We start from the raw sequence: 561,418 nt of genomic DNA on the forward strand, positions 1-561,418 counted from the left end.
GGTGGATGTGAAGGCAGAACACGAGTAGGACAAGGGCATGAACAGCAGGGATTTCTGATGACTAAAACCACAGCTGACACTGATCCTCACCTCTGCTCCCATTTCAGCCCCTAACTATTTTTAGGGCAAAGAACTTGAGACTTGACATCTGAAGTTAAATTTAGTGATCGATACAAAATGGAGAGTTAATGGAAACTCTCTTCCTACTCAAAATAGATCATCAAATTTGGATAAAATACACTTGCCTCAAATGCAAAAAGAATATAAAGAAATGACAGTGAGGAGAGAAAAGAGGGCCAGTTTGCTGACTGGATCTGATCCTTGGCTGAATTCCATCTGGCCTGTGGGACACGCTCCCAGATTTGACTTGTGTTAAGGCTGCAGTAGTGAAAATGCAATAAGATATTATAAACACTTAGAGGTAATGATGTTCTATAATAAAAGATGAAGACAGGCCCAGCCAGTGTAGCTCAGTGTTTGAGCATCGACCTATGAACCAGGAGGTCATGGTTCAATTCTCAGTCAGGGCACATGCCTGGGTTTAGGGCTCGAGCCCCACTAGGGGGCGTGCAGGAGGCAGCTGATCAATCATTCTCTCTCATCATTGATGTTTGATGTTTCTCTCTCTCTCTCTCCCTTCCTCTCTGAAATCAACTGATATATCCTATATAATAAAAGGCTAATATGCAAATTGTCCCCTCAACCAGGAGTTCAACCAGCAGGCAGGCCAGCCAACCACCCATGTCCCCTCCCCCTGGCCAGGCTGGCCGGACCTCACCCATGCACGAATTCATGTGCCAGGCCTCTAATCTACACTAATAAAAGAGAAATATGCAAATTGACTGTCACTTCACGACGCCCACCAGCCAATCAGGAGTGAGTATGCAAATTAACCCAACAGATATGGTGGTGGCCCCGCCCCCCAGCCGCTCCAGGCCTCTGGGCAGCATGCATGCAGGCACAGAGCAGCCAGGCAGGGTGGGACACCTGCTATGACAGGGAGGGCGGGGAGCGGAGTTACAGGAACAGTGCTCCAGCTAGAGCGAAGACTGAAGTCTCCAGCCAGAGCAAAGATGGAAGGTGGTGACCAGAGCGAAGGCCTGGGTCCTGGGTCCCGGAGGAAAACCGGTGCCGACAGCCAGGGGAAGGAAGGCCTATTGGCACGAATCTTCGTGCAACGGGCCTCTAGTATATATATAAAAGGGTAATAAAATGTAATATACTAATTAGACCAGGAGACCTTCCAGACGTCCTTCCAGACAAAGCCATGGTGGCAGGGCCAAGGCAGAGGTGGTTAGGGGCAATCAGGCCAGGAGGGGAGGGAAGTTGGGGGTTATCAGGCTGACAGGGGAGCAAGTTGGGGACGAGCAGGCCGGCAGCAGGGGGCAGTTCGGGGCAGTCAGGCTGGGGGGGGGGGACAGTTGGGGGCTATCAGGCCAGCAGCAGGTGAGCAGTTAGGATCCAGTGGTCCCAGATTGGGAGAGGGATGCCACAGGGATCAGGCCTAAACTGGCAGTTGGACATTCCCCGAGAGGTCCCAGATTGGAGAGGGTGCAGGCCGGGCTGAGGGACACCCCCCCACCATGCACGAATTTCATGCACCGGGCCACTAGTGCGTCTGTGTGTGTGTGTGTGTGTGTGTGTGTGTCTATATATATATATATATTAGAGGCATAATGCATGAAATTCATGCACTGATAGGGTCCCTAGTGGCTGGTGGCAGCCAGCTGGATACTCCCTCCTTCCCCTGGCCAGCCCTGCCCCCTGGTCGAACTACCGGAAGAACTCCCAGTCGAGGGGACTATTTGCATACCATGCTTTTATTATATAGGCTATTTAAAGATGAAGACAGGATGGCTTATGGCTCACTAAGCATAGACAAGACACTTTAAAAAAACAAAATAGTCAGGGTTTTTTTTAGAATAGTCAGATTCCCCATTTTGGGCCTACCACCTCTCCTTCTTCATCCCCAGAGTCAGGGCTCAACATCCACCCATCCAGGTCTCTGATTCACATTCACACTGGAAAGCTTCTCATTTCCACTAAGGCAGTGGTCAGCAAACTCATTAGTCAACAGAGCGGCAAACTGCGGCTTGCGAGCCGCAGTTTGCCGACCGCTGCACTAAGGGGACTCTCCTTCCCACCTTGAGTCTCCTACTCCCTTCTACATGGCACAGTACAAGAGCATGTCCCTCTCTCCTGCTCTGATCCTAACACTGGTGGCTTCTTTGTCTTCTCTGTTCTCTCCTGCAGGGTCTTGCCAGTCTGAGAGGGAGGAGTTTCTGTGGATAACCAGTCTAACAGAGCTAGCCTGGCTCAGCTCCCTTCCAGGGCAGCTTTGGCTTCCACATAACCAGGCGCCATTTGCCAGCAGCTGGCCCTGGGAGGCTGGGCCAAATGCTCAATCTTACCAGCTAATCACATGTACCTTCTAGGAGTTTATACTGAAAAATCTGAATTTAAATTTTCCAGGTAATCCCCCCTAACTAGCTCCCTTTTATGGCTCTTTCTTTCAAAGCAAAGTCAAAGTTAGTCACCCTTCATCTAGGCCAGGCATCCTCAAACTACAGCCTGCGGGCCATATGCGGCCCGCCAAGGACATTTATCCGGCCCGCCGGGTGCCACTGCCTGTCCTGCTTAGCAGCCGACTCGTCCTGGGCCCACAGTGTGCATAGGAATTTGTTCATAGTTTTTTTAAAAAACTATAGTTCGGCCCTCCAATGGTCTGAGGGACAGTGAACTGGCCCCCAGTTTAAAAAGTTTGAGGACCCCTGACTAGGCTGTCACAGCCACATTTAAAATACTAATTACCTCAACTCTAGATAGAGGTTCTTCAAGAGTTGGTAGGTGCCTTATTGCAACTTATTTTCTCATCTGTAAAATGGGGAAAATAATACATGTAGAGTCCTTAGAATCCTGCCTGGCACAAGTGAGCTCAGTAAATAATAACCATCATTGTCATTATAATAATATTAGAGGCCCAGTGCACAAAATTTGTGCACAGGGTGTGTGTGTGTGTGTGTGTGTGTGTGTGTGTGTGTCCCACAGCCCAGCCTACACACTCTCAAATCAGGGACCGCTCTCACAATCCAGGACTACTGGCTCCCAACCACTCACCTGCCTGACTGCCTGATTTCCCCTAACCATTCCCCTGCCAGCCTGATCGATACCTAACTGCTCCCTTGCCAGCCAATTGCCCCCAACTGCCCTCCACTGTTGGCCTGGTCGCCCCTAACTGTCCTCCCCTGCTAGCCTGGTCGCCCCTAACTGCTCTCCCCTGCTGGCCTGATTCCCTCCAACTGCCTTCCCCTCCTGGCCTGGTTGCCCCTAACTGCCATCCCCTGCAGGCCTGATCCCCCCAACTGCCCTCCCCTGCAGGCCTGGTTGCCCCAACTGGCCTCCCCTCCTGGCCTGGTTACCCCTAACTGCCCTCCCCTCCTGGCCTGGTTGTCCCTAACTGCCATCCCCTGCAGGCCTGATCACCTCCAACTGTCTTCTCTTGCAGGCCTGGTCCCTCCCAACTGCCATCCCCTGTTGGCCTGATGGCCCACAACTGCCCTCCCCTGCCGGCCATCTTGTGGCCACATGGGGGCAGCCATCTTTTGTGTTGGAGTGATGGTCAATTTTCATATTACCCCTTTATTATATAGGATTTTAAGATAAAATTAATATAGTTACTATGTCCCTGGCATCTAGTAGAGTACCAATCATAAGTAGGACCTCAGAAATCAGTTGTTGAGTAGATGAAGTTGCAGGAAACCATGAGGATACAGGCTTGCTGAACAGAGGGATGCATTTCAGGAAGTGATGGGAAATCAGTGGGTGGAATGTGCTCCTGTACCCCTCTTCCCAGTCCCCATCTTACTCTGTGTGACTGTACAGTGTTTCCTCTTCACTGGAGGCTCCAGGAGAGGAAGAAAGGAGATCCTGTTTTGTCATATTTCCACTATATAGAAAAAAGTTAAGGTTTCAAGAAAAATCTTTCATTGACCAGCTCATTGTCTCTCAATGCTGTGTCCCTTCACTAGGTACCACCAGGTAACAAGTGGTAACTAATGAGGATTGCATAATCACAGAAATTAGACTCACTTCAGGACCAGAACTCTGATAATGGAGGCACAAACCATTTAATATTCACCACAAGCTTCCCATTGGCATAGAAAATGGTTTATTAAGACAATTAAGACAACTGTTCACTTCCATTTCTAGGTATAAACAGACAATACACTAGTTAAAGAAGGACCCAGCATTTGTGTACATGAGAACTACACCCCTGCCCCTTGTTGAGATTCTCAGCACATCATAAAAGCAATATTTGAAAATTTAGCATTTACTGTATATGAACTTCTGACTTGAAGCAATACAAGCAAAAACATTACACTGGGTACATTGTCTCTAATTTAGCTATTGTAGGCTTATTTACCCCTTGCATAGGTCTGAGAAACAGTACCTCATAGTTCCCTCTTGGGGGGGTGGGGATGGCCAAGTGCAATTCTTGCTTATGTTGTATTGCTTGACCCTGCAACCTGGTCACTAAAGATTAGGCTGGAGACTGATACCTGGCCTACAGGCAGACATATATAGCATGCAGTGGTCTGGTATAAGAGCTTTGCTTAGCTGAGGCATTCTCTGTTAAAATAAGGCTGGCATAAACATTTAGAGCCTTCTTCTGGTCACCCAGGGAGGGGCACAGTTGTAGCAAGAGACATGGAGAGAGAAGGCATGAAGCTGAAGCTATGATACCATATGGCAGAGCAGAAATTAGAAAGACTAACAAGTAAAATAAGGGAGTGTCAGAGACAGATAAGGGGGACTGGAAAAGTCACCAGGAGAGGGAACAAGGGATTTTTTTATTTTTTTTTTCTGAAATGATAGCTATTAGAGCCACTTAGGTCCATGCACAACATGCTACAAACGAAGTGATGAGGAGAAAGGCAGAGACAAAATACAGCCTGAATCTGAAGTCAGAGAGGGGTTGGTGGCTTCTGAAGTCATAGATGCTTTTCTAGCAAGGGCTTCTGCTGCCTTTCCCTATGGGGCTGCTCAGTTGTTCCCAGCACTGACTGCACATTAGAGTCACCTAGGAAGCTCCTCAGACAGTACGGATGTGGAAGGGTGACCTCAGGCCAATTAAATCAGAGTCTCCAGAGGTTGGGCCCAGACATTGGTATTTTATAAATGCTTCCCAAGTGGTTGAGAACCATCAACTTAACTGCATTTAAAGAACTCTTTCTAGTTTCCTAATAGACACTCTCAGTATCAGTTTCCACTGACATAGGGAACTCTCAGGGCACTGCGACTTAATATTTGCCCTTCTTCTCAATCCTGTTCAATTACTAGAACTTTCACCCTGCCTATATTAAGATGATAGCTAACTATCTATAATAATAAAAGTGTAATATGCAAATCAACTGAAAGACCGAACAGCAGAACAACCATAGATGCTCATGCTCTGACACACACTGGCACCAGGCCTGCCAAGGCTGGTGCAATGCAAGTGGTTGGGGGGCCCTGCCATTGCCCCAAGATCACCCCACAGAGGGAGGCCCAGGCCACTGGCCAGTGGGGTGATCAATGGGGGTCTCTGTGATTGCCCCAAAGAGGGAGACCTAGGCTACCCCGCTGGCAGCTCTGCAGTGGGTGGGCAGGGCAATCGATCGTGTGGCTCCCGGACTGCAAGAGGGTGCAGGCCAGGCTGAGGGACCCCCACCACCCGCACACACACACACCGAGTACATGAATTTTGTGCATTGGGTCTCTAGTAGGTAATAATTCTCTCTCTCTCCTCTCTCCTCTCTTTCTCTCTCTCTCTCTCTCTCCTCTCATCGTCTCTCTCTTTGCTACTACTTTTTATTAGAACATTTTAGTTTGTTATTAATTCTCCCATTTGAAGAGCGTTCTATAGTCGTTCATAGATGTAATTTCTGAGATATACTTTCTCTAGGGAAAACCATTTATTTGTAGGAGTTACAGGATGTGGTCTCCCTTACTCATGCAGGGTTCCTCCACTTTGATGAATGGAGTCACTCATTTGTTTATGAATATCTCATAGATCATATAGATCCAAACATAGATTAGCCAAACAGAGGGGTTTTTTCTCTGATGCACTGCACAGTACCTTTCTTTCCTTCCCCTGAGCAAAAAAAAAAAAAAAAAAAAAAAAAATGAGGTTAGGTGCCTGATTACATTTTATTGTACAGGCACACCTCGTTTCACTTTTGTGTTTTGCTTTATTGCACTTTACTGATGTTGAGTTGTGTTTTGTTTTGTTTTGTTTTTCTGTGTTTTTTTACAAACTGAAGGCAAGACCCTACACCAGCAAAAAGATTAAGACTTTCTTTATTGTGATACTCACTTTATTACTGTGGTCTGGAACTGAGGTCGCAACATCTCCAAGGTATGCCTGGAGTGTGACAAAATTTCAAAACACAAATAGATGCACCTGAGCTGCCTCTTACTGTTCTTTCAGTTTTTGGTTCCTATTGAAAATACTCTTTCCCAATTTGGCTGTTCCAGTGTCACTCGGGGTCTGTTAACTCCTGCCTTCGGTCGTTGACATCCTCCCCCGGCCCCCCTTCTTTTATGTCTCTCTTCAAATGGGCCCTAATCTTTGCTCCTGCTTGTTGGAATGCCCCTACTCACTGCTCTGGGGCCTGTTTCTGCTTTCCTTTGCCAAATGCCATGCTGATCTCACCTTTCTAGCTTTGTATAGCTTGCCTTGTGCTTAGAACTACTCATTCACAGCTTTTAGATGGTTTCTCCTGGCAATTTTAAACGCTTAAATTAAAGATATCAGAAATACTTACATCCTGGTTTTTAAAAAGCATATAAATAAGTTAATAACACATTGTAGATACCTTTATAAACATGTTAGATTCCTATAACTCTAAGGGCAATAGTGCCTTTCCAATGACTCTAAAAGACCTCTGCCAAGAAAGTGGTATGAAACCTTCAGGATTCTCTAGCTTCTCCTTTTATAGGATCTTTCTCTTTGGTTCCAATTCCACTAAATCCCCATTTATCAGATTGTCTACTGTAAGAATCTTTTGTGACAAAGAATCCCCTTTCCTCAGTGAGTGTCTGAGAGCAGTCCTTCTCACACGTTATCTGAATATGAATCTCCTGCGGATCTTCTTAAAATTCAGATTTCATCCTGTAGGTCTGGGTGAAGCCTGAGATTCTGCATTTGCAGCAAGCTCTCAAGTGATGCTGAACTGCTGGTCCAGATAAGCACAGAGGGAGCTGGTTAGCAGCTTTGGTGTTCTGTCACCGAAGCTTTCTCTGTGCTTGCTAATGTGTTCTCAAATCTACTCTCAACCAATTGCTAAATTAAGATTGGGCCAATAGCCAAAACCGGTTTGGCTCAGTGGATAGAGCGTCAGCCTGCAGACTGAAAGGTCCCAGGTTCGATTCCGGTCAGGGGCATGTAACTTGGTTGCGGGCACATCCCCAGTAGGAGATGTGCAAGAGGCAGCTGATCGATGTTTCTCTCTCATCGATGTTTCTGACTATCTATCCCTCTTCCTTCCTCTCTGTAAAAAATCAATAAAATATATTAAAAAAAAAAAAAGATTGGGCCAATAGTCTCCATTATTGCTGTTGGTTCTCTTACTGTACTTTAAAATTTTGTTTGTTCATCTTGTAAGTCAATCTTTCTAGTTTCTGGCTGATTACTGTTACTTGTATCAGCACAATTGTCACATGCCTCAACTCTTGGTCCTTAATCATGCCTACAGAACAATTCATATGCAATAGTGGCCATCAATAGTGGTCATTTTCTATTTTCATTAAAAAATTTTTTCTAAATTTTGATTTTCTTTGTAATAGATTGTCTTCTTTTAAAATTTTCACTGTTTTTGGATTTATCAGATATGATGGGATGAAGAATATTCATAAAACACCTCAAAATGAAGCTCTAGGCCAAAGACTGATAAACAATGAGTGGTCAAAACAAAAATTATTGTGCACAACAAGTAAAGCTATTTTTAGTGATAGGCAGAGTCTTTTTGCTCTGATTTGGTGCTTTGTTGGAATCTATGAAATTTAGGAAATTGAAAGCTTATAAGTGGAGTTTATTTAATTGAGTAAAATAAGAAAAATTTCTTATTTCCCAGTACTAAAGGCATCTGCCTCTATAGATTTGGTCATTTGATCACTTACCAGGTTGTTTCTGGGAAGTGGAAGAAGGCTCATTAAATAATATACCTCTCCTTTATTTGTCTGGATCAACTGAGAAATATGATAATAGCATTAGCATAAAATGGCTAAAACATAACTTTCATTTCTGATAAAGGTGATGAAGCACATAGCTTATATTCATGGGTGAGCAGAACTCCTAATACTGAAATTTAGGTTAAGACTTGCCCACCCACTCACAGAAAGCACTGGGTCACCCCAGCCTCCTCCCTGGGGATCCTGGCCTTAAAGTGGGTGCTCTTTTAAAAAATATTTTTAATACGTTTTTATTGATTTCAGAGAGAGGAAGGGAGAGGGAAAGAGGGATAGAAACATCAATGATGAGAGAGAATCATGGATTGGCTGCCTCTTGCATGCCCCCTACTGGGGATTGATCCTGCAACCCAGGCAGGGGCCCTGACCAGTGATCAAACCATGACTTCTTGGTTCATGGGTTGACTCTCAACCACTGAACCACACTGGCCGTACAAAGTGAGTGCTCTTTGTTGGAAGTTTGCACCCAAGGTAAAGAAGCAAGTGTAGGCGCAGGCTCCTTATTCCCTAGCTCACCTCTCCTCCAGGAAAGGCCTGAAGTATTAGACTATTGGAGGGTCCTCCTTGTGGGGTGCGGCTACAGAGTTTGGACAGGTTCAAGCCTTGGACTAATGAGAGGGCACAGTCCTCTCGTGGCCACGTGCAAGTCCCAGCTTGGAGGGCAGAGCCCTCCCAGCACAATTATTGCCAACAGCTGTAGTTGTAAGCTTGAACCTATGGTCCGAACATGTGGCTGGCCCCACGTGTCTAAGTGATATAGGCTGCAAGTAAACAAAGCTTGATCAGATGCATGTAATTGAGTAGGACTGAAACCCATGAGAATGTTGTAAACATCTTGACCACGCCCTTACTTTGCCTCGTGGCATCTGGCTATAAAATAAAGACATGGTTTGTAGTCTGTGGCGCTGTCTCTCCATCAGGGGAGCAGTGTCACACTGAGACCCAGCTTTCATTCTCTTGTCTGTCTTTTCTAAGCCTTTCAGCCGCCCCCTCTCAGGGTCACTGAACCTGGCTGAGCTGGCATGGCACATAAGGCACCCTGGGGCTGAGTATGCCATGGCTGTGCCGGCTCACCACACCTCCTCATGGAGAAAACATCAAGAGTGGAGAAGAGGTGTTCTCCCTAACCATAAGCTGAGTACTTTATCTAATTCCATAACAAACCAATCAACAATGGTACATAAGTTTCTACTAGGTACCATTTACTGTTTTAAGTGCTGGGGACTCAGAGCGAAATAAAACAGAGTTAAATCTTGACAGGGCAATTTATATTAGTGTCTGTACTTGTGCAGCCTACCTCCTTCACCTGACCCAATTTCAGCCCTATCAAATTCTGGCTTTGTTTAAATTTGCAATATTTTGTTCTTCACATATTTTTTTTGAACTTCAAAAATTTTAAATAGTGCATTAAAATATTATTTATCTTAATTACTGAGCTTTTCGGTTCCCCCTTCTATTTTGCATCTGAGGTGAATGCCTTATCTGCTCACCCTAGTCCCAATCTTGGTTTTAAAATAAATGTGTACATAAATAACTTTAAAAATTAAATAACTCTTCAATAAATTATCAGATAGTAATGTATATTAAGTTGAGAAACAGGTTGTGTGATAGGAAGTGATTGGGTGGGAAACTTGATAGTCAGGGAAGATTAAGGAGATGATATTTAAGTTCAGACCTGAATGCCATGAACAAACCAGCTATGGGACCGTTTGAAGAAGAGCCTGTGAAAAAGCCTCAGAGTAGAAATGAACCTGGAATTTGCAAGGAACATGCATACACAAAAGATTGGTGTGGCTTAAATATCAAGCACCCAATAGGTGAGTAGTACTTGCTTTGGATAGAGTATTGGGAAGGATTCAAATTTTAGGACTTCGTAAGCCAAATGAGTTTGAATTTTATGCTACGGGCACACGAAGCAGCTGAAGGATTTTAAGCAGGAGAGCAACATGATGTGATTGCTCTTTTAAGTAATTTTATTTGGCTGCTGTGTCAAAGATGGATTACAGGGGTGTGGGTGGCATAGAGTAGAATCAGGAGAGCTGTCAGTGTTCCTGGTGAAAGATGGTGGTGCCTTGGACTAGGGCAGTGGTCGGCAAACTCATTAGTCAACAGAGCGGCAAACCGTGGCTCACGAGCCGCATGTGGCTTGTGAGCCGCAGTTTGCCGACCACTGTACTAGGGTGATGATAGTGAAGATGGAGAAAGGGGGCAGGTTCCAGCATTCAGTGTTACTTTAGAAATAGAGTTGACTGGATTTGATGTGTTAATATGGAGGAAAAGACAGGAACCAGGGGTGATTTAAGGTGGCTTAAGCAACTTTGTGGATGGTGCTGCTATTTACCAAAATGGAAAAGACTGGAGGATGCATAGGTGAGGAGGTGAATATGCAAATTTTTAATTTTGGGTTTGAGATGCCTATTGGATACATGCTGAGTAAACAACTGATATAAGGAGGAGGGGAGGAAGGACGGGGCTGCAGATGGAGATTTGGGCTTCATCTGTGCCTTGATATAATTTACAGCATGATGATGGATAGAAGAATCCAGGCAGAGAGCACAGGTGGAGATGACAGGGAGGCTGGAGATGTCGTCTTGAGAGCAGCTGTTGAAATAGGAGTAGAGACAAAGGAAGAGTGGAAGTATGGTGTCCTTGAAGTCAAGAGAAGAATGTGTCTTAAGAATGGGGCAAGGAGCTGCATTGAGAGCCACCGAAAAGTCAACAACAACAAAATCAGGGCACATAAGTAGCAAAAGGTCTGGGCAATACGGTGGCAACCTCCTTTGGTGTGAAGGGCACAAAAGCCTAATGGGATAGGTTTAAACAGCGGTCCTCAAACTTTTTAAACAGGGGGCCAGTTGACTGTCCCTCAAACCGTTGGAGGGCCGGACTATAGTTTTTTTAAAAAAAACAACAACTATGAACAAATTCCTATGCGCACTGTGGCCTGGGAAGAGTCAGCTGCTAAGCAGGACAGGCAGCGGCACCCGGCGGGCGGCCTGTTTGAGGACGCCTGGAAGAGAATGGAAAGTAAGGATGTCGAAACAGTTGATTCTTATTGCCACTTTATGAATAAAGAAACTGAGAACTGGTAACCATCTCATTCAAGATCAACACCAGTGGAGTCAGACCTCTGACCCAGAGTCTGTGAAACGATTTGCTACAGGGAGGTGTACGCTTTGCAAGAATTTATGCAACGCTCCTCCACACAGTAGAAACCAACATTGCACTCAAAAGAGCCCTTGACTTAACGCTTTCTTTCTCGATACCACTTCCATTTTAAAGAGAAAAACAAGAAAGCCTGGATTGGTAGGGAGAACCCGTCCTAGCCTCTCGCTTTCCTGGCGGGGAGGGGAGGGGAGGGAAGGGCCGCCCCTTTTCCGCAGCCCAGCCCAGCGCGGCCCACTGCGGCTGCGTGGCAGGCGCGGGGTGGGGCCAGAGCGGCGAGCGGGGGCAAACGCGGAAGGGGCTGCGGCGGGGCCGAGGGCCGGCCGGGGGCGGGGCGGGCTGCGAGTGTGCGGGCGCGCGGGTGACAGGTGCGCGGGGCGAGGGCAGCGGCTGCGTTCTGAGACCTGAGGGGAGGCGTCGCGGTGGCGGAGGAGATGCTGGAGACCTTGCGGGAGCGGCTGCTGAGCGTGCAGCAGGATTTCACCTCCGGGTGGGTATTCGGTGGGGACGAAAAGGGAGCGGGTGGCCTGGGCCGGCCGGAGGAGCCGAGTCTCCGCCCGGGACGCCGCCTCCCTCCCCTCCCGCAGCCCAGTCCAGTCTTGTCCCGCGCCTCCCCATCCCCGCTCCGCGGAGGAAAGTAACGAACTTTCCGGCTCGGCCCGGCGTCACAAAGTAACTTGGGTCCCAACGGGCTGGCTCGGACTCGCGCTCCGGGGGGCGGGATGGTCTGGGGATCCGCGGGCCGGAGGAGGCCGTCATGTGAGAGGGAGCGCGTGGGACTGGTCCCTCGCCCACTCGGCGCTTCGAACTCGGCCGGGACACCTGCCCGCCGGCCTCGGTGCTGCGAGACCCCACCTGGCGTGGGACCGCCGCCTCTCCCCAGGTCGCCGGCGCCGCAGCTTTCCCAGGCCCAGCAGGCTGTGTCCGGTTTCAGTTCGCGCTGTAACCACTGGCGAGGCTTTCTGCCTCTTCCCCTTTTACTTTCCCTCCGTTTGCCCCTTTTGCCCCTTAGCAAAAACATTCTTGGGCAAGAGAAACAACAGCACTGCAGCGATACTGTTAATGCCTACTGGTTAAGAGCAAAAACCAAGCGCTTCCCACACTTCGCTTAGAATCACCTGGACTCCTTTAACAATCCTGATGCCTGGGTCGCAGCTCATGCCAATCAAATTAGGCCCGGAGTGGGATTTTAAATACCCCCAAGGGATTCCAGTGTGCGGCAAAGTCTGGGAATCAGGTTCTCATCTCTCACTTAAGCAAGCATATTTCTGCAAATCACTCAATTGCCTCAGTTTCCAGGATGCGCTACAACTGGGATAAAGGATTGTGAGGATTAATGAATTAACATGTAAAATATGTCGCTATTGTTATTACTCTGTCACTATCGTTATTAGTGCTAAGTTCATTTTAATTTTTCCATTACTTTAGAAAGGTGGTCACCTTTATAAAGGATCTGTCACCTTTAGATCACAAATCCTTTGGAAAATGCTCTGAATAACGAGGACATCTTGAAAATGCTGCTTTAATTTTCCGATGAGATAAATGTTAGCTAAAATTTTATCTTATTAGACAAACATGTTTAATATATTGTTTGCCTTTTGTGTGCTTAGTAACAACCTGGCAAATAGTTGAGCACTTACCACCTATAAAGCCTTTTTGGTATTTTTGGTGTTCTTATAATAATTATTATAGATGCTCTAGGAGTCATTCATTGATGGTGTGCTTGTATGTTTGCATCCCCCCCCCACCCCCCCCCCCCCCCGCCCTTTAAATTTAAATAGTAACTTCTTTTCAGAGTGCAAATTATTGTATTGAGAATTTTTGGTATGATGCTGGAATGGTCTGCTTGTAACATGAGCATGGTACATACCTTGTTATCGTGACTTCAAGGAATTCCTTGATGGAATAACAGTTTTCTGATTGTTACTGTAACTCTCCTGGTGGTGTGGTTACCTCAGAACCCATTTATGCACCTGACCTTTGCTTAGGAAAGTTAAAACTTACCTAGGAGTATGGACTCTGGACCAGAATCACCCTGGGGGAGCTGAGTAACCTGACTTTAGGGAGAGATTTGTGGGGATCTGATTAGAACCTCATGGAAACTGACTTCCTGAAGATGCCATTGAGTGGAACTAGTTTGGGATTAGACAGCCTGAGAGGCTTTTCATTCCATTTAGGCCCTTTGTTGGCTTTCTCCTTGTACAGGTCACTCTCAGCTGACTAACTACTGGACTGCCAGTGTGTGCCTGTTACCTGGCAGAGAAATAACTCATCTCCAAGTGATATCTCTCTTCCAGTTGACGGGGAACTCTAAACTCTGATGTTCACTTTTATCAGGTCCTCAAATTCCTGTGCAATTCTTACCAAGAAAAACCCCACTTACTTTATTTTAGTAAACACTTACATATTTAGCTTGAGATTAACCTATTTTACACAATTGAATATTTTGCCTTGCTGAGAAAAGATGAATTAAACACAGCACACGTGTATATTGCATGAAGGCACTGAGGGATTCAAAGATGAAAGTGACATGGCTCTCACTTCCCCAAATTTTCAAATTGGACCTGGCATTCCTTTAGACCACTTGGTGTTAATGCCCACAGAAGCCAGAGCAGCTCAAGTAATTGGCAACTAACTTCAAGGGTTCACATTGCCCCAGGGAATCAATCAGTACAATTGGAAGGCTTTTTCCAAGCTGCTTCAGTGTGGCCACTGTGGCCTCACAGTCATAGAGAGCAGCATCCTCATCTCGGTGCTCATTTTCAATTTCTGAAAATTTATGTAACTGGAGCTTAAATGTAGGAAAATTAACTTTTCCTTTTTTAATACAATAAGGTTATTCTTTATTCTCACGTATCTGATGAATGCCATGAATTTCTACCTTCCATTTAAACTTAGAAAGAATGAAACTAAAGATCACCAGTTAAGGGCAGTGTAGAGATTGCTGGTGGCCTGCGGGGGACTATAAGTTGTCCATGGACTTGTGGCCTTTTTGGTACATTTTTATTCATAATATTATGTCAACATTGAGACAAACCTAGAAGTTATGTCCCTCTCTGATGTAAGTGGGTGGCTAGGTGGCCTAAAGGGATTGAGGGGATTGGTTCTAGACCTCACTCTTCCCCTCACTCGAGTCCTGTTTAGATATAACTCAGAACTCGGAGTCTTTTGGAGAGTTCACATAGAACATCTTGAGCTCTGAGGGAAACTTTTAGATATACTGAAGTGCACACTTCACACCACCGTGATCTTCTTTATTCTTCAGTATAAACCTTTTCATTTTAATGAAATATTCAGAATAAACTTGATTAAAAGTTTGCAATTAACAGTTAAGTATTTAGGAACAACTAAATGAACTAAATGAATGTTTTTCTTTATTAGTTGTGCAAACATGAATATTTAAAAGTATTGGTTGATGCTAAAATAATGTCAATTGCTCAATAAATATAAAAGATGAATGAACAGGATCTTAAACAGAGTATACTTAGTTGTGGATATTCTTCCCCACACACAAAATCTCCCTGGACAGTAATGAGTTCATCCACTGGCAGATGGGCTGTCCATTTCGTTTTTTTTTTTTAAATATATTTTTTATTGATTTCAGAAAGGAAGGGAAAGGGAGAGAAAGATAGAAACATCAATGATGAGAGAGAATCATTGATTGGCTGCCTCCTGCATGCCCCACACTGGGGATTGAGCCCGCAACCTGGACATGTACCCTGACTGGCAATGGAACCATGACCTCCTGGTTCATAGGTCGACGCTCCACCACTGAGCCACGCCAGCCAGGCTGTCCATTTCTTGACACCCTGGCCAACAACCCTAAAAAGGTTAGCTTTCCACCACACCAACAAAGAACCTGAGGACACAAGTGCTCGTTCCCAGTTTGGAATCCACTCTGGGGAATAAGGTTAACAGGCACTGACTCAGCTGGGCCAGCCTGGCCCTAGTCCCTCCAGCAGTGTCCACACAGCATTGCAGCACTTATAGAAGTGGTCATTGGCTCATCTGCAGAACGGTTCTGAAGCTGCATGAAATAGGCACGAGGATGTTCACATTTGGGACATGGCTCTGCTGTAGAGTCAACGTTCTCCCAGGCAGCTGCTCCACCAAGCATATCATCCACTGCTTTCAGCTTTGGATACTTCCAATTTGTTACTTGCTGGTGGTGGTATGCACAGAGGGACAAGTGTTGCCGGCAAAATGGTGGCAGCGCTCTCCCTCCTCCTCTGCAAGACAGCAGACTCAGCACCCCCAGGCTCCTGCAGCCCACTCTGGTCTTTGAGTTTACCTGTGGAGTGGTTACGACCAAAGATCTCAGGATTGACATATTCAGGCATGCAAAACCCTCCAGGGAACCGAAAATCAGATTTACTTAATGGTTTACAGCTGCCTGTCACCAGCTGGCATTTCCTGTTTGTAATGCTCTAAGTTCTGTGCATAGGGATAGAAACTGTTACTACTAGTCCACCAAGACCGTGGGTGTTTGCCCCTCAAAGCCACCTCTGCCCAGTATACTCATTCTTTCTTCTCCCCTCCTACAGTATCAAAACCTGCTCAAAGGAGAGGATCTATTCATCTAATTCTCAGTGTGTTAAAATGGTGAGGTTTTACCTGAAATGTTACCTTTTCTAGGACTGTTCACCTTTTTAATAAGCAGAAGGCTATCTCAATATTCAACTTCATCTAATAGATGCTTACTGATTTGCTACCATGTGCCAGACACTAGGCTCTCAAACTACTTTTCCATAGAAGCATTTTCCATTTATTTAAAAAAAAAATGATTTAAGAGGTCACATGCTCAGTTTTTATAATAGCTGGTGAGGTTAGATGAGTAGGAAATTGAGGTGCAAAAAAAAGAATGCCACTGAGGTCACCCATGCCATTGAATCAGCTAGAGCAGTGGTCGGCAAACTCATTAGTCAACAGAGCCAAATATCAACAGTACAACGATTGAAATTTCTTTTGAGAGCCACATTTTTTAAACTTCTTCTAACGCCACTTCTTCAAAATAGACTAGCCCAGGCCGTGGTATTTTGTGGAAGAGCCACATTCAAGGGGCCAAAGAGCCGCATGTGGCTCTTGAGCCGCAGTTTGCCAACCACGGAGCTAGAGAAAAACACATTTTCTGTTCACCAATCATTGTAGTGCTCTGCTGCTTTTCGAATTTTTGTCTAAGCGGTTTTCTAATCACCTTCATTTCTTAGTAAGATGCCTCCATGTTAGTATTTTTTACAAAGCTTGAAGAAATAAATGTGCTGGTGTCAAATTAAGGTTAAGTCTTTGGAACAATCTAAAAATAAATTATTGAAGCGCTATGGTGAATTTGAGGTTTTAGTACTTTGAACTCAAAAGAGTGCATTAGTTGCTTTTGGTAGAAAATAATTGTCAGGTGGCTCACTTAAGTCTGTATATTAATACTAGTGGCCCGGTGCATGAAGTTTGTGCATATTAAAAGAGGATTACTTAGAGGAAATAATTAAATATTGCTATTTGCCCTTTCTCTATAATAGAAGTGTCAGAGATGAAAGAAAATTAGTAAAATGTATATGAAAACCTTCCTCCTGTCAGAGTCTGGGGCTCACCATGGGACCCAGAGTCAAGTCCCTGCCCACCCACATGCACCTCAAAATCGCATGAGACCCAGACCCGGCCGCCCCCGCCCCCATTGGGCTAGATCCAGACCCGGCCAGTCCCACCCATGTCAAGCCCCGCCAGGACGGGGACATAGCCTCAGGTCCTCTGGCCTGGCGCCAGGACAGGGGGGCATGGCCTGAAGTCTCCCAGCCCAGACCAGGGTGGGGGGTGTGCCTTGAGGTCCCCCGTCAAGCCCTGCCAGGTGGGGGACATGGCCTGAGATCCTCTGTCAAGCCCCACTGGGTGGGGGGCATGGCTTGAGGTCCCCTGTCAAACCCTACCAGCAGGGTGGGTGCAGCCTCAGGTCCCCTGTCAAGTCCTGCTGGGCGGGGGGCGTGGCCTGAGTTCCCCCGACCCAGCACTGGGGGTGCACCTTGAGGTCCCCTGTCAAGCCCTGCTGGGTAGGGGCATGGCCTGAGGTCCCCTGTCAAGCCCAGCCATGCAGGGGGGCACAGCCTCAGGTCCCCTGGCCTGGTGCTGGGGCGGGGGGTGTGGCCTGAGGTCCCCCATCAAACCCCACCTGGTGGGGGCCGTGGCCTGAGGTACCCCAGCCTGGCGCTGGGGCGGGGGCAGCAGACAGAGGTCCCCTAGCCCAGCACCAGGAAGGGAAGCACACCTTGAGGTCCCCCATCAAGCCCCACTGGGCTGGGGCATGGCTTCAGGTCCCCTGGCCTGGCACCTGGGGGGTGGGGGGGCGTGGCCTGAGGTCCCCTAGCCTGACTCCAGGGCCGGGGGTGCAGCCTGAGGTCCCCTGTAAAGCCCTGCTGGGTGGGGGGCACCGCCTGAGGTCCCCTGTCAAGCCCCACATGGGCGAGGGAGGGTGTAGCCTCAGGTCCCTGCTGATTGCTCGTTAAGGCTCCTTATGGGAACTTGGCTTCAGCTGTGGGTGTAGCCATCTTTGTGACTGAGTGATGGTCAATTAGCATATTCCCTCTTTATTAGATAGGATGCTCACACAGCAACACTTATATCTTCCTGGGGTATATTGTATTAGGAAGGCTAGGAACAGTGGAGAAGCCTTTTATAGGGACTGGTGCATGGGGGGACCTCCACTTTATTTCACCTTGGCCCAGTAATGTAATAGTTTCTTACCTTTCTTGATGGTGATGCTTTTTATTTGAATTGGCTCTGTAGTTTACAGAACGCTGTCTAAGTCATATTTGGAAGTTTATTTAATTGTTGTTGCAAATCATTATAATCAGTATAATACTATTTTATGTTTGAGGAAACTGGAGTATTACACCTAGATCATTATTTCCTTCTCAGCATGTCATGACATTGTGTTGTATTAAATTAACTTTATTAATGGGTTGTTTCCAGCATAGGATTACTGTGAGAAACTTAAGTAGAGTTATCTCAAAATAAAAATAGTAAGCTATTTTCAGTTGAATTCTGGCTCTCAAATGTATTTCAGAAAGTAAGTACTTGCTTTTTTTGTTGCTTGTTAATTATTTTTCAACTTAAAATGAGAATCATTTAACCTTTTATTTTTTTCTCTCCTGAACTTGATTGTTTCCCACTTCCTTTTAGCTACTTTATGTTTTCTCAAACAGTTTCTATTTTGAATTTTGGCACATTGATGGTTTATGTGGAACAGATTTGATGAGAAAAGATGAATATCTAAAACTCTGTTTTTGTTAAAAAATTTTTTTTTACAGTTTCAAACATATACAAAAATAGAATAACATAGTGAACCCCATATGTTCATTGTTCAGATTCAACAATATCAACTATTGCCACATTTGCTTTGTTTTCTCTCCTTATTTGTAAAGTAAATCTTGGACTTATCTGTTATATCTCTCATGCATCAGTTTGCATCTCAAAAAATACAGATATTATATAAAAGCAATGCCAGTATGATACCTAACAAAATGAACACTAATTCTTTGATATTATCAATTGTACAGTCCATAACTAGATTACCTGGTTTTTAAAAATGCCTTTTTACAGTTTATTTGTTCAAATCCAGATCGGATAAGTTCCACACATTACATTTGGTTGAAGACCAGTTTTTAAAGCAGATGGTTGTTAAGGAGCCACATGGAGAAACTCTCATTGTTCCCTTCAACAATTTTATTTTCAACTCCCTGTAACGTTTCCTCTTTCTCTGTTATTCCCAACTAATCTTTTTTTCTTTATTTGAGGGGAGGTAGTGGGAGAATCCCCAAGTTGATATATTACAAATGAGACATTAAGTTTATTTTAATTTTAAAGTGATCTTTATTGAATTCTACCATTACATAGTAATTCAAAGTTCTGCACTTTTAAAGATATCTAAAATATTAACATGACTGGGATTAATGGTTAACATCCTATCTAATAAAGAGGGAATATGCTAATTAACCATCATGCCGTCACAAAGATGGCTACACCTACAGCTGAGGCCAAGTTCCCATAAGGAGCCTTAACGAGCAATTAGCAGGGACCTGAGGCTATGTCCTCTCCCACCCCCATGGGGCTTTACAGGGGACCTCAGGCCACGCCCCCCACCCAGCAGGGCTTGACAGGGGACCTCAAGGTGCGCTTCCCATCCTGGTGCTGGACTAGGGGACCTCAAACTGCAACCCCCGCCCAGCAGGGCTTGACAGGGGACCTCAGGCCGTGCCTCCCACCTTGGCACCAGGCTGGGGGACCTCAGGCCGTGACCCCCACCCTGGCACCAGGCCAGGGGACCTAGGGCCATGCCCCCCGCCAGGCAGGGCTTGGTGGGGGACCTCAAGGTGTGCTTCCCGTCCTGGTGCTGGGCTAGGGGACCTCAGGCTGCTCCCCCCGCCCCAGTGCCAGGCCGGGGGACCTCAGTCTGCGCTCCCAACCAGATGGGGCTTGACAGGGGACTTCAGGCCGCGCTCCCCACCCCGGCACCAGGCCGGGGGACTTCAGGCCCCGCCCCCCGCCCCAGCACTGGGCCAGGGGACCTGAGGCTGCGCCCTCCTGCCTGGCGGGGCTTGACAGGGGACCTCAGGCCGTGCTCCCCACCCAGCAGGGCTTGACGGGGGACCTCAAGGTGCACCCCCATTGCTGGGTTGGGGGAACTCAGGCCGCGCCCCCTGCCCAGCGGGGCTTGATGGGGGACCTGAGGCTGCAACCCCTGCCAGTGGGGCTTGACAGGGGACCTGAGGCTGTTCCCCGCTCCAGGTGCTGGGCCGGGGGACCTGAGGCTGCACAACCCCACCTGGTGGAGCTTGATGGGGGACCTCAGGCCATGCTCCCCACCCAGCGGGGCTTGACAGGGGATCTCAAACCATGTCCTACACCTGGCAGGGATTGACGGGGGACCTCAAGGCATGACCCCCGCCCTGGTCTGGTCTGGGGGACCTCAGGCCACATCCCCCATCCTGGCACCAGGCCAGGGGACCTGAGGCTACCTCCCCTGCCTGGCGGGGCTTGACAAGTGTGGGAATGGCCAGGTCTGGATCTAGCCCAATGGGGGGGTGGGCGGCTCTGTCTGGATCTCAGGAGATTTTGAGGTGAATGTGGGTGGGCAGGGACTTGACTCTGGGTCCTGTGGTGTGCCCCAGACTTTGACAGGAGGAAGGTTTTCATATACATTTTACTAATTTTCTTTCATCTCTGACACTTCCATTATAGAGAAAGGGCAAATAGCAATATTAAATTATGTCCTCCAATTAATCCCCTTTTAATGTGCACAAATTTCGTGCACCGGGCCACTAGTCTTACCTAATAATAGACAAAAATGCTAATTGACCGTACCTTCTTGACGCCCACAGCCAATCAGGAGTGAGTATGCAAATTAACCCACAAAATGTCGGTTAATTTGCATACGTGGCCGCCAAGCGGCCAGGGGCACTCTGGGCCTCTGAGCAGCGTAGGAAGGTGGAAAGGCGGCTCTGACCAGAGCGGAAGTGGTGCTGGCAGCCAGGGAAAGGAAGGCCCATTCTGGCACGAATCTTCATGCATTGGGCTTCTAGTTATGCAATAAATTGACTAACCAATAATGCAATATAAGCTCTTTATAAAAGTGCGAGTGAAGAAAAGCTGTGACATTCAATATGAATTACTTTTGTTACCAGCAAGGGGATCTGGCCCTTGGTGGGTCTGGCTCAGGCCAGCCTGTAGTGTGTGTGTTCCTGACTTCATGTAGGAAAAATTTTACAGCAGGAGTCCAGGTAACTATGAGGGAATGTTATTAAAGATGGGGACAGTAAAACAAGAAAGGGCTTAGCATCAGGAGAAACTAGGCTGAACTACCCTAGTTCTCTGGGAAGTCAGAGAAAAGGGGGCCTTGGGATCAGGTTCAGGGGGTAGCCTGGGACAAGGGACTGCTGCCCATTGTTCCCCTGGTTGCAAGCCTTACGGGGTCCGTTAGGGTTTAGGAGATACATTCCTGTGGTGGAAGAAGAGTGAAAAGGAATGGCAATGGCTGCTCCCCAGAAGAAGAACACAAGCTGGGTCCTTTGTCCTGAGGGTTTATCTCTTTCTCACAGGCAGGAATCTTAGGGGAAGTCTTGGGAGGGTTTCAGCAGAATATTAATTAGTTTTCTAGGTTTGCTTCTCCACTGATTGGTCAGTTTCAGGGTAGGGGGTTCTCAGTCATCGCAGCTGGTACTGGTATCACCCACCTGGTTCTGCCACTTTACTGGGTCTGAAGCTGAAACACAACTGAGGCCTAGATGTTATCTCTAGGTGACTTTCTGTGTCTGTTGTGAAATGCTCTGTCAGTTTGTTTAGCTATCTTGTATCAGTTTCCCTATTCTACTTGTCCTGGTTTACTGACCAGTCTCACGTTGATTAATAATACCATGTTCAGTTTATATTCAGTGATTTGAGTTTACCATAAGTAAAAGAAATAGCATTGGCAATGATGATTATTTCTCATTTCTTTGTGCAGTATTTCAGACTTGGGTTTTGTTCTGTTTTCTCTTTTATCATAGTTATAAGTATATTAGGGGCCCGGTGCACGAATTTTGTACACTAGGGGGGCGGTCCCCTTAGCCCAGCCTGCACCCTCTCCAATCTGGAACCCCTCAGGGGATGTCTGACTGCCGGTTTAGGCCTGATCCCAGGGATTGGGCCTAAACCAGCAGTTGGACATCCCTCTCACAATCTGTGACCTCTGGCTCCTAACTGCTCACCTGCCTGCCTGCATGATCTCCCCTAACTGCCCACCCCCCGTCAGCCTGATCACCCCTAACCGCCTCTGCCTCCCGGCCTGATTGCCCCTAATTGTCCCCCCGTGTCAACCTGGTCGCCCCCAACTGCACCCCCTGCTGGCCTGGTTGCTCCACGCAGCCTGCTGTTCAGTCGTTTGGTCGTTCCTCACTAACCACCCTGCTATAGCCTGGTGGCCCCACACAACCTGCTATTCAGTTGTTTGGTCATCCCTCACTAACCCCCCTGCCAGCCTGGTCGCCCCACACAGCCTGCTGTTTGGTCGTCCATCTGGTCGTTTAGGTCGTGATGGCCCCTGGCTTTTTATATATTAGTATGGCTAGATATACTTAATTTAGTACTGCCAAAGTAACCAGTCTACTTAACCTTTTTCCAGTATTCTTATGTTTTACCTAAAACACTTGCACTATTTATTTTTTAAATTGAAGTATACTTGGTATTCAATATTATTAGTTTCAGGTGTATAACATAGTGATTTGACATATTTATATCTTAAGATGTGCTCACCATACTAAGTCTAGTAATCATCTGTCTAGTAACCAACTGTGTAAAGTTATCACACTATTATTATTATTGACTAGATTCCCCTTTACTTTTTTCACCCATCCCTTATCCCCTCTGGTAAGCATCTTGTCTTTCTCTGTCTGACTTATTTCTGAAAGGTTAGAAATAAATATTTGAAATACCAACCTAGATATTTGTGAGATTACATAAGAGTGATCCAAAGAGGATCTTAGCAGTTCCCTTTCAATATTCTTCTAACAGCTAACCATTGGAATTTTCCTGAATCACTAAAAATAATACTAAAATAATTTGGAGTGTAATGACTGACTAGGATAATCATACCGAGGATGTCACAACTAAGTGTCTTTCTCACACTTTGGAGTGGAAATGGTAGAGCATAGCAATCAAAATAACTTTACCTAGTTGTTGCTTAACCTACTTTAAACCAGATTTACAAGTTTCCAAAGTGAACTTGGAAGTATTTATTTTTTCTGTATGACAGGTTAGACTTTTTAAATACAACTTCCTAGCCCTAGCTGGTTTGGATCAGTGGATAGAAGGTTAGCCTGTGGACTGAAGGGTCCAGGTTTGATTCCAGTCAAGGTCACATGCCCGGATTGCAGGTTCGATCCCCAGTAGGGGGCAAGCAAGAGGCAGCAGATGAATGATTCTCCCTCTCCCTTCCTCTCTGAAATAAAAAAGTTTCTTTAAATAAAGGAATAAAAATAAATAAATACAACTTCCTAGACTCATCTGGAGAAATATATACAAATTAGTTTGTAGTAAAGAGATTATTGAGTCTTTTTAACATTGTAGATAAATTAATCTCATTGACATTTTAACTTTTGAAAAAGAACATAGAATAATATAAATATCTTTGTATGAAATTGGCATTCCAATTCGTTAAAGTTGTTTGCTCAGAAGTTTCCGTCTGGTGGTTAGCCAGGCATTAGTGACAAAAAAACATGGGATCCTGTGTCAGGGTTTGCATGTACAGTTGTGCAGGTTATACACTGCACAGCACAGGGTTGGGGCATTTGTACATGAGTCAGCTTGTATATTAGGACAGTTTCTGGCTGGTGGCAGTGAAGTATCTTGAGGAAAGAGCACTTATTTCTATTTTTACAAAGGCTGTGTAAGGGCTTGCAGTGGTACTGTGGCCTATGTTTCAGACTCTATTTAGAAATGAATATTTGTTGAAGTAATCAAGAAGAGCATGTAGCCCAGCCAGCATGGTTCAATGGTTACATCAACCTATGAACCAGAAGGTCACAGTTCAATTCCCGGTCAGGGTTTGATCCCCAGTGTGGCACTTGCAGGAGGCAGCTGATCAATGATTCTCTCTCATCATTGATGTTTCTCTCTCCCTCTCCCTTCTTCCCTGAAATCAATAAAAAAATATATATTTTTTTAAAAAGAGCATGTTGAGCAATACTGTCTCATATGAGATTATATCATAATTTAGCACTTGCTTTTTTGTGACCTCAATAATATAGTACAGAGTCCACAGCCAAAAAATGGTAACAGTGGGCCAGTGAAGTGAAATAAATTATACAAAGTTTATGAACTTTATATTTTATATGTAGAAAAGCCTATTTCATTTTATATATGCATTTCTGGCCCATTGATCGGTTTTCCAGTCCAATAATTTTAAAAAAGCAAGTAGAAAGGTGAGAAGCTGTATAGTTAAGTAGCTCACAGAAGGAGTAAGGTGTCCAGTGGTGGAGATGGAAAACTTAAATTTAGAAAAAATAGACACAGGATCCCAAACAAACTAAAAAAAAACTAGTGTGGATTGGTGTCAAGCTAGTAAATGAAGAGGCATCTCTACCTTGTAAATGTGAGGAGAGTACTGTTTTGCCACAAAATACAGTCAGTGGTAGTCATAATAATGACCTGGAGTTTATCAGAAAAGGTTAAATAGAATATACCATACCCTCTTTAATGAAAGAGTTTTGTAATATATTTTAGAAAGCTTTATTTTAAAACTAGGGGCCTGGTGCACTCTGGGGTCCCTCCACGTGGCCTGCAGGGATGGGGCGGAAACCGGCAGTCCAACTCTGCCTGCCGCTCCTGCTATCCCAGCCCCGCTGCGCCTGCCACTTGGTAGGCTCGCTGCTGCTCCGCTGCAGTCTCCGAGCACCCATCCTAGGGTGATACCAGTGCCCGTGACCTAGAAGTGGCCATGGGCTTGTGCCCAGTCAGTCCCAATGCCGGTCCCAATCAGGTCCCGGTCCAGATGGGGGAGGGGCGCGCAGGGGGAGTGTTTGAGGGAGAGGCTCATGCTGCTGCAGCTACGCTCACCAGCTGTGAGCCCTGTGTCTGGTGCCCATCGGTCAGCTGAGTAGCACTCCCACTGTGGGAGCGTATTGACCACCAGGGGGCAGCTCCTGCATTGAGCGTCTGTCCCCCTGGTGGTCAGTGCGCGTCATAGCAACCAGTCGAATGGTCAAATGGTCAAATGGTCACTTAGGCTTATCTATAATAATAAAAGCATAATATGCTAATTAGACCAGGCAGCCGAACGACTTTCCGGACATCATTCTGGACGTCCTTCTGGACGAAGCCGTGGTGGCAGGGGCGGGGCAGAGGCAGTTAGGGGCAATCAGGGAGGCAGGTGAGCAGTTAGGGGCAATCAGGCAGGCAGGCAGAGTGGTTACTGGTGATCAGGCAGGGTGGCAAGCAGATAGGGGTGATCAGGCAGGCAGGTGAGCGGTTAGGAACCAGCAGTCCTGGATTGCAAGAGGAATGTTAAACTGACAGTTGGACATCCCCCGAGGGGTTCTAGATTGCGAGAGGGTGCAGGCTGGGCTGAGGGACCCCTTACCCCCTCGTGCATGAATTTCGTGCACTGGGCCTCTAGTCCTATATAATAAAGAGGTAATAAGCAAATTGACCCTCATGCCCTCGCACAAGATGGCCACACCCATGTAGTCAAAGATGGCTGGCAGGGAAGGGTAGTTGTGGGCGATCAGGCCAGCAGGGGACAGAAGTTAGGGGCAACCAGGCCAGCAGGGGAGAGCAGTTAGGGGCAACCAGGCCAGCAGGGGAGGGCAGTTAGGGGTGACCAGGCCAGCAGGGGAGGGCAGTTGGGGGACACCAGGCCAGCAGGGGAGGGCAGTTAGGGGTGACCAGGCTATTAGGGGAGGACAGTTGGGGGAGACTGGGCCTGCAGGGGAGGGCAGTTGGGGGTAACCGGGCCGGGAGGGGAGGGCAGTTAGGGGTGACCGGGCAAGCAGGAGAGGGCAGTTTGGGGGGACCAGGCTAGCAGGGGAGGGGAGTTGGGGGGGACCAAACCTGCAGGGGAGGGCAGTTAGGGGTGACTGGGCCTACAGGGGAGGGAAGTTAGGGGTGACCAGGCAAGCAGGGGAGGGCAGTTAGGGGTGACCAGGCTGGCAGTGGAGGGCTGTTGGGGGGGACCAGGCCTGCAGAGGAAGGCAGTTGGGAGTGACCAGGCCTGCAGGGGAGGGCAGTTGGGAGTGACCTGGCCTGCAGGGGAGGGCAGTTGGGGATGACCAGGTCGGCAGGGGAGGGCAGTTGGGGGTGACCTGGCTGACAGGGGAGGGCAGTTAGGGGCAACCAGGCTAGCAAGGGAGGGCAGTTAGGGGTGACCGGGCTGACAGGGGAGGGCAGTTAGATGTGACCAGGCTAGCAGGGGAGGGCAGTTAGGGGTGACCAGGCTGGCAGTGGGGGGCAGTTAGGGGCGACCGGGCTGGCAGGTGAGGGCAGTTGGGGATGACCGGGCCGGCAGGGGATGGCAGTTGGGGATTACTGGGCCAGCAGGGGAGGGCAGTTGGGGGCAATTGGGCTTGCAGGGGAGGGCCGTTGGGTGTAATCAGGCCAGCAGGGGTGCAGTTAGGCATCAATCAGGTTGGCAAGGGAGTGGTTAGGGGGTGATCAGGCTGGCAGGCAGGCGAGCAGTTGGGAGCCAGCAGTTCCGGATGGTGAGAGGGATGTTCAACTGCTGGTTTAGGCGCAATCCCACAGGGATCAGGCCTAAACCAGCAGTTGGACATCCCCCGAGGGCTCCCAGGTGAGAGCAGGCTGGGCTGAGGGACACCCACCCCCCCCACCCCCCGCCAGTGCACAAGTTTTGTGCACCGGGCCCTAGTATACATAGATTTACCTTTATGGTTGAAAGTATTGTTGAAAGCATTTCCCTATGGAACCCCTCCACCCTGCACATGACCCCGCGCCCCCCTTGCCACACTATTGTCTGTGTCTGGGGGTTATGCATACATGTATATAAGTTTTTTGGTTAATCTCTCCCCACCCATCTACCCACCCGCCCCCAAATTTCAACAAATGTTAGTACTTAAAGAGATTTGAAGTTTTACTTAATAAAATGTGCTGCTTAGTTCTTTTTATGAAATCTGCCAAGTACACATAAGTGTACCTCTTTTTCTAATGATTCCAGATAAATGAGGTTTCTCTAGTTTGATCACACAGAGGAGTTGTTTCTAAAAAGGGTATTTGGGACAAGGAAACATAAAAATGTTTGCTACAAATTTTCTATTTGTAGTTTCTCACATATAGTAAAGACTATGTTTGGATTATATACCACATATAATATTTACTACAGATTTTTCATTTGTGTTATATAATACATAGTAAACACTATCTTTTACAAATACTTTTTCTTGCTAAAAATATTGGCTTCTTCGATCCAAAATATGAACAACTGTGTAATTTACTATTGAAAAATTTTCTTGAGCTCTGAGAATATTTTATATTTGTTTCATTATAGGTTGAAGACTTTAAGTGACAAGTCAAGAGAAGCTAAAGTAAAAAGCAAACCAAGGTAAGCTTGTGCTAAGATTTGATTTACTATGACCTAAATTTCATCCAACTTTTAGTTATAGTCATAATGGTATAATTACTTTAATGGGTTTTATATCTATTAAGTGCATCTGACTACAAAACAACTTATGATTCTTTTAAATTTTGTAACCCTAGAAAAATTTTTGATAAAATTGTAAAATGATTGAAAAAATGGTTAAGTGTAATTGTTTTAGTCTGAAAATCAATGGCTGTTTTTCATTAATCATTTTATTTGCATACTAAGAGCAAATTAAAAGTCCTGCATTAAGAAACAAATTAATAAGGGAACAGTATCTGGCAAGCAGACATCTTTAGCTCTGTTCACTTTTTAATAAAGTAAAGCACATGGCCAAATGTCACTTTCAACCTAGAGATAATGAGCTTTCAAAAAAATACTTATTTTGCACTATATTGAAGTGTTTATTTTTATGTGCTGAAACTAATTTACTAGTATAGGGCCAAGTAATTGTTGATAGAATGCAACAGTGTAAGTTGTCATTAGTGATTTTAAAATATTTCATGTTACAATTGACAATGTCAAAATTCTTATATGTAACTTTTTTTTAATAGGCCTAAATCAGAAATAGTTTTAATAAAAGAAGTGTTTCTTTTGGCAGGACTGTTTCATATTTGCCAAAGTACTCTGCTGGATTGGAATTACTTAGCAGGTAAGTGTTTTCATTTAAATAAGAAGATTGTACTTCTGACTATTTTATTGTCTAAAATATTTTATAATTTGTAGATAAAAACTTTAATAATGAAATTTTATATGAACATAGTGATTGGGAATTATTTGCTTATTCCTTTCTCAGAGGGGCTTTTACTTTTCACTGGTTAATACAAAGGCCATTAAGACTGAGCAGATTGATCAAATTGTACTTACTAGTCAATACTTTATGTGTATTTATTATGCTTACTAGAGGCCCGGTGCATGAAATTTGTGCATGGGGTGGGGGTCCGCTCAGCCCAGGCTTCACCCTCTCCAATCCGGGATCCCTCAGGGGATGTCCAACTGCCGGGATCGGGCCTAAACCAGCAGTCAGACATCCCTCTCACAATCCAGGACCGCTGGCTCCTAACCGCTCACCTGCCTGCCTGCCTGATCGCCCCTAACTGCCCTCCTGCCAGTCTGATCACCCCTAACCGCCTCTGCCTGCTGGCCTGATCACCACTAACTGCACCCCCTGCCAGCCTGGTCGCCCCCAACTGCTCCCCCCCCCGCCCCCGCCACCCTGGTTGCTCCCAACTGCCCCTCTGCCAGCCTGGTTGCCTCAAACTGCCCCCCCTCTGCTGGCCTGGTCACCCCCAACTGCCCCCCCCCCCACCGGCCTGGTCTTCCCCAACTGCCCCTCCTGCCATCCTGGTCGCCCCATGCAGTCTGCTGTTCAGTCGTTTGGTCACCCTCACTAACCCCCCTGCCGTCCTGGTCGCCCCATGCAGCCTGCTATTTAGTTGTTTTGTCGGCCCTCACTAACCCTCTGCCGGCCTGGTCACCCCACGCAGCCTGCTGTTCAGTCGTTTGGTTGTCCCTCACTAACCCCCCTGCCAGCCTTCTCACCTCATCACAAGAAAGTTGATCTTGAATTTGAGTCCTCAATCATTTTCTTACTTTGATTCTTACTTTTTATTTCTTCATGGTTTTATAGATATGGTTTTCTTAGCTATGAAATCAAAAGCATTAGTAATGAAAGAAAAAATAGAAATATTGGACTTCAGAAAAATTAGTAACTTCTTTACTTCAAAGAACATGATCAAGAAAGGGAAAGAGCCGAAACCGGTTTGGCTCAGTGGATAGAGCGTCGGCCTGCGGACTGAAGGGTCCCGGGTTCGATTCCGGTCAAGGGCAGGTACCTTGGTTGCGGGCACATCCCCAGTGGGGGGTGTGCAGGAGGCAGCTGATCGATGTTTCTCTCTCATCAATGTTTCTAGCTCTCTATCCCTCTCCCTTCCTCTCTGTAAAAAATCAATAAAATATATTTAAAAAAAAAAATAAAGGGAAAGAAATAACAATCTATAGAATGGGAGAAAATATTTGCAAATCATATACCTGATGAAGGACTTGTATTTAGAGTATATAAGTAAGTTTTATAACTCAAAAATAGAAAGACAACCCAATGAATAAATAGCCAAAGAATCTAAATAGATATTTCCCTAAAGAAGATATACAGATGGCCAATAAGCACACCAAAAGGTGCTCAACATCATTAGTCATCAGGGAAATGCAAATCAAAACCACAATGAAATAATATTTCACACCCACTATAATAAGAAAGACAGATAATAACAAGTATTGTTGAGGATATGGAGAAATTAGAAACTTTTTGTATTGCTGGTGGGAATGTAAATTGGTACAGCTACTGCGGAAAAAAGATTGGTAGTTTCTCAAAAAGTTAAACATAAATTTACCGTGTGACCCAGCAATTTCACACCAAGAGAAGTAAAAACATATGTCAACATAAAAAATTGTACACAAGTGTGCAGAACAGTATTAATCATAAATCAGTATTTATGATAGCCAGAAAGTAGAAACAGTACAAATATTCATCACCTGAATAGATAAACTATGGCATATTCATACAATAGAATATTATTCAGTCACAACAAGGACTGTGGATGAAACTTACAAATATATTAAGTTAAAGAAACCAACACAAAAGCCCACATATTGTATGAAATGTCCAGAAGAGATGAATCCATAGAGACATTAAATATATATGTGGTTAACTAGGTTTGGTGGAGAGGAGAATGTGTAATGACTGCAAATGTGTATGTTTTTTGGGGGGATGAAAGTTTTCTGGAATTAGATAGTGGTAATAGTTGCCCAACTTTGTGAATATACTAAAAATACTGAATTATATACTTTAAGAGGGTGAATCCTATCTAATAAAAGAGTAATATGCAAATTGACCATCACTCCAACACACAAGATGGCTGCCCCCATATGGACACAAGATGACCAGCAGGGGAGGGCAGTTGGGAGGGACCAGGCCTGCAAGGGAGGGCAGTTGTGGGTGGTCAGGCCAGCAGGGGAGGGCAGTTGGGAAGGGAGGGCAGTTGGGGGCAATCAAGCCTGCAGGGGAGGGCAGTTAGGGGTGACCAGGCTGGCAGAGGAGGGAAGTTGGGGGTGACCAGGCCTGAAGAGGAGAAGGGAAGTTGGGGGGGGACCCAGGCCTGCAGGGGAGAGCAGTTGGGAGGGACCAGGCCTTCAGGGGAGGGCAGTTGGGGGGGACCAGGCCTTCAGGAGAGGACAGTTAGGGGTGACCAGGCCTGCAGGGGAGGGCAGTTAGGGGTGACCAGGCCTACAGAGGAGGGCAGTTGGGGTGATCATGCTGGTGGGGAGGTGGGGCCATTGGGGGTAAGCAGACCAGCAGGGGGGCCAGTTGGGGGCGAGCAGGCCATCAGTGTGGGTCAGTTGGAGGTGATCAGGACAGTGTGGGGCAGTTTGGAATGAGCAGGCCAGTAGGGGGGCAGTTGGGGGCAAGCAGGCCAGTGGGGAGGGAAGGTGAGGGTGAGCAGGCCAGCGGGGGGGGGGGGCAGTTGGGGGCGAGCACACTGGCACGGGGGCATTTGGGGGCAAGCACACTGGCACAGGGGACAGTTGGGGGTGATCAGGCTGGCGGGGGGGGGGCAGTTGGGGGCAAGCAGGCTGGCAGGCAGAGTGGTTAGGGGCAATCAGGCAGGCAGGCAGGCAGGCAGGCAGGCAGGTGAGCGGTTAGGAGCCAGCAGTCCCGGATTGCCAGAGGGATGTCCGGCTGCCGGTTTAGGCCTGATCCCTGTAAACCGGCAGTAGGACATCCTTTGAGGGGTCCTAGATTGGAGGGGGTGCAGGCCAGGCTGAGTGACACCCTCCCTCCTTCCCCCAAACCCCATGCACAAACGTGCACCGGGCCACTAGTCGTATATAATAAAGAGCTAATATGCAAATGGTCGTCATGCTGTTATGGCTCAGACACTCAACACTGGGGAGAGAGGAATGGGAACCAGCCAGGCACAAATGTGCTTGTGAGAGAGGAATGGGGACCAGCTAGGCTGCAGCCTGGGAGAGGGACAAGCCACATGTCCCACGGTCCCGGGTGCCAGTGGCTGGGGCTGCGGCCTGGGAGAGGGACAAGCTGCCCACCCCATGGTCCTGGGTGCCAGCAGCTGCATCTGCACCTGCGGCCCGGGAGAGGGACAAGCAGCCTGCCCTTCAGTCCCGGGCACCAGCTCCTGCAGCTGCGGTCCAGGAGAGGGACAAGCCACCTACCCCGTGGTCCCAGGTGCCAGCACCTATGGCTGCAGCCTGGGTGAAGCCACCCGCCCACGGTCCCCTGCGGCCGGCCAGAGAGAGGGAATCCTGGGTCCCGGGTACGGGGCGAGGCAGAGGTGGTTAGGGGCGATCAGGCTGGTAGGGTAATAGTTAGGGGCGATCAGGCAGCCAGGCAGAGGTGGTTAGGGGCCATCAGGCAGGCAGAGGTGGTTAGTGGTGATCAGGCAGTCAGGCAGGCAAGCGGTTAGGAGCCAGCGGTCCCTGGATTGCGAGAGGCAGTCAGACATCCCCTGAGGGGTCCCAGATTGCAGAGGTTGCAGGCCGGACTGAGGGACAACTCCCCTCCCCTTCCCCCGTGCATGAATTTCGTGCACCGGACCTCTAGTATAACATAAAATTTATTATCTTAACCATTTTTTAAAAATGTATTTTTTATTGATTTCAGAGAGGAAGGGAGAGGGAGAGAAGGATAGAAACATCAATTATGAGAGAGAATCATTGATCGGCTGCCTCCTGCATGCCCCCTACTGAGGATCGAGCCTGCAACCCGGGCATGTGTCCTGACTGGGAATCAAACCCTGACCTCCTTGTTCATAGATTGACGCTCAACAACTGAGCTACACATCTGGGCTTAACCATTTTTTAAATGTACAATTCAGTAGTGTTAAGTACATTCACACTGTTATGCACCCAATCTCCAAAACTTTTCATCTTGCAAAACTAAAAATCTGCCTGTTAAACAATAACTCCCCATTGTCTCCTTCCCCTTGCATCTGACAGTTGTCATTCTACTTTCTCTTTTTATGACTTTGATTAGTACTCTGGGTACTTCATATAAATGAACTTGTACAATATTTGTCTTTTTCTGATTGGTTTATTTCACTTAGCATAGTGTTATCAAGATTCGTCATGTTGTAGGGTTTATGTCAGTATTTTCTTCCTTTTCAAGGCTGAATAATACTTAATTGTTGTGTGCTGCATAACGATGTTTCAATCAATGACTGACAGCATATACACTGAATGGCCAGATTATTATGATCTCTGAACACAAAATAATCTGGCCACTCTCAGTGTGTGTGTGTGTGTGTGTGTGTGTGTGTGTGTGTGTATGTGTGTGTATGTGTGTGTGTGTGTGTGTGTGTGTGTGTATGTATATATATATATATATATATATATATATATATATATATATATATTAGAGGTCTGGTGCATGAATTCGTGCATGGGTGGGGTCCGGCCAGCCTGGCCAGGGGGAGAAGACATGGGTGGTTGGCTGGCCTGCCTGCTGGTCGAACTCCTGGTTGAGGGGACAATTTGCATATTAGCCTTTTATTATATAAGATATGCACTGAGTGGCCAGATTATTATGCATTCAGAGATCATAATAATCTGGCCACTCAGTGTATAGTGGTCTCTTAAGATTATGATGAAGCTGAATTTCTTATAAGAAATGGAAGGATATGTTCAGGAGGAATTTTTTTTTTACTTGGACAGGAACAGTATCTGTGGGGTTTGGCAATAGATTTTCTCTCATTCACAGCACCTCAATTTTAAGTGCATAGATTATATCCCAATCAGTCAGCCTCTAACTTGTTTCAGCACAGAAGACACTGTTCCCCCAGTTCTATATATTCAGAGGGTGCTACAGCCCTCCCAGTTCTAGTGTGATGGTCTTCAGAAGACATTGTTATAAATTCTTTGTTGAAGACCTAAGATCTTGTACAAGGACACAGGTCCACAGGAGCTACCTTAACAAATAGAGGTAGACCTTGTTTTATTGTGCTTCACTTTATTGCACTTCACAGATGTTGCTTTTTTTTTTTTTTCAAATTGAAGGCAAGGCCCTCCACTGGAGAAAAGATTATAACTGGCTTTACTGCGATAGTCTGAGTTATGCCAATATTGAGTACCACTGCCACTTTAGTAAAGCTTTCTGTGGTAGTGTTCCTGTACTCTGGAACTGTTTTCAGGTTGTAATGCTGTAAAGCAAATATGAATTTAATTTCTTCTATCAGTTCAATACCAGAGAGCATTCTTTTTGCCACATAGGGTCAATGGTAACAAAAACAAATTTCCAAGTTCAAAATATTGAGTCCTTGGTTTTATGCCCTCTCCATGTTAAACACCCCCTTTTTCTTTTTCTTTTTTTATGAATACTACAAAGTCCCTTAATCTGCTCCTACATGCAATAGGCAAAACCACATTGCCATGATAATCCCCTATGTTCCTTTATCTCTCCATCTTGATTTCTTATTCCTATTGATCTCAGGCCACCTTTCACTCCCTCCAGATAGTCACTATTGTGGTGATCTGTGCTTTAAACCCAGCCAGTTTCCAATCAGTCCAGCCTACATCCCTGATCATGGAGCAGCATTGACAGCTTTGATGTTCTATTTCTGACTCCATTAGAAAGAAGCAGGAGGAGGGCTTTTGGGACAATGTTTATAAAGTCTATATTAATGCACAGCAATGTCCCAGACCTTCACTTTCACTCACTGACTCACTCAGAGCAACTTTCATTCCTGCAAGCTCCATACATTTTTTTTACTAGAGGCCCGGTGCACGAAATTTGTGCACAGGAGGGTGTTGTTCCTCAGCCCAGCCTGCACCCTCTCCAATCTGGGACCCCTTGAGGGATGTTGGACATCCCTCTCACCATCTAGGACTGCTGGCTCCCAACTGCCCTCCTCTGCAGGCCTGGTTCCCCCCAACTGCCCTCCCCTGCAGGCCTGGTTCCCCCCAACTGTCCTCCCCTGCAGGCCTTGTCCCCCTCCAACTGCCCTCCCTTGCAGGCCTGGTACCCCTCAACTGCTCTCCCCTGCAGGCCTGGTCCCCCCCAACTGCTCTCCCCTGCAGGCCTGGTCCCCCCTAACTGCCCTCCCCTGCAGGCCTGATCCCCCCCCAACTGCCCTCCACTGCATGCCTGGTCCCCCCCCAACTGCCCTCCCCTGCAGGCCTATTCACCCCCAACTGCCCTCCTCTGCTGGCCTGGTTACCCCTAACTTCCTACAACTGCCCTCCCCCGCAGGCCATCTTGTGGTGGCCATCGTGTGTCCACATGGGGGCAGCCATCTTTGAGCACATGGGTTGGTCATCTTGTGTCTTGGTGTGATGGTCAATTTGCATATTACTCTTTTATTAGATAGGACACCATATTTTCAGTGTGCTTTTTCTACATTTAGACCTGTTTAGATCAGCCGTGGGCAAACTACAGCCCGCGGGCCGGTTCCGGCCCGTTCAGCTGTTCTATCCGGCCCGTGGAGCTCTCCCCTCCACTCCTTTACTTTGAATTTATATTAGTTCACACAAACACTCCATCCATGCTTTTGTTCCGGCCCTCCGGTCCAGTTTAAGAACCCATTGTGGCCCTCGAGTCAAAAAGTTTGCCCACCCCTGGTTTAGATTCATAAATACCACTCTGTTATGGTTGACTATAGTATTTAGTACAGTAGCATGCTATACCAGATTTTGTGTAATGTAGGAGCAATAGGCTATATTACATAGCCTAGGTGTGTAGTGGACTATAACATCTAGGTTTGTGTCAGTGCACTCTATCATGTTTGTACAACAAAATCACCCAACAACTCATTTCTCAGAATATATCCCCATTGTTAAGTGATGTGTGAATTTATACCATACTTTGCCTATGCGTTCATCCACTAATCCGTCAGTCAGACATCCTTAGCATTGCCATGGAGGTGGGAGAGGCTCCCTACACTGCCACTGTGCTCACCAGCCGTGAGCCTGGCTTCTGGCTGAGCAGCGCTCCCCCCCCCCCCCCCGTGGGAGTGCACTGACCACCAGGGGGCAGCTCCTGCGTTGAGTGTCTGCCCCCTGTTGGTCAGCGTGCATCATAGTGACCAGTCATTCCATCATTTGGTCATTTGCATATTAGCCTTTTATTATGTAGGATACCCTGTAGATGAGGCCCCCTAGAACCATAAGAAATGCAAAAAATTGATGGTTAACTCATTCTTGAATTGTCCCCACTTAAAATCAAATTGCCCCCCCCCCCCCGCCCTGTGGGGCATGTGCTGCACCTTGGGAACCAGTGGGCTTGACACTTTTCCTCTCTGAGCTTCATTTCTGAATACATATGCATATACCATGGGAATTATAATCTCTTCTCCGCCTACCTCACTGGGTTGTCATGAGGAGGTTCTGAGCTAATAAACCTAGAGATGTTTCATCAAGTAAGTGATGTCTAAACTGGAAGGGATTGTTATTTTTAAGCCCATGGGTATCCTTGCAGGTAGCAAGTGCTGATTAGGGGAGGAGGGCATGATTGTTTCCTGAGACTGTAGCTATGAAAGCTTTGCACAGGGTTCCGCAGGCCTCGGAGGGGCGGGCTCTGGTCAGCAGCCTTGTAATGGTGGTCGTCCCTGGAGGCGCTGGCAGGGGGTAGGTTGTTAGGGGGGCGGCGAGGCCAAAGGGGGAGTAACTGTCAAACCTTCCCGCTTGGAGAAACCAAGATGGCGGCATAGGTAAACACCTAAACTGCTGCCTCGCACAACAATTTCAAAACTACAACTAAAAGACAGAACAGACACCATCCAGAACCACAGGAAAGCTGGCTGAGTGAAAATTCTACAACTAGAAGGAAAGAGAAAAGCTCACAGAGAATTGGAGGTACGGCATAGGGTCTTTGTGCGCGCAGAGAGGAAGGGCGGCTGAGAGCCTGGCTGACTTTCTCTGGCGGAAGGGGGAAGGAAGCCTCCGACCGCACTGAACCCCAGTTCTGACTGCACTGAACCCCAGTTCCAGGCGAGCCCCTGGGGACCCACGCTCTTGTGGGGGGAGTCTGGACTCTCAGGCGGAGACTCGAGCTGGGGAAGGCGGAGGACTGAAAGCGCACATGCGTGCAAGGGCAAGGCTGACAGGAAGCCAAGACTGAGACTCCACCCCATCCAAGCTGAGCACAGAGGCTATTGCAATTTGGCAAGTCTAATCCAATAAGGCTGTCTCCAGCACCGAACTTCTCCCAGCGTAGACACAGCTGATCCTTACAGCCAACTGGCCTGGAGGTCAATTCTTCCCAGTGATACCAACAACAATCAAGACTTAATTAAAACAAGGCTGTACACACAGTCCACAAAGGGGTGCACCAAGAGTGTCCACCTCAGGTTAACTGGGGAAGCAGACCCACTGGGCCATATTGGAAACCTAGCACAAATATCTACCTTACCAACTCAGGGAAGCAGTGAAAATGCGGGGTCAAAGAATCAGATCAGAAACGAAAGAAATGGAGGAAAACAAACGACTGGATATAGAATTCAAAACCACGGTTATAAGACTTTTTAAGAATATCCTAGAAAAGGCTGATAAATATAACGAGACCCTCGAAGATATGAAAAAGGACCAACTAGAAATTAAACATACACTGACTGAAATAAAAAATATTATACAGAGACCCAGAAACAGAATAGAGGAACACAAGAATCAAGTCAAAGAATTGAAATACAAAGAAGCAAAAAACACTCAACCGAGAAAGCAAAAAGCAAAAAAAAAAATCCAAAAAGTTGAAGATAATGTAAGAAGACTCTGGGACAACTTCAAGCGTACCAACATCAGAATTATGGGGGTGCCAGAAGAAGAGAGAGAGCAAGAAACTGAAAAACCTATTTGAAGAAATAATGACCGAAAACTTCCCCCACCTGGTGAAAGAAATAGACTTACAAGTCCAGGAAGCCCACAGAACCCCAAACAAAAGGAATCCAAAGAGGACCACACCAAGACACATCATAATTAAAATGCCAAGAGCAAAAGACAAAGAGAGAATATTAAAAGCAGCAAGAGAAAAACAGTTAATTACCTACAAGGGAGCACCCATACAACTGTCAGCTGACTTCTCAACAGAAACTATGCAGGCCAGACGGGAGTGGCAAGAAATTTTCAATGTGATGAATAGCAAGAACCTACAACCAAGATTACTCTACCCAGCAAAGCTATCATTCAGAATTGAAGGGCAGATAAAGAGCTTCACAGATAAGAAAAAGCTGAAGGAGTTCATCACCACCAAACCAGTATTATATGAAATGCTGAAAGGTATTCTTAAAGAAGAGGAAGAAGAAAAAAGTAAAGAGAAAAATTATGAACAACAAATACATATCTATCAACAAGCGAACCTAAAAATCAAGTGAATTAAAAACCTGAGGAACAGAATAATCTGGTGAATATAATAGAATCAGGGGCATAGAAAGGGAGTGGACTGATAATTCTCAGGGGGAAAGGGGTATGGGGGGTTCATGAAGAGAATGGACAAAAATCATACACCTATGGATGAGGACAGTGGGGGGGAGGTAAGGGCAGAAGGTGGGGTGGGAAATGGGTGGAGGGGAGCTATGGGGGGAAAAAGGAGAAATAATTGTAATAATCTGAATAAAGATTTATTTAAAAAAAAAAAAAAAACCTTCCCGCTTGGTGCCATTCTTTAAATTGTATGTGGCTGTTTTGCAGCTGTACCTGCTCAGGGTAGGGCTCCAATCTCCTGGAGCAGGGTGGGGGCCGGGCCAGGGCGGAGCCAGGCGGACTAGGAGGGCAGGTTTAGCCATGTCCCCAGCGAGTTTCAGCATGCTTCCTCTGCGGAGATGGTGCTGCTGCTGTCGGGGGAAGGGTCTAAGCCTGGGGCCTGCTCAGGCCTGCCTCCACCTGGGTCTGGAATTGTAGGGAGGAGGGGCGTGCCCGGCCCCAGCGCAGAGGGGGCCTGGCAGTGGCAGGCCATGGGCCCCGAGGGCACTGATGGGTGGTTGCCAGCGTGCTATTGCTGTGGGCGCCCCTGGCGGGCGTGGCCGGGGGAAGAGATTGGGAGTCGGAGGTGAGGGCTGCAGCTACCCCTGAGGCTGGGTCTTCTCCCTTTCCGGTCAGCCTCCCCGTCCCACCGGGGATGCAGGGACTGGGGTAGGGTGTCCATTCAAGGGGATTGGAAGAGCTCCCAGTGGCCGCTTCCTCTTCCTTCTTTGCATTCGGGGCTCCTATCAGGCTGTCTCCTCAGACCCTGGGGAACTTGACTCTGGCTGTCTGCCCACTGCTGCGTGCACATCAATATGCAAATTGGTCGTTAGGGGGACACCCTCATGGAAAAATTAGCATATTACCTCTTTGTATGTATAGATTCCTATCAACAGTGCACAACAGTTCCCTTTTCTCCACATCCTCACCAAAACTTATTTTTGGGGAGTTTTTATTTTCTTGTTTGCTTGTCTTGTAGGTATTCTAATTAGTGTGAATGGTGAGAGTGGGTACCTGAGTCTTGACCTGATCTGAGAAGAAATGCTTTCAACCTTTTACCATTGAATAGGATGTTAGCTGTTGGCTTATCTTGTATGGCCATTATATTGAGATACGTTCTTTCTGTACCTAATTTGTTAAGAGTTTTTATTATGAACAGATGTTGAATTTTCTCAAATGTTTTTTGTGTCTGTTGAGATGATAATGATTTTTTTCCCTTTCATTTCATTAATGTGATGTACCACACTGATTATGGATATTGAACCATGCTTGTATCCTATATATAAATCCCACTTGATGATGGAGAATGATCCTTTTGATGTGCTGCTGAATTTGGTTTGCTAAGATTTTACTGAGAATTTTACATCTATATTCATCAGGGATATTGGCCTATAATTTTCTTTACTGATAGTGTCTTTTTTGCTTTTGGTATCAGGGTAATGCTGGCTTTGTAAAATTAGTTTGAGTGTTCCTCCTTTTTGATATTTTTTGGAACAGAGTGAGAGGACTTACATTAATTATGTTTTAGATGTTTGGTAAAATTCACCAGTGAAGCCATCTGGTCCTGGACTTTTCTTCATTGAGACATTTTTGATTACTGATTCAACCTCCTTATTAGTAATTAGTCTGTTCAGCCTTTCTATTTCTTCTTGACTGAGTCTTGATAATTTGTATGGTTCTAAGATTTTTTTTCCATTTTTTCTATGTTGTGCAGTTTGTTGGCAAATAGTTGTTCATACTAGCCTCTTATGATTCTTTGTATTTCTGGGGTGTCAGTTGAAATATCTCCTTTTTCATTTATAATTTTGTTGATTTTGGTCTTCTCTTTTTTTCCTTGGTGAGTCTAGTGAAAGGTGTCAATTTTGTTTATTTTTTCAAAAACCAACTCATAGTTTGGATAATTTTTTCTGTTGTTTTTCTATTTTCTATTTCTTTTATTTTTGCTCTGATCTTTATTATTTCCTTCTATTAGCTTTGGCTCAGTTTGTTCTTTATTTGGGGTCCTTCTCAATGTGGGTGTTTATCGCTACGAATTTCCCTCTTAGAACTGCTTTTGCTGCATACGTTTGGTATGTTATGTTCCCATTTTTTTTTTTTGTCTCAAGATAACTTTTTTATTTGTCTTTTAATTTCTTTTTGATGCAGGAGGTAAGTTTTTTTATTACTGATCCATTCTCCTTACCAGTTATGGGTCTATTCATATTTTCTGTTTCTTTGGGATTCAGTCTTGGTAGGTTTTGCATTTCTAGGAATTCATTTCATCTAGGTCAGTGGTTGGCAAACTCATTAATCAACAGAGAGGCAAACTGTGGCACAGCTTGCGAGCCGCAGTTTGCCGACCACTGATCTAGGTCATCTAATTTGTTGACATATAATTATCTATATTACTCTCTTATCATCTTTTTTATTTCTGTAGAATTAATAATTGTCTCCCTTTTGTTTCTAATCTTATTTGAGTCTTCTATTTAATAAGTCTATCTAAAGGTTTAAATTTGTTCATCTTTTTAAAGAACCAAATTTTTGTTTCATCGACTTTCTCTCTTTTAATTAGTTATTTATTTAAATCACTACAAACTCATGGATGTTTGTTTAATTCTTTGAATTAATAACCCAGTACTACCATTATGTATTGTGTTGCTCAAATTCTTCCAGATTTGACCATTGGAAGCCCCTTCAAATTGACTTCTGTATCCTTATGATATATCCCCATTATTTTTTTAGCTTTTCTTTTCAGAAACTATAGGATGTTCTAGGCTCATCTTTAAATAGTATTTTTAAATGTTTTAAAACATTAAAATTTTGAATTATTTTTTGCATTTTGAATATTTTTTTGCTTTTCTTAGGTATGAAGATACATGGGCTGCACTTCACAGAAGAGCCAAGGAATGTGCCAGTGCTGGAGAGGTAAAGAATTATTCGTTAATCTTATACTTGTGGGATATGCTAGTTTATAAGAAATTAAATTTACATTAAAATTTTTTTCAGGATATCTGAAATTGAATTTAGCAGTTGATTATGAAACTCCCTATATAAAGCACATTTTCATAATATGTCAGTCAGGTAGTTTAATTAGGCTTAAAGAGTTTGACTTTTATTCTCAAGTCACAAGTAAATACATGGTTCATCGAGGTATTTGAGTCTAATGTCTTTGCATATGTAAATTACAATTTGTAATTTCTTTTTACCCACTGTTTAAGAATTTCTTATTATTTGGACAAAAGCTTAACTTTGGTCAATCTACCAAAAATCACTAATTTGCTTAGCAAATAAATATAAAATTTTAGGGGTGTTAGCCTTAATTCACTTAGAAGATCAAACTATTCTCTAGCACTATACATAGAGTATATAATGAATATATGTGACTTATAATTAAAATTATTTGGTGCATGTACTTAGAGTTTTAGCCAAGATCAAATACTCTGTGCTATTAATGTCAATCAAACCTCTTTCTAAAGACGCTTTTGTGATTCTGATGTTAAATTAATTTAGACTGACTTTCTTTACCCTTTACCTACATTAGTGAGACTATAATCTAATAAAAGGGTAATATGCTAATTAGACCAGGTGACTGGACATCTTCTGGACATCCAACTTCCTTCTGGACAGTTAGGGGGCAACCAGGCCAGCAGGGGGGAAGTTAGGGGGCAACCAGGCCAGCAGGGGAGGGCAGTTGGGGGAACCCTGGCCTGCAGGGCAGGGCAGTTGTGGGGGACCCATGCCTGCAGGGTAGGGCAGTTGGGGGGGGGACCAGGCCTTCAGGGGAGGGCAGTTGGGGGGGACCAGGCCTGCAGGGGAGGGCAGTTGGGAGACCAGGCCTGCAGGGGAGGGAAGTTGGGGGCAACCAGGCCTGCAGGGGAGAGCAGTTAGGGGTGACCAGGCTGGCAGGGGAGGGAAGTTGGGGGTGACCAGGCCTGCAAGGGAGGACAGTTATGGGCAACCAGGCCTGCAGGGGAGGGCAGTTGGGGGTAACCAGGCTGGCAGGGGAGGGCAGTTAGGGGTGACCAGGCTGGTAGGGGAGGGCAGTTAGGGGCAATTGGGCCAGCAGGGGAGCAGTTAGGCATCAATCAGGCTGGCAGGGGAGTGGTTAGGGGGTGATCAGGCTGGCAGGCAGAAGCGGTTAGGGGCAATCAGGCAGGCAGGCATGCAGGCAAGCAGTTGGGAGCCAGCGGTCTTGGATTGTGAGAGGGATGTCCTACTGGATCGGGCCTAAACGGGCAGTCAGACATCACTTGAGGGTTCCCAGATTGGAGAGGGTGCAGGCTGGGCTGAGGGACACCCCCCCTCCCCATGCCGGCCGCCAGTGCACGAATTTTGTGCACCGGGCCTCTAGTATTCTTTATAAAATCAAATACCATACAGCAGTGAAAATTAAAAAACTACTATCCCTACATTTATCAGCGTGGATGAATCCCACAAACAACATGCAATTAAGACTATATCCTGTAGAGGATCTTTAACAAATATTATTCTTTTGATTGGAAGAAGTATTTCATAATAAAATAAATATAGGAGAAATAAATTTCTGTAAGATCTATTGTTTATGCTATTTTGGGAAAGTTTTTCATGGTTGAGTACTTGGTTATTTTAAGATTCACATCTAATCAAAAGTGCCTCTATTGCTCTCCAGAAATGTAGTACTCAAGTTTAAAAATGAAAAAAATTTAAAACCCTCTGATGTATTGTTGAGATGTATGTAAATATTTAAAATGTATAACTTTATTTTTTTTAATTTATCTTTATTGTTGAGAGTATTACAGATGTCCCCCTTGTTTTCCCCATTCAACCCTTCTGCCCCACCTCTGCCTCTCCCTCAAGCCTTAAAAAATGTATAGTTTTTATATGTAGTGTTAAGCCTGTCATGTGTTTATTTTGTCAGACCATGATCAACAGTCTTTGGTGGTCTTCAACCTGTTTGACCCTACCAGGGCAAATATACTTAAGAGCAATTCAATCCTGTTTGACAAATTATTTTACACTCATCTAATATAAAGATAAACCTTACTATATACAGTAGTCTTAAAATTTAGGGCAATATCTTAGAAAACAAATAGCTATGGTCAATGGTAACTTTGCTGTCTAAGCTTTTTCTACAACTTTTTTTTTTACAAGTTCTTTGACTTCTTTTCCACCCTTTAGCAATATATAAATGAATATATAGTTAATATTGACTTAGGAGTTAGACTCTGAGAGCAAATTTTTAAAGTTAGACTTACAGTGCATTATTTGCTTGTAATTTCTATTGTGAAATATTTGCTTGCCTTCAAATTAAACTCTTAAGAATCATTTTTTGTTTAATAATTTGATGTGTAAGCTGGTTAAGTTGGACATGCTTCACTCTTCCAGCATGGATCTGCTCTGCCTGTGGTAAAAGGTGACCTGATTGGGCATTAGAAATCCTAGTTTCTGCATGAATACATATTGGCCTTGGGCACATAAATTAGTCTTTCTGTTTTAGTTTCCTCCTCTATGAAATTAGTTTCCACCACTTACCCTGCTTACCAAACAAAGTGGTATGGAAATCATATGAACTAATATATCCCCACACTCTGAACTGTCAAGATTTCTACACAGTGAGGTCCTGTTGTTAGCCATTTTGTAAATCATTGGTGTTCCCTGCTTTTTTTTTTTTTTTTTTTTTCATTCTTCTAACTTCAGTGTCCGCCAGAAGGAATTTTGGAATGAAGCACTATGGGTTTGTCTTCCTCCTTAAACTTGATTTCCTGGTGTTGAATCTGGGTTTATTCAGAAATATGGACCAAGTAAAAACATTGGCTTTCTGTAGGTAGCTCGTTTCTTATCATTTAGTAAAGTTTAAGTACAGTTTTGCAGAACATTTTCTTTTTGCTAGTTTTTCACTTTTCTTCTTCCTCTTTAAACCCATATAGTACAGTTCCCAGAACATTGATTTAAGGGTGTGAACTTAAAGTGTCAAAATCCCTGGGATTGAGTAGAGTTCCACTGTGGCCCTTGGGAAAGTGATTTAGCTTCATTATGCCTCAGTTTCTTCATTTATAAAATGAAGGTGGTAATAATGCTTAGTATACAAGGTTGTTATGTGGTTTAAATGAGATAATACATATAAATTGCTTAATACAGGACCTGGAACATAGAAAATGCTCAGAATGTTTTAGTATTATTACATAATTATTAATAATGATTTCTGAAAAGCTATTCAACCTCCCACTCTTTTAAATGAAAGCAACATTTTAGTGTATTTTGATATATTCTTTCTATAAACACTTCTTATATTTTATGTTTAGGATATATCTTAATTTTGTGGAAGGATTGAACTAGACTGTAGTTAAGTTTAATATTTAAATGTTGTATTTTAATTTTCAGTAAGAAATGGCTAATATCTAAAAATTGTTTATTCTAGGTTCTTTAAACTATTAACCTAATTAACCAGAGTAACTAAGATTAACAGCCTTTCTTTTTTCTTTTTTTTTTTTTTTTTTTGAGAGGGGAAGGAAAAAAGAGAGAGAGAGAGAGAGAGAGAGAAACATCAATGGGTTGCCTCCTGTACACCTCCCGGTGGGGGATCAAACCTACAGCCTAGGTATGTGCCCTGACTGAGAATCAAACCTGCAGCCTTTTGGTATACTGGCAACACTCCAACCGACTGAACCACCCGGCCAGGGTGATTTCACAGGCTTTTTAAAAGATATTCCATGAACAAGGAAAAATATATTATTTATCCTCAAGTCAACCTTGTGATATAGAAATTATTTTTTTTTTTCAGAGTTTAGTACTGAAGCGAAGAGAATTTGTGAGACCTACTATGAGAATATAAGCACTAAAGAGGGCAGGATTTTTTTTTTCTTGTTTTATTCACCATTGTATTTCTAGTGCCTAAAACAATGCTTGGCAGATAGTAGATGGTCTGTAGAAGTTTGTTGACCATTTAATTTTTAAATTTTTTATTTGTTGATTTTATAGAGGAGGGAAACGTTGTTTCACTTATTTATGCATTCATTGGTTAATTCTTGTACGTACCCTGATCAGAGGTCAAACCTGCAACTTTGGCACATCTAACCAACTGAACTACCCACCCAGGGCTTGTTGATTATTTTAAATGAATTTTATGAACACAGATCCTTGTTTCAAGCCTTAGTTTCCTGATGATGGTAAGTTACCTCACAGCTTGCCTATGAAGACTGCTTGGCATTTTTTTTTTTTATTGCTGTCTTTTTAAAACTACTCTTAGGGATCATTTTAAAACTGGTAGGCAATAGGCATTTAAAAATATTTTTATTGATTTCAGAGAGAGGAAGGAAATGGGAAAGAGAGACAGAAACACCGATGAGAGAGAAACATTGATCAGCTGCCTCCTGCACTCCCCCTACTAGGGATTGAGCCTGCAACCCAGGCATGTGTCCAGACTGGGAATCTAACCTGTGACCTCCTGATGCATGGGATGATGCTCAACCAGCTGAGCCAGGCCAATAGGCATTTTTATTTGTTTATTTATTTATTTATTTTTAAAAATATATATTTTATTGATTTTTTACAGAGAGGAAGGGAGAGGGATAGAGAGTTAGAAACATCGATGAGAGAGAAACATGAATCAGCTGCCTTCTGAACACCTCCTACTGGGGATGTGCCCACAACCAAGGTACATGCCTTTACCAGAATCGAACCTGGGACCCTTCAGTCCTCAGGCCGACACTCTACTCACTGACCCAAACCAGTTAGGGCAGGCATTTTTAAATATACAACCTTTAAGAGAATGCCACTTGAAAATGTGTGGTGTCACCTTTCCAGCTCAGTTCAGGCTTGTAGGTGAGAGATGATGTGGTTATTCTTTCAGTGTGGGTTGAAAAACAATGGAAAGGTATGAGAACTGGGGATAGAGTGAGGAAACTAGGCAGGTTTCTGACCTCTTTATTGTAGCTTAGTTCTTCTGCTTCAAAGTTGTGAATTTCCTACATTATTAAAATGTAGAAATAAACAATGTAGTTCAATATACAAATAATTTTACATCCTATTTTGTTATTTTTATTCCTCTAAAGCTCTTTCTTTAGAGATATTCAGTAAGAATCAATTGTGTTCATGTTTCAACTTATGTAGACTCTTACTTAATCTTGGAACATGTAAATTATCTTTTTTTTAAAACTGTAACTTTACTTTGAACCCTGATTTACATATAAAATTCAAATGCATTTTTTTTTTGTTATACAGTGAATTTTGCCATCTTTATATTATATTACTGTGTGGGTATCTTTCACAGTTCTTGCTTATCATTGGTGATGTTTTCAAAAGATGACCTCTCCTTGCTCCTTCTAAATCTTATTCTAGGCTCTTTCCCCTACCATCCTGTTAAGAGCAAAACAAAATTGTCTGGGAGAAACTGATGTCTGTCATTTTCTTCAGAGTCTTCAGGAAAAGAAATTAGAATTATTTTAGACTAGTCTAGTATTGCACCACCCTGCTATTACCGTAATATTTTACATTTGAATTACTTCTTTGTTAACATAAATCCTTCTTTTCTCTTTCTGGAATTGATCAATTGCCTCAATAATTTCTTCATATAAAAGAACCATTTACCTTATGCAATCTGTTCCTATTAAATGTAAATGAAATGAGTGTATTCTAAATGCATTAGGGGACTTTGCTGTAAAGAATTCCTTTTGTAAAAAGCAAATAATTACCTAGCAATTATGTTTTGGGTTGTTTTTGTTTGTTTGTTTTTTCAGTTGTTAGTGGTAGTTTTTGTTTTATTTTTCTAGATTTGGATTTTCAAATTCAGGGTTTACTTAAAAAAGGGTATACTTAGAAGTGATTTCTAAGGTCATTTCTGAACTTTGTCTTCTCTGAATTAAGATGCACTGAGACAAGCAGTAATTTGAGGTTTTCTATACTGAATATTAAATTGGTTGTTTTCTAAGGAAGAAAACAACTTCAGTCTTCTTTCTAGTGTCCTGTGACTTATAGTCGGTAGAGGGGTTTTTAAAGACAACATCAGCCAGCTCTCATTATGATGACTACAGTTTCTTTGTGCTTAAAATCTGGTTTTACTTTACCCTTCCTCTTTTGTGTTGCAGCTGGTGGATAGCGAGGTGGTCATGCTTTCAGCACACTGGGAAAAAAAGAAGACGAGCCTAATAGAGTTACAGGAGCAGCTTCAGCAGCTTCCAGGTTTAATAGCAGATTTAGAATCCATGACAGCAAATCTGAGTAAGTTTCTTGTTCGTATCTGTACATTACCTTTAGGAATGAAAATAATTTGGACTGGACCTGGTATAATTTCAAAGCTTTCTAAGAATACATTAAATTCTTGGTTAACAGAATTTTTTAGAAAGTGGTATGTTCTAGTTAATTTCATATTCTGATTGAGGATTAGACAGAAAATGATTTAAAGTGTAGAAATGATTTCTAAAATATACATCAGTAACTTTTTCTGGCTCAGCTCAGCTCAGAAAACACAATTATAGTTTTTTTGATTCTTAAAGTGACAGGGTTATCTTTGTGACATTAGCTCTCTGCTAAAAGTATAAGTATGGCAAATAAAAGGGATTAGGGTGACTTTGTCCTGACTATGGTATATACTCTGGTAGTAGTTGCTTTTCAAGTTAGGTCTGCTTAGAGCAGGTGTCCTCAAACTACAGCCCGCGGGCCACATGCGGCCCGCTGAGGACATTTATCTGGCCCGCTGGGTGCCGCTGCCTGTCCTGCTTAGCAGCCGACTCGTCCCGGGCCCGCAGTGTGCATAGGAATTTGTTCATAGTTGTTTTTTTTAACTATAGTCCGGCCCTCCAACGGTCTGAGGGACAGTGAACTGGCCCCCTGTTTAAAAAGTTTGAGGACCCCTGGCTTAGAGCATCATGTATTGCAGTATGCTTTTTTTTCTCTTCAAACTGAAAAGAGATCAAACAAATCCACTTACCAGAGGGTATCTGTTTGACTAAATTTGTACCTTCTGGAAGTTTATATTTTTTTGGTATTTTTTTTTTATTGCAATGAATTTTGCTGATATTCTTTATTTCTTGAGCTTATATTTAGAAAATTAACGTTTATGTTTGACAATGCTACATCCTAGGATAATATGGCTTACTACTTTCTAACCAAGCTTGAGGTCTTAGTCAAGTAAGGGTTAGGAGCTGTCTGCAGAGGAGATAACGTTTTGAGCTAATAATCTGATCAGATCCAGCAGCTGCTTGGTTTCCACAATAGAATATCCAGCCAGCCCTATAGAGATGTAGACATGGTAAGCAGGCTATGCTAAGGCTTGCCGCAACCATTTGTAACCAGGTGGTGGCTGTTGTGTAACAGAAATAGATAGCACTTCTGACTAGGTGGTGTGGTTATACAATTTTGGCAAGCCTGTGGGTTATAAAAGTGGAAATTCCTTTGACACCTGAAGTGTCTCATGCTGAGCATTAGAGTGATTTCAGCCTTGCAGATGCCAGCACAAATTAAAGAATATTTTTGTCTGTCTGCCAGGGAGTGACAGCTGAAAATTGAGACACCCTCTTAAAGGGCCAGCACACAAAATTCCCTGTGGAGCCACTCACCTTGTGCTATGGCAGCGGGAGGGTGAAGTGGATTGGAGCTGTGAGAGCAGAAGACAGGACTGGAGACTGGGGATAGAGCTCAGAAGGCAGACACCCCAAGTTTCCTGGGCTGAGTCATTCCCTTATGCAGCTGAGGACATCTTTCCCACATAGACATTTGCCTTGCCTGAGGGGAAGATAGTCGACACATCTTATTGGAAAACACCTTGTTCTGAGGTGATTTAAGAGATTAAAAATAACAATTAGCCTCAGGCAGAAGCAACTGCCCCACCCTATTGAAAAAAACTCTCACCACACCTGAGGAGGATTGCCTAAGGGGGCAATTCAAGTCAGAACCCTATCAGTCTATAGGCAGAGGCCTTCTCTGGAGGCTTTGAGTCTTTGCCTGATCTAATTAGTCAGAAACAACCTTTAACACTGTCCTGCACTAGAGATTGAGAGGTATAGAGATCTACCTAATACATAGTCACAAACCCAAACATCCAAAATGAGGAGACAAAGAAACAATCCCCAAATGAAAGAACTAGAGAATTCTTCAAAAGAAGAGAGAAATGAAGCAGAGGTAAGAAATTTATCTGAAACAGAGTTCAGAGTAATGATGTAAAGATGCTCAACAGCATGAAAAAAAGATATAGTAACTATGAAAAAAGCACAGTCTGAGGTAAAGAATGACATAGCACAAATAAAGAACACATTGGAAGGAATACACAGCAGATTAGGGGAAGCTGAGGATCGAATCAGTGAATCAGAAGACAAAGTTGAAAATATCACTCAATCAGAGAACCAAACAGAAAAAAAAGTTAAAAAACAGGAGGTAAGCTTAAGGGAGCTGTGGGACAATGTGAAACATAACAATATTAGAATAGCAGGTGTGGCAGAAGAGACAGAAAGGGAGAAAGGAATAGAGAATGTGTTTGAAGAAATAACGGCAGAAAACATCCCTAACCTGGTAAAGGACAAAGTCACATAAGTTCAGGAGGCACAGAGAACCCCAAGCAAGAAGAACCCAAACAGGCCCATGCCCAGACACATCACAATTAAAATGCCAAAAATTAAAGACAAAGAGAATCTTAAAGGTAGCAAGAGAAAAGAAAAGTGTTACCTGCAAAGGAGTTCCCATAAGGCTGACATCTGATTTCTCATCAGAAACTTTACAGGCCAGAAGGCAATGGCATGAAGTACTCAAGGTAATGGAAAGCAAAGATCTGAGACCAAGATTACTATATCCAGCAAGACTGTCATTCAAAATAGATGGTCAAATAAAGAGCTTCCCAGACAAAAAAAAAAGGCTAAAGGAGTATATCACCACCAAGCCAGCATTACAAGAAATGCTAAAGGGGCTGCTGTAATGAAAAGAAGAAACAGAGAGAGAAACCTAGCTATACAGAATTCAAAGGGCAATGAATAAGTACCTATCAATAATAACATGATCAGGTCTTATGAGTAAGAAGATAAGAATACCCTAACATCTCTTCCTGTTTTTCAGTATCACCTTTTTTTTTTTTAAGCAAAACAAAAATGATTTACAAAACAATTAGCAAATCCTAAAACAGGTTTGTTTTTTTCTGTGTGAATAAAGTTACCTGGATGATATTTGGAATGCTGTTGCTCACTAATATTATAACACTGTATGTCACAGATTGTTAGGTGCTTTACTCCTCCTATGAGCCCTACAAAATTAGTTTTATTATCCCCCACTTTACAGATAAGGAAAGTAAGGCTTGGTGAGGCTGTGATTTGCTCTGGGTCACTGTGGATCCAGGATCCCAACTACAGTGATGAGTCCCATTGGGGGATGAGGCAGTTAGGATGACAGCTGTCAGTAGACCTTAGGAAGTGTATTCACAAAGACCTGGCTGTTAAATTTTTTTTCTGGTGTCAGTTGTTTGTAATTTCTGAAGGGAAGTCATGGAAAAAATATCCTGGGAGTTAGGAGAAATGTGAAATAACTGTGGTTGCCCTCTGCATTTTTGCGTTTTTGTGGGTATAGGCATGACCCTTTTCAAGCCTTTGATAACTAACTGATGGAAAAATAGCTTCCAAGATACGTTGCATTTTCTTTTCAGCCACCTTCTTTTAGCTTATTTATGTTCCTGCATCTCTTTGAGTTGCTGCTTTTTATTGGTTCTATATTTCTTTGCAGAGATATTCTTCTATGATAACCTCCCTTTTTTTTTTTTTGCCAACTTAGATTAAATTCTGTGTTTAGAGATGTGCTTTGTTTGATACCACTCTGTTGATTAAATGCATTTTCCACTCTTCTAATTATTTTCATAGTTAATTCTGCTTAGGAAATGCAGTTTATATACATCTTTCTGAAAATAGAAATTATTATATTTTCATTCTCAATTAGGATTCTAATATCCTGAAAAAAGTTTTGTAGTTAGTGATATATGACCATCCTCTTCAGAAACTGCATAATGGCTTCTTAAATGAATGGGGTGGGCTTCCCAAATACTCACTTGAATTATCTGACTTTGTTAATTTGAGGACTTCAACCATAACATGATCAGAAGGCAGACCTGTGTCTAACACATCTAGAGCTCTTTTTGGAGAATTAATTCAGTTTTCTTAGAAGATACCTCTAAAATCTAGATGGTTGGTTTTTATATTTATTGCCAATCTAAATATCATTAACATTTGAAATACATGCTATCTTTGTGTTTTAATCTATTGCTGTTATTTGCCTGATATTTCTATTTAGCGATGAATGACTGATTGTAGAAGATAGCAGCAAGTCAAAACTGGAGTTCAAGAGGCCTCCTATTTGTTGACCTACAATAAGCTCATAGAGAGATGTTTTGAAAATGTGACTTTTAGATAAGCAACTTAAGTTATTGGAATTAGTGCTGATGTTCTTTACAGGAGCCATATTTTGAAGCCAAATTTGTTGGGGTAAGTTCTATAAACATATACCTATCTATATATATAAAAGCTTAAGTGTCCATCCAACCGGTAGCTATGATGTGCACTGACCAACAGGAGGCAGATGCTTAACGCAGGAGTTGCGGTGATGCACACTGGCCATTTAAAAAGAAATGGCACTGCGGACCTGGTGCTGACAAACCAACACTCTGCTTACCCCAAATGAGACACAGGCCCCACCACCAACCTGGAGCAACAGCCCACCAAATCGCAGCCAACACTGCCAAGACCTCCATGGTGCAAAAATGTGGCCCACAGCCCAGCCCAGCCGGAAACGGTGGCTGTGGGCGCTGGGTAATGACGCCATGTAGCAACGCCTGGCTTCCTCTCCCTAGCGACAGGCCATTTAAAAATAAACGGCACTATGGACCTGGCGCTGACAAACCAACACTTGGCTTTCCCCAAGTGGGACCCAGGCCCCGCCACCACCCCGGAGTGACACCCACCAAACCACAGCCAACGCTGCAAGACTCCATTGCGCAAAATGCGGCCCACAGCCTAGCCCAGCCCAAAACGGTCACTGTGGGTGCTAGGTAATGACGTCACATAAGTCACATAGCAATGCCCAGCTTCCTCTCCCTAGCGACTAACCTTGTAGTTTCTTCAACCCAGGAACATGACTTGCTCTATAGCCAGGTGCAAACATTTAACAAAATGTCTGTGAAGCGTTTTCACGTGTCTCATCTCATTTGATCCTCACAGAAGTCCTAGAGTAGGTACATAGGAGACTTGACAGAATCCTATTTTCTTTTCATTAGCTGGAAAATGGAGATTTAGAAGGTTCAGAAACTTGACCTGACTGAAAAGAAGTAAGAAATGGTGGAACTTGAAAATGACTTCAGGTTTTCTCACTGCGCAGAATATAGTCAAACACTGCTGCAGTTATATATTTCACCCTTTGTTTTCCCTGCATGATCTACAATAATAATCTGCTTCATGTTGATATTTATTGCTGTGTTGCTGACAATTACCTGAAAGAGAAGTTGGGGTTCTTCACTGGGCTGGAAAAAGTTTAGCTAAATCAGAAAGCAGCTCTAATTAAGCAAGTTTATCTGTATACTAGTGGCCCAGTGCATGAAATTCGTGCACATTAAAAGGGGATTAATTAGAGGAAATAATTTAATATTACTATTTGCCCTTTCTCTATAATAGAAGTGTCAGAGATGAAAGAAAATTAGTAAAATGTATATGAAAACCTTCCTCCTGTCAGAGTCTGGGGCGAACCATGGGACCCAGAGTCAAGTCCCCGCCCACCTACATGCGTTTCAAAATCACGTGAGACCCAGACCCAGCCAGCCCCCGCCCCCATTGGGCTAGATCCAGACCTGGCCAGTCCCATCCTTGTCAAGCCCTGCTGGGCAGGGGACGTAGCCTCAGGTCCCCTGGCCTGGCACCAGGACTGGGGGCGTGGCCTGAGGTTCCCCCAGCCCAGACCAGGGTGGGGGGCGTGCCTTGAGGTCCCCCGTCAAGCCCTGCTGGGTTGGGGGCATAGCCTGAGGTCCTGCATCAAGCCCTGCCAGGCTGGGGGTGTGGGGCAGGGCCCAGCCTGAGTTCCCCTAACCCAGCACTGGGGGTGCACCTTGAGGTCCCCCATCAAGCCCCGCCAGGCAGGGGGTGCAGCCTCAGGTCCCCTGGCCCGGTGCTGGGATGGGGGGTGTGGCCTGAGGTCCCCTGGCCTGGTGCCGAGGTGGGGGGTGTGGCCTGAAGTCCCCTGTCAAGCCCCACTTGGTGGAGAGCGCGGCCTGAAGTCCCCTGGCCTGGCGCTGGGGCGGGGGGAACAGCCTGAGGTCCCCTAGCCCAGTACCAGGACGGGAAGAGCACCTTGAGGTTCCCCATCAAGCCCCGCCGGGCAGGGGGTGTGGCCTCAGGTCCTCTGGCCTGGCGCTGGGGCAGGGATCGTGGCCTGAGGTACCCTGGCCTGGTGCCAAGGCAGGAGGCACGGCCTGAGGTCCCCTGTCAAGCTCCGCCGGGTGGAGGGTGTGATCTGAGGTCCCCTGTCAAGCCCAGCCAGTCAGGGGGCCACAGCCTCAGGTCCCCTGGCCTGGTGCTGGGGCGGGGGGTGCAGCCTGAGGTCCCCTGTCAAGCCCCGCTGGGCGGGGGTTGTGGTCTGAGGTCTCCTGGCCTGGTGCCAAGGTGGGGGGGGGGCAGCCTAAGGTCCTGCAGCCTGGCGCTGGGATGTGGGGAGCAGCCTGAGGTCCCCTAGCCCAGCACCAGGACAGGAAGCACACCTTGAGGTCCCCCGTCAAGCCCTGCCGGGCAGGGGGCATGGGCTCATGTCCCCTGGCCTGGTGCCAGGGCGGGCGGCTCAGCCTGAGGTCTCCTGTCAAGCCCTGCTGGGTGGGGCCTGCGGTCTGAGGTCCCCTGTCAAGCCCTATGGGGGCGGTGAGGGCTTAGCCTCAGGTCCCTGCTGCTTGCTCGTTAAGGCTCCTTATGGGACCTTGGCTTCAGCTGTGGGTGCAGCCATCTTTGTGACGGAGTGATGGTCAATTAGCATATTCTCTCTTTATTAGATAGGTTATAAAGCTCTTGCTGGCAACAATCGCACGCGTGTGTTTCCCTCTGTCATTGTCGATCGTGAATTTGTTGACACTTCTATTATAGAGAAAGGGCGAATAGCGATATTAAAATATTCCTTCTAATTAATTTCCTTTCAATGTGCATGAATCCATGCACCAGGCCTCTAGTATCAATATAATTTATGAATTCATTTTGATGAATTTATGCATCATTATTAGGTACTAGAAGCACTTCGTGTTTTAAATATTAGCTCAAATATTATTTTATTTTTTTGGTAGCCTCAAAATATCTCTTATCACCTGAATACTTTGATATAATATTATAAGGCAATAGTAAAAAATAAAAAGAAAATAACTAACCTATGTTTAGTCACAAGATTCCCTTAACTTCTTTGAACTTTTTACCTTTTCACCGTTGTATCTATTACCCTCCATTTACCAGGCTACTTAACTCTGTTCTCTAGAGAGTCTGCTTTTACTAAAGAATAACAGCTTTATATGATGTGAGCAATTTGGACCTTTGATGAAGCTTTGGCTTCATTATCCTATAGCTTAAATATAATGCCTGATTACTTAATCCCTCAGGAATTATTAAGTAAGAATGCATAATCCATTCATGTTGGTTGTTTTTTAATGGGGTGTGATCCATCCAGCTTACAAAAGCCTATGTAATATAAAGCTTGTTATTAAAAAGTAAAATAAAATAAAGATATGCTGGGAACTGGAAAATAAGGGCTATAAACTAACTTGTGGATCTAGGTTTGGATCCCAATCCCACAACTTCTTTTTGTGAAATGCCAAGCAGGTTTCTTAACTGCTCCAAGCTTTAGTTTCTTCATTTGCAGAATGAGGATGAGAGTACCTTACCTGCTTCATAGGGTATTTATAGGGTCAAATGACAGATGTAAAGCACTCAATAGAGTGCCCATACATATTAGGCATCTGCTGAGTGTCATGTGCTGCTTGTAGGCTCTGGGGATATAGCAGTAAGTCAGGGCGCCTGCCATCAAGGTGCTCACATTCTAGTGGGAGTTTCTCTAGCCTTTACAAATTTACAAATCCATTGTTCTTTGACAGAGAGCTTGGATGGGTGTTATGCAATTTAGCTTGTCCTGCAAAAATAGTTCAGAATGCAAAACCACAGAATGAAGTGTGATGAGATGAACAATGTAGTCTTCTGTGCATTGGAAGGATAAATGGAATGTTGTCTAGATTCTATACACTTTTTCATGCTGTGTAATTACCATAGTGTGTGTTTTATCATAAAACGACTGAAATGTTTCAAAGGTATTTATTGAATTCTCTTGAACTTCCACTAGAGGGTAGTCAAATCTTATTCCTTTAGTGAAATTTAACCTATGGAGTTTAAACTGAATTTTCTCTATTGCCTAGTTTATTTTTTATGACCTACTTTAAAAAGACTTACCTTCCAGTAGGTTCTGTTAGTTTATAAATAACAAAGTGATGTAAGAAAAGGAATTTGTAGCTTTTAAAAACTCTGACCTAACCTGATATATTACTGTTTTGTTGCTTCTATACAGAATCTGAGAGAGCATCTGGCAGGGAGACTGTCACAGCTTCGTGTTTCATGAATTAGATTATCTTTTGTCCAGGTTACTTTCTGAGATTAAACCCTTTAAGAAGCACATTAACTCTCTTTAGATTCTTGTAGTATACTAAACGATCTAATTTGTTTCATAATGACTTTTGTAGGTTAATTCACTTATTACCATACCATCATTACTGGATTACCTTATTAGATAAAAGAGTAATGTAAGCATTTGAAGAATCTTGTAGTCTTTTAGTACCTGGCCTCTGTGACCTATGGATTTGTAGTTAAAGAAGATTTTTTTGTGACTTGAGGATAATTATTTTTGTTAGAAAAGTACTCATTAAGTGTGAAATTATTAGGTGTAGCATGCTGCTTCATTTTTCATCTATCAGTGGTTACACTACATATAAAAATATTTGAAACAAATGGCTCAAAGAAAAATTCCAAACAGAATCGCCCTTCCTCTGGGATAGCCTTCTCACGAAGATTTGTGAAGCTCTTTCCTGCACAGCTGTCAGGCATTCCCAAATGGCTTTTCACAATAAATTCCAGCAATCTTCTCTACTGATCACTAAATGAGACATATGTTGTTGTTACAGTGAGCAAAATGGTGAGATCTGAGCTTCTTATAAAGGTGTATTTGTGTCCATAGAGGCCTGCTAGTGTATTATGTACATGCATTCTAAGTTTGGTTACCAAATTTACTCATATATGTAACTCATTTTGTAATAGGAAATGAGTAGGTTGTGACAGGGAAATTAATTAATGACCATTAAAACTCAATATAAAATATTCAGAATGTACTTCATATACATGGTTGTAATTATTATTTAAAGAAAATTTTTAAGTTTTTAATGTATAAATGGAAGAAAATTTATTTTTGTCAATGCAGTTCTCCTATATGTTATTACTAATTTCAGCCTGTTAAAAGAGTTAAAATGGAAAATTCCCTTTGCTTCTATTGCTTTAACTTACTGATAGAGGGGCTGGTTTGACATGCTAATAACAAAATATCATAATATCTAAGTTCTCTTCCCATGATTAATTTGTTCTTTTACAAAATTTAGCATCCTATCTAATAAAGAGGGAATATGCTAATTGACCATCACTCCATCACAAAGATGGCTGTACCCATAGCTGAGGTCAAGTTCCCATAAGGAGCCTTAGCAAGCAATCAGCAGAGCCCTGAGGCTATGCCTTCCCCCACCCCTGTGGGGCTTGACAGGGGATCTCAGGCTGCGCCGCCCACCCAGCACCGGGCCAGGGGACCTGAGGCTGCGCCCCCCTGCCTGGCTGGGCTTAACAGGGGACCTCAGGCTGTGCCCCCCACCCAGCGAGGCTTGACGGGGGACCTCAAGGTGAACCCCCAGTGCTGGGAAGGGGGAATTCAGGCCATGCCCCCGACCAGCAGGGTTTGACGGGGGACCTAATTCTGCGCCCCCCTCCGGGTGCTGGGCCGGGGGACCTGAGGCTGCGCCCCCCTGCCTGGTGGGGCTTGACAGGGGACCTCAGGCCATGTCCCCCACCTGGCAAGGCTTGACAGAGGACCTCAAGGCATGCCCCCCGCCCCATTCTGGGCTGGGGGACTTCAGGCCATGCCCCCAGTCCTGGCACCGAGCCAGGGGACCTGAGGCTACACACCCTGCCCGGCAGGGCTTGTCAAGGGTGGGACTGGCTGGGTCTGGATCTAGCCCATTGGGGGTGGTGGCGAGGCTGGCCGGGTCTAGGTCTCACGTGATTTTGAGGTGCATGTGGGTTGGTGGGGACTTGACTCTGGGTCCCGTGGTGCACCCCAGACTCTGACAGGAGGAAGGTTTTCATATACATTTTACTAATTTTTTTTCATCTCTGACACTTCTATTATAGAGAAAAGGGCAAATAGCAATATTAAATTATTTCCTCTAATTAATCCCCTTTTAATGTGAACAAATTTTGTGCACCGGGTCACTAGTAAATTAGATGAACATGAATCATAGATTTGCTTTCTTGGTTATTATTTTACTTAGAGTGATAGACTCATTCTGCCACCAGAAATCATTCTTAATTCAATTCAACAGACTAGATATTAAGGGATACACGATGCAGAAATACAGTTGTTACCCTTAAGACCCTTTCTACTTCCTGAAAGAGATGATAGTACACAAGTAGATGTATAATGTCAGTTAGAATGTGAGCCTATATAGGTTCAAAGGTACGTGGAAGCACAGAAGAAGAAGAGAGCTCTTGGGGCTGGAGGGGGCAATAGCACTGACCTGAGCCTGAGAATGGAGCTCAGGTTGGACAGTGGAGGCAAGCAGGGGTGTCTCGGACAAGCAAGACTATTCTGGGAATAATGAGTCCTGAAGCAAAGTCATAGTGAGACTGGAAAAGTAGGTTGTGGCTAGGGGGTGATAGATCCCTGAATGCTAAGCTAAGGAGTTAAACTGGATTCTTCAAGTACTTGCAAACCTTTGAAACTGTTTGCTTATTTTTTATTTTTATTTATTTATTTTTAAATCTTTATTGTTGAGAGTATTACAGATGTCCCTCTTCCTCCCCCATTGCCTCCCTCCGCCTGGTCTCCCCCACTCCCCACCCCAGGCCTTCACCACCCTATTGTCTGTGTCTGTAGGTAATGCATACATGCATATAATATCTTTGGTTAATCTCTTCCTGCCCCCATACCTGCTTCCCTCTGAATTTTGTCTACTTGGTTTCATGTTTCCATGCCTCTGATTATATTTTATTCATCGCTTTGTTTTGTTCATTAGTTTTCTTGTTCATTTATTTGGATTTTTACATTCAATTGTTGATAGATACGTATTTATTGCCATTTTATTGTTCATATTATCTTTTCTTCTCCATCTCCCTTCCCCCTCATTTCTCCCCCCTCCTCCTCCTCCTCTTCTTCTTCCTCTTCCTCTTCTTAAAGAATACCCTTCAAGTCCTAGCCAGTTTTGCTCAATGGATAGAGCATTGGCCTGCAGACCAAAGGGTACCGGGTTCCATTCTGATCAAGGGTACATACCTTGGTTGCAGGCTCTTTCCTGGCCCGGGACCTGGTTGGGGCTCATGCAGAAGGCAATCAGTTGATGTGTTTCTCTCACATCAGTGTTTCTATCTTTCCCTCTCTCTTCCACTCTCCCTAAAAATCAATGGAAAAATATCCTCGGGTGAGAATTAAAAAAAAAAAAAGAATACCCTTCAACATTTCATGTGGTACTGATTTGGTGGTGATGAACTCCTTTGCTTTTGCTTGTCTATGAAGCCCTTTATCTGACCTTCAATTCTAAATGATAGCTTTGCTGGGTAGAGTAATTTTGGTTGTAGGTCCTTGCTATTCATCACTTTGAATATTTCTTGCCACTCCCTTCTGGCCTGCAAAGTTTCTGTTGAGAAATCAGCTGACAGTTATATGGGCACTCCCTTCTAGGTAACTAACTGCTTTTTTCTTGCTGCTTTTAAGATTCTTTCTTTGTCTTTAACCCTTGGCATTTTAATTATGATGTGTCTTGATGTGAGCTTCTTTGGGTTCCTCTTGTTTGGGACTCTCTGTGCTTCCTGGAATAGTAAGTCTATTTCACCAGGTAGGGGAATTTTTCTGTCATTATTTCTTCAAATAGGTTTTCAATATCTTGCTCTCTCTTCTCCTTCTGGCACCCCCATAATGCACATATTGGTACGCTTGAGGTTGTCACAGAGGCTCCTTAAACTATCTTCATATTTTTTATTCTTTTTTTTTTCTCTTCTGATTGGGTGTTTCTTGCTTCCTCATATTCCAAATCATTGATTTGATTCTCAGAATCCTCTACTCTACTGTTGAATCCCTCTAAATTATTCTTTACTGGAGGCCCAGTGCACAAAATTCATGCATGGATAGGGTCCCTAGGCCTGGCCAGCGATCAGGGCCAATTGGGGCCTTTCTTCCCCTGGCTGCTGGCTGCCGGCCAGGGTCTTCCTTCATTCCACACTTCCCCCGAGTGGTCAGCGCATGTCATAGAGAGTGGTCGAACTCCCGGTCAGTCGAACTCCTGGTCAGTTGAATTCCTGGGGGGACAATTTGCATATTAGCCCTTTATTATATAGGATGTCAGTTAGTGTATGCTTAATATCTGAGTGGTCTTTTTTTATGTCTTTGACATTCTCACTGAGATCCTTGAAAGTCTCACTAAGCCTCTTGAAGCTCTCATTAAGATCCTTGAGTAACCTTATAATCATTGTTTTGAACTCTGTATCCAGTAGCTTGCTTGCTTCCATTTCTTTCATTTGTAACATGTTTCATTGTCCACATTTTGGCTGCTTCCCTGTGTTTGTTTCTGTGTATTAGGTAGAGCTATTATGTCTCCTGGAATTGGTAGAGTGGTCTTGTGTAATAGGTGTCCCGTAGGTCCCAGTGGCTCAGACTCCCCAGTCACCTGAGCTGAGCACTGTAGGTGTGCCCCTGTGTGGGCTGTGTGCACAGTCTCATAGTTGAGCCTTGATTGCTGTTGGTGTCACTGGCAGGGATTGGCCTCCATGCCAACTGGATGTGAGGACCAGCTGCATTTACAATGGAAGAGCTGCTATGCAGGAGATACCCCTATGGAACAAGACTTGCTTCAGTGGGGCTTTGGTACTCACTGAGTCTACCCTTTGAGTGTGTCGCTTGTGGATATGTAGAGTTGTAATCTGGTATGGTCTGAAGCTAACCACTGTGTGCACTGGCTCTGGGGCATCCTAGAAAGTGCAAAGTGAGCCACTGCCTGGGAACACCTGGCAGGAGCTACAGAGAGATCTGCAGATGGCTGCTACATATATTGGGCAGGAAGTGCCCAGGCGAGGCCCAGCTGTGAAGTAAGGCAGGCTGGTGATAGTGCCAGGTCTTGGGCCTTTTATTGACAGGTTTGGGGCACACTGACTCCAGCTACTGCTTATTTAAGGGATTTTAAAGTCTGAAGCCTGAGCCGGGACAGGCCATTCATAGGGAAAAGCAGCTGCAAACAATTTGTGTGGGGCTGCAGCTTTGATGGGGTGGGATCTCAGAGAATCACCAGGGCAGAATAAACAGTGTGGACCATGCTGATGGAAACTCAGATATGGCTGCCAATGAGCTCTGTGACAAGGGAGGCCCCAGCACAGGAACAATGACCACTGTGAGCACCCCTGTCTGGGAGAAAGCTGCCCCTGAGTTCCTGCCCTAATGCCAGACAATCCAATTCCTCCCCATGTGTCCCTGGATTACCCCAAAGTTGCTGCCCAGTGGTGCTGGAGCTCAGAGGAAGCAGGACCATGTAAGTTTGTGTGTGGAGCCTTTAAGAGGAACACCTGGGACTCTAGCAGCCTCTGTGTCCCTCAGCCACAATCCCGACTGGTCTTTACAGCCTGCAGTTATGGGATTTCTCTTCCCATTTCTGGAACCCTAGGCTGGGAGTCTGGTGTGAGGCTGGGATCCCATACAGCCAGGATATCTCTCTTGATTATAGAAATGTCACACATGGGTGTTGGACCAGCCCATTCCACGTCTCCACTGTTCCTACCAGTCTCAGTGTGCTTTCTTCTTTACTTCTTTAGTTGTAGGACTTCCATTCAGCTAGATTTCAGGCAGTTCTGAGTGATGTATTTTAGTTGTAATTTTGATGTGGTGGTGGGAGGCAACAAGTTCCAGCATTTACCTACACCACCATCTTGGTTCTCCCCACTTTGAAACTTTTTAAAGGGGAGAACATAAATATGAATTTGGTGGTAGCAATAAAATGACCACTGTCTCCCCAGCATTTTTTTTAAATCCTCACCTGAGATTGTTTCTTTCATTAATTCTAGAGAGAAAGAAAGAGAAATATGTATCGGTTGCCTCCCATACGCCCCCTACTTCCCCCAGCCAGGGATACATCTGCAATCTGGGTACATACCCTGACTGGGAATCAAACCTGCGACCCTTCGGTGCACCAGATTATGCTCTAACCACTGAGCCCACTAGCTAGGGCTGACTGTCCCAAGCATTTTAAATCTAAATTTGCTCTTTGACACAGGAACATGATGCTGTTGGCCTATTCAGAAGGACATGTAGTTTGTTTCTTTCTTTCTTAGAAGTTGGTACTAAACTATTCATGTTTTCACCTGGTTCACATTTTATTAACACAAGTGAACTAGGCTGGCAAGTTCAATTTGCACCTAGAACATGAGAAGTTAATTGACCCGCCAAAAGATTAACTTATTAGAGTTCCTGGCCTCATTAGCTCTGTAATCAACCAACAGAGCTAGACTCTAAATGGAAATTGCCATCTGTCCAAAAAAAAAAAAAAAAAGGAAATGGTGGAAAGAATGTATATGTTTTCAAATATAATTGACTCCATTATATATTTTATTTTTAGAAAAATAATTTGAAATATAATCCCCCTTATAAGAATAAGGGGTCGTAAGTATCAGAACAGAACATAGCCTTGAGTATAATTTACAAGTATATAAGTTTGCCAGGAAAAATGAAAATTTTACTGATATTTTGGTGTGTTAGATGCATAGGTGTCATTTACAACATGATCATTACTGGTCTCAAAATTATTAGTTTTAAATGACTTTTACAAAACTTATTTAATCTTTTTAAAAATTTTTCTCTGCATTTTTTATAGTCGGCCATTAATTATTTACTTACTGCCAAGTGCTAAATTAGCTACTTTACATACTTTTCCTTGCTGAACCCTTTAGAAAACTTAGCACGATGTGTATTTTTAGCTCTCTTTTCACTGAAGAGGTATCTCACCTCACCTCACCTCATCTATAGGGGGCAGAGCTGGGTTTCCAAGCTTGTGATTCAAACCCTACTCTTAACCAGTCCCCTTTATGCTGAGGATAATCTGCATGGTACTAAGGATAACATGAAGGCACTGCATAGCTTGAAGTTAAATGGAGTCCATAATAAATTTAATTATTCCAGTTCTTGTCACTAAGCAAAGTGAAATAGCCTTTTAAATAACCTATTAGCTAGGATCTTTTAAACCTGTCAAACCAGTTTTCACAGAATAGGCTCAATATTGCTTCCTCAGTGCCAGTAGTACTACCTTCCAGGCTGAGTCTCCCAGTCTTTTTAACATTTAACGTAAAAACAAAAAAATCTAAATAGCAACTAGTATAATTGCATCATTTTGCTTGTTTCCCCATATAAACTTGTTATATACTACTTAAGCATTATTAAAAACTTAGTTACATTTTTAATAGATTAAAATTTAGATTTTGCAAGTTGTTTCAGGTTAGCCTTGCTGATATATTAGCTGTTTTATGTGACCCCTGAAGATAGATTCAAAACTGTTAGGAACTGCATTGTTATCAGCCTTTTCCAGACTTGCCAGTGGTTTATAGTGATACATTAATATGATCAAAGTCAGTATCTAATGTCTTTGACTTGTCATCATATTTTGCTTTTCAGTGAAATTTTATGCCTCTCCCCAATCAATATCTTTAAGCTCTATACCCTACCAAATGTAAGAGGAAGTTTTATAAGCATAGAGATTTAGTAGAGTTAAAATTTAGGATATTAGAAAATGTGAATGTTTCTGGATTTAATAAATCTTTGGATCAAACAAAGATTAATTAAAAACAGGTCAGAATTTGCATCTCATAAAACCTAAAGTCGCAAGTTAAAATTTGAGGAGTTTGCTTGTAACCTAGATGCTACAAAAGCTATTTTAGAAAGTCATATGAGCTCAGCTGGTGTGGTTCAGTGACTGAGCATTGACCCATGAACCAAGAGGTCACCATTTCGATTCCTGGTCGGGACATATGCCCAGGTTGCTGGCTTGATCCTCAGTAAGGGGCGTTCAGAAGGCAGCCAATCGATGTTTCTTTCTCATAGATCTATCTTTCTATTCCCATCCCTTCCTCTCTCTCTCTCTCTCTCATATCAGTACAAAAAACAACTTATAAAAAAAAAAAAAAAGGAAAAGAGAGTCATATGAGCCCTAGCCAGGTGGCTCAGTTGGTTTGAGTGTCATCAAAAGGTTACGGGTTCAATTCCTGGAAGGGCACATACTTAGGTTGCAGGTTCCATCCCCTGTCGGGGTGCATACAGGAGGCAACTGATGGATGTCTCTCTCTCTCTCTCTCTCTCTCTCTCTCTCTCTCTCTCTCTCATCAATAAAAACATATCCTCAGGTGAGGATTAAAAAACAATTTAGAAAGTCATATGAAAATCCAATGGATAAATGAAGGAATTTGACACACTGTAATTGTATTGCAGTTACCCAATGAAACAGACTGGAAAACTGCATAGCCAGCTTCTTCACTGCTGCCCCTTGCCCCGCTGGAAGGCTGTGACTTCCTGACTTGGGAGTCAGATCTTGTGTTGAGCCTCTCCCACCTTCTCTCTCATCTGTTAGATGCCGCTCCTTGAGTTCCCACAGCACCTTATACCTAGGTCTTTGTGGCTGTGTTGTCATTGAAATATGCCTACTCTCTATTTTAAGCTCTTTGAGTACAAGGACACTGGAATACAAAGATGAAAAGACAGTCCTTGTACTCAAGGTAAATTGCCATGATGCTGTTTGAGTTCTAAAATCGTTGACCTCTAAAACTTTTCTGTTTAAGAAAACCAGTCCTCACCCCTATAACTGTGAGGTCTTGGTTTATTTAGCACCCTATCAATTAGAAATCATTGTAATGTACTGTGTGAGGGATTCAGTTCTTATTCCTGACTGCCTTTCCCTAGCTAGGTGACCTTGGGCAATGTGCTGAAATAATTTCTGCAGGTTTTAGTCTTGAATCTTTTAAGTGAAGGATTTGACTAGATGATCTCCATGTTTCAATAAAGCTGCAAAGCTCTGTGGCCTAAAGGCAAATCAGAGTAGCAAAAGACTGATTGACTGGTGGACAGAGCTGAGTGTCTTCCCACCAACAATGAGTATGTTTACTGAGTATTTGTACATCTCTACAGTTCCCTGAAGACTTGTTATATGATATGATGGGGCAAAACAAATACTAAAGTAATGAAATCTCAAATATTACATTATGTTCATTATAATTTGTGTTAGTTATATTTTGCTGTGTTCTCATTATTTGAAATAGATTATTCATGTGTGGTTGGTATATAGGATAATTATGATACAATTTTAGATTAATCAAGATACTATTTTCTCATCATCCTGGTTAACAGAGTGTTATGGAAAGTTATATCTTAAAAATATTTGAAATATAAAAATATACTCAAAAAAGATAATTTGAAGTATGTTTTAATGTTGGTCAGTGTATTTTCTTTTTCTTCAAGAAAGTTTAATAAGGAATATTAAGTAAATGCAAAACAATGGCAACAGTTTAAACTTTTAACTTTTGGATACTTTTCTCAATAACTGAGGATTCTGATTTTTAATGTTTGTTCTTTTGATCTTATATCTTTTCAGTACATTTAGAAACTAGTTTTGAGGAGGTAGAAAACCACCTGCTGAATCTGGAGGATTTATGTGCACAGTGTGAATTAGAAAGATGCAAATACACGCAGTCCCAACAACTGGAAAATTACAAGAAAAATAAGAGGTGAGTTTGAAAAATGGCCACAATATTAATTTTCAATCTCAATTTTTCACCGTACTTTACATGCTATTCTTTATAAGTTTGGACTGCTAAAAAAAAATGTTTCATACATAAATCTTATTAATAAGCTTTCCAAAACAGGATATGTATTTTTTTTTGTACCATTCATTATCTGTTGCCATTTTATGAAGATGAATTCTACAAACAGGATAGAGTGAAAAATGGAGGGGAGCAGAGTAGTGGACAAAGCTTTCTAAGAAATTGTTGCCTTGATTTTGTTTTCCCCAAGTGGCTAATGCTTGAGCTGCTTTCCCCCCTTTTCTTTCTTTTCTCCTTTTTTTATTACCAGAGCAGGAGGAAAGGAATCTGAACCCAGGCTGTGGACAGGAGCTAGATGGGTTTGAATCTCAATCTTATCACAACTGGCTATGAGACCTTAGGCAAATTATTTCATCTGTTTTAGCTTCAGTATCTCCAGCTTATAGTAGTGAGGATAATAATGTACCCGCCTGACAGAGTTGTTGTGGGGATTAAATGAGATAATTGTTATCAAATGCAATAAGTGCTCTGTAAGTGAAAGTTATTATAGGGATTATTATCACTACGCTGACCTGAACAGGAAAGGGAAGAGATGTCTAAGGGTAATAGCCTGCTGAACTAACTGTGGCATGCCAACTTGTACAGTTGGAAGGTGCAGAATGGGTCCTCTGAAGTCCATGGGGAGATCCACAGTAGCTGGTGAGGGTGCCTCAGATTGTCATCTGGGCAGAGCAGGAAGTAGAAGAGGAGGGTTAATAGATGAAAGAAAAGAAAAGCCATGAGATTGGAGTCCTGCTGAGGCTGAAGAGCAGATTTGGTGGGAGCGGAAGAGGACAGGTTTGGCAGAGTATACTTTTGATTTTAAGATGATTGGTAGATTGAGTAGTTCTGGATCTAGAGTGTGGCAGTAGGAAGAATGGATTGCTGGCAGGAAGTGCTGGTTACTGGCATATAAGAGGTGAAAAAAGTAAAATTAAGCCCTGGCCAGGGGTTCAGTTGGTTGGAGTGTTGTCCTTGCACCGAAGGTTGAGAGTTCAATTTCCAGTCAGGCACATACCTAGGTTGTGGGTTCGATCCCCGGTTGGGGTGGGTATGGGAGGCAACCAATCAATGTTTCTGTCTCACATTTCTCCCTTTCTCCCTCCCTCCACCTTTCCCTCTCTCCCTCTATCCTCCTCTCCCCTTCTCTCCCTCTCTCTCTTTCCCTTTTTCTCTAAAATCAAAAAACATATCCTTCGGTGAGGATTAAAAACATTTAAAATTTTTTAAAAAGTGAAGCTAAAATGTAGGTATTGTGGATTATCACAGTGATAAAGTATCTAGAATAATGCCAAGGGGTAGAGATGAAAACTGAATATTCTGAAATTCTCAGTCAGGTCCATGTGTCCCTAGGCTGGGTCTTACTAGTAAATGTGAATGCGTCATAAGAATCACCTGGAAAGAATGTTTAAAATGCAGATTCCTGCCCTAGCCGGTGGATAGAGCATCAGCCTGCGGACTGAAGGATCCCAGATTCAATTCTGGTTAAGGGCATGTGGGCACATGCTCGGGTTGCAGGGTTGCAGGCTCGATCCCCAGTGGCGGGCAAGTAGGAGGCAGCCGATCAGTGATTCTCATCATTGATATTTCTCTCTCTCTCTCCCTCTCCCTTCTTCTCTGAAATCAATAAAAACATATTAAAAATAAAATAATATAATATAAAATGCAGATTCCTGAGATTCATCATTGGGGAGTTAATTCTCATAGCATCTTTATAAAATAAACTAGAGGCCCAGTGCATGAAAAAAGTGCACGGGTGATGTGTCCCTCAGCCCAGCTTGCACCCTCTCCAATCTGGGACCCCTCGAGAGATGTCTGACATCTCTCTCACAATCCAGGACTGCTGGCTCTCAACTGCTCACCTGCCTGCCTTCCTGATTGCCCCTAACCGCTTCTGCCTGCCAGCCTGATCACCCCCTAACCAGTCACCTGCCAGCCTGATTGATGCCTAACTGCTCCCCTGCCAGCCTGATTGCCCCTAACTGCCCTCCCCTGCAGGCCTGGTCACCTCTAACTGCCCTCCCCTGCAGGCCTGGTCACCCCCAACTGCCCTTCCCTGCAGGCGCAGTCGCCCCCAAATTCCCTCCTCTGCTGGCCTGGTCACCCCTAACTGCCCTCCCCTGCAGGCTTGATTGCCCCCAACTGCCCTCCCTTCTAGGCCTGGTCCCTCCCAACTGCCCTGCCCTGCTGGCCATCTTGTGGTGGCCATCTTGTGTCCACATGGGGGCAGCCATCTTGTGTGTTGGAGTGATGGTCAATTTGCATATTACTCTCTTATTAGATTATTAGATAGGATAGAGGCCTGGTGCACGGGTGGGGGCCGGCTGGTTTGCCCTGAAGGGTGTCCCGGATCAGGGTTGGGGTTCCCTTTGGGTGTGGGGTGGCCTGGGTGAGGGGCCTGTGGTGGTTTGCAGGCCGGCCACGCCGCCCCCGTGACCCAAGCGGAGGCCCTGGTATCTGGGATTTATTTATCTTCTATAATTGAAACTTTGTAGCATTGAGCAGAGGCCAGGTGGGTGGAAAGCTTGGCTTCCTCCATCACCAGGGAAACCCAAGCCTCCTGCTCTCTCCAGCTCTGTGGCCACCGCCATTTTTGTTGGGATTTATTTATCTTCTATAATTAAAACTTTGTAGCCTTGAGTGGAGTCCAGGGCCAGCCAGGGCGGGCAGAAAGCTTGGCTTCCTCCATCGCTGGAGAACCCCAAGCCTCCTGCTCTCTCCGTGGCTGCAGCCATTTTTGTTGGGATTTATTTATCTTCTATAATTGAAACTTTGTAGCCTTGAGTGGAGTCCAGGCCGGCCAGGGTGTGCGGGAAGCTTGGCTTCCTCCATTGCCAGGGAAACCCAAGCCTCCTGCTCACTCTGTGGCCGCAGCCATCTTGGTTGGGTTAATTTGCATACTCTCTCCTGATTGGCTGGTGGGCATGGCTTGTGGGTGTAGCGGAGGTATGGTCAATTTGCATATTCCTCTTTTATTAGATAGGATATCAATAAATCCCAAAGTATTTTACATTCAATTGTTTACTAAGATATTAGACGTGTGACTTAAATTGAAGTCATATTTTTATCCTGAAATGATTACTACTAATTTAATTCAAAAGTATTAACAGAAATACAATTGGTTTTGGTTATTGTGAAAAGTCCTTGCAGATCTAAGCCTGAATTTCTTCTCAGCCACTTGCTACCTGGTAGATTGAGTAGTTCTGGATCTAGAGTGTGGCAGTCATTTTGCAAATGACCTATCTTTGTTTTTTTTATCTGTAAAATAGAAATAATGATACTGTCTTACAGGATTATGGAAGATAAGAGACAGGTGTTGTGTTTTTTGTTTTTTTTAAAGGCCAAATAAAAGCAGGCCCATTATCTCACAGAATCAATGGTAATTCTCAATTCTAGTTAATTTGCCTTTCTAAACACAAATAGTAGAAATACTGATTATGAAACATTGCTTAATATTTATAAACTATAATCTTTCTGAAATGCTTAACTTATTTTATTCACCATGGAAGAGGATGAAGTATCTTTCTTCTTTTTAAAATATGTTTTTATTGATTTTAGAGAGACAGGAAGTGAGAGGGAGAGAGAGAAAAAAACATGGGTCAGAAAGAGAATCATTAACCAGCTGCTTCCTGTACACTCTCCACCTGGGATCAAGCCTGCAACCTGGGCATGTGCCCTGACTGGAAATCAAACCAGTGACCTCTTGGTGCACTGGACGATGTTCAACCAAGTGAGCCACACCGGCCAGGGTTGAAATATCTTTTTCAAAGTTACCTTTTAGAAGAAATTTATTCAGTTAAGCTACACACATATATTTGTCTAATTAATAATTGGTTGCAGTAGAAATAATCTGAGTTGACAACACTGAGAAAGAGCAGTTTTATTCAGTCAAATGTAGATCAAAAAGTATCTTTTAAGTAGTAAATCATGTACAACATTTACTATTCAAAGATGTCTTATTTACATTTTTTAAAATATATTTTTATTGACTTTTTACAGAGAGGAAGGGAGAGGGATAGAGAGTTAGAAGCATCAGTGAGAGAGAAACATTGATCAGCTGTCTCCTGCATGCCCCCTACTGGGGATCGAGCCTGCAACCAAGGTACATGCCCTCGATTGGAATCGAATCTGGGACCTTTCAGTCCACGACCCAACACTCTATCCACTGAGCCAAACCAATCAGGGCTTATTTACATTTTAAGCTCTTTCTTATTTATTCTTTTCAATCTTGAGGTTTCAAAACTGGGAATATGGTGAAGGTTAGTGCAATGACACCAAATTAGTTTTGCTTGATACAGGACTTCACTATCTTCAATGAAACCCTAAAATGATAATAAAGAACTTTTTAAAAGTTATAATTCACAAGAACAAAAAGACCAGAAGAGGCAATGCCATCCATATTTTGGATCAGAGAAGGTGGATGACTAGTGGAAGCTGACTTAGCAGAGCCAAGGAGGCTGAAGGCTGAGCTGAGACTCAGGTACCTGCACAGGGGAATAGGGCATGAAGCATGCTGATGTGTCCCTCAGAACTCCAGAAAGGCTCAGCATTTGAAGGCACCATGAGCCTCAGAAGGTAAAAGGTGTTGAAAGTACATATATGGAGAAGTCAGACCTCTTGATCTTTTGCTCAGCCACATGATTACCCGAACCCTAGCTCATTAAGTGATGTTAGGTAGCACCCAAGAGGTTCCAGATTTGAAGAGCCTGGACACAATTTTAGGGAAGGTTGAGCTACTACTATCTTATATAATAAAAGCCTAGGTGGCGTTGCGTGATGCCTTTGCACGACATCATCACAAGATGGCTGTATAAGATGGCCACCCTCATGTCACAAGATGGCCACCACAAGATGGTCACCACAAGATGGCCGGCAGGGGAGGGCAATTGGGTACGACCAGGCCAGCAGGGGAGGGCAGTTGGGGGCAACTAGGCCTGCAGGGGAGGGCAGTTGGGTGCAACCAGGCTGGCAGGGGAGGGCAGTTGGGGACGACCAGGCCTGCAGGGGATGGCAGTTGGGGGTAACCAGGTCTGCAGGGTAGGACAGTTGAGGGCGAGATCAGGCCTGCAGGGGAGGGCATTTGAGGGCAAGATCAGGCTGGCAGGGGAGGGCAGTTGGGTGCGACCAGGCCAGCAGGGGAGGGCAGTTGGGGGCAACTAGGCCTGCAGGGGAGGGCATTTGGACGGGAGGGCAGTTGGGGGTGACCAGGCTGGCAGGGGAGGGCAGATGGGGACGAGATGAGGCTGGCAAGGGAGGGCAATTCGGGGCAAGATGAGGCCAACAGGGGAGGGCAGTTGGGGGTGAGGCAGGCCAGCAGGGGAGGGCAGTTGGGGGTGATTGGGCTGGCAGGGGAGTGGTTAGGGGGCGATCAGGCTGGCAGGCAGAAGTGGTTAGGGGCAATTAGGCAGGCAGGTGAGCAGTTAGAAGCCAGCGGTCCCGGATTGTTTGAGGGATCCCACATTGGAGAGGGTGCAGGCCGGGCTGAGGGACACCCCCCTCCGTGTATGAATTTCATGCACCGGGCCTCTAGTATCGAAAATAAAGGAATTAACTAAAAGTCTACATATTAAATAGTGAGGCTCTTTAGGCCTCTTTCATTCTGGCAATTCTGGCAGCCCAACTTAAATTTTCTATGCAAAATATTGGAGGCCTCATCTGAGAAACTGACCAGCCTCAGAGAAAAAACCTGTAGATAAGGACATTTGGCGAGTTCTCTGATGAAACAGCTGGGTCTGCATCTTAACATCCTCTGATGATGAGCCCTACACCTCTGCACATGACTTCTAATCAACTTTTTGGTGCCTCATTCTCAAATAGAATGGACAGCTAATTTATTAAAGGGATAATACAGAAAAAATTGTTCAGAACGGAAGGATATGAGTTTGAAAGGGCCTACTAAGTACTTGGAAAAATTAGTGGATAAAGAGCCATTGTCAATATATAATTTTCTAAATTTACTACTCTAGAAATAAAGATAAAAGCCTTTATAAAGGTCTTATATTAATGATTAGAAATCAAAAGAACAACTTTTTGGAAACACTGGAAGTTGAAAATGGTTTTCACTTTATATATACTTAGCAAAATTTTCATCAAGTATGAGGAAATAGTCATTTCCAGGCATACAAAGGCTCAAATTTAGCTCATGGACACACTACCAGGAAACTGCTGGAGGGTGTGCTCAATACACAAAGGAGTAAACCAAGAAGAAGGAAGGATGAAAACAGAAAAGAGGTGACTTGCCCTAAGAGGATCCATCGAATTTAGAAAAGAAGCAAAGGGAATTCTCAGAACCTGGTGGAGAGAAGTTTCAGCAGGTTGGAGAGCATCAGACTGAAACAGGAGACTCTTCTGGGCAATTCTATGAGCAGTGTTTTTTGGGGGTGGGGAGGAATGAAGTTAATAGATTTTCTGATCTGCGTGACCATATTGAGAGTAGTTTTATACGCTCTGATGGAGAGCTTGATGATGAATTAGTGATATGTATGTTTTTTAAAAATTGAGCAAACAAGGCAACTATTGACACTAAGGGAAAACACAGTTTTATAAGAAGAAACTAGAGTCCTGGTGCACAAAATCGTGCACAGGTGGGGTCTGGCCGGCCCACCCCAATGGGGGCCCATCAGGTCAGGCCAGCAGCGGGGAGGGGCTTCGGGCAGTTGGCCGGCCGGCCTCACCCCAGATGGGAGTGTGGGAGCCAATCAGGGGCGGGACTGGCTGGGGGGGAGAGGCCATGGGCAGTTGGCTGGCTGTCCCTGCCCCCGATTGGGGTGTTGGGGGCCGATGCGGGCGGGGCCAGCCAGGGGGGCGGCTGATTGAGGCCTGGATCAGGCTGGTTGGCTACCGCAGTGCGCATCATAGCCACCAGTCATTCTGGTTGTGCCGCTGTTCCAGTCGCTGGACTTTTATATATATAGATATGGTTCAGTTATAAACAATATTTATATAACTTTGTAATAATTAAATGTATAATATGGATTTAAGCCACAATTGCAATATTACTTATTGGGAAGGTGAGGAAATCTTTCAATATGAAATGGACCAAAATAAATAGAAAATAAACTAATAATATATATTATCTCATTTTCCACAGCAGGAAATCAGTAATATTTAAAATAGAAAAAAAAATGAATAAATATTAGTGTTGGAATATTATTTAGAAATAATGGAGGTAAATACCAGGAAAAATAATTGAAAGAATTGGATGTGGCTGCTTGTGAAAGAACAGAAAGGTGGAGAGATCTGGGGCAAGGGAATAATCATCATAAACAAACCCTTGTGGTACTATTTGAGTTAAGGAATGCATGGGTATTATTTTTGATAAACGTAAGATTGAATTAAAAATTTTTTATTAGCTGCAACATTCCCTGAAGTGTTTCACATGGAATACTAGACTGAGGAAATAGCCACTGCTAAAAATTCCTTGATCAATTAAGTTTCAGAAACACCTTACCCTGTATTTGCCTCAGGGAGGCAATACATCTCGATGTATTAAGGCTTCTGAAAATGTCTGTAGTAAAGAAATTTGTTTGATTCAGCATTTCACAACTTCCTTGCTTAAAGAGCCAATTTGCATATAATACATATTAAAATTCTTTGACTTGATATTCTATATAACACCATTTGATAAATGTTCAAATATTGTTACCAAAAATTAAACTTTTTGTTATCTGACCCACAAGAGAAGAGTTTCTTAAAAAATAAACCTTCCTTTTTAAAAAGATACCCTGCAAACTGAATGAATGATTTTTCTTTTCTCGCTCTGAGAAGATAATACATAAACAAAAGGTTGACTGTGTGAGTGTGTGTATGTATATGCATGCATGCACACATACGTGCATGTGTACAATGTGTGCATCTCTGTAGCTTTCCAGAAAATCTGGGCAGACATCTGAATGGGGTGGAGAGAATGAAGAACAAATGATAATTTTTCACACACCTCCGATGGGAATAGTCTCTACAATAGGCTCCAGTGCATTTTCTCATTCAGCTCCCATCAGAGCTTGTAGAATGGGCAGGGCAGCAATTATTGAGTTACATTAAATAAACTGGCTGTTTAGGATCCAGCATCAGAACCAAATATTCAGACCCCTTGAACTTATCTTTTCTTGACTTTTGAGTTGAAACAAATTGAATCAGTCCCAGATGTTGATATCAATGCATTCTCCATTGTGTACGGAGAAATGATATTTTGTCATACATTTGATGGATGTTCCCAGCATAGACAATAATAGATTCCTACCTCCTACAAAAGGTGGGATATGACCAATTCCCAACAGTAATGGTGGCTTATAATGACAGGGATTCTCACAGTGGGCAGAGGGAGACATAAAGCTTTATGTATATTCCCAGGGAAGAGTCCAATAGCACTGTCTACTCTTGAAAAACATTTGAATAGATGGTTTAAACCATTTCTGCATTAAAGGGCCTCCTTCACCTGGTTATCTAATGAAAGTGACATACATTAAACATAGAGTTGTGGGGGGAGAATACCTATATATAGCGTTTGTAATAACTCTTGTGCATATAAAGTGATATCACTATTACCAGTACCTTTTGTGGACTGGCATAGACACTGCCTTGATAAAACGTAAAACATAGAACAGTGATAGAACTCCAGGATCCATTGTATAAGCTTTCATAAGCAATAGGAAATGCATTTTTCATCAGATAGGAAGAGTTAATATTTAGTATATGAACCAAAATAAAGAACTTAAAACCATTTACGTGGGTTTGCCTAGCTAGCAGTTAGAAATATGGACTTGAGATTTGGGAGTCGGCTCACATTTTTAGTCACAGGGTGTGGGAGAATGTAGATGATAAGTGTGTAATTTATAAAGGATAATTTCAGATAATTATATAGGCTTTCAAGAGAATAAAGCTGAATAATGTTATAGTGGTAAGGTTGGGAGAGGTGTCTAGGGTGAGCTTTGACTAGGGTGAGCAGGGAAGGCCCTTCTGAGGAAATATATGAGAACTAAGACCTGGAGAAGAAGCCATATAAGGATCTAGGATTATACAGTTCCAAGCAGAAGGAGCAATAGGTGCAAAGGCCCTGAATCTTGAACAATAGATAAGTTCAGGAGAATGAAGATGTAGAGTTAAAAAAGAAATATAGAATCTCAGCCTTCTAAATTTTTCCACTACTGCCATAATATTCCTCAGAATGTTTATTGAAATTCTCTCACAATAAATAAATATACTGTACTTAAATCAGATATAAATGTATAATTTAATGAAAGTATTTATTTCCAGACTTCCAGATCCTTCGTTTTCCCCTTCTGTATGCAGCATATTATCAGATTTTTCTTCTGAAAATAACTGCATCTTAAAGAGCAGTGTGATTTTAGTAGTTTTGCTTAATTATAAATGACTCATAATTTTAACACAGTCTTTCATTGGACTTGAAATCATGTTAGGGGCATATTAAATCTAGAAACATTGTCACTGATTCACTTGGACTTTGAAAGATATCGCTATCTCTTAGAAACTCTGTCATCTAAGTGGGGGTCACTGCTTCTATTGATGAGATTTAGTGCTCATGCATATTTTGAGAAAGTCATTATTCTTTTTGCTTTATGTGTTACAGCTAATGTTAGAAACATGCTCTTTGTGTTTATGTTTAATTTTTGGTCACATGGATTATAGATAAGTTTAGAGAGGCGTTTAAAGCAAAGCATAACAGATTTATTTGAGGTCTCATGGCATAGCTTTAGTAGTATTTGACCAGTTTGTGTTCTAGAAAATAACCTGCCGAAGTCCTGAGCTTCAAGAAATGACTGTCTAAGCCCAGGGTGGGGAACCTTTTTTCTGCCAAGGGCCATTTGGATATTTTATAACATCATTCTCAGGCCATACAAAATTATCAACTTAAAAATTAGCCTGCTAGCCCAGCTGGGATGGCTCGGTGGTTGAGCATTGACCTATGGAACAGGAGGTCATGGTTCGATTCCTGGTCAGGGCACATGCCTGGATTGTGGGCTTAATCCCCAGTGGGAGTGTGCTGGAGGCAGGCAATCAGTGATTCTCTCTCATCATTGATGTTTCTATCTCTCTCTCCCTCTCCTTTCCTCTCTGAAATCAATAAAAATATTTTTTAAAAGGCCTACTAAGTTTGGTCAAACATTTAATTAAGTTACCCCAATACCTTAGCAGGGCCAGACCAAATGATTTCACAGGCCTTCTATGGCCCAAGGACCAGATATTTTCCACCCCTGGTCTGAACGAAGCTAGACAAGTAGTGGGCCATAGGTCTGACCTGTACTTCCCTTTCAGAAAGTTGGGAAGGATGGTGCAAGAGAGGCTTGGCATGAGTGTGGCACATAGGCCTGGCTTGAACAGAAGAAACCAATGGCATTCTCCAGGGTGAAGATGCTTTTGTATCCAGAAGAGGAGTTCCAAAGCACCTCACCCAAGGGAGAGAAGAAAAGAAAATTATTAGGTTCTTCAATGGAGGACTATTCTGCAAAGTGGATCAGGAGAACTTTACCTCAGACAGTGCTTTTACAAAAAGCAGACTTCTCTATCTGCCTCAGATGATGTAACGGGGACTAGATTTACTCTTCCACCTGATGCAACCAAAACCAGACAAACTATCTGAAATAACACTTTTTAAGACATTGGATGTTGGGCAACAGAGACAAGTGAGCCTTGCTAGACAGGAAACAAATGAGGTGAACCCTGTGATTGCCCCAGTATTCTGCCTTGATAAAGTTTCCCAGCTACAGTATAAGGAGGAGGGGAACTCAGGAAGAGCCTGGTAGATCCTCTGAGTTGAAGAGACAGAGTTGAGAGTCTGGGAAAACCAAGGCAGTTGGAGGACATAGGACACAGTACTAGAGAGGAGAGCGGTGCACAGAAAGAATCGCAGAAGTTTGCAGAGGGTTTCCCTGGAATATTCAGCAGAGTACTGATAATGTGTGTGAGGACACTACCTGATGCAGGAAGGGAAAAAAAAAAAAAAAAAACATCAAAAGGATTAGTAAGAGAAACCAAGATGGCGGCATAGGTAAACACCTGAACTTGCTGCCTCGCACAACAGCTTCAAAACTACAACTAAAAGACAAAATGGACATCATCCAGAACCACAGGAAGGCTGGCTGAGTGGAAATTCTACAACTAGAAGGGAAGAGAAAAGCACACTGAGATTCAGAGGAGCTGAGGAAGTAAAGTTCAGAGGTACAGGAGCGCATGCGCAGAGAGGGCTGGCAACTGAGTACAAAGCTGGCTTTTTCAATCCAGAGGGAGACACAAGCTCCCGACTGCTCTGAACTCCAGTTCCGGGCAAGACTCTGGGGACCCAGACTCATACGGGTAGAAACTGGACTGTCTGGCAGCGGGCGGAACTCGAGGGCGGCTTTCTCTCAGAGGTGCTTGCAACGATTACTGAGGGACACTGAGACCCGGGGGCCTCTTAGGGCAGAGCTGATGGGAAGCCATTGTTGTTTGCTCTGCCCTGAGACCCTGCCCCACTCAAGCTGTGCACAGAGGCTTTTGCATATGAATAGCCTGGTCCTTTGAAATCTAAACTTACCTATCAAACTGCAGCTGAGTCAGAGAGACCCAGAACATCCAAAAAAAGGCCCAAGGCCCCACAGCAGCTTGCATTGCTTCACAGCTGGGCCTCATCTGGGCACCTCCCAACCCCAAACAAAGAAGAGGAATCTGCAGATCTCTCCATAGATCGTGCTGGGTGGCCTCAGGCAGAGGCTAAATTAGCACCTCCTTGGAGATCCAAGAGCCAGTGTACCCAGGGATCAGATTACAACTCCTCAGATCCATAAGGGACACACTCAGAGGGAAGACTCAGTGATCAACAAAGCCCCACTGAAGCAAGTCTTGCCTCATAAGGGTGTCTCCAGCACAGAAGTTCTCCCAGCATAGACACAGCTGATCCTAACTGCCAATTGGTCAATTCCTCCTAGTGATACCAACAACAATCAAGGCTTAACTACAAGACTGTGCACACAGCCCACAAAGGGGTGCACCAAGAGTGTCCACCTCAGGTAATTAGGGAGGCTGAGCCACTGGGCCCTTTAGGACACCTGGAACACAAAGCCAGTCTATCAACTCAGGGAAGCAGCCAAAATGTGGAGACAAAGAAACAGGTCACAAATGAAAGAAATGGAAGAAAGCAAACTACTGGATATAGAGTTCAAAACCACAGTTAAAAGGTTTTTCAAGAATTTTCTAGAAAAGGCAGATAAATTTAGTGAGACCCTCAAGGATATGAAAAAGGACCAACTAGAAATTAAGCATACACTGACTGAAATAATAATATACAGAGATCCAACAGCAGACTAGAGGATCGCAAGAATCAAGTCAAAGATTTGAAATACAAAGAAGCAAAAAAAAACACCCAACTGGAAAAGCAAAAAGAAAAAAGAATCCAAAAATATGAAGATAGTGTAAGGAGCCTCTGGGACAACTTCAAGCATACCAACATCCGGATTATGGGGGTGCCAGAAGAAGAGAGCAAGATACTGAAAACCTATTTGAAGAAATAATGACAGAAAACTTCCCCCACCTGGTGAAAGAAATAGACTTACAAGTCCAGGAAGCACACAGAACCCCAAATAAAAGGAATCCAAAGAGGACCACACCAAGACACATCGTAATTAAAATGCCAAGAGCAAAAGACAAAGAGAATATTAAAAGCAGCAAGAGAAAAACAGTTAATTACCTACAAGGGAGCACCCATATGATTGTCAGCTGATTTCTCAACAGAAACTATGCAGGCCAGATGCGAGTGGCAAGAAATTTTCAAAGTGATTAATAGCAAGTACCTACAACCAAGATTACTCTACCCAGCAAATATATCATTCAGAATTGAAGGGCAGATAAAGAGCTTCACAGATAAGAAAAAGCTAAAGAAGTTGATCACTGCCAAACCAGTATTATATGAAATGCTGAAAGGAAGAAGAAGAAGAAAAAGGTAAAAATAAAAATTATGAACATCAAATACATATCTATCAACAAGTGAATCTAAAAATCAAGTGAATAAAAAATCTGATGAACAGAATAAACTGATGAATATTATAGAATCAGGGGCATTGAAAGGGAGTGGACTGACAATTCTTGGGGGGAAAGGGGCATGGGGGGTGCAGAAAGAGACTGGACTAAAATTGTACACCTATGGATGAGGACAGTGGGGTGCGGGGGTAAGGGCAGAGGGTGGAGTGGGAACCGGGTGGAGGGGAGCTATGGGGGGAAAAAAGAGGAACAATTGTAATAATCTGAACAATAAAGATTTATTTAAAAAAAATAATAAATAAATAAAGTAAAATGGAAAAAAAAAGGATTAGTAAACAGTTCCTGGTGTCTCCACAGTGAAAAGTTGAAAAGTTTCATGTCATGTTTTATTTTTGAGCAGTTCTATCCATATACTGATATCAATGGGGCAGGGGGGGGGGTGATAAATGGTAATGGAAAAAATAAAATAAAATAGAGAACAACCATTCTAAAAACAAAACAAAACAAAAAAAATTATGTTCTGGCTTAATTGTTAAAAAATAATAAATGTTTCTCTAATCCATTTACTGAACTTTTCCTCCCAGTTGTGTAAATGCCATTCTATATATTCGGGTTCATAAAGGTATGTGTTTGTTTTTAATAGAGGCGATAAAAATCTATAATGCATAGTTGCAGTTGAGAGTTGTCAAGACAAGATATAGCATTCTCAAGAAAGGTTTATTGAAATTCAGCAAAACATAAATTATGATTATCTTAGATTTTAGAAAAAGGTAATCTTTTTTCTGAAGATAGATTGGTGATAACTTGTACATTATACTTACAGAGTGTGTCATAATTTTTAATATCTTAGAATCAGTTTATTAAATTTGGAATAATATTTTATGTTGTGAATGACCCAATACCACTTTGAAGTTTATGTTTACTCATTGGTTACTATTTTTTCAGAGATGCTTTCAAATGTTTCAAATCAGTTATTTTAGTCTTCAGCATAGCTAAAACCGTGGCATGACCTTTTGACTTTCTCTCTTTTCTGGCATTTTTGAACGAATCTAGAAATGGGACAGGCAGAGACATACTTAGTTGTCTGCCCTACCTGCTCTGACATCAGTGGCAGGAAAGATTATGGGAAACTCAACAAGAAAATGAGGTGCTTCTCTTTCTTAAACAAGTAAGTCTGTCTTCAAGGTTATATTAGCCCAGTTTTACTGTGGCTAATAAATGGTCTCTTTCCTTGCCTTCCTTCTACCATTTCCAGTGTTTAGTTCTGGGTCAGAAAATTGGTACTTAATTGTCTCAAAGGGCATGCACTACTTTGCTACTGGAGAGGTTTGGTACTGGATTTCAAAGAGGGATGTTGCCTCCCACAGTGACCAACATTTTTCTTTCTCTCTGGGAGTTTAATGTCATGTTTTATTTATGACCAGTTCTATCCATATACTGGTATCAAAGAAGTACATTATTGTCATATAAAATAACATATAACTTATTTGATGAAGAGAAAATAGAAATTGTTATATAGCTATCTAGGATTAATTCAGTTAGATGAGAACTTATCAGTTGAAATCAATATTTTGTGCTTATACATGGATTTTAATAAGTTGAAAAGTAACCTTTAAAATTATAAATAAATAGTGGGCTAACTCGAGGAAAGTTAAAACACTATTTTACTTCATAAATGAACTTTTTAAAAAGATTTATTTATGCAGACGAACAGACAGCACACTAAAGTTAAAATACTGTTAATAGAAAAGATTGTATAACATAAAGACATTGATAAAACCTGATTCCATGATGTACTTTAAATATTTAATCTATATTTTTTTCTTAGCTTTTAGGTAGCTAAGATCAATCCTTATTTGCCTAACCTCTCGAAACTCTCTGTTCTTTTCTATAACACTAGTATGCTAAAATTTATTCTCTTCCTTAGGTTAATTTTTATTTTCCACTAGAGGCCCAGTGCATGAAATTCGTGCTGAGGGGGCGGGTATATGTGTCCCTCAGCCCAGCCTGCACCCTCTCCAATCTGAGACATCCCTCTCACAATCCAGGACTGCTGGCTCCCAACTGCTTACCTGCCTGATTGCCCCTAATTGCCCTCCCCTGCCAGCCTGGTCACCCCTAACTACCCTCCACTGCCAGCCTGGTCACCCCTAACTGCCCTCCCCTGCCAGCCTGGTCACCCCTAACTGCCCTTCCTTGCCAGCTTGATCACCCCTAATTGCCCTCCCCTGCTGACATGGTCGCCCCCAACTCCCCTCCCCTGCAAGCCTGGTATCCCCAACTGCCCTCCCCTGCAGGCCTGGTCCCCTCCAAGTGCCCTCTCCTACTGGCCTGGTTGCCCCCAACTGCCCTCCCCTGCAGGCCTGGTCCCCCCTAACTGCCCTCCCCTGAAGTCCTGGTCCCTCCCAACTTCCCCTCTCTGCCAGCCTGGTCGCCCCCAACTGCCCTCCCCTGCAAGCTTGGTCACCCCTAACTGCCCTCCCTTGCAGGCCTGGTCCCTCCCAACTGCCCTCCCCTGCTGGCCATCTTGTGGTGGCCATCTTGTGTCCACATGGGGGCAGCCATCTTATGTGTTGGAGTGACGGTCAATTTGCATATTTCTCTTTTATTAGATAGGATAGAGGCCTGATGCACGGGTGGGGGCCGGCTGGTTTGCCCTGAAGGGTGTCCCGGATCAGGGTGGGCTTCCCTTGGGGTGGGGCAGACTGAGCAAGGGGCCTGTGGTGGTTTGCAGGCTAGCCATGCCCTCTGGCGACCCAAGTGGAGGCCCTGGTATCTGGGATTTATTTATCTTCTATAATTGAAACTTGTAGTCTTGAGTGGAGTCCAGGGCCGGCCAGGAAGTTTGGCTTCCTCCATCACTGGGGAAACCCAACCCTCCTGCTTGCTCTGTGGCCGCAGCCATTTTTGTTGGGATTTATTTATCTTCTATAATTGAAACTTTGTAGCCTTGAGCGAAGGCCAGGTCTGGCCAGAGCAGGCGGAAAGCTTGTGTTCCTCTATCGCCGGGAAAACTCAAGCCTCCTGCTCGCTCCGTGGCTAGCCGCCATCTTGGTTGGGTTAATTTGCATACTCGCTCCTGATTGGATGGTGGGCATGGCTTGTGTGTATAGCGGCGTGATGGTTAACTTGCATGTTTCTCTTTAATTAGTGTAGATTGTAGATGCTTTACTGTTGGTATTCTCTTGGATTATGTTGTTGGTTATCACCTCCTCCCATTCTACACACCCTCCCTACGTAAACTCTTCCAATATCCTTGGCTCATCTACCACCCAGATGATGACTATTGTCAAATTACTGTCTTCAGTTTGGGTCTCTCTGTCTTTACATTCAGAACCAGTTGCTACCTGGATATCTCTATTTGGATATACCAACAGAAATCTCAAGAGCAGCATGTCCCAAATTATCTTACATGGCAAAATTTGACCTTTTTTTGTCTCAAAAAGGTATCACCTTCTACAGATTTACCCACAAACGTGAGAATTGTTGTCATCTCTTTCTCCCTGTCCTACTGTCTCTACTCATTTCCTAGTCCAGTCCAGTATTTCTTGAGTCTGTTCTTGCTTTTTTGTCTTCACTGGTCATTTCCTAAGTTCAAGCCCACATCTTTGTAGCCCCAGTTATATTGATAGCTTCCTAATTAATCTTGCTGTCTATAATCTTGTTTCTCAAACCATTTATGTTAACTATTAGAGTGTTCATTTTTTTTCTAAATGCAGATATGATTAAGGCTTCTCATCTTCAGAATAAAAAATAAGTTATGATGATGATGTTAATTAGATTACGGTAGTACTTACCAAGCACTTATTATGTACCAGGTACTGTGTTTAAAAATCTTAGTCTAAAATAACTCATAGCATTCTCATAATGACCATTTGACTTGATGTATTCTCCTTTTTACCAACAAGAAAAATGAGTTGAGAGGAGATAAAATAATTTACCAAGAGTTGCAGAGCCAAGAAATGTCAGCCACATAAGACCAATGTTTTTTCATATCCTTTCTATTATATTGTCTTCACAAAAACCTTTCCTATCTCTGGGTTTGGATGCTATGAAGTATGAAAAGGATCTTGCTTCTCTTGGTGCACTGACCACTTCAGCCCTTGTGACTGCTAAGTGTAAATAGGGGCAAGCAAATCTTTACAGAAGTGGTTCCTCTGGATCAGGAATAGGTTTGGATGTGAGATGCATGATTTTTTTTCTTTAATTCACTGTCGACCCTATCTACCAAAAACTGACCATGCCTGTAAGGATATACAGTTTCAGGTGGTGTGGCATGACTATATAATGCTGAGAAGCAACAAACCACTGCCTGGGTAATGATGAGTGATGGGTGGAGTTTTTTACTTTGTTTTTAAGAATCTGGCTAGCCATTTAAAAAATTGAATTTAAAAAATTAGTAGCTAGAGAAAACCAAGATGGCGGCATAGGTAAACACCTAAACTGCTGCCTCGCACAACAATTTCAAAACTACAACTAAAAGACAGAACGGACACCATCCAGAACCACAGGAAAGCAGGCTGAGTGAAAATTCTACAACTAGAAGGAAGGAGAAAAGCTCACAGAGAATTGGAGGTACGGCAAAGGGGCTTTGTGCGCGCAGAGAGGAAGGGCGGCTGAGAGCTTGGCTGACTTCCTCTGGCGGAAGGGGGAAGGAAGCCTCGGACCGCGAGCTGGGAAAGGCAGAAGTCTGAAGGCGCACACGGGCCAGTGCGCACAAAGGCTGCGGAGGTAGCCATAGGCTTTCCCTAGTGAAAGGGAGTCAGAGGATCCTGACTGAGCCCCAGTTCTGACTGCAGTGAACCCCGGTTCCAGGCGAGCCCCTGGGGACCCACACTCTTGTAGGGGGAGTCTGGACTCTCGGGCGGAGACTCAGGAGCCGGGGAAGGCGGAGGACTGAAAGTGCGCACACGCGCCGCGCCGGTGCGCACAAAGGCTGCGGGGGTTGCCACAGGCTTTCCCTAGTGGAGGGGAGTCAGAGGATTCTGACTGCACCGAGCCCCAGTTCTGACTGCAGTGAACCCCAGTTCCAGGCGAGCCCCTGGGGACCCACGCTCTTGTGGGGGGAGTCTGGACTCTCAGGCGGAGACTCAAGCTGGGGAAGGCGGAGGACTGAAAGCGCACATGCGCGCAGGGGCGGGGCTGACAGGAAGCCAAGACTGAGACTCCACCCCATCCAAGCTGAGCACAGAGGCTATTGCAATTTGGCAAGTCTAATCCTATAAGGCTGTCTCCAGCACCAAACTTCTCCCAGCATAGACACAGCTGATCCTTACAGCCAACTGGCCCAGAGGTCAATTCTTCCCAGTGATACCAACAACAATAAAGACTTAATTACAACAAGGCTGTACACACAGTCCACAAAGGGGTGCACCAAGAGTGTCCACCTCAGGTTAAGTGGGGAGGCAGACCCACTGGGCCATATTGGAAACCTAGCACAAATATCTACCTTACCAACTCAGGGAAGCAGTGAAAATGCGGCGTCAAAGAATCAGATCACAAACGAAAGAAATGGAGGAAAACAAACGACTGGATATAGAATTCAAAACCACGGTTATAAGACTTTTTAAGAATATCCTAGAAAAGGCCGATAAATATAACGAGACCCTCGAAGATATGAAAAAGGACCAACTAGAAATTAAACATACACTGACTGAAATAAAAAATATTATACAGAGACCCAGAAACAGAATAGAGGAACACAAAAATCAAGTCAAAGAATTGAAATACAAAGAAGCAAAAAACACTCAACCGAAAAAGCAAAAAGCAAAAAAAAAAAATCCAAAAAGTTGAAGATAATGTAAGAAGACTCTGGGACAACTTCAAGCGTACCAACATCAGAATTATGGGGGTGCCAGAAGAAGAGAGAGAGCAAGACACTGAAAACCTATTTGAAGAAATAATGACCGAAAACTTCCCCCACCTGGTGAAAGAAATAGACTTACAAGTCCAGGAAGCCCACAGAACCCCAAACAAAAGGAATCCAAAGAGGACCACACCAAGACACATCATCATTAAAATGCCAAGAGCAAAAGACAAAGAGAGAATATTAAAAGCAGCAAGAGAAAAACAGTTAATTACCTACAAGGGAGCACCCATACGACTGTCAGCTGACTTCTCAACAGAAACTATGCAGGCCAGATGGGAGTGGCAAGAAATTTTCAATGTGATGAATAACAAGAACCTACAACCAAGATTACTCTACCCAGCAAAGCTATCATTCAGAATTGAAGGGCAGATAAAGAGCTTCACAGATAAGAAAAAGCTGAAGGAGTTCATCACCACCAAACCAGTACTATATGAAATGCTGAAAGGTATTCTTAAAGAAGAGGAAGAAGAAAAAAGTAAAGAGAAAAAATTATGAACAACAAATACATATCTATCAACAAGCCAACCTAAAAATCAAGTGAATTAAAAACCTGAGGAGCAGAATAATCTGGTGAATATAATAGAATCAGGGGCATAGAAAGGGAGTGGGCTGATAATTCTCAGGGGGAAAGGGGTATGGGGGTGTTCATGAAGAGAATGGACAAAAATCATACACCTATGGATGAGGACAGTGGGGGGGAGGTAAGGGCAGAAGGTGGGGTGGGAAAGGGGTGGAGGGGAGCTATGGGGGGAAAAAGGAGAAATAATTGTAATAATCTGAATAAAGATTTATTTAAAAAAAAATAAATAAATAAATAAAAAATTAGTAGCACAAAGGTATAGAATTATTTTAATAATTTTATCATGTTAAATGTAATCAATTAGTTGCTATGGGTTAGTCACTGAACACTTTTCAGTACATCAGTGAGAATAAAAGTGTTCAACAGACCTCTTTTTGAAAAAATCACAAGGTATCTTCCAGGGGAAGTTGGGATATCCATGATGATGGCTTTTAACTTTTAACAATTTCCTAAAACAGTGGTTGGCAAACTCATTAGTCAACAGAGCCAAATATCAAAAGTACAACGATTGAAATTTCTTTTGAGAGCCAAATTTTTTAAACTTAAACTTCTTCTAACGCCACTTCTTCAAAATAGACTCACCCAGGCTGTGGTATTTTGTGGAAGAGCCACACTCAAGGGGCCAAAGAGCCGCATGTGGCTCACCAGCCACAGTTTGCCAACCACTGTCCTAAAAGAATGTACTTCCACAGAGCTGGATGGATCTAGATGTTGCTCAGAAATTTTGTGATAGCTCTGAGTTTCATATGCATGACTCTGGTACTCAATAGACTTGCTGTTCTGCTTAGGTGTCTTCCTGGTGGGGATAAAATATCTCTGGAAGGTCACACTTACATCCAGATAGGCTGCATTTGGCCCTTGAACTGCATTCTGGCTAGTAAAGTTTGCACACACACAGAGTCAAAGAGAGGTGCGGCTTTTATTCCCAGTCCTATCACTTACTAGCTGTGTGGCCTTTCAGCCTCAAGCTTCGTTTTTTTCATGTAGTAAATGATGATGATAGTACCTACAATAGGGTATTGTAGGTTATAGGGGATAATGTATGTGGGTGCTTTGTACAATATGTGGAGTAAGAACAATATATTTTACAGTAAGAACACAAATAAATATTCCTTATCTCTGTCTCATCCTTCTTCATCTTATTTGTCTGAACTACCTGTCTCCCCCTTCAAATCAAATAAATTTTCATGGAAAACAGGTATAGGAAAGTCATTTTCTTGCAAGTTTCCTAGACCTTCATTATCTTTTGGGGGGTCAAATTTTAAAATTCCAAATCTTCTTTGTTACCATATTACTCAGATTCTTTTCAGCATTAACTGCCAAGATTCTAGGATCCTATCATTTTATTACTTTCTAGGCCAGCCGTGGGCAAACTACGGCCTGTGGGCCGGATCCGGCCCGTTCAACTGTTCTATCCGGCCCGCGGAGCCAAAAGAGCGGAGGGTTCTCTTGCTCTCCCCTCCACTCCTTTACTTTGAATTTATATTAGTTCACACAAACACTCCATCCATGCTTTTGTTCCAGCCCTCTGGTCCAGTTTAAGAACCCATTGTAGCCCTCGAGTCAAAAAGTTTGCCCACCCCTGTCTAGGCTGTGCTTGCCCAAAGTAGATAAATATATGAAATTATACTATATCAATAACATGATAAATAAGAACTTAGCACAGTTTTTATGATGAACTAGCTGCTTTTCAAGATGTGTTAAAAATGTCTTGTTCTGTAACACATCCCCTAGGCCAGTGGTTGGCAAACTCATTAGTCAACAGAACCAAATATCAACAGTACAACGAATGAAATTTCTTTTGAGAGCCACATTTTTTAAACTTAAACTTCTTCTAACGCCACTTCTGCAAAGTAGTCTTGCCCAGGCCGTGGTATTTTGTGGAAGAGCCACACTCAAGGAGCCAAAGAGCTGTATGTGGCTCGCGAGCCGCAGTTTGCTGACCACTGCCCTAGGCAGTATCTGTGTAAGGAATAACAACAGGGACTTTTAAGAGGTAGGCAGTTTTGAGGAAATGTACTTCGAGCTGAAGGCCACCTCTGTTCCCAACCCCCAGCCCACCTTCTACTCTGTTAACCACAAATCCACCAAGCCTGTAAGTACACATTTTCATGGCCTTAGAATGCTGGGGAACACCAGACTTGGTAATTGTCAGTGGTAGGTGGTCCTTTTGAAAGAAGTTTTTTGAGATCTTTCCTATGAACAGGTAGTTACAGTGATAGACGCTGTCCATCAGACATAATGAAGGGTCGCTCTGCAAGTGTGTTCTGTATAGAAAGTATCGCTGACCATACTTTAAAAGAATTTTCCTCTAAATGTTTTCAAGTGTTAAGGAAAATGTTAGAGTTGATTCTACAGTTGGCATTTTGAATGTGATATTTTGCCCTAAAGAATCATTGTTTTAGATTTTTAACATGGGAAACAGTGTAATATGTAGAGAAAGTGTGCTTCCATCTGTGATATGTTTGTGTTTATGGAGACATTTATCCACTGGTTCCAATCTGTCAAGTTTGCATCTGTGTGTCTGATTTAGTTGATTTCTAGACATATACAGATTTAATATACTTCTTGCAACATTCCATAGATTTATTTATTAATCTGATGCTTTTTTTGTTTTTATGCTGCCATCATAACTCCTGTAGAGAAAATGATTAAAAAGCAGTTTCACCTTTTAGAAGTATTATTAGACTTTGAGTCTTGTGCTGTTTGTTGAATGTGTTAGTTTCAGGATTTGTTATGCTAAATTTTGTAAAGGCACTTGCTGAATTGAGTAAAATTTAAAATGTAAAATCTAAAAGAAGGAATTTCAATTCTTTCTCTTTATTTGATCTTCTGAAAATACTATTGAACTGAAAAAATAAGAGACTCCATTTATAAAAAATGGCAAAAAAGTTATCAAATGAGATACTATGTGACTGAGTTTTTTTTAATATAAGAATAAAATTCTCTTTAGTCATAGTAAGGGCTTCTTTGAAAAAGCAGGTATTCTTAGCCAATCTGTAGTCACAGTACTTGATAATCCTGATTTGCTTAGGTGTCTGTTGGGTCTGACTGTGACTCTGCACATGCATGGACAGGGCAGATGAAATGTGATCTGTGCACTTTAGGAGCTCTGTAATATAACTGTAGAGATGACACATGTACGGAAACAACTGCATTACAAGTGCATGAGGTGTTGTAACATTGATAGAACTAAACGTTTTATGTGTTTAGATAAGGGGAGATCGCCAATTGGATGTCAAGGATGTCTTTGTAGAAAAGATGAACCTGAAGACAGTTTCACACAGATTATTGTCATTACTGTTTCTAATAACGCTGGAGGCCCGATGCATGAAATTTGTGCAAGAGTAGGCCTTCCTTCCCCCGGCAGCCAACACCGGCTTCCCTCCGGCACGCAGGACCCAGGCTTCCCTCTGGCCACCAGCAGGCACCCGGGACCCGGGCTTCCCTCCGGCTGCTGGTAGGCACCCTGGATCCGGGCTTCCCTCCAGCAGCCGGCAAGGACCTGGGACCCAGGCTTCCCTCGCAGCCCCAGCTTTGTCTGGAAGGTCGTCCGGAAGTGCACAAATTTCATGCACTGGGCCACTAGTCTATAGTAATAAAAGCATAAAATTAGCATATTATGCTTTTATTACTATAGACTAGTGGCCCAGTGCATGAAATTTGTGCACTTGAGCGGGTCCCTCAGCCCAGCCTGCACCCTCTCGCAGCCTGGGACCCCTCACTCTTTACTGCCCACCTGCTTGCTGCTCCTTACCACTTGGCTCACTGCTCCTTAGCACTATGGCAGTGGGCTCCAGCCACCAGCGGTGAACCTGGCTTCTAGCTGAGCGGCGTTCCCCCTGTGGGAGTGCACTGACCACCGGGGGCAGCTCCTGCCTTGAGTGTTTGCCCCCTGGTGGTCAGTGCATGTCAGAGCGACCGGTCATTCCGCTGTTCAGTTGATTTGCATATTAGCCTTTTATTACATAGGATTTGGAGAGTAACCAGGACTTAAAACTCCTGCTTACCTATGTGTTTTTTTCATTTGGTTAACTGAGAGTATGATATAATGGTTAAGAATAAAATATGTCATATTCTTAATAAATGTTACCTATCATCTCGTCATCATCAGTTTTACTTGGCTGCAAAAACTCAATGCAATCCTTGCTCCCCTAAGAAGCCTTTCCTATCAAACCAAAGTGTATGAGTTTCTCCTTTCTCTTTATTCCTAGAGAATCCTCAGCATGTCATTACTAGAGCATTAACCTGTTACATAAAATTCAAATTGTTGCTTTACTTCTCTCTCACACTGAAGTTCCTTGAGGTGATGGAATATGTACATCTCAAACCCAGCATTATTCCTATTACTGTTCTTCACATTATTCCTAGTGTGTAAGGCACAATAATTTTTTGTTGAATAGATGATTGATTTCAAAGATGACATTTGGTATAAGAAAATGGATATTTATACAATGTTGATAACAGTGATGATGGAAAGAATTGGATGAATTCAGGATATGTTTTGAAATAGAGTTGGCAGAATTTATTGCTGGTTTTAGATTTGGAGAAGGAGGGAGAAGGATAAACCAAAGCTTGAGGAACTTGGGAATGCCATTAGTTGAGATGAGGGGATTGGAGGAAGAGTAGGCTCTGTTTTGCAGATGTTGTTTGAGAAGCCTACTCCACTTTTGAGTAGAGCTATCAAATAGGTAGTTGCATATGAATCTGGAGCTCAAACAGGAGATCAAGACAAAAATGTAAACCAGGAAATCAGTAGCATATAGATGGTCTTTAAGGCTAATTAGCAGGATGAAATTGCCTTGTGAGAAAATGTAAGTTCAGGAGAGAAGAGGGCCCAATGCCAAACTTGGAGTGCTCCAGCATTTAGTGGTCTGGAAGAGGTGGAGAAGCTCACTGAGAAATTGAGGAAGCAGGAGAAAATACCAGGAAGCTTTCTCAGAGAATTGCCAATTGGTCATGTGCTGCCTGATGGATTTGAATGAAAAGTAAGAAGTGATCATTGCATTTGGCAACATGATGATTGTTGGTGACCTTGAAAGTGCAGTGATGGAGTCTGGAAGCTAAACTGGAATAGGTTCATGACTGAATAGGAAATGAGGAGTAGAAATCTGTAGGAGCTAAATATTTGAGTAGACTACAGGGATAGAAATTGTCTTTCAGTGTCACCAGCCTTAGGTTTCCAACCTTCCAGATTGTTTTATCAGATCCCAAACTGAACTCATTCATGATGGCCCTCCAAAATCTGTTCTTCTACCTAAGTTTTCTATTATTAATGAATTCAGTTTCCTTCCAATGATCCAGCTAGAACCCTCATGGTTAATGGAGTTGTCTGCTTCCTCCACTTAGCCCATGTAATTAGTTGCCATGGGCTGTTGCGTCTTCTCCACAGCGTTTTTCAAATTGGACTCTTCCTTTTCATTGCCACTGCCACTTGAGTTGCTCTTCCCAGGAACCAATAAGCTCTTCTTTAAACTCCTCTAATAGTTTCCAAAGTGCTCCCTGCTTTTATTCTCTCCCTTATCAATACATATATCCATCACAACTAGAATATTCTTCCTAAAACACAGCATTGCTCATGTTATTCTCCTGCTAAAAATAAAACCGTATCCTTTTAGCCTGGCAGTCAGAACCCTCTAACTTTTTAACCTTACCTCCCACTACCTTCTTTGCATTCATCCTGATGTCCTGAAAAATTTTCTGTTTCTTAAATATAACCGGCATTGTTTCTCCTCCACACCATCACTTTCACCTCTGCGTGACGTGCCTTCCTCTCCCTTCTCTTGTCTCTTTTATATTTCCAAATACCTATTACTGCTAACAAGTGGTGGAGTCTTCCTTAAAGATTAGGAAATTTCAGGGCTTTTAGTGTTACTCTTTTACTTATCAATTCTATAAAGGTTTCATAATACAATTTTTACTTAAACCACAATTACCTGTGCCACCATGACCTCAGCCAAGCTTTGTTTTTCAGAATTGAGCACAGATTTACTGCCTGAAGTAAAGTTTCTTGTATGCTTTACCAACAGTCATGGGTCATGATATTCTGTAAACAGAGTATGTCTAGAAAAAGCCTTCTGCTAGACCAGTGGTTCTCAACCTTTTTAATGCCGCGACCCTTTAATACAGTTCGTCATGTTGTGGTGACCCCCAACCATAAAATTATTTTCGTTGCTTTTTCATAACTGTAATTTTGCTACTGTTATGAATCGTAATGTAAATATCTGTGTTTTCCAATGGTCTTAGGCGACCCTGCTAGCGGTTCTCAACCCACATGCCGCGACCCACAAGTTGACAACCGCTGCTGTAGAGCCTAAGACCATCGGAAAACACAGATATTTACATTACGATTCATAACAGTAGCAAAATTACAGTTATGAAATAGCAACGAAAATAATTTTATGGTTGGGGGTCACAACATGACGAACTGTATTAAAGGGTCGCGGCATTAAAAAGGTTGAGAACCACTGTGCTAGACCCTACTCTTTGCTCTGTAGCAGCTTCCCAATGATTTTGATGAGGCAGCCAGAAGGAAAGGTGAGCATGATATCAAATAAAAAGCAGCTTTCCGCAACTGGCTAATTAGTCATTAATACACTACACTGGGTTCTTTGTTTATGGTTGCTGAAATTTGGGGGTTGGGGAAGAATGGTGTTTGTGGAATTATTACTCCGAGTTTTAGCTTTTTAAAATGGGAGTGCCTTTTAGAAATTTTGCTCACTGCTACATAATCTAAGAGAAGGAAAGCAGAAGCTCTGTAAAGATTGTGGTCATAGCCCAGCCAGTGTTGCTCAGAGGTTGAGTGTCAACCTATGAACCAGAAGATCATGGTTCGATTCCCTGTCAGGGCATATGCTTGGATTGTAGGCTCAATCCCCAGTATGGGGTGTGCAGGAGGCAACCAATCAATGATTCTCTCTCATCATTGATGTTTCTATCTCTCTCCCTTCTTCTCTGAAATCAATGATTGATACACACACATACACACACACTCACTCTAGCAGCTCGGTGCACGAAATTCATGCACGGGGAGGGGGAGGGTCGCCTCAGCCCAGCGTGCACCCTCTCCAATCCAGGACCCCTTGGGGGAAATCGGACATCCCTCTCACAATCTGGGACTACTGGCTCCTAACTGCTCACCTGCCTGCCTGCCTGCCTGATTGCCCCTAACCACTTCTGCCTGCCAGCCTGATCACCCCTTAACCACTCCCCTGCCAGCCTGATGGATGCCTAACTGCTCCCCTGCTGGCCCAGTTGCCCTCAACTGCCCTTCCCTGCCAGCCTGGTAACCCCTAACTGCCCTCCCCTGCTGGGCTGGTAACCCCAAACTTCCCTCCACTGCTGGCCCAGTAGCCCCCAACTGCCCTCCCCTGCCAGCTTGGTCACCCCCAACTGCCCTCCCCTGCTGACCTGGTCGCCCCTAATTGCCCTCCCCTGCTGGCCTGATCGCTCACAACTACCCTCCCCTGCTGGCCATCTTGTGGTGGCCATCTTTGACCACTTGGGGGTGGCCATCTTGTGTGAGGGTGTGAGGGTCAATTTGCATATTATCTCTTTATTATATAAGGGATATATATATATATATACATATATATATATATATGATTGTGGTATATGATTGTGGTTATAGAAAAAAGAATTACTCATTACAATATTAACCTGAGTGATACCATCTTTTCCACCTATCAGTGACCTTAGGTAATTGCTCCTAAGAAGTAAGTTGAAGATATCTTTTCAAGATGTTCTCTTATGATTCATGTTGCCTTTCTGTTAGGTATTTCAGTGTTCATCCAATTATTGGAATATAAAGTAGGTTTTAGGCCTGTTTATTTTGTACCTAACCTTTTAAGAATTAAGTTGGACTATTAGCTAAAGGGAAGCAATTACATATGTTTTTGAAAAGATGGGATTGAAAATAATATTCTTTTATTTAGTTAATGAACTTGATGCTGGAGCAGTATTATGAAGATTCAGTATTTCTAGAAAAAGAGAAGTGAGATGATCATCTGATTAAGAAACCTCCACTAGGCTGTTACAAGAATATTATCTGTTTGGCCTTCCAGTAGATGGCAGCATGTCAGCCCTCCCTGCCAGCTGTTAATTGTAGTCAACTATGTTGGAACATGAGGGGTATTGTAATTAGAAGTGTGGAATGCAGATTTGAGAATTCAAAATAGCTCTAGATTTTTAGCAAAACCTAAAGTGCAAATAAAAGAAAAATGTCTCATATTTTGAGTGGGATAGCAAGCCTTTTCTAAGTAAATTTACCTCCTTAAAATTACTTTTTATTAGTACTACTAATAAAGGAAAATGGAATTATAATTTTATGAAGGAAAACCTGGACATACTTGCATCAACTTCTTTGTAAAAAATGTTTTGTTTTGTGTTCCTTCATCTGTTTGCTCTCGCTTTACATTTCCCCAGGAAACTTTGTATTTTAGCATCCTTTATTGACACTGACAAAATTGTCAAGCACAGAATTTCCTGGAGGCTTGGCCCTTTTGTGTCAGCATGAGTTATAGATCTCAGTCTTTTGATACTTGCTTCCCCTTTTATCTAAATGAGGAAATAACTGCCCCTATTCTGGATAATTTTTAATTAGAGATCTTAAAACTCTATTATTTAAAGTTTATTAGTGGAAGAACAATTAAGTGTTCTTATAAGTTGATTATTATATATACAAGATGGCTCATAGCTGGCATTAAAATGCTCTGTGTTTTCTTACAACTATTTCAGTATTTTAAATTTTGGCAGAATTTTTTTGAGCAATTAATAGTGTAATAGAAAAACTGAAAATAGTAGATTTAGGCTAATTATATTGATAATTACAGTAAAGCATTGATATGTAAGCATCCAGCAATATCACTGGGCATTTAAAGTACATAATTTTTTATTATAATCTTAAGAGCAGTTTTCATTGGGAATAGATTATTTTAAATTTACATTTTCTTTTTTTTTTTTCGACAGGAAGGAACTTGAAACCTTCAAAGGTAATTTTGTTTTAATTCTTCACTTTAAAGTAGATGAGACTTAATTGATGTCAGATGTTCTTTTTTAATGATGAACGAACTCATTCCTTTTTTCTTAAAATCAGTTTACATAAAATAGTTTGCTTAATACTGTTTGTCAGTTTTATTTAATCACAAGTGATTTTGATATTGTTTAGCTATAACACACGTACCGAGTGAGAGTTGCTACTAATGACCATTATAAGTAACTAGAGGCCCAGTGAATGAAATTTCTGCATGGGTAGGGTCCCTAGGCCTGGCTGGCGATCAGGGCCGATTGGGGCCTTCTGGCTGCCTTCCTTCATTCCACGCCACTCCCTGGTGGTCAGTGCACATCATAGCAAGTGATCGGTTTCCCTGTTGAACTCCTGTTGGGACAATTTGCATATTAGGCTTTTATATATATAGATACGTTAGGATGGCACAATGCTAACTTTGAGGTTGCTGAGAATCATAATTTCAAAAGATTCTGGTTTCTGTTATGTAAACTCTGGATCACAAGGACAGGGCGTGGTGATAGAGATAGAGCTTTGCTTCTGCAGATGACCCACAGTTACTTGAACCTGCTGAGAGGTACTCAGTACTGGGTCACATTATGCCACTGTCTTGAAATTTGGGATAAGTCTCTTAATGTTTTTCAGGATTTTTTTAAATCTATAAAATTAGAAGTTCTGATGAACTATATTCTAATATGCTAAAAGCATCCAGCATTGCTTTTTAATTTTAGGGAACTTCTGAGGGTAGAGCATTGAAGAATTCTTGGTCATGTTGACTCTTACTAGGCATGGAGAAACACTAGTGAAAAATAGGGAAAACCACAGACTTTCCAAGTAGCTCAAAGCACTTCCAATTCACTGTTTTTCAACTGCTCATTAGCAATTCAGTAGTGAAATCACTATTCTCAGAGAGACTCATTTCAATTATATTTCACATAAAAGCTAGTATTGACCTTTTGATTTACTGAATGGTTAAGGATTTTCCACTATCTTCCTGCTATATAATAAAGAGGTAATATGAAAATTGACCCTCACAACCTCACAAGATGGCTGCCTACAACCAGGCTGGCAGGGGGGTTAGTGAGGGATGACCAAACGACTGAACAAGCAAGCTGTGTGAGGTGACCAGGCCAGCAGGGGGGTTAGTGAGGGACGACCAAATGACTGAACAGCAGGCTGCATGGGGAGACCAGGCCGGCAGGGGGGTTAGCGAGGGATGACCAAACGACTGAACAAGCAGGCTGCATGGGGCAACCAGGCCGGCAGGGGGGTTAGTGAGGGATGACCAAACAACTGAGCAAGCAGGCTGCGTGGGGTGACCAGGCCGGTGGGGGGGGTGGGCAGTTAGGGGCAAGTAGGCCAGCAGGGGAGGCACTTGGGGGTGACCAGGCCAGCAAGGGGGGCATTTAGGGGTGACCAGGCTGGTAGTTGGGAGCAACCATGCTGGCAGGGATGGCAGTAAGGAGTGACCAGGCCGGTGGGAGGGGGTCAGTTAGGAGTGACCAGGCCTGCAGGGAGGGGGAAGTTGGGGGTGACCTGGCCAGCAGCGGGGGGCAGTTAGGGGTGACCAGGCCAGCAGGGGGGGGGCAGTTAGGGGCAATCAAGCCTGCATGCAGAGACAGTGAGGGGCGATCAGGCCGGCGGGGGGAGGGGGCAGTTACGGGCAACCAGGCAGGCAGGCAGGTGAGCCAGCGGTCCAGGATTGTGAGAGGGATGTCCGACCGCTGGTTTAGGCCTGATTTCTGTAAACCAGCAGTCAGACATCCCCCGAGGGGTCCCAGATTGGAGAGGGTGCAGGCTGGGCTGAGGGGACCTCCCTCAACTACATTTATAGTTGAATTAGAGGCCTAGTGCACAAAATTCGTGCACAGGTGGGGGTCCCTCTGCCTGGCCAGCAATCAGGGCTGATCAGGGCCAATCAGGGCCATCTTGCCCAGTCCCGATTGGGGCTGATTGGGGCTGGTGGCCAGGGAGGGACTGTGGGAGGGCTCCAGGGCCCGTCTTGCTCAGTTCTTATCGACTGGACCCCAGCAGCAAGCTAACCTACCTGTCAGAGTGCCTGCTACCTGGTGGTCAGTGCACATCATAGTGACTGGTCGATCGGTCAACTGTCTGCCTCCTGGTGGTCAGTGCATGTCATAGTGAGCAGTTGAGCAGCCTTACCATATCATTAGCATATTATGCTTTGATTGGTTGAACGGTCAAACGGTCGACCAGACACTTAGCATATTAGTCTCTTATTATATACTAGAGGCCTGATGCACAAAAATTCATGCAAGAGTAGGCCTTCCTTCCCCTGGCTGCCAGCACCGGCTTTCCTCCAGCACCTGGGACCCGGGCTGCCGGCACCGGCTTCCCTTCAGCACCTGGGACCCGGGCTGCCGGCACCGGCTTCCCTTCAGCACCTGGGACCTAGGCTTCCCTCCTTCGGCTGCCAGCAGGCACCTGGGACCCGGGCTTCTCTCCTCCAGCCACCGGCAGACACCCGGGACCCAGGCTTCTCTCTTCTGGCTGCCCGCAGGCACCTGGGACCTGCATTTTCCTCCTCTGGCCGCCTGCAGGCATCCGGGACTCGAGGTGCTTCCCTCCTCCGGCCGCCGGCAGGCACCCGGGACTCAGGCTGGCTGCCCTTGGGCCGCCCGCAGATACCCGGGACCCGGGCTGACTTCCCTCAGGCCACCTGCAGGCACCTTGGACCAGGCTGGCTTCCCTCCGTCCCCAGCTTTGTCAGGAAGGACGTCTGGAATGACATCCGGTCTAATAATCTAATTAATTATCTATATTAATAAAAGGATAATATGCTAATTAGACCGGGTCAACTGGACATCTTCTGGACGTCTGACTTCCCTCCGGACAAAGCCCACGGTGGTGGGGGCCGAGGAGAGGCATTTAGGGGCAACAGGCTGGCGGGGGAGCAAGCAGTTAGAGGCAAGATCAGGCTGGCATTGGGGAGCAAGAAGTTAGGGTTGACATCAGGCTGGCACAGGGGAGCAAGCAGTTAGGGGCAATCAGGCTGGTGGGGGAGCAAGCAGTTGGGGGTGATCAGCCTGGCAGGGGAGTAGTTAGGGGGCAATCAGGCTGGCAGGCAGAGGTGGTTAGGGGTGATCAGGCAGGCAGGCAGGCAGGCGAGCAGTTAGGAGCTAGTGGTCCTGGATCATGAGAGGGATGTCCAACTGCTGATTTAGGCATGATCTGGGATCGGGCCTAAACTGGCAGTCGGACATCCCCTGAGGGGTCCATATTGAGAGGTTGCAGGCCAGGCTAAGGGACACCCCCCTTCCGTGCACGAATTTCGTGCAGTGGGCCTCTAGTTACAGATAAGATTGTTAAGTGTGTGATCTGATTGGATATTTAGAAGAAATGACTAATCCTCAAGATAAAAGGTATAAAGGCTTATTTCTGCTATGACTATAATTGAAGAGATTTGCTTTGGCTAGATTTCTATTTAACTGACTACAGTTATAGTATATGATTCAGTTCATGGTCAGTGTGTTGAGGAAATGTTAAATGATCCTGTGATATAATGTATTATCATGGCTGTCATTATTCTTAATCAATTTTTGAACCGTGACTCATGTACATTATTTTTTTTAATCAGTGGTTTGAAATAAGATTTGAAATCCTCATAAAATGGCCTTTTCCCTTTCATTCTTTCTTTTAGTCAGCTACAACCTTCTTATATAACATTAGAAGGAAGAAAAAAATCAAGTTAATATTTAAAGACAAGCAGGGACACACTGGTTATGCAAAAATGTCAACTTGCATCTCAGTACTGAGGCGCGCTTTTTTTTTTTTTTTAGTATGACATACCCAATAGAATAATTCAATTTATGGTGATATATCTTGTTTATACATACATCCCTAATTATGTACAACATATAACAGTACATCTAACCTACCCTCAGGCCAATTAAAATTCTGAACAAACTATAAATTGATTATTGTATCATACCAAGTTTTTTAGTATCAATATTCATTAAAAATTCTTTCTTCTTGAATATTTTGCTAATTTTTAAAAGCATAGGTACCATATAATAAAAGAAGAAATGTAACTGCTCTTCTAAGACATTATATAGAAAAGGGAAAAAATTCAAACAAATTGTAATAATTTATTTTTGAACATCATTGCCTTTGCTTTTATTTTTCCTTTATAATAGGGTTCAGGAAAACAAAAGGTATTACTTCCTTCAATTGTTTTATTCAATTTGTAGTTGTATTTGAAAGCTTTTTTCTGTTGGTGAAAAACTAACTTTTGGAGACAAAAACTCAAAATTAGTAACACTCAAAGTAATAATATAGGTCAGTATCATCCACTGAGTTCTAGATTCTGTCTTCTCTCTTCCATTGAAGTTAATGCGTCAAGTTTGCCTTTCACTTGTGCCACATGTAGCAAATCTCTACAACATTATGGAAACCAGCTGATGTTTGTTTGTTTGGTTAATACTCGTAGCAGAAAGGTTTTCTGTGTTCCTCACATATTGCTATATTCCTCAAATATTTATATTTCTTTAAACTTTTTAGTAATATTTACTTGAGTAATAGACAATAGAAAAAGGAGGGTAGAATCCTAAAACTCTTAAATTTTTATTTTCAGTAGGGAAGGAATTCCATTATTATAAGCACATGTAGAATACTAAATGTACGAGGATTCCTTGTTTTATTGCGCTTTACTTTTAAAAAATTCTTTATTGTTAAAAGTATTACATATGTCTCCTTTCCCCGCCCCCCCCCCATTGACTTCTCTCCAGCTGCTCCCATCCCCTAGCACATACCCTTAACCCCTCTACTATCTGTGTCCATTGGTTATGCTCATATGCGTGCATACACGTTTTTTGGTTATCTCTTACTCTCCCCCGCCCCCCACACACACACCTTCCCCTGCCTTCCCTCTGAGTTTGATGGTCCGTTTTATGCTTCTATGTCTCTGGATCTATTTTTGTTCATCAGTTTATGTTGTTCATTATATTCCACAAATGACTGTGATCATGTGATAGTTATCTTTCTCCGATTGGCTTATTTTGCTTAGCATAATGCTCTCCAGGTCCATCATGTGTTGCAAATGGTAAAAGTTCCTTCTTTTTTACAGCAGCATAGTATTCCATGTATACATATACCATGGTTTTATTAATCCACTCATCTGCTGATGGGCACTTAGGCTGTTTCCAAATCTTAGCTATTATAAATTGTGCTGCTATGAACATAGGGGTGCGTATGTCCTTTCTAATTGGTGTTTCTGATTTCTTGGGATATATTCCTAGAAGTGGGATTAATGGGTCAAATGAGAGTTCCATTTTTAAATTTTTGAGGAAACTCCATACTGTCTTCCACAGTGGCTGCACAAGTCTGCATTCCCACCAGCAGTGCAGGAGTATTCCTTTTTCTCCACATCCTCGCCAGCACGTGGCGTTTGTTGATTTGTTGATGAAAGCCATTCTGATAGGTGTGAGGTGGTACCTCATTGTCATTTTGATTTGCATCTCTCGGATGATTAGTGACTTGGAGCATATTTTCATATGTCTCTTGGCTTTCTGTATGTCCACTTTCGAAAAGTGTCTATTTAGGACCTTTGCCCATTTTTTGTTTAGATTGTTTGTCTTTCTTTTGTTAAGTTGTATGAGTTTCCTATAAATTTTGGAGATTACACCCTTATCGGATGTAACATTTGCAAATATGTTCTCCCATATTGTGCTTCACTTTATAGCACTTAGAAGATACTTCGTTTTTTACAAATTGAAGGTTGTTTGTGACAACCTTGTGTTGAACAAGTCTATTGATGCTGTTTTTTCAACATTCTCTCACTTCGTGTCTCTGTCACATTTTGGTAATGCTCACAATATTTCACGCGTTTTCATTATTATTATAATTGTTATGGTGATTTGTGATCAGGCAGCAGAAATCAATTATTGGGTCAAGACCCTCCATCAGCAAAATGATTACAATCTGTTGAACACTTAGATGACAGTTAACATTTTTTTAGCAGTAAAGTATTCTTAAATAGATATATACATTATTTCCTTAGACATAATGCTATTGCACACTTAGTAAACTACAGTATAGTGAACACAACTTTTATATGTACTGGGAAACCAAAAAAATTGTGTGACTCGCTTTATTGCAGTTGTCTGGAATGGAGCCTGCATATCCCTGAGGTATGCCTGGAAGTTTTTCACACTCCTTAAAGACATGTGAAATTGGCCATGAATACACATATCTATTATTTAGGGAGTATTCATCATTTTCCACTTTCATTTTTAAAATAGACTGTCCATGTATAAATCTTAAGATCACTCCTAAGATTTTAAGTGTAAGTCTAGAAATATTGTGCTATTGAAAAGAGGTAAAAGTAAGAATATCTAAGGTTTCTATATTAATATGGTTTTAATATGCAGATTTGTTCTTTAACCTTTCCTTAAATGCCTTACCAAATTTAATTGTCATTCTCCATAAAACATACTGACAGCCATAGCATGCTGAATGCTGGTGGCTGATGGGCTGCTCATCTGTACATCTAAACATTTTTGTTTCCACTAGTTTCTTTGAATGCTTACCCAAGTTAGTTGTGTTTGCTCTTGAACTCATTTATACTTGTTATTGTGATATATAGTTTAATTATCAGATAAAATGATGAAATTTCAGTGTTAAGGAGAACTGTAAGAAAACTAAGTTGACTGCTTTAGAAGACTTATGTAAGTAAGTGGATTTAAACATTGATGTAAAGGGTATAATTAAGAAAACATTGGGGAAAAATAAAAATCCTAAAAGATTCTGTGCACAGATTGTTTCACATCTTAAATTCCTGCTCTGCTTGTAAAAATAGAGTGGAAATTTTATCCACTGCAGTATGGGTGGCTTATGCAAGAATTTTCAAATCAGTGGACCTATACTCAGAGAATTCAAGAATAAAAAGTATGGTTATATTTTAAATTAAAGTGTTTTAGTGGGTTTCTATAGTAATAGCTTTTTAAAAGCTGAATTTGCAACATGGGGTCCAGTGCTATCATATAAGAGGATGTCCATCATGATAGCCTCCTTAGTGTTAAAACACCCAGCCATGCCAGAAATGTGACTTGCCAGTGTGAAAACATGCTAGGATTTAGTTGTTGTCACTGTGACAGTGAGTGGGTCATCATCAGAGTGTGTGGAAAAAGACAGCTAAGACCAGCCTGATACAGTGTGATCGCATAGCTTGGAGAGCAGTGCCAATGAAGGAAACAGGTCTGAGTGGTCAGAGAAACCGGGGAAAGACAATTTAGTGACATCGAAGCTCAGAGAGGAAAAAGGTTAAAGGAAAAGTGGTTACCAGTGATACAAATAATGCAAAGAAGTTGAACAGAATGGGGAAATCCCATTGGATTTGACAGTGAATAGGTAATTGGTGGCTTGAAAGAGCTATTTGTAAAGGAAAAACCCAGATTGAATATTAGAAGTATATGAGAAAGTAGAAAATAAAGGTCACATGAACTAACTATTCTCTCATGAGTGAAAAGGAAGAAATGAAAAGATAATGAGAGAGAATCAGAGTCAGGATTAGGGGAGAAGGTAAAATCAAAGATGTTAAGGAGTTGATTATGATCCTAGAGAGGATGGAAAGCAGTGCTATTCAGGTAGGTTATCCTTGGAGGGGACCCAGGGACATCTCTTTACCTGAGACCTCAGCGAAGGAAAGGATGGCTGGTAATATGGGGAAAAGTTGACATGGAGGAGGTAAGTTTTTGAGACTCTATTGTAAGGAAAGATCATCTCCATTTGCAGAGCTTGGCTCAGGAGTAGAAATTAAAACCAAAACAAATATGCTTTGTTAACACAGATCTGGGGATGGGAAGAGCATACATATATGGTGGGTTAGCAGAGCCTGGTAATCTTGGATGCTGATGAGAGTAAAATTAAAATGATTGGCCATGGAATTAAGGCTGGAAAGGACAGGCCTGACCCAGTAAAATTAGCAAGATATGAAGTACTGGGCATAATATACACCAGAAAGGTGAACACATAAATAGTTTAGGTGGATCTTGTGGTCAAAAAAGGAATTTCAGTTTGAGATCTTACAGGTAGAGCATTTCCCAGTGATGATCATGACTAAATTTAAGTCATCACAGAAGTCACAAGATTGAATAGGTCATCTGAATTAGAGCATTCTGAGACCATTAGGAATCTAAATTGTTAGGATGACTCTTGGATATGGATTATGCATACTACTGCTGGCTTGGCAGCCCTTAACATGTTACAGATCTAGTTATGATGTAGATGATAAACTTGGTAGTTTGTTGGTTCAATTCAAGGGTTAGCTTAACATCTAAGGCAAAACTGTTCAGTCAGCATTTGACAATATTTAAGTGTTGGAGACTCAGGTTGGATAGTATAACTGTCCTCTGTCCTCAAGGATCTAAAGCACTATGGCAAAGCTTATAGGACAGAATGGCAAATGTATAATTTTAATGCAATGTAAAAATATTTTAATAGAAATAAGCACACTGTGTGGGAAGAATCTACTCTTTAGAGAAAGGCAATGGCATTTAAGCTGGATCTGCTCACCAGGCTGAAAAAGGTAGTAAGGACATTCAGGAAGAGGAAAGAACAATTGCAAAGATGCAGAGATGTTTATTTTATTTCAAGAGTACAAGTTACATTTTAACTTCTTGTTCAGTGAGGGAACTACAAATAATTTGTTAAGGCTAAGGCATCTGGTGTGTGGGGTGAAGTAGTGAGGGATGAAGTAGAGGTGTAGGCGGGGAACAAAAGATACCAGACTTCTATGTCATGCAAAGGTTTAGACTTTTTCTTTTGGGCCAGTAGTCTCCAAAGAGGCATGTGAGTATGCAAAACAGTAGGAGTAGAGATAAAAACTGGAATTTCTATTGGCTTCTTTTTTATGTCATTCTTTTAAACATCAGTTTTGTGTATATTACAGGAATTCGTGTTTGCATATGATATATAAATATACACATTAAGAGTGCATGTTAAATGTTTTTATTCATGGAGGGGTGTGTGGTCAAAAGAGCTTAAGAAGTATTGTTATTGCCCATAGAGACAGGGTAGGAGTGAGAAAACCCAAAGGGTTTTAATTAGGGTGACAGGATTACATTTGCAATTTAGAACAAATTTTCTGTGGTCATATAAAAGATAGATTGGAAAGAGCAGCTCTAGAGTAAGAGATTAGTTGGGGAATTATTTTAAAAATTTGAACTAAGGCAATGGTAGAATGGAGAGAAAGACACAGATTCAACAAACTAAGTAGCTAGAATAAAAGGAATTTCTGTTTTAATGACTGTTGCAAGGAGTCTAGAATGACTCCTGGAATTCTGGCTAGGGTAGTATTTTTATTCACCAGGATATGTAATATAGGTAAAGGAGAAAGTTCAGGAGAGAATGGTCGCGAATTCTGGGTTTTTCGGGAGGAGGTAAAAGTGTCAGTTTATTCATGACTGCAGGCAAGTTCCCAATAATTACACAAAATTGCACAACTTTTTGGTATTAGCTATATTGAGAAATATTTTTTAAAAACGATTTTATTGAGGTTTGATTTATATACCACAAGATTCATTAATTTTTAAGTGTATGATTCAGTGATTTTCAGTAAATTTATAGTCACCATCACCACAGTCTAATATTAAAACATTTTTATTATCCACAGCAATTCCTTTCTGCCTGTTTGCATTCAATACCCACTTACATCCCCAGCTCCAGGCAATCAATAATCAGTTTCTATCTTTGTAAATTTGCCTTTTCTGGACATTTCATTTAAATGCAGTCCTTCAATATATAGTCTTTTTGCATCTGGCTTCTTTCACTCAGTGTTAAATTTTTGAGGTTTATTCATGTTGTGGCATATACTAGTATTAGTAGATTGTTCTTTTTTGTTGCTGAATTAATATTCCATTGTATGAGTATACTACATTTTGTTTATCCATTTACCAGCTAATGGACATTTTGTTAATCCTCACCCGAGGATATTTTTCCACTGATTTTTAGAGAGAGTGGATGGAACGGGGGTGGGGTGGGGTGGGAGGAGAGTAACATCAATGTGTGAGAGACACATCGATTGGTTGCCTCTCACACATGCCCTAAACAGGACTAGGGATTGAGCGTGCAACACAGGTGTGTGACCTTGACTGGAATCGAACCCAGGACCCTTCAGTCTGCAGGCTAATGCTCTATCCACTAAGCCAAACTAGCTAGGGTTGATGGGACATTTTGGATTGCTTCCAGTTTTTGGCTATTGTGAATAATGCTGCTATAAACTTTCATAGGTAAGGCTTTTTATGAATATATGTTTCCATTTCTCTTCATTATATAGCTAAGACTAGAATTTCTAGATTCTAGAATAAATTTATGTTTTAACTTTCTAAGAAACTGCTGAACTGTTTTCCAAAGTTGCTGTACCATTTTACATTCTCTCCAGCAATGTATGAAGATTGCATTTTCTCCTCATGCTTGCCAACACTTGTTATTAACTCTTACATCTACTCTTATATCTAGTTATATGATCCTTTTTTTTAATGATCCATTTTGAGTTTATGTGATGTAAAACTTAAGGTTGGTTTTTTTTTTACATACTGATATCCAATTTTCTTGGCGCTATTTTTTTCTTTTGAATTCCTCTATAAGCACTATGTTAGCTGTGTCCCACAGATTTTATATGTTACATATTTTTTTCAATTACAGTTTACAGTCAGTATTATTTTATATTAGTTTCAGGGATACAACATAGTGGCTAGACAATCATATACTTTACAAGTATTCCCCCCAATATTACCAGTACTCACTTGGCACCATACGTAGTTATTACAATGTTATTGACTAAACTAGAGGCCCGGTGCACAAAATTCGTACACTCAGGGGGTGTTCCTCAGCCCAGCCTGTGCCCTCTCACAGTCTGGGAGCCCTTGGGGGATGTCTGACTGATGGCTTAGTCTGCAGGGAGCGGGTCTAAGCCGGCAGTCAGATATCCTTAGCGCTGACGTGGAGGCAGGAGAGGCTTCCGCCACCACCACTGCGCTCGCCGCCATGAGCCCAGCTTCTGGCTGAGCGGTGCTCCCCCTGTGGGAGCACACTGACTACCAGGGGGCAGCTCCTGCCTTGAGTGGGATCGGGCCAAAACTGGTCCCGGATTGCGAGAGGGCGCAAGCCAGGCTGAGGGACCCCACTAGTGTACAATTGGTGCCAGGGAGGAATGCGGGAGGTTGGCCAGCTGGGGAGGGACTGCGGGAAGGCTCCAGGGTGTGTCAGCCCATCTCGCTGAGTCCTGATCAGCCGGACCCCAGCATCAAGCTTACCTACTGGTCAGAGTGTCTGCCCCCTGGTGGTCAGTGCATGTCATAGTGAGCGGTTGAGCAGCCTTAGCATATCATTAGCATATTACACTTTGATTGGTTGAATGGACGACTGGACACCTAGCATATTAGGCTTTTAATATATTGGATTTCCTATGCTGTATTTTACATCCCCATGACTGTTTTGTAAGTATCAATCTATACTTCTCAATCACTTCACCCAAACCCTTCCCCTCTGGCAACCCTTAAGTCTGTTCTCTGTATCCATGAGTCTGTTTCTGTTTTGTTTGCTCATTTATATTGTTCAGAACTAATTTTTGAAAAGACTATCTTTTTTCTCACTGGATTGCTTTGGCAACTTTGAAAGAAACTAATGGCCGTAATGTAAGAGTTTATTTCTGGACTCTAGATTTTGTTTCTTATTACCAATACCACCATGCCTTGATTACTGTAGCTTTGTAATAAATTTCAAAATTGGCAAGTGTAAGTTCTCCAACTTTTTTCTTATTCAAAATCAGTTTTTCTATTTTAGCTCTTTGCATTCCTGTATAAATTTAGGGTAATTTTCTCTTAATTTCTACCCCCCAAAAAAGTATGCTGGCATTTTGATAAGGATTGTGTTGAATCTATAGATCAATTTAGGGAGAATTGTTATATTAACAATATTGAGTTTTGCAATTCATGAACATGGAATGTGTCTCCATTTATTTAGATATTTGATAATTTTTAGCAGTGTTTTGTTATTTTCTTTTTTGCTGCATTTATTTTTATATTTTATATTGAGGTATAATTGACATGTAACATATTAGTTTCAAGTATACACATAATAATCGGATATTTGTATACATTGCAAAATGATCACAATATCTCATGTTATCATCTGTCACCATACATAATTACAAAGTTTTTTTTGTTTTGTTTTGTTTTGTTTTAAATAAATCTTTATTCAGATTATTACAATTATTTCTCCTTTTCCCCCCCCCTAGCTCCCCTCCACCCATTTCCCTCCCCACCTTCTGCCCTTACCTCCCCCCCACTGTCCTCATCCATAGGTGTATGATTTTTGTCCAGTCTCTTCATGAACCCCCCATACCCCTTTCCCCCTGAGAATTATCAGTCCACTCCCTTTCTATGCCCCTGATTCTATTATATTCACCAGATTATTCTGTTCCTCAGGTTTTTAATTCACTTGATTTTTAGGTTCGCTTGTTGATAGATATGTATTTGTTGTTCATAATTTTTCTCTTTCCTTTTTTCTTCTTCCTCTTCTTTAAGAATACCTTTCAGCATTTCATATAATACTGGTTTGGTGGTGATGAACTCCTTCAGCTTTTTCTTATCTGTGAAGCTCTTTATCTGCCCTTCAATTCTGAATGATAGCTTTGCTGGGTAGAGTAATCTTGGTTGTAGGTTCTTGCTATTCATCACATTGAAAATTTCTTGCCACTCCCGTCTGGCCTGCATAGTTTCTGTTGAGAAGTCAGCTGACAGTCGTATGGGTGCTCCCTTGTAGGTAACTAACTGTTTTTCTCTTGCTGCTTTTAATATTCTCTCTTTGTCTTTTGCTCTTGGCATTTTAATTATGATGTGTCTTGGTGTGGTCCTCTTTGGATTCCTTTTGTTTGGGGTTCTGCGGGCTTCCTGGACTTGTAAGTCTATTTCTTTCACCAGGTGGAGGAAGTTTTCTGTCATTATTTCTTCAAATAGGTTTTCAGTATCTTGCTCTCTCTCTTCTTCTGGCACCCCCATAATTCTGATGTTGGTACGCTTGAAGTTGTCCCAGAGTCTTCTTACATTATCTTCAACTTTTTGGATTTTTTTTTTTTTTTGCTTTTTGCTTTTTCGGTTGAGTGTTTTTTGCTTCTTTGTATTTCAATTTTTTGACTTGATTTTTGTGTTCCTCTTGTCTGTTTTTGGGTCTCTGTATAATATTTTTTATTTCAGTCAGTGTATGTTTAATTTCTAGTTGGTCCTTTTTCATATCTTCGAGGGTCTCGTTATATTTATCGGCCTTTTCTAGGATATTCTTAAAAAGCCTTATAACCGTGGTTTTGAATTCTATATCCAGTCGTTTGTTTTCCTCCATTTCTTTCGTTTGTGATCTGATTCTTTGACGCCGCATTTTCACTGCTTCCCTGAGTTGGTAAGGTAGATATTTGTGCTAGGTTTCCAATATGGCCCAGTGGGTCTGCCTCCCCACTTAACCTGAGGTGGACACTCTTGGTGCACCCCTTTGTGGACTGTGTGTACAGCCTTGTTGTAATTAAGTCTTTATTGTTGTTGGTATCACTGGGAAGAATTGACCTCTGGGCCAGTTGGCTGTAAGGATCAGCTGTGTCTATGCTGGGAGAAGTTTGGTGCTGGAGACAGCCTTATAGGATTAGACTTGCCAAATTGCAATAGCCTCTGTGCTCAGCTTGGATGGGGTGGAGTCTCAGTCTTGGCTTCCTGTCAGCCTTGCCCTAGCGTGCACGTGTGCGCTTTCAGTCCTCCGCCTTCCCCAGCTTGAGTCTCCGCCTGAGAGTCCAGACTCCCCCCACAAGAGCGTGGGTCCCCAGGGGCTCGCCTGGAACTGGGGTTCACTGCAGTCAGAACTGGGGCTCAGTGCAGTCAGGATCCTCTGACTCCCTTCCACTAGGGAAAGCCTGTGGCAACCTCCGCAGCCTTTGTATGCACTGGCACGCGCGCGCGAGCGCGCTTTCAGTCCTCCGCCTTCGCCGGCTCCCGAGTCTCCGCCCGAGAGTCCAGATTCCCCCCACAAGAGCGTGGGTCCCCAGGGGCTCGCCTGGAACTGGGATTCACTGCAGTCAGAACTGGGGCTCAGTGCAGTCACGAGCCTCTGACTCCCTTCCACTAGGGAAAGCCTTTGGCAACCTCCGCAGCCTTTGTGCGCACTGGCCTGCGCGCCTTCAGACTTCTGCCTTTCCCAGCTCGAGTCTCCACCTGAGAGTCCAGACTCCCCCCGTAAGAGCGTGGGTCCCCAGGGGTTCACCCGGAACTGGGGTTCAGTGCAGTCAGAACTGGGGTTCAGTGCGGTTGGAGGCTTCCTTCCCCCTTCCGCCAGAGAAAGTCAGCCAGGCTCTCAGCCGCCCTTCCTCTCTGCGCGCACAAAGCCCCTTTGCTGTACCTCCAATTCTCTGTGAGCTTTTCTCTTTCCTTCTAGTTGTAGGATTTTCACTCAGCCAGCTTTCCTGTGGTTCTGGATGGTGTCCGTTCTGTCTTTTAGTTGTAGTTTTGAAATTGTTGTGCGAGGCAGCAGTTTAGGTGTTTACCTATGCCGCCATCTTGGTGATATCCATAATTACAAAGTTTTGTATGTAATGAAAAGTTTAAAGATTTACTCTCCTAGCAAATATGTAATACAGTATTGTTAACTGTAGTCACCAGCATCATTCTGTACATTATATTCCCATGACTTATTTATTTTATAAGTGGAGGATTTTACCTTTTGACCCTTTCTCCCAATTTGCCCACCCCCTATCGCTACCTCAGGCAACCAACAGTTTGTTCTCTGTGTCATTAACCTTGTCCCCCCCCCCCTTTTTTTTAAATTTAGATTCTACATACAAGTAAGATTATATGGTATTTGTTTTTTCTGTCTGACTTATATCACTTAGCAAAATGCCTCACAAATGGCAAGATTTAATTCTTTTTATGGCTGAATAATATTCTAATGTGTGTATATACAATACCACATATTCTTTGTCCATTCATCCATTGGTGGACACTTAGGTTGTTTCCATATCTTGGCTATAGTAAATAATTCTGCTTTGAATATTGAGGTGCAAATATCTTTTCAAGTTAGTGTTTCATTTTCTTTCGATAAATACCCAGAAATGGAATTGCTGGATCATATGATAGTTCTAGTTTTTATTTTTTTAAGAACTTCCATATTGTTTTTCATAGTGGCTGCACTAATTTGCATTTTCACCAGCATTGCCCAGTGTTTCCTTTTTTCTAGTTCTTGCAACACTAGTTATTTCATGTGTTTTTTACAATAGCTATCCTAATAGCTGTGAAATGATATATCATTGTGGTTTTGGTTTGCATTTCCCTGGTGATTAGTGAGGTTAAGCATCTCTTCATGTATCTGTTGGCCATCTGTATGTCTCCTTTGGAAAAATGTCTATTCAGAGCCTCTGTCCCTTATTTAATAGGATTATTTGTTGTTGTTTTGTTGATTTGTATGAGTTCTTTATATATTTTGCATAATAACCCCTTAGCAGATATATAATTTGCAAATATTTTATTTCACTCAATAGGTTGCCTTTTCAAATTGCAGATGATTTCTTTTCCTACACAGAAGCTTTTTGTTTGATATAGTCCCACTTGTTTATTTTTGTTTTTGTTGCCTTTGTTTTTGGTGTCAGACTCAAAATATCACCACCAAGACTGATGTGAAAGAAATTACCAACTATGTTTTCTTCTAGGAATTTTATGGTTTCAGTGTTACTTGCAAGTCTTTAATCTATTTTGAGTAAATTTTTATGTGTAGTATAAGATCCTGGTCTAGTTTCATTCTTTTACATGTAGATGTTTTGTTTTCCTAACACATTGGTCGGCAAACGGTGGCTCGCGAGCCACATGTGGCTCGTGAGCCGCGGTTTGCCGCTCTGTTGACTAATGAGTTTGCCGACCACTGGTCTGGACGGTCAGTTGATTTGCATATTATGCTTTTATTATTATAGATAACAAACTATTTGAAAGAGAAATTAAGAAAACAATCCCACTTACAATGGCATAAAAAAAATCTAGGAATAACCCTGGTCCGGTGACTCAGATGGTTGGAGCATGGTCCCACGTGCACCAAAAGGTTGTGGGTTTGAATTTTATAACTATGCATTGTTATGGATGGTCACTAGACTTATTGTGGTGATCATTTTGCAGTGTATGTAAGTATCAAATCATGTACACCTGCTGAAGCTAATATAATATTATATGTCAATTATACCTCAATTAAAAATAAATAGCCAACACAAGCAATCTTGAGAAAAAACAAAGCTGGAGGCATCACACACCCTGATTTCAAACTATATTATAAAGCTATAGTAATCAAAACAGTATGATACTGGCATAAAAACTAGACACATACATCAATGGAATAGAATAGAGAGCATAGAAATAAACCCACACATATGTGGTCAAGTAATTTATGACAAAGGAGCCAAAAGTAATGAGAACAGAATAGTCTTTTCAATAAATGTGTTAGGACAGTGGTCAGCAAACTCATTAGTCAACAGAGCGGCAAACCGCGGCTCACGAGCCGCATGTGGCTCACGAGCCGCGGTTTGCCGACCACTGGTCCAGACGACCTTCTGGACGACCACACTATGACATGCACTGGCACCAGGCCAGCCAAGGCGGGTGCAATGCGATTGGTCGGAGGGCCCCACCATTGCCCCATGATTGCCCCACAGAGGGAGGCCCAGGCCACTGGCTGGTGAGGCGATCGATGGGGGGGGGCTCCACGATTGCCCTAAAGAGGAAGGCCCAGGCCACTCTCTGCACAGTGATTGATCAAGGAGCAACACGATCAATTGCCTGAAAGAGGGAGGCTTAGGCTACCTGGCTGGTGGCGCTGAGGTGGGTGGGCAGGGCCTCCCTCTGCGGGGCGATCAATCTGGGGGCCCTGCGATCGATCACCCCACAGCGGGAGGCCCAGGCCACCAGCCAGCGATGCTGTGGCAGGTGTGCGGGGCTGGCCAGCAATCGCCCTGCAGGGGAGGCCCAGGCCAGCTAAGCTATCGCACCCTATGCCTGTCGCCCACAGAGGAAACCAACCGGTGGTGGGGGAAGGGAGGCAGCGCCACACAGATGGCAAGCAGTGGTAGCAGTGGGGTGAGGTCAGCTGCCGGCAGCTGGGAGAGGAAAGCCCCGATAGGCCCTGATTGCCAGTCAGGCCTAGGGACTCTACCCGAGGGGTCCCGATTGCAAGAGGGCACAGGCCAGGCTGAGGGACACTATCCCCTGCGCCTCCTCCCTGTGCGTGAATTTCATGCACTGGGCCTCTAGTTATATAAAAATGCAACATATTTTTATATATTTATCTTGTATCCTGCAACTTTACTGAATTCATTTTCTGAGTTCACATGAGGCTTTGGGGATGGAATCTTTAGGATTTTCCCTAAATATTCTTATTAAGTGAATTCTGTCTTGAGCATATTTAATTTAAGGTATCAATGGGGCCTTATAGACAGAAGTGTCCAATGGGCTGTTCGATCTTAGGAAAAACATCTGAACTAGATTTGGGACTAGTTAGCATATAGGTGGGATTAATGTGCCCATGGAGAGTAGGCAGAATAAAAAAAATTACAATAGATAGAAATCAAGGAATCACTAACATTCACTCAGCAGGCATAAGGAGAGAACTAGTTGCTTACAGTGAAGATTGAAAACAATCAGCCATAGAGATAAGAGGAAGAGTATGTTGTCACTAAGCCTAGAATATTTCAAGGAAATGTCAAAAAAGCATGTCATATTGTGGGGAGGGCAAAGTGAAATGTAGTCTAAGAAGGTCATTTAATTTGCCAATTAAAAGCTACCTGGTGATGTTACTGGCAACAGTTTTAGCGGCATGGGTATGTGTATGTGGAGGCAGGGTGAAAACGATATGGAGGAGGATTAGGGAATGAGTGGAATATATTGCACAGCACTGTGACCTTAGGTGCTTGGCCCTTTGGTACTTAGTAAATATTTGAAAAACAAGGAAGTAGAGACAATGCTTTCAAAAGCTAAGGCTTGGGGAAGGAACGAAGAGAAGTTAGAAGAGAAGGGTTACCTTGAAGAGAATTCTTTTTAATCTTTGTGTAACGTGTGTACCTTTGTATGAAAAAGGAAAAGAGACTGTAGAGAGGCAGGAGTTGAAGATGAGTGAGAGTGGCTGATTGATGAAGCTGTGATTCAAAATGGACCAGAGGGAGTGGGATTTAGAGCATATTATTTTGAAACAGGAAAAGACTTTACAGGTATTTGTAACTCTTGGAATTGTGATGATTGAAAATACTTATTAAAAATATATAGCACAGCCCTAGCCAGTTTGGCTCATTGGATAGAGAGCATCGACTTGCGGACTGAAAGGTCCCAGGTTCCATTCCAATCAAGGGCATGTACCTCGGTTGCAGGCTCCTCCCTGACCCGGGCTCTGCAAGAAGCAACTGATCGATGTTTCTCTCACATCAGTATTTCTCTCTGTCTCTCTTCCATTCTCTCTAAAAATTCAATGGAAAAATATCCTTCAGTGAGGATTAAAATAATAATAATAAATAAAAAGGCAGTTATTAAAAAAAAATATATATATATATATATATATATGGCACATTCCAAGCCACTGGTTAGTGGTTAGTGTTGCTAAATTTGAAGGGATCTTCAGATGAAAACTATGATAAAAATGAAATGGGGGATATTTAAATACCTATGTGTTTTGAAATGAACTATGAACTTAATCTTTAATACTTTCAGATAGCAAGGTTTTTTTTCTCTCTTTCAGTATGTTGCTATTGCATCTTTGTGCCTAGATGACAAATTCAGATGAATTTAATGTATTTTCAGCCTTCCCCCTGCCTTTGAGCAGCATTTGGTATGGCCCCAGATCTGTGCATGCATCTTTGCACACCAGAGCCCCGAGAGCTTGCATTTGGCTCTCATAGAGGCAGTAGATTTTGGTATTTGTCTGTTTAAGCCATCTGCAGAAAACTAACAGGCTTAATACAATTTATCTGGAACCTGCTTCTGGCCTCAGCTTCACTTCCTTTGTTCTACATCCCAGAAGATGCACATCAGGGGAGCTGCCTAATAACTGCAGGTTCCATTCGACCAGCACTGGGCTTCTGTTTACTTGTTCAGTTCTGATATTCATGTCATCTCCAGGACTCAGCGAAAATAGTCAGAGGAATGCCTGTAGGTGGAACTTTATGTGTTTTTCTTCACTGTTTTTCTTTAAAATTTTATTTCCATGCTTGGGTACATTGCAGTATTTGCATGGTATGCTGATGATATATTATTAAAAAGTAGAAATTAAATTTCAACTTGATTTGAACCTACAAACAATACATTTTAATGACAGCATTATTAGTTTCCGTGTATTACCAAGAAGTAATAATTACTAAACTAATACCCAAAACAATAAGTAAAAAATGTTGCATGGAAATCTAGGATTTTTGCTTTTATAATAGTCTTATCACCTATTGGGTGAAACTCACCAGACAGTCATTTTATGAGGCAGCATTTATATTAAAAGATAAACATTAAATACCAGGAAAGTAATGCCAGCTATTAGAATAATGAATGCAGTCCTTATGCTTCATAAAATTGATTCAGCATACCTTTCTGTTAGTATGTTTATTTTTGAAAAGCAGTTAAATATGTGGTTCATATCCAATAACAGTGTAAAGTTGAAATTCATTCAGTGCTACTCTATAGGTTTATCTAAAATGGCTGATTTTCCAAGTGGATTTTGAAAATGTCATAATGCTTTATACAGATTAAAAAATATATATTATTTTCCTAATTACGCAGAACTTCAATGCACCCCATCACCTGTTGGCTAGAGGCTATAGTTGTAGTGATGTCATATGTGGCATTTTTATAAATACATATACAAGAATGTTGAACTTGCGAAACTTACTGCAGAAAATTATACCTTAAAAGTTAATTGGTGGCTTTTTTGTTGAATAATTTATTATGCTACCCATGGAGATAACTGAGGAATAATTTTAAGTAATTTTTGCATTTTTAACATCCAGTATTATACCTTTAAGGTAGCACATATTATGATATATTATATTATATATCATGACCTGTCAGGATAGAAGCCTATTTGTGTTCAAAGGAAAAAAAAAATGAAAGAAGTACATCTTGTCCCTAATTTCTTACTCTATCATGATTTTTCTATTTTTGAGATTACAGATTATAATAGGGTACATTAAACTTGAATTAAAGGGAAAGTTTCTTCTTTCTTTCCCTCTCTCATATTCTCATTTTGTGTATAGTAGAGTAAAGCCTTTCAAGTGTTTAAGCTCAGGTAGACATACTAACTGAAGCAAAAGACAACTGAGAATTCATTATAATATTGGAGCATAAATGGAAGGAAATTCTAACTTGAGGTATTACCACATTCTTGTTCAGTATTTATTAAGTGTTCATGAGTAAACTGGTAAGAATGGAGGAAGTGAGAACTTCAGTGTTAATTTTTTAAATGTTTTAAGGAATATATAATAACACTTTTAGTCATACTATATTAATATAATTATTCTAATAGTAAATATTTGAATATAGGTATAATCTAGTATTAAATTTAAAAATTTTAAATCATTCATTTAAGAAATTATGAAAATCTTGATTTGTTGGTAAATACTGGCAAGATTTTTTTAACTGTCTGCTCTTCTTTTTTGTTTTTCACATCAATATGTCTATGTGTATATTCTTTTTTAAAAAGCTGGTTTATATTATATAACTCAGTGTTTAAATAAAGTTAGTATTTATGTCCTGTGGTACAGAAATATTTATATCCTGTCTGTTAATTTTGGTTTTAAGACAGTTTATTTTTAAGACCTAGTTGATTCTTTATTCTACTACGCTGTCATAAGATATCATACTGTGGCATGACCTGAATTTTTTAAGATGATGTTTTATATTGAAGAGGGATTGGAATTCTAATGGCTTGTTGAACTATTAAACTACACTAAAGGAGAGCCTTGAGATTTGGTCATGATGCTTAAATGTTACCTTTCTGTGATTTCTTATAATATACTATTATATAATCAATAATTACAGCAATAGAATGTTTTAGAAATATATCAGGACAACTTTTTGTTGTGTATCATATATGTTTGATGTCATGAATAAATATAGCTGTTCTGTTTCATTACCTCCTTGCTGGAACATGGTATAAACTTGATAGCAAAAATTATACCTTTCACAAAGTTAAATCCTGGTACCACAAAAAGAGTTTTATGAAAATCTTATCTGTCAGGCTCAAAAAGAGATTTTATCTGTTGAATTCATATGGAGCGTCATGATTTTGTCTGTTTTTTAGAAGTTTGTTCTGGAAAATAACCTATGGGCTCTTGTATCTCTGCTGATTAAATTGTTTGGGGCAAGTGATGGAGTTTGCACCTTCTCAGAAGACTGGTAGTTGCCTGATGATTTTTATAGACTTTTAGGGCAAGGGAGCAGTGAAGTGGCCAGCTGCTCCCTAAATTCTCTCTTCTACTTAATATTCATTGACTTTCCTTGTAAAGAATACCACAAATAAAAGTAGTTATTTAAAATTTGGTTAATTTGGTTAATTAGTTTATAGTTGAGTAATAAAATGTTATTTAACCTAAGGTAAGGGAAATAACTAAAGAAACATTGAAATAATACTGAGGTGTTTAATTCATTTCTCTGTTTTATGAAGGACTAAAGTATTTGTGTAAAACAAGATTAGTATAGGATACTTACTAATATGGTATTCACTTTCAAGTCTCTACAGTTTTAAAAATGAATGAAAGAAGGACGGTAGTTGTATATAAAATGGAATTGAATAGTCAGAAACTTACTTTGTGAGGGCAACTCATTAGTTCTAGTTATGTTTACTTTTATTTTTTTAATTATATTTAATTTTAATTTTTAAAATTTTATTTTTAAAATTTAATTTTATTGTTGACTATTACAGATGTCTCCCATTTTCTCCCAACTTTGCCCCCCTCAATTCAGACCTCACCCTCCCCTCCCTCTGGCCCTCACCACATTGTTGTTTATGTCCAGGGACTATGCATATATGTTCTTTAGCTATTCTCTTTACCTTCTTTCATCCCATCTGCCCCATCCACCTCTCCTCTGACATCTCTCAGTTTAATATTTTTATGCATTCAAATGAATTTTTAATGATGTCCTCTATTGCTTTTATGTCTAAAAAGTTCTCTCCCAATCCTAAGAAATGTTAACTTGTAATTTCTTCCAGTTTTTATTCTAGCTTAATTTTTATTTGCTGATTTTACTCTAATTCATCTAAAATTCAGTGAAGTGAGCACTGAATTTTTTACCATGTAGGTAATTAATTTTTTTAATACATACTGTGGAGTAATCCTTTACAGTTCTCTACCCCTGCTGTTGGCAAAATTTAATTGGTTAAATTAAACTCTGCCTGCATGGCACCTGAACCTGAGCAGGTGAAGAAAGCTAGAAAAAACACATAGCCTTTCTCTGCCGTCTCACTTTAAATTTTGCCCAGAATAACCTGGCTGGTGTGGTTCAGTGGTTGAGCATTGACCTGTGAACCAGGAGGTCACGGTTCAATTTCCTGTCAGGGCACATGCCCAGGTTGTGGGCTCGATCCTCAGTGTGGGGCATGCAGGAGGCAGCCAATCAATGATTCACTCTCATCATTGATGTTCTATCTCTTTGTTCCTCTCCATAATCAATAAAAAATATATTTAAAAAAATAATAATAAATTTTGACCAGAATTCACTAGAGAGCCTTGGCACAGATTGGTAGTCCTATTGCATTTCACTTCTGCTCCTCTTCTCAGACTACCAGCATCCCATCCCTGTTCCTCATCCTTAGTTGATCTCTTCTGATTTCACTGAGGAAGTAGAAGCAATCAGATGAGAACTCAAATATGCTTCGTCCAGTAACTCTCCCGGCTTCCCGTGTTTGCTTATTTCCTGGCTTCCTCCCTGGTACTATGGGACTGTGCCTGTTCTAAAGCTAGCTGTTCTCTCCTGCTTTAGGAATTTGCTCTGCCAATCTCAACCTCCAAACTCTCACAACACTCTTGTGGCTTCCCAGGATGCTTATAGTAGAATCCATCTGAGTCCTTCTCATGTCTTGCAAGGTCCTTCAAACCCAGCCCCTTGCTCCCTCTCTGACCTTAACTCCTCCCATTCTCTTCCTGGCTCCTGTCCCATCCTCCAGCAGACCCAAAATGCTCCACTATGGCCATGGGCATCTCCTCCTCTGCCTGCATTGCTTTTCCTCCAGATGGTGGTCTGACTTATTCCTTCCTGCTGCCTTCTCAAAGGTGTACATTTTAAATTGTACATCATTTTCGCTCTCTCCCTTGATTTGGCTTTATTTTATTTATGACATACATTTTATTTTTTTAAGGTGCAGACCTAACATACATTTATTTGGCTTTTCTCTGCTATATCCTGTGTTTCCAGACAGTGATTGGCACAGTACTCTCTAAAAATTTGTTGGATCAGTGGAGCACTATGACATATCCTATCTCTTACTTTCTGGCTTCATCTCCCTTCTAACTCTGTCTTCCAAATATTGTCAGTCATCTATCTGAAAATTCAGATCTGACTATGTCATCGAACCTTGAAGTGGCTTCCTAATTCTTACAGCACTGTTTCCTAAACGTAAGTCATTTGAGCTGCACTTCCATAATTTTTGTCGTATTCATGTACAATCTGGATTGTTTTTAACTGATTTTCTTTAAATCAACTCATGTTAAAAAACATATTCTAAAATACACTTATTATAAATGGAAAATCAGTATTACTTGACATGAATAAAAACTAACTACAAAAGTAAATATATAACTATTAAAACTGCTGTACCACCCCAAATTAGCTTGCCTACTGTACTTTAGAAAACTGAATTTCAGGATTAAGTCCAAGCTTTTTAACATAATAGACAAAATTCTTCTTGAAAGCCAATGCTTGCCTCTCCAGCTTTATCATTTGCTCGTCTGCGTCTTGTACCTCATGGTCTAGAAACAACTCACCCTGATCTTGCTCCAGCTTTTGTTCATGCCGACTCTTCTCCTTAAACTCCACTTCTTCGCCCTTGTGCCCTCACGTGGCAGTTACCTATTTCCTCTGAGGACTCACTGCTCGGTTACCACCCCTTAGGAAGGCCCTGCTTGACTCTCAAAAGCAAGTTGGGTTCCCTTCTTTTCTGCTTCCACAACACCCTTAGGTGACTCTAATCTAATTCATCATATTAATTACAGTTATCTGCATGGTGTTTTTCCTCCTTGAGTAGACTGTGAGATACCTAAGGACAAGGATCCTGTCAGATCCATCTGTATAGGCCTCACATCAAGCCAGGATCTGTCAGTGAGTTATAGACAGATGGATGAACCCAACCCTGAGGTGTGAAGCTTGAATGCAAGTCGGGAGAGTGGCAAGGCCTTTGGTTCACAGTGACTTAAGTAAGATTGGCCCCTTTCAGAAGATCCTCAGACATTTCACCCAGTGGGTGTGGGCAAGGAAGCATGGGAGGGTTTAGGAGGCCACATGTGGTGCAGAAAGAATTGCCAGGGAAGGTGGACAAGCTCTGTTTGTTCTGCCTTGCTGTTGCTATTGCTAATTTTATTTCTGCGGACAGTGTGTCCTAAGGTGAGGGGCATGTGAAGCCTGAGGTTCGGGAATATTGAAACTCATGGAAATGTGACCTGATAAATAGAGAAAAGGGTTGGGAAAGCATGAACAAAATCTTCCAGAGCATAAGGAAAGGAAAATGTAGGGGGAAACATCAGATTTCAGCCTGGAATGAGCTGGGGAGATAGAAAAAAGGAAGATGAAAGTGGAGAGAAGAAGGATGTAAAAAGAAGAGCAGAGGTGGTATGAAACTGGCCCTTGTGTATATATGGTACATGGCCAAGTTGAAAATTACTTGTCTTTTGCGTTGAAGTTTTGGGGTCTATTTTGGAAGTTTCTGCTAGGAAACTGTAGGACTTAAGGGTTAAAAATAAAAAGCATTTCCCTAAAAAGCATGAAGTGCACACATTATAGAACTTACCTAAGAGAATAGGGCTTCTGAAAATTTTTTCTATACTAAAAACCTTAAGGATATATCATTTAGCAGAACGGTATTATCAAAAGGTTAATAAATAACATGTGTTGGCAAGGATGTGGAGAAAAGGGAACCCTTGTGCAATGTTGGTGGGATTGCAGATGAGTGCAGCCACTGTGGAAAACCATAGGAAGATTACTCACTAAAACCAGATCTACCATACAACACAGCAATTCCACTTCTGGGTATTTATCAAAAAAAAAAGTGAAAACACTAATTCAGAAAGATGTATGCACCCCTATGTTCATTGCAGCATTACTTAGAATAGCCAAGATATGGCTAGGTATCCATTGGTAGATGAATGAAGATGTGGTATATATACAAAATAGAATATTGTCCAGCAATAAAAATAAATCTTGCCACTTGTGAGAACATGGATTGACCTAAAGGGTATTATGCTAAATGAAATAAGTCCGAGAAAGACAACTACCATATGATTTCTCTTATATGTCAAATCTAAGAAAATGAAACAAACAATAAAAATAGAGTCATAGAAACAGACCAAAAGGATGGTTGTCAGAGGGGACAGATGAAAAAGGTGAAAGAGAATATAGTCAATATAATATTGTGATTAGTTTTCACAGTGACAGATGATTACTAGAATTAGTGGGATGATCACATTGTAAGGTATAAAAATGTCAAATTACTATATTGTGCACCTGAAACTAATATAATTGGTACATTATTGTATACCAACTATAATTACATTTAAAAAAGAAAAAATAGCTCACATATAGTAGGAATTCAAAAATATTGATCACATCCAACATAAATAAAAAACAACCATAAAATTCATACAGCACCACAAGACTCCAAATAACCAAAGCAATTTTGAGAGGATTAAAAAAAGAAGAAAACTTGGAGACATCAGACTTTGATTTCAAAATATAGCATGGGGCAAAAGTAGGTTTACAGTTGTTCATATGGAAAATAACACAATAATTAATAAATAATACAAGAATAAACTTTGTGCTTTGTGTACTCACAACTGTAAACTTATTTTTGCCCCACTTTGTTAATATTACAAAGCTACAGTAATTAAAAGTATGGTCCTTTAAATCTATGGGCACAAACAGGTCATGCAAATGTTAGTCAAAAGAAAACTCAGTCAAATTCCTAGAAACAGAGTAGAATAGTGGTGGCCAGGGGCTGGGAGGAGGGAGGAATGAGAATATTGTTTAATGGGCATGGAGTTTCTTTTTTATAAGATAAAAAGAGTTATGGGGATGGATGGTGATGGTTGCACAGCATTATAAATGTATTTAAAACCTTTAAACTATACACTTAAAGTAGGTAACATGGTTACTTCTATGTTATGTGTTATTTTACCACAGTAAAAAGAAAAAGGGAAGAATATATATTATTTGGGTTTATTTTGACAAGACAGTTTCTTCTCATTGATCTATAATAAAGATATCCTATCTAATAAAAGAGTAATATGCAAATTAGCCATCACTCGGCAACAAAAATGGCGGTGCCCAGTCCTCTCAGGCCCGCTGGAGTCCCCCAGTCCCAGGGAGGGCTGCCGCTGAGAGCCGGCAGGCAGCGTAAGCAGCCTGGCGGAATGCTGCCCAGAGGCCCTCCTGACCCTTTATAAAAACAAAAACAAATTCACTCCCCATGGAGTGATCCCCAACACATACACCTGCAGCCTCGGGTCTTAGCCTTGGAAGCGCCAGTACCACCATGGAATGGCTGTCGGCCTGGGAGGCGGCCACGCCCCCCCCCCCCCCCCCCCCCCCGCAACCCGGTGTGATCCGATCCCAGCAGCAGCCTGGGGTGTCAGCCTCGAAAGTGCCTACGCCCCCATGGAGTGATCCCACACACACACACCTATAGCCTCAGGGTCTCAGCCTCAGAAGCACCTGCAACAGGGCGAGTGATCCTGCCCCACTGGCAGCCTAGGGGAGTCCACCTTGGAACTTCCTATGCCTCTAGCCGAGTGATTGGAAATGGGGAGCAGGGGTATCTGGGTGATGCTGCCCAGCAAACCTCTCCCATTGGGTAGAAACTTCTGACCAGGTTAGGGAGGTAAATGGGTTTTGTTTTAAAATCTTTAGAAACCGCAAAGGAAATGTCTGAGGTAGGGTTTCACATCGGAAGTAACTTGCAACTAATTTCTGAAGGCAAAAGGCAACATTGCAGTTACATTACTGGAGAGTACCCCGAGGTCCGGAGGTTGGCTCTGCAAGGAAGGTGGCGGGTGCTCCCCACCCTGGTTCCTCAGCACCTCGGGCAGGGCTTCAGCCCACCCAGGAAGGCCTTTTCCCCTACAGTTTTCACCAAGGCAGGGAGGTTTTGTAGACATGAATAAGAAGTGCCCACGCACAAGTCCTGAAGATGCTGGGGCCGGCAGAAATGACAAACAAACAGGAAAAGAGCAAAACCAGAAACACCACCGATTCCAACATAGATCATCTTTTTCTTCAGATGACGGTGTGTTTCCCTCTTCTTTCTCTTCTGGAAGCAAGACAGATTCAAGTACTGACGATTCTACCAACGGAAAAGTTAAGAGAAAGAGAGGACAGAAAAGGAATAAAAGGAGAAAAGAAAGGACAAAAGATGAAACATCAAGAAAAAGAAAGAGAAGGAAAAAAGGAAGAAACAACCACATGATATCACCTTTCCAAGGTCTCATGAAATTCCTGTTTAAGCAGTTTATTTTATGACACTTTTAGTTTGGGTTTACATTTTTACTGGTTTGTCAAGACCACGGCAGGTACACTGTCCAATATGTTATATTTTATTGATTTTTTTACGGAGAGGAAGGGAAAGGGATAGAGAGCTAGAAACATCTATGAGAGAGAAACATCTATCAGCTGCCTCCTGCACATTCCCCACTGGGTATGTGCCCCCAACCAAGTTACATGCCCTTGACCAGAATTGAACCTGGGACCCTTGAGTCTGCAGGCCGACACTCCATCCACTGAGCCAAACCAGTTAGGGCTATCCAATATGTTAAAGAAAAAACCCTATCTAATAAAGAGGGAATATGCAGGGGAGGGCAGTTGGGGATGATCGGGCCAGCAGGGGAGCAGTTAGGTGTCAATCAGGCTGGCAGGGGAGTGGTTAGGGGGTGATCAGCTGGCAGGCAGAAGCGGTTAGAGGCAATCAGGCAGGCAGGCGAGCAGTTGGGAGCCAGCAGTCCTGGATTGTGAAAGGGATGTCCAACTGCCTGTTTCGGCCCGATCCTAAACAGGCAGTCGGACATCCCCCGAGGGGTCCCAGATTGGAGAGGGTGCAGGTTGGGCTGAGGGACACCCCCCCGCAGTGCATGAATTTCATGCACTGGGCCTCTAGTGTGTGTGTGTGTGTGTGTGTGTGTGTGTGTGTGTGTGTGTATGCACATACATACACTAGAGGCCTGGTACGTGGATTTGTGCACCGGTGGAGTCCCTTGGCCTGGCCTGTGCCCTCTCGCAATCCAGGACCCTTCAGGGGATGTTGGACTGCTGATTTCGGCCTGATCCCTGCACCGGGCCTCTAATATGCATATAAGATCTTTGGTTAATCTCTTCCCGCCCACCCCCCTCCCCCTTTCCCTCTGAGATTCATCGGTCTGTTCCATGTTTCCAAGCCTGTGCGTTGAGTGTCTGCCCCCTGGTGGTCAGTGTGCATCATAGCTACTGGTCGAATGGTCGGACAGCCACTTAAGCTTTTATATATATAGATATATCACAATGAAAGCTATTTTGCCCACAGGCCTCACAATCTTAATAGCTGCTTCTTCTTCCTTTGCAGGGACACTGTTTTAGCAGTGACATTTTCACTGCTACTTTTGCCAGTTCCATTATTTGTGCTTTTGTGAGACTAAATACCAAAATTCCAATTACAACTGGAAATCTACACTGATAAAAGAGAAACATGCAAATTAACCATCACTCCACTACACCCACCAGCCAATCAGGAGCGGGTATGCAAATTAACCCAACTAAGATGGCGGCCTCCACAGAGCTGGAGTGAGTGAGCAGGAGGCTTGGGTTGCCCCCGGCAATGAAGGAAGCCAAGCTTCCCGCCCGCCCTGGCCAGCCCTGGCCTCCGCTCAAGACTACAAAGTTTCAATTATAGAAGATAAATAAATCCCAGATACCTGCTTCCAGTCAGCCCTGGCCTCTGCTCAAGGAGGCACTGAAAAAAAAAAGAAAGAAAAAAAGCCCCTTACCCAGCCTGGCCACACTCCCATGGGGTGAGGGTCCCCGCTGGGGGGCTTGGCCAGCCTGCACCCAGCCATCAGCCCTCACCCAGGCTGGCCAGGCACCCCAGTGGGGACCCCCACCCTGAAGGGGATGTGGCCAGCCTGAAAACAGCCATCAGCCCCTCATCCAGGCTGGCCACACCCCCCATGAGGTGAGGTCCCCGCTGGGGGGCTTGGCCATCCTGCAAACAGCCATCAGCCCCTTACCCAGGCTGGCCAGGCACCCTAGTGGGGACCCCCACCCTGAAGGGGGTGTGGCCAGCCTGAAAACAGCCATCAGCCCCTCACCCAGGCTGGCCACACCCCCATGACCTGATCCCTGTAAACGGGCAGTCGAACATTTCTCAAGGGGTCCCAGATTGGAGAGGGTGCAGGCTGGGCTGAGGGACACACACCCCCCACCATGCACAAATTTCATGCACCGGACCTCTAGTATTACCATAAAATTAGAAGTAGTTTTGTGGTCTCTTGCCCATTCAATGATATTGGAGAGTAGTGGCAACATTGTATGGGATGAGTGGGTTATTTGGTTTGCTTTTATACTGTTTAATTTCTCTCATATTTAGTATTGTCTGAGATTGCCTTGTCCAGCATCAATAATTACCTTCTGAGGATTTTGTATCATATTGACATTCCATTTTGATCAAGAGAAATATTAAGAGGGTTTTATCACTAATAAACAGATTTTTATTTTTCATGTCCAAGTTACTCCAAAGGAACTCTTCCTTTGAACACTTTATTACCCTTCTCCTCCCCCACAAACATTTTTGAGCATTTGGGTGGAACAGCTTGCTGAGGACAGTGCTCTGTGTGCTGGAGGATGTTTATTACCATGTGCTTTGGAGAGTGATACAGTAGTTTAACTTCTAACAGTTTTTGGTGAAAACAATATGCTCAGAGTGGACTGAAATTATTGTGTATAAGATATCCAAAATTGTATGGATGATATATCTGAATCTTTCCTTTAGGTCTCAGAACCTTGACAACTGCCTCATGTGATAGTGTGTCCTTCTCTTTGGGCTCAGCTTCAGTTACTTCATTTTCTCTAAGGGGAGCCTCGTTTCCCTCAAACAACCCCCTCTTGTCTGAAATGCTGTTTATTTGTTTAGTAAACACCTGTGCTTACTGTTCTTGCAGTAAATCTACTCTACCCAGTGCTAGGGAGGTAAAAACGAGCCCATAGAGGAGGTTGTCGGGCATCCTTACAATCATGTGTCACTAAACCTGTGGAATTCTGTGCACCTGTCTTGTGAGTATACAAGTATCTTGAAAGAGATCCCACATGGCTATTGGAACCCCGGGAGTAGTGGTTACAGTGAACCTAAAAGAGAGGGAGAAACAGGGAGGGAGAATTCTTCACAGATCAGTTATTTATAGTCTTCTAAGAGATTAAGGTGAGGTTAATGTGACAGGTGATATGCTTTTTCAGTTTTTCAATTCAGATTGACTGTTTTTTAAGTAAATATAAATTATGGCTAGCTGAAATTTTTTTCTTTGATCAAATAGGCAGTTAAAAATTATTATGTTTCCCCTCCCCCTTTTGTTACAGAAGTTTTTAAACATGTACAAAATATAATATAATGAAACTCCAAATAAGTTAATCCTTTGGTGGGTCTGGTGTACGTGGGCGAAAAATGGCCCTCGTCCTAGAGCAGGGGTGGGCAAACTTTTTGACTCTAGGGCCACAATGGTTCTTAAACTGGACCGGAGGGCCGGAACAAAAGCATGGATGGAGTGTTTGTGTGAACTAATATAAATTCAAAGTAAAGGAACTGAGGGGAGAGCAAGAGAACCCTCCGCTCTTTCGGCTCTGCGGGCCGGATAGAACAGCCGAACGGGCCGGATCCGGCCCGCGGGCTGTAGTTTGCCCACAGCTGTCCTGAGTCACACAACTCAGTCTGTTCTGGATGCTGCCCAACCTTTTGGAATCTAATTTACAGCTTAAGTACCACTTAAGCTCAGCAGGGCAGCAGGGTGGGCCTCAGGGAATTTGGAGAGTTGGGTTTGTGGATCTCCTATGAGGGGATGACACTAGTCAGGCTCTTGGGAAGGTGATGGAGATGGCTCCCACCCCAGAGCCACATAAAGCAGTCTGCATGACCCCTACAACCTGGATTCAGGCAGGTGATTCATCTGCAGGGTACAAGCTACACAGAGTGGGGCAACAGAGAGACAGGAGGATGGAGCTATTGCAGTCCCCAGGCTGATGTCCTATGAAGGGGAGTGCTCTACCCAAGAAAGATGGTGTCTGCTATGTGGAGAAGGACTCAGCCCAGCACTGGGACCCTGTTGGCTGTTGCTTTACCTCTCTCTCCCTGGAGCCACAAATCCCAGTCACACCTCATGTGACTCTAGCCCACTCTGCCTTCCCTCCGCCAGAGCCCAGAGTGAGTGGCTGCAAAGGAGATTTTCTGTGTTGGCCGTTTAAGAGGGCCCTTAAGTCTCTAGCACTCTCCTGCGTCTCCCTGGTGGTCAGAATCCCTGCTGATTCTCACAGCCAGATGTTATGTGATGCCTCTTCTCAGCTATAGTGCTCTGGGCTAGGAGCCCAGAGTGTGATTGAGACCCCAAGCTCCTCAGGGGGAACCTTTGCAGTTGAGATATTCCTCCAGAATCTCAGCTGCTGCTGGGTAGGTGTGTGTGCAGGGCCAGTCCTTTCCATGTTTCTCCCCTTCCTGCCAGTCTTGATGTGGCTTGCTCTGTAAATCCTTGGTTGTAGGACTTCTGTTCAGCTAGATTTCAGTTGGTTATTCAGGTTGATTATATTTTAGTTGTAATTCCAGTTTGGCCCTGGGAGGAGGTGAATGTAATCTCTGCCTAGTCCTCTGCCATCTTGGATCTCCTCTCATTTTCTTAATAGTATATTTTGAAGCACAAAAGTTTTTAATTTTGATGAAGTCCATTTTATCAAAATTGTTTTAATGAATTATGCTTTTGCTGCCATATCCAATAATTATTTGCCTAACCACAGACATGATGATTTTTTTCTTAGAAGCTTCCCACGAGATTTTATATAGGTTGGGTTTCACCTATTTAGGGAGGTGATAGAATTCTGTGAGGAAGTGGTACTTAAGCTGTAAATTGGATTCTTGAAACCCAATTTCCAATGTGTGTGTACAGAGGCTTCCAAGCACCAACAAGCAATTTTCCAACACCAGCAGGGTATCCATGAATTCAGATTACACAGGTAAAGGGCTCAGTCCCACAAGACTTCCCCTACTACCTACCACCCCCTTTAGATTCCAGTCACAAGCCCATGTTGTTACCTGTGCTTCTGACCACTGGCTATAAATCAGAGATTTTGATGACACCTCCTTGGACTTGATTAATTTGCTGGAACTGTTCACAAAACTCAGAAAAAAAACATTTACTTGCTAGATTACTGATTTATTGCAAAGGATATTAAAGGATACAAATCAATAGTCAAACGAAGAGGTACATATAGTGAGTTCTGGAACAAAGATGCTTCCATCTTTGAGGAACATGGGGCCCAGCACAGTAGCTATGTGTTCTGGTTTCCCAGTATGGCCACTCTCTGAAAAAGAAGCAACAAGCTATCCTTTTGAGTTTTAACGGAGGCTTTATTACATAGTTGTATGATTGACTAAGTCAGTGACCATTGGTAATTGATCAACCTCAAGCCCCTCTCCCCTCCCCCAAAAATCAGGGGGTGGGACTGAAAGTCCCAACCATCTAAGTACATGTTTAGCTCCCCTGGCAACCAACTCCTACCTATGAGCGGGGATCCAAAATTTACCTTGTTAGCTTAAGAGACACCAATGTTGTTCTCATCACTTAGGAAATTCTAAAGTGTTTGGGAGCTGTGAGTCAGGAACTGTGGATGAAGACCAAATATTTCTGAGAAACATATTTTGGTTATCTGAATGGCCAAATATATAATATCACAATATGAGATCTGAAAGTTGAGTAGAAGCTAAGAGGAGAGGGAATAGATTTCAGCTAGAGGGAACAGCACATGGGAAGCTCAAGGCTGGTGGGATTATGTCAAGTTTGAAAAGGTAGGAGGAGGTCATTACAGCTGGGTGGATTGAGTGCAAGTGGAGGTACATGATGAGAATGGAGAGATGATAGGATCATTTAGGCCCTGTGAAGCAATCCTCCTAAGAGAAGTGGAGTCAGGGAGGGTTTTATTAAGCAGGGGGTGACGTGTAGAATTCTGTGCAAATTTCAGAAGCAAATCTGCCTGCTGTATAGAAATGGACTGGAAGAGGGCTAGTGTGGATTTGGATTGACCAATTAGGAGGCTATTGACCAGTTAGTGAGAGTTAATGGCAGCTTGGACTCAGGGAAAATGTGAAAATAGAGAATAGTAGGGACACTGAAAGCCTGCCTGTCTGGAATTCTGCATGGCCAAACTTTCCAATCAGGAAATTATAATAGGGTGAGTAAGCTAGTAGTACTGCTGCTTCCACTCAGTTACCTAGCACACACCTGTTTTCAGTTCTGCTCATTGAGTTTATTATTTTGTTTTTTTAACCAGGAGGGAAAGTCCTGGTAGCTTATACACAGCAATTTAGTTTAAGCAGCTTTAGTACTTTCCTCCTCCTTCATAAGACTTTGGGGAAAATTTAAAAGCAAGTTACCTATTTATTCTTTTTAAAACAATAAAAGTTAAGTACTACTATGGCAAGCACTCGGCCACACACATAGAAGGTCAAGTCCTATTGATGTGGGAAGGGAACTCTTTAGGTAAAAGTAGCTTATATTTTAGGGTTAAGTAGTCTAGGATTGACCTACCTGTTCTGTGAATTTAGGAAGTTATCAGGGGAAATGTAAGGGGGCTGGGAAGGGAGAAATTTTTATCTACCCTTCTAGATTCTTTGAGCTGGTATAATCAACATGAGTTAGATTAACAAGAGAAAATAACTAAATTTAATTACATATGTACCTGAGGGAACCCCAAATATCTAAGAGGTTCAGAGACAGAAAGATAAAATGTGGTATATGTGACATTCTGAGCTAAAGATGAGTAAGGCACCTTGGGGCTTCAGTGGTGGAGGTGGTCACTGCAGGATGGTGAGAGCAGAGGTTCATTAATTAGATGCTTGCTCTGTTCTATAAATAGGTCATAAAAAGTTATTTCTGAAGATAATGCTTATTATGGTTAAGGCCCCCAATTTAGACTCTTCTAGGTAGTTAAGGGAGGGCAACTTTCTCCTGAGCCCACAGGGTCTTGATTGCCTTTGGCTCAAAATAATCCACATGCGAAGTAGCACATTTTGGGAAGGCCTGCTCTGAACCCTTTCATAACTGAGTCTGGTGAATACAAGGAAACAAGGAAAGTGACTCAAGCTGTGAGCTCTAATCCAGGAATTCAACAAAAGATGATTGTGAGACATTTTCAAGGACTACAGGATCAACTTGAAGCTCTGAGCTTTTATTTTAGTTCTAAAAGATGAAATGTGGAAGATCTTTTCTTTGATTTTCTCAGAGTGCCCTTAAGTTGACTCCATGAATTAATAGAAGGAAATTACTATTTTTCAAAGGATTTCCAATAAATCTAATTTATCTTTTAAAATACAACAGAAAACACTGTGATTTCTAGACTAATGGTGAGAAGTGTCTTATTCAGAAAACTAACACATTTTCACTAAGTGCTTTCTATCCTGTCTGTGAAATTAAAATGATACCTGGCAACATATTTTCTTTTTACACTTTCCTGAAGTACACAGAGAGAATCAAAGGTTTCTCTTGGTTTAAGTTATAGAGAAAGAGAGGTAATGAAATGCTACTATAGAGAAAGAAAAATAGAACATGATGTTGAAATTCCTTTACTGGATCACTTTATCTTCTTTTTTTTTTTTTTCAATGTTTTAAAAACCAGTATGGATTGGGGCTGACACACAGCTGCTCCTCTTAAAAGGCCGGCACCACGAACTGAATTTACAAGCTTCCACTTCCTCTGAGCTCCAGAAAGGAAAAGAGAGGGAGAGAGAGATAGAAACATTGATTGCCTCCTGCACACTCCCTAATGGGGATTGAGCCCACAACCCAGGCCTGTGCCCTGACTGGGAATCGAACTGTGACCTCCTGGTTCATGGGTCAACGTTCAACCACTGAGCCACACCGGCAGGGCCACTTTATTTATTTATTTATCTTTAAATATGTTTTTTTAGAGAGAGAGAGGAAAGGAGAGGAAGAGAGAGAGATAAAAACATCAATGAGAGAGAAACATCAACAGTGATCGGCTGCCTCCTACACATTCTTTAGTGAGGTTCGAGCCTACAACCCAGGCATGTATCCTCTTGGTGAATGGGTCAATGCTCAACCACTGAGCCACACTGGCCTGCCAGGCCAGGCCACTTTAGCGTCTTCATGTCCTAACTGGCAAATCTAGACCCTTTTGACTGTCAAAATGATGAAATTCTAGTAAATTGGAAAATATTTAATCTGTATATGTCCATGATCATAAATGAAAGGAATTTGGTTTAGGAAAGGAAAGGGGCAAAAAAGGAAAAGTCATAAAAATTAACTATCAGATTAGAGAACCAAGATAGTGGCATAGGTAAACACCTGTACTTGCTGCCTCCCACAACTACATCAAAATTACAACTAAAATACAAAACAACTATCACCCAGAACCGTGGGAAAGCTGGCTGAGTGGAAGTACTACAACTAGAGAGATAAAAAAGAAAGTACACTGAGACTGGTAGGAGGTGCGGAGGTGCAGAATGGGCTGGTCCAGCACCTGGGTGTGCCGCTTTTTTAATTGGGAGGGAGATTGCCTCTGCGGATGCTACCTGGTAGAGCAAGGAGTCCCAGCCCCACACCATACCCCCAGCCCAGGGTCCCAGAGCTGGTGAAAGAAGTCCCTATGGGCTGGGCTGTAAGAATTATGGACTGTAAAAACCAGTGCAGATTGGGGCTGAGTGACACACAAGCTGCTGGAGACCCAGCTGCTCCTCTTAAAAGGCTGGCACCACAAACTGAATTTACAAGCTCCCACTTCCTTTGAGCTGCAGTGCTGGGTGTGGTTCTGGGGGACCCAGACACATACAGAGAGAAACTGGACTGTCTGGCATGGGGGTGAGGGGGGCGGGGCAGGAACTAAGGGGTGGCTTTCTTCCAGACGGAGGTGCTCCCAGCGGTCATTGTTGCTGTTCTGGGACCTCCCTGGTGCAGGGCTGACTGGCAGCCATTTCTGTTTGCTCTGCCCTGGAGATTCCCTGAGATCCTGCCCCACTTAATTTACAACCCCACCCAAGCTGTGCATAGCGGCTTTTGCATATGAATGGTCTGTCCTTTCTCAGGCAAAAACCTGTCAAACAAGCTGCAGCTGGGTCAGGGAGCCCGAAAGCTATCTATAAAAGGCCCGAGGCTGGCACCAGCACCAGCCTGCCTTGCTTCACACCTGGGCCTTGCATGGATACTTCCAAACCCAATACAAAGAGGAGGAATCTTTAGAACTCTCTGTAGCTCCTGCTGTGAGGCTCCAGGCAGTGGCTGACTACACTTCCCTGGAGACCCAAGAACCAGTGTACCCCGTGGTCAGGGTCAGACCATACCAGATTATAACTCTACACATTCAAAAGCGACACACTCAAGGGGCAGACTCAGTGAGCACCAAAGCCCCACTGAAGCAAGTCCTGCTGCATAAGGGTGTCTCCTGCGTAGCACCTCTCCCACTATAGTGGCAGCCAGTCCCCATGGCCAATTGGCCTGGAGCAATCAATGGACACCAACAGCAATCAAGGCTCAACTACAACAAAACTGTGCACACGGCCCACAAAGGGGTGCACCAAGAGTGTCCACCTCAGGTGGTTGGGGAGGCTGAGCCACTGGGCCCTATAGGACACCTACTACACAAGGCCACTCTATCAACTCAAGGAGTCTTAGCAGCTACCTAATACATAGAAACAAACACAGGGAAGCGGCCAAACATGTCACAAATGGAAGAAAGCAAACTACTGGATATAGAGTTCAAAACCATGGTTATACAGTTACTCAAGAATCTTCTAGAAACCTCCGAGGAACTTAGACTTTCAAAGATCTTAGTGAGAATGCCAGAAAAAATGGAAAAGGACCAGTCAGAAATTAAGCATACACTGACTGAAATAAAGAATAATATACAGGGGTTCAACAGTAGACTAGAGGATCCTGAGAATCAAATCAATGATTTGAAATACGAGGAAGCAAAAAACACCCAACCGGAAAAGCAAAAAGGAAAAATAATCCAAAAATATGAAGATAGTGTAAGGAGCCTCGGGTCAACTTCAAGCATACCAACATCCAAATTATGGGGGTGCCAGAAGAAGAGAGAGAGTAAGATACTGAAAACCTATTTGAAGAAATAATGACAGAAAACTTGCCCTACCTGGTAAAAGGAATAGACTTACAAGACCAGGAAGTACAGAGAACCCCAAATAAGAGGAATCCAAAGAGGACCACAGAAGACACATCATAATTAAAATGCCAAGGGCAAAAGATAAGGAGAGAATCTTAAAAGCAGCAAGAGAAAAACAGTTACCTACAAGGGAGTACTCATATGACTGTCAGCTGATTTCTCAACAGAAACTATGCAGGCCAGAAGGGAGTGGCAAGAAATATTCAAAGTGATGAATATCAAGAACCTACAACCAAGAATACTCTACCCAGCAAAGCTACCATTTAGAATTGAAGGTCAGATAAAGAGCTTCACAGACAAGAAAAAGCTAAAGGAGTTCATTAGCACCAAACCAGTATTATATGAAATGCTGAAGGGTATTCTTTAAGAAGAGGAAGAAGAAAAAGGTAAAGATAAAAAATATGAACAACAAAGTGACAACAAATACATATCTATCAACAAGTGAATCTAAAAATCAAATGAATAAAAAATCTGATGAACAGAATAAACTGGTGAATGGAATAGAATCAAGGGCATGGAAATGGAACAGACTAACGATTCTCAGAGGAAAGGGGGTGTGGGGCAGTGTGAGAAGAGTTTAGACAAAGATCTTATATGCATATATGCTTTACCTATGGACATAGACAATAGGGTGGTGAGAGCCTGGGGTGGGGTGGGAACTGGTTGGAGGGGAGCTATAGGAGGAAAAAAGAGGGACATCTGTAATAATCTCAACAATCAATATTAATTGAAAAAAATAACTATCAGACATCTGGGCCTTTTACTAAGTGATCCACATGGATTTACTTTTTATAAGTAAATTTGAGAAATGGCATAGCCAAAGGTCACCTGTTGCCAAGATCATTGTTATTAATTCCCTTGAGCATGAAGAATAAATAGAGTTGTTTCTCTGCTTATGATAAGGACATTGAAAGGCCTAACACAATTTATGCCAAGATGCTAATCAAATCACCTCTCTAGAATATTACGTGGTTCTGTCTTACCTGAGTTTAAAACAGAGTATATATGTTATATAGTGCCATCTTACATAATGTGAAGTTTGTGCTTTTAAGTGTTTAACAATCATGTATCTTTAACCAGGGCCTTAGTTTCTATACTAACATATTTAAAGTACATGCAAATACAACAGTGTGGTTGTCCAGATATGTTGCAAACGGTCTCATAGAGAAACTAGTGGGTAATTCCTAAATACTATGCCTTCTTATTCCTGTGTCATAATTAGTCAACAATTTGCTTATTTCATAGTAACTTCTGAGTTCCTCCTTTGTGCCTAGAACAGTGGAAGACCACTTAGTGAGGAAACAACTTATATCTGCAAACCTTCATTCGAAGGAAAAGTGACATTTTAAGAGTTCATGATAAGGACAGTTTTCAAAACAATATTGGGTCCTATTTTAGCTTACCTTGTGAGTTAGTTATACTTTTCTTTTACAACTAAATAGGCTTCTTATATACGAACTGCTGTAATTTTAATAGAGTGCATATAAGGGAATTCCCATAATCTCTTATATGGAGGATGAACTTTTTATGGAATGGGTAAATATCCTTACAGGTTTTTGCTATTTGGAATAAACCTCTCTATACTCTTTCAGTTTCTCTGGCTGCTTTCAGTTGTTGTCAACCCTAAGGAAAGGTACACTGCATCATTTTGTAAATAATCAATTTTGGGGAGTGATTCAGAGGCTTTATTTTGTTGATCATTTGGGGATGATTGATTATTTTTAGAATGCTATTTTAATGCTTTACAGGTTTCTCAGCCAACTTTTCCCAAAGTCCTTGGGTAAGGGCATTTTTGTACTAAAATGAATCTTGCTAAGCTCGGGTGTTTTTAATATGTACTGCACTAATTATATGGATCAATTTGACATCATTGTCCACTCTCAGTCTCTAAAAGCCTGTTGTAGCCACTTCCTACTCCCACTTTTAGCCTTGATGATTATACATTTGTTCTCAGCTCACATAGTGGAATGCCAGTGTTTCCTGTCAGCCACATTGCTGTTTCCTGAGCTGTGTGCTATTCACCTTCTGCATCGCTGCATCTTGAACATCTGGCTGGTTGTGACTGCCTTGTGCAACTGGTGTTTCCCTTCTCCTGGACATTTGGTACTTATTGTGCAGTCTCCAATTCATCAGACTTGTGCTGAGCACATTATAGTCATTAAAGACCAAGTTGAAAGTGTAGGGAAGGAAAGGCTTTCTCCTCTGCTTAGGTTTAGTGCTAAGGCCTTGAAAATTACACTGACAAAAGACAGTATAATTAACAAGAGAAAAAGCCTACAAATTTTATTTGATGTTGATATTTTAATTTTTACATGAACACAGAGGTCTTCACAGAAAAGAAGTGAAGACCCAAAGCAACAATTAGACCTGGGGTCTTATATACCACTAGAGGCCCAGTGCACAAAATTCGTGCACCAGGGGGAGGTTGTCCCTCAGCCCAGGTTGCACTGTCTCCAATCTGGGACCCCTTGAGGGATGCCCGACTGCCCTCCCCTACAGGCCTGGTCCCCCCTAACTGCCCTCCCCTGCAGGCCTGGTCCTCTCCAACTGCACTCCCCTGCAGGCCTGGTTCCGCCTAACTGCCCTCCCCTGCAGGCCTGTTCCCCCACAACTGCACTCCGCTGCAGGCCTGTTCCCCCACAGTTGTCCTCCCCTGCTGGCCTGGTCCCTCCCAACTGCCCTCCCCTGCAGCCCCAGTCACCCCCAATGGCTCTCCTCTGCTGGCCCGATCACCCCTAACTGCCCTCCCATGCAGGCCTGGTTCCCCCCATCTGCCCTTCCCTACACGCCTGGTCCCCCCCAACTGCCCTCCCCTGCAGGCCTGGTCCCACCCCCAACGGCTCTCCTCTGCCAGTCCGGTCACCCCTAACTGCCCTCCCTTGCAGGCCTGGTCCCCCTCAACTGCCCTCCCCTGCTGGCCTGGTCCCTCCCAACTGCCCTCCCCTGCAGCCCCAGTCACCCCCAATGGCTCTTCTCTGCTGGCCCGATCACCCCTAACTGCCCTCCCATGCAGGCCTGGTTCCCCCCATCTGCCCTTCCCTACACGCCTGGTCCCCCCCAACTGCCCTCCCCTACACGCCTGGTCCCCCCCAACTGCCCTCCCCTGCAGGCCTGGTCCCACCCCCAACGGCTCTCCTCTGCCAGTCCGGTCACCCCTAACTGCCCTCCCTTGCAGGCCTGGTCCCCCGCAACTGCCCTCCCCTGCAGGCCTGGGTTCCCCTCAACTGCCCTCCCCTGCAGGCCTGGTCCCCCCAACTGCCCTCCCTTGCAGGCCTGGTCTCTCCCAACTGCCCTCCCCTGCTTGCTTGGTTGCCCACAACTGCCCTCCCCTGCCAGACATCTTGTGGCGGCCATCTTGTGTCCACATGGGGGTGGCCATCTTTGACCACATGGGGGTGGCCATCTTGTGTGTTGGAGTGATGGTCAATTTGCATATTACTCTTTTATTAGATATGATTTTAACAAAGGGTGATAAATTATGGAGTAGTAACTAGACAAATGAAGTAGAGTGATTGGGTCTTTAGGGGTGAGATATATATATGGGAAATAATTGAAGATAAGGGATATTTAGTAAAATTTATCTTGCAGACTCAAGTTTGGTGCCTTCTGCGCTGATGAATCATTTCCAATGATTAAGTCATCATCCTGTTCCTGTAGTGGGAGAGGGAGACACCTTTACTAGTGGAATTTTATACTTCCTTTACAAAGGGAAATGTATACCCTGATTTTAGACAGAAAAGGAAGGGCAAAGAGCTTTTCCTGCACCTGCTGTGTCTGAGTGGCCTTCAGCTCAAAATAATTCTAAAGCCAAAGTGGCATATTTTGGGGTGCCATATCCTTGTCCCCTTTAAAATATGTAGTGTCTATTCCCAAGAAACTTAGTGTCTGGTGGAGTGACAGAGGGCAAGCATGTGGTGCAGTGCTGATGTATCTGTTACAGTGGGAGCATGGAGGAAAGAGAGCCTAAAACTCCCTGCATTTGTCAGAGGAGGATGAGCAGTTGAGCTGAGACCTGGAGGATGCACAGAGGTTCACTGAGTTGAGTGCAAGTCTCTGAGCAAAGGGCAAGCACACCCATAAAGGTGGGGCATGGGAAGAGAGCTTGGTTTGTATGAGGTACCATAGGATGATGGTTGTCATTTGTAACTGGGAAAGCAGTTTCTTAGGGAAAGTTCCTGAATGGTGGTTTAGTTTTTAAGCTGTCCTTATAAATATCTTCACTGCCCATAATGTAGTTGAAAAGCCAGGAGAAAACAAGAAGAGCAGAGGATTTTTAAAAAAAATCTATGGGCACAATTTTGAATCAGGAATAGTGTATTTCCTCTTGTCTTTTTTCATTTGTGGTCCCTCTTTCTGCCAGGCATTACACCTTCATGGCCAGAGTCTCTACTGAACCCCCACAGCTGCCCCCTACCTTCCCACTGCTCCTTTCTCTAAATCATCTGTCTACCCATTTCCACCCAAATCTCTATAGCATTAATCTGAGAGAAGTATTAGGGAGAAAGTAAGCATAAACTAATTCACATTAAATTTTGAATGTGAAAAATTTCTCAAAACTCCCAAATATAGTATTCTAATTGCTTAAAATGGATATGTAAAAACATATGAATCTCTAACTGGTGAAATTTTAGAAAGTAGTACAAAGTGATACTCAGCATGCTGCCCCACATACTGACATTCCCATGCTAGTTCCTTTTTCATGCAGACGCTTTATCTGCTTCTGGACCATGGATCTACTCAGGGACCATCTCATCCCCATCTCATTAATTACCTGGATGTGAGGAGAGACTTGTGGTGGAAGGAAAGAGGGGACCAAGGCAGCCATTCATACTACTATTTTATTCACAAGACACTCATTATAAGCCTTCAACAGGTTATCATTGAAAATGATAAATCCTTATTTCTAAAATATTTTTTGAAATAATGAGATTTCCAACAGATATCAGATTTCAAGCATGCTGAGATTTGACTGTCACTGAACATTTTAAAGACAGTATTTGCATGAAGACATTTATAACGAGAGGCCCTTGTATCCAAAAGCATGTTGAGCTCTGTGTCTTACGTGAGAAAGAAATATTCTGTATTGAAAATATATGCAGTATTCTGTTTTAAATGTGTGTAATTATGGGGAATAAACTTTAGAGTCATTTTAAAAGTGCTACTGATGCCTGGCCAGTGTCACTCAGTGGCTGAGCATCAACCACCAGTGGTTGTGCCTTGACCTATGAACCAAGAGCTCACCTGTTTGATTCCCGGTCAGAGCATATGCCCAGGTTTCGGGCTTGGTACCATTGTGGGGTGTGCAGGGGGCAGCTGGTTGATGTTTCTTTCTCATTGATGTTTCTATCTCTCTCCCTCTCTCTCTAAAAATCATTGAAAACATTTTTTAAAGTGCAATTGAGTTCATAATAGATTTTTGTCATGTATATTTTCTCAGTAAAGTGTCAATAAAAGTACACCCACCCTTAAACTTGAATAGGTTTGAAACCATTGTTTTAGATTGTAATTTTGGACTACTTAATTTGAGATCATAGCAACATAAGTAACAAACAAACATCTTTAAAAGTGGTGGTTTGGGATATTGAGTGTTCTTAAAGTTTAAAGAAATCTAACATCTGAAGTTATTTTATTAACACTGAAAATCATTATGCTAATGTGTATTCTTAAACTAAACATGATTTTGATTTCTGAGCATTCCACGGAGGGGTCTCGGGGAACTGCCTGCCCAAGCATTTAAGTTCTCTCACTTCAGACAGGAACAGTTCTTGAAGTAGAAATGGAATTGGCAAAACCCCATTTTGAGCCCCTGCCCAAAATGATTAAGAGAGCAATTCCTCACTTAGCTTTATTTCTTGAGCTTTAAAGTCTTTTGGATTCTGTAGTGTCCTAATAAAATGCAGATGTTCCAGGGAAATAGTAAACCTCAAAACACAGAGTCTTGGCTCTGAAGAGCTGGAAGGGTCTTATCCTGTAAAAACTTTTCACAGAGCTTAGTGGACAGCCAGCTGAGTATAAAATGCTGGGGGGTGGGGGGCGCGCAGGAAGGTAATGCAACCTACTTCGGGCAGGACAGTTAGCTCCAAGAGGAGGCCCAAGGGAGCCAGGGGGCCAGAGGGAGCAGGGTGGGGTGTTAGGATGAGTCCATCCACCCACTATTTGCCCACACCCAGCTGCATGTTTCTGAACTTTCTATTCCGATCCCTTTTAAAAAGAAAAAAGTCATTTTGTTCAGGTAGAAATGTTCAAGTTATAGACTTTCAGAGGCAGTCCTTTGACACATTCTTTGGGTCAAACATAAATTGTAAGTGGTATTATCTCTGACTGCATTTTATTTTTTATCTTACTCAGGAGAAAGCAACCAAAGCTTTCCCCCCACTCCGACAGTGAGAGTATTCTCAGGGGATTGCTTTAGTTCACATTTGTCAGATGTTCGCTTGTTCCTGAATAAGATACAGAAATATAAATTTTTAATAATTAATGAAAATCTAAATGTAGTATCCATGTTTTTCTCAGTATTAAAAAAAAACCACATACTATATAGGCTTCAACACCAGGCCCAATCACTACGAGTTATTGTTGTTTTTTAAATATAACTGTACATTGCCTCATTTTTAGATTTTAGATGTTATTACCTTCTTTCTTTTTTTTCCTCCCATTCCTCCAACTCTCTAGAAATGCCTGTGACTTTAGCTTTTTGAAATGTTTCAAGATTCTTTTATAAAATAGGAGCCAGTCTAAGTCACTGGTAGAGCTGAGAATTGTCTTACTGAGCAAATTCCATTGACACTACTATTGTACTGAATTCCAAATGTCAAGAGCAAGGGGATGCTTTTGGTTTTTGTGTCCTTATGTTTTCTGTTGACAAAAAAAAGTCATTCCTTCCTTCCAGTTGTTAGATCTTGGAAGAACTTGTAGTCTTGGGTTTAGAATTTAGGAATAGAAAATACTGATACAAAACCTAGGGGGTAATCTTAACCCATGAACAGATTTTTTAACAGCCATGAATACATAGAAGGTGGAGCTTTTCTAAATCTTTTTAAAATGTTGCATAACAAGCATGCTAGGTTTCCAAGGATGGGAAGTTTCTGGTTAATACAAACCTTTTATCTACCATTTAGTCTGTCAAAAATTACCAATTTTCAAAGCAGTAGAATGTCTTATAAAAATTTCTAATAATTCAGAATCTTTTAAAATCTTTTAATGCCTTAGGTTATCATTTGATTAACTATTTAAACTGGTGAAGCTCAAAAATTTTGATTAATAAAAATTTCTGGTTGTAAAAATTCCAGTTAATCATAGATTTTACTATAGTATTGCTACCTTAAAGTGGTATTTTAAGTTGTGAACAAAAGAGCTATAAGGAATTATAGGCACATAGTAAGCATGCTTATTAAATGTACTGACTAAATTAAATGCATGAATGGTATCACATAAGAATAAATAGAGAAATACATTCATACATTGAATATTTTTAAGTAATGAATTATTTAAGTTTGTAACATCACTAAAACCAGGAAAGTGTTAAATATGTCAAAATACATCTTATGGTTATTGGGGAATATTTTGTGTATTTATAGAATCATCTGCTTATTTGAATTTTTAATTCAAAAGCCGTATTACAAAAAAGTTATACCATTGAAAGCTAACAACCATCCACAATCTCACCGTATTAATGAAACTATATTTTCAGGAGTGCTTACTAGTTCTTCTTTTTATTCTTCTTTCACTTACTATCATAAATATCTTGGTCATATTTATTGATAGCTACATGATGGTTCATCAAGTGGATGTGTCATTTAATGCAGAATGAGCTTCTTTTATGTAGATAGCTCTTTTTTCTTGGATTATGTAATTAGCACATATGTGCAGAAGAGGCAGTATTAGGTAAAAGTATATGGACTTTTTATATGGACTTTTTAGTGGGTTTTGATACATGATAGCAAATTACTTTCAAAGGGTCTTTTGACAATTTATACTATCACTAATAGAGTATCTCACCTTACTCTTGTTAGTATTGTTTATATATTGGCCAATATATAATTGGCCAAAAATGTTACTTAATTTTTGGTAACATATAGGGCTGAACATTTTTCTTTTCTGTGACTTATCTGTTTTTTTTCTATAGAAAGGATATTATTGGAGTCTTAATTTTTTCCAACAGTTTGCTTCAAAATAATAGTCTTTTGCCATTTGTCATAACTATTTTTTTTAATCTGTCATTTCCAATTCCATTGTATTTTTTTAAACGTGCAAGATTAGTGTTTGTGTTACATAAGATCTGTTGATCTTTGATAATCTCTTCAGTAGTGTGGAAGATCCTTCTGTTGGTAATTTTAAAGATTTAATTTGTCTTTTTTTAATTTGTTCATATTTTATTTTTTATGCTCAATTATTTAATTCATCTGGTATGCCTTTAAATTTATTTATAATTGGCCAGTTTTTACAATATTATTTATTACAGATTATTTTACTTTCTCATTTGTTCTGATTTTTCCTTTCGGTTTAACATATGGTTGAGTCTGTTTGGGGATATTTCATTTTAGTGATCTACCCATCTCTTCTTGTTTTCCATGATCTTTTAATTATTATTTTATGAAGTGTTTTAATATCTGGTAAGGCTAGGCTGTTCTCTACCTTTTGAAAAAATACATGATCAAAGTTGTGATATCAGGATTACTGGTATCACATTCTTTTCCATACCCCAAGGTCTTTGAAAAATGGAAAAGAATTTCAGTTTTTTCATCAGATTTTTATATTTAACAATTTCAATTCTTTTGTTAATTTCTGTAGTATGTATAATTTTGATTCACATTATTTATTTTGTTGATGTTTCAAAGTGTGTTAGCATATATTTAGGCAAAGTTTTTCTCAGTCATCTTAGGGTCCCTGGCTGGGTCTAAAAATTAAACTGACAAAGACAAATTAACAGGATAAAAGCATACAAATTTATGTAATATAAGTTTATGTGACATGGAGGCCTTCATAAGGAAATGAAGACCTGAGGAAACAGACCTGTGTATTGTTATGCAAGGTTGGATGGAGAATGCACAGTAGTGGAGGATGCAACAGGTGAAGGGGTATAAGGTGAGTGTAGAAAACGGGGTGGGGTTGCAGGGGGGCGGGGGGAGACTTAACAAGACCCCTGTGCTCGGATTCTTCTTAGAGTCCCTCTGTCTTGGGGTAAGGATGCTCCTCTCCTCCGGGTATGAGGATCCCCTGTTCAGGGGAGAAAGGTGGCAGGAAGGTAGGAGTAACCTTCTTGATTCTGTCATTTTCTCAGATTCCTTCAGCTTAAAATCTTCAGTATGCCAGGGTGCCATATTTTGGAGTGGCATATTCTGAACGCCATTATTCATCACATTTTTATATCTCTTCTGCATCTGTGTTGGCATACCCTCTCTCATATCTCACGTTGGGTATGTTTACTTTTTTCTCTTGGGTTTTATTTTCCAGAGTTTTATCTATTAGTTTAAATACAAATGTAATTTTATATTGTTTACATGAATGTCTAACTAAAAATTATTGGAAAACCTCTTTATGTTGTTTCTGGATCTGGAAAGGATGAGAACATACCGTGGTTAGAGCTGGGTTCAGGAAAAAAAAATAGATCTGGTCACCTTGTTTTGGTCTCCTGCTGTATGAAGCCACCAAGTCATTGAGCAGGGACTTAAGGGGTTCCACAGAATGGGATAGAGTTGCTGTGGAGGGAACCCACCTAGGGTGCTTGTCTCTCATCAATAATGATGACCATAGGTCATGCTTGTTTGATATTATGCATTCAGTTGTTGCTGAAGATTTTCCTTTTTAGGTGATTTTGTAGATATTTTTAAAAGAGTTAAGGAGAGGCCATTTCTGTCATTTCTGTGAATTGTGCCAGCTTCCCCATCTTATATTTCTTTCATTTTTTTATTCTACAAATATTTGTACAAAGTAAACATTTGAAGTGGGTGCACAGTTATAGTTCACCTCAAGCAATGGTTCTTAGTCTGATCTTTGGACCCCACAGCATCGGAATCACCTGGGAGTTGGTTAGAAATGCAAAGTCTCTGTCCCCCCATTACTGAATCAGATATTCTGGGCATGGGGTCCAGCAATCTATGTTCATCAGCCCTTGAGGTGATTTTGATGCCACTAAAGGTTGAGACCACTGGCCTACTTTCTTTATGTATAACCCCTTGGAATGAGTTCTTTAATAGCAGGTTTATACTGCTTTTCCAGAATCTTTCATGCAGTAATAATAAAATATCTTGGGAGTTTGGAAGGATTCCTATAGAGATCTAAACCTCTTCTCTTCTCCCCCTTCCAAGTAATTGTTATTGAGTAGGTCACAGTACCCTAAGTAAAATTCAGGGAAGTTTCAGATGTGATGTAAAACTTTTAGGAAATTGGCTATTGTTTAAATATCCATAACACAGAGCTTCTAGCCTGGAATTTTTTAGTCCTACAGGAAAACAAAAAAGAAAAACCATCCAAAACATGGGGAAACATGAAATAACACTTCATAATTTACACAGCATTTTTATGTATTGTTTCTGGAAAAAGTACCTTCTGTCAACATATCACAGAATAGCACTTTCAAATGGAGTTGAACCACTCCTTGACCTGTGTGACTCATCCTATTCATTTAGTTATCTGTGGATCCCTGCAGGAAGTACAGCCGTCTCCATGCTACCTGAACTCATTCAAGGCCACTAAGCTCTGCCACCAACTTCCCACCTTTAGCCTTGAACAGATTCATAGATCATGAAACTTCTGCCCTCAGATTGAGTGCATTTCTCACTTATCCATTAACCTTAAGCTAATCATTCTTTAAGCAATAAAATGACAAGGAAAGGAATACAAAAATACCTTAAGGTTTTTGTTAATAGTTACATTTAATTTTTTTTTTGAAATATCACTGTCAAATTCAAAAGATCCTAAATTCCTTGCTGCTAATCTGATTTTCATATAATTTTACCAAAGCATAGACAGGATTTGGGATTACCTCTTTCTTCCTCGATGAAAAGTTAATACAAATAGAAATATAGTATTTAAGAACTGGACATAATCTTCTTATGGATATCATCAAACACTCCCTCCTTACCCCTTAACTGATGGTCATCCGAGGCTAGAGACTCACAGCTACACCAGGTCATCTGGGCTGCCTTGTCCCTCCCAGAAAAGGTAAGGTACAGTTGAGCATTTCTGTCTTACTCTTTTCAGCAGACCTTGTACACATTGTGTTTCTGCAGTATCGATATGCTAATATTCTAGATAGTGGTCATTTCCTTCAGGGTAATTGACAGAAATTTTGAAAGCGTTCCAGAAGTTTAGATACTAGAATAGTGTTTGTTTCCTGTGACCTGGGTTTAGGAAACAGCTGTTCAGTAGCTGCTCAGAACTTGGTGACATCTCCTGAGGAGTTGCCATGAGTTCTTTGTTGTCTAAAAGTTATTTCTTCTGACTGTCTGCAATTATTCTAAACCACCACACTTTAGGTAAGGACCATCCTTTCTTAGTTGCATGTAAACAAATAAAATAAGTACCATTTGGTTCTGGATAAATGTGTGTAAGGGGTATTTGTGTGTGTGCATGTATGTGTGTTGGAGGAGGGTGAAGAAAACTCCTGTAAAAAGTCATTTCACTTTCTTTTTTAAAATGTGTTCATTTTAGCATGCTTAGGAGAATTAATTTTTGAAATACCAATTCTGAGGAATAGGGGCTCTATAATACTTTAGAATACTCATCGAAATAATATATGGTATAAAGTAATTTTAAGTCTGTCATAGAGAGTAATTATGAAAGCTAAATAGAAAACCTTTAAAAATTGTAGAATCATAGGGCACAGAAGTTGATATTTTAAAAATCCATGTTTAAAAAACCCTATTCTAGAAAAATATTTTAGTGTGTCTTTTGGTCCAATCTGAGACAGCTTGTATTCATTTTTTAAGGTGGGATAGACTTTAAAAATGGTTGAGTTTGTATTATTTTGAAAACTAATTTAAGGCAGAAATAAAACATAGCTGTTAAATATAGTAAAAGCGCAGAATTGGTGGTTTTAAAATGAAGGAAATCTTGTGTTGCATTGTATATTTTTTCATTGTCTAACAAGTCCTCAGTTCCTGAATAGAATTTTTTAAATTAAATGTTTTACTGTGTCCAAATGTAAAGAAAAGTAAAGTTATGGAAAAAAAAGAGAAATATCTCAAGGAACTAAAAGTACCATTAGAAAAGAAGCAATAATTTAAAAAGATAAGAGGAAGTTCAAACTTGTTTCTAACAGATACACACTCTGGGGAAAAGAAGGGAGACAGGTAACAGATTCCTTGCATTACAGTTAGTAAGTCTCACCAGGTGCTGGCAGAGTGGGGGCACCCAGACAGGCATGGAGATGGGGATAGGATATGGAACAGCCACTCCGAGAAAGTTTGGCAGTTCCTTTCCAAACTAAACAATGCACTTATCATATGACCCAGGAATTGCATTCTTACACATTTATCTCAGAGAAGGGACTTATTTTCATTCAGGAACTAATATACTAATGTTCATAGCAGGTTTATTCATAATAGCCAATAGTGAATGAATGAATTCAGTGAGTGAATGGTTAAACAAACTGTGATACATCTATACCATGGAATTCTGTTCAGCAAGAAAAAGGAACAAATTGTCAGTGCATGCAACGACTTGGATGACCCTCAAGGAAATTTTGCTGAGTGAAAAAATGAAAGGGTATATACTTCATGATTCCATGTATGTAAAATGTGTGAAATAACATCCTATATAATAAAAGGTTAATATGCAAACCTACTGAACAGCGGAACGACTGGTTGCTATGACGTGCATTGACCACCAGGGGGCAGACACTCAACACAGGAGCTGCCCCCTGGTGGTCAGTGCGCTCCCACAGTGCTCATGGCTGGTGAGTGCAGTTGTGGTGGCGGGAGTGTTTCCCACCTCCGTGGCAGCACTAAGGATGCGAGAGGGTGCAGGCTGGGCTGAGGGACCCCTCTCCCCCACCCCGCCTCGAGTGCACAAATTTTGTGCACCAGGCCTCTAGTAATTACAGGTTTGGAGAACAGGTTAGTAGTTAGGGAAAGGAGGGTATGGTTACAAGAAGGTGACCTGGGCAACTAAGATAGTACAGTTGAATGTCTTGATTGTGGTTGTTATACAAGACTGGACATAAAACATCATAGGGCTCCCCTGCCTGGCCCCCAAACACACACAGTGCATGTGTGACTGGTGAAGTCTGACTAAGCGCTGTGGAATGCACCAGTGTCAATTGTTTGGAGTTTGATATTGTACCATCTTGTTTATACATAACATTGCGGAAGTTCAGGGTGGATGCACAGGACTACCCTATACATTTTTTTACAACATCCTCTGAACCTATCATTGTTTTAAAGAAAAAAATTTAAAACAGCATTTTTCCAGTGGTACAAAAAACAAAAAAGATTAAACATAGTAACTTCATCTAGTTCACGGAAAAAAGAAAACCTGATGTATGTACACCCAAATGTTAGTTGTGGTCATCTATTTTTGGTGATTTCAGAGGACTTTTAAAAGTTCTGACACACTGACAGATTTTAGTATTGTCTTTTAGAGGTCCTGTAGTTTTACAGCCCGTTAGCAGTTAAGTTTTTATCAAAAACACTTTGGAAAGTATTTGCTTACTATTTGTATTTAGAAATTTGTTTAGAAATTTTTAGAGATTTCACATTTCTGCCTTGATCATGTCATATGTATCTTAGTATCACAAAATTCATACTCTCCTACTCTCCAACAGTATAAAAACATCTGAACTCTAAATATTTAAATCATAGGTTTTAAATTTATTTTTAGTCTGTTACTTATCTTGGATGAAAAATTCTCTTAATCTTTAATATTATGTAAAGATTACCAAAATTTTTCTTAACTCATATTTAAATTTTACTGTTTTCCTTTTAACATTGAAGAGGTTCTCACTAACTCTTTCACTAGAGAGGGTTATCCTGGTTGTCCTCACATCACCTGTGCCCTTCCTCCCAGCAGCTGCGGGGCCATTTTCAGGCCCAGCACCTCACTGTCTTTCGCTACTTGGCAGAGCAGTCATGTTAAAGGCTTACTAGGTGAACCGGTTAATAATGCAGATTTTTTTCAATAGATGGACTTACACATATGTTGATATATATACGATTTGATATATATGCTATTTTGTTGTATTGGCAACAAGCTTCAAAACTTCATATGTCAAATTTGCTGAAGGTGTTAATATCATAGATATTTTTACACTTAAAAATGTTGAATTTCGTGCCAAAAAAAGAGCACTTGCGGGAAGTTTTAACTCATTACTTTATTTTGAAGAAAAAATTATCATATACTTCGGGAAGCTTATGGTGAACATGCTCCATCTCAAGATACTTGAGAATGCAGTTTTAAATGCTTTAAAAGTGATGATTTTGATGTGAAAGACAAAGAACGTCCAGGTCAACCAAAAAAGTTTGAAGACCAATAATTACAAGCATTATTGGATGAAGATGCATGTCAAACTCAAAAACAACTTGCAGAAAGATTAAATGTTGCTCAGCAAACAACTTCCGATTGTTTACAAGCAATAGGAAAGATTTTAAGGGAAGGGAAATGGGTGCAACATCAACTGAATGAAAGACTAATGGAAAACCGAAAAGTCATCAGTAAAATGTTGCTTCAACGGCACGAAAGAAAGTCTTTTTTGCATCGAATTGTGACTGGTGATGAAAAGTGGATTTATTTTGAGAATCCCAAATGCACAAAATCATGGGTTGATACAGGTCAACCATCAACATCGACTGCAAGGCCAAATTGCTTCGGAAAGAAGACAATGCTCTGTGTTTGGTGGGATCAGGAAGGTGTGGTGTATTATGAGCTTCTAAAACCAGGTGAAACTGTTAATACTGATTGCTACCAACAACAAATAATCAATTTGAACCACGCTTTGATCGTGAAATGACCAGAATGTTCTAGAAGACACGGTAAAGTAATTTTGCTTCATGATGATGCACCATCACACACTTCAAAACCAGTTAAAGACATGTTAAAAGATCTTGCATGGGAAGTATTAACCCACCCGCTGTATTCACCAGACCTTGCTCCTTCAGATTACCACTTGTTCCTATCGATGGCACACGCACTTTCTGAGCAGCACTTCAAAACATACGAAGAAGTGGAAAATTGGGCCTCTGAATGGTTTGCCTCAAAACAAGAAAAGTTCTATTGGGACAGTATCACAAATTACCTGAAAGATGGGGGAAATGTGTAGCTAGCGATGGACATTACTTTGAATAAAGCACTTTTGATGCTTCTCTTGAAATTATTGTGTTTTCTTTGATTACAAAATCCACCATTATTAACCGGTACACCTAGTAGCTGTGGAATAGGTTGAAATGATTCCTAAAATGAGCCTGATGGATTTTAAAAAGTATTTCATATATTTTATGGAACCCTTATGCCCTATTAAAATTTATAATTGAGAATTGATTATACCATCTTCAGTGGTAATGGGATTTTGTTGTTGTTTGGAGTAATTTATCCATTTGAAATTGGTAGTGGTTGCTAAAGTGGAAGTTGCAGTCAGATAAAACTTGAGTAATGATCTGGAGTTGAAATAAAAGAGAAACAGACCTGGGTTGATAATGGAATTAAATGATTACACCTGACTCCTGGTAGAAAAACTACTGCAATTCTTTCATGTTTTTTTTTTTTTTCTTTCTTTTTAATCTTAAGGCTATGTTTTGCAGTTGTATAAATCTTAGTATTTGTTTTGCTTTCCCCAGTATAATAAATGACATCGTAAATGCAAACAAGGCATCATTTTTCCTTGTGGAAGATGTCCATAATTTGTATTTTTCTAGGGTCATTCTAAATTTACATGCTACTCACTCTCTAGATTTGAAATATCCCCTCAGATGTCCTTTCATCATTTTGCTATTCCCAAATGTGGTTGTTTCTTGGTGAAAACTGGGCTGGTGATTCCAGGACAAACAGCAGAATTAGAACATCCTCGTGCAGGCATGTGGCTGAGGGTGAATCTTCCCTGCTGCTGAGCAGGATAGTAATTCCGCGTTTGCTGTGTGCTCGTGTGGAGCTGGAGTGTGACTGCTCACTGTCAGACTCGCTCAGTGGCAGCTCTGAGGTGCCAGGAGCTCTGAAACAGTGTGTGTCCACACAGGGCAATTGAAGTATTTCAAACAAGTGTGTAAAGTGTTTTAAAACTTAAAACAATTGTTTTCTTCCTTTTTTAAAAAATGTTATTTTAAGTTTGCTAATCCAAACCTCCCCTTTTGTGAGGTTGAGACATGATTAGAGTTCATTCCCATACTGAAAACCTAAGATAAAAAACCGTAGGACTGGTTGAGGTCAGAATCTGGCAGGCCCAGTGACTCCTGGCCCACCACCTTAGAGTGGAAGGCCCAATCCTGCTCCAATTTAAAATGAGTTAAAAAGGGTCACCTGGGTGAGGTACAGGGCCTGAGAGAGAAGGGGCTGCTTTGGCGTCGGCTGCGCTCCGGGCCTCACCATGCATGACCTCCTCCCCTCCCCCACCCCAAGGTCTGCAGTCTCCTGAACCCAGCAGCCATCTATGCCAACAATGAGATCCGCCTGCATGATGTCGAGGCCTGTGGCTTCAACTATGACTACATGCTGACCCAGTACGCAGACTCGCAGACTCACTGCATCCAGAGGTCTTCAGTGCTGCCTGGGACATCCTGATTGAGCACTACACATACCCAGAGGGCATTCAGAAGTATGACTACAATCCCAATTTTGCTATCTGTGGCCTCCACTATGACATTCAGAAGAGCCTTTTGATGAAGAGCCTTCCATTATGTGCAAATGGGAATGGCTTAGAGGGGCCTGAAACCTGTGCCAGATGAGGAGGTGATCAACCTGTATGGGGGAACCCAGCACATCCCACCCTACCAGATGAGCGACGTCTATGGCAAGGGTCTCTCCATCAAGCAGTTCATGGACATCCTCTCGCTGCCAGAGATGGCACTGCTCTCCTGCATGGTGGATCACTTCTTGGGCCATGGCCTGGAGTTTGACCAAGCGCACCTCTACAAGGCCATATCAGATGCCATTTGAGATGTGCACGTGAAGGGCCTCAGGTACCAGTGGATTGAACGGAACATGGAGAAGTACATCCTGAGAGGGGATGAGACATTCACCGTCCTGAGCCGCCTGGTGGACCACGGGAAGCAGCTGTTCCTCATCACCAACAGCCCTTTCAGTTTCGTGGACAAGGGGATGCAGCACATGGTGGGTCCCAACTGGCGCCAGCTGTTTGATGTGGTCATCATCCAGGCGGACAAGCCCAGCTTCTTCACCAACCCGCGCAAGCCTTTCAAAAAACTTGATGAGAAGGGCTCGCTCCAGTGGGACCACATCACTAGCTTGGAAAAGGTCAAGATCTATCGGCAGGGAAACCTGTCTGACTTCCTGCGTCCCACAGAATGGCGCGGGTCCTGTATGCTCTACTTCGGAGACCACCTCTTCAGTGACCTGGAGGACCTCATGCTGCGGCATGGCTGGTGCACAGGTGCCATCATCCCTGAGCTGCAGCTTGAGATCCGTATCATCTACACGGAGTGGTACATGCATTCACTGGCGTGGCAGCAGGAGCTCCCGGGGCTGCTGGAGCACATACAGACCTACCAGGATGCCGAGTCATGGCAGGTGCTGGCTTTCTGGATGAAGGACTGGCAGGAGTTGAGGTGTATCACCAAGGCCCTGTTCAATGCTCAGTTTGGGAGCATCTTCCGCACCTTCCACAACCCCACCTACTTCTCAGGGCGCCTCATGCACTTCACTGACCTGTATATGGCCTCCCTCAGCTGCCTGCTCAACTACCGTGTAGAATTCACCTTGTACCCGCGCCATCTGCCCCTGCAGCAGGAGGCGCCACTCCTGGGTGGACCAGCTCTGCACCAGCTGCATGAAGACATCCTTCCTCAGTGACATGGCCCACATCCGTAGAGAACACCTTTATTGTCCATAACAGGCCCCAGCCCCTCCTGCCCCGCCCACTCTGGACAGCGTCTGTCCAGATGGGCAATAAAATGATCTCGCTCCCAAAAAACAAAAAAACAAAAACAGTAGGACTTACAATTGAGAAACATGAGAGAACTGAACTGAAGCAGAAGTCTTAAGAAGAATGAAAGTTTCCAAGTTACATAAGTATATCTGTATAGAAAATCTTAATTCAAACAGCATAGTCTTTCATGAAAATTCCTTTGATGCTGTCTACATTGATCTTTGTTTTGGAGCTGCTTATTCTGTAATTGTCTTTTAAAAGGTTAGTTGGCCTTTGTGTGAAGTGTTTGAAGCATCCCTAATCTGCTTCAGGGCTGTCTATTCCCTGCACATGGGGCGTGGAACAGGTAGGCTGCCGGCTGAAGGCAAAGGGAAAGCCATCCTCTTCAGTCCTCTTCTTTCTGCTCTTGGGAGCGCACTCTGAATTCCTTGCAGATTTATTAAGGGCACTGAGAGGTGACTAGCTCTGAAGTGTCTGGTTCCTGGTAATGTTTCATACCATTTCCTTTTAAAGAATCTGCTGTTTTAAATAGTGCTGGTATTAACATTAGCTGTCAGCTATTGGTCAGTGCCGTGTGTCTGGCTATTCATATGTGTTACCTCATCTGATTCTGCCAACAACCTTATGAAATAGGTCTTTTTACCTTTCTTCTACTGAGGAGGAAGTTGAGACACAGAGAGATTAACTTAATTCTAGCTAGTAATAGATGTCCTGGCCTGGGTTTCTCTGGAAGCAGAGCCCGAGATGAGGATTTTGCTGCAGGAAGTTTGTTTGGGAGGTGATCCCAGGAAGCAGGAGTGAGAGCAGAGAGAGCGAGCAAGGAAGAAAAGTTAATAAAGGGATGGATTATTCAAGTTGCTGCCACAGCCGGGGGTCTGCAGCTCCACCAGGACCTCTGAGTTGTGTTCAGATGACTTCTAGAGTCATCTACCCAAAGGATGGGAGACTGGGCTGTGGTACACTGACTTCTGTCAGCCTTTGGGTTAAAGCCACCTTCATTCCCCAGAATTTGTTATGCTAGCTTGTCCGTTCTAGGATTCAGAGAATACTCCAACTAGAAAGTCACAGAGGCTCACAGGCATGGCCTTGCGGTGGGGCCTGTGGGCATACGAAGGAGATCCCACAGAGCTGCCTTCCAGAGTGGCAGCTGAAATCAGAGGTAGGCTGAGGGAGGGCTGTGGTGTGAGGCACAGAAGCACCTGCTAAAAGGGATGAGACCCCAGCCCTGCTGACTGATTCAGAACCTGTGATCTTTTCAGGTTACATCTTCCTGTAAACAAAGATGTGAGGTGCATGTGTAAGTTAGGGTGATGTGGAAATATAGAATGCACATCATCAGTATTATACATAGAACTAGGGGCCCAGTGCACAAATTTGTGCACCTTGAAAGGAACTGTGGGCCGCAAGGCTGTGGTGGGCACAGGGGCGGGTCTTGGCCCATCCTCCACCTCCTGACCGGCCCCTCCCTCCATGGCCCCCAGTCTCCAGTCTGCTGGCAGCCCTGCTCGCACCGACTGACAGTGCAGAGCAATTGGGGTTGCCGCCAGCAGTGGGTGCGAGCGAGGCCGGCGCTATCAGCGGGTGTGAACAACAGCTGTTGCCCCTGATCTCCCCTCAGGAGCAGGGGGAAGTGGAGAAGCCCTCAGGGGCAATCAGGGTCAGCAGCTGCCGCTTGCACCCACTGATGGCACCGAGTGATTGAGACTACCGCTGGGCACTGGCGGCGGGTGTGAGCGGCGGCTCTGGCACCAGCTGTGGGTGCGAGCAGGGCCAGCGCTGGCAGTGGGTGTGAGTGGTGGTGCCAGCAGCAGGTGCAAGTGGGGCCGGTGCCAGCAGCAGGTACGAGTGCCAGCTGGGACCACGGTTTGTGGGAGCAAAGAATTTTCAATAACCAGCAGAGGCTCACCCCAATGACAGCAACTGGTCCCCCACCTTGGTCTGGCGCCCCACTCACCTGCTCCACCATCCCGCTGTGGCTGACACCCACCATGTTCTGCACATGCCCCCTGGTGGTCAGCACACATCATAGCAACTGGTGTTCAGTTGTTCCGGTTGTTCCACGGTTCAGTCTATTTGCATATTAGTCTTTTATTATATAGGATTATATGTCATTGGGAAGATTTACTTTCCTGTTTGTGTTGCTTTGGTTAATGATAAATTTGTATTTCTTGCATATATGCAGATTACAATGGAGGAATGTAGGGAGCCGTTATAGGGTTAAGCCTTGGACTGACCTGCTGGCAAAGCCGCAAACAAGTCCCAGCCTAGAGGGCACAGCCCTCTTAGCACAATTAAGCTTGATCTTGTGACTGCTCCCTAGATCTTTCCTGGGTGGCTAATGGGCTATGGGAGGGGCAGCAGGTGCTGCCAAAACAAGTGAAACTTACAAGAACATTGTAAATTACCTTGTTTACCTCTGACTATAAAATAAAGCATCAGTTTGCAGTCTGGATCTGTTCTGTGGTCTCAGTCATGCACAGAAGATCCACCTAGACCCAGCTTATTCTCTTTGTCTTTTTTGCATCCTTCGCCAGCCCTCCCTCAGGCTCGCTGAACCCTTGGCTGTGCTGGCGTGGCACAGAGGAATGCCCAGAATATTCTAAGTATTGGATACTGTAACCAGTTTGGAATAAAAATATGCTCCATTATCAAGTTTTTAAGATACATCATGCCTACAGGATTTTATAAAACTCAGAGTTGTGAAGTGTGATGTTGAGTGTTTGTGGGTGTAGGGCAATGACTAAGGCAGCCATATGGTAGATCATTGTACGTATTGCTATAGTGTGTTTTTTGTTGTTTAAAAAATTTCTTGATAGCATCCTAGAGTTTTTCATTGAGATATAATAGATAAATAACATTGTGTAAGTTTAAGGTGTACAACATGTTGATTTATTGTATTTATATATTGCAATATAAATACCACTGTAGAGTTAGCAAAACCTCCATCACTTCACATAATTATCCTAAATAATAAAAGGCTAATATGCAAATTGACTGAATGGCCGAACGACTGGTTGCTATGATGCGTACTGACCACCAGGTGGCAGACTTTCAATGCAGAGCTGCCCCCTGATGGTCAGGGTGCTCCCACAGGGGGAGCACTGCTCAACCAGAAACCGGGCTCAAGGCTGGCAAGCACATCGGCAGTGACAGGAGCCTCTTCAGCCTCTGTGGCGGCGCTAAAGATATCTGACTGCTGGCTTAGGCCCACTCCCCACCGTCAGTCAGACATCCCCCAAGGGCTCCTGGACTGGGAGAGGGCTCAGGCTGAGCTGAGGGACCCTCCCAAATGCATGAATTTCCTGCACCGGGCCTCTAGTCTTTTATAACACAACTAGAGCCCCAGGGCATGAAATTTGGGCACAGGGGTGTGTGTCCCTCAGCCCAGCCTGCACCCTCTCCAATCTGGGACCCATTGAGGAATGTCTGACTGCCCATTTAGGCCCAATCCTACCGGGATCAGACCTAAAAGGGCAGTCGGACATCCCTTTCACAATCCAGGACTGCTGCCTCCCAACTGCTCGCCTGCCTGCCTTCCTGATTGCCCTAACCTCTTCTGCCTGCCAGCCTGATCACCCCCTAACCACTCCCCTGCCTACCTGATTGATGCCTAACTGCTCCCCTGCCAGCCTGTTTGGCCCTAACTGCCCTCCCCTGCAGGCCTGGTCACTCCTAACTGCCCTCCCTGCAGGCCTGGTCCCCGCCCCCCAAGTGCTCTCCCTTGCAGGCCTGGGTCCCCCACAACTGCCCTTCCCTGCAGGCCCGGTCGCCCCCAACTTCCCTCCTCTGCCGGCCTGGTCACCCCTAACTGCCTTCCCCTGCAGGCTTGATCGCCCCCAACTGCCCTCCCCTGCTGGCCTGATCGCCCACAACTGCACTCCCTTGCAGACCTGGTCCCTCCCAACTGCCCTCCCCTGCTGGCCATCTTGTGGTGGCCATCTTGTGTCCACATGGGGTCAGTCATCTTTGACCACATGGGACAGCCATCTTGTGTGTTGGAGTAACAGTCAATTTGCATACTATTCTTTTATTAGATAGGATTAGATAGGATAGAGGCTTGGTGCACGGGTGGCGGCCAGCTGGTTTGCCCTGAAGGGTGTCCCGGATCAGGGTGGGGGTTCCCTTGGGGTGTGGGGCAGCCTGGGTGAGGGGCCTGTGGTGGTTTGCAGGCCGGCCATGCCCCCCAGAGACCCAAACGGAGGCCCTGGTATCTGGGATTTATTTATCTTCTATAATTGAAACTGTAGCCTTCAGCAGAGCCAAGCCTCCTGCTCGCTCTGTGGCTGCAGCCATTTTTGTTGAGATTTATTTATCTTCTATAATTGAAACTTTGTACCCTTAAGCAGAGGCCAAGGCAGGCCAGGTCTGCGGAAACTTGGCTTCCTCTATCACCAGGGGCAACTCAAGCCTCCTGCTCTCTCCAGCTCTGTGGCTGCCACCATTTTTGTTGGGATTTCTTTATCTTCTATAATTGAAACTTTGTAGTGTTAAGCGGAGGCCAGGGCAGGCGGAAAGCTTGGCTTCCTCCATCGCCGGGGAAACCCAAGCCTCCTGCTCGCTCTGTGGCCACAGCCATCTTGGTTGGGTTAATTTGCATACTTGCTCCAGATTGGCTGGTGGGTGTGGCTTGTGGGTGTAGCGAAGGTATGGTCAATTTGCATATTACTCTTTTATTAGATAGGATATTGTTGACCATCATCACAGTGCTGTACATTAGGTCTCCAGAACTTACTCATCATCTAACTGCAAATCTGTACCTTTTGACCAACATCTCCCCCATCTCCCATCACCCAGCCCCTGGTAACCACCAGTCTACTCTGTTTCTAAGAGTAGATTTTTCAGATTCCACATGTAAGTGATATCATACAATATTTGTCTTTGTCTGACTTATCTCAGTAAAGTGCCCTCAACACCCATCCATGTTGTCTCAGATGGTAGGATTTCCTTCTTCTTCATGCCGACTGATACTACGTTTTTTATAAACACATCTTCATTATCCATTCATCCAGTGACACTCAGGCTCTCTCTGTGTCTTGGCTACTGTGAATAATGCAGTCAACATGGGGGTGCAGATATCTTTTAAATATCCCCCTTTTATTTCCTTTGGCTAAATACCCAGAAGTGGGGTGGCTGGATCATATAGTAGATCTATTTTTAATTTTTTGAGGAACCTTCATATTGTTTTCCATAGTAGCTTCACCAATTTACAGTACCACCAAGAATGTACAAACATTCCCTTTTCTCCACATCCTTGCCAACTTATTTCTTGTCTTTTTTTATAACCATTCTAACAGGTGTGAGGCAGTATCTCATTATGGGTTTGATTTTCATGTCCCTGATGATTAGTGATGTTGAGCATCTTATCTTGTACCTGTTGGCCATTTGTATGTCTTCTTTGGAAAAATGTCTATTCAGATCCTCTATGCATTTTAATTAGATTTTGTTTTTGTTTTTTGTGGGTTTTTTTTTTTTTTTTTTGAGTTGTATGGGTTCTAATATCCCAAAGTTGTTGACACTCCCCAGAGATAACCTGAGGGGAGAGTGTCTTGGGTGAAATTATTTTACCATGTTTTGGGCCCTATGTTTATCCCAAGACGGTAAGGTAGCTGAAACTTTGTTCTCCTGCCAAACTCATCCAAGCATGGTGTCTGCCACAGGGTAGGTGTTGCACAGTATTTGTTTAAGGTAAAGAATTCAAGTGGTTCTCTCTTCCATTCTCCAGCTAGTCAGATTTGGGCAGGGCTGGGATTCATGTAGACAGCTAATTTGGAGTACCCTATACTGCTGCGGAATGAATCACTACACCCAAAAGCTTGAAACAGCAAAAATAGCTCATAGTCTATAGGTCAGAAGTCAGGGTCTGGTGTGACGACCAGGTTCTCTGCTCAGGGTCTCCCAGGCTGAAACGGGTGACAGCCAGGCTGAGATCTGTTTTCTTCCTTCCTGAGCCCTGCCTTGAAGGATCACTGCTCATTTTAATTATACAATTCTTTCACATTATTTCACTTAAGTTCCACATTCATATTGGATTCATAATATTTCTGTCCTAAATTTTCAGATGAGTACTGTAAGGTTCAGAACGATTAACTGACTAGCCAGTTTGCACAGTTAATAAACAGCAGAGCCTTTTCTACTAGACCACAATGGCTATATTGTTGCTCTTTAAGAAACATTGAGTCCTTCCTATGTGCCCGGCTCTGAGCGAGGTGATAAGTTATTAAAATGAATAACATGGTCACAGTTCTCCAGGAAGTCCAAGTCTTTACCGGTTGTACTGTGATGCATGTCAGCTACAGAAGTTTGCTCAGTGTTACAGAAACCTCAGGATGGAGCAAAAATTCTACCTGAGTTGAGGGGTTAACTGAGAAGTCAGTCTTGAAAGACGAACATCTCTTCTGGGAAGAGTGGGAGATGTGGGTGGGAAGGTCATTCCAGGCAGAGGAACAGCATGAGCAAAGGTGGCAGGAACAGTGCAGCCGACTGGGAGGGAGGAGTGGTTGTGTTGCAGTCAGGGCACCCTCCAGAGTTTGACGCGATCAGCTTAGAGCAGGGGTGGGCAAACTTTTTGACTCGAGGGCCACAATGGGTTCTTAAACTGGACCGGAGGGCCGGAACAAAAGCATGGATGGAGTGTTTGTGTGAACTAATATAAATTCAAAGTAAAGGAGCGGAGGGGAGAGCAAGAGAACCGGATAGAACAGCTGGATCCGGCCCGCGGGCCGTAGTTTGCCCACAGCTGGCTTAGAGTGTAGATGTGAGTAGGTATTTATACCCACTTCCTATCTCAGTTTCTTTTCAAACCTGACCCAAATTATTGTTTCCTTAGCGGAACTAGATGCTGAGCATACCCAGAAGGTCCTGGAAATGGAACACACCCAGCAAATGAAGCTGAAGGAGCGGCAGAAGTTTTTTGAGGAAGCCTTCCAGCAGGACATGGAGCAGTACCTTTCCACAGGCTACCTGCAGATAGAGAGGCGAGGCAAGTGGCGGGCTTCTGGAGTGTGTGGAGATGCTGTCATGTGTACCCCCGAGTGGGGTGTGGTGTAAAGTTCCCCAAAATCAGAGTGGATGCATCATATTTGTCTTGCCATTGTTTTTGCCTTTCTATCGTTCTAGGCTTTAGTTGAAGATATTTAGAAAGCATAAAATACATTAGTGAAAAAAAGACAAAAGAAGCATTACCCATAATTATACAGCACAGAATAATCCCTAATACTTGTTTAAAATGGTTCTTTCCGGTCTCCGTGTGTGAGTCTGTATAATTGGTATCAAACTGTACACATATCTGGCTTTATACTTTTTCTTAATACTGTGTGGGATCTTTCCCCTGATATTATTAAAACTTCTTTGAAAGATGTTTTAAAACCTGTATCTTCATTGTCAGGGTGAATCTAGTTGAACTTCTGTAACTGTGCTATGATCAACATCTAGATGCATGAATGTTAGGCTGCATCTCATAGCTCCCAAGAGCAAACTAAGTAGCAGAGAAATACTATTAAGCTACTGGCTCCTCCATCAGCCCCTCCTTCCCAAGACCTGGGAGTGGTGGGGGCAGCAGGAAGCATTGGGTAGGTGGGCGAGAGGGCAGGAGCAGCCTCCCAGTCCCAGACAGTGTGGAGAAGTGCCCAGAGCTTCCCCGACTACCTGCCTTTCTGTCCTCCTGGGCATCTCACCTCTGGAAACCCCTCTCCTTCCCAGTTATCTCTGTGCTCAGCTCTCATGCGCCTCCCTGGCCAGCCTGGCTGTGGATGTTGTTCTCTATACAGACCCTCACCACAGCCCCCAGTTTATCTCTGTTACCCTTACTCTGTTCCTGGTCAGTCAGCTCCGTGTCCACCCCAGGAGAGGTTAAAGAAATCAAAGAACCAGGAAGGAAAATAATGTAGGAAAAACAAAAGAACAGTAATATGTGAATGGTCAGAATGCACTGAAGACTGCATTATGTAGACAATGCTTTTTTATTTTTTTTTAAATAAATCTTCATTGTTGAAAGTATTATATATGTTCCCTTTTTCCCCCATTGACTCTTTCCAGCCCTCCCCACCCCTCCCCCAGGTCTTCAGCTCCCTATTGTCCATGTCCATGGGTTATGCATATATACATACAAGGTCTTTGGTTGAGTACCTCCCACCCACCTCCCCCACCTTCCCTCTGAGGTTCCACACTCTGTTCCATGCTTCCATGTCTCTGGATCCACTCCGTTCATCTGTTTATTTTGTTACTTAGATTCCACATATGAGTGCAATCATGTGATACTTATCTTTTTCTGACTGACTTATTTCACTTAGCATGATACTCTCCAGGTCCCTCTCCAGGGGTCCTCAAACTTTTTAAACAGGGGGCCAGTTCACTGTCCCTCAGACCATTGGAGGGCCGGACTATAGTTTTAAAAAAAAACTGAACAAATTCCTATGCGCATTGCGGGCTCGGGACGAGTTGGCTGCTAAGCAGGACAGGCAGCGGCACCTGGCGGGCTGGATAAATGTCCTCGGCGGGCCGCATGTGGCCCGCGGGCCGTAGTTTGAGGATGCCTGCTCTATGCTGTCTCAAAGGGTGAGAGATTCTTCTTTTTACTGCTGCATAGTATTCCTTGGTGCATATGTACCACAGCTTTTTTATCCACTCATCTACTGATGGGCACCTGGGCTGTTTCCAGATCTTAGCTATTATAAATTGTGCTGATACAAGCATAGGGGTGCATACCTTCTTTCCGATAGGTGTTCTGGGATTCTTAGGATATATTCCTAGAAGTGGGATTACTGCATCAAATGGCAGTCCATATGTAATTTTTTTAGGGAAGTCCATATTGTTTTCCATAATGGTTGCAAAAGTCTGCATTCCCACCAGCAGTGTACTAGGGTTCCCTTCTCTCCACATCCACGCCAGCACTTGTCATTTGTTAATTTATTGGTGCTAGCCATTCTGACAGGTGTGAGGTGATACCTCATTGTCATTTTAATTTGCATCTCTCGGATGATCAGTGACCTTGAGCATTTTTTCATGTTTCTCCAATCTGTATATCCTCTTTAGAGAAGTGTCTATTTAGGTCCTTTGCCCATTTTTTAATTGGATTGTTTGTCTTCCTTTTGTTGTATGAGTTTCTTATATATTTTGGATATTAGCCCTTTATCTGATGTATCATTGCCAATATGTTCTCCCATACAGTGGGCTCCCTTTTCAGTTTGTTGATGGTTCCTTTTGCTGTGCAGAAGCTATTTATTATGATGTAGTACATTTGTTTATTTTCTCCTTAGTTTCCTTTGCCCTAGGACAGTGGTCAGCAAACTGCGGCTCGTGAGCCACATGCGGCTCGCAAGCCACGGTTTGCCGCTCTGTTGCCGACCACTGATAGACTCTCGATTCCAATAATTACAGGCTGCTGCTGTTCCTTGTGATTAAGCCCCTATCCCAGTGGTCGGCAAACTCATTAGTCAACAGAGCCGCAGTTTGCCGACCACTGCCCTAGGAGATGTATCTGTAAACATATTGCTATGAGAGATGTCTGAGATTTTGCTGCCTATGGCTTCTTCTAGGATTTTTATGGTTTCACGACTTACATTTAAGTCTTCTATATATTTTGAGTTTATTCTTGTGTTTGGTGTAAGTTGGTGGTCTAGTTTCATTTTTTTTTTTTTTTGCATGTATTTGTCCAATTTTCCCAACACCATTTATTCAAGATAAATGTCTTGACTCATTGTATGTTCTTCCCTCCTTTGTCAAATAGCAATTGAGCGTAATGGCTTGGGTCAACCTCTGGGTCTCTGTTCTGTTCCATTGGTCTATCTGTCTGTTTTGTGCCCAGTACCAGCTGTTTTGAGAACAGTGGCTGTGTAGTATAACTTGAATTCTGGTATTGTGATTCCTCCAACTTTGTTAAGATTACTGCAGCTCTTTGAGGTTTGTTTTTATTCCATATAAATTTTTGGAGTATTTGTTCTAGCTCTGTGAAGTATGCTGTTGGTATTTTAATAGGGATTGCATTGAATCTGTAGATTGCCTTGGGTAGTATGGACATTTTAATGATGTTGATTCTACCAATCCATGAACATGGCATATTTTCCACTTGTTTATATCTTATTCTGTCTCTTTTTTCAGCATCCTGTAGTTTTCCAAGAACAGGTCTTTTGCCTCCTTGGTTAAGTTTATTTCTAAGTATCATTTTGTTGTTGTTGTTGCAATGGTAAATGGGATTGTTTTTATAGTTTCTTTTTCTGAGAATTCATTATTGTTATATAAAAAGCCATTGATTTTTGGGTGTTGATTTTATATCCTGCTACATTGCCAAATTCATTTATTAACTCTAGTAGTATTTTGGTGGTGTCTTTAGGGTTTTCTATGTACAATATCATGTCATCTGTGAATAATGAGAGTTTTACTTCTTCTTTGTCAATTTGGATGCTTTTATTTCTTCTTCTTGTCTGATCATTGTGGCTAGGACTTATAGTACTATGTTGAATAAGAATGGTGAAAGCGGACATCCCTGTCTTGTTCCTGTTCTTAGTGGAAATGGTTTTAGTTTTTGCCCCCAGTGGGTACAATGTTCACTGTAGATTGTCATATATGGCCTGTTTGGGTTTGTGACTCTGTATTAGGTAATCTACTACACCTCTCAATCTCTAGTGCAGGATGGTGTCAAAAGCTGTGTCTAACTAATTAGATCAGGCAAAGACTCAAAGCCTCCAGAAACCGCATGTGGCTACAGAGTGATAGGATTCCTCTTGATCTGCCCTCAGGCAATCGTCCACAGGTGTGGTAAGAGTTTTCTTCAACAGGGTGGAGTAATTGTTTCTGCCTGGAGGCTAATTATTATTCTTAGTCTCATAAGGGGCAAGAAGTTTTCCATTAGGGTGGGTCAGCTGTCTTCCCCCCAGGCAATGCTGCCTGTATAGCAATTGTCTCCATGAGAAAGATGACATCTGCAGCATGAGGGAATGGCTCAGCACAGGAAATCAGGGTGTCTGCCTTCTGAGTTCTTAACCCAGAGCCCTTGGTCCTGGCTTCTGCTCACCCAGCTCCAGTCCACTCTGCTGTTCCTCTTGTGGAGCACGAGATGGGTGGCTCCACAGGAAATTTTATGCGTTGGCCCTTTAAGAGAGTGCCTGAATTTCTAACCATCTCTCCCTGGCAGACAGCAACCCACCTGCTTTTCACAGACAGATATTATGTGGGTACCCTTCTCCGTTTTGGTGTTCTCTGCTGGGGGGGCCCAGCTGGGGAATTAGACCCCAGAGTTCTCAGTGGCAAGCCCCCACAGCTGAGATATCCCTCCAGAACTTCAGCTGCTGCCTGTCAGGGCCCAGCCAGCCCTTACATGCCTCCCCGCCCCTCCTACCAGTCTTTATGGGGTCTCCACTTTCAGTCCTTGGTTATCAGGGTTCACTCCAGTGAGTCTTCTGTTGATTATTCAGGAAGTTTTTCTGTATTTTAGTTATAATACCAGTTTGGACCTAGGAGCATATCAGTGCAGCATCCAGTTACTCCACTGACATTTTAATCTCTGACAATGCTTTTTAAACTCACAGTATAGATTTGAAGTTTAACCTCTTTATCTCAGTCAGCTCTCCCTCTCTGTACTCCACTGACCTAGAGTTTTCATCTAGGAAAGTCAGCCTGTTTCCTCAGAGTATGCGCAGTGTTCAGCTTCCTTGGTGTTTGGTGCTTTGCTCCACAGATTTTTGCCATCATGGGCAGGAGCTGAGAAGGACAGTCCATTCAGGCTGCCATGACAAAATACCACAGATTGTGTGTGGCCGAAACAACAGAAATTTATTTCTCACAGTTCTGGAGGCTGGAAGTCCTAGACCAAGGTCCTGACTGATTTGGTTTTCTGCCAGGGTTATCTTCCTGGCTTACTAATATATCTCATTCTCCTCACATGATGGAGAGAGAGCATCTCTCTGGTGTCTCTTCTTAGGAGGGTACTAATCCCATTCTGAGGGCACCACCCTATGAGCTCATCTAAACCTAATCGTGTCCCAAAGGCCCTGCCTCCAAATACCATCACAAGGAGGGTTAGGGCTTAAACATACAAACTGAAGGGAGCACAAACATCCAGCCCATTCAAATACAGACACACTGGCAAATTTGACCTACAAATTTGAGCACAATGAGACATTACATTGAGAGCAGGTGGGACCATGAAGGGAACAGGAATAGAAATTCTTATGCTAAACACTTTAATGCCACCCTCATTCAGTTTAGTGCAGCAGACGTTTCCTGAGCACCTGCTAACTGTTCAGCACACTCCTAGGCCCAGAGGAGGTAAAGAGAAAATAGAAGTGTCTTTTAAGAAGCTCTTATTCTCAGGGAAACCCATGAACACCCCAGTGGGTTGAGAGAAGTATGACAGGTTCAGAGTCCGTTTCTGTTTGGCAGATGGGCTTGTTGTGATGCAGGGCCCCGGGACCAGCGTAGTGGTGCTGGGCAGGAACATGTTCATCACCACATGTTGAGCAGGCAGCAGTTAAACATTAAGGAATTGAATTGTTTTTTGGTTTTGAGCTCTTAAAACAATAATTTTCATCAAGTTTCAAAAAAGTATAGGGCTCATTTTTTTTTAAGGTAAAAGAAATTGAGTCAGGCATATTTTGCCAATATGCGTGGTTTTGAAAGAAAGAAGAAAATGAGGAGGTGGGTGTTTTTGCTTTCTGCTTCAGCTAGAGTTGAAAAGACATTTACAAATGACAAACAGTATGTCCCTGTCCCTGCAGCCCATTCAGAGCCATCCCTGAGACGCCCAGCCTGGCGAGTCACACGTTCCTTTCTTACCTTGTGTTCATCTCCAGGGATGACGTTTAATTTAGAGGAATCAATCAAAATAAAAAATTACGTTCAACCAGCATGGCTCAGTGGTTGAGTGTTGCCTATGAACCAGGAGGTCACGGTTCAACTCTAGTCAGGGCACATGTCCAGGTTGCCAGCTCGATCCCTGGTGTGGGGTGTGCAGGAGGCAATCAATCAGTGATTCTCTCCCATCATTGATGTTTCTATCTTTCTCTCCCTTTCCTTTCCTCTCTGAAATATATATATTTTAAATCACATGATATTTTGGACTCATTCCACTAAATCAGAAGTAGTAAGTCTGAATCTTTCTCACTTTCTAAAGCATCATTTTTTAATTAAGACAAAGGCATGGGAAGTTTTATCCAGAAAATGATCAGAGTAAACGGTGAAGGGATATCTGTGAGCACTTGATCAGTGGTGAGGCTGGAGGACCCACAGAGCAGGGAATCTTGTGTGCTTGAAGGGGAGTGAAGGCAGTGCCAGCATGCTGAGAAGCAGAGGGGACCTGGGACCTGCACATGCCCAGCAGATCAACATACCAGTAGAACAAAATTAGGTCCTTTGTCCTGATCCAGGTTTTGTCTTCCACCTGACTTGACTCCTGTTTTCTCGGGAAAGCATTTATTTCTTTCATTTTATTGCCGAGTACCAGGGTATTGACAGTGCAGTTAGTGATAAAAAGATCACCATGGAGATGCCCTATTCTGTACCTGTGTATCCCCACAATTAGTCCTCAGGATCCTGTGCATCTCTGCTGAGCTGGCAATGCAGCAAAGTCCAACCTCTGGAGCCAGGGGTGTCCCCTGTACCCTCAGACACTGACTCAGCCCTCAGGAGTTCCAGAGTGGACCCAGTGCTGGGGAAAGAAGAGGTGATGTTAGGGCTGGTGGTAAAATTAACAGTTAGAAAAGATAGAATAGATATACACCTATCCTGAAATTCATAGTGTCCCCCAAGATATGATCCAGAATGCAAAAATATCTCAAACACAATTGCCAGTTTATGATTTTAACTTTGTATCATTATCTTGTCACGATGGTTTTATTTAGAACTTTGAAACTTACTGTGATCATCATTGGTTTTCTTTTTTAATCCTCACCTGAGTATATTTTTTCCATTGATTTTTAGAGAATGGGAGGGAGGGAGGGGAGAAGGGGCTTGAGGGAAGGGAAGTGGGGAGAGAGAGCACGAAACATTGATTGGTTCCCTGCTCACAGGCCTTGACCAGGGCCAGGGATCAAACCTGCAACCCTTAGGTTTCCAGGTCAATGCTCTAACCATGGAGCATACCCACCAGGGCTGGTTTCCATTTTAACTAGGAATTTTAAATATTCAAAAAAGAACAGAAAATAATGTAACATACCTGTTTCCAGATTTAGCATGTTAATATTTTACCATATTTGCTTCAGATATTTAAAAAAATGTTAAGAACTAGTCCAGATGTATAAAATGGTTTGTTAGAAGGATATAAGTATATATTTGATATAACTCCAAGTTATAAGAACATCCTACTAAGTTTTTAAATTTCCATTTTATATTTGGCTCTTAAGTCCACACAACTTGGTTTTTGTTTATGTCATGGGCTACAGGTCCAATTTTAATTTTTTTCCAAAGCAGTAACTATTTGAGCACCAGCATTTTCTTCACTGCTTCACATTGTCAATTTCCATGCAGTGTGTCTCTCCTAGGTTCTATTCTTCTATTTGTTAGCCTCAAGCCAAAACCATACTACCTTAATAATAATGATTTAAGCAGTGGTTCTCAATTGAGAGCAGTTTTGTTCCATGGAGGTCATTTGGCAAGGTCTGGCAACAGTTTTGCTTGCTGTGATTGGGGTAGGTATATGCTATTAGCATCTAGGTAGAGGCCAGGGATGCTGCTAAAACATCCTACAAGATACAGAGCAGTCCCACAACAGACAATTATCTGGTCCAAAGTGCCAGTAATGCTAGGTGTAGGACCCTGTTTTACAGTAAGTCTTGATATATATGGTAGAGCGATTCCTGCTTGCCCCTACACACACTTTATAACATTCTTTCTTCTTCAGAGTTGCCTTCGCTATTTCTATATGAATTTGTCCCTTCGTGTGAATTTTAAAGTCAGATTTCCAAGTTCTATGAAAACCCTGTCCAGAGCTTGATTGGAATTGCATTGTTTCTACACCAAGTGAGAACTGGTGGCTAAGTGGGATTGGGATTTTCTGTGGTGCACACAGTGATCTCATCATTTATTTCCTGAGTGATGGAGAGAATTGCCCTGACCCTGTCTGGGACCAGTGATTTCTCTATGAGAACTACCTGTTCCTTTTCTCTGACCAGTAATAGTGACTTCCTATATCTTGTTAATTTTAGCAAATTTTCCATGGATTTTGCCCAGCTTGTCCTTAGTTTTCAAATATACTAGCATAATGTCCACAGTTCTTAGCCTTTGCCATATTTGGGGTTAGGTTAATTTGGGACTTTTATTGCTTTTTTATGAATCTTAAATTATTCATTTAAAGTGTTTTCAACTAAGAGTCAACTTTTCATTTTATTCTTCTTCCTTTCCACTGTGTCTTTATTTCACTCATTTCTTCTCTGTAGTGCTGGGCATTTTTAAATTTAATTTTGTTTGGTCTAATTTAAGCTGAATGTTTAGACTCAATTTTTAGACTTATTAAGATATTCAAAGCTATGAATTTTTCACTAGTGTACCACTTTAATATTATTCTACAGGTTTTGATAAGTAATAGTTTCTGGGTATTTATAATTTTCCTGTAAGATTTCTTATTTGACTTATGGACTGTTTTTCTAGTTACTTTTTATTACTGATTTCTAATTAAATTTTAGTTGTGGTTAGAGAATGGGTTTTTGATATATACATATTTTTTATTCAGGACTTACTTTATGGCCCATTACAGAGAACTTTTCTACATGTTCCATGTGCACTTGAGAACAAAATTCTAAATGATAGGCATGGTTTCTTTATGGGTTCTATTTCATCAAGTGGATTGCTTAGTTATCAATTTTCAAATAGGTGTATTTAACCCTCCTATACCCCACCCCATGACTATGGATGTTACACTTTGTCCTTCTAGCCATTTTTATAGTCACACAGAAATTTTGAAATATCTACCTGGAAAAGTAAACCTTTAAAAAATCATTGAGTATAACTCTTTAGCCCAATATTGCTTTTGTTTCCTCTTATATCTATTTTGTTTGATATTAATATAGTTATACCAGCTTTCTTCTTAAAGTTGTTTGCCCACTTTCCACTTTTAAAAAATGTTACTGTTTGTGTGTCTATGTTTTAGGAGTGTCTCTTATAAACAGAATATAGCTAGATTTTATCACTTTACTAGTAATTCAGTTTTATAATCTGTTAACTGGCAAATTTGGTTCATTTACGTTTATTGTGATTACTAACATACCTGATTTCATTACCACCTTATGTGGCACTTTCTATGATTTTTAGTCCACTTTTTTTTTCTCTCCTTTGTTTTAAAAATATACTCTTGCCCTCCTTAAGAAGATAGCACAGACAGAAAAGGAGCCTCTGCCCCTTTCAAAACTGAAGTCAAAGCAAGGCCAAAAGCCAGAATGCCATGCTGATGGCCTCCATAGCCACACAACAAAACCTGCATGTCACTGATTTTCTAGCAACCCAACACCCATAGAAGAAGGCCCCCAAGAACAAGTCTGACCACTGTGCCATCAAGTTCCCCCTGACCAGTCAGCCTTGAAGAAGCTCCAGGATAACACTGCACCGGTGTCCCTTGGATCCATCAGGCTGCAGATGTGAAGCAGCTCTGTGACAAGGTCCATGCTCTGGTCAGGTCTGATGCAGAGAAGGCGGACTTCTGACTACGTTGCTTTGGATATTGCCACTTCAGGGGGATCATCTAAACTATAAAAAGCTTTCCCCCAGCTAAAAGTAGAAATGACATACTATTTACCCTTTCTTTTAGTGCTGAACTTTGATTTTGTGGTGACTAAAGACAATCAGATTCTCCTTCATACCAAATACAACAAGGGTCTTACATTGCTTAATCTCTCATCACAGCCTTCCCCTCCTACCAAAATTGCTCAGTCCTTTAATTCTGCCAGAGTAAATCCCCCAAATTGGACACTACTATGAGTTTATTCAAGGTTTTGTATTATTAACTTACAAACTTATGAGACTTTTCGCTATTGAACATTTCTTGCATCTCGGACCTTCCTTCTGGGATTCACCACCATCTTCCTGAGAGCAGGCTCATGGCCAGGATTTCTGACATTGCTTATCATCTTATACTTGATCTTAAGTGCTGGTTAATGATAGGAAATTTTAGCGGTGGCATTGACCTTACCTCTCATTTTATTCTTCCATCTTCTGCCTTTTATTGTGGAGAGGCTGTCAGTCTAATTATTTGTCATCGTTCCTCATCTGCCCTTCCTCTTCTGTTCTGTCAGTTTCCCTACAATTGATGGAGGTCAGGATTTCTTTTATCTGTCTTGCTTGGAATGTATTTTGGTTCCTAAATCTGGGACCTCAGATCTTTCAGCAAGCCTGGGAAACAGCCTTTGAGTATGGCTGCTCCCCACATTCTCTCATTAGAACTGTGTAAACTTTTCCATTTTCCATCACTTTTAAGCTCTTTCCTAGTTCCCATCTTTTCCCTTTGTGTATAATGGGGAATTTATTCAGTCTCCTAGTTTACTAATTTTCTCTTTGGCTCTCATTAATAATCTTCAATTTAACTTGTGCCCAGAATTTTAAATTTCAGTGATTAGATTTTCCCTATCTGTAAGTTATTTGGCTCTTTCTCAAGTGCCTGCCCTAATTTTTCTACCTTGTTCATTTTTTTCTTTTATTGGATTAAAAATGCTTAGTTATTTAAAATTATTGGGAAAGAATGCTAATACTGAGCTTGTTTCTGACTTATTTCCATGTGTGTGCTGTAAGTTTGGGATTGGATTAGAATGGACTTTGTTTTTCTATGCCTCTGAGATGCAAGGTTAAGGGTGTGTTCATCCAGAAATAATGTGTATGCTCATCTGCCAGGCACCATCATGCCTGGGGTGACTTAACCAACTGTACTTTTCTGGACCACAGAGGTGGTTTAAATATCAACTCCAGACTCAGGAGGCATCTCTTACCTGGTACCCGGCTGAGTCAGACTCTTTATAGTCTTATAGCTTCTTTTTGCTGGTGGGCTGATTTTATTCTTTTTAGTCTGTGTTTTCACTGCAGTGCAGGGGCTCATGGTTCCATCTCCCCAGCTTGCCAATGCCCTAACATTGCTGCTAAGATTGACGAGTAGAGAAATGTCACAAGGGCAGTAAAAACTTCAACTGCAATGATAATAGAGTTTGGGGGCAGAAGCAGAGATGTGTGTGGTGGGGAGCTTGCTAATCACCTCATGCTGCTGCAGGAATGTCCCCCCTCCTTCAGATAACCCCCTGCTACCAGCAGCCAGGAACTGCTTAATGCAGAAGTGGGTCTGTCTGCAGCACCTGCAGACAAAGGGCTGGGGGTGAACAGGAAACCTGCTAGGGAACCAGTGTTAATCTCAGATAGATTTCAAGTATTAAACTAGGGTGCAGCATTTATTATATTGCTCCCAATTGTATTTTTTAAAGTTTGGAGTAGCAGGAGATATTTTATACCTAGAAAATACAGCGCAGTTAGCCTAATGAATTGAAGTTTGCTTTTTAATGTATTGTTGAAGATAAAGTGTCAATTCTTCTGGTGCCACTCTATTCCCAGAGCCCATGGGGAGCATGTCGTCCATGGAGGTGAATGTCGACATGCTGGAGCAGATGGACCTGATGGACGTGAGCGACCAAGAGGCCCTGGATGTCTTTTTGAATTCAGGCGGAGAAGATAATGCCATGCTGTCCCCTGTCTTAGGTAGGAGGTGACCAACCTGCATAAAAACCTCACCACATTATTCCTTCAGAGGGAAGACATCGGGTAATGATGCACAGATCTCTAAGCCACAGTTCAACTGCTTGTTCTCACCCATTTCCACTTGCTTGTGTCTGGTCTCACAGTGGTTGGCAAATGAAACAGCTGTTCCGTCACGAATTTCTCAAAGATTTCTAGTGCTCTACCCACACATCGTCCAAGAAAAGGGGACTTTAATTCCTGTTTTACCTCCTCCGTCTCAGAATTTGAGTTTTAGTTGTTGTGGTTATTTCAAGGACTGGAATTTGGGGGAAGGTGGGAGATCGCCTGTGACTCACACACCTGGTGCTGGTCTGAGCATGCATTTGTCATCTTTAACTCTTACCCCTTCATTCAGCTATTTATTTTTTGTTGTGGGCAAGGCCAAGTATGTGTTCAGTATTTGGCTTATATTTTTAAAGACCGGTGCAACCCTGTGGGCACTCGCACTTCATTTTATGCCTTCCCAAACTTTCACATTCATTCAGCAAGTATTTACTGAGGTTACAAACCTATACATGGGCTCACTTCATTTTAAATTTCCGATCAGACCTTCGGGGATCTTCTTATACACACATCATTACAGAGCAAGGATTGAGGTTGTCCCACATACACACAAGGGAAAGGCAAAGGGCAGTCCTCCTGCGGCCCCCGGGCCCTCGACAGTGTCCCCGGCACCACAGTTCCCACTGCCTCTGAGGTCAAGCCCTTTAGAGTTATTGCCATTTGTGTTGTTTTCAACTTCTCTGTCCTCTTCTCCCAGCAAATCTGTGAGAACAGAGTTGTCCCCAGGAGGGCAGCCCTATGCTGAGAGGCTGGGACACTGGACGTGGGAAGGAATGCTGGCCCCTTACCTAGAATCAAGATTTAGAAACAGGGACTCCATCATCTGCATATGCTTTGGTTCCTTTAAGAACTTATTGACTCCCCATGAAATTGGAGAAATGAGAAAAAGGTTGAGTTTCTCTCTTAGCATACTTTCTCTGAATTACTACTTGCAAAGACATAGAGTAAATCTAGGTTATCATGGTTACATGGGATGCTCCTTAAAGAAATGCAGTGAGTGCCCAGGACCTTCATCACAGTATTTCCCTGGACCTGGTGGAGAGGGCTCAGGGTCTTCCCGTCTGTCACAGGGGGCAGAAGGATCAGTGCAGCCCCAGGATGCCTCGGTGATCACCTGACTTAGCCTCTTCCAGGGACAGTTCCTGCACTGTCGTGGGAGTCCCCTTTGTAGCCCCAGCTCACCACAAAAAATATGACACCCTTTTTAATAGCATGAGTTCAGACCACCATCTTCAGTAGCAGTTTTAAATGGTGATACCTTTATCACAGGGTTCTTCCTGTTTTGCAGGGCCTGAATCAAATACTGGTCAGAATGAAATTACTCTCCCAGTTCCAAATCTCTCGGAATTACGAGCGCAGCCACCTTCCTTGTCCTCCACCTGCACTGACCCAGCCACCCAGGACTCCAGTGAAGGTGGAGAGTCCCCCGTCGTTCAGTCTGATGAGGAGGGAGTTGAGGTGGACACTGCCCTGGCCACTTTACACAGCGACGACAGCGACTCCTAAACCCGGCATCGCACCCTGAGCACCGCTGAGAAGACCCAGCTGTGCAGAATCCCACTGAAGGCAGGTGGTTGACAGAGGCTCTTGATTGTCACACAATTGCCAGTAATTTCTGAGAAACTGACTGAAACAAAAGCTAACAATAAAGTTTGAGGACGTTAACTGAGTGAGTATGTGGCAGTTTGCACAGAAAGGCTTCCAAACACATGCACCCTTCAGGCTTTAGAGGGCAGGAAGGGCAACCTGGGTCCACGCAGGCCACCAAGGAGCTCGCAGGGCTGGCGGGGCTGGGTAATGTGGTCTCCACGTGGCCTCAGCAAGAAAGGCTCTTCACAGATAGAAAGCCCTGCTTCCTCCAAAACCTAGCTGTAGCTAAACTCAACTCTAAGGAAAGCGGGCTTTCATCACCAAATTAACAGCTCAACAACTAACCGAGCTTTAGCAGCAGGAGCAGCACCTCTGGGCCCAAAGGAAACAAACAAATCATGCGCCATTCTTACACCTGACAAGGGGTGGGGTTTTCCTTCCCGCTTTCCTCATAGCGCCCCCACCCCCCCAAGCCTGGCGCCCAGCCCCACCCCCACCCCCACCCCCAGGGCGGGGCGGCCTGGCCCGTCAGTGCTTCTTCCAGTGGCCTTGGCTGGGAAACAAGAGGCAAGCAGCAGGCATTTGGTTTTGCTCGGATTCAAACCGCCAGTAGCAGAGGAAGGTGAGCCGGGTCAGGCTGTGTTGTCTGCTGCTCGGGCTAAGGGAGGATTCTCACCCTCCACCCATTTACCGGAAAAGAAAGCTCATTTCATTCACTCATCTTCCACAAGACAAATGTCCAAAAAACTTTGTTTTTATTATTAAACCTTGTAGTACAAACCTGAAAAGTAAACAAAAAACTGGCAATAAACAACATGAAGTTTTCCCTCCCAAGGGAGGAGTGCAGAGCAGCGCTAATAAATTAAATGTCAAACTGTAAGCCATAGGCAGAAGTTTACTGTCAAAAAGAGGGAAAGTACACAGCAAGGCCATAAAAACCGGACAACCACATTGGAAAACACTTGACTCCGTTTATGTAATTGTTAAATATTCCAAAACAGTTCAGTCTCTGCAACAACAACCAACAAAGTGGATCACAGGACGTTCCTGACAGTCCCACTGGCAAGCTCAGTGCAGTATGGGTAGCTACGGGATCGATGAATCCAATTATGAAACAAAGAACAGCTTGTGAAAACAGTTTCCCTTCTTTATTCCACACATACTGTACACACAACTGGAGAAGGGCAACAGCTACTCCATTATTATTTTTGTGTTGTTGTTCAGTGATGTAAGCAGCACTTATAAATGTTACAAGAAAAACCCTGTAAGCATCCAATCCAACCGATGAAGAAACTGAAATGTAAGGCTTTTCTTCATCTTGTCTTCTCACCCCCCCTCCCCACGCCCACTGAGAAAAAGGCTCAAGTATTTAAAACAATTTACAGGCATATGTACAAAAGGATGGGATTCTTTTTTTTTTCTTTTTTCTTTTTGTTACAACATGAAGAGAAAAAATAGACAAGATGAGCACAAATGCATTTTCACATTCAAAAAGAACTGCAGACCTCCTAGTGGCTCTAAGTATGATCCTAAACAAAACAAATTTAACAAGAAGATTAATGCTGACTTGTGAGGTGTGAAACAAGCAGTGAGATGAGATGGAATGTTAGAAAGATTGCACATCTATGACAAAGAAGCACTTACGGCTTCAACCACTTTTTTTTCTTTTTCTTCCCTTAAGGATGCTATTGAAGGGTTTTTTGATAAAGTAGCCAACAGCACCAAAAAAATAACAGAATGGATTTCCTAATGAAATCAGGCACAGGTTTCTGCACGTGACCCCTCCGAGACAGGCAGTCTTTTTCTTCTCTCTCTTCTTTCTTAGATGCATAGTGATGTGCTGGTAAGGAGAACCTCGTCACTCAAATCTCCTCATTTTGCCTATGGTTAGGAAACAATGTCCGCCTTCAGCTGCCACAACCGCCCAGAGAAACAAAATGGGGTTCTCCGATTTAAAAAATTACAAACTCATCTTGCACATGACTGAAGAAAAGACAGCCAAAGTAAAGCCATTTCTTTTCAAGTTTCGTGTGTGTGTGTGTGTGTGTGTGTGTGTGTGTGTCTCCTACCCCTTTCCTCTCTAGAAAAATCTCACATGACTGAAAGTTTTAAAATTTGTTCTCCAAACTTCACCCTCTTCAAAAATGGGTTAAAAAAATCCTTTTTTCCCCAACAGTTACAAAAAAAAAAAAAATCAAACAAAAAGGCTTTTGTCAGCCACAGGGGCGATACAAATTAATACAGCCCCTCAAGGGTTTTAAAACAGTGAATATACGGCAGTTTCAAAAATCTGACTGCAGTATCTAGGTATTCTAAGTACAAAAAAAAAGTTCAACAGTTTAATGCTAAAACAAAATTAGTTCTCTAAAACCAGAAGAAAATCTTCTTTAGAGCTAGTGCAAAGACAGCTTGTATCCTACAGCAAGTACTCCAAACTAGAATATAATAATTACAAAAAATAGATCTCAATCGGCCGCGGTGTGGGCAGCTTCAGGACGAGCTTGCTGCGCTCCGGGAGGAGCTGGAGGATGCCAGCCGGGAAGGTGGCACGTCCACCGTTGCTCTCTTGCGGGGCCCCCTTTTTGGTGTCGGTTTACTGAGACAGTTCTCCATGCTGCCGTTCTTACCAGAGACCTTGCCACAGATCTGATTGACCAGACTGATGATCTGTTCCTGTTAAGGGTTGGAAGGAAGACAAAGAATTAACAAACCAGAAGAGTGCTGCCCCCACAACCACACCAGGACCGTTGAGAGCAGAGCGGGCAGCATGGCAGAGCTGCCAGTCATCCTCATCAGACCACATCAAACACAGGCTTCAGAGTGCTGCCCGAGGAGCGGGTTGCAGGGAAGTCGGGACAGACTTTAGGAATCGCGTCGAGTCTGAGGATGCAGTAGGCTAGAGAACGAGATAGGCCAGACAGTTCTGAGGACGCACCTCAAACACGCTTTCCGTCTTAGGGAGAATCCGCTGCACCTCACCCGACAGCCAGCACAGCACACGCCGAGGTGCCTGTCACCATCGACTAACCTGATAACACCTCCTGGTGGCTGCAAGGTGTAGACAAACTAAGATGCTAAAGCCTGAAATACATCGTCCTATAACTACACAGTTCGCTATGTAATTGTTTCCTAAAAGCTGTATCCCAATCTGGGTCTACTCCTGGACCTGAGGTACAAATTCCCTCACCACACAGCCAGACGCACAGCCCTGAGACCAGGAACCTCTGTGAATGACCCCTGCGGCCTCAGAGTTCGGAGGTTAGCCGGCTGCCACCCGGGGCCCCACCTGGGAAGGGGAGGACTCAGCTCACCGCCTCCACAATGAACATTTAGGAGAAAAAACCCGCGGGCTCCAGGCCTCAGGTCCTCTAAGTGCTCCCTGGGTGGTGACACAGGCCTGAAGCTGCCGTTTCACTGGCACCCTGACACTCCAGCCTATTTCACCTGGTCTCGCAAATGAACGCAAACCCTTGACTAGAAACGTTTCTGTTGTTCCCTCCTCCCTCCCTCCGTGAAGGAGAGATGGCAAACAAAACATGCGTTCTTATAATTCACTCAAGATAACCATTTATCTGTTGGTATCAAAAATACATTTGTAACATAACTCATAATCATCAGTTTTAAAAGAAACCACACAAAAATATCAAAATGTCACGTAGCTCTAACAACATTTTATGACACCTGCTGGGCCAGGGATGGAGGGGACCATGTGGACACAGGTGGTCACCCCTTTACTCACATAGAGGCCTGAGGGCCAGCCAGGTCCTGCCTGCCTCCAGCCTTCTGGAAACAGCACCAGGAGGCTCCTCGGACAGAAATGAAAGGTAAAAGGCAGCGAGGGAAAAGTGTCTGAAAGGAGAGAGTTAAAGACGCCCTGGGAAGGGGCAGGGCTGAATATTTGTGAAATACAGTCTCTGGCCATTTGGACACTTAGACATAAACATGTAACAAGTGATAACTAGATGAGCTGTTGTAAAACCCAGTGACGTGGGACTAAAGTCACCTCCACAGCACGAGGAAGCCCACACTTCAATGCGGCCCACGGCCCACGGCCCACGGCCTGGCCTGGGTTGTTTGCTGGGCTAAAAATTCCGTAATTAAACAGTTCAACTTCTCAACAGACTTGCAGATTTTCATTTGCTAAGATAAGCCAGGCTACTGGGAGCTCAGGCAGCTTCAGAACACCACCATCCAAGCTTTAGACCGACAGGCACAATGTGTGGATTCTTCTTCCAGGACCTCGGTCTCGTCAGGCATCTCGCTACAAGATGGCTGGAGGTGGAAACACCCACATTTTGGAGAGCTTCGATATCACCATGGAGAGGCCCCGCTGCCACCGGCTGCACTCTGCCAGTTGTCAGACACCAGGGTATTTTTAACTGTTTTAGAAGCCATTTGCTGCTAAAGCGATGGTGGAAGGGCAAAGTGGTTCCTGGCTTTGCCTGACATGCTCTTGAAAAGCCAAGATGCCGAGATCTATTCTCAGCCTTCAATCTTACAACCTAGTCAAAGACTTGCACCAAACCTGCCCCACAGCGGGGGTCCCACAGAGGCCCCCTCGCCACAGAGGCCTGTTGGGCGCCCGGTGTGTGATGGCTTCATGCAGATTAACCTCCAGGAAGCCTAAGGGGAGCCGCAGGGAGGCTCCGGGCAGGGCCCACGGCTGCACAGGTTGTGCCCTGTACGTGGCTTGTGGCCACTGAGGACCGTGCCGCAGTGAGGGGGACCACGCTGCAGAAGATGGCGGGCAAGGGCTGGGGGAAGGGCCCCCAGGTGGCAGTGTGTGCAGCAGTGGGCCGGCCAAGATGGGCGACAGGTCCCCATGGCAATCTGACTTGAGGGAGATCCTCAAGAAGGGCACTGGGCCAGTCAGAAGCGAAAGGTGCCCTCTGAGGGGCAGGGCCGTGTGTTGCAGGAAGTATTTATGAGAAACTGCTGGAGGAGTGACAGCAGACAGAGGGACCCATGTGCTCGCGGCATGGAGCCGAGAGCCTGGGAGCATGGCTTTACCTGCAGGCCCTTTGGCTGAAGGAAGCACGCTCACCCACGGGAGTCGAATGGACTGTACCTGCCAACCAGCTGGCACAGGAAGGGCTCCATATGGAGCGTCTCTGAGGCCGAGTGGGGTCTCAGTGAAGACTCACCTGGGGCACAGGAACCAGGGAGGGATGGAGGGAGCCCCAGCCCGTCTCCTTAACTGAGGCACAAGCACTGGCAGCCGTGGGAATTGGCTGGACGTGGGATTTACTTGGAAGGTGGAACCAACAGGACTTCAGAGAAAGGGATGCACAGTGAGAGAGGCTCTCTCCCCATGTTGCTGGGCCCTTGGGTGAAGGCACAGAGCCTGGCCCCTGCTGGATGCAATTCCTGCCAGGCATGGAGCCTGGGGAGCTCTGAGAGCTGCCCTGGCATCATGTGCCACAGCCTGCTGCCCGCTGTGTGCTCTGAACCGAAGTTAGATGCCTGCTGAGAGGATAAAGGATGCCGAGCCGTGTTCGCAGCTTTTCCATAAGAGATGGAGGTATCTACGCTGCCAAAGCACCACGATGCAGCCACAGCCGCCCCTGCCCCTGCCGGCAGCGCTGCCAGGGTTATAATGGTCAGTGTACGTGCGAGGTAACACAACCAAGCATGGGGGAGGGGAGGGGCTCCAAGTTAGAACGAAAGCCTTCTCACCACCACAGAGCCCCAGAGCAGAAATCCCTTCCAAGCTCTGCCAGCTGCACAGTCCAGGAAGGGCCACAGCCAGGAGGGCTCCTCTGCCCTGGCCCCGAGACCCTGAGTCAGGCTTCTCTGAGAACACGGCCAGACAGACTTGGTTTTGAGGCCCTCCCAGCAGCCACAGCTATGCACTCAGCATATCACTGGCCCAAACGGCTCAGGACCTGGAATGAGGAAGGAAAGGCCCTCCCCTCCCCTTCCCTTGCCCATCAGCGCTGGAACCAGGTGCTGCAGTTGGGGTCTGTCCTGTGATGGATGTGCACAGGCAGCCCACGGTCGGCCATTTCCTTAGCCCAGCCAGCCAGTGCGGCACAGGGGACACCAGCACCAGATCTGGAAACCACATCCCTTATAAACGGAGGGAGGCCTGGTGGCTAGGAACGCAGACTGAGATGCTGCCAGGGCTCGATGGGGAGGGAGAACTGTGGCTTTGCACGTGGAAGTGTGGACAGGCCCACGTACAAACCTACGCGTGACATGGAGAAAACTGGACTGAAACCACGACTGGGAAAGAGAAATTTCCAGTTTCAGTTCCTGGGTTTCTCCAGGTCAGACAACCTCACAATCCTCCATCTTGCGACTTTCCCACAGGCTGGGCTCTGTCCAGCCACGAGCACCAGAAAGAACCATGGGGGATGCACCTGGTCTTGGGCCGTGCCAAACTGGCTAAGTTGGGTGATGAGAGGCCGGCTCATCCCTACAGTAAATGAGGGCAGGCGACACGACAGCCACCCCCTGCACAGCCCCCGCTGGCTGCTTGCACAGGCCCTCATGTGGCGGCACTGACCTCATCGTAGCGGTACATCAACTTCAGCCCTCGGCAGGACTTCTGCTTCTCCACGTGGCGCAGGGCACACTCCAGGCAGAACACCACATTCTCATTCTCCTGAACGACCTGCAAGGAAGACGCTCCTGAGGTGCTGAAGGAGATCGCAGCACTGCTGCCAGGGACGTGCCAGGGAGGGGAATGGGAGGGGAGAGGTCCCAGGAAACGGGGAAGGCCTGTCCTGACATCTGTTGTCTACGCTAAGGAGTGTGCATCTCTCAAAATCACCTGCAGCAGGGTCTTCAACAACACTCTTGAAACGAGTAACAGACTGTCTCCAAGTTGCACCTAAAGGTGCCTCGAGGTCCCTCAATTCCTGCTGCACTTGCCTGTGAGAGGTTCTAGGGTGACGTTAGGTGGGGAAGATGGGATAAAGTACTGATGGTTGTTTAAGAAGCTCGCACATTCTGAGGCTTTTTGTTCAAAACTACCCTGGCAGGCACAAGCAGTGCCAGCTCGGCGGGAGCAGGCCCAGGACATCCCCGCAGCTCAGTCAGTCCAGCTGGGAATGTGGGAGCTGTCCTGCACCCCAGCCCCTGGGGCCAGACACCAACCAGCACAGTCTTGATCCTCTGCCACCCAGACAGGCCCCTCCTGCCACACCCAGAAGAGCCTCCAGCAGCCGTGAGAGAGCACACGCCAGACCCCAAGGCCACACGGAGCACGTGCGGGCAGGATGTGGACAGGCCTGACCCACCACAGCACTGGCGACTTGGACCGTGGGGCAAGGAGAAAGGACAGCTGTCTGATATGTGGGGGTTCCCACTCCCACTCCAACTTCTAGCCCTGTTCTCATTCTGTGTTTAAAATTAAAAAGAAATGCTGCCATAAGATGCAAGAGGTTCCCCGGCCCTTTCATAAAGATGTAGGAGAAGACCCGGGGGTCCTGTCTCCAGTGCTTCTGGGCAAAGGCGAGAACACAAGCTGGAGGAGCCAAGAGGTGACACTGGCAGAAATTAATCACCTTTAAAGACACGGCTAGCGGTAGGGACGGACAAAAATGCCCACATTTACTAGGTGTCTAAGCAATGAAAATTGTAACTACAAATAAAACCTCAATTTTTACCTATGAATTTAGGACACATGCTTTATAATATCCAGGCTAAGAAATGCCTGGTGACAACTCCCAAGGTACAGGTTTCTGAAAGCATGCAAATGAGCCCCGGGGAGTGGACCAGGGTGACACATGGAGGTCCCAACAGTGTCTTTCGTGCTCACAGGAGTAAGGCAGTTATTCCCATGGGAACAATCCACGCCAAAGGGAGAGGAATGAACACAACCTCGAGGACTTTGTAAGTGATCTTCACAAATGTGGGCAAAGACAGACTAGATAGAAGACGCGTGGTTGTTATGCACTGAATTATATCCACCCAATTCACAGGCTGGCTTCCTGACCCCACTACCTTAGAATGTGACGACTTGTAGACGGGCCCGGAAAGAGGAGATTAAGGTAAAATGAGGTGGTTAAGTGTGGAGTCTAGTCCAATATGACCTATGTTCTTACAAGAAGAAATTAGGACACAGATGTGTGGAGGGAAGACCAGGGGAGGAACTGGGAGAAGGGGCACCTACAAGCCAAGGAAGAGAGAGGCCTTAGAAGGAACCAACCCTGCTGACACCTGGTCTCGGACTTCCAGCCTTCGCCTCTGTGCTTGGTTTGAGCCCCCAGTCTGTGGTATTTGCCACAGGAACACCAGCAAATACAGCAGTTTCTCTCCTTCTTTCAGAGTTCTGACCTCCCTGATGCTACCAAGAGCACATGATTCAACTGGGACTGGCTGTGGCCCATCTCTTCTGCAGGGCAGCTGGGTGGGAGTCAGGTGCAGGGGTGAGGCGCTGCAGTCAGACCTGGCACACTTATGGCTCTGCGTCTAGGCACGTGGGCCTCATGTGAGGGGTGCTGGTGCCATGCTGGCATGGGGTGGGCACGTACTATCAAAGCTTCTCTTTCTGGAGGAAGAATGCACATGGGAGGGGAGAGGGCACCAGCACTGGAGGCCACGAGTGCCAGGCTGAGGCGTGTGGTGGGGAGCACCTAGAGTGGGAGTTGGGGCACCCACACACCTGTGTCAGGGCAGCTGCCTAGTGGGAGGGGAGAGATGAGCTACCCCAGCCCAGCTGTCCACTCAGCCAAGTTCTGCCAGGCCCCTCTGGCCTGGGATGGGCTGGGAAGCAACCCATACATAATCACAGGTAAGGCTGAGGCGGAAGCCCCAAGCCCTCGGGCACCGTGGGAACAAACCAGAAAGAATAGAAGGAGGCAGGGCTGCGCTGGCAAACGGAGGGGCAGGAGGAAGAGCTGGCTCAGAGGCAACTCTGACCAGAGGCGGGGAGGCTGGGGATGGGTGTGAGTTGCTGAAGAGAAACATTCGTTTTAACCAAAGACAGATTTCAGAGTCCTGAGGACAATCAGAAAGGTCACATAAATGAATGGAAACTGGGAAAAGCCAAGGTTAGATGAGGCACCACGTCAACTTTGGCAGCAGAGTGGGGGCAGCCCAGCCCCTCACCAGGGGACACCAAGGGAAGCCTGGGGAAGGGGGGGACAGGGCAGCAACGTGAGGGAGGCCCTCTTCCTGCAGACATGAAGCTACACGTGAGGAGAGACCCTGTGGAGGAGGACGGGCAGAGTGGAGCCCACCTGCCCTTGGTCCCTCTGACCTGGATGCTGAGGATACGGTGCTGACCCCTGGAGGTCAGGACCCCGGCCCAGGTGGGCAGGAGGTCCAAGGGCGGGCCTCCTGACAGGCGTCCTGCAGCAGGAAGCCCCTCTGTGGGCAGGCACAGCGAGCAGGCACAGGCGGGAGCCGGCAGGGGTCCCAAGCAGGGGCCCACAGCTCACCATGGACAGGTAGCACAGGTGCTGGCAGATCTGACACCTCCTCTCCGAGGTCTCCAACTGCAGCCACTTTCGAGGCTTTTTCTTCCCATCCACCACGGTGCTGCTGCTGTCGTGGCTGCCGTAGCGGGCAGAGGAGTGGAGGCCGGCCTCGAACAGCTGCCTCCGCTGCCGCAGCTCCGTATCCCTGTCCAAACACAACACAAGCACCGGGCCCTCAGGAGGCTGAGCACGGTGCCTGGCCGTCCCTCACCTTCAAAGGGAGCATGCTGCGCCCCAGGCAACTGCCCCTCCCCCTGTCCAGGTGCACCCTCCTGTCAGAGGAGGGCAGTGAGAAGTACATGCTCGCCTTCCCAAGGCCCCAATGAAGACCCGTGTTCTTTAGTTAAAAGGTCAGACAACCCCCCAGCTTCCAAGGCTACTCTAACAACTGGGCTCTGCCTAACAGGAGAGCAACAGACCAGGGCACACCTGGCAAACCCCTCACTGCTACCTAAGGGGGCCCTGCCCCTTCACTCCGAGCCAAGAACGGATGTAACAAACTATTTGCTGGTATTGTCATCAAAGGTTCGACCAACACGAGTCGAAATCCGTGTGCTGTCCGTCAGCACTACCGACCGAATCTCTCCCCTGGGAGGGAGAGATCACGAAGCTACATGGTGGGAAAAGAGAAGAGGGTTACACAGGAAGCCAAGCAAAGGGTGGCACTTCTCCTCGGCTTCTGCCCTGATCGGCTTCAACCTTGGGAGAGCTCCTTTGATCGCTGCGGGATGGAAGCTGGGTGTGGGTCTCACACACACGCATCCTGAGCAGGTTGGCAAGGAGCCAAGTGAGGCTCTGTGGGCCTCTCCACACCCACTCTAACCTCTAGAAAGGAGGCTGTGGCCAACATTTCCTCCCTGGCAACGTGCTGCTAGGATCCGAGGCACCCAGGCATCAGAGCCCACCTCCTGGTCACTCCCACAGAAGGATAACCTTTTGCATCAGCACCTCAGGAAACTCTGACTCCAAATAGCAAAACATGAAAATAAGAGGAAGTTTAAATTACAAAATAAATAAAGATAAAAAGAAACACACCCAAAAGGTTTCACTCAACTGGTTTCACTCACCAGGTGGGCTCTGCCACTCTGAGCAGGTGGCTGCACCTCACCCTGCAGAGCCCCAGTGGGGCCTGGCGCCCTGGCCTCGGCCCAGGGTCGGAACCCGGGTCTGGTTACCTGAGCTCATCCAGAAGGGCCGAGATGGTACTGAGAGTGGGGCCGTTCTCCTTTTTCGCTTCCGCTTGTGCAATCTGGTAGAGTAACTTCTCCATGGAAAATGGCTTAGCTATATGGCGACGCTTCATTTCCTGCAAGAAGCGGTCACATCCCTTTAGGGGAGACTTTACTACTAGGCAAGCTTTTTCTTTACGGGGCAGAGGATGCCATCTGAATTTTCAAATTTTGAGTTCCACTGGGTTTCAAAGCAGTGAAACTCGAACAACAATCCTGTTTGCCTGTGGGAAAGGCACCAGGGACCAGGAAACGCTATTGCTGTGCCACCAGCCCCTGGGCAGGGGCCCCAACGTGACAATGGGGCGAGATGTTCTCCCCATTTCCAGTGTTGACCTGAAGTGCCATCAGTCGGTCCCGCCAGGTTACAGTGCGCCCACAATGGGACTCAGAATCTCTCTTGATACAAATAAACCCCTAACAGATCTTCTCTCCTAGGAAAACCTCTCCGCCACCATTTTCTAAAATTAAACCTATCTAAAAAGGGACGGGCAGCACAGGGACGTGGGCGTGTGTCTGCACATGTGCATCGCCTGCCTACCTTGGCCGTCTCGAAGCCCATACTTGTCCACTGGGTGGTGGCAAAGTGCACGGTCTCAGAGACGCTGTAGCCGCAGCACACTTTGGACACAAAGGATCCGGGAAAGCAGACGACGAACTGGCCGCTCTGCTGCACGGTCCTGTGCACCTTGATGCCCTCTTTGCACAGCACCTCCGGGGAGATCTGGGGAGCAGATCGGGGCTGAGACACACTCTGCAGGACACACTCGTGGCCACTCTCCCACCCCCCCTGCCCCACCACTGCGCTAGCCTGCCCAGCAGGTGGGTGACACCCACACCTGCCCTCCAGGCAGGGCCTCGGGAGTTGAGAAGGGGCCTGTTCATGAGGAGACAGATTAGATTTGGTATTGAAGATTTTTTGTTTCTCATTTAAAAAAAAAAGATGCCAACCTAATTAAAAGAAAGATCTGAACTGGTATTGGACCAAGAATGACAACAGAGCCACCCAGATGTGTGGCCACTATGAGAACACAGCCCTGCAGGCCACATCAGAGCCTTTCCCATCCCTGCCCAGCAGTAACAGGGGTGGGAATGGGAAAAATCCTCAATCGGCAGAGCCAGGCAGAGCCACAGAGGTACAGCCTGGGGACCTTCAAACCTGCACCCCAGAGGGGCTGCTGCTCAGCTTCTCTGAGCCAGACCAGGGGCCCAGAGAGGGGTCAGCATGGCCAGAGGGGCCTGAGCTCAGGTGTCCGAACACGAGGCTAAAAGGACTCCCAGGAACTCAACAGCCCCATGACTTTCTGAAAATGGGATCAGAGAAGCCTTTGTGCCCATCCCTGTGAGGTGGAGGGTTTCTGCTCTGTTGTCCAGTCATCCAGGTGCCCAGCAGGTGGGAATAGCAGTACCAACAGACCCCAGTGCCCACCCAAAAGCAGGACCCACCTCACCACACACCCCAGTCTCCACACACAAAACCAGCCCTGAGACAGATCACAGGCCACGGCGCACATGCACGGCGCCCTGTGCAATCTGAGGATGGCACCTGTTTGGTGTCCACAGAAGAAGACATTGAGTTTGGATGATGCTGTGAGGATTCATTTTGCATTGTCCTCTGTGCCTCTGAAAGGCAGGCCAGCCAAGAGGGTGACTGTCAATCAGCCCTGCCTACCCGTGCCCAGGCCCGGTGCCCGCACAGGCAGGAGCTGCACATACCATGACGTTGCTCTCCAGCATCTGCAGCCCTGGGGTCCCATTGGCTTGCAGCAGGGTGTGCACCACGTCCTCAAGCTTGCTCTCCTCCTCAGCAGGAATGCAATACCTAGTGTTGGGAGACAAGGCAGAGACTTGACCAGGACCCTGCCTGGGGAGCATGGGCTGGGCCCACCCTGCATCCTCCCTCGGACAAATGAGCAAATGTGGGCCTGGGAAGCAGCCTCGGGTGCAGGAGAGACTGAAACTTGGAGGAGAGACTGAGTCCCGGGATCAGGGAGATGCCTGGCTCGGTGACTGGCACTGTGCTTCTCAGGCCACACCCACCCCACTCCCAGGCAACACTGCTGCTTCCAACCAGCATAGCACAGCATGCTCATCTTTTATGCAGATCTGACCTATACATGAGCCCAAAAACCTTCAAATCAAAAACAGATGTTTAAAACCCCATATAAATCAGACACAGGCACATCTGCAGACTCAATTAGCCTTCCGTGAGTGCGCCAAGGCTGCGTCTCATCCCCGGGCTGGCATTTGACACTGTTCTGTAACAGGAGGCGCCGCAGAACTAGGATTCAGTGCTGGAATATACGTTTCCCTCGGCTCTCCAACCCGGGCCACCTCGTGAGAGCCTGGCCCAGCTCAACCTCCTGGCCCCAGAGCGGCGGGCTGGGTGACCAAAAAGGCAGGAGAACCCCTCAGTTCTCCAAATACAGAAAAAGTTCGGGGAAGGAGTCCTGCCTGTGCACATGCTGGCTCATGCTGGCACACAGGCCAACTGCGGCCGCTGTGAAACTATGGAATAAGAGGAGGATGCACCGGGTCCCAGGCCTGCCCCACTGAGGCAGCTGGGCATGCCAGAACCCAGCCAGCCAAGGGTCAGCTGGCGAAACACACAGGAAATCAACCCACACAGGGAGGCCTGCGTCACGCAGACCGAGGGACGGTCAGGAGCCAGGCGGTGGAGGCAGCTGCAGGGTGAGGCTCGGGACAACACAGACCCCAGAGCATAGCTACGGAGCGACAGGGAAGACAGGGTGGGGAAGGCCGAGGATGTTGGCAGACCTGAACTAACAGGGAAGTCTGGAACCTTACTGCGGCCACGGACAGTGGGGGAATGACTGCTGGTGTCCCCAGAAGGGGACACCTACCTGTGAAATCCAGGGCCAGGCAGTCGCGTGCATAAGGCCAGTGTGCCAGGCCTCCTCCAGGCCCTCCCTTCTGTCTCCCCACCCATAGGGGCCAGCAGGATGCAGCGGGACACCTGCAGAGTGGACCCTGGGCAAGGTGACCTCTCCGAGTACAGCCCACCCTCCATCCCGAGTGTCCTGACAGGACCTGGGGCTGCAGAGCACATGCAGCCACCGGCCCAGGGTCAGCCAGGTCAGGGGCAGTGGCTCCGGTGCAGTCGTGACGCCACCCAGCTCTGGTCACTCTGGGCAGCCACCCAGCCCTCAGGCCCAGTTCCAACCTGGCACCTTCCCCCAGGCCCGCAGGCAGGCCTGCTCTCGGCCGCGCTGAGGTGTCTGTGATGAAATCCTTCACTTGGAGGCCAAATCCTGTTTCGGTTGCCACATGGAGTGGTTTTTATTATGCTCATGTTATTTCAGTGCCAACATATTCTGTTACTGATTTGTGATTTAAACCCAGGGTTCTAACCGAAATCAGATGTTTTACAAAAAACCGCAACCCATAAAGTTCTCCAATCACATCCCGGCCTCCACTTTATTCCCCCTCAGTGAGGGGCAGGGGTTTGTGCTCAGGAAGTCCACAGACTCTCCTTTCCCTTCCTAACCCAACCTTCCTTTACCCGTAGCCCTCCTGGCCATGGTCCTGGCACACCAGGCCGAGGGGCCGTCAGGAGTGCTGGCCCAGCTCGCAGGTCTGCAGGGACTCCCTGAACCCCACACCAGGCCCGCGCTGTCCACAGAAGCTTCTCCACGGGAACGACATGGAGGGCACAGGGGCTCCGGGAAGGGGACCACACCCTCTCCCACAATCCCAGCAGCCGCTCTCGCCTGGACAGCACAGCTGCACGTACTCTGCCCAAGGCCTCCACAGGTAGCAGCCACTCACAGACCAACAGCAGGCGCCGAGACCACCCTCCCCCGGACACAGGCCCCCAGGAGGCCCGCAGGTCCTGCTCGCATCAATACCAACCACCACTCCCTATGGTGTGGCTGGAACACAGGGGCGCCATAACGAGGCCGCTGCAGACGCTGGCTCCTCAAGGCGCGGACCGAAGTGCTAAGGCGGTTTGTTTTCGTAAAGAAGCCTCATCACCCCATGAGGACAATAAGCAGTCAGCGCAGGATGAACATGAGGCTGGTAGACTGTCAGACGACAAGACGTCTGATTAGTTACAGTAATTTTCCATCTGCCACCTAAATAAGAAACCGAAGAGCCAGCCACAGATCAGACCTGGTTGGAGGTGACAGTCAGGCTCCAGGTGGGCACCGAGCAGACTGCTTCCCACAAGTCAGACAGATGTGTCCAGGGGAGACAATATGTGCGCCCGGATACAGTAAGAACTCCATTTCCCATAAGACCTACTCTCCCCGCAGCCGTGAGGGGTCTGGGAGGCTCTGCTGCAGAGACACTCAAAACCATTGCTCATGAGGTCAGAGAGGGAACAGAAAGCATGCCTGACACCACCTAGCAGTCCCACTGTGATTCTCTTCCTGTTTCTCAGCCCTAGTATGAAACAAACACTTGGAAACCAACAATAAGAAGTCACATCCTAGAAGAAAAGCAAATAAAAAGAGGCAACTGACAAAAAGGGAACATAAACGAGCACATGAAGTGATGCTTATCACCAGAGCAAGTTAAAATATTCCCTGCCACCTCCAGCCCCTTCAACAGAGGCAGGAAACCCCAAACTGGGAGCTCGGACACAGGAAAGCAGCTCTCCGAGCCTGTCCACGCCCGCCCTCCCCCCCCCGCCCCCCCGCCAGCCCGCCACCAGGGCCAGCGTACTCACCAAATGCAGTCAGCACCAGTGTGTAAGTAGTCGATGTAGGGAAGGTGGTTTTGGTCTCGAGACCAGCATGAGGTAGAAAAGACCATGCCAATATTTAGCCAGGGAATTGTCACTCCTAAAACATAAAGGGAGAAAGCAGCAACAATGTCTGAGTAACAGCTATCAGAATCACTTTTTTGTCCCCAAATGGGAGGCAGGGAGGGAGGGAGGAAGGAAGGATTCAAAACCAGCCAGGCAAAGCCCAGTAATAAGGAACTTGCTCTTCCTACTTGCTGCACAGAAGCCAGGTTGAGATGGGCACGCTACAAACAGCAGTGAAAGAGCATCTTACTCCACAAGTCAGGCAGCACGATGCCCCAGGGAACGTGACCATGATGACTGTTGGCAGATAACCAGCAGCCATGGGCTGGACCCCAAGGCTGAGAACGGGGGCACCAGACCTAACTAGTGTCTGGAGAGGCCCTGAGTACTCGCCTCCACTGGGCGTGGAGGGTCCCAGCCTTCAGTGACCCGAGGCCCCAGGACACGGGCTTTCCAAATTAGAACCTATCACTAGGAGCCAGGACTAGTCCTATGGAGGCAAGATTTCTGCTCTGAAAACACCAATTTCAAGGTGAAAAGTTGGCTCTAGGCACCTGACCAGCTTCTAGATGCTGTGATGTGGTCCACCTTCCTACATATTTATGGATTTCAATTATGACCCTATTTCTTTCTTTCCTGCAAATCAGTGTCTTGAATCTAAATACTCTCCACCGGAAGTCCCCGTCCCTTTTTAGCTCCAGCTCCCGACAGACCTCGGGACCCCGAGGACGGCGGCCATGTGGGACTCACCAGGCACAGCACCGAGGTGGCGCAGGATGGACCCTGTGTTATTGGGGAGGACGGTGAGGTTCCATCCATGCCTGCAGAAGAAAGAGGGACGTCACAAGGCTGGCGGGAAGAACACCATCTAGTCCCCAAAATGCAGACAACAGATCCAACTCTACCTTGAAAACGGTTCCGATTTCCCCACGGGGAACCCGCTGCCGTGAGTGTTGGTGTCCACTTTGCCGCAGTGCACCGCCACGTGGCAGTCCTTCTCCTCCACTAACCGCCAGTACTCTTGCTGCGGGAAGAGGCGAGGAGTCAGAGCACAGCTCACCCCCAGCACTGGACACCAGTGCCCGAGGAAGGAGCCATCACAGAGCAGCCGCCAAGAGAGCACGGAGTAGGACAGTGATGCTCGAATGACCTATGCAGGCAGGTAGGTCCCAGAACTGAGGGCAGGGACCCCAACAGACAAATGCACACACGTTCATGGCAGCCTTGTGCACCTCAGCGAAAGCGAGGAAGTAGGCCGTGTCCACACAGATGGGCGGACAGGCCTGAGGAGGCAGTCCGGACAAAGGCCTGCTCTTCAGCCTTCAAAGGAAGGGCAGGCTGACACATGCCACATGACCCACCTTGAAGACACAATGCCCAGGGAAATAAGCCAGTCCCATGGGACAAACACCGCACAGTCCCACTTCCATGAGGTACCGAGATAGTCAGAGTCACAGACTGAAGGCAGAATGGCAACTGCCAGGGGCTGGGGGGACGGAGTCACAGGAAGTTAATGCATAATGGAAACAGAATTTCAGTTCTGCAAGATGAACAGCATTTTGGAGATGGTTGGTGGTGATGGTTGCACAACAACGTGAAGGTACTTACACTGCTGAACTGTACACTTAAAAATGGTTAAATGGTAAAGTTAAGGTTATCGTAATAAAAATTATTTAAATGAAAGGGGATAGGAAATGAAATGATACGGAGGCAGAAGACATGCCACTGTGGTCCTCAGACTGAAGTAAACACAGCCTCTCTCTAGCATATCGACAGAGGCACCTCACACGCGTTCCAGGACCAGCCCTCCTGACCTCTATGAAGAGCAGAGCCCACACACACCCAGCTGTCCCCGCGCCAGCTGCCTCAGATAAGGGCAGTAGGTACAGCGGCCGTGCGAAGTGCTGCCCTCGTAACCGACAGAGTGTGGCAGGAACGCGCTTTACTAACAGGTGAGCAGACGTGCCCAGATCACCTTTAGGCAACTCCCACACTCGGAGACACTTTTCATTTCGTTTCATTTATCAATCTAGAAGCACAGCATCGCTTCCCGAATCCTGGCAAAGCCCATTTAGCGGGAACCACCTTTCAAGGAGGAAGGCTAACCAATAACCACAGGTCAGCTCAGGGCAGCGCTGCCAGTGATAACACTGCAGAAGGGGAGGGCGCTGCAGGTGCCCACAGCACTGGGCAACTTCTACAGAGAGGGGCCAGCTGGCGGCGCCAAAGGCCCCAAGCCAAGAATAAATCAACATCACTATCACTAAACGCCTGGACTCCTTAAACAGAGGTGCTCGAACGTGAAGAAGGAAGTGATAGTCTGGCTGACGGGACTGGTGACAGTCGGGCCCTGCCAGTCGGGCATCGGACTGACAGCAACCTGTCGTAGATGAGTAATGCTGTGGGGAGGAAGGGACCCACTGCTACATGGGGGCCACTCCAGTTGCTGAGCAGTGGCCAAAGGAAGGTGGGCCTTCTTTGAAGGAGTCAGAAGATAGACAGCCTCAGACAAAAAGTTTGGATTTTAGCAAATATTTCTATTGTGTTTAAATAGTATGTAACTGCTAAAGCAAAAGCCAGACTTCCAGAGAGAATGAATTCTCAAGTAGGAAACTAAAATACGCCAAGCTTTCCTTGTGCTACGGATGGTAATAAACCCTGCACCTTCAGAGACGCCTGCCCACAAGGATGGACGTTGTGCAACGAAGGCCTCTTTTTCCAAAGAGCTGCGTTCCTTTCTTCTGACGTACCTGCCACACAGGCCGTGAGCACTTCGCAAGCAACTGTGTGGCCACGTGTCCCCGAACCGGGGCCTGGCTGACACTGTGGTTGATGTAATGTGGCGTTGGCAAGGCCAAGACTGGGGGATGGGGCGGCGGTCAGGCCACAGCATGGTGTTCCCAGGCAGCACCCAGAGCACAGAGCGTGGCGTGCGCCCATCAGCAGAGACCCAGGCTTAAAGGGATGCCAACGGTGCTGAAGGCAGACACGGAAACCACCAAGCCAAGACACGGTCAGAGACTAGAGTGGAACCTGCTGAGCTTCTGATGGTGACAGCGAAGGTGCGGCATCACGTGTCCCCGATGGCGGGGGCCCGGCGTCCTGATGTGGCCTAGACTGTCCTGCAAATCCCACTCCCAGGAAAACATGGTCAAATCAGGATGACTGGGCCTGAGAGGTCAGCCTGGGTTCACCCAGAAGAGGTGGCATCCATCCCTGAGAACACAAGATGCAGGCTGCAGTCCGCACAACTGCTCCCGCCCACAGTGGCCCTTAAAGGCGCTAGAAGTTTGGTGTCTCTCCGACAGTACCACGGGCTGCTGATGCCAGCGGCTGGCAGTTCTCAGCCACTCAGCTGGGCACTGGCCAAGGGGAGGCAACTAAAAGACAGGGTCTCAGTCCTGGAGCACCTCACACAAAACGCCCCTAATTGGTCTGGGCACAGAGGTGCTCACTGTCTTTCCAACCTCACACTAACTCAGAACAGAGTTGGCAGAACACAAAAATGGCACTCTGCCAGTCCCGCTAAATAAAACAGGGGAGAAGGCACAGTAGAGCTACGGTTTCAAGGAATTCCAAACATTCTCTTGCGTAACAGACACCCAGAGGGCGGGGAGGAGCGAGCGGCCAGCGGGCGGGGGGCGGGGGGGGGGTGCGGCGGGGACGCCCTGGCCTCCGCCTCTGGTTGGGGTAAATCAGGGACAAGCCAGGAGGAGGCTCTCTCTTCAATCTTTTTTGAGCCTGAGGAAGTTTAGATGAACAAGAGTTAAAACGTTCAGCTGCCCCAGTACAGGGAAAGAAGTCAACCACTCAAGTCCTCGCAGGTTGCCAGGAGGGCCGGGCCCCAACACGGGGGCAGCAGCTCAGCTCACCTCAATTTCAGCTGGTGCAGGCTCCTTGTTGAAGCACATGTTCATGATGTTTCTTGCTGTTCGATAAAACGTTGTTAAAGAAACAGACCTTCCCTGGAAAGAAAACAAAAACAGGTGAGTCTAGCTGAAGCAACACAGGTGAGTCTAAGCCCACATCAGGCTGGCCCCGCCACAGGCTCTGCTGGCACCCCCCACGGGCTCTGCTGGCACCCCCTACGGCCTGGGCAGCTGGTGCCTAAGTTAGCACAAGCAGAGAAGGCGGGGAATCATTCTCGAAGCTCAGTGCCGATAAGGGAATGAAGTCACACTGCCTTTGAAGCACCAGGAGCAAATAGACCTGGTATCTGGAGGCAACGGGCTGCGCACCGGGGGGGCTGCGCGCCGGGGGGCTGCGGGGTCAGCTTTCACCTTCTGGAGAAATGGGTACGGGTGGACAGGGAGGCACTATTCCTGTTACCCATGTGAGGGAAGGATAAAGGTTGTGGGCCAGTGCAGAAACTAACAGCATTAAGACAAACCTAGAAGAGAAGTCTGGGAGATTCTCACAGACAGAAACTTGGGGCCCCAAGGGTCCTCACCACATGAAAAGCAGCCAGACACGCTACCTCACCTCGTGGATCTGAGGCGACAGAAGTAACCTGGTGACTCTCTTGCTGTCCCACTCCCACCTCCCAGTAACATTCAAAATTATCTGTGCTCCTTTAGCACACAGCTCTGTTCTCGTTTGGGAGTCCAGGTAGGCCTTATTTTCAACCTATTCTACAGAACAGCTTTTGTTACACAGAGACAAGCTTGTAAGATTCATGCCTTTCACTCTTTGGTGACCAGGCACATGTATCCCTTGATTACAGAAATATGTACCACGCACCTACGGTATATCAGGCCCAGGTCAGCGGCTGTGGTAGAGCAGGCTCAACATCAACACAACCCTGTGCAGCTTCACCCAGCCTGTGCCATGGCCCTGAACAGACACGAGCTGCGAGGAGGCCCCGAGCGCCCTGAGGGACAGGGGAGGTTTCCCTCTGAGCATGCCACGGGAAGTAACACGCCACAGCACGGGAAGCCTGCCCGCCATGGACCAGCTCAGGACACCAGTGCAAAGCCTTCACACTGGCTGCTCTGAGATCTGCCTTTCAGCTTTAGAAGGGACTCTGTGGAGTGCCAACACAGAGGAAATACTCCCTACAGCTCCAAATTTCTGACATTCTGTTCTTTACAAAGTAACAGCCTGCCCTGGCTAGGTGGCTCAGTAGTTTGGGGTGTTGTTCTGTGAACCATAAGGTCTCAGGTTCGATCCCCAGTCAGGGCGAGTATGGGAGGCAACTGATCAATTTTCTCTCTCATGTCGATGTTTCTCTCCCTTTTTCTCTCTCTAAAACCATTTTTTTTTAATGAAAATATAAGTAGATAAGTAAATACAAGTAAAAAACCTAACGACTAGGAGGGACCTAGTTTTGCCCTAAGGCAGAGTGCCCAGAATTCGAGAGGACACCCAGCACCCAAGAGTCAATGGCCCCAAGAGTCAGGGGCCTCGAGAACACAGCTGAGCAGCAGCAGGGCCACCAGACCGCCCCGCAGGCCAGCACGTAGGATTTTGCGATGAAATCTAAAAATACACTTTATAAAACAGGTTTTCAAAAAAAACTCTTGCTTGGGTCCAACTCACTCTCATAAAATTGACCTTCTTCAATAAAAAGTAACAGAAGTAGAGAGTATCTTATTTCATGTGCTGGCTATTCAGTCCCGGGGTTTAATGAGCGGTTTCCGTGGAGGAGGATCCTCAGGCACACATCCAGGAAACACCAAAGTCCTCCCAAGTTCACAGTCCGCACCATCCCTCTCCCTCCCCATGAAACATTTAGAATGTGAAACAGAAGGAGGCCATCAGCAGGCTACAGGCAGCCCTTACCCTCCCCACGGTCTCTGTAAGGCATCTCGGGAGGTAAGAGGGGACACCAAACCCGCTCTGGGTTTCACAGTAGAAAACGTTCCAGAAAGAAGCCCAGGGCTAAAGCCCAGAAGAAACATAGCAAGTGTGGCAGTGGGTGGCCACAGGCGACTTCGCAGCATGGACTCAGAAGGGCAGGCACACCTGCACGAGTCCCAGGCTCCCTATGTGTCTGGGATAGACCCAGTATCACGAGTCCACATCGATTTAACCAGGTGGGCACAGGCCAGGCCTGCCCCAGGCGGCTATTCTCAACGTACCAAAAATCCCCCGGCTCATCCGGATGGGAGCAGGGTTGTCAAGCGAGGGCTGCCAAGACTCACCACAGAACACGTCCATCCTGGTAAACCCTGAACAGGGATCCCCGGGGACAGCCCATGCACCTGTCAAAGCCCAGGCAACCCAGCAGAGGCCTCTCTTAGCTCTGCCCCCAGTGCCACCCTCACCCTTGCAGGCAGGGGAGAGGCAGCCCCAAACCTGGCTTTGGAACCATGGCTTTGGAGGCTATGGTGGCCGCTGCTGAGCAAAGGCAGGCGGGCTGCCAAGCGGGAATGCCCGTTACTCTGCCTCACTTCTCAGAGGAGTGCATCTCCCAGGACGGCTGTTGCAGCAACAAGATCTGGCAGAACTGGGAAACATGGGCACGTGCTTGCCAGCCCTCCCCCCTCCTCCCTCAGCAGCTTCAGTGGTGAGATGTGAGGAGAGAGCCCTATAAGGGCCTCTCTACAGGTGACTGGCCAAGCTGAGGTGTGGCAGTGGGCTCTGCAGAAAGTAAATAAGGAGGCAGAGAGAACCCGCACTCCAGGCCTGGCTGGGCAGCTCCCTCCCTCCAGCCTGAGAGAGGGGGCTCGGAGGGGCAGGCGCAGAATTGTGGGTGAGGAGGAACTGATTTGCATCCTAGGTACTGCATCCCTGGCACCTGGGCGCTCACTCAGCTCATTCAATGAAAAGGAAAGCCAAGGCCTGAAGTGGGCAAGCGACTCCGCCCATGCTCACAGTTGTTCCCAGGGCAGCCAGGGCCTGTGCAGCAGGCCAGATGCCCTGAGGCCTGGGGCCTGAGCAGGCTGCAGACATTTCTCTTTATTACATTTCCCAGAGAAAGTGGCTGGTGGCTTCGGGACCCGCCCACCCACTCCCTGCCCACTGCACAGGGCCTACCTTATATATACACTTGTGGAAGTCACTGAGGACGCCTTTGTCCTCTTCCTCTTCTTTTACCACTTCCTTTTCCTGAGCAAAGAGTCGCCGCCGGCCTGTCTTGAGCTGGGCCTGGCCCACCTCCTTGAGCTTGCTGCGAAAGCCGTTCCTGTGGGCCACGCCATTGATGAGCCCGTTCTTGGGCTCAAAGCGGGGCAGGGGGTGGAACTTGTTGTAGTCCTGCTCCGTGTGGCCCTCCAGGGGCCCCTTCCGCTTCTCCAGGATCTCCTTCTCCATCAGCACCTCCTTCTCCAGCCGGCGGTGCTCCTCAGGGGACAGGGAGTCGTAGGACAGCAAGTACTGGCAGTAGGCCTCCTGGAGCTTGGCCAGCCGGTCCTGGGCAGTCTTGGGGATGCGCAGCATGTCTGCGAGTTTGTTCCATTTTTTGAGGTCAGTCACTTGCTGCATGCCGCCCATCTCGTTAATCAGTCGGAAAAAGCAGGCCAGGTCAAGCTCGCAGCCTCCTAGGAGGGTGAGGGAAGAAAACACAGGGACAGTCCATGATGCCACGTGTGCCAGGACATAGCCAGAATCTGGGGTCAGAACAGTAAACAATCATCTCTGGCCTCCAGGGAGCTTAGTCTGTGCAGACGGACCTTAAGACAATTTGGCGCACTACAGGGACAAATAAAGCTGACTGAGGGGCTCGAGAGTTGTGGGCGCCACCGTCTTGGGTGGGATGATGAGGGAAGGCCTCCTGGAGGAGGTAACATTTAAGCAGAGGTCTATGGTAGGGAGCTGGCATGCTTCTCCTCAAATGGGCAGCACACACTGGTAAACACCCTTCTAATAGACCCGGAGGCAGCTGTAATGAGACCAGGAGCAGTGGCCCATCCCTGGAGAGGGAAAGGCAGGACTCGGTTGTGCCACTCAGCCACAGCTATGTCCCGATGTCACCTAGAACTGCTGTGATCTTGGAAATCATACACACAGCATGTGTTGTCCGTCCCAATTCCCCTCCCAATCCAACACACACCCGCTCAATACAAATACCAACCCACCCAACACACACATGCCCAACACAATACACAAACCCAACACACACACATAATACACACACACACATAATACACACACACACACACACACACACACACACACACACACACACAAACACGCATGCTCGAGTTGCTTATTTTCAATCCCACAGGATTTCCAGGGTGACAGGAACTATTCAGAAGGGCACCTGACAGTCTGCCCTTCAATTCCTCCCATATGCACTCAGAGGAACCACTAATCTCAGAAGAATGGAGGCAGATTTTCACTACATCCCTTGATCAAATTACAGAACAGCACAGGGGCCAGAGGTGGCTGAGCATTCTAGGACACCCAAAGGAGTGCCTGGACCATCCCAGGAACTGCAAATAAGACCAGAGGACAATGTGTAGTTGGGTTTGGTTGTTTGTGAACAAAGGAACAACCTCAGGGAGGAGACTTCCCTGGACCTCAGCCAGATTTCAGGCCGCACTCTGGTGTCTCAGCGAGGAGACCCGTGCCTGGCAGTGCACAGCCCTGACAGGCACAGGTAGAGGGCGAAGCCAGTCACCCCAGTGTGCCACAGCAGCTCCAAACATGGGTCTCACTAGAGGGAAGGCTGGCCATACCTTTTCCTTTTTCCCTAAGATCACTGTAATGCAATAGCACTTAAAATTTACACAGTTCTCGCAAATCCATTAACGACTCCACACCTGCCATGATCAGCCCGTTCAGAGGGCTACCAGGCTGCTACCAGGCAAAGCACCTCCTTCACCTAGTGCGAGCTGACCCCACTCCCTGCAGCACTGCAGCTTCCCAAGGGGCTGGGTGCTTATCGGTTTGGGTGAATTCTGGGAAACTGCTTCAAAAGGACTAAGTCCCTTACACTTGGAAACACCTGAGCTCAGGTTCACACCCAAGGCCTCTGTGGGTAGCAGGCCAGGTCAGCACCCCTTCACAGACAGTGACAATGCTTTACAGTTGGGGCAAAGAGCAGCTCACTCACCCGAGTGACCCTCTACCGGAATTCTGCTGCTATGGGAGGAAGTCACGGTTAATGAAATCCTACTCTGGCCAGGCCAGCGGGGCTCCGTGGTTGAGCGTCAAACTATGAGCCAGGAGGTCATGGTTCGATTCCTGGTCAGGGCCCATGCCTGGGTTGCAAGCTTGATGCCCAGTAGGGGGCACGCAAGGGGCAGCCAATCGATGACTTTCTCTCATTGATGTTTCTATCCCTCTCGCTCTTCCTCTCTCTAAAATCAATAAAAAATATATTAGAAAAATGAACTACTCTGAAAAAAAGGTGGTTGGCTGGCCATCGTGACATCACCTGAGTACTCTACCAGTCCCTAAAAGACCCCCAACTCAGGGTGGGTAGGAGGACCTGGTGCTGCTCTGAGTCACCCTACAGCCGAGTGCACACAGGGCACAGCCAACACCAAGCTCCTGAGACAACCTCAGCTCCTCAGCCCATTCCCGCAGCCCTGGGTCACTGTCTATCACAGGGCACCCCTGACAAGGGACCACCACCAACCAAGAATTATTTCAAATCAAGTGATTCTCACTCAGGCATTAGCCCTGGCAGGCACTGCTGAGAGAAATAATGAAACCTCATCTCACAAAGGAATGCCATCTTACTGCCAGTTCTTGACACTTAAACAGCTGTTAGACGTCTCCTTTTCTCCCAGCCTTTGAAAAATCAGAATCTCCACAATGGAGGCAGGAATGTGCTGTTTCCTTTCATGGAACTAGAGCTGAAAGGGAAGTGGGTGACCTTACTCAGCTGTCCCCAAAGGAAATCCCCTTCCTCAGAGCCCACTCATCTGAAAGTGAACTAATCCCGGAGGTGCAGGGTCCAGAGGAGAAGTGGACAGGGGAGCTTGACAACCTGTGAGTGGACGCTGCTGGGGGCCGGGGGCCCTCAATGCAGAACATGTGCCCACTAGTCAGCGAGCTGAACTCTGCAACCATCCTGGGCAGAGCTGTGCCAGCTCTCGGGAGAAGTGTGCACGTTCCTGAACCTGTGGGCTCCACCAGGGCCAAGTTGGTTGCCATGGAAGCAGAAACTCAAGGAGGATGAAGAGACAAGGACAAGACAGAAGAAGAAATTTCATGGGCTGAGGTCTATGAGAGTTCGTGGATGGATATGTGTCCCTAAAATATTCATGTGCAGAATCCTAACCCCTGATGCCTCAGAATTCGACCTTATTTGGAGAAAGGGTCTTTAAAGAGGCATTAAAATGGGGTGAGTCCTAACCCACAGGACTAGTGTCTTTATAACAAAAGGAAGAGACACCAGAAGCTTGCACACAGAAGAATGGCCATGTGAGGACACGGAGAAGCAGCCACGTACAGGCCAACGGGAGAGGCTCTGGGGGATGCTGCCCTTGCAGGCACCTTGGTCTTGAACTTCAGCCCCCAGAACTGTGAGACGGTAACTCCCTGCTGTTTAAACTCCTGAGGCTGTGGCACTGATAGTGGGCATCCCAGCCAAGCAGATGAATCTGGGGGAGGTGGGGGAGGGGCAGCATCCCATCGCACGCTGAACACTGCTCTGGCCCCTGCAGGCAGTAGGGGACCACCCAGTGGGGAGAGCATGGACCCTGATACCCACAAACGTTCAGGACATGGAGAAAGGGGGCAGTGGCTTCCCCTGAGCGGCGAATGAGGCAGAAGTGCATCCCAAAAGACAGGGGAGAGAAACGGGCACGCGGGATGAGGCAGTGGGCAGGCAGGGCTTACCTATGAGCGGGAGCTCGTCCATGGTGATGCCCTGAGATCTGAGGTGCTTCTTGATGCAGGCCAGCCGCTGCACGTTGGGGCCCCAGCGCCGGCCCAGCTTGTGGATGTGCTGAATCTGCGTGACGAACCGCATCTCGTCATTGAGCTTGCACTCGGGCCGCCAGTCCGGAGGGGGGATGACCCTGCACATGCCATACTTCTCCACCTGAGCGCGCACCGACTCGATGTAGACGAGTGGGTCGTGGAACTCCTTAGCTGACGGCCTGAGCACGGGGATCTCGTCCATGGCCGCCCACCCGACCCGGCTGGACCCCTTCTCAGGCTTGGCCGCCGCCTCCTGCGGCTTGTGCAAGGGCTCTGATTGCGAGGTAGAACGATTTTCACAGGAGGCGCCGTCAGCCTTGCCATGTGCTTGTCTGCCCGGCGTGCTCCTCCCGGCTGCAGCCCGCTTCGGCCGGTTCCTCTCCAAGCTCCGCTCGGGCACCTCCTTCTTCACGTGTCCGTTCAGCAGAGCTTTCTCCGCTGGGGCCTGAGCCGGGGCTGGAGCCTGGGCCGGGGCTGAGGCCGCCGCTGCCTTCCTGCTAGGGGCTTCGGCAGAGCCGGCCGCCCCTTTCATCTTCTTGGGGGGCGACTGCAGCTTCTCCGCCTGGTGTGCCTCTTCCAGTCTCCTCTTGGAATTCCGCAGCCCCTCCCGCAGCTGCCGCCCCCCCACCTCCTTAGTGCATGACTTTGGGTTCAACCGGCCACTGACCTTGAGGCCATTGACGGCAGGCCCTGTGGACTTGGACACCCCCCCGAGGGATAGCACCTGTTTGCGGGTTTTTGCATTGCTACTTTCGGTTTTCCCTGAGATTGTGTGGTTGACAGCTGAACTGGGCTTGTGGTGATTGGGTTTGGTTTCCTTGACCAGTTCTCTCTTGGCTTTGGTGTACGTGACAGTCCCCTTCGTCACGGTTGCAGTGTACTTCACAGTTTTGGACGGTGAAGGTCTGACTTCGCGCATCTTTTTGGCACTGGTTGCACTTGTACCCAGAGATGACATTCGAGTGACTCCATTTACCTTCGAAACCTGGGAGGCAGCAGGAGAGGCAGAGGACAAAAAAAAAAACAACCCAGAATCAGTACCTGCCAAGAAGGCAACTCCTCCACACACTGGTCACTAAACAGAGACAAGAGCTACCTGCAAAAGCAAACAAACACACTGCCTGGGGGCTATTTCAGACTCTCGGCACAGTCCACACCCATCTTTCCTTTTCCACGTTTGTTCCCATGGCTCTTCCAGGAAATCGGATGTTTCACCATAAGCCTTCCCATGTGTCTACCAATCACCTGTCACAGGTTAGGAATATTTCCAATAGCAAGACCCTGCCCATGTGGGGGGAAAAGAGCGTGTACAATGTTGACCTCTGAGTAACGCAGGGGGTTAGAGGCACCAAACCACATCCTCCATAGCTAAAAATCCATGGTAACTTTTGGAATCCCCAAACACTCTGTCATCCTTCAGTATCTGCAGGGAACTGGTTCTAGGAGGCCCCTGAATAACAAAATTGATGGGTACTCAAGCCCCTTGTATAAAAGGGCTTGGAACAATGCATGCAGTCGGCCCTTCACATCCAGACTTGGGATAGCGGTTTGAAAATACTGTTTTCAATCTGCGGTTGGTAGAATCCAAGGATGTGAAACCTAGGAATATGAAGGCCAACTGTATGTTTACTGAAAAAAAGTCATGTATAGGTTGGCACTCCCAGTTCAAGCCATGCTTTTCCAGTCAACTGTGTACACAGGCATGCAGTACACGCACACACACACACACACACCTGTTCTAAGAAATGACATGCTTGCTCTTTGCTCCCCTTCAAGCATGATCTGCCCACAGAATTTAAAAATCTATGTGCTAAAAGAACAAAACAAAAATATGGAAAAAAAGAACAGCTGCCCTCAAGCGGTTCAGCTTCAATGCAGACATGTGGCTGCCGACTGCTGGCACCTGTCCCTCTCCTCATGTTTGAGACATGCCCCACGCAGCCCTTGCTGAATGGCAGGGCATGCACCTAACCTCTTTGGTAAAGCACAGTGTGCCCAACCCTCTTCTGCACAGGGGGTTCCTACTTTCCTTCCCTCAAAAACTTCCACATCCGGTTCCACAGGAACTGGGTCACAAGCAGCCCCTGCAAGGGCCTTTTCAGCATGGACACCACAGTAATCCCATGACACACCAGCCTACCTCAATTATATAGAGAAGTCAGACTGATGTGAGTGGACACCAGAAATGCATTAACTTCCAAAGAATGAGGAAGGGCCAGCACTAGTAGCTGCTGCTGGGCTGGCTGGTGTGGGGACACTGAGGCACAACTCTGCCTCTCTGTGACCTTTGACATGTCATTTAACATCATGGACATCAATTTCTCATTTGCAACCTGAGTTACAGATTCAGGAACTCCAGGGTTCCGTAAGAACCATGACCCCCTAAAGAGGCCGACTGAAAATCACACAATTCCTGGGAAACAGAGAGCAGAAACAACAGACCTCTTTTCTCACCAAGAACCCAGAGGAGGTGCCGGTGGAGGGAGCCTGGATTCCGAGTCAGCTGAGACCTAAAGCAGGTGGCTCCTCTCAACACCAGTGCCCCGAGCTAGCCCCAAGAAGAGGCACATTTCGCTTAAGTGGAGTCAAGCACAAAGATCACACTTTCCCATGGGTGTCCAAACCAGTGGTTCCCACTGGGCTTCCACCCCCCGAGTTTCTTATCCAGTAGGTCTGGGACAGGCCCGAGTAACAAGGTTCCAGGAAACTGATCTGGGGACATACTTTGAGAATCACTGAATCAAACTATTAGCAGAAAGTTCCAAAGACAGAAAAAGGCAAGAAGCTACTGAATGTGCCACCAATTTTACACAGTAAATGAAAGCCTCAGATCGTGGTATGAGACAGGGTTCCTGCCAGTGGTTAGTAAACAGGTTCCTGGTGAGCCGCCTGGACTTCTGTACTCAGCAAGGGCCCAGGAATTACAGCCCGGGTTCCCCATTGCTTTCCATCCTATAAGAAGCAGCACTGACAGATCGGGTGGGAAAGAGAGGAAAAGAATGGAAAATTAGAAACAAAAACTAGCAACTTGGCCACAATAAATTAAAAACAAATTTGTAAACCTGAGGGTAAGGGCAAAGACAATTTTTTATGGTAAGTACCACTAGTTTGGAATAGGAGGTATAGTGAGGAAGGCAAATATCTCTAAATGTTCATCCTTCTTTTTAACATAGATAGATAGATAGATAGATAGATAGATAGATAGAGAGATAGATTTCAGAGAGGAAGGAAGAGGGAGCAAGAGATAGAAACATCGATGTGAGAGAGAATCATTGATTGGCTGTCTCCTGCACGCCCTCTACTGGGGATGGAGCCCACAACCCAGACACGTGCCCTGATTGGGAATCAAACCCTGACCTCCTGGTTCATATACAGGTTGACGCTCAACCATTGAGCAACACTGTTTGAGCTCATCCTTCTTTCAGATCCTTCTATTGACTAAAACAAAACCATTTAGAAAAATAAAAGCAAAAAGTAAAATGCTGCTGTGGCTCAAGAGAAATTTTTCCACCATGGAGACACCAGGTCTCAGAGCAGGGCTCCAATCCCCAGCAAGTGGAAGGGGAGCTCCTTCAGGCCCTCCATCTTCAGGTAATCTCTTGGAGTCCAACCTGTTCCAGCTCCTCCCTCCACACTCAAGCAGACTGCACAGTACACCAGAACCTCTTCTACAAGAGAGGAGTCACCTGTGAACGTGGCCACCACCCCCTGCCGACACATCAGTCACCATACCTTGCCAAGGTTTAGGTTCGGTGCTTCTCAAAACCTGGGACCACAGAGAAACCCTGCAGGAGCCTAAAAATAATCCAGGCTTCACAGTCCACCCCCCCACCCCCCCCCCCACCCCCGCCAATTCTAATTTGATCAGTGAGGAGACAGACAGGATAGCTCTGTTCCCACAAGCATTTTGCCCCACCCTTGCCCCATATCACTGTCCACCCATGGGAATGGGAAGCCAGAATCTCTCAGATTCTACCTCAGAAAAGCATTCGGGGCCCTTCTCAGGGGCACCGGACCTCTGAACGGCTTGGTTACAGGGAGTGCTTTTTCTGCATGGTGGAATTCTATTTAAGCATTTCACCATCTTCAACGACGAAGTGATCACCTTCTTGCTTACATGCTTCTGTAAACTTAAATACTGGCTCACTGCCAGGAAGGGCAACCAACTACCTTGCTCTATCACAGTGGTTCTCAACCTTTCCAATGCCGCGACCTTTTAATACAGTTCCTCATGTTGTGGTGACCCCCAACCATAAAATTTTCATTGCTACTTCATAACTGTAATTTTGCTACTGTTATGAATCGTAATGTAAATATCTGTGTTTTCCAATGGTCTTAGGCTCTACAGCAGTGGTTCTCAACTTGTGGGTCGCGACCCACAGGTTGAGAACCGCTAGCAGGGTCGCCTAAGACCATTGGAAAACACAGATATATACATTACGATTCATAACAGTAGCAAAATTACAGTTATGAAGTAGCAACGAAAATAATTTTATGGTTGGGGGTCACCACAACATGAGGAACTGTATTAAAGGGTCGCGGCATTGGAAAGGTTGAGAACCACTGCTCTATCAGAAGACTAACTTACTCTGTCCACTTCCTCCCTCACTGTTCTCACAGCCATCTTCTGAAGTGCTCTCCCGAATCTCATATACAATGTCCACATAACAAGCTTGAAAACTCAGTGATCCCCCTCACGAACCATTACAACAGTGAACTTTAAAAGAAATAAACTGCAAAGACGAAAAAGGGCACGTAGTCCCACTCTGAAGCCCACCCAGTGCCGGTGTTTCCTGACTGCCCCTAGTGGCCACGATGCAGCTGACATGCTAAGCCCGCATCAATCTGTCCCACCAGCTTGCCCTGTGTCCTAAAGGTAGGGATAAAACAGAACCAACAACCCAGGACCCACCTACTAGCACACAGAGGCCTATTCCTTGGCCTTGTACTTGTCTCTCAGTGCCCAAAGGAAACAACGGAATGGAAGAAAACATTATATTGCCACCGCTTTATCAAACAGAACCAAACACCGATTCAGCCAGCTCACCACATGGGCCGGTATCCCTGCAGCCCGTCCTAAGGAAGTGCTCACACGGTGCACGTGGGAGAGGGGTCATTTTAATTCACTGCAAGACTAACACAATGGTAGCTCACGGCAGAATCCTCCCACATGGAATAAAAACACTTTAACTTCACAGGTCTTCAAGGCTCTGGTATGGATTTCTGACTTTGCATCCTTCTCCTCCAAACTCTCACCCAGCTCTACTGGAAATGGGTTATATGCAGCTTCTTCTCCTTGGCCCACCACCACACACCTGTGGCTCAGGTCACCCCGGGCACATAAGAAGCCATCCTCAATTCAACCAGAAATTTAACTGTCAAGCTCTCATTTCCCACTAGAGAGAGCCATTGAGTCGAATGCCTCTGCCCACCCCTTCAGAAGGGAGAAGAGCAGGTAGGGAGCTCAAGAGAAACTTTTGTTAGTTGGGAATAGTCCCCTTGGGCTTTAAAACTGAATTGAAAAAACAAAAGAGCTTAATATAAGCAAAGCTATGGAAGGGGACTGCTGGTGTGGCAGGCCCCTTGTTTAGAGACAGGGCCCAAAGACCCAGTTAATGAGCAGCAGGACAGGCAGCTACTTAGTCCCACTCTGGGAGAGGTAGCCCTGGGTGCTGCTGGCAGTCCTAAATCTTCTTCCAGCACCTGCTGACGCTGGAGGCAACTTACCTGAGCCACAGATACCACTTGATGTGCAATCGAACCACCAGCCTGAGCTGATGAGGATACAGTGAGACCTTCAGCATGCGCACAGCCAAGGTGAGCGCTGACCCCTCTAGGAGAGCTCAGGTGCCTTTGTCACAGCTTTGGGAACAGTCCCAATCCCTTAGTTTGAACAGGGCTGAACTACACTGAATGTTACAAGGCCAGGATTCTGCAGCAACCCTTGCAGATGTTCATGTGAAACCTTTCCTCCGAGGCAGCAGTGCCCCTATTTCCCAGCCACACGTGTCCACGGGGGCCTCAGTGCCACCATGAGCAGGGGAGGTACCAGAGTCAGCATAGCCTGACACCCACGTCCTGGTGTACGAACCACTCACATTTCTGTACCAGCAAAAACCTCCTCACGACTCTCCTGGAAAACTAACATTTCAAAACCCTCGCTAGGTGTCAGCTCAGCTGTTTTCCATCCTAAATGTCTGCCTTTTATTGCATTTAAACTGAAGTGTTATTTTAAGGAAACAAAAAATAGCTTTGCTCCTGTCAGACACCTATGATACATCCAGATTCTTATCCGGAGCCACTGCAGCCAACAACCCAGGGCTGCTCTATACGCATATCACACGGCAGACGCGTGTTTGGTGTGGCCCCTCATGCCAAGAGCAGGGCCTGGGTGAAGTGCACACACATGCTGTCTCAGGCACAGGGCCTATATGAGGCTTAAGAACCATAAGTAGAATTGTGCCAGGCAGGGGGTGTGGTTTGGGGGGGAGGGCAAGCTTCTGGTAAAAAGTGTGAGGCATCAGATGATGGCAGAGCAAACGGCACAGTCCCTTCTCAGCTGCACCCTCAGCACTGGGCCCCTTCACTCGCCCACCCGCACCTCACACAGCCGTGTGTATGCTTCTCTTCGGGCCAACATAAAAAAATTAATCCTATTTGAAATTCAAGACCAGAGTACCCTTTGGGCCCCTATCTTATTCAGGTGAAAGAAGAAAGGTCAGAGTCTAATCATTTGCATCAGGTAGTTACAAAAGAATCTACAATGTGCTTTTACTGACCTTATTTTCACAGTAATTAATTAATGGGATCTGATGGTTTCAAAATTATCCTTTTATTTCTCAGAATATCCCTATGAGAGTAGGCATGACTGGCTCCAATGAACAATAGGTCCCAGAAAAGCTAAATATCACCTCTTAGAGAAGGTCATGGTCAAAGCCAAACTAGAACTGGGAGCCCTGGGCCATCCCATCTGGGTTGATTGGGGGGTGAACACAGTCAGGAAGGAGCAGGAGAGGGGAAGGGACGTTGGGAGGAAACCCCCTGAACACCTGTGCAGTTACACCCCACCTGCAAAGATGCCAATGACAACAAAGCAAGCAAGCCAGGCTCCCGCACTAACTCAGATGGCAGGAGTCTGCTCTGTAGGGAGCCCCCAGATCTCTCCTCCAGCTCTCACTGCCTGTGGAACAGGCCCCTTGTGCATTCCACAGAGCAAGGGGTAGGGTGATCCCAGGGCAAGGGGCAACTCTGCTCTTACCTCCATTGGTGCAACTTCCTTGTTTGGTAGCAAAGGGCAGTTAACTACACCAGAGGTTTACTCCATCCAGCCTCATACACAAAAGTGAAAGAGGAAGTGTGTGTGTTTATGATTCCATGTGAATATGAAGTCACATATACATCCTTTACAAGCCTTCATTCCTGCCCCACGTGGGCCCTCAACTTCTCTGGGTCCCTTTTAAATTGTTCTTTTTCATAAGCAAAACATCTGTGGGAGAGTTCTGCACAAGTGGCTATCAGACCATCAACTTTGGAAATTAAATGGAGTTAAATCTTTAACAACTCAAAAACCAAGGGTATGGTGTGCCCTATTCTTTGTGCTGCTCACTCCGGAAACAGGGCACCCAGAACCTGGGGGACCAATTCCACAATCATGAGCAGTTGTTCTAAGAAAAGAAGAATGTTTAAAATATGTTAGAAACACTTGCTTCATCTCCAGATAACATTGTAAAGGGTGAAGGGCTATCTGAGGGCTGTGGAAACATCCGTGAGGATGCTTCTTGCCTTATCCATCCCACCAACTGCAGAGCTGAGCAATATTTAAGCTGTAGGTTAATGCTAATAACGTGTATGTACACACTCCTAAATATGTTATGAATTTAGTCACATAAGAGAGAAATACGTCTTCAAGAATGAGGAAAGACCACAAGTAAAGAATACCACCCCCACAATGACCATGTTTCAGCCATTCTGCTGCCAGCCAAGAAATCTCTTCTGTACACCCAAACATTGCCTGAACCAATCTTTAAAGCTATAGTCTCCCGTCTATTCTAGGGGAAAATTTAACTCTGTATGATAAAATTCTCAGTGCAGGCTCATCTCGATCCCCAGGGCTCCTGACTTTCAAACAGAGTGAGGACAGGAGCAGAGGGTCAAAGAAATGCCCCCTGCATGGGGGTGGGCGAGTCAGCCCTTCACCACTGCCTCTGGGCACCTGCCTTTGTCCCCCTATCACCCTCCCAGGGCACTGAGAGATCACTGTCCAAAGACATGAGCATTGTGACAGCAACAATGGCTAAGCCCTGAGGCCATTCTTTAGAGTTTCTCCACCAGGACTTGTGTTTTCTGATCTGACAGAAATGGGGGCAGTGGGAGCAGGAGAACAGTGCCCTATGAGGGGCCTCGGGCAGGACTGAAATGTGCTCAGCAGAATCCACGCCCCCACCCGCCCACCCCTATCACCGACCCCCACTCATCCACCCCTATCACAGACCCCCACTCACCCACCCTATCACAGACCCCCACTCACCCCACCCCCTATCACAGACTCCCACTCACCCACCCCCTATCACAGACTCCCACTCACCCCACCCCCTATCACAGACTCCCACTCACCCACCCCCTATCACAGAACCCCACTAGCCCCACCCCCTATCACAGACACACAGCTCTCAGCACAGGAGCCCATGCACATCCTCTGGTCCAGCAGTCACCAACCGGTGGCCTGTGGACCACTGGTGGTCTGTGAGGTCCGAAAGGCTGGCGGACCGCTGCTCTGGTCAGATGTCCCGTGGAGAGATGCTGACTTGTCACATAAAGATGAACAGATAAGCAATCCAGCACAGCGCAGGCAGCCTGTGGGCCTGCTTCCAGTTGTAACTCATCCACTCTTGGCCTAACCAGTAATGGTCCCCCAGGAATCCAAGTAGGCTGGTTCAGAGGGGGCTCCCTTTCCAATCCATCGAAACACAGGAGACTCAACAGATGGTGGCACCTGGTGCAGCAGCACCTGCTGGGGTGAATGTGAGTCCACCACCAGCCCCATGGGACCGACCTTCACGGGAGGAGGTGTGAGCACCATAGACCTCCCCACCTCACCTATGAGCATCACCATTGTGCTTTTTGAGCCTTTGAAAGATTTACTACTCACATTTTCCTTTCAGTTAACTAGGAGACGCAGGGTGGTGGCATCTGGCAGGCACCCTCTGGGCCACACACTATGGTCACCTGCGTGGCAGGGCTGGGCTTTACCTGTTTCCGTAAGTCCTGAGCCGACCGATGCAGAGGGGGGTGGTGGTGGTTAGCAGTGGGCCCCTTGGCCGAGGAGCCCGAGGCAGGGGCCGTGGGGGGTTGGTTGGCTGGAGCCGGCTCCCTCCGGCTGTCGGCCCGGTGATCACTGTGCTTCTCCTTGCCGGGAGTGGCCTCCTTGCTCTTGTGTTTTTGAACAGGTTCTTTCTCCCGTGATGACCTGCTGGAACCGTTGAAAACTAGGAAGAAAGAATGAAGAATAAAGTCATGACTTGAGCATGCTGCCAGGGAACCTAAACTTCCTGGCGTCAGAAAGAGTAAAAGAGGGAACTTTCCATACATCAAGTCCTACCACACTACCAAAAGCAGCCCCCATTCCAAGCCCCCCCTCCCCACAAGTCAAAGCACACCGGCACCAGAATGCAGAAGCACACTGAAAAATGATAAGCCTATCTTAAGAAATATTTTGGTTAAAATAACTGCAAACCCCATTTTTTAGAAATCTCAACCAAAAAAACCCAGCATCCCTTAGAACAGTGGTTCTCAACCTTTCTAATGCTGCGACCCTTTAATACAGTTCTCATGTTGTGGTGACCCCCAACCATAAAATTATTTTCGTTGCTACTTCATAACTGTAATTTTGCTACTGTTAATGAATCGTAATGTAAATATCTGTGTTTTCCGATGGTCTTAGGCAATCCTGCTAGCAGTTCACAGGTTGAGAACCGCTGCTGTAGAGCCTAAGACCATCGGAAAACACAGATATTTACATTACGATTCATTAACAGTAGCAAAATTACAGTTATGAAGTAGCAACGAAAATAATTTTATGGTTGGGGGTCACCACAACATGAGAACTGTATTAAAGGGTCGCAGCATTAGAAAGGTTGAGAACCACTGCCTTAGAATATCAACATCATGCCTTATACACAAAGAGAAATTAAAATGAAGAAACTAACAGCTGTTCCAAGAACAGGAGCACGTCGTGTGTAAAGGTACAAGGGATCTGGAATAAGAACATATTCTCAGATTTAGTTACACAAAGTGAGGCTGAGGACCTGCCATCATCAAATGTGTTGGGGATGCAGCTGCTTGACCTGACCCATCAGTGACAACGGAGAAGTGAGTGGGCCCTGGGGCAGGAAGCCAGGCCCCTTCTGTTCCAGAGGTCCTAACACCCATCCCTGCTTCCCCTGAGCCAGGAAACACTGCTATCGCGGTGAGTGAACTCGGCCGAGGACATTCTGGTTGGGCCCGTTTGACGGATGAAGCCAGCAGGCATGGAGAGGATGAGTGCCTTGCCCAGGCCCTGCTATCTGTCACTAGCACATGCCCACTCCCCGCTCTGAATCCCCAGTGGCTCTCAGTCAAGGCCCGATGTGCACACTGGATCCCACCCACTATGGGAGGTCAAAAGGACCAGAGATGCTAGAGTTTCCATAGTCCCCTCCGAGGATGCTGCTGTCATTTTCTCTGCTGTACAGCCAGGACATGCACTCGTCAGGACCAGCCACTCCACAGGAATCAACCCATAGGGCTCCTCTCCCCTCACACCATCCCAGCAGGCAGAGGAAGAAAGCCAACCTGTGCCTCAACTGCTCTGCCCTACGAGCGCTCCAGGCAGTCATGCTAGGAAGCGATAGGCAGCCCCTTTAAGCTGTCACTTTTATTTTTTATTTTTTTGAAATATATTTTATTGATTTCAGAGAGGAAGGGATAGGGAGAGAGAGAATCATGGCCAGGCTGTCTTCTGCATGCCCTCTATGGGGATTTCAAGCCTGCAACCCGGGCATGTGCCCTTGACTGAAATCGAACCCAGAACCCTTCAGTCCACAGGCCGACACTCTATCCACTGAGCCAAACCAGCTAGGGCTAGCTGTCACTTTTAGAAGGCTCCTGGTGAAAGGTGTCTCCCCCACTCCTCCAGGCAGGACTCGCTACCTCTCCACCTGACCCGGCAGCTGTAAGGAGAAACCTTCCCTGCAGCTGGAAGAAGCAGAGGTCAAAGTCCCGGCTCCTGCTTCCCCTTGAGGAGCTCACACATAACACTGCTCCTCTGAGGCAGCTCCCCAACCTGCACTCACACTTCCTTCCTCACACATTCCTTCACCGTTCACCTCCATTTCAAGTGTCCTTCAAATTACATGTATGCCTTATAGGTTGCAAATATCATCCTCTTATTTGTCATTTGGTTTTCTATCTCTTGTGCTAACTCTGCTAGTCCACTTTTTAAAGTTTCTTTCTTTGCCTTTATGCCTAGAAAGCCCTTCCATATTTTCAAATGGTAAAATATTCCTCCAAGGCTCCTCCTAATTGTTTTTGGACTCAACTGGCTAGACTTACTTCTGCAGTCCAGTTGTCATTACTCTGTATATGGCACACCACGGAGATTTACATTCCCACATCTGGACAGCATGGGAGCCGGCCCCAGTGATTGCATATTCTAACCAGAAGTTCAGCGCTGAAGTAAAGACCATGCCACATCAAATATGGCCTGTCAGCCTGGGTGTGTGAGGTTCTGCGGGATGCTCTCAGTTACAGACAAAATGGAAGCTTTAATGGCTGGCATTTATTCTAAGTGTAAGGAACTACCCACTGTCAGAGAGCATCAGTCATATCCACACTGGCAGCATCTGTGCTTGCGTTCAAGACAAATTAAAGGCAACATCTGTAAGAAGTCATACTTCAATGTGATTAAAAATCAAGCCAAAGAACATGAATCTAGGCAATTCTTGACTGTTCACCGATTTTCTACAGCAGTGAGCACAGCTCCTTTATTGGAACATGGCACAAGAGGATGTTTTTTAATCTCAAATATTCTATATTTTTCTGTGCTTTGTTACTGCCACTGGTTGTGTGCAACAAGGTGCAGCCTGCCAATATACATATGAAAAAGTGCCCAAAGTTACTGATCATCAGGGAGACGCAAATTAAAATGACGATGAGGTACCATCTCACACCTGTCAGAATGGCTACCATCAACAAATCAACAAATGACAAGTGCTGGAGAGGATGTGGAGAAAAAGGAACCCTCCTGCACTACTGGTGGGAATGCAGACTAGTGCAGCCACTGTGGAGAACAGTATGGAGTTTCCTCAAAAAATTAAATATGGAACTGCCATTTGACCCAGTGATCCCAATTCTAGGAATATATCCTATGAAACTCGAAACACCAATCAGAAAAAAGGTATGCACTCCTATGTTCATAGCAGCACAATCCATAATAGGTAAGATCTGGAAACAGCCCATGTGCCCATCAGTAGATGAGTGGGTAAAAAAAGTTGTGTTACATTTACACCATGGAAAAGTATGCAGCAGGAAAAAAGAATCTCTTACCCTTTGAGACAACATGGAGGAACCTGGAGACTATCATGCTAAGTGAAATAAGTCAGTCAGGGAAAGACAAGTATCACATAATCTCACACATATGTGTAACCTAAGTAACAAAATAAAGTGATGAATGGAGTGGATCCAGAGACATGGAAGCATGGAACAGAGTGTGGAACCTCAGAGGGAAGGTGGGCAGGTGGGAGGTACTCAACCAAAGACCTTGTATGCATATATGCATAACCTATGGACATGAACAATTAGGTAGTTGAAAGCCTGGGACAGGGGGTGGGGACGGGCTAGAGGGGGCTAATGGGGAAAAAAGGGGGGTGGGGACATAATATTTTCCACAATAAAAATAAAAAGGTGCAGGAAAAAATGGTGGCGGAATAGACAGACATGTCCCAAGCTTTGTACTGGAGCAGACAGAAAGAACAGCTGAGGGTCGCATGGGAAGTGGTTGTTGGCGAGTTGAGGGACAGCTATACTCCAGGACAGTGGTCGGCAAACTGCAGCTCGCGAGCCACATGAGGCTCACGAGCCGCAGTTTGCCACTCTGTTGACTAATGAGTTTGCCAACCACTGCTCCAAGAGACTGTGGGGGACTGCTGGACGAGGTTCCCCTGACTGGGCAGCCCCCACTGCTTCTGGGTTCCCTCCCAGAGCGATCGGCTCGGAAGCGGAGACCGTGCCATCTTGAAGGGGAAAGTGGATGTTATCTGGAGCCTGAAAATCTACAACTATAGCACCCAAGGAACAACTGCGAACCGCAGAACACCAGTCCCCAACTGGCACAAGCACGCCGATTCAGAGGAGCTCTACACTCCACCACGGAAAAGTCAAATTTCGCCTGGGATAAGGTGAGGTCTCTGGTCCTGGCAGGAGAGAGAAACGCGTGCACTGAGGGAGCGGGAGGTCTGGGGGAAGTCTGCGCCTAGAAAAATCCGTGGCTGTTGGGGCTGGCATGACCCGTGAATGTGGAAGGGGGTCCACTGAGCTGCTAACAGAAGGGAACTATAAAAAGCAACCCATTTTGATCGGACGCAAAAGGACAGCCTAAAAATTTTAAAAGTGTGCTAGCTGCTTAGACCCAAGAGGGGAAAAAAAGACTGCACAGACTTGAGCGCAGCCCTGGAGTTCGCACACGTACACTGGCTCTTTTTTTTTTTTTCTTTTTTCTTTTTTCCTCTTTAAATCCTTGCTTCTGATTACTAAGCCCAATACATAGGATCACCCAATTGGGGACACCCTAAGGGACTGCAGGGGAAAGCTGTTTTTCGGGAACCTGGGGATCTGAGCGGGGAATAACCATCAGAGAACCAGCTCTGGGGCAACCCACTCCCACAAACTGGTATTCAGTGCCATAGGGAAAGCAGAATCTAAGCACTGGCTAGAGAGGACCTATAGACCCGGAGGTCAATCCAGAAACACTGCCACCCAGGGGTTGAATCACAAATTGACTCTTATGTAAACATAAATAAAGGAATACAAGAAATTAAGACATACTGCCTGCTTAAAAATCAGGACTGGCTTACAACACTGAGCAGTGGAAAGCAGGGAACTGCAATACTGTCCTGACTATGAAACAGGCGTGCCAAACAGAACAGTAGAGGAAGTGAATGACCTTCACTACTGCACATTTTTACTTTTATTTCTTAATTTTTTCATCTTTTACTTAAGAAACTAATTTTTTTTCCTTTTTCCTTACTTGATTTTACCTTTTTAATTACTACATTTTTATTTTCAATCAGTATTATTACTACTACTATCTTACCTTTTCTGAAAAAAGTGTCATTTTATTTTATCTTTATTTTACTTTGGGATTAGTGTTCTATATTCTATTTTTATCTTTCCTTTAGCATCATTTTACTCTATCTCAACTTTACCTTTATGCCATCACTCTCTTCCTAACTTTTGCCCTTTTTTTTTAAAATATATATTTTATTGATATTTTTACAGAGAGGAAGGGAGAGAGATAGAGAGCTAGAAACATCGATGAGAAACATCGATCAGCTGCCTCCTGCACACCTCCTACTGGGGATGTGCCCACAACCAAGGTACATGCCCTTGACTGGAATCGAACCCGGGACCCCTCAGTCCGCAGGCCGATGCTCTATCCACTGAGCCAAACCGGTTTCGGCTAACTTTTGCCCTTCTGTTGTCCTGTTTCTCTTACCCTTTTCCTGCTTTTGATTTTCCCTATTCTTTCTTTTTACCCCGTTAAAATTTCACCCTAATTATATATCTAATTTCCAATCCCCTACTCCAAGTCCAAACACACCTCTCTCCTCTCTGTCTTCACTATCCAAAAAATTGTTTTTCTCTCTGTCCTTTTGTTGCTGTTTGCTTGATTGTTGATAATAACGATTTTTATGCTTGTTTGTGAGATTGTTTTGCTTATTCTTTGTTTTGTTTTGTTTTGTTTGTTTTTTGCTTCTGTTTTCCTTCGCCTCGCTTGATATTAGTTGTTGTTTGTAGTTTGTATTCATCTCCAGGTACTTGTTGCTGGCATTTGTTGGGATTAGTGGCTGTTCTACTGGAGTTTTCTCCCCACATATATAGTTTTTTCCCCGCTTCTTTCTTATTCTCTATTTTCTCTCTTACTTTTTTTTTCCTTTTCCCAATTTCTTTTTTGCACTCCTTTCTTTCTTTGTTTCTCTTCTTCCTTCTCTCCTATCCTCTAATTTGCCTTTCTCTGGTGGTCACCTTTATTTGGGGTTATTAATATCATGAATACAATTCTGTTCAGTGCCTTGTGCGTTGTACCTGGTTGTGTTGTATTTTCTGGCTTTAAATAAATGCAGGAGAGAGAGAACTACATAACCAGACACCCAGAGAAGAGAGACCCTGGGGAGACAAAGAAACAGCCCGCATATGAAAGAAAGCAGGCATCACCAGAAAAGGAAGTAAACGAAATGGAGGCAAGCAACCTGTCAGAGAAAGAATTCATAGAAATGTTCATAAGGTGGCTGAAAAGAATGGAAGACAAATTCGACAATATGTGTAAGAACCAAGAGGAAATGAAGAAGAACCAAGAAGAAATGAAGAAGAACCAAGAAGAAATGAAAAATGACATCGCTGCTATAAAGAACTCAATAGAAAGCATCAAGAGTAGACTAGAAGAAGCAGAGGACCGCATCAGTGAGCTAGAAGGCAAGGTAGGAAAAAATAATACCCAAGTAGAGCAGCTTCTAGAAAAAAAAATTAAAAAGCAGGAGGAGAGCCTAAGGCAACCGTGGGCAAACTACAGCCCGCGGGCCGGATCCAGCCCGTTTGGCTGTTCTATCCGGCCCGCGGAGCCGAAAGAGCGGAGGGTTCTCTTGCTCTCCCCTCCGCTCCTTCACCAGCAGCAGTGTTAACATGGCAACGTCAGGAAACACGGCCACAGCTCCTTCTTCTGAGTGGGCGAATTTATATCCGCCCATTCAGTAGAAGGAACAACCTCTCAATCTTCCAGAGGCTCCTTGTAATGCCTGCAGACGCGTCCATCGACATCACCCTGGGAATGCGTAGACACATTATCGTGGTGATGTAGGGAGACATGCCCCTGGAGAGCACAGTATCAGAGCATTAGCTAAAAAGGAGACCAACAACACTGTTCCCACTGAAGTTGATGTTTTAAAGACCAAAAACCTTTCAACCCAGTCTACATTGCCATCTACATCTACGTCCTGGGCATAATTTGGAAATTGCACTAAAGAAAATGTTTAATTTACTGTTTACACATTTTGTTCTTTTCTATTTGTTTTAGTTTTAAATTATTTTATTATATTTAAGTTTAATTTGAAAGGCTTTTGTACCTTTCCTTTGTTAGGCAATTTTATTTTGCCTTTGCCATCTTCAATGTAAGGTATGTTATTGTGCTATGATTCCTCCACTTTTTGAAGTTTCAAATTATAATAATTAGTGTTTACATTCTTCTTGTTAAAATGTTTGAAATGAATAAAACTATTGAAATAAAAAACAAAGACCGTACCCTTTTATGTAATCAAGTTTACTTTGAATTTATATTAGTTCACACAAACACTCCATCCATGCTTTTGTTCCGGCCCTCCAGTCCAGTTTAAGAACCCAATGTGGACCTTGAGTCAAAAAGTTTGCCCACCCCTGGCCTACGGGAACGTTGGGACAACACGAAACAGAACAACATCCGCATAATAAGGATTCCAGAAGAAGAGGAAAATGAGCAAGGAATAGAAAACCTGTTTGAAGAAATAATTACAGAAAACTTCCCTGATATAAGGAAGAAAAAACCCACACAAATCCAAATAGCCCATAGAGTCCCAAGCAAAATGAACCCCAAAGACCGACGCAAAAGCACATTATAGTTAAATTGGCAAACACCAACAACAAAGTAAGAATCTTAAAAGTGGCCAGAGAGAGACAGAAAGTTACCTACAAAGGAACCCCCATCAGACTAGCAACTGATTTCTCAACAGAAACTCATCAGGACAGACGGGAATGCAATGAAATATACAAAGTCATGCAAAGGAAGGGTCTGAATCCAAGAATAATGTACCCAGCAAGGCTATCAATCAAAATTGAAGGTGAAATCAGGAGCTTCACAGACAAAAAAGGACTAAGGGAATTTATTACCACCAAACCAGCAATGCAAGAAATGCTAAAGGGTCTGCTGTAAAAAAAAAAAAAGAAATAGGAAGTGAAGAACGAACACAGGAGCAAAGAATAAAAATGGCGACAGATAAGTACCTATCAATAATAACTTTAAATGTAAATGGATTAAATGCCCCAATCAAAAGACATAGGGTAACGGATTGGAAAAAAAAATACGACCCATATATCTGCTGTCTACAAGAAACCCACCTCAAAAAAAAAAAAAGACTCACACAGACTGAGGGTGAAGGGATGGAAAAAGGTTTTTCAGGCGAATGAAAATGAAAAAAAAGCTGGGGTAGCAATACTTATATCTGACAAATTAGATCTCAAAGTGAAGGACATAACAAGAGATAAGGAAGGCCACTTCATAATACTAAAGGGAGCAATCAAAAAAGAAGAAAGAACTCTGGTAAACATATATGCACCCAATACAGGAGCACCCAAATACATAAAAAAACTCCTGGAGGATATCAAGGGAGAGATTGACAGCAATACATTCATAGTAGGAGACTTTAATACCCCACTATCACCATTAGACAAATCCTCTAAACAAAAAATCAGCAAAGAAACATCAATCCTAAATGACTCACTACACCAGATGGAATTAATTGACATCTTCAGAACATTTCACCCCAATGCCACAGAATATACATTCTCCTCAAGTGCACATGGGTCATTTTCAAAGATAGACCATATGTTGGGACATAGGCAAAGTCTCTTCAAATTCAAGAAGATAGAAATCATATCAAGCATCTTCTCAGATCACAGTGGCAAAAACCTGGAAATCAACTACAATAAAAACAATCCAAAAAAATCAAACACATGGAGACTAAACAGCATGCTATTAAATAATGACTGGGTTAACAGAGAGATCAAAGAAGAAATTAAAAGCATCATGGCAACAAATGACAATGAAAACACAACAATCCAAAATCTATGGGACACAGCGAAAGCAGTCTTTTTTTTTTTATATTTTATTGATTTTTTACAGAGAGGAAGGAAGAGGGATAGAGAGTTAGAAACATCGATGAGAGAGAAACATCGATCAGCTGCCTCCTGCACACCTCCTACTGGGGATGTGCCCACAACCAAGTTACGTGCCCTTGACCGGAATCGAACCTGGGACCTTTCAGTATGCAGGCTGGCGCTCTATCCACTGAACCAAACCGGTTTTGGCGCGAAAGCAGTCTTGAGAGGGAAGTTCATAGCTCTACAAGCCTACTGCAAAAAAATAAGAAACAATGGTAATAAATTACCTTACCCTACAACTCAGAGTTAGAAAAAGAGCAACAAGAAAAGCCCAGTGTAAGCAGAAGGAAGGAAATAATAAAGATCAGAGCGGAGATAAACGACCTAGCGACCAAAAAGACAATACTAAAGATCAACAAAATCAAGAGCTGGTTCTTTGAAAAGATAAACAAGATTGATGAACCTCTAGCCAAGCTCACCAAGAAGCAAAGAGAGGACCCAAATACACAAAATCAGAAATGAAATAGGAGAAATAACAACAGACCCCACCAAAATACAAAGGATTGTTAGAAAATACTATGAGCAACTCTATTTCAACAAACTGGACCTCCTGGAGAAAATGGACATATTCCTAGAAAAATATAACCTTCCAAAACTCAATCAGAAAGAATCTAAACTTCTCAATAGGCCAATAACTACGGAAGAAATTGAAGCAGTCATCAAAAAGCTTCCAGCAAACAAAAGCCTGGGGCCAGACGGCTTCACAGGAGAGTTTTACCCAACATTCAAGGAAGAACTAAAACTTATTCTCCTCAGACTATTCCAGAAAGTTCAAGAGGAAGGAACACTTCCACGTTCCTTCTCTGAAGCCAGCATTACCCTAATATCAAAACCAGGTAAAGACAACACAATGAAAGAGAATTATAGGCCAATATCCCTCATGAACATAGATGCCAAAATCCTCAACAAAATTCTAGCAAATTGGATCCAGCACTACATCAGAAAGATCATACACCATGACCAAGTAGGATTTATCCCAGGAATGCAAGGATGGTACAATATCCACAAATCAATAAACGTGAAACATCACATAAACAAATTGTGAGATAAAAATCAGATAATCATATCAATTGATTCAGAAAAAGCATTTGACAAAATCCAACGCCCTTTCTTGATAAAAACTCTCAACAAGGTGGGAATAGAAGGATCATACCTCAACATAATAAAAGCCATATATGATAAACCCACAGCTAACATCAGACTCAATGTGTAAAAAATTAAACCATTTCCCCTAAGAACAGGAACAAGGCAGGGATGCCCACTCTCACCACTCCTGTTCGACATAGTACTGGAAAGTATTAGCCATTGCAATTAGACAAGAAGAAGAAATAAAAGGCATCCAAATTGGAAAAGAAGAAGTAAAGCTGTCCTTATCTGCAGATGACATGATATTGTACATAAAAAACCCGAAAGACTCCATCAAAAAACTATTAGACTTAATAAATGAATTCGGCAATGTAGCAGGATACAAAATTAACGCCAAGAAATATATGGCATTTCTATACACCAATAGTGAACTTACAGAAAGAGAGACTAAAAAAGCAATCCCATTTACCATCACACCAAAAAAATTAAGATACCTAGGAATAAACTTAACTAAGGAGGTAAAAGACCTATACACAGAAAACCACAGGACACTGAAAAAAGAGATAGAGGAAGACGTAAACAGATGGAAGAACATACCAGGTTCATGGATTGGCAGAATCAACATCATTAAAATGTCAATACTACCCAAAGCAATGTATAGATTCAATGCAATCCCCATTAAAATACCAACGGCATATTTCACAGACCTAAAGAGAACCCTCCAAAAATTCATCTGGAATACAAAAAGACCCCAAATAGCCACAGCAATCCTGAGAAAGATGAACAAAGTAGGTGGGATCTCACTACCAGATTTCAAGCTGTATTACAAAGCTACTGTTCTCAAAACAGCCTGGTACTGGCACAAGAACAGACATATAGACCAATGGAATAGAATAGAGACCCAGATATTGACCCAAATCACTATGCTCAATTAATATTTGACAAACGAGGCATGAACATACAATGGAGTCAAAACAGTCTCTTCAATAAATGGTGTTGGGAAAATTGGACAGATACATGCAAAAAAAAATGAAAGTAGACCATCAACTTACACCATACATAAAAATAAACTCAAAATGGATACAGGACTTAAATATAAGACGGGAAACCATAAAAATACTAGAGGAATCCACAGGCAGAGAAATCTCAGACATACACTGAAGCAATTTCTTCACTGATACTGCTCCTAGGGCAATGGAAACTAAAGAGAAAATAAACAAATGGGACTGTATCAAAATAAAAAGCTTTTGCACAGCAAAAGAAACCATCAACAAAACAACAAGAAAGCCCACTGTATGGGAGAACATATTTGCGAATGTTATCACTGATAAAGGTTTAATCTCTAACATCTATAGGGAACTTATACAACTTAATAAAAGGAAGATAAATGATCCAATAAAAAAATGGGCAATGGACCTAAATAGAATCTTTTCGAAAGAAGACAGAAGGAAGGCCAAGAGACATATGAAAACATGCTCAAAGTCACTAATTATCCGAAAGATGCAAATCAAAATGACAATGCGGTACCATCTCACACCTGTCAGAATGGCTATCATCAACAAATCAACAAACAAGTGCTGGCAAGGATGCGGAGAAAAAGGAACACTCGTGCACTGCTGGTGGAAATGCAGACTGGTACAGCCACTGTGGAGAACAGTATGGAGTTTCCTCAAAAAACTAAAAATGGAGCTCCCATTTGACCCAGTAATCCTACTTCTAGGAATATATCCCAAGAAACTAGAAACACCAATCAGAAAGGATATATGCACCCCTATGTTCATAGCAGCACAATTCACCATAGCTAAGATTTGAAAACAACCTAAATGCCCATCAGCAGATGAGTGGATTAGAAAACTATGGTACGTCTACACAATGGAATACTACGCTGCTATAAAAAAGAAGGAATTCTTACCATTTGCAGCAGCCTGGATGGACCTGGAGAGCATTATGTTAAGTGAAATAAGCCAGGCAATGAAAGAAAAGTACCACATGATCTCACTCATTTATGGAAAATAAAGAACATTATAACCTGATGAATTAAAAGATAGATACAGAGGCAGTAAAGCACCAAACAGACTGTCAAGTTACAGCGGGAAGGCTGGGGAGTGTTGGGGAGGGAGGGAAATAGATCAACCAAAGGACTTGTATGCATGCATATAAGAACACCAATGGACACAAGAAACTTTGGGGGGGGGGGGGGGGATGAGGGCATGCGACAGGGGGCAGGGGAGCCTGATGGAAGGTCAATGGGGGGAAAAAGGAGATATATGTACTAATATATGTAAATACTTTAAACAATAAAAAAATATTAAAAAAGAAAAGGTGCAGCCTGTTATCAAAGAAGTGCCAGCTCCATAATGAATTACTTTGTTCAGATTAAAAAAAAATAACATTCTATGTGTTTGTTAACATTTCAAGACACTGTATGAGCAGTTAAATCCCCAGCCCTGCTGTTTAACATCTGGGCAAGTTATTTACGCCCTCAGTTTTCTCATCTGTGGCCTGGGATAACAGGTGCCGCTGTGCGGGGAGCCCCTAGCATAATGTGTGGGGCTTGGCAGGCACTTAACATTTGGGGGAAATTATTACTGGGTATTTAAAGGACTGTCTCAGGTTACTACATCATCAGATTGGGGCAGGCTCTCCTCCTGCCCCGCCCTCCCTACAGATACAGCATAAAGAAGGGCTTCAACACAGACAGATGGCTGGACTGAGCAGGCCCTTCACCACCTCCTCAGGGAACACAGCGGCCACCTGCTGCCTCCCAATATCCATTCCATGGGAGAAAGAGGCACTGTTCATGCCCTGCCCAAGCAAGAAAAAATGCAATGTTAAAAAACCCCACATCTCTACCAGGTTAATGAGTGTCTTACACCTTGGGGGATCCCAGAGTCCCTTTCAAGGGACCCCCTAGGTCAAAACTGTTTTCATAATTATCCTACAACATATTTGCCTTTGTCACTGTGTTGATAATTTCAATGATGGTGATGGCTAAAGGTGGATTAGCTTTCAGGGAAATGCAAATCAAAAGCAGCTGAGAACCCTGGCCAGGTAGTTCACTTGGTGAATGTCGTCCCCATATGCAAAGTTGTGGGTTCAATCCTTGGTCAGAGCACATGCAAGAATCAACCAATGAGTGCATAAATAAATGGAACAACAAATTGATGTTTCTCTCTTCCTCCCTTTACCTCTTAAACCACTTAAAAAGCACATGAGATTCCACTCCACACCCACTAGGATGGCTATACTCAGAAAGATGAATGATGAGGATGTGGAGAAATTGTAATCCTCATACACTGCTGGTGGGAATGTAAACTAATGGGGCCACACTGGAAAGCAGGCTGGGGAGTCCCAAAGGATGGATGAATCTGGTACTTAAGAGAAACAAATGGAATATTATCCATCCATAAAAAGGATTCAAGTATGATACATGCCACGGCACGGACCAATCTTAGAGTCACTACAGTAAGTGAAAGAAGCCAATGACAAAGGCCACATATCACACGATTAGATTCACATCTAATAACCAGAACAGACCAATACATAGTGACAGAAAGTAGACTGGTGGCTGCCAGGGACTGGTAGGTTTGGGGAAAATGGGAGTGACGGCTGATACTTACAAGGTTTTTCACCGAGAAGGTGCTAAACAATGTTTCAAAGTTAATCATGGTAAGGGTTGCACAACTTTGTGACTATACTAAAACCTGAATTATACACTTTAAATGGGTAAATTTTATGATGATGTGAATTAGAGCTCAGTAAAACTTTTCTCTTTTTTACAATAAAAGGTGGGAAAAATAATGCTGTAATACGATCAGTGCAGTAGCCCCAAATTATTTCAGTAATTACAGTCCTCTTCACAGCAGGTGAACAACAAACAAAGCCAGTGTCCTGAAAGGATGAGGACAAGCAGCACAGAGTGTTAATGGTATTAAATCTTACCCTTGAGGACACACACTTTATGTGATAAGATGAGAACTACAAATAAAGCACTTCTCCTGCGTACTGAAACAGGACAACTGTTTCCACAGAAAAGCACTTTTGAGACTGTTTAAGTTGCAAGCTAGCTACTTTTTTGATGGCATGCTATTTTTTATTTGAAAGAACTACAATTATTTGTCAGCCATTTACTAAAAAAAAAAAAAAAAAAAAAAAAAAAAAATGAATAAAGTAAGCCTGTCAAGGAAAATAACTAACAGTTATTGCTACCAATGACAGAATGCACAATTTCAAGCACAAAAAAAATTACAATTTTGAGAAACCTATACCTACCACCATGAGCCTGACAGCCTCCAGCTCTTAAGGCCTTTCTGAAATGATGGGCTGTGGGGCTCTTTAATCCCACACATGAAAGGTGCCAACAATTAGAACAGGTGCAAACTCAGTGAACCATCATGTTCAAACGATCCATAGCTGACATAACAAAAGCATGCATAGTAAGAGATCCATTCAAAGTGGAAGGCAACCTGATGAAAAGCCCACTGTTACAGGTTCAGGTTCCTGTAACAACGGACCTTAAAGAAACTAGCACTGGTTGAGTATGGGTGGGATGTCAAAGAATAAAATAATCTACAAAGGTTCCTCTCCTTTCCAGCCACTTATCTGTCTGAGACTGATTTTCTTCACATATGTCAACCAAAACTGAATACTGTGAGACTGAATGCAAAAGTAGGTGAAAATCTACTTAAATGTCTTCTACTGAGACAGGTATTTAAAGAGACTTGTAAAAATGTAACACAATTGCAAGTCTCCTCACCTATAATTTCTTGGCTTTAGAATCTAGTTACTTTTCATAAAAATGTTATTTGGGTTATCTCTTTTAACATTGTGTTAACATTGTAACCCTCATACACTGTGTACTAATAAATGGGTTTGTGTTATTTTTAAATGAGTAAATATTTTTAATGTCCTCAGTTATAAGTTTAATGATAAGTATCAATAAATACAATCCACATGAATAAAAGCCTTCTGGACTTGTATGCATGCATGTAAGCATTACCAATAGACATAGTCACTAAGGGGTAAGGGCATTTGCTGGAGGGTGGGAGTGGCCTGCCAGGAGGAGGGGAGTAAGGGAAGGTGGCAGAGGGGATAAATGATAATTAATGGAGACGGAGACATGACTGTGGGTGGTGAACACACAATACAGTGTACATATGATGTGTTGTGGAACTGTGCACCTGAAACCTGTATAATTATATTAACCAGTGTCACCCCAATAAATTCAATAAAAAGGAAAAATAAATTTTAAAAATAAAAATAAAAGCCTTTTTTTTGGGGGGGGGGTGTGGGGGGTGGGGTCCCAAAAAGCCTGGAACTGCTGGGCTGGATTACCTTTCTCAAGGTTGGCCACACTGTGGTTCCCAGAGGCTTCTACACCTGCCAGATACCCAAAGCTCAGGCTCAGAGATAAAGCTTCCTAAATCTGAATCTGCAGAAATCATTTGCTAATATTTGGCCTTGGACTGGTTGCCTACCTGAGCCTTAGTTTCTCCACTTACTATCTCTCTCATAGGGTTGCTCTGAGGAGTCCGTGAGAAGATGCTCATCTAGGAAGGGGAGTTAGCAGGGCAGGAATCAGTGCTGGCTAAGTGATAGCTTGCTAGGATCACCACGCTGCTTCCAAGGGTGTCAATGTCAGATGTGTAGCAGGGCATAGGCACAGAACAGTGCTCCTAGTCCTATAACCCCCTTCCCAAAGGAACAAAGGGCAAGGCCAGCTGCAAGCTGGGACATCATGGGAATTCATTAAGTGGCATTGGTTAGCCAGCAATATCTTTCTGAGATCTGGGGGAGAGAAAAAACAAAAACCCAGATCCTTCCTTAGCACTTCAAACAAAATGCACAAGTCTGGTTCTATTCTAATGCCCTGAGGAGTTTGCCCACCACCCGTACTGCATCAACTCCACAGGGCAAGGTTCTGGAAGCCAAGCCTGCAAATCAGAGATGGTGCTGTGGGCACCTTGATGACAGACAGAAAGAGGAAACCAGAGGTGACAGGAAGACATGTGCCATTAACTTCACACACAAAACTGGCTGCTCTATGAACCACAGTACCGTATTCTACTAAAGACTATTTTGATCAGATAAATAGAAAAATACAAACATTTAAAACTGAATAAAATAATTTTGATTTTAATTTAAACAGTGAGATAGTTTTCCAATGACTCTACTTTCTGTAACCATCTTATCTTGCTATTTTATAGAAGTGATATACCCAAATGGCAAACACAGCCAAAGTCAAATCATGTGTTAAATGGAAAGAAAGGTGGAGGAAGGTCTGGGCAAAGATGATACAGCCAGAGAAAAGGTATATTTTGTACTCAACAGCTCATTAATTTTAAGTGTCGTGGGAACCTGCCAGTTTTACCCCTCCAAGTAATTATCTTTTGTCTTCATTTGTAAGATGCTTGAGAAGGGGAGAGAAGAGGAAACAAACAAACAAACAAACAGAAAATGTTCACTCTCACTGGGAAGGACTAAACCCAGACCATAAGAGATAGGAAGACCGAGAGAGTTAGATGGATGGAAGACCTAGGCGCACTGTCCCCAATTAAAAGGAATAATTGGACTCCTTTCTTTAAGGGAGAGAGGAAAAGCATTTATCACAGTAAACCGTATTAGGAAACTAAAATGTACACAAATACAAATAGCTCTTACATTAATGAACAGAGACAAATATATTGATTTGTAGATGCATACTCTGAAAGTTAAATTGCCTATAGACAAGTGTTTTCACACCACAGCAAGCAAAATCTTTAAATCCAAAGGATGCTATTTTGATTTAAGGTCATTTCATGCCTGAAAAGATAAGATTGGCTCCCAATAAGAGATGAAAACGAAATGAGCAAGAGAAGTTACTTCCGAAACATCTACCTGCAATCCTGCCATCCTCTGAATGGTAGAAAGCTACACTTTTCAAGGAGGAGCTCACACTTACAGCTCCAGGTTTATACTCAATGATGTCCCAGGTAAGCGCAGTTCATATAGTCAGACTGCACCAAGATTCATGAAGCTGGTCACAGGTCTTTAAAACCCTCACTATAGAGGGATGTGGAGAGCTAAGCCTCTTGGTGGGATGTGGAGAGCTAAGTTGTGGCCTCTAGTTTCCAGATCACCAAACACAGCTGTGCCTCCGCTTCCTGAATCACAAACCAGTGCCTCCCCTGATCTGCCCTCCAGGAATCACCGAAGTATTTATTAAGTATATAAAATAAAGTACAAAATGTGCTCTGTGTTCTTCAGAGAAAGGAGTTATGCAAATATAAGAAGGTTGACTTTTTAAAAGCTCCTGCTGCAATGGCAGAGATAAGACTCACTTCTGAAAACAGTAATTCCCTTTAAATAGAGCTGACAAGACCAGGCAGTCTCCATTACCTGCTCACATCCAGGCACCCCAATCTTGCTACTTACTGTTGTTAACGAAGCTACCTCATCTGAACAACAGGAGACAATCCTAATGACTGCTACTAGTTGAGTTTTGCCTGGCGTCTGAAAGAAGTTATGATATCCTGAGGTAACTCAGGTGAAGCTTTCACCTGCTTGACAGAAACATGGACAAGTGTCATTACTGAACAGTGGGCCAAGATGTCTGCTCACAGAGATACAGGACAAGAAGGAAAGAATGAACACAAGGCCGGAAGACAGGACTAACCCCAAAATTACATAAAATAAGACCTGCTTCCAGTCCGTCCCCCAAAGCAAATTGAAGGGACAAAAAGAGAATTATCCTATATAATAAAAGCCTAATATGCTAAGTGTCTGATCAGCCAGTCGGCCATTCAACCAATCAAAGCGTAATATGCTAATGATATGCTAAGGCTGCTCAACTGCTCGCTATGATGTGCACTGACCACCAGGGGGCAGACACTCTGGTAGGTTAGCTGGGGTCTGGCCGATTGGGACTGAGCGAGATGGGCTGGACATGCCCTGGGGCCCTCCCGGGGGCCCTCCCTGGCTGGCCAACCTCCCGCATCCCTCCCTGGCCCAGGTCGTGTACTGGTGGGGTCCCTCGGCCTGGCCTGTGCTGTCTTGCAATCCGGGCTGAGGGGGACCCCCCACCCCGAGTACACGAATTTCGTGCACCATGGCTCTAGTTATAAATAATGAAGAAAGTGTTAAGGAAAGGAAAAGAGAAGCCCTCCAAGTTCCTGATCTCAAGCCAGATATTTAAATGTAAGCTTCATGTCATTACAAGGTGTCTGACTTGGGGAAGACAGACTCCATCAATTGGCTGGCATTAAATCCTTGTTACTGTACAAGAGCTGCACTTGCTCCCTGGAGCCAGTTCAACTTTGAGTCACTATTGTCTGAACAACGGAATGTCTGCCAACCTGTGCCAGCAGTTCCAAAGGGTTTTCATGCAGCCTGTGTGAGTGCTGTAACCCAGTTTGCCCTGGGCAAAAACAGCTCCACTAACTCAGCTACCGCATTCATGTGTGAAACCAGGGAAGGCAGCAGGAGTCCCCTTAAGATCTCGCAGCACAGCTCACCCACTCTCAGCACCAACCTCACTCCAAAATGCAAGAGACAACACCCACAGCAACTCAGTGCACCTCAGACTCCAGCACCACATGCCTGTTCTACTGGTTTACAGGGCATTTGCAAAACCCCTCTTGAATTTCTACACAGTCAAATCCTAGCTCTTTGGCTATACACAGAACAAGAAAAAAATCCATTACAAAAGATTTTCAAAGCAAATTGAATTTTCTTTTCTATGTCAGAACTTATATTCTATAAGTCATAGAAAGGTTTTTTGTTTGTCTGATCAGAATTTGGTTGCCACTGATCCCAGGTCTAAAATTGTGAATACATATGTAAAATAACTACCAGGGTTGGATAGAAGTGCCATTTAAACATGTTTCTTACATCTATTCCTAATAACTTCTGATAATAAAGTTTAAAAGGGCAAATGACCTTCATGCGAATATAAAGGTGAGGGCAACAGAAAGACCATAAACCAGGATGAATGGTTTTTGTCACTGAAAAATGGTTTCTTGGCCTACTTGGCACTCAAAGGAGCTGAGGAAAGGACAAGACTGATTGCTGGTGACTAGTGCCACAGATGGTGCCCACATCAAGAGGCTCTAAGGCATCTGCAGCACGCTCCAAAGTGCCAGGGGGGAAAACATCTGGGCAGATGGCCTTTGGGGACAGCAGGCAGTGGGCAGAGGGATCTCATGCTCTGTCACTCTCAGAAACAAGACAAAGAGCACAGAACTAGGGGTTATACTCAGAGGGGGACATGCAGTAACTCCGGAAGGACAGGTGAATAAAGTGTCTGTAGATGGGGGTTTCATAAAACCCTGTTTGCAAGGGGATGGCCAACCACATCTGAAGTGCATGGTTCTGGCCCACCTCTGGGTGTGAAAAAGGACTCTAACCATTCTTAACACACGGGGAGAGAGACACCTTAAAAATGTGTTCAACTGGAAGACACCTGATATACGCATGGCCAATTATACAAGGAAAATTGATCATTTTCCAAATAAAAGTATTTTACCAAAAAAAAAAAAATCAATATAGAAATATTTGCACTGAAATAAGGACTATTTTCAAGGTTCTCCAAATGAATATCAGGAGTCTGATATTCAATCACACACAAGTCCCTCCCACCATCCAGCCAGGAAAAAGATGACTCTACCTGCACATTTTAGTCTTGGGGAAACAACACAACTTCCCAAGTGACTAAAGATTCCACTTAAGGCAGGCCAGATGAATTTAGCTGAAAATATTAAATACTGAGCAGTTTGGTGAACAGCTCAGCAATTAAATTTACGATGTCATGATATAAACATCCCAGCCAACTATGGACAACAAAATTGATTAAAGGTTCCAGGAATCTAACATGATACGAATTTCTTCACAAACGCAGGGTATTTTATTTTTTAGAAGAAAAAGTCAGGGGCAGAGCCCAGTCACAGGAGTAGCCAGTCCCCATGCACCGGGATTCCCTACAGGTCAGGACTGTGCATCTGTCACTCACTCAGCCCTAACAGACTCTTATTTATCTTTAACTAGTGGCCTGGTGCACAAAATTCGTGCACATTAAAAGGGAATTAGAGGAAATATTTTAATATTGCTATTTGCCCTTTCTCTATAATAGAAGTGTCAGGGATGAAAGAAAATGTACATGAAAATCTCTCTCCTGTCAGAGTCTGGGGCACGCCACGTGACCCAGAGTCAAGTCCCTGCCCACCCGTGCGTGCATCGAAATCGTGCGAGATCCAGACCCAGCCGGCCCCACCCCAGTCAAGACCCACAGGGCAGGGGGCACAGCCTCAGGTCCCCCAGCCCCAGTGCCAGGGCATGGGGCATGGCCTCAGATCCCCAGGAACCGGCGCGAGGGCACGAGAGCGCAAGGGCATGAGGGCGTGAGGACCATTTGCATATTAGCTCTTTATTATATAGGATAAGCTGTAATGCCCACTTAAAGTGTACCACCCAATGGATTTCTGCATATTCACAGAGCTGCCCAACCATTAGCATCCTGTAAACTTAACCCGTTTTCATCACCTCTAAATAAAATGCCATGGCCACTTATTGGTGAGGTCAATAAGGTTACACACTCAACCCTCACTGTGTGTCAGGCATGTAAACATGCTAACCTTCCAGATTCCTTTTATCAATTGTAAGGCTGTTATAGGCTTCTTGGTCTTCTCAGTCACATGTAGTGTTGACAATGATAGTCAACAAGGCACTTTCAAACTGCCATGTACTGTTCTCGATTATGTTAACCCATTTAGCTCTCACAAAAAAACTTATGAAAAAGGCTCATATTATCTCTTCTTCAAAGATAAAAAAAAATTAAGACACAGAAAACTTGCCCAAAGTTGCAATAATGACAAGAGCCAGCACCATGCCCTCAACCACCATGCTACGTGGCCTGTGTGCAAAGTGGTGGCGATTAGGAACAAATAGTTTATAACCTGACTCCCCATGGACTGTACTCTTAAAAACAAACTCCCAGCCCATATTCCAACTGTTTAAAATATTCACTCACCTTAACAGGAAAACAACAACAAAAAACAAAGGAGCTAGCTGCCAGAGGTTAAAGAAAGGACAAGAGGATATTCCATGAAAATGTCAATGAAGAAAAAAGCATCTGTCAGCTAGAGAGCATCTCACTGAGCTGCTATGGTGGGACCTTGGTCCTGTATACCCACCCCTCCACTACCCAGAGAGGGGCCTGCATGCACCTTGGAGGCCACCACAGAGCATAAATGTGGTCAACTCAGCCCAAATGATTGCTTTCTGCCCCTCACACAACATGCCCCCCATGTGAATCCAAAAGCAATTAAATCATCCCAGCTGGGAATCCAATGGCATGTTGTTTAAAGAGTCTTCGGAGAAATGTCCCTGTTCACAATGACATGAGCACACAAAGGCACAATGGTCTCTGCCACCACTTTTATTTTTCCTAAGTGCAGAAAAGCACCTGAAGAATATATAATACGTGCCTAATGTGAGCAATGAACTTTCACCGAGTTCTCTCTGCAGATGGGTGACAAACGCCTCACCACAGTGACAACACCGAGGAAAACACAAAGCCAAGATCATTCCAAACAAATGTATTAATTCCTCTGCTCTACCACACTTATCCTACTGGGGAAAAATAACCAATTATGAGAACTTTGCAAAAACTAAGCCATTTCAAATACCAACTTCTGACATAAACACTACAAAACAGTGTTTCTTGTGTTGTTTTGTTCCAGATAATGATTACCTCCCCTAAGAGCTCTGGTCTTAAGATCATCTGAGACGCTGTATATTAATGAGTATTTCTGAAACTTTGAAGAGCTGTTGAAACAGAAGTTGCTGGGGGCCTTCTTACTGTAACATCTAAGTGTGAACCCAAGGCTTAAAGGCCAGTGATGCTGTCCTTGTCACTTTAGATTATGAATTTTAATAAACAAGTCCATTTCCATTAGTATGCCTATGTAATGTTTGCAAAATTCAACATCTGCCTGGGGACAGCAGGCTCTTGGAGGAGACTACTGGATCAGGCTTCTAGCCAAGGAAGCAGAGAGCTGTCCCAGACAGGCCCATGAAATACTGACTGTAGGGAGGATACAGGGTGAACTGCAGGGTGTTTGATCCTGGCTCCTGCTCTGAAGGGAACCCTGCTGCTTCACTAGGCTTCAAGTTTTGGGAACAAACAAGATAAAGTGAGACACAATCAGCAGTGTGGTTTCTAGTGTCTTCAGATTACACAGCCTACATAAAAACTGTTCTCCTAAAAATGTGGCCCAATCAGGGTTTCTAGCCAGAGCTGCCCAGTAATAGTGTTAAGTTTTCCATATTTTGTTTTCAGTGCATTTCATACACACACACACACACACACACACACACACAATTAGTGGCCCAGTGCTGGCCCGGGCTGGCCCGGCCCCAATCGGGGTGGATAGAGGCTGGGTCTGTCAGGAGGAGGAGAAGATGGCAGGAGGTTGGCTGGCCCGCCCTAATCAGGGCCCCATCAGGGCTGGGCCAGCTGGGGAAGTGGCCAAGGGCGATTGGCTGGCAGGCTCCGCCCCCTATTGGGGGTGGGGGACTGATTGGGGGTGAGGCCAGCTATGGAGAGAGGCTGTGGATGATTGGCCAGCCAGCCCTGCCCCTGATGAGGTGTGTGTGTGTGGGGGGGGGGGGGGGCGATCTGGGGTGGGGACAAGCAGGGGGAAGGGCTGCAGGAGGTTGGCGGGCTGGCCCCGCCCCCTACTTTGATGGTGGGGTCAAGGGTGGGGCCAGCCAGGGGGAGGGGCTGCAGGCCAATCAGAGTGATGGGTGCCCACCGGGGGCGTGGCCAGTCAGGGAGAGGGGCTGCAGGAGGCGGGCCGGCCAGCCCCGCCCCCTATTGGGGTGGGGGGTGCGATCAGGGGTGGGGTGGCCAGGGGGAGGGGCTGCAAGAGTTGGCCACCCAGCCCCACCCCCTATTGGGGTGGTGGGGGTGGGGTGCGAGCAGGGGTGAGACGGCCGGGGAAGGGGAGGGGCTGCACGTCTATTGTGGTGGGGCAGGCTGATTGGGGACTGGGCTGGCCTGGGGGAAGGGAGGGGTGTTTGGCCATAGGCCCGCTCTTGATCAGGGTGGGAGAATCCAATCAGGGGCAGGCAGGCAGGAGGGAGGGGCGATGAGGTTGACCAGCTGGCCCCACCCCGATTGGGTGGGTTCACTGGCTACAGTGGGCGTCACAGTGACCGGTCATTATGGTCGTTATGGCTATTATGATCGCTGGCTTTTTATATATATAAATATAGATATCTATCTACTAGAGGCCCGGTTCACAAAATTCGTGCACTGGGGGGTGGGGGGTTGTCCCTCAGCCCAGCCTGCACCCTCTCCAATCATCCCCTTGGGGGATGTCCGAATGCCAGTCAGACATCCCTCTCACAATCCGGGACTGCTGGCTCCCAATCGCTCACCTACCTGCCTGAATGGCCCTAACCGCTTCTGCCTGCCAGCCTGATCAGCCCCTAACCACTCCCCTACCAGCCCGATTGCCCCCAACTGCCCTCCCCTACCAGCCCAATTTCCCCCAACTACCCTCCCCTGCCAGCCTGGTTGTGGCTAACTGCCCTCCCCTGCCAGTCCCTAACTGCCCTCCCCTGCTGACTTTGTTGCCCCCAACTGCACTCCCCTGCAGGCCTGGTCCCCTCCAACTGCCCTCCCCCACAAGCCCGGTCACCCCCAACTGCCTTCCACTGCCGGCCCGGTCACCCCTAACTGCCCTCCCCTGCCGACCTGGTTGCCCCCAACTGCCCTCCCCTGCCGGCCATCTTGTGGCAGCCATCTGGTGCGAGGGAATGATGGTCAACTTGCATATTACCTCTTTATTATATAGACAGATTTTTTTTTTTTAATTTCAGAGAGGAAGGGAGAGATAGAAACAACAATGATGAAAGGGAATCATTGATTGGCTGCCTCCTGAATGGCCCCCACTGGGGACTAAGACCACAACCCGGGCATGTGCCCTGACTGGGAATTGAACCATGACCTCCCTGGTTCATAGTTCAATGCTCAACCACTGAACCACCGCAGCTGGACTCTGTGCATTTCTTTCCCCACATTTCAGTGAGGGGATCCTCCTGGGAGAGAATACAGATGTTGCTAAACTTTCTGACATGACTCAACACCCCTGGCATACAAAGTAGGGAAAAACACCAAGAGAAATACCATTACAGAGAAACACAAAACAGCAACAGCAGCTGGCTCTGCACTTTCCTGTGTGAAGAGTCAACAATTCTGAGGCCCTGCTCGACATCACACAATTGTTGTGCCCTCATCCAGGTTATTCTTGTTAGAAAAATCTACTTTAACACTTGCACATTCTTCACCTAGATCAGAAATCAAAAGGAAATGCAGATGATCTGTCTCTAGGTTTTACTTTTTGGAAAATTAGGCATGGCAGGGAAAGGAAGAGCCCAGCCCTTATCTCATTCACAAACTGTGCCCCACCTTTGCTTTCCTCACAGGCAGAGAACTCACTTTAATCTCAAGAATGGTGCCAACGCTCATTAGGCATCCCCTCAAATAAGAGAATGGCAGTGAGGAGTAGAAGCAGCACAAGATGCAGGACAAGAGCATCATGGGTCACCTGATGTTGCCAGTGTCACACTCTGGGCCTTCTAATGCATTCTGGGCAGTGGCAAGTCCAACTGATCACGTGCACAACTCAGGTGCCCTCTGACACCAGCCCACATTCATTAGGAGGCAATTAGGCATCAGCACCTTGCAAATCTAACAAAGCTTGAAGCTCAACAGGTGCCCTCAGAAACTGAGAAAATGTTCAATTTTCTAAACATGAAAGCAGCCTCTTCTGAACCCCAGACAGAACAAACAAGTTGGCTAGGGCAGTTCCTGGGTAAGCCTGGGTCTAACATGTTTCTCATATACAAAATCACCTACCATCTATCCACTTTCTTTAAAGATAAAAGCACTGGTCCAATGCCAGGTAAACCCCTTCTGAACTTCCACCGAGAACTTCCCATCACAAGTGAACCCTCTAGCAGTTATGTTTCATTCTGTCATCATACATCACATTTAAACAAGCATCCTGTTTTATAACTCATTAGAGGCCCAGTGCATGATATTCAGGCATGAGTTCGTTCCCTAGGCCTGGCCGGAGATTGAAGTGCGAGCATCTGGTGTGGAAGGGCAGGTCCCATCTGACCTCTGGGCCCTGGGCTGTACCTGGGCCCCAGGGCCCCCACACGCCTCCCTCCGCCTAAGTCACGGCGCCTGAGTCCCCACACGGAGATGCAGTTTGAGTGCAGCCGGATGCTGCGGACCAGGGAACAGCATGGGCCTTGGGCCGCCCAGTAGCACTGCACAGAAGCCGGACAGGTAGCTCGCTCTCTCCCGGCAGGCCTCATAGAACGGCTCCTGTGCAAACCCACAGGGAGCCCGATCGGCCCCTATGGTCTTGGCAGCTGTGGCCCAGGCTCCCCACAGCTGCCCAGCACCTGAGCATGCGGGGCTTCCCCGGTGTGTGAGCCCTGGTGTCCTGGGGGAGGGTAGCAGGGGGGGTGAGAGTGAGCTTGGCGGACACCCCGCATTCTCACTGCACCTCCATCCCTGTCACCCCTGTCCCCAGGTAGCCAGCGAGAGGTCGCAGTGTGTCACCGATGCCCTCAATGTTCCGCGCCACCCCTTAATAGTCAGCGCACGTCATAGTAAGTGATCAAACTTCCATTCTCCTGGTAGAACTCCCAAGGGGACACTTTGCCTAATAGCCTTTTATATATAGAGATGGGTACCATAACAAGGAATTTTAAGGAGTTCTGCTCTACATGTACAAAGAAATGGGACTCAGCAAAAGCAAAGGAAAAAAAACACACACAAAACAAACAAAACCCACAACTTCTAGCTGTCATGGTAACCGCTGCCAATGTTTGTTATCTATTTATGACAATGACAGTGGTCAATGTAAAATTGTTATTCTCTTGCCTTAGTTGAGAATTCAGCCAGGTCCTTCACCCTCATCCCACCACCTTCACATAATTCCCTGTGATTTGCTTGCAGAAACTCACTGCCACTTCACATCATAAACCTGCAGCTCATGTAAAAATACAAGTAAAGAAAAGAATATACACACACACAAAGATCATAATTTTTGATACTGGAAGTTGAATCTATGAGAAAATTGTCTAGTCAACCAGCAGCTCAAATAATCTGTAAAAAGAAGGGAGCTGAGGACCTAACCACAACTGCACAACACACAGGGGACTGCTTCACCTGATTACCATTGACTGGGGATTCAGCAGTCCAACCACAGGCAGCAAATGAGAGGTAACATCACACACACCTGCTCTGATACAGTACTGATGAAATATATGTTTACTACATGGACACAGACTAACAGGAGTCTAACTTCCTGTTTTGTTCATATCTACTACTCTTGATTCATATTAAACCAAAAAAGTAAAACTATAAGATTAAATACTTTCTCAGTATTTTCTTTTTTTAAAAACGCTATAAGTCTCCCTCTTGCTTCATTCTATCTCAGGAAGCTCATCCATCCTGACAGCTTCAGCCAGCAGCTCCACAATAATAAATCCCATCTGTTCTCTGTAGTTCTTCTGTCTTTCACCATCACCACAAGCTCAAAAGATAATAAAGTTCTTAACTACCTCCAAATCAATTCCCTTCCTAATTCCTGTTCTATTACCTTCAACACTGCCTCTTCAGACAGTTATGAAAAGCTGACCATTTCTGCTTCAAAATGCCCCTTGCACTCTTCTGCATTGCTGTATGTTCTCCAGTCAAGCCTCTCAGCAGCTGTTTCCTGGCTGGAATCCTTGAACTCTCGTCTTCTCTCCTTTCACTTCAGACAAAACCCTGCTGCTGCAGGAATCATTCTGACCCTGATCTGTTTCATCCTTCTGCCACATCTAAAACCATCAACAGCTCCCTATTCTCTATATCTGAATCCTTCCTCCTGTCTAGCAGGGCGTATGTTCTCAACGCTACCCTGTGGTTCCCACTTATCCCGAAGTGGACCCTCAAACTGGAGGGTCAGTGTGCCGTGATTCCACAACTAGGTAATATTCCACATTCCCCAGTTTATGTGGAATTTCATAGGTCATCTCTACACCTGTACCAGCATTCCAAATCACGTATACAGCTCTTTCAACTATCAAGATTACTTGGTGACCATACTGCAGATAAAAAACTTTATCCTGACCCTGGCCAGGTAGCTCAGTTGGTTAGAGCATTGTTCCCATATGCCAAGGTCGAGGGTTTGATTCCCAGTCAGGGCACATACTGTATAAGTCAGGACTGGTGTGGCTTCGTTGGGCATCATCCCATGCACCAGGAGGCTGCCTGTTCGTTTTAAGGTCAAGGTCACATGTCTGGGTTGTGGGCTTGATCCCCAGTAGGGGAGTGCAGGAGGCAGCAGATCAATGTTGCTCTCTCCAATCAATGTTTCTCTCTCTCCTTCTCCCTTCCTCTCTGTGAAAATCAATAAACTATTCTTTTAAAAATATTTTTAAAAACAGAATCATCCAACAAATGCATAAATAAGCGGAACAACAAATTGATTGTTTCTTTCTCTCCCTCAAATCAAAAACAAAAAAAATATTAAACACAACCAAAACTTTTTCCTGAAAGGTTAAAAATAAATCACCATTTTTTTTTTTTTTTATTTATGCTCTGGGATTATTAACCACATCACCCCAACTAAATTCTAAATCTTTAAGATGTGGGTCTCATCTTTACCATGTTTATAGACCATTTAAAAAACAAGCAAAAGCAAGAAGTGGGAAAGATGAACAATCATTAAATTGACAAAGTAGAAAAGCCCAACAATAATGAGAGGCAGACAAATTCCCAGCATGTCTAAGCTATGCCTGTCTCGGACCTCTATTTCTCATTGAGTCCAGAAAAACACCTGGTGCACCGTGCACTGCGTGGAGAAAAATGAGAAACATTTCTTTCCTTCAATCACCAATGGCAGCAGTGACTTTCTACCAATTGTACACAAGGCTCCCTACCTCACAGGGTCTCTGAGTCCTACATGAACGACAATGTCTAGCAGAGTTCCAGATAGGAGCTCAAGAGAAAACAGCCATCAGATCTCCTACCCCACTGTCACTGCTTCACTCTGCTTTTCTTACTTTCTTTCCCTCTCCCCATGCTAATTCAGTTCTCTATCAAGTCCTCTCAACACCACCTAGCCATATTTCCATCTGTGCCTCCTCATTTTTGTACTGATATCCCTGTTATTTATATTGCCATGACCAACTTTTGGGCCCTTGTTACTCTGACTAGGTCATTGCCTACAATTACAGCCATCCAATATGTTTCCTTTTCTTCAGGTCACTTCCCTTTATCTAATACTCATAATCAATGCCAGCTTAATCTCTTCACTACCCATCTCCAATTAAGTCACTTCCCTGTTGAAAAACCACTAGGCACTTTCTTAAGCCAACTTAAATAGTTTCCTCTCTCAGAGATCCAACCTTTTATCCTACTCTTTCTATAACATTCTAGGAAAAAATCAGTCTAGTTCATAATATATTTGCATTTACCTGATTTCACAGGCTGAACAATGGTTTCCTTTCTACACTAGCTCCATCTGCTGAAATCATAGTAAGTTGATCACAAAACTTACTTCATGAAACCTTCTTTACCATCTTGATTAGATGGAATCTTTTCTGATTCCTAGTATCTGCAGCTCTTAGGGAATTTATCATTCTCTCCACAATATAACAATATCTATACTCATCTTGAAAATCTACTTATCTAGAATAGACTTGCCTCTACCTTGTAATACTAATCTCTTCACCAAGTGTCTTATACTTAGAGGAGTATACACAACTAACTACCTTTACCACTGACAAGCTATCAGTCATCATCTCATCTTTTTAACAGACAACCTGTTCCAGCTCTCTCACCCAAAGCTTTGGATTTTATTTTTTGAAATATATTCATTGATTTGAGAGAGAGAGAGAAAGGAAGTGAAAGGGAGAGAAACATTGCTGTAAGAAACAATGATCAACTGCCGCCTTCTGGGGATCAAACCCAAAACCCCAGCATGTGCTCTGACCAGGAATCCAACTGGTGACTTCTTGGTGCACGGGGCATTCAACCAACTCAGCCACACAGGGGCCAGGGCTTTATTTTTTTCTTTTTAACTCAAAATCCACACTGATCCTACCGTGCCCATTGTGGACGTGCTTGTGGGTTTTTCCTTTCCTGGGGGTTGACTGGCATGAAGATGAAGCATTGTTGGTGGCTGTCTTGACATCTTCTGTCTCATCATCTTCCTCCTCGACATCCTCCTCGTCCTGAGAGCTTCCAAAATATACCATGCTGTTGGGCAGCGCAGGAGAACCTGGAAGGTTTAAGAAAGAGGCTCATCAACACAAGCCTGGATGCTCAACCTTCCAAGAAGGAGCACTATGAACAGACACCTACTAAGTTACACACCTAAATCCTCATGATTGAGCAGACAAAACTAAGTATTCCTCTCTACTGCCTTTTTTTTTTTAATTTGTTTTTCAAATACCCTCCAGGAAATATCCCCCATCTGCGTGCTTTCAACAGATTTCAAGCAAAACTACCCCAGCAGGAGCTACATCACCAAACATAAGAAAACAAAATTTTTAAATTTCATCTGAATAGTTCAGGGTGGGGGAAAGACCACCAAAGATTGAATTGAGCAAGAAAAATAAATAAAATAAAAACATCTGATCACAGTGTTAAGGACAAGAGACTATTCTGGGGTTTGGCCCACAACAACTTCAATCTTCTTTCTCATAAAATATTTCTGGGAGAGCTACTAACAAGTAGCAAAAAAAGTAATAAATTAAATATGTGAGATTCATTTCCTCTCTTGCCCACTTTACTGTGAATGAGCTAACACTCTGGTCACATCAATAAAGATGTAAGTAACCAATTTGCTCTCCTTCCCAAACAAAGATCTTACACTGCAATTGTAACAGTAAAACCCATTCCTGTCCAAATTCAGAACTATATGCTCCAACAAGGAGATGGGAATGGATCAGCAGCAGCAGGGACTGGAGTGGTAAACCAAACAAACACCCATCTGAAGAAATGCAACAGAATAGATGCCTCCAGTCCCCTTCCCTTTGCTGCAGTGATGACCTTCCAATATTCAAACCCCCAAAAACGATGAGGGTCTCACCACTGGGTGGAAATGAAACTCCGAAGGAATTTATGGGGGGGGGAGGAGGGGGAGAAGGACCTCAGTGGATAACAGAATTGAATACAGTCTAATAGAAGCCATTTCCGAGATTTTGCCACAATCCACCCCCCCAACCCCCCCGCCAATCTCGCAAGTTTTCAACAGAAGAAAGGTTCTTAAAACTGACTTTGGGGGAAATCACTTAATCAAGTAAGCGTTAGCTATATTTCCACTGGAACAACATGTTCGTTCTTGTTCTACGTGGTTTCACAATTAGTACAAGACTGACGATGACTAAGAAAATGGGATGTCACCCATCCCAGCTTCCCAATCAGAGCTTTTCAGTCAGGACTCCCCACTTACAGGTACACCAATACTGCCGCATCCTTCTTTCTTAAATCTACCTTTACAAGTACTTATGAAAAAGCAGAAGGAACTTTTGTCATTTACTCAAAAGGAGTTTAGAGTGAAAAAAAAAAAATAAAAATTCAACCACAGGCTGCAACTCATACTAGCATGTAACATTATATAGGCAATACAGGTTACATGCTATCAGACAGACACAGTGGGAACTTCAACACTTGGAAGTTATGAACTTAGCAATTAAATTTCTCTCTATGGTAAAATGAGAGGGGATAGATTCAATAATCCCTTCCAATTCCTTCCAGATCAAAATATCCATGTTTAATTTCTCCTGAAGAGCCTTCCTACACTCTACCTCGAATGCACTGACTGATGGCTGAAATCAGAAAGCTGGGTTAGTATCAAAAAGAGCAGGTTTCTGTGCAGACCCTGCAGTAACTTCCACAGCTGACTCTGCCATCTGTTGGAGGGAAGCAGGGTTTTGGCATGTCTTTCAGGAAGTAAGCCATCATCCCCCCTTTTCCCTCCCCCCCCCCGCCCCGCCTTCTTCCTTCTCCCTGCAGCAGAAAATACAATAAATTCTGCAACTGAGGTCATTTGGAAGTAATGTAAAAATAGGGGAAAGTAAGACTCATAAAAATATTCTGTTCCAAGAGAATCAGGTAAAATCCACCTGGGACATATGAGAAAGAAACAAGGAAGTAACTTCCACTTACAGAATCTGTGGAGGATATTTAAAAACCTCAAATGCTAAGTGAACAGCAAGCATGAGACAACAATCACATTCCTTACACTCAAGATTTGGAGCGGATGGGTAGAACATTGAGTTTATGTTTCAAAGAACTAAGATGGAGAAAATGTCTAGAAGCTCAGTTCCAAGCATCCAAGTTTCATTAATACCCTAAAGAAAGAGTATAGGGTAATTTCTTCAACAAAAGCAGAGAACAACCACATCTTCTAAAAGGATTTGTTTTAACAGCTTCTCAGAAAATATAAATAAACTGAAATAAGTGGCTAAGTATTCTAAAAGAAAGCCAGAGGCTAATATAAGAGAAATGTAAAATAGGAGACAAGACGACAGTAAAGCATAGAAGGGGTTCTGAGCGATTCGCTCTTCAACTGAAACTCAGAAGAATGCAAAGTCCTTCTGATGGAACCAGCTCTGCAGTCATAAAGGACATGGTTTCTTCTAAGTATGGGGGCACAGGGGACAGAAGCAGATTGCTTTCCACTAAAAGATGATTTGGATTCTATCCAGGTGATTGACATGTTGATCTGGACCCAAAGATAAAGCACCAACAAAGAAGAGACAGTAATGAAGGGTCAAACCAGACGGGGAATGGAGGCTAGCATGATGAAGGGAAGGAAGACTCCTGGGAGAAGGGACAGTGGAGGAGAAAGATCACTGCTCAGTAATGATGAACTTTAGTTGGAGGTGAGTGGACTACTAATGGCCGTTAGTTCAAGTATTAGGCTGGCACCCATTCTTACCCCTGGCAGGTGCCACTCAGGAACACCACTCTCCCCCGGGTATGGTTAATTCTCCATCCAGGTTTCATGCAAGAGGCCACTGCCAACCCATAACCTGCCTACCAGGAGCAGCCTCATTAACTATTGGCTTCTCCCACAGGGAACAGTTCTCCAGAACCTGATGGAGCTCTTCATACCTGTAGTCAAACTAAAGCAAGTGGAAGAGACTAAATCCTCAGATTCTGATGCAGAGAACTCCAAAGCCCTGTCACCAGGTAGCTATTGTAAACCCCTCTAAGAAACTACGGGCATGTACATTTGCAAAGTAATGGAGAGGCAGAGCTAGCAGTCCAGGCCAGGAAAAACCGCAGCACTGCAAAAGCAGCATCTTTCTTTCTCCTGGAGCAAAATCAGTAAGATCATCTCATATTTAAAAAATCAAGGCGACAGAGAAACACTGACTGTCATATGCTAATACCTAGAAAATAACTATATAACAACCTCAACTATAAAAGAGAAAATGAAAGCATCTGAGAAGCCAAACCTAGTTATTACATTCATATGGAACATTATTTATTTCTTCCTACCTTAGATAAAAGCTCGATCATCTAATTTACAAATAAGCTTAGAGGAGGATGAATGTGCTACACACACACACACACACCACACACACACACACTGGAGAGGCTATTTTAAGATCCTAACAGCACACAGAAGTCTGGACTATTTATCACAGGTGAAAATTATCCCATATTCCTCATTGTAGAATGGATGAGTGGGTATATTACATAATCATATTGATGTTAAGTCAACAGAAATTTAAATTAATATTTGGTATCTGAAGATAGAAGTGTGTGTGTTATTAAAAATAGTTTGCAACTTATATACCCTGGCACATAAGTGGTAAACGTCATCTCTAGAAAATTTATTAGGAAAATTTCTTTTCAAATGTCAGATGAGGCAAACATCTGAAAAGCTTGTTATGGGTCCAGCATTCAGGAAACTGAGAATGTAGCTACAGGGATAAAAGTAACTGGACTAGAGAGCTAGAAGAGAGGTAGCTGACAACTTAAAAACGCTTCCTGAAAAGAAACCCTCCCTTTCAACAGCAGGGCTCCTCTACCACCTGCTGCAAAACACCAGTAAAATTATGAAAATAAGAGGGTCTCAGAAAGGGCTCAGCAGGCCTCGTTTTGAGTCTCACCCTGGTATTCCCAGGGGAGACTCTCCCTGTTGAGAATGAGCTGAAGTACAAGCCCTATGCATGACAGCGAGAGAGCCTGACACACAGAACTACCTGCTATGGATTGTGTGTGTGTGTATATGTATGTGTGTGTGCGTGGGGGGGGGGGGTGTTTATAACCAATGTTTTATAGAAGTGTATCAAATGTACACAGTTTTCTATTAAAATTACAGGCAGATTTCTCTCCTGATTATTCAAGTGCATTAGCAAATGTGAAAAAAAAAATCTGAACTTGGATCAGATGAGTGGAATCGGGAGTGGAGAACAGATCTGCGCTTTGCCAAGGCCGTATTTCATTACTTTCAGAATTAGCTGGCAATGTCTCCACAATATTTACTGACGTGAAAACCAAATGTTTTCATCTGGACAAAAATCAAACTGTGGTATGTTACAACCACAACAGAAATCATCTTAATCCAAAGGCTTGCTTTCGTTAATTTAGGCTGTGGTTTCTATAAAATTGGATTCTTCTCCGTAAATCATGTACACATACACCCTCCTTCCCATTATCTTCCCTCCCTGGCCAGTTCTTTATCTTAACAAGCTAAACATAGCTCAGCTCTATTTTGGAAAGACCCTAAAGGGATTCCCAGCACACCATCATTTAGCTGGGGAATCAAATTCTGTAGCTTGACCTCATAAACTCTGGGCTGGCTCACAGAGTTGGCATTTTAATGATTGAGCTTTAGGATACATAAAGAGAATGAGAAGTAATCAGCCCCTACTATCATATTAAACTGAAAAACAAGACTTCAAAATGAACTGGGAGGGACTGGGTAAGATGAGAGAGACATAGTTATTTACTGATTTCCTAAGGAGAGGAAAGGTCCATCCATTGAAACTAGAAAGTCACAGAAAAAGCAGTTGCAACAACTGCCTGAGTTCATTAATCCAAGTCTGTCTGTACCAGCCACTGTTGTAGGCACCAGTGACCCAAACAGACCAGACCAGATGTCTCCATTCACCCTGCCCACTCTACAAACAGTGCCCTGAAAGTCTGGAAACAGCTGTCACACACGACCTTTACAACTTACAAAGGAAGAAGAATTTACCACCGGATTTCCCAAACTTCAGCTATTTCCATACACCACCACATTATCTGCCATATCCAGATAATCATGGGCTTCTATTTTCTTTAAAGGAATTCCCATTCATGACTCGCATGACTTATCTCCATTGTAACAGAAAATTATTATCACTTGCCATAAAGAAAGGGTAATCATGAAAATCACAACAAAATTTTAAAACGTTCAGCTAAAGTAATTTTTGATAGCACCAGGAATACATGCAGCATGGCTTGGGGAACAGCCCTCCAGGCCAAAGCCAAACACAAAGGGGACCCCTATTCCTTGTGGAAGAAGGAGCTGCCTGTGCAGTGAGGCCCATCCTGGGTTTGCATTTTCTTTTTCTGTACCTATGTTAAAAAAAAAGGGGGGGGGGGCGCTCCACATTTGAGACCAAAAAGAGGCTGAAGCGTCAGCTTGACAGTCTCCTGAGACAGTGTACCTGCCTGGATGACAAGCACAATGTCTTTAGCCACAGTAGCTGCGATGGTCCTAAAAGCTGGAGGCAACATATGCAAAAGCACCATCGGCAATGCACACTTCAGTGATATTCGTGGGCCCACACATGGCTTCAGTGACCAAACCTTGTAACTATAAATTCAAACCATCCCTTCCACAAGTGAAAACAGAGGCAGTCGGCTTCCTATCTGCTTTCCTAAATGGGAAGGTAAGCACGTTGGTGATGAGAATCTAGAGAGGTGTGGAAATGCAAAATGAATTCAACAGCTAGAATTTCTAGAACTTGGGAGTAAGTGTGGAGAATTTCTAGAACTTGGGAGTAAGTGCCACATGAAGAGTTAGAAACCTTCAGCCACATAGGTCTTTTTAAGGAAGAAAGAGGGATGAAGTAATAACCTGCCCAGAGCATGGCCATTCTTTTCCTCTGCATTCCTCCTCTCTTCAGTCCCATTCCTATTATGGCTATCTGATTGATCCCACATTCAGGATATGCCCCACATCCAGGCACAGCTTCTAACACCACAGACACAGCAATGAGAAGGAACCACTTTCCCTCCCAACAAGGTCACCCCTGTGCTGATGAGGTAGACAGCACCAAGACAAAGCATCTTTTAATTAACAGCTGGAATAAGCTGGAATACTACCCTAATCATCTTTTCCACATTGTTGTCTATACACATTGTTGGCTTAAAACATACACAAACAAATACACATCCCATTAACTACAATGGGGTCTCTGGATCTCTTTATCTCAAATGAATGCACAGATCACACCACATAGCAGACACAATGGTTGCAGCTCCCACCACTTCCACCCATGAGTTTATAAGTGGAACAAGATAGGAAGTAACTTCATCAAGACCATATAGCCACTCTGAACATTAAAGGCTGTGCTCTCCTCACCATGCAGTGTCCACAAATCCTAACAGAAACGGAATACTGAGGGAAAGGTCACCTTGCATTTGGGACAAGAATACTAGTAATTTCTGCGCTGTCAGAATATCGATGCCTCAGCAGCCAGCAAGATGCTCAGCAAACAAAAGGGGACTATACTTACTTCAAGTTTATTTTCCTCATCTGCGTTTTCTACATGGATTTCAGAAGGACTGGAAAATTTAAGGAAATCTCTATAAAGTAGGTGGAAATCTAGAGATGACTGGGAGCCTGTGTCCCCAGCCACTGGCAGGGAAAGGGGGGGCTGCTTTATATTCGAGGAGGGCACAGCCTGGTCAGAGGCCAGCTGGCTGGGAGTAGGGCCAATCCACCAAGCAAAATGTCTTGGAGACTTAACAACTGATCATGGTCTCAGCACAATTAAAAGGGATCCATCCTCCCCCTCCCCACTTAAGAATCCCATGGTTTCATATTTCTTCATAACTAGCCTGATAAACTATCCTGGCAAATAAATCACTTGCTCAGCAAAACTCAGCCAAGAAACACACACTCTATTGAAAAAGCAAGCACATGAGGAAAAAGGCTGGTTTGATTTGGAGAAAAGAGGGTGGCCACTGAAACCCTTAGGGCAGTGAGACACCATTCTGGAGCAAACTTTCACTGTAACTGTTCTCAAAAATTAAGATGCAACACCATGCAGAAGGATCCATTTAAAAAAAGCTGTGTACCACTCTGACCCTGTGCCTTCCTCCCAGAAGAGCTCCTATAATGTAAAACGTTCCCATTTTGCTCAAGGAAGTTCATTATTAGCACCACAGTGTTCCTTGCAATTGGAGATTACTTAATTGCTTTCTAGCAGGTTAATCCCCTTTCATTCTGTGACCTCTAAATCACCCCAGGCTTTTGCATTTGCCCTAGTTAGAATTTATCATCCTCAACACCCAAAACCAGTACTCTATCAAAATATGTGCTCCTTACCCACCAAGCAGGCAACTGTCTTTAGAGAAAACACCACCCTTCTAATACCTGCGGTCTGTTCAGCTGGTCTTTTAGATTGTTCCTTCTAAATTTCAACTTGAACCCTCCTTCTCTCCGCTATATATGTCTGCCTAAGCTCACTGGGAAATAGTAAGTGAAGTGCACTCCGATGGTTACCACAGGTGCCATCTGGGCCTGTCTCAATCCACAAGAGCTGTGTGCTACCGACAATGCATGTCCATCTTACAAATGGGGACACCTGGGCCGAGGCGGCAGCCTCCTGCCTGCATTCCTACAATACCCCCACTGGGATGGCATTCCTGCAGCTGCAATTCTCCACTGAGCTGCCAGATCATCTCCCTAAATAAAGGTTACATTAAGTCATCATTAATAATACTACATTATTATTATGAGGTTACCTCTCAGCTGAAGAACCTGGGTGGTGCCCTCCTATCTAGCCCGCAGAACCCGACATATCTAACTGCCTGGTTTTAACTTAAGGCACTCTAAGCAATATACCCCAACACTAATCCATGCCTGTGCAGGGCTTCTGCCAAACCCTTTCCAAGCCCCACCTCCTTTCTACAAAGCCAACTGGTGTCACTTCCTCTTGCAGACAGCCCTGAGCAGAGTGCCACTTCCCTCCTGCTGGCAAGGTGCATACACCCTCCCTGGCATGGCATGTGTCTACTGCTATGTTCTCTTTCACTTACCACACTGATATGGCTTTCTTTTTTTTTTTTAGTCTTTATTGTTGCAAGTATTACATATGCACCCTCCCCGCACCCCCCCCAAGATACTGCTTTCTTGCTTCCAGTCTGTTTTCTAGGTATCTGGCATATAAAAAGAATTCAATAAAAGCTTGCTGAATTAGTAACTGAATGACAGCTGATCACTGAAGTGTCTCTAAGACTTGGGAAACAAAGGCAGACAGTCCAAAACAGAAAGTACTGATTCACAAAGGCTGAGAGTGCGGTTCTTGACTAAGAACCTCCCCACCCCCCGCTCGGTGGCTCAGTGGTTGAGCATCGACCTATGAACCAGGAGGTCATGGTTCGATTCCCGGTCAGGACACATGCCCGGGTTGTGCGCTCAATCCCCAGTGGGGAGCATGCAGAAGGCAAGTAATCAATGATTCTCTCTCATCGTTGATGTTTCTATCTCTCTCTCCCTATCCCTTCCTCTCTGAAATCAATAAAAATATTTTTTTAAAAAGAACACCCCCCTCGCAACTCTCTCCATTCAGCAATGCAGGACTGTGGCACCCAAGGTCAGAAGAATGAACTGTGTACTATATGGGTGGGAATTTTTCAGGAATTCCCCTTGGGAATCCACCTTGTTTGCAGGGCCCCATAAAAAGAAAAATGTAAATAACAGAATCACTTAACCTGCCATTGCTCTGCTGTATTAAGCTTTTTAATCTGTTAATAAACATAGTCAGAACAAAGAGAAGATGACAGAACTCATTAAGAATAACAAAACTGGTGAAAGAAAATGGAGTGATTGTATGTATTGCTGCATTTAGCCCATGGTTCATACCCCCTTCTCCCTCTTCTCTGCTTGTGCCAATGAAATATACTAATTATGTATCTGGCTAGAGACATGTGGCCCCCTTCAAAACAGGCAAACATTGGCCCTGCTGCACTATCTATCCCTTCTCTTCCCTTCAGAAATCCAGGTCATGGTAGGAAAGGAGGAGAGCCTTGCCAAACTTAGCCAAGAGGTCTCCGATGCCTTAAACAGATTGTTAAAAATCCCTAAAGCTTTTAATCCCTGAATGACTGACTGGCTACTGTGTTTACATATCTGCACTAATCCGAGTATTATTAATGATGTAGAAGGTTTTTCATTGAAGAAACACTGAATGGAGTTGTGGGGCAAAGGCATGGTCTTGGGCTGGCCAGGTGTCCTCCCCAAGATCTCAAGATTTATTCTCTTCCATATTCAAATTAGTGCCAAGAAATTTACCAGTTATAGTTGGGGACTGGAGAAAAGAATGATATGTAATCCTTCAACAATACCACTTCCAGGTCTTTGATTTGATTCCAGACTTCATTGCCTAGTAATACTGAGCTTATTAAAAACTGCATTCTTTACTCCTAACAGTGCCTGCTGTCACCCAAAGGTGATGGAGTGACTGGACTCCTTCATGCTGGACATGAACTTTGGAGTTCTAAGAAGCTCTATTTGATTGGAATCCACACCAAAAAGGAACAAACATAGATAGAATGTAAGTATTATAATGGTCATGGGATCCCAACTATTAGCTTCTCCTGAAAAGACTTCAGAGAAGGCAAAGACTTAAGTGAAGATATGTGTCATCAGTAGCTGACATAAAAAAAGTGAGGAACACATCTAAATGTAAATATAAAGTTAGATAGATAAATGATAAGACGTCCGGAAAATAGAACAGGTATTCATGTGACAGTGTTAATTCCTATGATGCTGGACAGTTGGGGTACAAAAGTAAAAAAACAATGCAATTCCATTTCAGGGAGTGATACATATCACATATGCACACAGGAGACTTAGAAATAGTCTCATCAAGGAGGTGGTTAACAGTGGTTGTCTCTGGGAGATTGGAGGGAGTGTATTTTGAGTTTTGAGGTTTTTTTAAGTAACTAGAGAGAGGAAGGGGAAGGGAGAGAGGGAGAGGAGAGGGTGATAGGGAGGGAGAGGGGAGAGAGAGAGAGAGAGAGAGAGAAAGAGAGAGAGAGAGAGAGAGAGAGAGAGAGAGAGAGAGAGAGACATCAGTTGCCTCCTGCATGTGCCCCAACTGGGGATCAAACCCTCAACTTTGGTATGTGCCCTGACCAGGAATCAAATGCCACCAGGTTTTGGTGCACAGAACTAAACTGAGCCATATTTAGGTGAATGCTCCAACCAACTGAGCCACACTGGCCAAGGTCAAGTTTATTCTTTTGCCGACTTTCCCATCTTGTCTGCTGGTATTTCCTTTTGGAAAACCGAATGAACCCTGTGGTTAAACTGAAACTGAAAGTATTGGTGCTAATTCACAGATTTTAATACACAGAGACACAAATATACATCTAGATATACTAAACAAGCATGTACACACACGTACACACTACAGGTTCAGAACACCTAAAGAAATGGCACTAATAGCTATGAAGTGAGCACACCTCAGGAGCAGATCTTGGCTTGTAAAGAACAACTGTCGCTTAAAAAAACAATGCTCCTTGGGGAACTGGAGGATTCTAGGCTGAGGGAAAGAACATACAAGATGAGCCTGGAACATACTGTTATGCCAGGAAGCAAGGCTGGAAGGATGACAGGGACATGTCAAAAGGACCAAAAAGCCAGCTTGAAGAAGCTCCAGTAATGATACCTAGAATAATCTAAATATCAAAACAAACAATGGTAAAAGAGTATAACCCTTTGAATAGGAAATTGATTTATACAGACAGAAAATAGAGTTTGATGAGAAATAAAATCTAGTGTTTCAAAGAACCTCCAGACAAAATACTTATCTTACCTAATAATAGACGAACATGTAAATTGACCATACCTCCACTATGCCCACAGCCAATCAGAGTGAGTATGCAAATTAGAAGACCAAAGATGGCAGCCACCCAGCTGCTCCAGGTGTGGAGTGGCCAGGCAGGGCAGGATGCCTGCTATGAGAGGGAGGGTGGGGGGTGGGGGTGGGGGGGCGGGCACGGGAAGGGATCTACAGGAGCTGAGTGCCTCAGAGAAGATAAAACTGCAGACCCCAGAGTCTGCAGCGAAGACAAAGATGACAGACTCCGGCCTGAGTCTGCAGCAAAGACGAAGAAGGCAGACTCTGGCCGGAGCGAAGGCCTGGGTTCCGGGTGCTGGAGGAAAACCAGTGCTGGAAGCCAAGGGAAGGAAGGCCTATTGCATGAATCTCTTCATGCAACAGGTCTCTAGTTAAATATAAGGGCTAAAAAGGTAATTTTACAATGGAGAAGCCTCAATCAAGTGATCACCGTGAATACTATCAGTAAAAGGACAGACTGAAATTTTGTCCAACACAACAAGATGCATTGAGAAGACGGAAGAATCACTTCTGTGATATTCCAGCTCAAAATGCAAAACCCAAATCTAATAATGAGGAAACACAGATAATTCAAATATAGGATCATTCTACAAAACTATCGGCTGAGGTCAGAAGAGACAAAAACGAAAGTACTGGTCCAGAGTTAGCAGACTACACAGACAACGGTTAAAGACAATGCCCAGTTCTGAACTGGGTCTTTAGGCTCTAAACTTGGACATCACTGAGGCATCTGAAGCCATCTGAAACGGGAATCTGAGGATTAGGTGATAGTAATGTATCTTTGTGAAGGTCTTAATTTTGTTTGTTATAGATTATCCTTATTTTAAGAAAATACACACTAATGTGTTAAGGAGCAATGGGGCATCAGGTGGAAATTTTCTCTCGAGTAGTTTAGGAAAATGTTCTTTGCATTGTACTTAAATCTTGCTATAACTTATTTCAAAATGTTGGGGGCGGGGGGGGAGAGAAGGACATAACCCTGAATCTCAAGCCAATGACCAATAGCAAGGACCCTCTCCTTCCTGTTCACCTTCTCTCTCAACTAACTTCACAAAGGAACTCTTCAAGTTCATAGCTTTCTAAAGCTCACCTCCATGGACCATTCCAGTAAGAGGCTCCTTATTCTGTTTGCCAAGCTTTTTGTGTTCTTCCCTCACAACTGTTAGAAAACTTAGTTACTATAGTAAACACTTTCCAAAGTACAGCCATGTAAACCCAAACGCATCCTTTATTACAAAATTTTATCCTCAACTTGCACTCTGTTAATTGGTCCTGTTTACATATATCGACCAATATTTTCACTATACTTAGAAATTAAGAGTCAAATGAAAAAAGAAAGAGAAATATGAAGACTCAAGCACCTTGGCGTGGGATTTCTCACTTTAAGCTCTACCTCAAAGCAGGCTGGGAATTGAAAGAAGCATGCCAAGGAGTCCTGTGTGCACTGTTACTCCTTTTTCTATCAATTAGGCTGTTCCCTCCAAAACAAGTGGCAATGCAGTCTTACCTCGAAGGCAGAGAAAGGTAAGAAAATCTTCTGTCTTAGGCTTCCTTTTAGAGAGGTCAGAAATTTGAGTAGCTGGAGGGGGTAGCAATGGCTCCACTATCTTTACTGGAGTTGTGCTGGGACTATTCGGCTGAGATTGAGCAAACTTCCTTTGTGCTTGCAGCCTGGGCCTGTAAAAGAAAAAGTAAATAAAAATAAATTAAGCAGAGATCAGAGAATATCGAGCTACGTGCAAAAATAAAATTATGAAACAGAACGGGGAAAGACCCTATTTCAAGAAAACTCTTTATAATTAAGGTTCTATATCTCTCACACTCTCATAAACCACAGGCCAACTTTAAAGAGCAGGAAGTTTGGTTAAAAGGCTGTGTTTAGCCCTAACCGGTTTGGCTCAGTGGGTAGAGCGTCGGCCTGCGGACTGAAGGGTCCCAGGTTCGATTCCGGTCAAGGGCATGTACCTGGGTTGCGGGCACATCCCCAGTAGGGGGCGTGCAGGAGGCAGCTGATCGATGTCTCTCTCTCTCATCAATGTTTCTAACTCTCTATCCCTCTCTCTTCCTCTCTGTAAAAAAATTAATAAAATATATTTAAAAAAAAAAAAAGGCTGTGTTTAATACACTGATATAAAGTATGTACCAACACATGCGTGTACACAGATCACTTATGTGCCTGCGTATTTCAACAACTGCTGTTTGATGACATGGGATTACTGGCTTATGGACTTCTGATCTACCCAGTGATGAGGAAATACAAATCAGCCTGCCACAGCTATATAGCATTCTATTCATTAGCATGACGCTGTCACAAACATATGATGTCCTTAATCCTGTGTCCTTACACCCAGCCCATCTTTGCTGTCCATCCATCACTGAACCTGTCTTGTACCCCAATTCTAATCACTTCTGACTCCAATTCACCCACAGTCACTACACTAATTTGAAGCTTATACTAGTAATGCAGAAAATAAATGTATTTCTTTAGTCTATCCAAAACCCCTCCATCCCTGCTAGATTATGGATTACCCTCTGGCTATAGGGTAAGCCCAAGGCCCTTAGTTAGAAATTCAAAAAACTGCCTTTAATCTTTCTTTCAGGTCTCTCCTCATTACAATCCTACCTAGACAGTGAACCCCACAACTTATCCACTTAGTGTCTACAAACCACAATTTACAAAAACTTATGTGAGACATACCTTTCTATCAACTTGAATACTAATGAATCTTAGAAAGATTTCTTTCCATCTTTCCTAACACCATAGCCAATAGTTAGGATACATATCCTAACATATTTTTCCTTTATGTATAACTAACCTGACATTTATCATAAACTGTCTCATAATAAATCTTCCTCTAATTGTAAGGATCTCAATCCATAATAGAAGCAGGTACTTCTGAGACCACTTCAAACTGTCTATCCAGCCCTGCTTATACAGATGCTCAAGAAATAGTATTTGGGGCAGAGGGGGCATGCAAAGGAGTTGTTCCATTCTTATAACATATGGTACTGTCAGTTTTTGAAATTTTGGTCATTCCCACTCTAGTGGGGGTGAATACTATCTTACTGTACTTTCAATTTGCATTTCCCTGATACCTAACAATATGGAGCACCTTTTCCTGTGCTTCTTGGCCATTTGTATATCTTCTATTATAAAGTAACTATTAGATGTTTGCCTTTTATATTCAGTTGTATTTTATTATTTATTTGTAGGAGTTTATTGACTCAAAGCACACGAGCATGCGTGTGTGTTCTGCATACCAGTCCTTTATCTAGCAGATTATGTATTGTGAATATTTTAACCCAGACTATCGTTTGCCTTTTCATTTTCTTAATAGTGTCTTTTGATGAGCAGAAATTTTGAATTTTGATAAATTTATCATGTTTCCTTTAATGCTTAGTGTTTTTTGTGTCCTCTGTAAGAAATATTTGTCTACCGCTAAAATGCAAAAATAATCTACTATAATTTCCTCTAGAAAATTTTTATTATTCTTTTTTAAATTAAATTTATCGGGCTGACATTGGTCAACAGGGTCATATAGGAAGGTTTCCAGTGTACATTTCTATGATACATGATCTGTACATTGCACTCTGATACATGGTCTGTATACTGTCCCTAACACCCAAAGTCATATCATCTTTCATCACCATATAGTTGGCCCCCTTTATTGTTTACTACCCCCTACCCCCTTCCCTCTGCTAGCCATCATACTGTTATCTGTGTGTGCCTCTGTGTTTAACTTGTATATCGTACATGAGTGAAATTACATGGTTCTTACCTTTTTCTGACTGACTTATTTCACTTAGCATAATATTCACAAGGTCCAGTATTTGGGGCGGGGGGGAGGGATGGGAAGCAAAAAGGAGCCAAAAAGCAGCCCCATAGAAAGGGCTTTATCTAGATCTGTGTGAGACTGACAATGCCAGCTCAACTCAAGGTTGCACTGAGTATTACATCCTATATAATAAAAGCATAATATGCAAATAGACAGAACAGCAGAACGACCGGTCACTATGACGCACACTGACCAACAGGGGCAGACGCCTAACGCAGGAGCTGCCCCCTGGTGGTCAGTGCACTCCCACGGGGGAGCACCGCTCAGCCAGAAGCCAGGCTCACGGCTGGCGAGCACAGCGGAGGTGGTGGGAGCCTCTCCTGCCTCCGCTACAGGCAGGCAGTAAGGAGCGTGAGAGTGAGAGGGATGTCTGACTGCCGGTTTAAACCCAATCACCCTGAGGACCGGGCCTAAGTCGGCAGGCGAACATCCCCTAAGGGGCCCTGGACTGTGAGAGGGCACATGTTGGGCTGAGGGACCCCCAGTTCACGAATCTTGTGCACTGGGCCTCTAGTAAGAAATAAAAAGAAATCTGTTTCTTTGTAAAACATAAACAATTAAGTCTTCCCTTAACTACTGTTGGTATTAAAAATATTAAGCCAGTGTGATTCAGTGGTTGAGTGCTGACCTATGAACCAGGAGGCCATGGTTCCATTCCCTGTCAGAGCACATGCCCGGCTCAATCCCCAGCAGGGGGCATACAGGAGGCAGCCAATCGATGATTCTCTCGAATCATTTATGTTTCTATCTCTCTCTCTCTCTCCCTTCCTCTCTGAAATCAATAAAAATATTTAAAAAATAATAAGTATTTAAACTGCTGACACACAAAATACATAACATTATTTAACTGATTTCAGAGACAGAGAGAGACATCCATTTGATGTTCCACTTATTTATATACTAGAGGCCCAGTGCACGAATTCATGCACAGGTGGGGTCTGGCTGGCCCAGCCCAATCAGGGGAGGAGGAGACAGTGGGAGGTTGGCCAGCCAGCCCACCCCGATCGGGGCTCAATCAGGGCCGGGCTGGCTGGGGGAGAGGGGCCATGGGCGATTGGCTGGCAGGCTCCACCCCAGATTGGTGTGCACCCCCAGTTGGTGTGTGGGGAGGGGGGCCGATCGGGGGTGGGGCCAGCCAGGGGGAAGAGCTGCAGCTGGTTGGCCGGCCAGCCCTGCCCCTGATTAGAGTGGGGGGCCCATCGGGGCTGGGGCCAGCCAGGGGGAGGGGCCACAGGTAATTGGTCAGCTGGCCCCGCCCTCTATTGGGGTAAGGAGGGCGATCGGGGGTGGAGCCGGCTGGGGGGAGGGACTGCAGGCCAATGGGGTGGTGGAGCCCATCAGGGGCAGGGCTGGCTGGGGGGAGGGGTTGTGGGGGAGCTGGGGTTGCCCAGCCGCCCCACCCTTGATCCAGGTGGGAGAGGCCACGGGAGGTTGGCTGGCCAGCCCCACTCCCGATCAGGCAGGTTTGCTGGCTGCAGTGGGCATCATAGTGACCGGTTGTTACAGAGTTCCAGTTGCCGGCTTTTTTTTTTTTTTTTTTTTACAAAGAGGGAGAGGGATAAAACATCGATCAGCTGCCTCCTGCACACCCCCCTACTGGGGATGTGCCCGGAATCAAGGTACATGCCCTTGACTGGAATTGAACCTGGACCCTTCAGTCTGCAGGCTGACGCTCTATTCACTAAGCCAAACTGGTTAGGGCCCGGTCACTGGCTTTTTATATATATATAGATTCTTTGGTTGATTCCTGTATGTGCCCTGACTGGGACTGAACCCACAACCTTGGTGTACAGATGCTCTAACCAAGTGAGCTACCTGGCCAGGGCCTCAAAATACATAACATTTTAAAATAACTTTCTAGTATTTAACAAAACACTACAGCAAAATGCACACACCCAGTTTTCTCCTTTGTAAAAAGTAACACCTTTAAATTTAGCCTCTTATGAGTCCTGACCAATCTCTCTTCCCTTACCTCCCCTACCACCCACCAAAAGCACTATTGTACAGATCATATTCCTGGTGCAAACTGACATCTGATCAAAAGAGAGACAGCATGACCACTATGTACTTGCTGGGCAACCTTCAGTCCTTAAAATCTGCAAGTATCACAGAGCTGATCAAAAGCACTTTGGAACCCAGGAAAACCAAGTGAATGAAATAGCCACATTAACAAGGTAGAGGCAGAAAGCTCTACAAATTTAACAATTTTCCAAATGTTACCAATGGTTAGGGAATAAGGCAATGCCACTGTCCCTATGTTATGGGGAACAACGATCTTTTTTGCCTGCATATACTAATAAGACGAGATAGCCATAGTGTGTGCTGAAGGAGCTACTAAGCCCAAAGGAGTGAACTTCACAGAGAGATAGTGACTTCAGAGTGGTGCTTCTCAGACTATCTGAGATGAGGACTACTTTTGTGCTTGGCTATTTTCTCCCTTTACTTTTGCAAATATTGTAGATATTTTTATAATCAATGCCAACAAACTGGAGGGTGAGGAGACACAAGCCAAATTTTTTATTAGATTCAACAGCCATAAAATCATGCTGTGAAACTAACTGCCTTAAGTTTCTAAAAAGCTCACTCTCCATTTCTGTGTTCCACTCCCTGGCAGCAGGCTGAGCCTGTGCCTGGAACAGCATTGCTTTAGAGGAAGCACAAGACCAGGAAATGCAGCTCCGTTCCAATAGTCACAGCCCTGCAGCGCAATGCCACCCACGGGTGGATTGATCCCAGCATAAACTACCTCTTCTCCCAACAAAGCTCCCCCTCTTCATCATCCAACCCTCCCAGTTGACAGAAAACCTGGTCATTTCACTCTACTAAAAACTTGTTTAATTAGTAATTTTATAATCTGTACACCTTTGTTTAAATGGATACAAGCTCACCCTCTGAGCACTGCAGGGTTTTACAGAAACTCAGGTGCATGTGAGCAGGATGTTCTGTGTTTATTGCTTTTTCAAAAGTTAGCAACAACAAATGCTACACATTATGAGAAGTCAGCACAACCATAATGAAAAACAAACACCAAACACAGATGAGGCACAGATGACAGAGGGGGACACCATGAGCTACTTTACAATCTCAGGACCTCCAAGATAGACTGTTCCTACCAGTGTTTAAATAAAATGACTTTTTGCCTGATGACTTTCTCAGTGAGACTATGAAAAATAAGGCAATAACAGATTAAAAAGTGGCAGTAAAATAAATTACCTCTCAAGAGAATACACCCCACTCCCAAGTGATAAGTATTTGTGAGACTCAGAAGAAAGCAGGAACAAAAGAACAAGACGAACCAATATCTTTTTTTAGAGGCCAGAAGAATCTGTACTTTGCAAAAAGGGCAGGTCTGCGGTTTGGCTCTTTCTCCTACAGTCCAGGGAGGATTACAAAGGTGTTGACTTTGCTTAGCTGGCCCCACATAACAAAGGAGCTTGAATGACACAATTTACAGGCCAAATCCATGGATCAGGCACTCTTGGCCACACAGGTATGTTTGAGGGATAGATGATTCATTCCAGAAGATATGATGCAAGGAACTGAGTGTATGTTATCTCAAATCAGTAAAAAAAGAAAGTGGGGCAGGGGGTGCATATGTGCTGAAAAAGCAGAACAGCCACTTCTGGAGACCTTGGTGGCAGTGCTGAGGGGAGGAAGGCCATCAGACAATGCAGGCTGAAGAAAGAAGTGCGGCTCTGGGAGCACCTGATCATCCCCAGAAGCAAGCAAGCAAGGCCATATATCCACCCACTGCAACCTTTACTTCACCTACCCCTTCCACCAGCTGATTGGCATCTTAACCAGAAACAACACCTTCCATTCCCTTACTAGAGCAAAAATGTTCTTAAATGGAAATATTGTTTGAACTAATGAGGTTCAGAGTCTTCAGGAGGAAGAGAGTATGGGGTTCCTGGGGTTGAAGGAAAAACAGCATGTAGGGCCTCCAAAGCCATTCGGCCTTGAGTTTAGCCACGACAGCCCTTAATGCCCACTGGTAATACTACACAGAAATGCCAGAACACAGACAATACAGCGGGTGTTTGTCCTTCACGCAAATGTCAGAAGAATCAACTAGAGCACAATTCACTTCCACGTTTGATTTTTATTGATCAAGGAAAGTGTTTCTCCTACAGAAATCTCCTTCATTCTAGGAACTGTAGGTGTAGTTTTGGGTCAAAGAACCAACTAAACTCTCAGCAAGCCAAGGATACAGATCAATACAGATCAAATAAACATAAACCAACTGAGGAAGCAATGAATAAATATGTTTATATATGAACAATTACATAAAGTGAGGGCAACACTTTATTTACCGTATAGAAATCTAGGATTGGGAGCAGTGGGGGTGAAGGACAATAAGTAATTTCAGATCAAATCATTGCTGTCCCGTAGCTTCCATGGTGTAAATGCATGCATGTGAATAAAAGGACTAAAACATGCAAAGAGCCAACTCTATTTGGAGTTTGAGACAAATGTTTAAAGAAGAATGGCCTTAATTTTTGGAGGGATCTTAAAATCACCCTCGATGAATAGATGGAATCAACTTAGAGAAGGACAAGGCCTGCCCTTGAGCCATGAAGCATAGATGGCAGAACAAGTAAGATCAGCCAGACCTTGGGTCCTCAGGCCAGTTTGTTTCTCTGTCACACCACGCTGCATGCATGTGGGAGGTGAGGCACAGCCCTGTTATGGGCGAAGCATCTGGGGTGCCCCTTCTCTTGAGTCCAGGAGCCCCATAGCAATTCAGGCATGAGTTATATATATATTGATTCCATTTAAGTTAAAACGTCCTGGAAGGGAGTAAAAATGTGTTGAAATGAAATCAATTTACTACTGACTGATCTGATTCCAAAGTGACCCTCTATGTAGGAAAAAAAGCCCTAGGTTTAGGATAAAGGCAATAGCCAGAAGGACCTTGCTTACTCAACACTGCTCTTTCTACCTGAAGTGCTCTCCTTAATTTGCAGGCTCCTCATCATGTAATAAGGGGCCTGTTACTTTTTTTTGGGGGGGGGGGGAGGGGGGCACTGTTACTTTTTATGGAGGTCACTTCTTCTGCTTCTCTATTCAAAATTCCCCTTCTCAGAGACAAAACCACTAATATGTTCCCCCCTGCTACGTAACCCCAATTTCATTCCTCTAACATTCTGTGGGCCCAACAGAGAAGGCTCTACTGCAGTCTCCTCTTTATGACCTACTAGAGGTCCGGTGCACAAATTCGTGCATGGGTGGGGTCTGGCCAGCCGGCCCCGCCCTCGATAGGGGTGTTGGGGGCCCATCAGGGGCCAGATCAGGTAGGTTGGCTGCTGCAGTGCATGTCATAGCCACCGCATGGCCACCTGTCATTCCAGTCATTCTGCCATTCCAGTTGCTGGGCTTTTATATATAGAGATTATCTGCATCGGACAAGCCTCCACAACCACTGAGGAGGAGCAGAGCACCACACCACTGCACCAGTTCCAAACCACACCATTCATCCTTCTTTCTTTAGGAATTACATGATTAAACACATGAATGTTTCTGAGCAGAGGGGCAGACTGAATGAAAGTCCAGGTGCCAGGGAGACCTGGGTGGATCTGAAACAGAACTAACAACAACAGAAGAAGGAAGGACATGGTGTTCTGCCCCAGGGAAGTTCCTGGCCATCCCAGTGTAAGTCTACCCAAAGGTTCTGGCAGTCAGTTTCATGAGGAATCAGATTCATCTACTAAACATCTGCTCCTGTCATCACAATTTCTACCATCACCACAGTTATTACTTACTAAGAATTTACTGAACCACTTGCCCCTTATCAGCTTCATCTAACAAGAGCCAAATGAGATCTGGTTCTGGCTATTAACCATGAAGCACAGGTGCCATCCCATCACGAGGCATGCAGTTGTCCATACGGCCTCAGAGCACAACTGTCCATGGGCCACATCTGCTGGAGCTGGGAAGATGGCCATGCCACACACCTATGCACACAGGACCACCATATCAGAGATCGTCTGTACCTGTTGATCCAGCTGCATGGCGGGAGTGGGGGTAGGGCAGTGGTCGGCAAACTCATTAGTCAACAGAGCCAAATATCAACAGTACAACGATTGAAATTTCTTTTGAGAGCCGAAAACCGACTTCTGCGCATGGGCCACGAAGTTTCAATCTCACTGTACGTGCACGCCCACATGTGGTATTTTGTGGAAGAGCCACACTCAAGGGGCCAAAGAGCCGCATGTGGCTCGAGAGCTGCAGTTTGCCGACCACTGGGGTAGGGGATCAATCTTCTTCCTCTTTCCCTGCTATTTGCTAAGATACACACGAGAAGGCATTCTTTTTCTCCTAAGCTATCTCTTATTTAAATTTAGTTAGCACATCAACAGCCAAAAATTATTTTGCTTGACCACTTATAATCTTGTCCAAAAATGCCTTCAAATATTTTATATTTATTTAGTTTTTTTAAAAAATGTAAAGCACCTTTACGGGAACAAATAAACACTGGTATTATTTTGAAAGTTAGAAGTAAACTGCAAGGTGATGCTTTGTGAAAGAAACTCCACTTATGAAATGACAAAGTCCGATGCCAAATATTTTTTTTTATAATAATACCCTCTGTGTGTCCCCTCCTTCCCTCCTCAAATCATGCATTTAGATGCTTCCCAGGCAGTTTGCCATCAGAAGTCTCACAAGAGGGAGGCACTGTTCCTCCAGGTTTCCTCTGGGGTTATCTACAGGATAGAGTTAACCAGCTTACTGCTATCTCTGCACTCAATCTCTAGGACAGCTCTAAATATGGCACAAAAGCAATTTCTAGGTTAATTAAATTCCATTTCTGTCCAGGATTTCTGATAGTTTACAAACCTGAGGAAGACACAGTGTATGCGTCCAATCTTGATGGAGAAAGCAGAAGCAAGACGGAGTAGGCGAATTAAAGAAATGCCCAGCTGGTCCCTTGTTGAGGGACGGGTAAGCCAAAACACCATTTTATTAACCCAATTTTCCAATATTAAAAACGTAAGCTGGTAAATCCAATTATTTAGATTATAACCCAATTCTAAACCAAGAGCAAGAAATGGGTGGGAGGGGAGGGTCTGTTCATTCAAAAAATAAGACATGTTGTGTCTGGCAAATGCAAAATGACCAGCATGGCTGCGCTCTTTGTATTGGTGTGGGGCCAGACCCTGAAGCTATGCCAACTTGCTGAAAGGCCTATTCAAAAAAAATTTCCTGTGTTTCCATCCCCAAAATAATTACCCACTCTATTCTACCCCCAGATACACACACACACACTACAAACCTGGCAGCTACTCAAAGAAACAAGAGTGTGCCCGTGTGTGTGCATGCACAAACACACTGGTGATTGTGGGGGGTCGGGCAGGAGACATCCCCTACCCAGGGCAAGCTGCCCATCAAATTCAAATGCAAGTGCAGTTGCAGAAAAACCACACAGAGTGGTTGTAAACATCCTGTATAGTAAGGAGAAAATAAACACATCCTCAAATGAACCCAGAGGCTAAGCACAGACCAACTCCTACCAAACTCTCCCGCAAGAAGCACTGGCAATAAACTGTAGCCTGTATGCTCACCCCCCACCCTGCTCCATAGCTGTGACAATTTGTTTATCAGGTTGAGAGGATGTCACACAACGGAGATCAGAGCACAGGGAAGCCAGCAGGCTCCAGGAGAGTTTGTTCCACGGAGTGCCTGCTTCATGGTATTTCTGGGACCTCATGTTTGTTCAGAGGCCTCACTTCTTGCTGTATATGTAAACAGATGAAATAGTTTGTTTATGCTAAAAACCACAGAATGTTAAATATGTGCAGCACTTGTCTTAATTAAATTAGATGGGCTATTTTATAGTGGAAGTTTTTTATTAACTGGATTTACCTAAAACTTTTTTTGTTGTTGTTCAATCCCCTAAAGATGAATCCTAGGAAGTTTTGCTTGGTCAGAGGGGTAATAAGGAAAGGAACAATGCATCACAAACCCGGGCTTTAGTGTAGCCCACCTGCAATCCTGGGCAAGTTGGACATCTATTTCCTAATTTTTTTAAAAAGGAGGCGGACTATGAATTGGAGAAAACTACAGCTCCCTCTATGTCCAATCTCCTCTGACTTCACCTATAAAACCTGAGTATAGTAATTTATTTAATAATTCCTCTGGATATACGATTTCATAATTCAAGGTAAGACATACTGATCTTTTGCCTGTGCCCAGTGGAAAATCAGAATCTTAAATCTCTAAAATGCCTGTGTTGCTAAGCTACAGATTCCCAGTGCCAACTTCCTAACTACACCTTGTCAGGCGAAATAACAAAGTCTTTAACTTTCAGATTCTGACTTATGTATACTTACTTGTCTGTCCGGTACTTTAGAAGATGGGGGTGGAGAAATTTTCAAATGCTCATAAATTTTTAAAAATACAGCACAATTCCAAAAGTTGTCCCTTAATTCCCTTAAACTATTAAATAGTAACAATATTCTCTATACTCGGCTTCCTTAAGACTTAATAGTTCCAATTAGGAAGTATTTACTATTCTTGGGAAACATTAACATCCTTCAGAATCCTGAGACATCCTTAGAAACTCTAACATAACTACTTACAAATATATTCATCAACTCTACCAATGAAAAAGTCAGCCCAAGGAGAAGGCAAGCACAGAAAACAAAAATGTTACCATCACCTTAGAAGATGTTCCAATTGCTCACAAACACTGTACTATATCCAAACTTAGGCACTGGGAATCAGGCATCAAAGAAATTGGTGAGCCTTTATTTTTCTTTTATTCAGAGGAAAGGATTAAGGGAGAGGAAGAAGAGAATATCAAAAGTCAATGACAGTACTAAATATCTATACACTATGTGCAGCGTCTTCCCAAGCAAACCACTACTGGGCACATAAATCTCAGGTGGACAGGGAGATACCACACAGATGGTATAAAAAGTAATATGCAGCCCCAACTGGTTTGGCTCAGTAGCCTGTGGACTGAAGGGTCCCAGGTTCGATTCCGGTCAAGGGCATGTACCTTGGTTGCAGGCACATCCCCAGTGGGGGGTGGGCAGGAGGCAGCTGATCTATGTTTCTCTCTCATCGATGTTTCTAACTCTCTATCCCTCTCCCTTCCTCTCTGTAAAAAGTCAATAAAATATATTTTTTTTAAAAAAAGAAAAAGTAATATGCAGCACAGCTTTTAATCCAATTAATTAAAAGTATGCAATTATGTTTTTGTAAATCGTATGCAGCATTACGGTGTCAAAAAAACCATGGCTTCCTGGAAATCACGACTGTCGTGATCTAGGAAATATTTGACATTGATTTCTTTTGTGTTCCAGAAAGAAACCATGTCAAATTTGAGAGGGATCATTGTTAATCAACAATTAAAGCAGCAACAAAGCCCTTTTGTTCTGTCAGTCACAAATGTCACATGTGTTAGAGTTTACCACCTATGGAAAGCTGCCTGTTCCAATTCCAAATCCAGGATCTGAGAACCCCAAATGCCATTTTCCACAAAGACTGTCAGTTTCAGGTCTATCTTAAGCAAAAACTGTATCTTACAGCGGAAGAGGGTTTTAAAAAGGGTAACAAGAGTCAGAAGAACAGCACATGAAAGTTAAGGATCTGGCCAAAGAAATCCCTAATACATTATTATGGTTACAAGGTGTGAACAAATTATCTAAAGCACATTCAGCTTTAAAAGCCTCAAAGAGCCAGTTAAAAGGGTAATCTGCCTTTCCACTCTCTCCTGAGGTTGGATTGCCAATTTTGTTTTTAAAATATTATTTCAACAAAAACCCCAGCAGTTTCTCAATTAGGTTACTCAATACCAATTGTGAACTGCCAGAAATCTCCACAAATCCTGGCTACGATGATGGTTGGATAAGGAGAGTGAATTATTTTGTGAGGCAAGAATCGTGTTTTAGTTCCTTCTTAAGGGAAAAGAAAAATATACTAAGGAACAAAACCCAGCAGAATCCAAAGGGTGTACTGAAAAGTCAATCCTGTAGACTTCCCACCAGAAACATTCTCAATGGAGCTGCATGGTGGACCAGATTCTAAGCCACATCAGCATGTGAGAGAACGAAGCACAAAAGCAGTGCTCATAATGCAGACTGGTCCTGACAGACAACTAGTCCTGCAATAATCTGGAGAAAGCTTTGGCTTCTCACATCCTCTGCCTCTCAGACAGTAGATCTGCTAACAGAGGTCTGCTTTATTTAAAGAGTGACAAATAGAAAAGGGATGCTGAACGATTTCCCGCCTACTGGATATCCCATGCAGTAGCCGACAAGCACCAATAGGTGGCAATAAAGAGTCTTTAGACTCCAGCTCTGGGACCACCAACCACTGAGGGGAAAAGGACTTCTGACACAAGGATTTATGCCAAGCCCCAGCATTAACCAATTTTTAGGACCTGTGCTGAAATCTGAGGACAGCTCAGAAACCAGCCACTGTTGATGGAAAGTAGTATAGAAACTATATTAGCAATATCCTTTCATCCCATCAGCCCAATCTCAATTCAAGTTCCTTGCTTGTATGGAAAATACAAAGACACAATCCAGCATTTTATACACTAAAAAATGTAACTGGGGCAAAAATCCACAACATGGTTTTCTGAAATAGTAATTTTTACCACCAAAAAAATATTTTAAAAAGACAAAACTAAAGTAATACATTAGGGTTCACATACGTTTCCTTCATTTGGGGCTGACAGAAAGATATTACCATATTTTCTGTGTATAAGACGCTTTTTTTTCCTAAAATCATTAGACTGAAAATCCAGGGGCTTCTCATACATCAAAGTCAGCAGAGGAGGGAGTTATGCCAGTGTGTAGCTGCCCATACCTTGTCAAATAGGCTTTCTCCAATCATAAGCCTTATTGTTACTGACATCAGCTGATGCTGTAACTGGAGGTGGAGGTGGAGGTGGAGAGTGCGCAGATGCAACAGGAACCAAAAGGTTCTGAATCCATAAAGATGTCAAAAAATCCTATCTAATAAAAGAGTAATATGTAAAGTGACCATACCTCCACTACACCCACAAGCCACGCCCACCAGCCAATCAGGAGCGAGTATGCAAATTAACCCAACCAAGATGGCTGCAGTCATGGAGAGACCAGGAGGCTTGGGTTTCCCTGGCAATGGAGGAAGCAAAGCTTTCCGCCTGCCCTGGCCTCCTCTTAAGGCTACGAAGTTTCAATTATAGAAGATAAAGAAATCCCGACAAAAATGGAAGCAGCCACGGAGCTGGAGAGAGCAGGAGGCTTGAGTTGCCCCCAGTGATGGAGGAAGCCAAGTTTCCGCAGCCTTGGCCTGCCTTGGCCTCTGCTTAAGGCTACAAAGTTTCAATTATAGAAGATAAATAAATCCCAGATCCCAGGGCCTCTGCTTGGGTCGCCGGGGGGCATGGCCGGCATGCAAACCACCACAAGCGCCTCACCCAGGCCACCCCACACCCCAAGGCAACCCCTACCCTGATCCAGGACACCCTTCAGGGCAAACCAGCCAGCCCCCATCCATGCACGAGGCCTCTATCCTATCTAATCCTATCTAATAAAAGAGTAATATGCAAATTAACCATCACTCCACTACGCCCACAAGCTACGCCCACCAGCCAATCAGGAGCGAATATGCAAATAAACCCAACCAAGATGGCTATAGCCACAGAGAGCAGAAGGGAGGCTTGGGTTTCCCCGGCGATGGAGGAAGCCAAGCTTTCCACCTGCCCTTGCTGGCCTAGGCCTCCACTCAAGGCTACAAAGTTTCAATGATAGAAGATACATAAATCCAAACAGAAATGGCGGCAGCCGTGGAGCTGGAAAGAGCAGAAGGCTAGGGTTGCCCCCGGTGATGGAGGAAGCCAAGCTTTCCGCACACCCTGGCTGGCCCAGGCCTCCGCTCAAGGCTACAAAGTTTCAATTATAGAAGATACATAAATCCCAAAAAAAACGGCTGCCACCATGGAGCAAGCAGAAGGCTTGGCTCCACTCCAGGCTACAAAGTTTCAATTGTAGAAGATAAATAAACCCCAGATACCAGGGCCTCCGCTTGGGTCGCGAGGGGGCATGGCCGGCCTGCACACCACCACAGGCCCCTCGCCCACGCCGCCCCATGCCCCAAGGGAACCCCCACCCTGATCCGGGACACCCTTCAGGGCAAACCAGCTGGCCCCCACCTGTGCACCAGGCCTCTATCCTATCTAATAAAAGAGTAATAGGCAGATTGACCATCACTCCAACACACAAGATGGCTGCCCACATGTGGTCAAAGATCCTGCCCCTATGTAGACACAAGATGGCCACCACAAGAATGGCCAGCAGGGGAGGGCAGTTGGGAGGGACCAGGCCTGCAAGGGAGGGCAGTTGGGGGCAATCAAGCCTGCAGGGGAGGGAAGTTAGGGGTGACCAAGCCAGCAGAGGAGGGAAGTTCGGGGTGACCAGGCCTGCAGGGAAAGGCAGTTGGGAGGGACCCAGGCCTGCAGGGGAGAGCAGTTGGGGGGGACCAGGCCTGCAGGGGAGGGCAGTTAGGGGTGACCAGGCCTGCAGGGGAGGGCAGTTAGGGGCAAACAGGCTGGCAGGGGAGCAGTTAGGCATCAATCAGGCTGGCAGGGGATTGGTTAGGGGGTGATCAGGCTGGCAGGCAGGCAAGCAGTTGGGAGCCAGCAGTCCTGGATTGTGAGAGGGATGTCCGACTGCCCATTTAGGCAGGATTGGGCCTAAATGGGCAGTCAGACATCCCTCGAAAGGTCCCAGATTGGAGAGAGTGCAGGCTCGGAAGAGGGACACACACCCCCATGCACGAATTTCATGCACCGGGCCTCTAGTAAAAAGATAAATAGCTCTAGCTGGTTTGGCTCAGTGGACAGAGCATCAAGCCTGTGGACTGAAGGGACCCAGATTCGATTCTGATCAAGGGCACATGTCTGGGTTCTGGGCTTGATCCCCAGTTGGGAGCATGCAGAAGGCAGCCGATTAACGATTCTCTCTCATCACTGATGTTTCTATCTCTCTCTCTCCCTCTCCCTTCCTCTCTGAAATCAACAAAAATATATTTTAAAAAATAAAAAATATCCTTCTATCCTATGCAATACACTGACCAGCTCCAAGAAACAGAAGCTAAGTAGGTATAAGCTTCCTCACAGCTGGCTTCAGCAAAACGCTATGCCAACTAAGTGTGCAAATCTGAATCGTGTTCATAAAGATGTGGGTGGCATGCACTGGAGGCCAAGGGGTGCATCTCTACACTTTGTATAACGAGTCTCTTCAATTCTGCTAGCCTAAACATGCCCTAATGGTCTCCACCTTTGATCAAAGAGGCATCCATCTTTAATAGCGTAAATATGTTGCCAAACACCACACTCCCAAGCCACAAGTCAGTACTGGGCAGGGCTGCTAAGGCTCCCCCTACATCAATTTGTAAATGAGCCTAGAAGGAGGACACTTCCATCTGGACACTTAAAGCTCCCTTGCCCACCCCTATACGAAATACCCTCGGAGCAGCTATAATCACTTCACACCCATAAAAGGGCCAAGACACTGACCCTGAGGAGCTCACTATTGGTTTACAAAAAATTAGAGTAATTCACTTTCTCAGCTTATACCTTCAACTGCACTCTTCCTCAAGTTTATCTTTGTTTCATCTCTTATTTTACACAATCCCAGATTTCCCAGGACACTTCATATGAGATGCAGAGTACAGCAGTCTAACTTCACAGGTGTTTTTCCCCAAAATTACTGTTTGTTTTCTTTTTTTATGTCATACGATTTTAAAAACAGAAAATATTATAAAATTAGCACTGCAGTTGGAACAGGATACATCAAGGATACATCGCTGAGGCTATTGGTGCCTCTTTATTAGATAGGATTATTAGTATAGATGTCACACAATAAATTTAATAAAAATAATAAAAAGAAAATGTGGTACAAATACACAATGAAATACTATTCAGACATAATAGGAGACACCAATAGCCTCTCCTTTTTTTATCCCCTCCTATCCGGTTCTAGAAAGATTTCCATGATGTCTCAGTTCTAAGATTATCAAGACACCAACAAACTTGAGCTAGAAATAAAATAATAAAAAAACGTAACCCTACCCATGGATAGGTCAATAAGCAATGAAAACTGCACATGATTTTCACAGAAGAGTAAGGCAATGACTTGTGGAGAGCGGCTACAGCGTTTGGACAGATTCAAGCCTCAGACTAATTAGAGGGCACGATCCTTTCCTGGCAAAGCCATGTGCAAGTCCCATCAAAATTATAGCCAAAGGCTAGCATTGTAAGCTTGACCTTATGGTCTGAACCTGTAGTACCAAGAGGCTGAGTGATGTGGGCTTGATAGAGTTCAGGTGCATGGAGTAAGATTCAAAACCCGAGGGAACATTGTAAACATCTTGACCACATCCTTAATTTGCCTCATGGAATCTGGCTATAAAATAAAGACTCAGCTTGTAGGCCATGGCACTGTCTCTTCATCAGAGAGCAGCATCCCATCTAGCCTCAGCTTTATTCTCTTGTCTGTCTTCCTTAATCCTTCACCGCCCGCCCCCCTCAGGTTCAGTTCAATGACTGAATAGGAAACTAACTCAGAAAACTTAGCACACCCAGCTTCTCCTCATCCAGCTTCTGCTTCCACAAAGGAGAGGATGTGGACAAGTCCAGTAACTATGTCACCATGCTAGGGAGACCCCACAATGGAAGCGCAAGCAAGGGTGCATTTGAAGAAGGAAATGAGGCAGATTCCACAGTGTGACTGAGCTGAGCAGAAACAGGCTGAAGGAAATAGGCAAATGAAGGACAGACATGTGTGCCTTAAAGAAATGAACCTGACTCATTAAGATACAAATCACATGCGTTTTCCAGTCCTATATATGAAACTTTAGGTTTCATGAAGAGCAGTCTAAAGCAGTCACAGCAAGACAATAAGATATGACTGAGACTAAACCAGGGAGTGGGCTGGAACTTCACTTTTTGTCATTCTCTGCCAACCACTGAAAAAACTTTTCTCTGGGAGAGAAATGGGCTTGGGAGGCAATCATTTACCATCAGAGAACCTGCCAGGAAGAAAGTTACAATTTACTGTATTCTTTCCTGACCTCCCCGTCTCAAAGCAAATAACTAAAAGCAAAGATAACCTCACACCCTATGGTTTCAATGCTGATCAGCTCAATAATAAAACAATAAAACCACCGCCCAGCTGGAGAACAGGGTGTGGCTCCTGGTGGGCCTGGGGAGGTTGGATGGGTCCACTTGGAGTTAAAGCCAGGCCTGCAGGCACCACATACCAGGTGAGAAACCACATTCTCGCTCCAGAGGACAGTCCACTAGAGTCCCATTCTCCATGGACTGAACTCATTTTAAGTAAATGTGAAAATAGAATGTAAACATTAGAATAAGAAAAACTATTTAAAAAATGATAGATACTGGAAAGGACATGGAGAGAAGAGAACCCTTATGCACTGCTTGTGGGAATGTAAACTAGTACAGCAACTATGGAAAATGGTATAGAGGTTCCTCAAAAAAAATGAAAAATAGAATACCTTATGATCCAACAATCCAAAGGAAATGAAATCATTTATCTCAAAGAGATATCTGAACCCATATTTATTGCAGCATTATTTACAATAGCCAAGACATGGAAACAACCTAAGAATCCTTCAGGAGATAGATGGGATTAAAAAATGTGCTATAAGAAAAGATGAAATACCGTCAATTGCGACGGACCTTGAGAATATCATGCTAAGTCAAGAACCATATATCATTCATATGTAGAATATAAAACAAAGCAACAAGGGGAACAAAGACAAACAAACACAAACCAACAAAATCTCATAGACACAGACAACAGTGTAGTGGTTACCAGAGGGGAAGGGAGTAGGGGAAGTAAAGGAAAAAGGGGTCAAACATATGGTGATGGAAGATAGTTGACTTTGGGTGGGGAGCACACAGTGCAAGATGATGTACCATAGAATTGTACGCTTGAAACCTACACAATTTTATTAACCAACTAGAGGCCCGTTGCACGAAATTCGTGCACGGGGTGTGTGTGGGTGGGGGGGGGGGGTCCCGGTGGGTCCCTCAGCCCGGCCTGCACCCTCCTCCAATCCGGGAGCCCTCAGTGGATGGCTTCTAACCTCTCACCTGCCTGCCTGCCCTAACCACTCTACCTGCCTGCCTGATCCCCCTAACTGCCCTCCCATGCCAGCCTGGTCGCCCCTATTAACTTTTTTTAAAAATCTTTTCCCCTTCACACACAATTGTATTTGACTTCCTTATTGGCTTCTCCCTCTCCCACAATTTTTCTCTCTCCTTTATGTAACACTTTTTCCTACTGACTCATCATTTATAAACTTTTCTTTCTTCCTTATTTCCTACTTCTGTTCCATCATCCTTCTTCCCATCTTTCTCCTACCCTACCTTCCTCCCCACATTCCTTCTTTCCTTTCTCTTTACCCCTGCCCTCCCTTCTCCTTTTCCTTCCTTCCCACCTTAATTTTTTTCTTCACTTCCTCCCTCAGACCTGCTTTCCTCCCTCCCTCATTTCTTCCCTCTTCCCATTCTCCTTTGAAGCTCTACCGGCTCCCCGTTAAAACTTTTCTTCCCTCCCTCTTGCTCTCTCATCCTACCTTTCCCATACATTCTTCTCTACTTCCTTCCATTGTTTTAATATCTATCTAGCTACCTGCCCAATTATTCACTATCATTTATCTTTTTTCTTTCCTGACTCCTACTTTTAAAATCTGTCCCCAGTACACAACTATACTTGATTTTTATTATAGCTCCTACAGTTCACTCATACATCCTCTTTTCTTCTTTAACTATGCTCTCTACTGATTCCTTTATAAAGTTCTTCCCTCCCTCCCTTCTTAAAGCTTCCATTCGAGGGAGGTGGGGAGGTGTTAACCCCCAGCCCAGGGCTCAGCCCCGGCCAGGTGTTCACCACCCCCCTTCCCCGGCCTCCCCGCCACGTCCTGCTCCCATTCCCTGCCTGGGATGCCTGGACCAGTGTGTGTGGCCGAGGCCCGCGTGGCCTGGGCGCTGCTGCTGCTGCTGCTGCCGCCACTGCAAAGCAGGAGCACCTCCGCCCAGAAGGCCTCGGACCATCCACCACTCTGTCCCGGACCCGTGGGCACCTCCCCACCAATGGCCTGCGCTGGGGGCCACCACCCTCCTCCTGCGTCTGGCCGGGGCTCCTGCCCTACCCAGCACACCTGTTCCCCCTTCCCCCGAGGTCACCAGCCCCTCCAGCATGCAGTCCCGCATTTCCTTCCCTTTTCCATTGTGCGTCTTTTTCTTGTTCCCTTTCTGTATTTCTGTTTCTCCTCTTGGCCTGTCTGCATGCAGTCTTGCCTTCCTCTCCCTCTCCTTTCTTATCCCCTCCTATCCTGTCCTATCCTACCTACCTCGGGCCTCGAAGCTGCCTGAGCAGGGGGTGGGGACAAAGCCTGCTGATCCAGTCGTGACATGACGCTGTAAAGGGTAATTTGCATATTTCTCTATTATTAGTATAGAAAATTCATGCACTGGAGGGGGGGGGTCCCTCAGCCCGGCCTGCCCCCTCTCACAATCCAAGAGCTCTCAGGGGTGGGAGGCAACCCAGGGATCAGGGGAAGGCGACGCCCCATCAGACCTCTGCTGTTGCCACTGCGGGCAGTGCAAGCCTCGGCTGGCCTTGGTTACCTGAGCCTTGGGTGGCCCTGGGCAGCTGAAGGGACTGGGCGACTCTGGAGGCAGGTGCATGGAGCCTTTGCTGCGCACCTGCTGCCCCCGCAGGGCTGATGGGGCTGGGTGCTGCCATCTTGTGGCTGTGGGTGCCGCCATCTTTGAGGGCGGGACAGTCAATTAGCATATTCCCTTCTTTTTGGCTGTGGGCACCACCATCTTTGCGATGGCATGTCAATTAACATATTCCCTCTTTATTAGATAGGATTATTAGTATAGATGTCACACAATAAATTTAATAAAAATAATAAAAAGAAAATGTGGTATAAATACACAATGGAATATTTTTCAGCCATAAAAAAGAAGAAATCCTGCCATTTATGACAATATGGATGGAACTTGAAGGCATTCTGTTTAGTGAAATAAATCAGAGAGAGAAAGACAAATTCGCTTATAAGTGGAATCTCTAAAAATAAATAAATAAACTGAACTCACAGGAATGTAGAGTAAATTGGTAGTTGCCTCTGTATGTATGTGTGAAGGTGGTCAAGGTACAAATTCCCAGTTATAAAATGATAAGTTCTGAGGATATACTGTATATAAAAATGATAAGTTCTGAGGATATACTGTACAGTACAATATAATACTATATTGTATACTTGAAAGCTGCTAAAAAGACTAAATCTTAAAAGTCATTCACCACCATCACAACAGAAAAGAAAAAGGTAACCATGTGAGGTGATGGATATGTTAATTTACCTTACCGTTGCAATCATTTCACAATAAATGTATACCTTCCAAATCATCAGGTTATAGATGAACAAAAAAGGGGTTCTATGGAAAGTAACCTCACAGAATGATCTCATCATAGATCCCTAACTGGGTGGGTCCTGGTGGGCAGTCATACCCCAGGCATATAACTTGTTTAGTGAAAGGTTTATCTTTCCCTTAAGCAAACCTTATCCATTATTTCTGTGCATCTAAGTCAACACACATTTGAAATGTCTTTTTCAAAGTAACCACCCTCAAGGAAGCACATAATCTTGTTAACTATTTTTAATCCAATTCCCCACCTTGCTTTCTCCCACTTTCAGGTAATCTTTCTCACTTTCCCTCTTTAACTCCAAATGCATGAAATGGGCTTCCATCTCTGAAGAACTGCCATTCTCTGAAGAACCTGAGATCTTACTTCTCAGCCATTGTCCTCGGTTTTGCTCAAATGAACACTTATAAAAATTCTCTGCAGGTTTGGATGTTTCTTACATATACCTTAAACTTTACACAATGTTATATGTCAATTATCTATACTAATAAAAGGGTAATACACTAATTAGATCAGACGTCTTCCAGACATCCTTCCTGACAAAGCTGGGCCCGGGAGAAGCCGCCTGCCTGCGGTTCTGGGTGCCAGCAGCTGCGGCTGCAGCCTGGGAGAAGTCGCCAGCCCGTGGTCCCAGGAGCTAGCGGTTGCAGCTACAGCCCAGACAAAGCTGCCTGCCCCCAGCTCCAGGTGCCTGCGGCCAGCCTGGGCATAGCTGCCCCCAGTCCCAGGCACCTGAACCAGCGGCTGGCCCAGGCAAACCCGGCCTGGGTCCCAGTTGCTTGCAGCAAGCCAGAGGGAGGGAAGCCTGGGTCCTGGGTGCGGGGCTGAGGCAGAGGCGGTTAGGGGCCATCAGGCAGACAGAGGTGGTTAGGGACAATCAGGCAGGCAGGCAGAGAGAGAGGTTAGGAGCCAGAGGTCCCGGATGGCAAGAGGCAGGATTGGGCCTAAACCAGCAGTCAGACATCCCCCGAGGGGTCCCAGATTGGAGAGGGTGCAGGCTGGGCTGAGGGATCCACACCCTCCCATGTACAAATTTCATACACCGGGCCTCTAGTCTTATGTAATAAAACCCTAATCTGCAAATTGACCAAATGGAGGAACGACTGGTCATTATGATACACACTGACCACCAGGGGGCAGACGCTCAATGCAGGAGCTGCCCCCTGGTGGTCCGTGCGTTCCCACAGGGGGAGCACCGCTCAGCCAGAAGATGGGCTCATGGCTGGCAAGCGCAGCGGCGCTGGTGGGAGCCTCTCCCGCCTCCATGGAAGCAGTAAGGAGCAGTGAGCAGGTGGGCGGTAAGGAGCTAGGGGACCTGGACTGCGAGAGGGTGCAGGCCGGGCTGAGGGGACCCCCCCACCACCACAAGTGCATGAATTTCATGCACTGGGTCTCTAGTATCTCAATAAAGCTGGGGATGGGAGAACTAACATTCAAATGTAACCTAACATCCAGGAAGTCCAAACCAGTCAGAATTAAAGATTTTACTTGGTGATAACTTAAAACATTTTTCTATTAAAACAAACCCAAATCTATTTATGAAATAGAAAAGAAAAATGTGATGAATTAAGACATACCACAAGACTTCAAAGAAATGTCCCACCACAGGAAGGCTCTTGCAGAAAGTGAAGAAAACTGTTCTATAGAGTTATCCCTTGGTATCTGGCAGGATTGGTTCCAGGACCCCTGTACATACCAAAACCTGAGGATGCTCAAGTCCCTCATATAAAATGGTATAGCATACAACCTAAGTACATCCTCCCCTATGTATGTTTTGTATATTTTAAATCATCTCTAGATTATCTGTAATACAATATAAATGCTATGTGAATAGTTGTTATGCTGTATTGTTTATGGAATAATAATAAGAAAAATGTCTGTACATGTTCAGTTCTGAGTACACATCAGCAACAATGTAACATTTTTTCCCAAGTATTTTCGATCTACAGTTGGTTAAATTCGTGGATGCAGACCCTGAAGACAGGAAAGGTCAAATCAAGTTTAGCATCTTTTCTTTTCCTCCTAGAGATGAGGAAACAATAGCTCAAGAAAGATATTTGGTGACTTGAGCAGGATAACTGATTATTGAATAGTATTAAAGAATGTAAAATAACATTCTATCAAGCACTTTCAAACAGCCATGGATTTCACATAATGGAATTTTGAAACCCTTGGATGAATGAAGAAGTTCATGATGTGGGCTGGGGCAGGGATACCTTTGTTGTCATGCCACACTTCACGCTGCTTAAAACAAACACAGATAAGAGCTGACTCTATTTGCCCTTGTAAGGATTTTGTGAAAGTCTCTCTCCCCATCAGCACCTAGAGGAAACTGGCTCCTTTCCAATCTCTGTGCAACACCCTCTGGGAGATACCACCACCCCTAAAGAAACACCCATAGGCTAAAAATACAACAAACTCCATTTAAAAAGATACACCACAGAGAGAATGTTGATCAGTATATGGAATTGCCTTTCACAGCAAACATGACTGAAAGCATGAATTCTGTGCACCAAGGGACAGCTATAGTGTTATTTAGTATCTTCTCTCCTTTGGTCCCAAGCAACTTGCTTTGTAAAACACAGAAACTGTTAGGCACACAGTGAAAGGTAGAGAAGATAAGACTTACAGAGGTGTATGTATTTTATGAGTAGATTCCCCCACTGGGTATAAATTAAATGAAATCCTGTATAAGTTGGAACCTGTGAAATCAGGGAGAGAATGAGAGGTGCACTGGCACATACATATATAAATACTAGAGGCCTGATGCACGAAATTCGTGCTTGGGGGTGAGGGTGTGTGTCCCTCAGCCCAGCCTACACCCTCTCCAATCCAGGACTACTGGCTCCCAACTGATCGCCTGCCGGCCTGCCTGATTGCCCCTAACCGCTTTTGCCTGCCAGCCTGATCACCCCCTAACCACTCCCCTGCCAGCCTGATTGATGCCTAACTGCTCCCCTGCTGGCCTGATAGCCCCTAACTGCACTCCCCTGCTGGCCTGGCCCCCCCAACTGTCCTCCCCTGCAGGCCTGGTCCCTCCCAATTGCCCTACCCTGCTGGCCTGATCGCCCACAACTGCCCTCCCCTGCCAGCCATCTTATGTCCACATGGGGGAAGCCATCTTGTGTGTTGGAGTGATGGTCAATTTGCATACTACCTCTTTATTATATAGGATTCTCAAACCCATTCTAACACACACACACACACCCTGAAAAGGTCTGTGAGAAAAAAACGTATGGCCTGGAAGAATCATAAAAACAGAGATGTAATGGATATTGCATTTTCTGTCAGCCAGAATGCCATCCATGAATACTAAGTACAAGACAAAAGAATAAATAACTTGAAGTTACTTGTGGGGATACAGTATTGTTTTGTGCAGGAAGAATGGGGATGGGGGTTAGAAGGGGGAGGAGTGGACCTATAAAGTGAGAGTTTGAGTGCATCTTCCTGATCTACTGTGGTTACCTAGGGGGAGATGAGAATAACCTTACAAATATGAAATTAAAGCCAGCCTATGACACTCCCTTGAAAAGGTGATCCGATATTAAATCACACTGTCTGCTTGGTTTGCAGCAGGAAAATACTCTCAATTACTTGGCATGCTCTTAGGTAGGGTATACTGCACAGAAGAAGCAACTATCTAAAGTGAAATTATAGCAGTAAAAAAGGTGGGGGGTGGGGGTAGGGAGGAGGTGGTGTACAGCCAGTGACTGGTCTATAAATAATTTCAAATAAAACACAAGGGAAGGAAAGACATTATTACACTTTTGCTTGTGCACAAGGCAGATGAACAAGCTAAGGAAGGAAACATTGGAAGCCTATAAAAAAAAGGGTCTCAAAAGACATGAGAGCATCTGCTAAGGGCTAAATTAAACATCCATGAAGGAAAAGAAGGGCAGAAATAAAGGAATTTATACCACACTGAGTCTGTGCAAAGTTTTGTACAAAGGAGAACACAAAACAGAAAACAACAAAATTATCACAGAGCACACCAAAGAAATGGAAAACCAATTCAGCTCATTAACATTATTACTTAAAGGAGTCACACAAACTATCACACAGAAATAAGAGAATATTGCTGTGAGATTAAGCATTTGAGGAGCAAAGCTGTATTTACCAGATAAAGGCTAACTGGCTTCAAGAATTCTTAACCAAGGAGAAACGAAGATGGCGGCATGGGTAAACACCTGAACTTGCTGCCTCACACAACCACTGAAAAACTACAACTAAAAGACAAAACTGACATCATCCAGAACCACAGGAAGGCTGACTGAGTGGAAATTCTACAACTAGAAGGGAAGAGAAAAGCACACTGAGACTCAGAGAGCTGCGGAAGTACACGCAGAGGTATGGAGGCGCGCGCGCGGAGAGGGCTGGCAACTGAGTACGCAGCTGGCTTTTTCAATCCAGAGGGAGACACAAGCTCCCGACTGCTCTGAACTCCAGTTCCGGGCGAGACTCTGGGGACCTAGAGTCACACGGGGAGAAACTGGACTGTCTGGCTTCGGGCAGAACTCGAGGGCAGCTTTCTCTCAGAGGTGCTTGCAGCGATTACCAAGGGACACTGAGACCCGGGGGCCTCTTAGGGCAGGGCTGATGGGAAGCCATTGCTGTTTGCTCCGCCCTGAGACTCCACCCCATCCAAGCTGTGTGTAGAGGCTTTTGCATATGAATGCCCTGGTCCTTTGAAATCTAAAATTACCTAACAAACTGCAGCTGAGTCAGAGAGACCCAGAACATCCAAAAGAAGGCCCAAGGTCCCACAGCAGCTAGCATTGCTTCACAGCTGGGCCTCATCTGGGCACATCTAAAACCCAAACAAAGAAGAGGAATCTGCAGATCTTTCCGCAGCTCCTGCTGGGTGGCCTCGGGCAGAGGCTAAATTAGCACCTCCATGGAGATCCAAGAGCCAGTGTACCCATGGGTCAGAGTAGGACCATCCAGATTACAACTCCTCAGATCCATAAGGGACACACCCAGGGGGCAGACTCAGTGAGCACCAAAGCCCCACTGAAGCAAGTCTTGCCTCATAAGGGTGTCTCCAGCACAGAAGTTCTCCCATCGTAGACACAGCTGATCCTAACTGCCAATTGGCCTGGAGGTCAATTCCTCCCAGTGATACCAACAACAATCAAGGCTTAACTACAACAAAACTGTGCGCGCAGCCCACAAAGGGGTGCACTAAGAGTGTCCACCTCAGGTAACTGGGGAGGCTGAGCCACTGGGCCCTATAGGACACCTAACACACAAAGCCACTCTATCAACTCAGGGAAGCAGCCAAAATGTGGAGACAAAGAAACAGGTCACAAATGAAAGAAATGGAGGAAAGCAAATGACTGGATATAGAATTCAAAACCATGGTTATAAGGTTTTTCAAGAATTTTCTAGAAAAGGCCAATAAATTTAGTGAGACCCTCGAGAATATGAAAAAGGACCAATTAGAAATTAAGCATACACTGACTGAAATAAAAAATAATATACAGAGATCCAACAACAGACTAGAGGATCGCAAGAATCAAGTCAAATATTTGGGAAATACAAAGAAGCAACAAACACCCAACCGGAAAAGCAAAAAGAAAAAAGAATCCAAAAATATGAAGATAGTGTAAGGAGCCTCTGGGACAACTTCAAGCGTACCAACATCAGAATTATGGGGGTGCCGAAAGAAGAGAGAGAGCAAGATACTGAAAACCTATTTGAAGAAGTAATAACCGAAAACTTCCCTCACCTGGTGAAAGAAATAGACTTACAAGTCCAGGAAGCCCAGAGAACCCCAAACAAAAGGAATCCAAAGAGGACCACACCAAGACACATCATAATTAAAATGCCAAGAGCAAAAGAGAAAGAGAGAATATTAAAAGCAGCAAAATAGTTAATTACCCTACAAGGAAGTACCCATATGATTGTCAGCTGATTTCTCAACAGAAACCATGCAGGCCAGACAGGTGTGGCAAGAAATATCCAAAGTGATGAAAAGCAAGAACCTACAACCAAGATTACTCTACCCAGCAAAGCTATCTTTCAGAATTGAAGGTCAGATAAAGAGCTTCACAGATAAAAAAAAGCTAAAGGAGTTCATCACCGCCAAACCAGTATTATATGAAATGCTGAAAGGTATTCTTTAAGAAGAAGAAGAAGAAGAAGAAAAAGGTAAAGATAAAAATTATGAACAACAAATACATATCTATCAACAAGTGAATCTAAAAATCAAATGAATAAAAAATCTGATGAACAGAATAAACTGGTGAATATAATAGAATCAGAGGCATAGAAAGGGAGTGGACTGACAATTCTCAGGGGAAAAGGGTGTGGAGGGTGTGGGAAGAGACTGGACAAAAACTGTACACCTATGGATGAGGACAGTGTGGGGGGGGGGCGGTTAAGGGCAGAGGGTGGGGTGGAAACCAGGTGGAGGGGAGCTATGGGGGGAAAAAGAGGAACAATTGTAATAATCTGAACAATAAAGATTTATTAAAAAAAAAAAAGAATTCTTAACCACAGGGATAGTCACTGTCCATTGACATGGTGACTACATACAGAAAGGATATTCATTATTTACTGAAGACCGTAGTAATATGCTAGGTGCTTTAATTCATAGACAACAGTAGCTATCAAGGTGTGATCCTCCAACCAGCAACATCAGATTAACTTGAGAACTTATTAGAAATGCAATTTCTCAGCATCACCTCAGACTTATTGAACCAAAACCCTGTAGATGCATCCCAGCCACCTGTTTTATCAAGCACTACAGGTAACTCTCATGTGCTCAGACTGACGTCCACTGGATTATAGTCAGCTTTATAAAGTATTATACTCGCCACTTATCAGACAAAGAAAAGGAGGCTCAGAGACTATAAGTAGCTTTTGTGAGCAGAAATGCGATGCAGAAAAAAAAAAGGGGGGGGGTGGGCAAAGAAACTATCTGCCTTACTCAAAAGCCTATGCTCTTTCTATTATATCACATTATAGGGGTATTCTGTCCCTGGAGTGGACATGACGACAGGATTAATTGGTGAGGTACTCTCAAAGATCTACTTTATATTTTAAATTAACAAGACAGAGTCAGTAAATAAATGAACAATTCTATTTTGATAAACTCTATTTCAAAAGTAGCGCCATAATGGGTGCTACACCAGTGCCATATGAATTTTATGTACGTCCTTGTGTGCTCTGCAGAGTTAGCCTGCTTACCTAGACAGGAATGCCCGGGAGCAGGCTTCCTGTTGCTTTTATTTAATAAGAAAAGTGTGTCCATTCCCACTGGCATACCTTTAGTGGCTAATGGTATAAGGGCATTACAACAAAAGCAGTTTTCTTGCTCATGGTTCTGATTCAATGTTCTCATATTAAGGGTTAACACAAGATAAAACCACTTTGGAAAATCCATGGTGTCACTATCAATCTGACATCTGTACATTTCTTCCCTTTTTTAGAGAGAGAAATATTGATGTGAGGACGAAACATCAATTGGCTGCTTCCTGCACACCCCCTACCTGGCATTAAGCCCACATCCCAGGCAAATTCTATGACTGGGAATCAAACCCGGCAACCTTTTGTTGCATGGACCACACAGGCTAGAGCAGAGTTCATTTCTTAAATTACTTTTTTTTTTTAATATATTTTATTGATATTTTACAGAGAGGAAGGGAGAGGGATAGAGAGCTAAAAACATCGAGGAGAGAGAAACACTGATCAGCTGCCTCCTGCACACCTCCCACTGGGGATGTGCCCGCAACCAAGGTACATGCCCTTGACCGGAATCGAACCCGGGACCCTTCAGTCCGCAGGCCGACGCTCTATCCACTGAGCCAAACCGGTTTCGGCTTAAATTACTTTTAAATTGCTCCTAGAAAGAGAAAATTATATTGACAGTCTTAAGTACTTTATTTATGTATACTAATTTCCTTTTTTAAGTATGAACTTAAAGATGAACATATGGACAAATGTGGGAGAGTGGTAAAGATGGGTTTTGTGACTAAGGATCAGAGAAGGCCAATATTTTAACTTAAAATCAGGATAAAAGTTTGTCCTGCCCATCTGAAGTTTGAACCAAGATATATGAATAACATGGAAAAGCACTTATTTACACGAAAGGTTGTGGCAGTAGAGGTCTGGTGGTGATGAAAAGGGTGACATAAAATGTGACAACTGCAAGCCTTCGATGAGTACACACGCTGTCATTACTCTTCATGACCTTCAAAATAAACTGGGTCTCCAGCAGAAAGGGAAAGCTGTACTTGGCATGCCCTCCCTCCCCCTTCAAATAGCCCAAACTCACACAATAGGCAGCATCTTTTAGGAGACATACAGGTTTCAGAAGTATGAAGAAGAACAATGTATACATGATCATTCCTAAATCATTTCAAACATGACTAGACATTCTCATCATAAAGATTCACAGCGCACCAATACTCTCAAAGTCTTAAATTTCTCATCTATGGAACAGAATGATTTCACATTCAGATGCTCTATACGGGCTCTATTTATCACAGCCTAGTTCAATGAGACTGAACTGTAGGAGGCATGAGTAATAACAATCAAGAAAGAAATTATGGCCAAGGCAGCTCAAATCCTTAACAAAGGGAAATAAGTACAAGCTCCAGAAAGGCCAAATGCCAGTCCACATCATACAATAGCATTTGCCAGAACAACAAGCAGATTACAGCCCTGCAGTGTACCAATAGTCTGCAGGCTGTCACAATGAATGCAAACATATTTCTTAAGGGCAAAATAACAGGCTGCACAAATTTGTAACTATGTTCTAGAGAAAAAGTGACTCTGAAAATAACCTATATTTTAAAACTGCTAAAACCTCATTCAGCACAACACCAAGTTGACAGAATTTCTTTTTAAAAAGTAAGTTAGTGAGTCCTGGCCAGGTCAGGGCACATACCTAGGTTGTGGGTTCAATCCCCGCTAGGGGCACGTATAGGAGGCAACTGATCAATACTTCTCTCACATCGAGTTTCTCTCTCTCTCTCTCTCTCTCTCTCTCTCTCTCTCTCTCTTTGAAAATAAAAATAAATAAAATTTTAAAAGTAACTCAGTGAATATACCACAAGCTAACAGAGTAACCCATAAGATTGGCCTGAATTATGCTCATGGTTATTTGAAATCACCTACAAACCATGCACTCCCCAAGAATTCGTAGGCGCTAAGGTGGGCTTTGGCCTGGGAAAAAGGTCCAGTAGTCCACCACCCCCAAATAAGTAGACAATGACAAAATGGTCTTTCCACAAGAATCCCAATAACCACTGCATAGATGTGTCATATACATCAAAGCCAATGCTTCCTTAGAGTATTTTTTTTTTAACTGATTTCAGAGAGGAAGGGAGAGGGAGAGATAGAAATATCAATGATGGGAGAGAATCATTGGTTGGCTGTCTTTTGCATGCCCCCTACTGGGGATCAGGCCAGCAACCCAGGCATATGCCCTGATCAGGAATTGTACCATGACCTCCTGGTTCATAGGTTGATGCTCAACTGCTGAGCCACACTGGGCAGGCTAGAGTATTTTTTATGTTATCAGAAAACAACTTACTTGACTAAGTAAAGCACCTGATGGTATATACTGCTATACTAGTATACCATTGATTTGTTGTTCTACTTATTTATGCATTCAGTGGTTGATTCTTGTATGTGGCCTGACCAAGAATAGAAAAACCTTAGCGTATCGGGACAATGCTCTAACCCAGTGGTCGCCAACCTTTCGGACCTCGCGGACCACCGGTTGGCGACCGCTGCTCTAACCAAATGAGCCAGGGCTCATTTTCCTTTTAAATGTTTTCCTTCTTTCTATAGTTCACCTACAGTAGACAACAGCAATTAATATTAATCTTTATTCTATAAAGTGATTGGTCAATATGTACAATTTAAACTTTACAGAAATTTTCTTCCATAACTAAACTCCAAGAACACATCTAAGCAAAAGTTAGGTATTCTTCTACATCTGGAAAAAAATATATAAGAGTATGAGATAACAGGGGAAAAGTGCCAGATATGTTTACCAACATCATTATGAAAGAACTAGCCTGGCCTGCAAAGACGCCAACATCCCACACCCTGGCCAGCCTCTGGCCAGAGGCCCGCCCGCCCTCCACGGCCGGGGCGCGCGGGACGCTGGGGCCCATCACTGGGGCGACACCGCCCGCGTCCAGTGCCCCAGCCTCTATGGGCACTGCCATCTTTGTGATGGAGTGATGATTACCCTTTTATTAGATAGGATAAGAGCTAAATGCTCAGGTTAAATATTAAAAACTTTTAAAGAGGCCAGAAAACCATAGTGAACCTTAAGTTGGCACCTCAGGAAGAACCACAGAGCTCCTTTCCCTGCGGGGGAGTGGGGAAGGGCCTGAGCACAGTAACCCCTGAGCCCTGTGTTCTGGAATAGAACCTGGAGAATGATGAGGATGGAGCCCGGGTGTCTCGAGAGCCAGATGGGGGAGTCAGCACCAGGGATTCTGGCCAAACATCTGTCCACAGCTACCAGTGGTCCTTTAGTACCATCAGCAACAGCACCCAGCACTCCTACAATGCCTGCTGCAACTGGACTCAACACCCTTTGATCCAGAAGAAGCACGGGGTAGTGCTGGCCTCCCTGCTGCTGCTGCTGCTGCTGCTGCTGGGGCTGGTCTGCATGGGACTGGAGGTGGCCCCCTTACCAGTTTACCAAGAGATATTCATCTACTGCATGGTCAAGGGCCACTGGAATTTCCAGTTTTTCGACATGCCCTACCTCGAGAAGTGAGCTAGCAGCGATCCATGTCAAACCCTAGCGGCCTCCTCTCATCCCCAGGGAGCACACTCCTGGGCCCGTGCCCTATCCAGAGTTTGCTCAAGAAGTTTGGGGCGTGCAGACCCCAGGCCCATTTCCTGGGCCTGGGAAAGTCACCCCTTGCCTGCTCTGTGCCTTTACTTATTCTAGGGCCCTGAGGCTACTGAGTTGTAATAAAAGGAGTTCCTATATCCAAAAAAGAACCACAGAGCCTTCAGGCAAGAAGGCATTTTTTCCTCTTCTCTTGGCATGATTAATTAATGATGGCTGACAGAAATTCAGTGACTTTATACTCTGTGTGAGGACTCCAGAATATGTTGTGAAGTTAAAAACATGCACTTCCTTATGACCTAATCATGTCACAAGGGGGCTCAAGGAGTAAGTTTACAAGCTGTATTTTGATTTCTGTATAGATGAATATGGAATTTTAGGCCCAGTGAGTATTTATCGAATAACAGAAGAATGGAGACAAGCAGGAGAATGGAAAAACAAGTTGGGGTGGGGGACATACTAGTATTACTACAATAAAACAGTTTGCTCGGTTCTTTCCTAACCCTTTTAAACAAAACAATTAAGTATGGGTAATATTTCAAACACTCAAACACACACACGTTTGCACATCCCTACCTCCCAATATAATAAAAAGTGTGAACGATATGGACAATTTTAAATAGAATATATGCCTCCCAAATATGATGGCTCCTCTAGAAAGATTTCCTTTCCTTGGCTTTATTTGGCTACTCTCAGAATTTGTTTACATGCACAAAAACATGTAAACAGTTAATGCATACCAGACACTCCTCCAGCCATCATGGGTACAAAGATAAACAAGGACTTTCCATCTCTGAGGGAGTTGAGGACCAAAGTTTTTGAAAGCTTATATGTCAGATCAGCAGTCTAGTCAGTAATAACTGCCCAATTCCCACTCCACCCAAACACACTTAAGAAAATCACACACTAATGATGATGACTCTATGCCCATTATGTGGATGGGCTTTAGGCTAGTGGGACAAAACTGCCATGGCATTTTATGAAGTTTACATTCCTAAAAGACTGTCTTTGCAAACCAAAGCAATTGAACCTAAAGCAAAAGAGAAAAATACTCTTGCCTGATATTTATCTTCTTTCAAGAAAAAAAAAAAAAGCACTTATTACAATCTTTTTAAATTTCTAACAGAAATGAACCAAAATCTTTCCCCTAGCAAGTCATTTAGGTCACTGCCTTCCCCCTTAGCCTATCCTTTAGATCCTCTCTAGCTGACCACTCCCCATGCCTACCATAAAAATGAAAGGAAGGGAAGGAGAGGGCGAGGGAACAGAAGTGTGGTCTGTGGTAGTAAGAATACTCTATTCCCATCTTAGTTGCAACAATGCACAGTGCATTTAATTGAGCTGCTAAGCAGCTAAGTGAGTTGACATCAAGGAATATTCTGCATAAGAAGCCATATCTATCAGCCCCTGCATAGGCATTCATATGTGAACCACAAGTGACACGAATGGCTGTCACCACCTTCACAAGCAAGCAAGGTGACTCTAAACCAGCCGTGGGCAAACTACGGCCCGTGGGCCACATCTGGCCCGTTCGGCTGTTCTATCCAGCCCACGGAGCCGAAAGAGCGGAGGGTTCTCTTGCTCTCCCCTCCGCTCCTTTACTTTGTATTTATATTAGTTAACACAAACACTCCATCCATGCTTTTGTTCCTGCCCTCCGGTCCAGTTTAAGAACCCATTGTGGCCCTCGAGTCAAAAAGTTTGCCCACCCCTGCTACCCTCACAAACCAAACCCTCCATGTCTGGAGAACCAACGCTGTGTGTTTCCAGGAGGGTCAGATACTCCTGAAAACACGAGGGACTTGTTTACATCTGTCCTTTGTGGGTATAGAAGCAAGGAGGGCAAAAGCACGTGACGAAGACATTCATATTTAAAGCCTAGGAAGGAAGGGAAGAAACTGGTTCTCAGTTTCCGTGGCAACCACAAAGCATACTAGACCATAATTTGCATGGGAGGTGGAAGAGATATCCCTGCAATCAGAGCTCTGGGTAACAGAAAAAGGAAATGACCACAGCAGTAATAAAACTGCCTCCAATGAAATTCTAGTCATTTTCCTTCAACAAATAGTTGTAGCAGAAGCCTGTGAGCTTACCAAGAACCTTAAAGCAAATTATGGGGTTAGTGCCCATTTCCCAAGTAAGTCAAAGGTATTTTGCCAATCTTTCACCCTGAATAAGACACACGTGCTCTGGGTAGGCCCCATGTTTCCTGTTCCTTCCTTCATACTTGGACCTGTGGGCACTAACCTCTTAGGACCATGGTGCGTGTTTATGCAGAAATGATCATGTACGAAGATGTCTCTATACAGAACCCCAATATCTAGCAGAAAAAAACATCTTGTTAAAAGGAGCCCAGCTTCACACATAATTCCAAGAAAGTAACAGTAATAGTAAATTTTACAATAAATCACACATAGCCAAAAAAAAGTGGACAGCAAAGATGCATCTCTCCATGCTTTAGATTCCTACGCAATGTTACTCCATATACATCAAAGATGCTACCCCAGCCCAATTACCCAGGCCAGATATGTGATGCTTTAACACACACTTAATGTCCACGATAATTTTATAACTCAAGACAGGATGGAGCCAGTGTAAATTTATACTGAAGCCCTTCTGATCAAAACCAGAGAACAACAGTGATAGCTACCAAATAGCACAGTGCTCCCGAATTCCTTTTAATTAGCCAAGGAATTCTTATGCTTTAGGCCAACTCTTTAAAAAAAAAAAAAAAAAAAAAATGAAGATTGAGGCTTGTTTTTCAAAAGTGAAGACAGAAGCTCACCTGTTCCTTTTAATAATGGAAAGCAGTTAATGCTGTCTTTCACCATGTAGTCAACAAATATTCATTGCCTCTAAGCACATCTTGGCTTAGACTCATCTGGGGACTAATGCTGAAGCTCCTACCTAATGTTAAGAGGTTCTTTAATTTGTTGGTAACTGCAACAAATTTGGATCAGCCTTAGCTGGGCTGGTCCAAATTGAAGCCTCCCCAGCTCTCAGCCCACCACACAGTCCCTGCAGGGCCTGTCAATCAATGTATCCTTGCTGTCACCAGGAAGGGGTGGTGAGGGGATGTGCGGTGCACCTGCTCTCACTACAGGTGACTTCTTACATCAACTACAAGAACTGTGTCAATTCTGAGGCTTCTATAAGACAGAAAACTGTCCTGTGACCTATTAATTTTCCACCAACAAATATGTGTGCCCTTTCTAAATATCAACTAACCCTTGTCTCAAGCTCAGCATGCTGGTAAAGAAAAGTTACTAAGTAAATCCTGCCCCTTCCCAGCCCTCTGGTGAGGTGAGGCAGATAAAATCCTGAAATATACCAGGCCCTCCAGAAGCAGCCTGCACAGAGAATTCCCTCATGTGTCAAGGCTCAGCCCCACCCAAGGATAACCAAGAGGCTTAACCTTCCTGCTCTGCAGGTCTCCAGCAGCTGTGGTCTCCTTCCCTGGGCAAGCAGCCCAGCCGTTAAGTTGCTCTTCATCTTATCAATGTGGCTCCCTAGCATCCAGCGACTGGGTTGATTGAGCCCCAAGCACCAGGCCTGCTCCTCTTCATTATGTTGCCTGAGAAGCCAGAAGCTGGCTCCCATAACACTCTGCCAGAAAGTTACAAAAGGAGCTCCACCATGGAGTCCAGAGCACAGCAAGAGTAAGAAGAGTCCTTCCTCCTTCACTCTCACTTCGCCCCACAGAAGGAAAAAACTAAGTCACATGCCACCTTTCTGTCATTACCCTAACTTCCCTAGACACTCCCTCTGGGTCCCACAGAGGTCACATCACATGTTCCATGGCACTCTCCACACTGCATTTGACATTATTTGCTCCTGTTTCTTCTCGCTGGAATGGAGATTACCTGTACCACAAAATCAGGCTTAAAGAATAATCTTCTAGATCCATCCCAGTATCTGGCAAACAACTTATAGTTTGATGAATAAATTAGCACCCCTGGACACACCTTCCCTGAGGGTCACACTCCTTACTCTGAGAGTTAAAATGGGATCTCTTTGCCCAGCCTTCAGAATTCTCAGGACTCTCGAAAATGTTTGAAAACACATCACCTCCATCTCTCTTCATCATCACTAACCCACTCAAGATGAATAGAGAGTGTTGACAATATACCAAGAGCATTAGCTCTTGGGCAAGGTGTAGTCATCTGTGCCTCAGTTTTCTCATCAATAAAATGGGGGTGGATAATAAAAGACTTATGCCGAAGGGTTTGCTGTGAGAATTAAATAGGCTAATACATGGAAAGAATTTAGAACAGTGGCCAGCATACCACCATGTAAATACATAAGCAGAATATGAGTTACACAGGTATTTGTCACAGCCACACAACCAAGGCTCTTTGGGGAAACTGACTCTCCCATGGAGAGTTAAGAGGAGAAACAGGGATTCAAACCCAGTCTACTAGTAAACAAAATACACATGTGCTTCAGCCAGTGAGAACCTCTGGCATAATCAGAAATGCTCTCACAGCTTTCTGCTATCCAGTTTAAGGCATATGACTCTGTTTCACCTTGTAACCATCTTATCTGGGAAAACACTTAAGACCAAGATTAAGGTATAGAGAGATCAGGAATACAGACTCCTCTCTCAAACTTGAACAGTAGGAAAGGGAAGCAGATCTGTAAGCAGACACCATGAAGTGAGCCAATTACTTTTACCCCTCAAAACCCACCAACTCCAGTCAGCTAAATGAAAAGTGAAATAAAAGGGTATTGTCCCAGAGGGACTAGAAACAACCCACTACAATCACAAAGTAATCACAGATCTATTTGGAACAGCCACCTGAAAAAGAATAGTCAACCAGTTGCTACATGTTCTCATATCCAGGATAAACCTCTTTCCCCAGTGCCCTTGTGCATGAAAAGCATGACCTCTAACCTCTCATTCTCAAGGACTCCAGAGATTATTTCAAAAGCAAAATGTGTGTTGATCAATATAAGCTACTAACGTTTTTTTGTTGTTTTTATTGATTTCAGAGAGGAAGGATGAGGGAGAGAGAAACATCAATAATGAGAGAGAACCACTGATCGGCTGGCTGCCTCATGCATGCCCCCTCTATTGGGGATCAAGCCCGCAGCCCGGGCTGTGACCTCCTGGTTCATAGGTAGAAGCTCAAGCACTGAGCCACTGCAGCTGGGCGCTACTAATGTTTTCTCCCTTTCCATCTACTGCTTGGTTTATATTTTTTTTAATTTAATTAAAGAAGGAATACAAACACTGGAAGAAAAGAGAACACTGACTAGGTTATATGATCTGAGCAGCCACAAGGGGTGTGCACTGCACAAAGGTACTCAGCTGAGGGGGTAGTGGGGTTGTGATCCTGCCATGTTTCGCTCACCAAGTCAGGTACTGCGGCACAAAAGGAGTGCCCTTCTAGAATTTGTCTGTCTAGGAGGTACATGAAGGTGACGTGGTATAATGTAAAAGTCCAGGATTACAGCTACAAAGACTTGGGTTCAAACCCTGACTTTACTACTTTTAAGAAATGTGTCATTAGTAAGGTATAGTAAACTTTGCTGACTCAGCTATAAAACAAGGATGATAAAACTTTTCAGGCATTTCATGAAAATTAAGGTAAGATTTACTTATTAGCACAATGTGTTATATTACTAAAGAGGCAGTTCTTCCTTTAGCGGCAGAAGTTCTAGAACTTCATGCTCTCTCGTAGAGTGAGATTTTTTTTTTATAGATCATTGCTTCCTTACTTTGAAATTGTCTTTTTCGTTGCATTAGGGCTTAATGCAATCCTCAGTTTTCTCTTTTAATGACTTACAAAAATAAATGAACAGGTTATGGCTATGGTAAGTCTCTCCTTATCTGCAGGGGGATACCGTTTGGAAACCACCAATAGTACTGAACCCTATATTTACTATGTTTTTTCCTATACATACAAATCCTTTCACTTAAGGAAACACGGTTTCTCTTTGGCATGTCCGAATTGCCAGCATCACCACCACTCTCGCATTTTGGGGCCATTAAGTAAAATAAGAATTCCTTAAACATAAGCACTGCAGTAACACCTCAGTCCACCTGATAACTGAGAGGGCTAATAAGTGACTGACAGGGAGATAGCAATATAGCATGAATATGCTGAACAAAGGGATGAATCATATTCCAAGTGGGACAGAGCAAAACAACATGAGGTTCTATCATACGACTCAGAATAGCACATACTTTAAAACTATGAATTGTATGCTTCTGGAATTTTCCATTTAATGTTTAGACGGCGACTGACCACGAGTAACTGAAACCACATAAAAGGGGGAACTATTGTAGTTATATTTCCTGGTGGTGTGTTTTGCTCTCCCTCATTTAGCATTCAAAGAATAGATCAGAACGTTTGCTTCTAGCTAATACCAAGTTTTAGAGACAAAATTTACTTCCTGCCAAAAAAACTAAAATCCACACGAAGACAATCAACAGCACATAATAAAGCACTATAATCCCAAAAGATAGGAAACAAATGATTGCTCAGCTTACTACCTTGAGAATTTTCAGGCCACGGCACAAGGAGGGGAAATTCAAGTACAGACTAGAGCAGGCATGTCAAACTCACAGCCTGTGTGTGGACTGCATGCCGTGAGTTTGACATGCTTGGGGAATCTTGAGTTGAGAAGGAATTGAGAGTTTGGGGAGGCCAAGGATAGAAGAGAATTTGTCGGGCAAAGTACCAGAGAGGGGAGAATCAAAGGGAAAACTCTGGATCTGCCAAGTGTCCTCCTCAAGTGCTAGTACTTGCTGAGTACCAGCAAGCACAGTGTGAGGAAACTGCCCAAGAAAGTATGACAAGAAGGGGTTAGAGCAGCCGTGGGCAAACTACGGCCCGCGGGCCGGATCCGGCCCGTTCGGCTGTTCTATCCGGCCCGTGGAGCCGAAAGAGCGGAGGGTTCTCTTGCTCTCCCCTCCGCTCCTTTACTTTGAATTTATATTAGTTCACACAAACACTCCATCCATGCTTTTGTTCCGGCCCTCCGGTCCAGTTTAAGAACCCATTGTAGCCCTCGAGTCAAAAAGTTTGCCCACCCCTGGGTTAGAGGGAACAGTCCCTGAATCCTACACAGGGCCAGTGTAGGAAATAGGCTTCTGTGATCCATCTTCAGCATAGTCAACTTTTAATGGAAAAGGTGACTGAATTTACCCAGGGCAAACAGAATGTAGGGAGGAGGGAAGAAGATATAACAAAGAACAGTACATGAGTCAGCATTATGGTGGAAACCCCCAAGGCATCTGCCTTAAGTAGACAGGAGGAGATGGCAGACAACTAGAAAAGGCCTTAGCCCATTGTTTTTTAAATAACCCAATAAGAGACATAAGATCTAGGTGACATATGAGGAAACTGTTAACCCCATAGTACTCAGCCAATGAGGAACCAGAGGAGGGACTCTCGCACCTTAAGGATAAATAGGCTATGATCCCTACTCCAAGTATGCCTGTAAAACTGGACGGACACCCGCTCTTGCAAGAACATATTAAAAGTCTCGTTTTCACCATACTTCTGTCTGTTATTTTAATTCAGACAGGTGAGCATTTCTCACAGCCAGGAACGGTGCCTGCACCTATTTTCCAAAATGGTTAAACATCATGATTCACAGGATATCAGATAAACTCATTTGAGTTTACCTGAGCGGTGGGAAAAATTTAATCCTATAGCAGAAACTTTTCTGGTCCTCTCTAACAAAGCTGAAAGCCAAGGCCCAAAAGGATCAAAATGCTTTCTAATAATTTCATGACACCCTAGAGCAATGCTCAAAAATAGGCAAAGAATTACAAATAAATCCAGCAGCCAACCAAGAAAATTTTACAATACCTGCCTCACCTAAGAAATTACCAAAAAAGCAAAACACCAAAAAGACCATATTAAGAAGGAACATCAATCCAGATTGAACCATAAATGACACAGATGACAGAATTGTAGACAAACATGTTAAAGCATCTATTATAACTTATTCCGTATGTTCAAGAAAGGAGAGCAAGCTAAACATATATTAGGAGAGGCACTGAAGATACAAAGATCAAAATCTAACTTTTAAGACAGAAACAACAATCTCTATTAAAAAGTACATGTCCACAGGTTTGGAATAGAAACTACTTAAAATGAAACACAAGAGGGGAAAAACAGACCAGAACAAAATGAACAGAAAAAACATCAATGAGCTGTGGGACAACTTCAAGAAGACAAATACATGTGCAACTGAAATCCCTAAAGAGGCACACCCCAAAAAGAATATTTGCAGAAATACTGGCTCCAAACTTTCCAAAACTGATGAAATCTTCAGAACTAAAATTCAGTAACTCCAAACACAAGAAACATAAAGGAAACTATACCCAGGGGCACTGCATGATAGAATATAATAAAATCTTAAGAAGTTGGGGAGAGCCGAAACCGGTTTGGCTCAGTGGATAGAGCGTCGGCCTGCGGACTGAAGGGTCCCGGGTTCGACTCCGGTCAAGGGCATGTACCTTGGTTGCGGGCACATCCCCAGTGGGAGGTGTGCAGGAGGCAGCTGATCGATGTTTCTCTCTCATCGACGTTTCTAGCTCTCTGTCCCTCTCCCTTCCTCTCTGTAAAATATCAATAAAATATATATTTAAAAAAAAAAAAAGAAGTTGGGAGAATGATACTTCTTAGAGAGTTAAGAATGAGAGTAAACTTCCTGTCAAAAACAATGCAAACCTGACCTGAAGATAGTGGAGTAGAGCCCATCTTTACATCACTGTGGGGATGCTAGGGACCCTAGAATTCCATACCCAGCAAAAATATATTTTAAAAATGAAGAATTTCTTACAACTACATGTGATTCTACAGTTCATAAAATATAAATATGTCCTTTAAATTAGGGTGAGAAAGACCTTTAAATACCTTTTTCAACATACAAAAGTTGAAAGATTCATCAAAACCCAGCAGACCTATATAGAAATGTTAAGGTCCTTCAGGTAAAAGAAAAAGGAAAATGACCCCAGAAAGATATTTAAATCTAAAAAAAGGGAAGAAGAGCATCAGAAATGGCAACTACCCTAACGAGCAGGCAGGCTGGACACATCTACCTTTACTTTATATTTAATTCCACAATTATTTTTTGTGTTTATTGAAGATGTCACATAATATTCCATTCCTCAATTTTGCCCCTTCCTTATTTATTTAAGTGAAGACTATGTTTCAGTTAAGGTAACTTTATAATTAAAATTATAACAGTGCTAATCCCTACTTTGTAAAAACTCTCCAAGGTTGTAACAACAAAATAATTTGCAATAGCCTGGTAAGTAAAGGTGTCTAAACTTAAAGTTAAGAAAAATATATCTTAGCTGTGTATTGCTTTTTTTGTTTTGAATTTGGCAATAAAAGCAAGTGCATTTAACATTAAACAATACCACTGATACATTTTGTTAAAGATAAATGTAAAAATTACTTAGGCTCTTCAAATTCTGAAGGTTGTTCACACTGAGTAACTCCCAATTTCTAACACTGCACACTGCCAAGCAAGAATCCTGTGTGGGGGGTACTATCATCCTTTCAAACTTGGGGGTTTAAAAGTATTTTATATCAACACTAGAGGCCCGGTGCACGGATTTGTGCACCAGTGGGGTCCCTCTGCCTGGCCTGCTCCCTCTTGCAATTGGGACCTCCCGGGGAATGTCAAAGAGCTGGTTTCGGCCTGATCCCCACAGGCCAGGCTGAGGTACCCCACCAGTGCACAAATCCGAGCACCAGGCCTGCAGTATGCATATAAGATATTTGGTTACTATCTTCCTGCCCACCCTTTCTCCCCACTTCCCTCTGAGATTCATCAATCTGTTCCATGTTTCCATGCCTGTGTGTTGAACGTCTACCCCCTGCTGGTCAGTGCGTGTCATAGCTACCGGTTGAATGGTTAAACAGTCGCTTAGGATTTTATATATATACTAGAGGCCTGGTGCATGAAATTCATGCATGGGGGGCGTGTCCCCTCAGCTGAGCCTGCACCCTCTCCAATCATGGACCCATCGGGGGATGTCCTCACAATCTGGGACCACTGGCTCCTAACTGCTCACCTGCCAGCCTGATTGCCCCTAACTTCCCCCCATCCTGGCCTAGTCAACCCCAATGCCCCCCCCAACCCCCGCTAGCCTGGTCGCCCCTTACTGCCGCCCCCTTGCTGGCCTGGTTGCCCCACGCAGCCTGCTGCTCCATCATTTAGTCGCCCCTCACTAACCTCCCTGCCAGCCTGGTCGCCCCACGCAGCCTGCTGCTCAGTCGTTTGGTCGCCTCTCACTAACCCCCCTGCCAGCCTGGTCGCCCCCTGCAGCCTGCTGCTCGGTCATTTGGTCGCCCCTCACTGACACCCCCTGCCAGTCTGGTCACCCCAAACAGCCTGTTCAGTCATCTGTTCAGTTGCCATGGTCCCTTAGGGAGATAGATAGATAGATAGATAGATAGATAGATAGATAGACAGACTAGAGTCATGGTTCATGAAATTCGTGCACGGGAGGTTGGGAGGGGTCCTTCAGCCCGGCCTGCACCCTCTCACAATCTCGGACCTTTTGGGGGATGTCTGACTGCCAGTTTAGGCCCAATCCAATCCCAGTTTAGAGCCTAACCAGCAGTCGGACATCCCTCTGACAATCCGGGACTGCTGGCTCCTAACTGCTTGCCTGCCAGCCTGATCACCCCTAACCACTTGCCTGCCTGCCTGCCTGATCTCCCCTAACCACCTCTGCCTGCCTGCCTGATTGATCACCCCTAACCACTCACCTGCCTGCCTGATCGCACCTAACTGCTCCCTGGGGGACAGGGCCAGCCTGGGTGGTGTTCTGCACATTCCAACCAGGAATGTTTTAATAGGGGGGTCTCCAAAAACTTGAACTGTAAAACCTAAAAGTACAGTGTTCAGATTTCAGGCATAATGTGCTATTCGCAGGATTTCTATCCCAATTAAACTCTAATTCTGAGCTCTCAACAGTCTGGACAAACTGCCCTTCACCATCTCCAAAGTTTCTTATTCGTCACTATCCCATTTTCCTGCGCTTCAAACCAAGGTAACAAATGAAACCTTTTATTCTGATCTTCCTCGCCGCAAGGGAACAGCAAACCTCAATCGAAATAATTTCCCACCAGAAGTCACATCCAAATACTGCGAGACTGAGGACTATAGGGCTGACTATGTACATGCGCAATAACAGGCTCACGTTCTAGCAGTAGGCGCCCAGGCATCCTCCACAATCCCACAATCCTCTGGTCGTATACTTCCGGTTTTTCTATCTCCTCCTTAAGTGGTGTTTCCTTCAGTGGTGTTACAATGTCCAAGGCCTCTAATTGGAGAGGATTTTTCTGTTCTTAGACATTGATAGCTGTTGACTATTTGGGATCAGTGAAGTTTTGGGAGTACTGCTGCTGCCATGAACATGTCGGTCCCAAGCGCACTCATGAAACAACCGCCCATTCAGTCCATGGCTGTCGCCATCCTGGCTCGCAATGTGAAAGGTACTGTGCTGAGCCGTTTTCCACTCGGATCTTCCTCTTCCTTCCCCAGCACACTCCAAACCTACCCGGGCCGACCACCCCAACCCCGCAGACCCGTAAGACCTTCCCCCCGTGTCTTTGAATTTCCCCCATCAAACTGCACCCTATCGCATTGCCTAGGGGCGCCCCTAACCGCTCCCTGGGGGGTGATGGTGGGGGGCTAGTCTGGGCAAGGGACCGTGGTATTATGGTCTCTGGTTGTTCCACCATTTCGGTCGCTGGATTTTTATTATATAAGAAGATAGTGACAGTGATCAGAAATAATCAGGAAAACATTTACACTGGCAATTCACCTGAGGGGAAAAAATACCTGTTAAAAGCCTAGGAAAATTCTCTGCACTAAGTCATGGCATCCTCACCTTTAAAACAATTCACATTCAAAATCCAGTCTACTGGAAGAGGACTATCTTTGAAATCAGTAAGTCTTCCTATCTAATAAAGAGGAAATATGCTAATTGCCCTCACACCATTGCAAAGATGGCGGTGCCCACAGCCAATAAGGAGGGAATATGCTAATTGATTGTCATGCCCTCAAAGATGGCGGCGCCCACAGCCAATAAGGAGGGAATATGCTAATTGATGCCACACTCTCAATGATGGTGGCGCCCACAGCCACAAGATGGCGGCGCCCAGGCCCCTCAGCCCTGCCGGGGCAGTCGCACGCCTGCCTCCAGAGTCCCCCAGTCCTCTCAGCCCCCCAGCCACCCAGGGCCAGTCTGAGGCACAGGCAAGCCTCAGATGGCGGCTGCCCAGCTGACGCCTGAGGCGTAGGCAAGCCTTGGATGGTGGCTGCCCAGCCACCCAGGGCCGCCCAGGCATGCACTGCCAGCAGTGGCAGCAGCAGAGATATGATGGGGCGTTGCCTTCCCCTGATCGTCGGGTCACCTCCCGTCCCTGAGGGCTCCCGGACTGTGAGTGGGGGCATGCTGGACTGACTGAGGGAACCCTGCTCCAGTGCCTGAATTTTCATGCACCAGGCCTCTAGTATACTATAAAAGGCCTAACTAAAATATATCAGGTCTTCTGTTATTTAACAAGAAGAAAAGTTATGTTCTTGCAGAGGCATAGTCTGCACTTTTTACTCTCCCAACCTCTTCTCACTTCTGCCTGCTCTGTGCAAGCAAATACATGGTCACACCAAGCTTTGAGAAGGAAATTTCACACTATAACCACAAAGATCCTTCCTGTGACTAAATTACTTCAAAAGAGGGACACACTTTTCCATCTGCCCACAGATGTCTGCTGATGGTGGTGCCATGGAGGGAAGATAGAAATCACAATTTATAAAATCAAAATCTCTATAAACCACGTCTGCAAAGTCTCCCAATGAATGTGCATATTCACATGTAGCAATTCATGTGTCACATACACTGATGATAGCTAATAATATCTAGCACACAGTACTTATTATACACTTGAGTGCTCTTCATGAATTAACTTGTTCAGCACATAAAACCACCATGAGGTGATTATTATTGTCATAGACATTATACAGGTGATAAAACTGAGGCCCAGTGATGGAACAAAACCTGACCAAGAGCATATTTAACAAGCAGATGGTAGAACCACATGTCTAGCTCCATTCCATACTCTTAATCATTGTGCCACATACAAGGTCCTCATGACAAGTCCCTAAGAAAGACCACTCTCTTTACATTTTTTCTCTCTATTTCCTCCACCTACCCAAAAATAAAATAAAATAAAACACACAGTTCATTTTCCTATGTATTTGAGTGGTCAATTCAAATGACCTCTTTGTGGACCACGCATTTTGGATCTTCACTTACTTGCACGTAAAAATATACCATCACCAATTTCTTTGTACAACACCTTCCTTTCCATCAGCCAAACAGATAACCTCTATCTCCACAACAACCATTCCAAAGTCCCTCAGTCAATCCACACCTGACAAAATCTGTCCACTCTTTACTTCTTGCAGGAAATACAAATTTTACAACAATCAAGTGTATTAGGATAGGCAATATAAGGTGGGAAGGAGCGTAAGGAGCTAGGTAGATATAGTCACCATCAAATTCAAAAGAGGCCTATGAAAGGCTGAAAGTCTATAGTTCCCATTCTAAACATTAAAAACTACATTATAATTTTAAAAATTATTTTAAACACCTACCACAATGATTTAAAAAAAGGGGGGGGTGGGGGAAAGGAAAACCAACACCTAGGAATTCCCACCACATGAAGTCCTTCAGCTCTTCAATGGCTGGGCAGCCATGTCCATCAAACAGGCAAAGAACTTCTAGAGAGAGGGTGGTTTTTCCTTTCACAGAGTGACTTTAGCCCTAGCCAGTTTGTCTCAATGAATAGAGTGTCAGCGTGCAGACTGAAGGGTCTTGGGTTCAAATTTGGTCAAGGGCATGTACATTGATTGCAGGCTCAATCCCCAGCCCGGGTCAGGCAAGCAACCAATCAATGTATCTCTCTCACATCGATATTTCTCTATTTCTCCCTCTTCTTTCCATTCTCTGAAATTCAATGGAGGAAATGTCATCAGAGAGAGAGAGAGAGAGAGAGAGAGAGAGAGAGAGAGAGAGAGAGAGAGAGAGAATGAGAATGAGAGACGGACGGAGTTTAGATGATGACTTTTTAACAGCTAGGCAAAATGATAGCTTTTATTTTTAATTCTGTCAAGAAAAATAATTACTATACTCTCTGGATTCTACTGCTTCCTATGTGCCAAAAAGCTTCCCAACTTCATTTAACCAAAGGCAAAACATAGCGTAGGGGGTTTCCTGTAGAAAAATAACACTTTGCACACACATTTTCTGACTGAATTCTTAAAAAGCATCATCAGAAAATGGAATTGTTTCCATTTATAGGTTGGAAAGTCAGGGCATAATCTACACCATAGACTAACTTTTCTTAAGGAAGCCACACATAAAAATTCCTTTCCTTCCCTCTCCCCACCAAAACAAAACGTATATTAACTGCTATTCCTAAAACGAAGTATCTATAAAGAGTAATTGACTGAACAAGAAGAGCTAGCAGTTTATATCATTCCAAAAATGTACAGACTGCTTGCTTTTTCCAAAGCAAATATATAAATCATGACCTGGATTTTTACAATTCAATGTACGATGTATAAATGACAACAGAGAATGCAAACAGTCAATCATAAAACCTGCTCTTCCAATGTATTTGTGAGGGTTAGGGAATTTTAGACACAATGTTAAAAGTAGCATCTAGACCACAATCCACCCTAAACTTAAAGTAACATTTTGAAATAACCACTTTAAGAAGTTACTCAGGACTTGACTCCTTAGAGGCAGAGATGACACACCCAGTCAAGTATAAGAAAAGATACAATCTATGTAAAATGAAGGGGAGCCTTGCAGTATGAATATTTCAACCGGCATGCTACAAGAATCTTTAAACCATACAATACCTGACTATTTAGGCAGGGGCACTGACTGCTTTTCCCTTAGGTTGTCAAAAAAAATAATGACAACAACCAACACAATAGCCATCTGGTGTGAATGAATCAAAATTATACCTATTTTTTTGTCATATTGGCAAAAAGTATATTTTTTAGTGTCGCAGAATTTTAGCAATCAGTTTATGTGTGCCATGGGATGAAAAGGAAGAAAATTGCTTCAGTATACTAACAAAACCCCAAGAATCCAGGTTCCAGTTCACACATCCTGCCTTAGAAGAAAGGGTTCCTACCAAATTATTTATACTAAATATTTATATATTAACTACCAGTGAGGGGTAAAAAAAGCGAGCCGAAAAGTATTAAAAGTTATTATTTTGTAGTTATTACATACCGGGCAACATTGTGAAATGTATGTTCCTAACTTCCCTACCTGTTGATCAATTACACAGCCCTTCACCTGTAATAGAGACTACCACAGACCAGCCCTAAACCTAGCCTGACAGGTTAACCATCTACAGTAAGTCTCTAGTAGATTTCAGATATTTAGTACATTAAAAATTAGAGTAGATTAGCAATAATGAAATCTGCCTTAAGTTCATCCTGAACGAAGGTTCTCTTTCTCACTGGCCTGAAGATTTAAAGCTAAATGCTTTGCACACAGCTGCCACACCACACCAGTGTACCATGCAAAGAGGAAGCCAGCAGCACTGTCATCTGAGAAAGGAGCCAGGGACAAAGGACCCCTCCAAGAGAATGAGGCCTGCTGATCTTCACCATCAAGCTCCCACGCTGCCCGGGTCTTACCAGAGGTGAGGGTGATGGACAGTTACACAACACAGCTAAAGAACTGGGTGCTATCACTTCCTACCACACAGTCATAGTATTTTGCTCCACAAACAGAGATGAAAGATGATGCCAGATGTATGACCATCCACCATGTTTGGAAGCTTGGATAACATTACATATGGCAATATATTTACTGGTGTGGTTTAGCACATCCTGAGCTGCCCCACTCTAGTGATAATGCAGTTCTCAAACTGAGGCAGAGCAATATGTTAGACATTCATTCACCAAAGTGTCCTTAAAAAGGGTAGCATACAAATTCCAGTACACTGGCAGAGATACTTCTTATTCATGCTTGCTAACTGAACAACAAATCCAGTGACATCCAAGACACAGTGCTGCTGATGATTACAAGAAAACTGAGGATGGAACTTACTTAATACAGGCGCTGTATATGGAACTTTTTAAACAAAGACACTCCATGTTGGCAAAAAATAAACTAACACTTGGTGGGATGCAAATCCAAAGTATAGTTCTGTTAAGGATTTCAAATATCTACACATGGCTAAAATCCTTTTGATTTTCCACCATACTCAGTTCTTCATTAGATATAAGCATCTAGATAGTTTCCAAAGTGTAACCATAATTCTGTAGAAAGAGTAAACAGAGAAGACCAGACCAGGGGAAATTTTTCTTCTTTCCCCAACCTCTCAAACTAACAGATTCTAAGAAAATGTCATTAATCTAGTCATCCAGAAAAACATGAAGTATGAGAACAGAAAAGAAACAAAATGAAATATAAATTCTAAATGGTAAATGGTAGGGGGACAACACATAAGATATGAAATAAAGCAGATAACGAGCAAAAGGGTTTCTAAAACACCCAATTAAAAGTATCATTATATAATGTCACTGCCATTGTTTGACCATGAAACCACAAACTCTTAGCTACCACAGCCAACTTCCTTATCCAATCATCTTACGTTTATTTTTAAAAGTCATTAAAAAAAAAAAAAACCTGCTGGTAAACTCCAAGTTTTAAGAGCCTATTCCACAACTACTAACCTGATTAAACACTATATGGATTTTGCTTTCCTGATGAGGGGGAGGAAATTTTCAGAAACACATTTAATTCTTTAAATTCTTAGAAACATTTCTTTTTAGGAATGGCAAAACACTATCTAATATACTCAAGAAATACTACTAATAAAAAATTATTAAAATGAACATAAAACAGGTCCGGCTGGCATGGCTCAGTGGTTGAGCATTAACCTATGAACCAGGAGGTCAGGGCTTGATTCCGGTAAGGGCTCATGCCAGAGTTGTGGGCTCAATCCCCAGTAGGGGGTGTGCAGAAGGCAGCTAATCAATGATTCTCTCTCATCATTAATGTTTCTATCCCTCTCTCCCTCTCCCTTCCTCTCTAAAATCAATAAAAATAAATATGCATTTTAAAATGAATACAAGAATTACACATTGGTGACTCTGGCCAATTTTTAATGCAATAACATGTTTTATTTGGCCCATACCATTTTTTTTGTGTGTACTTATTTTTAGTTATAATTAGTGGACTATATTTTGATACCAGGACATTTAATATAAAAATTCAGAACTCCGACTCCTCTATGAAAAATCTGGAGACTGCGTGAATGGGCCCAAGTTTGTTTCCATGTGGCAAAAACTGACACCTCGTTTGCAGTCCCTGGTTTAAGGCACCAATATTTTCAGCCTTGGGTACTAACCTTTTCCTCGACGGCCCTTCTTCAAAATCTGAAGAACTAACATCGTTGCTAGTAGAGGACACTTGGGATGCATCATCCTTCTCATTCTCTGACTGTTCTGATGCTGGTCCTAATCCCTTAGACTGGCCATTACCAAGGAGCCCTACGGGTGAGAAAAGGGGACAAACACTTAAACACATGACATCAGGAAGCAGCACTTTACCAGAGTTAACCCTACACAATGGCTTGTGATGGATAGAGAAGAATTTAAAGGCACATATCTCTTTTGAATGGGGAAAAAAATCATACCTCATCTACTTTGAACCTTTTACAGGAGTGAATGCCTAACAAATAAACAATTTTTAATAGTAAAAATTCAAGCAGAAATTTTTAATTATAATAATATACTGAAGGATTCTTTTTTAAGTACATAAATATCTTTTAGGGCTGGGGGTGAAGAGAAGAAAGGCATCTCAAGATTACCAATTCAAACTAGTTAACCTTGAAGGGCTAAATATTTACTCTAGAAATACTGAAGTCCTTTTTGGAATTGCCTTCAGGGACTAGTACCTGCCATATAAGAAGAAGTGCCATTACTATATAGCCATATCTTAGTTATTAACTAGAAATCCTACTATCCAACTTCCTTTTCATAGCAATCCTATATAATGAAAGGATAGTATGCAAATCAACCGAAAGCCAGAACTGGTCACTATGATGCGCACTGACCACCAGGGGCAGATGTTCAACGCAGGAGCTGCCCCCTGGTGGTCAGTGCGCTCCCACAGAGGGAGCACTGCTCAGCCAGAATTCGGGCTCATGACTCACAAGCTCAGTGGCGGTGGTGGGATCCTCTCCCAACTCCATGGCAGCACTAAGGATGTCAGACTGCCGGCTTAGGCCTGCTCCCTAAGCTGGCAGTCAGACATTCCTCAAGGGCTCCTGGACTACGAGCAGTCGGACATCCCTCAAGGGCTCCTGGACTGCAAGGCCGGGCTGAGCCCTCCCCCACACCCCGAGTGGACGAATTTCATTCCGCAGGCCTCTAGTCCATTATATTAGACAGTCACCATATTTGCCTTTGACTGTCTTAAAGTATCAGGACTATCTATTACTACATTTATAGCACCATGTAGAAGAGGGAGTTGTGGAGGCCCAGCATGTGTAACTATACTGGAGAAAGTTCACAGGGAAGGGTTATGCCAGGTAATATGGAAGTATTTAACAAGCAGTAAGGCCACATTAATGGGTGACAGTTGAATAAAAGCCTGAGGGGTCTTCTAGCATTCAGATGTCCTTGCATCTAAGGTCCTTGATACAACTTAGATTCTACCCATGGGGACGCTTGTACCAACAAAAGTGTCTACAGCAACTGACCCCCAATTTCACAGTCTCATCACCAGCCTCAGGGGCATCAGTAGGAATGCTAGCACAGAATCTGTAAAATAGTCATGGTACTTGGCTTTTAAACGAAGCCAAATGTGCTGGGTGACCCCTTGATTTTAGTTCTTCTAAATGTTCCACCAATTTTGTATGCATTTAATTCGCTGTATTAGATCCCTTTTAGGTTGAAAAAGTGGTTCCTGTTAGTTGCACTAAACACTATGTAGAGTACAGTATCCTATATATTGGTTAAAATTTTCTGAAAGAACATTGTACACTGCAACAAAGCCCTGGGACTTGACCTGTTTATGCATGCAGTTCTTCAGTTATCTATTTTTAAATCATTTCAGAGTATCTGTAATAACATGAGGTTGGAAATCTAATTCAGGGCAGTAAATACAATCCCGTGGCTGTTACTGACACATGTGGCTTTGGGAGTCATGAATACAATATGGAAATGAAAATGTATACAACTTCCCAAAGAAAGAGAAATGTGGGGAGTTTACACTGAGGCAAAAAAGGGACATAACTGTATATAAATCTATGAGTCTAAGGGTGGCTGACGTTTCAAAGATTAGAGCTGTGGTCATTACAGTGGCCACTACTGAGCATATGAAACATGGCTAGCATGAATGAAGAAAAACATTTTCATTATTAATTTAAAACAGTGTAACCAGCATTTGATTAATAATGTCATATTAATTCTTGACAGTTTGGATATATTTTATCAAATACACTAAAATTAATCTTACCTGCTTTTTAAATTTTTTTTAATGTATCTCTAGAAAACTAAAACTACATATGTGAGTTGAAATTACATCTTTATGTATCAACACTAAATTAGAGCACTTTGGTAATGTCACATTGTAGATAGGAGAGTTGCCAGCCCACTGAAACAGCCCAACAAACAGTAGGAAGATACAGATAACTGACTTAGGAAACTGGGCAGGGACATAATATGTCACATATGTAAAAAAAAGACAGGATGAATGAATTGCCACACTTTAAAAGAATGGAAAATTCATAGTAAAAATTCTAGTTACAGCACCGTATGTAAAATTAACAAGAAAAAAAGCAGATATGCATCTAAATATGTGTACTCTTGGTTGAGTTCCAATATTTCAATAGTACATAAGTACATAAAGGAGAATAAAGCAGGAAAGAAGGGAGGGAATATATATTCATCCATTCATTTTCTTAATACCCCCCCTATATGCCAGGGATACAGGCATCCCAAACAAAATCTATATTCCAGTGAGAGGAGATAGATGGACAAGCACACATGGTTGTACCAGTTAGTAGTATGTGCAAAGAAGAAACTTTGCACTTACAGGGCAAGAAAAAGTGATAGAGGAGGGCAATGAACATGACTCAGTGGAGCCAGCAAGCAAGCTTGCAATACCAGCGTAAGAAGAGCAAAGCTGGAATTTGCATTATGCCTAAAAACAGAACACGAAAACCAGTGTGATAGTGGTGGTGAAGGAGGAGTAAAAAGAAGTGATGTGTTTTTTTGTGTGTGGTGTTTTTTTTTTTTAAATCTCAATATTCTATCTTTTTATTATTGACACTACTAGAGGCCCGATGCACAAAATTTGTGCAAGAGTAGGCCTTCCTTCCCCTGGCTGCCAGCACTGGCTTCCCTCTGGCACCAGGGACCCAGGATTCCCTAGTAGCCCTGGCTTTGTCCGGAAGGAATTCAGGTCTAATTAGCATATTATGCTTTTATTATTATAGATTACAATGTCCCCCATTTTCTCTCCCCTTTGACCCCCTCCACTCAACCTCCACTGTCCGCCCCCCACCAGGCCTGCACAACAGTATTGTCTACTAGAGGCCCGATGCACGAAGATTCGTGCAAGAATGGGCCTTCCTTCCCCTGGTTGCCGGTACCGCCGTCGCTCAGGCCCAGAGCTGCCTTTCCGCCTTCCCACGCTGCCCAGAGGCCCGGAGCGGCTGGGGCAGTGTGGAACACCTGCATTGTCGCCATGGCGACAACACAAGATTCCTGCCTCACCCCGCCCCCGGCTACTGGGCGCCTGAGTATGCAAATTAACCCATCATCTTTGTTGGTTTAATTTGCATACTCACTCCTGATTGGCTGGTGGGCATTGAAGTTACAGTCAATTTGCATCTTACTCTTTTACTAGTGTAGATGCCCATGGCTATGCATACATGTTCTCTGGTTAATCTCTTCCAGTCCCCTTCACCTTCCTTCCCTTGGAGATCTGTGTGTCCATTCTATGCATCCATGCCTCTGGTGCTGTTTTATGCATTAGGGAAATGAAAGAAAGGAAAAGGAAAGAGAGAAGAGAGAGGAGAAAGGGTAGGGAGAGAGGGGAGAGGGGGGAGGAAGGGACGAGTGGTTTTGAAAATATATTTGGATCAAGGAGGAAGTAAGGAAGAACTAGACGCTGCTAGGTGAAGGTGGGGAAGAAATGCTGCCTTACCCTTAGGTACATAACAAGACCTTAAGTATTTTCTGAGTGAGGAAGCAGCAAGTGAGTGAATGATTTAGCAGAGAAAAGTTAAGATATTCAATGACAACTATACACTTGCCTTCTAACAAGAATAATCTCAGTAGACTGTAGACAGTAGTAGTGATTCTCAAACTTGATCATGAGTAAAAAATCACCTGGAGAGCTTTGTCAAATACAGTCCCCTAGTCCTCAACCCAGTTATGCTATTCTAACAAATTCCCAGCTGGCACTGATGCTGCTCTGGCTGGTCCATGAACTACCTTTTGAGAACCACTATTGTAGGAGAAAACGAGGTTCAAATCCGTAAGAGACCTGATTACCTTAAAACACTATAAAGCTCTAGGCAAGTGTGAATGAAGTCCAAGAAAATCAATTATACTGCACAAACTATCACCATACAACTCACAGTTGTAAGAAACACGCATCTGATTTATCTTCACAGAAAAGAAACAGCATGTGGCCAGGCTGCTGCTGAATTTCCCCAGAGCAAACAGGATGTGAGGGTGGGGGAGGGAGGATGAGAGTTATTAATGTGGCTGATAGCAAGAGTCCTAGGAAGATTCTCCTAGACAAAGGGAGGTGGAGGCAACTAGAGAAGGCCCCAGTTCATTTTTTTAAATAACCCAGTGGGAGACAGCAAGACCTAGGTGACCTATTAGGAAACAGGTGACCAAACAGTACTCAGCCAATGAGGAATGGGAGGAGGGTCTAAATAAATAGGCTATGTTCCTTGCCCCACTTGTGATCCTGTAATATGGGCACCCACTCTTAAGAGTGTTATTAAAAGTCTCATTTTCGCCATGCTTCTGGTTTCCTAGTCTATCATTTGAAATTTGGACAGGTGAGCCATTTCTCACACAGTGAGGCACCCAGTCCCAAAGTTCTGTATGGGCATTCTGCCACCTTTTATCACTAATTTGTGAAGTGAAAAAAAGATTGCTTACAAAACCTATCACAGAGCTGTAAGAGTCCGCTAATGACAAATACAGATTTTTAATAAGTAACAGACTGGGAAAGGTGTTCATATCTAAGAGGCTTCAGTGTAAAAAGGCATATAATATTTCTTCTCTTCAAAAAATCAAATATCCAAGCACAAGTGCAGGGAAACTGGACTATAATATTTTTAATGAAAAATGGGGAATTTTAATGGACTGTATGTGAGCCCATTGTGAGGCAAACAGATGAGGATGATCTGAAATACTAAGGCAAGACTGGGCTACATTAAAAGAAATAAAAGTAGTGGGTCCATTGTTTGGAAGCCCTTACCAGGCTAATCTCTTCAGAGAGCTCCAAAATTTTCCCCATTCCAAGGATTAACAATGACTGATTACCTCAAGTACAAGAGAGGTAACTTGTGGACTGACTTTCCAGAATAGGAAAATGGGGCCAAGGCCAGGAAATTGATTGCCTGTTATGCAAATTGAATGACCTTAGCTTTTCCGAGCTTTTATAGGAGGGGGGGTGGATGGGGAGAGACTGACTTGTTCTGCATATGAATGACTTTTTCAATTTGAGTGCTACCATCCTATGTATGTCAGCACAAAGAACATTCACATTTATTTTTAGTCTACATGGCTGGATAAACCTGGGCTTTTTCTTTTGTACACACACACACACACACACACACACACACACACACACACCCTTTTAATGTCTCCAGTATACTGACTCCCCCTTTTCATTTTGAATGTTTTCATCCAAATCCTACTGCCTGCCCAATCCAAAAGAGCCAGGTCAGCAAGATGGGATAAGATGCCACAGGGCAGAATACCCATTATTATAATATTAGACGAGCTAATGGGTGCTACCTTTTCCTCCCCCTAACAAAGCCCTGCCAACAATTTTTTGAATTATTATTGTTAGTAAATGAGAAAAGATGAAAAGGCATCTCCTCCTCCTTCAAACACAAACTGATTTTATTTTCCCAAACCCTTCCCCCAGCCTACACAAACCTTTGTTGGGGAGAGGAGGTTAAACAGAGGAAACTGAATGGCCCAAGGATTCAGTCTCCCCACATTAGCATTTGTTCTCCTCTATTAATATTCAGTAGGTTGAACTTAAATTAAACTGCGTCTATTGTCTTTGACAAAAGCAATAAATATGAGCTGAAAATTCCGAATCACTGCATTAAAGGCAGCCTGGGGACTGCCTGTAACCTCAGCTAGTCACCATCAGCTGAGAGGAGCGGCACACCACAGGCCTAAGACCCCGCATCCACCACAATGGCAGGGCCCATTCTCTCACACTGAGAACCCCATGGAAATCTGATACAACAGATTTCTGCCATCAAATTCAGGAACTTTTCATCCCATCTTCCCAATCAGCGAGAAATGAAAAGATAGAAGGCCACACACTAAAACCATCTTCTTTCTAAGCCTAGAACAGCAGCAGCAAAGGGGAATAAGAATTCCTGTTCTTGATCTTCCTTTTGCCTTAACATAAAAGGGGTTGGGAAAATTGAAACATAAAGGAGGCTAAAGATTTCTTTAGCTGAAGGAACTTCAACTAAGCAACTGATGAGAGCCACGGATTTCAGAACACAAACACACATTGAAGGTAATTCTTTACCAATATCTGAAAAAAGGACTAGAATGTATGTACAGTCCTTATAATTTTATGATGTTTTAGACATAAAGACGTTTCACTAGTCCTCTCCTTATCTACATGTCCATTACAATATAAAAACTAAGAAAAATCTAATGCTTCTATTTCACAAAAGCAATGCTTAAAGAAGGAAGAGTTAAAGAAAAAGAAAAACAAGGAGACTTTGAAGCTGTTCTGAGCTTCCAAAACATCTGGAGCACACCAGACGCATTACCATATTAGGGAGAGTCAATGGATTTGGCTTTGTTGTAGGAGGGATGCACAAAAGGTAATTCTGTATTATAGAGCCAATGCCCGTCTGTCACCCTGTCACTGTGAGACAAGGTATCACATTACATATTAAACAGTCAAGCATCCAAAGAGAGCTTTCGTTTCAGCAGCTGTGTGTGCTTGAGTGTGTGTGTTGGGGGATGGGGTTGGCTGCAGCCCTCTGAGTTGAGAGAAAAATTATAAAAGCAGCCCCCTTGGTTGAGGTAGAACTCCTTCTGAGGTAGTCAGAATGCATAGCTTGCTGTCATTACTAATGAAAACACCTATTTTTACTCAAATTTTGAGAGAAAAATTGGATTGCTGGCTTTTTGCATTTGTATGCTAGGGAAAATCTGCTCAGGCCAGCTTCACAGGAGTTAAAAACCATTTTCGGGTCAGCAACTAAGCTCTTCCATCTGTCCTAGGGTTCCAGGAAGAGGGTGAGCAGTGCAGAGATGTCAGCGAAGCCAAGCCCAGGCTGGTCCACTGACATCCTCTCCTTATCGAAATACTGAAAGGGTTGGGAACAAATGGCAATCGTGAGGCATGATGTCACCGTCACACTCATGGTCAGCGAAGCGCAAATGAAAGAGGTTTAATACCTCGGCTTAGGGAAAATAATTATCCCTTTTCCCTCAGGAGAATGGCCCCTGAGCAGACCTGGGCTCCCCTTTGTCTACTCTCAAATCAGCTATGGAGATACCTATTCCAACCAAGCAAACGCAGTCCAAAAAGTGCCAGGGGTCAAAGAGTCCTAAGACACAGGGAAAACATGGGTTTTTTGTTAGTTTAACACCCAAAAGAATGGTAGGTAGGTGGATGGAGAAAGAGATTGAGTCAATGGATCCCATAGGAGCCCTTCACAGCCACCAGACAACCTTTATCCCCCCCCAAAAATCTTGGGGATTCTAAACCTCCTTCGCATGCTCAATTTTTTGAGAATTAGTGGTTAGGTAAAAACCTGACACAGTGGTAATTAGTAACGTGGAAAAGTTGGGCCACTGGGTAAGCAAAAAAAGCATCTGACCCCCTGCCTTTTTTTCTATTTCAGAATCAAGCAAATGGCTAAATTTGAGAGTCAAGCAGGATAAAAGCCCAGAAGGGAGCCCAGAACAGGGAGAACAGGGAGCTCAGAAGGCACTGCCTCACCTTCAGTCACAAAGGAAAGAGCCCACCCAAACAGACGCACATTTACACACAGGAAGGGTGACCAGATTACTGCTATGAGGAAATCAACCCTATTCAAGCTATATAAACCCAAAATGAAGATGATCAAAAGACAAAAGATCTCTCCTTCGCAAGTCCTTCCCAAGAGTCAAAAGAGGAGAAAAAACACTGTCATGGAGAGAAGGCTGGAAAACGCCAACCAAAACACCAAGGCTGAACTTCATTCCATATAGAAAGCACTCAGTGGGAAGGCTCCATGATCTCTCGGTAAGATTTCTGGACCAACCCAGAAGCTACTGAAATTCTGATAATAACCCAGTGAGCAAAACATACTGTGCATTTGGATGCAGCTCTCTTACTTCTTTGGGGAAAGGGCTCCCCCTCCCTCTACAATCTCTCTTCCTTTTCACTCATTTTTCAGCTTTAACATGATTTTTGTAACAAACAGGAAAGGTACAGTAACTTGAACAATAATTATTATTAAAATATAAACATCCACATTGGATGCAAAAGAACAACTTCTCATTGTAGAGCAATCCTAACTCCTCTAGACCCATCCCCATCCCCACACCTTACTAATTTTATACAGGCAAAACCAGTCAAGTGCATGCCACCTGGGCAACCCAGTTATAATTGTCCATCAAAAGCAGGAATCCTTGGAGTCCTCTAGGACATGTAACTCTCAGATGGTCCAGTACTAAACACCCCAGAGGTCAAAGACTACCTTCCACATTCAGAAGAAAAGTGATTAAAGACAATGTTGGGCTGATGGGAAATGAACTACAAAACAATGGCATCGTTGCAGAGAATATGAGACCAACATGTTTAAAGTTTTATGTTCAGATAACCTGACATGCCAAAATCCGATTTTACAAATCATGGAATTAGCACTTCTCAAGGGAAGATTTCCATATATACAGCATGTTCTGAGATAGCTAGTGATGTTATCAGAGAGCTAGTGCTAGCCTACATTTAAGTAATGACTGTATGTGTATGTCTGTGTGTGTGTGTGTTTATAATCTTTAAAGCTTCACACCATCCTTACATTTTCCCCACACAAATGTAAGTTAGTCAAAAAAACAGGCTCTCAAATATTATTAGTAAATCTCTACACCAAGTTGAGCAAAGCTGGCTTTAATGCAAATCAACAAATCCCATCAGATTAATAATTTTGTGTACTAGTCTATGATGATAAATAGGCACAACGCAAAATACTTTGTGTCCTGACTGACATCATAATTCTCGGCTAAGAAAATGTCACACCCTTACTCCCAAACCTCTCTGGCTGCCTTGATTCCATAAGACAATACAAGTGGATCCCATAGAAGTTCTACATTATTTTGTCTGTAGCATGACTGGGAGGAGCAGGTTTCCCAGTACCTTCATTACCTCACTCACACACAGGCCAATCAACTGCACGCCCACTTTTCAGATGAATATGAAAAAGGATTAAGTGGGTTATTTAAAGTAAGAAAAAAAATTTTTGATCAATTAAAAAAAAAATCTGCTGACAGCAAACAAGTTCAGAGAGGCCTACTGCCTCTATTCTTTCCAATGCTGAAATCAAATGGAAGCAGAACAGAAAGCAGAGCTCCAAGCATGTGGCCACAAAATCTGTAAAAAATAATGAGGCACCTGAAATAAATGGCTCTTAAAATTCATTCGTGTTTTTATGTATTAACACAAATATAGATGAAGGCAGAAGAATCAAGAGCACTGGAAGTTTAAAGCTTTAAGGTCTAACCTAGAATCACTTAGTATCTATTTACATGCCTCAGTTTCCTCTATCTTTCAAGGAGAGAAGACAAGAGATAGTCTGAAGGGAAATAAAACCATCATGCTGTTTATAAAGAAAACCAAAGCTATGGTGAGGATGAACTAATTAACTTAAAGCAAACATCTATTTTTAAATGCTGGAAATGATCACATTCACTGGTAATAAAATAAAGGAACCAGCCATAGCTGGATGTCATTCAGACCCCAGAAAGAAATGTCTAAATTCATACAAGCCTGGCTAAAACTGCAGATTTGGCCAAAATGGTCAACAGAGCTAAATGCTTTAAGAGCGACATTAATTCTCTCTTGTAAATTTCCACAGTGCCTTTGCAGGAGCCACCACTACCCCTAGGGAGGATATCAAAGCTAAAAGAATATTAATATTAAGCAAATCACAACACTTTTTATATACTCATGTACATAGCACCTTGCCATCCATAATGGATTAATCAGGACCCCAGTAGGGAAACCCACAAAAGGCCTATTTCTCCAACAAAGGCCATACCAGCCTGAAACAAATATAGAGCTATTTGGTTTTTATTTTATTTATAGGAACAGACCTTCTATCCCAGGTTCCTCAAGATAAGCCACCAAAAACTGCACCTGACAGACCCGTGGAGCAGCCATCCTCAGAGCCGGTTCATTGCAGAGAGACAGAGAGGAAGGAGGACAGAGGGAGGGAGGGAGGGAGGGAGAGAGGAAGGAAGAGCGCAGGGAGGCAGGCTCCAGAGCACTTGTCAACAATCCTCCCAGTACGTAATAAGCAGGCGGCAGTGCAGATTCCGGCAGTGCAGATTCCGAGCAGCAATAGGACAGCCCAGGGGCACGGGGGAGGGGAGAGGGGATGGGCGCACCAGGGAGAGTAGGTTATTTATGTGAGTGGGAGGGAATCTAATACCCAAGAGGAGGGGTTTGGGGCTTTTTCCCCCTCCCCACAAATTAAAATTAAAAAAAAAAAAAAAAGGAAAAGAGTGACTAGCTTCTCATCCTGCAATTTCCCCAACCTGCAATGCAGACAAATCCTTATTTTAGGATTTCTGACATGGGAGTGGGGTGGGGGGCACCTTTGATGGGGGCAGTCCACACTTCTGTAAACCCAATCTGTCAGACCACTGCCCCCACTCATGCACACACTCCACCCCCACGGATGGTGGGGTCCATGGCACATTTTCAATGGCATCCCTTTTTAATATCATAATCTGTGTCATTCAGCACTTGCCTTTATTTATTTTTATTTGTTTTTTTGGCTGGGAAACCTGGGCAGCTCTCCAGACAGACTGCAGAAATCTCTTTCCACATGTTCCTCCTTCAGCCCATCCTCTCCCTCCCTCCAATTTCAGCGACAAGAGTTACTTATGTGAGGACCACATGGGCCACAGCTGCCCTCCCCACCCCAACACATGGACACCCCTCCCCCAGGCACATAAATTCATCTAATCTAATAAAATAGAAGCTGTTTTCCCTCATTGTTTCTTGAGGATCTTTCACAAAACAGGCTTTGTAGCCTGGCAGCTGTGAGAAGGGTGAAAAAGGCAAGACTCCAACAAGGCTGGCCAGCTCCCTGGCCTCAGATAACTGGAGTTTGCATCTCCTTTCATATCTCATAAGCTTTGGGGTTTTTAAAGTCAATTCTTTAGAAGCTTTTGGACTTCAGCTGGAAATTATAATATCCCAAACACATGCTCTGAACACCATCCCACACTTTCCTCTTTACGCTTTTCCAAAGGGAAAAAAAGATGGTGCATCACTCTCAAAGAACCCACACAACTTTAAAAATTCTCCTCACAGATTCATCCAAGGGAACTGGAGGAAGAATGCTGCTTACTATTATTTTCAGTTTGCTACTGTTGTTGTTATTTAACCAATGAATAAGCCCCTTCTGGGCTTTATACAGGTTAAGTTATTTAGACCTACCAAAACCACTGAAGACAGATGTTAGCTTTGCTCAGGGCATCCAGCCAACAAATCATCAGGGCCTATCCACCTGCATCACTTCTAAACAAAAAATACCGGGAGGTAGGTGATGGTCTTCTCTTATCTCTACTTGGAATCCACCATTTTAAAATGAGAATTGCCCTAGCCGGTTTGGCTCAGTGGATGGAGAGAGTGTCAGCCTGTGGACTGAAGGGTCCTGGATTCAATTCCGGTCAAGGGCACAAATCTCGGTTGCTGGCTCCTTCCCAGCCCGGGGTCCTGGTCCGGGCAATCAATGTGTTTCTCTCACATTGATATTTCTCTCTGTCTTTCCCTCTCTCTTCCACTCTCTCTAAAAATCAATGGAAAAATATCCTTGGATGAGGAAATAAATAAATAAATAAATAAATAGGCAACCAGAATTATAGATAGGGCCTTAGAGACAAGCTACTGAATCTTCCACTTGAAAGGTGAGTAAACCAAGGCCCGTGCAGGTATGGTTCTTATACAAGATCACAGAGCCAGTTTCTTTGACAGTCTTAACAGAAGGCCATCCATGAATCCTGTGGTTTTTGGGGACAAGGACAAGTAACACACTGGAACAACCTCACTATACAATTCTCTGTGGAGCATACACACAGTTGGAAAATCCCTCTGCAATCTTTCTGTGCCCAGTACGAGCCCACAGAGCAGGCCCTCATTGACTTTTCTCTCCAGAGCAGTATATTCCTATCATGTTGAACAACTGCTTGGCATGTGTCCCACTGCAGTATAAGTCATACACAGTTAATTAAAGGACATTTAAGGGATGACTATTTGGCTTTTTTCCTCTTCTTTCTGTTGGGACCTGTCTTTTGGCGCCTTCACTAATCAAAAGCACCCAAAAGAGAGAACTGGAAGGGAAATATGAGACAGATATTTGAATGTATGGTAATTCTGGGGAAAGGTTAGTAAGAAAGTAGAAACCACAAGACAGAAACAACTGGCCAGAAATGAAGCTTGAGGTCCTTATCCCCAATCATCTGACAGGAGTGTGCACAAACCATCAGCAGTACTCTCCCGACTTTACCGCTGCTTCCTCTTCCCATTAACTAACATGGTAACAAGGTATTTAAAATGAAAAAGGCAAGACCTAACAGGATGTTGGCCCAGGCTGTTTTTACTCCCAAAACTATTATTAGCATCTGATTGCTCTCAGTATTTACTAAAATAGATGCTTAGGTAGCTCAGTGTGTCCAACTCTGGCCTGTGATCTGCTGCTGGGTCAGAAAGGAGAGTTGGAAAACTCTTGCCAATGAAGGTTTGTAGGTTTTGGACTGTTTAGATAAAATACTGGTTTGCCAAAGAGGAACATATGAACAGTTCCAGACAGACTAACAACAAGCAACAGGACATACACAATAAAACTGAGAGCTAGGTTCAGTTTAAGAATAGCAACACAACCCTCGCTATTTAAAGCCTGAAAAGAGGAGAGGATATAAAGGGTGAGACTGGCAAGCACTCTCTCTTTATTCCAAGTTAATATGATTGACAATACCAGTAGCTAAGCCTCAATGGTCAAAGATCAGAACAAGTCCAAATTCTTAAATGAAGACTTCTCCAAATGAAGACTTCTCCAATATTATCAACTTCAGTCTCCCATGTTTAGTTTACTTTTTAATAAAAAAAAAAAGAGAATATCTGCCAGTCCACAGTCAAACCCAATTACTAAAACATTAGCTTTGTGCTTCCCCCTTCCCATTTAATTATTTTTAAGGTATGGCACAAATATGTAGGCCTAAATAGTATTTTATTTCACTATGCTTGATTATGAACTTCACAAAAAGAATATCATACCGTGTTTAGTCCCAGGGAACTTGTTTTCTCCCCAGCTCAACATTAGGTTACTAAAATCCATCCATGATTTTGCTTACACTTTACCCATCCATTTTCACTATTGTTTATCATACTCCATTGAATGAATATTCCACAATTTATTTTGATTCTCTTGTTCTAAAGTATTGCAAGTCTGTTGCTATCACGAACCATGTTGCAAACTTTCTTCTGTTTATCCCCTGGAAAGCAGGTACTAGTCTTTCTCTGGGATACATACCTAGGAGTGGAATTATTGAAAATTCTTAAATATGCAAATACTCAAATTTACAAGTTAAGGTCAAATCAATTTCCAAAGCAGGTGTCACTTTTTGCTTGTGCACCAGCAATGTATCACTGTAATACCTAAATGTTTAAATATAAAGACCTTCTATTACTCAAGACTCCAGAGAACAAGGCACTACAATTGCTACTTCAGAAGAGAACAAAATTTTAGAAAGGATCTCCTTATCCTAAGAAATGCAGTGATGCCAGCCAGGTACATGGCAGCCATCCCATCTAATTATCACCTAAACACCAGGACATCTAAGGACATATTTTGCTGGTAAGAGCTTCAGAATCAAGGACCTACCTATGTGCATAGCCATTTTATTACCTCTGAGCCGGGCCAACTCCAGCAGCCCACTGAATGCACTTCATATTTTAAAAATATATGACTGGAGCAAACCCCAATCTAGGACTTAAAATAAAATGACAGTGCAATTCATTTGCATGCCTTAATCAAATTTGGATATCTAATAGTACTCTGTGTTGATTAATTAAAGAACAAACTGCTTCAGAAGCATTAAGACCATGTTTAATTCGTGTATCAAATCAAGGAAGCCAGTGTATATTGAGAGCTAGGGCCCATCATATAAAGGAGAGACAGGCCTTACAGAGTTGGAACAAGGCATAGAACATTCCTTATCATTCATGATCTCCCTCCAAAAGTTCCAATTTCCTGCTACCCATACAAGTTACTTCTTATAAAAGTAGCACCTTAGCATTTGAGTTCTCTGCAACTTACAATAATTTCCCCAAAAAATGCTTAGCATAAAGGAGGGGTGGGGGTACAGTGGATTGCCCTGTGTGAGAGAAGTGCGTAAGGTTTTGGAGTCTGAGAAATTTCCAAATAGGAGAATTTTAATGATCACACTGCATTAGGCATGTTTTCACAAAGATATTTGTTATTTGAGCTGAATTACATAGTATTGATCATATGACCTAGGCCTGCTAATATTTTACTTTCAAAAATATTAATGAAGTAGGGTACTTTACAGCAGCTGCCATAATATAAACAAACATTACTTGTTAGAATATTTAAATGAGAGTTAATACACTGGCAATATACCAAGCAGAATTAGGTGCACATGGAGTCTGACTTGGACTCTTTCCAAAAAGGTTTGGTTAATTCCTGAAGCACCAACAGCGCTCAACTAACTGTATAATTCATGTGGCTGGCTCTATAGCCAACTTGACTTCAAGGCCACACTGTACAATTATAAAATAATACCAATAATTATAAGAACAGAGTACGGAGATCTAGGCTGGGTAACTATATATTAACTGGTGAAACAAACTTGGTTTAATCACTAATATCAATGAAATGGCACTACACTTAAACCAGGAAACTCAAAAGGCTATCATCAGAAAAGACAATGTTCCATCAGACTTTTTTAATTAGAAAAAAAAAGCTGGTTTATTGGTAAGTATCTAGCACTAAGAACCTAGGTGGTTCACAGCACACACAGCACAGTACAGACAAGGTGGCATGGTTCTAATCCTAGTTTTACTCAAACTGCATAAACTTTAAAAAGAAACATCAAAAGTGCTCTGTGCTTGTTTCCTCATCTGTCAAAATGAATATAAGGACAACATGGTTGGTTTAATTAAGGCCAATTATATATGTAAAAGGATTCATGGTACATAGCAAGTGCTATCTATATAGTGTGTCATAATAAACTTTGGTGTTGACTAATTAATCAGAATTTTTGTTCAATATATACTGTAAATTATCCTACATAATAAAGAAGTAATATGCAAATTGACTGTCATGCCCTCGCACAAGATGGCCACCCCCATGTGGTCACAAGATGGCCATCCTCATGTGGCCACAAGATGGCCAGCAGGGAGAGCAGTTGTGGGTGACCAGGCCAAAAGGGGAGGGCAGTTGGGGGCAACTGGGAAGGCAGTTGGAAGCAACCGGGCCGGCAGGGGAGGGCAGTTGGGGGTGACCGGGCCAGCAGGGGAGCAGTTAGGCATCGATCAGGCTGACAGGGGAGTGGTTTGGGGGTAATCAGGCTGGCAGGCAGAAGCAGTTAGGGGCAATCAGGCAGGCGAGCGGTTGGGAGCCAGCAGTCCCGGATTGTGAAAGGGATGTCCAACTGCCAGTTTAGGCCCGATCCCTGTGGTCAGACATCCCCCGATGGGTCCCAGATTGGAGAGGGTGCAGGCCGGGCTGAGGGACACCCCCCCTCCGGTACACGAATTTCTGTGCACCGGGCCTCTAGTTTTGTTATAAAGACAAACAAGATAAAATATATTTTAGCTGTTACTATATTTTAAAATGATTCAGGTAATAAATTTGAAAAGGTAAACATGATGCCAATTAAAATATTATCAACATTGAGGTTATTCTGAAAACATAAGCTACAATAGCATAAAGTAAAATTCAATTAGAATCTCAAGATGGTCATTTTACCTACTGAAGAAGAATAAATAATGGAAAACAGTTTGCAAAGGACTGAAATGGAACGCTGACTCAGGTCACTGTTGCAGAGTGGCTGATCACCTTTTCAAACTCTGATTTTGACAATACGTACACTCCCATAAACTGCTAGCATGGGAATAAATTGATAAACTATTTCTAGACAGCCACACTTGGTAATGTGTACCAACAATTTTTTGAAGTTTGGAATTCAGCATTTCACTTCTAAAAAGTAATACTAAGAAATTAATCAGAAAAACACAGGTTTATGAGCAAGGATTTCAAATCAGTTTCATTATTTTGTTGCTTCTTTTCCTGGTTTAAATCTTATTTGTGTCTATTTAAAAAAAAAAAAAAGTTATTCTGCATTAGCTTCTGGAGCCATGCAACAGACTGACTAGCAGTGCTTTGGTTTTCAAACCTGATGACACTCCATGATAGACATTCTATAAGACAGCTAGCTTGGGTTCTGCATGTATGGCAAATGACACATTCTCTTCATTACTTGAACTCTCAAACCTCAGTGCCTCTGTACATGTTATTCTTTTGGAATATTCTCTCCTCTCCATCTGCCTAGAAAGCTCCTGCTTCTCATTCTGTCAACCTTCAGTGACACCAACCGCTCTACAGGTGCTACTTTAATGCAATACCCACAGTGACAAGCAAATATTGATATATCATGTTCCATAACCAAGAGGATTTAATCTTGCCCACCAAAACCTAGTCCATACCTAAAGAAAATGGCTGAGGCCTAATAAAGGCTGTTGAAAGAGTAAGTTGCTGCTTAAAGGCTATTTTAGGCTTTCATAAGCCTGAAGTGTCCTACCTCTAAGGTCCCATTCTATAACTTACCAAGCATTCAAAGGTACACCCCCCTCTTCTCTTCCTGAGAAGAAAAATAGATCCAAGAATTATCTCTTTGTGTTTAAAAGTATTTTGCTAAGAACAACCTCTGTAATTTATAATATACCTATTTCTTGGAATATGTTGATCAAAATGAAAAATTCTTGGGAAAATAGCCTTCAAATTTTCAGGTGAAATAAAATTAGAATGTTCATAAACCTAACAATAACCTTCACATTTCTAGGCATTTAACCCCTTCAATTTCAAAGTTTTGTTTTGGAGCCAATGATTTGTCTGTAAAGCTGTTCTGTATCTTCCTGAAAGTATTTAACCTTTTATATCCTACTTAGATAAACATATTTTGTTACTAACATGTTCAAATGAAAGCCAAAATAACTATAATCCTTCTACTTTTTTTATAAAGTAAAGTTAGATCAGTCACTTAATTCTGTGTGCATTCTTTATGGTATTTTTCTTAAAAGTCTCATTTACCATATAGAGACTACTGCTAAATATGAAACATAACTTATTAAAATTATTACACAGAATTTTTTTTCATGCCCTAACCAGTTTAGCTCAGTGGATAGAGTGTCGGCCTGTGGACTCAAGGGTCCCAGGTTCGATTCCGGTCAAGGGCATGTACCTTGGTTGCTGGCACATACCCAGTAGGGAGTGGGCAGGAGGCAGCTAATCGATGTTTCTCTCCCATTGATGTTTCTAACTCTCTATCCCTCTCCCTTCCTCTCTGTAAAAAAATCAATAAAATATATATTTTTTTAAAAAGAATGTTTTTTTCAAATCATTTTCCAAAACTTATTAACATGAGGAAAAGCGCAATGTTTTATTTTTTTAATATATTTTTTATTAATTTTTAGAGAGGAAGGGAAAGGGAGAGAAGGATAGAAACAATGATGAGAGAGGCTCATTGATTAGCTGCTTCCAACATGCCCCACACTGGGGATTGAGCCCACAACCCAGGCATGTGCCCTAACCGGGAATCGAACCATGACCTCCTGGTTCATAGGTCAATTCTCAACCACTGAGCCACACCAGCCTGGCAAAAAACTCAGTGTTTTAAACGGCAGAAATTCCACCGCATAAAATAATAAAATTGGGTTTAAAAACAGACTAGTAATAAAAATAAAAATAAGAAACTATATTCTCTGCAGCAGCAGTCTTCATAATTTTCTAAAATCTCTAAATTATTCACTATTAAATAAAGTGTTTTCAATTAAAAACAAACAAACAAACAAACAAAACAAAACAAAAAAACACCTTGCCCTAACTGGTTTGGCTCAGTGGATAGAGCGTCGGCCTGCGGACTGAAGGGTCCCAGGTTCGATTCCGGTCAAAGGCATGTACCTTGGTTGCGGGCACATACCCAGTGGGGAGTGTGCAGGAGGCAGGTGATGGATGTTTCTCTCTCATTGATGTTTCTAACTCTCTATCCCTCTCCCTTCCTCTCTATAAAAAAATCAATAAAATACTTTTTAAAAATACAACAACAACAAAAAAACACCTTGCTAACAAAAATACCTGGATATAAGTGAGAAGAGCACATAAAGGTAATTTTGAAGCCAGCAATACATTTTGTTTTTGTTGTTAACCCTCAACCGAGGATATTTTTCCATTTATTTTTAGGGAGAGTAGAAGAGAGAGGAAAAGACAGAGAGAAACATAGATATGAGAGAAACACATTGATTGGTTGTCTCTTGCACAAGTTGCAACCTGGGCCAGGGCCAGGGTCAGGGCCAGGGAGGAGCCTGCAACCGCGGTATGTGCCCTGGACCAGAATTGAACCCAGGACCCTTTGGTCCGCAGGCCATCGCTCTATCCACTGATCCAAACTGGCTAGGGCAATACATTGCTATACTGAATTCAAGGATAATATGACTATCATGGCACTAATATCATGGGCAAAAGTATTCTGAAATTGTGCCAAACAAATGAAAGGCATTTGAATAAAAGGTTAATATTCGTTTCACTTTGTTAGCATTGCCTACATAACGTATCATGAGGGTAGTTGAAAGAGGATGTTTCTAGAAAGAATATAAGTACACTGGCTATCTAGAAAGAACTGCCAAAAACAACAACAAAAGATAGCGGATAAAAGAGAGAATTTCACCACTCATCCTGACTCAAGAACTGCATGAAAATTCGGTAGCCAGTGGTCACATGTGGCTTTTTTAATTAACTAAAAGTAATTGGACCAGCTGGACATCAAGGCTAGTAGCCAGTGGTATCCATAAAAGATAACGCAGATATAGAACATCTCCATCACTGTAGAAAGGTCCACTGGATAGCACTAACTTATACATTTTTACATATTTAATCTCTAGACCTGCCATCAAATCTGCAGATAGTAGCAGTCTCTCTTACCTCTCTCCAGTCCTCTGCTAGGAGCTTAGACGCAACAGGGCAAGTCAGACAGGCATGACTTCTGTTTCAGGAGGCATGGTAAAAAGAAGAGGAGTGGCAAACGGAGCAGAAGCTGACAAATCCCCATCAGTTCAGCAGCACATACATGGCTGCTGGTGTAATCAGTCTAGCTTTTAGAAGAACGAAGAAGGGAAACTAGAGGTTGGAACATTAAAAAGCCAAGAACTTATTCACAAAACACTGTAGAAAAACTTTCTCTTTGTTTGCAAAGCAATTACCCTAAAGGGTGATTTATAACATAAATGGTTTTAGGTGATCCTGACATAGCTTTAGGGTGAAAGGTCAGCAATCACCAACTAAGACTCATGAACAAATCAAGTGCCACATGAATTTAATCTGACTTACACTCACATTTTGCTACCCTCAAGGTTAGAGGCACAAAGAGGTGTAAACCCCACACACAGGTGACACTTGGCTCACTGTCTAGTTCCTACACACACAGTAAACCCCCAGTCCTTCGTGCAGGTGAGGCTGGGGGTAGAGAAGAATACACACACCATAGAAGAGGCACAGTGGCCAAGAAAGACACTTTTCCTCTCGATTACCTCCTAGCCATTTCTCCCAAATTCTACAAAAGCATCCAAATGTCTGGCCCAACAGCACTGGGGACCTTGAAAGTCGGAAGAAGAACTTGACATGCCATAAACATCAGTATATAATCATCACTAAAAGAAAGCCAAATGGGACAAGATGTGCTTTCTTTTACATAATGAAGAAAGCTATGAAGAGATAACTGCTCATCATGATGCCCAGCTACTGGTGCAAGTAGAATTATAACCCAACTAGAGGTCCAGTGTACAAAATTCGTGCATAGGGGCTGGGGGGAGGGTGTCCCCTGAGCCTGGCCTGCATCCTCTCGCAATCCAGGACCCCTCAGGGGATTTCAGTCCTAAACCAATAGTAGGACATCCCTCTTGCAATCCGGGATGCTGCATGCACCAGTGACCATACTTTTCATACAGGTGAAAGGCATCTTGCTGTTGTATGGGCAGCTACATTTTTTTTACCCTGATTATAAAAGTAGTACATAACATGATCCTTCTGAGGCAGTAGTACCATTTCCCCCATCTTATGGGTGGAAAAACTGATGCAGAGAGAAGTTGGGTAATTGGCTTTGTCACACAGTTATAAGTGTCAGAATCAGGGCTGACCACAAAATGTTCAAGGCAGAATCTATGCATGTCATCGCTGCCATCATCCTGGTTTTTCATTGTTAGAGTAGCCTTGCCAGGTTTTAACTTTTAAATCTAAGAGACTGTTCCCAATATATAGGGTAGGGTCCTTAGGCCTGGCCAGTGATCAGGGCCATATGTGGGGCGACCAACAGGCGAGGTGATGGGGGGGCCCCACTGGCAACCACCTTGGCTGGGCCCGCTGGCCGGCCCCACCCCCCAATCGCCCCCTCTTGGGAGACAGACACTCAATGCAGAAGCTGCCACCAACCAGGGGCAGCTCCTGCGTCGAACGTCTGCCCCCTGGTGGTCAGTGCGCATCACAGTGACCAGTTGTTCCGCTGGACTTTCCACCGTTCCGTTGATTTGCATACTAGGGTTTTATTATATAGAATGTTAGTGTTCTTTACAATATACATGGGTTGTTGTTTTTTTAATACATCTGATATTGCTTTAAATGGCTGGAATCCAGGAATTTTGGTTTAATGATTCAACAGTTTGCCATGTGAATGGTTACATAACATAACCTCTATCACTTCTAAAAGCTGCTGAAAATATATAAGCACTAAGAATTTTCTTTCCTTGACCCGAACCCAACGTTTAACCACTATTCTGATGTACTCCATAGTCACTTTGTCCTTCGGCCTGCCTCAGGCCTCCCCCTCCAACCCTGCTGGCACAAATCCGTTTTCTTTCTCCTCCTATGTGCCAGCTCAGAAAGCCTTCTCCCAGGCTGCTCAGAGACTACAGAATCAAGTCCTCTGCACACTGGTCTGGGTGCCCCACCTACACAAACCTCACTTCTACTCTTACCATAGGGCAGGTTTTCCCAACACCATTAAGGGCTGACCTGCCAGGGAAAACTAAATAGGAATCACTTCCTTCAAGCTCAGTTGGAGCTTCTGCTCCCAAGGCCCAGGGTGAGGCCTAATTACAGGATGCAGGCGTCCAGACCCAGGGAAGGGGGGGGGGGGGGGGGGACCAGTCCTATAAGGGTGCTGTTTTATGATACAGCTTCAGCTTTTATGGGAAGCAGTTAAGTAATGTATATCTACAACCTCAAATAACAATTACTCTTGCAATCTTATTTTCTGGCAGGTACTAAGGACTTTAAATAAGCCTAAATATCACCTCTGAGAAAGAAATTATCACTCCTTTGTCAGAGCTGGGAAACAATGAACAGAAGCCAAACAGAATGGCTGAATTGGGTTTGTTATTCTTTTCACCCTGGTGGGAAGGTGGGGCCATCCCTTCAGAGTGACACATATTCTTCCCTGCCAATTTCCACCAGCAGGGTGGAGGGCTCTGGACTGCTGGCCCAGACCTGGCAGGAGAGAACACCCAGCAGTTCTCTCCAGTAAGCCTCTGGATCACCTGCATTCATAGCTCCAGGACCCTGAGCTCTGACCACTGCACTAAACCTGCCTTTAGTTCTAGTCAACCCTGGAAGGTGCAGTCAGGGTTCACATAGATGCCTTGAGGATTTACAATGCGGGGATATTCTGAACTTTCTCTGGCCGCCCCCCTCTCCCAAAAACAACAACAACAAAAAAAAACACACAGCCAATTCCACAGAGAGAAAGCACTCGAGCTTGATCATTTTTCCCAGAGGACTAAGTAACTGGAGGAGAATGTGCGTGGAGGAGGCTAGCCATAGTGTCCAGTATCCTACCATCCACTACCAAGAGCAGCCACTTGATGGCAATCTTCACCTATTAACTTGGAATTCTTCCATCAGGAGACCCCAGAGGGCAGGAACACCAAGAGTGGGCTGCACAGTGTGCACAGTGCTGGAAGAGGTATCTTTGCTTGACCTGCGTGTGTGGAGGCAGGGGTGTAAAAAGATGGATAAAGAAAGAAAAACTATGCCAATGTTCTCCCTCGGGTTACACTCTATGTCCGCAGACCTCACTGGGGGACTAGGTAGAAGGGATTATAAAGGCTCTGCAGTAAGACAACTCAGGAAGATGGCACTGTCTCAGGCCCCATGGCACATTCACATTCGGCTTTCCATCAACAGATTGAGGTGTAAGGCAGACAGATGGAAGCAAACAGGATAATAAATGAATGGCAAGCTCCTGCTTCTTGAACCCTGAAACCCCAGAAAAAAAGCCAAAAATGAGAGAAGGCAACTTTCCTTAGTAGAAGGTGCAACACCTGTTGAATAACGCAGCCCAGTACTTTCCTTCTTATGTGAAAGAGGACATTTAAAAAAAAAAAAGCTACATGCACCTTCTGGAGTAAAGGCTCTCCAGGAACAAGAATACACTGTAAACTGCACTCATGACACTTCTATTTTTGGTGGCAGGAAGATTAACATCAAAATGTGGAGGGGACTGGAGTAGGAGGAGCAGTCTTATTATCAGAAACAGTCAGTTATCTTAGCCTTAGTCATTACATGTTCTCCCACACAGTTCAGTCTGGCCCTGTGCAAGGGCTTCATAACTCTTGGCTTCTCGATTTATATAAAGAGTTCAGGCAGAATGGAGAGTTTGTCAATATTTTCCTCTGAGAGAGTCAGAAAGTGCCAGCTGAGAGCCTTCCAGCTCACCCTTTAACACTTTCCAACTGAGTACACTGGAAAGGCCCTTTTTAAACAGCACTAGTAGTCGGAAGTTGGGTAAACTGCTGGGTGAGGACAGGGTAAAGCCACTAGGGTACAGGCTCAGCATTTGCAATGTAGAACCCTCTTGAAAAGTACCAGGTTTCTAGCATACCAAAGCGGTACATATGGAATATTTCCACGGGCATGCTAGTGTCTGAAGAGGGTTTGTAGTCCTTCTAGAAATAAATAGCTCTAGAAGGTGAGATGTAATTTTCAAAAACAAGGATTACAAACTCTGGGTCCTTCATGAATACTCCCCACCCCCCCTCATATCCAAAGGAAGGAGAGTGTCAGAAAAAAAAGGAGAGAGAGGGAGAGAGAGAGAGAGAGAGAGAGAGAGAGAGAGATATAAATGTTTCCAAAGTAGAAACCTGCAACTGCCTTCCTGCATGAGAAGGCAACATAGCCCATTCAGAGCCATGGAAAATTGGAAGGGAAATGCCATTTCAGACAGCACCAGAAGCTGGTATGAGAGTCTCAGGCCGAGTTGTCTCTGCCTGTCATCAAGACCAGGTGCCAAGCATATTGAGGGTGCTCACAAACCTGCCAGGGGAAATGTACACCTGGTTCAGGAATAACACAGAAGACAGAGATTGGGCAGGTCACGCAGGAAGTGGCCCAGTGTGCAGAAAGAGCTGAATCATTAAATCCAAAGTATGAATGAGCCAAGAACACTAATGAAAGGTCAGGGAATGGTGCAGAGAGAGGAGGAACAGGGTCTTGAGACATCAGGCATGAGGAGCCCTGAAGCTGCAGGAATGAGAGAGCCCTTGGCAGAACACAGGAAGTCCTGGCTAACAAGCTGGGCTGACACTATTCTCCTTGATTGGCAGGTCTAAGGTTATAAAACAGCTCCTATTTCTCCCTCATTGTCCCCAAACCTCCTCTACTGAGAGATGTGTACTATTTTGTGATCATAAAGAACTTATGAGGAAGTTGAAATTTAGATTTGGGACTCTGTAGAAGCAACCTAAAGACTACAGAGAAAACTAAAATAGAAGGCTCTATGAGTTTGGCTACAGAGTAACAAAATGTAAATTAAGGGATTTATGGACTGGATGGATAATTTCCCTAAAACATCTCTAGTTATCACTCTTCTGGCTTTAAAGATATACTATACAGGTCTCTAAATATTTCATGTGGCTCAAGTCATAACAGGTTATTTCCAAAAGCTAATTAAAATGCCCTCTAAATTTGGGGCAATTCACAAGTGAATTTGAAGAAATTCACAAGCAAAGCAAAACTTCACTAATCCATGGTGGCAAATCTGATAGTAATTAAAGCTCCATAAATACACACATCACAGAATTCAAATCATGAAATGGGTCAGATTGAGAAAACACATGAGACTCTTCTCCCAGGAGAAGGAGGTAGGTGACATTACCATTTACAAATGCAAACACAGATAAACAAATTCTGTGCATGGGCAAGTCATGCAAGTCGCCCCTGGCTGAGTGAAAGCTGTCTGATTACCTCACAGGGTCTTCTCTTTCCATACAGGTTGAAAACTGAAAATGGTTGGGAGGCACTGCTCTAAATTATATTTACAGCATAACGTTCAGACAAATAAAATGAATTAGTGTATAATAAATAGGATTCCCTCAACCTCATACAACAGACAAATCCTTCCAGAGATGTTTGCCAGTCCCCTCCCAAATCCTTAGGGCCTTTAATTCACCCTGTTTGCCCTTTTCTCAGGGCTCTTGGCCTTCTGTAGCAGCAACCTTTGCACATGAATCATGTTTCAATTCCCACTGACATAGGGTATTGAGGTTAACCCAAGTAGTCTCACAAAAACAGGCACTCAATAAATAAATCCAAGTTTAATACATCCAATTGGGAGGAACAATAAGTTCTCTTAGGTCAAACAGCTCTTAAGATTCCTGATGTACTAGTAAATTGTTCTAATGTCACTTAAGCACAAAAGGAACCATGTTGTATATTAACATGGAAATTAACTTAATCTAAAATTAAATCATCACCACCTCTATACTCAAAGCCCTACACTCAAATCCCTAATTGAAGCCCTAACACCCAGTGTGACTATGTCTGAAGAACTTAGATGAAGTGACAAAGGTTAAATGAGGTCATTTGGGTGGGACCTTAACCCACTAGGGCTGGTATCCTCATAAGAAGAAACACCAGTGCACGCCCTCGCTCAGTCATGTGAGGACAGCCAAGAAGCAATTCCTCACCACAAACTGAAATGCCTGGCACCATGGATCTTGGACTTCTAGCCTCCAGAATGATTAGAAATAAATTTCTGTTGTTTAAGCTGACTGTCAATATTATTTTCTTATGACAATACGAGCTGACTAATATATTGACTTTCACGAGAGCCACAAGAAAATGAACAGATGGGAAGAGATCAACCAATGAACTAGTAAGCATATATGTATATAACCCGTGGAAACAAACAATGAGGTGGTGAGGGCCTGGGGGAGGGAGGACGAAGTGGGTGTTAGAGGTTAATGAGGGGAAAAGGGATGCCTATATAATACTTAACAAATAAAGATTTAAGAAAATAAAAATTAAAAAAAGAAAATGAACAGAAATTAGTGATCTGACCATGCTGCTGCTACATGTTTCTGCACCAAGGCCATCAGACAGCACATGGGCTCCTCACAAAAATCAAAATCACTGAAAACACACTGTTAGCAAAAAGGAGACATGGCTTTTTATGCTTCTTCGGCTTTGCCTTTGGGAAAAAGCAACGCCTGAGACCCCAGTTCCAGAATTTCTTTTTTATTTTAATTTTTGATTGATTTTTTTTTTAAGGTGGGGAGAACCATTGATTTGTTCTTCTATTTATGTATTTATTGGTTGTTTCTTGTATGTGCCCTGACCAGGAACCGAATCAGCAACCTTAGCGAATCAGGTTGATGCTCTAACCCAGTGGTCGGCAAACCGCGGCTCGTGAGCCGCATGCTAATGAGTTGACCAATGAGTTTGCCGACCACTGTCCTAGTTCATAGGTCAAAGTTCAACTACTGAGCCACAATGTTCCTCTTTTAAATGCTTAAGTCAGTGGTCGGCAAACTCATTAGTCAATAGAGCAGCAAACGGTGGCTCGCGAGCCACAGTTTGCCGACCACTGCTCTAACCAACTGAGCAACCCTTCCAGGGTGAGAATTTCTTAAATTATACATCAAGGCTATGATTTTTTTTTTTTTTTAAATCACTGACTGGCTTCCTCTTGCACTCCTCCTACTGGGGATCAAGGCCGCAACCTGGGCATGTGCCCTAACTGGGAATCGAACCGTAGCCTCCTGATTCATGGGTCAAGACTCAACCACTGAGCCACAAATACCAGGCAAGGCTGCGATTTCTTAAAACTCACAGAATAAGTACAGTGCTGCAGGAGGGGGAAAAAATGCCACAAGAGAAAGGTGAAACTGAAGAGGATGCGAAGTACAACTGTTCAATAGCCCATCTGTGGTCTGGTCTTGCTCGACAGCTCAGAACCAAAACCATTATGCCAATTTAAGACATCATCTTTCTCCACAAATGTCACCATGAGATAAGCAATGTCGTTCATGAGAATATGCAACTGGGGGTTCTTATTCAAGCCTGGCCTCCAAGAGATGCTTACTGGACACACACGAGCCCAGGGCTTTGAGGTACTTTCAAGTCTCAGAGACTCTCTCAGGCATCTGGTACATTCTGGGAAAACACCGTAAGCACATGTCTGGCCATAGCTTCTAAAAACTGACAGTCATGTTAACACATCCCAAAATGAACACAGACTTGAAAGAAGTCAAATGAACTGGAAGGGACTGGAGGGAATCTTTCTGGGATGAGGGAAAAGTCTTCCAACTATGCTGGAGCATTGGTCAGAAGGGCATATGTGCATTTGTAAACTCACTGAACTGTACACTTACAGTTATAAAGTCTTCTTCAATTTTAAAAAAAGTAAGATCTGGAGTCAAGGAGTCCTGGGTTCAAATCCTGATTTGACCACTTCTTAGCTCTGTAGTCTTGTATGAGTTGCTTAATATCTGTGACCCACGGATCCCACAAAATCATAATAGCAATAGTATAATTATCATAATGCTATAAAAATTAAAAGTGGTAACTTAGCCCTGGTTCTCAGAGTCCCGCAGTAATCGCTGCAAGCACCTCTGAGAGAAAGCCGGCCTCGATTTCCCCCCGCTGCCAGACAGTCCAGTTTCTCTCCGAATGAGTCGGGAGGCTTTGTCTCCCTCGTGATTGAGAAAGCCCACTGCGTACTCAGTTGCCAGCCCTCTTCGCGCACACGCGCGCGTTTTCATACCTCTGCCTTCCACAGCTCTTTGGACAAGGTGAAATCATTTAAGGAAGTGGAGCTGGGAAGTAACATGAGCTATTGGCTTCCTGACATGGTCCTCTGGACGCTACTGCTTCTCCTTCAGTGAAATGGGAATGATGGTTTAAATGTTTCTTATATTAACATTCTTCCTGAAGAAGGGGGGAAAATGGGGGTGGAATAGACAGACGTGTCCCTAGCCTTGTCCTGAAGCAGATAGAAAGAACAGCTAAAGGTTGCACAGGGAGTGTTTCTTGGTGAGTTGAGGGACAGCTATACTACTGAAGACGGTGGGGACTGCTGGACGGAGCTCCCCTGACCAGGCAGCCCCCACTGCTACTGGGTTCCCTCCCAGAGCAACTGGCTCGGACGCGGAGACTACGCCATCTTGAAGGGGAAAGTGGATGTTATCGGAAACCTGAAAATCTACACCTATGGCACCCACCGAACAGTAGCAAACCCCAGAACACCGGTCCCCAATTGGCGCAAACACGCAGATTCAGAGGAGCTCTACACTCCACCACGGAAAGGTCAAATTTCACCTGGGATAAGGTGAGTTCTCTAGTCCTGGCAGGAGAGAGAAACGCGTACACTGCGGGATCTGGAGGACTGGGGGAAGTCTGCGACTAGAAAAATCCATGGCTGTTGGGGCTACCGTGATCCATGAATGTGGAAGAGGGTCCGCAGAGCTGCTAAAAGAAAGGAACTCTAAAAAGCAACCCATTTTGATTGGACGCAAAAGGACAGCCTAAAAATTTCAAAAGTGTGCTAGCTGCTTAGACCAAAGGGGGATAAAAAAGACTGCACAGACTTGCGCGCAGCCCCGTAGTTCGCAGACTTATGCTGGCTCTTTTTTTTTTTTTTCCTTTTTTCTTTTTCCTCTTTAAATTCTTGCTTCTGATTACTAAGCCCAATACATAGGATCACCCAATTGGGGACACCCTAAGGGACTGCAAGGGAAAGCTGTTTTTCTGGAACCTGGGGATCTGAGCAGGGAATAACCATCAGAGAACCAGCTCTGGGGCAACCCACTCCCACAAACTGGTATTCAGTGCCATAGGGAAAGCAGAATCTAAGCACTGGCTAGAGAGGACCTATAGACCCGGAGGTCAATCCAGAAACACTGCCACCCAGGGGTTGAATCACAAATTCAAGCTTCTGTAAACACAAATAAAGGAATACAAGAAATTAAGACACACTGCCTGCTTAAAAATCAGGACTGGATTGCAACACTGAGGAGCAGTGGAACGCAGGGAACTGCAATACTGTCCTGACTAAGAAACAGGCGTCCCAAACAGAACAGTAGAGGAAGTGAATGACCTTCACTACTGCACATTTTTATTTTTATTTCTTTATTTTTTTCATCTTTTACTTAAGAAACTAATTTTTTTTCCTTACTTGATTTTACCTTTTTAATTATTACACTTTTATTTAAAATCACTATTACTACTACTACTATTTTACCTTTTTTAAAAAAAGTGTCACTTTATTTTCTTTATTTTACTTTGGGATTAGTGTTCTACATTCTATTTTCATCTTTCCTTTAGCATCATTTCACTCTATCTCAACTTTACCTTTATGCCATCACTATCTTCCTAATTTTTGCCCTTTTGTTGTCCTGTTTCTCTTACCCTTTTCCTGCTTTAGATTTTCCCTATTCTTTCTTTTTACCCCATTAAAACTTCACCCTAATTATATATCTAATTTCCAACCCCCTACTCCAAGTCCAAACACACCTCTCTCTTCTCTGTCTTCACTATCCAAAAAATTGTTTTTCGCTGTCCTTCTGTTGCTGTTTCCTTGATTGATTATATCGATTTTTTATGCTTCTTTGTGAGATTGTTTTGCTTATTCTTTTTGTTTGTTTGTTTGTTTTGGTTTTTGCTTCTGTTTTCCTTCGCCTCGCTTGATATTAGTTGTTGTTTGTATGCATGTCCAGGTACTCGTTGCTGGCATTTGTTGGGATTAGTGGCTGTTCTATTGGAGTTTTCTCCCCATATATATAGTTTGTTCCCCTCTTCATTCTTATTCTCTTTCTTTTCTCTCTAACTTTTTTTTCCCTATTCCCAATTTCATTTTTACACTCCTTTTTTTTTCTCTCTCTTCTTCTTTCTCTCCTTTCCTCTAATTTGCCTTTCTCTGGTGGTCACCTTTATTTGGGATTAATATTGTGAGTACATTTCTGTTCAGTGCCTTGTGCGTTGTACCTGGTTGTGTTGTATTTTGTGTCTTTAAATCAACGCAGGAGAGAGAGAACTACATAACCAGACGCCCGGAGAAGAGAGACCATGGGGAGACAAAGAGACAGCCCACATATGAAAGAAAAGCAGGCATCACCAGAAAAGGTAGTAAACGAAATGGAGGCAAGCAGCCTGTCAGAGAAAGAATTCAGAGAAATGGTCATAAGAATGGAAGACAAATTTGACAATTTGAGTAAGAACCAAGAGGAAATGAAGAAGAACCAAGAAGAAATGATAAATGACATCGCTGCTGTAAAGAACTCAATAGAAAGCATCAAGAGTTGACTAGAGGAAGGAGGGGACCGCATCAGTGAGCTAGAAAGCAAGACAGGAAAAAATACCCAAGTAGAGCAGCTTCTAGAAAAAAAAAATTAAAAAGCAGGGGCAGAGCCTAAGGGAACTTTGGGACAACACGAAACAAAACAACATCCGCATAATAAGGGTTTCAGAAGGAGAGGAAACTGAGCAAGGAATAGAAAACCTGTTAGAAGAATTAATGACAGAAAACTTCCCTGATATAGGGAAGAAATAACGCACACAAATCCATATAGCCCACAGAGTCCCAAACAAAATGAACCACAAAAGACCGACAACAAGGCACATTATAATTAATTTGGCAAACACCAACGACAAAGTAAGAATCTTAAAAGCGGCCAAGGAGAGACAGAAAGTTACCTACAATGGAACCCCCATCAGACTAGCAACTGATTTCTCAACAGAAACTCATCAGGACAGAAGGGAATGCAATGAAATATACAAAGTCATGTAAAGGAAGGGTCTGAATCCAAGAATACTGTACCCAGCAAGGCTATCAATCAAAATTGAAGGTGAAATCAGGAGATTCACAGACAAAAAAGGACTAAGGGAATTTATTACCACCAAACCAGCATTGCAAGAAATGGTAAACGGTCTGCTGTAAAAAAGAGAAATAGGAAGCAAAGACGGAACACAGGGGTAAAGAATAAAAATGGCTACAAACAAGTACCTATCAATAATAACTTTAAATGTAAATGGATTAAATGCCCCAATCACAAGACATAGGGTAACAGATTGGATAAGAAAACATGACCCTTATATCTGCTGTCTACAAGAAACCCACCTCAGAAAAAAAGACGCACACAGACTGAGGGTGAAGGGATGGAAAAAGGTTTTTCAGGTGAATGGAAATGAAAAAAAAAAAGCTGTGGTAGCAATACTTATATCTGACAAATTTAGATCTCAAAGTGAAGGACATAACAAGAGATAAGAAAGACCACTTCATAATACTAAAGGGAGCAATCCAACAAGAAGAAATAACTCTGGTAAACATATACGCACCCAATACAGGAGCACCCAAATACATAAAAAAACTCCTGGAGGATATCAAGGGAGAGACTGACAGCAATACCATCATAGTAGGAGACTTTACTACGCCACTATCACCATTGGACAAATCCTCTAAACAAAAAATCAACAAAGAAACATCAATCCTAAATGACTCAATAGACCAGATGGAATTAATTGACATCTTCAGAACATTTCACCCCAAAGCCACAGAATATACATTCTTCTCAAGTGCACATGGGTCATTTTCAAAGATAGACCATATGTTGGGTCATAGGCAAAGTCTCTTCAAATTCAAGAAGATAGAAAATCATATGAAGCATCTTCTCAGATCACAGTGACATAAAACTGGAAATCAACTACAATAAAAACAATCCAAAAAAATCAAATACATGGAGACTAAATAGCATGCTATTAAACAATGACTGGGTTACCAGAGAGATCAAAGAAGAAATTAAAAACATCATGGCAACAAATGACAATGAAAACACAACAATCCAAATCTATGGGACACGGTGAAAGCAGTCTTGAGAGGGAAGTTCATAGCTCTACAAGCCTACTGCAAAAAAACAAGCAACAATGGTAATAAATTACCTAACCCAACAACTCAAAGAGTTAGAAAGAGAGCAACAAGAAAAGCCCAGTGTTAGGAGAGGCCGAGGGGGAGGTCAATGGGGGGGGGGGAAAATGGAGACATATGTACTACTATTTGTAATACTTCAAACAATAAAAAAAAGAAAAAAAAGAAAAGCCCAGTGTAAGGAAAAATAAGGAAATAATAAAGATCAGAGCGGAGATAAACGACATTGAGACAAAAAAAAAACAATACAAAAGATCAACAAAACCAAGAGCTGGTTCTTTGAAAGGATAAACCAGATTGATGAACCTCTAGCCAGGTTCACCAAGAAGGAAAGAGAGAGGACCCAAATAAACAAAATCAGAAATGAAAGAGGTGAAATAACAACAGACCCCAACGAAATACAAAGGATTGGTAATAAATACTATGAACAACTCTATTCCAACAAAATGGACAACCTGGAGGAAATGGACATATTCCTAGAAAAATATAACCTTCCAAAACTCAATCAGGAAGAATCTAAACATCTCAATAGGCCAATAACTATGGAAGAAATTGAAGCAGTCATCAAAAAGCTTCCAGCAAACAAAAGCCCGGGGCCAGACTGCTTCACAGGAGAGTTTTACCAAACATTCAAGGAAGAACTAAAACCTGTCCTCCTCAGACTATTCCAAAAAATTCAAGAGGAAGGAACACTTCCAAGCTCCTTCTATGAAGCCAGCATCACCCTAATACCAAAATCAGGTAAAGACAACACAATGAAATAGAATTAACAGGCCAATATCCCTCATGAACATAGATGCCAAAATCCTCAACAAAATTCTAGCAAATCAGATCCAGCACTATATCAGAAAGATCATACACCATGACCAAGTAGGATTTATCCCAGGAATGCAAGGATGGTACAACATCCACAAATCAATAAACGTGATACATCACATAAACAAACTGAGAGATAAAAATAACATAGTCATATCAATTGATGCAGAAAAAGCATTTGACAAAATCCAACACCCTTTCTTGATAAAAACTCTCAACAAGGTGGGAATAGAAGGATCATACCTCAACATAATAAAAGCTATATATGATAAACCCACAGCTAACATCACACTCAATGGGCAAAAACTAAAACCATTTCCCCTAAGAACAGGAACAAGACAGGGATGCCCACTCTCACCACTCTTGTTCGACATAGTACTGGAAGTATTAGCCATTGCAATTAGACAAGAAGAAGAAATAAAAGGCATCCAAATTGGAAAAGAAGAAGTAAAGCTGTCCTTATTTGCAGATGACATGATACTGTACATAAAAAACCCGAAAGACTCCATCAAAAAACTATTAGACTTATTAAATGAATTTGGCAATGTAGCAGGATACAAAATTAATGCCAAGAAATCTATGGCATTTCTATACACCAATAGTGAACTTACAGAAAGAGAGACTAAAAAAGCAATCCCATTTTTCCATCACATCAAAAAAATTAAGATACCTAGGAATAAACTTAACTAAGGAGGTAAAAGACCTATACGTGGAAAACCACAGGACACTGAAAAAAGAGATAGAGGAAGACGTAAACAGATGGAAGAATGTACCATGTTCATGGATTTGGAGAATCAACATTATTAAAATGTCCATACTAACCAAAGCAATCTATAGATTCAATGCACTCCCCATTAAAATACCAATGGCATATTTCACAGACCTAGAAAGAACTCTCCAAAAATTCATCTGGAATAAAAAAAGACCCCAAATAGCCACAGCAATCCTGAGAAAGAAGAACAAAGTAGGTGGGATCTCACTACCAGATTTCAAGCTGTATTACAAAGCCACTGTTCTCAAAATAGCCTGGTACTGGCACAAGAACAGACATATAGACAAATGGAATAGAATAGAGAACCCAGAAATCGACCCAAACCACTATGCTCAATTAGTATTTGACAAAGGAGGTATGAACATACAATGGAGTCAAGACAGTCTCTTCAATAAATGGTGTTGGGAAAATTGGACAGATACATGCAAAAAAATGAAACTAGATCACCAACTTACACCATACACAAAAATAAACTCAAAATGGATACAGGACTTAAACATAAGACAGGAAACCATAAAAATACTAGAGGAATCCACAGGCAGCAAAATCTCAGATATATGCCGAAAGAACTTCTTCACTGATACTGCCCCTAGGGCAATGGAAGCCAAAGAGAAAATAAACAAATGGGACTATATCAAAATAAAAAGCTTTTGTACAGCAAAAGAAACCATCAACAAAACAACAAGAAACCCCACTGTATGGGAGAACATATTTGCAAATGTTATCACTGATAAAGGTTTAATCTCCAACATCTAAAGGCAGCTTATACAACTTAATAAAAGGAAGATAAATGATCCAATAAAAAAATGGGCAACAGACCTAAATAGCTTTTCGAAAGAAGACAGAGGAAGGCCAAGAGACACATGAAAACATGCTCAAAGTCACTAATTATCCGAGAGATGCAAATCAAAATGACAATGCGGTACCATCTCACACCTGTCAGAATGGCTATCAACAACAAATCAACAAACGACAAGTGTTGGCGAGGATGCGGAGCAAAAGGAACCCTCGTGCACTGCTAGTGGGAATGCAGACTGGTGCAGCCACTGTGGAGAACAGTATGGAGTTTCCTCAAAAAACTGAAAATGGAACTCCCATTTGACCCAGTAATCCCACTCCTAGGAATATATCCTAAGAAACTAGAAACACCAATCAGAAAGGATATATGCACCCCTATGTTCATAGCAGCACAATTTACAATAGCTAAGATTTGGAAACAGACTAGGTGCCCGTCAGCAGATGACTGGATCAGAAAACTATGGTACATCTACACCATGGAATACTATGCTGCCATAAAAAAGAAGGAACTATTACCATGTGTAGGAACCTGGATGGAATTAGAGAACATTATGCTAAGTGAAATAAGCCAGTCAATGAAAGAAAAATACCACATGATCTCACTCATTTGTGGATAATAAAAAACATTATAAACTGATGAACAAAAAGATAGATACAGAGGCAGTAAAGCATCAAACAGACTGTCAAATTACAGCGGGAAGGTTAGGGAGAGGTGGAGGAAATAAGAGATCAACTGAAGGACTTATATTCATGCATATACGAATAACCAACGGAGGCAAAACATTGGGGGGTGAGGGCATGTATGGGAGTGGGGTGGGAAGTGGGGCAATGGTAAGATATGTACACATATAATACCTTAATAAAAATAAATAAATAAAAATATAAAAATATAAAAAAATAACTATTTAAATGAAACAAAAAAAGAAAGAAGACAAAAGGAAGGCCAAGAGACACATGAAAACATGCTCAAAGTCACTGATCATCCGAAAGATGCAAATCAAAACGACAATGCAGCACCATCTCACAGCTGTCAGAATAGCAATCATCAACAAATCAACAAACGACAAGTGCTAGCGAGGATGCGGAGGAAAAGAAACCGTCTTGCACTGCTGCTGGGAATGCAGACTGGTACAGACACTGTGGAGAACAGTATGGAGTTTCCTCAAAAAAAACTAAAAATGGAGCTCCCATTTGACCCAGTAATCCCACTTCTAGGAATATATCCCAAGAAACTAGAAACACCAATCAGAAAGGATATATGCACCCCTATGTTCATAGCAGCACAATTCACCATAGCTAAGATTTGGAAACAGCCTAAATGCCCATCAGCAGATGAGTGGATTAGAAATCTATGGTACATCTACACAATGGAATACTATGCTGCTATAAAAAAGAAGGAATTCTTACCATTTGCAGCAGCATGGATGGACCTGGAGAGCATTATGTTAAGTGAAATAAGCTAGGCAATGAAAGAAAAATACCACATGATCTCACTCATTTATGGAAAATGAAGAACATTATAATCTGATGAATAAAAAGATAGATACAAAGGCAGTAAAGCTCCAAACAGACTGCCAAATTACAGCGGGAAGGCTGGGGAGTGTTGGGGAGGGAGGGAAACAGATCAACCAAAGGACTTGTATGCATGCATATAAGCACACCAATGTAGACAAGACACTGGGAGGGTGGGATGAGGGCATGTGACAGGGGGTAGGGGAAGCTGGGAGAAGGTCAATGGGGAGGAAAAAAAAGGAGATATATGTACTAATATATGTAATACTTTAAACAATAAAAAAAATAAATATAAATATATAAATAAAAATGGTAACTTATTTTTTCTTAAAAGCCAAATTTTAACCTAAAATACCAAGTAATGTGTCTTGTTCCTAAATAGGCTTTCAACAAATGTGGTTCAGAAAGAAAGGATACAGGCTGACCGAAGTCTAAGAATCTCTATGATGAGACATAACACAATTATGAATGAATGTGTACTTTGGTGACAGATAAATAGCAAGGGCTGTGATCTGGGGGCCTAGAGTTCTGGTGTATGCATTTCTCACATTAAATCTGGAGTTAGAAGTGGAACAACCCTACCCTGAACAGAGAGAGACCACACCCATCCACATCATGGCGGGTGCGCACACTGTTCACACAGCACATGCTCCACAGAGACCAAGGAGTTGTGTATTCAGCAGCAGTCCACAAGGATGAAACTTTTCTCTAATGGAACCCACAGTAGACTGTGGAAAGAGAGCTTATAATTAACAAACAACAATGACAGTTTTAGGCAGTGAGAAATTCTATGCAGAAAAATATTACGTTAAGGAGCTAAAGGGGAACTAACAGACAAAAACACAATTTTTAATAAGATGCTCAAGAAAAGACTCTTGGTAAGGGCACATTTGATGAGGAACCTGAACACATAGAAGGGGGTCAGGTCACATAGGTAACTAAAAGAGAGAGAGAGAGAGAGAGAGAGAGAGAGAGAGAGAGAGAGAGAGAGAGAGCGCTCTAAATAGAAGATCAGAAAGCATAAAAATTCTGGGGCAAGAGCATTCTCGGTGTGTTTGGAATAGCAGGAAGATCAGATTAGGTGAGACAGAGTCAATGAAGAGGGAGGTAGATAAGACCAGAGAGATACTGGGGCACACAGCAAGTGGCCATCCTTCATTCTGAGTGATAGGGAAACCATGCGCTTATAAAGAACTGTGCTGGCTACAGACTGGAGGGGGTAAAAAGGCAGAAGGTAAGAGAGCATTAGGAGTCCCAGCCCAAACAAGAGGTTGTTGACTAGTGGAACTGGGGCATTTTGCAGATACAAAAGACATTGTGAGTTTAGAATAAACAGGTTTTGCTAAAGGTCAGAAGACAAACCATGGAAGAAACGGTGGTAACAGATAACTCCAAGGTTTTGGCCAAAGCAACTAGAAGAATGGAACTGGCACTTATTGAGAATGGGAAGCTGGGCAGGGCAGATGCAGATGTAAGAGAGTGGATATAGTTAGCTTTGGCATATCAAGTTTTCATGAGGCTATCAAGAAATCAAAGTCCAGAAGGCAGGTGAAGTTCAAAAGAGGTTCAAACATGTCCAATGCTGCCAAAATGGACAACTAAAGCCACACTGACTGAAAACTGGATTTGGCAACCAAGGTCATTATTAACCTTGGTAATTGGCCTGACTCTTGGGGTTCAAAGAGAATGAGTGGAGATGGTAGTTACATGAATATAAATAGTAGAGAGAGACAGACTGCTTAGACATTGTCTTTCAGAATTCTGCTATTGAGAGAAATTAATAGCAGAAGGGAGACACAAGATTAATGGAGGGTTTATTTTATTATGTAAGAAATTACAACATGTTTTGTTTACTGATGGGCATGATCTCATAAAGAAGTAAATAAAGATGAGAAAGAAAGAAAGAAAGAAAGAAAGAAAGAAAGAAAGAAAGAAAGAAAGAAAGAAAGAAAGAAAGAATTTCCAGTGTGATGTTCTTATAGAACTGAGAGAAAGAGACTTGGTGCACAAAGGGAGAATGTGACTAGAGACAGAAAGACCCTATAGGTGGAACAGCTCTAAGAAACATTCCACACTACAGTGGGTTTCTATCCTCTTGTTGCCACAACCCTCAAAGCTGTATTTCTTTGTGACAAGCAAGGACACTGTGCAGGATGATCTCAAGCTTAGACATCTCACACACCCCACATCTGCCCTGTCCACCCACTCTCTCCTAAGTGACACCTTCTGTGTTGTATGCCCCTCCTACTAAAGGAGTCCACAATTTGATGAGGCTAATGGTGTAATCAGGGAAACAGCACAGAGCTGTACAGACTCCACAAAGGCAGGCTGAGAGAACTGAGGATGCAGTTGGTCTCAAACACAAAGTGGTGGGAAAGAAGAGAATAAAAACACATTAACCTCCACAGGCACCTCCATTCTTAATTCTCCATAAAATCCTTGCAAGCAGCCATGCCTACTGGAAAGCCTGGTGCCTCCCCTTTATTTAAATAGGGTTTTGGGTTCCAATCAGTCCTCAGCATGATCCATTCCTTTCAGTTAAGCTCATCATACAGGCTCAAAATTCCTCATCTGAAAAATGAGGAGTCTGACCTATATACCTCAAAAAGTCCCTTCCTGCTCTACCAATCCATAATTCTTTGGCTAAAAGGGCTGCAGTTAGGCTTGCCCCTCCCTAGGTGCCACAGCAGTACAAGTAGACCAGCCAGAGAAACCTGTCCAATATCTATTTGCAGGTCCTCACCTCTGCCCCCAACACCACCCCATCCCAATCTCCTGCCCTTACACAAGATCCCACGGCTTTCAAGGCTTCTTTTACGAAAGAAAGTGCCACACTGAGCCATTTACATCATCAGCCTACTCACATTAATCCAAACACAGTCACTCACTTCTGATTTTTAAAGCATTTCTCTTACTGTATTTTGCTCTGATTCCAGGACACATATATTCTTCTCATCTTAAACCTGCATATCTAAAATTAGAAAGCATCTTATAAAGTACCAGAGGCCCAGTGCATGAAATTCGTGCACGGATGGGGGTGGGAGGGTGTACCCCTCAGCCCAGCCTGCACCCTCTCCAATGCGGAATCCCTCGGAGGATGTCCGACTGCACTTTTAACAGATGACAACGCCATTGTTGTTTCTTTCTTTTCATACTTAAACCCATTGGAATTAGTAGGTATTCAAAGTGTGCATACATTTTGGGAGGACACACTGTATATATCTAGTCAGCGGTGAAAGGAACCAACAGCAGGTCTGGAACCCCCAGACAGGGAACCTCGCTCACTCCCTGCATGTCTTCCGACTCCACTTTCCACCTTCATGGGCAGCGGGAGAATCAATGTTTTCACTCATTAACTTGGAAAAAGCACGTCCTGTCGCCCACTGCCCAGCAGGAGTGCGCTAGGCCCCAAGCAAGCAAGGCTCAGTAACAGCGGCCTTTGCTCATGGGTGCCGGCAGCCCCAGTGCACATTCCTCCAATGCAGTCGGCCCGACTCTCCCACCGTTTCACTGAAAGGACGGACCTCCTCACCTCCTCTGGGTTCCCAAACACTGTGATCTCGAACACTGGCTGAAGGCACCTCAGTGAGGGCCACCCTGTGCCCACCAGGTATGTCTATCCATACCTGCTCCTTCCTCAGCACCTGCATTACCCCACGGAGGCAATCTCGTCTCAGCACTGGCCTCTGTGGGAACAGTGGGTCACCACTCCACCCTCTCACTGTCATATCACAGGCGCCCACCCCGAGCACCCAGACACGCTCCAAAGGACGTAAGCATGCTGGAGGGGATGTGCGCATGTCTTGTGGGGGACGAAGGCACGCCGGAGTTGACAGAAGTGTGGCAGAGGGACAGGGGGAACATGCGCGTGCTATGGTCCGGGACTATTGCAGGCGTGCATGGGTGACAGCATGCTGGGGGACGTTTACACGCAGTGGCTGAAAGTAGGAGAGCTCTAGTACAAAAAGTTGGGGTTTAAATCCTGGCTCTGCCCCACCCTAGTTGTGTAGGCAACTTGTTAATCACACAAGTGTATTGTTTTCTCATCTATAAATTGGTTTGTTCTGAAGATTAAGTAAGTAAAATATGGATAAACCGCTAGAACAGTAACTGCCGATTAGTAAGCACTCAATAGGTTAGTTATCACAACCAGTGCCCACCGGACAACTCTAAGAAAAGGGTCCAGTGTCCCTTACATCCAGTCAAGACTTTTTAGCTGGACACAGGGCTTGCTGCATTATGAAATTCAAATACAGCTAATAGCTCCCCTCTCTTACTTGTAATTATATGTACTCATTATTTATATAGCATGTTATTTAAATGTCCCTAATTTCAGCCCCAGTGGGCTAAGAGTCCTCAAAGAGTGGCCTCAGCCTTTGCCAGCCCTTTCCTAAGCTTTTGTCAAATTATTACAGCCAGGAAAAGTAGCATTATCTACAGCAGAAGTAAACAGAAGGCTCACAATCAGCAGAAATCTAAGCACTGCCTTCTAAGCCTGGCTATAACCAACAACCTGTAATGATGGTTCAGTTCCGACACAGACAATCCACGCTCAAGACTCACATTCACTACCTCTAGAAGGATGAAAAATGTCATTCCCTGTCAATTTAAAACCACAAAAGCAAGATTGATGGCAAACATGGATTTTACTATCTTTTGTCTGCTTGTGTTATTACTACTACAGTAGACCTGCAGAAATGAGGCAGCTGAGCTCAGCCACTCAGATCCAAGTTGCTACTGTTTGAACACTGTCAACAGATACCAGACCCCCAGCCAGCCTCCCACAAGAGGGAAGCAGTGCAAGGGGTTGCTTGTTCAGCATCCTAGCATACCAATGACTTAGCAAAAGTGATGTCAATTCAAATCAGATACAAAATTATGCCAGGCCCATTCTATTGTTAATGCCAAATATTATTTTAAATTTTAATTTTCCCAGGAAACTCTGGTTGGATCAATCACCCAGAAAATTCTTTGTTTAAAATTTAATAGGAGGGAAAAAAAATAAAACACCTTGTTTTCAATACTACTCTTGCAAAGATATGGTATAATTTTTATCTGGCATGTGTTCTAAAGTAAGTACTGGATGCAAAGTTACACAACTTGAACTGTAATTCCCATGCTGCTACTGTATAATAAACTAGAGGCCCAGTGCACAAAATTCGTGCACGGGGATGGGGGGGGGGGGCGGTGTCCCTCAGCCCGGCCTGCACCCTCTCCAATCTGGGACCTCTCGGGGATGTCTGACTGCCGGTTTAGGGGCATTACCTCCAACCATTAGGAAAATCACACAGAAAGTCCTTGACATACAAGCAGTGTGGTTTTATGAGTTGTTTTAATAATAATGGCCATTCCTTTAAATAATATCTGCTTACATATAATACAGCTGGTACTATGTGAATTCAGGATGTTAATATCACCAAATCATAGAAGGTTGTAGTGGAAATAACCTTGAATTGTCTAGTCCAAACTTTTATAAATATTGGAATTCCCTTTTGAAAGATTTTGAACGCTTTTTGTCCTAAGAAGCTCAACCAACTTTTGAGGCAACCCATTTTCTGTGAAAGGACTGGGGAACTCCAGCGGCTGGCGCGCAGAGCAACCGGACCCACCTGAGGCTGGGTCCAGCCACACCATGCGCCTGTTGCCCCCTAGCTGGGCTGAAAGGATTGGGGGACTCCGGCAGAGCTGAGGGGACTGGGCACCACCATCTTTGTGACGGTGTGACAGTCAATTTGCATATTCCCTCTTTATTAGATAGGATAACTGAGAGTCAGGAAAGCCATTATCACACACAACAGGGATGTTTATTCAGCCTACAGGTGAAAAACACCAAGGTGAACAAACTCAGAAGTATGTCACTACCCAAGGTCCCCAAGTGATAAAGGGGAGAACAGGGACAGAAGCCCTCCCCATCTGGGGAACAGGTACATGCTCTAGCCCGTTTGCCATCTACTTTCAGACCCGACCTCCCAGTAAGGGCTCTGTACTGGACAGTTTCCAAAGTTTACCACCAGACAAATTTCTAAAATGGGACCAATGGAATTATTTCAACTTTTAAAAATAAAAGAAAAACAAGTACCTTGTATGACTGTTAAAACCATTCTCCCTCTACTATCTTACCTTCACTTGCCCACATGAAGAATCCAGAGATTGTATGCTGTGATGTACAGCTTAAGACAGGGTCACTCTATTGTACAGTATATGAATTATGATCTATTATGAAGCATCCATTCAAGCTCAAGTGACGCACACTTGAGAAAGAACACTGCTTGCAATCATCCCTACTACCAACCTCATTCGGCCAAAAAAGTCCTGAATGTTCCCTGCTATTTCAGCTTTCTCTGATCATATCCTCCTAGAGAGCAATCCTGAGATTCAGGTTCCTAAGGAGTTATTCCCATGGTAACAATTTTTCTGTTTCCCTGTGCTTTCCAGTAACCCCCAAACAGGAAAGCACACTTTAACACGTTAGCTGCATTTAAGAAAATTCTTCTTAAAACACACTTAAGTTCTGAAACGAGGAGATAAATGTGTTTACTTAGAAACTGCTACTGAAATGCAATACACAGAGTAACAAAAAGGTGGCCTTGGAATGTTACCTGCACAAACACCAAAAGGAACTAGAAAAAGGCATATTCACAGCAATTTCACAACCAAAATGAGAAGTGTTTTTTTAAATAAATAAAAAAGTCGTTAAAAAAAAAAAAGACACTTCAGTATTTATTAGGGTGAAAGGCAAACTAACATGACAAAAACTACCTTTTCTTTATGAAGCTGGTACAAGAATTATTTAAAGCCTTCAATGATCCTGATAGAGATATCTTTGACAACTTTTCTTAGAATTATTTTCTTTGCATTGTCAAGCCCTCAACTATGCTCAAAAAACATGAGAGCCACATTTATAGCCAACTAGCTGGTAGTGCTCTTTGCTTCTTGGATAACTTACTTTAGTCTTTGTTCTTTTACCCAAATTCCACTTTCATTCAATCCTGGACACCTGGCTTACTTCTTAACCTAAAAGCTGTTTTTCCCCAATTAGGCTGATGTGTTGTTGTGTTGTGTGTGTGTGTTTTTTTTTAAATTAAGAGAGTCCCAGGGCAATAAAGCATTACCACTCTTGAACAGCAGAATTAAGCATTCTTATCTAAACCCTAAGTCAGGGGTCCTCAAACTTTTTAAACAGGGGGCCAGTTCACTGTCCCTCAGACCGTTGGAGGGCCGGACTATAGTTTAAAAAAAAAAACTATGAACAAATTCCTATGCGCACTGCGGGCCTGGGACGAGTCAGCTGCTAAGCAGGACAGGCAGCGGCACCCGGCGGGCGGGATAAATGTCCTCAGCAGGCCGCATGTGGCCCGCAGGCCGTAGTTTGAGGACCCCTGACCCATAATAGCCACTGCTCTACTCCTCTAACTCCAGGATTCAATTAAATTCCTCCTACTACCCTTCTAAAAATCTTAGTCAAGCAAAACCCTGCTCCTCAACTTATTTTCATTTGGGGTTACATCCAAATAAGATATTTCAAGTTTACAATGGGTTTAAGTTGAAAATGCATTTAATAGACCTAAGCTAACATAGCTTAGCCCAGCCTACCTTAAATGTACTCAGAACACTCAGTTTGGCAAAATGTGCTAACAAAGTCCATTTTAAAATAACGTGTTGACTATCTCATGTGATGTATTATGTGTATCACTGTTACACCATCATTATGTTGAAAAATCGTCAATTCGAACCATCGTAAGTTGGGGGACCATCTGTATTCAGTGGAAGCAATGACAAGAACTATCACATCAAATGTTCTCCAAACAGACACAGAGAATATAGTTTACTGTATTATAGGCAGCCAAGGAATACACGGGGTCTCTGTCTGTTGGAGATCCATGGGGGTCTAAACTGTATACTGTGGCAACAGATTCAACTACTTATTTTACTTCTGCAAATGCGAAAGAAATTGTAAAAGGGCCTTTCCCATTACATATGGCTCAGAATTTAAGGGTTCTTGTTTCAAACCACACAATACTAGAAGAGAATGAAAGAACATGGGTGGATGGCGGGAGGTCGTTTCACTAAATCCCGCCACAGCCCTGTGGAAACAGAGCAGCAACAGGTCCCGTCTTCAAGCACCAATACCAACAAGAGGCTTTCAGACAACTCACCTTTCCACTAAGCAGGCTGGAAAGAAACTGGAAACCCTACGGGAACCTGTCACTCTGCATCCTAGAAAGCTACTGAGAACCCACCTCAAGACCAGAGCAAAGATTCTACGACAGAACAGTATTTCTTCTTCTTCATCTCCACGTAAGTACAAACCAGAACATGGTGGACTCACATTATCCATAATTCTAAGAGATTAGTAAGTACAGGAGAGGCTTTGGAATGCCACCACAGCCACATCCCCTGAAAAACCAATGTTAGTTCTGAAATGGTTTTTGTTAGATGACTTCATCTCAATCATACTAAATCCCATTAAAAAGAGATACAAGAATAAAAGCAGATAGAAGCAAGTCTCCTTCCAGGTTTCAAGGATCCTTCTGATAACCATACAGGAAGAGGTAAAATTCCGGATGCACAGAAATTCTATACCACTGTATACTTGCTGCTGGGTATCAACCTGCCCGATCTGATCAATATACAAAGCAGCAGATGCTTAGGAGGCTGCTGAGCCTGAGAGCAGAAAAGGCAGTAGGCACATTATGGATTTAGGCTACTTCCTTTACAAACAGGGGATAAGAATAAAAGACATCACTCCGCAGTAATATCATCAAAAACTTCTGCTGTCATACGTGGGTATGAAGCAGATATCCACAGGAAAACCTATAAAACAGGTTCCACATTCAACCCAGAAAGAAAACAGATTTGCAGTCCCGGTCCTGTGTATAGAGAATAGACTAACTACATGACAATGGTGCGGAACATAAAGGAACATGAAAATGAATCTATAAACCCAAAAGTGTGTCCAGGATAACTGCAGGTAAAAGACTTAGCTTAAAAAGCACAAGTTGCAAAACACATCCAATTCAGAAACAAGGCTGTGTCCAGAGATTCAACAAATATTCAACTCACCATTCACTGTTTTCAGGCTCCCAGCAATGCCTTCACCATGCTGTCTCTTCTGGGCATTCTTGAACTCCTTCAGAGACAAGTAAAGGACTTTACGTACCACCCTTTCTTCTGACCATGGAATCCCATCACTGTCATCCTGGAGAAACCAAGAGAGATGAAAGAAAGGAGAGTTACTTAAAAGAAAATGGGTAAATATTAAGTCAAAATAAACCTTTTTTTAAAATTTCAAACAAGTATTGTGTACCAAGACATTGTTATAGAGATCAATATTACAGCATATGGTTAAAAGATAACACTGGCCCTTCAGACATCTGGAGAGACCTCAAGCAAAAAGCAAACCCACAGGCTATAAGGGACTGAAAGAATGACAAAAACCGCCTCATTCCCCTTAGCTATCCACATCCAAAGACCTTCACTAATGGGGAATATGGAAGGTTTCTATTCCTGGCAAAGTTCATAAATAGTTGTTATTACACTCACAACCAGGGATGTAATAATGCATCATTGTATTGGAGTTTTATAAAGCAAGCAATGCCAGAATGTATACTGCCTTACAAATATAGGGTGTCCCAAAAAAAATGTATACACATATATTTTTTGATAGCTCAATTGATTTTTTTTTCCTATTCATGCTTAACCCATTGGAATTAATAATTATTCAGAGTATGTATACATTTTTGGGGGATACCCTGTATGTGCTCCACTTTTTTGTTGTTGTCACTGGGGGGTTAGTGCTACCTTCAAGGAAACTTACAATTCAGTCACAAACTGGATCAGCAATAAACTCTTAAGAAAATAAGTCACAAAGGTTAGGGGGGGTTGAGAGGGAGAGACATCAATGTGGAAAAGGGCAATGGAATGTGGGAAAAGGGGGGACTTGAGAGATAATAACAGGTCTTGAAGATCTAATTTAAAAGTGTGTCTCCCTTATGTCTTCTGTATCAGATCCAATGCAAGTTCTTGAGAGAGGAATGAACAAAATAAAGGGCAGGTTGGAAGAAGGTGGGGGTGGAGGAATCAAAGAACTAGCAGCCAGCCTATAGACCATTCCAGTAGTAAAGATATAAAGAACGATTAGAATTGAAGAGGCAGTAAGGGAGGAGGGGGCAGGGAGGAAACCAAGACAGAACATGAGACAAGACTGGAGGATGGAGATGGCTGACGCTGTAACTGAATTGAGACAACTGTTGTAGGAAACTAACAACAAGGTGTTTAAGGCTTAAGGGGTAGACTCATATGGCTAAGGACACTCTTAGGTTCTGTGGATATCTATGCACAGTTTGCTTATCTAAGAAGCACTCACATTCACACACCTGCTTCAGGACTTAAGCATTTTATCACACAGTTGGATTTAGAGATGCAAGTATTTGAGCTTCTCAGATATTTTGGCCTCAAGAGAATAAGAGAAACATTAATACCGTGGGTAAAAACAGGGCTTTGGATATTCATGTTCCCTCTGTTCAAAGAGGAGCCCAAACACTTCTGAGTCAGACCAGTGCTGTTGTACTGGATGTCCAACAAATTGGTTTCTACTCCCTGCCACTAACAGGTGACATAAAACCTCCATGGTACTCAATAAGGGAACTGGGATAGCTGAGGTCTTTTCCAGCTCTTAAATTCCTAAACTCCGCATAAATACAAACTACATCTTAGAAATACAACCACATGGGAACTCTAAGCCCTAAATAAGTTAAGCTTCACTCTTGTTAAGCTTCAGGGATTTCCTAGAATCAGAGTGATTCTCCATCTTCTATAATAAGGGGAAGAGGAGCCCTGGGAAGAAGGGAGCTAACATTTCCACTTTCCCCTGCACCCCTTCCCTCCTGTAGACATGCCAAGCTGTGATTTCCAATACCGCTAGAGAAAGAAGGCACATCCTGTCTTCCTGGTTGCTCTGAGAGCCAAGACATCTACTAACCAAGGTGGTGGTCGAGATTCAAACATAAAGGTTAAAAGAAGCAGCAAATCTTGCCTCAACCTAACAGGAGGAACACACACAATTCCTTAACTGCTACTTGGCTTAAGTCACTGCAGACCTTCCAATCACCTTGTTAAAAAAACAGAAAAATGAAGTAACCAGACCTATCTGAGCAGCCCAAATAACTATCCTGAGTAAAAGGCAGATGCTTTAGCTAAACAGCACATACAAAGCACATCCTAGTTAAATTTGCTCTTATAGCAACTCCCTTGAGTTTCCACAAAAGCTCTCCTAGCATATTCTTTGCAACTGAATGACAGTCTTAAATGGGGCAGGAATTAATGCTTATTAGACTGAAATCCACTTTTCCAGCTTCCACAGTCAGACTATGCAATAAAGGCTGTGCAGCAAAAATCTTTTCATTGCAACCAAGTTCCTGTTCTCATCTTTTGCATCTCCACAATCTCCACAAGTGATGTGATTATAAACTATTGTTTCCTACATCTACATCATGTATACATTTTAAAGCCCCAAAATAGCTTTCAATGTAAAATTCCAGTGCCAATTTTCTGCATCCTGTTCAGGCTGGTACCTTCATTCTGACTTCAGGCCCCCATAATAGAGAATTACACCCCTACAACTAATTTCTAATTAAAACATAAACCATGTGGGATGAAAACTCCTGCAAGGAAGACACAATTAGGGTTCACTTACTGGTACAAAAGCAGTTTCATTACACCTATAAAGTACTTTAAATACAAAAGAGGCACATCCCTGACAATGATTATGGGTTTTTAAATTCTAAACATTAAAATCAAACTTTCTTTTAAAACACAAGTGTTCTTTTATAACCTGGGGTGCTGGTCAAGACTTGTCACCATCCTCAATGCTAATGCAAGACACAACCTAATGGGTGACTATGTTCTGTTTCCAAAAGTTCGATAGGTAGGCAATAAATCAGAAATTAAACTGCGTTTCACAGCTGCAGAATCATGATGAATCACCCTACACTCAGCTTGCAGACCAGGGTGGTGGATCCCCTCCTTAGTAGAATGCCAGGTGCGGAATCAAAGGTGTGTGCCCAACCATGAGGCAGCATAGCACTTTCCAAGTTGGGTGTCATGGAAGGCCAGAGAGAGTCTAATACTCACTCTGCTATTCAGAACAGCCAATCACTGAATTGCAACCAAGTTCCTATTCTCATCTCTAAAAAACAGCCCCAACATTGTAACTATCATTAAAGGTCAAGGAACACAAATTACAAACACCTCTCTACGAGTTTATATGACATCTAACTAAAGGGCTTCCTTTTTATTTTCCCTTTTTCAATAGTTGTCTTATTTAATCAGTCATTTAAATAATGTCTGCATGGGGTCAGGAAATTGTTTTTTCTGTTCACCATTGTTATCCCAGCCCCTAAAACAAGCATCTCAAACTCGCGGCCCATGGGCTGCATGCAGCCCACAATGAACATTTTTGCAGCCCAGCTAATATAATGGTATGTGAGAAACATTTTAATAAAATATTTCATAACTTAATTTTTACAATATCCTGTTACACATAATTATTAATAACAACTACAACATTCGCTAATGACTGATTACTATAATCGTGTTGCATTCATTTCCCTTAGGCACCTTACACATGGACGCACCACTTCTCTCCACTAATACTAGAAACGAATATTTTAGCAGCCAATTGCCACGTCATTAGTCTTGGACTGACTTGTTTGGTGTAGACAACAGGAAATATTTCACTTTCAGATAACAAGAAAAATAGGTTTATTTGTGTTACACTTTTTAATTTGTGCAGTTATTCAATGTCTGGTAAGTTAATGTTCAGGAAAAATATTAATTTTTCTTAAAATGTTCTATTATTTTATGTTAATGATTACTCATTTATTTCAGCCCTTTGTATTCAGCATGTCTTTATGCGGCCCTTGAGGTCAGTGCAGACCTCGAATGGGGAAGGGGTTCCACAGGGCTGCTGGCAGCGGAGGACTCTAAAGCTATCCCAAGAAACCAAAAACAACAATCAGAAAGGATATATGGACCCCTATGTTAATAGCAGCACTATTTACAATAGCTAAGATTTAGAAACAGCGTCAGTGCCCATCAGCAGATGAGTGGGTTAAAAAAACTGTGGTACGTATACACAATGGTAGACTATGCCGCTATAAAAAAGGAACTTTTACCATTTGTAACAGCATGGATGGACCTGGAGAGCATTATGCTAAGTGAAATAAGCCAGCTGGAGGATAAATATCACATGATCTCACTCATATGTGGGATATAATGATCAACATAAACTGATGAACAAAAGTAGATCCAGAGACAAATGGCAGGGGAAGAGGGGAGGTTAGAGATCAACCAAAGTAATGTATGTATGCATATTAACATAACTAATGGACACATACACTGGGGTGGTGGGGGTTTGCCCTCAGAGGTAGGAATGGCTGGGAGGAAGGGGAGGTCAATGGGGGAAAAGGAGACATATGTAAAACTTTAGACAAAAAAAAAAAAAAAAAACACACACACACACAAAGATCTAGATTTACTTTGCTATTGTCTGCAAAAAATGACTTTTACCAGGTTAATGGGAGACTGAATAATAAGGCCTTTAAAAGTGTCATGATTTTCTTTTCATCTGCAAAACATCTGCCTCTCTTTGAAGTAACTTGAGAATTTCTAATAAAAAATGGCAACTATTCAGAATTTAAACTTGAATGCTTATGGTCATAATCTTTTTTATTAAAAATAAAACACAGCACAACATAACTCTAGCTACTCAAACTTGAAAGACATGTAAGAAAAAAGGAGCACAGGAGTAGGTACATGAAGACACTATCCTCCCTGGAGCAGACAGCACCATCTAACCATCCTCCAAAATGCATACTCAAGGTTAGAGATCAGAAGCCTTTAACAGCCTCCTTCCATGTCTTTGCAATTCCAAGTGTGGTCCACAGACCACCGGAACCCTAACCACTTGGCTCCTGGTTAGAAATGCAGACTCCTGGACCCCACCCCAGACCTACATCATCAGAATCTACATTTTAAAAAGATCCCCAGGTGATTACCATACACAGGAAAGTTTCAAAAGTTCTGCTGTGCACACTTGTTCTCCAACCCACACCTATTTCCTATCACTTTCTAATTTCCATTAGAATACAGGCAAAGGTAAAGATGAGGTGAAACCTCAATATGAATACTTCTAACATCTATCTGCTGTTGGCATTTCTCCTGTCAGAAATAGGAAGTCTATATTAGTACACCCTGGGAAATCTTCACTTTGACATCTGTTCACTGAGCTTAAATAAGTGATCAGATAGCATAAGTGAAAACAACAAGAAAGGCAAGGAACTAAAAAATGCAAGTTCCACGTGTGGTGTCAGGGGAGTACGAGGGCTTATTGGGGCAATCACTTCGGAAAGTATAAAATGTCTAATCATTATGTTCTACACCTGCATGTTGACTGTAACCAGAAAATGAATTTTTAATTTAAAAAAATGTTAGTTTTAGAATCATTCCTTATGTGACACAGTCTTTCCAACCTTTAGCCTCTGATTACCCAGCTTGGGCCAACTTCCCTTTAAAACATGACACTCAGAATTAAACACACATTCAACATGTGAATAATATTCCAGAACAGGATAATATATGCAGTAAGATCTACTTCTATGCACAAACCCAAAAGTAAGAATAAATTTTAGCAGCCACATTACACTGTAAGATCTCATTAAGCTTGCAGTTAACTATATCCTCCATAATGATTTTGTTTCTTTTTTTTTTGGGGGGGGGGGGGGGGGCGGAGATAGAGGTAAATTTTTTCCATTACAATGCAACAAAACTCAAAGGAAGGCTCAAATCCAAGGACAATCACAGTAAAAGGAAAAAAACAACACAAAACAGAAAGAAGGTGCAGGATCAGATCAGTGCAAGTCACCATGTCTTCTACCCACATATGTTCATGGAGAAGGGGTGGGGTTAAAGGGCATAAGCATGATAACTTAAACTGAGACTGTATTCAATGTACTTGAGTCCTCCACTGAGGTTGCAAATTCAAATCAATGTTAGTTTAAATGAAACCTAAAATTAGGCATTCTAACGTAAATAAATTTGCTGAACATTCAAAATGTCTCTCTATAATCCTCACTTTAAGCACTGGATTATTGATTAGATACATTGTAACTGCACCAAGAGTTCTTCTAATTTACTGTCTCAAGACTGATCAGATCACTGATACAGTAAGATCATACTCTCCACTCAGCAACGGGTCTAGACCCAGCCCTCACAGGCTGCTGCTCTCCAATGACAGCCAGGTCTTCAACAACACAGGTCTTTAAAATATCTTCAGAGGACTCAAATACAATAAAAAACAGGGACACCAGGTCAGTCAAACTTGCCAAACAGGCGCAGGGCAGAGGACGATGCCCTTAGAGACCTAAGAGAAGCATATAAAAAGTGATATTGATGCTAATCATAGCATACATCTGCTGGAAGCTCACTACATGCTAGGCAGTGGGATCAGCACTAACAAGGATGGAACACTCTGCTCAGACCTGAGTGCAAGGTCCACACCACTGCTTCCTCCCTTTTAAAGTGGTGGGAAAGGAAGTAATCATGAAACTCTTGGTTATTTTTTAGAGGTGAGTTTCATTGTCTTGTCCAAAGGCCCACAGCTGGGTATGTAAACAGGAGCTGGTGCTAGCTATCAGGTAGTCAGATGGTTCAGCAGGTGCCAGATCAGGAAGCAAATTTTAAAACTCAGAAATTTGTTATTAAAGAGGAAACATCAAATGTGTAACTCACATTGACTCCTAAATAAAAGCCAAATTATTGCTAATTTCAAGGTGAATGTAAATGTTATATGAAAAAACAGAACTCAAGAGCAACAGCTCTAGCTACAAACTAGCAAATAAAGAGGGAAGGGGAAAGGAGAGGAAGGGATCTTATCTCACTGGCCTGTCCAACAACCTTGTGTGAGAGAATATCAATTCTAAGGACATCACTCGAAGCATCCTTATGCAATTTGTCCATATGTGAGTTTTTATTATGGTTTTAAATTCAGGACATCTTGATTTAGGAAAGGGAAACAATGATTAAAAGGCATGGGTTAGAGAGAAGCACATTTCTGATCTTTTTTTTTTTTTTTTAACTTTCCAACAATTACAACTATTTTTAAATTAAATGGAGCCCAATGGAAGATAGTTAATTTCCAATCACTTGTCAATAAACTGCATAGAGACTCATCCATCACAGTTAGAGTGACCAAGTAATTTATCATCCCAACTGAGAGCACTGTTAATAATGATGTAGAACAATTGGTGGAAACTGGGACTCAGGTCAACCAGTGGTACTAGGTCCTTTCCAGCAGATCTGAATCCATTAAAGAAATGTCTACAAAACCATATAGATTATTTAAAAAAAAATAAAAAAGATTTTGTATTTATTTTTAGAGAGAGGGGAAGGGAGAGGAAGGGAGGGAAACATCTATGTGGGCACAAAACACTGACTGGCTGCCTCCTGCACACTCCTATTAGGGCTGGAGCCCACAACTGGGGCACATGCTCTGACTGACTGGGAATGGAACCAGCAACCTTTTGGTGCACAGGACAACATCCAACCCGAGCCACAATGGCCAGGGCCAGAGATAATTTTTAATCAAATCACCAAATAAAAATAAAGGCAAAATCCAAGACATATGTACCAGGATTGAAGTGTGATACACAACTGTGTTTTAAATTGAAATCCAGAACCTCATACCAATGTTTTAAATGTCAACCTGCTTATTATAAAGAGGGATGGAGGAGCACAGGGGCAGGCACAGTTACAGATGGCATTACATTCCACAGAAAATGCTCCTGCTTCTACGGAGGGGCCACAGCATCAAATGTTCGTCATTGCCTCTTATAAAAACAAATACGTGGGGGAATGGCTGGGGTATGGTAGTTGGAAGGAAGAGGATGTTCAGGTTCACAGTAGGAAGACTTTCTCTTTAACATGCAACCTCTTTATTAACATTCATACAAGTGCCAAGACAAATAACAGTGAGTTATAGGAGCCACTGAATGAGTTAACAATACCCCACGTACATATATCCTATTTCTACCCACCTTGCCACGACTCTGAGAGTGGAGGGATCTGTGACTTTCTACGCCTTTTAAAAAGAAAATGAAGTGCAATACCCAATTCCAATGAGCACCCTCCTACCCTAATATGGACTAACATGAAATGACACATCGTGGGGAGGAGGGCCATGGGTATGACGGACAGCTGCACAGAGCTGACTGATAAGAAAACAAAATTTTAAAGACTGGGTCCGTGAGAAAGATGGGAGAGGAAAAACTGATTTCCTTCAGGGAAAATTACTGGAAACCTCTGCATGAGTGTCATTTACTTTCAAAACATGTTCGCATAAACCTATTGTTAAATCATCCTGTATAATACAATTTGTTGCTGTCTGAAATGCAGATCACTTCCACCAAGAGTTTGAGGAGAGAAAAATGAAAGCATCCCTAAAAAAGGCGGGGCGGGAGGGGGGAGTTGTAGAGTTGATTCATGGCATGGATTCAATATAAACAAGAATTTACAGAGCCAAATAAATAAGGGGAAGAGAGGGAGAATATTGGAGAAAAATGTGAGCAGTTCACCTTAGACTTAGGCTAAAACTGTTGTTTCTTCCCTTTCAACAAAATAGTATTTTCTCCATTGGAAATCTCTCCAGTCAACTCAATGCTAACCCATTTTTCTAACTTTCATAAAATGGTTCAACTGTCAATACTCAAACATCATTAAAAGAATTGGGGGAATACTCACACCTAGAAATAAGGTAAGTGGCCAGGAAACCACTGACTTATGAACTTGTGAATGATATATTCTAAATTAATATATTCTAAATTAAAAGCACTTCAAGCAGCAAATTTCCTCAGACAGACATGCTTCCCAGGATAAAATAAATAGTCTGAAAATGCTTACGCAAGCAGAGTTTTACTTCTTCCAAACTCCCACTAAATAATGTGTACTTATCTTTGATTACCTCCTATTTAAAAAAAAAATAGGTTACAGTTGAAATTGGATTAAGAACTTCTGCTGAAAACGATTTATTGCATAACACAACTCTGACAGCCTGAATCTCTGGCCACCAACTGAGCCTTTATAAAAATCTGCTGGGCAGCTGCCAAGTCAGCTCTTTTGCATCTGAGCATGTCAGACATTGCCGTTGTCAAGGCAGCAGCAGCATGGGCTGCAACATTCGCACTTCCAGGTTAAATGGTGCAGTCACGGAACAGTAGTGAGGACCACGCAGCACGGAGTTCAGCCCTCCTGCAGCTCTTCCTCTGACAGTGTGTTGTCTCAACATAATCAAAAAAGACCCAAGATCTACCTCAGGATTATCTCCAAGATTCCAGCAGAAATCTGGATTGACAATCTACCATCAGTGGAGGGAATAGAGCGGAGAAAATCTTAATAAGGGACGATTCAGTATCAGCAATTCCAACATGTGACTACCCTACAACTTCATTTGGGAATAAATTATTAACAAGTAGGTTCTCAAAGGAATTCTAAGCAATCTGGATCTTTGAATCCTTTTGTATGTTCATCAGAATACCCCCAAAAAGTATATTCTGAGATGCACTAAACAGCAGAGTAGCCACTAGCCACATGTGGCTATTTACAATTAACTTAAAGTTAAAAATTAAGTTCCTTATGTTGTATTGGACACATTTCAAGTGCTCAATAGCCCATGTCTCCCAGAATGTTTCCATCATCCCATAAAACTCTATTGGACATCACTGTCCTAGAGCATACATATATTTGCATTTAGTTTGGATACTTTCAATTGACTGTGTATTATTTGCCAAGGCATTTAATTATGTGCCTGAGATTCTTCAAAATTTGGACTACCTTTATGCTCCACTCAGGTTAGCAGGAAAATTCTGGAATAGCTGAATACCTTAAACAACAAAATCAGAGTCTAAAGCAGGTAAAATACTATTTGAATTATATATATTCAACCATACCACACTCAGGAAAGTGACTCCAGTCCTCTGCTACACCTGACCTCTCAGTTTTGTAGGCAATATGAAATTGAGGATGCAGCAAAAGATTCTTCGCTCTACAAGTAAGCCCCTAAGACATAAACTGCTTTAGTATGCCTTCAAATTATTTTCTAAGGAATCCCCTACAAAATAAATCCTCCAGGATTACAACCAGACAAAAGCCAGCCCTCCCTCCACCAACCAGCCTAGGAGGGTGACCCAAACCACTGAGATTGATTGCTGCCCCACCTGCTGCCAGGCCTCTCAAGATCATGGGCCTGTAAGCCATGGCAAAGGATTTGGGCGATTTTTGTACTTCTGTTTCTTCCCTCAGACCCCAGGACACGGCTGGGGTCAATTTATGAGCTCAATCAAGAGCTAACTGTCTTACTTGCTTTTGTGGTTCAGCACTAACCCCCAACCAGGAAATAAGTCTGTATACATTCCCAGGGGACTGGCTATATGGTCATGCTACATTATAAACCATTAGTTTTATTTTTGGCCATTTAATGACAATTTTCAAGTTAAAGTATACAAATGAACCTTGTCCTTGGATTTAACACAAACTGGCATCATGCCACTTTGTTCTGATACCCCTTACCCACTTTTCTCATATTCTTCAGCCCTTCCCAGAGTTAAGGACCACCCTGGAATTGGTTTGCACCCTGTCAGTATAGGTTTGGGTCTCCAGAAACAATTTTAATGTCTTTTCCCCCTCCAAACAGCACTTTCCATTTATGACAAATGTAGATCATTGTGTAGCAGGCCACATACTACTTGTTTCTTGTATAAAGTCTCTACATTTTGGAACTATGAAAAATGATCTCACAAACATTTCCAAGTGATGAACCTGAGATGCTGGCACAGAACTGCCTAGCATCCTGACTAACGTGTGTGGCTCTAGAAAAGGTGTGGGGAACGTCCATCCGGCGGGCCATATGAGGCATGGAAAATCATTTGCTCTGGCCCAGCCAAGGCACTACGGGTGAGTTAATTAAATGTTTGACCAAATATAGCAGGCTAATTTTTAGGCTGATAATTTTGTCTGACCCATGAATGATGTTATAAATATCCAAATGGTCCTTGGCTGAAAAAACATTCCCCACCCCTGCTCTAGAGTATCTGCCATGTGACTTTTTCACCTTTTTCCTCTAATACATACAGCACATAGTAGGCATTTAAAAACATTTCGTATGAGTGAACACTTAAAACAGGTGGGAAGTGTAAAGAGAACAGTGGCTTCAAGACCTAGTTCTAGAATTGTTTATTCAAGTGCAAAACCAATAACCTCAGAGAGTGGTTGACAATTTATACACTCCTGAGAAACACCTACAGGAAAAACCATGAATTGAGTTTCTCCCTGGTGATATGGTTCCTGAGACTGAAGAAGATATAAAAAGAGACAACTTCCTCCATGTTTTTGCCCAGAATTTGAAAGACATTTTTCTCTGGACCCGCATGTAATAATAACAATAATAATAATAATAATAATAATAAAGTGTAACTCCATTTCTCTAAGCATTGGTTTTTCTCCAGTCTTCTGTAACAAGACCACACCTTGAGAACCATAAGTGTACACCAGCCTCACAAGGAAAGTGACCTCCACCTCCTTTCCATGAAAACCATTCTTACTGCCATGAAAAACATAATCACAAAGTCGAATGTGAGCTTTTTAATGGCAGCCTGACTCTTCCCTGGTTTTCCTGTTCCCTCTACCCTGCCACTTTCTTCGCTCCCATATCTCTAATTATGATCAAAATACCCATTGTCATTTTCTTGATAATCTCCTCCTTCCTCTCCCCCACCTCCTTGTGTGACTCTATCTCAATTTACCCTACTGCCACCCTCCTGGCACCCATGGTTTGGAATCCTGAATAAAACTGGCACCTCCTTTCTCACTGTTCACTTTCACTCTCTAAATCAGGTAATGTTGCCTGTCTCTATAGTCCTTGGAGAAAGAAATAGAACTGGCTCTCATCTCCTGTCTTACAGAAGAAACTTCCAAAAGGACTGCCACCACCCAATTCCTATTCCAAACATCCTTCCCACATTGTTTCTCTAAATTCTAAAAACACAACCACATTGCAACAGAATGACTTCCTAAAACCATCATTCCATGTCACTCCTTCCCCTATTCATAAGCCTTCCATGGTTCCCTATAGCTACTATAGGACCTAATTTCCCCTGCATTGCCCAACACCCCTAACTGATAAGGCGTGAACATCTCAAGTAGGGACAACAGCTCTCATCTTTGTATCCCCATCTCAAAACAAATACAAGGAAATAGGACTACTGGTGTTTATTAACTAAACTAGTGGCCCAGTGCATGAAATTCGTGCACATTAAAAGGGGATTAATTAGAGGAAATAATTTAATATTGCTATTTGCCCTTTCTCTATAATAGAAGTGTCAGAGATGAAAGAAAATTAGTAAAACGTATATGAAAACCTTTCTCCTGTCAGAGTCTGGGGAGCACCACGGGACCCAGAGTCAAGTCCCCGCCCACCCACATGTGCCTCAAAATCATGTGAGACCCAGACCTGGCTGGCCCCTGCCCCCATTGGGCTAGATCCAGACCTGGCCAGTCCCACCCTTGTCAAGCCCCGCCAGGCAGGGGACGTAGCCTCAGGTCCCCTGGCCCAGCGTCAGGACAGGGTGGCGTGGCCTGAGGTCCCCCAGCCCAGACCAGGGCAGGGGGCATGCTTTGAGGTCCCCCGTCAAGCCCTGCCAGGTGGGGGACATGGCCTGAGATCCCCTGTCAAGCCCCACTGGGTGGGGGGCATGGCCTGAGGTCCCCCGTCAAGCCTCGCCAGGTGGGGTGGCACAGCCTCAGGTCCCCTGGCCTGGCACTGGGAGGGGGGCACAGGCTCAGGTCCCCCATCAAGCCCCACCAGCAGGGGGGTGCAGCCTCAGGTCCCCCGTCCAGCCCCACTGGGCGGAGGTCGCGGCCTGAGTTCCCCTGACCCAGCACTGGGGGTGCACCTTGAGTTCCCCTGTCAAGCCCCGCTGGGTGGGGAGCACGGCCTGAGGTCCCCTGTCAAGCTACGCCAGGCAGGGGGGGGTGGCGGGGGGTGCAGCCTGAGGTCCCCTGGCCTGGTGCCGGGGTGGGAGGCGCGGCCTGAAGTCCCCTGTCAAGCCCCACCTGATGGGGGGCACGACCTGAGGTCTCCGGGCCTGGCGCTGGGGCTGGGGGGCAGCCTGAGGTCCCCCCAGCACCAGGACGGGAAGCGCATCTTGAGGTCCCCCCTCAAGCCCCGCCGGGCGGGGGACATGGCCTCAGGTCCCCTGGCCTGGCGCCGGGGCAGGGGTTGTGGCCTGAGGTCCCCCGGCCTGGTGCCAAGGTGGGGGGTGCGGTCTGAGGTCCTCTGGCCTGGTGCTGGGGTGGGGGACTCAGCTCGAGTTCCCCTGACCCAGCACTGGGGGTGTACCTTGAGGTCCCCTGTCAAGCCCTGCTGGGTGGGGGGCACGGCCTGAGATCCCCTGTCAAGCTCAGCCAGGCATAGGGGCACAGCCTCAGGTCCCCTGGCCTGGTGCTGGGGCCAGGGGCATGGCCTGAGGTCCCCCATCAAGCCCTGCTGGGTGGGGGGTGCGGTCTGAGGTCTCCCGGCCTGATGCCGGGGTGGGGGGTGCAGCCTGAAGTCCCCTGTCAAGCCCCACCTGGTGGGGGGGGGGGGGGCCACGACCTGAGGTCCCCCAGCCTGGCGCTGGGGCAGGGGGAGCAGCCTGAGGTCCCCTAGCCCAGCACCAAGATGGGAAGTGCACCTTGAGGTCCCCCGTCAAGCCCTGCCAGGTGGGGGGCATGGCCTCAGGTCCCCTGGTCTGGCGCCGGGGTGGGGGGCGTGGCCTCAGGTCCCCCAGCCTGACGCCAGGGCGGGGGGCGCGGCCTGAGGTCCCCTGTCAAGCCCTGCTGGGTGGGGGCGCAGCCTGAGATCCCCTATCAAGCCCTGCTGGGTGGGGGGCGCAGCCTGAGATCCCCCGTCAAGCCCTGCCGGATTGGGGGCGCAGCCTGAGATCCCCTGTCAAGCCCTGCTGGGTCAGGGGCGCAGCCTGAGATCCCCTGTCAAGCCCTGCCGGGTGGGGGACACAGCCTGAGGTCCCCTGTCAAGCCCCATGGGGACGGGGCAGGGTGTAGCCTTAGGTCCCTGATGATTGCTTGTTAAGGCTCCTTATGGGAACTTGGCCTCAGCTGTGGGTGCAGCCATCTTTGTGATGGAGTGATGGTCAATTAGCATATTCCCTCTTTATTAGATAGGATATTGATCATGACTTCAAAAGTAATCCAAAAGTAAATAAAGGACAGAGTTCCTAAAAAGACATGAATCAAGTCCATTTCTCAATTCTCTTTTTCTTATCAATACTTTAGTACCAAGAAATACATAAACAGTCAATTGTGCTCAATTTACCAGTCATGTCTGTTTCAGTGTTTACCCACAGCTCTTGGTTTTATATTGCACAGAATGCATGATTCTGTGACCAGAACTGTTAGTACAAGCTACCAATTGTATTCAAACTGATACTTCCTACAAGTTAATCTATTCTTAGTCCAAAGGCAAGATTTATCTATTTCACAATAGTTTGCAGAGATCACAAACTGCTACCTAAACAAAACTGAAAACTTGCATTGGTTCCTGCATCCAAGCCAGTTCAATTATTTCTTCTTTCGTGCAGGGTGAGATTTCCTGCAGTCATTTAGCTCTGTAAAGCCTGCTGTACCAGTGTGTGGGTTCAATGAAAAGATTGGTATTTACCTATAGACTGACAAAGCTCCCACCAAAGTCATGAAGACTGACGCCCCACCCCGAAAAGGTGTAGTGGCATATGTATATCCCATCTTAAAACAAAACTGTTAGGGGAGGCAAATAGGGCTATCTAGAAGCAAAATTATGATTCTTCCTATGTTGACATTTCACAATGGAACAGAAACAAAATTTATGTTATGAACACAGTGGATGTAAGCAGAAGTTCACCATTCACATTTCAGGCAGTGTGTGTGAAAGAACAAAGCAGAAGTGGGGAGATAACAATTTTACTCTAAATGGGGAACCACTGGAGAGTCCTGAGCAAAGAAGTAACAGAATTTGATTTACATTTTTTAAAGCTCCCACAGGCTATGTGGAGGATGAAATCTTTTGAGGGGAGGAGGAAAGAGAAGCAGAGAACCTTGTGGCAAGTGCCTACACCAGAGGTGAGGACCAGGATGGTAACAAGAGGCTATGACAACTGGTTACATTCTAGAAACTTTTAGAAGGCTGAGCCAACTGATTGCTAAAGTGGAATGTATGAGGAAGAAGAGTCAAAGATTAACTCCAAAAAATTTCATCTCACTAAATGGAGCCGCCTCTGAGAAAAAGGGGGGTGCTTCTGAAAAGAGCACTTCGGAGCAGAGAGAAGAAAGGGAGGAACCAATTGTTTAGTTTATGGATGTGCTGAATTTGAGCTGCCTACACAGACCCTAGAGGACATGTCAGAGTTCAAGCCATGTGTCAGAGCTAGAGATGTGAATATAACCAGTAGTTTAAAAATCAAACCTAGAATCAAATTTTATGTACCCTAATTTATTGAAGGGGAAAAAAAAGTTTTCCTATTTATTTACAAGGTAGGCCTGAAGTCAGGGAAGGGCTAGCTGACCTTAAAAAGTAAGATTATGGCTAAGATTTTCAGAGTCTTAGGAAAAATGATGCTTAAAAATAAAGAACGAATGAAAGGAGAGGGCTGAATTTGGGTGTAATAAAAGGAATGTGTCACTTACTCACGAGTCAGTCTATAAAAATCTACATTTGACATTGCAGACCAAACTGACAAGTGATGGAGTGTCAATAATGTGGCAATGGAGGCTATAGAAATCCAATCCACCGCTCAACATAGGCGATGCTGCCCATCATTTGCTGCTGGTAAGAAGTTCTATTTGACCAAGTGAAGTCATAAATCAATCACTCAATTTCTGTCTAACACACACACACACACACACACACACACACACACACACACACCCCAAACACAGATACCCCTTCTTATATGTAGGCTTCACGTGTAAGTAAAAAAAATGACAGAGGGGGATGACTGAGAACACGCTGGCCTTAAACCCACTCTCACATGTAGTTAAAATATGTTCACAAGATACCCTCTGGGCAACACTATGGTTAGGCAAACAAGTTTTTGAGTGGTCACAAATCTCAAAGATTTGTGTGGAGGTGAGACAAACTACAACCTGTTTTCTCTCCAATCCTCCAAAAAAGATCTAGAGCAGCTGCTTCTGGTTGCCTGCTACTGGCAGGACCAAAAAGGGAAGAGCAATAGAGAGCCCAAAGAAATAAATCCTAAGATTTGGAGAAAGAATACAGAAAAGAATTCCCACCAAGTAAACAACATTTTCACTTTACCCACCTAGATAGGAGTCACACTCCTTTGCCATACCTAGGCTGTGCTTTCTCCTCGAATTTCTCCTTTAGCAAACCCTGAGCCCCTGAAGTAAAGATTCTCTCTCCTTACAATATTCTTCACTAGTATGACCAGACACTCATATTCCTATCTGCATAACAAGTATTTCTCCTATCCATTGCTGGGGATTCCAATTCAAGTTTGAGCAGCACTAGAAACACTACTCCAGGGGTCCTCAAACTACGGCCCGCGGGCCACATGCGGCCCGCCGAGGACATTTATCCGGCCTGCCAGGTGCCGCTGCCTGTCCTGCTTAGCAGCCGACTCGTCCCAGGCCCGCAGTGCGCATAGGAATTTGTTCATAGTTTTTTTTTTTAAACTATAGTCCGGCCCTCCAACGGTCTGAGGGACAGTGAACTGGCCCCCTGTTTAAAAAGTTTGAGGACCCCTGCAAAGTTGTCAAGCGTGGCTACCCTGGAAATCCCCTGGGAAGCTTTATCAAATGCATCCCTCATAACCACCTGACTGAACTTGTGGCCTGTGCCCCTTTGATAAACTCAGAATCATGACTCCAGAACTGAGTCCTGACCTCCACCCACTCTTGAGAGAACCAGTCTGACTGGATCACAATTAAATCTGGAAAACTCCCTAACATCAAGCCTGGTACATATCAGGAGCTTAGCAGATAACTGTTGAGGGAATGAACCTTTTTTTAAAAAAAAAAAGAAAGACAGAAAAGAAACCCATGTAACTAAGGAAACCAGGTAAATATTTCAATAGAGCACACAGCTTGTCTTACTATACTTTTTATTTTCTTGACATTAATTCTCTGACATCAAGAAAAACAAAGAGTTTTAGCTGATACTAAAGCTTTCTTTCCCTGCAACATAAAACAAGCACTTAATCGCTTCAAGGAATTCAATCAAACTGCTATAAACTACTCAAAACTTCCGTACCTCAAGCTGAATGAGGAAAACCCTCATATCTATGAGTCAGAGAGAAGTTCAGATTTGCCAATAATAAATAAATAAAATAATGTCTCAGTACAGATATGGGAAAACAGAATAGGATTGCTCGCTGGATTAATTATACCAGGAGGGAAAGGCAGGCCATGTTTAACCCAATGTCCCATCATTGAGAACTAAGAGTGGGGAAAAACCCTTTATGTTAGATCTGATCAAATAACTGAATCGGTACCCCTCCCCTGGGAACTGACCTTCAGGCTACTTCACAATGGACATTCCACTTGCTTAGAACACATTCCACTTGCTAAGACCATTATCTCTCCCCTCCAGTTTCCCAGAATCCAGACCTGCACAGAGAATTCTCTGCCCAGAAAAAGCCCACCTAGAGTCCTTTAAAACCCTCTGATGTCCCGTCTTTGGGGGCTGGTGCCATTTTGGGACTCTATGCTAATTAGACCAGACATCCTTCCAGACAAAGCTGCTGCAGGTGGGGGCCACAGCATAGGGCCCTGGCGGCAGCGGCAGCGGCAGGGGCCAGCAGTGGGCAGGGGCGGGGGCCAAGGCCCTTGCACAAATTTCGTGCACTGGGCCTCTAGAAAATTAATAATTCTTCATCCTTTTTGGCCTTGTTCGTTCCTCCTTTGGTGACCCTAACACTTTACATGTTCTCTGAGTTCTTCTCATTTACCCAAAACTCAAGTTCCTGCAGAATTAACACTGCCAAAGTTTTCCTTCCTCTTCTTGTGCCATCAGAGCAAGGACTCTCAGGCTCTACACTGTGAAATCTCCCACCCACTTTAACATATAAATCCATTTTTGTTCCCAGATAAATGAACTTCTAGAATACTTTGAGACTGGGTTTGCCTGCTTGCTCCCTTTTTATTCCCAGCATTCCCAGGTTGTAAAGGTAGCAGCTCAAAAAGACCTCCACTCCACACACCAGAGAAAACAGATGCAACAAATGGATTTCATCCTTAAAATCAATGGAGAAATGCTTAAAGGGGGAAAACGGGATGGAGGAGGAAGGGGAGGGGGAGGTTTTCTATACAAACAAAAAAATTTTAATAGCCAATTGGAGTGTGACAAACTTTTCAGAGCAGTTTACAAAAGCCCTGACCTCAAAGAAAACTCTTTCCAATTTTAACATACATGCCCACACAAAGAAACACACAGCAGGCACTCTCCGAGAGCCAAAATAAAATGCTCTCTAGTAATTACCATAAATAGAAAAGGAGATGGGTTTCCTGATTCAGAGTACAGAGTAGGAGAAAAACCACCAGCAACAAAAACATCATAAACAAAATTACATGGCCCACAATAAAATGGGAGGAGAGTGGAATTGCTTCTCACTGAGATGCAAGAAAACACAACTGGAAGATGCTTTAAATAAGAGAAGGGGACATCCATGAGCCTGAGAGGATACAGTGTGGCATTAAATTCCTTAAATATAAAAATAGACCCTGATGACAATACAGTTTCTGTAGCACAAACAGAAAAGTTTCTGAAAAATCCAACGAATAAACTATAGCTTAATATTTGAGAAAGAATTTATTTCTCATTATTTTGGACACTGATTGTTTCACCTAAATTTGGCACAAAATTTTCCAATCAATTCCAATTTCTTGGAATTTTTAAATCAATAAGTACAATTACTTAGAGAGATTCTCCCTTAAAAATCACATAAGAGCCAAAACCGGTTTGGCTCAGTGGATAGAGCGTCGGCCTGCGGACTGAGGGGTCCCAGGTTCGATTCCGGTCAAGGGCACGTAACTTGGTTGCGGGCACATCCCCAGTGGGAGGTGTGCAGGAGGCAGCTGATCGATGTTTCTCTCTCATCGATGTTTCTAACTCTCTATCCCTCTCCCTTCCTCTCTGTAAAAAATCAATAAAATATATTTAAAAAAAAAAATCACATAAGAGCTACCAAATACCTCTCAAACACATAAGCACTTGTCCATCAACTTCAACCACATTGCCCCTTTGTGATCATAATTTTATCAATTTCAGATTATAATTCAAGTTCATTGATATGCACTGTTTAAATCACATCCATAATGAATCTGTTATTAAAGACAGGAAGCATAGGAAACATTAAATAATAAATGAACAGCATAAAAATAAGTCTACACATTTGCCTTATAAATCCTCACTAGTATGTAAACTATACTCAAGAATTGTTCTTTTATAAAAAACAATAGAGCCCAGGCGGTGCTGCTCAGTGGTTGAGCATCGACCTATGAACCAGGAGGTCATGGTTCAATTCCTGGTCAGGGCACATGCCCGAGTTGCAGGCTCCATTACCCAGTGTGGGTCATGCAGGAGGCAGCAGATCAATGATTCTCTCTCATCACAGATGTTTCTGTCTCTCCCTATCTCTTCCTCTCTGAAATCAATTTTTTTAAAAAATGTTTTAAGATAGTCACTACTGCAAAATCTAGTATTTATATAGTCAGCCCTCCATATCTGTGAGTTCCACATCCTCCAATACAACCAACCTCTGATTAAAAATACTCAGAAAAAAGAACGCTATGTTTCTGCTGATGTGTACTATAAAGTTAGGTCGAAGATGGCTATGCCTGCTTAACTTTATTCACAGCATTTATCACCCATAAAATTCATATTTGTTTGAGTATGTATTATATAGTTTCCATACTAAATTAGACCTAAAAAAAACACCCAAAGGGCCCTAAGTCAGTAGAATGAAAGAAATAAACATTAGAGAAGAAATAAACGAAATAAAGACTAAAAAGAAATGAAACTAAAGAGGTAAAATTAAGAAGTGGTGCTTTGAAAAAGAGAAACAAAATGGACAAACCTTTAGCTTGACTCACCAAGAAAAAGAGGACTCAAATAAATATAATCAGAAATGAAAAAGATGTTACAATTGACACCACAGAAATACAAAATCACATAAAAGACTACCATGAACAAATATCCATCAACAAATTAGACAATCTAAAATGGATAAATTCCTAGAAACATAGAAGCTACTCAGACCAAATCATGATGTAATAGAAAATCTAAACCAACCAATTACTTTTAAGGAGATTCAATCAGTAATCAAAAACCTCCCAATAAACCAAAGTCTAGTAAAACCAGACAGCTTTGCTGGTGAATTCTACCAAATACTCAAACTGTTCGAAAACATAAAAGAGGAGGGAAGTCTTCAATCTCGTTTTACAAGGCAGACAGTACCCTAATATCAAAACCAGACAAGGATGTGCCCTGACTGGTTTGGCTCAGTGGATAGAGCGTTGGCCTGCGGACTGAAGGGTCCCAGGTTCGATTCCGGTCAAGGGCATGTACCTGGGTTGCGGGCACATCCCCAGTGGGAGGTGTGCAAGAGGCAGCTGATTGATGTTTCTCTCCCATCAATGTCTCTAACTCTCTATCCCTCTGCCTTCCTCTCTGTAAAAAAATCAATAAAATATATATTTAAAAAAAAAAAAAAAAAAAAAACAGACAAGGATGCCTTTAGAAAATTACAGGCCAATAACCATGATGAACATAAATGCTCAAACCAAATTCAACAACAGGTTTAAAAGATCATACACCACAATCAAATGCCATTTATTCCAAGGATGGTTCAACATCCACAAAGCAGCCAATGTGACACATACCACATTAACAAAATAAAAGCTAAAAATCAGATATGATAAACTCAAAAGAGGTATTTACAATATTCAACATCCATTTATGATATAAACTCTCAACAAAACAGGTATAGAAGAAATGTACCTCAACATAACAAAGACCATATATGACAAACCCACAGCTAACACCATACTCAATGGTGAAAACCTGAAAGTTTTTCCTCTAAGATCAAGAACAAGGGTACCCATTCTCACCACTTTTATTCAACACTAGAGGCCCAGTGCATGAAATTCATGCACAGGTACGGTCCCTAGGCCTGGCCTGCGAGGCAGCCCCACCCCCTGCCACCACCCACCCCCAGTTCCCATTCACCATCAGGTGACAGAGCCTGATGGCCAGGGGGAAGGACCGAGAGGTTGGCCATTCCGGCTCCTCAGTAACCCAGGCCCCCCACCACCTCCACTGGTCATCCTGTGTGTGGGGTGACAGGCAGGGCAGGGGCTTTGGCCTGGCGCCACCCACGTCCACTGAACCCACACCCGGTTCCCCGTTCCCCATCAGGCAATCGGAGCCTGCCGGCCGGGGGAAGGGACTGAGAGGTTGGCGGTGATCAGGGCCTATGGGCTGGGGGCAGCTCCTGCATTGAGCGTCTGCCCCCTGGTGGTAAGTGCGGATCGTAGCAACTAGTCATTCTGCCTTTTGATCAATTTGCATATTACCCTTTTATTATATAGGATAGTATTGGAAGTACTAGCCAGAGTGATTGGGCATCCAAATTAGAATGGAAGAAGTAAAACTGTGACTACATGCTGACACAATAGTTTGCATAAAAAACCTTAAAGACTCCATGAAAAAACTATTAGGACTAATAAATTCAGTAAAGTTGAAAGATACAAAAGCAATACACAAAAATTCTATTGCATTTCTATACATTTCTAATGAAATGTCTGAAAGGGAAAAAAAACACCATTTACAATGGCATAAAAAAGAATAAAATATCTACAAAAAAATTTAACAGCGCAAGTGAAAGACCTATATGTTGAAAACTAAAAAACATTAAAGAAACTGAAGAACCAAATAAACAGAAAGATATTCCATGCTCATGAATTGTTAAAAGTAATATTGTTTAAATGCCCATACTATCCAGAGCTATCTACAAATTCAATGCAATCCCTATCAAAATTTCAATGACATTTTTCACAAAAGCGTAACAATCCTGAAATTTGTATGCAACCATGAAAGACCCTGAATAGCCAAAGCAACCTGGAGAAAGAACGAAGCTGAAGACTTCACACTCTTTGATTTCAAACTATATTTCAAAGCTATAGTAATAAAAACAGTATGCTACTGGCATAAAAACAAGCATATACATCAAAGGAACAAGAGAGCAAAGAAATAAACCCACATATAGATGATCAATTAGTTACAACAAAGAAGCCAAGAATATACAATGAGGAAAGAACAGTGCCACCAATAAATGATTTTGAGAAAAATGAACAGCCACATACAAAAGAATGAAACTGGAGCACCATTGTACACCTTACACAAAATGGATTATCAAAATGGATTAAGACTCCTAGAAGAAAACAAAGGCTACTGGTAAGCTCCCTGACATAGGTCTTGGTGACAGTTATTTGAATCTGACACCAAAAACAAAATATAAAAGTAAAAAGTATACATCAAACTAAAATGCTTCTGGAAAACATCAACAAAATGAAAAGACAACCTACTAAATGGGACAGCATATTTGCAAATTATATATCTGATTATATATCTGATAAGGAAGACATGAAAAGATGCTCAACATCATCTAATCATCAGGGAAATGCAAATCAAAACCACAATGAAATATCACCTCATAACTATTAGAATGGTTTTTATCACAAAAAACAGAAATAACAAGTGTTGACAAGAATATGGAGAAAAGGGAACCCTTGTGCACTATTGATAGGAATGTAAATTGTTGTAGCCACTATGGAAAACAGTATGGAGGTTCAGTATGGAGGTTCCTCAAACATTAAAAATAAAACTACCATCTGCCCCAGCAAGATACTTGCATCCCCATGATACACACACACACACACACACACACACACACACACACACACACACACAATTACTCATCTATAAAACACTGATATGCAAATAGACCGAAATGGCGGAACCGAACAATCAAACAACAGGTCGCTTTGATGTGCGCTGACCACCAGGGGATGCGCACAGAACATGGTGGGCATTGGCAGCAGGCAGCGGAGCGTGGAACATAGCAGGCATCGGCCGCAGCAGGATGGTGAAGCAGGTGAGCGGTGGTGCCAGACCAAGGCGAGCCACTGGTTGCTGTCATCGGGGCAAGCTTCTAGTGGTTACTGAAAATTCTTTGCTCCCACACACTGCGGTCCCGCCTGGCACTCACACCTGCTGCCAGTGCTGCTCCACCTCCCCCTACTCCTGAGGGGTGATCGGGGCCAGCAGCCACCCCTTGCACCTGCTGCCAGCGATGACCCCACTCACAGCCTCTGTTGGTGCCACAGCCGCCACTAGCACCTGCTGCCAGGGCCCAGCACCGGTCCCAATCACTCGGCACCATCATCACTCGGTGCCATCAGCTGGTGCAAGTGGCGGCTGCCAGCCCCAATCTCCCTGAGGGCTTCTCCTCCTCCCCCTGGCTCCTGAGGAGTGATCGGGGCAGCAGCTGCCACTCGCACCCACTGATGGCGCCGACTGAGCTTGAACCCGCTGCTCACGCCGGCCCCAATCACTCCGTGCCGCCAGCGGGTGCGAGCCAGGCTGGCGCCATTAGCACATGGGAGTGGCAGCAGCAGGAGGGGGACTGCCAGCAGACAGGGGATCGGGGGCTACAGCGAGAGGGGCTGGGGAGGGATGCGGACGATGGCTGGAGACCCACCCCTGTGCCACCGCAGCCCACAGTTCCTTTCAAGGTGCATGAATTCATGCACTGGGCCCCTAGTTAATAAAAAAGAATGAAATCTTGCATTTGCAACAACATGGATGGATCTCAAGGACATTATATTAAGACAGAGAGAGACAAATACATTATGTTAAGACAGAGAAAGAAAGATAAATATATGATTTCTCACAAGCAGAATCTTTACAAAAAAAAAAACAACAAACACCTTATAGATGAGGGGGGAGAAATGGGTAAACTGGGTTTTTTTGTGTTTTCAGTTTAAACTAATTGAATAGTTTATAATATAAACAATTAAATGCATTAACTGTATTAACTTTCTTCACAGCATTTATCACCCATAAAATTCTCATTTTTAGATTATGTATCATATGATTTCCTTACTGAATTACTGGCTGAATTCTACAAATAATATTACAACAACTGTATATGTAACATTCAGTATATTTAACACTTGGGTTTTCTATGGTGATAAAGAAGTTAACTCCTATAGCTAACAAATTCAAGCTGAACCCTTCCCTAATCCCCCTATAAAAACCAATTGATTAAAATCATGGAGTCTGGCACTCCTTACTACCTGTGTGATCTTAAGGAATTTACTTCTCCTGTACATGCCTGTTTCCTTAACTGTAAAATAAATGCCCATGGCATATATAACACCGTGTCTGGCACATAAAGTTTTAATGAGTGTCAACAGCAACATCATGTCTACCCCCTCTCTGTTAATGAGGGACAAAGGAACAAAGAAAACATTTAGCCTATTTTCCTATTGAGGCTGTTAACAATAACCACAAACTAGTGGCTTAAAACACAAATTTATTCTCTTACAGTTCTGGAGGTCAGAAGTGCAAAATCAGTTTTGCTAGGCTAAAGTGGGGGTATTGGCAGGGCCGGTTTCTTCTGGAAACTCTGAGGGAGAATCCAATTCTTTGCCTTTTTCAGCTTCTGGTGGCTGCCTATACATATATACCTCATTTTATCACTTCACAGGTGCTACAAATTGAAGGCAAGACCCTCCACCAGCAAAAAGACTATGACTCACTTTTTTGTGATGTTCACTTTAATGCAGTGGCCTGGAACCAAACCTGCAATATTTCTGAGGTATGCCTATATTCCGTGGCTTGTGGCCACTTCCTCTATCTTCAAAGAATCATTCCAACAGCTCTATTCTGTTTTCACATCTTTTTCTCTCCCTCTGATCAGCTTACCTCTGTTTGATAAGGACTCTATTATTATACTGGATCTACCTGGATAACCCAGGATCCTCTCCCCATCAGAAGATCCTTAGCTTTTTCTTAACAACAAAGTCCTTTTTACTATCCTATATAATAAAAGGCTAATATGCAAATTGACCAAACTGTGGAACAACCAGTCGCTATGATGCACACGGGGGAAGACACTCAATACAGGAGCTGCCCCCTGGTGGTCCACTGCACTCCCACAGGGGAAGGGCTGCTCACAGAAGCCCTGAGCTGGGCTCACGGTGGGCAAGCCCAGCAGCAGTGGCGGGAGCCTCTCTTGCCTCCATAGCAGAGCTAAGGATGTCTGACTGCCGGCTTAGGCTCGCTTCCCCAAGGACATCCCCTGAGGGCTCCCGGCCTGTGAGAGGGCACAGGCCAGGCTGAGGGACCCCAGACATATGCACATTGGGGGCGACCAGGCCGGCAGGGGAGGGCCGTTAGGGGTGACCAGGCAGGCAGGCAGAGGCAGTTAGGGGCGATCAGGCAGGCAGGGGAGCAGTTAGCGGCATTAGGCAGGCAGGCAAGTGAGTGGTTAGGGGCCAGTGGTCCTGGATTGTGAGAGGGATGTCCAACTGCCGGTTTAGGCCCAATCCAGCAGTCGGACATCCCCCAAGGGGTTCCAGATTGGAGAAGTTGCAGGCTGGGCTGAGGGGACACCCCCCCACCCCGTGCACCAATATCGTGCACTGGGCCTCTAGTATAAAATAACAGGTTCCATGGATTTGGACTTGAATATATTAAGAGATCATTATACCGCCCACCAGAAAGTACATGTTACTATCTTCTCCACCTCTGAGTAAGAGCAAATGCTGCAGTTGAAATATTTCATTGCTGACCACTGTAGTGCATATTGGGATTAATTTGCTGGGACTTAAGAGGGAAATTCCACCTTAAGATGTATATAAGGATGTTGAAGAAAAATGAGTGACAGAATTTTTCCCCATTTGTTTTTCTCTTAGTGTGTATATACCAGTGGTCGGCAAACCGCGGCTCACGAGCCACATGCAGCTTGTGAGCCACGGTTTGCCGCTCTGTTGTCTAATGAGTTTGCCGACCATTGGACTAGACTAAATGTTACCGTGTAGCTGGAAGCTGTGAGGATTAGGCAATTGTGGCATATTGTGTGCAAAGAGGTAAAGGGTAGTATATTACAGTAGTCGGCAAACTCATTAGTCAACAGAGCGGCAAACCGCGGTTTGCCAACCACTGGTATATACAATCAGTTCCCTGAGTCGCCCACTAATTAAGTAGGAACACCTGAGTAGGTCAACAAGCGTGGGTGGAAGGCTGAGGCAAAACTACCATCTCTCAAAGCTTATTATGTTACCCTGGAAACAGAAAAGTAATTGAGTATTTTGATTAAAAAGATGTTTTTTCTATACTGAAATCATGGGGCAGGGAAATGGTAAAATGGCTAAAGGATTTTACTATTGCTCTAACTTCTCAATAAAGAGAAACAACATGGAATGCACATTGGGAACTAGATCATTTGATGTAAGAGGTTCTTCTCTTCTAAGTCTGCTATGGATTGCTAGAATTTTGTATCTTTTTTATTTTTGTTATTCAAAAACAGCCTTTCTGCCCTAGCTGGTTTGGCTCAGTGGATAGAGCGTCGGCCTGTGGACAGAAGGGTCCCGGGTTAGATTCTGGTCAAAGGCACATGTCCAAGTTGTGGGCTCAATCCCCAGTGGGGGGCATGCAGGAGGCAGCCGATCAGTTATTCTCTCTCATCATTAATGTTTCTCTCTCTCCTTCTTCCTTCCTCTCTGAAATCAATAAAAATATTTTTTAAATAATAAAAATAAAATACAGTCTAGCTATATTTCTCAACAGGTTCAACAAAGTTACCATGTGACCAGCAAGTCCACACCTAGCTATATACCCAAGACAAGCAAAAACGTGTTCACCTAAAGACGTGTACACCAATGTTCACAGCAGCATTATTCATGATGGCCCAACTGTGTCAAATCAAAGGATGAAAGTGACATATCCATAAATGGAAGTGTTTAGCAATAAAAAGGAAGCATTGATATCTCAATAAAGTTGACTTTTGCAAATGACCTCTGCTGGGCTATACTACATTAATCTGTAAAATTTAACTCTACTTTGCACATTCAATGAGTATTTACAGTGAATTCTAACTTATAATTATGTCTGAAAGGGAAAAAGTTGGAGTTACATGCTACCTTTCAACTGCTGTGCCAGCTGGAAGCATGCCATCCATTGTTCCCTACATTAAGGTCTTCCAAGTAAACTATTTAATAGACATTCAGACAACTTCATGTTTACAGCAGGTTGAAAGGAGAGATCTAAAGAGGAGGAGGGAAAGAAATCCGAAGGTGCCTCAGTTTCCTCCCACACTATTCACTGAATATGCATAGAGCCAGGTGTGTGCCTCCTCAGGGCTGCTTATTTAGGAATCTGTATCTGAGTCACCAACGATGGCAGTGCATGTGTTATAAGGAAAAGCCTCAGAGACAAAGGACAAGTGGTATTAATGTTGGGAAGGGAGGTTGGGGGGTAAAGATTCTAAAGAGTTTCTTCTTATCAATCCAGAGACCTGTACTTGTTTAATTATACAGCCTTACAGGAATCTCAGCAGAGCATGATTACTCAATATTTATAGCAGCCTTCAATGTTTTCTGTTATAAAGAATTACATGTCAGTAAATAAATTTGAGTCTAAGAAACAAATAGTATTTCAGGGAGAAGGGGAGCTGGGAAGATAAGCTAGCAGTGAAGACAAAGGTTTATTATGGGAAGGAGGATGGCTGCTTGTCCTGTCCCCTGAGGAGCTAGTAGGCAGAGCTGAGCTCCTCTGCTACCTCTGAGAGAAAAGAGTAAAACTATTTATTTATTTTTAATTTTTGAAGGAAAACCAACATGGACTTGAAAAACCTCATGGCCTCAGATTCAGCTCAGTAATTTTCCTTTTAAAATGGGCATTACAGAAGTATCGGCTCCTTTTTACCAACTCTCTGGTCAAGCCCAAGCTAGTTTGTAGAGAGAATATCCTGGGATGTAAGCAGCAGAGGGAAGTGAGGACTGGTGAAAGCCAGAAGAGTCACCAGGGAAAGTGGCTCAGGCTGTCTCTCTCCCTGCCAAATGAAGTACTAGTATCTACTGATGCCAAAACATCCCATTTATAACACTGCACAAAAGTGTGTGCATAGAGGGACCACACAGCAACTTTTCAGAAGCCTAGAATAACTTCCAACTTTAACCCGTACAGTGGTCACTTTAAAACAAAGACAAAACACACACACACACACACACAAACAAAAAAACAAAACAAAACAAAAAAAAAACAGCAAATGTAGAAGTAATGGTGAATAGGTTTGGCCCCCAGAAAGAGAGCTGCTTCTCCGAGGCTACAGTGTACCGGGATTGCTTGACACAAAAGCACCTCCTTCTGCTGCCAGAACACTACACACTTGAACCAAAATTTACATATGAGAACACTGAGACCTAGAAAGCCTAAATAATGGTCAAAAAGATTTGTTTGGGACTCTAGCAAGGACAGGGATGAGATCCAGACCTCCTGCTTCATTACTACGTCTTTCCAAGACACGACACTACCCCATGCTAGAAGAAAGGTTTCCTCTCACTAGTTAACAGAACAATCCACACCCAGCAGCTTTTCCCTTAATTAACTCATATTCGCCATACAAATATTGACTGAAAATGTCTCTCTTCACTTCAGAAAAGTTTTCCCAAACTGTTAAGAATATTTGTATGTTGTTCACCTATTAGAACAATATACTTAACTCAAGGACTGTAATCAATAATTGGTTCCCCCAGTGGATGGAAAGTTTCCTGAGATGAGATTCTCCTCACTAAGGAGTCCAGCAAATACTCATAAACGTTAATGTTTAGCAACACCCTCTTCCTTCACAGAAAATGTACCTTCAATTAATCGTGCTGACAACAAGTATGAGATTCACCATTACATTACATACCTCTAAGACTGAAAACACTACTATCAATTAACTAGAACATAATCCCTTAATCGCACTGCAAGATACCAGCCAATTTGCTTTGAATTTTCATTTAGTCCAGTTTATCGGCCTTCAAGGTGCCCAGAAATACTAGAAGACCTCACATAACTTAATCAATCTGGGGACCATCTTTCTTTTTATAGGTCCCATAAAAAACACTTGGTAGTGAAAACATGAAATTCTGGCTACAAGAAATATTTGTTTCACTAATATTAAATTTATGCCGCTGCTTCATTTCTGTGCCTGTGGCTCAATTCGAAATATGATTGAAATGAAGTTTTTTAAAAACCTTGTTTAAACAGGAGTTAATGGCAATACATGGAGACTTAACAATGCCTGTAACTTGGTGGAAGAATGGCAATATGAACTACCATGACCACTCCTCATGCTCAAACTGTGGAAAATATGTCATAATGTCACCTGATTATTTCTTAGTTTAAGCATTTTACATAGTAAAACATAAAAATCCACCGAGTACCACCAGTTAGTAACACTAAAGTTCTGCCACTAGTTATACAGTCTCCATGTTATTAATTAAGGAATACCTGTCTGTTTTAATGAAAGTTGTCTAGATAGAATAGAGAAACCGAGTGAGCTACACCAGAAACATGAGGCCTGCCTTCATCATCGATACAGCAAAACATAACATGGTCACTTCAGATACCTAGTGAATATGCAGCACAAAACAGCAAAGCAATCATATATAATGGCCTCCCAGTCCATTCTGGGATTTTATGGATATGTGCCTCTGCTCCATCTCCCCAAATTCTAGCCCCGAGTTAGAACAGGTGTGTTTATCTATAGACCTAAACAATAATCCAGCAGACTTGCCTAATATTTAGCTCTCAGATACAGTGGGCGCTGTTACCACCTCTAAAAAAAAAAAAAAAAAAAAAAAAAAAAAAAAAGTTCTGCAACTGTCATCATCTAATGCAGCCATGGGCAAACTACGGCCCGTGGGCCGGATCCGGCTGTTCTATCCGGTTCTTTTGCTCGCCCCTCCGCTCCTTTACTTTGAATTTATATTAGTTCACACAAACACTCCATCCATGCTTTTGTTCCGGCCCTCCGGTCCAGTTTAAGAACCCATTGTGGCTCTCGAGTCAAAAAGTTTGCCCACCCCTGATCTAATGGATGGTACAAAACAAACTAACAAATGACCAGATTTGACATGTGACAAAAGGTCAGGAATCAGGTTGTGAGGAAAAACTTCCGCCATCGTACACATATTTATTTTAAATAGTGCTTTCCGTGACTCCAGAACACAATTGGCAGGAATTAGCTAAAATTCCTAAAGAAAAGATGATACATACATTAAGATGAAGGCCAGAAGAATTGTTGGGTTTGATCCACCCGATTTTCAGCTTTCCCTCACTCCCACTGACATAAACAAAACTGCAGCCTGGAGAGGGGAGCTGGGGGCCTTCCTGTCTCCTCTCCAGCTTAACTTCCGTTTATGGTATGCCTTCCTTTTTCCTCCAGTGTTCCCTCAGGAGCTCCTCATGTCTGGTGAGCCAAAACTACAATTATCAAGCTGCCAAGACTAAGACCCAATCCCACTTCTAAAACAGTGCTCTTTAATTTGTACTCCACCTCCAGACTGCACAACCCTGGAAATAGAAATGGGAATTTTCCAACCTGGAAAATAGTTCTGACTGAAAACTTCTCTCTACTCATTCTCTTTGCATAACCCAGTTCGGCCCACTTCACTCACACACGCCTAATTAGGGCACATAATGTGGTTGTGGCAGATGAAGACACTAAAAATTTACCAGCCCACAAAATTCTATTCTCAGATTGAACATTTTTACATTTTTGTTCAGTATCTTCCATCACCAAAAGGAAGCCACCATCTTGGATTACAGAATAAAAGCCAAAATACCAATTTAGATCCTTCAGAACTAACTAGACTAATCTACCACATCACCCATAAATGAGCAGTAACCACCTGGTTGGAATCTACCTTTAAAAAATCCTATATAATAAAGAAGTAATATGCAAATTGACCCTCACGCCGTTGCACAAGATGGCCACCCCCATGTGGTCAAAGATGGCCACCACAAGATGGCCAGCAGGGGAGGGCAGCTGGGGGCGACCAGGCCTACAGGGGAGGGCAGTTGGGGCGATCGGGCCGGCAGGGGAGCAGTTAGGTGTCGATCAGGCTGGCAGGGGAGTGGTTAGGGGCAATCAGGCAGGCAGGAGAGCGGTTGGGAGCTGGCAGTCAGACATCCCCTAAGGGGTCCCAGATTGCAGAGGGTGCAGGCTGGGCTGAGGGACAACCCTCCCACTGCACAAATTTCATACACCAGGCCTCTAGTAAATGAATAAAATGTAAAAAGAAAGAAAACTGATAAGCAGAGCAGCATAAGCTGCAAGGTCAAAGGGGAATTCACATTATAATGTGGTCTAAAGAACCTCACTGAAAATGTTTCCATCCCTAATGCACATATTATTAAGTTGAAAAAAAAACCTTTTCAACTGTGTTCCTGGAGTTCTTTTCATGGCCTTAATTAAGGAGTCTTAAACTTCAACTTCCACCCTGTATGCCTCAGATGGTATACTATGCCCTGTCTCTCCCATTGATACATTTAATAATTTTCTATCCAATTAACTGGTTTAACTGCCCCAAACCACCACCCAAGGAGGCAGTAAATAGTAAATGTTAAACCTCAGCAGCAAAGCGTGTTCTGGTGAGCTCTTCCCACCCTGAGCCTCCTGGTACAGCTGCTTCTCATCTAGCTGTACACTGTTCCCGTCTGCAAAGCCTTGATTGTGGGCTTTTTATCCTCTAATGGTTTCAATGAAGAATAAAGGATAACTTCGAGTTTGACATTTTTATACTTGAGAAGAAAGCAGAGCAATTCTCTCTGCCCTTTCAAGTATAACTAAAAAGAAAAAGAAATTCCACTTAGCATCTGGAACAAAATATTAAATCAAATTAAAACTTTAAACTACTCCTGTGAGCTTATGAAAAGTTTGAACATTTTAGAAAATGCTGACTAGCCCCTCCTCCCCAATAAGCTGGTTCAATGAATATTCAGAGAGAAAACAGCATCCTTGTCCTGTAACATGGATGTCAAGCCACCACTACCAACATAAACAAAGGGTAAAATTTTAAAGGCCAACAGAATTATATTTTTTTAACAAGTCATTAGTCTAACTCAGTAGTCGGCAAACTCATTAGTCAACAGAGCCAAATATCAACAAGTATAACGATTGAAATTTCTTTTGAGAGCCAAATTTTTTAAACTTAAACTTCTTCTAATGCCACTTCTTCAAAATAGACTCGGCCAGGCCATCGTATTTTGTGGAAGAGCCACACTCAAGGGGCCAAAGAGCCGCATGTGGCTCGCGAGCCGCAGTTTGCCAACCACGGGTCTAACTGGTAAAGAATGTCTTACTTTTTGTCTCATTTTCATTCACATCCTCAAAAATAAAACATTACCCGATATACCCAGGAATCTAAAACACATATAACGGGAACAGAAACACATCACACAAATGTTCACCTGCCAAAGGAGTAATCAGGGCAGGCAAAATGGATTCTGAAGTGTTAAAGGGTTAAAACCTAGAAAAATGCTGCTTCCTTAAAATAAAATAACCATTTTCTCTTATGAGCCACCATGCATACTCTTCTCCCTTTCTCTCCACGCCCCCCAAACACATTTTCATTAAATCTTGCATTATACACTAAAATGCACTTTCTACACTAAAATAACTTAGGGTAGCCTATTTCCCCAAGGCTCTTCTCTCCCTCATCTCCTCATTCTCCACATAATTGACAGCCAAATTCTCAACCCCAAATCCTTAAATATAGCAATTACTGAATGTTTACAAAATGTGTTCTTGTGTCCTAAGATTACTTAGTCAACTAATATCTCAGGTTAGAAGACTCAAATACTGCTTTTGGAAATCACTCTACCTGGCTTTTTCCAGATACAAAATAATTGAAATACATAACTTTGACCACTATACTCAAAATCTATTTGTAATTGCAAACCTCCCAATGCTTACATCCAACTGGGGCATACTCAAGACAAATGAAACCAAGCAATGCTTTTGGAGATAGCCAGAAAGGTTTTTGTAAATGATGGCTCCACTCTCCTCTCTCCTAGAGAAAAGATAAGAGAAATTCTTTTTCTTGAGTTATGTACACAGGTGCATCACCCAAATGCAGAAAAGATGGAAGGAAAAAGGAAAACACACACACACACACACACACACACACACACACACACACACACACACACACACAAACCTGACTAATCTGCCCTACAAACCAGAGAACCATGAGCATGTTAATTGAATCCAGAATCTGAGGATGCCAAGAAAACTTAAAAGGGGTGCAAACATTTATAGTAAGAGGAGGAGACTCGTGGATTTAACTACTTCCACAATACATAACAATTAAGAATAAACTAGAGGCCCGGTGCATGAAATTCGTGCATGGGAGGGAGGGGGGTGTCCCTCAGCCCAGCCTGCACCTTCTTCCAATCTGGGACACCTCGAGGGATGTCCAACTGCCCGTTTAGGCCCGATCCCAGTAGGCAGTCGGACATCGATCTAACAATCCAGGACTGCTGGCCCCAACTGCTCGCCTGCCTGTCTTCCTGATTGCCCCTAACTCGTTCTGCCTGCCAGCCCTATCACCCCCTAACCACTCCCCTGCCAGCCTGATTGATGCCTAACTACTCCCCTGCCAGCCTGATTGCCCCCAACTGCCCTCTCTTGCAGGCCTGGTCCCTCCCAACTGCTCTCCCCTGCTGGCCATCTTGTGGCGGCCATCTTGTGTCCACATGGGGGCAGGATCTTTGACCACATGGGGGCAGGCATCTTGTGTGTTGGAGTGACAGTCAATCTGCATATTACTCTTTTATTAGATAGGATAGAGACCTGGTGCACTGGTGGGGGCTGGCTGGTTTGCCCTGAAGGGTGTCCCGTATCAGGGTGAGGGTTCCCTTGGGGCATGGGGTGGCCTGGGCGAGAGGCCTGTGGTGGTTTGCAGGCTGGCCACACCCCCCAGCAACCCAAGCAGAGGCCCTGGTATCTGGGATTTATTTTTCTTCTGTAATTGAAACTTTGTAGCCTTGTGCACAGGCCATGGCAGGCCAGGGCTGTGGGAGGCTTGGCTTCTTCCATTGCCGGGGAAACCTAAGCCTCCTGCTTGTTCCATGGCAGCAGCCATCTTGGTTGGGTTAATTTGCATACTTGCTCCTGATTGGCTGGTGGGCGTGGCTTGTGGGCATAGCGGAGGTATGGTCAATTTGCATGTTTCTCGTTTATTAGTGTAGATGGTGAAAACCACAAGACAGTAGACAGTGAAGAAAAAAGCTGAATGTTGACTGCCATTAGTGTTAACAACAGGAGTTTCTAACACCTGCTACAAGCTACTATGTAATAAGAAATGAATTACACCCCCAGTGAATAAATGAATACATTAATGTAAGCCAGGTTCTTTGAGAAAGTACATTTAAACTTCTTTACACCACCGAAGTAACATTCACCAAATAGATGCTTCAATGCACACTTAACAAGATGGAAAGTATCTGAACTTCTTCAAAGCTTCCAGACTATATCTGACAACAAAACAGAATCTAGTGTTACCAGACAGGAAATTCACTTAATAAAAAATTTATCACTTCAAATACAAAAAACTGAATAACAACAAAAACAATAATGCATTTATCGAATATATTTTACATGTACCATCACAACTAATTCTCAGAACAACCCATGAAAGGCTGACCTGACCCAGACAGCACAGTAAGTGGCAGAAGAAAGGTTCAACCCCAGGCCGCTCCCTACCAAAGCAAGCTGCAGCTCAGCCCCCTACTCTACCCACAAGGCTCAATGAGATCCAAACAGCACATAACCTGAGGGCTCTATTAAACCAGAACCTTACCCATGACACTCGAAGAAAACGTAAGAAAAAGAAAATCTTTTTCAGGAAATTTCTACCTAAAGGGAATAAAGTCAAAATTTATATTTTAAGAGAGTAAATTCATAAAAGCAATAAAATTTATAAAATGCAGATGGTCTTATTTCATTCCCCAAAACACATTATTAATAAAATTACATCTATATGTAATTATAAATTTAATTTCAGTTGAATCATATCCCCCCCTTACCCCAAGGTCTTGAACTACTTTCTTATACGCTATCTAATTTGTATCAAAAGTGACAAAAATACAATGAATAACAAAGATAAATTGGTCCAACTTTAAGTCCAAAGACACACAAATTTACCAATTCTCAAAATGGGGTAAAACTCCAAGCATGATAGCAGGGCTCCACTCCAGTTATCCCAAACTAGAGTAGCCAGGGGTAGAGCTCACAGCTGTGAATTTTTTTTAGTTCCATGGGGATTCAGCTACACATCCCTGGTTAAGAATATAAGACCACACTGCATTTCTGAATGTACTCTAGTCCTTCTTTAGTATGCGTTTGCAACAAACCTGTCTAAACACATTCTATCTAATAAAGAGGGAATATGCTAATTTACCATCATGCTGTCGCAAAGATGGTGGCACCCACAGCCAATAAGGAGGGAATATGCTAACTGATTGCCCCACCCTCAAAGATGGCAGCACCCACAGCCAATAAGGAGAGAATATGCTAATTGACTGTCACGCCCTCAAAGGTGGCAGCACCCACAGCCCCAAGATGGTGGTGCCCAGTCCCCTCAGCCCCGCTGGGGCGGCAGGCATGCGGCAAGGCCGCTCTGCCTGCCTGCCTCTGGAGTCCCCAAGTCCCTTCAGCCCCCCAGCCCCCCAGCCCCCCAGGGCCAGCCCGAGGCACAGGCAAGCCTCGGATGGCAGCTCCCCAGCTGCCCAGGGCCAGCCCGAGGTGCAGGCAAGCCTTGGATGGTGGCTGCCCAGCTGTCCAGGGCCGCCTGAGGCTCAGGTAACCAGGGCCGGCCAAGGCTTGCACAGCCAGCAGTGGCAGCAGCAGAGGTGTGATGGGGGCGTCACCTTCCCCTGATCGCCAGGTCGCCTCCCGCCCCTGAGGGCTCCCGGACTGTGAGAAGGGGCAGGCTGGGCTGAGGGACCCCCCTCCAGTGCATGAATTTTCATGCACCGGGCCTCTAGTATATGGTAAGCAGTGTGTAAGTTTCTATTCTAAAGCTGAGAAAGACAAGAATCTACTCTAAAAACTTAAAGAAAAGTGGAGCAAGAAAGCAGTAAGAACAGCCATTATCATCCCTGAACCTGGGAAACAGCAACAAAACAAAAAATACAATATCAAGTGTAGTTATGCAGAGAGAAATCACATTTGATGAGCATTTTATAATTTTTGCAACAACAGCAAATTCACTTTTCTAATTAAATTAGGCTTTGGCAAAAATATAATCCTCAACTATCCATGCTAAAGATGGAAGCTATATTTAATTTATCCTCAAGTATTCATACTAAAGATGGAGGATGATAATCCAAAACAGCAATAATCCAATTCTTTAAAAAACGTATTGCTAATGGTAGCCTTTTTAGAGTTTAAGTTATCAGTAAAATTATGTATATATAGATGTCCAGAGCATTACAATAGGGAATTAAAACAAGTATAGCTAGTCAAGAAGAGTTGACTGTTAAAAACATAATAGGACAAGGCAGGCAATGTGGGATTAAATTTTTCTGCAGATGATATATAAAGTAACATAAAAGGCTATGCAATAGGTAGGATAGGACCCATCATAATGCTGCAATCAACACTGAATAATACATATTCATGAAAAGAAACAGTCATAGATAACATCCTTCTAAAATCAGAGAGACTGAGAGCTGACAATGTCCTGGAATTAGATTATGGTAATGATTGCACAACTTTAAGAACTTACTAAAAATCTTTGAATTGTACACTTTAAATAGGTGGATTGTATGATATATAACTTATCTACACCAATAAAAGAGTAAGACGCAAATTGACCGTAACTTTGCTATGCCCACCCGCCAATCAGCAGTGAGAATGCAAATTAACCCAAAGATGGCAGGTTAATTTGCATATGAAAGCACCGAGCGGGCTGGGGGGGGGAGATACACTTGTGTCATCGCCATGGCGACGACATAGGCATTCCGCACCGCTCTGGGCCTCTGAGCTGCATGGGAAGGCGGAAAGGCAGCTCCGGGCCAGAGCGAAAAGGCGGCTCTGGCAGCCAGGGGAAGGAAGGCCCATTCTTGCACGAATCTTCATGCATCGGGCCTCTCGTATTATCAATAATAAAAGGCTAATATGCAATTCGACCAAACAGCAGAACGACCGGTTGCTATGACAAGCACTGACCACCAGGGGGCAGATGCGCAATGCCAAAGCTGTCCCCTGGTGGTCAGTGTTCTCCCACAGGGGGAGCGCTGCTCAGCCAGAAGCCAGGCTCATGGCTGGCTAGCACAGCAGCAGTGGAGGGAGCCTCTCCAGCCTCACCTCCGCGGCATCCCCTGAGGGTTCCCAGACTGTGAGAGAGTGCAGTCTGGGCTGAGGGATCCCCACTCCGAGTGGATGAATTTCGTGCACCAGGTCTCTATATTATCAATAAAGCTGTTTAAGAAAACAGCAGACAGCTCATCACTTTCATATAATCCTCTCTCAAAAAATTCTATTTTTCATTGTAACAGCTAAGTCAGACAGAACTACACATGCTCCACCCTCACTGGTAACCCCAGTGTAGTATGGGAGACCTATACTAGGTGTACCAGTTAATAATGTGGATTTTTTTCAATAGATGGAGTTACACAGATGTTGATATATATGCGATTTGATATGTATGCTATTTTGTTGGATTGACAGCAAGCTTCAAAACTTCATATGTCAAATTTGCTGGAGGTGTTAACATTATACATACTTTTATGCTTAAAAATGTCAAATTTCATGCCGGAAAAAAAAGAGCATTTGTGGGAAATTTTAATTCATTACTTTATTTTGAAGAAAAAGTTATCATATACTTCAGGAAGCTTATGGTGAACATGTCCCATCTCAAGATACTTGTGAATGATGGTTTAAATGCTTTAAAAGTGATTATTTCCATGTGAAAGACAAAGAAAGTCCAAGTCAACCGAAAAAGTTTGAAGACCAACAATTACAAGCATTATTGGATGAAGATGTGTGTTAAACTCAAAAATAACTTGCAGAAAGATAAAACGTTGCCCAGCAAACAATTTCCGATCATTTACAAGCAAAGGGAAAGATGTTAAAGGAAGGAAAATGGGTGCCACATCAACTGAACAAAAGACAAATGAAAACTTGAAAAGTCATCAGTAAAATGTTACTTCAACAGCAGGAAAGAGAGTCTTTTTGCATCGAATTGTGAATGGCAATGAAAAGTGGATTTATTTTGAGAATCCCAAATGCACAAAATCATGGGTTGATCCAGGTCAACCAACCTCAACTGCAAAGCCAAATCGCTTCAGAAAGAAGGCAATGCTCTGCATCTGGTGGGATCAGGAAGTTGTGGTGTATTATGAGCTTCTAAAACCAGGTGAAACTGTTAATACTGATTGCTACCAGCAACAAATAATCAATTTGAACCACGCTTTGATCGTGAAATGACCAGAATGTGCCAGAAGACACGGCAAGTAATTTTGCTTTATGATGATGCACCATCACACACTTCAAAACCAGTTAAAGACATGTTAAAAGATCTTGCCTGGAAAGTATTAACCCACCTGCTGTATTCACCAGACCTTGCTCCTTCAGATTACCACTTGTTCCAATAGATGGCACATGCACTTACTGAGCAGCACTTCAAAACGTACGAAGTGGAAAATTGGGTCTCTGAATGGTCTGCCTCAAAACAAGAAAAGTTCTATTGGGACAGTATCCACAAAGTACCTGAAAGATGGGGGAAATGTGTAGCTAGCGATGGACATTACTTTGAATAAAGCACTTTTGATGTTTCTCTTGAAATTTCGTGTTTTCTTTGATTACAAAATCCACCATTATTAACCAGTACATCTAGTATATGTCAAAGTGTGCTTAATCTTTGTTACAGGGAAAATGACAGAATGGAAGAGAAAGATTATATACTCAAGCACCACCCACTGAATAAAAATAACAGAGCATCAGTGAACATCTCCCTCTTTCATCTACTTTCAAAAATTGCTTTAGGATTGACCACTACTTTATAGTCAACTATGAAAGTAAGTTTCACAGCCACCATGGAAACTATAATATCATCATTTATTCCCAACTGTGAAAGAATATTGTGTACTTCCCCTAAAACTTCAGCAAACTTTGCATTTGATTCCATACTATGTATGCATTAAATAAACATTAAGTTAAACTGAAGCTCCAGAACAAGTGCCAAACAGTGAGGTGTCATATAGCTGTAAAAACAACCAAATGGCTACTTGGCTAGTGACCTCCCTGGAGGTCTGAAAGGATGTGTAGTACTAACTCTGATGCCCAGCTCTGCAAGGTCAGCAAGAATGCAGTGTAACACTCAGAAGCTATTTAAAAGGTCATCCCAGGTAAATCTAAAAGCAGCATGTATCAGAAATAACAGTTATAAAATGGGTCAAGGACACCAAAGCTATTCTCCAATTATTAATTGCTTTGCTTTTTAATCTAAAACCCACCACCAGTTTTTCCTTGTCTATCTGGCTTACAGTCTTCTGATTACTAAGCTAAGATCAATGTGCATTAGTTTAAACAATTTGATCTTAGCCAGACCCTGCTTCTGTCAAAGATAACTGAAGGGCAACATTAACTCACAGCACATTTGCTAACTGTTCAGGCGCAGTGACAGAATATCAAGCTGCCCTTCCTCCCCCTCCAAAGATACTGATGGACCATACTCTGCACAGCCCTCTTTGATGTACAATAGCCTAATTTTATACCAAGAGATGACCAAACTCTCAACACACATCCAACTCTTTAATGTAACCTCAAAGCCCAGCTTTGGAGGAGTTTTTATTTTTATTTTTTTTAATATATTTTAATGGTTTTTTACAGAGAGTAAGGGAGAGGAACAGAGAGTTAGAAACATTGATGAGAGAGAAACATCAATCAGCTGCCTCCTGCACACTCCCCACTGGGGATGTGCCCGCAACCAAGGTACATGCCCCCGACCGGAATCGAACCCGGGACCCTTCAGTCTGCAGGCCGACACTCTAGCCACCAAGCCAAACCGGTTAGGGCTTTGGAGGAGTTTTTTAAATAAGATGTAAGTTTACCATCTTTGAATTCTACCAGCAATAATAATGCCACCAAAATTATGAGGCTGATTTGTTTGCATTTGAGAAGAACTTAATCACCCCTTCCTTTGAAGTTAAGTGGAAAAATCCCAGAAATCATAAAACCAAAGTTAAAAAGTATTCATAACAGCACTTTTTAAATCTTAAACTAGGACTGCATAAGTAAAGCAGCTTTTACCAAACAATCCTCATTAGCTTACCTCCCTAGGACTCAGTTAAGGCAACTTAGAAAGTAGATATAAATAAACCCTGAAATTAAAGCACCTAACTACTAGTAATCATTGTCAAATTTAGTACTACTACAACATGCCTAAGAAATGGGCAAATTAAGGTATAAGTTAAATACTGGGGTGAAGAAAAGTCACAATACATAGTAATGTTCATTTTGAAGCAAGAAAAAGAGGTTATTTAAATAATCCTATGAAAACACTTTGTCAATAAAAAACATCTCCTAAGTTTTTGTGTAATTTTAACAAACTAGAATACATCACAGGACATCTCCATGAATTTTAAGAGTTATGTAAAAATAAAACTTACCAGAAGACTCTTTTTCTTATACTGTGTATGTCTAGACCAAGTTATTTACTCCTTTTTATCCTTAAGAAGATAATTACGAAAATTCATTAAACTGAGGGCATTCACTTCGCTATCCCCAAGCCAGGTGTTAATAAATTCTAGCAAGCAACACAGCACAGTGGCTGACCTGGACTAGCTGAAGATCTGGGCGTCACACTACTCTGAGTGTGTGTCTGCCCTACCACAGGTTCCCACATCTACACTTACCCTCTGGGTTTTGGGTTCCTTCAGATATTGAGTTAAATAGACACAATAAGGGGGTGGGGTGGGGGAGATCACATTGCACAATGCCTGGGGGAGGGAGCTTGTAGGAACTCAATTCAGCTGCACTGTGGAACACTATATAGCCAGTTACAAAGAAAGATGCAGAAAATTATCTTAATGCAAGACTTGAAGTAGCATTTGCAATATGTTTTGAGGCCTGTTTTCTGTTTTGTTGCTTAAAGTTTCAGCCTACTAGATGAAAATAAAAGAAAAACTGATAAAAATAAAATAATCATCAAAGTAACATGAATGTCCCTATTTTTTATTCTATTTTATTAGCATCCATAGTTGCTAAATGTTTTTAAGATGAAAATAAATCACAAATCTATACTAATAACAGGGTAATATGCTAATTAGACCGGATAGACTGGACATCCTTCTGGACAAAGCCACGGTGGCAGGGGGCGAGGCAGAGGTGGTTAAGGGTGATCAGGTTGGCAGGGGAGAGCAGTTAGGGGCATCAGGCAGGCAGGCAGAGGTAGTTAGGGGTGATCAGGCTGGTAGGCAGAGTTGGTTAGGGGCGATCAGGCAGGCAAGCAGGCAGAGTGGATAGGGGCGATCAGGCAGGCAGGCAGGCAGGCAGGCAGAATGGTTAGGGACAATCAGGAAGGCATGCGCAGTGGTTAGGGGTGATCAGGCAGACAGGCAGGCAATCGGTTAGGAGCCAGTGGTCCCAGATTGTGAGAGGAATGTCCAACAGGATCAGGCCTAAACAGGCAGTCAGACATCCCCCAAGGGGTCCCAGATTGGAGAGGGTGCATGCTGGGCTGAGGGACACCACCCCCACCCTGTGCACAAATTTTGTGCACCGGGCCTCTAGTGTAATATAAAAAGCTACTTTAAATAAATCAAACACAAAATAGGGTTTCAAACTGTACCAAATTATATTCTTCCTCTTTCTGCAGTTTCTAACTGAGATATTCTCAGTGGCATATCTGCCTGATAATATTTAATTACAAAATTTCTTTTGTTGAGACACTTATTGAGTATCTATCAATGAAGGTACTATAAGGAGACTGTAATTCTGCCAGTGCCTGGGCACTATTCCAAACCCAGCCTTTCATCAATGTTATTTCTCATCTCCATTAACTAAAGAATAATGACTAATCCAGTAATCACCAGCAAAATTAATTGGCATTCCTTCAATAATTCCTAGAATACAGTATGACCCAAAGTAAATTTATATGTAAAAATAAACTTTTCTGATGACAAAACAGAAGGTCCAGAAAATAAAGTGTGGTAAGCTTTGTTTAATGGAGCCAGGCCCACTACGTAGACAGTATTTCTGGCAAATGTAAGATTTGAAGCTGGGACCTGCTCCAGACTGTGCCCACTTCCCTATCTGTTATTAGGAAATTGAAAGCTTCTGGAAAACTTTATAGATCTTACATCTGATTCCAAAAAGCATGACTCTAAGAACCATTTTTAAATTTTCCACTCAAAATGTGGATGAGTGGGAAAGATGTGAGGGAGGGAAATTAATAGTTACATATAAGAAAAGAGAAGAAATGGGCCAGGAAGAAGGTTTCCATCAACAAGGATAACAACTCAAACTTGCACAGAAGAAACAATCACTTTTACATAACAGTGAAAATAACATTTTTTCTAACAATTCCCAGGTAGGAATAGCGTGGGTATAAAAGAAAAGACTTACTTTTGCAGTCTCTTTTCTTTCACTTTTTAAAAGAGATAAAGGTCACTGGGTTTATAAAAAGTGTATTAGTACTTCAAGCCTCAAGGTAGCCAAAACTCTGACTGGAGAGACAGACATGTTCCAGCACATGGCTAGGAAGCAAAATTCATTTAACATCAACATATGATTTAAGGATTACATGGGTCACAAAATCATTTGAGACCTGGGAATGTCATCTGAAACCATCGTACAGCCCTAACCGGTTTGGCTCAGTGGACTGAAAGGTCCCAGGTTCAATTCCGGTCAAGGGCATGTACCTTGGTTGCAGGCACATCCCCAGCAGGGGGTGTGCAAGAGGCAGCTGATCAATGTTTCTCTCATTGATGTTTCTAACTCTCTCTCTCTCTTCCACTCTGTAAAAAAATCAACAAAATAAAATTTAAAAAGTCTCTTTAAAACCATTGTACATTCACACTCACATTTTCCCATTGAGGAGGAAACAAGATACATTTCTGACCTGGAAAGAACTAAGGACTAGAATAAAGATCATGATATTAACACCATAAATGTACCTTCTCAAGCTATCATGGCTAAAATTGTAAGACATATACAAAACATCACCAAGTCATAGGAATGAAAGTCTATCTGAGGGCAATCAAACGTTTCTGCATATCAATTCCACAGCTCTACCAATATTCATCCACTAAATGAACCACTGAAAACAAGATGGGGAGCAGACTTCACAGGGTTGGCACAGGCACGCAAGAAATCAAAACTAGTGCCAGACTGAGTGCTCAGAACTCGTAGCTAATAGGAAAATTACATGCCCAATTAATGAAAAGCAAAGTGTCAAAAATACCGTTCACGTAACCCAAGTCACAGAATGAGAATTAGGCTCAGAAACCGGCCTGTGTGGCCTCACTGGGCATCAGGTGCCTTCATTTATAAAGTAAGAAGTAAAGGAGGAGGCAGACACAAAAAGGAAAGGGGCATGCCAGACACTTCATAGGCACACCAGATGAGTTCCTTACTCTGACAATGTTATAGCTATGGCCTCAGAACACAGTCTTGCATTATCAGAGGCTAGTGGCCCAGTGCATGAAATTTGTGCACATTAAAAGGGAATTAATTAGAGGAAATATTTTAATATTGCTATTTGACCTTTCTCTATAATGTAAGTGTCAGAGATGAAAGAAAATTAGTAAAATGTATATGAAAGTTTCCCTCCTGTCAGAGTCTGGGGCAGGCCGCAGGACCTAGACTCAAGTCCCCGCCCACCACCACCATGTGCTTCAAAAACAAAGGAGACCCATACCTGGCCAGCCCCACCCCCATTGGGTGAGACCCAGACCCAGCTGGCCCCACCCCCATCAAGCCCCGCCAGGCAGGGAGCATGGCCTGAGGTCCCCGGGGCTGGCACTGGAGGGGGGGGGGGGGGGGGCATGGCATGAGGTCTCCCGGCCCGGTGCTGGGGCAGGGAGCGCAGCCCGAGATCCCCCATAAAGCCCCGCCAGGCAGTGGCCATGACCTGAGGTCCCCGGTCAAGCCCCGCCCAGCGAGGGGTATGGCCTCAGGTCCCCATCAAGCCCTGCTGGGAGAGGGGTGCAGCCTGAGGGACCCTGTCAAGCCCTGCAGGGCAGGGGGTGTGGCCTGAGGTTCCTCGCCCCGGCCAGGCGCCATGCAGCCTCAGGTCCCTGCTGTTCGGTCGTGATGTTATGGCATCCCAGCTAATTTGCATATTCCTCTATTATATAGATAGATAACCCTAGAATCTGTAATACATGTAAGAGGGGTGATTAGCAGTAACTAAGTGACCTACTGAACCACTCTCAATACTGAAAATGGGTTAACCTTTGTCTAGAAAGAGAAATTTGGTGAAAGTCCAACACTAGTTCCCAATCCTGACTGTGTATTAAAATACATAATTCCGGCCCAGCTGGTGTGGCCCAGTGATAGAGTGTCAACCTATGAACCAGGAGGTCACATTTTGATTCCCAGTCTGGGCACACTGCCTAGGGTGCTGGCTCGATCCTCAGTAGGGAGCATGCAGGAGGCAGTGGATCCCCTGAGGGGGGGCGTGCAAGGGGTACTCGATCCCCAGCAGGGGGCATGCAGGAGACAACAGATTAATTCTCATCATTGATGATTTCATCTCTATCTCCTGCTCCCTTCCTCTCTGAAATCACTAAAAATATATATATTTTTTTAAATACATAATCCCAGCAGTATGTTAAAAATGCATAAAACACCTAAAAATTTTACTTAATGTATATATTTTTTAAAGGCATAATCCTGTATTTTACTAGTGAACAAATGCTCAAATGGAACACTGGAGGGGGTGCTTTTAATAAGCTTCAGAGAGCAGTTTTCAACATGTGCGGATTAGTACAATAATCTTTCCCCAGGCAAAATGGTTTCCTTACAAAAGCCTTAGTATCTATCATTTTATGTAAGAATTTACAAATGTTGTCTTAAATGTATGCTCAAAATCTACAGTACAGTTCTACCTAAATGTTAGCTATTATTCAATTCTGAGTTTGTCAGAAGTTCATTCCAAAATTTGAAAAGCCAAAATGTTTAATGCTTGGATTCCTATTTTTAACAATATACTGAAAATGTAGAAACAGTGTCATAAAACATGTAACTAACGAGGTTAGACTTGACATAAGTTCCCTTCCCTCCCAGAAACAATTTACCCACTGCCCCCACTCGTACCTCGTTTTCATAGTCTCAGTCAGGGTCAGAACAGTCTCTACTCCTCCAGGATGATGAAGGGATCATGCTTTTTGGATAGCCTCATCTACCAAAAAGGAAGAGGAGGAGGGCATACAGAGCCTATTCTAACTGCTGTTCAACAGGAATAGTGGGCATGGCTGAGGCTTGTAGGAAAGGCTGTGGATAGAGAATCAGGTGGTTCTTCAGCACACTCTTGCAAGGACAGTGGACACAGAGAAAGAGGAACTGCAACTAGAGAATGGTTATAGACAGGAAGAGAACAAAGCAAGAGAATAATGCTGTCCCAGATCCAAAGAAAGGAGAGCTAACGTGTAGGAACAAACATGTCAAAGGCTGTGTTATACATAGGAAGCACTACATAATAGAAAGAGCTCTGCCCCAACACATTGGGAATTCAAAGCAGACCTCTGCCCTAGCAAGGTAACACTGATGACTCTAACACTATTATGCACAAAATGAGGAGTGTGAAGAGAGTAAGTAATCCGTGGGCCCCTCCAGTTCTACAGAGCTAAGATGTCCTGCATTTCAGTACCATTTGGAAGACTAAAAGCTGCTGAGTGGTTAAGAGTCTGCAACAAAAAAAAATTAAATATATCCCACTGGTTTAGTATCATTAACTTTTGAAAATTAAACCAATGAACATAAATTAATAGCAGCATTCTTTAGCGTAGGTGGTGTCATATGCTATTATATTCCAGTTCTACTAGTATAATCGACATTGGAGTCAATTTTGAACAGGAACTAGAATTTTCCCGGTCCCACATTAGTCCTTATTTTATTGTTACTTCATGTCAAATTTCAAAAAGATCTCCTTCTACAGTTATAAACTATGCCAGATATTACAGTAGTAAGAATCTAACTTGTCTTGGGGTGGTGAACACACAGTAGAGTGTACAGATGATGTGCCGTGGAATTGTGTGCCTGAAACCTGGCTAATTTTGTTTGCCAGTGTCATCCCAATCCTATATAATAAAAAGGTAATATGCAAATCAACCGAATGGTGGAACCACCAGTCGCTATGATGCACACTGACCACCAGAGGGCAGACGCTCAATGCAGGAGCTGCCCCCTGGTGCTCAGTGCGCTCCCCCTAGCGCTGCTCAGCCAGAAGCTAGGCTCATGGCTCACAGCTCATGGTTGGTGAGCGCAGCGGTGGTGGTGGCAGCACTAAGGATGTCTGACTGACAGCTTAGGCCCACTCCCCATGGGGAGCAGAGCGGGCCTAAGCCATCAGTTGGACATCCCTTGAGGGCTCCCAGACTACGGAAAGGGTGCTGGCCAGGCTGAGGGACCCCCCCCCCACCCCCCCAGTGCATGAATCTCATGCACCGGGCCACTAGTAAATTCAATAAAAGGGAAGGAGAAAATCTAGAAAAGGTATGTACAGGACATGACATAATGTCTTCCAGATGCTCACTGGTAACAATACCTAATACCTGCTTAACCAATCTGTGGGCTGGCTCCAAATGCTGATATAAGGGAAAAACAAAGGAACAAGCAAGCGTTTTGTCCAAACAAATATGCAAAAACTGCTGGGGAAGTTAGCTGTCAAGCTCAAACCAGTTGGAAAATTAAGAGGAGGCCAGAAAATAAGTTCCTGAGAAAATAAACAGGGGATGAGTGGAAAACTCCATTCCCTTCAGTTTTTATAAAATATCTTCCCATTGAAAGTATGTATTCATATAAAGACAATTATCAGATGCCATTCTCTACGATCTGAGTTATTCCAAAGTAACTCAAGTGTGCTTACGTTACCCTCAGTGACAAACGCCATCACCTCGTAGAACCCCCTCAATTACAAGGTCAAATTTTGTTACGTTATGCAGCACACTGACAATGCCTCTTCAGAGACATGATCTGCTAATGTTGATTTATTGTAATTAAGCAATGCAGTTTAATGTCATCAAGAGGCTTTAATTAGAGAAGGCTGCTGTGTCTTCACACTGTCAGATCAATTCCTGTTTGCACATCGTACAGACTTACTCATGCTCTGAGAACACCTCTGCTTGTATCAAGCAAGCCTTCCTCTGGGGCTATGCATTTCCACACTATGAAACATCATTTTATAAACTTTTGCCCACAGAATGTGTTTTGTGGGTTCACCCCTACCAACGACCACAGACTCAAAAAACAACAACCAGGAAAAAAAAAAAAAAAGCCTGCTCCTCTCACCTCCAGACTGCCCTGCATGATAACTGAGTCCTCTATTTCCTTTCTCTTTCCCTTCCCATTCCTGAACAAATATGGATGCTAAACTAGCTATAATCCTTTCTGCTGCCACCAAAACTAATTCAGATGGATTTGAGAAAAAAAGTGCATCCAGCATACCCCTCATTTCCTTGACAGCAGGGAAGGGAATTATTTGTAAATAATACATCATATAAGAGATATGTATCCAGAATATATAAAGAATTCTTGCAGCTCAACAATAAAAAGACAACCCGATCTAAAAATGGACAAAGGATTTGAATAGACATTTCTCTGATGAAGAAGTTAATTCCACTCCGAGGTATATGCCCAAGAAAATTGAAAACCTACATCCAAACAAATCTTGCACACAAAAGTTCATAGCAGCATTATTTACACTACCCAATAAATGAAAACAACTAAATGTCCCAATACATGAATCCTATCCTATCTAATAAAAGAGTAATATGCAGATTGACCATCACTCCAACACACAAGATGGCTGCCCCCATGTGGTCAAAAATCCTGCCCCCATGTGGACACAAGATGGCCACCACAAGATGGCCAGCAAGGGAGGGCAGTTGGGAGGGACCAGGCCTGCAAGGGAGGGCAGTTGTGGGCGATCAGGCCAGCAGGGAAGGGCAGTTGGGAGGGACCAGGCCTGCAAGGGAGGGCAGTTGGGAGCGATCAAGCCTGCAGGGGAGGGTAGTTAGGGGTGACCAGGCCTGCAGAGGAGGGCAGTTGGGGTGACCAGGCCTGCAGGGGAAGGCAGTTAGGGGCAAACAGGCTGGCAGTGGAGCAGTTAGGCATCAATCAGGCTGGCAGAGGAGTGGTTAGGGGGTGATCAGTCTGGCAGGCAGAAGCGGTTAGGGGCAATCAGGAAGGCAGGCAGGCGAGCAGTTGGGAGCCAGCAGTCCTGGATTGTGAGAGGGATGTCCGGTGGGATCGGGCCTAAACAGGCAGTCAGACATCCTTTGAGGGGTCCCAGATTGGAGAGGGTGCAGGCTGGGCTGAGGGACACACACCCCCATGCACGAATTTCATGCACCAGGCCTCTAGTAGATAAATAAATGTGTTACATTCATATAATGGAATATCATGAGGAATAAGAAACAATGAATTCGGGAAAATCACTAGTAGTGACAGTTGCAAAACAGTGTGAATAAAGTCAATACCACTAAAATGTATTCCTAAAAATACAATTATATGGACTAGGCAAATCCCACAGTTATAGAAAGGACTTTGGCAATTGCTTGGGCTTAGTGGGAGGCAGGAATGAAGAGTGACTGCTAATGGGTATGGGGTTCCTTTTAGGGATAATGAAAATGTTCTGAAATAAGATAGCCGTGATGGTTGCATTAACTGTGAATATACTGAAAACCACCTATTAAAAGGGTGAATTATATAGTATATGGATATCATAACAAAGCTACTATTTTTAAAGAGTAGTGAGAAGCTTTACGTGTGTGTGTGTAAAAAGGCAAAAATGTATTGTGTATTGAAAACGATTTTCCCAATTTAGATATGTTTGTTTTTCAGGGCAAATCCAAACAAACAAAGAATTGTTCCATTTCCCAACTCTGCAGGGTCTCTAAACAAACAAGTGAAACCCTCAAGCTTTGCCAGTTGAAGCCTCAAATTGGCAAAAGGCCAAGGATACCCACAGTACCTATCTAACAAGCATCTACAAGGCAGCAAGCCAAATCCTTCTAAACACCATGGACCCTACCCCTGGATTAGTATGGGCTTTGTCACTATAACAAATATTCCTTTAGAAGTAAAGAGACATTATGGGTAATTTTGGAAGAGGGGTTTCAAATTTTGCTCCTTCCACATAATAAAACTGTTTCTGCACAATGTTGCTTAAAAAGACCTGTCAGTTTAACGCAATGAAAACATTTAGTTCAAACTTTGAGTATTCCATGCTAACACTGTTGCACAATGTATTTTAATTCATTAATGAAAAAACTGTGTGACAACTTTGAGCTCTAATTACTCTTCAGACATATCTTAAAAATTAAACTAATGTGGCAAACTGCAAATTTACTTTTCTCAAATAACCATTTGACCCCTCCCATAAAATATCAATAAATTATCAATGGAAGTATTTCCACATGAATATTCTCATCATTCTTTGTCAGCAATTTTTCCTAGTCCATCTTAATCCTTCCCTTCTCCTCTGATGTATGGCTTAGAGCTACTGGTTTTTAATTTAAAAAGTACTTCTTTTTACCAGCCTTTCCAAATTTTTCAGTCTTGACCCAACTCTGGCTCCTATGCCAGTACATACATTTGTAATGGATGACCTTTAGCAGGTATGCTCCCAAATCTCTTGGATATTTTGTCAACTCTTGCTCACATGGACAACTTTTAGTATTTGATTTCAGAACTATCAATGATTACACAAGACAATGAATAGGTTAAATTTCATTGCCTACTGTAATGAATATGTAAGTGAATGTTAGCACGTATCAGACTATCTTAAGAAGCAATTACTTAATTACAATACATGACGATATTTCACAGAACTTGAATAAAATCACCTTCTAAAAATCCTGCCCGTGTTGGTCCTCCCAAGCAGAGTAGATAACTGAGTCAGGATATTTTTTAAAACATTTTAAGAAATCTCTCAATGATTACCACTTCCCTAGTATTAAACAATACTTCTTTGCAATGCTTACGTCTTTTAACTAACTCATCAAGTTTCTGATTGTGCAACTGCCATCATTCATGCTATGGAGTGTTCAAAATGTGTTCTGAACACTTTCGTATTTTACCAGTTTTTTTGAAATATATGGTGTCCCTTTAATGACACCATGCTCTGATCTAAGACTGTCAACCTAAGCCATTTATAACCATATTTCTGTTGGAAGAAAAATGCACTTAATTAACATTATTCGAGATTAAAACAAAAAAGAAGAGGAAAAACCCACACACTGACACCACATTTCCTCCGGTAATTTTTCGTGACCACTGTGTTGTATCAAGCGCTGGCCACACAAGTGGATCAACTTAACCATTCCGTTGCTGGCGCAGGATGTGGACACAGTGGTATTAATGAGAGCGTGAGCTTATAGGGTAACCTCACCAGACCAAATTACCTCCTGGCCACACAAGTAGAAAATAATTAAAGCAAGGACGATTCCAATTTAACCAGATGGTGAATAAAAAAGCAGACAAAGACTCATTTTGTGAATAACCTGGAGAACTGCTCCTACAGTTTCTTTTAAAGTTACTGTCTGACTTGTGAAATGAAGGGGGGAAGTGGGGGAGATGGACAACCCTTTGGGGAAAAGGGGAGAATACAAAGGTTCTCACCAAAATTTACTCCCAGAGCATACACATACCATTTTCCCTAGGCCCATGACCAAAGAAATCACAACTTATTCCTTTAAATCAATGCCAAGTTTAATTACAGCAAAACTTCAAAACTCAGTAAAACTTAAGTGAAGGTAAGATATTGCTAAACACCTATTTCACTGATCATCACTAAACTATACATAATTATACAATGTAAATTTTTCAAATCACCAGAACTATGAAACAACACAAACCTCCACCACCAGTCTACGAAGATTTTTTCCCCAAAAAACCAATTAACATTTTGCAACCTACCACAGGACTCATGTTCTTTACTTTCCTCCCCCAAGAAAGATAAAGGCATTTCATAGGTGGGCAAAAGAAGAAGACATCCTACAATAAAACCCAGTAACTTTGCAAACACTGCACAATTCTAACCTCAATCTCAAAATGGGGACACAAAATCCAAAAGACTGTCTGGCCTTCACCAGCTAGACAGAGTGCAAGTGGTTTAACCTCGTGTTAAAGATGGATGCTCTTGTTCATGAAGGGAGACTCATCTGTGCCAGCCTCAGATGGGGATGGAAACAACAAAAGAGGCCATCCGACTGTCCAGTATGTTGCATCTATGCACACATAAGTGCACACACACACACCCATTTCCAGCAGGCCTCCCAGGAATGAAGGAGAATCATAAGGCAGTTCATTTTAGCACATCACCACAATCATGTTCAAACCTCTGAACACCTAATGAGTCACCTTTCAACAGCAATAGCCAACATCCCATAAAACACATGATACAATGTTATAAATAAAGTTACTATGGATCTTAAATGGGAGAAGGGGTTTCTTGACATTTTGAATCTCTTGCTTTGAGGTCACAGGACACATATAGTCTCATTATGATTGTATGTGTGTTCTGAAGTTTAGAATAAGATAGACTCCAGTTTTGGCTTTACAGCAATGACTAGTTACATTAGACAACTTTGATGAACATTTTTATGCTGCAAAACACTCTTCTGTAAAATAGGAGTAACTTTTAATAAATTTTAGCTATTTCCTAATCACTGTACCTGTATAAATATTCCACCCTTCCAATGATGCTAAATAATAATGTTGTAATATTATACTCAATTCATAGCATTTCTTCAAGCAAGCTGCCCGGTTCTTACAGACAGAAGATAGTGGAGCAGAAGAATCAGCAACCTGAACGCAGAGTTGAATTGAAAATAATACATGTGAAGCACTTCTTACAGAGTCCCTGGTACGTAGTAGGTGCTCAGTAAATAGTCGTTATTAGGGAATGATCACTGATGACTTTTGGAGAGTTTCGAGATTCTGGTACAAGTTCTGTGAGCCACCTGAATTTCACACAGGTGCCTCAGAGAGCATGTTCTTATAAGGTTAGTTAGGACCTTCCTTGAGGGTCCACATCATGCTAAAAAGCCCTCCCTGGGGTGTTGCAGGAAGCTTTTTTCCCTTCATGAACTTTCATTCCGAGTAATTCTTCCATTAGGTCAACATTCAATGAGCAGCTACCCATGCTGAGCCTGTGGAAAATATTCACCAGCAATCTGTAACAGGATGGATCAAAGGAAACTAGGGGAGCACCGAGGGGAAAGACGCCTCTGAAAACAAAAAAGATCTGTATGATGTGTTTGTGACAGAAATACGAATGAGATAACAGAACAGGAGAGTGACACAAACACAGAGGATACATCTAATTGTACAGGGGGCAGGAGGGACCAGGGAAAATGACACTGAATCATGAATGATAAGAATGTAAAAATAAAAGGGTAAAGACCTCGCCTAGGCCCTGTCCTGTTCTTCTCCAATCACATTTATCTGATTTTTATAAAACCTGCCCTAGAACCAAAATTCTACAATCCTACTGGGGCTTGTTTATACAAGGATCCTCCCATTGGCTTCGTTATGCCTTGATCCTGTCCCTTGCTCCTCTTTTCTACTCCCAGGCTGGCTCCCAAGCACCCCCCAAGCAGCTGAATTCAGCCTCACTCCCATTTACACCTACCTAAGATTCCCAAGTCAGAACTCACCCTCAGACTTCATTAAATATGCACTTCTGAGGCAATTATGATTTCAAATTCCCGTATACACCCATGTGTGAAGGCACTCACAGACTCAAGCAAGGAATTCAGGATCTTGCAGAAATTTCTAGATATCAACTGAACAGTATACATACCATAGATTTGCACACCTGAAAAAGTGCAGGTGAGGGGCTGAAAAACGAAAATATGCACACAATAGGGTGGAGGCTAGTCAGAAGGTAAGAATGAGATGTCAAAAAAACAAGGATGCTCTCTCTTCAAAGCAAAACCCTGTGAACAGTGTTCCAGCTCTGCCTCCAAACTGCTGCAAATCAGCCCACACACCTGCGCAAAATGAGCCCCACGGGAGAAACAAAGTTCAAATTGCAGGGGTGGGGGTAAGGGGTAGGTTGTTAGATTAGTAATAAACTCATGTTTTGAATCAAGAAATCTCAAAGTATGGACCTTACTTTAAATGAACCCTTTAAAAAAGTGAGAAACAGATAGTAGGAAAAATTTGAACACTAACTAGTTATTAGTATTCAGAATTATTATTTATGCTTTCGCTATCATGGTTATGTTTTCTTTAAACAAAATACTCATCTTTTAAAAATTAATAATAAAATGATAAAAATAATTAACTAAATAGTATAAATACATTAAATAATATAAATAACTAGCCTGGATGGTGTGGCTCAGTGGTTGAGCATCGACCTATGAACCAGGAAGTCATGGTTCAATTCCCAGTCAGGGCACATGCCCAGGTTGCGGGATCGATCCCCACTGTGGGGTGTGCAGGAGGCAGCCGATCAATGATTCTCTCCCTCATCATTGATGTTTCTATCTCTCTCTGCCTCTCTGAAATCAATAAAAATATATTTTAAAATAATAATAATGATGATATAAATAATTACATTACACATGATGTTCGATATTTACTTCACTACAATCCAAGGAATGGGAGGAAAAAGTATGAATGAAACAGAAATGATCAGGAGTTGGATATTGTTGAAGCTAGGAGATTAGTGTATGGCAGTGCGTGACATTATTTTCACTACTTCACATATGTTTGCAATTCCCTATAAATAGGTAGAGCAGCAATTCTTAAACTGTTTGGTCTAAAGATCTTTTTGGCCCTAGCCAGTTTGGCTCATCATGCCTGCAAACTGAAGGGTCCTGGGTTCAATTCCATTCAAGGGCAAATACTTCAGTTGCAGGCTCAGGGAGCGGGGTGAGCAGGAGACAACTAATTGATGTGTCTCTTTCCCATCCAAGTTGCTCTTCTCTTCTCTTCTCTTCTCTTCTCTTCTCTTCTCTTCTCTTCTCTTCTCTTCTCTTCTCTTCTCTTCTCTTCTCTTCTCTTCTCCCCTCCCCTCCCCTCCCCTCCCCTCCCCTCCCCTCCCCTCCCCTTCTTCTTCTTCTTCTTCTCTCTCTCTCTCTCTCTTCCCCCCCCCCACTCCCCTCTCTCCTTCTCTCTCCCTCTCTCCATAAATCAATGGAAAAATATCTTTGGGTGAGGATTAACAAGAACAAAAAGATCTATTTAAATTCCACGGACTCAAAAGGGCTGTGTTTACATGAGATATGTTGATATTCACAATACCAAAAACTGAAACTGAGAATTTTAAAATATTAACTCATGTAAAAAAAAATAACAAAACCATTGTGTTAACACAGATACATTTTTATGAAAACTGTATTTTCCAAAATAATTTTTTAAAATGTAGTGAAAAAAAGTGGCCGTGTTTTCCCGTTTTGCAAACCTCTTGAATGTCCAGCCTAATAGAAGCCAGCTGGATTCTCATAACTGAATTCTATCTGTTGTGCATGGAAAACCCCACTGCACCCTGAGGAGCGAGTGAGAGTGAAAGGGGAAAACTACTGTGATAGTACTTTTTACCTTGCCAGCTCCCAGAAAGGGGCCCTGTTAACCCCAAGGATCCCTGGGTGACACTTTAAAAACCACTTAGATGGAGGGAAGTGTGGGAAAAGTAGAATTTTCCTGACACCAGGCCTGGCAAGGATCCTCTCTCCCTATTACCCTTTATTATGATGTGAAGTGAGGCTTGTAAGAGGCCAAAGTTGGCGAAAAAAAACCAATGAGTGCCCTAACCGGTTTGGCTCAGTGGATAGAGCGTCAGCCCGCAGACTGAAAGGTCCCAGGTTCTATTCCGGTCAAGGGCATGTACCTTGGTTGCGGACACATCCCCAGTGGGAGGTGTGCAGGAGGCAGCTGATCGATGTTTCTCTCTCATCGATGTTTCTAGCTCTCTATCCCTCTCCCTTCCTCTCTGTAAAAAAAAAAATAAATAAATAAAATAAAATAAAATAAAATAAAATCAATAAAATATATTTTAAAAAAAAACAAACCAATGAGTCCCCCTAAACACCCTCCGGCTCATAGCACAATGAGGGAAGACCTCTGTGTAGTAGTGACTGGTATACATGCCTTTAAACATTCACATACATAAATCCAAGACACGCTGTGAATATCCAAAAGACACTGTTGTCTAGATTGTTGATTCCTAATAGGAAATCAGTATACTGGGTTTGTTGGCAAGCATTTTTCTTTTAAATGAAATAGAAAAAAATTAGATCAGAGTATGTCATGGATAGTACTAATACAAAGGCTAAGCTTTAATGAAATTTGTTTCAGTTTTATGTGTGTGCGGGTGAGTGCAAACACATGGCCTCAATTCAAAAATTTCTTGGTGCAGATAAAAATCAAAGCTTTAAGAAACAACTGTACTTGGGTGCAAGGCATAAATTTTAAAAGTCTTTGTAAAGAAAGAGGATAGGAAGAAAACAGCATATGAAAAAGAAACAAGTAAAGGTGGTAGTCCTGCTAACACTAAATAGTAAAAGAACCTCACTTCACAAGGGACAAAACAGGTACAGGGAGGGGCGAGACAGAATCTCGGGGGCCAAAACCTAGAGGAGTAAGTGAAGTCTGCAACACTTCCTCTAAACATCTAGCCTCAAAAGAAGAATCTACTTACTCAACAGAGACAAAGATACGTGAGAATGTTCCATGTGAGAATGTTCAATGTCAGAGCGGGAAGCCTGACAATCAACAGTGAATTGTTTTTTGTTTTCTTTTTAAAGTGCAATACCTACAAACCGCAGACTACAAAGAAACCATAGGAAAAAAGACTGTAGTTAAGCTATACATCAGTACAAGAGATAGCTATGATATATGTAAGAAATAAGGTGAGCCCCCAAATTCAGGGGTGCTGGTAGAACACAAAACATACTCAGGAGCCAGGCAGCAAGGCAAATATCTTTACTCCTGCAGGAGGGTGCACGCACACATGCTTGGGGAGCACAGGCACACTGAGCAGGCAGTCCGCTCGGCTTTTTAATCCTGACACACGTGACCTGTCCCTCACTCTTGGTTGGAGCTCAGGTGCACAATCTCTCGCAATTGGCTAATTTGAAGGGAGGGGTTGGCCTTTGCCATTTCAAGATGGCGGCCCCAAGGGGAGCTGCAAGTCATGCGGCCAATGTGGTGGCTGTCAAGTCACATGAGCCAAAATGGTGGCTGCCAAGTTACGCAGTCCAAAATGGCAGCTGTCTAAACTGTTCTTTGACAGAAAAGATGACTTGTTTATTCTCACAGTATACAAGCTCCTGTCCTTACAAACTTCCAAGTTATCAATTTGGAGAGTAAAAATAAGGGCATCCCACCCCCAGCACCAGACAGCAGTATGGCTATGAGCAGGGGGCCCCATGTAGAGGCCACCTGCAATAGGCCCTCAGGTGCTTCTGTCACAACCTTTGGAATATAACCAAGTAGACCAGGGGCCACCACCTATAAATTAAGTGAAAAATCAAGTTTCAAAATAGTTATATTGTCCTCATCTTAATAGGAAGAAAATAAAATTATACAGGTAAACAGAGAGAAAAACTTTGAAAAGATTTCCTCTATAGAGATTGGGCAAGGTGGAGAAATTGTTATTTTACTCCCTTCTGTGCTGTTTAAATTCTTTGTAAAAGAGCATGGATTACTTTTAGAGTTTAAAATCGAAAATAAATGGGCACTCATTAAACAAAAGAAATCACCTTTACCCATACTTTGTAGCCAACAAGAATTTTAACTCCAAAAGTAATCACTGCTCCTAGATGGAAAAAAAATTACTAGGCTCCTGGAGCAAACACAGGAGAGAATCCTTGTGATCTTACCAGCCGTGGGCAAACTACGGCCCGCGGGCCGGATCCAGCTGTTCTATCCGGTTCTCTTGCTCTCCCCTCCGCTCCTTTACTTTGAATTTATATTAGTTCACACAAACACTCCATCCATGCTTTTGTTCCGGCCCTCCGGTCCAGTTTAAGAACCCATTGTGGCCCTCGAGTCAAAAAGTTTGCCCACCCCTGTCTTAGACCATACAAAGACTTTTTAAAACACAAAAAGGATGCATGATAAAGATAAAATGGGCTTCGTCCAAATAGAAGTGGCTCTGTTCTACAGAAGACAATGTTAGGAAATGTATAGCCTACGCCGTGATCACTCTCCTCCAAAACCCGATGGTTCTCACCGCCCCCACCTCGGCATGTGAGTATCTAGAGGGAGTGATGAGGTGGCCAGCGGCTGGTGTTGCTCAGTGGTGGAGCATCAACGGAGGAAACGAGAAGTCACCAGCGGGTTCCCTCACAGCCAATGGATGACTTCCTCTCTCACCAATGTTTCTATGTCTATCCCTTCTCCATTCCACTCTCTCTAAAACATCAATAAAAACATATTTTTTAATAAAATAAAGAGGTGGTCGCCGAAACCGGTTTGGCTCAATGGATAGAGCGTCGGCCTGCGGACTGAAAGGTCCCGGGTTCGATTCCGGTCAAGGGCATGTACCTTGGTTGCGGGCACATCCCCAGTGGGGGGTGTGCAGGAGGCAGCTGATCGATGTTTCTCTCTCATCGATGTTTCTAGCTCTCTATCCCTCTCCCTTCCTCTCTGTAAAAAATCAATAAAATATATTTAAAAAAAAAATAAAATAAAGAGGTGGTCAGTGTAAAATGAGGTCACTAGGGTGGACACTACAACTGTAGCTGGTGTCTTTTAAAAGAGGAGGAAATCTGGACCTGCACAGAGGGAAGAGGATGCGCAGGTGCAGGGAGGGGACCACGACCACAGCAAGGAGGCAGGTCTCAGGAGAAACAAATCTGATCTCGGAGTTATGGCCGTGAGAACTGTGAGAATAAATTGATTTTATAAATTGAATGGAGAGGTTGGCCTTAAATAAATTTATTTTATTTAAGCCATCCAGTCTGTGGTACTTTGTTACAGCACCCCTAAACAAACTAATACAGAAAATAAAGAACACATGGGCAAAACACATTATCTCCATTATCCACAACATACTGTATTTTTTTAGAACCTCAATAATAAGAAAACAACCCAATTTAAAAATGAGCAAATAAACGCATGAAAAGATGCTCAACATTATCAGTCGCTAGAGGAATACAAATTAAAACCAATGAGATTTTACTACATACTTATTAAAATGGCTAGAAATAAAAAGCTGACAATACCAAATACAAATGAACCCTCAAGAGAAAACTGAACCCTCATGTTATTTGTAGAATGCAAGAGCGCAGTCACTCTGGAAAAGACTGGCATCCTATATAATAAAAGGGTAATATGCAAATTGTCCCTTCGACCGAGAGTTCGACCAGCAGGCTGGGCCAGCCCACCAACCACCCGTGGCCCCTCCCCCTGGCTGGCCCTACCCCCAATTGCCCCCCCCCCCCCCACAACCCGATCAGGGCAGGCCAGCCGGACCCCACCAGTGCACAAATTCGTGCACCAGGCCTCTAGTTTCCTTGTAACAAACATAATGAATACCATAACCTCACAAAAATCTATATAGCTTTATTAGTAACTGCCAGAAACTGCAAATAAGCAAATGTCCATGAACTGATGAACAGAGAGAAAAAATGTGGTACTTCTATACAACAGAGTACCACTCAGCAATAATAAAAAGGAAAGAAATCCTAATACAAACATGGATGAATCTCAAATACATAAGAATCTGTACTCAAAAAACTAAATACTGTAAGAGTCCACTTCAAACATTCTAGAAAAGTCATAGAAAATCTAGAAAAGTAATCAGTGGTTATAAAGAGGATTAACTTGACAGTGAATGATTACATGCATTTATTGAACTTTTAGGCATTCATAGGACTAAATGCCTAAAACAGGTGACTTACCATATGCGAATTATACCTCAGTATAAGTCCACTTTACTCGGGGCATAATGCCTCAGGTGTGCCCCAAGTTCCCTGTTCACAATAAACCAGTGTTGTCCAATAGCAATGCAACACGGGCAACACAATAATTTTAAATTAATCAAGTAGCCACATTACAATTATTAAAACAGGTGAGATCAATTTTGACATTTTATTTAACTCCAATATATACAAAATATTATCATCTAAACATGTAACCAGAGTGAAGGGGCAGGGGGGAGGGAGTAAACATGGGTAAAGGGGAGATAAATGGTGAAGAAATAAAATACATATACATGTAATCAATATAAAACTCAAATATATTTAGCTCTTTTTTTTTTTTTTTTTTCATATTACTCTACAAATACAGATTCAGACCAGGCACATTTCATGTGCTTACATGAGGACAGTGGCTACTTTCACGTTTGAAATAACTTAGGGCAGTAACGTGGCAAGAAAGAAACACAAAAAGAAGAGGTCAGGGTGTCTGATGGAAAACTTTCCCCTGGTTTTGCATTTTCGGGGGTAGGAGAGAGTCTCCAACAGATCTATGAAAGCTGTTCAGCCAGGCCAGGAGGACAGGATTTCTCTGGTGCTGCACATACCCAAGTTAGGCTAAAGTGAGTCACACACTGACATGCGCACCCCTATGCACCCCACCCCCACCCTCCAGCTCATGCCTCTGATGGTAAAAAATGAAAAGCAAAGAATGAGAGATAGCCCTAACCGGTTTGGCTCAGTGAATAGAGCGTCCGCCTGCGGACTCAAGGGTCCCAGGTTCGACTCCGGTCAAGGGCATGTACCTTGGTTGGGGGACATACCCAGTAGGGGATGTGCAGGAGGCAGCTGATCGATGTTTCTTTCTCATCGATGTTTCTAACTCTCTATCCCTCTCCCTTCCTCTCTGTAAAAAATAAATAAAATATATATTTTTTTAAAAAGAATGAGAGATAACTATTACCACACAATTGAGATATGCTTCGAGGATAAAGAAAGCAACCCAAGAGAAATGCATTTGGAAAACCACGCTATGCCCGACTGCCTAGCAGACAAAAAGCCCACCACCCACACAAATCGTAGAGGTTCCTTGCCACAGCCCTCCCTCCCCCTCCCCCCAGTCCCCTGAGAAGCAGAACAGAAAAAAAGCCAAAATGATTCTGTTGGAAACCTACAACCACTATGCTGTGGAGAAAAGTAACCTACAAACCTGGTGCTTGCTTACTTAGCACTGAAGTGAACTGCATTACTAGAATGAACCTGCCACTACGACCAAATGGCATACAGTCTAATCTCAAATGAACCAGATAATTCAGAACAGTCTGAAAATTGTTCTCTTTGGTTAAGCAGTATGCTGTTCTGTTTATATTATGGTTATGTCTGATATTCTGGAATTCTGGGGGGGCAGGGAGGAGCTCTGATTGAAGACATAATCTGGACGTTGGTAGGAAATCACCTAACCTTCTCTCTCCCTGCCACTACCCACAATGTTACAGACACCTCATACAAAGGATCACCCCCTATCTTTTTTGATGAATCACAGAAAGTTTGGTTCAGCCAGAGGCTTAATGCAGATGCCAACTGAAAATACTGCCCAGGATTTGGGTTTAAACAAATCACAGAAACATTTGTTGAAACACTTACAATATACCAGTATGCCAGGTACTATTTTAAGCATTTCTCATGCAATTCAAACTCACTTAATCCTGACAAGGTAGGAGGTACTGTTTAGTATCTCCCATTTTACAGAAAGGAGAGAAAATCATGAAGTGAATAATGTTACTCAAAAATCACATACCTAGGCATCTGTCCAGACCTTCCTCGGCATAGGAAAACACACTGGGTAATTAAATATATGTGTAGGCTGTTGCAAATCAGCATTAAACTAGTCTAGAGAGTAATGAATTAGTCTAGAGAGCGCTTATATATGAGCACCCTGTTCTTTAACCTGGTATAGGACCAGAATCACAAGTGCCCACACACCTTCTCCTTGTTCTTTTTTCATCTCTTGAACACTAAGATCCAACAAATGGTCATTATATTATTCTATACACTTCTTGGTTAAGTCTGAAATTACATTTACGTCGTTTTCATTGTACTAATCAGAACCTATGATTTCCCACCTTCCCATCAACCTGTACACACCAATTTTAATAGTTAAGAACCCTTCCTTTTATAAAATTGGAGTGCTATTCTAAGTCATGCTTTACTATTATGGACTAACTTCTCATAACTTCAAGGAAAGTATTTTTGTTGTTACTTTGTAGCCATTGACGCCAAAGGGGGCAACAATTAGTCTGTAAATACAGTAGTAATGAGATGCTGTTTTCTGTGGACAAGTTATGAATACATAAGTCCCCTGACACAGTCTGGTTCTGAGCAGACAGCTTGGTTGCATTGCCACCAAAGATCTGAACACATAAAACAGAGCTACAAACCAAAATGTCTCATGACCCAACCAAAAAGATTTTCATACTTGTTAAGTATTTCCTAGTCAGACATCATTTGAACTGCATTGCTCTCACACTTAATCCTTGGGTAAGTGTGCACTTTCACATAACAAAATGTGCCCTATAGCTAATATTCTGAACATGCATGTGGGCACAGTAACTGTTTATCAGTTAATAAACAGAGTGGATAACACTATTAATAATGAATTGTATGATCAATGCCCCTTATGCCTACAATAAGGTGGCTGATTATACTGGTGATATTAAAACTCACTATAATATACATTGGCATAGGCCCAGGTCATCTATAATTGATAACATTCAGAAATCAAACTCAAACTTTTAAAAACATCTAGTTATTTCCTTCCCAAAATCACTTTGTACATTTCTAGCATTTTTTTTATCTACTCACAACATGCAACCAGTCCCAAAACACTGCCTTGTAAAATCAGTGTATTTCTTGAGTGTTATTCATTATGATACACTGCCTCTCCTCCCCAATAACATACTACAATTTCATAATATTCTGCAAACAAGATGGGCAAATGTACCAATACTATAAGGTTATTCTAAACTGCAGGTCATATTTCATATGCAGATTAAAAAAATGAATTATCATATTCTAATGTGCCCTTGGCTAAAAATATTATAGACTGATCTTTACGGATTTTATTTTCATATGCCAGATATATGTGAGAGGCCATATGGTTAACTTCACAAATGAAATATAGTGAGGAATTATTTGAAATGGATAATTATTTCTTACTAGAGGCCCGGTGCACGAAATTTGTGCGGGGGTGGGGGGGGGGGGGAAGGGGGGTCCCCTCAGCCCAGCCTGCACCCTCTCCAATCCGGGACCCCTCAGGGAATGTCTGACTGCCAGTTTCAGCCCAATCCCAGGGACATCCCTCTCACAATCCAGGACCGCTGGCTCCTAACTGCTTGCCTGCCTGCCTGATCGCCCCTAACTGCCCCCACCCCCGCCAGCTTGATCACCCGTAACCGCCTCTGCCTGCCAGCCTGATTGCCCCTAACTGCCCCCCCGCCAGCCTGGTCGCCCCCAACTGCCCCCCCTGCTGGCCTCGTCACCCCTAACTGCTCCCCCTGCCAGCCTGGTCATCTTTTAGTAACCCCCCTGCTGGCCTGGTCACCCCTCACTGCCCCCCCTGCCAGCCTGGTCACCCCTCACTGTTCCCTTCTACCGGCCTGGTCACCCCACGCAGCCTGCTGGTAAGTTGTTTGGTCGTCCCTTGCCGGCCTGGTCGCCCCACGCAGCCTGCTAGTCAGTCGTTTGGTGGTCCCTCGCTAACCCCCCTGCCAGCCTTGTTTCCCCACACAGCCTGCTGTTCGGTTGTCACTGTGAGGGCATCGTGACCAATTTGCATATTACCCTTTTATTAGTATAGATATTATCCATTCTGAATAACATCTAATCTAGCTGCTCAAGCAAGATTCCTGATTAGATAAAGAAGAAACTTGTTGTGTTATTAGCTATACAGTTCCATCTTGTTTAGGAAATGCATTGTAATGAATACCAGATGAGTTTAAAGTACAGTAGGTTTAAAGCAACCTCCAAATCACATTTATGTTGCCTTTTGATACATAATGAACAGTCGACATTTCACCTCCTACTTCAACCCACTTACATGATAGCCTTCCCCTGCCCCAGATACAAATCTACTGTAAATTACTGAGGCTTGTAAAGTATTTCTTTCTGTTTTCATGAGATGCAAAATTAAATTAAAGGCTTTCCTTTTTCCTTCTAAATCAGTTATGGTAGAAACTAAACATGGTTTACATATCTTGGATGACTAGTACATTACCAAGACTTTACCTGCATCTTCAATATTAAGTACTGGAATTGTGAGGAAAATTAAAACACCAATGTACTTTCCATTCTCTTCACAAGCCGCCCCCCCCCCCCCAGCCACAGGCAAGTTTCTTCCAGTTAGCTGATGCCATCTACTTATCCACACAGAAGCAGAAGCTATCAATGAACCATACTAAAGGGGGTGACAACAAAGGTTTTAATTTTTGAAAAATGTGACAATGAAAGAAGTTGGTGAGCTCAAATTAACCAAGCCTGTGTCTATTTGAAATTATAGTACCAACTTATATTCACATACATATACTCCCTGACTAAGGTGTGACTGAAATATCTCAGAGCTTAGTTCCAGTTCAAATAAGGAAAGAATCATGGGGCTGAACTTCTCTGAAATCAAAGGTAAATGATGCACTGGAGCAAGAAGCTTGATTATTGCATCAAATTTACATAATTTGCCACCATTGATTATGTAGTTTTTCCTCATAGAAAGTTAAAGGGCCATACTCAAGTTAAAGTTTTCCTGCTACTCTCTCAAGTACAAATCCCATTTCCCAATTTTGTTCTGGAAACCAAAGGCAGGTAAGTTCATCTCATTCACTCACATAATAACCAGTGCAGAACCATGTAGAGGAAAAGGTTACAGGTGATACAGTGACTGCCAGAGACATCCTTTCAAAATTATGTTTAAGGCAGCAGCCCCTCATTCATCCCAGATTTCCAAGCAGAATGAAACATCAGCATTTGCATCTCATGAATCTCTTTTTTATAAAATTCCATATATCCCTCCCCCCAAGAGATGACAAGCCATAAAGCCAGTCATCCTGTCTCTGAAATCACCAAAGGCCTGAACCCTTCCCCCACCAGCACCACCACCACCACCACCACCACCACCCTTAAGCTCAAAAAACTGATTGGAAGCGAATGTCTAGGCTGCTTCCTTATGCCCTTTTAATAAAGCCAACCACAGTAAAGAAAACAGAAATTAGTGGCAAGTACAGATCTCTTTGCCACTAGGATCCACAGCAGTCTTTGGACAAACCATTAGGGCTGTCTGGCTCCAGCTCTCTGCTCAATAACCACCCACCCTCGCTCTCTGGCCTACCCCACACCACCCTCCAAGATCAAAGGCAGCACTTACTGTTTATAACATCCTGGGCAATCCGGGAATCAGAAGAGGTTTTTGTTACCTTTCCCATCCCTTGTTGTCTCTGTTCCAAAAAATATTTTCTAATGAGGCAGGCCAGCCCTGGCAAGGTCATGCCAGTGAATCAGGTCTGCCCCAAATGATACTGCTCTGAGATGCCTTGGGGATGGAAGGGGTGGGAAAGGGGGTGCCTCTCATGAAGGTCAGAACAAGCTCTTCAAGAGCATACAGATCCCCACCTCTATTTCCCAGCAACTGTGCAGCTAAAGAGCTACAAAGCAAGTTTCTCTTCTTGTAGGCAAGAGGCAAAAACAACCAAAATCAAGACACCCACTAAAGTTCTTGCTGGATATGTAAAACATCCCAGGTATCCTACCACAAAATCCTGCGTGTTTTCCTGAAGACATCAACATGCCTCTTCCAGAGGGACGCTCGACTGCAGGGAGCACACCACAACCTGAGCAGCAGTGCCAGGGCACAGTTCCAGTTACCTAGCTCCTTTCTCCCTTGCCTTCTCCACTCACCTTTTAAACCCAAAATGCCAGCTATATCCTTTTGTTGTCTGACGGGACCCTGCACTTCAGCTTTTTTGTTGCAAACCAAAGGCAAAGCAGAATCTGTCTGTGTAAATCTTCTTATTCTCACAGCTGTCATGTTCACTTCTGGGGGCATGCTCAGCACCCAATAACATCAGCAAATCTCAATGCCAGAGAAAAGAGACTTGCCTCTGCCTCCCTGTGCATTCTCACCTCATCTGCCCAGCCATGGCAGGAGGAAGGAGGCCTAAATACACTCGTTTTGTGGGAGCAGGACTGATACTGAAAACAAACCCGACAGGGACCACCTCACCTCCCTACTGGCCTCAGCCACCTCTGCACACTCCAGCTTTGTGTGGTCCCTTAAAGAAATAAATGCCTCCAAGGGTACACCCACACAGGGGGTCAGGGGATTGGTATTTGTCTAGAGCACACACTCAGGCAACCGTGGCATTTCCTCAGATTTGAAACTCTCAACAAGATAAACTAATTCAAACTAAAACCCAAAAAATGCATTCCAAGCCAACAACTCAGGGACTCAGAGGACATGTTCTAGTTGTGATTCCTGGCCCACTGGTTACACAATAAGCAATCAGGTAGGGAGGTACCTTTGGAAAAACACCTTTACTGACCTTATAAGCAGTGCAAAATTTAAGTTCAATAGGCAAGACTCCAGGTTCACTGAAGTAAAAGATAAAATTTCCTAGGGGGTTTTGGGGGAAATTACTCTTAGTGCAATGTTTGCTGAATATCTCATATTTCAAACAAAAGTCTATCTTCACTTGCAAATCCATGCACCACCTTTTAAATGACTACAAGTGACACCAAACCACAACCACCCCAGAAGCCAAACTATTATCCTAAGTGAGACTTACATTTTCAAGTGGAAGAGAAAAAAATGACAAGTTAACATTGTCTCCGATCTGGTTCCAAGAGCTGTTTCTTCCCCTTTCTCATGGGGGTTTCACAGGGGGGTGGGAGTAAATTATTTCTGACTAAAAAATTATATTGCTAAATTGAGAGATTCAAATTAAATTTAATAAGGAACCATTTCTGATTATAAATAACTGGTAGGAAAAGGAAGTATCAAATCACAACCGCTAATACTTAAAGAGTGTATACAGGAACTCTTTCTAGATCTGACATATACTTATTTAAACTCCACAGCAACTCTAAGTCAATTATACTATTATCCCCGTTTTGCAAATGAGGAAACTGAGTCAAAGATAGGCTGTTTATCAGACAGGCTAAAGGACTTGCCCAAGTCCATTACAATGGAGGCAAAGCTAAGATTCAAACCCAGTGTCTATCTAAGCCATCCCCTTAATGGAATTATCCCTCTTCAAAGGTCTCAAAAATGGAACAGGAGCTGAGCTCTTTAAGAGACTAAGTATGTTCCAAAAGTGATGAAGGATGAATGGGTAAATGGGAGGGAGGTAGGGAAAGATAGATTTACAGTGAGGGAATTCTTCATTCTCTGCAGTCTCAGTAACTAGGAGATTCCCTGATTTCAAGGAACAGCAATGGCCCTATTGTGGCCTATGGGTTCACCCCAAAGTCACTTGGGGTGCTCATCTGAGAGAAAAGGGCCACACACCATTCACTCTCATCAGTATCCTCTCCCTCTTTCACTGTCAACTTGACCATGTGCACATCAAACTCTAAAACACGTGGTATTTCTGTTAGCACTAATAGCTCTCTCCTATTTCTTGAAAAGGGGAAATAGAGGTGGCTCTCCTTTTTCTGATACCACTACTGTCACTGGCAAGAATAGTACAAATGTCTTCACTTTTGAGGAGTGTAAAGCAGAAGAACCATCCTCAGCAACAAACCTAAAAATTATTTGAAAAGCAATCTTTATAATGAAATAGTCCTGTTACTTCTGCTGTACAACAACAGAATTTATAAATAGAAAACATGTTTAGGCCCCACCTTGGTTGTACTTGCAGTGTTACTTAAGACTTAACAAAATAACATTTGTGGAATGGAACAAAAGGAAGAAGGGCCCCTGTAAATGACTTATGTTCTGAAGACAAAAAGAAGATTCACAGATTCGGGAAACATTTAAAAAAATCATACTTCAAAAGTCAGAAATAGCAGGTACTGAATATATCTGATAGCACACCAGGCCCAGATGGCACACAAGACTTGCTTCATTAAAGCATGTTCCCAATTCTGATTACAGTATTAGACTGAAAACTCAAACTGGGAGGGAGGATCCAAGATGGCGGCGTAGGTAAACACCTAAACTGCTGCCTCGCACAACAATTTCAAAACTACAACTAAAAGACAAAACGTCTATCACCCAGAACCACAGGAAAGCTGGCTAAGTGGAAGTTCTACAACTAGAAGGAAAGAGAAAAGAGCATTGAGACGTGCACAAGCGCTGAAAAGCTGAGGTACGGAGGCACACGAATCAGGCTGGCGGCAGGCAACTGGGAGCGATGCTTTTTTCAACCCGAAGGGAGACAAGCTCCCGATTACTCTGAACTCCAGTTTCTGGGGAGACGCGGGGGACCCAAACTCCTACGGGGAGAAGCTGGACTGTCTGCCATCGGGTCGGAAAGTGAGGGTGCCTTGCTTGCAGGGCTGCGCGCAAGAATAATTGTTTACTGCACTGGGGCGCAGGGCGTGGGGACGCAGTCGGAGACACAGTCGGAGACGCAGAGCCGGCTTACTGGCAGCCATCGCTGTTTGCCACTCCCTAGCCTAGTGACACCCTGAGACCCCGCCCCGCACAACCTACAAACCCACCAAGCTCCAAGCAGCGGCTTTAGCATATGAATGGCCTGCCCTATGGCAGCTTAACCTAACAAACTTGCAGCCCAGGTCAGACAGCTCTAAAACCTCCAAACCCCAAGCAAAGAGGAGAAAAGTGTAGTTCTCGCTGTAGCTCCTGCTGGGTGGCCTCAGACAGTAGCTGACCTGCACCCCATTGGAGATCCAGAAGCTAATGTATCTAGTGGTCAGTGTGAGACGACACCAGATTTCAACTCCTCACATCCATAAGTGACACATTCAAGAGGCAGACTCAGTGAACACCAAAGCCCCACTGAAACAAGTCCTGCACCATAAGCGTGTCTCCAGCGCAGCAGTTCTTCCATTATAGACACAGCAGGTCCTCACAGCCAACTGGCCTGGAGGTCAATTCCTCCCAGTGTACCAACAGCAATCAAGGCTTAACTACACCAAGACTTTGCACTCAGCCCAGAAAGGGGTGTACCAAGAGCGTCCACCTCAGGTGATTGGGGAGGCTGAGCTACTGGCCCCTATAGATCACCTACCACACAAAGCCACTCCATCAACACAGGAAAGCAGCAAAATGCGGAGACAAAGAAACATGTCACGAATGAAAGAAATGGAGGAAAGCAAACTACTGGACAACATAGCGTTCAGAACCACATTTATAAGGTTACTCAAGAATCTTCTAAAAACCACTGAGGAACTTAGTGAGACCTTTAAGGATCTTAATGAGAATGCCAAAAAAATGGAAAAGGACCAGTCAGAAATTAAGCATACACTGTCTGAAATAAAGAATATACAGAAACTCAACTGTAGATCAACGTACCCCAAAAATCAAACCAAAGATCTGAAATATGAGGAAACAAAAAACACCCAACCAGAAAAACAAAAAGAAAAAAGAATCCAAAAATATGAAGATAGTGTAAGGAGCCTCTGGGACAACTTTAAGCGTACCAACACTGGAATTATGGGGATGCCAGAAGAAGAGAGAGAGCGAAATATTGAAAACCTATTAGAAGAAATAATGACGGAAAACTTTCCCTACCTGGTGAAAGAAATAGACTTACAAGTTCAGGAAGTGCACAGAACCCCATACAAGAAGAATCCAAAGAGGACCACACCAAGACCCATCATAATTAAAATGCCAAGGGCAAAAGACAAAGAGAGAATCTTGAAAGCAGCAAGAGAAAAACGGTTAGTTACCTACAAGGGAGTACCCATTCGACTGTCAGCTAATTTCTCGGCAGAAACTATGCAGGCCAGAAGGGAGTAGCAAAAGAAATATTCAAAGTGATGAATAGCAAGAACCTACAACCAAGATTACTCTACCCAGCAAAGCTATCATTCAGAGTTGAAGGGCAGATAAACAGCTTCACAGACAAGAAAAAGCTAAAGGAGTTCATCACCACCAAACCAGGTTTACATGAAATGCTGAAGGGTATTCTTTAAGAAAAGGAAGAAGAAGAAAAAGGTAAAGATAAAAATTATGAACAACAAAATGACAAATACATACTTACCAACAAGTGAATCTAAAAATCAAGTGAATAAAAAATCTGAAGAACAGAATGGACTGGTGAATATAATAGAATCAGGGACATAGAAAGGGAGTGGAGTGACAATTCTCAGGGGAAAGGGGGTGTGAGGGGTGCAGGAAGAGATTGGGCAAAAATCTTACACCTATGGATGAAGACAGTGGCATGGGGTGGGGTGGGGAATCAGGTGGAGGGGAGCTATGGGGGGAAAAAAAGAGGAACACCTGTAATAATCTGAACAATAAAGATTTATTAAAAAATAAATAAATAAAAAACTTCAAAACAAAAAACAAATAACTAAATGAATGAATGAATGAATGAATGAATGAATAAATAAATAAATAAATAAATAAATAAAAATTAAAAAAAAAAACCTCAAACTGAATTAGACGTGAAGAACTGGGCACAAACTGCACTCGTTTCTTCCAGTAACTCAGGCCACCACGATTAACAGGACCTACAACTGACCTGAAGCAGTTAAAGACACTTCGCTTATCTAGCCGCATCCCAACCTAATTGTTAAGGTTTTCCAGTTTCACTTGAGACACACTGCAGCTCCTAAATACACAAGTGGTATAGGTCAAAACACCAGACTGCACTCTTCACTCCAGGGTTTGCTAACTCTAGAATGCTTCCCAGACTAACGATCAAAGCTAAGTTTTAAACTGGAGTTCTTCAAGACAGGCAACAACTCACACAGTCATTCTTATGACCTTGTCATAAGACAGCTAGTATCACTGTGGGAAAAGTGAAGCATCAAATTTGCTAAGTCACCCATAATGGAGTCAACCAAACACCACTCTCCAAGGGACCAATTCTCTGGTTCTGACCTTCTGTAATCCTATAGATTGTCCACTAGCTGGTGTCTTAAAGAAGTGATGTGTGTAATAAAAATCCATCTAGCCCTAACCGGTTTGGCTCAGTGGATAGAGCATCGGCCTGCGGACTCAAGGGTCCCAGGTTTGATTCTGGTCAAGGGCGTGTACCTTGGTTGCGGGCACATCCCCAGTAGGGGGTGTGCAGGAGGCAGTTGATTGATGTTTCTCTCTCATCGATGTTTCTAACTCTCTCCCTCTCCCTTCCTCTCTGTAAAAAAATCAATAAAATATATATCCTTTAAAAAAAAAAAAAAACTACATTGCCAGAGATTATTAGAGATTTTTCTGTTTACTTAAGATCATGGTTCCTCACTATTTGTAATGACCAAATATCAAAAGAAGGTGAAAGATGGCCAGTGCTGAACTCAGTGATATTCTGCATTGAATTATTTTTTAAAATAATAAAGTTCCAAAACAAACAGCTCACATACTTTGTGGAAATGGAGGCTGCAGCCTGGAATTAGGGAAAGACACTGAACTGAGCCAGAACTCCACCATTTAGTCCCAGCTCTGGTATTCCAGAACAAAACTTGGGTCTGTGGATATTTTTGCTTTTTTTTTTTTTTCTTCCCCTTATCTGAAGGGATGAGGTTAGAACCTAGCTGGATCATCTCTCCACTACTTGGCTTTTTGAGTCCCTGTGAAAGGTAAAAGTTGCTTTAATGACCAGTTGAGAAACAGACTCTACAGGGACTAACGGAAAAGACAAAAAAAAACATAGAAAGGCAGAAAGAAAATGATTAAAAGACTATTTAGCCATAAAAGGAAGGAACAAGCTATTGGTACACACAGTATGGATAAATCTTAAAAAAAAAAAACAAAAAAAAAAAAACGTTATAATGACCCTGGCCTATTTGGCTCAGTAGTAGAGCAGCAGCCCGCACACAAGAGCACCTAAGAGTCAAGGGTTCAATTTCCGATCAAGGGCGATCAAGGGCACATAACTGAGTTGCAGGTTCACTCCCCAGCCGGGGTGGGGTGAGTGCAGGAGGCAACCAATCGATATGTCTCTCTCAGATTGATCTTTCTCTTTCTCTCTCTCCCTCCCATATGAATGGGAAAAAAATCCAGTGATTGCCTTTACAATGTCAAGTTGGGTGATATTTTTGAAGAAGCACACTCCAAACAGTAAGGAACCACGACCTTAAGTAAATTAAAAACACATTAGAATGAAGGAACCTAGACACAAAAGTGCTTCCATTTCTTACAACAGTGCTAGAAAGCTGGTCAGTTTTGGACCAGGACTATGGGAGGGGAGGCATGAGAATGACTGCAAAGAATGACTGCAAAGGGGCATATCTTAATACCCAGGTATATGCAACTCTCAAAACGTATCAAACTGTACACTTGAAATGGTTGCATTTGTAATTTTTATTGCAATAAATTTGAATTTTAAAAAAATCTGGACTTACAACTGTTGTTTGTTTGTTTGTTTTTTAAAGAGGGCTAGGAGTGCAAAGATAGAATGAGCTGTGACAGCTTATTAGGTTAAAGTGATTTTTTTTCTGGAAAGTAGCCACCCAAATTAAATACACGCCAATGCCAAAAGCCATACCTCTGGGTGATATAGTTCAGGGAACTGGTCCAAATGTGGAAAATTCCCCCCAAGTTTCATGTTATTAAAAGTGACTTATTAAAGACATATGTACAATACAAACTCTCTTTCAAGGCTTGGGACAGTTAAAAGCAAAGTACATTTTAGCTTTAAAAAAAAGTAAAAGATGAAAACTAAGAAGTCACTTTTTTACAAGCTGAATCGGCATACCATTTGTGGTTTGTGTTAAGGAATTTGCCTCTGTGTTGTGCAGAAAAGCAAATCTAGCATTAACCTGAGGAGAGACTTGCTCACTAGTTTTCATACTTTTACAAACCCAGAAAATTTACATTCTCATGTCTGACAGAGGCTCGCCACACTCAGGATTCACACTAGGTGGCAAGACGCAAACAATGAGCACTCCTGTGGGGGGACCACCAGATTTGTAGTGGGGTTGTGAATCCCCTGCCCAGTCTGTACTCCACACATAAAAGTCTCTGAGCCCAACACCTTATTGTTAAAGAAATATGACAGTAACTATCCCATTGCAGCACAAAAAAAGTGCTGTAGCCAAGAAATGGATAGCACTGGAACTTAAATCTCAGCATCCCTAAGGGACCCAGTGATTGCCTTTACAATGTCAAGAGCACCAAAAGGTTTCCCACAGGGTACTGTAGGCAGGCATAGTAAATCAGAACACATTCCCAGAACCCGAATTGGGAGCTCACAAACCAAAGTCAGCTCAGTTCCCGGTATAAAACAATGTACACGTTATCCTGGTAGGGGCCACAGCCAAGATATATTTTAAGACAATCATCTCTGTCTATATCTACCCACCCCACCGCACCCCGACCAGAGGCAAAAGGGCACTGGCTATTTTCTAAGTTGAATCCCATCTCCTAGAAAGCATTAGTCAGAACTTAGGTCCTTTTCCCTTTTAGCACCTGCAGAAGTTTCTGCACATCAGTGAGGGCACCCCAATCTCTCTAGAACTACCTGGCTAGAAATGTAGAGAACACAGGGGCCAGACACTGGGAGGGCAGTCATAGCATTGCTTGTGCCATCTTGAAAATCCCTAAACTAGAATTCTGTGCCATCTTTGTTTCCCTTAGCTAGTTTTTTGCTAAGTAAAATCACTGTTTCAGTTTTGCTTGGGGTAACATGGGTGGGGATGACTTACTAATGCTATCTGCAAATGGTAGTTCAACAGATGGTATTTTCCACTGTGACTAGTCATTTATAAAGAATATTGATTTTCTTAATTTTATTCTGTAAAGTGGTTATGGCAAGAAGCATCACTTTTATACTGTTCTGCAGGGTACTGATAAAAACTAATATTCATGTATTTTTACATAAATCACATGCTTATTTGACTCTAACAAGTAGTAGGAGGGCAAAGGCATTTAAGCAGCACTTCTAGAAATTATATTATGTATCTGGTTCATCTATTTCACCAGACACTCCCAGCCCGGCCCAGCCCAACCCAGCAGTCTGGGAAAACCTTCTTTGCCTCCATCCACCGTTAGAGGAGCTGCTTCTCCTTAAGACATGACAGTTTTCCCTGTGCTTCCGTGACTCCTTCTTTCCAAGACGAAGATTCTAAATACCATTACTGTTGGTGTGTTGTTGTTTTGTTTTATTTTACTTCATACAGGAAGGGAGAGGAAGAGAGAGAGAGAGAGAAACATCAATGATGAGAGAGAATCATTGATTGTCTGGCTCCCCCCTGCACACCCTGTACTGGGGATTGAGCCCATACCTGGGCATGTGCCCTTGACTGGAATCCAACTCGGGACCCTTCAGTTCAGCTGACACTCTATCCACTGAGCCCAAACGACTAGGGCCATTATTTTTGTTTTTATTGTGACTCCTCACCAGAGAATATTTTCTCCATTGATTTTAAAAAGAGTGGGAAGTGGGAAGAGGGGAGAGGGGAGAGGGGAGAGGGGAGAGGGGAGAGGGGAGAGGGGAGAGGGGAGAGGGGAGAGGGGAGAGGGGAGAGAGGGAAACAGCCTCCTGCTGGGGATCGAATCTGCAACCCAGGTACATGCCCTTGATCTGGAACCGAATTAGTGACCCTTCAGAGTGCGGGCCGATGCTCTACCCACAGAGCACACTGGCCAAGGCTCAGATACCACTTTTGAAAATTACATTGTATTAACATTACTTCTTGAAGAAAATATAAATAATAAGAAGTCTTAGCTCTTGAACAGCCCTCCCTCTTCCCAAACTTCTGCATGCTATTTCTCAATTACATTTGACTCTGAAACACACTGCTCCCCATCTTCACCTACCCTCCTAGTCTCTCACTGTTAAGTCCAGTAAGTCTTCTTTCATTCCCTCACACGTCAGTTGTCCCAAAGTGCGCCCACAGCACCCTGGACACTTCGTCTATCAAAGTACTTGTCCCTCCCTCTATCCCAGTGGTCGGCAAACTGCGGTTTGCCGACCACTGCTCTATCCTATATAATAAAGAGCTAATATGCTAATTAGACCAAACAGCAGAATGACCATCCAGACAACCTTCCAGACGAAGCCGGGGCTTCGAGGGCCGGGGCAAGGGCCAAGCCCCTTGCACAAATTCCGTGCATCGGGCCTCTAGTTATAACATAATAGCCACTGTTCACCACTGACTGAATGCCTGGTGTTTGGCACATGCCAGGCATGTGGCAAAAGATCAACAAATATTTCTCAGATAAACAAAAAGAAAACTCAATTTATTCTGACCACTCAAAGATAAAAACACTATTGATTATGGTATATATCCTTTTATAGTACTTTTCCTGAACAAATATACTACTTACTTAAATTATTTTATCCCCTACCTAAAAAGATTACTAATATATAGGGTGCCCCAAAAAAAGGTATATACACTTTGAATAATTATAAAGACAGTGTTCATTAAAATACATTTCATTTTCATTTAACACCTATCTGCTGGTAAAGTGTGTATACATTTTTTTGGAGACCCTGTATATACTGCACATACTATATTTTCACTTGCTTTTTTCACTTACTACATTGTCATTAGATAATCTTGCTACCGTACCATTTTAATGACTACATGAAACAGATGTTCCCTAATTTAACTAATTCGTTACTGGTTACAAATTTTCACTGTGATACCCAGTGAAAATACACTTGATAAACATCCCTGTGCCAAATTGCTAGAAGCAGACTGGCTGAGTCAAATGGTATATAAAATATTATGCCAGTTATAGTATACACAGAAAGCTTAAAATATGGGTTATCATTTGTTAAGGATACTGGCAGGATCGCCACAACCAGAATAATGAAGCACCTAAAATCTTCATTTAAAAAATGGCAGGGGAGCAGAGTGTTGTTCGGCCCAGAGAAGACGAACAATGAACCTGCTGGATAGGAAACAATACTTAGTTACTTCTAAGGATAAAACTGGAACCAGCTGGAAGAGATGGAAAGAGGTACTACTCTGTTAAATTCAAGAGAATGGCATTTTCCCAAAAGAGCTATCCACGTGGACCTTGCAGTTATTTTTAAGTATTCAGGCTGAGGCAGTCAGGAATCCTGATTGGGTGGAGGGGGCAGGAGGAATATGGGGTCAGAGACACAGAAAGGTCAGTCAGTCAGTCAACCAAAAAGGTCAACTGTGCTCAACTACACTATTTCAAACTTCCAGAGGGCTCCCCACTGCACTCTTTAAATGAAACTGTAGAAAAGCCATGATTAAACTTTCCTGTGTTAGCTTAAGTACTATAGAAACACACGGCATGCCGAAACCGGTTTGGCTCAGTGGATAGAGCGTCGGCCTGAGGACTGAAAGGACCCGGGTTCGATTCTGGTCAAGGGCATGTACCTTGGTTGCGGGCACATCCTCAGTGGGAGGTGTGCAGGAGGCAGCTGATCGATGTTTCTCTCTCATCGATGTTTCTAGCTCTCTATCCCTCTCCCTTCCTCTCTGTGAAATATCAATAAAATATATTTAAAAAAAAAAAAAAAGAAACACATGGCATACTTACTGCACACAAACTGCTCATGAGAACCAATTTCACCAATAAACAGAGTCACGGTGGATCAACAGGTACATTCAGTCACTGGCCAAAGCACAGTAACATTTTACTGTGTAAGCCTCATGTCTTTTCAAAATGGAAAGTGTCTAACTTAATCTCACAGCTTATGGTCTTCACTGTAATATATGTAGTAAGAATAAATTACTTTAATGAGAACATTTCTTGTAATTGCCTAATCTCCCTGTTTTTTAAAGAAGATATTAAACAGATCAACTGTCACTGTTTCTTCCTCAATTTTTACAAATTTTTCATATGTAAATGAACTCATTTTCTAAAAGATAATTTGTTTTTTTAAAGAACAGTAAAGGAAGGAGGAAAATACTCCACAAATAAGGCTCGGAGTTGGACTGCCAGTGAGTTTGGCCCCTATTTCTACATCTGACACACAGTTAACCCATGCTGCCATGGTAGGTATAAGGATTAAATGAGTTAATATATGTAAAATATTTAGTGCCCAGCACACGGGAAGTGCTATATAACTGCTAGGCTCTTATTTTCACCAGCAATGTGGATAGAAACCATAATACAGGACCTTATGCAAGCAAGAAGTGCTAGTGAAGAGGTTATTTTAAAAATACAAGCAGCCCTAGCTGGTTTGGCTCAGTGGATAGTGTCGGCCTGAGGACTGAAGGGCCCCAGGTTCGATTCCAGCTAAGGGCACATGCCTGGGTTGCAGGCTCAATCCCCAGTAGGGGGTGTTCAGGAGGCAGCAGATCAATGATTCTCTCTCATCATTGATGTTTCTATCGCTCTATCCTTCTCCCTTCCTCTCTGAAATCAATAAAAATGAATGAATGAATGAATGAATGAATGAATGAATATACAAGCATGGCCTGGCCTGCATGGCTCAGTGCTTTGAGCATCGACCTATGAACCAGTAGGTCACAGTTCGATTCTCAACGAAGGCACATGCTAGATCCCCAGGGCGGGGCGTGCAGAAGGCAAGCCAATCAATGATTCTCATCATTGATGTTTCTCTCTCCCTCTCTCTCTCTCTCTCTCCCTCTCTCTCTCTCTCTCTCTCTCTCTCTCTCTCTCCCCCCATCTCTCTGAAAATAAAAATATATCTATAAAAAAATGCAAGCAGAATCAACCTCAAATAGTCTACCTTTTAAAAGTTCATTTATTAACCAGCCATTTAAAACTAAGAATGCTTTTCATCATCGGGGAAAAAAAAAATGTTTCAAATGGTGATTGAGTTCCTAAACCAACAACACAAATGAGTTAAAAAAAAAAAAAAAAAAAAAAAAAAAAAAAAAAAAACCTCACTAGGATAATTTTTTTAAAGGGAACAGATTAAGGAAGATTACTAGAATGTGCTATGGGGGTTGAAAAACAGAATTCTCTGCGCCAGTCCAGAAAACTGGAAAAGTTCAAGAAGAAAGAGCTGTGGCATGAACATTAGAATGGAAACTTAGGTTTGAATGAGCAAACCCAAGTCACAGTCTATAGTTTAGTAAGTGCTTGTTTTAGCTGTCACTTGAATGGCTCCAGAGAAAATAATTAAGTTTTAGGCTACAGTGGCTGGGAGTCTGGATTTCTTGGATCCCATGAATTATGCACTATAATGAACTCTGCAAATTAACTGAAACCAGCCTCTGCTATACTAGCAAAGTTGAGCAATGAATGTATTTCTCACTGGCTACTAGTGATAGGCCTGAAATTAAACTAATCACATATTAAAGGGAGAAACCAGCTGAAGTACAGAAATATACTAAAATTTCCCCATAAACAAAAGTGTTTTGTTTTATGGAAGTGCTTCATCAGTAAAGGAAAAACATCCAGAGCAACTTACAAAGCCTTAAAAATTATGTTATGGAATTCCAAAATGTACTGTTCAAATTTCTTGCTGGGTGAGATATGTCTTTTTTAGAAGCCACAATCCCTTCCCCAAGCAGAGCTCTAAGAAATTTTAAAGTTTGGATGTAAATGTAAGTTGCAATCTACTAAAAAACAGAACAAAGAAAACAGATATTTGAACTTCAAGGTATAAGGATGAGGTCAGGAAAAAAGATAGCTGTAAATCTTACCCACCTTCCATTTGTTCCCCATTCCACTTGCCCCGCATTTTGTTATCCTTACATTCCTTGAACCTGGTTCTGCCCGCCTCTTGTGAAACAATTCAAAACAAAAGTATGGTGTTGAAGATGGCTTCGAAAGAGGAGCTGATTCAATTTCTGAATCTAGGTGCTAGTTAAACAGATGTCTTCAGTTTGTGAAAATGCCAACTATACATTATGATTTGTACACATTCCTACAGGTTACCTCACTAGAGAAGGTTTTTTTGAAAATATCTTTTATTGATTTCATAGAGGAAGAGAGAGGGAGAGAGAGAGAGAAACATCAATGATGAGAGAGAATCATTGATTGGCTGCCTCTTGAAAGTCCCACACTAGGGATCAAGCCCGCAACCCAGGCATGGAACCGTGACTTCCTGGTTCATAGGTCGATGCTCAACCACTGAGCCCCACCAGCCAGGCGACCTCAGGAGTGAGTTTACAGATTTTCCAGCCCTATAGCCTGTGACCCAAAGGGTCCCGGGGTTCGATTCCAGTCAAGGGCACCTTGGTTGTAGGCTCCTCCCTGGCCCCAGCCCTAGTGGAGGGCATGCAGGAGGCAACCAATCAATGTGTTTCTCTCACACTGATGTTTCTTTCCGTCTTTCTCTCTCTCTTCCACTCTCCCTAAAAATCAATGGAAAAATATCCTCGGGTGAGGATAAACAAAACAAAACAAAAAAAGCACCTGAAAATAAGTTTAAAGAAGATAGTATTCTTCTCATTTCCTCAGAATTTGGGCATAATGACACAATCCCTAAGGTAAAATATTGCCAACCCAACAACCACTGCTTCATTATCAATGAGAAAGGAGGGGGTGAGTGGGTGGGTAGGCTAGAAATTATGACCAAGATTTTGTTGCTGCTGCGGGCAGTGATGCACTCAACTCCAGAGGACACTCAGGAGACACTACATCACTCTCCCACCTGACTACAAAAACACTGAAAGTATCTGCCATTTGTGATCTTTCAAAGTATGAAAATTGAAGTTACTTTCCAGCAGAAACCCAGAACTGTTGGTCCAGCTCTGAACAACCTGACATTTAAAAAAGAGACAGAGTTGGTCCCACACATGGGCCTTTAAAAATGTAAACTGAGTTTTTCTTTACATTTTTTTAAAATATATTTTATTGATTTTTTTACAGAGAGGAAAGGAGAGGGATAGAGAGTTAGAAACATCGATGAGAGAGAAACATCGATCAGCTGCCTCCTGCACACAACCAAGGTACATGCCCTTGACTGGAATGGAACCTGGGACCCTTCAGTCTGCAGGCCGACGCTCTATCTACAGAGCCAAAGCGGTTCAGGCTTTCTTTACATTTTAAAAGTTGTAGTCAAAATCACAATAGTGAATGCTTCCCCTGAAAAGTTCAAAGTAATGTACATATACATGTATTGAACATAATTGTGAGATCCCTTTAAACATTCATACATTGTCCGTGTAATTCCTAAGACTTTATCTGAACTGGTAAACACCTCTCACCTACAGAATACTAGGTATTAAAGAAGTACTCCAAAGAGACCAGAGATAGGTTAAAAAAAAACAAGAGCAAGAACCCTTAAGGCACCGTGAACTCCATTTATTTTCCGTCAACAAGGACATCTGCTTCTGCCTATTACCCAAACACAAGGTCACAGTGCAGCTTTACTCACACATCAGAACCCCTTTGTAAGCTTGAACTTCAACTCATCTGCAGATGGAAATGAGAAACACCAACAGAGAATAAAACCAATTTTAACTCTAAGCTGAACTAAGTTGTAGGAAAAGATGATGGTGAAAAAGAATGGAATTTAGGGTGACGAAAACTGTAAATCAACAACCAAAGGCATCCGGCTGTTTGGGAGCAAATAGTGGGGCCTTCCCCCTCTCCAAACTGGAGTGAAGAGAGAATTAGCCAATGTCAGCACTCTACTGCATCCCTTTTAGCTCAGGCCCTGGGACTTGGGCCTGAATGGTGAGCCCAGATGTGAACTGCTCTCAGAACAGGAAATCCCCTCACATTACTTTATACAGGGTGGGGGTTTACAGTTGTTTGCATGGAAAATACAATAATTAACAAATAATACAAAAATAAACTCTGTGTTTCACATACTCACAACTGTAAACCTACCTTTGCCTCACCCTGTACATATAAGGGGGCGGGATTCAAGAAGACCAGCCAAAAGAAGTCTTCAGTGGGCATTGTTTAAATCCTTCCTCACAAGAGCTGTCAATCTGGTTAACATTCCAAGATAGAAGGCCTTACAAAAGCCTACTGCAACCTCCTCAGCACCGGTTCAGTTTCCAGCTGGGAATTACTGGCAAGACATTGTCCAACCAAACCCCAGGCTTGTGCTGGCTCCCAGTGGGTGCCCCTCCCACCAAATGCCAAGGGGAAACTCCTTGTGGTGGCCCCAACCAAAACACATTTCAGATGTTCCAGCACAACCAGTCATAAAAAGCCTTCAGCTGAGAGAATTGAGCTAATGAAATGGAAGAAACACCTGGTGACATGCTGCTTGGCCACTCTCTCCACTACATCAAGAGTGGAGATGCTGCTCCACAAAGCTGGTACTGGGTGGCTCCCCTGCCAGCTCGTGCTCTGCGCACACACATTCACTCCAAGAACAAAACTGAGACTGCTCAGCTCCTGGCCACAATCTAAAAGAACAGACACCAAATAAACTGGCCAGGGCTAATGTGAGCTCCCTGGATGAGAGCAGGACTCAGGACAGAAATCACAGAGCAGCCTGTGGGCCTACAAGGAAACGTTCAATAAATATTTGTTGATTGATTTTTTAAAAGATGATTAAAGGGTTATAGGGGGAAAGGCCACGGTACAAAGTTCAAAAGTAAATCATCAGTCATCTAGAAATGGGAGTCTGTGAAGGGCCATTTGATAATGGTCTGGCCACCGCAGAGAGGGCTGTACACCAACAAGCTGGCTTCTTTGCTGTGTCTGAAACTGGGTGGACTGGGAAAGACTGCCAGGAGACTGGGAATTCTCCGACATATCACCTCTCGAGGAGGTCAACAAAAAGTGCAAGTTAATGGACCCAAATTATAGTGAGAAATCAGAAACCACGTCTATTCTCTACTATCAACTCCAGGAAAAGGAAAGAGGAAGTGGGTAGAAAGGGACCAGACAGCTCAAATTGGGAGCAGGAAAGCAGAGATGCAGGGCAGGAGATCCCTCCGGGTTACTGGAGCTGATTATCTGTCCTGAGCTTATTCTAGGACTGCTTACAAGCAATTGGCATTTATTACCTCTTTTAATTTCCCCATAGCAACCCAATCAGGAAGATACTATGATCCTCTCAAGAAACAGAGAACATAAGCAAATCATTCAAAGTCACACATCTTAAACAAATGACAGAGTTGGGATTTGAATCCAGTGCTCTAAACCAAAAATTATGCACTGGGTTTAGTACTGGGATCAAGGCTACCTATAACTAAACCTACAGCTAGGGTGCACCCCAGGTGAACTAAAAAGACACCTAATACCAACAATACAAAGTAATCCCTGCACCTGAAATACCATTATTCAAAGCATTTTGAAAGCTTCTATTCCCTTCAACTACTGCCCTGTTCAACTAGCTTACCTTGTTATTTTTTTAATCCTCATCCGAGGATATGTTTATCAATTTCAGAGAGAGAGGAAGAGAGAGAGAAATAACAATCAGTTGCGTCCCATATGCACCAGGGCTGGGGATGGGACCAGAAACCTAGCTATGTGCCCTGACCAGGAATCAAACTCGAAACCTTTCGGTGCCTGAGATGACACTCCAACCAAATGAGTCACCAGGCCAGGGCAACTTACCTTGTTTAATAGCAATTGGGTTCGGAGTTTTTTTTAGGGGCAGGATGTTGAGGACAGTTTTAAAAACATTACCAAATAATTGTAATCCCAACCATTTAAATAATAACAAAAGAGGAGCAGCTCTTCTCACCTTAGATCTTATTTGACTAGGCAAACAGGGCAACAAGCATTTTGAATATATTTCCAATAAATTAGTAAAAAACAAACAAAACTGAACTTTAGAAAATAAAGCCCTAGGGATAAAAAGCATCCTAAAGAGTTAAGGCCAGCAGTAGATAAGTGAAGCTATGGCCACTGATCCACTCCCATTACCCACACCCACTGCTCAGGACCACCTAGGAGCTTGCTTGAAATGCATCCTCTGGGCCCTAATACTCTCAGGCCCTATCCAGACATACTGAACCAGGGCAGGCATTTCAACAAGATCCCCGGGAGATTCCTATGTAAATTGGAGAAGTGCTTCCCTATCACATGTATGCCTTAAGACATGATCCTACCCTTACCAGAGAGCAAGTGGAGCTAGGGAGGTAAAGGAACCAATTGCTTTATAACGCTGTCAAAATAAGCCTCAAATTTCCATAACTTCAATAATTACAAATTATAATTATCATTGTATTCTAATTCCTGCCATCAAGTGTGAAAGAGGAAATTTCTTGAAAATTCTTTGTGGTTCACAACTGTCACCTATTTTGAAAATTAACATAAATCCTGTAATCACAATAAATTTATTATTGACTGAGGTTATATCTGTTATCCTGCTAGACTGTCCAACCTCGGACAGTGGGCAAGAAACCCAGTTTCAGATACATAAAAAAATCCCATTACTAAAAATGGATCACTATGAAATCAATGAAATGGTCAAAATAAGAAAATATGGAAAAAAGAGTAAAGAAACATGTACAGTAACTACACTAAATTATTATAAAGCATATACATAAACCATCCTGTCAAGGCCAAAAAAGAACTTACATCATTAGGTTTTTAGCTACTAAAGCTGCAGTGAACAGCTTTCTTCATTCATCTTAAAGTAACACATTTTTAATAACTGTAAAATGAATGATTTGGATGTCATGAATCATCTTTCATGCAAAAGATCAAAAGGCATCACCTTTTTCTTCTATGTAGGAAGAGTTATAAAACGTTTTTTCCATTCAAAGGTAGTATATATTCTTAAATTACCAGGACCAAAAAGCACAAAAACATACAATTCACCAACACTGACAATATACATTAATCAAAATTTTAACTACTCCAGAAAAAAATAAAGAAACTCTCCTTATTACAACCCTAGTCACTAAACCAGACAGTGCCTTCACAGGCTAATAATAGAATGTGTCCAACACATCAAGAAGGAAGCCCCATTTCCTGATACGAATACTCAAGTATACATGCAATTTCCCTTGTTTTATATCCTTAGAGGACAACTGTAGTTCTGCATTTATTATTCTATCAAGCCACAATAGGAAAGAGAACAGAATCATCCCACACGAACCAAGCTTAAAGACTTTCAGGCTGTAGGGTTAATTCTATAATAGATATAAAATTTGACCAACATCCCTCACTTAATGTTATGCTCTCACAATGGGAGATGGATTGCAATTATCCATTAGTGTAATCTAGCCTCCACAGTCAATAAATAAATGTCACTTCCAATCACTGAGATAAAACCTGGGTGAGAGGGCTAGAAAGAGATATAAACAAGATTCTGTAAACATCTAAGGAACACACTGATGACTGCTTTCAAGCCAAAAATGTCTCTAACTCATGACAGAAAGTGAAAAGTCCATGATTAGTATAGCCTAACTTCTAAGTGCACTGAAGTTATGCTAACACTCTTACCAGTCTCTGAAAAGAGAAACAATTTTAAAGTTAAAAAAGAACTCAAGTTCCAACTAGCTAACTCAAATCACATCCTATAAATGTGTAGCCTCCTTTCTTGACCATACTATTCCTTTGGAATTTTTAAAGGCCTGGGATTTGAGAAATTATAGTCATTTCAGAAACAGTTACTGAAAACCTAATTACCTATATACTGCTTTACATGTTTGCCTTTCAGTCTTCAGTTTGAAGAGAGACTCTGTAGGGAATCTTGTTCTTTTATACCCAGAATCTTCTCACCCAATATATTCTGCTTCCTGGCTACCAAAATTCACTCACGAGCTAGCTACTAACAAATGAGAATTCTAACCCTGACAGAGTCCTGTAAAATCTATTTCCAATGAAGAATGAGAGCTTTGGGAAACACCAGGGGAGGATTGCATGCTCCCTTCTTGGCCCCTTTCTTCCTCTCTCTCTCTCTCTCTCTCTCTCTCTCTCTCTCTCTCTCTCTCTCTCTCTCTCTCTCTCTCTCCCTCCCTCCCTCCCTCCCTCCCTTCCTCCCCCCACCACCCCCCCCCGGCCTACACACACACACACACACACAGGAACACATACACAAGCAACAGCAGTAGTAAAAACATGGGGGCGCTTGGTCTTTGCAAAGAGGCTCCACCATCTGGTAATTGGCTCATAAATTTCATTCATAATTTGAAAGAGAAAGGGTCCAAAATGAGCGATCTGTAATTTTAAGTGTTGTCATTATTCTCCTGGCTGCAAGCAATTACAGAAGGCCTTGCAAGCTCATGAATTACAGGTGCAGTTTATTACTCTGAATGAGCTCAGAACAAGCACAGTATCTCAGGAAGCTGGAGATGAGAGGGGAAGGTCATTTGCAAACCCAGATGCTTCCGTGGAATTAACCTTAAATGTCACTTATCCAATCAATAGTGGAAGGATCCTTTCTGCTCCTAGGCCCGCCCCCTTCCCTAACTGCCTGCATGAACCAATCCAATCTTAAAGACTTTAAGGTGGAGAAACTTTAAACATTATGCATCTTTCCTTTAAAGCATATAGTGTCCCCAGAAAAGTGTATACACACACTGAATAATTATAAAGGCAGTGTTTATTAAAATACATTTCCTTTTCAAAATTGGAGCTATGTGTGTATACATTTTTTGAGACACCCTGTATTTCAGATCAAGATCCTCTAAGCATGGGATTTTAAATGCTTGAGAGGAAAGAAATAGCAGTCAAAAAATTAGGAAACCTTCACAGCTGAGTAGTTTTCCAACAGATTTCCGTCTGCATATAACAGCTCCACACCATTCCAAGCCCAAGTTGAGGGATAAACGTACTCTGGAATCAATGATTTATTCCCACAAATTCTGGACTAACTTGAAATCGTATTTCAGGCATATCTTCAATTCTGGGAATGGAGACATCAGAAACATTAGGTGGTATAAAGAGATGGGTATGTTAGGCAATTCAACAGTTATTCCACAGCCCACACACACAGGGCCTGAGATCCTGGCGGTGGCCAGACAGAACTACAATTCTCTTAAAGGGCAGAATGCAAAGTGAACATCAAGGACACTAAGTTCTCATCTTCAAGGCAAGCAAGTCAGAACAGAAAAAATGATTCAATAATGAATATCTTATCTCATTTGCCCACACCCACGCCCACCCCTTTGAAGCAAGGTTGCCTCAATAACTTCCGAAAAAATGAGCACTGCTCTAGAAACTGCAGTGGGGTTCGATCTGCGTGGCCTCCAAGCTATAGTGCATTGGAACAAAAGGGAACCAAGCCATAGCCGGTTTGGCTCAGTGGATAGAGCTTCGGCTTGTGGACCAAATTCCAGTTAAGAGTACGTGCCTTGGTTACAGGCTCCTTCCAGGCCCGAGCCCTGGTCAGGGCTTGTGCAGGAGGCAACCAATGGATGTGTTTCTCTCACATCAATGTTTTTCTGTCTTTTCCTCTCTCTTCCACTCTCCCTAAAAATCAATTGAAAAATATCCTCAGATGAGGATTAACAAAAAAAAAAGGGGGGGGGGGGAGAACACCTGAAGACAGAGACCACAGGTTTTGGCAAAGCTGGGAGGACTTGCTCTGTTTCCATTTATAGGCCTAAGTGAATGCAGGTCAACCTGGTTTTGAAATCCAGCTCCACCCCCCTACCCAAACTTTAAATTCCTTACTCTAGAACAGGTGATAATACCAACTTCTGAGAGCTGAAGAACTTAATGAAATAAAGCACAAGAGAACATGACAAAAAGCTAGGACAAATGTTTTAGTTGCCTCTAAAACTGCCTGCCCTACTATCTTTCCCAAAGAAAGTATTTTCAGTGTGTAGACCCTCTTTCTCATGACCCACCCTGAGATCAATGCCATCTCTTCCCTGTGTCCACCACACCTGCACCTCTATTGTAGAGAAACCTGAAATTTTAGTTATCCTACTGATACCTTCATTTTTACAAATTAGTTGTTGTCAGCAGAGGCATAATTAGAATACTTGGTGTGCTTTACAATACTTCTGTCTCCCAAAGTGGGTTCCACAGAACCCTAGGTCCACGTTATTACTCAAAACTGTGGTTGAATGATCAACCAAGTTTGAGAAATGTTGATTTAAACAGGTTTCTTCTGTCCTCTATATTTGTTCATGTTCATTGTGATTCTCTAAAAAAGAATCCTAGTACCCCAAAATCATTTGACTGCTAAAGCTTCCTCCTCTTGCCCCCCAAAAGCAGAATATCTTTTCTCAGAACATACTAAGCTACACCACACTATCTTGTTTCATTCAATTGTGTTGGTGGTTTGATTCAGGTCTTTATTTGTAAGGAGGGTGTTTTACTAAGTAATATATGAATAAATGGTGACTGTTTCAATTTTACAAACAACAGAACATTATTAACAAAACATAACTAGAGAAACTTGTAGAATATCAAAGTTCTTGTTTTAGCACTCAACTCTTTGGATCCTTAGCAGAACTATCACTTCATTACAAATTGTCTTAACAAAGACCAGTAGTCACTTTTTAAGAAAATACTTTGTTTTATTTGTACTATCAATAAAGATACTCGAAAAAGAGAGGAGTCATAAGAAACTATCTAATAAAGCAAATTAACAAAGTGAAAAATCACCTGAGCTAAAATTCAAATATAGTTATGATTAGATTTGATTACACTGTGATTACATCATTTCCTGTTGCTATACATGAGGAAAAAGTTGAATTATGTATCTCCCCAAAAATCTCTTGGTTACTAAGTTCCTGCTAAAGAGTTATTACACTGTAAATATGGTTTAACTGTCTTAGATCTATTTGTGCACGGATTTGGATTACTGTAAGAGAACATTAAGAATCTATTTCCCCAGTCCTGGACGGTGTGGCTCTGTTGGCTGAAAATCATCCCATGCACCAAGAGGTCACTGGCTCAATTCCAGGTCAAAGCACATGCTTGGTATTGGCTATCCCTAGTAGGGGGCATGTAGGAGGCAGGCAATCGATGTTTCTCCTTTTCTCTTTCTCTAAAAAAACAAAAACATATTAAAGTTCCCGTCTTCTTTCTGAATTTTCTGTACTACATATACTAGTAAGCTCCCTTCAAAAAGGAAAAAACAGTAACATGTAACATTTATAGAGAAAATATAGGGTTCACTAAATAATTTAATACTTGAGTTTTTCCACCTGCCTTGCCAATTCTTAAGGATCAGTAAAGTGCTGTGTGGAAAGGATTCTGAAAGGATTCACAGAGGGCGAGTATCTGCCATAGCCACCGTCAAGAGGAAAGGAAAAGAATGAAGCAAACTACCAACCCATGTTGCTGGGCGCCAAATATCCCTAACCTAACCAGACTAGTGTGCTCATGGAGAGGACATTCTGGGAAAGGGTGTGACTTAAAGCCTAAGCAGAAATATTAAGTGGACGACAGCTGGAAAAAAAATACATAAAAACATCAAGTTGAAACACCACCTATGAAGATGTCTTAGTTTAATTTAGTTGAGGAATCCATGGTCATAGGATGTAAGCAGGTAACCACGACTTGAACAAAAACCACACCTGAGGTGCTATGAATACTTGCAGTGTAAACCAAAAGGAAAATTTAATTTAATTTAAAAAAAGGAAGAAAACCTTTTACAACACCTCAAAAACCATAAAACTGCCCTAACCGGTTTGGCTCAGTGGATAGAGCGTCGGCCTGCGGACTGAAGGGTCCCAGGTTCGATTCCAGTCAAGGGCATGTACCTTGGTTGCGGGCACATCCCCAGTAGGAGGTGTGCAAGAGGCAGCTGATCGATGTTTCTCTCCCATCTATGTTTCTAACTAACTATCCCTCTTCCTTCCTCTCTGTAACAAATCAATAAAATATATATAAAAAAAAAAAAACAAAAAAAAAACAAAAACATAAAACTGTCAAGATACCTAAGGGGCTAGGAAAGTACAAGATGAGCCTGGCACACGCCGAAGTGTCAGAAACACAGGAAGCAGTCAAGGAATGATGAGGACAGTTACAGCGACACCAGAGACAGCTTAAAGAGCTCCCGGTATTAATATCCTCACTGATAACTGTACTGTGGTTTTCTTGTTTTTCTTTTTTGTTAATCTTCATCCAAGGATACTTTTTCCATTAATTTTTAGGTAGGGAAGGAAGGAAGGAAGGAAGGAAGGAGGGAGGGAGATCAATGTGAGAGAGACATATTGACTGGATGCCTTCCAAACCAGGGCCAGGAATGGAACCCTCCACCCTTCGGTGGGCAGGCCGACACTCTAACCACTGAAACCCACCAGGCAGAGCTGTACTGTGGTATTTTTTTAAAGAAAACATTCTTACTTTTAGAAAATATACACTGAAGTATTTGGGAATAAAGGACAACTATGACTGTAACTTACCTTTAATGGTTCAGAATTTCATAAGTATGTGGAGGGAGAGGGACATGATAAAATGTTAAAATCAAAAAAATTATTTGTGCTATTTTTGTAACATTTCATTTCAAAATAAGCTTTAAAGCATACCACAAAAAAACTAAGAAAAAATGTATAAATATGAGAGGATATTGAAGTATCGCTGCTTTATAAAGATTTGCTGCTGTCCTAGCCAGTTTGGTTCAGTGGATAGAGCATTGGCCTGTGGACTGAAAGGTCCCAGGTTCGATTCCGGTCAAGGGCACATGCCCAGGTTGCGGGCTCGATCCCCAATGGGGGGCATGCAGGAGGCAGCCAATCAATGATTCTCTCATCATTGATGTTTCTATCTCTCGCTCCCTCTCCCTTTCTCTCTGATTAAAAAATAATAAAAATTAAAATTAAAAAAAAGATTTGCTGCTGTCTTCTCTGGAAAAATTTGCAAGCTCAAGGGGAATACTCCAAAAATGATACCATTAGAATGTACACTACACAAATGCCCAACGGCAGTAATTTATGCCAAGAATAATAAAAAAAATACCATTTACTTCAAACTAATAAAAATGTTACTGACAAAGCCACTTACAAAACTGCTACTGACAAAGACATTTTTTATTTTTAAATTACTTAAAAGGGACAGAAGAAAACTTTTTGACTGAAATGAAGCAAGATCAGAAAATGAAGGAGACTGGATGAAAAACATCTTTCTACATGAAGTTCTAGTCTAGGCTCACAAAAGACGCAAATACCACAGACCTCGCAGAAGTTATTTCTCTTTTGCTTGTGGGTTGTTTGTTTGGAGCCCAGGGTGAAGAGATTTGTGCATTCATCCTTTTATCCCCTAATTATTTGTCCAAATTGTTAGGAAGTTTTATCCATATCAGGTCTCTAATTCTTATTTTTAATTTTTTAACAAAAAAACAAAAAAAAACCCTCACACACAAAAAAAGTTCATTCACTTCTACCTCTTACCACTCAACTCTTGGTTTGTTCTCTGTATCTATAAGCTGGGTTTGTGTTTTTTGGTATACAAAAGATTCCACATATAGAGAGATCATAAAGTATTTGTCTGTCTGACTTATTTCCCTCAGCATAATGTCCTCAAGTGCCATCCATGTTGTCACAAATGGCAAGAGTTCATTCTTTATATGGCTGAATAATGTTCCATTGTATGTACACCACATCTTCTTTATCTATTCATCCGTCAGTGGACCTTTAGGTTTTCATTTCTTGGCTATGGTAAATAGTGCTTCAATAGGCTGGCTGGTGTGGCTCAATGGTTAAGTGTCAACCCATGAACAAGGAGGTCACAGTTCAATTCCTGTTCAGGATACATGCCAGGGTTATGTGCTCGATCCCTAGTATTTCTCTCATCCATGTTTCTATCTCTCTATTCCTCTCACTTCCTCTCTGTAAAATCAATAAATATACATATGTGTGTGTATATATATATATTTTTTTAAATGATGCTTCAATAAACGTGAAGTTGCAGATATCTTTAAAATTAGTTTGTTCATTTACTTTGAATAAATACCCAAAACTGAAATAACTTGATCATATGGGAGCTTTTAATTTTTTGAGAAACTGTTTTTCCATAGTGGTTGCATCGACTTACATTCCCACCAACAGAGGTCCACCGGCCTGGCAGAAGTGGTCCCTCTTTTGTATGTTTATGAGACATAAAATGTGTTTTAAATATAAAACCCTAAACAACCAAAGAGTTATTCAGTGATGAAACTATTAAACTATTTGTCATCATAGGGCAATCTCCTCACAACCAAGACTTTCAGCAATACCTACTTTATTGTCATTACACCACAAAGCAGGCACACCAACTAGATAGTGTTCAACTACACCAGCTGAGAATGTCAAACTGCATGCCTGGTCTCTGGAATCCTACAGTCAGTTTAAAAATATTTTTTTTTATTGTTTTCAGAGAGGAAGGGAGAGGAAGAGAGAGATAGAAACATTAATGATTAGAAAGAATCATTGATCCACTGCCTTCATGACCTCCTGGTTCATAGGTCAACGCTCAACCACTGAGCCACAATGGCCAGGCAGCCAGTCAGTTTAGTTAGTTAGATCACACAATCTTTATTTAAGGGCCAGTGTAAAATAACTAATTAAAAAGGTGTGTGTGTGCCAAAACCGGTTTGGCTCAGTGGATAGAGCGTCGGCCTGCGGACTCAAGGGTCCCAGGTTCGATTCCGGTCAGGGGCATGTACCTTGGTTGCGGGCACATCCCCAGTAGGGGGCGTGCAAGAGGCAGCTGATCGATGTTTCTCTCTCATCGATGTTTCTAACTCTCTATCCCTCCTCTCCCTTCCACTCTGTAAAAAATCAATAAAATATATTAAAAAAAAAAAAAGGTGTGTGTGTGTGTGTGTGTGTGTGTGTGTGTGTGTACACACATTTTCAATTAAAAGTGCTAATTCTTTTTTAATATATTTTATTGACTTTTTATGGAGAGGAAAGGAGAGGGAGAGAGAATTAGAAACATCGATGAGAGAGAAACATCGATCAGCTGCCTCCTGCACACCCCCCGACCCCAATGGGGATGTGCCCACAACCAAGGTACATGCCCTTGACCAAAATCAAACCCGGGATCCCTGAGTCCACAGGCTGACGCTCTATCCACTGAGCCAAACCGGTTAGGGCAAAAGTGCTAATTCCTCAGATTTCTGAAAATCTTACTTTTTGTATAAAATTAACTTGGTTAAAATTAGAAATAGTACATCTGGTCATACCAAAAGTCTGCATAACACAAAAGGATGGTTCTATATCCGCTGAATTCACAAAAGACCATGCCAGACAAGTTCCAGTTATCTGTTATGGTGTTTTCCAGTTACCTACCAGTAAATAGTTTAAGCAATTTTAGGTTTCTTCTTCCAAGAAATTGTGTTGATCCAGCATAAAGAAAAGGTTCTCTAAGTTCATTACATTCTCTCTTAAAACAACTTCTGCTCCAGGATTCTCCCTTTGTCCCAAGCTCCCAGATGTATCTCAGTTGACACTCCCTCCCCTGAGTCAATCCTCCTGTTAGGAAAAATCAGGTTGAGGATCTAACAATGACAATGAAGCCACCACCACCACCCCCCAGTTCACCACTACCTCAGCTTAAACATTGGTAAGTTTATGATTCACTGACTCTTGGTTGTTGCACAAGACCAAAGAAAACCAAGCAACGCTTTAAAAGAAAAGGAGGGACACTTTTTATGTACGCCGGTGGACTCAGGGAATAACTTTCCAAATCTGAGTGAAGAGACATGCAGGGGGCTTCTCTTTATATCTCCCTGTGGTCTTTGTCCCGCAAATATGGATTATGCTTCTGGTCCTTTTCGTGGGCCTTGCAAGATCCCCAGGTGTTGGGGGTCTCCAGGCCATATCTGATGGTTTGGCCTGGTGCCAGCATTAATAACCCTCCCTCCGGGGCAGTGCACTGTTCACAGTTTTATGGCCTCTGTAACAGGTTCTGCAAGACCAGTATCTGGGAAGGAGGTAGTGACTTAATTATAGGTTATCAAGAATGTACACTGAGCTTGCTGGCATGGATTCCAATTGCTAGCCCCCCAAATATCAGGGTTACATTGGAATTAGCCCTTTTTAGCCTTCTCAGATTACTTACAGGAATAAGTTCTATCTTTCTTAAGGCCTCACCTCCTTCCATGCCCTGCATTAATCTCTACTCCAGCAACTGTACACACTGACACTGACAGACACAGACACAGACACACACACACACACACACACACACACACACACACACAAACACGCTGCTCCAAGCACTGTGCTTTTACTCCTCCTCTCCCCTGGGCCTAAAATGTTCTTTTATTTTTTTAATCCTCACTGAAGGACATGCTTATTGATTTGAGAGAGAGAGAAAGTGAGAGAGGGAGAGGGAGGGAGAGGGAGGAAGAGCGAGAGGAAGAGTGAGAAACATGTAACAGTTGCCTCTCATATGTGCTCAGACTGGGGATGGAACCCAAAACCTAGGCATGTGCTCTGGCTGACAATTGAACCCACAACCTTCTGGTATATGGGACAATGCCCAAACCAGTTGAGTCACCAGGCCTGGCTCAGTCTGCAATGTCCTTTTTTTTTTTTTTTTTTTTTTAAATATCTTTATTGATTTCAGAGAGTAAAGAAGAGGTAGAGAGAAATAGAAACATCAGTGATGAAGGAGAATAATTGATCGGCTGCCTCCTGCACAATCCAGGATGGAGCCTGCAACCTGGACATGTGCCCTGACCGGGAATCAAACCATGACCTCCTGGTTCATAGGTCGATGCTCAACCACTGAGCCACCACGGCCAGGCTGCAATGTTCTTTTTGAATCTGCTTCTCTAGCCAGTCAATTCCCAATCTTTTTCCTAATTTATCCTTTATAAGAAACTGCCTTCCTCCAGGAAGCTCTTTCTGACCCACTCACCTCACTCCTAAATGTGTTAGGCACCTCCTTCCTGGCAGCTCCCATCATGGCCTGTGCATGTCCCTCAGTTCACTAACATACTATATTCTTAAGTTTGTGTATTTGTCTCCTCTGCTATACAGTGAGCTCCCTAAGGTAAGGGGATAATCTTACTGGAAAATACTAGGAAACAATGTTTACTAAACAAATAAAAGAATATTGAATGAGGCCTTATCACAAACATTTACAAGGTCCATTCACAAGTAATGTCCACTAATTCCTTTGTTTACAAAATATTTGTTCCTTCAAAGAACTAGAGTTGTTTAAAAGTGAATTCAAAAGTAATTTATTAGTAGAGAATTTAAGAGGTATCACAATTTAGGTCAGAAAAAGGAAAAGGGGCGTCTGGCTCCCGCTCTCACAGCCATTGCAGTACACTGAGCTCCATAGAGACAGTGCCGGAGCAAGTGCGAGCCGGCCGGGCACTGGGTGACTGTGTGCTCACTGAGGGAAAGTAATTAAACATGGGCAAAGGAGATCCTAAGAAGCCGAGAGGCAAAATGTCATCGAATGCTTTCTTTTGTGCAAACTTTCCGGGAGGAACACAAGAAGCAGCACCCAGATGTTTCAGTCAGCTTCTCAGAGTTTCCTAAGAAGTGCTGAGAGAGGTGGAAGACCATGTCTCCTAAGGAGAAAGGAAAATTTGAAGACATGGCAAAGGTGGACAAGGCCCATTATGAGAAAGAAATGAAAACTTATATTCCTCCTAAAGTGGAAACAAAAAGAAATTCAAGGATCCCAAGAGGCCTCCTTCGGCCTTTTTCTTATTTTGTTCTGAGTATCGCCCAAAAATCAAAGGAGAGCATCCTGGTCTATCCATCGGTGACGTTGAAAAGAAGCTGGGAGAGATGTGGAATCACACTGCAGCAGATGACAAGCAGCCTTATGAAAACAAGGCTGCTATGCTGAAGGAGAAATATGAAAAGGATATGGCTGCATACCAAGCTAAAGGAAAGCCTGATGCTGCCAAAAAGGGAGTTGTCAAGGCTGAAAAAAAAGCAAGAAAAAGAAGAGGAGGAAGATGAGGAAGATGATGAGGAGGAAGATGATGATGAAGTAGAAGATGATGATGAAGTAGAAGATGATGATGATGATGAATACGTTGATTCTAACACAATATTTTTTTTCTTGTCTATAAAGCATTTAACTCCCCTGTACACAACTTACTCCTTTTAAAGAAAAAAAATTGAAATGTAAGGCTGTGTAAGATTTGTTTTCAAACTGTACAGTGTCTTTTTTTTGTATAGTTAACACACTACCAAATGTGTCTTCAGATAGTCCTGTCCTGGTGGTATTTTCAATAGCCACTAACCTTGCCTGGTACAGTATGGGGGTTGTAAATTGGCATGGAAATTTAAAGCAGGTTCTTGTTGGTGCACAGCACAAATTAATTATATATGGGGATGGTAGTTTTTTCATCTTCAATTGTCTCTGATGCAGCTTATACCAAACTAGAGGGCCGGTACACGAATTTGTGCACGGATGGGGTCCCTCCACCTGGCCAGCGATCAGGGCCGATTGGGGCCATCTCACCCAGTCCCTGTGGAAGATTGGCTGGCCAGGGAGGGACCATAGAATGGCTCCAGGGCATGTCCAACACCCGTCTTGCCCAGTCCCGATTGGCCGGACCCCTGCAGCAAGCAAACCTACTGGTCTGCATGTCTGCCCCCTGGTGGTCAGTGCACATCATAGTGACTGGCCAACCGGTCAACTGTCTGCCCCCTAATGGTCAGTGCACGTCATAGCAAGCAGTTGAGTGGCCTTAGCATATCATTAGCATATTACTCTTTGATTGGTTGAACCATCAACTAGACAACCAGACACTTAACATATTAGGCTTTTATTATATAGGGTAACTGGTTGTTTTTTTGTTTTGTTTTGCTTTTTTTAAAATATATTTTATTGATTTTTTACAGAGAGGGAGAGGGATAGAGAGTTAGAAACATCGATGAGAGAGAAACATCGATCAACTGCCTCCCGCACACCTCCTACTGGGCATGTGCACACAACCAAGGTACATGCCCTTGACCGGAATCGAACCTGGGACCTTTCAGTCTGCAGGCTGACGCTCTATCCACTGAGCCAAACTGGTTAGGGCTAGGGTAATTGTTCTATTAACTGAATAACTGCAAATACTCTGTAATTGCAAAAAAAAAAAAAAAAAAGTTGCAGCTGTTTTGTTGACATTCTGAATGCTTCTAATACAATTTTTTTATTTAAAAAAAAAAAGAAAGAAAGAAAAAGGAAAAGGGATTATCCTTGAAATGTGGACAGTTCCCTTAACAGCTTGAATTCATTATGCCTAACAAGGTTTGCCATTTCTACAGATCAGATCAAGATGGAAGGTGGGGGGCAGGGAGATACACAGCTTTCAAACATAAATCCAAACATCCAAACACAAATCAATAACAAAGCTAATAGCACTTTAACACAGTCCACTCCAGGGACCACACCCCCCCAACCCCCGTCATGAACTAACTAGGGACAGGTTCAAGGGCATCAATAGGCATCAGGCCCTGGAAAGGAAAGGCATCTCCTTTCCACCAGGGTCTTCAACTTTTTCAAAATCTTGTGCATTTGTAGGTGGAAATAAGAAACTGACTCGAGGTAATCTTCCTTTAACTGTTCAGTTTCTTAGATTATTTTTGGGATACACAGCTTTCAAAATGCAAACTGTTTTCAAAGCTTGAAGGCAAATGACAGGCATGAGTAAATTCACCAAGAAACTTCATATTCTTGCCACTACACATGAAAATCTTTCTAAAATGGTGCCCTACCTTGAAATAAGAAAACATTACAACCTAATATTCCAGGGGATTCTGGGGTACTGTAGTGAAACAAGCACTCTCAGCTTTGTTGGGAGCAGTAGTTTCATTTCCGGTGAATCATTTGGCAAACTACAACAAGAGGCTTTAAGATGTCCATTTCTATTGACCAAGGGATCCTGTAATGAGAAAACTATCCTAAAGGAAACAATTAAAAGTAATACATAACACAATGTTAATCATACTTTTTTAGTGTTATCAAAATTCAAAACATGAAAAAAAATTCAAAACAATGTAAAAACCTTTCAAAATAGTGTAATGGAAAAAAATAGCAGTTGTACATTCATAAGATACCTGTGTACTCATTAAAATGGTTATTGTGGAAAAAAAGAACGAACAAATTTTTTTAAAGCCTCACTCAACAGGACTTGCAAACCAGGGAAGACCTAAGTTCCACTCATAATGAAAACCTAAAGTGAAGGGGTTGTTTCAGAAAAGTAAAAGGTGGGGTAAAGAATTGTTATGGAAAATATGTAATAACATGAGGAAATGCTTATGATAATATCTAGTGGAAAAAAACAGAAGAACAAAAGTGTATATACAGGATTACAAAAATATTTGCATGGAGGGAAAGAAAAGCTGTAAAAAAAAAAAAAAAAAAAAAAATAGCCCTAGCTGGTTTGGCTCAGTGGATAAGAGTGTCAGCCTGTGGACTGAAGGGCCAGATTCAATTCGGTCAAGGGCATATGCTAGGTTTGTGGGCTCGATCCCCAGTAGGGGGCGTGCAGAGGCAGCTGGTCAATGATTCGCTCATCATTGATGTTTCTATCTCTCCCTCTCTCTTCCTCCCTGAAATCAATAAAAATGTTTTTTTTTAAAAATAGACATTTGCTAATTTAGCAACTAGAACTAATAATTTTTATAATTAAAATTAAGATTAAAAAATTTTAAGTCTCTTCTCCCACCTTCTGTCCATTAAGATAGGTAGTTCACTAGCTTATAAATTTATCTATTTTTCCCATAACTACGGCAGTACTTATCCCAATTAAGTCATTTTTAAAATACGTAAGAGTAAAATAATAAGCTTTATAACAAAATAAGACTTTCTTTTTAGATTATCTCCTCTAAAGATGCACACCACATTCACTGCTCTAAATAGGCCATGCATTGATCGTTCCTTTTTATGCTTCTTATTCACCTTAATCTTTCCCTCACTCACCCATCTGCTGAAGGAAATCACAATTACTTCTTAAAGGACCAGCTCCAGTACCACCTCATCAAAGGGAAGTGTTAACTGGGTTTCACCGACCCCAGTCAAGATCACTTATATGTCTTTGCAACCAAATGTTCTCCAACAGAACTGTCCCAGTGGTGATGGCTGTCTCTCTGGCCTCTATCCTCCTTCCACGGCTTAGACCAGTGGTCACCAACCTTTTGGACCTCACAGAACACCAGTGGTCCACGGATCACCGGTTGGCAACTGCTGGCTTAGACAACAACCCCTGCTCCATGTCTCAGTCCCTCAAGCTGAGCCCCACTATCAACTAGTATAGGCCCCACTGCTCACTGGCTGGGGTGCCAAGGCAATTAGTATGCAAAAGGCTCTAAAGGCCTTCTTCCTCCTGTCCACACTAGCTGATTTAAGTTCCATTCTTACCTTCTTCCCCTCTGCAGAAGGCAAAATCCAAATCGGATTCACCTTTGCTACCCCAAAGGCTTCCTTAATGCCTTACAGTAAATTCTCTAACTGTAGAGGAGAAAAAAACCTTAGGTAGAAGCTAAGAAAGAGAAGGGAAACCTCATTTTCCCAAGTGAGCAAGCTATAGCACAAATAAGTTATAAATTCATATACAATATTTAATAGGCACTGAGCAATACTATGTGCCAGGCACTGCAAGGCAGTGGGACTAACATCCTATGTTTATGTAACATACATGAATACATACGTAAAGTATGTTTATGTGAAATTTGCATATATAGATGTGGGGATCTTGCATTCCACTGGAAGGGATTCAGACAAACAAGTAACACAGCTGGGCTCTTTCTTGGTCATGTTCTACTTCACCTCTCACCATATCCACCACTTTGGGATCTTTATACCCCTAAGCTTTTCTCGTGCGTGTGTGTTCCCTCTGCTTAAGGTGCTGTCTATGTCATAAAAAATACAAGTATTTTACAGACACCTATGATGCTATGCTGGAAACGGGATCAGCGGACAGTCACTGCACCCCAAAGCTCACATAACCAATGAGCTCCCACATGGGAAGTAGGGCTCATACGTATCATTTCACGGCGCTGCAATGGCACGTACAACATGGCTGCTAACCTAGAAAGGCCACCTTGAGGACATGAAGGCCAAGTGAGGCTCCCCCTGAGACAGTGAAATGAAGACGGCCCTAGGCAAAGGAAACAACTGCAATAGGAAGGGAGTCCAGGGGGTTCAGGAGAAGATTCACGGAGGTTCTTAAGTCTGTGAACTTGGATAAGGAAACAATTACATGTTCACTTTCATTAATCTCTTACAGAAATTTAGCATTTCCTTACACTATTGAATGTAGGCAATAAACCAGAAATAGAAGTGCCTGTGAGTTTCATATCAAAGCAATGTAAATACTCATATCATATTACAGCAACTGCAGATAGTACAAAATACTGTTTGCTATCATCACTTTGAAATTATAATAATGAAACCCACTGTTGCAGCCTGTTATTTAATAAAGGATTCAGAAGGACATATTACCATATCACTAATTTGCTTTATAATATTCTGATGGCTATATTTCAATGTAATGGGTTCCCTTTAAAATCCTAGGTAATTTAAGTATTTGGAAACATTTTAAGAAAGGAGTCAACAAATTTCATCAGATTATAAACATTAAAGTATCTATGGGATAAGGAACAGGATATGTGGTGGGAGCAGAGACAAGAACAAAAATCAGAACTCAAGACTTTCTTTGGATTGGAGGAAGAAGGGAAGGTAAGGAACAGGGTGCAGAGTTAACAAAATCAGGCCAGAATGCCAAACCAGTGCTAGGGACAATGGGAGGTCCCCAGAGGGTTTTAAGGTGGTAACAGATTCCTTTCACCGCCATCTGGGAAATGGGTGAAGGACAAAGGGGCAAGCATCAAAGATGAGGTAGGTACAGGGAAATGAACTGGTAGGCTAATGAGTCCCAGTATCAGTCGTGGTTCTGGTGGGCTATTATGCTAGAGACCAGCACTTTTAGAAAACAGTCATTTGAATATAAACACTATACTAAAAAGAGAAACTCCAAACTTAGTATAACCAATAATCCTAGCTATACTTCTGAAGTTGCAGGTTAACAAGTAAACCAGCATAAATCTGCTGTTCTTTCATTAAAGTGAGTTTTAATATATAAGTGTGATACATAATGCATATTTTACAGCAAAATAAGAGAATCCAAAGACTTTCCAAATTGTCTTACTGCAATATGAATTTTATGGAGGCAAAAGGTTATAAACACAGGACACTGCCTTCTTTTCTAGAATTCAGTTATCTTATAGCTCACTTATTAGGGAATATGTTAGAGAAGTAGAAAATAAACAAAAGGTCTCTGAGGAATCAAAAGTAATTTCAAAGTTCATACACAAAAGCAATGATTATTTATCACAGAGGCCCAGATCCATAATCAGGAACTTTTTAGCTTTACTCTATACAGTAATAGCCTAGTTAACTGGTTTCTCATATTATAATTAACTAGAGGCCCGGTGCACGAAATTCATGCACAGGGGTGGGGGGGGGGGTGTCCCTCAGCCCAGCCTGCACCCTCTCCAATCTGGGACCCCTCAAGGGATTCTGACTGCCCGTTTAGGCCCAATCCTACTGAGATTGGGCCTAAACGAGCAGTCGGGCATCCCTCTGACAATCCAGGACTGCTGGCTCCCAACTGCTTGCCTGCCTGCCTGCCTTCCTGATTGCCCCTAACCGCTTCTGCCTGCCAGCCTGATCACCCCCTAACCACTCCCCTGCCAGCCTGATTGATGCCTAACTGTTCCCCTGCCAGCCTGTTTGCCCATAACTACCCTCCCCTGCAGGCCTGGTCACCCCTAACTGCCCTCCCCTGCAGACCTGGTCCCCCCCGCAACTGCTCTCCCCTGCAGGCCTGGGTCCCCCCCGCAACTGCCCTTCCCTGCAGGCCCGGTCGCCCCCAACTTCCCTCCTCTGACGGCGTGGTCACCCCTAACTACCCTCCCGCAGGCTTGATCACCCCCAACTGCACTCCCTTGCAGGCCTGGTCCCTCCCAACTGCCCTTCCCTGCTGGCCTGATTGCCCACAACTGCCCTCCCTTGCAGACCTGGTCCCTCCCAACTGTCCTCCCCTGCTGGCCATCTTGTGGCGGCCATATTGTGTCCACATGGGGGCAGTCATCTTTGACCACATGGGGGCAGCCATCTTGTGTGTTGGAGTGATGGTCAATTTACATATTATTCTTTGATTAGATAGGATAGAGGCCTGGTGCACGGGTGGGGGCTGGCTGGTTTGCCCTGAAGGGTGTCCCAGATCAGGGTGGGTTCCCTTGGGGCATGGGGCGGCCTGGGCGAGGGGCCTGTGGTGGTTTGCAGGCTGGTCACGGCCCCCGGTGACCCAAGCAGAAGCCCTAGTATCTGGGATTTATTTATCTACTATAATTGAAACTTTGTAGCCTTGAGTGGAGGCCTGGGCCTGCTAGGGCTGCAGAAACTTGGCTTCCTCCATCACCGGGGGCAACTCAAGCCTCCTGCTCTCTCCAGCTCCGTGGCTGCCGCCATTTTTGTTGGGATTTATTTATCTTCTATAATTGAAACTTTGCAGCCTTGAGTGGAGGCCTGGGCCTGCCAGGGTGTGCAGAAAGCTTGGCTTCCTCCATTGCCAGGGAAACCCAAACCTCCTGCTCTCTCTGTGGCCGTGGCCATCTTGGTTGGGTTAATTTTCATACTCGCTCCTGATTGGGTGGTGGGCGTGGCTTTGTTGGTGTAGCGGAGGTACGGTTAATTTGCATATTACTCTTTTATTAAATAGGATTGCATGATGGAAGTATACTCTTAAGAACACATTCACATGGCCAACACAGTAAGTAGAAAGTATCAACAATACTCAGGAAGAACTTGAGGGGGGGGGGGGGGGCAGGGAGGGGAATCTAAAATAAAAATGCTTTTAAAGCAGTTCTATCCCTTAAAAGAAATCTGATGGATGGTAAATATGTACAACAGATAAAAGGCAAGCTACACTGAATGCAATCTAAGCAAAACGCTGAGCCAGTCCTCAAAGTGACTCTTACCAATGCAAATCTGACCACAATGAAAGCTATTTTGTCCTAGATTTTTTATCTGTTAGTTTCATCCATTTTCTACCTTTGATGTACGTATGTAACAACAGTGCAATACATGTTGTCCCCTTTAACTCCTATTTTGGTAGGTAGGTCGAGATAAACCCTAAGGTATCCATAAAAATGTGTTCGTCAGAAGTCATTGCTGGAAGATTCCAGAGAGCTGAGGTTTCATACCATTTTAGTGGCTAATGTGAAGAATGTAGAGAGGATTAAGAAATTGGAGGGTGGAATTTAACTAGATGGGAAATAATAAAGAGAATTTCTTAGAGAATATTTTCATATTCTTGAAATCAGGAAAGCATACTTCAGCAAAACCCAAAACCCACAAAGGAAAACAAAATTGAAATACAAAAAAATTTAAAACTTCTATAAGGAACTTCTGTAAGGAAAGACACTATAAACACAATTAATGTCCAGAACATAGACCTCTGACAAAGCGCAGTTAAGAAAAAGACAAACGAATCAATATAAAAATAGGCAAAGGTTATGAACAAAAATAACATGGATGGCCAACAGACTAATGAAAAATGTTCAATACAAAGAAATGCAAATCAGGTTCCATTCCATGGATAGTCCCCCTCTCTCTTCCTGCCCCTTTCCACTCTCTAAAAAACAATGGAAAAATATCCTCAGGGGAGGATTAACAAAAAAATAAAATAAATAAAGACGCTTTATAATACCAAGTGTTGGCAAGAAGGAAGGGAAATAAACACTTTCATACACTGTTGGGGGTGGTAAATTGATTAAACCTTTTAGGAAGAAAAAAAATCCCTTCCTACTATAAAAGCTGAGCATTGTACCCTTGGACTCATTACTTTCAATTCAATCCTATGCCAATATGCCCACATGTGTGAAAGTTGTACGAAAAGAAATCTATTTTTAAGTAAACTAAACAGTGGAAACAACCTAAATGTCTACTGACTACCTCCACAATGCCAGGCACTCTTCTAGGAAGTGAATCCTAAGGAAGTAGTTAAATACACTACAGCACACTGCAGCTGCCGGATGCCACGCAGCATGAAAAAGAACAGCATGGGAAGAGCTTCAGGACATAGTTAAGTAAGAAAGGCCAATCACACATGACCCCATCATTCCATTTATATAAACAAGACAAAAAAGAAAACCCTATATATTTATCTCCATAAATATGAGTGTAAATACACAGAAAGTAGACTGAGTGGAACAAAGTGGGAGTTATTTTGCTCTGTAAACATCAGAATTTGATCATGAATTTGACTTTTATATATCAGTATATATTCACATTATTTTTCCTTTTAGACACAAAATTATTTCTTACTGGTACCATGTAAATCACAATGCAGTGATACACAATCTGGGGTAAACCCAAATGGCTCTGCAGGCCACCTGGCATTTTGCAAGCCCATTTGTGCCCTCCAAGTGTTGGTATAGATTGACTGGAAGCACCTCCCAAATGCATAGTACATTTAGGTCTCCCACAATGACAAAAATCAAACACTGACACCCTTAAAACTCTCTAATATAACCCAAATCAGTCTTCCAAATGCCAGGTAGTACATAATAATAATACTTAGTTATCACTTATATATGGTGACATGATTTGATATCGCTTGGATTTCCAAGCGATATCAAATCATGCAGAAAAGCAAAACCCACATGTTAAAACAAAAGGTAACGCAGAAAAGCAAAACTCACGTGTTAAAACAAAAGGGTTATAACCCTGTACTTACCATTTTATGGTACAGAAGAAACTGCTGAATTAACTACCCTCAATAGAGGTTCAAACACCCTACTTAAAGATTATCACAACAACCTTCTATAAATACTGCAGAACTGAATCTTTGTCTCTTCCACTGACAGCTAATTCATGATCTTTTTTAATTCAGGAGGAGAAAACCAGGAGGAGGATTATAGGAATAAGAGTATCCAAAATCTAATTTTTTTCCTAAATTGGAAGGGGAAAAAAAACAAGAAACTAATTTCTCAACTTGGCCCTGCTTTAGTTTAACTTGAACAAATTGAGAGAAGCTATATTACTACAGCTGAAATAGAGCCAACATTTACTTTGGCAGAAAATAACCAAACCCATTGAAGTTATTTTTTTTATTACTACTGAAATGCTACAATAGGAGAAGCAGCATGTTTATTTTTATCCTTTTACAATGGATAACAAAGACAAACTTTCCAAAGCCATCGATCTGGGAGGAAGAAAATAGACACTGGGTAATGCACACACACAACATAATGTTAACCTAGGTCTAGACCAGGGGTGGGCAAACTTTTTGACTCGAGGGCCACAATGGGTTCTTAAACTGGACTGAAGGGCCGAAACAAAAGCATGGATGGAGTGTTTGTGTGAACTAATATAAATTCAAAGTAAAAGAGCGGAGGGGAGAGCAAGAGAACCAGATAGAACAGCCGGATCCGGCCCGCGGGCCATAGTTTGCCCAAGGCTGGTCTAGACTCTAGTTTGCCCAAGGCTGGTCTAGACTCTAGGTGATGTGTGCCCAGGTATTCATCACACTGTCCCTTCACCTTCTCTAGTGAACTTTTGCACAATGTAAGAAATTGGGGAAAGGGATTTAATCAAATTCATCTGGATGAACCTAGGGCTAATATGGGTTTCTATGGAAATTAAGATAACATTTCCTGCCTGACTGTCAAGTACCAGTGACCCAAGGATAAGCCATGCAGGTATTTGCCTATCAACACAATACAGAGCCTTTACTCCCATGCTGGTCTCCCAGGACAAGGCCCTGTGCCCAGCACACAGTAGATGCTCACTAGTCGTGCATGGTGGGAGAACAGAGTGTTCACTGAAGCGGAACCTTTGTGGTAGGGGGCCCTGCAGTTCAACCAGTGATGAAATGGAAGAAGGAAATGGGCAATCTAACCACAGCCTTAAAGGACCATGACCTTAAAAGAAAAGAGACAAGAGAAAATTAACAGGAATGTTTGATGCAGAAGGGGAGACTGGGATAAGATTGATCTAATAAAGGGTTTTAGGTAATGCTTAAGAGTTTAGCTTTTATACCATAAGCAAGAGAGGGCTATGAAAGAGTTGAGCAGAAAAGTAACTTTTTTTTTTTAAAGAAAGGTTAACTATGACACAGCTGGGAGGTTAGAAGGTGGTGTAACATCAATAATGACCAATCAACACAAGTGCAAATTAACGATATAATTTAAGTATCACTGTACTAGGAGAGCCAAAGGAATGACAGCAGAATTTTAATAAAGTGGTGTTTGTAAAGGCTTTTATACATTAGCAAGAAGGGAGATAAAGGTAATACACTTGGTTTCTGACAACATAGAGGGTAATGGACCAAGTGATAATTCATATGATTTCACTTGTACGTGGGATCTAAAATAAACAAAACAAACAAACAAGCAAAACAAAAACAGACTCAGAGAACAAACTGATGGTTGCTAATGGTAAATTTCTACCTCCACACAGCCAACCAACCTAGAACTCCTTCCTTCTCCCTCGGCTGTCCCAGTGCTAAGTACATAACAATGCCAAATCGTTTGGGACACACTGACAGTGATTTACATAATTCCCTAAATGCATTGACAGACATATGCTCTGTCTCTCCAGGGACATTTATACTCCTTTTTGGACGAAGATCTTGTCTCCTACACCCTGTTAAATTTACCAGCCCACATAGAATGCTTAAGCATTATAACAGGTGTACAAAATATGATGGCTCTGCACTGTCCCGGTTTTTCTGCAAGTCAGCCAAAACTGGACACTCAGGGGGAGGAGAGGGACTAACACAAAATTAAATTAAGTAGGACATTTATCAAGTCAAACTTTTCTCAAGTTAGGTAGCTTAAATGGGAAAGGAAAGAAGGAAACATCCATTCAACTCCTTCCCTCCAGCAAAGCCTCTCTTCCTCATTAGCATCATAGAGAAAGAAATGCAAGGCAAATTTCCCTCTAACTTTTCTTCAGAAAATTAAAGCAATTTTTTTTTCCTACAAGCTGCTTAAACATTCTGTTTCCACGAAGTAGCAATAAACAGCCTCACCACAGCACTTGTTAACCTTTTTTTTCTTCTAAGAAAATATCCCCACTGCCCCAAAGCCCCACTATTCACAGCTTAATTTGCAAACCCCATTAGACGAAAAGTAGCAGAAAATTGTGTGTCCCACTTCATGCAGCACCTTCCCTGTAGTAGTGACATAAGCAATTAAGCTAATATGCCTGTGTCCCAAGAGGAGGAAAGGGGACAAAAGTCTCAACTTTTCTAAATGGAATGAAATTTTCCTCCACTACAGAAGCAAGGTTCAGAGGGTGAGAAAAGGAAATTGCAAGGCAGTTAAATTCACTCTTTAATAATACAAGACCATAATCAACTGCAAGTCCTTCAACTTACACTATGCCTTTCTACTGGGATACTCATGTAATTTCAAATGTATTACTGTAAAATCCTGGTCACTGGAGAGGCAAGAGACTGGGGGGATAAAACGGACTTTAATTAAAATACGAATAATCTAAGTCCAGCTAATTCAAAGCATCTGACTCCAACATCTAGTCAGCTGGGAAACAGCAGCTGCTTCCAATTACAAGCGATTCTGAATTAACCGGTATCAGTATCTAATGAAGAAGCTGTGTATGTAGGAAATTTTCCAAATCAGCTGTGCACAGCACACAGCCTTTAAAAAAAAAAAAAAAAAAAAAAAAAAAAAAAAAAAAAGCTCAAGACCCAAAGGCCTAGCTATTAACCATATTCTAAGTCAGGGCAGTTTTTCAGCTTGCTCTTGTCTTTGCCTCTGACCCCAAAGGCCAGTCTTTCTGTTGCCCCTGTATTGTGCTTTCCAATCCCAGATCCTGAACATAGACACTTCACAAGGCAGATATGACAGCTCTTCTCCTGCTGCCTGCACACCTCTTGCCTCTCTCTATTCTGGCACCCATGGATGTGACCTCAAGTCAGAAACCCAGGTAATCCAGCAAAACCCATTTTTAATCCTAACACACAAAGTGGGAAGCCTGAAAGACCTCTTGAAGTCCAGTGGCCTCTCTAGAAATAGCAAAACTATAAAGGCCTAACCTCCTTCAGCCAGGACACTCCTACCAGCCTCTTTGGAAAGAACATTCCAGAAGGCCATCCAGCTTCTAACTGCAGGTGGAGCTTTAGACCATCAGATTCTCAATAGCTTTTTCCCCCAAATAGCTTTGTAAGGGTCCCACTGATGTGATAGGTGGGAGAGTGGAAAATAACAGGAAAGGAGAAGTGGAAACCTCTAAAATCTTCTTAGATGCAGGAAAGACTACAGAAGTCAAGCAGCAGCACTAAGAGAAAAACCCAGATGCAAAAGTCAGCCAAACGAACTGCTGGCTCTGATCTTCTAAATCACCATAAAAACTTTCATACATAAAAACTCAAGCTCCAAACCCTCCCTCTCTTCTCCTGGGCTGATATATAATAAAGCACTCTGAGGACATCAGTTACTAAGGTTGTGTTAAATTATCTGAAATTAATTTGGATCTGAGAACCCAACAATGCTTGCTGAACTGCCCTTTCCCCACACACGTCCTGTCTTACAAATAGAACATGTTTCTTTAGAACAAAATAATAGATAATACACAGAAACCTTTAGCTTTTCTGTGAAAATAAGAATCATTTAATTTTCTAGTTAATAGGCAAAAATCCACTGGGTTCTTCTTACACCACCACAGAAGCACACAAAAACATTATGGCTATTCCCAAAAGTCTCATAAAATGCAAAGAATAATATTTCATAATGTCCAAAAACCTTATTTTTAAAAAATAGGAAAGGAAAAAGAACAGAAAAACTTGGAGAAATACAGAAGGGGGAAAAAATGAAACCAATAGGTTCTTCAGTGAGTCTCCCCACAGAATGAGATTGGTCTTTAGGAATGCAGAATCCTATTAATTTCTAAATACCATGCTTCAAAAAAAAATGCCCTTAGAAACAATTTTGTAAAGAACACATATATTATTTGAAGATCACTTCTTTACTTTTATAAGTAAGGGCTTGTATTGTCCCAGAGGAGGCACAGTGGGAACATGTGCAGAAGAAAAGATTATATACACTTATCCATCCCACTTATAAATCTTTAATCATTTGGCTATTCAACTCAGTATAAGTTTAGAGAAAACCCACTATGTGTATTCATTATTGTTAGCAAATAAAAAATATTTTTTAAAATCGTCTCAAGGCATCAGTGCACAGCAGTGTGGGGAAGACTAGGACATGCAGTTACTCTTAATATGAGGAAGTTTCAATATTTCTAGGCAGGATCCTCCCCACCTCCACCCCCGGAAACTGAACGAGTAAAAAATAAAAACCCACAAAATCCAGTAAGCACCGATTCTGAATAGTCCAACTTCCTTCTCCATAAATAGCCACTTAATAGGTTTTATTTTGTATGCTGATAACAATACATAAATGCAGTCTCTTAACCTATCATACCTTTTAACCCGAGAGAAAAATCATTAAGATTCTGTTTAACACTTGGGAGAATAATTTTTCACAACATTACTAGGGGGTGGGACCGAGGGGGAGCTGGGTTTATAAATTCAGTGACAGTGTAGCAATAAAATCACAATAGAAATCAAATGCACAGGAAGCGCCAGACATTCCAAATTATTTGGCACGGATCCTATACTTAGGCCCCCGAACTTAACAGATAAGGAAACTGAGACACAGAGAGATTAAGTAAATTAGGAGATCAAGTAAATGACAAGAATCATAATTGAAGCCCAGAGATCTGGCTGCAGAATCTGGAGGCAGTACTCCTGCCAAGATGGGGAAGACAGCACAAACCTTCAAAGTGAAAAAGGATTAGGATTCAAATCTCAACTGGGGAGAAGATTTGAATAGCCTTGTTTCCTCAACTGCAATTGGGAAAATATGCCCACTTCACAGGGTTGTGGTTAAACCTGAATAGGTAAAATACTGCCCATAAAACATTTATTTTTAGGTATGTTTTTAATCAAAGTACTCCAATAGAGAACTTTACTTTTTTTAAAAGACATACAAGCATAAACTCATCATTTCAACATGAGTTCTGGATAGAAACCAGCAAGACAGCAAGGGCTCTACACAAAAATTCCTGTGACTGCTCTATGTTTACCAAATGAGACATGACAGAGTTTGGGGAAATGTATAACACTATACAGACAGTGCATTATAACTAGTTGTCTGTAAGGAAACAACACCAGGCTTCCTTCCAGAATAAGAAGTGAATGGTCCTCAGAGAGGAGCATTCAAGACACTGGGCCAAAAGAGGTTTCTTCAAGCACTGCTTGGGTTTTACAACCCCATCACTGCTATTGTGTTATTCCGCCCTCCCGGCGCGCCCCCTCCCCCCATACTTGTCTCCAAGACCTGAAACTGCGAGCCACCAGTCAGTCAATCCCGGGTCACTGGGACTGCTGTAGCACTGGAATGGAACCAGTTAGCCACAGCAAGATTAACAGATCACAAACAGTGCTTCCCATCACTGTTTTTATTTTATTTTTAACTTTTTTTGTTGTTTTAATCCTCACCCAAGGATATTTTTTCATTCATTTTTAGGAAGAGTGGAAGAGAGAGGGAAAGACAGAGAGAAACATTGATTGGTTGCCTCCGGCATGAACCCCAACCAGAGCCCAGACCAGTGAGGAGCCAGCAACCAAGGTACATGCCCTTGACCAGAATCGAACCCAGGACCCTTTGGTCCAGCAAGAACAAACCGATGGTCCTCGGACCACTGGTGGTCTGAGAGGTCCAAAAGGTTGGCGACCGCTGGTTTAAGGAAACCTTTGGAGCAGCAGTCGCCAACTGGTGGTCCCTGAGGTCTGGAAGGTTGGCGACGACTGCTTTGGGCCAAAGGCCAACGCTCTATCTACTGAGCCAAACCGGCTAGGGCCCATCACTGTTTTTAAACATCATTCAACTGTGGGAGAACGACTACCATGATCTTCAGTCTCTGCTGGTTCAGAAAGCTGGATCCCGTAAGATGACAACTTCCAAACATTTTTTTGGGAAAGGAGATCTTTGGTAATGAAGCTACTCAGGTTGGAACAAAGACATGAGAAGAGGGAGAGAACCAATGCACAAACTACCCACAAGAATAAAATTAGTCCTAAACCCTTGCTTTGATGCAGGAAGATGCCTAGAGAGCCTGGGAGACATGCAGAATCTCAGGCCCCGCCTCAGACTGCTGAATGAGAAGATCCCTGTGTGATTCCTATCCACTGGTCTAAAACCCTCATATTTGGTCTCAATCCTGGATTTCCCTCCCCATGTCCTTCCACACCACTAGAGTAAAATATATGCATACTAGAGGCCCAAGGCACCTAATTCGTGCACAGGTGGGGTCCCTCAGCCTGGCCAACGATCGAGGCCTATTGGGGGGCCGGCCAGCGGGGCAGCAGGAAGTACCCCAGGAGGTTGGCCAGCTGCCCCCCCCCCCAAAATCAGGGCCTATGGGGGGGCGTGGCAGGCCAGGGGGAGGGGCCATGGGTGGTTGGAAGGGGCCAACCAGGATCCAGATCAGGATGATTAGCAGCCGCAGTGCCCGTCATAGTGACGGGTCGTTCTGCCATTAGGGTCACTGGGCTTTCATATATACAGACTAGAGGCCCAGTGCACGAAATTCGTGCACAGGGTGCGGGGGAGGGTCTCAGCCAAGCCTGCACCCTTTCACAGTCCAGGAGCCCTCAGGGGATGTCCAACTACATTTTTTAAAAATCACCCTGTACTTAATTTTCCTACTAATGCCTCCTTTTTAACTCCCCTCACTCTCACATTCTGTTTCTTCTTTTTATTTAACTATTTTCCTGGCCTCACCCCATTTTAGCATCCTTCTCTTTCCTGCTTTCTTTCCCTCCCTCCCTTTAAACCTCCTGCAGCCCCTCTCCCACACTCCCTCCCTCCCTCCTCCCTTCTCTCCCTTCATTCCCCATGTCTGTCTCCTTCTTACTCCTCCAACCCTCCCCCCCCCCATTCGCCTATCCCTTGTGAGCCTGAACCCTGCCTCCCTCCCTCCTTCCCTATTATTACCCGCCTCTGCCCCCCGCCATGTTCACTTGTTTCTCTTTTAAACCTTCCCCTTTCCTCTCTGGGACCTGCTTCCAGCCCCGCCTGAGCGCACTTTGATATTAAAGCTTCCATTCGGGGGGTGTTAACCCGCAGCCCAGGGCCCAGCCCCGGCCAGGCCTTTGCTGACCCCCCTTCCCCAGCCTCCCCGCCCCCATCCTCCTTCCATTCCCTGCCTGGGACACCCCAACTTCTAGTCAACAAAATGCACTTAATGCGCCACCAACCTAACCCTGGCCAGTGTCTTTGGGGTCCAGCCCTCGGGGACAAAAGCAGTACCCTCCTTAGTGTCTGACTCCGCCCCAGCTAAGCTGCGCCTCCCCTTCCAGTGCAGGGCGCCCAGCCCAGTGAGCGCGGCCGAGGCCCGCACGGCCCAGGCGCTGCTGCCACGGAGCAGGAGCACTTCCGCCCAGAAGGCCTTGGACTGTCCACCCCTCAATCCCAACAGCCAGTGCCTGGGGCCACCGCCTTCCTCCTGCGTCTAGGCGGGGCTCCCTGCTCTGTGCCGCCTGCAAGCCTGCACCCTGCCCCTCACGAGCACAGTTGCTTCACACACCCCCCACCCCCCGCGGTCACCACCCCCTCCCGTGTACAGCCCCACATTTCCTTCCCTTTTCCATTCCTGCGTCTTTTTCTTGTTCCCTTTCTGTATTTCTGTTTCTCCTCTCAGCCTGTCTGCATGCAGGCCTGCCTTCCTCTCCCTCTCCTTTCTTATCCCCTCCTATCATATCCTATCCTACCTACCCGGGCCTCACAGCTGCCTGAGCAGAGGCGAGGATGCAGCCTGCTGAACAGTCATTATGTGATGGTGTCCCAGATAATTTGCATATTCCTCTATTAGTAGTATAGATAATTGGCCATATACACAAAGTAGATAATATATATGTGTGGAATTAAAACTGAATAAAGTAAAAGAAGTCAGGCTGCATAAAAAGGTAAGTCTAAGAAGACAAAAATTATGTTCCAATCATACACTACAACTTCACAACTAAAGAAAACTGTGGAAAGGCAAAGTAAGTTACATGCAGAGCAAAAACCCAAATCAGAACCCAATGCCTCTATAACAGTCACTGTCAAGTCCAAAGGTACCTTTCAAGTTCTAGCTCTACTACCTATTAGCCTGACAGGACTCAAAACCATTCAGCTTCTTAAAATATCAATTCCTATGAAATGAAAGGAGATGTTCAGACTACCTAACAAATGATTAGGACCAAATACACAAATCCCCAACATCCCGAGGAATGTCTGAAGAGAGAAGTGCTGTATCTACAGAAGTACTAAGGAATTAATATATTCCCTTTTAAATATTCCTTGTGTTAAAAAACAAAACTACACAAACACACATTTCTATGTAATTTCTCAGGAAAAAAAATGAAAAGGTTGTGATGAAGCTAAATCAATCTCCTTGCAAAACTCAATTTAAGGTCATGTCACAGAATATTAACTATACCTATCTTCAATCTGTGAGGTAAATCACATAAGAACCCTTTCTGCTGACAATCCAGGTCTGAAGTGACAACAGTCCATTTCTGGACCCAGACCGGACACTGGTCTATTCATCAGTGGAAACACTCCAGACGTACATAAATGCTGCCTGAACAAGAGAGCATTTTCCTATAGAGCCAGAGCAGATTTCTGTGAACATTCAATAACAAGAAACCAGTTAGTCATCCAAATGTTCAGGGGGTATCTCCAAAGTGCACTAAAAGATTAAAATGCCAATGTAAGAAGTCAGTTATCAGGGCAGAACCTGCACTTTTTAGATAAGAAGTTTTATAGCCCAGTGGCTTGGTCAGGGGTTGGGGGTGGAGCACTGAGTGTGGGGCATTCAGATTGGGTTGGGAGGAGACAGAAAGCTAATTATAAGGACTTTTCTCCTTCAACAAGGAAGCAACCAACTAACAAAGTGGCAACCATTTTGAGGCCACCAAGAGATGTTGGCTCAGCGCATGTTTTGATAAACTCTAGGATATTCCCAAGAACAAACCAGACAAGGAGCCTTAAATTTCCTCACCGGGAACAGCTGCTGGCACTTTCCACCTTGCCTGCCACTGGCACATGCCTTAACTTTAAAAGATTTGACAAAAGAGTTATAACCCTGAACTTCCTCGACTTTAATTAAACTTGGCGTCCACTTCTGAAAAATCCTCAAGTTTTAATTTTGTTTTGTAGTCCCACTAATGCTTTTAAATGAGAGATGCTGTGAAAAGGGGAAGCAAATTCTTTGCAGCTGTGTTTGAGCATCCTGCCAACTGAAGCACAGGAAGAAGCTCTCCCATGTTAAAAATTTCCAACTGGGAGATTTACAAAACAGCAAGGGAGAATGGATGGTGGGGAGGAAGACATGCAAGGGAAAGATCTGCAAAAGGCTCCCTTTTTTGTTTTTAAGTCCCAGGAGCTTTTGGAGGCTGTCATGCTTCAACGATTGCTACCCCCTCCCACTCTACCCCCTTTCTAAAGCCATCGTCCTTTCCATACAGGCTTCCAGATAGAGGTGCATATTCTGTAGAACTACTTAGCTGTTCCTTTATTTTACTCCCATCTCCCCAGGCCTCCCCAACAGTCATTCTGTCACAACTGGATAATGGAAAGAAGCTTAACAGGGAGGTAGCAACCATTTTCCTCCGACTAAATGAAGTCCTGAACTTAAGCTGCACTTCTAAGAAGAAAATGACAATCATTTTGGCAAATGAATTTTTTAGTTTCTATTAGCAGCAGCAAGATAACCATTGTCAACAATAGCAAAAGCTCAAAAATGAGCTTTTTGATTGTGTTGTTAAAGCTCTTATGTGGGAAAATCTAGCTATGCCATTATGAAAAGCTAATTCAGGTCAAATGCACCATCTGAGAGGGTTTGGAGAAACTATTTTAAATTTCTATCGGTTATGGTAATAGGCTTTGCAAAGAAGGAAAAAACTGGTGGTCACCACCCCTTATCAGAATTTCCAGTAAGCAGGTAGGCAATTAGGATCAAAGGTTTCATTATCACCCACCATCCATCCACCCTGGCCACCAAGAGATTCGGGGAGAGGAGAAGGCCATAACCGCACTATGGCCATAGAGTATAAATGACTGATTCCCTCTACAACTCTGGCATTTAAGTTCTGACTCACTAGCATTCTGGAAGGCTATGTCAATGTGCGCTCCATGGAACCAACTTTCCTCCTCCTGAATCCTCCGATGAATAGAGCTTATTCCCAGGGCCCCAAGTAACACAACATCATCCTCAGGAATGTAGGTATAATACATAGCCCTCCAGGGATGAGCACGCACACAGCCCAATAACAGACCTATCCCATATCTAGATGATTGTACAATAACAAAGAAATGTTAGACTAACAGCCGGGAGACCCTCTCAGGTCCTCAGTAATGAGACCAGAATAAAATCTCCTTCCTACATCATAGCAGACTTTTGAAGACAGGAGAGCCAATGAAATGTCCTCCCACAAAGAATTTCAACAGCATGGGCTCACCAGAAAGCTCACCAGAACCAGTGTGCTCCACTCTCACAGTATTCCAAGTCTGTTTCCATTTTACTATAATTTGAAACCTGATTCTAAGAACAATGTTCTACCTGGACTATTTCACAACTGACACACTTACACTTGGTTATGATTCAGGAGCTCCTCTCCCAGTTGCTGGCATCCCCAGGCCTTTTGCTTCCCTTCAAGCAGATTTCTAAGCCAACCACTTCTATGTCTATGTGGGAAAAGGCACTTGGTTCTACATGGAATGCTAGTGAGCTGCTCCCCCCAGTTTGTGTTGTGTTTTGTTTTGTTTTGCTAGTGGGGGGAGGACACTGAGGTCAGGAATGATACTCCAGAAAGCTCAGACTCTCTGGACACATTTTTTATGTTCAGAGTGTTCAGCTCACCATGTCTCCTTACAGTCAAAGGAGAACAACTTGATTAATAGTTTGCCATCCAGCAATTTGTAATGTGCCTGTACTATTCCAAACTCTCCCTCAAAGCAGCTTAAGAAAAGAGACACTGATATATACAGGTGGAAGGGAATGCCTATCATTAGGGGGCACACTTATTAAACACCTCCTCTTTGCTCAGTGGGGCACCTACATCCCATTTTACAGTGGAGAACACTGAGGCTGCCTTTAGATGAGGCTCAGTGATCTTCCAGGCATTCAGCTGGGAAGTGGCAGGGTGGACATTCAGTGGCCAGTTGCCATCCTTATTTAGATCAGTAAGTCCTTAGTTACAACAATAAGTCTCTGGGGGTCATGAAGTGACGTTCACGTGGATGAACCAACACAAACACACCCACACACAGACCACGTGCATGCCCACACATACTTGCCTGAGTATGTATTCACAAAACGGTTTTAAAACACTGAGAATACAGTGTTTTCAAACAAACTCAAATTAAGAACACATTTTTGCTTCAAGATAACTCAATAAAAGCAGAAGCGGCTTTGATAAAAGATTCCTAAAGCTCAAAATATACAACACCCTAGCCAGAAGTAGGATGGGCAATGGGGTTTCCTGAAGCACAACCAAGCACTACTAGGTGGGGAACAATGACCATGAAACTGCTGTTTCCTTATGAGGCCCTGCAAATTAGTCCTTCCCCCAGGGGGAGGGGATGTGAAGCTCGCTCTCTGCTATTTCCCTGTTCATGGCTACTATTCCAGGGTGAGTGTGTGTGATGGTAATGGGATGGTGTCAAGAAGTAAAAAGTCTAAACTGATATTTGTATTTGTTCTCTGTTGGAAGTTCACTATAAGAAATAAAATATACTTGTCAAGAGACCATTCTCTCCCCTCAAAAGAGCTCTTTAAAAGAGATGCAGAAGGATCCCCAAATTCTGCTTAGTCAGCACAAATACCACACGGGATCCACTGGACCATTTGTCCTCTTGGGCTCCAGATGCTTTGTAGGGTGAAACGTGGAGACATAAAGGAATTAAGAAGAGTATATGTGGCAGATAGTTAAGATAAATCTAATCTGTACTGACCTATAATTTGAAGAACCTGCACCTTGTGCCATGTTTTTCATGAACATGGGAGAGCACTCTGGGACCTTTCCAGCTGGGAGGAAGGAAACACCATTATTTATCCTGTTGGCTCAGAGACCTGAGAAGCTCCACTTTTAAAACCTTTACAGCCTGTCTCTGTCACTCCCAAGATGGGGGACCTACTGGGCTCCATCCTGAGCTCCATGGAAAAGCCACCCAGCCTCAGTGACCAGGAGACCTGGCGCAGGACCCCAGAGCAGGCTGCCTACCTGAAGAAACTACAGGAGCAAGAGAAACAACAGAAAGTGGAGTTTCGTAAAAAGATAGAGAAAGAGGTGTCCAATTTCATCCAAGACAGTGGGCAGATCAAGAAAAAGTTTCAGACGATGAAGAAGATAGAGAGAAGCATACTACACGATGTGGTGGAAGTGGCTGGCCTGACATCCATCTCCTTCGCGGAAGATGATGAATGTTGCTATGTCATAATCTTCAAAAAGGAGTTTGCACCCTCAGATGAAGAGCTAGACTCCTACCACTGTGGAGAGGAGTGGGACCCCCAGGAGGCTGAGGATTAACGGAAGCTGGAGGAGCTGGCCCAGCGGCAGGAGGAGGAGGCAGCTCAGCAGGGACCCGTGGTGGTGAGACTACAAGGACAAGTACAGCCACCTTATCAGCAAGGGGGCAGCCAAGGATGCAGCCCATATGCTACAGGCCAACAAGACCTATGGCTGTGTGCCTGTGGCCAACAAGAGGGACACACACTCCACTGAAGAGGCTATGAATGAGATCTGAGCCAAGAAGCGTCTGTGGCAGAGTGAGGAAGAGTTGCCACCTACTTCCTAGGCACCCCAGCTCTCTGGGGCAGGGCAGGGCAGGGAGGGACAGGCTGCTGCTATTAAAACCCATTCTGGAGCCCCACACCTCTGAACCACCTCCTAACAGCTATCACCTAGGCTGGAGGAAGCAGGTGTTTGATTTGTCACTGTTAGAGTTTGGATATGTATGGGGGGGGGGCGGTGGTGTGTGTGTGTGTGTGTGTGTGTGTGTGTGTGTGTGTGTGTGTGTGTGTGTGTGTGTGTGTGTGTGTGTGTGTGTGTGCGCGCGCGCGCGCGCGCGCGCGCAAGAGAGTGAATGCACAGGTGGGTATTTAATCTGTATTATTCTGTTCTCCTTGGAACTTTCTTCCCCATGGGACTGGGGTTACTTTACATTCAATAAACACTGTTTGACCAAAAATGAAAACAAAAAACTATATACACTGGCCTCCACCAGTGCCCTCCAGCTTCAATGAAGCATGACTTTCAGAAAAGACCCCTGAAGCTGAGAAGGGGGCTGGAAATAAATCACATTAAAACAAAAGGAGGGCTAGGACAACTCCACACTATCCCGTGAAAGACCATGGATACAGGTTCCAAACGCATGAGTGTCCAGCCCAAAAGAGACTGGACATGCTGCCATGGCTACCCCAGGTCAACAGCCACTGATGGGCCCTGCAGGGACACCCACTAATTGATTGGAAAGTGACCTGTCCAGTGGGTCTATCTGTATCCATGGGTAGAAATGAAAGCAATTCCCAAAGCAGTATCACTTCACAAAATAAATCCCACAGCACTGAATCCAGAATGTTACTGTACAGCTATCTGGAGTCCCAGCTGACAATCCCATATTTATTTGGAGCAGGGAGGATGATTAAGGCTTTAAAATTCAATTACAATTATGGAACTCTGAAAAACTTACTAATAGAATGAATGCAAATGTACATTTGAGATGCAGAACTAAAGAGACAAGAATTCAGAGCCCCCACCTTGTCCAAAAGGGGGTCAGTCCCACAACACAGACTGGATCAGTGACTGTTAAAGACAAGGACTGGCTGCATTCAGCCAACATTATAAGAACAACCAACTGGTCCTGTTCCTTAGTCTTGTGCTTTTAAAGGACGGTCGATGTGCCAACTATTTTAAAGCTCTAACACACTAATTCTGTAAACAATAATGGCTACAGCCTGCACAATGCACACTGGAATGGATTCCTCAACTTGGCCTCATCACTTATGCAGCTGATGAAACAAACACTGACAGCTTTTTTGCATTTGTAAAGGCCCCACAGCAGCTGTGGTGATCCCACCATAGAGCAATGAATTAAGCCTGAAACCCAGCTGGGTCTGAACAGAAGCCTTTTTTGCACAATACAGCAAGACTATCATTGTTAACCTAGGCATTATTGGGAAATATTCTGCATTACATTATAGGGCAGTTCTAACTCAATTTTTAAAATTAGCTCTAATAAGCAATTTTAGTAGGAGGGATGTGGCACTTGCTTTTAAAAAAGCACACGTATTTGTACAGGTTATAGGTACACCACACAAAGGCAGCTTGGCAGGACAGATTTCCAGTTAAACAATGCAAAGTTTAAAACAGTAACTCCTTCTTATTCATACACACATGCACTCATACACACTCACTCACATCTACCTTCCAAATTGAAGAAGGTATATAACCTTGAAACTTCCTGGTTATTTGACCACTACAGAAAAAATATGGAATATAAGTCCCCATTAGGTAAGCCAAATCCATGACCTAAGCACAAGAGTCAATTTGGAACAGAATGCTGTACTTGAAAAACTGGAGTGTGACAAAGCATAATTAATATCATTGGGAAGGACATTTTTTTACACTGAACTTGAGAGCACTCTGTAATAAATAAGATTCCAAATGCTGACAGACACACCAGGAACCTCAAGAAAAGGCCCGGACATCCATACCAAGATGCTCACTCCTCCCAGAAATGTAGAGCATGCACTCCCCACTTCTCTAAATGCTCTGGGACACCCTCAGGCCACGTGAGTTTTTCAACACCCAGCCTCTATTGCCTCATACTTTCCCTGAACAATTAAAAACGAGCAAAAAGTGCATGACTCAAATAAGAGGCCAATCTCATCTCAACAATTTCACACCAACTTGGGAAAATAAATGTGGTAAAAATCAGAAAAATCAAAAGAAAACATGGTCCCTAACTGGTTTGGCTCAATGGACAGAGCACCGGCCTGTGGACTGAAGGGTCCCGGGTTCAATTCCAGTAAAGGGCATGTACCTTGGTTGTGGGCTTGATCCCCAGTTGGGGGCGTGCAGGAGGCAGCTGATCGATGTTTCTCTCTCATTGATGTTTCTAACTCTCTATTCCTCTCCCTTCCTCTCTGTAAAAATCAATAAAATATTTTTTTAAAAAAGCAAATACCAACCAAAATACCAAACACTGATAGTCTAACTTATTTAAAAAAAAAAAAAAAGAAGGAAAGAAAACATGGCACCATCCCTCCTCCTTAAAAGAATTTCTTAAAAGAATTCCATTTCTTAAAAGAATTCACTAGGAATGGCCTTTTTTTGTAAGTATATTTTCATTTAAGTAAAGGAGGTTTGGAGGGAGCAAGAAAATTTCTAGGTAGATAGTTCTATTACCCATAGTGCTTTGCCAAAGAATGACAACATAGCTAACCATAAGTAAAAAAAACTGAAGCAGGAAAATAGTTCCTCGTCCTTCTCTGCACTCCCAGAGGAGCAAGCATTTTAAACTCTACCTCTCCCAAAACTATGTGGTAAATGCTGTGCGAAGATGCATCTGAAGACCCACAACTACAGCCAAAAACACCTGAGTCCCAACAAAAAGTAACTCACCCCATGATGAAATTCAAAGTCCCACCTTTTTTTCAAACTTAAGCAAATGGACCATCTGGTTCTAGCATAAATATGTGGAAACAGTGTTTACAGTGTGCAAAAGAACAGAAGAAATAAGACCACTTTTGGGCACCCACACACATAGTGAAGAGGGCAGTCAGGCAGGGAGGAAAATGAGAATCTGCCCCTTAAAGGCAAGGCAAGGGTTCAATATGGCACTGCTGAACAGAACAGAGGAGGCTCAAAAACAAAAACTGAGAGTAACAGCTTAGCAGGTTAGTAAAACAGCGGTAAATAAATTTAGTAATAATGCATGTGCACAGTTTTCTAATTCAGGGTATTTTAAGAGTAGGGCAAACATCAACCTCACAAAAACGTATATATAAATACTAATAGCAGCATTATTCATTAACAGCCAAAAGGTGGAAACAAACCCACATGTCTATCAGCTAATGGATAGATAAGCAAAATGTGGTATGTCCATACAATAAAATATTACTCGTCCCTAAAAAGGAATGAAGTACTGATAATGTGATACAACATAAACAAACCTTGAAAAGATTATGCTAAGTGAAAGAAGCTAGTCACAAAAAGCTACTTATTGTATAATTCAATTTATATGAAGTGTCTAATACAGGCAAATTCATAGAGCAGAAAGTAAATTAGTGGTTACCAGAGACCGGGGGAACTGGGATGAAATCACAAGTGACTGCCAACGGGTGTGGAGTTTCTTTTTCAGGTGATGAAAATGTTCTAAAATGAATGGTGACGATGGTTGCACAACTTAAATATACTAAGAACCACTGAGTTGTTAAGAGGAAAAAAACTGTATTTGCATCCAAAGTCACTCAGGGAAAGACAGATGCCTAAATTGCCTTTTATCTTGAACTACCACTGAAACACACAAAGAAAAATAGTTGAACTTCCGAAAGAACTGGAATAAGTTGGGGATATACGAAGAGTTTTTTTTTTTTAGAAAAAGGTTAAAAGGACTGACACTTTGCTAAAGATACAGCAGAAAGGATATATACTAAGAATATATATACTGTTAGTTAGGCTGTAAAGTGCCATGCCATGAGGCGGAACTTTAATTTCCCAAAAAATAAAAACTGCAACTTTGGCCTTCCTATTTCCCTAAAGCTATATTGTGGGCTTTAAGTGAGTGAGAATCAACCATTTAAACATATTTATTCAGTGTCACCATCAACTCAGACAAGTCCCTTAGTTTTAAATCTATCTTTGAATTCATAAATTGGGCAGAAAGCAGTTAGGAGGAAACTCCAAAGGCAAGCTTATCACCTTTTTTAAGGTATTACTTAACACCTTTAAAAATCGTTTGCCCTGGCCAGTTGCTCAGTGGTTAGAACATCAGTCCACAGACCAAAGGGCTGTGGGTTCAATCCCAGTGAAGGGTATGTACCACGGTTGCAGTTAGATCCCAGGCCCTGGTTGGGGCAATTGTGGGATGTGTCTCTTATGTGGATCTTTCTCTCTTTTTTTTTCTCTCTCTCCCCTCCCTCCAACCTCCCTTCCACTCTCAAAAAATATATATAATAATAAAATAAGTGGAAAAAATATCCTCGGGTAAGGATTAAAAAAAAAAAAAATCTTTAACACCCAGCAGAGAGAATTATTTGCTGTTAATGGGAGAAAACCAAAGTGACCATGAAGCACCATCCCAGGCCTATACCTAATGCCTGTCCAGAGAAAGAAGCAGTTATGCCTGGGCAAGGTATTCTGTTCTTGACTGAGATGACCTCTATATACAAAAAAGAATTCCTCTTACAATATGTTTGTATTAAACATACTGGTCTTCGTTAGTATTAAACAACTATAAGCAAACAATATTTGACTGTAAAAGCTTTTGCAAGTCAAAAATAATGGCCTTACTAGGTAAACTGACTGTTCTTTATAATCATCATTTATACTCCCCCAAGAGGCTTTGCCTATTGCTCCAATAAATTCTGGAAAGAAATAACATGACAACTGCAGCAAGTCGCATAGGAGGAGGAAAGGAAAAAAGGCCAGTTTAATAGAAAATGTGTTTCATTTTAGGCCGTGTCAGTGTTGGGGTAGCAATCACATCACTCATTTGGTGCAGGGAGTAGAATTAGAAGGAAGAGAAAAACACACCGCTTTTTAGCTTCAGATATTTCCAAATCAGACCCATCCTCCCCAACTCCCATGCTTTTCAGCTTACCAGGATCATAAGAAAACCCACTTTAATAGCATCATTAGAGTTCTGATTTATCACAAGTACAACAGAGTGTGCTTCTCATCTGGACAAGAATTTGGTATAACATGAAACTTTGAAGTCCTAGTGGTAGCAGGAATTTCTGCAGGACTAACTGATGTTGTTTACATTGAGCTGGGCTGTGGGGGCGGGTGGAGTCCAATTGAACTGAAAGAAGTATTCCCCAACCCCTTGACCAGGAGCGTTGGCCCATAGCTCAGATATGTCCAGAGCCCAGACTCTGGGACTATCAGGCAAGCCAAATGTGTTCTTTATTTTAAAGGAGTTTTCCATTCACTCTGTTAGCCACCTTTCAGATTCCAACTAAGTTTAAACCACAATGGTCTGGAATTCTAACAGTAGTTTTGAGGATTATAGTACAGAATGAGTATTTGAAAACATTTTTTAAGACACAGAACGCTGACTCATGCTGTAACATCTATCAATTGCCCCCACTAAAAAAAGAACTTCATTATTAAATCCAAATCCTTCATGGCCCCTTACACTGTGGAAAAAAGTAATAAACTGTATTGGCATTCAAACAGAAATTTGATCTCTGTCACTTGAGTATGTCATCACCACTGGGGATTACTTTCATGCATCTTTAAAATTCTTTCAGATTAAAATTCTGTCAAGATGTCAATACCAATACTACCTAACAAAACTTGCCTTTAAGTTTTAGGTCAAGTTTTCAAAGCTAAAAACAAAAAGCTACTCAGCCCAAACACTGCTGGGTTGAGAAGGACAACTGCTCACTGCCCATATTTTAATCTGGTTGTCACTTTTTGGATTTAGAAAGTGAACTTAAGTCAGATCAAAGCAAAAATTACTTGCTCCAAGGATGACTGCTCATTATGGCCTTAATTCCTTTTTGGAATGCGGTGTGGTATATATAAATATATAAAACAAACAACCAGAATATACCCGAGGTATTTAATTTAATGGTCTTCCAAGCCAGAGCCAAATGAAATCTTTGTAACCATACAAACCCCACCCCTCACAAATGAGGCCAAAATCACATATGAGAGTCTGGGTCACCTTCAAGTATGTTATGCCCACACAAAAAAAGTATCCCATAAATATAAAATATGTAATTGTACAATTATACAGACTCTCTTCTTCCCTTTGCTACTACAATCATTCTGACTAATAATACATTGTGTGCTTAAGGCAATTTTCTTTACAAAGTGTTTTCACATATCTTATCTCATTTAGTTCCAATAATCTGAGAGGACAAGGAAAGAAAACAGAAACTAAAATAAAACTCAACTGACATCTTTACAACTCATTACAAGTGCTTTTGTATTGGTTTTTAACAAGCAAACAAACAAACAAATCCTCTGGCTTCATACTATCTGTGGGACCATAAATTACTACAGCCTTTCTCCAAGAAAGCAACGTGGTAAGAGGGTTCTGAACATAAACACAGGCACTTCTGAGTCAGTAATTCCACTTTGAGTAAATTGGGATTAAGTGTCAAAAGACACAGGTAAAAGCATACCGCACAGGTGATTTTATACAACAGCCCCCAAACTGTAAAAAGGCCATCAAAAACAGACAAGGCAAGGAAAACTGTCAGGTACAGAGTCAGGTGCAGAATCATATTTTAATAACTAAGATATAAATGCAAAAAGCACACAACAGAACAGCACTTGAGTAGAAACCCATATATATAAACTATTTTTCTACAATTACAAGAATGTTGGTGTGCAATTACCATGGTTTTCTATCTTTGTGTAAGCTGCCTGATTTGAATGATTCCTTATCTATCTCTATATATAAAAGCCTAAGTGACTGTTCAACCATTCGACCAGTAGATATGATGCCCACTGACCACCCGGGGGCAGACGCTCAACACACAGGCATGGAACAGGCTGATGAATCTCAGAGGGAAGAGGGGAGGGGGGAGGGCAGGAAGAGATTAACCAAAGATCTTATATGCATACTAGAGGCCCAGTGCACAGATTTGTGCACCAGTAGGGTCACTCGGCCTGGCCTGTGGGGATTGGGCCGAAACCAGCAGTCCGACATCCCCCAAGGGTCCCCTGATTGTGAGAGGGTGCAGGCAAAGCCGAGGGACCCCACCGGTGCAAATTCGTGCACTGGGCCTCAAGGGAAAAAAATGAATTGGCCTAATTAGGTATAAGGATTACATGTAGCTTTTTACTTTTCTGTGAAAATGAACCAATTACTGCAGTTATGGAGAATACGCCTGGAAGAAAGAAACATCTCTGAAAGAGATGTCCATAGCCCCCTCTACTGTACCCGGGGCTGGATTTCATGTCCTGGTATGTCACTGATAAAACATGCAACCCCAGGCAGGTCACCTAACAATCAATACTAGACACCTCAGGTTTTCTCAGCTATAAAACTGATTAGTTAAGCCCTGGGCTGTGTGGCTCAGTAGGTTGGAGGTCATCCTGAATACCAAAAGGTGGTGGGGTCCATTCAAGTACAGACACGTTTTTCTCTCTCTTTCCCTCCCTTCCTAACCTCCCAAATCAATTTAAAAAAAAAAAAACAACTTATTAGTTAAGCTCATCTTTTTCTTCTAGATCCATAGTAATCCTCTTGCACCACTATTTTAAATACTCTGTAATTCAACAAATATTCCTCAATTGTGACGACTTATAAAATTGAGCCCCTATTCTTGAGGGGTTATTAAGGTAAGTGACATGTAAACAATAATTCCAGCACCTAGAGGTAGATGTGAGGAATCAGCTCAACAAAGAAAGGGGGCTTGGCTCTGCCTAACTGGGGAAAGGCTCTTCAGGTAATCTGTTCAGTGAGCAAGTCGAGGAACCAGGACATGGAAAGACTAATAGCCTGTGCTCAGCTGAACTGAAATGGGTGACAGGATAGGCCCAAGATAGGTCTAGAAGGGCTTTTTACACTGTGCTGACAATAAAAGTTGATTTAGACTTGACCCTGAGAGCCACTGAAGGGATCATGATCAGATTTTCAATATCAAGAACTACTGCTCCAGGATCCAGTTTAAACATCTCTGTGCAGACTCAGTGCCACTCTAAACTTAATTCTCACTTTCTAATTCACCCCCGCTCCCCTGACAAGTATGTAAGTCAAGTATTGAATAATACAGAAGAGATTCAACAACGAACAGAGGCGAGCTAGCTAGGTAGCTCAGTTGGTTAGAGGTCGTCCCGATATGCCAACTTGTGAGTTCAATCCCCAGTCAGGGCACTTACAAGAATCAACCAATGAGTGCATAAATAAGTAGAACAACAAATCAATGTTTCTCTCTCTCCCTTCCCATCTCTCTCTCTCTCTCTCTCTCTCTCTCTCTCTCTCAAATCAATAAAGAAAAAAAAAAAAAAAAACAGAGTTTAAGGGTGGGAAGCAATTACATCACCTTCTAATCTTTAAAGCCTTGTTCTATATCCCAAAATGCATTTTAGAATATCTTGCCATTCATTTGGTTAATTAAGAGGCAAAGTATAGCCCTGGTCAGCATGGCTCCGTTGGATGAGCATTGTCCCATGCGCCGAAGGGTCAATGGTTCATTCTCAGTCAAGCACATACCCATGCTGTGGGTTCCATACCATTGGGGCTAGTATGGGAAACAACCAATCAATGTTTCTTTCTCTCTCTCCCTCACCCTTCCTCTCTCTCTAAAAATCAATTTTTAAAAATGTAAACACACAGGAGAAACCAAGATGGCGGCATAGGTAAACACCTAAACTGCTGCCTCACACAACAATATCAAAACTACAACTAAAAGACAAAACGGACACTATCCAGAACCACAGGAAAGCTGGCTGAGTGGAAATTCTACAACTAGAAGGAAAGAGGAAAGCACATTGAGACTCAGAGGAGCTGCAAAAGGCTGAGGTACGGAGACATGCGAGCCCGTGGAGAGGATGGGCGGCTGAGTGCATGGGCGGCTGAGTGTGCAGCTGGCTTTCTAAAGCGGGAGGGAGACGGAAGCTCCCGACTGCGCTGAACTCCAGTTCCGGGCGAGTTTCTGGGAACCCAGATTCATTCGGGGAGAAACTGGACTGTCAGGAAAAGAGAAAGCACACTGAGACTCAGGGGAGCTGCGGAGGCAGAGGTCCAGAGGCACGCGCACGCACAGAGGACGGGCGGCTGAGTGCACAGGCAGCTGAGTGTGCGGCTGGCTTTCTAAAGCGGGAGGGAGACGGAAGCTCCCAACTGCGCTGAACTCCAGTTCTGGACAAGTAACTGGGAACCCAGACTCATTCGGGTAGAAACTGGACTGTGGCAGTGGGCGAAACTCAAGGGTGGCTTTCTCTCAGAGGTGCTTGCAGCGATTATTGAGGGACACTGAGACCCAGGGACCTCATAGGGCAGGGCTGACGGGAAGCCAAGGCTGACTGCTCCACCCTGAGACTCTGCCCCATCCAAGCTGAGCACAGAGGCTTTTGCAATTTTGCAAGTCTTGTCCCATAAGGGTATCTCCAGCACAGAAGTTCTCCCGGCGAAGACACAGCTGATCCTCACAGCCAATTGGCCTGGAGGTCAATTCCTCCCAGTGATACCAACAACAATGAAAACTTAACTACAATAAGACTGTGCACACAGCCCACAAAGGGGCCCACCAAGAGTGTCCACCTCAGGTAACTGGGGAGTCTGAGCCACTGGACCCTGTAGGACACCTAGCACACAGAACCACTCTATCAACTCAGGGAAGCAGCCAAAATGCAGAGGCAAAAATGAAAGAAATGGAGGAAAGCAAACGACTGGATATAGAGTTCAAAACCACGGTTATAAGGTTTTTCAAGAATTTTCTAGAAAAGGCTGATAAATTTAGCAAGACCCTTGAGGATATGAAAAAGGACCAACTAGAAATTAAACATACACTGACTGAAATAAAAAAATACTATACAGAGACCTAACAGCAGACTAGAGGAACGCAAGAATCAAGTCAAAGATTTGAAATACAAAGAAGCAAAAAACACTCAACCGGAAAAGCAAAAAGCAAAAAGAATCCAAAAATTTGAAGATAGTGTAAGAAGCCTCTGGGACAACTTCAAGCATACCAACATCTGAATTATGGGGGTGCCAGAAGAAGAGAGAGAGCAAGATACTGAAAACCTATTTGAAGAAATAATGACTGAAAACTTCCCCCACCTGGTGAAAGAAATAGACTTAACAAGTCCAGAAAGCGCACAGAACCCCAAACAAAAGAATCCAAAAAGGACCACACCAAGACACATAATTAAAATGCCAAGAGCAAAAGACAAAGAGAGAATATTAAAAGCAGCAAGAGAAAAACAGTTAGTTACCTACAAGGGAGCACCCATACGACTGTCAGCTGATTTCTCAACAGAAACTATGCAGGCAAGAAGGGAGTGGCAAGAAATATTCAAAGTGATGAATAGCAAGAACCTACAACCAAGATTACTCTACCCAGCAAAGCTATCATTCAGAATTGGAGGTCAGATAAAGAGCTTCACGGATAAGAAAAAGCTAAAGGAGTTCATCAACACCAAACCAGTATTATATGAAATGCTGAAAGGTATTCTTTAAGAAGAGGAAGAAGAAAAAGGTAAAAATAAAAATTATGAACAAATACACATCTATCAACAAGTGAATCTAAAAATCAAGTGAATAAAAAATCTGATGAACAGAATAAACTGGTGAATATAATAGAATCAGGGGCATAAAAAGAGAGTGGACTGACAATTCTCAGGGGAAAGGGGTGTGGGGCATGCGGGAAGAGACTGGACAAAAATCGTACACCTATGGATGAGGACAGTGGGGGGGAGGTAAGGGCAGAGGGTGGGGTGGGAACCGGGTGGAGGGGAGCTATGGGGAGAAAAAAGAGGAACAATTGTAATAATCTGAACAATAAAGATTTATTAAATTAAAAAAAATAAAAATAAATACATGGAATGAGAAAAAAATGTAAACACACACATACACACACACAATAGAGGCAAAGTACAGAATTCAATTGATTCATTTATTTCTGAGTCAGCTAGGAAGGCTGTCAGCAGGCCCGATGTCTCCAGATTGGTTACTTCCAAATGTGTAAAAATACATTAAGCATTTGTATAGGAGTATGCAGTTTATGGAGTGCTTTCATATCAAAAATCTCGCTGGCTCTCCCAGCAACAAGCCTGTGAGGTACATGGACAAGTGTTCCAATGAGGAAGCAGTTCAGCAAGGTTATGTGCCTTGCCATGGGTCACAGAGCCAGTATATTCACTGTAAGGCCAAACCGTGAACTCAGCTCCTATTCCCAACCTTGACCATTACCCCATAGGTGCTCTATGAAAAGGATGGGACAAAAGTAGGTTTACAGTTGTAAGTATGTTAACAGAGTTTATTATTGTATTATTACTTATTAACTATTGTATTATTTTCCATAGGAACAACTGTTAAGCCTACTTTTTGCCCCACTCTGTATTCAAAACAAGCCTGTTCACATCTGAGGCATTACATTTCTGAAGCCCATGCACTAGTAATAAGGCATCTACATAGAGCACAAAACTCTCCAAGTTTTAATAATGTCTATATCCAACTGCTGCTTAACAGAATAAACATTCATTCAGTCCCCTTTCTATAAACCTATGGAAAGAATAAATGCAAAAAACACATGCTCAGTCCTAATCCCTTCTCATTTCCTCCTGGCACCTGTTTCTGCCCCAACAGGCACCAAACACTTTAACAGCTGGCAGAAATGAGAACCAAGAGATAACACACTCAACCATTGTAGATGCAACCCTAACCAAAATGTGGTTAGAAAATAATGGAGAAGAACCACCCAGATGTAAAAAGAGAGCAATAACACAGGGTGCCAAAAAGATCTCCCACATTCTGGATGATTCCACCATTACATACCTGGGCTGCTGTCCCAGTAAGCCAGAGAGTCTCCTGATGGGAAACAGATACACAAAACCCACTCCTCTCACTCCTCTCCCCATCCCAAAAAACTATTGGTGGAAAAGAATTCCTGGTTGCATTGGAGGAAATATGTGCAGGGAAGGGCAAAAATGTGACTACTAATTTAGTTTATTAACCTTCTAGGATTCATGGTAACTAAACACTGCTGTTGATAATATTTCAAAGCTCACTGGTCTTCCTCTTCATGGGTGGTGGAGCCTGACCGACTTACAAAATTAGAACTTAAAATCCAATTTAGGCTTTTTAGGCTGCACCAGCTCTCAAGAACAGCTCTCAAGAACAGCTCTCAAGAATTTCTGCCAGTAGGGTTCCCCTTTCCAACACCCTCACACATCCTATGAATATGTGAGTAATTATGTATAATGTTCCCATTACTCATGCTGCCTCATTAACATATCTGGACAGCCTTTGTTTACCGGAAGGCCCAGACCCTGGTGAGGATTTGAGGGTAAATGATTTCCCACAGTGCCCCATGGTCCCCTAAGCAGCAAAGTCACAGGCAACAATGCAAGTGCCAGAAAAAGTATTGAAGCCTATTTGTTACAGCCCTACGAAATCAAATGGGTTCTCAGAGGCCTGGAGAGCTAGTGCAGCCTACACTGGCCCTCAGGTACAAGGGAGAGGGTGGGGTGGTGGACACATCAAAATACTGAGCACACAAGTATCCCAAGGGGTACTGGGATCTCAGTTCTTTTTCCAATGAGGACTCAAGGAGACAGCCAGCTGGGGATGAGAGGGTAGCTCCACCAACTGGTGTTTAAAAAATACAACAAACACAAACATGCTCTCAAGATAGATACACTCCTTCTGTTCCTGGAAGCCAAGAAACTGCCTTAACTTTCCCAACTTTCTCAAGCAAAAAATCTCTGCAAGGGGCTGCCAGAGCCCATATTATGGCCCTTTCTCACCTTCTGAGGGGCTACAGCCATTAACTATCTGGCCAATATCTATTTGCTTCAGTTTTCTCTTCTATAAAATGGTCTTAGCCTCTTTTTCTCATGTTGAACTCATTATGGAAACAATAAATGTGAATAGTTGTTCAGAACTGACGGGGTCTTCATTTAGGATTCTTTCAGGAGGGGTGGGTGTTATGTGGCCAGATAGAGTGTTTTCTACAATCCAAGCCCTTCTGGCATTTCTTCAAATGGCAAAGAGAGCCCTAGGAGAGAGGGCAGCATCCTCACCAGAACAATACAATCTGTGACAAGACACACAGTGATAAAAGAAACCCAGACACCTAAGGTCCAGGGTTGTAGTCCAGTTGCTCACTCAGGTGACCTAGACTTCCCCTCTGGGACAGGATCTCCATATACAAAACATAGGCCCGTCCCCATCCCAGACATCCTAAGAGAACAAGAAAGATAAAAGCCAACTGCAAGGGGTGATAGGAACAGGAACTCCTAGAAGTAGGCAGAATTACTGGACTAGGAGAAGCAGGGTGTCCAGCCAGTGCCATTTCCTACAAGATTCAACTCTACTTTTAATGATTTTACTCTGAATGAGAAATGAAGGAAAACCCCATTTTAAAAAGTGTGATGCTGTCTGAAGTCCCAAAAAAGATAAAGAACTAAAAGGATAAGAAAAATCTCAAACTTCCTACAAAAAAGTAGAAAAGTAGAAATACTATATCAAAACCAAAGTTATCACAGTTCCCACCCCCTGGGATGAAAGAAGAATGCATTGATGAGGCAAGTATGGAAAAGGTTTATGCAGCCGGTCAGAGATTCTCTGTTATCATTGATGTTTCTATCCCTCTCTCCCTCTCCTCTCCCTTCCTCTCTCTGAAATCAATAAAAAAAAGAAAAAGAAAAAGAAAAAGAAAAAGAAAAAGAGAAAGAGAAAGAAAAAGAAAGCAAGAAAGCAAGAAAGCAAGAAAGCAAGAAAGCAAGAAAGAAAGAAAGAAAGAAAGAGAGAAAAGGTTTATGGGAAAAAGGAACCAGAGATGCAAAGACGGCCTGGAAAGCAACTGAGGCTTGCAGGGGTGTCAGAGGAACAAAGAGAACAACCTGAAAGATGAAAAGAAAAATATAACTGATTCCAACCACTGAGCCAGTGTGACTCAGTGGTTGCACATCAACCTATGAACCCGGGAGGTCACAGCTATTCACAATTTGATTCCACAGTGGGGAGTATGCAGGAGGTAGCCAATTAATGATACTCTCTCATCATTGATGTTTCTATCTCTCGCTCCCTCTCCCTTCCTCTCTGAAATCAATAAAAACATATTTTAAAAAATTTAAAAATAAAATAAGTAAATAAATAGATTCACTTTGTCTCATTTCTTTAACAGGTAGGCTTAAGGATTTGAAATAGAACAGACCTTCAACAATATCTCCTAACTAAGAAAAGAAAGTTGCTGGATTACAAGATACAAGCTTTTGAATTCCATATAAATTAGGTGTAAAATCACTAATCTTTCAGCACCCTACCAGCCATTGAATAGCACAATTTTTTTTTTACTGTAAAAATAATACAAATTAACCCAAGAGGACCACTCTGAGCTATATTACAAAGCATGAACTAGATAGGGTGTCTAGTTTAATGTTTCGGGATTAAGACTAAATACAATGGAAGCACTCTTATCAGAGGTGATAGGAACCAGATTTGGTTAGCTAATATAAAGTCTGTCTGGCAGAAAACCTTAAAAAAAAATAGTGTTTGTATGTATATAAACATTTTAACTTAAACACACGAGTGTACTTTTTATTTTGTTGGGAAGGGAATGTGGGGATAAATGAAGTTTGGTTCTTAAAAGGGAATCAATGGCAATGTGCATGCAGAATTCTTAATAGATTTTTCCCCCAAGTCTTTTCAATGTTGGGCCCCCATCCTATATAATAAAAGGCTAATATGCAAATTGACCAAACAGTGGAATGACTGGTCACTATGACGCACACTGACCACCAGGGGGCAGACGCTCAATGCAGGAGCTGCCCCCTGGTGGTCAATGTGCTCCCACAGGAGGAGCACCACTCAGCCTCTAGTCTAATATAACAGCCTTATTTTTTTAACAAGTCACTTATATCAAGTGTTCCCAAATCATTCATCTTAAATTTTCATAGAAACCAACTGTCTTTTCACACTCATTCAAAGGATTACATAATATTTAACTGTAATTGCAATAATAAGACTAACTGGAATAACCAGATTTGGAAACAAACTGACACTTGGCAAGCTTTCTATGGGTGGGAGCCAAAGGGGACACAGGCACACACACCCCAGGGCTGCCCATTAGCCAGGAGTTTCACAGCCAGGATGTTCTGCAGCCAACAGGGCAAGTGGGTTGGAGAGGTAGTGGTTAGCAGAGCTGCTACTGTAATCCTGGGGGACACTTACATGTGGACCAGTAACAGTACAATTACATTTCCAAAGTCTAAATTTCTTAGACTACAAAACTTTTTAACCATTCACATACAAATGTCAAGTCTGGGTCTTGAGACCACCATGATCAAGGACAAACCACTTGATTAAAAATACTCCAGCCAGGCCAGTGTGGCTCAGTGGTTGAGCATCAACCTATGAACCAGACGGTAACAGTTCCATTCTCAGTCAGGGCACAGGTTGCAGACTTGATTCCCAGTAGGGGGTGTGCAGGAGGCAGCTGATGGATGATTCTCTCATCACTGATGTTTCTTCATCTCTCCCTCTCCTTTCCTGCCTCTGAAATCAATAAACATATTTTAATACTTTTTTAAATATTCCAGCTTAGCCTTTACCAAGTGTTTTAATGTACTATAAGCTTAATATGACTTTTTCATGTCATCTTTGAAACGAAGAAAAGGAAACAGTTCTATTTTGAATGTAACAGACACCTGTAATATACTCCAAAAGATTTTCTCTTTCTGAAGAAGGGAAATTTAAAATAACCTTCAGGTCCGGGCCGGTGTGGCTCAGTTGGTTGAGCATCATCCCATGCACCAAGAGGTTGCCGGTTCAATTCCTGGTCAGGGCACATGCCCAGGTTTCAGGCTTGATCCCTACTGGGGGGTGTACAGGAGACAGCCGATCTATGTATCTCTCTCATCAATATTTCTCTCTCCCTTTCTTTTTCTAAAATCAATAAAAATATATTTTAAAAAATAAAATAACCTTCGGAGCAGGGAATATATAAGATTACACTGGAGTTATTTCTAAGGCACTTGGAAGTGAGTCAGTAGCCCTCAGCCCAGCAACAGGAACTGGTTTAACCAACTATGAGAGAAGAAACAGCCATTATACCATCAAAGTACCAAATACTTCTAGTTGGCTATTTGAGCCAATGACTATGGGGAATACACAAGTCAGATACTTCTCTACAGTAAAATAACAACCCAGATAACAATAACTGAAATTGGGTTATATTTGGACGTAACTTATTTTTCTTTCAAATTGCAGAAAGACACTTTGGACTCTTATCTTTACAGTATTCATTCCTTAATCATAGCTGCTAAGTTCCTTTGCCCTAGACTTATGTGACAAAGAAAAAATCACGTGAACAGCCCATGAAAGGAAAAACACAGGATTAAATATGTACAAGTTTTTGGTCCCCAGAACTGTAAAAAAAAAAAACCTGATTGGGTGTAAAACAAGGTGGGGGGTAGGAAAGGCTCATAAATCCTACCATTATACTTTGGGGTATTTCCTTCTTTTTTCTTTATAATTTTATGTAATTGTTATTATAGTAAATCCTGCTATTGAGTCTTATAACAAATTTTTCCCAGTTTTTTAAGTCATACTGCACGTTTAAATCAGAAAATTAGATAGTTAACTTATGACCTAGTGGTACAAATTCTGCTTGAGTGGTCCTAGAAATCAAACTCCCATCCTCCACGCTCCCGCCCAGCCCCACCGACCGCACCCCCAGTTCCCTGTCTGTCAATTCCCTGTCTGCCAGCAGCTCACACCCCTGCTCACATCCACTGACGGGCACCGAGTGATTAGGGACGGCACCATCAGCAGGTGTGAGCTGCGGCTGCTGCCCCGATCACCCCTCAGGAGCAGGGGGAGGTGGAGCTCTCAGGGGCAATCGGGGCCAGCAGCTGCCACTCACACCTGCTGACAGCACCGAGCTATTGGGGCCAGCTCCGGGCAGCAGGTGAGAGCAGCAGCTCCAGCGCCAGCAGCGGGTACAAGAGGGGGCGGGACCACAGCGCATGGGAGTAAATAATTTTCAGTAACCACCAGAGGCTCGCCCCAATGACAGCAACTGGCACCCCACCTTGGTCTGGCATCCCCGCCTCTTGCTCCACCACCCTGCCGCAGCTGACACCGGTCAAGCTCCATGTTCCGCCGCCTGCTGCCAACTCCTGCATGGTCCACACATGCCCCCTGGTGGTCAGCACATGTCATAGTGACTGGTTGGTTGGTTGTTCAGTTGTTCTGCTGTTCAGTCTATTTGCATATTAGGGTTTTATATATATAGATTCTTCCTAGGAATAGCCAACTACTGGAATGAGCAGAAAATACCTATAGAGCAAAACTTGCAACTTTTTATTGTCCAAGAGGATTGGGGCTTTGAAAGGCAAATGTTTTTGGTTATCGAAGGTATTGTAGTGGAAGTTGTGCCAGCACAATTAAGAGAGGGTTACACTGAAATTTATGAGTTTCTTAAATATGTCATTTAATATGAATTATAACAATCATTTCTCCCCCAAAGTCTGCCACCTACAATCCCACCCCCAAACTCTGCTCTGCTAAGGCAATAAACTAAATGGCAACACGGCAGGCATCTAAGGCTTTTGAGACCAACTGCAGGAAATGTGTTGCCTTCCACCAGCTCGAGTAATAATGCCACATTATAAAGAAAGAGCATACTGTTTTATATCTTTCATGACCATCATCTCACATAATCTCAGAGACAGTAAAGTGAAAAAGGCAGGTATCAATTTCTCTATTTTACAGAAAAGGAAATACTCAGATAGGGAGCCTCTTCTCGTCTGGTTCAGAAGAACTAAACCCAGAACATCTTAAGACTTAAGAATCCAGTTGCCTTCCAAGCACACAGTATCAATGACAAGTCTTCCCTCATTTGGCCCCCTAAAAAATACTCAATAGGCATAGAGCTGGCACAGCAAAGGCTTCTCCCCCAACGGTATTGCAAGGCTTCCAGAAAGAGCAACAGTTGCTGCTGTGCAGCATCACCCAGAAAGGCATCTCACCACATTCAGTGAAGACACGCCAAATATGACAAGGTAGCTGAATCCACAACATGGTCCTCCTACAAATGTAGCAAAGCTTTCCCTGAATTAAGTTTCCTAGCTTATTTAAAGCATTAATAAGCAGATCCAACTACCACAGTTGTATGTAATGCCACACCATCAGCAGACCTGCTAACAGAGAAGACGAAAACATTTATACAGAAAGGAGCCATCTCCTCGTTGCTCTCCACCTCTTCAATGGATCAGAATCACAGGTAGACGAGGGGGGGGGCACTAATTTGAGGGCGACAGGCTCCTAGCGCTCACCTGGAGGGCAGTGCTGCGTTTGAGGCGGAAGGCAGAGGCAGAGCACACCCTCCTCCGCGTCCTCCTCCGGAGTGGCAGTCCCGCTCCGCCGCGGCCCGCGGCCCCCGTCCCCCGCAGCCCCATCTCACTGGAACCTCCCACCCGACTTTTGACGTCACGGAGGAGGAAGAGGTTCCACCCGGGCCCGTCCCTTTGTGACGTCACGACAACAGACTGCGGCTAGGAGCGTCCGGGAATCGGCAGCAGGAGGGGGCGGAGGAAGGCAGGGGAGGCCGGTACGATGCGGGAGGGAGAGGGGGGGACAGGGAGGGGTGCGCTGACGTCTCACCGGCTTAACCTGTTGCTCTCAAGACTGCGCTGGAACAGGGCCGCGGGGAGTCGCGGGACCGCCGCCGCCAGGCTCCGCCGTGCGCGCCGTGGCGGGGGGCGCTCGCTGCAGCTGTGCGCCCCCGCCCCCTCCCGGCACGCCCCCACCCTGCGGCCGCACGCTCCCACCCCTCCCCCCACGGCAGGCCGCGCCGTCCCCACGCCCCGCCCGCCGGCCCAGGGCCGCAGCCCAGAGCTACCAGGAGCCCCGAGCTCGGAGCCCCGAGCCCGCCCCCTACAGGCCGCGCGCGGCGCCCAACCCCGGCCCGGCCCGCCGCGACCCCAACACGCCCTCCCCTTCACAGCCGTCTGGAGCTCGTCTGGCGCACGAGCTCTGCTCCCCGAACCTTAACTCGTGCTCGCCTCCCGCGGCCGCAGCCAGCCACGAGCTTGCGGCCGGTCGCCCGGACTCGACACGATCCGCTGACCACCAGCAACAAAAAATCCCACCCCACACTGCTCTCCAACTTAGCGAGGTCTGAGATGGGGGCGGAGGGGCGGTCCTAGTCCAAGTTCTACCCCATTTGCTTTGTCGCTGCACCCGAATCGGACGTGCCCTGGGAAGGCGTCCATGCTCCAAAGCAAGGGTGTCTCCATGCAGTTTCTACAGCCTGAATTTAAACTAGTCCTTTGCATTCTACCCGGCTCTCTGCAATGCGGATGTATTTTAATTCTTAAATTTTTAAGGGAACAGTTGTTTAAGTAGGGCTTGATTATTTAACCTTGCATTTCTTTCTTAGTTGAAGTTTAAGTGTCTACATTAGGATAAGCACTCTCAATAAGGCATTCAGCTTTTATATTAAATATATTTACAAAACCAGTGCCCGAAGGTCATCTCCCATTACACACATCACACTGCTCAAAAAGGGAAAATATTAACACCAATTTGTCGACTCGAGTCAAACAAAACTTTCTTATAACGTTGAGTTATTTCTAATGTATGTTCATTTAGCCTTTTAAAAATGGGTTCTTTGATTTAAAGCACGCAGCTAATCACCAATCACTCGAGTGCATATTTGTTTAATCTCTCTCGGTCCCCCCTCCACCCTCCTTCCCCCCAAACTTAAAAAAAAAAAAGGCAACCACACACAAAACAAACAGTCCCCATGCCAATCAAAACGTAGCTGTACTATGTATAATACAAATTTAACTATTCCAAAACATTTAAATCTCTGAATAATCACCCAATTTCAAAAACCAGTTAACAGGGAGAATTATTTATAGTCACATATACATTCACATGCCTACTTAAAAACATTAGCTATACTGTATGTCTTTTTCCCCTAAAACTGGAAATCATTGAATTTTTAAACAAAACCAGTCCCATTATTAAAGTCAATCCCAACAAATGCATTCGCTGTAACATGATTCCCAACTGGTTTATGTTGTGAGCCAGATAAGCCAACACGACCACATACATTAAATTTGATGTGCCAGTGCAAGGAACAAGATCGCCATAATCGGACACTCGACTGCAACTTAAAGGGCTTCCAACACACACGTTACAAGATTTCGAAAAACATTAATAATAATACACACTTCTTTGCATGCAAAGTGCAATATGCGGGCAAACCTGCCCGAAAATGCAGTTTAGTTACAGTATCACAGCCCCCACCCTACTCCCAAGCTCCACCAAAATCCCTTGCCTTTCATCTAAAACTAGATTATGGTTGTGTCATTCGAGGTCAATGTATTCACTTGAAGTATCTCTACACCAATATGTTTTTTCATCAAAACTAGGCAGGCACGACTTTGCTTGAAAAGCCCTCTTTCAGAAAAGAAAAGAAACAGCCTTATCGGACGCTGTGTTTAAAACCCTTCGGCTGCAGAATTATCTATAAACTTGACATTCACAGCCATTGCTTAAAACTGCAAGTCAAAAGATATGTTGTTAGGAGCACTTACGTATTTCTTCTGAATGATATTCCTCTTGGGTCTTTCCTTGCTCATTCTGAGATCCAAATGCTGATTGCAAAGGGGGACAATTGCTTCATGAATTTAAAGCCGTCAGAAATTTGCAAAAAAATATCCTGGTGGTTTTTATTGTTGTTGGTGGTGGTTGTTCTTGTAATCCGACTTTTCTTCCTCTTCCACCAAAGCCCGATTCGCCTTGAAATAAATCCGAAATTGGGAAGGAAAAAAAGAGCCAAAGACGAACGAAGCAAACAAACAAAACAAACAAAAAATTCACTTTAGTAAAACACCCATAATGGAAAATTTCCCCCGAAACACACACACAAAAAGAAAAAGAAAAAAAAAAAAAGAAACCGACGCCCTTCACTGCCCCCCCGTTTTCCTCCAAAAACTACATCAGCGAAACGTGAAGGTCCTTAGTGTCTGATCTGTAGTTACATCTTGGAAAAGAAAAGGGAAAGATAAATAAATGTTGGAAGTCACGTTTGTGCTGCAGCAGCAGTGCGAGCAGAAGAGTCAACTCCAGCGGCGGCGGCAGCACCACAGCGAGAGCTCGCCGAGTCTCTTTTTTCCAAGCCCCCTAACCAATGAGAGAGAGGCTATCCAGCCCAACTTTAAATGGACTCTGCTTTTATACAACTTAGGGCTCCTCGGGTAATTCCCCGCCGGACGTCAGCCGAAAACTCCCACAGCTAAGCCACCAGGCTCCCGCCTGCCCCGGCGCCGACCGCCGCCGGCCCAGTCAGGAGGACCCCGCAGCCCCGTCGCCTAGAGACACCCGAAAGGCCTCGATGAACCCTTCCCGGGCAACCCCTCAGGCATCTCTCCCACGCCGAGCCTAGGAGTGGAATTGAGAGAGGCTCCCTAGCTCAATGCATGGCACGCTCGGTCGCTCCACCTCACCCCCTTTCCCCAGCTTGCCGCTCACCCCACAGCCGCTAGAGGCTAGCCCCCGCCACTGCCCTCACGTCTACCTGCAGCCGGCTTCTGGGTACGAGTGCGCCAGGACGCCCGGCCCCGGGGAAAGCCGCCTATTCCCGGGGCACCTTAGAATCGTCCCCTTGATCTTCTGGAAGTTGTAGTCCCCCGACTACAAAATGGCTATGGCCACGGGATCGAGGAACTACAATTCCCAGCCTGCCCCGTAAGCCTGTCACTCAACTCCCCTCCCTCCACTTCTTCTCCCCCTCCCCCTCCTCACCGGCCCTGCCAACAAATGCTAGGACGTGTCCCGCGTGCGACAGACACAGCTAGAGGCTGGCTCCGGAATGGCCCGCAGAGCGTGTGGTCCACGAGCGAGGAACTCCCCACTCCGGCCCGCCCCCGGCCCCCGGGTCCGGCCCCTCTCCCGTAGCGGCGCTCAGCCCCCTCCCCGCGCGCCCCGCCCCCACCCGCGGCGCGAACCGCCTGTGGAATCGAGGAATCGCGCGCGCGCCGGGCCGAGCGGAGCCGAGCGGCGGGGGAGGGACGCGCGGCTTCCCCGGGGAAGGCCTCAGAGCGTGGCGGCGCGGGGGGCGGTGTCAGCGAGGGGTTGGAGCCCGTCCTAAGGAAAACTGGGCCACGCACCAAGAGGAATCCTCCGTGCGAACTAGTTGATCGGCGGCGCCTGCTGCCGCTGCCGCGCAGCCGGTGTCACCTCAGGACACCGCCTCGCGTAGTCGCACCGAGCGCGCTGCGGTCGGGCCAGGGTAGTCTAAGGTCACCTCTGCCCGCTACTGGCTGCAGCACGCGCCCTCACGTGCGGGGCTGCGCGGACGGCGCTGGGGAAAGGCCACCTCCCGGCGCGGCACGCGGCCCACCGGCGAGGACACCCGGGGGGAGGAGGGGGAGCAAAAAGGGGACCCAGGACGGCTGCCTCCTACAAAGGATAACCAGCTTTAAAGAGATCGAACTCGATCTTTGCCTTTACGGGCGTGTTTTGCGTCTGGAGGACCCATGAGCGAGGCAAACATTGAGCTAAAAATGAGTGGAATATGGAGAGCGAGCCACAGCCATGCAGACTAAGGAAGCATCTGGAACAGCGAGTGCCAGGAATATCGACTGCGGCGGCCGCGGGAGAGGCTTTTACCTGCCTCTGCCCCTGTCGTGGTTATTAAATCCCTGATATAAAGGAAGCATCGGGCCCTTTCTCTCCAGGCATTCGCCTTATTAACAACTTTGTCGAGTCTCTCATAGCCATTTTGCATTGTTAATTCCCTTATTGTAACAGGGTTTAAGAGGTACTGTGTTAAATGATCTCCCAGACTTGTCCTCTGAATAAATGAAAAATGGGGTCATACTCCGATACATTTTACTCTGCTTCCCATTCCTTAGGTTCTCCTTAAAAAATAAAAATACTCGGGTAACGCCATTGGATTTTATTTGCATCAGTGTTTGAAGAGATTAAACCATAGTGTCTAGAAAAGTCTCAGAAACTGAAGGTAAGAGGCCTGTATTCAAATCACATGTTGGCCACTTCCTAAAAGGTAACCCATGGCCTCTCTGAGCTTGCCAGTTGCTTCACCTGTGAGTTAGGGATTACCACACCTTGGGAGGATTATGTAACATTAATCTAGCTGAGAACCAGACATGGTCTTGGAAACTTTCAGTAAATGAAATAAAATGTTTTTTCTTACTTTTTTAATGATTGCTTTGCTGTTTAAAAACTAAATTCTTTCTAAAAAAATAATTTTGTCTTATGTTCACTTCACAATCAGAAAATAAATGACCTTCTGTGCCTTAATATTGCAAAACTTATTTTCTGGTGCCATCTACTTGGAAAGGCCCAATAGAGTAGAGCACTTTTTAGTACCGGCCACCCAAGTAACTTTATGGTTGGGTTACAACCAGGTGTTTCCAAAAGACTTTTCTGGTCATAATGACCTGTATCCTGGAGGTCTCCACTTGTCCATAATGTTGTGGTTTTAACTCACTTTCTGGAGATTTAATATCAAATCTGTCATTCTCCAGGCAAAATATTAAGGCACAAAGATGGGTTTCTTAGTTCCCTTAGCCAGCCCCTGAGGCTGGGCTTCTCTGTCCAATTCCAAGTCACCACATAGTAAAAGCGATCATCCTAGTTGAGACTTGAGGGCAGGGAGAAAAAGGGAATCTGCTCAAATCCAAAAGATCTGGATAACTTTAGTGTTGTTTTTCCCTAAAGAGGAAAATAGATTGGCCTTTTTTAGTGTTGAAAGCCTTTCCTGTTGCATAAGTAACTGTCTCCTGATGAACTTCCTTTTCCTGCCATCTTGGCAAGGCCACATGTTACCTTTCCTTTCTTTTTCCTCCTCTTTTTTTATTTTCCAGAAGCCTAATTCACTCTTTCTCCTGGTGATTGTAACTCCTCGCAGCACTTCTCAGTCTAAGAGTGAGGGTTGGGAGATTAGAGGGAAGACCTCACTAACACACTGCCTCTAGCATTACAAAGCTCAGTAGGAAAAGCAGACTTTACAATCCATTGTGAACCTCTAAAAGAGCTATATTAAGTAAATGTGAAAGGATTCTAAAGGGAACATAGCTGAGGTCACCAGAAAGGAAAGAGTTGAAGGATGAGTAAGAGGTTCTGCAGGTTGAAGTAAGCTGAGCAACTTTGCGGCATGAAAGAAAATGAGGCCTAAAAAATACCCTGTGGATGGGATTCGATTTTGGTTTGGGAGTAACTAAAGGTGAGACAGGTACGCAGGAGCCAAGACCAGAAGGGTTTTGTATGCCAAAGGAGATTGGTCTTTGTAGGCTACAAAGAGCCTGTGAAGGATTTTCACTAGAGGTATAAAGCAGATTTGTGTGTTTGAAAAGTAATTCTAATTGTGTGAGAGGTGAAATGGAAGATTGGAGGAGGGAGAGACAGAGGCAGGGAGACTTAGAAACCAGTTGCAGTATTATTGCATAAGTGAGGTGAGAACTGATTGTGATCTGAATGCAATGGCAGAGGAAATATATACAGCAGAGAACAGGTTGAGAAATATTTAGGATGTCACAAGTTTATAGGACTTGTCTATTTCTCATAACCTCCCCAAAGCTCCTACAACTTCGTAGAATTTGGAAGTGTCCAATAAATGCTTATTGTTAAATATTTCAATTCATGATGTTTTGATATGTATATTCATTTTGTCACTACTAGCCAGGCTAATTAACATATTCATCACCTCATCTAGCTACCATCAGTCACATTTTTTTTTGAGCTTTAAAATTTTGTTCCATGTTGTCTTATTTTCTACTTAAGCCATTTGTATATCTTGTCTGTCCTAATTATACCAGACATTTCATGGGGTTATGATTTGTCTCATGTTGAGGCAGCCTTTGGCATGGGAATCAGATGTTTCTGATATTAATTCTCTGAGGGGCCTTAAGCCATTCATTTGACCCCTCCGGCTCTCACGTGGATCATCTATAAAGTGAGAAGGTTAACTTCAATTACCGCCAAAGGCATTTCTGGGTGCGACGTGCTCTAATCCTACCTTGACCTTTTGTGCTTCCTTTTTCCACTCTCAGGACAGGCCCCTACCCAGACAAATACACCGTTTTTTATTAAGGATCGCTCGGATAAGTTTCTTTATTCTTACACTATTAATCTCCTAACACAACCTTATACAGTTGATCCTTGAAGGAGGCTTGTAGAACTGCGCTGGTCCGCCTGCGCCGCGACTGTTTCCGTTGCCCGTGCCGAGCGCGTGGCGGGGGGTGGACGGGCGTTGGGAACTGGGGGCGGGGGGCGCGCAACGCCCACTCGGGCTTCGGCTCCGCGGGCGCTTGCCCCTGACCCCCTTCGTGGTAACCGGTCTACTGACTAATTTCTCTGTGATCTCTAACAATACCTTTCAGTTGTATAACTTTGTATAGTGTTTAAGGGACAGCCATAATATCACTTAATCCATAAAGCAAACCAGATTAAGATCGGGCTTGTCCTCGCTCTTCCGATGTGAAAATAAAATACTGAGAGGCGGTCATTTGCTCAAGGTCATCAGTGGCAGAGCCAGGAGTCAACCCCGAGCTCCTGCCTCCACATCTCTGTGCAGACACCTCCCTGGTTTTCAAAATGTGACTCAAGACATTATTTCAATGTTACTGGATATGGTTGGAAAGGAAAGCATGCTTTGATCAAAGAGATTTGGAAATTGCTAACTTACACAAAGATAACATTACTTTACCGTAGGATTTTTTAAATCCCAAAGAGGCATATTGTTTTCTAAACTTACTTGGCCAGAGAAACCTTTTTTTTTTTTTTTTTCTTTTAAGGAGCTGATATCCACGGAATAGGCTTAGAGATATACTCCACCCGGTAGGATGAATTTATGCTTCGTGAATGATTGCTGACAATAGTTCTTAACTGAGTGACTGAACACTTTATGTGAAGTCTGTGGCAGTATATAGGTCTATCTCCATATGTATGGGGGATGGAGGAGGGGTGTAAAAAATAATCTTTGGCATCAAATTTATCAATAACTATGAGCCTGTGTACTCAGAAGGTGGCGGGGGGGATTCTATTGCAAGAAAGTAGAACAACTGTTTCAAGCTGACTGAGATTTGCAGTATTTTAAAACACACTAGGAGGTACACTCACTCAGAAGTAAACATCCTTCTTAAGAGTGGGTGATGTCAAGGAGACATTAGTTCTTTTTTGTTATTCACTGCTGAGACATTAGTTCTTTTTGTTATTCACTGCTTCCTGTCCCTGAATTTATAGTTTTATTTTTCAAGCCTCACTAAAATGCCACAGCACAAACCAGATACATACAATAAAATGTTGTTTTAAATCTACAGATTGTGGACCTCGTTTATAAGAGTCACTGAAGTCCCTGGTTCTTTGGATTACCTAAAATTTGAGGGCTAGCATTACTATTCTGCTTAGATTGTGTCTTGTGTTATTGAAAGAGAGCTGGCCCTGATTCAGAAACTCTGGTAAGGCAGCCAAGACGGGAAACCTGCAGTTCCTAAGAATAGAAGTTACTATTTACAATAATACTGTACTCTGTGTTTGGCGGTAAAATCTTATTAGTGATCAACTAATCCACAGGGGATTATTATGAGGAAACTGAGGCCCAGAGATTACAAGGCTACCCTGAGTAGGCAGGGACAAGACGGGCACCTGTTGTAATTGAAAGAAGTCCAATGGTTAGTGGAAAAATAAGGAGGGGGGAGGGTAGTTCACTAACTGGGAAATCCAGAGTCCTAATTTCTTGCTACAAATGATGCCATCATTTTTCCCTCTCTCCTTTCTTTTCTTTCTCTTGCCATTCACTTTAGATTTTGTTCTTCTGTTAGGCTCTTGATGCAGCCAGCAAAGATAGCTCCAAAGAAAACTCCTTCCTGCTGTGAATATGGGGGTGGAGCAGAATTTATTATCAGAAGAGGTGGGAGAAAAGCATTCTGGGCAGTGAAAAAGCAATAGCAATCACAGTCCACTACAGAAGTCATTAGGGCTTCAATCTGTCAGGACCACAGAAACGAGAAAAGTACCCTTTCACCAGTCAGAAGCCTAAGGATTCCTTCAGTCAGAACCAGTCCATCTCAGTCCAGGGCTACCCTCTTCCACAGTTGGGGTTTTCATAGCCACGTCACATACCAGGATGCTGGCTGATCTCTTTATGAGACGCTTGTGCCCACAGCTCCTGTGTATACTGTTCAATGAAAACACAACTTATGTCCTGTAAAACGGTGGCATCTGCAAAGTTTATATTGTTTTTTTCTGAAACCTGAATGTTTCCGAAACCCCCAGATTCACCTACACCTTTACAGAAACCCTGCACCATCCTTCTTTCTGATTCTATATAGTAAACAAAAGATTAGGAAATCAGCAGTTACACTATGACTAAAACTTAGTGGGTATTACTTTTCAGATGTTTGATCTTCTCAATTGTCAAACATCCACTGAAAACAAACATTTGTTGAAAATTTATTAAGGGTGTAAATTAAATAAAATATAGATCCTGTCCTCAAAAATAAGCACACAAAGCACTAAGAATTTTGCCCCTGTAAAAAGAATGTCAAGGAAGAGAGACATGAGAAGATATTTGCAGGTAGAAGGGCACTTCTAGGCTCTACTCAACTCCGGACTGGCCAGGAACTGCTCTGGTCTTGACCCCCACAGCAGTTTGCAGAAGAGATCCCCATTCCTTAATTCCAAACCTGTCTACCCACCCTTCAGCCCCAAGACTCAAGATGCCAAGGATCCAAAATGCCAGCCTCTTCACCATTTTCCTTTTCTTTCCTCTAGCTTTCATTTGTTCACTCATTCTTTTGTGCATTTATTCATCCAAAGAGTACCCAGTGACTGCTTGCAATTCTCCCCTTTCTCTACATGCTCCTTTCTCTGGATCCTTGCAGCCTCCTGAGTGAATATTCTTGTAGCTTCTACTGCCTTAAGCCCAACAGTCCTCAGGTGGGAAAAGCAACTGGGGGAAAAGACCAGGAGGGACTGACTCTAGAAAGTCCAGAAAAAGGCAAGGAAACCTGGATTGTTAGAATCTTGCCTTTGTCCTCACAAAATGACAGTATTTATAGGTGTTCATATGTACATGTACCTAAGATAAGGGAAGGTGAGGGCTTTCAAACAATGCATGGTATCTAGAGAACTGGGGCATTTATGATTCTAGATAAATAGATACAAAAAGAACTATAAAATCAGTGAGATTAATACCATATGGTTTAATGGCAAGATTACACTGGAAATCTGAAGACTTGAGGTTTAATTTTAGCTTTTTGTGACTTTAAACAAGTTACTTCAATTGTGAAAAGGGGGACTGACCTAGATGTGTCCTGGAGACCCTTCCAAATCTAGTGACCTATGATAATATACAAATCAAAACTAGTCTTGATAATTTGCATTCATACCAATTTTATATAACATGGTTAATGTTGTAAATCTCTAGTACAACAGTAAACTGTTAGATAATACACACAGTGCGTAAACTATGGATACAGTTTCTGCTGTGTTCGTAAATTCATGGTATATAAACAGAAATTCTTTTCAGAAACCTAGAAAAAAGATAATATAGGTAGATAGACGACAAACATTGGTCACAGCTTATGCATTTATTTTATTTTGCCTTGAGAGAGACAGAGAGAGAGAGAGAGAGAGAGAGAGAGAGAGAGAGAGAGAGAGAGAGAGATGAATTTGTTTTTCCACTTATTTATGCATTCATTAGTTGCTTGAAGTATGTGCCCTGACCAGGGATCAAACCACAACTTTGGTGTATCAGGACGACACTCTAACCAATTGGGCTACCCCCGGCCAGGGCACAGCTTATGCTTTAGGCACTCTGTTTAAATTAATATGTTTGAAGATGAGATTAGGGTCCCAGTTAATAGGAGAATCCATATCTTCCAAACAACTAAAGATTACCCAAAATGAATCCCAAGAGATTCTCTCAATCTGGAGGCCTGGAGAAACCAGAAGGAAGGAGGCTAGATTTTTCCAGTGTTACAATAGAGCAGATCCTTGGAGATTTCTTAGCCTGGTCAATATGCCCGTAGCTGTCCCAAACTTTCCCAGGGCTCTGATATAAATGATAGGAATCACATTCCTTATATTATCCATCTACCCACTTACAAAGTACCTAGTATTTACCTAGCACAGTATCTATTGCACAGTAGGTAAATGTTTCATAAATAAATGAATGGAATGTGGCACTGTGGCAATTATCATTTTGTTCACAAATAATTCTCTGCATCTGGAGTGCTCTTTCAAATAGGTCAGCTCCCACCAAGGAGTTGCAATTATTGAGGAAGTGAAACCGTTTGACAAGTGGCACTTAAAAGATCTTCGTTTTGCTTTCCAGCCAGCACTTCTCTTGTGAAATGTCCAAAGAGAAAGGACAAAATGAAAAATTTCCTGTTACGTCAGTAATGTAAAAGGCGCAGACATTTTCATATAGTGAGTCTAAAATTCAAGACCAGTGTAGATATATTCATCTTACAAATGATATTTGTCTGCTGCTGTTATAAACTGAATTGTCCCCACCACCCCCAAATTAAAATGTTGAATTCCTGACCTTCAATACCTCATAATGTATTTGTATTTGGAGGTAGGGTCTCTAAAAAGGTAATTAAGTTAAAATGGTGGACCCTAATCCATTATGATTGGTGTCCTAATAAAAAGAGGAAATTTGGTCAGAGACACAAAAAGAGGACAGGGAGAGAAGATGGCCATCTACAAGCCAAAGAGAGAGACTTTAGAAGAAACCAACTCAGCAGATAACCAACTTGGTTTTTTACTTTTAGCCTCCACAAGTATGAGGAAATATGGCTTAGTGCTTTGTTATGGCAGCCCCAGCAAACTAATGCAGTTACCTTGCAAATGTAACCTTAGATATATGAAAATGAAACTGACCCAGTAGGCAGAAAGGCCTGATGTTGAGTTGTTTGTCTTGTAATGGGAATAGGCTGTATGGATCTGTTCTCACATTCACTTTCCCTGTGACATGAATATTCAAGATGAGGTTGGTGAGATTAGGATCCACACCGCCCCAGCCGCTCCGGGCCTCTGGGCAGTTTGGGAAGGTGGAAAGGCGGCTCTGGGCTGGAGCGAAGGTGAAGCCGGCAGCCAGGGGAAGGAAGGCCCATTCTTGCATGAGTCTTCGTGCATCGGGCCTCTAGTCTATATATATAAAAGCCTAAGTGACCGAACGACTGAAGGACCAGTCAACCTGTTGCTATGAAGCGCACTGATTACTAGGGTCAGATGCTTAACACACAGGATTGGGCTCCCTCCTATCTGGATCGGGCCCATGGGGATCAGGCCGAAACCGGCTCTCCGACATCCCACAAGGGGTCCTGGATTACAAGAGGGTGCAGGCCAGGCCGAGGGATCCCACCGGTGTATAAATCCATGCACCGGGCCTCTAGTTTTAAAATAAAGAAGCAGCCAAGTATTTGATTGTGCTGGTTTAGTAGCTGGGTTATACTGTATAGAGTATTATTTAAGCACAATTTAAATTTTTACCATAATTTTAAAAACCCAACATGCATGGCCTTTACATCCCCAAAAGTAACTGGCCTGTTATATATGCACAGCCCAAATTAATTACCTAGGTTAAGAAAGGTACTTAATAAAATATCTCCTTTCTTAAATCTATGGTCACGGTTGACCACAAATCATTTGTTGCCCTTTTAGGTAGTTAATTGATCTACTAGTTAGAGTTCTACCATTTAGAATATCGTTCCTAAATTATATATATATATATATATATATATATATATATATATAGAGAGAGAGAGAGAGAGAGAGAGAGAGAGAGAGAGAGAGAGAGAGAGATACATATATATATATATATCCTTTTGGGATAAGGCACTACAAGATCTAGGGACCTATTCTTAAATAAAAGTTATATGAGAGGCCCTAGCTGGATAGAGCATTGTCCTGCAAACTGAAGGGTCCCTGGTTCCATTCCAGTCAAGGGTACATGCCAGGTTTGTGGCCTTGACCCCCAGTAGGGAGCGTGCAGGAGGCAGCCAATCAATGATTCTCATCATTGATGTTTCTATCTCTCCCTCTCCCTTCCTCTCTGAAATATATATATCTGTTAAAAAAAGTTATATGAGGGAGTTATTAAACCATTATCAAACATTAATATATTAGCATGAATTAAGTATTAGAGATTAGTAAGCAAGGTTTAAGGAAACAAAATGAGGAAGTATTGATACTGTGTAAGGTTCTTAGACTTTTAGAGTACGCAGGCAAGAATCTTTTGGAGTACTTGTTTGAAATGCATATTTTTGGCCATCAGCCTAGAATTATACTTTAGTAAATCTAGGGTGGGGTCCAGGAATTTGCCTTTGAACAAGTAATCCAGGTGTTTCTTATGCTGTAAATCTTGTCATCACACTTGAGAAACACTGGCCTGCATGATGCCCCTCTGGTTCTGTCATGTGTCTCCCAGGCTTTTCACAAATGGATCTTCTAGAAGTATCATTTGGTCATCTAGAAATTATAATTATTCCCTTTGGACCAAGCAGGCTAAAGTGATCAGAACTGTGTTGCTTACTGACATCCCACTCCATCCAGTTTTGTATAAACTGGCATCTCAACTACAGGACCTCTGCACTCTGACTAGACCCTCTGTCAAGAGGGTACTCTGAGCCAGATAGAGTCTGGGTCAGATTCTGCCTGGGGAAGGTTAGCCCAAGGTTAGCTATTCAAACAAGCATTTGGAAGAGTCGAATTTAATGATACCAGAAAGGGAACACAAATGAATGTCAGAGATAATTTCTTTTACCTGAATCTTGGCTTTATAGACTGTCACTGTTCTTTTTATTTATTTTTTTCTGGAAGGTACAATATATTAAAAGTATGGTTTATATCAGCTTTCTTGTCAATAAAATGGAGAAGTTATCACATGTTCTAGTAAGGATTTTGATGAGGGAAAAATACTGGAAATATAAAAATCAACTGAAAGGAAAAGCATGGAATAGTCTGATGAATATCAGAGGGAAGAGGGGTGGCAGGAAGAGACCACTCAAAGAACTTATATGCATATATGCATATAACCCATGAACACAGACAATAGTTCTGTGAAGGCCTGGGCGTGGGGGGCGGTGTGGGAGTGGGGTGGAGGGAGTAAAGAGGGGGGGGGACATCTGTAATACTTTCAACAATAAATTTATTTTTTAAAAGAAAAAGAAAAGCAGTAAGGAACACAGGTATCACTGTAAATATTCTTTAGTGTGTGACACATATCCTCCTGAAATTTTTATTATGAAGCAGATTCTGCATAGAGAACTTAATTTTCTTCTCATTAGAATACTCAAAATGTGTTCTTCTGGAAAATGATTTCAGTATAAACATTTGCAATATATTTTTAATTGTTTATACCTCCCTCTCTTCCTTGGATTCATTTTTTCTTGATTTCTATCTAGCTTTTCTCTCAACACCCTGTATATCCAGAGCTCAAAGCCATATATGCTACCACCAGTGACTACCATTTTTAACAGCACAGCTCTATAGATTCAAGCAGAGTAATTTGTTATTTATGCACTCTTGAGCCCAAGTTCAGGAACAAAAAATGCGGGGTCCAGATAAGAGTCTACCTTTTGGTGTGCCTGAGATTTTCCCAGTAATAGCAGTGAGAGTCCCACATCCCATAAAACCCCTCAGCTCCTCAGTGCTGGACAAACTTGTCAAGGTTGGTCACCCCATCTTAGAAAAATATTTGAGACTGCAAGTTCCATGAGGGCAGAGTCTTTATTCTATCTTGACTGCACATCCAAATGAAGGGCAGAACAGGCCCTCAATAACTATTTTTGGAATGATGGAATCAATGAACGTCCACTGACCAAAAATTGTTCGCATTGTACCCATTCCTCTGAACACTTGGGAGAGAAAGCATGACAGAAATCCCAGTGTGTTGAAGATAAAAGTTTAATGTTTCTTGCTGGGATTTATATTTTTATGATTTTAGATTTTTCCATGATTTCTTAAATAAAAGTTAAAGGCCTGTTATTTCTGCCTTATATTGACATTGAAGGGAGTAAAAAGTCATGTAAAAAATGACCCTTGCCCTTAGAATTTACTTGGAACAAAAAATACATCCTCAAGAATCCTCAAGAATAATTAAATAACAGCACAAGGTTAAGTACAAATAAATGATTTAGATTAGATTAATAAATGTCATAGGATTCAGAAATGAGGCGGAGAGTGATTCAGCCAGTTGAGAAAGATTCCTGGAAGGGGTGGGGATTGAGCAAAATTTTCACAAAAAGACTGAGAGGCTGAGGCTGGCCCAGAACAATGGGGAAAGGGAGAGGAGTGCAAGGAACACAGGGGACTGGGCAGCTGAGCAAGATAGGTAGCATTCAAGTAGCCTCAAGGTGACAGCCCTGCTACAGAGGTGCCTGTGCCTTGGGGAGTGGGTTGAAGTGGAGAGTGTGTAGCTTCTGGAGAGCCATGAATGCCAGATTCTCTTAGAACTTTTCCCTTAACTGTGTGCTTTGTTTTGTTTTGAGGGCAAGGAAGATAATGAAAACAAGGGTAGATTGAGAGCCTGGTGTCGATGGAATTGGAGGTGGGGAGGAAGAGAAGAAAGTCCAGAAAGGACCTTGTAATACCCTCAATTATTCAACCCCATCCAAGGGGTGCTCACTCTGATGTCCTGAGATAGAAGAGAACAGTTTTTCCCTGAAGGAGCTCATAGTCCAGTGATGAGAGACAGAATAATCTAATGTGATACCATGAACACTGCCATAAAAGATTTGGGAATTCCCAGCCTGAGCAATCAGGGAAGGCTTCTCAGAGGAAGGGACACCAGAAAGACTAAGTGGAGTTAGCCAGGTGCAGAAATGGGGGAAGGGCAATTCAGACAGAGGAAAGTAAGAAAGAATAGGATTGTAGGAACTGTAAGCAGATTGGTTGGCTTTGGGCAAAGGTGGAAATGAACAAGTGACCAGAGGCGAGTCTTGGAGAAATGGGTGGGATTGAGACCATGAAGGGCTTTGGCAGCGCATATAGAAAGGTGAAGGGTGAAAGGCCAGACCCTGGGAGAAGAGGAGGACTGTGGGAAAGTCACGAAACTTTGGGGTGAAAGAACTGTTAGGTCTGATCAAATAATTGAATCGATACCCTATCCCCTGGGAACTAACCTTTAGACCACTTCACAACCAACATTCCCTTTTCCTTAGACCACATTCCATTTGCTAAGGCCATAATCCTTCCCCTCCATACCTTCCCAGAATCCCAACCCACCCAGAGAATTCTCCACCCAGAAAAAGCCTGCCTAGAGTCCTTTAAAATTTCTAACTCCCAGTCCCTGGGTGCTGGTGCCATTTTGGGGCTTAGCCCATCTGGTTTTCCAGATGACCTAATCCTATATAATAAAGAGTTAATATGCAAATGGTCATCACACCGTCATGCCTTAATAGCTCAGACACTCAACACTGGGGAGAGAGGAATGGGGACCAGCCAGGCACAAATGAGCTCACAAGAGAGGAATGGGGACCAGCCAGGCTACGGCCTGGGAGAGGGACAAGCCGCCCAACCTGCAGTCCTGAGCACCAGCAGCTGGGGCTGCGGCCCAGGAGAGGGACAAGCTGAATGTCCCATGGTCCCAGGTGCCAGCAGCTGCACCTGGGCCTGTGGCCCGGGAGAGGGATAAGCCGCCTGCCCTGCGGTCCCGGGCGCCAGCACCTGCAGTTGTGGCCCAGGCGAAGCCACCCACCCATGGTCCCCTGCAGCTGCGGCTGGCCCAGGTGAAGCTAGCCTAGGTCCTGGGTGCCTGCGGCTGGCCTGAGGGAGGGAATCCTGGGTCCCGGGTACGGGGCGAGGCAGAGGCAGTTAGGGTGATCAGTCCAGCAGGGGAGCAGTTAGGGGTGATCAAGCCAGTAGGGGAGCAGTTAGGGGTGATCAGGCAGGCAGGCAAAGGTGGTTAGGGGCGATCAGGCAGGCAGGCAGGTGAGCAGTTAGGAGCCAGCGGTCCCATATTGTGAGAGGCAGTTAAAGATCCCCTGAGGGGTCCCAGATTGCAGAGGGTGCAGGCCCGGCTGAGGAACCCCTTCCCACCCCCCACCCCCCATGCATAAATTTCATGCACTGGGCCTCTAATAAATTCATAATTCTTCACCCCTTTCAGCCTCATGCGTTCCTCCTTTGGTGACCTAATAAGAACCAGCAAGACTTGGTGACAATGGTTATGTGGGATGAAGAACAGGGAAAAGCATTTTAAAAATTTGTTTTTTTTTTTAAGCTTGGGCAGCTCAGAGAATGCTGTAACTGTTAAAAGAAATAGGGAAGTTTGGAGGGGAAACCGGTTTTTGGAGGGGAAACTGGGTGTGGGAGAAAGATGATTATTTCAGTTTGGACAGACACATTGTTTTCACTCTTGTGCTGCTTTGTTTTGTTTCTATAATTGTTCCATCTTCCCTTAAAAGTTAGTTTCAGTGCATAGAGGGTGAAAAAGAGCCCAGTTTTGTGTCTTGCACAAGATTAAGGTGCATCTATTTATACAACTTAAAATTACCCAAGAGCCTAAGGGATCAATAGACAACTGAGTTGTTCCAGATTTTCAGTGCCAAGTACCCAGGTGAGGAGGTACACTGAGAGAAGCTCTTCCACCCAGTGTTTCATTCTTGTCACCCCTGGCTTCAGGTGAAGGGAGGTGTGGGAAGCTCACTTCATTGGCTAGACTTATGTTTTTCTGAGGAGTCCTTACTCCAAGAATCAGGGCTTCCCGATGGACCTGTCTAACTAGAATCACAGGTCTCTCATCCCAGACCATCCTGGCTCAGCTCTCCAAAGATAAAGCTTTATAAACATACTCTAGCTCTCTGGGGACAGGAACGAAGGTTTCTGCAGCATCCAAGACATTCACTTACCTCAGGTATTTTAGAGTCCTGCTCCAGCTGGTGGCTGGGCTACCTATCAGAGAGAAAATAGGTCAGGCTGACTCTCCTGACCATTGAAGTGGAGCAAGTCCCATGATGTGGGGTCAAGGCAGGACAGAACAGCTTGACCTTGGCCTCTCTCCATGGGGGCTACAGGAGAAGCGGGTTGGAATGGGGCCAGCTGACCTCTCTGCCTCCCTTTCAAGCTACCAGCCACATTGTCTCCTTGACTCACATGTGGGTGCTGGGTCACTGATTGACCTGTTAAGTACGGTACATTTAACTTGGATTTCTTTGTTGTTGTTGTTGTTGTTGTTGTTGTTGTTGTTGTTGTGAATCCTCACTCGAGGATATTTTTCAATTGATTTTTAGGGAGAGTGGAAGAGAGAGGGAAAGACAGAGAGAAACATTGATTGGTTGCCTCCTGCATGAGCCCTGACCAGGGCCCAGGCCAGGGAGGAGCCTGCAACCAAGGTACACATGCCCTTGACTGGAATCAAACCCAGGACCCTTTGGTCCACAGGCCCACGTTCTATCCACTGAGCCAAACCAGCAGGGTTAACTTGGATTTCTTGGAGTCAAACTAACCCTACTTGAGTGACTTCCTCAGCATAATTAAAGCATTGCTGAAAGATAAAATCCAGTGAGGAATAAGAATGACTTAAGTTGTGCTTTGACAGAACTAGGAGCAGATGCTCTGAAATCAAGTAGAAACTCTGGTGTCCTTCTTGGTTCTTCTCTCTCCATTCTTATGGCCCAATTGCCAGTTACCTGACTCTTCCCCTCTACTTCTCTCCATCTTCACCACCAGCCTAGACCTTTACCTCTTGTCTGTTCTATTGTAATACTCTCCAGACTGGTCTTTCTGCCTGCACTGCTGCCCAACTACAGCCCATTCTCTGCACTGAAGAGAGATTGGTCTTCCCACAATGCAATATGGTTCTGTCCTGTGTGATTGTCTGTGAAGGTCGCACCAACATTTACTCCCATTCCCATATGTACACCCTTCTCATGAAGAGGTAGAATCTATTTCCCCTCTTAAATCTGGGCCTTATGACTTGATTTTACCAACAGAAGTGTAAGTGGTGGGAGTGATATTTTGGAACTTCTAAACCCCAGGGTTTAGAAACCACCTTCTGTTTTCCCTCTATTGGGAGTCAGCTGCCATGGAAAGTAGTTCAGGCCAGATTACTGGATAAGAGCCAGATAAAGAGACACCACCCCACATTTTGCAGCATTAGATGAGTGAGGCCATATGAACATTTTAGCCCTAAGAGATCTTGAATTCTCCAGTTCCAGTCAAGTGACCCCAGCCAGCAACACATAGAGCATAGAAGGGCCACTCCTATCAAACCCTAGGCAAACTGCAGAATCATGAACAGATAAATGGTTGCTTTTGTTTTAAGCCATGGCATTTTGGCATGGTTTGTTACATAGAGAGCTGAAACGTGTGCTACTCTTAAAGTCAATTTTCCTTATAATGGTGCTGACCCAGTCCTTACATCTTTAGCCTCATTTCTCATGAGCAGTAGGTTGGAATAGAGCCAGCTGACCTCTCTGCTTCCTTGTCTTCCTCTCTAGGCCTTTGAACACTTATACCATATGTTTCATCTCCTCCTTTGTCCCACCTACTCATCCATCCATTAGGGAAACATCAGTTCTTCCAAGAAATCTTTGATTTCATGAATGGGTTGGGGCCTTATCAGGCTTTCTGTTGAACCTGTACTTATTTTACTGTAGCCCTTAACAAGTCATATTGCAATGGCCTGAGTATTCATTAGTATCCACCATTATGCTTTTAGCTTCATGAAGGTGGGGACTATCTGCCTTTTTAGTAAGTGTATCCCTTATCTGGCACAGGATGTGCTATTCAGTGTTTGATGAATGAATAGCCAACTGACTAAGGGATTACAACTATGAAATATTCTTTTTAGACTTGATCATGTTATCCTTCCCTTATACCATTCCTGATCATCCCCAGCAGATATTATCTTCTAAAAACTCTGTTTCAGATTCTCTGAATTTTAAATGTCTCCTCTCTATCTCAGCTGTTCCCAAAGGGACAGTAACTGGTATTCATGATGAGTCTGGGGATATGTTGAAACCTTGAAGTGATGAATTGTCACAGACTAAACTACAGTTTTAGTTTTTGAAAATGTAGTAAGCCAATTTGTGATAATCTATAACTCTTCATCAACCCTAATGTTAAAAATTCTCGAACAACTTGTCCTGGCCAGTGTGGCTCGGTTAGTTGGGCATTGTCCCATGCACTGGGAGGTCCCTGGTTTGATTCCCAGTCTGAGCACATGCCAGGTTGCTGGGCTTTATCCTCAGTGGGGAAGGAGTATGTATGCAGGAGGCAGCTGATTGATATTCCCCTCTCACATCTATGTTTCTCTCTTCTTCTGTCCTCTCTCTCTAAAAATCAAAGAAAAAATTATGTAAGATGTTGTAGAAGAGTAGAAGACTGAAGAAACTCAAGCAACACTTAGAGAAATGGAGTTACACAGTTTTATTATGCTAGTGGTCTCAGAGGACTTGCCTCCAAAGTCTGAGCAAACCAATATGGTGGAAGCTCTTCTTTCATTCCCTTTGGTTTCTTTGTTCCCCAAATATGGGTGGGACTTCCAGATCTTTCGTGGGCTTTGCAGAAAGCCCCATGTGTTTGGGTGGGGCCTTGAGACCATATCTAAGGGCCTGGCCTGGTGCCAGCGCTGATAATCCCCTCCGGGGGTTGTGTATTGTTCATGGTTTATGGTCTCTCTAAAATGGGAGTAGTACTTTAAGTAAACAGGTCTTGCAAGACCAGATTGTGGAGAAAGGGGCAGTGACTTAATTATAGGTTATCAAGAATGTACATTAGGTTACTGGCACAGATTCAGATTGCTAGCCCCCCCAAACATCAGGGTTACGTTGGAATTAGCCTTTTAGCCTTCTCAAAGATACTCCTAGAACTGGATACATACAGTCCTAAAAATGCATTCCGAGGTCATAGCAATGAACTGGGTTACTCTGCCTAGCATACCCAGCCCTGGGAGTGTCAGTTTGAGTGAAATCCATGACTGCCTAGCATGTATATCTATGCAGAACAGAATCATGGTTACAGTTTTAAAGAGGAAGGAGCCCTAGCCTGTGGGGCTCAGTGGACAAAGCATCGGCTGGAGGACTAAAGGGTCTCTCATGGGTTCAATTTTAGGTCAAGTGCACATACTTCAGTTGCAGGCTGGGTCCCTGGCCCCAGTTGGGGCTCATGTGGGAGGCAACTAATTGATGTGTCTCTCTCACATCGATGTCTCTCTCTCTCTCTCTCTCTCTCTCTCTCTCTCTCTCTCTCTCTCTCTCTCTCTCTCCCCTCCTCCTTTTTACTCTTCCTAAAAATCAATGGAAAATATCCTCAGGTGAGGATTAACATAAATAAATGAATGAATAAACAAATGAATAAATAAATAAATAGGAATGAACACAGACTAAGGAGCTTGTCTCTGTTTTATAAAAGCCATCTGACCATTTAGGAGCCAGAACAACTCAATGCTTGTCCATGTGGGGAGTGGGGGAAGGAAGTCCTTACTTTTGTAAATTATTTTACTTTCTCAGTGGGGATACCATATCTGTTAACCATTTCATTTTACCACAGTTTATGAGACCAATAGAAGAGGCAGCAGTGGTATATTTCTATTTTACAGGATTGGAAGCAGAGGTTGTATTGGCATCTAAGGCCATGTACCTGGTTGTTGATACAAGTGAGAAAAGATCTATTCTGCTGATGACTGACTAACCTGCTGCTGTTGTCCTGTATGATCTCTGACAATAGTAGGAAAGTCCAATTTATTTATTAACTGAAAGTTGTACTTGACATTTATATTTTTCTCTATAGTAATTAGTTATTAAAATTTTCTTGCCATTCCTTTTTAAAAATTTAACTTTTTACTATGGAAATTTTTAAACATATAGACAACAATCTAAGCATATATGATGGTATGATGAATCCCCAACTTTAACAATTATCAGGATTTTGCCATTCTTACTTAATCTATTCTCTCTCTTTCTTTCTCTCTCTCTCTTTTTCTGGAGTACGTAAAAATAAGTCCCAGATGTCATTCCATTTTACTCATTAATCGCTCATTACATACATCTAATATATCTTTTTTCTCTGTCTAAACCATAACCATAATACCACTTCACACCTACCAGGCAACTCTGAGCTTCTTTAGAGCAAGTATTCACCTTTGTAAACCAGTTTCTAGCACAATGCTTGGCATATAAAATCAACAACTAACATTAATTGAGCATATACTATGTGCTGTCTTTTTATTTTATTTTAATTAACCCTCATCATAGGCTTATGAGGTAAATACTATTATCCCAGTTTTACAAATGAGAAAATGAAAGAACAGAGTTGTTTCCCCTGCAAAAACTTGTCATTCCCTAACCTTCATCTCATTAAATGTCACCACTTTCCATCCAGTTGCTCAAGACTTTAAGCTATGAGTCATCTTTGATTCCTTTTTTCTCTGTCTCCCAATAGCTAATCCATTGTCAGGTCCTGTTTTCTCTCTATCACCAAAATGCACCCCAAATCAGAATCTGTCTACTTCTTTCAATGCCTGTTGCTATTATCCTAGTTTAAGCTACCATCACCTCTTAACTGGATTACTGCTCTCCTTGCTGTTACTCTTCCCTTTAATTTATTCTTCCACTGATACTCAAAATGATCTTTTAAAAATGTAAGTCAGCCTGGCTGGTGTGGCTCAATAGTTGCGCATAGACCTATGAACCAGGATGTCATGGTTCCATTCCTCATCGGGTCATATGCCAGGTTACAGGCTCAATCCCCAATAGGGGGAGTGCAGGAGGCAGCTGATCCATGATTTTCTCTCATTGATGTTTCTATCTCTCTCTCTCCCTTCCTCTCTCTGAAATCAATTAAAAATATTTTATAAAAGTAAGTCAGATAATGTTATCCCTCTGAGTAAAAGTTACCATGACTTCTCATAGCCTTTGCTAAAGTAATCACATTGGGCCCAAGATGGAGTTAGTCATGATAGGCCTCACATCAGCACTTAACTAAGTTTCTGTGCTTGGCTCTCATAGAAAAGGAAAGCTTAAGTCAACAAATTAACACTTGTTTGCTGAGCACAAGTTGCCTGACCAGGCTCCAAGACTTCCCTTTGCTCCATATAAGGAGAGTAAACTTGCTTTAACCAATCAGCAAATGCCCAGTATAACTTCCCTATTCCTGCTCACCTTGGTCTATAAAATCCTCTCAAATTTTACAACTTCTTGGAGTTCCTTTCTATCTGCTAGCTTGAATGCTACCTAATTCATGAATTGCTGAGTAAACCCAATAGGATCTTTAAAATTTACTTAGTTGAATTTCAGTTCTTTAACAAATTTAAACTAAATCTTTATCTCCTACTACCTGTCGATGTAAGAAACCTCCAAGCCTGTAGAGAATTTTTATGAGTTTATTTGAGCCAAACTGACAACTTATGCCAAGAAAGAAGAATTCAAATGCTCTGGAGAATATCAGTTTTGCAGCTTCTTTATTGCACTTGAAATTAGTAAGGTTACATGAAGGTAAAAGAAAACAAGGTGGGAATTGGGTTATAGGATAGTATGATTATTTGCTATCTTGAGGGAGATTACCACCTTTAGAGGGGTCTAAAAGGGCAGTGCACACATTAGAAGGAGGGATCTGCCTGGCTGGCATGGCTCGGTGGTTGAGCATCAACCTATGAACCAGAAGGTCACAGTTCACAGTTCGATTCCCAGCCAGGGCACATGCCCAGGTTGCGAGTTTGTTCCCCAGTGTGGGGCATGCAGGAGGCAGCTGATCAATGATTCTCATCATTGATGTTTCTATCTCTCTCTCCCTCTCCCTTCCTCTCTGAAATCAGTTATCATATATATAGACCTCTCCTTCTGAAGGAGAGGTCTGAAAAAAGGCATTTCAAAGGTGTGTTAACCTAGATGCACAAAAACAATGGGCAGGGCTTGCTTAAGGCAAAAGATAAAACTTTCACTAAAGAAGCTATAAGCCTAGGGCTTGACTACTTACTGTGACCTGCCCAGTTAGGAATTTATGATCAGATTGCCCTGTAGTGACCTTCCATAGAGCCCCCTTCTCCCCCCACCCCCCCCACCCCCCCCACCCCCCGCCGCCGCCGCCCAATACTTCTCCCTTGCTAATAAGCTCTAGTCACCAGAGTCTCCTTTCTGCTTGTAGTGGGCCAAGTTCCTGTATTTGCACTGGTCATTCCTGGGAATGGCTCTTGTGATGTTCCCACAGATCTTAGCTGAAATGTTACTTTCTCAGCAAGAACTTCTCTGACCTCTATTCCACTTCTCACATATGAATCTGTTGATTTTCTTCATTGCAGTCATATCTTATTTCTCTGATTGTTGTTGCTTTCCTTTGCCAGAATGTAATGTGGATGAAAAGGGGCCACATACTAAACCTGACAAAGTCAGGAAGGCCTGCATGGTGGCCTTACAAATTCAGAGACCTGAAGTAACCACATAGGATGGTGTGAAATTAAAACTTTTTAACTAAAAGCAGTTTATGGCAGATAGTCATGTCCTAGACTAGAATCTTCCTTGACAAAAGTCGATCTTCCCCTTAATTAAGCCTGTTTATTGTCTTTATGCATCTACCTTAAACTTACCTTTGGAATGTCAGGGTAACTTCCCTTTTTCCAGACCCTTTAAGACACAACCAATGCACCAGGGTAGAGACCACAATCCTCTCATTGTTATTGTGTTAATTGTTGACTTAACTATCCTGCACCACCTATGTAGAAGACAAATGTGTCTATCATTTTACTTTTTTTAGAAAATATATATTTTTTTATTTTTTTAAATACATTTTTATTGATTTCAGAGAGGAAGGGAGAGGGAATGAGAAATAGAAACATCAATGATGAGAGAGAATCATTAATCAGCTGTCTCCTACACACTCCACACTGGGGATCAACCTTGCAAACCGGGCATGTGCCCTGACCAGGAATTGAACCGTGACCTCCTGATTCATAGGTCGATGCTCAATCACTGATCCAAGCTGGCAGGGCTATCATTTTACTTTTTATCCAATCACAGAGGTTTTTCCCTCTTTGCTTTCTTCCACCTCCCTAATCTATCACCAGTGGATTTCATATAACCCACTTATGTCTTCTCTTTTGATAGAGCTCCTTTCTGCTTGTAGTGGGCCATTATCTGGAGTATTTTCTCAACCCATTGAAATTTTGCTTCCTGGCAATTGTTGATAGTTTGACTAAAATAACCTCACAAAAATTCTCTACAAGTTTGAATGTTTCTTACGTTGACAGTAATTTCCACAAGTGTAGAATCCTTGTCTGTGGACTGCTGTGAACCCTAGGCCTAGAATAAATGCCTGTAAGCTGATTAAAAAAAAAAAAGTAACAAATGAGGAAAATAAAGATTCCAATCCAAGCTCCAGAGCTGAGCATCTTGGTTAAATGGATAGCCTTGGTTCAAACCAAGGAACTCTCTGGCCATCCTTTGGAGGCAGTTGGACAGGGAGGTGAGGGGAACTACCTTTATCCTGACCTTTGAATACCTGAAGTATTAAGCTTTCTAAAATTGAATGCCCCTCCCTTTCACCTGAAGGGTGGAGTAAAAGGAAGACATACAGATGTGACACACCCAACAGTAGAAAGTTCAATTCAACTTTGGGAAGAGTTGTAGGGACATTTAAAAATACAGGGTGACTAAAATAAAGTGCTTGGAATGAGGTAGGGAGGGAAGCGAATTGTTTATCTTTGGGAGGGTTTAAGATGAAAGGAATAGTTTAGAATTTAGATAATAACCATTGTTTTCTGAAAGAAGTCCCTAGGCTCTGCCTGTGGGTCAAGTGACCAGGATACCTCATGAGGCATGTTTCTTAGTTCTGCCTGTTCTGGGGAAAGTCAAGGGGGCCCAAGATCTGTGGTATCTCAGAGGAAACATGCACTAGTGTACCTAACAAAAGAGGCAAAGGGGGAAGAAGAAGAAAAAGAGATTTGGGATATTCAGCCTTTTGGATAACGTGCTGCTGACCATTGAACAAGATATTTCAGGTTTTTTAAAAAAAATAATTTTGGCCCTAGCCGACTTGGCTCAGTGGATAGAGCATCAGCCTGCCGACTGAAGGGTCCCAGGTTCTATTCCGGCCAAGGGCACATGCTTGGGCTTCGGGCTCGATCCCCAGAAGTGGGCATGCAGAAGGCAGCCGACCAATGATTCTCATCATTGATGTTTCTATTTCTCTCTCTTTCTCCCTTCCTCTCTGAAATCAATAAAGAAATATATTTTAAAAATAATTTTGTTTATAATTAACTTTGCTAATCTTAGAGACTTCCCCTTTGTTGAGTTTCTATTGTCAGGATATTTAGGGAACAATCTTAAGAATTTCCACTTCCCAAAACCAATTCTTTGATTTTTTTCGATTACATACAGATAAAATCATTTACTATTTGGATATACTGTAATTAAAGAGAGGAAGAGGCAGTTTCTTAAACTTAAAATGACTTCCTTTTTTCTATGTGGGTGTTCAGAGTAATTTATTTTTAAATATTTTTATTGATTTCAGAGAGAAAAGTAGAGGTAGAGAGAAACATTAATGATGAGAGAGAATCATTGATTGGCTGCCTCCTGCACACCCCCCACTAGGAATAGAGCCCACAACCCAAGCATGTGCCCTTGACCAGAATCGAACTGGGGACCCTTCAGTCCGCAGGCCAACACTCTATCCACTGAACCAAACCAGCTAGGGCAAGGTTCAGGGTAATTTAAAGGTAAAGAGAGGACCCACTGAGAAGGGGGGTGGGCAATGGAGGATGGAGGATGGTGGTGAAGGTAATGGTATGGATGCTAAGTTCAACAACAGAAAAAAATTGAAGCTGGATCAAATTATAAAACTTTAAACCCCACAGGATTTAACATTAAACAACTTTTTATAGTAAAACTAGAGGCCCGGTGCATGAAATTCGTGCATGGGGGGGGGGGGTGTCCCTCAGCCTGGCCTGTACCCTCTCCAATCTGGGACCCCTTGAAGGATGTCCTACAGCCAGTTTACAGGGATTGGGCCTAAACCGGCAGTCAGACATCCCTCTCGCAATCCAGGACTGCTGGCTCCTAACCGCTCACCTGCCTGCCTGCCTGCCTGATTGCCCCTAACCACTCTGCCTGCCAGCCTGCTCGCCCCCAACTGTCCCCCATTGCTGGCCTGCTTGCCCCCAAATGCCAACCCCACCAGCCTGAGCACGCCCAACTGCCCCCCGTGCCAGTGTGCTCGCCCCCAACTCCCCCCCTGCTGGCCTGCTCACTCCAAACTGCCCCTCCCCCGTTGTCCTGATCACCCCAAACTGACCCCCACTGACGGCCTACTCGCCCCCAACGCACCCCCACCCCCCACCGGCCTGATCACTCACAACTGCTGTCCCATCCTGGCCTGATCACCCACAACTGCCTTCCCCTCTTGACCTCTAACTGCCTCTACCTCGGTCCCACCACCATGGCTTCATCCAGAAGAATGTCCAGAAGGTCTCTTGGAAGATCTCCCAGTCTAATTAGTATATTACCCTTTTATTAGTATAGATAGAGGCCTGGTGATTGGGTGGGGGCCAGCTTGTTTGCCCTGAAGGGTGTCCCAGATTAGGGTGGCGGTTCCCTTGGGGTGTGGGGCAGCCTGGGCGAGGGGCCTGTGGTGGTTTGCAGGCCGGCCATGCTCCCATGTGGTGAGGGTCCCCAAGCTGGTGGGTTGTGGCCAGCCTGGGTGAGGGGCTGAGGGCCGTTTTCAAGCTGGCCACAGCCCCTTCAGGGTGGGGGGTCCTGCTGGGGTGCCTGGCCAGCCTGGGTGAGGGGCTGATGGCTGTTTGTAGGCTGGCCAAGCCCCCCAGCGGGGACCCTCACTCCATGGGGGTGTGGCCAGCCTGGGTAAGGGGCTTTTTTTCTTTTTTTTTTTTCAGCGCCTCCTTGAGCAGAGGCCAGGGCTGGCTGGAAGCAGGTATCTGGGATTTATTTGTCTTCTATAATTGCAACTTTGTAGCCTTGAGTGGAGGCCAGGGCTGGCCAGGGCGGGCGGGAAGCTTGGCTTCCTCCATTGCCGGGGGCAACCCAAGCCTCCTGCTCTCCAGCTCCATGGCCGCTGCCATCTTTGTTAGGTTAATTTGTATACTCACTCCTGATTGGCTAGTGGGTGTAGTGGAGTGATGGTTAATTTGCATGTTTCTCTTTTATTAGTGTAGATACTAAGTACTTAATATTTTATTTTTATTGCAGGTCATTTTTCATCAGACCCCAAAGCTACAAATGTGCATATTCTTATTAGATTTAATAATTCACTGTACAGTCAGTAAAGGAGTTGGACTAACCTGACTCCCTTGAATGACTAATCCTCATTTGCACTTGTGGTAACAAAAACAGTTTTCACACCAAAAGGATGAGCTGGGGCTAGAGGGATAATATGTGGGGAATGATGAATCAATCCTTTTTTCCCTTTCATATATTTTATTTTCCTGTGCCCCTGTGAGTGGAGATATTTTTCCCAAATGTGTTTAAATTTGAGACTGGTTTATTACCTGAGAAGTAATCAAGACACTTCTAGAACTCAAGACAAGTTGAAAAAACTAGTAGCCACTCAGGCTCCCTTCTGCATCTATCTATAAGTGATATATATGTATATATTTCAGAGAGGAAAGGAGAAGGAGAGAGAAAGAAACATCAGTGAATCAGTGATGAGAGAGAATCATTGACTGGCTGCCTCCTGCATGCCCCACACTGGGGATAGAGCCCACAACCTGGGTATGTGCCCTGACTGGGAATAGAACCATGACCTCCTGGTTCATAGGTCGATGCTCAGCCACCGAGCCACGCCAGCCGAGCTCTGTAAGTGGTTTTTATTATTTGATTAGGTAAACACCCAGAAAGAAGGGATATAACTTAGTTAAAAATTAGTGTTATTTAATCCATTCTGCTGATTTTTATCTGTTCAGAAGAAATTTGATTCACTTTTTCAGACCAGTAGTAATTTTTGAATTTTCTCTCTAAAAAAATAAAATAAACGTTTCTTGGGGGCCAAGAGCTGAATCACGAATTTAGTGGGAGGTGGACCCACCAACACAATTGACTAACTGCTAGCCTGTGCTTCCCCAGCTCTTCCAGCCACCTTGTGACAGCCTTTCTGTGGGATGCGAGGGTGAAATGCTTCGTCATTGCTGTCATCATCTCGAAGACGCATCTTCAGTAATAAGGCATGACTGTAATTCCTCACCCTCTGGCTATTATTAATCATGATTCACTTCATGAAAGAGGGAATAAAAGCCTCCTAGGCCCAAAGCACATCTGAACTGGAAGGATTTCAGGTTTAGGCATGTGAGGCCTTCTCCTTCATAAAGGGGGAAATGAGTGTGTGTCCTCCTGGGAGAAATAGGTCTGGCTCTAGTCAACAGAGAGCCAGATCTGCCTCTTGCATGGGAAAGGTTTTATTCATCATCAGCGGAAAATAAACTCAGCCTTTCTGACTCTTCATTAACAATCTGTATTGATTTAATATTCTGCAGTTATGCTACTTGCCATTTTTTTTCCTTAGAAAACAAGACATTTCCAAACGCCTTGAGCTATCTACCTAGTTCTGACTTAGCCTGGAATTATTTGGGATTATTCATCCTTGCTAATGAATAACTCCCAGGACTACAGAACTGGAATGATTCTTAGAGATCATCTTACTGTTTATCTCCTCTGTTCAAAGATAAGCGGGAAAGCCAGGTTAATAACATTTACAGGGCCCTGCTCAAGGACACTACTGATTGACCTCAGAATCCAGGCTACCTCCCAGTGCTTCTGGCCCTTAAGGCCTATGCTCTTTCCACTGCAACAGAACTTCAGCTGAGGGGTAGGCTCTGGACAGTTCACAGGTCACACTGGAGCTCAGTAAGAGGTGTGCCTAATTATAGGGGACAACCTGGCTCATGGATAAGATGTTATGGGATCAAGGGCAGGCTTTTGGGAATCAGAGGACCCAGTTTCAAACGAAGACTATACCATTGTTTGCATGGTCTTGGGCAAACTATTTACCTTTAGCAAAACTAAAAAAACTACAAAACCTCAGTTTCTTCATCTATAAAATGGGCCCAATAACATCTTCAATGAGCAGTGGTACTTTCTTTAATCTGGTTAAAGAAAGTACATTCTAACCTGGCTGGGAGTTGTATACCCCCAGGACCTGGGAGTCAACCTTGTCCCTGGGAGTCAACCTTGGAACTTGGTCCATCCCCATTCAAGAACTGCCTACTGCCCTAACTGGTTTGGCTCAGTGGATACAGCATTGGCCTGTGGACTGAAGGGTCCCAGGTTCGATTCCGGTCAAGGGCATGTACCTTGGTTGCAGGCACATCTCCGGTAGGGAGTGTGCAGGAGGCAGCTGATCGATGTTTTTCTCTCATCGATGTTTCTAACTCTCTATCCCTCTCCCTTCCTCTCTGCAAAAATCAATAAAATATATTTTGGAAAAAAAAATAAAAATAAAGAACTGCCTACTATCATGGAAAGATTAACAACCTTGTTGCCCAAACAATGGAGTCCTACCCTAGCACCCCCCCCCTCCCTGCAGCCCACCTTGACTACGTCCTCATGCCTATAATTCCTACTTCCCCATGTAATCTTTGTCCTACCCAATATAAGTAGCTGGCTTATGTGGGGCTGCAGAGCAGATTTTTGTAAGTGACCTGCTGCTCTCCCATACTGCCAGCAGTATTGGAATAAACGCTCATATATGATTCAACCCTGTGTTTGTTTAATTGGCTCAAGTAGTGACAAGCAGCCTGGACCCATTGATTGTCCACTTACATTACATTCAGTAAGGTTTCCTTACTGAAGGCTAAAAGAAGCATGCAGATTTTCTCTCAACCATGTCTTGGCAAGACACTCTTCCCTTCCTTCTCAGTGGGCCAGCTTTCTTCGATAAGGAGACCTTTTGCCCTTTCTGTCTCTTGCCTAGCAATGATAAGCATGTACAAGGTGGCAGTTCACCCACTTTGGGAGAGAAAGGGTTCATCTTAAGGTTCATTTCTGCCCTTAGCCCAGCTCAGGGCCAACTTCAAAAGGCTGGGAATCAGAGAAGGCTGGTTATGGCTACTAGCCTCTCCCTCACCCTTTCTATTTCACCTTTTTTCTCATCCCTTCTCCTCCTCCTCTCCTTTTTTTTTTCTTTTCCTTCGATGTCATCACATTAGTTGCTACCACTAACTCAGCACCGGGAATACTTCTATTGTGTGTTAAAAATAAATTTGTTTTCAGAGACATGACAGACCTGAGAGGCACCTTGAAGACAGCCCAGACTGCAAGGCTGAGAGCCCCCTGCCCCTTCTCTCTAGGATCCATCTCAGCTTGAGGTTGGCTTTTCCGGGCTGTTCCCCCTACCTCCCACCCCAAGCCCCTGACCCTGACCCTGATCCTGACTGAGCACCTGGTGCTGGGAGGGCTGGGCTATTTCAGCCCCATGAGGAATTCCTCTGATGGGCATGATTTGCTCCAGGGCTCCCTTGGTTTGAAGACTTAGTCACATCTTCATCCTATTCTGAAGACTCCCCCTGTCCCAGCCTACTTCTACCTGTTTTCTTTCATGGGTATTTCCTGTGAAACCCCATTCCAGCCTGCTTCCCAGAGAACCCAAGAAAATATGCTAATCACAGCCCTAGAGCCATATGTGTGGGGCACACGCATGTTGGGAAAGGGAGCAGATGACAGATGACATACGTGCAGAAAGGGCTCAGACCAGAAGAGCCCCAACTGAATGCTGGGTACTGAACCAGGCCCTTTGTATACATGATTTAATTTAGTCTTCATAATGAAACTGATGTAGGTTTTATTGTCTCCATTTACTGGTGAAGACACTAAGTCTCAGAAAGGTTAATAAACTTGCCTGAGGTCACCCAGTTACTAAGGTTGGAGCCAGGATTGGATTCTAGACAGTTTGACTCCAGTGTTTGAGCTCTTTCTGCTGCTGTGTGCAGTGTGTAGCAGAAAGTAAGCCAGCACAATGAACCCTGCTCCTTTAAGTCAGTCTATGAGAGCCAGGAGAATCATTCAAGGTGCTGTGCAGGAGAGAGAAATTAGAATCCTTCCCTCACTCTGCAAACACCTTTTGAATCTCCCACTCTGATCTACCCCTTTCCCTAGATCCAGTTTCAGACAAAGAGCTAAGCCTAACAAAAGTAAAAATCATAATTATTATAAAGTAATGCTAATATAAAGTTAACTCTCACTTAATATGAGAGCCCTCATGATACATACCTTTTCACTCACAAACATCCACACATTTTCTTGCTTAATATTTGTTCTTCCATCTGCCTTGCAAAGAACTATCTCCCCTTGTGAGTGTTCTTGCGGGGTGTCTGTCCTCCTGCTGACCCTGAATTTCAAGGAGGAGGCAGATGCTCAGCTGCTGCTCAGCCCTCTGGCAATACTTTGAGCCTTAGAGAGACAAGCAGGTACATGATTTTCTGCCACGTTACAAATAAGGAAACATGAAGGAGTAACTTGGGTTGCATGTATTATGTACGATGGCTATATGGGACTTGCTGTCTTCCTGTGCTTTGGCTCAAAGGAAATTACAAACATTATTAAGCATTTGTTATACTGTGTCTCATGGGAATGTCATTTAGCTTCTTGATACATAAATGTTAGATCTGATCTGCAAGAAAAATGTTAGTACCACTTACTGGTGATTCACTACGTGTCAAGCACTGTGATAGGCACTTTACATGCATTTGTTCTTTCATAGCTTTTGCAGTAGGCATGACTGTCCCGTTTTACTTATGAGCACACAGATTTAGAGAGGTTAAGCAACTGGTTTAAGATCACACAGCTAGTCAGAGGCAGACTTAGATTCAAGTCTAACTCCTTCTGACTCCAAAGGTTGTCCTATGCATCATGCTATGTAGCTTTGGAAGAAATAGGCTTGTGATGCCCTGAAACTTAATGTTTTAAAATAGATATTAAAGTGCCCTGGCTGGGTTGCTCAGTTGGTTATGGCATTGTTCCGATATGCTAAGGTTGCAGGTACCTGGTCAAGACACATACAAGAATCAACCAATACATGGATAAATAAGTGGAACAACAAATCAATGTTTCTCTCAAATCAAATCAAATAAAAAATTGATATTAAGGCAATTTGATATCTATTGTATTCTCAAAACAATTTAGTGAGATAGACAATATTTTCTATCCTAAGACATCTGTCCCTTTTTACTCCTTTTTTTCCTCCCCTAACTACCTCTTTCAAGGCCCAACTTCTAAAATTAAATTAGTCCTCACATGCCATTCTCACCTCAGCATGCTTCCATTGGGCTTTCATGCTCTCCTTGTCACAGAAACAGCTGTCATTGTCCCTCATGGCCTCCCTGTTGCCAATCCCACTGGACTTCTTCTCCCCCCACCCCTATCTTTTCCAGATTTTAAGGAATATTTGATCCAGGTGATTGCTCCCTCCTTGAAAGAATGTCCTCCCTTGGTTTTGGGGACAACACACACTGTCCTTGTTCTACCTTTCTTGCCACCTCTCAGTCTCCTTCATGGATTCTTTTTATCTGCTGGGGCATATATAGATCAGCTGTTTATGCAACAGCCATTCCTTCCTACTTCCCTATGAATAAAACTCCAGTGTTATTCAGGGCAGCAAAGTGACCAGCTAAAAATACTTCCATTCTGGACTCACTTGGAGTTAGGGGTTGATCTGTCATAGTGTTACAGAAAGGGAACCTGGCCTTTGGCGGGTCTGCCTAGGGTTCTTGATTTTGTGCAGTAAAAACTTCACAACACGAATTCAGGTGAATTTTAGAGGATTTTTACTTATTTTTTTTTAAAGATTTTAAAATCGATTTTTAGAGAGAGGAAGTGTGGTAGAGGGCTGCCTCCTACGACTGGGGCATGTGCCCTGACAGGGAGTTGAACCAGCAACCTTTCAGTGCCTGGGATGGCTCCCAATCAACTGAGTCATACAGGCCAAGGCTAGAGGATGTTTATTAAAGCTGGGGACAATGAAACAAGAAAAGGCTGGGGAAATGAGCCTGGGCTGGTCTGCTTGGCTCACTAGAAATCAGAGAAAAGAGTGCCTTGGGGAGAAGTTCAGGGGGTTTGCCTTTGATGAATTGCCACTACTCTTTGCTGCCCTGGTTGCAAGCCTCATGGGGTCCCTTAGAATTTAGAAGATGCATGCCTGTGGGGCAAGAAGAGGGGAGGGGGGGGAAGGCTGAGGGGAAAGGAGGAAGAGTGAGTGCTGGGCCTTCGTTTTGAGAGATTTTAAAGGTTGGGCATTTATGGGAGGATCTCAATAGAATATTCATGAGGTTTATGGTGATATACCAAATAAGATTTATTCCCTTAACTTCATCTGTCTTTGAGTGTGGTGGCAAATGGCACTAATTGGATTTCTGTGTCTCACTGAGTAGGGTGATTTAAGCTATTTACCTTCTGGTTGGGGAGCAGTGTCCTTGGTTTAGAGAAGATAGAATTTACTAGATCAGTGGTCGGCAAACTCATTAGTCAACAAAGCGGCGAGCCGCGCTTTGCCGACCACTGTACTAGATGGCTGCAAACTGCTGTTTAACTATCTATCTCAGCTTCCCTCTTCTGCTTCTCCTGGCCTACTAGCCTGTCTCAATAGTTCTGGGCAATGAAGAAGTTAGTTGAGCCCTGACCAGTATGGCTCAGTTGGTTGGTGTTGTCCCGTGCACCAAAAGGTTGCAGGTTCAATTCCTGGTCAGGGCACATACCTGGGTTGTGGGTTTGTTCCACGGTGGGAGGCAACCAATTGATGTTTCTCTCTCTCTCTCTCTCTCTCTCCCTCCCCCCCACCCCTCTATCCTCCTCTCCCTCTCCATCCGTCTCTCTTTAAAATCAATGATCAATGATGAAACATATCCTGGGGTGCGGATTTAAAAAAAGAAGTTGGTTGAGTAAAAGCTTTTCTAGGTCCTCTTTTGTTTCTTGAGAAAAGGAGGCTGACTTACCCTGTGCACCTCCCTTTCCTACCTGAGTTGTAGTTGTGTGTCTAAAAGTGAAACTTCCTTGAAGCCACAGCTCAAGGACAGAGGCCTACATATAAAGATGGCAGGAGGGGAGATAAAAGAACTTGGGTCCGCCAAAGTATCATTGGCCAGCTGCACCAGCTCCAGACTTCACATTATGTGAGACTGTATACCCTGTCTGTTTGACACTATCAGTGTATACTGTTATTTGCCATCAAATACATTCTGAATTGATATACTACATGGTCTCTGAATGTTAGAATCACGAAGGATTTAGTCATTGGACTCTCTTATCTTTTATCTTTTTAATAATATATAGGTACTGGGAGAATGAAGCTCTCACTAGGTGACTTTGTGCATTCCCTTAGCTTTAAATAATAATTGTACCTCATTATTCCTCTGCCAAAAACATTCTGTAGCAAATACCTCCCATCCTCACCTCTGAGCCTCACATTAGTTTTCAGCTGTGGCTGGGGTGGGTAGCTTCAAGTCAATTCATAAGATAGTGGATACTTGCTGTGCACCTGGATGAGAGCGGGACTTTGCTTCCTGTTTGGGGATTCCTTTAAATTTGCAGGTCAATAGGAAGCTTGAAGCAAAGGATAAACAGTCTCACTTCTAGTCTATCCGGACACCAATTCTGGAAAGCTTGCTTGATGCTTTTCCGGAGGTTGAATGAAGCCCCACTGCTTCTGCTGTAAGTGGCAATTTACATACTGCTTTTTCATCCTTCCCTCCCTTAATCTCATGATCTCTTTCCTGGGATCATTCCAAGTAAACTACCTGCAGGTAGGTTTTCATTTTAGGCTTTGTTTTCTCCCTTAACCCAGGCTAAGGACCCCTGTACTGGTTTTCCCTTTCACTTGGAATAATCTGCCAACAAATTGCTGCTCACCTCTTCTATCTCATTTCATTCTACTCTCCCCTCTTGTACCTACTGTATGGCATTGGCTCCCTCCTAGTTTCTTGCATATGTCCAAAAATAAAAATGTCAGTGAAGGGTGGCAGAATATGCCACCCCAAAATATGCCTCTTTGGCATAAGGATTATTTTGAGCTGATAATTTTTGAGAAAAAGCAGACAGTAGAAATTGCCCTTTTGTAAGGGAAATTGACATTTATAAGGGAAATCTCCATTTGTAGGGTGTCTCCCTGTCTGTACCAAGGATGAACTCTAAATCATGAGAAACTCTTGTTAATAGAGAAAGCACCAGCTGTAAATCTGCATACAATCTTACTGGACTTTTCCTGATAAATTTTCATAACTGGACTCCCCACCCCTCAGCAGATTTCTTTTATCTCTAGTGTTTAAAGTGCTGGCTTGAGTCATTTCTGGGAGTTGCTTAGCTTTTCTGGGTATCTCCCATGTATATATGTTATTAAACTTCTGTTTTTCTCTTGTTAATCTGTCTTTTATTGCTTCTCAGCCATGGAATTTAGATGGGTAGATAAAATTATTTTTCCTCCCCTACACCAGTTTGTGAATTTCAGCTGGAATTTATTCTGGCCAGAGAACCAGGGTTGTCCATTTTCAGAATAAGTAGGTGCATCCAGGAGATGAAGGCTCAGTTTTGGGGAGTGCTTGACGAGTGGATAATGAGAGCAAAGGGGAGAAAGAGCACCAGACCCCTAGAGGGGGACCGAGGCTTACCCCCTCTTCCCTCCGGGATCTCTCTGAGTAACATGCAGCCCGGCACAATGGGACTCTCCCTTGAGCAGGCTAACCTGATCCACAAAGGTGTGTACTGGCATTCCTTGCTGTGGGAGTTGTGTAGAACTCCCTTCCCTCTCTACCCCTCCTCCCTGCTTCCAACCTTGTCTCAGCTATATTACAATTAATCACATTAGAATTTGGACACGGCAGGTATATTCTCATATGTTTCATGATAGTCTCCCTGATGAAAACTTTGTAGATTTCCTGGTTTCATCAACAATGTATTGCTAATTAGTTTTTGTAATTTTAATCCCTCAATGTCAAATGAATGCAGTTCCTTGCAGAATATTTGGAAATTACAGAAAGAAGCAAACAGACAAACCATAATCCCACTAGGAAGAAAATAGTTTGGTGTATATCCACAGACATATAACCACAAACATGCTTTAAAACTCTCCTGGAGTGTGAATGATTTGCGTGGATGACTGCTCTCATCCTGGCCCCTCTCAGGCCTGCCAATCACTCTGGCAGTGGGAGTCCAATCAGAGTCCTTCTCCGGGAATGATATATGGACTCTGGGAATAGGGAGCTTCCTTTTTCTACTAGAACTGCTAGGTTGGGATGTGAAATGACTGGCAGTACTGGTGGACATTTTCCTTATGATAGAAGGAGACTATTGTAGAAAGAGAATGAAACAAATACACAGGATTAGGAATAGCCAAGAAATGAAGAGAGAAAAGGAGAAAAAGAGCAAGAACTATTGATCACATGTGAGCACCTGCATCTTTTCAAGCCAATCATATCCATGGACTTCCCTGTTTATAGGAGCCAATTCTTTCTTTCTTTCTTTTTTAAAACTATGTTTTTATTGATTTCAGAGGGAGAGGGAGAGAGAGATAGAAACATCAATGAGAGAGAATCATTGATTGGCTGCCTCCTGCATGCTCTGCCCTCTACTGGGGATTGAGCCAGAAACCTGGGCATGTGCCCTTGACCAGAATTGAACCCAGGACCCTTCAGTCCACAGACCAATGCTCTATTCACTGAGCCAAACCGGCTAGGGCTAAATTCATTTTTTTAAAAATTAATTTTAACTTAAAATTTTTTTTATGAGTTTATTTGAGCCAAATTGATGACATGCTGGGAAGCATGATCTTGAATGCTTCTTTAACTGGGGTTTTAATAGTTGAACCAAGAGAGTCATGATTAGTACAGAGCTTGTAGATATCTCATTCAATCCTTTGATGCTTCTGTGAACTGCATTTTAACCATGTTTTACAGATAAGGAGACTGAAATTTAGGGAGGTTAAATATCTTGTTTAAAATCCCTTGGACAGAGAATATATCTAACTCTAAACCTGAATTCTTATTCTTATGTTACAGTTACACTTTTATTTTATTTTATTTTATTTTTTTAAATATATTTTATTGATTTTTTTACAGAGAGGAAAGGAGAGGGATAGAGAGTTAGAAACATCGATGAGAGAGAAACATCGATCAGCTGCCTCCTGCACACCTCCTACTGGGGATGTGCCCGCAACCAAGGTACATGCCCTTGACCGGAATCGAACCCGGGACCTTTCAGTCCGCAGGCCGACGCTCTATCCACTGAGCCAAACTGGCCAGGGCTACACTTTTATTTTATTTATTTATTTAAAATATATTTTATTGATTTTTTACAGAGAGGAAGGGAGAGGGAGAGAAAGTTAGAAACATCAATGGGAGAGAAACATCAATCAGCTGCCTCCTGCACACCTCCTGCTGGGGATGTGCCCGCAACCAAGGTACATGCCCTTGACCGGAATCGAACCTGGGACCCTTGAGTCCGCAGGCGTATGCTCTATCCACTGAGCCAAACCGGTTAGGGCTATTTTTAAGTAATTGTTTTAAAAGTTTCTGTTTTGTTCATTGAATTTATTTGCAACTGCTTAATTTAAATGTTAACCAGTCCCTAGCATAATGTTACCTCCTTTTTACTTTATCAAAGAGTGCCAGGGGGCCTGGCCAAGTGGCTCAGCTGGTTGAGCGTTGTCCTATGCACTGAAGGGTTGCTGTTTTGCTTCCCAGTCAGGGCACATACTGGGTTTCGGACTCAATCCCTGGTAAGAGCATGTATGGAAGGCAACTGATCGATGTTTCTTTCTCTTCCTTTCTCTCTCTAAGCATGTCTCAGGTGAGGATAAAAAAAAAAAGGGTGTCAGGGGTGGAATAAGACAGGCCACAGAGCCTAGAGAGGGCCCAGAGGTGTTTCCCTTTTATGGGAGGAGCCTGCTCTACTTACTCTCCATTCCTCCCTCCAGCCCAACCATAACCCACACACACTTAAACACAGCCTGGCCTGTGTCTCTCCATCATGAATGAACACATGAACATGGCATATTCTGCTCATAATCAGTGACTTGGTACAGCCATGATGTGGAGAGAGGTGGGGATGAGGCTTATTCAAATCAGGGGATGGGCTTCAAGTATGATCCAGAAACACATCTCTAAAGCGGCAGGCTCCTCTCTCTTCCAACCCTGAGAATCAACCTCTCCTCCTGGGAAATTCTGACATTACTCTCTGCATACTCTCCTCTCAGAAAGACAGTGATAGCATGATAGTTGTACCAGTTTCCTAGTGATGCTGTAAGAAAGAACCACAGACTAGCCAAAAACAGTTTGGCTCAGTGGATAGAGCGTCAGCCTGTGGACTGAAAGGTCCCGGGTTCGATTCCGGTCAAGGGCACGTAACTTGGTTGCGGGCACATCCCCAGTAGGGGGTGTGCAAGAGGCAGCTGATCGATGTTTCTCTCTCATCGATGTTTCTAACTCTCTATCCCTCTTCCTTCCTCTCTGTAAAAAATCAATAAAATATATTAAAAAAAAAAAAAAAAAGAAAGAACCACAGACTAAGTGGATTAAAACAATAGAAATTTATTCTCTCACAGTTCTGGAGGTTAGAAGTCCAAAAATCACAGTGACAGCAGGGTCATCCTTCCTTTGAGGGCCCTAAGGAGGAATCAGTTCTTGTTTTTTTTTGTTGTTGTTGTTATTTTTTACCTTCCAGTGGCTTCAAGTTTTCCTTGGTTTGTGGTGATGTAACTCCAATCTTTGCCTATGTTTTCCCATGACTTTCTCCTATGGATATTATTAAGAAATCCATCCCCATATGAGGCTGGCTTAAATGTAGGAACTGTAGGATAAGAAATAAAACTTTCCTCTACCTTCTTAGGTCCAGTAGTTTGGGGCCTGCAAATTAAACTGATAAAAGCCATTAACAGGAGAATAAAACACAGTTTGCTTATACATGCTACACACATACATGTAGAAGAACTCAGTGATGAATACTAGTAAGTCAAAGGGTGGTTATAATATGGACGTATACACCATCTTAACAAAGGGTGATAAATTTGTGGAGAAGTGACAAGACAAAGGAAAGGGTTTGGGCTCCTAAGGGTGGTAAATTGTAGGAAGGTGAACATGCTAGGGAAACTAATAGAAGATAAGAGTTATTTTAGTAAGATTTGTTTATGCAGACCTATCTTGGTGCTGACTTTCTGTCTCTAGTGATAATGGTGGTTTTCCTCCCCATGTATGGGAAAGGGGAGGAGGACACCTTTACAAAGGGAAATTTATGACCTGCTTTTAAGTAGATAGGTGAAGAGGAAACAAGCATAAGAATAAAAAAAGCTGCTTCTGCTTTTGCTACTGTTTAATTGCTTTCAGCTCCAAACACCTCTTTGGCCAAAGTGCTTATTTGGGGGTAGCATATTCTGATCCCCTGCACAACAAGTTATTGATAAAGCACATAAATTATGAGTTTGTTTCTTTAATAGCATCATGGACTTCTCTGTATGAAAGGACTTGAAATTCCTACATACTAATTTTAGAGGTGAGGCAACTGGGGCCCAGGGACATCAAGAAACTTGCTACTATTTGTCTCTTGCCTCATACATATCCTTCTTGGCTCCTCATCATTACATACAGGGTAGGCAAAAGTAGGTTTATAGTTATATGTGAAACACAGAGTTTATTCTTGTATTACTTAAAAAAATACTTCAAGTCAAGTTACTTTTTATTAATTATTGTAGAATAAATTCTAAACATGGTGAACAAATTATTCAGGTCTGTCTGCCTTTCCAGACTCATTTCCCACCTATTCACTCCTCTTTTTGGTTGCTCTCGTAAAAGCAAACTTCTTGTAATCCTTCTGTGACCATCATATTATTTTATGTCTTGGTGGCTTTGCCCTTGCAAGTTTTCCCCTAATTCATACTCAGGTATCAGCTTCTCCCAGAAGCTTTCTCCAAACCCCAGGTTGCTCTAAACCCCCACCATTCTACCTTCATAGAACTTTGTGCATCCATCTCATAGAGTAATTGCTTTGAATATTGAAATGAATGGAATTTCTCAAACTATAAGTCCCTTTAACTCAGGGATCACGCCACAATTATTTTTATGACTCCAGACCTAGCACAGTGTCTTGCACATAATAGACACTCACCTAATGTTTATTAAATTAAACTAAATTGCTTTTACTCACAGGTTAATGAAATAATCAAGATAGTGATTGTGCATTATCCTTTCCATCATACTGTACTGTTAAAAATTGGAAATTGTTCCAAAATTCAATTAATATTAGTAAAATCTGTGGGTAGACATTTCCCCCCTGTCTTGCCTCTTATTTAAGAACATGCAGTTTCCTCCTTAAGCCTACAGACCATCTCATTAGATCTCCCTTTCATGCATATATGCATCTGTGAAGTGAATCATGGTTATGTTTCTGGCCATTTCTAATTGGTTTACAACAGAATTCAGTCCTAAAGAACACACACTCAGTTGGGGAACATCAGAAATTAGTAAGAAGGTTCCTTTGTTTTTGATCATTTTATGAGAAAACTGTTTGGTCTAATATTTCTTGTAAAGCCATGATTTAGAAACAGAGAGATCTTATTACAAAATTCCCCCTCTTTTCTCTCTACTTTATCAATAACTAACAGCTAAAACATACAAGATGAACTCACCCTAACTACTGACAAAAAAGCACCTAAAATCCCTTCTCGTCTAAACCTCACCATGGTATCAATTCTAGAAGTACTTACCATTCTGAGATTTCAAAAGCTATGGTAGTGAGAGCACATTAAATAAGTATACAGTCTGCATGCTAAAAATTATTGAAATCTTAGTTTAATTTAAAGTAATTAATTTTTATTGCCATTTAAGATAACTGCTATTGAAATGCAATAAGAAATTTTAAATAATAGTAAGATATTTCTAATTTCAACTAAAATATAGAAAACCAAATTGGAATCTAGAAATTACAATGTTTGCTTTGCTACATATAAAGAGTAGCAAGAGCCTTCCTCCTAAATTAAGGCACTCAGAAATTACTTAAAAAGGAATGATTTATCACTCTCAATTTTAAAAATAAAATTTTAAAAATGAAATAAGAAAGTACTATAAAATAAGGATAATCGAAAAAGAATTTTGGAACAGAGAACATTTTCTAAATATGCCACAAAATGTTAGAGCAAATATGGAGAAATTTTTTGCAAAGTATGTGACAAACATAAGGTTAATTGATAGTACACAGAGAACTCTTTACAAATCAATAAGAACAAGCAGAAGAGAAAAAAATAGCAATGGATATAAATAGGCAGTTCACAAAAGAATAAAAAGATAACCAATAATAATCACACTTATATACTCATTAGTGAGAGAAATGACTTTAATAACCAAAGAATGCAAATGAAATGTATGATTTCTATCATATTGTCAGAGATAAAAATTTAAAAAATGTGTCAGAGAAGTAGGAAAGTGAATGTCATATATTTATTGCTTGTAGTTGAAATTTATCTCACCTTTCTGGATCCCAGTGGTACAATATGTACCAAGATTTAAAATACACATTTTTGGGGAGAAACCAAGATGGCGGCATAGGTAAACACCTGAACTTGCTGCCTCGCACAACAACTTCAAAACTACAACTAAAAGACAAAATGGACATCATCCAGAACCACAGGAAGGCTGACTGAGTGGAAATTCTACAACTAGAAGGGAAGAGAAAAGCACACTGAGACTCAGAGAGCTGCGGAAGTACATGTAGAGGTATGGAGGCGCGCGCGCAGAGAGGGCTGGCAACTGAGTACGCGGCTGGCTTTTTCAATCCAGAGGGAGGCACAAGCTCCCGACTGCTCTGAACTCCAGTTCCAGGTGAGACTCTGGAGACCCAGACTCATACTGGGAGAAACTGGACTGTCTGGCATTTGGGCCGGAACACGAGGGCGGCTTTCTCTCAGAGGTGCTTGCAGCGATTACCAAGGGACACTGATACCCGGGGGCCTCTTAGGGCAGGGCTGATGGTAAGCTATTGCTGTTTGCTCCACGCTGAGACTCCACCCCATCCAAGCTGTGCGCAGAGGCTTTTGCATATGAATGGCCTGGTCTTTTGAAATCTAAACTTACCTAACAAACTGAAGCTGAGTCAGAGAGACCCAGAACATCCAAAAGAAGGCCCAAGGCCCCACAGCAGCTTGCATTGTTTCACAGCTGGGCCTCATCTGGGCACCACCAAAACCCAAACAAAGAAGAGGAATCTGCAGATCTCTCCGTAGCTCCTGCTGAGTGGCCTCAGGCAGAGGCTAAATTAGCACCTCCTTGGAGATCCAAGAGCCAGTGTACCCAGGGGTCAGAGTAGGACCATCCAGATTACAACTCCTCAGATCCATAAGGGACCCACTCAGGGGGAAGACTCAGTGAGCACCAAGCCCCACTGAAGCAAGTCTTGCCTCATAAGGGTGTCTCCAGCGCAGAAGTTCTCCCATCGTAGACACAGCTGACCCTCACAGCCAATTGGCCTGGAGGTCAATTCCTCCCAGTGATACCAACAACAATCAAGGCTTAACTACAACAAGACTGTACACACAGCCCACAAAGGGGTGCACCAAGAGTGTCCACCTCAGGTAACTGGGGAGGCTGAGCCACTGGGCCCTATAGGACACCTAGCACACAAAGCCACTCTATCAACTCTGGGAAGCAGCCAAAATGCGGAGACAAAGAAACAGGGCACAAATGATAGAAATGGAGGAAAGCAAACTACTGGATTTAGAGTTCAAAACCACGGTTATAAGGTTTTTCAAGAATTTTCTAGAAAAGGCTGATAAATTTAGTGAGACCCTGAGGATATGAAAAAGGACCAACTAGAAATTAAGCATACACTGACTGAAATAAAAAATAATATACAGGGATCCAACAGCAGACTAGAGGATCGCAAGAATCAAGTCAAAGATTTGAAATACAAAGAAGCAAAAAAAAACAAATAAACAAACAAACAAAAAAACCCAACCAGAAAAGCAAAAAGAAAAAAGAATCCAAAAATATGAAGATAGTGTAAGGAGCCTCTGGGACAACTTCAAGCATACCAACATCCAAATTATGGGGGTGCCAGAAGAAGAGAGAGAGCAAGATACTGAAAACCTATTTGAAGAAATAATGACCAAAAACTTCCCCCACCTGGTGAAAGAAATAGACTTACAAGTCCAGGAAGTGCTGAAAACCCCGAACTAAAGGAATCCAGAGAGGACCACACCAAGACACATCATAATTAAAATGCCAAGAGCAAAAGACAAAGAGAGAATATTAAAAGCAGCAAGAGAAAAACAGTTAGTTACCTACAAGGGAGTACCCATACGATTGTCAGCTGATTTCTCAACAGAAACTATGCAGGCAAGAAGGGAGTGGCAAGGAATATTCAAAGTGATGAATAGCAAGAACCTACAACCAAGATTACTCTACCCAGCAAAGCTATCATTCAGAATTGAAGATCAGATAAAGAGTTTCACAGATAAGAAAAAGCTAAAGGAGTTAATCACCACCAAACCAGTATTATATGAAATGCTGAAAGGTATTCTTTAAGAAGAGGAAGAAGAAGAAAAAGGTAAAGAAAAAAATTATGAACAACAAATACATATCTATCAACAAGTGAATCTAAAAATCAAGTGAATAAAAAATCTGTTGAACAGAATAAACTGGTGAATATAATAGAATCAGGGGCATAGAAAGGGAGTAGACTGACATTTCTTGGGAGGAAAGGGGTGTGAGGGGGTGCGGGAAGAGACTGGACAAAAATCGTACACCTATGGATGAGGACAGTGGGGGCGGGGGTAAAGGCTGAGGGTGGGGTGGGAACCAGGTGGAGGGGAGCTATTGGGGGAAAAAAGAGGAACGATTGTAATAATCTAAACAATAAAGATTTATTAAAAAATAGAATAAAATACATATTTTCATTGGTCTCTAAATCCCACTTTTATTTTAATTTTAAAATTATTATTTTTTAATCTTCACCCAAGGATATTTTTAAAATATGTATTTAAATATATTTTTATTGATTTCAGAGAGGAAGAGAAGGGAGAGAGATAGAAACATCAATGATGAGAAAAAATCATTGATTGGCTGCCTCCTGCATGCCCCACACTGGAGATGGAGCCTGCAACCCAGGCATATACCCTGAATGGGAATCGAATCCTGGTTTATAGGTCAACACTCAATTACTGAGCCATGCCGGTGGGGCTGAGGATATGTTTTTATTGATTTGAGAGAGAGAAATATTGATGTGAGAGAGAAACATAGATTGGTTGCCTCATGTACATGCCCTGACTGGGGATTGAACCTGCAACCTAGGTATGTGTTCTGACTGGGAATTGTATAAGATGATGGTCCAACCAAGTAAGCCACCCAGCCAGGGCCAAATTCCACTTTTTATATATTATCACAAGTGCTAAGATATACACATGAATGTTAACTGTATTATTTTAATTTTTCTCTGTTTTCATTTTTATTAAAATTATACATGCACATAATTTTAAGAAATAGTTCTACAAGGCTTGTTACTAAAAACAGCAAACCCTGATCATCCCTACCCATTTTCTGCTCCACAAACACTTCCAACACTTTAGTTGATTATTTCAGTATTCATCTTCATAATTTTAAATAATAAGTTGCATGCTTATTTCTTGAGTTTTCAGTTTTAGGAATCATTAGTTGATTTCCTAGTAGGGGGCTGAGACCATAGCTCCCTCTCTTTCACAGCCCACCCCAGGACACACAAACAGACTCCTTGCCCTTCTCAAGTTCCCAATAGTTTTTTTTTTTTATATAAATATATTTTTATTGATTTCAGAGAGGAAGGAGAGGGAGAGAGAGATAGAAACAACAGTGATGAGAGAGAATCATTGATCAGCTGCCTCCTGCATGCCCCCTACTGGGGACTGAGCCCACAACCCAGGCATGCGCCCTTGACTGGAATGGAACCAGGACCCTTCAGTCCGTAGGCTGACACTCTATCCACTGAACCAAACCAGTTAGGGCAGTTTTTTTTTTTTTTCCAAGAAAAACGATTTTAAATATGATAATGTTACATGCAACAAACACCAATTATTCAAGAAAAATGATCTTACATATAATATTATATGCAATAAACAATATTTCAAGAATAAAAGAATTTTAAGTATAATAATGTTACCAAAACTGTGCTAATATAGTATGATATCACAAAAGTTGTAGGAAATTTAAAAAATCTGGAAATAAGAGGATTACGTCTATTATATTTCAGTATATATTTTTTCCCTCTGGCTCTATTTTTGTTCATCAGTTTATGTTGTTCATTATATTCCACAAATAAGTGAGATCATATGATATTTATCTTTCTCCGACTGGCTTATTTCGCTTAGCATAATACTCTCCAGTTCCATCCATGCTGCTGCAAATCGTAAGAGTTCCTTCTTTTTTATTGCAATGAAGTATTCTATTGTGTAGATGTACTACAGTTTTCTAATCCACTCATCTGCTGATGGGCACTTAGGCTGTTTCCAAATCTTAGCTATTGTAAACTGTGCTGCTAAGAACATAGGGGTACATATATCCTTTCTGAGTCGTGTTTCTGATTTCTTGGGGTATATTTCTAGAAGTAGGATTATTGGGTCAAATGAGAGTTCCATTTTGAATTTTTTGAGGAATGATCATACTTTTGTGAATGATCCATGTGCACTTGAGAAGAATGTATATTCTGCTGCATTGGGGTGAAATGTTCTATAAATGTCTATTAAATCTATCTGATCCAGTGTGTCCTTTAGAGTTTCTGTTTCCTTGTTAATTTTTTGTCTGGAAGATCTTTCCAGGGAAGTCAGAGGGGAGTTAAAGTCCCCTACTATGACTGTATTGTTGTCAATCTCTCAGTTATAGGCCTCTAGGAGTTTTTTAATATATTTAGGCGCACCTATATTGGATGCATAAATGTTTACCAGGGTTATATCCTTTTGTTGAATCAATCTCTTTAGTATTATGTAGCGACCTTTGTTGCCTCTTATGATGACCTTCATTTTAAAGTCTATTTTGTCGGAAATGAGTATTGCTACTCCAGCTTTTTTTTTCTTTACCATTTTCATGGAAAATTATTTTCCATCCCTTCACTTTCATCCTGTGTCTTTTGTTTTGAGATGGGTCTCTTGTAGACAGCATATAGTTGGGTCATGTTTTTGTATCCATTCAGCTACCCTACACCTTTTGGTAGGAGCATTTAATCCATTTACATTTAGGGTTGTTATTGAGAGGTACTTATTCATAGCCATTTTAATTCTTTATGGCTAGGTTTCTCTTTCTGTTTATTCTTCTCAGCAACCCCTTACAGCAATCCCTTTAGCATTTCTTATAATGCTGGCTTGGTGGTGATGAACTCCTTTAGCCTTTTTTTGTTTGGGAAGCTCTTTATTTGACCATCTATTTTGAATGATAGTCTTGCTGTATATAGTAATCTTGGTCTCAGATCCTTGCATTCCATTACCTTGAGTACTTCATGCCATTGCCTTCTGATCTGTAGAGTTTCTAATGCCATCATCCTGGGAAACAGGCTTCAACATATGAATTTGGGAAGGGATATGAACACTGTCTATAACAGTTGCTATTTTCCAGGTCCTCCTTTGCTCCTAGACTTTGGTTTAAGAGGTATTTCATGTCTGCTCCTTTCTTAAAGTGGCTCTCCCTAAAATGAAGATAAAAACTAATTAACTGCCTGTATTAGACTTAATATTCTAAAATGATTTATGACTTTTTTCCTCTGGTTGTCCCCTTATATTAATTATGAAGGCTCCCCAAATACTGCTAGTCTTACAGTTTTGTATTTCATGAGTGACCATAATTGATGGGTTCTATGGGTGTTGGTTATGTTCTTGAAGCTTTTCTCAAGGTAGCGGTGACAGACATTTCTATTCTCATAAATTATATCAACATCCTCTTGCTTTTCCTGAGCACATTTGAAGTTCCTCTTGCTCACATCTTTTTTTTCTTTTTTTTTTTTTTTTGCAAATTTATCTTTATTGTTGAATAAAGATGTTCTCCCCCCGCCCCCAATTGAGCCCCTCCTCCCTGCACTCGTCCTCCTCCTCCGCCTCCCCTCAGGCCTTCACCACACTATTGTCTATATCTATGGGTTATGCATATAAATTCTTTGGTTAATCTCTCGCCTCCAGCTTCCCTCTGAGATTCATCAGTCTGTTCCATGCATCTATGTCTCTGGATCTGTTTTGTTCATCAGTTTATTTTGTTCATTAGATTACACATATGAGTGAGATCATGTGATACTTGTCTTTCTCTGACTGGCTTATTTTGCCTACTCTTGCTCACATCTTGTATATGGAGTCTTATTTAGTAAAAAGGAACATGTTGTGCCTATCTTTAAGACTGATGAAAACACATTAGAGAAGTAGACAAAGGAGGACTATTTCTCCTCAATCTTGTTCCCAGTTAATCAACCGTAAAAATTCAGTCCTTCTCTTATGCCATCTCAGGCTTGGAGACCACCTTTGATCACTCACTTTAATATTTGAGTCTGGCTACTTCTCTGATATTTGTATATACAGAAATACCACAAAAACACAATTAGACATCACCTTTGTGGTCTGCTTTCATTTTTTAATAGAATATTAATGCTAGACAATATTTCAAAGATGTGGTCAAGACCACTACCCAGAACATCTGAGAACATAAATTATGGGAGGCATGTGGTGGGCCATCCTATCTATTTTTAGTGCTCTCTAGGGATGAAGATGATGGAACTTACCTTAGCTGGCTATTCTAGTGTGAAATGACCATTACTGTCAGTAGGTCTACTCTGTGTCTTCTTACAATCTTTGTGGAACATAAAGGTGGTTTGTTTTTCTTTGTTTTTATCTTTGCTTTATTAAAAAAGTATAGTTTTATAACTTTGGAAGAGTAGAGTTGGTGATTGAAGTCTGGGGAGAAGGCAGGAGAAATAAAAATGGAGACATTAGTTACATTATTTTTTGCTTTAAACTATTGTGATTTGCATTTCTGTTTCTATAGAGCAATCATAGATTAGAACGTCACTTGTTTAAGAATTCTTGCCATTCTTTGAAATGGCACGTGTTAAACATAAATGATTCTTAGAGACAAAGAAAACATTGTATGAGGACTGGATGTCAAGAGCACATGGCCTTCTCTGATGAGGTCAATTATGTTTTAAAAGGAACAGAATATTTTTAACATTTGTTCTTCTAATGTGCTCCCCAACAGAACCAATCCAGGATATACAAAATAATTTTTAAAAAGCAGCTGTATTACTATAATTTGTCAACAAATAGACTATATAAAGTCTTTTATCCAATCAGGATTGTAGGGAAAATACCTTAATCCCTGCTGATCAAAATGATAACATTAATCAGTAGTAATTTGTGGTGATCAAGATGCCACTTCTCCTTGAGGAGCAGATAAGTAGCCCCACACCATCTTCCAAGATGAGCTTAAAGATGAGATCCAATCTCTGTACATAGATATCATAGCACCTCTCCCCTTCCCCATCCTATACTTTACCCGGCATCTTCTAAGAAAAGGGATATTCTTCTTCTTCTTCTTCTTTTTTTTTTTTTTAAATAAATCTTTATTTAAAAGACTGACAATTCTTGGGGGTAAAGGGGTGTGGGGGGTGCGGGAAGAGACTGGACAAAAATCATACACCAATGGATGAGGACAGTGGCGGGGAGGTAATGGCAGAGGGTGGGGTGTGAACCAGGTGGAGAGGAGCTATGGGGGGGGGGTTGGAAAGGGGGAACAACGGTAATAATCTGAACAATAAAGATTTATTAAAAAAATAAAAATAAAAATAAAAAATAAAAAATAAAATAAGGGTTAAAAAAATAAAATGTGATATCCTATCTAATAAAGAGGTAATATGCAAATTGACCATCACTCCAACACACAAGATGGCTGCCCCCATGTGGTCAAAGATGGCTGCCACAAGATGGCTGGCAGGGGAGGGCAGTTGTGGGGGACCAGGCCTGCAGGGGAGCGCAGTTGTGGGGGACCAGGCCTGCAAGGGAGGGCAGTTGGGAGGGACCAGGCCTGCAGGAGAGGGCAGTTGTGGGGGACTAGCCCTCTAGGAAAGGGAAGTTGGGGGAGACAAGGCCTGTAGGGAAGGGCAGCCAGGCTTGCAGGAGAGGGCAGTTGGGGATGACCAGGCCTGCAGGGGAGGTCAGTTAGGAGCTACCAGGCCGGCAGGGGAGGGCAGTTAGGGTCAATCAGGTCGGCAGGGGAGCAGTTAGGCATCGATCAGGCTGGCAGGGTAATGGTTAGGGGGTGATCAGGCAGGCAGGCAGGTGAGCGGTTGGGAGCTAGCAGTCGTGGATTGTGAGAGGGATGTCCGACTGCTCGTTTAGGCCTGATCCTTGGGATCAGGCCTAAACGAGCAGTCGGACATCCCTCGAGGGGTCCCAGATTGTAGAGGGTGCAGGTTGGGCTGAGGGACATCCCCCCCCCACATGCACGAATTTCATGCACCAGGCCTCTAGTATTCATATAATGGAATATTATTTAGCCTTAAAAAGGAAAGAAATTCTCCACCAACAAATAGACAGCCTACTGAATGGGAGAAGATATATGTTAATGATATATCTGATAAGGGTTTAATATCCAAAATATATAAGGAACTAATACAACTTAACAACTCAAAGCCAAACAATCATTAAAAAATGGGCAGAGGATCTGAATATATACAACATGGGGAATATAGCCAATCATATTGTAATAACTATGTATGGTGCCAGATAAGTACTAGAGACTCATAAGGGTAATCATTTTGTAAGTTATATAAATGTCTAATCATTATGTTGTATACCTAAAATTAATAATATAATATTGTTTGTTAATTGTATTTTAAAAAATGAAAAGTTAAAATTTGTAGATATAAAGGAGGGAAATTCTGACAAATACTACAACATGGATAAACCTTGAAGACATTATTCTTATGAGGTATTTATGGCAGCCAAATCCATAGAGACACAAAGCAGAATGGTAGTTATCATGGGCTGAGAGGGGTGGGAGGATGGGGAACTATTGTTAAACTGGTACTGAGTTTCAGTTTAAGAAGATGAAAAGTACTGGCAATGGATGGTGGTGATGGTTGTACAACAATGTGTATATACATAATGCCACTAAACTGTACTTAAAATGGTTACAGTGGTAAATTTTATGTTATGTATATTTTACCACAGTTAAAATAAAGTAATTTAAAAAAAGACAGCAAAGACATTGTCTCCTTTATAAAACCTTCTCTGACCCCCTTAATCTGGGATAGGTGTCCCTCCTGCTTGATCCCATAGCACACTATGCTATTTCTGTCATTATACCATCTCACAGTTTTCTCATATTGTAGAGATATACAATATCAATAATGTAAAACATTTAGCATCTTATTTATTTAGTTATTGTTCAATACCCAGCAGTTATTAAAACATTTATCAGTTGTATTGCAATCTTTCTTACTGGTCTTTTTTTTTTTTTTTTAAGGTTACCAACTTTAACACTTCATGAAGTAGACAGCCTCCCTCCAGAGAATGCTAGTCTTTCTAGATCTTAAGCTCCGCTTTTTAAAAATATAATTTTGTGAAGCCTGAATTTATTTCTATTAAATGCTCAAGAGATTTTAAAAAGGCCCAAAGCCCAAAGGTGTCCAGGTTTAATTTAAGATCATCCTGAGGTGGTGTCCCTCGGTTTCTCCTTTTGAGCATAAGCTCCTTGAAGACAGGAGCTGTCTCCTCTCTCCCTATGTCTTCAGAGCTTAGCAAAGTATCCAGAACATGGGTTTATTGAAAAATGAAATGAAAGTTAAAGGGATAATTCCTGGAACCCCAGAGTGGGAAAAAGACTTTAGACTCTAAGAATAACATTGTGCCTACCATTGAGATCATGTATATAAAGTGCATTCTGCAATTCCTGCATATAGTAGGCATTCCGTAAATTTTACAGAGAAGGGAGTTGAGCCCACAGGGGTGAAGTAATTGGCTCCGAATTAAACAGCTTAGTCACAGAAGTGACAAGCTCTGCATCTTCTGGTCCAGTGAATCCTTTTTTTCTATAACATTGGAAACGTGAGATGTGGGAAGGACCCTTGACCCCAACAGTAATAGGTTTAAAAATAACTTCTTTTCATTATTCAAACGTGCACAAAAATACAGATAATGGCAGTATAAGCCAATCACTCAGCACCAAAAATTACCAACTCGTTATCTTTTTTTCATGTATATTTATGTATATCTCCCTCTCCCCCAGAGTATTTTGAGGCTAATCCTAAACACCTTACCAAATACTGACTGCATTTTTCATGAAACTATTTTTCATGTGTTTAATCTCTAGAAAGAGTGGATATCAGATCCTCGGAGCAGGCTTTAGAATGTTGCTGAAGTGCCAAAACATAAGTAACATCTGATTTGCCTTAATCTCTAGAGATTAGTAGATTTATTCCAATTTTTATATCTCTGCTGCGTTTTCATGCTTCTGTATTGTCATTTCTAACTTTTGTACCCAGTTCCAATTTTGTGCTTTTCTTTATTTCACTTCATCGAATGACTTCTTTCTTCCAAAATCTTATCAGTCCTTCAAGACCCATTTCAGGAATTTTGTCCTGCCTAAAACCATTTTACTAGTAGATTATCTCACCCGTGGAATGTGATGGAGTTTCTGGACACAGCTTTACACTTATTCTTATTTAATTGTTTCACATGCAACAGTTTCACTTTAACAAAATTGCAGGTGCCTTTATGGCTAGAATCCTGTCAGAACAATTTTTTTTAAAATCTCTCATTTTTCCTGTCCCCTTCCCAAGGTTACTGTCAATGGGGAGCCCATACTAAATTGCTCATCAGTTTGTTGATTAATCTTTGTGCACTCACATTTTGGGTCAATCATACACACTTCAGTAATATAGTTGAACCTAGGCAGTGGTTTTGCCGAAAATATCAAATTTAAATCTGATCTGTTTTCCTGATCCAACTTCCAATTTTCCAGAAAACAGAGAATAGAGGACTCCACAGGGGTGCAAACAGCAAAATCTAGACTGTGGGAAACTATAGGAAAAGTTTCTTCAAGAAATAAATTGCAATGAGGGAAAAACATGAAGCGGGAACATATAGATTTAAAAAGACCTGACAAGCTCTGGCTGGTTTGGTTCAGTGGATAGAGCATCAGCCTACGGACTGAAGGGTCCCCGGTTCGATTCTGATCCGGGGCACATGCTTGGATTGAGGGCTTGTACTGTGCAGGAGGCAGCCAACCAATGATTCTCTCTCATCATTGATGTTTCTATCTCTCTCTCCCTCTTCTTTCCACTCTTAAAACTAATAAAAATATTAAAAAAAAATAAAAAGACCTGACAAGCCCTACCGTTTTTGCTCAGTGGATAGAGCGTCGGCCTGCGGACTGAAGGGTCCAGGGTTCGATTCCAGTCAAGGGCACATGCCTGGATTGCAGGCTTAATCCCCAGTAGGGGGTGTGCAGGAGACAGCCGATCAATGATTCTCTCTCATCATTGATGTTTCTCTTTCTCTCTTCCTCTCCCTTCTTCTCTGAAATCAATAAAAATATATATAAAAAATAAATAAAAATAAAAAGCCCTGACAACCAACCACAATGTGTGAATCTTATGCAGATTCTGATCCAAGCAAACAAACTAAACAAAATTTATGACATTTATGTAATAACTAGAGGCCCAGTGCCCGAAATTTGTGCAAGGGGCTCGGCCCTCGCAGCCCCCAGCTGTCTTGACCCTGGCAGCCCCCAGCTTCGTCCGGAAGGTCATCCGGATGGTCATTCTGCTGTTTGGTCTGATTAGCGTATTAGCTCTTTATTACATAGGATTAAACACTTAATAAACAGTTTATGACGTGAAGGGTTTTATTTTTTTTATTTTTATTTTTAAAATATATTTTATTGATTTTTTACAGAGAGGAAGGGAGAGGGAGACAGAGTTAGAAACATCGATGAGAGAGAAACATCGATCAGCTGCCTCCTGCACACCTCCTACTGGGGACATGCCCGCAACAAGGGTTTTATTTTTAATAAATTAAAAACTGTGGTAAAATACATATATCTAACATAAAATTTACCATCTTAACCATTTTTAACTGTACAGTTCATTGGCATTATGTTTACATTGTTGTGCTACCATCACCACTGTCCGAACACAGAATTCTATTCATCTTGCAAATTGAAACTGTTCCACTAAACAATAATCCCATTCTCTCCTCCCCCAACCCCTGGCAACCACCATCCATTTTTTGTCTCTATGAATTTAATACTCTAGGAACCTCATATAAGTGGAATTATGCATTTGTCCTTTTGTAACTAGCTTATTTCATTTAGCACATTGTTCTCTCTGTTCATCCATGTTGTCACATGTGTCAAAAGAGTATTTTTTTAAGGGAGTAATTGTTTTGTATTTGATTATAATAAAAAGAACCCTTATCTTTTAGCGATACACAGTGAAATATTTATGGATGAAATGATAGAAAGTCTGGGATTTGCTTCAAGATAGCATAATGGCAGGGAATAGATGGGGGTACAGATGAAATAAGATTGTAAGTTATTAATTATTGCAGCTGGGTAATAGGTACTTAGGGGGTCATTATAATATTATGTCGATTTTGATCTACGTTTGACATGTTTCATAATGAATTGTTAGAAAATGAAAAAGTATCCGTGAGAGAATGTGTGGATTATTTAACACTTCTCTGTCCTCTCCCGCTCGCTTCTCCTTAGCAATGAGGACGACGACCTCTGTTCTCCGTCAGCCAGGCCTGGAGCCTGTGCAGAACTGTTGACACTGGCACTCTGTGCCCAGTGATACACTGCTGAGGTTGCATATAAATCAAGTATCCCTTAGCCACTCCTGTTGATGGATTGATCTGGCTTTACTATTAGAATCCAGGGAGGTGTTTAGAATCCAGACACACAAGCCAGGGGATTTGTCCTTGTGCTTGTTCCTTGCCTGTGTGGATTTACTCAGCATTACCCTGTCGCCTCAACTCACAGGGGCCCCACATGGGAGAATGCGAGGTGACCCTCCCAACGCACCCCATCTTGGGCTTGTCAACTGTCAGGGGGCTTTCAGTTTGGGGAGTGGAAGGGAGGGCTGGTATAAAACAGCTTCATTGTATTAAGCTCTGAAAGAGGCTGGCTCATCCTCCTGGGGAAAAGAAAGTAAATTGCTTCCCTTTAGGAGTAGAATTAACTCTTTCAGGCCAATAGAATTAGTTTAGTAATGACTGCCCCGTTGCCTTAGGATTCCCCCAAGTGGTATTTTTAATGAGCTGTGTCTATCCATTGCTACCAAATGACACAATTTAACGGAATTGACTGGTAACAACAGGTTTGACTAATTTTTTCCTCAAAATACACCAGGTGTTCTTGTGAAGGGATCAATTGACTGCTTGTTTCCGAACTGAGAAGGCACAACCTCATTAGAGGCCGCCAGGAGATGAACTCTCTAATCCTTATTCATTTTCAGAACAAGGATTGTAGTTTCTTGTACCCCAGCCCGTCAGCAGGTCTTTTGTGTTGCTATCAAGTTTTAGTTCCTTGTTTCTAATTTGCTATATAATTCCTCTTCAGGCTTGTAGCTTCAGAGAAAAGGAGTAACAGTAAACAAGTTTTAACTGACAGGTTTTGAAACCTGAAAGTTAAACATCTAGACAGGTTAGCAGTTGCATTGAAAAAGCTTTAAAGAAGATTGTAGTTGATTTCCAACTTTGCAGGTGGCTGTGTTTATAATTGAACAGATCTGAAATTTGAGGAAAAGGTCTCCTTTTATTTGCAAACTAGAGGCTCGATGCACAAAATTTGTGCAAGAGTAGGCCTCCCTTCCCTCCGGCAGCTGGGACCCGGGCTTCCCTCGCAGCCCCAGCTTCATCTGGAAGTCGTCTGGTCTAATTAGCATATTATGCCTTTATTATTATAGATATCTCATCTCCCCCAGCAACACAGAAGGTGGGAGAAATAGGAAAAATAAGAAATAGTATTTTTTCATTAAAAGTAATCTTGGAAAGTTTTAAGGACTTCTCCCCACTTTCTATTAAGCAGGAAAGCAATGATCTTGTCTGCAACTGGCCATTTATTTATTTATTTATTTTAAACAGTACATTCTTTTTTTAAAAAAATATATGTTTTATTGATTTTTAGAAAGAGAGGAAGGGAGAGTGATAGATAGAAACATCATCAATGGGCTGCTTTCTGCACACTCCCTACTGGGGATGGACCCCGAAACTTGGGCATGTGCCCTGACTGGAAATTGAACCAGCAAACTCTTGGTTCATGGGTTGACACTCAATCACTGAGCCACACCAGCTGGGCTGCAACTGGCCTTTTAAAGAAAAGCTACCTAGGCGGGAGAATTGATGCCTGAAGGTTAGTCAATGGCTCCCATTTGAGAGATACCTTTGCTCTGTGAGACCATGTAGTGACATTTAGTAACCTGGAGAAATAATTAAACCAAATATTAACCCCCTGAAAGACTTAATTCCTCTCTTCAGGTTACACAGTTTATTTCTAGAGATGGAGTTACTTGTCTCAGCCACGTCCTCCACCCCTGTCATCACCCCACTGAGGATGCAGCCCTGTGTCCCCAGTCCTCCTCTGAAGGGAGGCTGTGCAGCTGGAATCAAACAGGTGGGACTTCCCAAAGAATTAAGTGCCTTCAGAATCCCAGTTCCCACAAGGAGGCGAGAGTTTGTTGGACATGAGTGCACAGATTTGTGATTTGCACAGCTGCCGTATGTTGGTTAATTCTTAATAAAATCATACGTCCGTGGATAGGATACACACCTCTGGGAGCTAGAGCTGTCCATGGAAGAAGACTCAGTGATGCGGTAGCTTAGGGCCTGGCAGCTATTGTCATCTTTGCTGCTGTTATTACCAAGTCCCTCCCTCTCTGGGCCCTGCCTCCCTTTCCACCAATGAAATTCTCAATATTTCTCTGGGAAGTTTCTACAGATTCTCTCTCACTAGTTCCTGTCATAGTTTGTAGGTGCCATTGTTAAAGCCCTTATTCTATTAAAGCAGCTTGTTACCCTGCTTGGACAGCTGTTGTAGGAATTAAAGTAATCCATGTGCCTGCCACAGAGGAGGCAATCACTGAAATGTAACTTCATTTTACTTGCACAGTATCTGTCTCAGTAGGTACAATTTATCCAACAAATGTTCACTGAATGTCTATTATAAGCAATTATCTCATGCAACCCTTAGAACCATTCCAGGAAGTAGTTCCTGTTACACAATGGAGGAGGAGGTTTGCAGTGGTCAAGTAAGTTGCCCAAAGCAACTAGAAGTAAGGATGAAGACTTAGCTGGTTTGGCTCAGTGGATAGAGTGTCAGCCTGCAGACTGAAGGGTCCCAGGTTCGATTCTAGTCAAGGGCACATGCCCAGGTTGCAGACTCGATCCCCAGTAGGGGTGTTCAGGAGGCAGCAGATCAATGATTCTCATCATTGATGTTTCTATCTCTCTCTCCCGCTCCCTTTCTCTCTGAAATCAATAAAAATATATGTAAAGTTCAAATAAGGATGAAGAGCTAGGATTCAAACTCAGGTCTGTCTGTGAGAGCTGAGACAATATGTTATAGATCATAGTATTCTTAGGACCTAGAACAGATCCTAACATCTGCTAAATGTTCCATAAATATCGCATGACTTCATTGGAGCCAGCTATCATTCTTCACCCTACCAAGATAGAGAGGACCCAGTGAGTTTTTAGTCAGCACTCTGTGCTCGTTATTTAGCTGGCTGTTCTCCGATTCAGTCCTCATACTTCCCTGTTCTCTTCTGGATCATGCACAAGGGGCTGATCTGCAAATGGCCTTTCCCAGACTCCCTTGCCAACTGGCTTCCAGCTAGGTTCAGCCAGTGGGAGGCTTCTCTGCAGGAGTTGCAGCCATGGAGTTGGTGCAATCATGGCCAAGCATGCTGCCTAAAACAGAGATGAAGGGGAGAAACACTCTGACTTCTCCTTTCCTCCTGCTCCCCAATCTCTGCCCAGTGCCTCCCATTGACTAAACCTAGCTGGATGTCAGTTGGCAAGGGACATGAGAAATGGACTTTGCAACAGGCCAATTTTGGTGATACAGAACAAAGCGGCAATGAATGGATCTGAAAGCAATCAGGCAAACTCTCCCACCTTGTTTCTAGGTCAAAGTTTCTTCCAATCAGAAACTTTGCTCAGGTACAAAAGGTCCTAAACTGGGAGCGGCTTTCTGGGAAAGCAGATGGTGAGGGTGGGGATGGGGAGCAGAAAACCTGTCTTTTTGTGTTCTGTTATTGGCATACTTCACTTTTGCTGGTTGATTGGGGCTTGTGGAGAAAGTCAAAATATATCTTTTTAAAAAAACGTTTTTATTGACTTTAGAGAGAGGAAGGGAGAGGGAGAGGGAGAGAGAGATAAAAATCAATGAGAGAATCATTGATCTGCTGCCTTCTGAGCACCCCCCACTAGGGATTGAGTCTGCAACCCAGGCATGTGCCTTGACTGGAAATCGAACCATGACCTCCTGGTTCATGGGTTGAGGCTCAACCATTGAGCTACACTGGCTGGGCTCAAAATATATTTTAATATGTGCTTTTAACTTTCACATTAAAAAAAAAATGCCCTGTGAAAGATGGCTTCTTATCCTGAAGATGTATTCACTTAAGACTCCCACTAGAGTGGCCACCGGAACATTGTTCATGGATTTGTGGCAGAATGAGACTTGTCAATAGCTCGCTTAATAAATATAGATTAAAAAGATATCCAATATCTGCCTTAAACCCACAAAGAAATATAAATTTGCAGCAACAGATCAAGATTCGAATGAAGGCAGCAGGGGGTGTCTTTAAAGAGAATTCCCTGTTGCAACTTGATGATGAAAATCAGTCTTAACTGTGCATTTAATTTCTTCTGTGGGTTCAAAGCACATCCCTAAAGTTTTATTCCAGGAAGGTGGATCATGACAGTCTTCGATGCTATAAACCTTATAATATTGGGTAGAGTTAGTAAAAGATATTTTTATGAATAAACGTTTTGCTTATTTTAAGAGAGGTGATATAAAAAACAAAAAAGAACCCGAAAAATTACCAACTTTCCAGAAACCCTTGATAAAAACTAATGTGGGAAAATACATGGGATTCATAAATAGATAGCATTTATTTGTAAAAAACCTTTCTCATTCTAAAAAAGCACACATATTTTCTTTTTTTTAATTTTTACTTCTTTCTTTTTTTTTATTTTAATAAATCTTTATTCAGATTATTACAATTGTTTCTCCTTTTTCCCCCCATAGCTCCCCTCCACCCAGTTCCCACCCCACCTTCTGCCCTTACCTCCCCCCACTGTCCTCATCCATAGGTGTATGATTTTTGTCCAGTCTCTTCATGAACCCCCATACCCCTTTCCCCCTGAGAATTATCAGTCCACTTTCTTTCTATGCCCCTGATTCTATTATATTCACCAGATTATTCTGTTCCTCAGGTTTTTAATTCACTTGATTTTTAGGTTCACTTGTTGATAGATATGTATTTGTTGTTCATAATTTTTATCTTTACTTTTTTCTTCTTCCTCTTCTTTAAGAATACCTTTCAGCATTTCATATAATACTGGTTTGGTGGTGATGAACTCCTTCAGCTTTTTCTTATCTGTGAAGCTCTTTATCTGACCTCCAATTCTGAATGATAGCTTTGCTGGGTAGAGTAATCTTGGTTGTAGGTTCTTGCTATTCATCACATTGAAAATTTCTTGCCACTCCCGTCTGGCCTGCATAGTTTCTGTTGAGAAATCAGCTGACAGTCGTATGGGTGCTCCCTTGTAGGTAACTAACTGTTTTTCTCTTGCTGCTTTTAATATTCTCTCTTTGTCTTTTGCTCTTGGCATTTTAATTATGATGTGTCTTGGTGTGGTCCCCTTTGGATTCCTTTTGTTTGGGGTTCTGTGCGCTTCCTAGACTTGTAAGTCTATTTCTTTCACCAGGTGGGGGAAGTTTTTGGTCATTATTTCTTCAAATAGGTTTTCAGTATCTTGCTCTCTCTCTTCTTCTGGCACCCCCATAATTCTGATGTTGGTACGCTTGAAGTTGTCCCAGAGTCTTCTTACACTATCTTCAACTTTTTGGATTTTTTTTTCTTTTTGCTTTTTCGGTTGAGTGTTTTTTGCTTCTTTGTATTTCAATTCTTTGACTTGATTCTTGTGTTCCTCTAGTCTGTTGTTGGGTCTCTATAATATTTTTTATTTCTGTCAGTGTATGTTTAATTTCTAGTTGGTCCTTTTTCATATCTTCGAGGGTCTCGTTATATTTATCGGCCTTTTCTAGGATATTCTTGAAAAGCCTTATAACCGTGGTTTTAATTCTATATCCAGTTGTTTGTTTTCCTCCATTTCTTTCGTTTGTGATCTGATTCTTTGACGCCGCATTTTCACTGCTTCCCTAAGTTGGTAAGGTAGATTTGTGTGCTAGGTTTCCAATATGGCCCAGTGGGTCTGCCTCCCCAGTTAACCTGAGGTGGACACTCTTGGTGCACCCCTTTGTGGACTGTGTGTACAGCCTTGTTGTAATTAAGTCTTGATTGTTGTTGGTATCACTGGGAAGAATTGACCTCCAGGCCAGTTGGCTGTAAGGATCAGCTGTGTCTATGCTGGGAGAAGTTCGGTGCTGGAGACAGCCTTATAGGATTAGACTTGCCAAATTGCAATAGCCTCTGTGCTCAGCTTGGATGGGGTGGAGTCTCAGTCTTGGCTTCCTGTCAGCCTTGCCCTTGCACGCACGTGCGCACCTTCAGACCTCCGCCTTCTCCGGCTCCTGAGTCTCCGCCCGAGAGTCCAGACTCCCCTCACAAGAGCGTGGGTTCCCAGGGGTTCGCCTGGAACCAGGGTTCAGTGCAGTCAGAACTGGGGCCCAGTGCAGTCAGGAGCCTCCGACTCCCTTCCACCAGGGAAAGCCTGTGGCAACCTCCGCAGCCTTTGTGCGCACTGGCACGCGAGCTCCTTCAGACTTCTGCCTTCCCCAGCTCCCGAGTCTCCGCCCGAGAGTCCAGACTCCCCCCGTAAGAGCGTGGGTCCCCAGGGGCTCGCCCGGAACTGGGGTTCAGTGCAGTCAGAACTGGGGTTCAGTGCAGTCGGGGGCTTCCTTCCCCCTTTCGCCAGAGAAAGTCAGCCAGGCTCTCAGCTGCCCTTCCTCTCTGTGCGCACAAAGACCCTTTGCCGTACCTCCAATTCTCTGTGAGCTTTTCTCTTTCCTTCTAGTTGTAGAATTTTCACTCAGCCAGCTTTCCTGTGGTTCTGGATGGTGTCCGTTCTGTCTTTTAGTTGTAGTTTTGAAATTGTTGTGCGAGGCAGCAGTTTAGGTGCTTACCTATGCCGCCATCTTGGTTTCTGTCTCCACACATATTTTCTTAGCAAAATTCTGTGCATTGAATAGGGAAAGGAATCTTTTTTATGTAAAAAGGAAAGAAAAAGAAAGGTGAAAAAGGAAGTTAGGAAGGAAGGAAGGAAGGAAGGGAGGAAGGAAGGAAGGAAAAAGAAACAACAAAACTCCTTCCTTGGTGAGGTAGCAGAGGCCTATTTAATGCAGGACAACATTTTAGAGGCATATGGCAGGTCCATAAAACTTGTGCAATTTTTCTTTCCTTTTTTCTTATTGATTTTCCTTTTTGGCCTTCTCTGGGCCTTCCAAGACTGGCTTAACTTGTCAAATAAGCCATACTTTATGAGTGTTTACCTTTGATTCCTCACACAACCCCAGTCCCACACTGTCTATTTTTGCTTTCCCTTTATTACTCTCTAGCTCTAAGCCAGAAATTCTCATACTTAACTATGCAGAAAGATCAAATGAGACTTTTGGCTAAAATTCAGATTCCTGGGCTATGGGGAAACCCAGGATTCTGATTTAGTGATTCTGTGTGAATCATTAAATCTGAGTTTTACCAAATACCACACGTATTTCTGTTGTAGGTGTTGAGGTGTGATGTTAGGTTATCCAATAAGACGTGACTTTTCATCAGGGTAATTCCATTTTGTTGAAAGAGGAATGAGTCTTTAATTGTGGAACTATAGGCATCAGCAGTCCTTGTGTCTGGAATTTCTATGAGGAGCATAGCTTCCTGAAAGATTCTGTTGTCAGGCCTGTAGTTCTTGCTTCTCTTGCTAGTTCCCCTCCCCTGTAGCAGGGGAGTGAGGTGGGACCCCCGCAGGTCTAAAGAGATCATCCATTTCTGGTTTGGAATTCAAGGACTTGGAGAGATCCAAGTCTATCCTCATTCTTTGGTAGACTACTTGCTAGCTTTGTTAGGTTTTAAAAATTTAAAGCAATCTGAAAAGTAATAAAAAACCTGTACTCAGCACTTGCCTCACATATAAGAAATTACTTCTGTAACATGAATTGAGGGAATCAACTCCGGTTTCAAAAATGACTCCCCCACTACCTGTCAATGTACCTGAAATTCTGCCATTACAAATGACAGCAGCCTTTTGACCCTGGCAAACTGTTAGGCCTCAAAGCTAGCTATTACAATGCACATACTTCTGGGTCAATATCACCTTAAATTGGAGTCAGTGAGCATTTTGGTGATAGTCTCAGATGATTGAAACTAGGGACCCCAAAAAATGGGGAGAGGGTTAGGAGAAAGGAGAGTTTTGCTGGAGCTGGCTATGCTCCCAGGTGAGAAGAAAGTCACCCCTTTCCCCTTATTTATTCTAATCACTTGTACTGTAAGCAAATAAGAATCGTTAAACTGAAGGGGGAAAAAATACCCAACAAGTAAGAGTGGCTGTTTGGATGAATTCTAGACAAACAGAAACAATCCCTACAACATTGCTTATCAACCTTCCAAAACCTGAATATATTGAATAGTGGAAATGTATTTTTATTTTGTATGTTTCTTGACATTAATGTACAATAAAGTAACAGTAGACATATTTTCATATGACATAGTACAGATTGAAATAAATTTAAAATGTTGCTTTAAATTATTGAAGGCTACTGTATTAGGTTTGAAATATTAGGTGAAAGTATTCAATATAATTTAAAATTCTGAAGGGATAAAGGGAAACTTTCAGGATAGAAGTATGTATTTGTGTCATCAGTTGTATTGAATTATGCTAAAACTTTCTAAGACTCTGAAAAATGGTCTGCTTTTGAATAATCATAGAAATAACTTTTTTAAGGAGTCACAGATCAGCCTTCATTTTTGTCTTTATTCTCTTTCCTGCTTATTTCTCCATTTACTTCAGTCAACAGATTCTCTACAAAAGTTAGCCCTGGCCTGTGTGCACACTTCATCTCTGAGCTGAGAACAAGATCGCCTCTAGGATGAGCTTGTCCTAGGGGCCTGAGGCTGCTGCTGGTGGCTCTGGAATCTTAGGACCTCAGCAAGTTAGCTTTGGGTGCCTTGATTTCCCCACTGATAAAGTGGAGATAACAATGCCCATTATGCAAAAAGAATTCGTAAGTTATGCATGGGGACTTTAATCTGGTTTAAGGTCCTCTACTATGCAGCAATGTTATAAGAAGAGGTGGGTTTTAACATTTACTCTGAGACAGGGGAAAGGAAAGGAAAGTACCCCTCTCCAAAAAAAAAAAAAAAAAAAAAGGCAAAATTGAAACTTTCTATTAATGTCATTATCTTTGACTTTAGTGAAAATCATTTGAGTAGAATCTCCTCTTTTGATATTTAAACATTATTTTAAATAGGAAGTTATATATATTAAATTGATTTGAGAGAGAGAGAGAGAGAGAGAGACATCCATCAGTTGCTTCCCTACATGCACCCTGACGGAGCATCTGAACCAGCAACTTGAGTACGTATGTCCCCCTACTGGAAATCGACTCCAACCAACTGAGTCACATTGGCCAAGACTGTCTAATTTTTTACCTCCACTTTCCAGAACTTGTTTTACATGGAAACAAAAGTTGCTAAACTGTAAGATATGCTGAAAATGACCAATTCTCATTCAAGGTATTAAGGCTGCAACAACCTGAGCTATGTGTGTTGCATCTAATCAGATGGGGGTCTTCCCCATAGGACTATTGAGGGAGTTTGCTTTCTCATTGTTGAGGCTCTGAGCTATGGCAATAGTAAGTGCAAACAAGTGTTAACCTTGGATCTTTTTTTGGGTTCTATATCCAAACCACCAACTGTGTGCATTTTGCTTGGAGAACTGCACACTTTGCAGCAGGCATTTGCACATTTATACCCGTGCACGGCCTTAATGGGAAACATTTGAGTCTGATTGCAAAAATTTGCTCAGTGTGAAATCTGTTCCTAACACAATGGTCAGATCGAAAGGAGTTTTATTACATGGCTGGGCATTTCTTCTTTCTTTGGGTAATATAAAAGGTGAACGCAATACTTTCCAGTTTAAAGTTACCACAAAACTTCATAATCTTAACCTCAAAATCTACTCCTAAATTTATACAGAGAACCAGAGGCCTGGAGCTGGCTGCAACTGCTTGTTTGATCTTGGTTAAGTTCCGAAAAGCCAGGGAGAGTTCAAAGCAGGGCCAGGGGCAACTCCACACTTTAATCCACACTCCCCTTTTCCTTCCCTCTTTACTCGCCCTCTATCTTCTGGTATGAACTACACCATATATACATTTCAATAACCCTGGACCCTGTAGATTCTAGAACAATGAGGAAAACGTCTTTCCTTATTGATACTGGCAGGACCTTTGGTCAGAAAATGTCCCTCAACAGATGTTACAGAATGTGGTCATAAACCAAAAAGATACGTGTTACAACTTTTAAGGCTGTTTTATTTCTACCTCTCTAAATTCCACTGGATAAGGTGTAATTCCCCTCCCCACCCTTTTCTGCAACCTCTTGAGGGTTTAGGGTAAAGGAAAAGTAGTTAGGATTTTAGATAAGTTTCTGGCTTTGCTTTGCATTAGTCACTCCTTCCCCATCTTCCCAAAAAGAAATAAAGAGAGAACATAAAGAACAATTATGAAGCGATACCAGTAATAAAACAAGAATACATTCTTTAAATTTGTTATTCAAGGCACTGTGTTTGGAAATTGAATAATGACATTTTGTTTCAATCTAAGCACTCTGGATGTTATTTTAGTCCAATCATATTGTTGCAAGAAGGTTTTAGGTTATTTTAACTCTGGCTAATGAATATATCCATTGATAGTAAAAATAATTGAATTGCGCCCTGACATTGAGGGCCCAGAATTGTATTACTGCCTAGTAATGACCTAGTCTGAAATTCACTTTCTATCAAATGGGCCACCCAGCATAAATGAACTTAGCTTAAAATTCCAAATGATGCCACAAGCATTGTCCATAAATAAATGAAACTGGAGTTACCCTGTATGGTAATGTCTTCTTCTTTCCCAAGAGGATTTATTCCCTGTAACATAAACCAAACAAGTATGATAAATAAACAATGAAAATGAGGAGTAAAACGGAACAGAAATTGCATTCTGACACAGGTGACATGACAGTGATGACAGTTGTATGTGGCTTTGCTCCCAAGTCACCCCGAGCACAAGTGAGTTCTCTACTTGATGAGATAAACATTCCCAATGTCCCACTTTTGCACTCCCCAACCCCTCTGGTCCCTCCAGTTCTGAGTTTTGGCAAGAATGGGAAGCAGTGCTATTCTGTTCATATTTTTAATGCAGAGCTCCTGAAGATTGCACAAAAAATGTGTAGGTGCCCTGGTCAGTGTAGCTCAGTTGGTTGGGTGTCATCCGATGCACCTAAGGTTGCCAGTTTGATTTCCAGTAAGGGCACATGCAGGCTCAATCCCCAGTAGGAGGTATTCAGGAGGCAGCTGATCAATGTTCCTCTCTCTCTCTCCCTTCCTTTATCTCTAAAAATCAATACAAAAATCTTAAAAAAAAAAGTGAAGGTTAGGCTGATAATGTGAATGGAAGGTGTGGACAAAAGGGGCCACATGCTAACCTGACAAACTCAGGGAAAGCCTGCATGGTGGTTTTGCAAACTCAGAGACCTAAAGTAACCACAAAGGATGCTTTGAAATTAAGCTTTAAGTAAAAGCAGTTATGGTTGGTAGTTATGTCCTAGGCTAGTCCTTGTCTTTGCTGACAAGGTCAACCTTTACCTGAACTGAGCCTATCTGTCTTTTTGCATCTATGATAACATACCTTGAAATGTCTGGGTATCTTGTAACTTCCTTTTTTTCTGGATCCCTTGGGGTACAACCTAATGTGCCTGGGCTCCAGGACAGATACCACACATTCCTTCATTGTTGTGTTCTCATGTTAATTGTGTTAATTGTTGACTATCCTGTACCCACCTAAGCATGTGTCTATCATTTTACTTTTTATTCAATCCCTGGGGTTTCCCTGCTTTGCTTTCTCCCACTTCTCTAATCTATCACAATGGATTTCATGTGACCCTCCTTTGATTGCAATGTATAAAAATAGATGAAAACCTGCCATTCTCTGGAGCATTATCCCAATCCGTTGAGATACTGCTTCCCGGCAATTGTCAACAGTTTGGCTCAAATAAACTCACAAAAATTCTTTATAGGTTTTAATGTTTTTATGTTAACAAGGGGAAAGTTTGAGTGTTATGGCAGATTGTATTTTTCAAGAGATAGATACATATACATCCTCTGGAATATATAATATTGTTCTTTTTGCAATATGATGTTGACATTCCTCTATTGAGAAGGTATGTTCCCTACCTTGGAACTTGGGAAAATCTTTGTAACTATCTCAACAAATAGAGTAATGCAGTGGATGTGATACAATTTGACCTCTGGGCCTAGCTCATAAAAGCACTATGTCTTCGCCGAAGCCGGTTTGGCTCAGTGGATAGAGCGTCGGCCTGCGGACTGAAAGGTCCCGGGTTCGATTCCGGTCAAGGGCATGTACCTTGGTTGCGGGCACATCCCCAGTGGGAGGTGTGCAGGAGGCAGCTGATCGATGTTTCTCTCTCATCGATGTTTCTAGCTCTCTATCGCTCTCCCTTCCTCTCTGTGAAATATCAATAAAAATATAAAAAAAAAAAAGAAAAAAAAAAGAAAAGCACTATGTCTTCTGTATGGCTTCCTCTCTTTCCGGATGCTCACCTTTGAAACCCAGAACCATGCAGTGAGGAAGTCCTGGCCACTTGGAGAGGCACATGCAGGTGTACCAATCCACAGTCTTAGCTAACAGGTGTTCCTAGGCTGGGGAAGGGTGGAAATAAGGGGGTAAAGGGAGCATAAAGAAGAGGATAGAAGCGACTGCTCAGTAACTGACTCTAGGAATACTATTGAGTTTCCCATGTGTACTAGGCACTGCTCTAGAAGCTGGGATATGGCCATGAACAAAAAGACACAAATAGTCATGTTTTTGGCTCTTTCTTCAGACTCTTTAAATTTTACTTACTAGCCTTCTACAGCTGTGAGAACCAAGTTCAGATTTTACACAATCCTGACCAAATTTTATAATTACAGTGAACATATTTCATGGGAATTAATTTGTTCTTTGGAATAGAGTTCCCCTTTGTTACAGACTAACAAAGCCTAAGGAAATTGATGGTGATTCACCTTCATGTGACTATTGGAAATGGCAGCTAAATCATTTTTGTCCCCATGTTTTACTTTTTCCATAAGTCACCAGGGGTGTGCTCCATTGTAGATGGCAGTGTATGCCTAGTTAGTTACATGGCAGGCGTACCTGTCCAGAAAGCACTTAGGTGGGAAGATAAGAAGAATCCTGGCCAGGTGAGGTGTCCCTCCTCTGTCCCACAGCCCCTCTGTGTGCATGTCTGCCTACCCTCACTGAATGGATGGTGTTTGAGGACAGGGACAGTGTGAGTCTTGGTTCTGTTTCCACACAGGGCCTGGTAGAGTTCTACGTCCAGTATAAGAGCTCCGTGAATGTCTGGGAGTGATGAATGAACAGATGCAGGTGGGGAGGGCACCATCCCCTTCCCGACTCCATTCCCCTTAAGTACAGTGTGCTCCATTTTGTTGGCCACTGCTGCTTGGGAAACACAGAAATGCACTAGCTCGCTCCTTCTTCAAGGAAAGACTTGCTGACCAGCTGCAGGGTGCAGTCAGAAGGAAGCCTGCAGCTGTCCACTCCTTCAGAGTCTGGTGTTTCTGCAGAGGGCCACCTTGCCCACGGCCATGCCTTATCGAATCATTCTCAATCTTGTGACTGATGCAGGGAGCATATAAAGGTCTGGCCCTTTTGGCCCAATGGGGGCCAACTCAGATGGGTAATATTTACTCTAATGCTCCCTGCCTGATTAGCTAAAACTTTATTGAGCCTGCATCACATTTCAACTTCCCCCTCTGTCCATTCCCTCTTCCAGTCTTCCTTTCACAGGTGTTGGTCCTTAATAAACGTTTTAGACACCAACTCCATCTCAGCATCTACTTCTGGGGAACCCAACCTGTAAGGCTCTTTACCTTTGCTTACTAGACTGTTCACCAAGGTAACTTACAGTGTTTATTTTGCTAAGGTTTTAAAATACTCATTTCTGATTATGAGAAGATTGACAACTCCAAATGAAGGCCAGGCGCAATATCATTGAGTGCTCGCTTAGAAGGTTGGTAGTGCCTTTCTCATAGATGCTAAGTAATATATATGACTTATTTTCATGAAATCACTGTGTCAGTGGATAATGCACAGGATGCTGATTTTCTTTTTCTTGACCACTATTCTGCTGTTTCAGATCATCAAATGCCTTGAAGAGAAAAACTGCTTCAGCTGACAAATATCAGGTTCTCTTCTCTACGGAATTTTGCCCCCTCAGGTGCTAGGTGCCTAGGTTCCTTTCGGATGTCCTCAAGCTGACTCTTCTCCCCCTTCTCCATTTTCTCCCAGGTGCTCCTAGGGGGAGTGCAGGTCTGTTACAAATTAATCTGCCACAGCTGGAGGCAGAATCATCCAGGATCACCTTCCCTGGATGATTTGAAAAACTAGATGTTATCTTTCAGCAAAGAAGAGAAAAATTAAAAGATTTTTAAAGATTAAAAGGTTATTGGAGCCAAAACCGGTTTGGCTCAGTGGATAGAGCGTCAGCCTGCGGACTGAGGGGTCCCGGGTTCGATTCCGGTCAAGGGCACGTAACTTGGTTGCGGGCACATCCCCAGTGGGAGGTGTGCAGGAGGCAGCTGATCGATGTTTCTCTCTCATCGATGTTTCTGACTCTCTATCCCTCTTCCTTCCTCTCTGTAAAATATCAATAAAATATATTTAAAAAAAAAAAAAAAAAAAAAAAAGGTTATTGGAGAAAAAAATAAGATTGGGTAGATTCTGGAAAAGCGTGTTGCTTTTTCAGTAAGAATTGTATTCCTTAATTCATCCTTAATTAGAAAAACATGACTTTCACTTACCCATAAACACATTCAAATTCTGATTCTTGCTGTTATTTTGTTTCCTTTTGTTAGTTTTAATCCAATCATTTTAATTACACTTAACCAAAAGGAAATTTATCATGTTAAATTTTTAAGAATTTAACAATTAATTTCTTTATCCTGAAAAAACTTTGTTTCCAGTTAACTCTCAATTATTTTACAGTAAAATGTAGAAGTATTTTTTTAATCCATAATTCAAATTGATGAGTAATTAAAAAAATTTATTGTTGGCTTTGAGTGCAGGTCAGATTTTGCTTGTTAATAGTTTATCCTTCTGGTCATATTTTACTTAAACAAATATATTTAGTTTTAAATCTATCTTTATTGGCTAAACAACTTCCTTTTTACTGTGTGTGTCAGCATTTACGTGTGCTTTTAAGACTGTATAAGTCTTTCATCAGTTATGTGACATTCCATGGTCTTCATAAGACACCCCACAACAATTAATTATGGTAATTGGAGTCCTTTGTCAATATTGATATTTTCAGCTGTGCATGCAGTTAAAATTTATTCTCTCCTTAGTGTTCATTGTGTCTGTTTCATATTCAAGGAATTTAAGAGACTCATCAGTCAGTGCCAAAGCCCTGATGGCTAGTTGGTGAAGATCTCTACCATCAAGATGAATACGCAAAAAAAAAAAAAAAAAAACTACACACAAAGAGAAGCCTCTCTGGACAGATTAGAGTAGAATTCCGTCTATTGATAAATCTGCTAGAATGACCTTCCCCCAGGTGCCTGCTGGGTGTCAGTGCCTTTGAGAAGGAATTGGAACAGGGTGATTAAGTTAGTCCTTTCCCTTAAGAAGAGTCTCACTGCTACTGTGACAGAGGAACTGCTTATCTGGTCAGCCGAGACAGTCTTGTTCAACTGGATCCAACTCTTTTTAATATCTTTATTTTTGAAGTCTAAAATACTATGGCTTTCTAACTTATAGTCAGTTTATGTCCAGTTTTCTCATTCACTCATTCATGCATTCATTGACATATTTCTCTTTGTAGGTGCTACGCAATTACCAATGGCCCTTTGTATACAGCATCTTCCCTTTTAAGACCCTCCCTCTGCTCCCTCTTTCCTTCACTAGTCTAACATCCACTCACAAGCACCACATCAAATCCTTGGGCAAATGACTAATGATGACTCAAGAAAGGAAAGGAAAGGTCACTCAGAAATGACTTCACTCTGATTGCTCTTGGTTCGCCAGCCCCTGTTCCAATCTGTTGTTCAGTCCATAGTCCGAAAACAGAAAAACTCCCCTAGCTTTTCTGTTGAAAACCCATGATCTATTATCTAATTTTTCCTTGAAATGTAGATGAGTTTTACTTCAAGTCTTTAATGTACCCACACTCACCTTTAATATCTGTACTTGGCTTTGTCATACCATATAGGAACAAATAAAGAGAAGTGAATAAACTAAGATAATTAGAGGAGAAAATGATTTTGTTCTTCATTTCTTTTTTCTTTCTTTTGTCTTTGAGAGAGAGAGAGAGGGAGAGGAAGAGAGAGAAACAACAATTTGTTGTTCCACTTATTTATATTTATTTATGCATTCATTGGTTGATTCTTGTATGTGCCCTGACCAGGGATGGAACCTGCAACCTCTGTATTGGGATGACACTCTAACCAACTGAGCTACCCAGCCAGGGCAGTTCTTCATTTCTTCTTGCTATAAGCAGTAAAGAGCTTTAGAAAACTTTTAAGTGACTCTGTATTTCAGAGACAGGAGGGTAGGGAGATGTTATTGGACTAGATTGTATCCTCCAGCAGGACAGGGAGGAGAGAGACTTTGGTCATAAGGAACAGATGGTGGTGATAGGATAGGAGGTCTAGGGCTAATCCTAGGACCATCAGAAGAAAATAAAAGGCTTGTGGAGTACCATCTGTATAGCTCACATGCACATGATCTAATTTAGTGTTTCCAAATGTCTTCCTTGAAACAGTAGTCCCAGGAGATGTTCTATAAGAAAAGGCGCCAGAGTTGAAATATGTTTGGGAAAAGTTACATATCACATTCCTGTCTTGAAGAAGTCCTGTAAAAGAAGTCAATTTAATCTGTCCTCTCCATCTCATTAGCAGGACTGCTATATCAAAGGATGGGTGCATTTAAAATGTTGGTAGACATTGCAAAGTAGCATATACCAGCATTGTGACCCAGGATTTCTCATTTTGGTAATACTTACTAATAGCCTATGAAACTGGTATTCCAGAAAACACAGGTTTTGTAACTGGTCAATTTTTAGTTCTTCCAATCTGTGTGCAGTGTACACAACTGTTGTTTTTTTTTTATATATATGAATAAGGAACCGAGCTCAGAAACTTGACCACTTCTTGTGAGGTTGCCTCTCTCTCTTTACCTCCCACCTGCTGGGACCACCCCCTGCCTCATCCCAGGGCACAGATGCCAGCAAAGCCTGTACTTGGAGAAGCAGTTACTTTTTTGCTGGGGGTTAAACTCTGGATTTTCCTGGAGAAGTGTTAAGTATATGATGGTTAAGTTTATATATATATTTTTAAGCATGGTTCTTTATTTCTGGTGGATTGCAGGTTATTAGCTATTGTGGTTTCCCCCTGTGATTCTAACTGCCATATCCAGCAGGTTTTAAACAACAATAGTAATAGCCATCATTTATTGAACATCTACTGTATGCCAGGTACTTGAGAGACATTATTTTTCACAACAATCCTGCAATAGAGATATACTTCTAAGAAGTCCTCATGTGCATTTGAGGCTGGGAGAGGTTGTTACTTGCTCAAGGTTACTATGAGTTACTTGCTCAAGGTGGAACTATGATTCACTCAGTTTTGTCTGCCTTCTCTGAATCATAATGCTTTTATTTGAAAAGGCATTTTCAGCCCCAAGCAACAACTAATGTTTGAAACACACCTTGTTGCATAATTCGAGACTGTCCTCTTCCCAAGTCTCATTGACAATGATTGGCTGCCTATCTCTAGATATGACTCTTTTGTGCTATTTGCCTATTTGATTAAGATCTACTTTGGTTTAAACAGAGTTAAACTATGAGATCACCTACAGTGAGATATCTCTTTACTCTTTCCCTCTCTTTGATCTGTGCCTCTGTTCTTCTCTTACTTCTTTGATTTTTCACAAGACTGGTGAGGTTTTGTATTCCCTCAGAATAAAGCACCTTTGCCGTCTGCCCTGTTGGACATCAAACAAAAGACCTTGTGAATTAAATCAAGAAGGGAGGGAAAAATCAGTGATTTTCAATGTTTTTATCCTGCAACCCATCTCTTCCTACACCTTCCTTCTCCTTCTTACTTCCCTGTTCCCCTCAAATAGGGAGGTATTTCTTTGAAGAGGTGAGGGATAGGGAAGAATGATAAAGGCATAGAAGGGGTGCAAGGGGAGGGGACATTCAGGCAAAACACAGAATGGAAGTGAGAGGAAAGGTCTTTACATTGCAGAGGGGTTTGGTTGTGCAGCTAAAGCTCCAGCAGTGACCATGCAGATGCAGAAAAAGAGCAACACAAAGGGAAGGAGCCGGAGATCAGAAGGCTGGCAGGAGGAGCCTGTAGGAAAGGTAAGGCAGAGGAGCAAACAGGACCAGGTGGAGGCAGGTGACAGCACAGACATTTTGGAGAACAGAAGGGCATTCAGGGAGCAGAGCCAAGGCCACATAGGGTCGACGTTTTTTCTTTCTTTTTTTTTTTTTTTAAAGGATTAAGGATGAATCACTGTTTTCATAAGCATCAGTGCACACACCATATGTTAGGTGTTGCTAGAGTGGAAAACACGTTATGCTGACTTAGAACAGGCTCGACAGCCTTGCACTCCTCCCTGTCAGAGGCTTGGGAGAGAGCCCCGTGGGTTTAGATTCCCCCAGGGATGAGGTAATGCTTCTCAGGCATCTCTTGGTGCATGACCCTTACCCCTGCCCTCCTGTAAAATGAAACCCAAACCAACATAAACCCTGTAAAACTTCCCTGACTGTTCATGGGTTAGAAGAGAAGTGGAGGTTCGCGGCACCACTAATGACAGATTCCATGGTAAAGGCTCAATAAACACTTGGTAATTAATTACAGAGAAAGAGGAACAGGATACTAATTTAGGTCATAGCCTTCTTTGAAAATCTGATGAAAGCTACAGACCTTCTTTCCCAGAAAAAAGCACATGTGCATGTACACACTCAGTTTTATTTATAATGTCAGGATGCTCACTAGAATCCTGCAGCCAAGGCCCGTGGGCTTCATGGACCCCTAGTAAGAAGCCCTGACTGTGAGTATATAAAATACTTTTCCATCTGTGAACTATTTTATCCAACCAAAACGCTGGGGGAGATGCTACCCATGATGGACAGACGAGGAGACCTCGGTACAGAGGTGGGTGATTTGTCCCCATATCTGCTAAGAGGCAGTGTGGGGCTAAACTTAGCTTTCCTATCTGCAAGGCCAGACTTGTTCCATTTCCCGCAGAAAATTTGGGACCTGCTGTTAAAAGGACAGAATTTCTATTTTTATTTAGTTTCACTTTTTGGTAGTTATCAGGGCTTTTAGAAAGGGGGAAATTAGACTGTACTTCTTCATTCTTTGACTGAGTCAATAGCACATTTTCCAGTTCTCTCTTCTGCTATACTCAAAATAGAAGACAGGGAGAATATCTAGTGACTTTAAGATCATGAGAAACAACCCATGATGAAAAATAATATTAATAGCAGCTATACATATTATAATTGCTGCATCTTCCCTGTGTGAGGAATCCTATTTATCATGGGGCCCATTTCCAATTGGATAACAAATATTAAGGGAGCAGAGTTAATAGAAACCCAATAATGCAATCCAGATGTACTGCCTGTGCTGAGTCTTCTAACCAATGCCCGGGCCAGGCAACATTGCAGGCGCTTGCCAGTCTGAAAACTCTTCTTGTCAAATAGGCCATTTGTCGCCTTCGGGGTTTAATAATGGAACCATGTATGTCAATGACTGGTGAGTCATGGAAAATGAGTATGATACTGCATGGAAGTTTTATTTCATTAGATGATGGGTTACTGGGGATTTATATATTGTTTTATTGGAATTTTATTGGTTTTTTGGGGGCTTTGTAATATCCCTATAATAACATACTGCATACACAAACTCAAAAATTTGTGACTAGAATAATACCTCTCAATATATGATGTGCATAAAAATCACTCAGGATGCTTTTGAAAAACTCCCAGGTCAAGAAACAAGTGTTGGTGAGAATCTGGAGAAAAGGGAACCGTCATATGCCGTTGGTGAAAATGCAAATTGGTGCAGCCACTATGGAAAACAGCAGGGAGCTTCCTCAAAAAATTAAGAATAGAACTCCCAGATGATTCAGTTATTCCACTCTGGGAATTTATCTGAAGAAACCCAAAACACAAATTCAAAAAAATATATGTACCTCTATGTTCATTGCAGCATTATTTATAATAGCCAAGATATGGAAACAATTTAAGTGTCCATTGATGGATGGATAAATAAGTTGTGGTACATATTTACAACGGAATATTATTTAGCCATAAAAAAAGAATGAAATCTTACTATTTGTAACAACATGGAAAGACCTTGAGTGTATTATGCTAAGTGATAGAAGTCAGATGGAGAGAGACAAATACCATATGATTTAACTCATATGTGAAATCTAAAACCAAACCAAACAAATAAAAAAATAAAAACAAACTCATAGATACAGACAACAGATTGGTGGTTACCAGAGGGAAAGAGGGTTGCGGGGATGGGGTCAATTGTATGGTGAAAGATGGTGAATAGATTTTTGGTGGCGATCATGATGTAGTGCATACAGATATTGAATTACAATGCTGTAATTCTTTATTTACTTGCAACCTATATAATGTTTATAACAATTAAAAAATAAGAAAAAGAAAAAAAACCTCCTAGGCCCAAGCACTAGGCTAAATGCTTGATTCTATAGGCCAGACATGAGGCTAGGGGTCTGAGGTCTGAGAAGTTTGTTGCAGGAAGTCTGAGGATGTGCTTTGAGAAACACTGAACAGAGGATTAGGGAGGCACCTAGCCTGTACCCCTGGTATACAGATTCTCATACCATAAGTCCTGCTTTATTTCCCCTCCACCACCCCCTCCTCCCACACTCATCAACGATGATGAGCTCCTTGAAGGCAGAGACAAATATGATGCCCACTTATACTCCTGGATCTTGGCATAATTACTGGTTGTAGGCTGAAAGAACAGGAATAGTAGTTGAAATGCCAGAAGATGAATATTAATATGTTGAGGTATTTCTACTTAACACCACAATCATGGAAAATAAATCTTTATTTAACCAATAGAAATCCCCTACACCATAAAATCCTAAAATGAAGGAGTGTCAATTATGCACATTTTAGTGCTCACGATAATTCACTGCTTCCTACCCTTCACCCTACTTTTTGGATATACATCTTCTGCTGCTTTGGAAAACAATGGTATATAAGCAGATACTTCGTATATAGGTACTGATGCAGATAAAAGAACAAGAATATTTGGTTCCTGCCCTCCAAGAAATTACAATCTGGTGTGGGAAATAAGGTGTGCACACTCACGGGGGTTGTCTACAAAACAAGGCAGAGGCACTGAGTGCCAGGAAGGGGAAGGGGGTTGGTATCCAGGCTGCCAGTTAAAATTGCCTGGGGATGGAAGAGGTCCTTCCAGCTTTGGGCCAAAGCAGGGATGTGAGTTTATAAACATTTTTTCATTTTTTGTCAGCCCAGCGTTGTTTCTCCTTTTTCTGGTAACAGCACCTCCTTTTACTTTGGAGGACTCCCCATCTCTTCTGCATGTGGCCTAAGTGGTGTTGGCCTTTCTCTGGACAAGAAGTGACATCCATTTAGACTAAGCAGACTCTGTTCCCTAAAATTTGGAACTTGAACCTAGAGTTTCTGAGCTAGGAAACCACTGGACCTGATTAATCGATGGTGAGATTGTAAAAATGCTGCACTGGTGCTCCTGTGGCTTGGATCCAGTTGTCCACCCTTCATAGGGCCTGATTCTTTACTCTTTCTTTCTGTTCTTCCTAGCAGATTTCTTGCTTATCAAGGTAATAAGGGTTAGGATCTGTTGCTTGAATCTGAGGAATCCTAGCTAGTGGGTGCATAGAGTGAGAAAGCAGATATTTTATTTAGGGTACATGCACAGCCTGTGATTGGCTGGGGTTCAATGTTTCGGTACAGAAAAAGATGGAGATAAGGTTGCATACACAAGGTGAGACAAGACTTGAACATAAATGCTTTGGAAGGAAATGGGTTCCTTGTTATTAGAGGTATTCTGGTATTGGCTAGAAGACCACTTGGTAGGCTATTACCTAGGAGATTCAAGCATTAGATAAAATGATCTTGAAGTTCATCTTCAACCTAAAATTCTAAGACTCTTGCTAGTTATCTATTGGCAGTGACTAAGCCTCATAACCTATATCCCACAACCCAGCACAGTCACAGCATGTAGTGGTGAAGAATGAACAGATGTGAGTTGTCTCAGGACTGTCCGTAGTACCTTTAACAGGTACCTCAATTGTTATAGAATCTCAGCTCTAAACATGTAAACTATACCATAGGATTTGGCCAAGTGTACATCTACTTGGAGAAATAGTTTTGCTTTCCCTACACGAGGCAATAATTTGTAAGCCATATGCATTGCAATTGGCTTTTAAAGCAGCAGTCACTGTATAAAAAATTCAACTGATGGGAAATTTCAACCATCTTTCTGCATAGTCCTTTCATTCCCAGTGGGATTTGGCTGGGGCCTTGGGGAAGAAGGAAAATTTCATAGTCATAGTTAATTAAAACCAAGCTGTTGGAGCATAGTCATGAATGAGGTTGGGGTGAGAAGCAGGAAATAACATGATGAATTTCTGATTGATTGACTTCAATGCCTTCAATTCCAAAGAGTGTTTTAAAATATTTTTGTTTTTACTGTATATCAACTTACCTATCAACAAAGGTTGTTGTTGTGTGCTCTTGGACTGAGAAAGAAAAACCTTGCCAGAGCCAATTTTGGATCATTAAGGCTCCTAGTGATGTGTTACATTTACACACTGCAATTTACAATCACCTGCCCAAGATGATTAGGAGCAAACAATTTTTTTTGTTTGTTTCAGCACATTGATGAGTACATATGCAAAAACTTAATATCTTAAGTTTCTGAGTCAAGATGGCCTGTCAAAGATGTAGTATTTGCTGTATGCTAAAGGTGGCACCAAGTTAAAATTTGGTGGGATGTCTTACAAATGACATGGTTTCTTCTGGAACCTACTGAACATGTAAAAATGTCAAAGAACATTGAGCTAGTGTCAATATGTATTCAATGAACATTTATTGAGCACATATCATATGCTGGATTGATAAATAAACATGGGCCCCACTGTTGAACAACTTAATCCTGCTGGAGAGACCAGTACATTTAGGCAACTAATTATAAGTACAGGTGGTTAGAAATGCATATGTGGAGTCTGAGAAGTAATTATTATTAATCATTCTTTTTGCTTAGTGCAAAGATGGATGCTCTGATGATTTATAATAAGAACTGAAATTGTGTAGAATTCACAGAGAGGTGGGCAAGAATATTATAAACACAAGGGATAATATGAGCAAAGGGTTGGAGGCAAAACCATGTGGGATAATATGAGCAAAGGGTTGGAGGCAAAACCATGTGTAACTTCTTTAGAGAATGAGAGGTAATCTAGAGCCTTGCTACTCCAAGTATAGTCCCCAGAAAAGAGCATTGTCATTACCTGGGGATTTTGTTAAAAAGCAGGGCCTTATTTAGTACATCTGGGAGGGGCCTACGATTCTGCATTTTATTTTTTCCCCCGCATTTCTTACAAGTTCCCAGATGATGCTGATGCTGATGGTCCATACACACATCCTAAATAACAAGGAATTAGAGCATCTGAGCAGGTGATATGGAATGACAGGACCTAGACTGTGACCATTGTCCATGCTGAAGAATGTGGAGCTGATCCTACAGGCAATGCCTTTGGGGTAAGGATACCTGAGTTCTATTTTTACCTTTGTAATTCTTTCCCTTTATCCAGAGACATCATTTCATAGGACTGTTAATTATTGTCACTCACCCAGAAATATTTTGAATTCCCTAGCTAAGAGGTATTATTGAATGGGCATGAATATGCTGGTGCTTAGGAGGTTGGAGAGAACTAAGGGAAATGACAAAACACCATAAAGTGTCAATATTCAAAGCAGATGGCCTGTGTCCTTGCACACTTGATACAGTGCCCAAACCTGCTGGAACAATTGTTCACTCAGTTATTCAACCCTGTCCTAGCTCTATATGTAAGTACTGAGGCCTTGGAAGGCGATTGGTGGTGAGATAGCAAGGAGGGAAAAGGGACCATTTTTGACCTGTAGTTGAACCAGACTTGGAAAGCAGCTTCCTTTAACTTGATAACTCTGAGACAGAGCAAAAGAAAAAGCAGGATCTGGGTTATATGTAGGATTTGAATAATTTTAGGACAGGAGTTCAATTTAGGGGACTGATGAAGTGTCACTGAAATGTGGCTAGATGAGGTACACAGTTATGGGCAAACCACAGTCTAAATGTGTACTTTCTGAGCAGTCTTCAAAGCTCTACCAGAGGTCATCCAGATAAGACCTAATGTGAACAAGACATGGCCCAACAGACCATTTCAGAAGAATAACAAAATGTTAGCTTGACCCATACATGGCATAATTTACATGGTAATGATGCCTAGATGGATAAGAGTTTATTATTATTATTATTATTAATTATCATCATCTGGCTTTTAGCCTGACTAAGATGGAAAGGACCTGAAGTTTGCCAGAAAATGAGTTGCTAGCTAATAGGAAGAGAAATATAAAAGTGATTGGATTCCCCTTACCCATCACTTCACTCACACAAAATAAAACAAGAATAAAGGCTAAAATCTTTTACCTTATGAGAGGCCACCCCTTTACTTATTGGACCAGGTACTTTTCATAGGATATTCTAGCAATTCTTGAACAGCCTAATGATCAGCTGCCATTACTAATATTTTACGATTAAATAAGTTGAGACTCAGAAAAGTAAAGTAACTTGGAAAGAAATTTTAATGAGAAGAATAAGTACCATCTTGAATCCCCATACGGGTTTTTATCCCTGAAGGAAAAGGTAAGACTTGGTAGTATCCGCAGTGTCTTAAATCCTAAGGAAGATCTGTTCAGCTCTCTGGAACAGATGGAATGGAGAATTCTTTGTTAGAGAAGCTTACACGAAAGAATTGGAGATGGCTCATGAAACTCTCATTAAAAATCTGGAAAATTTAAGCTGAATCAAAAATCTTGAGCCTTAGACTAAAGTCTTCCCTTTTCTGGGAAGGTTCTAAATAGATGTTTAGTGAAGAGTAAATTAAGCCCCTGCCACAGAATATTCTATTTTATTTGGAAAAGGTTTGATGGTCCATTGGGAAGTGATCCATAGGGGTGTGGTCCATTTTACCTAATAATAGACAAACATGCAAATTGACCGTACCTCCGCTATGCCCACAGCCAATCAGAGTGAGTATGCAAATTAGAAGGCCAAATATGGTGGCTGCCCAGATGCTCCAGGTGCAGTGGCCAGGTGGGGCAGGATGCCTGCTATGAGAGGGAGGGCAGGGGGCGAAGGGATCTATAGGAGCAGAGTGCCACAGCGAAGACAAGACTGCAGACTCTGGCTGGAATCTGCAGTGAAGACAAAGATGGCAGACTCTGGCCGGAGTGAAGGCCTTGGTCCTGGGTGCCAGAGGAAAACCGGTGCTGGAAACCAAGGGAAGGAAGGCCTATTGGACGAATCTCTTCGTGCAATGGGCCTTTAGTAGGATTATAATCCTAAAGGTTATCTCTGGAGCTGGGAGAAGGCACAGATATAGTGAAGCCTGGTAAAGAAAAACAAATAAACCAACAGAAATAGCTACAGAGCAAATAGACTTGAGTTTTTAATTTTCAGTTCTACCACTTAGTACAAAGTGAGCATGAACTAGCTATTTAAACGCTCTGAGGATCAATTTCCCCAGCTATAAAATGAGACTAATAATACCTACATTTCATGGGGGATACATGAGATGATGTCTATGTAAAGAGCCTAGTCTAATGTCTAGTTTCTCCCGGATGCCTAGAACAGTGAAAGATTGTTTATCTAGGAGTTTAAACTTTGAAGTAGGAAACAATGAAATTATGAAGAGGATTTTAAAAATAATCATCTATTACAAAATAAAAGCTCCATAATAACTGAATGAAGAACCATTTGTTATAAACTTTTGGTTAAGATGATGGTGAAGTGATGGAAAGTTGATCTATGAAATGCACACAGCAGATGATACACTGATGTCATGGAGACTCTGGCTACTTACATGAGAGCAGGTCCTTGCTGACTAATCTATTTTGATGGGTAACACCTGTTTTATATTATTACTGAGGCCCAGTGTACGAAATTCGTGCACGGAGGGGGTTTCCTCAGCCCGGCCTGCACCCTCTCCAATCTGGGGGATGTCCAACTGCCGTTTGCAATCCAGGATGACTGGCTCCTAACCACTTGCCTGCCTGCCTGTCTGATCACCCCTAACTGCCTCTGCCTGCCTTCCTAATTGCCCCTAACTGCCCTCCTCTGCCAGCCTGATCTCGCCCCTAACTGCTCTCCCCTGCCTGCCTGATTGCCCCTAACTGCTCTTCCCTACCAGCCTGATCTTGCCCCTAACTGCTCTCCCCTGTTGGCATGATTGCCCTTACCTTGCCCCCCTGACTGCCTGATCACCCCTAACCTCTCTGCCTGCCTGCCTGATTGCCCCTAACTGCCCTCCCTGCCAGCCTGATTGCCCCTAGCTGCCTCTGCCTTGGTCCCCACCACCATGGCTTTGTCCGGAAGGAAGTCGGATGTCTGGAAGATGGCCAGTTGACCCAGTCTAATTAGCATATTACCCTTTTATTAGATAGATAGATTATATAGGATAGACTTGCTTAAATTGGGGAGGGGGAACCCTTTTTCAGCAGGAGGAGATGCTCTTGGCAGGCAAAAACACATAATCCCTATATCTGGACTGACAGCCAGCCATATGCACTATACTGCCAAACCAGTCATTAAAAAATTGAACTGCTTTCTTACACCTTACACCAAACATTTGTTGCCCTTAAAATCCCTCCTCAGCCCCCACCTTAGGTTCTGCCTTCACAGTTCACCCAGAGTAGGTTCTGATTGGTTGATTTCTATGCCAGTCAGCATTAAAAGCTCTGCCTCCTAGGCAGCCATTGGCTCCTTGCACTTCACTCAGATTTGGTTCTGATTGGTCAGTTTCTATGCCAGTCAGCATCTCCAGTCCTATCTCCAGGCCTGATCATAGAGGTGGGGCTGATCAGCAGCCACCCCATGCTGCTGGTGAGCAGGATGAATTGCTGACCTCTGGGAGAGAGAGAGAGAGAGGCTTGGCTGTTGGCAAGGCCTGGAGAGAGGAAATCTGCAGTGTCTGGTCACCCTGCTCCTCTCTCCAGGCCTTGCCAGCAGCTGCTGCCACTGCTGATCAGCCCCACCTCTCTCTCTCTCTCTAAGAGGTCAGCAGTTCAGCCTGCTCGCCTGCTGCGCACGCAACCTGGTGTTTGGTCGAGTCTTCAGTCATTTTGGATGTTACGACCCTGGCTCTTTATATATATAGATTATATTTTCATCCTCTCTTGAGGATATGCTTAAAGAGAGGAAGGGAGAGAGAGAAACATTAATGTGAGAGAGAAATATCCATCAGTTGATTCTGTATGCATTCCAACTAGGGACTGAACCTGAAATCCGGGTATGTACCCTGACCAGGAATCAAGCCTGCAACCTTTTGGTGCATAGGATCACACTCAACCAACAGCCATTCTGGCTGGGTGCATAATAGCTGTTTTAAAGCTTTAAAGTACTAATGGGCAAGCTTGAATAAGAAATGAATTTGCATTTGCTCCACAACATATGGATGCAGGAAATCTCACTTATTTAATATTTCTAAATCAAATTAAATTTGTCTTGTTGGCAGTTACCTCCCAGGGTTGGTAATTTGACCAATATCAGTTGTCCAGGGTGAGCTTCTCCACATCCCTTGATTGGTATAAGACCTCTCTACCTGTTATGAACTGAATGTGTTTACCCAAAATTTATATGTTGCTATCCTAATCCTCAAGATGATGGTATTAGGAAGATGGGGCTTTCATGAATATGATTAGTATCCCAGGATGCTCTCTCACCCCTTCTGTCATGTGAAGACAGAGCAAGAAGAACCAGGAAGTGGGACCCCACCAGACACTGAATCTGCCAGCATCTTGATCTTGGATTTCCCAGCCACCAGAACTATAAGAAATAAATTTCTGTTGTTTATACCAAGTCTATGGTATTCTGTTATAACAGCCTAAACAAACTAAGACAGTACTCAAAGTGTGGTCCTCAGAAGCTTGTTAGTAATACTAGAATCTTGAGTCTCACCCCAGACCTAATGAATTTGAATTTGCTTTTTTTCTTTATTAATCCTCACCTGAGGATATTTTTTCCATTGATTTTTAGAGAGAGAGTGGAAGGGAGGGGGAGAGACAGAGAGAGAAACATTGATGTGAGAGAAACACACCGATTAGTTGCCTCCTGCACATGCTAGTTTAGGGCTGGGCATTGAGCCTACAACCTAGATATGTGCCCTTGACTGGAATCGAACCTGGGACCCTTCAGTCTGTGGGCTGACGCTCTATCCACTGAGCAAAACCAGCTAGGGCTAGAATTTGCATTTTAACAAGAGACTCGGGAAATTCATATGCACATTATAGTTTGGGAGGTCTGGTGTAAGAGACTTGGAGGCCTATACAGTCTTGAAAACTTAAGGAGGGCCCATTGGTCTTTAGGTGTTCATGATGATTGCTGAAATAATTATTGTCCAGTCTTTTGACGTTGATTAGAAGGTAGGCGTTTCCACTTCCTCTGGGTTTGTATTGCTCCATCAATGGAACCTGTGTGGGCAGGTCCATACTACTCTCAAAGCACAAGCATCCATTTCCCACCCTCTGGGAACCATCACACCCTAGACATTCAGGGCCAACAATCTCCTCCCACATCACTATTTCTGTTCCTAAGGAGGGTAGGGGGAAGGGAGTGCCCAGGTGGGGCCCTACACAGGCTGGTTTCTCAGCAACCTGTCAGATACTTTTTTTTTCTGCTGTGAAATGGGTCTAAGGTGTGGTTGGCTGGTGACTTCCTTAGGAGGAAGGACACATGTACCAAAGCCAGAGGCTCCTCCGCAATATGGGGAAACACTAGAGGAAGTCAGTTCCGACTCAGGTTCAAGTTGGACCAGCGAGGGGGTTTGGCTGTGTTTTGTCCTATGAAATAATACAGATGTGGGTGGGCCACTAAAACTCTTTCTCAAGGCAATGAGTACTTCCTGAATAAACATCAAGACAGGCTCTCTAACACAGGGTTTCAGTTCATTTGGATGCTTTCCCCCTCCCACAACAAAAAATTAAGAATTTCCAGGACATTTTAATTATTGTGACATGGCAACAGAAAATTTGGAATTACGGCAATTCAGGAAATTCAAAATGTGACACTTTTTTGGGGGAGTAGGTAATTGATGTTTTAGGAAAAATAATTTGATTAGAACCCCTAATCCACTTTATTGTAATTGAAAAGAACAAAACAGATGCTGTCACCATAGTGTTAACTGACTAAGCTTTTGGAAATTCATTTATTGTTATGAGGTAGTGCTTCTTAAAGGAAAGGGAAAAAACATCACTACAAAAGTTTAGCATGAAATAAATTTCAAGATAAATATTCACTAAGTTCCAGGTTTTATTATACTTTTGCAAATAAAAGTAAGATCTTAAAAACCAGCTTGAGCCAGATCTCAGGTGAATTGTGCCCAGATTTGGCCTGGTCTAATCTCTCCTGACCTTTTGTTCCTATAATTAGAATCATTGCCTACATCACTGTGAGCTAAGGAGACCTAATATTTAGATAGAGCTGTTTTAAAATTTCTATTAAATTGGGTGCAGTCACGTTCTCATGTGAGCTCACAAGTCTTCAGATCCAGGGTGAAGGCTGTTTCTCATTTAAACATTGTCAAACGAAGAAGGATGATTCAAATGCTCCTGAGTTTTGCATACGTCAGCATAGTAGAAGCTTAGTCATGCAAATCCCTATTACTTAGCATGTCCGTAGCCCAGAAATACAGAGCTGTGTTTCCATATTTTATCTGTGTTTGTAGTTGAAAGCATGCCTTCTATTGTGCTTTTAAAGAACAGATGTCAGGACAATGTTTAAAGCACATAACCCAAGTATTGAAAAATGTTTTTTCTGCTTAAAAAAAAAAAAAAAGAATCCACAATAATGAATGCAGTCTGCCAGTTTGTATTTTCAAGGAATATTTTAACTGTTGAGGGACTTTCCAGCTCCTACCCTTTAAAAATTGCCCTCAAACTGCCAAAGAAGGCCAAAGCCATCTTGAACTAACAATTTCTTTTGTAGACTCACCAAGACAGCAATAGATGTCAGCTTTTCAAGAACTGAACTCTCTTAGAACTTCAGAGCTCTGTGTCACGTTCTCATTTATTGAATGAACAACACATGAGGGAAGCAGTAATGGACACACTTTCTCTGAAGACCTCGATGGGGATGAACCAGAGGCACGTTAGAGCTCAGGGAAGATCAGTTGTGGGGGCTGTGAGGGTTGGAGGAGAGATGAATGCAGAGGATGCACCACTTCTCTGGGGGAATGGTAGTTGCCTTGGCAGGAACTGAATGAGTAATGGATGGGACAGATGGTCCAGGGTCAGGAATCAAGTTCGATTCTGTGTAGGGTGGTGATGAAGGGTACTCAGACAGGGAAACAAAGTGGTGGGCAGAGCACACCCAGCAGGAAGGCATATAAAGGTCACAGCCTATTTACTCATACCAGCAACCATTGGCAGCCATTTGTCTGAATGTCATGCATGGTAAGATTGGGCCAGTTCCCAGTAAGGAAAGGTGAGGTTCCCCACCTTGTCTCACAAGATAACAGTTTGGGGGTGGAGGGAGATAACAGGCAGGTAAACTGCAATCAAAAGCATGGAGCTGGAATAGACTTTTGAGATGGACTAGAACAGTTTAAAAGGTAGGTTTTTAAATGTCCCAGGGCCTCAGCTTGTCATCTGTAAATCAAAAGTTTTCATTAGAAGGGAATCATATTGCTAATGTAGCCGCAGGACCCAGAGGCAAACCCAGGCCACTCCACTCCACTATGTCCGCATTTTACCTCTCTTAAGACTATTTTGCAAATTAGTACTCACAGCAATAGGGGCCTGGAAGTCAGACAAGATGTGGTCTATGAAGAAGCAACATTATAATGATTTTAGAAAGAGACTCTAAGCTCTACTTTCCAATTTATCTGGGTAGTGAGTGGGTGTCAGGTGTGGGAGAAAAATTACAAGAAGGAGCAAACAAAAGTTTGGTGCTGGAACCAGGCACCTGTGCCCTTAATTATTCTCTGACAACCAGTATCTTCGGATGAGGATATTAGTATGGAATTCCTCTGCCAGAAAAACAATGTACCAAGATCTTCGGGCACTTCTCACAGTTCTTTACAAACAACTCTTTTTTGTTTCTGTTGGTAGTGGATTCATGCAAGTGATTTCAAGGGCATTCAATTCAATCACTCTCCTGTAGAGATTTGTTGCAGGAGCAAGCTTCGTAGGGGCAGGAGGTGTGCAGGGCCAGAAATGAATGGGCAGTGAGAAATGCACCTGGTCAGCAGCACAGCCATTTTTTGCTTCTGCGATGTCTTTGCTAGACCATTCATTCATTCAGCAAGAAAGTGTAAGATCCGCAGTCTCTGGAGCGCTTCCCCGCTCTACTGCAAGTGAGGGGGCATTCAAGGTACATCCCTGCCCTTAAGAAACTTATGCTCTATAGAGAATCCAAACATGCATTTGAAGTACTTGGGGAGATAATTACAAGGTAACTCACAATTTCTCCTCCTTTGAAGTAAAAGATCAAAGGGGCTGTGTTACAGTGGGTCATCATGTTGGAGCCTGTATGGATTGCCCAAGTGCTCTGGAGGCATTTAGACTGGAGGTGAAGAGGGGCCAGGACTAGGTTTTAGTGACTCGACTTTCCCACTTCCTCCCCTGCGTCTGCTTCCTCACCATGAGCCTGGGAATTACAGTTCTGGGTCTGACTCACCAGGATGTTGTAAAGATGGGGAGACATGGTCTGTCCTGCACTTTCCGCCCTTTGACAGAAGGCTCTTCTAGAGATGAATAGAGGGTGTTAGTGCTGAAGATAGCAGTTTTGATTTGCATTTCCATGTGCTAGACAACCTAATCCACCCTGTCTAAACATGGAAATCCCATAACTCTGCCCAACTCATCACTCCATTAATCCACTTAACCCCTGGCCGATGCATAATCTAAATATTTAATCTTGTCTATTTGTTATCTGTGTTTATTCCATGTTAATTCATGGTCTGAATCTCCTTTCTGTTTATCCCCATTGGTGGAATCTAACTTCAGCTAGGAGTATTGCAAGGAGGGGATGGAGAGTGTCTTATCTATTTCTTTCTTTCCTGGCACCTAGTACTGAACTTGGGCACAGAGTAGGTGTTCATTAATTGTTTGATATTCTAGGGCAAGAAGCTTTCAGGGCAATTTTATTTTATTTTTTGGGGGGTCATTTGCAAAGGGCTTTTATTATTGCCATGGAAGAATCTTACAGTTTCAAATGCTCACCATAGTGCCTGGCACTTAGTGAGTATGCAGTGAGAAAGTTGGATGAATGATCTTTGGTCCTACTCTGGGAGCAGTAGAATATAACAAAGGAGGACTGCTCTAGAAGGCAGGAGACTTGGAATCTATTTTTGGTTTTACAGTAAGCTGGTATATGAAGTTGGTCAAGTCCTTAAAGCCTCTAGGCATCAGTTTTCTTATCTGTCACATGGACAGATGGCATTTAGTGAACTTGGAACTGCTTTGGCTCTAATGCCTTTCTAGGAGCATGTCTGGGAGTCACGGTATAAAGAGAGGCACGAGGAGTCACCAAT

General features: G+C 43.1%; 2 protein-coding genes and 4 pseudogenes across 11 annotated transcripts in view; 5 read left to right on the plus strand and 1 right to left on the minus strand.

The window, feature by feature from the left end:
- Positions 1–11,663: 11,663 nt before the first annotated feature.
- Positions 11,664–169,509, plus strand: DTNBP1 (dystrobrevin binding protein 1). Of its 2 annotated transcripts, XM_080656839.1 has the most exons (10): positions 11,664–11,884; positions 27,413–27,466; positions 28,104–28,154; positions 40,807–40,867; positions 47,005–47,137; positions 64,812–64,944; positions 93,405–93,427; positions 155,915–156,067; positions 167,599–167,742; positions 169,133–169,509. In XM_080656839.1, the coding sequence occupies exons 1-10, from the start codon at positions 11,829–11,831 to the stop codon at positions 169,348–169,350; spliced, it is 1,026 nt and encodes a 341-aa protein (XP_080512965.1). In that variant the 5' UTR covers positions 11,664–11,828; the 3' UTR covers positions 169,351–169,509. The 2 variants fall into 2 exon arrangements, with proteins under 2 accessions (XP_080512965.1, XP_080512966.1); XM_080656840.1 differs by lacking the exon at positions 155,915–156,067.
- LOC308242593 (5'-nucleotidase domain-containing protein 2-like) lies at positions 140,118–149,052 on the plus strand (annotated as a pseudogene). Its single transcript has 2 exons — positions 140,118–140,141; positions 147,603–149,052. The product of its transcript is annotated as a 5'-nucleotidase domain-containing protein 2-like (transcript).
- Positions 169,510–171,784: 2,275 nt separating the features above from the next.
- Positions 171,785–478,062, minus strand: JARID2 (jumonji and AT-rich interaction domain containing 2; the record flags this gene model as incomplete). 5 transcript variants are annotated; one of them, XM_080656845.1, is made up of 19 exons in its annotated part: positions 171,785–172,107; positions 175,943–176,050; positions 178,824–179,007; positions 180,038–180,168; positions 180,633–180,815; positions 181,808–181,913; positions 184,785–184,899; positions 185,616–185,686; positions 185,771–185,889; positions 188,738–188,830; positions 191,844–192,346; positions 195,600–196,668; positions 204,933–205,168; positions 234,143–234,319; positions 246,652–246,821; positions 295,693–295,834; positions 340,248–340,383; positions 476,784–476,987; positions 477,767–478,062. In XM_080656845.1, 18 exons carry the CDS (start codon positions 476,826–476,828, stop codon positions 171,925–171,927), a joined length of 3,771 nt encoding a protein of 1,256 aa, XP_080512971.1. In that variant the 3' UTR covers positions 171,785–171,924. The 5 variants fall into 5 exon arrangements, with proteins under 5 accessions (XP_080512971.1, XP_080512970.1, XP_080512969.1 ...); XM_080656844.1 differs by lacking the exon at positions 477,767–478,062 and having other exon boundaries at positions 476,784–477,372; XM_080656843.1 differs by lacking the exons at positions 476,784–476,987; positions 477,767–478,062 and adding an exon at positions 474,513–474,635.
- Positions 433,645–434,356, plus strand: LOC308242594 (high mobility group protein B1-like; annotated as a pseudogene). The gene has a single exon. The product of its transcript is annotated as a high mobility group protein B1-like (transcript).
- LOC308242178 (sperm-associated antigen 7-like) lies at positions 455,448–456,120 on the plus strand (annotated as a pseudogene). The gene has a single exon. The product of its transcript is annotated as a sperm-associated antigen 7-like (transcript).
- A 68,816-nt stretch (positions 478,063–546,878) lies between the features above and the next one.
- The window catches only part of LOC308241128 (homeobox protein NANOG-like), a 187,299-nt pseudogene continuing 172,759 nt past the window's right edge, over positions 546,879–561,418 (plus strand). Inside the window, exon 1 of the transcript in view lies at positions 546,879–546,956. The product of the transcript in view is annotated as a homeobox protein NANOG-like (transcript). The remainder of the gene's footprint in view (positions 546,957–561,418) is intronic.

Source organism: Plecotus auritus, assembly GCF_963455305.1.
Source record: "Plecotus auritus genome assembly, chromosome: 2".
In the NCBI taxonomy this organism is placed as follows: Eukaryota; Metazoa; Chordata; class Mammalia; order Chiroptera; family Vespertilionidae; genus Plecotus; species Plecotus auritus.

Excerpts from the sequence above, each read along its gene's own strand:
- DTNBP1 (XM_080656839.1), top strand. The coding sequence starts at position 11,829 with ATGCTGGAGACCTTGCGGGAGCGGCTGCTGAGCGTGCAGCAGGATTTC. Across the intron at positions 27,467-28,103 it reads AAAGTAAAAAGCAAACCAAG|GACTGTTTCATATTTGCCAA; the intron begins GTAAGCTTGTGC and ends TTCTTTTGGCAG. Across the intron at positions 93,428-155,914 it reads GGAACTTGAAACCTTCAAAG|CGGAACTAGATGCTGAGCAT; the intron begins GTAATTTTGTTT and ends TTGTTTCCTTAG.